Raw genomic sequence first — 543,477 nt, forward strand, 5'->3', positions numbered from 1 at the left:
ACTGAGTGTGTGGGGGGGGGGCGCTCATATACCCTAGATAAGTGGGATCATAATAAATTCTTAATTCAGATTAAAAGATGTTAGATCCTGAAGTCATTGGAATGGGTTGTATTCTCTTGCCAATGGAGAAACTGAGGCACAGGAGTCAGCCAGTGTGAGAACAGAATCAGTACATCAAGGAGCCAGTTTCCATATGAAGAAACGGAGGCCCAGAAGCACGATTTGTCTTGCCCAAGATGACACAAGTTTATGACAGAGCCAGGAGTGACTAGGATCCCTACCAGCTAGCCCACTCCTCCTCCACTCCACCCCTAGCAGAAGCCCGAGGCTGGGAATGGCTGGGATGACCACAGACAGGGTGTGTCTGTCTCTGTTGTGTGTTTGTAAACAGAGCCCTTTCAGCATGCCTGGTACCATACAAGGCACTTAATCATGACCTCTTCTGATCCTACCAGGGTCTTACTCCATTTTACAGAGAGGGAGCTGACTTACCCAGGGTCTCACAGCTGGTGAGGCCCATCCACCTGATCCCAAAGCCTGAGCCTCCCATGCTGTCCCCAGAAGAGCTCAACCCAGATCCAGGCCCCTGCGGGGTGAGAGGCAGCTCTGTGGACCTTTAGGGGTCTCAGGATGAAGCCCACTACCTGAGAAGCTGCTTCCAGAGGCCTGGGTGGAGGCAGCAATAGACAGAGTTCTCTAGAACCTGCCCCTGCAAGAAGGCCCCTGAGCGATGCTCTGATCCATACCTGACCATTATATGAATGGAAAAACCAAGGCCTAACTGGACCCAGGCCTCTGCCTCCCAGCCCAGAGCCCTCCCACTGCACTAGGAACCTGGGGGCAGGCGAGCAGGCCCCACTCAGGCTGGTCACACACACACAAGGCTGCTCTGTGGCATTCAGAGAGCACATTTATTTACAAAGCGCTTTACAAACATCAGCTTATGCCTCCCCACAGCCCCCTGCGAGGTAGGTCAGTAGTCATATCTACAGTTTACAGATGGGGAAATTGAGGCACGGAATGGGGGTGTGGCCTGCCCCATTTTAAAGAGATTTTCCCACCCACCCATCAAAAAATCATAAAATTAACAAAAAAGAATTGTTCCTCCATCCCAAAATACATGTTCTTCCTCTGAACTGTAGAAGTTGCAAGCACCCCGATCTAGTAGGGCCCTGTCCCCAGGGGGCAGCCTGACCAGGAGCCACAGAGACCTCAACCCCAAGGGCTGTTGTTCAACCTTGCAGATTGTCACTGGCCTAGGCTGAGCAGGACCCACCAGTGAGGCCTGAAAGGTACAGGAAGAAGGGCTGAGGTACCTTCATTCTGTAGACATTGGGTCAGGCAGGGAAGGGGCCCCCATGGAGAACAGGGCAAGGGAAGGGCAGATCTGGGTTCAAGGAAGCTCAGAGCACACATCAAAGAAGTAATAGTGGGAGGGACCATAAGCAAAATATCCCCGGAGCTGGGGGGGGGGGTGCAGCAGGGTGGAGGAGGGGACCATAGTCCCCTCTGGGGAGGACCAGTCTGATGTGCCCAGTCTCCCCAGGACCCTCAGGGGCCAGGCCAGGTGGGATTCCAGATGCCAAGCCCCAACGCACCCTCTAGCTGTGTCAGAGGAAGCCACGCTGGGTGGAAACCTTGGCCAGCTGCAGGCTCTGCAGGGGCTCACTCATCTCTGCCAAGGGCTGGGACAGAGTCTGGGGCTTGAGCCTGGAGTCAAGGAGCTTGAGCCTGGGTCCTCCCAAGCTGGTAGCCCTGAGCCCCTGTCACTCCACCAGGCAGTGCCAGACTCACAGTGCAGACTTGCAGGACCCTGTGGAGGGGGGCTGGGCTGCAGCCACTAAGCTCCTCTGTGGCCCACAGCTTGCCCATCATCGGACACGTTGAGAGGCCCTGCCCACAGCAGAAGGGGGCACCAAGATGGCCCAGGGCCCACTCTAGTGCTTTCCCCGTGGGAGCTGTAGTGGAGCAGAGTCGGGGCCCAGGTCTTCCTCGTCCATGCTGGGCCTGGCCCTGAGTGCACAATGCGTGCCCCAGGCCAGGGGCCCCGCTATCTTGACTCCAGACCCTCCAGGTACTCCAGCGCCACATCATAGCAAAAGTGGTACTGATCCTAGGGAGAGGGAGAGAAGGAATCATGAGCCTGGTCCCTCTCTGGTACTGGGGAAGGGGAGAATGAGGGGCCAGAGGGCAAGCATGAGCCCTGGCCCATCTTTGGGGGGAAGGGGCAAATGGGTTTAACTGTCTTGGCACCACCGGATCAGAACCCAAAGCCCAATGGGAGGAACCAGGTAGAGGACAGTGGTGTGGAGGGACCTGGCCGGGCATGGACTGGCAAGTTGGAAGTGGCTGGGCAGAAGGACAGGGCCTCTCACCAGGGTTTCCACCATATTGGGCTTGTAGTTCCTAAGCGTTTTGGCAGCAAAGAAAACATCCACCAGGTTGTGGCAGCGGATCATCTCCAGGACTGTGGCACACGCGCAGAAGGTGCCACTGCGGCCGCCCCCGTTTCTAAATGAGACACACAGAAGGTTTGGGGTGGGGCTCAAGACAGGGAAGCCTGGGGCCAGAACACCAAAGTGACTGGCAGGACCAGGGAACCAAAAGGGAGGAGGGTCAGGGCCTGCGAGCCCAGAGGAGAGGGGCGGAGCCAGAGTACCCCAGAAAGGAGGGGCCAGGGAACCCCCGAAAGGCAAGGGGTGGGGCTTAGGGAACCCAGGAGGGAGGGGTCTGGGAGCTCAGAAGGGCGGGGCTTAGGGAACCCAGGAGGGAGGGGTCTGAGAGCTCAGAAGGGCGGGGCTTAGGGAACCCAGGAGGGAGGGGTCTGGGAGCTCAGACGCTAAGACTGGCATCCAAAAGCTGTAGGCAACTAGGGAGGTAGCCTCCAGGAGAAAGACAGCAGGGTCTGAGGGAAAGGAGGCCAGACACACTCCAAGAGAAAGCCACAGAGACAAAGATGGAGACGGAGGAGGGCAGCAGAGCAGCAAGCAAACCCCAGAGAGCAGGATGGAAAATGAACATTGTGAGCACCAGTCACCCCCAGCAACACAGACACATGGTGAAAACACACACGTACACACCCACACTTCAAGGCAAACCAGCAGCCAAACACACAGAGACGCTTCCTATCCTGTCCTTTCCCTCCTCTGTTCCCTGCAACATCGGGATGTGGGGTTCCCCTGGGGAGATGGGGGATGGACTAGGCCCTCAGCCCCCATTTGAGGGGTCTCTCCCACTAGAACCAAAGGCCACCAAGGGCCAGGCACTGCCTGACTCAGCTCCCTATCCCTATCCCCAGAATGCCTAGCCTGGCACTGCAAGGGTCGGTGAGCGCTGAGAGCATGAGAAAGTGGGGGTCAAAGGAGCGACTGCACCCAGACAGGAGTGAATACATGAATTTATGAACAGGGCATGTGAAGGGACGAATGACAAAAGTTGCACGCGTGCATGCATGAACAAAGACTGGAATTCTTTTGGCTTAAAATGTGCTACTGTCTCACGGAGTGAACAATTCTGACAGGACTCTAATTAAATTGGCAAAGTCAGACATCACACAGAGGGTGCTGGGCAGTTGCCCAGGGTTGAGTCCACACCCTGGAAACAGACTGGGTTCCTCCAGGGAAGATGGGGCCACCCGGAAGCCCCGGGGGGTTTAGTGGCAGCCTTGAGGCCTCCCCCCTCAGCCCCGTGTCTCCCGGCCCCTCCCCCACGCCAGCAGGGCCCACACTCACAGGCAGTGCACGACAGTGCGCCCGTCCCCACTCTCGGCCTGCCACTTGTCCACCTCGGCCAGCAGGTGCAGGAAGGCCTTCTTGGAGTCAGGCGTGTCCCGGTACGCAGACCAGCGCAGGAACTGGAAATGCCGCACCAGCAAGTGCCCCTCCTGCAGCTGAGGGCACAAGCGGCCAGCCAAGGGTGGGGGGGAGGGACGGACATGAGCCCTGGGGTGACCTCAAGGGGGTCTCGTGAGGTTGCCCCCCAGCCACCACTCAGGTTCTCACCACAGGGCGCCCAGGTCACTCACCCGAGAGATGTTCTGCACCCGGAAGACACGGGCCACCAAGTCTTCATCCACGGAGCCTGACACAAACTCCACCTCCATGAGGCCGTACTGTTGCCGCCCCGGCTCTGGCCAGTACTGCAGGCAAGGCTAGGGACACAGACACGGAGGGGAGCGCTGAGCCGAGCCAGGCGGGGGCAGCTGCCGCTCCTGCCCACCCTGAACCTCCACCCTGGCTCTGGGGCTCCCACACATCCTGACCCACTCACTCCCAGTCCACCTGCAGAGGTCCCCCAGCTTCAGCAGAGACAAACCCTTCATAGGTGCACGGGGACAATCCTGACTGAGCAGCTCCAAAGCCACACCTAACACGCTCACACGCGCACGCACACACCCCTGCATGAGGCCGCCTTCTTCCAGGGATAGGCCTCAGACCACCCCCACCCACCCCATCACCGCCCCCTCCCGGTCTTCTCTCTCACTGCCTTGCTCGCCAGCATCAGCTCACACAGGTGGGGTGTCCCTGAAGCTGCAACACAGCTCAGAACCCCCACTCCTGCCTAGGGCCCTACCATGGAGTCAGGGTCCCACGTGCAGCCTCCCCTCCAGGCCAGACTGGAGACAGCGGAGGGATGAAGGGAGTGTCTCCCCCTCCACACACACACACACACACACACACACACACACAGACACATGTCCTCCAGGCCAGTAGTCCAGAGCCCCAGCTTCTAGCCTCAGTTCTGCCTGAAGTCCAGGCGAGGCTCTTCCCTCCTCTGGGCCCCATTTCTCCATTTGTGAAACAGTCCCCAAGCTCCTCCCAGATGACTCCATGCTCCATCGGCTTCCCTCTCTGACCACGCCCACAAAGAGGGCACTACCTTCCTCTTTTTGCCTGGGGTCCCAGCCACTCCTTGTGTTTGGGCCTTTGCACATGCTGCTCCCTCTCCATGGAACACCCATCCCCCCTCTCTTCACCTGCTCAGCTCTACCCTCCCTACACAGCCCAGCTCAGATACTGCCTCCTCCAGAAGCCTTCCCTGATACGCTCTCCCCAGGCTTCTCTGCAGGGAAACCAGTGCCAGCTCCATGACAGCTCCTTCCCGGTGTGCTGCCATTGTCGGGGGTTTGCACCCTGAGTCCCCCTGGACCACGAGATCCGAGAGGGGCGGTGTGTTGCTTCCTCCGTCTCCCCACTGCCTACTGCAGGCCTGGCAGGGAGTGGCCAGTGGAGAAAGGTGGCTGAATGACATCTGTGTGAGCCTCCCTCTAGGTCCTTCCCCTCCGCCTTAGCAAGGGCAGGTTCTTCCCACGTGAGATTCCCCCCAGATCCGTGCCAGGGACAAGAGCCCATTACACTGCAGTCCTTGGTCATGTAGACCACGTGCCTGCCTCGTAAAGAGCCCCATTAGCAAGTCTTCTCAGCCTTTCAGAGACTGTCAGGCTCATTTTAGAGCAACTCTTCCCGGCCGCCTAGGACACGGACGTGCAGAGAGGCCCAGACCTAGGGGGTATGACCACGCGGGGCTGGAAGGCTGAACATCTGTACTTCCTGGCAGTGCCAGCTTTGGGGACCCCAAAAGAAAACCGGGGCAGCCCCCACGCGAAGCTCACCAAGCCAGCGTCTAGACCCACCTCAGCCGCAATTTCATCGTCTTCATCCCTGCCACGCACTTAGCACCTACTGTGTGCTGGGCAGGAAAGAAACTGAGGCTCAAAGAGGCAAATGAACTTACCCAAGATCAGTCAGAAAATAAGGGGGCTGGAGTTTTGCCCAACCTCAAAGGCCCCCACGGTGGGCAGTTGAGTCCACCCACAGGCTCTGGAAGAAGGCAGCCTGGGGGAGGGGCACAGCTCTGCCACTTCCCAGCTCTCTGGGTCTTAATCTTTTCACCCGAAGCCCGTAAGTGCAAAGCAGAGTCCTGGGCATACAGCAGACACTCAATATAAAGCAGCTATTTCCCTCCAATCTGACAGCCGCATTCTACAGAGGAGGAAAGCAAGGCTCTGGGAGGAAGCGGGACCCATCTAAGGTCACAGCTGGGATCCAACCCTGGGCTTTGGGGACATGCCCTGGAGCACACGAGGCCCCAGGCAGCAGAGGCCTCACCCAGGCAGTGTTGGACTGGTGCAGCTGGTTGAGCATGACAATGGAGGTGCACCCGTAGTCGTAGACGAGCCGCCAGAAGTCCGGCGTGGTGCTCTGCAGCGGGTGCAAGGTCACGATGAAGGCCGCGCTCCGCGTGTAGCTCTGCAGGGAAACCAGGACTCAGCCAGGCCTGCTCACCACCTGACAGGGCCGGAGCCCCCCGCCACAGGCCGTCCTCCCGCTCTGCCCACCCTGAGCTAGACAGCTCTCCCCTCGGGGCCAGGCTGCCTCCGGGGGTCCATTTCAGAGCTTGGCTGGCACACTGAGGCCTGAGTGTTAGGGTGAGCCCCCCAACCCCCAGGCCCCTGGTGTCCAAGCCCATGGCCCCTGGAACGAAATACGAAACGTTCCCAAATGCGTGGTGACGGGAACATGGGCAGGGTAGTCAGAGGCTGGCCAAGCCTGCTCCCTGCCTCAGGGCCTTAGCACCTGCTATTCCTGTTGCCTAGAACAAATTTCCAAATGTTTACACAGTTCTCCCCCTCACTTCCTTCTGCTCTTTGACAGTCACCTCCTCAAAGGGGCCTTCCTTACCACCTCATCAAAAATAGCTATATACATACACTCCAAAGCCCACATTATATAGTTCTCCTGCCCGGTAGCTTTCTGTAGAAATTACCAGCGTCTCACATGCCACTGTATCTTTGTGTACTGACTGCCCCAACCCATCACCCACATACAAGGTTCAGGAGAGCAGAGATTTGGGGGTATGGGGGGTATGGTCTGTGCCCGGCACATTGTAGGGGTTCAATAAATATCTGTGAATAAATACATCTCTAAGTCCCTTCCAACCCCATGGAGGGAGGGTCTGAGAGCCCAACCCAGGGCCCCAGACAAGTGACAGGCGCTGACCCTGCTCCTGGTCCACCTGCAGAGTAACCCCAGCTTCCCCCCTTGGCTCTGCCCCCCGGCTCCTGAGCCGTCCCAGGTACTGCTGGCTGAGGGGGTCCCCGAGCCCAGGGCTGCCCGAGCCCTCACGTCCGTCAGGGCCGCATTGATGTAGTTGTTAGGGTCCCCGTCGGCGGAGATGAGGAAGGGCAGGCAACGGTCGGGCGGCAGGACGTCCATGCTGCGGTTCCTGTCCCGGTTCCGGGGCAGCAGGGCGATGCTGCACTCTTCCACATCCAGAGGCGGTGTGACCGAGTTCAGCGTCTACAGGGAGTGGAGGGAGCAATGGGGTCGGGGGGGAGGGGTGAGTGTGGACCTCCAGTGTTCGCTGGGCCTCTTCACGGCCCCATGAAGGACACTGAGCTGGGCTGTCAACCCCATTTCATGGGTGGAGAACTGAGGTCCAGAGAGAAGGGGGCGAGGACAGGGACCCCAGGCTGGCTCCCGGTCTCCAGACCACACAGGCTCTGAACAGAGCTCTGGAGATCGAGTCTGCCTCCTCGCTCCCTGTGTAACCTTAGACAAGCTACTGTATCTCTCAGCATTATTGTTCTCAACTGGAAGGTGGGATAATAATACGCCTGCCTCAAGGGGCTATTGGGAGGCTTGAGTGAGATACTGCCAAGGTCCGAGCACTGCGCCTGGCAGATGCAAGGCTCCCTAGATAAAAGGCACAGTGAGGATCAGGTGCTTTCAGGCAGACAAGCCCTGAAGCCCCATATCTTCCACAAAGCGGCCTGCGGGGACCTGGCGGAGGCGGTCAGCCCTGTCGGAAGAGAACACAAGTCCAGGGCACCTGTCACACAGCAAGCCTGGGACTCTGGGTTATCTCCTCCACCTCATGCCTCCTACGGCCTGATCCATGGGGTCTCCGCTTCTTTCTCTTGTCCTTGAGGATCCCTAACAGTGAACCCCAGTCTCTCATGATCCCCAGCAGGGCTCCAAGAAGCAGAGGTGGCATTTCCTATGATACCATCCGAGCAGGCTCTCCAGGGTCAGGCGTCTAGAAGGGGCCAGCCCGCTGAACCCTGGCAGGAACCTGGAGTGTAGAGGACATCTGGGGCCTCTGCCTGCCCACGGACCACTCTGGGACTTCTCAGGAGAACCGGCCTTCCCCCATCTCTGTCATTTGACATGCGGACAGTGGCTCCAACCTCAGAACCAGGCCTGGGCCAGTCCATGTGTTCCTACTCTCTGGCCCAGGGACTGGCTGAGGGATGGCACAGGAGAATCTGGTCTAGGACTTCCACTGGGACTGTAGGGAGTCATTTTTCCTGTCTCCTGACAGTAGGGATGACATGAGCCTGGCACTGCTAGGGGCCAGGGTACGGGTCTGAGAAAGAAGCCGAAAACAGAGGACAGCGGAACCAAAAATGGACGGAGACTACGTCCTGGCATCATCATTTAAGCCCCTGGATCCAGCCATAACTGAAGCTGCACCATCCTTGGACTTTTCAGTTTCAAGAGTCATTGAGCCGGATTTTTGTCACTTGTAACCAAAAGAATCCTGATGAATACAAACACTACGAGGGCAATATTGACTTTCTTTCCTGGGTAAGAAAAACCAAAGCTTGGGGAGGTGATGTGAGTGCTCAAGGCTACTCACAGCTCTTCACTGAGCCAGAACTTGAACCTGGGCTCCCTTGATTCAAAGCATAGGCTCTTGCCACTTGGAGGGACCACCTCCTCCACTGTCTCCAAGTCCTCCCCAGTAGCCCTACTGTCCCTCCTATAGCACTGAGGAATTCCCAATACACACACACAAACACACACACACACACTCACAAACCACACACACACACCTAGACACACACACTCCTGCCCCACCTGGAACTCTTCCCGCAGCTGGGAGGAATTACTCTGAGGATCAATGCGGATCATCTCCTTGTAGGTGGCCTTGAACTCGCTGACAGGGATGGTGGTTTCCCCACACAGGCAGGCCTCCAGGATTGCATCGTGAATGAAGATGTACTGCTCCTGGAATAGGAGGAGAGAATATGAGGAACCAGGAGGGGACTAGAACCTAGAGATTTGGGGGAGATGGCAGCAGGAAGCAAGCCCAAAGTTGAGGCAGGGATGCTAGAGTCCAACTAGGTATTAGTACAGGTTGGACCAACCCTACCTGAAACAACCTTCACAGATATGTTCACTTACCTCATGTTTCATCCCTCTAATACCCTGTAAGAAGCTCTGAAGGTGAAGGGAGAGCCCAGGGTCACACATCTAATGAGGATACAAACACCAGTAGATCCTACCTGCAAAACCTATGACCTTGGCCCCTTGGCTGTTTGACCTCACCCAACTGAACACAGTGGAGCTGACTTTGGGAAGACCCTCAGAGGTTGGCAGGCCAAGCTCAGGGATCTCAGCTCTAAGATCCTCTGACACCCCTCTGACACATTCCGCCAGCTTTGAGTTCCTCCATGAGGGACCCAAGTCCCAGAGCGGGGGCAGGGAGGGAGGGCTGCGTCCCCTACCTCTGTCTGGATCATGTTGACGCGCCGGGAGCAGAGGGTCTTCACGCAGTTGTAAATGTCCACGACGCCCTCACACTCCGCCATGTCCAGCATCACATCCAGAACAATGTAGCAGCCTGTGCGGCCAGTGCCCGCGCTGGGGAGAGAGCAGCCAAGGGCCCCGTCAGAGCCTGGGGAGGGAGCCCAGCGCCAAGAAGAAGGGAAGAGGGGGCCTGGGGTGCCTGGCCATGTCTACACCACATGGGCTGGGGGACAGAGAGATACCCCACCCCAGTGGCGAGGAGGAGCCGGGGAGAAATCTGCAGCAGGAGCTGTGGAAATGTGATGCAAGACCGAGCTGGGGACGGGCCTCGGGAAGAAGAGGAGGGCAAGGGTAGCAACTGAGATGGGCAGAGGACAAAGGTGATGCCCAGAGCTTAAACTAAGAATGTTCTTGCCTCCTGGGTAGCCCCAAATCCACACAGCCTTCAAAGCCCCACACACTCATACCTGCTCACACACTCAGGGGAGCCTCCCCAACCCTCCCAGCAGATGTCATTCTTCTGAGCTCCCAGAGGAATCCGGCAGGCTCTTGTCAAACACTCTTCCTGCCACATGTAGCTGTCTCCCCGACCGGACTGGGAGCTCATCCAGAGCTGGGCTGTGTCGGACCCATCTCTGGGATACTCAGGCTCAGCCCCAGGGTGAGCAGAGTCAGGGGGCAGAGAGAGGACAAAGATGACTCCAAGATTTCAAGCTTGAAAATGGTGGTGTCAAAGCACTGGCAAGAATGCGTAGTAGCGGGTCTCCTACCCGCCCCTGCCGGCGGCTGAAATCAGTACGACCACTTTGGAGGACTGGCAGGCTCTACCAAAGCTGAATGTTTGCCTGGCAGAACTTCCACCCCTACGTACGTACCCCCCAGAAACTTCACATGCGTACTCTGGCCCACACACATGCCTTAGAACGTTCTTAGCAGCTCTAACCGTAATAGCTCAAAATGACACAACCCAAATACCTATCAGTAGCAGAATGGATAAACACATTGTGGTTTACTCATCCAGCGGGACAGGATATAATATGGATGAATCCTATGAACATAAGGTGGAGGGAAAGAAGTCACACACCAAAGAGCACACGCTGTGTGATTCCATTTATACAAAGTTCAATAACACACAAAATGAATTCACGCTTTAGAAGTCAGGATGGAGGCTGCTCTGGGAGTGAGGAGGTGGGTACAGACTGGAAGGGGGCTCAAGGGCACTTCTGGATGCTGTTAATGTTCTATTTCTTGATCTGAACAGTGCTGGTTATTTCACAGGTGTGTTTAATTTATGAAAACGGATAAAGTTCTATATATACTTATTCTGTGTGCACTTTGCTTTAAGTATGTTATACCTCAATGAAATCTTATTTTAAAGACAGTATCTTAGGGACGCCTGGGTGGCTCAGTCGGTGGTGCATCTGCCTTCGGCTCAGGTCACGATCCTGGGGTCCTGGGATCGAGCCCCGCATCGGGCTCCCTGCTCAGTGGGGAGCCTGCTTCTCCCTCTGCCTCTGCTGCTCATGCTCTCTCTCGCTCTCAAATAAATAAATAAAATCTCTATTAAAAAATAAAAAATAAAGACAGTATCTTAAAGAAGCCTAAAGAAACCTGAGAAGTGGTGTGAGGGGAGCGGGCGAGGGAGGTAGGGGGTCTGCCACGTGGCATTTGGGAAGCTGAGAGGAATCCAAGCAGAGGAGCCAGGACCAGATACAGAGGCCGAGGACCTGTGGGCCCGGGGGAGTCGGTGAGACCCCAGGGTCAGAGGGGAAGCTCCCCAGGAGGACAGTGGGGGCAGGAACAGGACAGGGCCCTTCAGAGGCAAGAGAAAGCTGTGGAGCCGGAGAGGAAGCAGAGCAGAGGAAGGGCAAACGGGGGGTGGGGGGGGCCACAGGAGCCAACGAAGGCAGAACTTGGAAGAGAAAGGAGTGATGCTCAGGAGCTGCACAGGGCATGAAGGCCCCGCAGTGAGGAAAGCCCTCAGGATTCAGAGAAGAGAAAGCAAAGTCCTTCCCAGCACCTGGGCCAAGCCCAGCATGCAGGTGTGCAATGGGCACTGGCTGAACGGAAGCAAATGGAACCCAACCTGCCTGATGCCTCGCCAACCCCTCTCCCCCACTGCCTCCAGGGCCTCCACAGGTCTCGGGCAGCACACCAGGGCGCCAACCTCAGAGCCACAGTTTGAAGGGCCCTTGGGGGTCAGTCTCTCCTGTCCTCTGTCTGTGAGTAGGATGAACCCAAGCCTCCTCTCCTTCAGGGACCCAGAACCAACCCCACGCCCAGTCGTCTCGTCCTTGGGATCGAGGCCTCACCTGCAGTGGATGACAACGGGCCCAGCATCAGGCGGGGTAGAGGCCTTCACGCGCCGGATGAAGGCCAGCAGCCCTGTGGCGTGGTAGGGGACGCCGTGCTCCGGCCAGGCGGTGAAGTGGAACTGGCGGACCTCGTGCCGGGCAGAGTAGCCTCTCTGGCGAGACAGAGTCACTGCTGGCTCCCCTTAGTCACCTGCCGGTTGCTCACTGCTGGATCTCAATCAGTTAACCCCAATCGTGAACCAAGGTGTGGGTATTACTGACTCATGGGAGCAGCAAGAAAACCAGGGCCCAAAGAGGAGGGACTGCGGGTCCGAGGTTAGACGAGACAGACACTACACAGGAGTGGGGCCGGGGCCGCCCGCCGACCCCCCGCCTCTGCCTGCACGGGGCTGTGCGACCCGACACGTCACTGTGACTCTCTGGTCTTAGCCTAGAGGGGGCAATTGTCTCCTTTGAGGATTTTTACAGAGGATCACAGACAGGAGGACTCGGCCAGTCACCGGCCACGTGGCCTCGTGCGTGGCGCCGCCCCTCCACCTCACTTTCTTTATTTGTACAACGGGACTAACGGAAACACCTAATCCCGGCGCTTCCCGGGGCTTAACCAACACAGGCTCCGCACGATGCCCAGCGCCGAGCAGGACCAGCACCACCAGCCGCTGCCTTCAACTCTACCCTCTCAACGTCCTCCTGGGGTCGCCGGCCAAGGCGGTCCCTGTGCGGTCCCCCCACAGCGCTCCCTGCAGTGACGGAGCACCTGCCTTGCTGGGGAGGACAGCCGAGCCCTCCTCACTGCTCCTGCTCCTGCCCTGGGAGGTGGGGAGGTGGACTCTGCCCCGCCTCCTCAGGCACCCCTGCAGGGACCAAGGTAACAGGAGACTCACCCGCTCGAGGGCGAAGGTGCGCACGACATACTCAGCTAGAGTCTCCGTCTTCACCAGCGTGATCTTGATGTCCCCGTACATGTCCGAGTCCTCCGGCCAGTACCGTGAGCATTTCACCTGGGGTCCCCACAGGCGGGCTCAGTGGGCTCTTTGCTGCCCCTCCCCCGGCCCGCCTTACCCCCTCACCCCAAGGCCCTGCTTACCCTGCCCACCTCCACCAGCTTGGTGATCATGACAATGCTGGAACAGTGCTCCTGCCACACCATGCGCCAGAAGTCGTAGACCATCTCGGGCTTCGGCCCTGGGGCGCAGAGGGTGCTCATCCCTGAGGCAAGGTCTCCACCCAGGGCCAGCGCACCTGCTGCCCAGCACCCCCACCCCAGGCCAGGAGGCTCCTGAGCCCCAGTGAAGGCGTCATGCTCACCCCGTGCATACCCCACCCAATGCCAACTCGTGCCTGGGGGGCCCCAGGGGTGGGTAGGATCAGAGAGGGCCTGGCTGGCCGGAGACCCCAATCATCCCGACTGAAACCCAGGAGGCAGAGCCGGAGGGCTAGATCCTCAGTCTACAGCCCAAGTCTCCCAGAGGAATGGACAAACGAACGGTTGGGGGCAAAGACAGCCAGAGGGACCCAGGCAGCCCCCAGAGCCAGAGGCACCATACACACTTGGCAGGACTGAGCTTGCCTACCCTTCTGCATGCACCACCTCAGAGACAGACAGACGGCCAAGGGAACTACAGATGCACTGAGCACATCGGGGAGACACAAACACAAAGACGGGCAGAGGCTGGCGGCCAGAAGCCGCAGCCAGACAGTGGGACTTGGGCAGAGAGACAGCAGGGAGGCAGACAGGGAGCCAAGCAGGTCAGAGGGAAGGCAGCAGGGCAGACGGCACTCGGCGCACGGGCGCAGGCAGAGGTGCAGGTACCTTGAGCGGCTATGAAGTGGTTTGACCTGTGGTAACCCTGGAATGGGAAAAGAGGCTGCAGTGAGACCCCAGGAGCGGCCCCTCGCTCCCTCCGATCTCACGTCCTCTGCCCCCCTCTCCCAGGTGCAGCACAGTCACCCACGGCCAGCTGCCTGCCCTCTTCCCTGGGACCTCCTAACCGGGGGAGGGGGGGACCTGTCCTCCAGTAAGGACAGAAGAGCAGCTGGGACACCAGTGTCTTGGGTCCAAACCCATCTTTGCTGTGTGACCCCACAGAGGACATAACTCCAATATGGGCCTAAAGGGTCTCCCCACCCATAGACTGGGGGGATTAGCCACAGTCACCTTACGGCCCAGCTGTGTGGATACAAATGAAGTACACGGTGATCCTGCCCAGGTTACCAGGGGGTCCCTGGACCCCAGGCTGGGTCTCATCAGCCATCCCAGCCCCCTCGGGGCAACCAGGGGGGCAGTGCCCCCTCCCCACTACATGTCACCCAGAGCTTGGGGGACCCAGGGGCCCAGATGAAGGCTTCAGGTCGGAAGCAAGCGAACACATGGGTTACTCATGGCCCTCAGATAAAATGGTTTTTAAATAATAATCATTTTTGAGATTATGATCTCAATTATGATCCCTATTATGATCACATACTGTGCTAAGCACTTTACCTACATGATCTCCCACAAAAGAGAGGGCAAGAGCTACTTCATCCTCCATCCGCAGAGCCCTCAGGCTGCAAAGAGGACCCAGCCAGCCCCAACTCCCACCCCGGGGCCACAGCCAGCCCTGCCACCCTGCCCTCACACTGACACCCAGGGCACCCCTACGGGCACCACGGGAGGGGTAAATGTGCAGCAGCGCTGACACAAGAGAGAACAATCAAGTTCACACCCGCAACCCAGCTCCCCGCGCCTCGGTCAGACTGCCAGGGTTCAAGTCCCAGCTCTACCTCTCGCTAGCCATGAGCCCACGGGCAGAGCCCTTCATTTCTCTAGGCCTCGATTTTCACATCTACAAAATGGGAACGATTACGGTATTTACCTCCTTGGGCTGCTGTGAGGAGTCAACAAAGTAACATACCGTCAAGGGTCTGTCGCCACGGCCAGCACAGAGTCGGCACTTGGTCAATGGTACCTATTATAACTGCTACTACTTTCAAGTTCAAAGAGTAGCCCCGAAGATTCCAACTGTCAAGAATGGCTGTCAAGAATTCCTTGGGCAGAGGGTGGTTTCCTCCAGGGGTTAAGAATCTGCGCTGGGGGGCGCCTGGGTGGCTCAGTTGGTTAAGCGACTGCCTTCGGCTCGGGTCATGATCCTGGAGTCCCGGGATCGAGTCCCACATCAGGCTCCCTGCTCAGCAGGGAGTCTGCTTCTCCCTCTGACCCTCCTCCCTCTCATGTGCTCTCTCTCTCTCATTCTCTCTCTCGCAAATAAATAAAATCTTAAAAAAAAAAAAAAAGAGAATCTGCGCTGGGGAGTCAGGTGGATGTGGGTTCCTATCGCAGCTCTACAGAGCAGCTAAGTGACTCCGGCCACGTTATAAAAGGGCACTCCTTGGTCTTTAATGTACACCCGCAGCTCCTAGGGATCTTGTTAAAAGGGAGAGTCAGACTCAGAAGGTCTGGCATGGAGCCCAGGATTGCGCCTTTCCAACCAGCTCCTGGGGGGACCAGTGCTGGATCTCAAAACACACTGGAGTGGCCAGACTCTCAGCCTCCCGAGCCTCTGCTCCCTTCTGCAATGTGGGGGTAACAGTGAGACACACACAGCTCAGAGATTCTGCTGTGTACCTGCATACCATGCCCAAAACCCAGTTCCAGTTACCAACAGTGAAGAGCGTCCCAGAGGCACTGGGCCCTCACTGGCAGAACTGCTCCGAGCTGGCCTAACCCCCGGCCACTGCCTCTGCCTCAGGTCCTCAGCTGAGCTGCTGGGCAAATAGGGTCCCAGGGGAAGGCCCAGCAAAGGCGAGGCCAGGGCAGCCCTCCCACCTCCAGCACTGGTCAAGCGGGGAACAGGCTACCCCACCTAGAACCAGCTGGCCTGAGAATCCCACATGAGAGCAAGCGTCTCTTCGGATTCATCCAGCCCTGTCTCTCCGGTGCCTGGCCCAGTGCCAGCACCCAAGCTAGTCAGCAAATACAGTCCACAGCAAAACGAGTTTTCAACAGATCACCCTCCCAATCTGCATATTAATGTCTTCATGCATAGGTGCATTCTTGCACAATAAGAGAACACTACAATGGAAAGTGTAAAATGATCAGGTGTGAAAGGAAGGCAAGCAGATCAATCACCTCGAGCACACCCACTTTAGAGCGTCTGAGAGCGCACTGGTCCTCACCGCCCAGGCATTGCCATGTTCTGGGCACATCCCTACACCTGCTTGGAGCCTCTGCCTGGGTGGCGCTCGGGGACCAACCACCTGCATCATGGACAAGCACCCCAGGGCCTCCTGGTGCTCCCCCACAGGGAGAGAACCAGAGTCTAGTATGAGGGTCAAGGGCTCACGTGGGGCTTGAGGCCCAGCTCCATGCAGCCATGAGCAAGTCACTGAAATTTCCTAAGGCTCGGTCATCTCGTGCCAAATGTCGGTCCCTACTGCTCAGAGTATGGGAAAGATGAAATGATGTGCCTAACGTGTTGGCACAGAGCCAGGCGCCCAGCCAATGATACTCTTGTTAACTGGCATTTGACGATGCATTAAAGCCAAGTCTTCTATGGCCACTGAAGAGTGTTGACAAGGAACCAAGTGCGCTGTATGGAGATTGACGTGGAGATTGACATAAAGAAATGTACCTGTATTCATCACCTCCTCATGGGGGCGCCACCACTGAGTATATCCACCCATTTCATGGGCCCATTACTCCATTTAAATTTGGGAACTTTACAAACTGTTGAAGCACACTCACAATAAGAAGGGGGGGTGATGTCTGGGAGCACATTTGGGATAACTGGTCATCTCCAGCAGCTGTGACTGTGGGGACCTTTCACTTCGTATATACAGAAATGTGTATATTTCTGCATTGTCTTTAAGTTTGATAATGAACTGTATTTTTGCAATCTTTAAAAAACAAGAAGTATTTTTTAAAGGAGATAGAAAGATACCCACAAAATAGCAAACAATCCCATCCATCAGGCATCAGATATTATAAAAATAATATTCAGTTCACCCTTGAACAACATGGGGGTTTGGGGCGCTGACCTCCTGGGGAAGTTGAAAATCCACGCATAACTTTTGGCTCCCCGAAAACTTAACTACTAATAGCCTGGTTGACTGGAAGCCTTACTGAGAACATGAACAGTCAAGTAACACATATTTTGTATGTTATATGGTATTATATACTGTATTCTCATAACAAAGTGAGCTAGAGAAACAAAATATTAATAAAACCATAAGGAAGAGAAAATACATTTATAATTTATAAATAAAATATAAATAAAAATATAAACATAAAAATAAATAAATTTAATAAAATAAATTTAATAAAATAAAAATAATTTATTTTTAAAAAATCCACAAGAAAGGGGACCAGTGCAGTTCAAACTCATGCTGTTTGAAGGTCGAATGTGTATTAAAAACCAAATTAAAGGATCACTAGATGAATAGGACTTTTTAAAAATATTCCTAGAAGGCCCAGGGATAGCACAATTTTTAGAAAAAGAATACCCAAACTGCTCCCCCAAAATAAAACATTCAAAGTAGGACTAAATTGAGGGCAAAGTAATTAGGGTTGAGTTTCAAGCAAACTGACCACAAGGGGACTTGAACACCAGAGAAACTAGTTTTAAGGGGACTGGCGGGGCCATCCTCGCTTCCTTCAAGACGCTGACCCCCCAGCAGCAGCGATGGGGCACCCACAGAGCAGCTTCCCCCCTCCCAGCCCTCCCAGGGCCCCACAGAAGGTACGGCTAGTGGGACTCACTGGACGTGGGGAGCTGGGGCACAAAGGTGACAGAAGGTGGCGGCCAGTGAAGGGGGCCTGTGGAAGCATCCCAACCCTGATGCCCCATCTCAGGGCAGTGGAGGAGGGGATGGAATTGTTTACAATAGGGGTAGTGTCGGATCTGCAGCCCCGGGCGGCCCCTGGCCAGGCCGCTGAAATGGACAGTTGGCATTGGGCGCACGAGTGGAGGGGAAGGAGGACAGAGACAGAGAGAGGAAGACAGCCAGAGACCATGAAAGAGTCTGAGCTACAGCTGGTGAGAAGGCAGAGGAGGAGGAGGAGACGGGGAGAGAGATACTTACTTCACGGTTTATCCGAATCTTAATGATGCCAGTGAGGGAACAGTACAAAGCAAAAGAGACAGATATTAGGCCAGAGGCAGATGGAGGTGGACGGAGCACAGGAGTGGCCAGGATGGGCGATGTGAGGAGGGGAGGCAGAGCAGAGACGGGGGCAGGGCTGGGCCGGAGAGCGGGGAGTGGTATGAGCCTGCCGGGGGCCCATGGGGAAGCCAACCGGACACTGAGGAGACCCAGAAGAGGCCCCTGTCATTGAAGTCGCCCGAGTCTGAGAGGCCAGGCCCAGCCCGTACCCCAGTCAAGGGAGAGCATGGGAGGTGGGGGAGAAGGCAAGGAATTCTGGAAAATATGGGGTAGCATATTTTCTGGCCCCCAGGAGGTGAAGAAGAGGGAGAGGAGAGGTCTCCCACGTCACTGACTATCCCACCTCCCAGGTACACACCTTCCTCCTCCCTCACTCCTGCTGCTCCCTACTCCCACCCTTTCCTCTCCAGCCACCCAGAGCCGGCTCAAGCCCCGCCTCCATGCAGCCCACCGCGGCTAACCCTGGCCGTACCACTAACTTGCTGTGTGACGCTGGGAAAATCATTCCTCGTGTCTGGCCTGTGCTTTCCCAGCTCATCTGAAATGACTTTACTTGGAGATACGTTTATGTGTCTCCCCGACTAGAACCTGTACATTCAAGGAAAGCAGGGATGGTGCCTATGTTCACTGCTCTATCTCTGTTGCCCAGCATGATGCCTGGCACATGGTAGATGCTCGAGATAGATCTGATAAACAAATAAATGATTCTCTCCCGAACCTGGCTTGCTGTCAGGGTGGAGGAGTCTGCCCTGGGTCCCTGGGCCCTGTCCCATCTTGCCCTTGTCCACACCTGGGGAGCAGATTCATCACCTCTTCACACCTGAGCCCGGGCCTCCTGGCTGCCTGCCCTGTCCCTAGCCCCTTGCTCTGGTCCATCCGGACCCAGCTGCCGCACCGCATGGCAGGAGAGCCTTGTGGTTAGCAGCAAAGGCTTCGGAGACACAGACGGGCTGAGATCTGAGTCCCTTTTTGCCCACTCACTAGCTCTGTGACCTCGGACGAGTAGCTCCACCTCTTGGAGTCTGTCTCCTCACCTGCAAAGTGAGGTCGCGATACTAACTACCTCGTAGCATGATTTCAGGGATTATATAAAATGAAATCTTTGATATAAAGTGCTTAGCACAGCGCTTGGCACACAGTACCTGCTCAATAAACATGAGTTGTTATTCTTCAAGTGCCGCTCTGCTCACAGTCCAAACACTTGCAGCAACTCCCCTGGACCCCTAGGGAAAAGCCCCACCTCCTCGGCCTGCCACCTGAGGCCTTCGAAGTCCAGCCCCTGCCTGCCTGCAGCCTTCCTGTGAGTCATGTGAATCCCAGCTCCAAGCCTCTCAGTCCCTCAGTGAGAGGGGCTCCTTCCTCAACTCCAGGCCTAGCTGTCTGCCCACTCCCCTTCTTTCTGCTTCACGGAAGCCCCTCCTCTGTCCGCCCTGCAGGAAGTTTTCCTGATGGCTTTCGTCTGCCCTCCCCTCCTCTGAGCTCCCTGGCACTGACTGCAGGAGGTGGGGGCGCTGTGAACCCCCACGTATTCCCTGCCAGGTCGCTGGCCTGCCTGGGCAGTGCGCCTGGAGCGGGCGGGGCTGGGCCCGCAGAGATGAAGGCGAGGCACTCACGTCTATGTAGTTGGCGTTAATGTAGTCGGCATCGGGGCCTCCCATCATCGGGGGCAGTTTCACTCGGTGCCGATCATCTGGAAACACAAAGCAGGGGACCATGGGGTGGGCAGGGACTGAGCTGGGGAGCGCAGAGCTAGGGCAATGAGGGGAAGCTTCCAGAAGGCCAGAGGTACGGCACAGGCAGGAGAGCCAGGGAACCTCGAGGCTCAGGGCTGACCAGGAGGCTCTCAGCACCAGAGGGGGCAGGACAGGCCAGGGGTTAGAACCTGGGCTGCGGCACCAAAGGAGGCCCAAGATCATTTGCTACTCAGGCGAGTATCAGCTGTGTGACCTTGAGCAGGGAGCTTAACCTCCCAAGCCTCAGTTTCCTTATCTGTAAACTGGGGGTTATAATATGTCCCACATCACTGGGTTATTGAGAGAAGTAAGTAAAATAATAGGTGTAATAATCAGCACATGGCTCGGCATGTGGGAGGCCCTCAATAGTGGTCACTCCGGCTATTCTCCAACCCCACCCAGTTCCCTCCCACCCATGGCCCCAGACCCAGGCCTTTCCCCAGGACTCACAGGCAGGCGCAGGCTCTTGCCGGCTGCCCTTGACCTTGTCTTTCTTCTTTGTGGCATCCCAGCCTTCAAAGAAGCTCTGCCAGAAGGAAAAGTAAAAGGGTAGTCAGTGGGGCAGGGAAACCCCTCCCCTCATCAGACCCCATCCCCTAACAGGATGGTAGTGGGACCACAGATAAGGGCCAGATTCAGGGTTCAACTTGGAGCCTGAGATCAAGTCACCATATATCCCTTTATCAGCAAGAGACTAAGTTCAAAACCAAGCAGTGTGAGGGGAAGGAAGAGAGAAAAGTGGGGCAGGTGGCGGGGGGGGTCGAGTCAGAGTTCACAGACACTTCAGAATGAGGGTCAGGTTTAGGGTAAATCAAGGTTTGAGTTGGGAAGAAGGTAAAAGTGAAGGTCAAATTAAGATTAGAATAAGGTGGTGTCAGAGTCCAGATGGAGGGAGGATGAGATTTGAATCAGAGTTCCAATGGAATTTAGGATGAGAGTCAGGGTCCAAGTCAAGCCTGGGTGTTAGGTTAGAGGTCAGGGTCCCTCATGGTGGTCAGAGTCGTATTAGGGAGAGGATGAGGATCATGATCAGGGTCTAGATGGAGACTGAGAGAAGACTCAAGATCAGATTTCAAGTCAGAATCAGGAGGAGTGTGAGAAACCAGGTCAGTCTGAGATTGGAGTCAAGGTAAAAAAAAAAATTAGGTTGAGTTAGGGTCTGTCAGAGCAAAGGTCCATCCAGGGCGAGGCTGAGGGTTGCCCAGGGTCAGGGTCCACAGCCTGCAGGAGCCCGGCGAGGCCCTGGCGAGGGGTCCTGGCTGGCCTGGGGCCCCGCACCTCGTACTCCTGCTTGAAGCCATAGCCCTCGGCCGTCTTCATCTGGTTGATGTGCTGCAGGAGGTCGGCCACACGCACCGCAGGATGCAGTTGCCCCGTGTGATATGGGGAGCCCTTCCGGCCACAGGGACGCCGCGGTGAGCCCCCCAGCAGGCTGCTGGCCTCAGTGACCCCGGCACTGCGCTGGTCTCCTGCAGTCAGAGAGAGGAAAGGGGGTTCCTGACGCACACGGCCCCCCAGCCTGGGGCGTCCCAGACGGACTCGGGGTGGGGGAGGGGTGCATGGCCAACATGGAGGTTGTTCCCCGGGGCCAAGCAGCCTGGCTGGGCCCACCCAGTTCGCCCCTGGGCAAGTCCCTTCCCTTCTGCATCTGTTTTTCCATCTGTAATATGAGCAGGTTGGGTCACGGGGTCTCTGGGGGGCCCTTCCGGCCCAGCCCTTCTGGCCCTGCTGCGATCCTGGGGTCCCCTGACTCCATCCTGTTGCTCCCCAGCCTGGACCACCCCTCTGTGACTTCACCGCCCTGCCTGCAGGGGGCAGCGCTCAGCAGAGCCCAAGAGAGCCCCCCCTTCTCCCCCTCTTCCAGAGAACAATCTGGAACAATTGGCAACTCCCAGTAATTACCCCCATTCAAAGACAAGCAAATCCCGAAATTAGCTGCTGCCGCCACCCCCTCCACAGATTAACGGGAGGCACCTGAATAGCAGCATTTCTCCTGCACAAGCATTTCCATTGTCAGCCTGTGCGGCAGCCTCAGCCAATTGGGGAACAGGTCAGAGGTTCCCAGTGACACACACACACATACACACACACACACACACACACACACACGGGGAAAACTATCCCCTCCCTCCAGGCCCACCCGCTCCCCGCTCTTCTGGTCAGCATCCCCAAGGACATCCCACCCTGGTCCCCCAGATCAGGCCCTGGGACAGGGCAAAGTGCCCCACTCAGTCACACCCGCCTCTGGACACTCGCCCTCATACACTGAACACCCATTTCTCTCGTCCCGTCCTGGGTACGATGCAGGGGCTCAGTCAAGGCCAGCCCTCCCCACTTCTCACGGCTCTTCTCTGCCCTGGCAGGGGCAGGTGGGGAAACCCCCAGTGGGGCCCAGGTGCCAGCCCCCTCACTTCCCACCACCTCCAACACCCTTCTCCTTCTGCTTTTGCCTGGTGCACTCCTATCCATCCTTCAGATCTTAGCCGGAATCAGCCTTCTTAGGGAACCTTCTCCGGCACCTGGCCTCTGACTCCTACTCATGGCTGACAGACAAAATGAATTCACGACATCAGGACAGACTCCTGTGCTGCTCAACTCCCCCAGACTCCAAGCCCTGGCTCTTCAAATCAGGGGGATTTCTGTACCCTGCTTGGGTTCCCTGTGCCACAGTTTAAAAACCGCCTCCAGGCAGACAGGCAGTGTGATGAGGCAGCCCTCCTCATCTGTTTCTCTCCTCTGGGGAATCAGTCCTGAGCTACCATTCACCCAATGTCTGAAGACAATTCCTTCACATTTGCTCCAGATTTTCTAGTTACTTGCAGCTGGAGGGCAAGTCACGTGCCAGTTACACCACTGTGGTCAGATACCCCAAGCCCTTAATTCCTCAGATGGAGAAACTGAGGCCCAAAGAGAGACTTGCCTTATGCAGTGGTTGCGACAGTGCATTCCAGAAAACACAGATCACGGCAGATGACTAAGTGCTACTCCATTAAAAAGGAGAAGAGAAGGAGGATGAGGAGGGGTTCTCTGTTTTAAAGGAATCTGTGAAATTCTGGTTGAAACCAAAAGAAGTACGTTTTTTCCCTATAAGACCTCCCAGGGCTTCCTACTAATTAGTGTGCATTTTCAATCTCCAAGAGATGAGTAGAAACAGCAATGTTTCACCACCATCTCTCAACACGGACAGCTTTTTTGTTTGTTTCGGGAAACATCCTCAGGGGAACAGAAGGATGAGTGTGGTGATTAAGACACAGGCTCTGGAGTCAGACAGGCCTGAGATCAAATCCCAGCTCTGCACAGGACCCTGGGGATGTTACTTACTCTCCCTAAACCTCCCTCTTCATGTGTCAAGTGAAGACAAAAACTGTTACTCTCCCATATGATGATACAAATATTAAATAAGATAATGCACATAAAGCACCCAGGCCAGTGCCCGGCACATAGAGAGCACCTGCAAATGGGGCTGTGGACATAACTAGTCCCAGAAAGCCAGGGCAGTTGGCTGACCACAGGGTCAGCCTGGTCCTTCTCCACTGCAGGATCCTGGTTCAGGACCCGACAATTCTGAAGAGCATCTACAATAAATACACAAGGGCAAAGATTTCAAGACAAAGGATATCTGCTGATTCGACACACTGGGAGATAGAGAGGTCCTAGTGCTCTTCATGGAAGCCGTGCCGACAGCTCCCTGGAGGGCTCTCCAGGTGGAGAAAGGGACAAAGGAGGGTGTGGGGAGTCCAACAGCCCATCCCTGATGACCTGAAGGGTCAGTCCTGAGGCAGCCTCACAAGTACACACAGAATCAGCTTGCAATGGCTGAAGACAAGCAAAAAATCCCACCTCGTCAGGGTCCTGATGGGAAGCCAAAGCCAAATCTTGGGCTTCTGCCCGAGCCCAAGAGGGATAGAAGATGTTATACAAAGACCACCAGAAGGGGCGCCTGGGTGGCTCAGTTGGTTAAGTGTCTGCCTTTGGCTCGGGTCATGATCCTGGGGTCCTGGGATTGAGCCCTGCGTCGGGCTCCCTGCTTGGTGGGGACTCTGCTTCTCCCTCTCCCTCTGCCCCCCCCCCGCTACCCCCCATGCTCTCTCTCTCTCTAGCGCTCTCTTTCTCTCTCTCTCTCTCTCTCAAGTAAGTAAATAAAATCTTAAAAAAAACAAAAAACAAAACAAAGACCACCAGAAGACAACAGGGTGATGAGCAGTGATGTTGCCAAGAGGCTCTTCTACTTCCTGAGCCCAGAGAAGACAGGTCTCTACTCTCCTTGTGCATGAATTCCCCTGTGGGATGTGAGACACACACTCTCCCCCCCTACCCCACCCCCACCCCAAGAACCAGCTTGGAGGAAGAGAGGAAGGAAGGTGAGTGCCAGCCCTCAGCTTCAAGATTGCCACCCGGGGATTCTTCCAGGCTCTCCCCAGCTCCATCGTGATTGTGGGACATCTTCTACAAGTAACTGCCAGACAGCTGAGGTTCTGGGAGGGAGGGCTGAGGCCCAGGGGAAAAAAACACTGGGTCTGGAGTCAGAGAGACCCGAATTCAAATTCTGAGTCAAGTCACTTGACCTCTCTGGGCCTCAGTTTCCCCATCTGAAAATGAAAATCTTCAGACCCTCCTCAAAGATGGGCCCTTTCCCCGATTCCCACCCACCTCAGACGAAGACAGGCTCCCAGTTATATGATCTAGGAGCACTCCAGACTTTTCCTTCCCTAATGCAATTAGGAAATAACTTTAAAGAAACATAGCTTGTAATAATAGCTAATACTATCTTACATATCAAGTACTTTCATATGCCTGGCATGATTCTTAGGTCACTTAATCCTTAGACTATTCCTATGATGTAAGCATTACTGTCATCCCCTATCCAAATGAGGAAACCAAGGCCCACAAGGGGTGAGTTACTTAGTCATTAAGCAGCAGCACCAGGATTCAAACCCAGGCCCATTTGACTCTGGGGCCCTGTTGTCTACCCTACTTTCCCTGTCTTTTTCTTCCTGATAAAAGAGAGTGTGTGGTGAGGAAAAGAACCTAGCACTTATTTGACAAACCATTCGGCGGGCAGAACCCACTGGCACCCACAGAGGTCAAGAGCTCCAGATGGACAGGGCTCAGAAGGGATTGAGGGTTTTCACAGGCTGGATTTCAGACACAGCGGGGGGCCCATTCCCACATGCTGGGAACATCCCAGCCGCCTTCCTCACGGCCAGCCTGCCTCCATTTGCTCAGCGTGATAAGTCCCCGTTGTAAAAGACTGAGGATGCAGCCAAGGCAGCCTGGCTTTCTGTTCCCCACCACCCAAATCTGGGTGCCTCTGTTTGGAAAGCAACGAAGGAAGTGGAGGCTGGGGGCATAGGGCGTGGGGAGAGAGAAAAGGGGCGGACCCACGGCCCCAGTCTCCTGACCACACCTCCGCCGTAGTCTGCGGCGTGCCCATGGTTACTCCTCACCAGCAGCCACGTCTTGTCCAGCCCAGCCCAAACCCTACCACCTCCGCCCACAGGCACTTCTTCTCGAAACTCCTACAGCACTAATTGCTTCCACCATCCCCATGGCAATTAGCCTGAGGCTGACTTCCCTAGGCCAGGTCTCCCCAGCTGTCAGCGAGCGGGCTGGGGGCGGAGCCCGCGCATCCTGCCTCTCTGGGGCTCTCCAGAGGACTCGGCAGCAAGGCAGGCGCCCACCCTGCCCCCACCTCCCACTCTCCCCGCCGACCACTGGAGTTTTCTGCCCAATCATACCTCTCCGTGTGCTCCCTCACCCGTGCATGCCCTTCCTTTCCCATCTCTGCCTGTCCAAATCCTGCCCATGCCTCGCTGGAGGCAGCTCTTTGCAACTCAGAAAGACCTGCATTTAAATCCTGGCTCTGCCACTTTCTGCCTGTTTGACAAGTGACTTCCCCTCTCTGATCCTCTCTGTTTTCTCTCTGCTTCCTCATTTGTAAGATGAGTTGATAATAGCTACCATGCTGGGCGGGGGTGAAAATTTAATGAGGGAGATCACAAAGACAACATGATAAATAAGGGCATGTCAGTGAATTTTAAAACCTAAATGAAACGGACAAATTCCTAGACAAATAACTACAAGTGGCTTGAAAAAAAAAAAATAGAAAGTCTCAATAGTCCTCTACTCCTTTAAATAAACTGAATTAAAAGTTTAAAATTTTTCCATGAAGAAAATAACAGGAGAGATTGTTTTATAGGTGAATTCCACCAAACTCTCAAGGTGTCAATTATTCCAATCTTTCATAATAAGGAAAAAAGAGAAGAGACCTCAGTGCATTTTACAAGACTAATAGAATCTTGATACCAAAAACCAGACAAGGATAGTACAAAAAAGAGAAAATCATGGGCCAATCCCACTCTTGAATATAGCTTTGAAATCTCGAACAATATTATACCTATACTGAATCCAAAATGACATAAAAAATATAATGCATCATGACCAAGCTGAATTTACCCCAAGCATTGAAGGTTATTTTAACTTTAGAAAATCTGAAAATGTCACTCCCCTCATTAACAACTATATATATATACATATATACATATATATATATATATATATATAAAATAGTGCAGAAAAAGCATTTGGTAAGTTTAATGCTCATATAAATAAAACCTGTTAGCAAACTAAAAACTGAAAAGAATTTTGTTAACCTGATAAAACATTTCTACCAAAAACTGTAGCAAACTTCATTCTCAGCGTTTAATGTTAGAAGCATTCTTTTTAAATCCAAGAAAACAAGACAAGGATTCCTACTATTACCACTTCCATCCAATCCAGTGCTGGAGGTCCCAGCCAGTGCCACTCAGAAAGACAAGAAAAAAAAGGAAGGGAAGTGAGACAGAAGAAACAGAATTGTTTGTATTTACAGATCTTTTTTTTTTTTTTTAAAGATTTTATTTATTTATTTGACAGAGAGAGAGAGAGCGCGAGAGAGGGAACACAAGCAGGGGGAGTGGGAGAAGGAGAAGCAGGCTTCCTGCGGAGCAGGGAGCCCAATGCGGGGCTCGATCCCAGGACCCTGGGATCATGACCTGAGCCGAAGGCAGATGCTTAACGACTGAGCCACCCAGGCGCCCCATATTTACAGATCTTTTGATCATACTCAGAAAACCTGAAAGATTCTACAGATAAATGAAAATTAGTAAGTAAGGTTATCAAGAACTATGGATATAAGATCAATATATATACATAAAAAATCAACTATGTTTCTCTACATGAGCAACAATTAGAAATGTTATATTTTAAAAGTGTACCATTTGTGTTGGGAAACTGGACATCCACATGCAAAAAAAAATGGAATTGGACCCTTACCTCACATCATATACAGAAGTTAACTCAAAACTAGATCAAAGACCTCAATGTAAGACCTAACACTATAAAACTCTTTGAAGAGGGCCACCTGGGTGGCTCAGTTGGTTGAGTGTCCATCCAACTCTTGATTTTGGCTCAGGTCATGATCTCAGGGTCATGAGATCGAGCCCCATATCGGTCTCTGCACTGAGTATGGAGCCTGCTTGAGATTCTCTCTCTCCCTCTCCCACTGCCCCTCCTCCACCCCATTCATGTGCTCTCTGTCTCTATAAAAAAATAATAATTGTTTTAAAACGATAAAAAAAAAACTCTTAGAAGAAAACACAGGGCAAAAACTTCATGACATTGGATTTGACAATGATTTCTTGGCTATGACACCAAAAGCACAGACAATAAGAGAAAAAAATAGACAAACCGGACCTCATGAAAATTTTTTAAATTATGTGCACCAAAAGACACAATCCACAGAGTAAAAAGGCAATCCACCGAAAAGGAAAAAATATTTGCAAATCATATATCTGATAAGGGATTAATATCTAGAGTACAGAGAGAACTCCTAAAACTCTACAGCAAAAAAAAAAAAAAAAAAAAAAAAAACCACAAAAAAACCAATTCAAAAATGGGCAAAGGGCTTGAATAGATATTTCTCCAAAGATGATACACAAACAGCACACACACCCAAAGTGACATCATTCATCATTAGAGAAATGTAGATCAAAACTTCAGTGAGATACTACCTCATACCCCCTGGAATGGCTACTATCAAAAAAAAAAAAAAGAAAACCCAGAAAATAACCAGTGTTACAAGGATGTGGAGCCCCTATGCACTGCTGGAGGGAAAGCCAGACGGTACGGCCACTATGGAAAACAGTATGGTGGTTGCTCAGAAAATTAAAAATAGAATTACCATATGATGCAGCAATTCCTCTGGATATGTACCCCAAAGAACTGAATCAAGGTCTCAAACAGGTATGTGTACACCCATGTTCATAGCAGCATTCTTCACGATAACTAAAACATGGAAGCAACCTAAGCGTCCACGGGTGGATGAATGAATAAGCAAAACGTGGTACATACATGTCATGGAATATTCATCAGCCTTAAAAAGGAAGAAAATTCTGAAAGATGCTCGAAGATGAAAGAAGCTAGAAAACATTCAGCTAAGTGACACAAGCCAGTCACAAAAGGACAAATGCTCTATGATTCCATGTATATGAGATAATTAGACTAGTCAAATTCACAGACACAGCAAGTAGAATGGGAGTTGCCAGGGGCCGGGAAGAGGCAGGAATGGGGGGTTACTGCTTCATGGGAACAGAGTTTCAGTTTCACAAGAGGAACAGAGCTATGGGGTTGGCTGAAGGTGATGGTCGTACATTATGCGTGTCTTTAATACCCCCGAACTGCACACTTAACAACAGTTAAGATGGTAAATTCTACGTTACGTGTATTTTACCACACACATCAACACAATGTACCATTTGCAATGGAAATCAAAAATACAAGGGACCTGAGGGTCCATCTAACAAAAGATGTGCAAAGTCTTATGGAAAAATTACCGAAAGACACTCAAGACCTAAATACATAGAGTGATATATCCCCTCCATGGATGTAAAGACAATTTCATAAGATGTCAGTTCTCCCCAAATTGACCTAAACATTTAATACAAATCCACCCAACAAAGTTTTACAAGTAACTTGAAAAGATGATTCTGAAATGTATGAGAGAGACAGGCGCCTGGATGGCTCAGTCAGTTAAGCATCCAACTCCTGATTTCAGTTCTCAGGGTTATGAGATCGAGCCCCACATCAGGCTCCATGCTGAGCGTGGAGATTAAGATTCTCTCTTTCCCGGGGCACCTGGGTGGCTCAGTTGGTTGAGCATCTGCCTTCGGCTCAGGTCATGATCCCAGGGTCCTGGGATCGAGCCCCGCATCAGGCTCCTTGCTCAGCGGGGAGCCTGCTTCTCCCTTTGCCCCTTACCCCACTCGTACTCACTCTCTCTCTCTTCCTCTCTCTCAAAAACATAAATAAAATCTTAAAAAAAAGATTCTCTCTTTTCCTGTCCATCTACCCCCTCCCTCACCCCACTTGCACACAATCCCTCTCTAAATAAATAAATATAATGAAATGTATGAGAAAGAGAATAAGAAAAATATAGCCAAGACATCCCTGATGAGGAGCAAAGCCGGGAGAACTTGATGTACCAGATACAAGACTTATATAACTCTAGTAATGAGGCAATCAGGTATCGACAGACACAGGAATCACCAAAGTGGCCGATCAAAGAGAACAATGAGCCAAAAAACAATCCACAAATATATGGAAGCATGATCCCTGATGAGGGTGGCTTTACAATCAGTGGTGAAAATACAAACTGTAACAGAAGCTGGGACATGAGTTACTACAGAAAAATAAATAAAAGAAAATATAAAAAAAGAAAATCCTTCATCCCTATAACACACAAAAATCAATCACAGAAGGGTAAAGATTGAAATGTGCAATGCAAAATATAAAAAGGTTTAGAAAAAAGTAAAAAATATTTTATGACCCTGCAAAGGAAGCGAGCATTCTTGAAAAAAAACACAAAAAGTAGAAATCAGAAAGGAAAAGACTGATGAACTTGACTAAATTAAAATAAAAACTTGTTCCTCCAAAGACACTATAAATAACCTGCGAAGATGAGCCACAAATTGAGAGAAGATATTTGCAATTCATAAGTGAAAAGTGATTATCATCCTAAATATATAAAGAACTCCTAAAAACCACTAAGAAAGCAACAGAAAACCTAATAGAAAATTAGGTAAAAGGCATGAACAGGCATTTCATGGAAGAAGAACGATGAATGGCCAATAATGATTTGAAAATATGCTCAACCTCATTAGTAATCAGAGAAATGCAAATTAAGACTATAGAGAATTACCATTTTATACAAACTAGTTTGGCAAAAGCGAAGAAGCCTGGCAAATTCTGAGCTTGCCGTGGAGCAGCAGAAACCCTCGCTCGCTGCTGCTGGCCGTGAGCGCAGGCAAAGCCACTCTGGGACACAGCTCGGCACCGTCTTCCAAAGGGGAGCAAGCACACGCTCTGCAATCCGGCTGTTCTATGTCTCAGATCTGCCATGCAGATGCATCTGGAGATCCATTTAAGAACATTCAGAGCAGCCTCGTTTGTAATACCCAGAAAACTGGAAGCAAATCAGATGTCGCTGGATGGCAGAAGGGAGAAATCAATTGCGATACATTCATAGAATGGAAAACTATACAAACTACAGGGAAACATCCACCTGGGCAGATATGAGAAACACAACCCTGAGTTGAGAAACAGTGTGATTGCATTTGTATCAAGCTCAAAAACGAGCAAAGTTACATAATGCGCTGTTTGGGGCTACATGTACACATGGTAAAACTACTCCCCAAAGGGTAAGGAAATTATAGACACAAATTTCAGGGAGGGGGTGTGTGTTTATGTGTAAGAGGGGTGCGGGGCATATTATTAGGGAGGGACGCCCAGACGGTGTCCTAATTCACCAGTGTGGCTCACCCGTGTTTGTTATATTATCGCTGCACGACTTCCAGAAACATTACCTATTTTCTTTTGTACAAATCAACACTAAATAGAATAAAAAGATGCATGAGGAGATGATTTATGACAAGCTCCAAGCACATACGGCTGATCCACCGTATTCTTCCTGCGTGCTGGGCACAGCACTAACTATATGATGTACACATAATAGCCAACCTAGTCTTCCAGTAGACCTACCAGCAGAGATGATCACTGGCCTCATTTTGTACATGAGGAAGCAGACATCCAGAGAGGTTAAGCAGCTTGCCCCAGGTCACACAGCTAAGGGGATGCGAGATGCAAACCCAGGTCTGTCTGACTCCAGAGCCATCCTTCTTAGCCACTGGTCCCCTGCCTCTCCCACAGCAGGTGCTCAGCAGGCTCAAGACTGCTCTGGTCCCCTCTGATCATGCAGTGTCCCTCCTTTCTCGAAGTCCCTGGAACACTTCCCACAATCAACATGTGACCTCGCATGCCTCCCCTATGAGTCTGTGTCTAAGTCCTCCATTTTCCTAAAGCTCACCCAGTGCAGACGGAATACCCATGTCTCCTCTGCATTACCCAGTGCTGGTACCCAGCAGGAGCACAACAGATGCTTCGTTTTGGGTTTGGGGTGTTAGAGAACCCATCGGAGGGGCTCGGTCCTCCTGGCTCAGGTGTGGAATCCCAGAGCCACAGGGAAGGGCGGGAGGGCCAGGCACTCACCTCGGGGGTTATAACCGTGGGTGTCCATGAAGGAGAGGCCCAGCCGCTCATCCTCCTGCAGGGTGCTCTGGTCCGTGAAGCTCCGGTCCACGGCACTCATCATGTGGGTCTTCTCCTGACGGTAATTGGCGGTGGCCTTGGTCATGTTCACCGGCTTCCTGCAGGGAGGGGTTGACAAGAGACATACATGGGTGCTGAGCTGGGCAGGACAATGCCCAGAGGTGGATGGAGAGGCCCAACAGTCAGGGGGCCTTGAGGCCAGGGGGCATTCTAGAAGCGTCTCTAAATACCGAGAGGCTCTGCCTCTATCCTTTGCTTGGCAAACCCAGAGCTGCTGCCTCCCCCACAAGGGACTAGGCAGAGTCCCTGTCCTGGGGACCCTTGCTGAGAACAAGGGATGAAGCCCAGCGGCCTCAGGCTGGGACCTGGCGCCTGTCACTGGCCTGGAGGGCTCAGGAAATGGGAAGGATAGTCATTCTGGGACTATTTTGGTGTCACAGCAATCACCTCATCCAAACTAGGAAGATGACTACCCCAGCTCCAGCCCCAGCACGCCCCCAGAGCCATCCTCCTTTCCCCCATCCTCACCGAACATGTGCCCTGAGAACCCCTTTTTCCCACAATGGGGGTGCACTATGCTCCTCCTTCATGGCAGAGAGTCTGGCCGCTGCTCAGCCAGTGCTCGGGAGTCTTCCTCTGGGCAGGGAATGAACTCCGACTGGCTTCTTCCTATCCCCAGAACCCCCAGGATGGTCCCACCATAGGCCACATTAGACATGTAAAGAGATCCATACAGGGCCCATATTCCTGCCACGGCCCACCAGTCCATCCAGTCACAGGAAGCAGCGGAAGGAGAAAGCAAGAGGCCCAGTCCCTCCTGAGAGGCCTGGTGATAGGACCCTAGACAAGGGCCCTGCACAGCCCAGGCCTCCAGCCCAGCTTTACAGATTAGGATGGCAGTTTGTGACTCCAGAGGACTCGGAGGGAAGTGGGAGGAAGAGCAGGGGTACAGCTCCATGACCGAGGGGCTGAGCAAACGGGAAAGAGGGAATGACTTGGGACCTGTCTTGAGACTGCAGTGGAGTCAGGGGCCCAATTACAGGGAAGGCTCAAGATAAGATAGCCATTCACCCTGATGGGCCCTACAACATGCAAGATGTGGGGTAGACCCAAGAGAGGACTTCCAGGTTAAGAGGGCTCAGGAACCTTGACCATCGGTGGAGATAAAGAGGCTAAGGAAGAGATCTTCCCAGACAGGCAAATTCTAATCAGTCTGTCCTAGTTCAAGAGCTGTCTGGGGCAAGGGAAGACTAGGTGACCCCAACCACCAAGTTCTGGGCATCACCCTCACCATGGCCCAGGGCAGAGCCGAGGACCCTCTTGTGGGCAGGTGAGGAGAAGCCTCTGTGACTGTGGCCTTGACCATCAACAAAAGAGAGAAAGGTAGAGGGGGAAGGAGGGAAGGAGAAGAGGTGAGGAGGGGGCAAGGGAATCAGGAGGATAAGAGGAGGAGGGGGAGGAGGAGAGACAGTAAAGGGACCATGACAAGGAGGGAGATGGGGAAGGGGACAGAGAGAGGGAGGGACAGGCAGACACCAGCAACCACAGGGAGGACAGACAGAGGGCCGTGGACAGAGGACAGCAGTCAAGCTGTGCCTAGAAGGCAGTCTCCAGTGGTGTGCCCCAGGGCTCTGTTCCCTGCTCAGGCCTCTCGGTTCACGGGGAAGAAGAACTACACACACCAAGCACCCAGCTCCACAGAAGACAGAAGCCGGAGGGACGGCGAACACTGCCGGCCGCAGCTGATCAGGGTGAGTCAGCAGAGGGAGGGCAATCAGACACTTGGAAAGGTTCTGCGTTTAGGGTCAAACATTCACTGCACAAGTAGAGAGGGCGGGACAACCGTCTTGTCCGAGATTCCTGGAAAAGCCCAGCTGGAGGCTGTCCCTGAGCCAACGGGGGTGTGGTTACTGGAAAAGCTGGTGCGACACTGGGTGATGTGGATGCAAGGAGAGGGTCCAGGAGGAGGAGGTGACAGACCCCCGTCCTCTGGGCTGTCCTGGGGCCCCCTGAGCCTGCTCTGCTAGGAGGGAGAACAGGTACGGGTGCAGGGAATGTTCTGGAAGGCTTGCAGAGTCAGAGAAGACAGAGGCAGAACACAGAGGACCATCAGGAGACCAGGCAGTCAGACGGGGCCTGGGTGGTAACCCCAGCTCTGGCACTTCCTGTGACCTCTGACCAGTCCCTTCACCTCTCTGAGCCTCGGTCTCCTCAGTAACACAGGAGGGATGCCAGTGCGTGCTTCTCAGGGTCCGAGCCCAGAAGAAGCGCCCAGAAATGGTGGGCCTGAAGAGCCTGGGGCCGCCCGGCTGGAGAGGGCGCTCGTGCTGACCTGAGAGCTGTGGGCACCGTGGGGACAGCTGCCAGGGTGGGGACGGGCCTGCCCCGGACACGCACACACACGTGCGCGGCTGTGGGCCCCAGAGAGGGACCCGCGAGAGGCCCTCCACACCAGGAGGCCGACACAGGGCCCAAGGGGGTGGGGCGGGGCTACTTACGGGTAGTAGGAGTAGGCATAGTGGTCCCTCCTGGCAGCATGCAAAGAGAAGAGCACAGTTGGGCCCGTGGTCCTGCCACAAGGTGGGCCGAGGGCAGCACCCAGTGGGCAGGGAGGGGCCTGGTGCTTTCTGTGCTGGGAGGGTGCTGGCCAGGGACCGGACAGGTCAGGAGGACCTTCCTTGTCCCAAGGGCTGGCTGGGCTCAGTCGCCGAAAACCAAGACCGGAGGCCCCTTCCAGAACCTTCCCCAAGCCTGCTGCTGGAGGGAGGAGGTGGTGGGGAAAGGGCCTGGGGAAGCCGAGCTTTCACACAATCACACACACATGGACACAGAGAGAAATACACACACTTACACACTCACACATAAACAGACACACTCATGTGGATACAATCACACACAGACACCCTCCCTCACGTGCTCACAGGCGACCCTGCTCTCCCCTGCAGCCCCACCCCTCAGTCCCAATGCTGCTCACACTTGCAGGCCCCTCTGCCCCTGAGGGGTCAGCCCTCCGCATACACCTGTGCCTGGGAGGGAACCCTGGCTGGGGGGTGGGGGTAGGGAGAGGTGGAGAGGGCTCCAGCTGGACTCCATGGCAAAGGTGAGGCCCGCTCTCCCCGACCCAGACTGCCCCTGAGTATGGGGTCCATCAGAAGAGCTGGGCCACCCCCTCTGGGCACCCAAAGCATGGCTTGGGTCTGATCCCACTTCGCAGGTTGGGGAAGCTGAGTCCCAGACAGTCGTGGTCCTCCAAGGCCTCTCTGGGGGTCAGGGGCAGAGTGCAGACGCCTGTCCCAGGACCCTGACCCCCAGAGCCAGCTCCCTCCTGAGGCCCCATCCGGGCACATCCAGGGGTCCTCCATTCACCTGCTCCCACACCACCCCACCAGCAGCGACCCCAGGGAATGGCCTTCCACGAGGGACTCTGCAGACTGGGGGAAGGGAAGGAGAGAAGAGTGGAAGGCTGAGGCCCAGTGAGGGCAGGAGAGTGGCTGGAAGCCACACAGCATGTCTCCTCTCATCCATCCCAGGAGAGAGCGGAGGGCGCAGGCCCATGGCTGGTCACAGGGGCCTGAAGAGGAGGGATGGCTGAAGGAATGGCATTCTGGTCTCAGCTGTAATGTCATGACTTTTCAAGAGCCTTCCACAAAAACTCCCCCATAATCGCCAACTCTATTGTGTCACCTTTACCCTCTCTCTGCCCCCCACCCCGGCACCCTGTTCTTTTCACGATCTGTAATTACGCATCTGCGCTGTTTCTGGTTTCATGCCAGGCTCCAGCACTAGCTTGTACAAAGGGCACCACCCTTGTCTCTTTTGCCTACTGCTGGGTCCCAGGGCCCAGGACAGAGCCCAGAACATGATAATCCCCCAATAAATATTTCATTGAATTGAGTAATCAATAAAGAGGGAAAATAAATAAAAGTACTCCACCTCTTCAGTGTCCATATCCTCCTCCAAACGAGTGAGACTAATAATGACCCTGCCCAAGGGGCCGCTGTCAGCCCAGCTCCTCCCTGCCTCCCTCCACCTGCCGAGCTGGGAGCTGGGGCGGGGGTGGTTCAGGAGGACCCTACTCCATTGGGCCAGGCCCTGGGGATGCATAGCCAACAGGACAGAATTTCTCTGCCCTCATGGAGCTCTCAGTCCAGCAGGGAAGAGAAACAATTGAGCCAAGCACTCCAAGTTAAATTTAAAAAAAAGTGCAGGGAGAAGAAAGTACTATGAAGGAGAAGGATGGGATTCTGGAAGCAGAACAAGGGCTACACCCGGCCTGGGGAGTTCCCCAAGTGCAGATGCACCCAGGCTCACTGTCCACCCCGGCAGGGCAGGATGGGGAGCCTGACCACCCTCCCCCTGCCCCCCCACCCCCCACTCCACCCCCGCACTGTCTCTCCACAACCTTCCTCTGACAAGGATGCACAGGGTGGCAACTGGGTATCAGCCCTCCCTCAGCAACCTCCTGACCTGCCCATGAAATTTAATGTGGGCACCTCCATCACTGCCAGACCTGTTCTGACACCCCACAATGCAGGCCAGGGGAGCCCTGAGGAGCATGGCGAACCCTGAAGGCCAGGACAGGATTTAGGGGGACGCAATGGGGTGCTAGAGAATGGAAGTGAATGGCTTTTAGAGGAAGGAAGGAAGTCTAGGGGGATCCTAGGGGCTTCGAGGGTAGCCTGGGTTTATGGGGTAGCAGCTGTGTAGAGTGCAGGGTTTCCTAGTGAGGCTCCAGCAATATCTCTAACCCATCCTCTCCTGGGCCCAATGCTCTGCAGAGATGGGTGACACCCTCCCCTTGGCCAATCCTCTCTCCTTGAGCATTCATTTCTAAGGCCTCAAATACTACCTGCAACCCCCCAAAATCTGACCACTCCCCTACAGCACTCACCATCTGCCCCCCTCCCCACCCCACCCTACCGCAGAGTTAACTTCCAGGTCCCCCGCAGGGGAGGAGGACAGGAACTTGCTAATTCTGGGCACCTACTGTGCGCTAGCCCATGGTGAGGCCCTTCATATCCCCGGCCCTAAAGAGCCCGGGTTTTGTAGTCAGGACTGGGTTCAAGCCAGGCCCTGTCACTTACCAGCCGAGTGACATGGTCAAGTCGTTCAATTATAGTTTCCTCATTTGTGAGAAGGGGCTCAGACCTGCTTCATGGGTCAGGATTCAAGAAAGAAGTGTTCTCTGATGTACCCTGAGTGCTAGAACAGTGCCTGGCACGCAGTAGGTGCTCAATAACTAATGTTCTAATGGATGGTGTGTGTGAAGCCCTGGGCACACAGTAATATTCATTAAATGATATAGTTTAGTTTATCCCAAGAAGCTGTGTAGGGACTAGGGAAGGAAAAAAATCAGCTTCATGCCCTGGAAACCCTACCCCCAGACTCTCTGGGAGAGTCTCTCTCTGCTGGTGCCTGGCCTCTGGAAATGCAGCCCTAGCCAATTCTCCCTCATCCCCCTTGATCCTACTTATCTGCTCCTGGCAGCCCTGAGATCCAGCACCAGCCCAGAAGCAGGTGCATAGAGCCCAGGTGGGGAGAGGGCTCCCTGGGTGACCTCGGGCAGCTCCGTGCCCCCTTGGGGCCTCAACATCTCCATCCTTCAATTATGGTGCTTGGACCAGTGTCCTGGGGCTGCCTGGTAGGGAATGAAGTGGAGGGGAGGGAAACCAGAGTGGTCTCAGATGCCTCCACCCCTGCTTCAACCAGAGGCTCAGCCTTCATCTGCTCCATGTACTGGGCCTCCTAGGGGAGGTTTATTTGGTGTTCTGAAAACAGGTTTTGTTGCTTTAAGAAGATTTGAAAACCACTAGACCAGATGTCCTTGAGCTACCAGGCAGCTCTCACCTTCTGGGCTCTGAGCCTCTACAATTCTAAATTCTGAGATTCTTAGAATCCCAAATCCTAGATTTCTGAAACTCTGAAATTCTAAGTTCTGGATTCTAAGAGGTGCTGGGACTCATGCTGCCCACTGCAAAATGCCCTAGGAAAGGCACCCCTCAGAAGCACGCCAGACTTTGGAGGCCTGGGGGATGGGAGGAGCGAGGTCTCTTCTGAGTCGTGGGCCCAGGAGGACTCCACAAGGATCAGGAGTAACAGGGTCCAGGGCAAGCTGAGCCCCAGGGAAGATGGGGCCCAGGAAGAACCATGGTTCAGGGTCCTTGGTGTGAAGGGGACTGAGCACCACCCCCACTGCTCAGGGTCAGCACCACGACCCCAGGGTCAGGGCAGACAAGTCGGCCAAAGGTCTGCAGGGGGCTAGAGATTCGAAGTCAGGTTACCTCCACACCCTCCCCATTGGAACAGCCCATGCCCACTTCCAGCACAGCTCCTTGGCAGCAGGTACGAGTGCCCTTCCCTGGATAGTGGTACCTGGCACCAGCCAGACCTGAGCTCCAGCCAAGCCCCTCCAGCGCAGCTTCATTTGCAGAGGCTCTGGCTTCCCACTTCCTGGCTTAGGCCCGTCCTCAGGCTGGATGCCCAGGTTGGCAACCTTCCACACTCACCAGACAGCTGCCCTCCCAGGCCCCAGCCACTGCTCCTCTATGCCCACCAGGCTTCTGAGGGAGCCTTGCGTGAGTCATGGCACCGGCCTCACTCACCCCTTACGGATGATGATAATGATGGCCCCCAGGAGAAGGATGAGGACAGCAAGTCCCCCCGCACAGATGCCCAGGATGAGCCCCATCTCCTCCGATCTCTGGGACACCTCCAGGGGTCGCTTGCTTTCCTTGCAGGCAGCTGGGGAGAATAAAGCAGGACAAAGGGTCAAAGGGGAGATAGGGACCACCTACCCACTGCCTGGAGGGGTCTGAGTCTCAAGGAATATACTAACACATGTGCACAAAGACAACTACCCCCCGTCCTCAGGTCATAGGCAGCCTTTCAGTCCAATCTGCCCCTTCATCATCCTTATAACTTCTGCACCCCCGTAGACCCCATCGGGAAGAGCTCCCCTTTCCTCTCTACTTTCTCAAATCCTCCCATCCTTCAGTGGACAGGGGATGGAGGATGCCTGGGGCCTTCAGACTCACCCTCCTGCCCTCCTGAGAGGCAATGGGGGGAGAGAATTATGCACCTAGGGCCTGCTGAGGGCATCTCAGGATGGGGGACCAACCACATTCCCTGTCTACACTGCAGGGCCCACCTCTCCCCCACCACAACAAAGGGGGCAGATACAGAACCCAGAGCCAGTGCCCAGTGCCATCACCCCCACGGCCCAACCATAATGGCTCGCCCTCCACAGACCTGTACCAGGCCCCTGCCAAAGCCACTTCTGTGACCATGACAAGAGAGACGGAGGTTAGTCCTCCTGCCCAAGGTTGGGAGAAGGAGCCCTTCACGTGGGACAAATGGGGACCCGGAAGGGAACCCAGACCACCCTCCTCTGCTCCCACAGCTCTTGGAGCTCAGGGCCCACCCCCCAAGAGCCCAGAGGGGAGAAACCCACTGCTGAAGGCCAGGAAGGAACCCAGGGGGGCTTACCTTTCCTGGCAATGCGGATGCAATTCAGCCGGGTCTCCTGGAGGCAAAGATGGGGGTCTCAGCACCACCAGAACCCCGACCTAACCCTCCCCAGGGGGATCCTTGGGCAGCTTGTCTTGGGCCTGGTCAGGGCTCAGCCAGTGCTCACTGTGACTAGAGACACCCCTCCAGGCAGGAAGGCCTGAGGGGGAAGCAGGAAGGGGAAGGAGGGGCTTGAAAAGAGGGCAATGACTTAGGAAAGGGGAATGAGTTCAGGGGGAGCAGGGAAAGAAACAGCGTGGGAAGGGGGCGGCCAAGGGGCTGGTTAAGAGGGGAGCCTGGGGAGGACAGAGCCCCCAGACGAGGAGCCTGGAGAAGGGCGGGGCTTCCAGGAGGAGGTGGGTGGTGGGTCTCAAGGTCTGGGGAAAGCAGGACGGGGAGATGGACCCCTGGGGAGAGAGGAGCCTGAGACAGACACTAGGGCCTCAGGGAGGGGGCAGGGATAGACTAGGGAGGGGGTGCTTAGACATAGGAGAGTCTGGGGAAAAGGCTCAGGAAGGGGAGATGCTCTAAGAGAAGGAGCCTGAGGTCAGGAGGCTCAGGGAAGGAGGGTGGGGGTTCTGGAGAGGGGGCGGGGCCGGGGAGGGTCTCTGGCCTCCTAGGGGGCTGCTCAGAAGGCTCCTCCGAGGGGTCCCCAGCCTATCCCCATCACAACCCCTGCCAGTCCCTCACCCCCTTCAGGTGGCTTGTTGCCTGGAAGTAGATGAGGTAGGCCTTCCTGGGCTCAAGCGGTGGGTTCCAGAAGCCACGATAGGTCTGGTTGTCACCCACGGTGAAGGGCATGGCTTCTGGCAGACTGCTGGCCGCCAGTTCTGCCCCGAAGTAGTGCACCAGGCCGCGGGCCAGCGCAGCGTCAAAGGTCAAGGGTACTGGGAAGCAGTCCTGGCTGCCTGGCTCCCGACGCAGCCTCCGAGGCCGCTCCTCCTCCACAATCACCTGGTACACGCTGGACAAGGAGGGGACAGAGCAGTGACCACAGGGCCAGGGGATGGGGAGAACCGTCTGGTGGCTAAGGGCACGGGCTCTGGGGTCAGGCCCAGCCTGGGACTAATCTTGGCTCTGTCTCTTACTCGCTGGGCAACTCTCTTAACCTCCCTGGGCCTCAGTTTCCTCCTTTGTAAAGCGAGCGTGATCACAGGACCGTTCCACGAGCTAAATGTAAGGAAGGAGGCAAGTTTCAGAAGCAGCCAGTGCCTGTCAGCTGTTAGGACTGTGACGAAGGCGGAAAGAACGTGGGCCCCGCTCAATGGCACCAAGCCCCACCCTGACTCTCCTCAACACGTGCTCCCGTGCCTGCCAAGGACCTGGGGACCCGAAGCCTTGGGCTCCGCCCCGGTTACCGGCGGCTCCCTTTGGGCCTCCGGGAATGAGAGTCAGACTCATCGTGTTCGTTCATTCATTCAGAAAGTGCTTGAGCTCAGACGCTGGGCCCGAGCTCGGTAGGCACTTGGGGATCTAGGCTTCCTGGAACTGACCTCCAGTGGGGGAGACAGTCACGGAGCAAGCAAGGAAGGCCACACAAATCCTGCATCCGGCTACCCTCCCAACCTGGAGGCAGTCTCGAGTCTGCAACTCGGAGCCTGTCATCTCCGGGTCCTGACAGCTGATTTGTGTGCCCTCGTCTGCATTCCCTCTGATGTGTGTCTCCCGGTCCCGACTTGTGTGTTTTTATTTATTTTTGTCACTTTACTGAATGGCTTTTTGCTGTGAGCTCCTCCAAATCCTCGGTGGAACAAAGCCGCGAGTAAATAGGTGAGTGCTGACAAATTCAAATATTTCTAGTCACAGCCTCGGTCACGTCTTGGCATGTGGCACCCTTTCTGACGGCTGCACTCTGGGAAGTAGGAACGCCTTTCCCTGGCTCTCCAGCTGTTTTGTTCGAGCATCAGAGCTGTGCGGGAATCACCCCAGTGCCCTGGGATTGGGCCACACAGGTTCGTCCCCTGTCACTAGCGCACGGCAAACGCCAGCCCAGGCCCCTCTCAGCCTCCGTTTCCCAGGCCAAGGTCAGGCCTCCACTGGCCCCACGCCCCACCGGGAGGTGATAACAATCAACACTGAACAGGGGCGCCTGGGTGGCTCAGTCGGTTAAGCGTCTGCCTTCGGCTCAGGTCATGATCCCGGGGTCCTGGGATCGAGCCCCGCATCGGGCTCCCTGCTCAGCGGGAAGCCTGCTTCTCCCTCTCCCTCTGCCTGCCTCTCTGCCTACTTGTGCTCTCTATCTCTCTGTCAAATAAACAAATAAAATCTTTAAAAAAAAAAAAAAAAACTTTAAAAAAAAACTTTAAAAAAAAAAAAAAAAACACTGAACAAAGCATCTTGACTGGGATGGTCCCCATTATGCAGACAAGGAAAAGGAGACTCAGAGAGGTAAAGGGACATGCCCAAGGTCACACAGCCACGATGCCTCCCCCCTCTCACCATGTTCCACCCCCCACCTTGTCATCATCATCCCTGAGGGACACTATAAATGGGCCGTCTCACAGGATCTCTAAGAGGACCAGGAAAGGAGAAGGCACTGCTGGGTTTCCCAGCTCCCAGACTTAGCCGCACAAGGGCCCTGAGGCTCCTGGAAATGCGAACTGCCCCTCAAACACTCTGATGCTGACCTGGGTCTCCCCGGAGAGTCTGGGAAGCAGCCCGGACAGGCTCTGCAGCAGCAGATACAGGGGAGGCAAAGCAGGAGAAGGGTGTGAGGACGTGAGGGGGTGTCAAGGGCACATGGCCAACCCACTACCTTCTCGGAGGCTTAGCAGGATCTTTCCACACCCAAATACAGGCCGTGCCCCTCTCCCAGTGCACACAGCTTTGCGGGAGGACAGGGTGCACCAGAGGGGCAGGGAGGCTCTGTGACTTCAAGAAAAGCTAAGGCTGTGCAGACAGACCTGGGTTCCCAACCCCAGCTCTAGCACCTTCCAGCTGTGTGACCTTGAGGGCAAGGGACTTAAGGCCACTGAGCCTGTTTCCCAATGTGTAAAATAAGGGTAACAGCACCCTACCCGCCACAGGCCGCCATGAGGATAAAGTGACTCCTGCAGAGGAAGTCACAAACACAGAGTCTGGCTGATAGCAGGCATGTATACACATCCCACAAACACCCTCACACTCTCACGTACACACACTCACACCTCCACACCACACATGGCACGTATACAGTATGCGTCTTTATCTCACACACACACACACACACCACACACACACACCATCTTGTCTCCAGCACCTTCTCTCCAGCAGAGGCAGCCCCAGCTTTCTCTAGGGAGACGTAATTGGAGAAGCCAAGCTCTTGGCCACTTCACAGAGATGGCCCTGTCTGGCTGGCTGCCCCAACCTTCTAGAAGGCTGTGTCTCCCTGGCCAGGACCTTCTAGGGAAAAAGCTGGGAAGAAATGAGGCCCCCAGGGTTTCACTCCGCCAAGAGGTCTGTGGGAAGACCCTCAGGCGAGGCCTGGACAGTCACACCTCTCCAGGCTGGACACTGTCCAAAGATCTCATGGCAATCACCATCGGACACCCATGGCTTCAGAGGGGAGGGGCTGCAGGCTTTCCACCTGCCCAGGATCACAGAACATCCTCCTCCAGACACTCGGAGCCCTGAGTGGGAAACTGAGGGAGGATGAGGCTGAGCTGGCCCACGTGGGGGGCTCTGGGTCAGAGGAGGGGCTTCTTCCCTATGGCCCTGACCTCCCATCCCTCCCTCTAGGCTTTCCCACCTGATGGGCGCGCCGCGGCCCTGTGCCGGCCTCAGCAGAACGGTGATGGTGTTCTCAGACTCGCCCAGGGGTGACGGCATGTCGGCATAATCAAAGCTGGGAGCTGGGGAAGGGAACAGGGATATAAACATGGCGCCTGGACACTAGACCAGGAAGGCCAGGCCTCTAGCCTCCTTACCCCGTCCTCAGATCTCTTCCCCTTCAGCCTTGTTCCCTCTGACCTGAGCTTCCCTGACTTCTGACCCCTGAACTCAGCCCTCCGATTCCACAGTCTCCTGACCCCTCTGACTTAATCCTCCCTGACCCCTGAACTTAATCCCTAAATGGTATATTCATCTCATCAGGGGCCCTCTATAAACACCCCTGGGACGCCCCCCACCCCCTGCCTTGCCCCCTCTGCCCACGGAACCCTGGGATGGGGAGCCACCTCTAAAGGGGTCAGGCCATGGTCAGGTGCGCTTACCTGAGATGTTGGTGGTGATCTCGGTGAGTGCCGCCTGGCCAAAGCCTTTGCCCGTGCGGGCCCGCACAGAGAACAGGTAGGTGGTGCCTGGGTGCAGGTTGGAGAAGACATGGTAGGTCTCATTGCGGAGCTTGGAGATAGTACGTCGTGGGCCCGGCACATTCACCGCCGGGTCTGATGACTCGATGCTCTGGTAGCTGATCTGGGGGCAGGACAGGCAGGTAGGCGGGCACAGAGATGGGGAAGGTCATCACTGGCCCCGTAGCCTCCCACCCAACATAGTTCAGGAGAGCTAGGGAGAAGGCTGGGCAAAGGGGAGAGGTTCAGTGGGACTGTGGATGCCCATTAGCCCAGATCTCTGGGCACCTTCACCTCTCTTCTTTTGGGGCCCCTGTCCCCATAGCCCACAGGGCACAGACCCTGACCAGTCGAAGGAATCTCAATGATCACTTCTGTCCCCACCCCGATGCACCTCCCTCTCCAAGCTGTGTGCCCACCTTCCACCAGGGACCCCCACTGTAATGAGGTCCAAACCCACCTCATACTGAGTGATGAGGCCATTGGGTTCCTGGGGCTCCTCCCACTTGAGGAAGATCATGTCCTCCAGGGGAGTGAAGGTCAGGGACTCGGCCGCAATCCCGCCAGGCACTGCGAGGGGAAGGTGGCACAGGGCAGGGGAAAGCCAGCTTTGGAACCAGACACCTGAATTCAAATTCTAGCCTTGCTATTTCCTAGCTGGCCTGCTCAGACTACTCACCCTCTCCGAGCCTCGGTTTCTGCGTCTGTGACATGGGGATGAAAACAACCCCTCCCTCACCAGACTTAAATAAGGTGATGGACATAAAGCCCCAGGGTAAATATCAAGAACTTCATTTGATTCTACCTATTCCTAAGAACTCAAAGGAGGTAGCTGGCATTTTTCATTACTGTGCAGGCGGCATCCAGCCCAGAACGTCTGAATGTTCCTATTTTGTTCCAGTTGAGTGGTTTTCACAAAATATAGACCTTTGTCAGAGAAATGGAAACAATTGCATTAGAGTGGCGGGATTATGGGTAGGAAATGTTTTCTTGTCTAAAAATTTCTGATTACACAAAAACTGTGTTCAGTGTAGAAAATCAAAATGAGCATCAAGAAAATTAATGGCACCTACAATTCCATCACCCGGAGACACCATTAGCATTTTCGCATAAACCCTTTCAGGTCTGGTTTTGTTTGGTTTTGTTCTAGTGTACCATCTCAACAGCAGTCACAGGGAATTTCTTCTAAGAAGAGAAGAGTCTTTGGGAAAACACCTTGATAAGCCATTGTGGGGAAGCCGAAATCCTAAGGCAGGGAAAAGCAGAGCCCAAGGTGTTCAATGAAGCTAACGTGCTCTGGGTTAAAATGAACAGTTCACAAGGCAACCCCACCATCCATCCGCCAAATTGATAAAATGAAAAAGACAATTCCAAGTGTTAGTGAGGATGCAGAGTGACCGAAGTTTTCACACACTAATGGGTGTGTAAACTGTCACGAGCACTTGGGGGAAAACTGTCTGGATAGATCTACTTATTGTGAACACATATCCTATAACCTAGCTGTTCCACTCCTAGGCATTAACTGATCGGAAATGTGTCTATCTACATCCCACCCCCCAAAAAAAGAATCTATAAGGATTTTTCTTTGCAGCACAATTTAAAATAGGAAAAATAAATGTGGGAGATTCACGTAACGGACTATTCGGTAACAAGAATGAATTCCCTAGAACTGTACACACCACACAGCCAGCTGTCTCAAGCACAGTCAAGAGAAAGAAGCCAGTCATAAAGAAAATACATGCTGTATGACTCCATTGATAGAAGATTCAAGACCAAGCAGAAATTAATCTACTGCATTATAGGTTGGGATAACGGTTACTCTCGGGAGGTTGCGAGTGGGAAAGTACATAAAGGGGGCTTCTGGGGAGCTGCTCATGCTATTTCTTGATCTGTGTAGGGGTTATCCTGGTGTGTCCACTCTGGGAGAATTCACTGAGCTGCCCAGTTCAAGTAAGTGCACTTCCTAGAAGTATTATACTAATGTTTCCATGAAAAATTCTAAAAATTTACTAATGAGCAGTTATTGGAGGGAGGGAGGAGAGGGACAAAGAAAGAAGGCCAAGTGCCCAAGTAAGGCGCGGTCAGAGCCAGGTTAAGCAGCCACAACATACCTGGGGGAGGGGGCAGACAGAGGTCAACAGACTTTAACAATGGAGGGGTCTGATGCTGAACTTGAGGCTGATTGTGAAGGGTAGTAGAATAGGCCACCCCAAAATATACCACTTTGGCATAAGGATCATTTTGAGCTGAATCAAGAAGCAGATACAAGAAAAGTTCTCTGTCCTCCCCATTTGCCTAAAAGCAGGACATAAATTTGTAAAAGTGGCCCCCTCCCCTTGCTACCAGGAAGGAAAGAAGTTAAGCAAAGGCAATGCTAGACCCTTAGCAGCCCAGAAGAATCTACGTAAACTTTACGTACTAGCCCGTACCTACCACTGGTTTCCCCATATATTTGCCTTCGCATAATCTGCTGTTCCTATAATCTCAAAGTCCTTTTCCCATCACGTTGCTTCCCTACAAATTCATTGTTCTTTTGTTAAGCTCCAGCCACTCCTTTGAATTACTCATCACTGAATACTCCTGAGTGTGTGTGTGTGAGACACACATGGTAATAAATTCCTATCTGTTGTTCTCTTGTTAATGTCTTTTCTCAGGCTAATTTATAGGGCCCCAACCAACGGACCTAAGACAAGTAGAGGGAAAAAAGTTAAGTTTTCCCTTCTCTGCATTTGCAATGCTTCAGGGTAAATCCCCCGCAGTCCTCACTCCCACCCCCAGCAAAACCTCAGCACATCAGCACGGGGCTTAGGGCAGACACACTGCCATGGGTAAGGGGGGTTTTGTGGAAATCAAGGAAGGAGCTGAATTTTGTGTCTGGGCCACTGCTGTGCAGAACAGAAAAGTCCACGTGTAGGGAGGCAAGAAAAATTATCAACCAAGGAGCTTAGAGTACCTGCAGACCTGCAGGAATCTGGGGGAAGGCTTTGGACCTGTGCTGGGATTACAGCACTGCTGTGAAGAATGAAAACTCTGAAACAGATAGCCAGGTTTGAAATCCAGTTCAGCTACCTATCTTCTAGCTCTGTGACCTCACCTGTAAAATGGAGATAGTATATAGTCACCTACCACCTAGGCTTGTCATGGGGATTATATGAAAAGCATTCACAATAGTGCTTGACATGTAATAAGTGCATAATCAGTACTGGTTTGACATAAGTAGAACTTGCACCCGACAGTGACAGAACACACAATTTCTTCAGTTACACATGGAACATTTCCCAAAATTTAACCATATGCTGGGCCATAAAACAAGGATCAAATTTCAAAAGACCAAAATTAGATTATGTACTCTGACCACAGAGGAATTAAGCTATCAGTCACAGATAATTATGGAAGTCTTAAAAATCAGGCAATGTAATTCTAACTCTTGAGTCAAAGAAAAAATCACAACAGAAATTAGAAAATATTTTGAACTGAATAATAACAAAGACAGAACATATCAAAACTCATGGGATGCAGCTAAAGCAGGGCTTCGAGGGAAATTTATAGCTTTAAATGCATATATAAGAAATGAAGAAAGGCTCAAAAATCAATAATCTAATAAGCTTCCATCTCAAAAGGCTAAAAGAACAGCTGATCAAATCTAAAGAAAGTGTAAAAAAGGAAATATAGAATAGAAAATAAATATACAATAAAGCAAATCAACTAAACCGAAAGTTGGCCCTTTGGGAAGATTAAAAATGTATATACCCCTAGCAAGAAGACACAAATTACCAAAATCAGGAAAGAAAAGGGGGACATATGCTATTGATCCTACAGAAATTAAATAAATATAATCAAAGATTATAACCAACTTTATGTCAAGAAATGTGACAATTTAGGTGAAATCAACAAATTCCTTAAAGCCCAGTACACCACATACTAGAATAGAAAATCTTAATATTCTGATACCTATTTTAGAAAGTAAAACCATGATTAAAAAACATTGCCACAAAGAAAACTCCAGGCCCAAATGGCTTCATTGCTGAATTCTTTCAAACATATAAGGAAGAAATATACTAATCTAACCCAAAGTCTTCCAGAGAATAAATATTAGCCATCATTACTTTGCTCTTATAGTTGTTTTCTTTTTAAGATTTTTATTTATTTATTTGACAGAGACACAGCGAGAGAGGGGAACACAAGCAGGGGAAGTGGGGGAGGGAGAAGCAGGCTCCTGGCTGAGCAGGGAGCCCGATGCGGGGCTCGATCCCAGGACCCTGGGATCGTGACCTGAGCCGAAGGCAGACGTTTAATGACTGAGCCACCCAGGCGCCCCTAGTTGTTTTAATCATAAGCAAAAAACGTCCTATAAAAATTTCAGCCTGGGGGCGCCTGGGTGGCTCAGTCAGTTGGGTGTCCAACTCATGATTTTGGCTCAGGTGGTGATCTCAGGGTTGTGAGATCGAGCCCCGAGTCAGGCTCTGCACTGAGTGGGGAATCTGCTTGAGATTCGCTCTCCCCGTCTGCCTCTGCCCCTCCCCCACCCCATGCTCTCCACACCGCCCCCCCCACACTTTCTCTCTCAAAAAAATAAATAAAATATTTTTTAAAAACATTTCAGCCTCACATAGGGTGCCTATGGGAGGCACTGAGTATGCCAGGAGCCAGGGCTGGGGCTCTTACCGTCCTCGTCTGTCTGGAAAGTGACCTCCTTGCCCTCCTTGCGCCCCTCGGGGTTAGTGAGGATGAGCCGCACGTGAACATTCCGGTAGGGCAGCAGGTTCTTGATGGTGTAGCGGCTGACGCCCCGTTCCATCTTCACACACTCCCGGACGGTCTGGTTGTGGCTGCCGCCCAGCGTGTAATGATAGCACAGGGACACCGCATATGTGTGGCAACGTGTCACGTTGTAGCCCAGAGGTTCCCACTGCAGAGTCAGCTGGCGGGCCTGGATCTCAGCGAAAGCCAGGCCTTTGGGGGCCCTCATGGGTTCTGGGGAACCCAGGAAGCACAGAGCAGAAGGCAGAAGAAATAGGAAGAGAAGAAGTGGGACAGGAGAGAAAATATCAGTCAGCTGCTGAAATCATCCGTCCTTTGTCCTCAAGAGTTCAAGAGACCAGCTAGAACGTCGAACAGGGAGTAGAAGTGTGTGCGCTGGAGTTAGACGGGGCCACATCTGAATCCGAGCTCTGCCCCTTGCTGCCGGCAACCACTGGCTGTGTCCCTTCGCCCCTCGAGCCTTAGTGTCCTCCACCACAAAATGGGATAATATGCCCTACCTCACAGGATGGCTGTGAAGTTAAAGGTAATGTGTGCAAAGCACGTATGACAATGGCTGATACACAACAGGCCCTCAAAAGTGTTAGCTACAATTTTTTTTTTAATAACACAATTCACCTCCTATTTCAAGATCGTCCTGGAGGGCATCGGGACAGTCTGAAATGACCAAATGCTCTATTTTTCTTAATTTATTAATTCTAACTTCTTCTAAAACAGCTTATAGTAATATATACAATACAATAAGATGTAGGAATCAGGATGATGGGGGAAATGACAACCAAATAAATAATGCCAGAGAATGTTAGGGAAACAGAAATGTATGCCATTAGGTCCCATGCAGGTCTAAAGATAAGGTTCAGACTGGGTGGTGAGTTCCCTGGCTGCCAAAGCAAAAAGGGAAATACAATGTTATAGAAGGACAATAACAATAATGGCAGGGGGCGCCTGGGTGGCTTAGTCAGTTAAGGGTCCGACTCCTGACTTGGGGCTTGTGATTTCAGGTTGTGATCTCAGGGTCATGAGATTGAGCCCCTGCTTGAGATTCTCTCTCTCTCCCTCTCCCTCTGCCCCTCCCCCTTACACGCACTCACTCTCTCGCTCTCACTCTCAAAAAGATAAATAAATCTTAAAATAATAATAATAATAACAACAACAACAACGGCAGTTAACATGTAGTGGGTGCTTTGCATGTGCCAGGCCTTGCTCTGGAGGCTTGAAAATACATTATCTCATTGAATCCACTCTGTAATCCAATAGACAGGTGCCATTTCTAGCCCTGTCATACAGATACAGAAATGGAGGCACAGAGAGATTAAGTAAGTTGCCCAGAGTCAGTGACACAGAGAGTCACATAGGGAAGCTGGGATGCAAACTTGGACAGGCTGGCTCCAAAATCCAGACTCTTAACCACCACCTGCCTCCCCATGAGGAAGTCAGCGTCCAGCAGCAACAACCACAAAATCACACCAATGCCTCAGGAGGGACAGCTCCCCCAACACGAGGGAGGAGCATGTTCCTGCGCTTTACAGCCTCTTGATGAATCTGTGACGCCACTTATAAAATGTAAAGAACCCAAGGCTTCTGAAGCAAAGGCAGGATGGAGCCCAGGTGCTCAGCCTCTAGTCCATCTGCACTGACCAGCTGCATGATCTTCAATCTCTGGGCCTCAATTTCCTCATCAAGGAAATGATGGAACAAGCCAAGATTACTGACAATCTTCTCTTTCTTGCACCCTAACTCTGTGAGATGCAGTTTCATTACCCTCAAGTTCCATGAGCACCTGCGAAGCGTCCCCAGTTAGACTCTCAGGACACGCCTTAGTGAGCAGATGAGAAAACACTGCTGCTTGCCTCTTGAGATGATTAAGTATGACCCTACTATCTCTACAGGATTCATTTGCTCAGGATGCTCTTTACAAAGAAGATGCAAAGGGAAACACCATGCTCTTGACTCAGGAGTACAATGCCGGCCCAAGTACAGCACAATTCAAAGTTCATTTCCACCAGAGCTTTCCTTTCTTCCCTGAGCCACAGGCAAGGGGCAGCCTCCAGTCATATATCAGGCCACCAAAGAAATATGTCTGCACCTGCTAGGAGCAAGGCCCACCTCTTGACTTCTTGCACAGTCTGGCTCCCTTCTCCCCACAAGCAAGGCAGACCCGATTCCCACCCGACAAGAACGCTGAGGGTCTGGTCCCACTGCTCACTGCAATCCGAGGGCTGCTGACTGCAAGCCCACTTATCACGCTTGTTTCCTCGCCTGTTCCTGGCCCCAGAGATTTTCCTCCTGTTTTTCTATGTGGTTTTGTTTTACCCCGCATTCTTAGGAGTTTGGAGTGGATGGGGGCGGATTTCATGTGCGCTCGCCCTGCCATCTTGTTCAGAGATCCTTGCTTTATTCCCTGACTTCCAGGCTCTGGTCCTGGCTGCCCTATGGGTACTGTCTGTCCCAGAGGGTCTAGGGAGCCAAAGTCCCAGTGCTTTATTTGCTCCCGGCAGCTCTGCGCACATCCCCGCCCCTGGGGACACTAGCCCCTTTGCATCCTTGCTGGGTTGGCCAACATGCACTGCCGCCTTTGCCCTCCTGCAGCATTTAGAGAAAGACATGAGAAGTTACTTGTAAACTGGTGACACAGGCTGGGCTGGGACTATGACGAACAGGACGGTAAGTGTCCCATCCAAAGGGGACAGCTGCTACTCAGCTCCAGGCAATGTTCTCATGAACAACTACAGACTCGGGATAGCCAGATCCTCCCCGCCCCCCCCCTTTTTTTTTAAAGATGCTATTTTTAAAGTAATCTCTACACCCAACGTGGGGCTCAAACCCACAACCTGGGATCAGGAGTTGCACGCTCACCGACTGAGCCAGCCGGGTGCCCCGAGATCCTCCCATTTTTTTAAGAGAAACCAGAAATTCAGATTTTTATGTGAAACCTCCAGATTTTTAAATACTGGCAACCTACTTAGGTTTTGGTAAAAACCACTTCGTATGGCACAAAATAACAAACCTCTAACCTGGAGGATGAAATTTCCACCTTCATACTTGGGTACCTCACTCTAAAAGACATGTTAGCCCCCACCGACCTCACTGGATTGAGGGGTCTTTGAAAAGAAAGCTCTTTCCTCTTCTCTCCCCCCGTGCCCCGCCACCCTGATCAAATCTGGGCAAATCCAGGGGCTCAAATAGTTTGTTGACTACAGACTGATCTGTTGATTGAAGGGTGTGAATTCATGAGTCTCTCTGTTTCCAAAAACCATCTGGCACCCAGACATACTCTCTTCAGCTGCCAGCACACACTGGCAAAACAGAACTTGGGGACCTCGAAGCCCCATCCCTCTAAATTCCATAGGGCTGCAGGCCACTCAGAGATCAAAGGTCAGATGCATGGGGGAGGGGGAGCGGGGAGACGAACAAGGAGGCTCACAGTTAACACCTGTTAAATTACACCAACATGTGTTGATTTTCATAATTCTAATAGGATGCAATAACCCTGAACCATTCAACTGTTTCTCCTGGAAGGGGCTTTGGAGTGGGGTCTGGTGCTCCAAATTTCAAATCCAATGGGGTCTCCAAAGTGCAAATTCTATACAACTATTTGTTAAAGCAATATATTTCAAAGCCTTTCTTAAGCCGCTCCTGACTATCCTCCAGAAATTACTCAGAGGGGGGAGAAAAAACACTGTAAGCACGAAATTGTTCAGTGTAGTCTTACTTATAATAATAAGGATCCGGAAACATAATAGTTAAGCAATATGGAGACACTCCCTGGACTTCTAAAAGCCAATAAACATAATTATAAACACCACCACACATGGGACGCCACAAAGCAGAGGAAGCAGACTACAGAATGCTTTCTACATCCCAATGACAAGGGTGTAAAACTGTACTGAAGGCATATGGGCAGAGATTTGAAGAAGACTGAAAAACTGGGCGAGGATGGCAAGGTTTAGAGTGATTTTTTTTTAAATGCCTTCTCCTGACATTATATTACTGTTTTTACAGTAAATCATATTGCAGGAAGGGAGTTTCAGGGAGATGGGGGAGAGGACAACACAACCGACCAACCGCAAAACTGCTGGCCAAGAGTGCCTAGGCAGGGTGCTGGGGAAGGGGGCAGGAGGTGCATCACCGAACCAAGAGAAGCACGTCATTAGGACGGGCAGGAGGAGTCATTAAGGTCTTGTCTGTCTGGTCCCGGGCCCCAGCTTCTGTCCTCGCCAGCCCATGTGAAGTGTTCAGCAGTGCCTGGCACAACGTGGCCACGTCAGCCCATGACGGCACCTGCTGTGCCCGTGGCTGCTCTGGTTTTCAAATACTTCCCTGGAAATCGGGAGAGTCAGACTTTGGTTCTGACTGCTAGGGACTCACTGGGTGGATCTGGGCAAGCAACTAACTCTGTAAAACTCAGTTTACTCGTCTGTAAAATGGAAGTCTGCGACCGCTGCCAGCACACAGCCTGCGGCTGGGGCCCACTGTACCATCCCAGGCAAGTGCCTTCCCCTCTCTGGGTTTCATTCCCCCATCTGTACACTCAGGAGAGGAGAAGAGAGATTGTCTGTGGACCCCCAGCTCTGATTTCTTTTATTCTGAATACCAGAGCAGAACTGGCTTTGAAGAGTTAAAAACACTGTAACAATAACAGCTGTCCTTTGCTGCGTGCTTACTGTATGTCAGGCCCCATCTTCACACGTATTCGGTACACTTATGGCCATTATTTGCATTTCACCCGAAACACCGGAAGGCCCGAGGGTGCAGGCCTCACACCTCCTCTCTTTTCCACGCTCACTTATTCCCTAAAATCTCAGGACTGAATCCGGGGTTCTCAACCCTGGCACTCCTGACACTTTGTACTAGATAATTCTCTGTTGTGGGGGCTGTTTGTGCACCATAGGACGTTCGGCAGTTTCCCTGGCTTCCTCTACCCTTCAGATGCCATTATCACTCCACCCCCGGTTGTAATAACCCATGTCTCCAGACACTGCAAATGTCTCCTGGGAGACAAAATCACCCCCAGTCGAGAACCACCAGGGTAAAAGATCTCATCCAGTCTCGTGGCTTTAAATGCCATCTATGTCTATGCTGCTGACTTTCAAATTTATATCTGCAGCCTGAACCTCTTCCCTGAGCTCCACTCGTAAATCCATCTGCCTGATGGATATCTCCACTTGAACGTCTAATAGGCATCTCAAAGTCAACTTTTCCAGCACAGAACTCCTGATCTACGGCACCCCGTCACACCTGCCCCTCTGCGGTCTGCTTCTTTCCGGTAAATGACAACTCCAACCTTCCAGCTGCTCAAGCAAAACACCTTGGAGCCATCCCTGACTTCTCTCTACTTCCCTCTCGCCTGTGCAATACGCGGTCCATTGGCAAATGCAGTCAGCTCGACCTTCACAGCCTCCACACCTTGCAGCCGCCCAGTTATAGCAGCCTCCTCACTGGTCTGCCCTTCTTGGCCCCTCGCCCTCCTAGAATCTATACTTCGCAAAAGGGCCAGAGTCATCCTTTTAAACAAAGTAGGTGATGTCACCCTGTTTTCCCCCCAGCAATTTCTCCAGCTTCCTGCGTGGCTCAGTCCTTCGCCTCCTTCAGGTCTTGCTCAAAAGTCACCTTCTCAGTAAAATGGTCCCTTGAGCATTTTTTTAAAATAACAATCCTCCCACCCGGGCCCGCCCTGCTTTATTCTTCACAGCGCTTATGAGCTTATCATCATCTGACAAACTATGTATCTCACTTGTTTTACTGTCCCCTCCTGCCAGCATGTGAGTTCCATGCAGAGTTCCTGCAGGGCAGGGGGAACTCATATGCCAATGGCCTTGGTCTGTCGCGGCCACAGCGGCCACAGTCCTATATTCCTAGCAACTACAATATTGCCTGACACCTAACAATAAGCATTTGTTGAATGAACCTTAACACCAACCCTGTGTGGTAAAGATTCGTATTTTTCTCATCCTGTAAAACAACCGGATGAAAGCTCCAAGAGGTTAAGTAACCTGACCCAGATTCCTCACCTAGAAAGTAATTCCCACTGGAACACTCCAACCCACCACCCAGGGTCTCTTCAAATGGGACATTCAACTGGATTTTAGATGGCTCCCCAGATCAGCTTTTAAAAACACTTAAGAATATAGACTGGCAAAAATAATAAAAACCTTGTATCTTAACCAAAAATTAACTCAAAACGGATCATTGGACTCAAATGTAGAGTAAAAATAGAACACTTTTAGGAAGAAAAAAAAAAAACAGGAGAAAATCTTTGAGATCTAAGGCGAGGCAAGGAGGTCTTAAACTTGACACCAAAGCACAACTCATAAAAGGAAATGTTGACAAACTGGCCCTCAACAAAATTAAAAACGGTTGCTCTGTAAAAGCCCAGGTGAAGAGTATGAAAAGATGAGCTAAAGCAAGAAGAAAATATTTATACACTGCATACAGAACAAAGAACTAGTATCTAGAAAACGTGTAAAGAACTCTCAAAACTCAGAAGGAAAGAATGAATAATCCAATTAGAAAATGGGCAAAGACATGAACAGTTCACCTAAGAGGATGACAGACGGCAAATAGCGCATGGACAGTTGTTCAACATTACGCATTAAGGAAATGCAAATTAAGACCAAGATGGGATATCACGACACACCTCTCAGAATAGTTAAAAAAAAATAATGACAATTCCAAATGTGGACAAGGATAAAGAAAACTGGATCACTCATACATTGCTGGTGAGAATGTAAAACAAAACAGCCATTCTGGCAGTTTCTGATAAAACTAAATATGCGATTATCATACAACTCATCAGTCACACCCTTGGGCACTTATCCCAGAAAAATGAAAACGCATGTTCGTGCAAAAATCTGAACACAAATGTTCACAGCAGCTTTACTTATAAGAGCCCAAAATAGGAGCCAGTCCAGATGTCCCTCAACAGGTGAATAACCATTCACCTGTTAAAACAAACTGCAGTGTATCCACACCATGGAATACTACTCAGCAATAAAAAGAAACAAATGACTGATGTACTATAACAACTTGGATGAGTCTCCAGGGAATTATGCTGAGCAAAATAGCCAATCTTAGTGCCAAGACAATTCAATGGGAAAAGAATACTCTTTTCAACAAATGGTGCTGGGACAACTGGACATCCACATGCAAAAGAATGGAGTTGGTCCCCTACCTCACAACATATGCAAAAACTAACTCAAAACAGATCAAGGGCCTAAATGTAAAAATTAAAACTATAAAAGTCTTAGAAAAAATAGGGGTAAATCTTTGTGACTTTGGATTGGGCAATGGTTTCTTAACAGGACATCAAAATCACAAACAACAAAAGAAAAACGGACAAATTGGACTTCCTCAAAATGAAAAACTATTGTCTACAAATGACACCATTTAGAAAATTAAGAGACAACCCACAGAATCAAAGAAAATGTTCGCAAATATATCTGATAAGGGTCTAGCATCCATAATACATAAAGAATTCTTACAATTCAATAATACAAAAACAAATAACCCAACTTAAAAATGGGTAAAAACTCTGAGTAGATATTTCTACATAGAAGACGTACAAATGGCCAATGAGTACGTGAAAAATTGCTCAATATCATTAACCATCAGTGAAATGCAAGTCAAAAACCCACTGAGATACCATTTCACACCCACTATGAGGGTTATAATCAAAAAACAGATAATAACCACTGTTGGTGAGAATGCAGAGAAATCAGAACCTTCATACACTGCTGTTGGGAATGTAAAAAATGGTACAGCTGCATACAATGCAACATTGTTCGGCAATAAAAAAAGATAAAGGAAAAAACATGCTACAACATGGATAAACCTTGAAAACATGAGCTAAGTGAAAGAAGCTGATCACAAAGACTATGCCTCATATGATTCCGTTTATATGAAATGTCCAGAAAAAGGCAAATCTACAGAGACGGGAAGTAGATTAATGGTTGCCTAGAGCTGGAGGTGGTAGGAGGAAATGTGGGGAGGAGTAGACTGCTAAAGAGTAGAAACTTTCCTTCTGGGGTGATGAAAATGTTCTAAAACGGATTGTGGTGATGGATGCACAACTCTGAATATACTATAAATCACTGAATTGTACACTCTAATGAGTGAATTTATGAGATGTGAATTATATCTCAATAAACCTGTTACCAAATTTTTAAAAACCAATTTCAAAAGGTTATATACTATATGATTTCATATTTATATAACATTTCTGAAATGGCAAAATTTTAGAAATGACGGGCAGATTACTGGTTACCAGGAGCTGAGGCGGGAGGAAGGGAAGGTGAAAATAGATATAAAGAGCCACACAAAGGAGTCTTAAATTGACTGAACAGTATCTTGACTATGGCGATAAACATGCAAACCTATACATGTGATAAACTATACAGCACTAAATACACACACGCACACACACAAATGGGGACAAGTGAAATTGGGGAACTCTGAAGATCTGTGGATTATATAAATGTCAATACCTTGGCTGTGATATTATACCACAGGTTTGCAAAATGTTACCATTGCGAGAAACAGGGTAAAGTGTGTGGGCAATCTCTGTATCTTTTGCTTTCTTTTTTTTCTTTTTTTTTTTTTTTAAGTACTCTCTATACCCAACTTGCAGCTTGAACTCACAACTCCGAGGTCACAAGTCACATACTCTACCAACTGAGCCAGCCAGGCCCCCTGCAGTTTTTCTTACAATTGCATGTGAATTTATAATTATCTCAATAAAGATTCCAATTAAGGAAATACATTGAAACCCGTTCTGTTCTATTCTCAATTTCTCTTTAGATTAAACAAGAGTGTCCTTTGATGTAGGAGTGCCATAGCTCCTAACAGCTGCTTATACCGTTTTGAACAAAGAAGAGCAGACCTCAGGCTCAAAAGACCCAAGAAAATCCAGCTGAAATTTAATAACACACTTTTATTTTATGGTATATAGTCATTTATCTAGATGCTTTAATGTAGAATTAAGAACACAAATTCTGGAGCCAGCCAGTCAAGGATTCCAATGCCAACTCTGCCATTTATTAGCTATGTGACCTTGTGCCAGTCACTTAACATCTCTGTACTTCAGACATCTCATCTGTAGAATGGGTATGACAAGAGTACCTAGATCATAGTGTTGGGAGTTTTAAATCAATGTCTGTGTGTGTGCGTATGTGTTTATATACATATGTGAGTCTGGCACAAAATATTAGCTATCATTACCTTTACCATAACAAGGATTGGGGGGAAATCACGACGTTTTATAATGTTTTAGAGGCACAAGGGCAGGCCATATTACCTCTCGTAATGTGCCCCCTTGGTCCATCCCTGGGTAGCCCTGAGCCCATACCCAGGTGTCCCAAGGACGGAGTTGGGCCAGGAGGTACCCACCTGCGCACTTGGTTCGGCTGATGAGGGGCGGCCCGGGGCGGCCAGTGCCGCCATCACCCGGGCGCGTGAGCAGCACGCTGATCTCGTACTCCGTGTCCGGGTCAAGGTGCCACAGCTTGTAGGTCTGCAGGCTGACGGCATGCACCTCGGCCCACGGGCCGCGGGACATGCGGTACTCAATCTCCTTGCGCACAATCGGCCCGTCGCCAATGATGGAGTTGGTGTTGAGTTGGATGATGAGGTAGGTGGGCCCCGCGCGCAGCAGCTGCGGGGGCGCAATGGGGGTGGGGGGCTCTGCGAGGGCGTGAGGGAGAGGCGGAGCCGAAAGATGCGCTGTGAGACCCTGCCTGGATGGCAGCACATCCGAATCCCCAGTAGCCCTCCCTGTCCTCCCAGGACCCTGATGAAGCCCCCAGACCCTCAACTAGACTTTCTTGCCCGCGCCCACTAAATCCCCAGGCCCTAAGGGGCACCCGCTCCAAAGGCTGATCCCACACTCACCCCTAAGCCTACACCCTGTCCCTCACTCCCCTCTGAATCCCCGAGTTCTAGCGTTCAGGGGCTGACCGCAGGAGGCTTGGCTCAACCCCAGCTCCCCAGAGCCAGACCCCGCCTCGCGTGGCTCACACGCTAACAGGGTCTCCCCGCCCGCCTGCCTCTCAGACCCCGCCCCCTCGATCAGACCTCCTTCCAGGGGAGAAACTGCCCCTTCCGCAGGCCCCGCCCCCGGTCACACCCTGCCGGCCCCACCTTTCCGCGGGCCACGCCCCTCTATCCGGCCATGCCCCCCGCCCCCAGCCCCATCCCTCGGAGGGGGCAGCCCCAGCACCCACCCCCCTACGCGAGCGTAAGCCGGCTGACCCTTGACGATGAGCTCCGCGAAGTTGGAGACGCCCGCGCCTCGCGGGGCCTGGGACACGCAACGGTACAGGTCCTGCTCCGAGCGGCTCACGGAGGCCAGCAGGAAGGTAGCCAGGAAGCGCCGGTGGCTGATGTGCCGCACGGCGGCGGCGGGCACCAGCGCCCCGCTCTGCCGCTGCTCAGGGGTAAGGTGGACAGGGTCAGGAGCGCCCGAGAGGGAGGGTCGCGATCTCGCTCTGACCGGGGCGAGGGGAGTAGTCTATGTCCTGGCCCCATTTAGCTGTCCCTAGTACACAGGGGACATATGGGGTTCCTGGAACTAGCTCCGCCACTGGAAGGTGCGGGATAAGAAGCTGATTAAGGGAATGTGGTCTCTGCCTCTGATGGAGGGTGGTCTGGGGATCCTGGAGCCCCGCTCTGTCCTGGGGGTATAAGAGCACCCAAGAGGGCAGAGCAGAGCCTAGGTGAGGGCAGGGAGGCATGAGTAGAGGTGCTGGAAAATGCAGGAGCGACTCAGCACCCCGCAAGGAAAACCCAGGTCCCAGAAGTCTCCCCCACCCTGATAAGGTCCCTGCCCCCCTCACCTGCAGGAGAAAGCGCTCGGCCTCTACTGCTCTGCCCGCGGCCATGCACTGGAAGGAAGCGTTCTGGCCAGCATTGACCTCCACATCGCCCAGGCGGGAGAAGTGCGGGGCCTTCGCTGCGAGGAATAGAGCCTGCGTGTGAGCTGGGCCTGTGCCCCCCACAGGCAGGAGCCACGGCCACCACACCCCTCACCCTGCACCCCCGGGGACTGGGACTCACCGCAGGGGTAGCTGAGAAGCAGGACGTCATCGAGGCCCATGTAGCCCCTGCCGTCTGGGGAGGTGAGGGCCTCAAACAGCACCTGGGGGAGGCGGGAGGGTCCCTGTCATATCCCTCCAGCCCTACCTGGGGGGTGCCCACAAGGGATCCCTTTAGCTCTGCTCCAGTCCAGGCTCCTCAACCAGTCGAGGTCAGAGCCCAACTCACAATGACCTTCCCTACCAAGCCAGCTAGTTGTGGGAGGGAGTGTCAGCAGCCAGAGCTAACAAGGTCAAGGCCAGAGGTTCCATCCCAGTTCTGGACCCTTGCCCTCAAGCAGGAAAACTTCTCCCAGCCAGACAGGGTTTCCAGGTCAGCACTGTTCCAACTCACCCTTGACTCTAGCCACAGACTATTTCTATTGACAGTGATCTCTGACGCTGGATCTGGACCGCAGTGGCACTGAATCACCCGATGCTGACCACAGACTGACCCCTGACCTTGACCGCATATTGACTCCCGATGCTGAACACAGACTAATTTCAACCTCGGTCACTAGCTTACTCTGACCTCAGGCTGACACCTCTCCACCCCCACCCCTAAGCACAGGCTGACCACAGACCAAACCCAGCCTACCTGATACTCATTGGGCCAGAAGGTGCTGACAGCCAGCTCAGCCTGGTGCCACTGACGGCCATGCGACCCAGTCATGTTCCAGACGGCACTGCCCAGGGGACCCCCATTGACACGCACATAGATGCCCAAGGTGCCCGGGCTGTGCCCATCCCGGCTATATAGGAAGTAGCTGAACTGCATGCAGTGGGTATCATTCTCGCTCAGGCTCTGGAAGATGACATGGGCCCTCTGGCCTGGAGCATGCTGGGAAGCATTGACCATCAAGTAGGAGCCTGGAAAGAGAGGAGGAAGAGGCAGGAGCTGAGGAGGCTTGGGGAGGACCAAGGTCAGGTGGGCAGAGGAATGGGTCAGAAACAAAGGACTCCAGGCATTTGGACCCACTGGGTGTCAAGGGTTCTGAGTTCTGGTCCTAGCTATGACTCACTAGGTTGAGTCCCTTCACCTCCCTGCATCTGTTTCCCAGAGGAGAGAACTGGAGAGGCAAAAAACACACACAAGTGATTCTCTCAAAACCTTTTATGGCCCCTCACCACCTACAATCACAGTCCAAGCTCATGCTGACCCACGACTTTCCCCATGTTCTGAGCTGCCCTTGGAGGCAGGGACTAACCAGGTCATTCATCTTGGAGTCAAGAGTCTGGCACACGACAGGCCCTCGAAAGCTCCCTTTTCTGAAGCCCTCCCTCCCTGTTCCTCTACAGGCTTCTCTCCTGGCCTTTGGATCATTAATAAAGTGTAGGTCTGTCTCGCCAGCAGCCTGTGATGCCTCGGGGGCTCCACTGGGTCCCCAGCACAGGTCTGAACCCAAGCTGAATGAGCGTATAGAACAGAGACCAAATGAAAGGACTCTAACTTCTCTTCCAGCCCCCACCCTAGGTCTAAATGCCTGGGATACAATTCTCTTAATTTCCAACATGGAGAAAGGCAGCACTCTCCTTCCCCAGATCCAGATCCGGGCTGGGCACGGGCAGGGGAGTAGGAGGGGGGTTGGCAGGGTGAGAGTGGGCTGGACTCCTCAGGACCTGGCTGGAGGATCATGGCTTCCCTTTTGTGGGGAGAAGGCCCCAGCAGCTGCCAAGAGGGTACCCACAGCCGCCCAGCGCTGCCTCCTCCCAGGCTTGGCTACCAGCCAACACAAGCTCATTCAGATCCCAAACCAGCAGGCTCCCTGCTCTGGGAGGGCTCCCCAGGGACTCCACTGGAAGGGATCTCATTCATCTCTGTGAGCCAGAGGCCTGTGAAGGCGGCTCCTGGATCAGTCCTGGCAGGGTAGTAAACAGAACCCCCGAGTCTCCATCCCCACCCAGAAAGGGGCACATCCTGGCCCCCAACAGTGTCTCCGGTCCCACTCCTCTATCCCCTCTCCTCTCCCTGTGAGCAGCTACGTGTGTCTCTCCCCCTTTCAGTCTGACACTTTGTTCTTGCCTCTTCTTCCGGCTTCCTCTGCCCCTCTCTCCTCTCTTTTTTCCTACTTTGTCCTCACTCTGCATCCCTCTCCTTCTCTTTCATTTTCTCCCTTCATTGCAGTGGCTCTTCCTTCTCCTCTCTGTTGCTGAATCTCCCTCGTTCCTTCTCCCTCCATCTCCAACTCCCTTCCCTAGAATGTGAGCACCAAGAGAGCAGAGACTGTGGCCCTCTTGCCAACCACTGCAGCCCCAGGATCCAGCACAAGGCCCACACTAAATACTAAATTTCTCTCTCCCCATGAGAGAGAGAGGCAGAGCCCACACAGGGTCCCCGCCATGGTGGGCACCTTACAGATCACAGTCACACAGGTCAGACTCTGATACCTACTAACACAGAGGTCAAACAAGGAGCTGAGGGCTGTTTATGTAAAGGCAGAGAGGAATGCCCCAGGGGAGGGCACAGTGTGAGCAAAGGCACAGAAGGGGGAGGCAGGGAGGCCTCCAGGAGGCAAGGTGAGTGGTAGGAGATAAGCCTAAAGGCTGCCTGTGTCAGGCTGTGCAGGGCCCCTCTGGCGGCTTCAAGTCCTGGCCTCACCACTGAGAACTTCTGCTGACCCTCCCCAAACCTTTGACAGCAGGTGCAACTGCAGCCATGCTGTGAGCTGAGTAGCAAAGGGCCTGGCCCACTACTATGACAGGGTGAAGGGGAGGAGGTCCTGAAGCTGTCTATTCTGGGGTTCCCTCAGCAAGCCTATTTGTTCTCACACTATGCTATGTCTTCCAACCCAAGCTAATAAAGTTGATAATTTGGCCTCCATCTGTCTCATCCTTTTCTGAATGCCCCGTTGCTTCTGCACCCAGTGAAGGGAGTGCTGGTACTTGGGCCCCCTCAAATACCTCCAACAATAGCAACTAAACATTAATTGAATGCTTACATGCCACTCCCATGTTATGCACCTTGTAGACATTATCTAATAACCCTATGAAATGGATTCCTATGCTCTCCACTTTACAGTTAAGATAATGGAAGCTCAGAGAAGTTAAGTGATTTGCCCAAAGTCACACAGCTGATGAAGCCAGGATTTGAAGCCCAGTCTTCATGATTCTAGAACCAGTACACTAGGGGCCATTATCAGAGTAGGAGGCCAGTACTACAATCCATGTAATTAGACTCCTGACTCCCATTCCAGTGCTCATGATACCATAAGTGCCTCATCCTGAAACAGGGCAGAGCAAGGTAGAAACTGGGAAGGATCCAGGACTTCCAAGAAGAAGGGGACAGAGGAAGGAAGGTTTTATACACATCCAGCCCCCAGTGTTACTACTCTGTCAGCATCTTCAAGTCCTGGGAGATAAGGATGCAGAGGCTCTCAGGGAGAAGAGAGCCTCCCTGAAGGTGGAGGACTTAGGAAGACCTGATGGGAGTAGGGTGGACCCCGAGCTAAGGATAATGGGAAGTGGGTTTTAACTTACAGCTATAAGTGTCTTTGATTGCTTGAACCTGCACCCATTTTACAGGTAAAACTACCTGATATACACAATTGGACAGTGTCCACAGAGCCCCACATTCACAGTATCATGTATGTCATTACAGATGCAAAGGCAGATGAGACCCAGACAGGTTAAGAAATGTGCCCAAGGTCACACAACAGGTGGCTAGAACTGGAAGGAGAGAAAGAGGAATGGTGGTGGGGAGTAGGCTCACCGTGGGGCAGGTCCGCCGGAGACTGGGTGCCAGGGTGGACGTGCACTTGCTCCCACTGGAAGTCGTCGTACTGGGCCTGGCTGTACTCACAGGGCACTGCTGGGTCACTCACCTCCTCGAAGGTGCAGCCGGCTGTGAGGGCAGGGCCCAGTTAGCCCCAGCTAGGGCAGGGCCGCTGGCCAGGAGGGCTCCTGGGGCTCCCCTCCAGGCGCCCCCGCTACTCCCTCCCACCCAAGCCCACCCCCCATCCCTCCCTCTCCTAGGCCTCTCCCCACTGCTCCCTCCCTCCAACAAAACTCTCCCTCCTCCAACCCTTCCCCTCTTTTTACTGTCTCCACCCAACACCAAGACCTCCCCACCCTGCCCACCCTCCAGGACTCGCCAGGACCCCACACTGCTCAACCACCCATCAAAGACCCTCCCCCAGGAAAACTACTTAACATTATCACTCCATCATTGGAACCTCAAAACTCGTGAGATCAGGTCTAGAATTATCCCCATTTTACAGATGAGGAAACTAAGGCCTTAAGGGCACACAGCTCAGGACTGGCAGGCTCGTGAATGCACGAAGCCAGCCCTGATGGTCTCTCCTTCACTATAACAACAATGGCCACCGACAATTTCAGGCTTACCACAAGCCCTGCATGGTGCTAGCTACCCGCTCTCGGCGTGGCATCTCATTCAGGCCTCATCTCCTAAGGCAGGGACCCCCATGATTCCTGCCCGACAGGCGAGCTTTGGGGATTCATTCATCACCCAGTCACCCAAGTCAGGTCCCTGCCTGTGGGCATGGGACAGGCAAAAGCACAGTCCTGCATGGACGGGCCGCACGTATGACTAGAGAAGCAGCGTCCCATGATTTGGACCCAATATTTACACTAGAAAGGAGAAGAGGAGGGAGGGAAGAAGGCGGGGTAAAAACAGATGTGAGTCCTTTGCCTGGTAACGAGGTCCATGTTTCTCAGTAGCTCATCAGAGCCCTGAGTCAGGCACCTAGTAAACGTCAGACCGCCACTGGTGGGGAAAGAAACCGCAAACTGGTTCCTACACCCACTCCCAAACCTCGGTGCTGGTGGCCCCGTCATGGGCAGTCCAAGGCATCGGGGACCCGAGAAAAGGCCTGGCCAAGTGATAAGGAAGCAGGGACACGTCAGGCCAGGCCCGGTGCGGGGTACCTGCCAGCCACCCCATCTGACAGACGATGTGACGGAGGCCCCAGGGGATGAAGGGCTCCGTGCACAGTATCACATGGTGGGTACGTGAGCGGGCTTTGGCATTAGACAGACTTGGGATTGAATCTTGACTCTGCAACTTGCCAACCCCTGTGACCGTAGGCAAGTCACTTCTCCTGTTCCGAGCCTCAGTTTCCACCTCTGCACGTGGGGTTGTCGGGGATGCAACGCGGGGTCCACCTCTCACCAGACCTCGCGCGTTCAAGTTCTCAGGAAATGGTCCTTCACAGGCGCCCCTAGAGCCCACCCGAGCCACAGGATGGGACTCAAACCTGCATCAGCCAGATACCAGAGCCCGTGTTTCCTTCACCAGGAGGAGCACAACCAAGCTCCTTCCCAGGCTCAAGAAGAGGAAGGAAAAGAAAGAAAGAAGGAAAAGAAACTGGGGGCTGAGGGCCACGTGCCAGGCAGGCACCTGCACTGCGGCAGGGACTCCACTTTGGGGGGCTCGCCACGGTCGGGGGTCCTCCATTCCTCTTCCTGCACCCCACTGGAGTGTAAAACAATGAGATGTGGGCATGAGGCTGGCACCGAGTGGATGCGATGAAATAACAGAAGCCTCTCTCCAGAGCTGGAGCAGGACCTTGGCTGCGCTCTTTGCCTCTTTGTGTGAAAATCCCAAGTCAGCAGCATGCCCTGTGGCCTGTGGGAGGGAAGTTTTAACCCAACCTGTGCTGGGAAGGCCTCAACTCTCCCTCTAGAAAATGACCCACAGTACAGCACAGAGGGAGGCCGTGCCCAGCAGGGATGGTCAGGTAGGGCTTCCTGAAGGAGGGGACAGCTGACTTCATTCAGCCTGAGCTGAGTCTGCAGTCTGCTCCCGAGGTTCTTGGCCAACGCCTCCCTAAGGCAGAGGGATTGCCAGAAAGGGAAGCCCAGGATCTAGAGCCTGGATGGGGCTCAGGCCCTTCCTATTCCTTTACAAGGCAGGTTCAAGTACAAGGCAGCTGCTCAAGGATGTCTCATCCATGGCCCTGGGGCAAGCCTGGGAGTGCTTTGGCTTCCCCCTGTCCATCCTCAGCCAGGCCACGTGAGCTATCAGGACTCCCAGACTGACTGACCTAGTCAGATGGACCCTCAAGACCATGTGACCTCAGCCAAAGTAACTCCCAGACTGCCCCAGGTCAGTGGCCCCCAGACAGACTGACCTCAGCCAGAGTAGCCCCCAGCTAATTATCCCTGGCCATAGTGGTCCCAACTTCATCCAGACCATCTGACTTCAACCAGAAGACCACCCAATTGCCTGACAGACCCCAGACCAGCTAACCCTGGCCAGAGTGTCCCCTGACACTCCCTGACTCCCACAACTGATCTCAGCCAAGGTAACCTCCCTGGCTGAACTTCCCCCTCCATAGGCAGAATGACTCCCTCTCCCTGGTCCATGTCCATCCTCAGCCCTGTGCCTCTGGGCCAAGCCCAATTCCAACCACATCCCTTAGGGGATAACATCTCTGGGTCCAGGCTCCTCAGTGAGAGCCCCATCCCCAATCCTCCCCAGCTCAACTCTGGGGTGGGAAAAGTCAGGCCTCCTAGGTCCTAAGGAAAACCCTATCCCCTCCAGTCTGGATGGCTCACGAGCCACAGCCCCAAAGCCAAGCCCCAGCTCCTTCTAGAGACCCAACTCCTGCTGGAGATCACCGACCTGGCTGGGGGGAATTAGATCAGACTTTGGATCCAGAGCAAGAATGGTAGCAGGGAATCCCTCTTGACTCCATCAACACAGACATGGGCCACAGACATGTACACACACACACATCAACACCACCATGAGACTGTTGCCACTTACAATCATGTCCACCTATGCCCATGAAACTCCACAGTAATTCATAAGGCAGGTACTATTATTATTCCCGTTTTACAAATGGAAGCCGAGACACGGAGAGATGAGGTGGCTTGCCCAAGGCCACGCTCTAAGTCCCAGAAGCTGGGATTTAAGTCACCTTTCTTTATTCAAGGAGATTAGGTCCAGACAAAATAAGGCCCTGGTATTCCGCTGGCCACATGTGTTAATTCAGTTCCATTCACAGGAAATTAATCCACTGAAAGTACGAAGCAGGTCCCAGGCTGACACTATTAGAGGCACAAGGATGATTAAGATTCTGCCCTGCCCTCAGGGACCTCCCAGTCTGCGTGGGGGTGACGGAATACGACAAAGCAGAGAAGGGTCAAGACCACAAGGAGGGGTCCGGGAGAAAGACTTTCTGGAGGTGGGTGCATCTGAACAGGGCCTGGAAGGATGGTTATCATTGTGGCCAGAAGAGATGGGCGGAAAGGTATCTGAGACAAAGGGCCGGGCAGAAGCAAAGGAGGGGAGGAAATCAACACACAGTTAGTCCAGAGCATAGAGAGGAGCGCAGACTGACCCAAGCAATGGGAGAGAAGGCTGGAGAAAGGAAGGCCAAGGCCAGACCAGGGAGGGAGGGCCTTATGTGTCTAGGTGAGTTTGGCCTCATTTAGAACTGGGAAGCCAGAGTAGGTGTTTGAGCAGGCTTCAGGTGAGACAGGGATACATCCTCTATGCCAGGAGGAGGGCAGGTGGGTTCTCCAAAGGGCAGCACAGGATCAGGAGGGAGTTCGGTGGGACAAGCCCCTATGGGGTCCACAGTCAGATGTCAGGAACTGCTGAGGAAAGGAGCCTCAGGTCTCCATCCTAGATGCAAACAGCACACACTCTAGTCACACCCAGAGAGATGCACAACACACACACACACACACACACACACACACACACACGGCCCACACTCCCTTCCCCCAGCCTAGTCCAAGCCCCGGGGACACGGTCTCAGCCAGGCTGGGGCCAGGGAGAAAACCAGACCCCGCCATGGGTATCCCATCTCTGCCCTGGCCTCGCAGCGAGGGTGGGCTGAATCAACCCAGGACCCCCACCAGTTCCCCCAGCCTCAGCTCAAACTGGCCCAGCTACATTCCTCAGCTAATCTCCCCAATCTGGCAGGCGGTTGCCTCAGCAACCGTCAGCCACAATTTGGGAAGGCAGGAGGATGGCTTATCCACATCCGGCTGGGCTCTGGATGGGGCGATGTAAGGGGCAAAGCAACCTCAGCAGGAAGAGTGAGTGTGGGAAGAGGGTCTCCCCAGCACGACGGTTTCCACATCTCCATGTGCGTGTGTTTCCATATGTTGACGTGTGTGTGTGCGCGTGTACATGGTTGTGAGAGTGACAGCCTGGTACCGACTCGCGAGCACTCAGCTGGGAGGCAGGAGACCTGGATCTAATTCCCGCTGAGCCTCTAACTCCCTGTGTGACCTGCAGCAGGCGACTGGCCCTCTCTGAATCTCTGCTTCTTCACCTATGAAATGAGAATGGGGACCCAGGTGACCTCTACGGCCACTTCCACCACCTCTAGAGTTCTGGTTCCATTTGTGTGAGCATGCCTGTGAGCAAGAAGAATGTGAGGGCAGAGAGAGACTATGGGGCAGAGGTATATGTGAGGGTGAGCATGGGTCTCCGAGTGTGGGTCCCCCAGGCAGTGTGCTATGAAGTTGGGGGTGTGCAGGTGTAGATTCCTGTGCAGAGGTATATGGGCATACTCAGTGATAAGCATGTGCCTACAGGGGAGGTGAGTATATGCGGTGGGGTAGCAGGGAGTTGTGTGTGTGTGTGTGTGTGTGTGTGTGTGTGTGTGTGTGTGTGTCCCTGTGTGAGCACCAGACTCCTCCCCACCACACAGGGAATGATGCTCTGTGCCAAGTCTGGCTACTAGCCAACACCAGTATTTTCGGAAGGACCCTAGGTAAACAGAGTTTGTTTGCAATGAGATCTTTGTTCTCTTTGGTTTGTTAGTAGAGCATCCAGTTCCCAAGGGTGGCCCCAGGAGAAACAAAACTTCTCCTGCCAGACTGCAAGTCTGGGGGCTGGGATCATACCCAATCACAGGCACAGACCCAACCCTGGCCCAGGGAAACCAAATGCAACCCCAGTGACAGCCCTGGTCTAGTTCGTCATCTGAAGCCACATCCCTATGCCAGGTAGCCCAGCCCAACCCTGGAACCAACACTGGCCTCACCACTGGACATTCTTGCCCAACCCAGCCCTATCCTGTGTTCCCCACCCCAACTACAGCTCCATGTCAGGTCCATCTAACCCCACCTTCTCCATTCCTGGGGTCAGAGACTGGCCTCCGAACCCCATCCCCAAGCCCTGTGCATAGCAGGTGGCCAACAGTGGCTAGACTTTTCGGCCCCATGATCCCAACTAGTCTGACCCCAACCAACCCCACCCAGGCTCAAGCACCATGACTCCAACCCAGAGACCTGGCCCAACCCACTTCACTGCTTTACTTGCCCAGATCCATACATCCAGACCTCAGCCCAGGTTCCCTAGAGCTGCTCTCCAGAGCCCTGTATAACCAATGAGTAATTACTTAAGGGCAGGGGTGACCACCTTCTAATCACCCAGGATTCAGCATGGCTGCAGCCAGGAAGATCACCCAAGACAGGACCACAGAGAGACAAAGCTGAGCTGGTACCCCCTCCAGGAGCCAACACAGGGAGCAGCAATGCCAACATCCTTCCACCTCCACTGAGGATAGAAGGAAGCCAACTACAGCAGGGAACACTTAGGCCAGACCCACTCCCCATCTCCCTGATCACTATGCACCACAAATCCCAAGGTTCATGGTAGGGCCGCCATGTTGGTGGTAGAAGGGGAAGGCACAGGGCGGAGCCCGGCTCCCGACAGAGGCAAAGGGCTGAATGGGGAGCTGCGCTGTGCAGAAGTACAGGAGGCGAAGAGTACACAGACCCCTGCAGTATGATATCAAAACACAGTGCAGCTGAGCAGAGAGGCAGAGGGCCATGCACAAACCCACACGGTGCGAAACTGCCCTTTGTTGCCTTCCATGGAGACACAGGGCTGTGGGGTGCCACGGTGTGGTGTGCGGGGGGGCGGAGGGGCACAGTGTAGCAGCTCTGCACAGTACAGAGGCGGAATGCAGTCATACACCACAGGGGAGCAGAGCACACGGCGTGCACAGACCCCGGTACCAGCCCCCCGTGCGCATGGCGGAACCAGCGCAGAGGTGCCGCATCCGTCGTGGGCCTGACCCAGGGCTGCACAGAGGCACAGCGCGCCAGGGCCGCGCATCCAGGGGCACACTGGGCGGGCGCTTGGTGCTCCGTGATAGGTGCACGGAAGAAGGCCAGGGCGCCAAGTTCGAGCCCTACTGGTTCTCCTCGCTCTCCAGACACTAGGGCGGGGCCAGGTACATAGCTGCTGCTCAGTGACTTCTCACGGCCAGCATGTGTCTGGTGCAGGTGCGCACAACAGTGCAGAGACACAGGGGTGAGAAGAGTGTGGTGTGGTGCAGAAGGAACCGCTGGGTGGGGAAGCCTAGTCCAGAATACAAGCTCAATATAGTCCCCAGCAGCGGAGCAGGTGTAGACTCCAGGGTAGGGGTAGAAAGCAGCACAGAAATGGAGCGCAGTGAAGATGCCGTGCGGAACCGTGAATTCGATGCAAGGGCTCTGGGGTCCTAAAATCCAGTAGAGTGCACACAACCCAACCGTGAGCACGTGCAGTGCAGGGCGGTAACCCTGTGCGGTCCATGCACAGATGCGCAGATGCAATGCTGGGTACGGTGCAGACGTGCTACCCGCAAAAACCCAAGCCAGTCCCAGAGCCTGACAAAGTGGCTCCAAGCCACAGTGTGAGTACAGACTCCCCGAGCAGTGTGCAATGTGGGGCAGAGGTGCATGCAGGGCGGCCGCTCGAGGCAAAGATGTTGCTCAACTGCGGCTGCCAACAGAAACCTGGGGGAAAGGGCACTAGCAGACTCCCCAGCGGGAATCCCAAGAAAGGCTGAGACGCCGTAAGGGGCAGCGTGGCGGTGGCCATGGTGCCGTGTCGTGGGAAGGGCTTGGCCAGAGGGCACCTATCCAGCGCCGTGCAGTAAAGCACTGGGACCGAAGCGCGCATGAGGCAAAGGCATGCTGTGTGGGTAGAGTGCAAAGGTGGAACGCAGAGCAGCTGTGCCCAGAGACTCAGGAAAGGCCACATGCCCAACACGGTCAGATCCCCACTGCAATCGTGCAGTGCAGAGACGCCACGTGATGCAGAGATACAGTGTGGCCGTCGCATGCCATCTGTTGGCACAGCGCAGTGGTAGGATGCTAGGAGCTAGCCCCAAATCCCTGGAGAGTCCACAAGCCCCATGCAAGGCACCCTGCCCAGTGAGGTGGTGCAGCGCAGAACAGAAATGCTCTACGGAGCAAACATGCAGTGTGGCCATAGAGAACCAAGTGTGGGCTCCAGGCAGTGGGCCGGTGTGAGGGGCTCTACCCAGAAACCCAGGAGAGTCCACCTTCCCAATGCAGCGGTGACATCTGGTAGAATGATCCAGCACAGACGAGAGCAGCAAAGACACAAATGGCAGGACACGTGAGGGATGGCGTTGCAGGACAAGGGGTCAAGGCAGAGGTGGAGCGCACAGACCCCCAGGAGGCTCTGCACTGCCAACGCAAGGCAGAATCCCGGCGCGGTCATGTAGAGCAGGGCTAAGATTCGGTGTAGTGCCAGGACGCAATGCAGGGGCCCAGTCCTGAGGGGCTGAGCCCAGGAACCCCGGAGAGCGTACGCCCGCAGCGGGCCAGCACCGTGATGCAGTGCAGTTCGGAGTATAAGGCAAAGACGCGGCACACGGCCGATGCCCCGCAGGGAGGTCACATGTGCTGTGATGCACTGGGCAGCGGGGACGCCCAGACTGCTAGAAAACTCTGTGACTCCAGCGCTGGCAGTCTGGGCCGGCTAACCCACGGGTTGGGGGCTGAGGCCTCGTCTGCCCTGTGGACTTCCCTCCACCCCGTCCCCCAAAACTCAACATCTTCAACCCCAGTGATTCTCCAAGGGCACAGGATGAAGCCATTGCTGTCCATGGGACAGGCAGCCCGAACTGAGCACATTGTCCAGGTATTTCTATCTGAGCAGGGCCCCAGCGTGCTGGCTGGCAGACAATGAATTCTGATTCTGCTGAAAAGCTTTTGGGCAAGCAAAGCACATCCTCTGGCCCCCAGCCCAGGGCAGGGCGGTGCGGAGTAGGACAGGGCAGAGACGGAGAGGGAGACCTACTGGACTAGACCCTGGTACAGGGTGAGCAGGAAGTGGGATGAAGAACAGCGAGGATGTGAGAGGCGAGCCAGATCCAACCAACCTGGCTGGTCACTGCTGCCCTCCCCCCCACCACCCCCTCCAGGGCCTGGATGTCATCAGAAGCCAAAAACAAACTTTTCTGAGCACGCAGGGTGCCCGCACACATACACACACAGGCTTAATAACTGTTAGCACTTACACAGTGCTTACTAGGTGGCAGGCCCTGTACTAACAGCATACCTACGTATATAAAATATATCCTCCGGGCAACTCCATGCAGCGCGTTCTATAATTACAGCGATGTCACAGATGAGAACACTGAAGACCCAGAAAGGCCGAGTAACTCGCCCAGGTGTTACACAGCTGGTGGTGGTGGTGGAGCTGGGATTAGAGCCCAGAGCCCGTGCTCTTCACCACACTGAAAGTAAAACACATACTTACATACATGTGCAACCACAAGGGTGCACACTTTCACACATGTAAACACACATATACAAGCATTCTGAGCAAAGTATCCCCCACTCTCTCAGCTGAGACCCATCTATCCTTGTCGTCCACATAGCTTTCTGACACCTCCCAGTTGTCACCTCTTTTTTTTTTTTTTTGGAGAAAGAAAGAGTGCGCGCGTGCGACCGGGGGAAGGGAGGGGAGAAGCAGAGGGAGAGGGCGAGAGAATCTTAAGCAGGCTCCACACCCAGTGCGGAGACCCACGCGGGGCTTGATCTCACGATCCTGAGATCCTGACCGGAGCCGAAATCAAGAGTTGGACACTTAACCGACTGAGCCACACAGGTGCCCTCAGTTGTCACCCCTTATCCCCAACTGCCCCATGCCCCCCGGTTCTCTCCATCCTCCATCTGCCCCCCAACCCTCAGCTGTCCCCCCAACACCACCTGTCCCCTCAGCCCCAGCTGTCCCCAGCCTCCAGATATATCTTCATCCCTCGTTGTCTCCCATCCCCAGTTGTCCCCCATCCCTCAGCTGTTATTCTGCCCCCAACTGTGATCTTGGTCATCAAATATCCCCAACCACACCCTTTCCCAATTCCCCCATCCCAATCCTTCCACCCAGCTTCTATACTCTACTCCAAAACCTCAGGGACCGTTCCGAGTCCCTGTTCTCCACATCCCTTCTGATCCACCACTAGGTCCTGGGATCTGCACCCTGGGAATCTGCCCAAGACTTCCTGAGTCAGCCAGCAACAGCCTCTTCTGAGATGTCCACCTCAGGAGTCCTCCCCCAGCCATTCTGCAGGCAATGGCCGCCCTGCCCGGAGCAAGCCCAGGGGGCATACTGGCCCCCATCCGTGACGGCCCTCCAGAGCCCAGCTCCACCCTCCACCCGCTCCAAGCCTTCCCTGTGTACCCAGGGGTTCACATCAATGCAAACACTGAGTGGGCACCAACGATATACAAAGCCCTGGGGACAAGAAATGACAAAGACCCAGCCCAGCCTTCAGGGGGCTTCCGGCCCGGTGGGCAAAGAAGATGGAAAACTACTCAGCACACTGTCCTGTCCTACGTGCCTTATAGGAGAAATCGGAAAAGCCGTGCAGGGGTGTGGGGAAGTAAGGAGCATCCCTGGGGGAGTGACAGAGCTGGACTCAGGCCGGGCCAGTCAGCAGGCCCCCACGAGGTGAGAAGGGCGGGAGAGGCATTCTGGGCAGAAGGCACAGCATGTGCTAGGGCAGAGGGGTGTGAAAGGGCCTGGCAGGTTCTGGGATGAGGACTGGCCTGGTGATCCTGGATCATAAGGTGGACAAGCACGAGTGTGGTCAGGGGAGGAGAGGCATAAACATGAAGCTGTTCCAGAAAGCGGGGGGTGCATCATATAGGGTTTGGGTTTTGTCCCCTGGGTGCTGGAGAGCCTTGGGCTTGGGGCAAGGGAGTGGCAGCATCCCAGGTCTGCCTTCAAGAGACCATTCAGGTCACAGGTGCTGGAAGTGCTAGGGAGCTGACAGCAGAATGGAGACCAAGGAGGGCTACTGCAATAGTCCAGGCAAGAAATGATGGGCTGGGAGGAAGGGGACATGGATTCGACAAAACCTTCTTCAATGGCTGCAGAGTGATGGTTCAATCAGCCCACGTCCACCCCCTGAGGTATGCAGGCCTCACACCTCCAGGACAGCCCTGTCCATAGGACTTTCTGCCCTGATACAAATATCCGCTACCTGCACCGACCAATACAACAGCCACTAGCAACATGAGATTCTTGAGGACTTGAGATGTGGCAAGTGTGACTGTGGGATTGGTTTGTATTTTCATGAATTTTAACCAATTTAAATTTCATAACCACATGTGAATAAGTGGCCACCATATTGGAAACTGCAGGTAGAAAACATTTCCATCGTTGTGAGAAGTTCTATTTGCAGGAAGTTCAATTGACAGTGAGCTCTAGAATGAGAAGAACCATTCTAGAGAAGCAGAACCAGTGGGGCCTTCTCCAGAGGCTCCTGGCCTTGGGGTCTGAAGGGAGATCAGGAGGCAACCCTCAGGGCAGGGGGTGTCAGAAGCTGAGTGGCAGAGGCCCTCGTACATAGCTGTACACAGTCACCGGGACACTCCCTACCCAACACATGTGCACCCCTTTCCTGGAGACAGAAACCCTGACCACAGGGCACCCCACACCCAGACTCACACACACCTGGATACTCTAATGCATGGGTACCCTGTTGCCGGACACAGATCCCCCCACACTCCGATATCCAGACACTTGGGAACCCCACACCCAGACACCCAAGTACTCAGATAGCCCCACATGTGGACACAACACAGAGACACTCCCATACTTGAACACCCATTAATCTGAGGACTGCCAGAACACCTGGATACACCCACCTCCGGATCCAGAGACACAGGGCCATACCTAGGTTGGCACACCCTGATCCTCCCATAGCCTTGTCCTGGGACACCCACACCTAGATACTGAGATGCCACCCACCCAAACAGGTCTACACCCAAACTCCAGGTATTTGACACTTAGATACCAAGACACCCTAGCAGCAGGCTCCCCAGGGATCCAAACAGCTGGTCACCTCCCTATTCCAAATTCAGATCCTGCCATGCAGGGTAACCAGATGGCTAGACACCCTGACAAGCCACATATATGTCCTGTGCCCCAGGCTACGATCACACACACACACACACACACCCCTCACCCCATTCTGACTGCCCAGATGCCAGGATCACACCTGCACACACCTCAGCCAGCCTCCCATAACCCCACCTGCAGGGGTCACTACAGGGAGAAGCCCTCCTCCCCTCCCTGGAGCTCACAAACAGTCAGCACACAGGTTGTGATCCCACCTGCCCACTCCAAGATCTGGGACAGAGAACCGAAGGAGTCTCCCCCTCCTGATGCAAGGCCTGCCCTCCCTCCTCCCAGGACACTCAGCTCAAACTGACGGTTGGGACTCGATGCTTCTCACCACCTGCTGAGGCCTCGGGCACAAAGGCTGAGCCTGGGGGCAGGACAAGCCCTGCCAGCTGCTGGGGTGGGGGGGGAGGGGACAGGGTTGGAGACAGAGCTGGAAGCTGTGGGGGAGGGGATGACAGGCAAGAGCCCGCTCCCTTCAGTCTCCACCAGGGACTCAACCTCCCCAACTCACAGCTCCCAGATGACTCTGTACGTGGCCTTTTCACACACAACACCCCCACTCCCCCAGCAGAATTTTCCAGATTCCTGGAGGGAAAACCGAATTCTTTAATCCCTACTTTCAATGGAGTCAGTGCGCCCCCATCTGGCTTCTCCAGCTCAGAACTTGACCCACTGGACCTCATTCATTCTTTCTTGCCACATTTATTCAGCAGCGGTGGGCCAGGACTTGTACCTGACACTAAGGATTCAGAAGTGACCTAAATACCCAGTCTCTGTCCTCATAGAGCTCATGGTCTGTAAGGGAGAAAGGACCAATAAACTGTAATTACAATAATTACAATGCTATGAAAAAATCCAATCAACCCCCACTCTCCCTTCTGGAGCTAGAACAGGGCAGTAACCAAGGAAGGCTTCAGGGAGGAGGTGATGCCTAAGCTGATACCTGAAGGAAGAACAGGAGTTCACCAGGAGAAAAGGTGGAATTAGAGAGTTCTGGGGAGAAAGCACAGCTTGGAGGACAGAAGGGGGCTGCGGGAGGAAGGGGGGCACAAGGCACCCCTAGCAACTCTAGCTAAGCCAGCCGGGCATGAAAAGGCACCCCACAAGTCTAGCTTAGCAGATGGAAGGATGGCAGCATGCCTCAAGCAAGCAGGTGTCTACCCTGAATTCCCTCTGACACTTGAGTTGGGCAGGGGACCTCCAAGGAGCTCAGCATCCCCCACCCTGGCCACTCTCACCACCTCCTGCTGAGTCTCCTCCCCCGGCCCCAGGGAGAAGGGCCAGCTGCTCAGACAAGCCTTTGTTGCCCAACCTGAAACCACTGGGCAGCCTCTCCCTCATTCCTGTTGTCCACAACCCTAGCAACCAAAAGGACAAAATGAGCTAGAACACAGAGGAATACGTTATTGCCAGATTTGCATGACTGCAAGACATCACACACCCACCCTTGGTGGGGCAGGGGACTCAGGAGGCATTCAGGGAGCCGGACTGATTTTACCTGGGTTGAGGGCAAGGATTGATCGTACCCCTTCTACAAAGCATTTATTTATGAATGAAGCCCCAAAGGTAATAGCTACAAGGGCGCCAGGAACTTTAGAAGTGAAGTGACTTGCCCAAGGTCACAAGGACAGCAAGTGGCAGAGGTAGAATTTGAACCCAGGTCCCCCTGGCTTCAAATCACACTTTCTGGGGCTCTTTGTAACAGTCCTCACAATGATCTTTTGTTCCCCGGCACTCACAGATAGAGCCTTACTTTACAATCTACCAAATACTATGCACCATTATTATGATGCCCACAAGGCATATGAGGAAACCGAGACCCCAACAATGGAAGTAACTTGCTCAGGGTCTCACTCCATCCCAAACCTCAGTTCTTGACAGTCTCCCCCCTGCCGGCAAGAGGTGAAGCACAGGAGGGTTCTTGGAATCAAGGGCGGGGGCGAGGGGGGGAGAATAGTTTGATCTCAGGGTGGGGGAGGGGGCAAAGTTGCTGGGGGAAGGGTTGAGGGGTAGAGGAAGCCAGGCCCCAGCTCCCACCCAACTGCAGGAGCGACTGCGGGGGCAAGAGGAGCTCTGCCCCAGAGGCCCGAAGGGGCGGCGGGGCAGCGAACTCTACTCCGGGGAGGCCAGTTCTCGGAGGCCGGCGGCCAGGAGGAGTCTCTCCCGGGCCGAGGTCGCCCGGCACGTGCCTTGGCTCTGATCTCTGCTTGGGGCGTCTCCCCGTTACTCAGCGCCCTGGGTACCAGGCTGGAGCCACCCAAACGGTGGGGATTGAGAGGATGAGGCCGCGGGAGGGGACCGGGCCACCCCTGCCCCAGGGGACGGGTCGGGCACAACTCCGCCGGAGGGGGCCGCAGTCTGGCCACCCAGGCCCCAGGGAAGGATGTGGGGGGGGAGGGGAGTCAGACACACGCACGCAGCCGACACACGGTCCACAGCACACACGGACACACAGACACAAGCTCCGGGTACGCACACTCAGATACGCGAACACACACACACACACACAGCACGATCACACAGCAGACAGAAACACGGAGACACACGGACACACTCACACACACCGCGGTCCCAGCCGGCAGGGAGGCCGCACAAAGTTGCGGAGTCGACCGAGGGAGTGTCCCGGGAGACCCCGGTGTCGGCGGCGCCTCCTGCCCGCCACGGGAGGGGGCGCCGTCCCGCGGCCGAGGGCCAGGCCCTGCCCGCGCCCGGACGTCGCAGCCCCGCCCGGCCACAGCGCCGCCGCGCCCCCCCGCCCCGGACTCCACCTCCACCGCCCGCGCGGTGCAGCCACGGCCGAGCCCCGCAGGAGCGCCCGCCCGCCGGCCCCGGCGCGCCCCGCGGCCCCCGGCGACGGCCTGCCGCGCTCGGCCCTCCCCGCCACCCGCCCGGGCGCCCCGCGGCCCCGGCGCCGCCTCGGAGCAGCCGGCCGCCAGCGCCGCGCAGAACTTGCGAAACAACAAACAGCCCGACATGTCGGAGTCGGCGGCCGCGGGGCCCCCTTCCTCCCTCCCGAGCCTCAGGCCCGGCCCGGCCCGACCCGGGAGGGGAGGGGGCGCCGCCGCGACAACTTGTTCCGGGCCCGCGCGCCACACACGCACACACGCGGGGCGCACACACACACACACACACACACACATCCTGATACCGCCCCCTCGGGCGGCCCCGGGCCCCGGGCACACACTCGGCCACCGCCCAGGCGCGCACCACACTCGCAACATTCCTGGACACGCAGCCAGCACGCACGGACACACTCACACACTCACATCCGCTCCAGACACGCTCCTACACACGCATTCCCGGCACACTTGGCATTCACTCGGACCCACGCAACCCCCGGCGGCGCACACCACCAACCCCAGACACTCCCACACGTACACATCGCGCACACAGCGCACGGACACACACGTTCCGGACCCGTTCCCACGCCTTCACACACGTACACGAACCTCACAAGCACACACACCACACACGCGTTCCCCGATCCACACGCGGGCAGAATCCACAGAGCACTCCCGGTCACACGCATAACACAAACACACAGCACATTCGCGGACACACAACAGGCAGCACTCCCTGCCACGATATACAAAATGCAAACAAATGCAACACATTCGCAGACATAACTCCGGCCACACAAGCAAACTCAGATGCACACACACACAACCTACTTGGCCGCACAAACACTACACACTGGCAGGCGCACAAGACAGTGCACACCCAATGCCTCGATGCACACAACATTCACCCAACACACTCGTAGACACACAACACACACAGCACCTTTTCATGCACACATAACTCACGGACACAACACTCGCAAACACACAACATCCTGAGCACCCGATCGCACAGCCAACACTCAGACACACTCAGGGAGCAAGCTCCGAGCGCTCGGTCACCTAACACTTAACACTTTCTTGAGAGCTACGCCACCGGCCCCGGGGGCTCCGCGGGGCAAGCTTGGTCGGACCGACGCACGCTTACCTGCCGGAGTCTCGGTCTCAGGCGCGCAGAGCTGGAAGGTGAGCGCCAGGACCAGAGCCTGGGCGCGGACCATGGTGCGCCGCCGCCTGCCCCGGGGCCCGGCGCAGGGGGTGCCGCCGCCAGAACCCGAGGCAAGCCCAGCCCGAGGCGAGCCAGAGCCGGAGCGAAGCGGCGCTGCGCGGAGCGGGACTGGCGCCGAGTCCAGAGCGGGAGCCCAAGCAAGCGGGGCGCTGACGTCAGGCCCGGCCGCGGGTTCCGCGGTCTCGCGGCGCCCCCTGCTGGCAGCCGCGCGCGCTGCAGCTGGTCCGATCTTCGACTGCCCGGGCGCGCCCCTCCCCCACGCCTGCACACACCTCTAGGGGGTCCCGGGCCGGGCCATGAGGCCCACCGGCCTCTACACTCACCAAGCGCCGACATTCTCAAGCCAGCACGCTCGCTGCTCACACTTAGCTCTGGCACAGCGCTCTCGGGGACAGAAGACCCAAAGACACCCTGCTTCTCTGTCCTCTTTGATGCTTGAATCCCCTCCTACCTAGACCCCTCCAAATGCACATTCATGCATACCTCCAAGGACAGAGTGCTCATCACCTAACAAAACCAGATGGTTGGGTCTTTGGAAACGCTGGCTTTCAAAGTTGCTCAAAATATTCCTTTATTATCCTTTTAATATCCATGGGATCTGTAGTGATGTCCCCTCTTTCATTTCTGCTATTAGTAATTTATGTCCTCTCTCTTTTTCTTAGCCTGATGAGAGGCTTATTGATTTATTGATCTTTTCAAAGAATCAGCTTTTGGTGGAGATGATTTTTCTCTTCTGATTTCCTGTTTTCAATTCCACTGATTTCTGCTCTAATTTTTTCTTTCTTCTGTTTCCTTTGGATTTAATTTGCTCTCCTTTTTCTAGTTTCCTAAGGTGGAAGCTTAGCTGATTGATTTTAGATCTTTCCTCCTTTCTAATATATTCATTTAGTGCTATAAATTTCCCTCTAAGCACTGCTTTTGCTGCATCCCATAAATTTCTATAAGTTGTGTTTTCATTTTCATTAAGTTTAAAATGTTTTTTTATTTCTCGACATTTCTTCTTTGATCTATGTGTTATTTTTTAAGACTTATTTATTTATTTACTTATTTGAGAGAGAGAGGGTGCACTTGCAGGGGCGAAGGACAGAGGGAGAGGAAGGGAGAGAATCCCAAGCAGACTCCACACTGAGCGCAGAGCCTAATGAAGGGCTTGATCTCACAACCCTAAAATCATGATCTGAGCCAAAACCAAGAGTCAGACACTCAACCAACTGAGCCATCCAGGTGCCCCTGATCCATGTGTTATTTAATCTCCAAGGCATCTGGGGTTTTCCAGCTACCTTTCTGTTATTGATTTCTAGTTTAATTCCACTGTGGTCTGAGGGCAAGCATTGTATGAGTTCTGGTCTTTTAAAGTTAAGATGTGTTTTATGGCCCAGAATGTTGTCTATCTTGGTGACTATCCCACATGAGTTTGAGAGGAATGTGTATTCTGCTGTTGTTGGATGGCATAGTCTATGCATGTCTATGATTGATGGTGTTGTTGAGTTCAACTATGTCCCTACTGATTTTCTGCCCGCTGATTCTGTCCATTTCTGACAGAGGAGTGTTGAAATCTCTAACTATGGATAGTGAATTCATCTATTTCTCCTTACAATGCTGGCTTTTAGAAAATTATTCCTTTTCATGCCACGAAGTCTGCCTCCATCACTAATTCTCCTTGGTCCTTGTCTACCTCTGGCTACACAGGTTAAGTATATTTGGGCCTCTACCCAGTACAGGCCCTTGTACAATGATGTCAAACTTGCTGTCCATTACTATGTCCAGACATCTTCTATGTGCTTTACCCACATGGACTCATTCTCACCACTATTATTTATTACTCCCATTACACAGTTGAGGAAATTGAGGTACAGAGAGGTGACTTTTCCAAGGTTGTGCATTAGTATGTAGTGGCATCAGTTGAATCAAGGCCATCTGGCTTAACTTGAATGGAGGCTGAGATCTGCCTCCCATCTGGAGCAAATTAACAAATCCCAGATAGTGATTCATTTATTCGTTTATTCGTTTATACAATTCCTATAAGCCAAGGTGGAAATATAAAACAAAAATTCCTACCCTCATAGAGCTTACATTCCAGTGGGAAAACAAGAACAATAAACAGCCATACAAGCAACTTCTCTGGTACATGAGATAGTGATAAACCACTGCTTCTGGTATTTGGGACAGAGATATACCAGAGAAATGGAGGGAGAAAGAGTGAGGGGGGGAAGAGATTATTGCAGTTTTATTTAATTTTCTTTTGTTTTGTTTTTTTTAAAGATTTTATTTATTTTTGCAAGAGAGAGAGAATGAGCATGAGCAGAGGGAGAAGCAGACTCCCCGCTGAGCAGGGAGCCCGATGTGGGACTCAATCCCAGGACCCTGGGATCATGACCTGAGCCAGAGGCAGACACTTAACCAACTGAGCCACCTAAGCGCCCGATTATTGCAGTTTTAAACAGAGCACCTACCATGTGACATATTCATTATTTTTCTCACCCACCCACCCAGAACATGGGCTCTCTAAGGGCAAGGATTCTGTCTTATATCCCAGAGCTTGGTGTCTAATGTGTAGTTGATGCTCAAAAAATACCTAATGGATAAATGAATGAATACAGACAGAGATGGTCTTTGCCCTCGCGAGGTTTACACTCTCAGGGAAAAGACCAACAGCAAACATGCAAAATATGTCATCACAATCCAAGATGTGCAGTCTAAAGAAAATGGAAGGAATGTTGTGATAAATAATTAGGGGGGATCCTGAGTTAAGGAGATCCGAGAGGGATTTCCTGAGTAAAGGATGTGGTAGTATTTGAGCTGGGACCTGAAGTAAAAGAAGGAGCCAGCAAATCCGTGGGGAGGGACACTGTGGCCAGAGGGGACAGCCTGTGCAAAAGCAGGAGTTGGTGCATTTGAGGAACAGCCAGGCCAGGGTGGCTGGAATGGAGTGGGGAGGAAGGGGAGCCAGATTCAGCTGGAGAGGCAGGCAGGATCTGTGGGGCTTACAGGGCATTATGGGGCTTTGGGTTAAACCCTAAGAGCAGTAAGAAACTATTGGAGCCTTAAACAGAAGAGTAAAATCACTTTTTTTTTTTTAAGTCTTCAGATGAGCCAAGTGGAGAACAGACTGTGGAATCAGAGGGACCCAGGGGCAGATGGGTCTAACTCGTAGGCAGTGACACTGGCCAGAGCCTAGGAGTTCAAGGTCTGTGTAGGCCCTCCCTGTGCACTGCCTCCACTGCAGGCTGGCTCCTCACTGAGGGTGGCACAAGTGAGGTTGGCCTGGGCCTGGAGGAGGCAGGGCGGAAGGCTTCTGAGCTCTTGGTCCTCTCTCTTGTGAGCCCTGATGGGCAACATGCTGAGCTGGGGAAGTGGCCAAGGAGACAGGCAAGAACCAGAGGCAGAGAATTAGAGCGAGAAGTCAGAAGCCAGAAAAAGGTGATGGGGAAGAAACAGACAGATGCTGGAGAGGGAAGAGACAAGAAGGACCAGCTAGAACAAGAAAGTCAAGGAGAGAAATCCAGTGAATAGAAGAAACAACCAAGGGTGATCCTGTTTGCAGAGGACTCTTGTGAGAGCTTCGTGACAGGAGTTTACCATTGATTCTATTTTCTTGTATGTGGACACTGAGGCTCAGAAAGTATGCGGCACTTGTCCACTTATCCACAAAACTAGTAAATGGTGGGCCCAGGATTTAAACTTAGACCTGGCCAACTCCACAACCCTCTTGCTCTTCATGCAGGATAAGACTACAGGGCAGAGACTGTCATGGAGGGAGAAGGAGAACACAAGCAACAGGTGGACAGATGGACAGAGAACATTCTGCTTCACTTGAAAAAGATCACAGACTTCTAGAAGCCTTGAGTGGCCTGGTCTGACCTGCCCAAATCTAGGGGTAAAGGAGACAGCACCACAGACAGGGCCAGGCCGTGAGGAAATTCAATTACTTTCAACTCATGGAATATTTATGACATCTACCCTGGGCCAGGCCCCATATTGGGTGCTGGTGTCATGGAGATGTGCCAAACATGACCCACTTTTGCCCAGAAGGGGAAGTGGACACATAAATAAATAAGGGACTGTGTCCTAAGGGCCATAACACCAATTCAGAGAAAACACAAAGGCAGCAAAGGTTGACTCAGCCTAGGGAGTTGGAAGACAACATCAAAGAAATGACATCTGAACCTGGAGTTTCCCAGGTAGGCAAGTCTGGAAGAGCACTTCACGCAGAAGCAACCTGAATGAAGGCACAAGACATGGATTTGCTCAGAGGGGTGGGTATCAGGTGCTGTTGGATCATGGGCTACACACAGTCTTACAGCAGGAGATAAAAACAGTGTAGGATGCAGAGTGCAGAGGGTAATGAAAACTGGACTTGAACCCCTCAACCAGTAGTTCTCCAACAATGCCCCTGAGGAAACCTGGGTGCTCCTCAAGCTAAGCTGAGGGGTTCTGCCACTGAATTAAAACTATAGCCATCTTTTTCTAACTTGCAAGAAGGTAACTTAATTACATTGAATAGAATTTTCTTTGTTTTATGGTGCTTTTCCTCCATGCACTTTTAGCACAGGGCAGTTGTGTGAGAGAATAATAGAGTTAGTATAGAATCACAGTTTCATTTTGTTTTGTTTTTTTACAGTTTTAAGTTTAACATGTCAATAGTTCATGGTGTTCTACAAAGAACTGTGACTTCTGGATCTAAGTAATGGGGAGTCACAGAAGGACTTTAAGCAAGGAAAAGACAAAATCTGATCTTTCTGTTTTAAAAAAAAAATCATTCTGGAGGTGTCTGGCTGGTTTAGTCAGTAGAGCATGCGACTCTTGATCTCAAGGTTATAAGTTCCAGCCCCACGTTAGGTGTAGAGCTTGCTTAAAAATAAAATATTTAAAAAAAATCATTCTGGAGGCATGAGAAAGAAGGAAATAGGAGGGAAAGAGATGGGAGAGGATTTCAGCTAGGAAGAAGGCTGCTGACACAGTTGATGTCCTGGACTGAAAGTGGGGGCTATTGGGGTGAACAGGGGGATTAAGTCCAGCCTCCAGGAGGAAGACCTACTAGATGATTCTCCAGGCTTTCCAGCCAGGCTGTCCAGGGAATTCAGAGGAGCCAATTTGGTAGAGAAGGTAATGTCAACAGCCCAATGTCACCTAGAGAGTCTTCAGCAGAAGTAGATCTGTGAAAACAGAAGGTAAGCAAAACTGGGTATTTGTGTGTGTGTGTGTGTGTGTGCACACATGCACATGGGCACTCACATACAAGTGTGTGTGAATCTTTCCCCCATCATGGGACATCTACTTTCTCTAATAATAAGAACAAGTATAAACATTTTTCAGCACATAGTATGAGCCAGACCCTAGTCTGGATGTTTTACATATGATATTTCCCATTTAATCATCACAATAACCTAATAACATTTATCAAATGCTTTCATGTGCCAAGCATTGTGCTAAATGCTTCAAGTGAATAATAGCTCACTTGATTTTCACAACAGCCTTGAAACAAATACTATTATTTCCTTCATTTTAAGGATAAGGAAATGGAGGCCCAGAGAGGCCAAGTGACTTGTCCAAAATCAAATGGCTGGAAAAATGGCAGAGCCAAGACTCAAAGCCAGTTTTGCCAAAATCCAACCACCTGCAGCTTTCGTCAGAGCACTTTGCTTTCTTCTCCTCAGAGAAAAGGCTTTGAGCTGGCAGTCTTTGGGTCAATAAAATCTAGAGAAAGGAACTCTTAATCTTCAAAGCCCTGACTCAGTGTTTGTCTAAGCCTGTTTCCTGGGCCACCTGCATCAGAATATTCTTGAAAGCTTGTAGGAATTATAGATTCCTGGACCTGTCCCCCAAATTCTAATTCAGTTGGCTTGAGATGGGACCTCAGGTGTTTATGCACACTGAAGATTTTGAGTGGGACACGCTCCAACAGCACCTCTTGCAAGAACCCCCATCTCCACCCCGGCTCCTTCCAGAGCAACTTTCTCCTTCAGACTCCAGCAGTGCCCTCTGTCCTACTCTACCAACTAGGGTTTTAGCTATGTTCATGTCTCACCTCCACTAAAAATATGATCTAGTGTCTTTACTGGCTACATCTTCTTACAAAGCACTTCCATTGTCCTATTAAATCCCTTCTACAAAAAAAATAAAAATAAAAATAAATAAATCCCTTCTACACTGTAAGCATTTTGAGAGGGGGCCCTCCTCCTTGTGATCCCTCCTTTATATCTGAACACACTTAGCATTTTACAGTGTGCTCTTCTGTCCACAACATTATTCTATTGTTTCATCCAATCCTCACCACAATCTTGAAGGAGGTATATTGTCCCCCGACCGTACCCATGAGAAAAGAGCCTGGGAGCTTCAGACACCAGCCCAAGGTGGCCAAGCTAGGAAGCAGCAGGACTAGGAGTTGAACCTAAATCCAAGCCCAGTACTCTTGCCTCCACATCAACTTAAATCTACTCTATTCAGTGGTAGGGAAGTAAACTTTACCTCCCTATGCTGTCACAGGATAGCAGGGAATAAATGAGGTGATGTCTTAAAAGGTCTGGCACAGTGAGCACTCAATGAACGGTGGGGAGAAGAAAACACTAAGGTCAGGGAAGGGTAAATGACTTCCCCCAAATCAAACACCAGATCGCAGACTGTAGACACAAATCTAGGCCGGTCTCAGACGCTCCTACTCTGAGCCTCCGCGACTCCCTCGCGTACTTCCAACCCCTCATCTCACGCCCCGCCCCGCGCAGTCTCCCGAAGCGCCACCGCGCGGGCTCCGGAGGAAGGGGACGACCTTTTAAAAAAGAGCAAGGGGCGTGGTCACGCGACGGGGCGGGGCGGGAGGCGCGGCGCAGACGCGCAGACGCAGGCCGATGACGTAGGCGCGCTGTCGGGCTCTGAGCTGTCTGGGGGAAGCATGTGGGGCTGCGGCGCGCTGCTGGGGGCGCGAGCCGGGTCGCGGCTGCGGTGCGAGCTGTTCCTCGCTTGGGACCGCGGCTGGTCTGCCGCCGCCCCCTACTCCGCATCTGCCGAGCCCTCCCGGGTCCGGGCGCTGGTCTATGGGCACCACGGGGACCCAGCCAAGGTCGTCGAGTAAGAGACGGCGCCGAAATGGGGGCAGGGGTTCCTGGAGGGGGTTAAGACGCGCTTTTGGAGAAGGGGGTCTGACAAAGGAGGGAGCGGGTAGAGGAAGAAGGCAGGGAATAATCGGACCCAAACTGAGCCCAGGGCGCATTGAGTAGCTCAGAAAGTCGGTCCTTCCAGGTAGTTGAAGGCCGGAGAGGCACAATTAATGACGGTAATAGTGGCTAACTTTTTTTTTTTTTTTTGAGGTACAGTTGACATGCAGTATTATATTAGATTTAGGTGTACAACATGATGACTCGATATTTGTATATATTGCGAAATGATTGCCACAGTAAGTCCGGTTAGTATCTGTCACCATACATAGATACAGAATTTTTTTTCTCTTGATGAGAACTTTCGAGATCTACTCTCTTAGCAACTCTCAAACATACAGTACAGTATTACTAACTGTAATTGCCAAGCTGTACGTTAGGTCCCCATGATTTGCTTATTTTATGACAGGAAGTTTGTACCTTTTGACTCCCTTCACCCATTTGGTGCCTATGTGACAGACAAACACACACACACACACACCTGAGCACCAGTCTGTTCTTTGTGTCTGTGAGGTTGGGTTTTTTTGTTGTTGTTGTTTAGATTACACATGGAAGTGAGATCATTCAGTATTGGTCTTTCTCTGACTTATTTAATGTATCATAATGCTCTCAGCGTCCATCCGTTGTCTCAAGTGGCAAGATTTCATTCTTTATTATGGCTGAATAATATTCCATTATTTTATATATCTAATATATAACATTATTATGGACATTATTCCACTACTTTATATATATACATGCCATTATACATGTGTATACCACATCTTTTTTATCCATTTATCCCTCAATGACTTTTACTGACCGGGTATTATGTGTCAGGCACATAATGGATGTGTCCAAATGGATGCTCTCATTTAATGGTCACTTTTGGGGAAGGTACTTGATTTAGCCCCATTTTGTCAGTAAGAAAACTGAGGTGTAAGAGGGGTAAAATCACTTGTCCAAGGTCACATAGCCAGTTAGTGGCAGAGTCGAAATTTAAACCGAGGTCTTACTGATTTGCCTGAGTTCCTAGGCTCTATTACTATTTTTTTTTTTTTTTTAGAGTATTTTCTGAATGCTTTTATGTCCACTTGAATCTTCACTTCCCAGAAAGTAGGTGAGAGACCATTGTTTTCAGTTTGCAGAAGACAAGACAGGACTTGTCCAAAGTGATATAGCTAATAAGGATTAGAACAGGGACAGGAACCCATAGCTTCTACTCCTATCTCATGTGATTTCTTCTCTATCACACTATGTATGTGCCTTTAGCCAGTTAAAAAGAGTTTCTGTTTTGGAGCCTTACAGACCTAAGGTCTAATACAGACCCTACCTCTTAGTAGCTGTTTGATCTTAGACAAGTCACTCAGTCCCTCTGAGCCCTCATTACTTTTATGAATATGTTCTCCTAAAATTCTGTTGGATCTTAATCCATGATTTTTGCCTGTGGTTGATAAAAACAGTATGTGAATTATCAGCCATTATAAAACTGCACATAAGTGACTATAACCATTCAGAAGGGCTAGTGGGGTCACTGTAATGGAGCTAAGGCAGAAGCACTGGTCTGGGAATCAGACCTGGAGTCCAGTCCTTACTCCATCCTAGCTCTGTGTGTTTGGCAGGTTACTGAAGTTCTCTGAGCCTCAGTTACATCATTATAAATGTGGACACAGTACAGGTATAGTTAATAGTGCTAAATAGCTGCGATCAATCTAATGCTCTCCACCAAAAAGCGCCTGCATACTCTCCTACAATCCCTTGTTTACAACTCTCTGATTCCCAGCAAATGGTTTGGTTGTTTTCCAAAGGATAGGCAAACGTGGAATTATTTTTATGGCCGAAATACAGGCCAGAGTGCTCTCTTCAGCAACACATATGCTAAAAGTAGAACGATACAAAGATTAGCATGGTCCCTGCTCACGCAAGGGATGACATGCAAATTCATGAGGCATTCCATATTTTTCCTTTAAAAAAAAATTCAAGCCAGATGTTTTGACAGCTGGAGGAGATAAGCCTCAGTTAAATTCAGGGTCATGCACTCACCCTAGCCACATCCACCATGAGAAAATATTGAGAAGACACATCAGTCAGTAACCCTTGTATGTTAATCATAGGTAATGATCACTGTGTCAGGAAGACCTGTCCCTGAGGACTGTGCTGTAATGAGTTGGTAAAGCTCTGACGAACACCGTTTTCCAGGAACACACCCCAAACAGGAATGATGTGGTGCCTCTCTCACAGGCTTCTACTTGGTTGGTAAAGGAACTGACACAAAACAAGTGCTCCAAAAATGTTAATTATGAATCTAATTTCTATAAGAAGTGTTTTGTTTTGTTTTGTTTTATTGAGTTCTGTGGTGATGAGGATGGGACCCTTTGGAAAGGCCTGGGAAGGTTGGGCAGCTGAGTGCAGTTGCCTCCTGATTCGTTCCCTCCTCTTGGAGAGCCAGGGAATCTGGAACAGACTGGTCTGGTAGCAGATGCCACTTAGAGAAAAAAGAGAGCTCTCATCTCCTTGTGTGGAACCCTAGTAATTTCCCAGAAGTTCAAAACATGATACTTTCATGCAGTATTCCTCAACCTTGGCTTCACACCACGGTCACCTATGGCACTTTTACTCCATATTCCCAGATGCCTCCGCTGAGGTATTTAGTAGGTCTAGGATGGCCCTGAACATCTGTGTTTTTTTAAACTCCCCAAGTGATTCTGATGCCCTGACCGGGGTTGAGAACCACTGCCCTTGTGGATACAGACTGTTAGGCAGGAAGTAATTCTCCCTCTGCCCCAGAAGAGTGGCTTTCCCTTCTGACCCAGATTCAGGCAACTTGACTTATTCGTGTATGGACTGAAGCCAGAGGCTGGGATTCTCTTCTTTGTAGTCATGCCTTTGGAGGTTTAGGGTAACCACACTGTCACAGAAAGAATCAGGTGTCCTTTAAATATGCCGGTGACTGGCTGTGTGGGTCAGGTTACACCAGGCAGGGCCATGGAACCACTCAGAGCCTGAGCAGAGTGTTCCCCAAACTGGCAGAGTTTGTGGTGCTTGCACTTTGAAAAGCAGGGAGGAAACGAGGAACGGTCTGCTCGGGTCTGAGGGGTTGCAGAACTCCTCAGAATGAGACTTCCAGGGATCTCTGAATGTCCTTCTCTTCATTCCTGTTGGCCTCCAAACATTCCAGCTGGTCTATTAAGCCTTGTTCCCCCAGCCCCTAGAGCTTTTTTCTCTTCCCCCCAAAATGAACTTGCCAAATAAGCACTTGGGCCTTTTTCATTTAAAGGTTTGAACTACTGCTCTAAATGAAGTAAGACTGCAGGAGAAAATGACAAACTTGGAAGAATTACAAACCCTAGAAATTTCAGAGGTCCCTATGCCCATACCCCTTGTGCAGAGTTCTGGATTCTCTATCAGACAGTTCCTGGAAACTCCAATGTCCTCTTTCCTTTTGTTCCTGAAAGTCCCCTTTCAGAACTTTGCCATTCTCTGGGTCTTATGGTAAAGACAGCTTTCATTTACTGTTCCCCTACTATGTGGCAGGCATGGGGCTAAGTTCTCCACATATATTACGGAATTTAAAAATCACAAAAAATCCAGTTTGGTCATTATTATCCCCATTTTACAGATACGGGAACTGAGGCTTAAGAAGCTTGAAAGTCACTTGCCCAAGATCATACAACTAGGAAGTCCCTTCTTTAATAAAAGTCCTTGATATAGACCTGAAGAAACAATGACAATCATCTCAAATGTTTTTTTGAGAATGAGATGGTATATAAAATGGGGAAGAAGATAGGTCAGAAGAGAAGGGGAAATTATAAGCCATTCAGGTGACCCCAAATCTTTATCCTTCATAGGAAGGGCAGCCCCACCCTGGGGAAGCTGGTAGGAATGTTATTCTCTTTCTGATTCCCTTTTCAAGATCCTGAAGCCTTGATAAAATAACATCCTGGTCATCACGGCTTTCTCACCTGCATGCTGCTAGCACAAAATGAAATGAAGCTGTGAAACCCTTGGACAAACCCATTCTGTCTTAGCCAGATGGGGTTTGGGGGAGCAGGTAGTGAGGACCCAGGCTGTATGGGGTGTGAGTCCTCACTGTAGGACACTGTTTACTCTCAGGGGACTTCTTTTTCCGGTTGATGTCAGTGTTTACAACCAAAACTCTATGCAGGTGACTTGGTTTTTAAACCAGAATTGTGATGCTTGGGGGAAAAAACCAGGATTTTGGTTTGACACTCAGTTGAGAATTTGGATTTTGTTCATTTGTCTCCTAGAGCCCTTCATTATGGTCATTAGTTGAAGGAGGAGGGAACAGAACTCATTGATTTAGTAAGTTAGCCAGGAGTTATTCTTGGAGGGCCTACTATGTGCAAGGCAAGGCTGGGGATGCAAAGGTGAATAATCTGAGGTCTTTGCCCTTAAGGTACTCACACCTGAGCCCAGGAGATGGGTGACTATAGCCCAGTGAGACAAGTGCCATGTCAGGATATGTTTAGACTGCTGTGGACACCCAGAAGAGGGGTATCTAAACCCCTCAGAATAGTCAGAATGCCTTCTCTGAAGGCACAAGGTCTAGATTGAGTCCCCTAGAAGATCAGGTGGGCAGTATATGAGGAAAAGTGTAGAAGTGTTCCAAGCAGAGGCCCCTGCACGTGTAAAAGCCCAGAGGGAAGAGAAAACCTGTTGTGTCTGATTAGCGAATATTTATTGAGGGCCTACCATGCACTCAGTACGTGATCCTGAAGGAGGTGTCAGCTGCATCAGGCTCTGAGGGGACTAGCCTGAGATCACAGAACTCAGACTCAAGCTGGACTCCACATCCTGTAACACCTGTGTATTACCTTCCCTCTGGATTGCACACTAAGCTGTGACTTGAGGGCCAAAACCCTGAGGGTGATACTCTGAAGTATCGTACACCAGACAGGAGTTTCCCCTGTGTATGGAGTGTGGGAGGAGAGCTGCCCCCCCCACCAGTGCAACCCCAAGTTATTATGCTTGTCTGGCCCTCCTAGCAACTGCTACAGTTCTCTGGTGCAGCTCCAGGCCTTCCCCACTCTGGAGGGGGTGACAAGGGAAGCAAAGATGCCATGAGGTTACTCTGTGGCTCAGGATGTGTCAGTGGGGACCCACCCGCAAGGGCACTGGCCTGGGTTCTGGTCCCCACTCTGCCACTCATTGTTAGAGTGAGGAGGTCACTCCAGTCTCCAGGCTTTTCAGTTATTCTTTGAGAAATGAAGGGGTTGACCAAGGTCAGCAGTGGTAAAGAGGGGCACATATGCTGTCTCTCCCCCCACCCCATCTTCTGTGGCAATGATAAACCATCAAGCTCCGTTTTCTATGTAACTCAAAACCTATACACCCCTTTAACCCATTCTCCCCAAGAGACACTTTTTCCTGCCAAGACAAAGTGAGGCCTTAACATCCTTCTCCACATAATCCTGCAGCCACGGGAATGGATATGAGACTGAATGCTCTTTCATCCAGCAGTTGTCCAGCTCTGAGAGCTGTGAAACTGAGTAGACATTGGACTGCCTGCCTGCCGGTGGTGGCTCTAGCAAACTCCAGGAAGCAGTGCTGCGACTAGAAATCAGGGGTCCTGGATACAAAATTTGACCAAGGGCCCCCTTTGCTCCTGGTTGGTATCGTAATTAGCAGCCCGCCAGGCAGGGGATGCATGGTCATCTTTGTACCTGTCGAAGAGACAAAAGCAGCTGCAGACAGGGACTCGATCCCCCTGCTGTGGCCCAGTCTTGTTCTTTAGATCAACAAGGTTAGGTCTCAGCAAACGAAGGAGCAGACTCTGCAGCTCCCTTCAGGCACATTTCCTGCTGTCAGCAGCTGCAGAATATTATAGGGCTTACAAGCTTACTGGCAATCTTAATTGAGAGAAAGTAGGGGATTGAGAAGGTAGAGAGAGGGTTTCTTTGCCAACCCTGTGTAGAAACTTCCAGAAGTTCCTCCAAGTCTCTAATTCCTTTCTGTTCAAAATGACTGTACTGAAGTGCCAGCAGTTCTGAATGATGAGAGGGCAAGATTACTTTGAGGCAGCGAAGCCAGAAGAGGCACAGGGAGGCAAGTGGGTATGCCTAGCACACCAAGAGACATGGAGTGTATGAGCTTGGCTCGGGGAAAGAGCTTTCCCTGAGAGCCCAGGACTCCTTTAAAAGCCCCCTGCTGCGGGGGTGAGCTGTTACAAAGCTGCGAGCCAAAGAGCTTCATTCTTCCGCAATTCCCAGTGTGCCCTGCTTATTAATTTATTAATCAGATCTCTGGACAATATACCCAGCACAGCAAGCATTTCAACAAACCACAGGACGCAGCTTGTTCGTGACCATGGGGATTGCCGACAGACTGGAGAGAGCCACGTAAGATGTAGGTTACCTTCACCCAGTGCCCTATGGTGGACACACATTCTTGGCTCTCTGTAATGAGCAGGGTGAGAAAGTCTCTGTGGCCCATGGCAGTCTCTCCCTGCTTATTCTTCCTGCTCAAAATGATATTGATCAATTTGAGGTGATTGAGTAGAAGATGCAAGATAAGTACAAATGGTGGCTAATTAAATGCAGAAGGCGGGAAAGAGATCTTCGCAGAGCTGGCCAGTGCCTGCCTTACATAGCAAATAGAATTGAGCCAGTCCCCAGAGTACTGGCCTCTTTTTCCCCCATCTCAAAAGGCTCTTTCTTCTGCCCGCTTTTGTCTCCCTTGTAGTTCATATGGCATCACAGGTGTACAGCCTTGGCCTCAAAGGAGCCATTGTGACCTTATCCAGTCTGGGATCTGTTGAGTGAAGACGGTGGCATCCCTCCGAGTTGCATGGCGCCATTACCCTCACAGGGGAAGGCCGTGAACAGTCCCGGGGAAGTGACTTGAGATCTAGCCAGACTGTGTTTGGGTGCCTCATTTGCACTCCAGAACACAGCCACCAGTTCCTTTGGTGAGTTTTTTAAAAAAAGAAAGGAAGAAATTGCTATCATTACACCAGAGGTCCAACTCCTGGAATTCAGACTTGGCCCCCGTTTTCCTTCCTGTCTCGGCAGAATGGTATCCTTGACGACGCCGTTAGAACTATGTGCAGGAACAGCAGTGTCTGTGGTGTTAATGGCATTCCACGGGGCAGGCTGGGGCTGGTCTCCCTGGTGAGATGCAGCTGGACCAACACACCTCCCGCCGGGCAAGCAGCATGTGTCAGGGCTGCCTCTGCCCTCGCCCACCTGTGTTTGCAGCTTCAGCTCTCTGTCTCCTAGACCCTCGTCCCTGCCCTGCTCTCCTTCCCTCCCACTGCTTTGAATTTCAGCCAGCACAGAGCAGCTAGGCTACCCAGAGGACAAAGAAGAGGACTGGGAGCAGGTCGTAGCCCGGTGTGGCACTTCTTGAACTGCTGTCTGGGGGCAGGCATGTATTCGGTGTGCCTTGAAAATAGTGTTCCCAGCTGAGTTAACTCTGGAAGCTCTGGATTACACAGAGGCACGTGGGCTTTTTCCCCGCATGACTTCTCCCAGCCTTTGTGACTCCGATGCACAGTCTGAATCTTAGGAAGGGCGATTAGTAGGCAGCATTTTGTATTTTACCCCAGGGAAATACCTAATACCATCTCTCAGGATGGGAATTGCACCAACAGTGTAAAGGAGGCCAGCTTAGTGTTCAACAGTCTGAGCTTCAGAGTCAAGCTTAAGATCAAGTTTTGCCACTTAACTAACAGTCTTACCTTAGGCAAGTTACTTCTGAGCTTCAGTTTCCTATCTGTAATTGGGGTGATAACACCCTCCTGATAGGTGTTTTGAGCACTAAACAGCATCATGTATATAAAATGTTAAGAACAATGCCTCGAGCTTAGTAAACTGTCAACATTAGTTGTTTAATTGTTCAGCCAGATCACCCAAAATGAGATGATCTGCCAGCCTGGACTCCAGCTGCACACAGCTGGCTCACAGCCCTGTCTAGCCTGAAGTGCCCTCTGCCCCATACCATACTGCAAGGTGCCTGCTTCAAGCTCCAGATATAACACCTTCCTCCCCACCCCAAACCACTTTCCTTCCTCCCTCTGTCAACATCCAGTTGCCCACCCCAGAAGCCCGGGAGCCATCAAAGACAGCCTCCCCCCAACATGGAGTTGGTCACCAAGTGACATCAATGGCATTTCTTGTTTAAGAGATTCCAGGTTATAAAAACCTCTCCATTCCCGTGGCTCCTGTCCAGACTGCACCTACTGCCCGGCCAGTTACCAAGTCAGATTCTTTGCCATTCTCTCTAGCAAGAAAGCCTGTCTTCCTCCCTCAGTCCACCCAGTTGCTATCCTTCAAGCCCCAACTAAGGTACCATTCTTCCAAAGCCCAATTGCTAATCCTGCATTTTCTCCCTCGAGCCACACATCTTGCAGTGACCACGTCAAGCCCCGGGCAAATTTGTTTTCTCTTTAAACCCCTTGGTTTAAGAGAGTACCTGACACTGAGTAGGACTGTCAGTAAATATTCGTTGAGTTAAATTTACTTGAGTTTTACAAAAAGGTACTGTCTTCCTTTCAGTGATTCAGTGATTCTTTTCAAAGGGATCGACAGCTAATTGTTCCAAAGGATTCCTTGGCTATTTTGCCACTGATAACAGCTACCATCTCTTCAGCATCTACTGTGTATCAGGTACTCTAGCAAATGCTTTATTTACATTAACTAATTTAATCCTGTGAGCTGGACTCTAGTGTTCTCCCCATTTCACAGAAGAGTATTTTGAGGTTTATCTAATTGATAAATGACCAAGGCAGGATTCAAACCCATGCTTCTCCCTTCATCTGTGAACTGAGATCCACTAATATTCCCATCTTGACCATGGTCATCTAGATTTTTAAAGTGTGATTTACTGCAAACCTGATCTGCACTTTCCTGTGAGGAAAAGAGCCATGGGTTTTGCTTAGACCAAACTCTCTTAAAGACAATCTCCATTTTTATTTGTACCCGTCCTTTAGAGTTCTTTTCCTAAACAGCCCAGAACCAGGAAGAGCCGAGTATAAGCCTCAATAGCTAAATCCCTATGGCTCGAGCCTCTCCCCTGATTCCCTAAAAATGGCTGGCACTTTTATGCCACATTTTCTCAGTAGGGTGGAGAGTTGGGTAATTTCATTAGGAAGCGTTCTTGAGCACTGCTTTGGTCCCAGGCACTGTGCTAAACACTGAGTTCAGACTAAGGGTTCTCTGCCTTCCGGGAGCTCATAGCCAAGTGAGGAGACAGTACACATGCACATTCTGGCTATAAAACTGGAGGTTGGGTAGAAAGAGCCCTGAACTGAGTCTGAAAGACCTGGATCCAAATCCAAATTGGAATCTGCAACTCCAAAGTCCAGAAAGTTCTACAAACTGACAGTTCTGTTTTGATTTCTTTTGTTTCACAACTCGTTTGGAGGGAAAACCTGATCTACAGTGAAGTTTTTATGTGGTCATTATTCATCCCACTTAGTGTGAATATTCATACATTTTGCTGCAGAAATAATGTGTCTGATCACAGAGTGCTGCCCCAACCCCCACAGGGGGTTATAGATAATACGTGGTTCTGAACTCTGACGTTCTGACGTACATCTCACCCGCAGTTTTAGAAAAGGAATGTGAACTTAGACCTGTTGTGACCAATTGAAAGAAATGTATGAAAAGACTTCATAAACTAAAGAGTGAAAAACTCAACGTAAGTTGGTCTTAAATGGTATAGTCACCCCTTCTGAGTAACGAGAGCACTGCAGATGGAGCAAGTGATTTTTTTCAGGACCAAGAGGGTCAGAAGATATTTTAAAGGGTGAATTGAATTTCTTGCTTCATGGAGAAGCTGTGGAAAAGAAACTCCGGGCTGAGGGAAGAGCATGTCTTTAAGTAGCTTGAGCGCGTGGACTGTGTCGGCTTGTATGATTATTTGTCACAATGTCAGAGAAAAGCAGTACAGATAATAGGAAGGGGCAACTAGTCTACAGTTCATTTGCTCTGGGCAGGATTTTCTTGCAGACTTACACATGCGTTCAGAGAGAGACATCATGGTCAGGCTGATGGCTCCCTGCCCCACCTGCTGGGGAAATTGGGGAGCTGCGAACCCCTCTCCAGCTCCCCAGGAAGGTCCAGCAAGGATCACACCTGCACACCACTCCAGGCTGGTGCTCAGCTTGCCACTCTCTGCTTGGTCCACTTAGCCCCTTACCAGCTGGCTTCTCTGGCGTCAGACCACCAGGTTCAAATCAGATCAGCCACTTAGTACTTCTCGTGGCCTTCAACAAGTTATTTACCTCTTTTGTGCCTTTGTTCCTCAGCCATAAAATCAGAATAATGGCAGAAAGCTGGCATGGAAAGCACTTCAGAGTGCCTCAGTGGTAAGCACTCAAACAGTAGTTATTATGATTATTGTTATTACAAGGACTCCCCTCCTCCAGCTGTGTATAAATACATACATTCCTTAATAGTTCCCTAAACAAGAAGGGCCCTTTATTCTTTCTGGCTTGGTCATAACTCCTTCTGAGTTAACTATTTTCTGTACAGTGTTTCTTTCTCAGTTTTTTGCAGCTGTTTCTCAGTCGCGGTGAGGCATGGCCTCCCTCACTTTGGTCATGATCCAGTACAGGGATTCCCAGACTGGGGCCCTGAGATCCCCAGGGGTCCTTGGAGGCCATCAGGGGGATTCCCAGACTAACTTCAGGATGCTCATGCAGAGCACGGTAAATCAGAGTGCCGACTTTGAAAGCAGGGAAGCCCTGCCACTGACCAGTTCTCTTACCCTGTGCAAGTTTCATCATCTCGATGAGCCTCCATTTCCTACTTGGCAGAATGGGATTATCAGTACTTTCCTCACAAGAGAGTTACAGCTTAGATCAGAGCATATATTTAAAGCCCTTAGCCCAGGACCTGATGTATGACAAATACCTCATAAATACCTGCCACCATTGTTACCACTATTAGTACAAGACATTTCTTGAAAATCATATTTTTACCCCAAATGGAGCCTCAGGTATAATTAAAAGGTCAGATTTCTGCCAGAAGTGGATAGAATTACATCAGTTTAGTTCACTGACACTGTGGCCTAATGCTAAGAACCTCTGTGTCACACTTATATGTGCTTTTGGTAACTAAAAATGAAGAGGGTTATTACTTAACAAGTACATTTGGGCAGAGGGAAACGCTGCAAACGTGAAGTCTTGGTGTGGAGAAAGAAAGAAAAGGATTCTCTGGTAATTAAAAAGTCACGAGGACCGCTGGTCTAGGATACCAGTCAGTACTTTTTGGAAGGTCTCCTTTTATTAAACACACACACACCCCTTATCACCGGGGCTCCCTCAAAAGCCCTTTAACCCATTAACCAAAGTTCTGGTGCATAAAGGCATTAGTCCCATCGTGTAGGGCCCATTGTGACCAGAGCCTTACCACATAGAAGTCCCACCTGAAATGGGAGAAGCTCTTGGCAGTGAGCAAGTCCAAACAACCACCACCGCCCGCCTTTTTACAAAGGGAGAAACAGGCCTAGAGTTGGAATAAACTTGCCCATGGCGACACAGCCATCATGTGGTGGGGCTTCACACCTAAGACTCAGTGGTCCATCCAGCATCCCTTCTGACAGACCAGGATTCTCACCCAGAAGGGACATCCCCCCAGGGGGTGAATCACAGTCACACGGAATTCTTTCTGAACTATGTAGCACATCTTCCATTTCCCTCACCCGCTCTGCAACTAACAGATATGTAAATAAAATTAAAAAGCAGAGAACAAATAAGCTAGCCCAGGGTGTCCCAGTTATGGTGGTCTATGAGAACTGCTTGGGCTGCCCCTTATCTTGAGATTCTGGTTCAGTAGGTCTGAGCTGGGCCCTGAGAATCTGCATTAGTAAGCACACCAGGTGATTGTGATAAGCAAGTTTTGGAAAAAACAAGGTGAATCCAGGCCAGCAGAAGGTTTACTAGCTTCTGTCTTAGAGTGGGCAAGGGGATTTCGAGGGTACTAGAGGTTTTCCACATGCAGTTAATGAGACTGTTAACCCATAGCCTGTGCTAATTCCCTATAGCACCTTTCTCTCTTCTAACAACCCTAATTCCTGGGCACACAATGGCAGCTCAAAAATGTTGCTGCCTGACCTACTTTGGGGAGATGATTTGAGCAAAAGATGCCCTGTCTAGCCTGGGTGACATTAACATCTCTCTCTCGCTTTGTGCTTAGACTGAAGAACCTGGAGCTAGCTGCTGTGGGCGGATCAGACGTCCATGTGAAGATGCTGGCGGCCCCTATCAATCCATCTGACATAAATATGATCCAAGGTAACCTTGGTTTCTGTGGCTTATGTTAATTGGCTTTTTTGCTTAGCCGCCACCTCGTTTTCATCCTTCCTCAGGTGTGGGTGTGAAATTCCTGTGATTAGCAGCAGCTGCTCTCCAGATGAGCCATCTGCAGACTACCAGTCCTCTCTGGCCTCCCTTCTCTGGAATGTGAGGCTTTTCAAGAGTTAGAAAGATTGCAGTGGGGAGTAAACCAACCACTGTGAGTGCCTGCGATATGGTGGGCTCATTTCATACATTATCTAATCCCCATAATAACCATGAACGCTAAAAAATATTATCCCCTTTATGGATGAAGAAGCTAAGGCTCAGAGAGTCTGGTTAGTTACACAGCAGATCAGAGGCAGAGCCCAGATCGCGCTTAGATCCGACTCCAAAGTTCATGCTCTTTCACTGCCCAGACTTCACAGGGTGACCCTCTGTGCTCTTCTCCCTTAGGAAATTATGGCTTCCTTCCCAAGCTGCCTGCTGTTGGAGGGAACGAAGGCGTTGGACAGGTGGTGGCAGTGGGCGGCAGTGTGACTGGGGTGAAGCCAGGAGACTGGGTGATTCCAGCCAGTGCCGGTTTGGGTGAGTTTCTCCAGGTGTCTGCAGCCTGTCTTTGTTCCAGATTGTATTTCACTCGCACTGGAAATGTTTGCTCATTGGCTCAGTGTGACTAAGCAATGCAGGGTTTATTATTGAGTTCATACACCCACCACCAGTAGCAGTGGGAGCGGAACAGGAGAGCAGAAATTGTGTTTCTTCCGCTCTGGAGGTGGTGGACCTACTCTCTCATCTCTTGGGCCTGTGTTGATCAGAGCTGTGAATCCCTACATCCCTAAATCCCTGCTATAAGATACAGTGGGAAACCCAAATAAGACAGCCCCTGCCCTCCAGAAGGTTAAAATCTAATTGAAGAAATCTCCAAACTAGTAACCTCAATAAAGGGTGTGTTAGAAGTTCACGGGAAGCAGAGGGCACTTCTGGCTCCTCTCTGTGTGAATGCAAATGTGAGAGAGAGAGACAGTCTTAAGGAAGGATGAGGGCTTTGTGGAGGAGGCTTCTTTGGAACGGACCTTTGATGGATGGATTATGTTAGATGGCGATGAGCCAGAAATCATTACATTTGGAGGAAACGAAATGAGCAAAGACACAGGTAAGTGTGGGAAATGGTGAGAAATCCAGTGTAGCCTCAGCAGAGGATTTGCACATGGGAGAGGATTCCTTAAATGATGAACAAGATTACAAAGGTAGTGGGGCCACATGGGGGAGCCCTGCAAAAGCCAAGCTAAGGAGTTAGGGTTTTCTTTGATATCTAGTAAGAAGTCATTGATGAGTTTTGTTCCTTAGGGCTTCAGTTTTTGAGGCATAAACATTATACAAAGGATCCTGACAGCAGCCACAAGAGGGAAGCAGGGAAGATAGTATCTACCCCTTTGGACGTCTAAGGGACTGAAGCTCAAACTCAAACAGCAAACTGAAAGCCCACCAAAAATCTTGTCGCCACTGTTTTTCCCGCTTTACTACAGTATTAGGATTCTTTGGGGTATCACAGAGAGTTGATTCAAACTTGGTTTATAAAAAAAGAAGTTAAAAAAGAAGAAGAAGTTAATTGGTTGGGGTTAATTGAAGTTAATTGGAACTGGGAAGTACAAGAGATGCAAGGCTTCAGGCACTGCTGGATCCAGGAACCCAGTGATATCAGAGCTCATTCTCTTGTTCTCACTAGCTCTCAGATGGAATCTTCCCACATAGTGATGTAATAACATCAACAAATATTTATTGTCTACTCCCTTTGCACCAGGCACTGTTCTAAGCACTTTGTATATATTAACTCAGTTATTCCCACAACAGGAGGTAGATACGAGACAAATGTAAAATATTAAGCAACTTGCCCAAGGTCACCCAGCCAGTAAGTGGTGGAGGTGAGATTCAAACTGACCTTTCATAGATGGCCACCAGCATCCTGAGGTTTGCGTCATCCTAAGAACAAACAAATGAACACAGTCTGCCCAGCACAGCCATATCCATCTGGTAGCAGGACTCTGACTGACCCTGCCTGGGTCTTTGCTCATCCATGAGCCCCGTCATTTCCAGCACTGTCACCACAAGCATCTTTACTGCAAGCATTTTCGTGGCATAACTAATTGGCCATAAGGCAACTTTGCTGTAAAAGATAAAATCGTGAAAAATAAAAGCAGGACGTTCATTAAAAAGGACATCATGAAACATGAAAAATGAGTAACAAAATTAAAAAGACTTTATTGCAAAATACAAAATGTTGGAATACATTCAAAATGTGTTGTGTAGATCCATAGCAATACTGCACAAATACTGATTTTATTTCGTGATCCACAAAAGGTACCTAAGCGCTTGTCTTCAAAGTCTTTTATTCCTAGTATCATAGGATGCTTTTGCTTGTTGATTCGTCTCCTGAATCGGTATCATGCTTTTTTTTTTTTGCTAAAATTTCTTCCTCACTTAAGAGAAGTATCAGTTTCCAGATACTAGGATGCACGTTTGTAACGCCTTTGTATTATGTTGTGAAAGCCTTTTGCACTGTTGTCTGGTTTTGGCATATTGTCACATTTCTGTTGATAGACATTCCTAAGTTCTCTGGGAAATGTGGGCTCAAAACTCTGTGCTACTGTATAGACCATTATGAGGGCTAAGGTTTATACAGTATAAAATGGAAGGGATGTGTCAATGGAGAAATGAAACCAAACTGTCAACCAGTAGATGAAACCAACAAACTGTCAAACCAAACTGTCAACCAGTTATTTTTTTAACTTTTTATGGCAAAATTGCCTTATGGCTAATGAATTATATGACAAAAATGCTTGTGGCAAAGATGCTTATGGCCTAAAACCACCAGGGGTGTGGGGTTGGGCCACTCCAATTGCCCCAGCTGAGTCTCTTGCCCACCCCTGCGGTTCAGAGGATGGGGCTTTGTGGTTGACAGCCTCAGAGGTTAGGAAGGAACAGTAAAAGAAAGGTACCAGGCAGGAAAAAACAGTAACAGAAGTCTCTGAGATCAGAAAAGCTGCCAAGAAGGACGCCTGGGTGGCTCAGTCGGTTAAGCATCCAACTCTTGATTTCAGCTCAGGTCATGATCTTGGGGTGGTGAGATCAAGCCCTGTGTTGGGCTTTGCGCTGGGAATGGAGCCTGCTTGGGATTCTCTCTCTCTCTCCCTCTGCCCTTCCCCGTCCAAAAGAAAAGAAAGGTTGCCAAGAATGGCTCCACTCTCTCCTGCAGCCCCACCTGGCAGTGAAAACGTCCAGCCATCTGAGCAGAAAGCTGCAGGATTCACTGTATCAGGAGGGACTGGTGCTTTGCGCCAGCCCGTCAGACATGGTCTCTGCCCTCAAAGTGTTCTTGGCTGGGGATGGAGAACCCAGGAACAGAAAAACAACACTTAGCACAATACAATCTAGTAAGCGCTGTAAAGAGAGGGTGGACACAAAGGCAAGAGTCCCCTCTCTTGGGAAGCATGAGAAGAGGCTTCCCAAAGAAGTGGTGCTTGAACTCAGCACCCCGTGGGCTAGGTGAGGAAGGGCTTCCAGGCAGGGAGTGCAGCGTGTGCAAAGGTGCGGCTGTGGGAAAAGGCATGGCATGGTCAGAACTGCAGGGGTGTGGCTGGGTCCCGGCTGGCCTGAGGGAGACACCAGATGAGGCTGTAGAGGTAGGCGGGGGCCCAGTCATGGAGGGCACACATCTAGGGTCAGAGAGAGCCCGAGGAAGAGTTCAGAAGCATGAGTGGACCAGACTTGGGCAGTGCAGAGAATGCTCTGGAAAGGAAGAGGTTGGAGGCAGGAAGCCAATAAGGAGGTGGCTAAACAGTTCAGGCTTCACATGAGAAGGGTCTGAGCAAGGCAGTGCCATAGGGCCTGAGAAGACAGGATGGAGTTAGGAGCTAAAGGAACAGAAGTCGGTCACTAGATTTGGAGAGAAGAATGAGGGGCATCTGCCAGGGCTGCAGGTAATCACACAGGTGGAGGAGGTGGGTGTCAGCCAGAACGGGGATTTCTCCCTGGACAAAAGTCAGTCTTTCCCACCAGGTGCATGCCAGTCAAAGAACATGAGGATTTTATAATGTCTGGGACTGTCATCAACTCCATTTAGTCGGCAAGCATTTTGTGAGCCCCTGCCGTGTGTGGAGCTCTGGCACACGGCAGCGAACAGACGTGGTTCTTCTGGTGAAGGCTGCAGGTTAGTAAGAGTGACAGTCATTAAACAGAGCAGTCCTCAGCTGGCCAGACCTTGATCATCCTTCATGGTGCTGAGCTGTGCCCATAGCCAGCGTTTCCCCACACGCAGCCAGTCCCCAGGGAGACCAGGCCAGAGAATGTGCGGACTGACTTTCTCATCGGAAACGCTCAAAACCCTCCCGAGGCAGCACGGGGTGGGAGCAAGAGCATCAGCCTGGGAATCTCGTTCCACCCCCGTGGGTGATCTTGTTGAAGCCACAGCTACTTTGAGCCTCAGTGTCCTGATCTCTACAGTGCAGCTAACAGTCATTGCCTGGCATATCCCAACTCACTCGTACAGCTCAACTGAGGGAAGACACACAAGAATTTTGACAAGTTAAATTTCCATACGCGTGAGATCAGGGTCAGCAAACTTTATTTTAAAGGGCCAATTGTAAATATTTTTGGGTTTGCAGGCCACACTGCCTCTACTCAGCTCTGCCATCCTAAACAGCCATGGACAATACATAAGAAGTGGGCATGACTATGTTTCGATAAAACTTGGTTTACAAAAACAGGTGGTGAACCAGGTTTGGCCCATGGCATAGTTTGCCGACCCCTGCATTGGGTGGTAGAGATGGTTAAGGGCCAGTTGCACAGGAGTGAGGAACGGGAGTCCTGAGAACTAGGACATAGGACTTAGGATCAGTAAAGGAAACCAAGGGACATTCCACATCTACTGTGTACTAGGCACAGTGATCATCTGTACAAATGTCATTGTGTTTAATCTTCACACTATGACATGAGTGTCAAAAAAGGTGCAGTGATAATTCTAAGCCACACAAATCATGAATGGCAGAGCCGGGATTTTAAAACAGGTCCCCCACTCTAGGGTCTAAGGGTTTCTACTTTAATACCCTGAAAGCCCTTGGGGCTGACCTTGGGCGCTACCCCCATCCCACCCAGGTTCTCTTGAGAAGAGGATTAGGGACTGCCAAGCCCCAGAAATTCATGTCAAAGGCTGGATTTCCGTTGTGGCGCCATCAAGGGGAATTAGAAAACACCCCTGATTTCATGCATAGAAGGCCCTACAGTAAGTGTCTGGCGCAGAGTAGATACGGTACATGTTGGCTAAGGTGAATGGGGGCCATGATTATGAAGATGGCAATGAAGATTTGAAAACCAGGCTGGGTGGAGCCCAGAGAATGCCCAGGTACCTCCTAGATTCCAAAGGAACCCTTCAGTTTTCCAATGTCTTGTCTTCTCCGCCACAGATCTACTCTGGAACTGACATAGCCCTTAATAAAGTGTGTTCCTACCTCCTGTCTCTACTACCTGGTCCCTGAAGCCCACATTGTCTCTCCCCTCCTACAGCACAATTACTAGTTGCCTAGGCTGTCGCCTCCTCTCCGTACCTGACCATGTGGTGCCAGGGTACGGTTTGAATCCCAGCACACTCTGGAGCTTTGGAGGCACAGGCCAAGACCCCTGAGACCCACAGCCACCAGACACTGAGCCAGCAAGGCTCCAGATAGTTTCTCGATTGACCTAGTGCGTATGTGGTAGAGCCAAGGCTTGAATCTGTGTCCTCCTCACCTCTGCTTTATACAGGATCCCGCCTGCATGGGTGAGCACCTGTCAGATGGCAGGTTGTAACCCATTAGCAAAATCGATCTAGGGGGTTGCAAACAGCATTTTTTTTTTTTTTTTTTACTAAAATCAGAATAGAATCACGCATCACATACATAGTAGGGTAAATATTGTTCCATGAAACTTTGGTTTCTGTTATATGTATGTGTACGTATTTATATATGCGAATGTACTGAGTGACACCATAACTCATGGTTACTCCAGGTCAGGATTGTGAAAGTCTGGGTGACATTCCTCTAGCCCAAGCCACTTCAGCCATGGCCCAAGCCTGTCTTCCCATCACTCTCTGCCCTGCAGTGTCTATCCTCCCAGGTCCTTCTTCTGTCTGTCCTGCCTCAGAGCCTCTGCGTATGCTTTTTCCTCTCGCTAGAATGTTCTGGATGTACTCTTTGAGTGGCTGGTATCTGTGTCCTTTAAATCTTGGCCTGCACCTCCCCAGAAAAGCTGTCCCTGACCCCCATCTCAAATAATTCTCCTCAGTGTTACTTTCTGCCTCTATAATTTGTAGTTACTGTATCTGCTTGTCTGGTTTTTATGTGTTCTCCACTGGAATAAAACTCCATGAAAGGCTGGAACGCATCTGTGCTGTTCAAGCACCTGGCTCACAGTAGGTGCACGGTATCTGCAGATGGAAGGGGTAGCCCAGATTGGCCAGGAGACTTAGGGCAAGTCACTTTCTTGGTTTCCCGCCCTGTTGAATGAGGAGGTTAAACTCAATGCCCTAAGGGCCTTCTCAACACTGATGTTTTACGATTCTTTTGTCTGCAACTGAAATGTGGGCTGGAGGTTAATGATCATTTCTCTCCAGTTTACAGGAGTTTGTCATTTCCCTTCTTTCATTTGATTTGTGCAGCAGCTCTTAGAGGAGGCCAGTCAGGCTCTTCTTGCCAGCGTCATTTACATATTAGGGTAACCAAAACTCAGTGACTTAGGAATCTGCTCAACTAGCAGACCAGCAAAACCAGGTCCCAAACCTAGGCCTTTGACTTCTACTTTCATGCTTTTTTCCATAATACTACCTAAGTCAACCTGCCCTCGATGAGGAAAAGGAGGACTGAGCAGGAAAATGGGGGCTTTCGCAGCTTCCCTTGCCCATGTCATGATGTTACTCAGAGCCCAGTAGTTTCAGATCCTTAGCCACCTGCTGGGCGACATGAGCTACGTCTAATGGTAACTAATGTGGGAATAACAAAATCTACCTTATATAACTATCATGAAGATTCACAGAGATTCAAAAGGACTTCAAGATCTTCTTTTTTCTCTAAGTGGTACTTGAAGGCTGACGTCTTAGGCGCCCGTTTACTGAGGAGGGTGATGTGGGGCCAAGTGCGGAAAGGGATCCTGTCTCACTAGCCTGGACTCATCCCCTGACTCAGGAACCTGGCAGACCGAGGCTGTGTTCAGTGAGGAAGCACTGATCAGCATTCCGAGTGACCTCCCTCTTCAGAGTGCTGCCACCCTGAGTGTCAATCCCTGCACGGCCTACAGGATGTTGATGGACTTTGAGCAGCTGCAGCCAGGTAGGAGCCCACAGGTGCTGGGAGCAAGCCGGGATCTCCTCACTGGGTTGGGACCCAAGTCCTGACCCCGAGACCATGGGAACTTACCAGTAAGGGGCTGAGAGGAAGACAGGCCCCGAACCTGGGTGAGTGTGTGGTGGTTGCTTTTGCTTTGTTAGCTTGGTTCCTAGAAAACATGCTGAAACCTCATGAGGAGAACACTCTGGATAACCGCTGAAGGATCGCATTCCCTAGAGCTTGGGATGGAATTCTGTCGTTCAGCAGAAACATGGAGCTGTGCTAAGCTCTGGGATACAAAGCCAGACAAGATAGACAGAGTGCCTGTGTTTTCAGTAAAATGCTGAACTTAGTAATTCCACTCAGCATTCATATGACACTTTCCAGTTCACATAAGTGCCTGTACATGCATTAAACCTTCAGAGCAGTGCAGTGAGGTTGGTATCATTGGTGGAGAGCTGAGGCCTCAGGCAGGAAACCTGGGTCTGAACCCCAGCTTCACCTCTCACTGTGAACTGATCTCTCAGATCATCAGATGCATCACCCATGAGGTGGAGAGTAAGGGATTGTGAGGGTTAATGGAGACACTGCAGCACGACACTCAGCACAGTGCCTGGCACACCGTGCAGTAACCCTGCACTACTTTATTATTCTTCCTGTTCAGAAATGAGGAAACTGAGGTCCAGAGAAGGAAATTGCTTACATGAGATCACTCAGCAAGGAAATGACAAAGCCAGGTGTTCTATTCGGGGTTCCCTGAAAGCAGAGCCTGAGATAAGGACTGAGGGTGGACAGTTCGCAGGGGAGGTGATCCCAGGAAGCAGGAGTGAGGGGATGGGGAGAGCGAGACGGAAGGAAGAAAAGCCAGGGAAGGCTGGTTACTACTGTGGGTGAGCAGGGCTCAGTCTTGCTGGGAGGGGGCCTCTCAAGACCCTCATGGAACCCACCTTACAATTAACCTTCCATTGACAGGAGGCTGGGCTCATCCCCATTGTTGGGAGGGTCACCCTGCACACTATGCATGTCCAGGGGCTAGAGAAATCGCCTAGTCTAGCTCTGCCATGCGGATGTTGAAACTGAAGCAGAGATGTTGGAGCACGATAAGCCTAGGTAGCCACTACTGCTCGAGGCTAAAAACCAGTCCCAGCTTCCCGCAAAGAGAAATGCAGTTCCTCACAGCTGTGCCAGAGCGGTCCTGGGAGCCTTTGGTGGAAAAAGCCAGCAGGTGACCAGGGACCTTTGCCCAAGTCTTGGTGCAGGAGGCATTGTAATTACCTGCATCTCATCCCCTCAGGCCACCTCTGCTTTGGGCCGCAGCTGGACATGAGGGCATTCTGACACCGCCCCACCTCAGGTGCCCATGGTGCATCTCCACTTGCCTGCCTCCGGGAAGGTGTGGCCTGGGCTAGATCAGTGTTACTCTAAATTGTCATACTGAGTCATAGTGAGAATTATGGTTTACATTGTAATCCAGTACATATACATGTGAGTATATATGTAATGGAAACCAAAGTTTCATGGAGCAGTATTTACCCTAACTATATGTGGTGCACTATGTTCTTTTTAATTCTATTTTCTGGAATTTTAATTTTTAAAAATGCTGCTTGCAACCCACTAGGTTGATTTCATAACCCACTAATGGGTGACAATCTATGTGCTGACTCCTGGCTACAGAGAATGGGCATTCTTCTTCCAGGAACTCCCCTGTCTGTAGCCCCAGATCCCTGCATTTCAGATCACATTTCTGGATAACAGAGCACCTTCCTGGACACAATGGCATCTGAATAATGAGGAGCATCCTGATTGGTACTCCCAGGACTCCTGTCTCATGGGGAGAAAACTGAGGTCATGACCTGTCCCATGTTACGGTCTGTTACAGTCAGTGAGAAAGCTGGGACTCACACCAGGTCCATCTCATTTCAGAGTCCATGTTTTCCCCAGCATGCCACGCTGCCTCCCCCATTGGCAGCTTCCAAAGCCAGGCCTGGGCTTTGACCACAGACTACCTGTAGGACCCGGTTTCTGGGGCTGCGAGTTTCTCCAGCACAGCTATAAACCCATTTCAAGGCAGTGTGCCTGTACTAAGCAGCACAAAGGGGAAATAAAGCATGGCCGTGCCCTCAGGAAGCTCCAGGCTTCAGGCTCTTGCTAGAAATGGACCTATCCACAACCAAGTGTAAGATTGGGCACACCACCTGCAGAGCACTGGGGAAACACACACAGGGAAGATGGGAAGGAAGCCATGCCTGAGCCGTGCTTCAAAGGGTATGTGGGATTTCAAAACGAAGGAAGAGAGAAAGGGAAACATTGCAAACCATGGAAATAACCTAAGCAGAGATTTGAGGACATAAAAATCAGGAGAATAATGAACGATATAAAATCATTTACACAGTGGGGTCTAAATTACGTACAGTGTGGACTCTGAGTTGCCAAGTCCTGGGAGGCACCATGGGTGTTGTGGAATTTTGGGGGGCATTGGGAGAAGAGTAAGTTACAGGTCTGAGAAGGCTCAGCAGCCAGGTCCTGGGTCATTTTGAGCCTGAGGACTCTCCTCTCTTGCTCTATAATAGGATCCCAGGCAGGGAGCGCTTGACCTGTTACAGGTCTCTAGGGCTTAACTTGGATTTCTTCCTGGCCTCACAGGAGACTGTGTCATCCAGAATGCGTCCAACAGTGGAGTGGGGCAAGCAGTCATCCAGATCGCCGCGGCCCTGGGCCTGAGGACCGTCAATGTGGTCCGAGACAGGTGTGTGGGGAGACCTGATCCCAGTGCTCGCGACCTGGGCCTTCCCCCCACGCCCCCGGCATCCCTGCAGGCGCCCCCATCTCCACCAGAGGGCGCCCGTGCATAAGCAGTCCTCCTCCGCGGCGGACGCACACCACTGACCGTTAGCTGCCCGAAAGGAGGCCCAGGCGGCCTCTGGCTGTAGGATGAGCGACATCCCAAATGTAAAGGGAGAGCAGGAAGGCGGTGGGCCCGCCCTTGCTGAAGACTTTTTGAGAGTTTTTGAGACTCTTGTGATAACCCATGATCTCAAAGCCCCAGTTCATATTTGGGAATGCCTGAAGCTGTGTTATTCCTACTGTGAACGTCGAACCCAGGGCCCTTTCTACCTTAGCGTCTGTGTGGCACTTTGAACGGCTCTAACTAGGGATGTGAAGGAGATGGGGTAGGCTTGGCATCTCTGTTTTACAGTGAGGAAACAAGTTCCAGAGAAAGGAAGACACAGCAAGTCGGTAACAGACTTAACTCCCGGGCTCGTGCTCTTTCCACCATACCATCCAGGTGCCTTAAGCCTCACTGTCAATGAATGTGGCTACATCTGTCAGGGAAGTCCAGTCTTTGGAGGAGAACTGACGTTTACTTCCCTTCCCTGTCCCTTCAGTTGTGTTAACAAAAATTACTGTTTGCCTTGGCCAAAGAGGCCCAGAGCCATTCATGGGCTGGAGTGTGTTTGCACAACACCCTGAAGAGCCCCTTGAAAAGCGTGGAGGGGAGGAAATGAAGCTTGTTGTTTTGGTAGACAAAGTCAGGACGTGAAATGTCTTCTCCCTGGGCCAGATGGTTTCTCGCACCTTTGAACTGGCAAGGGCTGTAGAAATCACCCCATAATACCACTGAGGGAACCAAGGCCTGGAGGTGTTGGGAGTGTGATGAAATCAGGTAGCCAGCCCCTACATAAGGCCTGGCTTACACTCAATCCCAGCTTCCCACAAAGAGATACTCGTGTTCTCACAGCTGTGGCGGAGGGGTCTTACGAGCCTATGGTAGAGAAAGCCAGTAGGTGTGACCAAGGGCCATGGATTGTGTTTGGTTTCCAGACCTGACCTCCAGAAGCTGACTGACAGACTGAAGAGTCTAGGGGCTGAGCATGTTCTCACAGAAGAGGAGCTAAGAAAGCATGAGATGAAAAACTTCTTTAAGGTACCTAGGATGAGGGGCATTGTGTCTTCATTCCATGCTCATCTCCCTGAAGAAAGCTGACCTGCTAGAAAGGCTGGGACTGGCCCAGCTCCTCTCCAAATCCTCTTTTTGTCTCTTTGTGGAAGAATAAAGCCCATTCCCTCAGCTAGGGGACAGCATGCATTAAGGGCCCAGGTGCTGTGAGGGAGGCAAGAGAGACAAAGTTCAAAAAACCCTGGATGATGTGTAGGTTTGAATATTTGTAGTGCGTCACCTCAGCCTTCACAGCCAATGTGAATCTCCGAGCTGGGAGAGGACCTAGGGAACCTGAGGCACAGGGAGAGAAGAGAAAGTATTTCTGAAGCACCCTCCTTATATTGTATCTGATTAATCCCCACAAAATTCTACAAAGTAGGTGCTATCTCTTTTCCAGGTGAGAAAACCAAGACTCAAAACAGATAAAGGATTTCACCAAGGGCAGACAGTTACAAATGGTGGAGTCAGGGCTCTGTGAACTCACAGCCTCTTAACCTTCCAGAACCTCCACCCCCAGCACACCCAGTAGGTGACCAGACCACATCTCAGCCTCCTTCCTCTGAACCCTGGAGTGACCAAACACACACACTCTTTTGAGAACACATGCCTCTTAAGAACGTTTCTGAAGCAGGAGATCAACACCTCCAACGTGAGCTGAGTTGTAAGTGCAGAGAAGAGGTGTACTCGGGACCTGAAGTCCTTCAAAAAGGAACATAGACGCCCACCATCTGTTCTTTCCCAGAGACAAGTTTTGAACAAAATTCCAAAACAGATAACAGGATTAAGTTGATAAAGCAAAGGTCCTCCTTGGGCCGAGTTTGAAGGCACGAACATCCCATTTTCTTCACCCCCTCCCTCTGACACAGCGCTTGGGCCAGGGGGGCACTGTTTGTAGCAAGCTTCCGCCCCGCCCCCCGCCCCCCGTGTGCAGTGGCAGCTCCCTCACTGCAGGTTCCTTATTTTCCAGGACATGCCCCCGCCGCGGCTCGCCCTCAACTGTGTTGGCGGGAAAAGCTCCATAGAGCTGCTGCGACACTTAGCGTAAGTCCCTCCAGCCCTGCAGGCCCAGTTGGCCAGAGCTCTCCAGGCCTGTAGCTGGGAGGACTGTCAAGTGACCAAGTCCCAGTGGCCAGTGCGAGCCAAGGCCAAGTCAGCATAACCCTGAGCAGGAAACCGGGACCACAGTCCTGTCCTAGTTATCCCGGCACTTCCTTTCCCAACCTCCTCCTCTACAGATGACCCAGAGAACCGTCCGCTTCGTTTCTCCAAGGGACCCCGGAAGGAGAGCTTTCTGTGAGAGGAGAATATTTAAGGATTCATAACCGAGGGGGCATCTTAAGAAGTCCCTTAGTCCTAGCTTGTTAGCTTTTAAATTTCTTACTAGTTTTTATTTATTTATTTATTTATTTATTTATTTATTTTTAAGATTTTATTTATTTATTTGACAGAGAGACACAGCGAGAGAGGGAACACAAGCAGGGGGAGTGGGAGAGGGAGAAGCAGGCTTCCCGCGGAGCAAGGAGCCAGACGTGGGGCTCGATCCCAGAACCCTGGGATCATGACCTGAGCCAAAGGCAGACACTTAACGACTGAGCCACCCAGGCGCCCCTCTTACTAGTTTTTAAAAATAGATTCTAAGTTTAGAGGTAAAATTATGCTCTTACAAAACATTTTGAAAGCACGTACAGGTGCAAAGGATGGGGCGCCTGACTGGCTCAGTTGGTGGAGCATGCAACTCTTGACCTCAGGGTTGTAAGTTCAAGCCCCACGTGGGGTGTGATTACTTAAAAAATAAAATCTTAAAAAAAAAAGTACAAAGGAAAAATTAAGCACAAAATTACCTATCATCCCACAACCAAGGGGGATAAGCATTGTTGACAATATTAACAGTGCATGTCCTCCCCTTGTTTTCTCTGTTAACATGAATTTCTTGAGCTGAGGGGCGCCTGAAAGGATACTTTCCAACTAAAGCAGGAATCCCCTCAACAACATTAGTTGACACATACTTGCTAGCACTCGCTAGCTACGGGGTACAGAGATGGCTGAGACACTGAGGGAACTCTCTAGAATTCACAGGCTAGATGGGAAGATGGGTCATGTGGTCAAAGAGCTGTGATAGCCATCACTGGGCATTTACCTGTGCACCAGATGTGCAGAGTGCTTGACTCATCCCCCACGACCACCCGGGCCAGGGATACTGTTCCCATCCCCATTTACCCAAGGCCTGAAAGGGTAATTACCTCACCCCAAGGTCTGGGAAGTGGGAGAGCCAGGCTTAACCCCGTTACTGGGAGTCCTGAGCACACCCCCTCCGCCTGAGTCCAGGGGGCCGCGGGGCAGCCTGCCATCCCCACAGCAGTCACTGTAGGAGGAGGCCCTGGAGGTGCCAAGTCCCAGCTGTGCTACTTACTATCTGTGGGCCCGTGGGAAGTTAGACAATACAGGAAGAATGCTCCAGGCCTCAGTCTCCTCGTACAGATTAGTCAGAAGGTTAGTCCGAGGACACTGAGGTGATGCAGAAATCGCTACACAGGTGAGAGGTGGCCTTCAGTTTTCTCATTGTAAAGCCAGAGTGATAGAAGTGCTCCCCTGGGGTTATGGGGAGGCTTCACCAAGCCAGGGCACCTGGAAATGCTCAGATCTGTGCCCGGCACCCAGAAAACGCCTAGTGAACGTTAGCCATTCTGATTAGAACAAGTGTAGTACGGGGGGGGGGGGGGGCTTGATCCCCCCAGGAGCTACTTTCTGGAACAGGTGTCAGCTGAAGGGAGCTTAAGACCAAACTACCCACCACCTCCCAGACAAAGAATCACCTGCCTCACACCACAGCTTCTTCCATTCTGTAGTTCACAAAGCACCCCCCACTCACCTGCCATCATCCTTGATCAGCAAACTCCTAAAAGAGCCAGGGAGTGGGGAGGGGAACACAGGTTAAGTTGAGCATGGGAAGTCCTAGCTTATTCATTTTTAAAAAACTATTCGAGCCTCTCCTGTTTAACTGCTGGGGTGGGTGTGGGTGTCAGATGGCAGGGCCTGGCCAGACCCCTCCTGCAGTGAGAGGGCAGTCGCCCACTGTCCTCTACCCCAGCCATACCATTCCTTATGTGTATAGCCACCTCATCTCGCTGCTCCTTCGAGTAAGCGTGGACAGGTGAAGAGCAGAGGTCTGCACCAACGTCTGCACTGCCTAAGGCCACACATCTAAGAGTGGAGGGTAGCCAGGACTAACCTCGCGGGGCTTGGGCTTTTCTCAGCAGAGCACGCTTCTTTGCAACACTTCATCCAAGCCCGACTGGGTGGTTAGATCAGTGAGTTCCCAACTCTGGCTCAACATCCACGTCATCTGGCAGGGGTGTTTGTCAGTTGGCTTGAATAGAGATCCTTGCTTCCTGATTCCTTAGGTCTGGGTCGGACCTCGGAGTCTGCAGTTTTGGAAACCTTCCCAAGGTTTCTAAGAGCAAGATTCAGGGACCAGGGTTGGAATAGAAGTGTTCTGGCAGGTTTGAGAAGGGCTCTGTGTCTGCCTGCACCCACTCTGTTCTCTCTGGACTCTTCAGGCCTGGGGGAACCATGGTGACCTACGGGGGAATGGCCAAGCAGCCCGTCATAGCCTCTGTGGTAAGCTGGTGGGGGAGGCAGGCATGGACACAGGCCTGGACACCATAGTTGTCCAGACCCACAGGTGCCCTTGTCCCTGGATGGAATCTGTACCTCAAGCAGCGCCTGAAATGCTTGCCCTCAGAGCCCCAGTTCATCCTTCTTGTGTCCACAGAGCCAGCTCATTTTTAAGGATCTCAAACTTCGAGGCTTTTGGTTGTCCCAGTGGAAGAAGGACCACAGTCCAGGTGAGTGGATGATGGCCCCATTGCCAAGGGTCACACGAGAGGGCAGTGCCTACTGCAGAAGTGACCCGCCATCCTGAGGCCTGGAGGGGTGATGGGCTCCCCAGTGCCCATGACAGGTTAAAGGAAAATAGCCTCTAGCCACAGTTGCAGTCAGCAAATAGGTACTGGGCTCGAGGGAGCTGGTCCTGGGGGTGGCAGCAGTGAGCAAGGCTGCCCCTGGGGAAGACTGCCATGGAAGACAGCCAGGTACAGAGAACAAACTCTGGAGCCAGCCTGCCTGGGTTCAAATCCTGCTCCCACCATCACTGGGGATAGGTTTACCCAGCCTAGCCATGGGACCTGGACAAGTTACTTAACTTCTGTCTCAGTTTAAATATCATAGTTGTCTAGATATTGTTAGCCTTTGATTGAGGAGGAAACTGAGGTTCAGAGCGGTTAGGTAGCTTGCCCAGTCTCCCCACGTAGGGAGTGATGCAGCCACAATGTAAACTCGTCTCTTTGACTCCAGAACCTGAGCCAGTACACCATCCTTCCCCTCCTGGAGGACTGGCTGCCCAGAGTGTGACCCCCACGCCCCACGCTGAGACTGAAGAAGCACATGGAGTCATTCAAGTGAAGGGGAGGAAAGTGGTGGCATCAGTGGCGTGTTTCAGGCCGGAAAAGTAGCCTGTGCAAAAGCCCATCATAGAGAGTGGGGACCTAGACAGATAGGTTGTGACCAGATTATGAAAGGCTTTACAACCCTTCTTAAGGAGCTCAGACTCTATCTTAAAGGCAAGGAAAGAGCCACCGAAGCGTTCTAAACAGGGGACATATTAGATTTGAATGTTGCATGAATTGATGTCTATGAAAAACCACTTCTCATCTTCCTGGACCATAGAGGGGGACAGGCCCTGGGAGGGGATGCTGGGGACCTCAACTTGTGGGGTTCTAAGGGAGTCCTGAGCTCTTTCCCTGAGCAAAGCTCATCAGTTCCACATCAGCGGGCATGCCAGGCACAGCCACCCCCTCCCTGTGCCTCTTCTAGCTGCCCTGCCTCAAAGTACTCCTGCCGCTCCCACCGTTCAGGACTCTCGGTTACACCCCAGTCAGGTTCTGTGGGTCTGAGCCCTCTTAGCCACCACTCTGCCTGCCCCTCAGTCCTGGGGCCACTCCCCCACGCTCCTCTGTCCTACCCCACCAGGGACCAGGCCGCCCCCACAGCCTCCCTATCCCTGGTCAAGCCTGGGCTCTCGAGGCTTTCCTAGAGTTTAGCGTCAGCTCCTGCCACTGGGGGTGGCCCGTGGTCTGTCTTGCCATGCCTTGCCGCTGTGCCTCTGTCTGACTTCCTCAACTTCCCACAGCCCAGTTCAAGGAGCTGATCGTCACGCTGTGTGGTCTCATCAGCCGGGGCCAGCTCACAGCCCCCGCCTGCTCCGAGGTCCCACTGCAGGACTACCAGCGTGCCTTGGAAGCCTCAGTGCAGCCCTTCGTGTCTTCAAAGCAGATTCTCACCATGTGCTAATCGCGGAGGAGCTGGAGCGAGGTGGGAGGGAGATGGATCGGCAGGACTGGTTTCTGGCGCCTCTGTCAGGGCCCTCTCAGCCTTCCCCAGGCTGCCCTCTCCTCACTGTCACTTCCGACTGGGAGGGTCGTGAAGCCAGCTAAGGCTTTCCCCAGGGCCAGCCCCAGGGTATCTAATAAAGTGAACTTCCTAAAAACACATACATACAAACCCATAGAAGTCATCCCTGGCAAGAAGGACCCTCATTGTGCACCTGCCATTCCCCAGCACTAAGAAGACCCCTTGCCCGTCCTCTACTTGTCCCCCAGTGATGATTTCCTGACGACCCTGAAACAAAGCAAGGGTAGGCGCTGGCAGGTACAAAGCCAGTAGGATGCAGTCTCCAGCCTCGGGCTCTCCACAGGGGAGCAAAAAGGAACGTTTGACTCATTCTGTGTAGTATGTGGCTCAGTCTGGGGCAGAAGGAGGATCAGCTACATGGGAGAGTGAATGCCAGGCTGAGGAGCCAAGGAAATGGGGTCTCAGCTGGCTGGACCACCCTATGGAATGCCTGTTCTAACTGGGGAGATGGTTGTTACACCAGTGCTTCTCAGCCTGAAGTCATTTTACCCCCAGGGGATGTTTGACAGTGTCTGGAGACATTTTTCGTCGTAAGTGAGAGGGTGCTATTGGCATCTAGTGGGTAGAGGTCAGTGATGCTGCTCAAACATCCTGTGGTGCACAGAACAGCCTTCCTCAACATAGAATTACCCAGCCCAGAATGTCTATAGTGCCTGGGTTGGGAAACCCAGCATTAAGCTAAGAGTCCCAAAACAACTGCCATGGTGATTCGTGGAAGTGCTATGAGGCCATCACTGATCAGGGGCTTGTCCTAGGCCTGTGGTCAGGGGAACCTTCCTGACATGAAGCTTGAAAGTGGGCTCTGAAAATGAATAGTTTTATTCAGACAAAAAGAGTTTGACATTATGTGACTTTTTGGTGTTTGCCTAATGAGCTACTCACCCAGAGCAAAAAGCTAGAGACTTTGGAATGTATTTACTGGATACCTAATATGTGCCTAAGGCTAGGGATGCTGGTGGTGGGGGAGTGGGGCCTGGCCCTCTAGTTCCTCAGCCCAGAGCAGGGGACAGACCTTCCCAGTATACTAATGAGGCCACTGACTCAGGTGTTCAGAGGGCCATGGGGACATAGCAGTTCTGCCTGAGGGTTTGAAGGAAGGCTTCATGGAGGAGGTGTCATCCACAGCAAATCTTGAAGGCCAAGCAGGAAAGCATGTACCAAGCAAAACCCAACAGCACATGTGAGAATTTGGAGGGCTGGGAGCCTGGCTCTGCCGCCTGAGACGGGAGAGTGTGAGGACTGAGGTGGGAGCTGTGAGCAGAGGTCAGAGCAAGAAGATTCGAGAAGTCAGCACTTACCCTTCAGAGCGGGGGAGGCACAGAGGGAGGCACAGAGGGATTTTCAGCAGCAGAGTGATGTGGGAAAACTGGCTCAGAAGGCCAGAGTGCACTCAGGCTTAGCTGCACGAAAACATGTACGCAGGCCCCCAGCATAATGCTCTTGCCTTTGGGAGCATCTTCTGTGTCCTCTGGAGAAAAGGACTTAGCTTCAGCCCAGGGTTGGGGAAGGTCTGCAGGTGTCTTCTGGATAAGAGTTGCTACCTTTTGCACCTAGGCTCAGGATCAGCCCCAACGTGCCCAGGTCCCTCCTGTCCCCTGTCCTCTATCCTTGAGGTTAGTGGGACGGCTGACTTGTACAGATGGTCAACATGGGCGAGTGAAAAAAGCCTGAGAGGGTGGGAGAGGCTGCCCGAAGGCTACAGGAGTGAACAGTTAAGTTTAGATTCTTTGGGGGAGTCCACAATGTCGGGCTTAGGGGGAGTGATGAGCCTGCAGCCATGGGGAGGGAGCAGCCCCTGGTACAGACTCAGAGGAGGCAGACTGGAAGGAGGAAGGTTCATAACACCATGGTTAGAGACCCCATGGAGGGATGTGCAAAATGTCCTGAGAACAGTAGCTCTAGGGGTCTGGAGATGACATTTGGGCTGTGCTTTAAAGGATGATTATAGTTTTCTCAGGCAGGGAAGGGAGACAACCCTAACTAAGGGACCAGATTAAGCTAAGTTATAGAAGCAGGACATTTATGTTAGAATCTTCTCATTTCCCCCAAATATCCATTCTCTTTCTGAGAATTAATGCTGACAACTTTTAGGTCAGCATATGGTAGGCTGGAATAAACAGTTTTCCTGCCTGCCTTGCAGCAGACCAGGTCTGTCCCTTGTCATGCATACAGAGGTGGTAGGTGTCAATTTCTTAAGAACCTCTTTAAAATATAGCTGGCATCCATCCTGTACCTTTTTCTTCCCTTTCCACCTTTCTCCTGGCTGGGACACAGACCAGATTCCTGGAATTTGCACAGCCATCTTTGACCATGTTAAGAATGGGTCAGCGACAAGATCCAAGAAGCCTGGGTCCTGGTCACCCAGATGCCCCAACTGCCCACCTCAGGATTTGTTTTACATGAGAAAGAAGCTTCTATGTTGTTTAGGTTCCTAGTATTTGGGCTTTCTCTGAACCTAATTATAACTGATACATATTCTCTGATTTAATTTATATTGAAATCATCCAAGCTAAAGCTGAAAAAGTGAATTGTGGCAGTTTAGGATTCCCCGATAAGGAATTTGAACTTTATCCTATCGGCAGTAGGGAACAAAAGATTTCTGAGCCAGAAGATGAGAATTGTGCTTTGGGGGAAAAAAAAAAAAAAATTCCTCTGGCAGCAGGTTAGGGGACAGTTGGGAGAAGGGAGGCACTAAAAGAAGAGATAACATCAGAAATTCCCAGGTTTCTGAATTTCAAATAAGGAAAATCCCATGAAACTTCAAAGACCAAATGGGGATTACCAACATTGCAGAGGCCAGCACAGAGAGGAGACTGTGACAAGACCATAGAAAGAATCGAAGCTCAAATGGATCATCTCTTTGCACACTTTAAAAGTACGGGAGGCTATTTTTCATTTTCAGGCTGAATAATTTCTCTGTAGAGTGGGGACAGCTCTTCAGGCCCACTAAGTAAACAGAATCCTTTTTAAATGGTTGGAGGAGGAACCTTGGGCTCCAGGAGACTGAAAGAAGACAAACAGGCATTACCTCCTAAACCAAAGCTCGAGCACACCTGACGCCCCAAGGCTTCATGACTCTGGCACTCCCTGCTTGGTGTCTTCTGGGAGCATCCACCCTGCAACTACCTACAGCCACTGCCATAATATTGATGACTGCTTTGTGTCTTGGGAGATGAGATAAATAAGCCTGCTCTCCTCAGGGAAAGACTTGAGACCCAGAAGAAGGTTCTTGCATTCATCTGTGTGTGGCAGGCATGCCTGTCCTTATGCCTGGAAGCTCTTGGCTGCACCTACCAGCCTCATACTTGTTGGTAGGCACTGTGCCCTGGGTAGGACACTGGGCCCAGCCAGAGCAGCTGGAAATGGTAAAGAAGAGACGCAGGCCTGGGGCAGCATCTGCCTGCATTTGCAGGCAGGAAAATCCTGGGAAGACAGCAGAGCTGACCTAAAGGTAAGGAGACGTTCACACTCCCTGAAAGAAAAGTAAGCTTGCCCTATGCCCCTAACCCTTTGCAGTATATAAGCCCTTTTACCCATATCTCCATTTGATTTTTACAACTTCACTGTATCATTGAGATTTTAATTAATATCATAACTTTACAGAAGAGGAAGACACCAAGAGAGGCGAAGTGAGTTGCTCAAGGTCACACAGCAGGCAGCAAGCAGATTTGGCACAAGAAGCCAGCTCCCCTGACCCTGTCTGGTCACCCTACCAGTCAATCCTGATTTTTTTTGGCCCCACAATTGGCCTTGTGCTCCCTCTTTGGACTCCTTGATTTTGTTCAGTGATAATTAGCATGTCAATCAGAAGAGAGTTCAAATTTCCCTGAGTCTGTGTCTCATGGGGAGGCAAGAAAAAGGAGAATCAGGAGGGCATTGAAGTAATTCAGGTAAGAAATCATTTGTTTATTCACTTAATAAATATTTTGAACACCCGCTATGTGAAAATCACTGTTATAGGTGTTAGGGATACAGTATGAGACAAAAAACACGGCCCCTGATACCAGGGAGCTTACATTCTAGTAGAAGAGAAAGACCATGAATAAGTGAAGAAATAAACAAGGCAATTACAGAGTGTGGTAGATGCTGTGAAAGAAAAAATACAGTGATATCACAGTGGCGGGATACTTGAGATAAGGAGGGTAAGGAAGGTCTGAGGCCTGAATAAGGAGCCAACCATATTGCAAAGGGAACAGCACAGTTAAAAGCCCTGACGTATGAACGATATGACAAGGCCTGCACTAGCTTAGTAAGTGGGAGTGAAGTGGATGGATTTGGCAACATTTAGAAGGCAGAATCAACAGGACAGACTAGATGTGGCGGTTGAAGGTTGAACTTTAGCACTTTGCTGGATGGAAGGTGCCACTCCCTGAATTAGGAAGCTCTGAAGGAGGAGCAGGATTTAGAGACAGGCATTTCCCCTATGCAGGGCTTTCATTCCCATCTGTGTAACAGGTTGATCAGACTATATGACAACCAAGGTTAGAACCAGTTCTTAAGAATATTATGATCCTCATACTACTAAATTCCAAATGGATCGAAGATTGCAATATAAAAATAAGTCCTAAAAATAACAGAATAAACCATGGGAGGTGTTTTTCTTTTTAAACCTCAAAGTGAGAAAAACTACAACACAAAATCTTGAATCAAAGAAAAATAAAGGATGGATAAATTTGACCCCATAAATATCTTACGTTTTTGCATAGCAGAAAACACTCTGGGCAAAGTCAAAAGTCAACAAACTGGGAAAAAATATTTGCAACTCATCTAACAACTGATTTCCCTAATATATAGTGAGCTCCTATGAATCAATGAGAAAATGGGCAAAGGGGGAGCCTGGGTGGCTCAGTCAGTTAAACATCCAACTCTTGGTTCCAGCTCAGGTCATGATCTGGGGTAGTGAGATCGAGCTGAGCCCTGCATAGGGCTCCGAACTCAGCAGGGAGTCTGCTTGAGATTTTCTCCCTTTGCGCCTCACCGACCCCGCCCCCCCATCGGCTCTTGCATTCTCTCTCTCAAATAAATAACTCTAAAAGAGGGGAGCACCTGGGTCGCTCAGTCAGTTGAATGGCTGACTGAATTTTGGCTCAGGGTCCTGGGATCAAGCCCAGGCTCTGCGCTCAGCAGGGAGTCTGCTTGAGAATTCTGTCTCCCTCTCCATGCCCGCCTCACACGTCCTCTCTCTCTCTCTCAAATAAATAAATCTTTTTAAAATTAAAAAAAAAATGATTAAAGGATATAAGCAGACACATAAAGTATGTGTCTCTTAAATAAATGAAATGAGGCTCACTCCACTTAAGATAAATGCAAATTAAACTACCCCAAGATAGCATTTTTCAGCTATCAGATTGACAAAGATCATAAAATTTGATCACATGGTGTTGATGATGAGATGGAGAAACAGGTACTTATGGAAGAGAATTGAGCAATATCTATCCAAACTATACTTGCCCACACCCTTTGAGCCAACTATCCTACTTCTAGGAATAGATCCTACATATATGTATATACAACGTTATTCATTGCAGCAGTTATAACAAATAGTTTGAACCTATCTCAATATCCTTCACTAGGGCACTGATTAAATAAATTACTGTGTATAATGGTATTTTATAAGCCATAAAAATACTCCTGAGGAAGCTCCTTTTGTACTGATGGAATGACTTTCAAAATACAGTAAGCACAAAACTGTACGTATAGTACACTACTATTGCTTTGTGTAAAATACCTCCCAAAGGACATTTAAGAAACTGGTTACATTGTCTGCCTCTGGGGAGGGAAACGAGGTGGCCAGAGGACAGAGATGGGAAGACTTTTCACTGTATCATTTGAACCAGTTAATGAGTTATCCTTTCAAAATATAATTTTAAGGGGTGCCTGGGTGGGTCAGTCTGTTAAGCGTCTCCCTTCTGCTCAAATCATGATCTCAGGGTCATGGATGGAGCCTTGCCTTGGGCTCCCTGCTCAGCGGGGAGTCGGTTTCCTCCCTCTATCCCTTCCCCCGCTTGTGCTTCCTGTCTCTCTTTCTCTCAAATATTTTTTTAAATAAATATATATATATGTAATTTAAAAAATAAAAACAGCAAACAAAACTCCTTTGTGGTTCTAGGTAAACTGAGTTAGTGAGAGGGGAACCAATATTTGAGTTCCTACCTCGGTCCAGATACTGTTCCAAGCACTATATTCTTCCATATATACTACCCCATTTAGTTACCCAGCTAGCCTATTGAAATGGGATAAATTATTCTAATTTTACAGTAGAAAATAAACTGACCAAATAATTTAGTCAGTGTCAAGCCTAATCTAGCTCCAAAACTCCAGCCTTCTCCACTTTCCACACTGCTTCTATTGAAGCAACTTGTCCTGTTTTTTAAAATAATATTGGTAAAAGGCGAAAATCATATGGGCACTTGCGATGTGCTGGGAACAGTAGTAAGTGTTTGACGTATCTATTCTCATGTATAATTCTCCAGTCGACTCTGGAAGGTTGGAGTTTCTAGCTCCCTTATACCGAGAAGACAAACGGGGCTTAGAGAGGTGGCGCGTAATGGGCCCAAGGTCACGGATACAAAGACGGATAGAAGCCAGACTTAACTCCAAAGCTGCTCAGAAGTCGAAACCACTCCCGGTTCAAAGGACAAAAGCAGGAACGTTCGCTGGGCGGAGACAGTTGCCGGCACTTCCGGGGGGAGGAGCGAAGCCACCCGGCTGCGAAAGCGACGTCGGCCCAGCCACAGCGAACTCGCGAGAGGACGTGCGGAGGGGGGTGGGGGGGAAGTCTGCCCCCACGCCGCCAGCACCGCCTGTCGATCACCTGGCCCCGCCCCCACGCCGGCGCGCCCCGGGGCAAGCCCCGCCCCCACTCCTGGCCGGGCGGGAAGCGAACGCGCGCTCCCTCCCGTTACCCTCCGCCTGCGGGGAGGGCGGGGAAGGCGGGAGGCGCGCGCTCGCGTGCTGCGTGCTCGCGTACGTCGCTGGGGTTCGGCTGCGTCCGTCCCGCCGCTCGCCCGTTGCCGCCGCCGCCGTCGCCGCGCTCTCGCTTCGCCGGCCGCCGCCTAAGGGGGGCTGGGGCCGGGCCAAGCCGCCGCTGCTGTTGCCGGGATGCCGCGGGTGTACATCGGCCGCCTGAGCTACCAGGCCCGGGAGCGCGATGTGGAGCGCTTCTTTAAGGGCTACGGGAAGATCCTGGAGGTGGATCTGAAGAACGGGTGAGGAGGGCAGAAGAGGGGTCGGCCGGGTGGGGACAGGGCCCCAGCGGTGGTGGGGAGGCCGCGGGGACGGGAGAGGGACGCCTGCTCGGCGCAGAGCTGCTACCGGCCTGCTCCGGCTCCGCCATAGTCGCGGCGCCTCGGGGGCGCGGGTAGGCCCTGGTTCCCACTGCGCCTGCGCGGGTGGGGGTGGTGGAGGGATAATGGGAGCGATGGTGAGGATCTGAGTGGGACGGGGAGAAGGAAAACCCGAGTGGGATTGGGGCTTCGGGCGGGAGGGTACGGCTCCAGGGCGCCGGGGAGGCCTGGGTTTTTCCTTCCCGGGCCCCGGCAGTGGGGCCTGGTTCGTCTCCGGCTAGAGACCGACCTTTCCCGCTCTCAGGGCTGCTGGAAATAAACAGGATTTCCTGCTCCCTTTTCACCTCTTGCCCAGTCTAATGGATCAGACAGTCACCACGCATCTTTCCCAAGGCCAGGAGCTCCGGAGGGAGGCCCCTTTTTGACTTGCATGTGTCACACTATTTTGGGCGGGAGACTCGGGTTTGAGTGAGTAGTCTAGTGACAGTTTGGAAAGTATCGTCTTGCCGCGCTGAAAGCCTTGGCCGTTCCCTCTACAAGGGTAATTTAAAGTCTTGATTCGTTATCTTTCAAACTTCGTACAGAGTTTCCATGCTGTGGTTTCCGTTCTACAACTTGCCAAAAAATTGCCTTGTCGTTGTAGAATTTGTTAGAGAATCGTAGCCATCCTGGCTAGTATCTGCGGCAATTAGTTAATGAGACGGAGATTCACAGCTCGAAATTGCTAACTTACTGCCTCCCCGGGTTTGGTCTGTTACTTGTATTCCTGATCTACTTTAGCAAAGCAGGGCCAGCAGGGGCTATTTCGGGGAAAAGAGATGAGTCCGGCTTGGAGAAGATACTCAACGGGGAAATCTATGAGAACCAGGAAACGTTAGGTAGGACTTGAAAGACATAGATACAAAAATTAAAAGGAGTAGGGGGAACATTTTAGGGTACTAAACCTTGAATGTTGGAGGAAATCTTGGCTTATTTGGAAAAAAAAAGATGAAAGACATTTGCAACAGGTCTGATACGGCTACAGGTTTCTCTCCATTGTAATACTAGCAGCTAACACTGGAGAAGTTATGAAAAATACCTAAGTGTAAGTTGCACATTTGAGACAAATTGGTAGCTTCCATATACTCACATTGTTGATTGGGTTTAAAAGTCACTTCAAAGTGATTGTTAGGAAGAATCACCTTCTTACTAAGGAAAATGTCCTCTATAAATTTTATAGTGTTTATTATGGGGCGCCTGGCTGGCTCAGTCGGTGGAGCATGCAACTCTTGATATCTGGGTTGTAAGTTCAAGCCCCAAGTTGGGTGTAGAGATTAGTTAAAAAAAACTAAAATCTTTTTTTAAAAAAAGTGTTTATGAATACTGATTTAGAGTAAAAGGGTTAGGAAATTGCTCATTTGGTACAACAGAGCTTTCTGTTCTTAAGGAATTTACTCGACAAAGTGGGTTATTTTTGTTGTTGCTGTGATACGTATACAAAAGATGAAGTGAAAACTCCCAATTTTCTTCAGAGGCCAACTAAGTTGTCAGAGTACATTTTGTGGGGAAAGCGTGGTTTTTGAAGCCAGACAGGCTTGGGTGAAATCCTAGCTTCACCACTTACTATCTGTGGGCAGGTTACTTCTGTGACTAAATTTTCTCGTCTGCAAGGAAAAGGAACATTAGAGATAATAATTGTAAAGTGTTTGGCTCATAGCTGTAAATGGTAGCTGTAATCAAATGGTTTTGACTGATCATTAGGAGACAGCCTTAGTGTTTGATAACATGAAGCGTATTTGGTGAGGTCTGTTTTCTAAAGTTACTCAAGTGATAGCAGGAGATGATTTTGATGTTAATGGTAAAGTGGTTAATGGAACAAATATGTTGATAACCCACCAACAAGATGCCTGCTACTGTGCTAAATGGATTGGAAAGAAAGAAAAATAGTTCTGCTCTTGAGTAAATTAAGTGTTGACAGTTATAACGTGTACACTTAGAGTTAAGAAATGCTTGCTCTCACTTTAAACTCAAGTAAAACTTGGTTTGTTTGAAGAGATTTGTTTGAAATGGGCTTTGAAGAATGAATTGAGTGGGGTTTGAAATAAAGTGTCTGGGAATAATGTATGTCATAACCGGTGATGAGGAGGTGGTCCAATAAGGAACACTTTTGAGAAATAATGAGCAATCAAGCTTGGATTAAGTCTCATGAGAGATTTGGAAATTGAACGACAGGAACCAGAAACATCAACTATAAGATTTTACAGTGAGCATCCAAAATCATGGATAGGAATTGAAAGGCTCTGTAAGGAATAATTGAGCAATCTGGGAAATGGTGAGAAAGGAAAGATCGTTGCAGAACCCTACATACCTGAGTCTCTGAGTCTGGGGAACTATTCTCTTAGCGGATCTGCTGCTAAATCATGGTATGTGTGAAATCTGTGATTGAAACTGAAGGTTGAAATGAGGAATGGGACGTCATTTCAGGGATTCAAAGGCAGGTGAGACAATTAAACTGGCACACCTGGCAGCATTCAGTAATCGCTGCAGAGAAAAGTGACTGCTGAGCAAAAGACCAATGGTGTAGATGGATTTCAAGCAAGAATTGACTGGACTAGATTGCAAAAGTGCAGAGTCTGAAAGGAAGGAGGAGGTACAAAAGGAAAAGATGGCGTAATTTAGCAACATGTAAGCTTATGGCCCTGGACACTAAGAATAGTAGGTCTCCTTGACAAGCATTTTTTTTTTTTAAAGATTTTACTTATTTATTTGACAGAGAGAGAGCGAGAGAGGGAACACAAGCAGGGGGAGCATACCTGGCCTGTAATTATTAGTAATCAAAACACTAAAGCAGATTTTGGATGGATAGGATTTTGATGAATTGCTGAAGAGTTTCACACTTGTAGAAGTGAGATACATCAGTAGACAGTAGATATGTTCAGAATTAAATAGGCATAAAGTACTGGTATATTTGGAAGTTGACCAAATGAGGAAGTAGGTAAGCTCTCCAAAGGAGATTTAGTGTCCAGGAGAGGATTTTATGGATCCTCTTGGGATTTCAAAAAGTGTGTATGCAGTAGTTCATTGCCTGCCATTTTAGTATTCCAGGGGACCCTAATCTAGATTGCCTTTATTTTAGAGAATCCCTTAAAGAGTGGTTCAGCTGGGACCACAACATGATGTAGATCTCCCAGGACCCTATAGGCCACTCCAGGTGGTAGGTGTAGGGTCTCCTACATTCATACCTGCCACACTAACCCCAGCAAGAGCCACTGTGGGACCAGGGGTCAAGGAAACAGCAGCATTAGCAGTACCCGTCTGTAGCCTTCCAACTCTGGTAACTTTTGCTGCCTTTGATTATTTGTGAATTCTGTGGGCTGTCTTTTTTTATTAATAAATCATGTGAAGTGTAGAAAATTTTTATTTATTTATTTTAAAGATTTTATTTATTTGACAGAGAGAGACACAGCAAGAGAGGGAACACAAGCAGGGGGAGTGGGAGAGGGAGAAGCAGGCTTCCCGCGGAGCAGGGAGCCAGAGCAGGGCTCGATCCCAGGACCCTGGGATCATGACCTGAGCCGAAGACAGACGCTTAACAACTGAGCCACCCAGGCGCCCCAGTAGAAGAAGGTTTTAAATATGGTAGTTTCTCTTGCCACAAAATCTTGTGGTTACAGTCATAGATCTTTATATTTTAATTTTTCCATATCTTAGTTAATTTAATTTATCATACCCTAAGATTATTTTACTTGCCTAGGAGCTGTACTCCAAATCATTGAGGTTATTTTGTTTTGTTTATTTTTAAGTTGGCTAAAGACATGAATTAAAACTCTCCAGAGAAACTTGGCTATATATTTCACACCTGTGCTTCATATTACAGTGAAATTGTGAATACCCGGAATTTTCAGGGGGTGTTCTTGTCTGTTTGATTGGATTTACACAACTTCTTAAGTATTAGCAGGAAGTTTTTATTTTCACCCTCCTTGAAAATCCCTTCAAGTAGAAGGTACCTTAATTTTTTTTAACATGCTAATACTCTTTCAGTGAGTCAAAATTACTGGTTTTGTCCCCGATCACTGTAGAGCATTGTTAGATTTTAGACACTGAAATGAAAACCTGCCAACCCCAGACCCTACACAGGGAATGTCTCTGGTCCTTGATAGGGGCTTGTTTTGTTTAGTTTCTTGTCTTTTCATTTTAAAGGGGCAATAACGGAAATATAATTAGTTTAATGTTCCAGGTTATTGGTTTCTGGTTAATTGAACTGTGGGAGATTATCTTCACCCACCACCGAAAGCGATAAGTGCTTTATCATTTTTATGATAATGGTACAGTTAATGAGTGCCAGGAATGACAAAAGGCAAACCCACTCTCCCTTTAAAAAGACTCCAACCCCTTTTTGTCCACAGGCAGTTCTGCCTGCAGAAATAATGGCACATTTGAACCCTTGCGGTCCAAGGCTTTGAATCTTTCTATTAAGTAAGGCATTTGGTTCTGGAGTCATTTTATGATTATCTAAGAAGAGATTAAAACAGTTTTGTTTAAAGGAGCACTTGAACAACATTGTTTATACATAATTAAAATTAAAGAGCCATTTTTAATTCCTATAGTGTTTCAAAATAGCATGTCTTTATTTCTTACTGTAAAATTTTTACATTTTACATAAATACATATGTATTTATGGACAAAAAATAATCAAAGATGACACTGTCTGCATTTTGAGACTGTCTTTTTTTCATACACGCATGCTTTTCTTAAGCCTCCCCATCCTTTCTGCAGACTTAGGGTCATACTGTACATCCTGTTTGTTTCTACCTAACAGCTTGATTCCTTACCTTTGTCATTAAGTGTTCTCTGACAACTTGATTCTTAAAGGGTTCATAGTATTCCCACATATCAGTGTTATTTATTGTACATAATTAAAACCATGTTGCAAGACATTTAGGTTGTCTTTGGTTTTTTGCTAATTTATGCTTTCATAGCACTGAGGTAAATATCCTTTATGTAAATCTTGGGGTAGATTCCTGGGTGGACCTTTGGAGTCAAAGTATATACACATCTTTAAGGCTTTTGCTACCTATTGGTTTCCATTACTCTCTAGACAGAGTATTTATATTTTCACCTGTTGTGTTTAAGAGTTCGTATTTTCCTGAACTCTCAACTAGCCTTCATTATAATTTTTTTAATATTATGATTTTTAATGAGAATGTTTAAAATTGCATATGAGGAAGTTATCTTGCACCCATTAAGGCTCATTCTTTAGCCTACCAGGCATAACAGATTCAAGAACTTTTTTTAAAAAGAACTTTTTGACTGATTAGAAAATAAATATGAAATCCTCTTAACATAAGGTCCTTTTTTAAAGATATTATTTATTTATTTGAGATAGAGAGTGACCACAGAGAGTGCGCGAGCACTCGCGGGGTCGGGGGGGCAAAGGGAGAGAGAGAAGCAGACTCCCCGCTGAGCCAGGAGCCCATCCTGGGATCCTGACCTGAGCCGAAGGCAGACGCTTAACCAACTGAGCGACCCAGGCGCCCCTAACATAAGGTCTTTTTTTTTTTTTAAAGATTTTATTGATTTATCTGACAGAGACACAGCGAGAGAGGGAACACAATCGGGAGTGGGAGAGGGAGAAGCAGGCTTCCCGCAGAGCAGGGATCCTGATGCGGGGCTCGATCCCAGGACCCTGGGATCATGACCCGAGCCGAAGGCAGACGCTTGACGACTGAGCCACCCAGGCGCCCCATAACATAAGGTCTTAATGTGCAATTTTATGTCCCACTTTTTCTACCTAATTTATCTTGTGTATTTTTTCTGTTACATAAAGATCTTACATACATCATTTGAACGGCTGCAGAAAATTCATTGTATGGCTGAATCATGATTTACCCAACCATTTCTCTTAGGTCATCTCTGAATTCTGGTTGTTAAAATAATGCTGTGATGGGTATCACATCATAAAACTTTGTATTTTTATCATTCCTTAAGACAGATTCTGTGGAGTAAAGTTCACGTGTCACAGCAGGAAAGAACGTTTTCAAGGCACTCAGTGCATATAATGCCAAGTAACTTTGAGAAAAGCTGTGTCCCAGTGCCACTTGTACCGCAGTGTGTGGCACCTGTCATGGCTGCCTCACCGGCATCAGGCGTACGTGTCGTTTCAGATCTTTGCTAATTTCACAGGTGCAAGTGGTCTTATGTGTCTTAACCAAGAACTTTTTCTTAAATGAGTAAAAAATAATGAGACATAGGGCTATGGATTTAGTAGCATTCTTTATTAGTAGTAGAACCATTACAAATGTGACCAAGTTGGTTTTTGTACTGCAATCTCTTGAAATCAGCCTATATTCAAAATTTAAATGTTACTTTTCTTTTTCCTGAGATGGGTAATTTTTAAGTTTCTGTAATTTTGAAAAATCAGTGCCAAGAGACAACACCGTGCTGCAATTTTGACCAAATGTTGCTAGCATAAATTCCCTGGCTTGAGACTTTCTGTAATAAACATTGTCTGTAATTATTCAGCCAAGTCATTTTAAACCCCTGTTCCTCAGTTCAATGTCTTGCACCTCCCTTCCTCACTGAGGGAGCATATGAATAAAAGGGCCATGTGAAATATTTGTCCCTTTTAAAAGGTAAGCATAGGATGAAGACTAGATAAAATATGATACGGGTTCCCGATATTTTTCTGGATGCTTCCAAGTAACTTAAACAGAAAATTGTACTTTGAGCTTCTCTAAGAAAGATGCTCCTAGTATGTAAAAGAATACGATTGGGGGTGGTCTTTATAAATTTGTAAGCTAACACTGGAATTTCAGAACTCTAAAAAACATTAACAGCATGCACTTGTGTAATTTATTTTTCAACTGCATACACCAGAGCGCTTTACTAACAAGTGTTGTTGTCTCTAGTTTGGACTGATTGGGAAACTGAGGCATTGGGTCAATTAAGTGCCTGGCTGAAGGTTACAGAATGAGTTATTGACAACTCTGGAAGCTGAAGCGCTTTCTTATTCCCATACCAGATACAGCAGGAGCAGTGGCAGTCAAAGCCTCATGCTCTTTCCTTCCAGATTGTTCAGTCCTGTTGCTCTGGCACTTGCCTCCAAGGATGAGAAGGTAGTTAGGTTCCACAGCCTGTTCGGTCTTTAGTCTCTACAGAGTCTTCAACAAGCTAAAAAGTTACTGCCAACAATGAGACAGGTGGTAGTTTTTGTGACACTGGCCCTACACAGAAACTCTAGTGAAACTCTCAGGCTGTTCTTTGAAGAGCTGTAAGATGGTGTCAGCTTGGTCCTGGCTGACTGGGGTAGGATTTGTGCGAGCAGATGCAGTTAAGTGATCTCTGTCGCGTTATTGCTAGGGCTGTCTGGTCTTGGAGTAACCTGAAGGCGAAGGATCAGGCTGTGCTCTGGATTTGCATGCCCCTATTTTGAGGAAATGCCCTCCGTGACCTTCCCTGCGTGTTGAGATGCAAGTCTGGAGGTCTCAGAACTGCAAATGATACCTGAAGAAGCACCCAAAGGACGCTTGTAATCCTTCTATCAAGTCCCCCAGCCACGTCGTTAGGCCTGGATGCCAGAATGGGGGGCATTCGTAAACAGAGACCTCCAAGACCTAGAGAAAGTGGGGAGACCAAAGGAGGAGAGGAGGGAGGTCTGAATCCTGCCTTCGGGAATGGAAGAGGTGAGCAGGAGGCTCAGGCACAGGAGTCAGGAACCGCAGACCTGAAGCACTGACTTTGAGAAATTTGTTTCGTGTGGATGACAAGAAGCTGTTGATCCGTTAATGTTAAAAGAATTTGAAAATGTTAAAATACTAAATGAATTAAATGACTGATTTCAAGGGAAGGGCATCCCCTAAGAAATAGCATAGGAAGTGGCATCTTTAACCGAAAAGGAAAAGAAACTGACTGCAACGCAGGGACTGTGGAGTGGTTATGAGGGATATGGGAACAGCCAAGATGGTCCCAGAGGTATAACTTCTGAGAGGCTTTAACACCTGTTACCCACTCATAGTGCCATTTTAGAGGTAAGTATAAACTGGTTTTGTTTGTGGCTTTTGTGTGGAATCAAGTGGTGCTGTCCGCTGAGTGTAAACTTTTATTTCACTTAGGTATGAGTAACAGATACAGTATTCCTTACGTCCCAAGAGTTTTTTTTTTTTTCCTAAATTGGTAATATGACGTTCATCTCTGGAGGGTTTTTTTATATATATACACATATATTTTTTAAATCTGTGATTGTCTTCATGAACTGTAGTGTGTCATCAGGGAATAGTTGACCCCTTTTCTTGTGGGATCTCTTCATTTACTCTTAGTGTTGATAAGTGTCACAAAATGGAAAGGCACACAGGTGTGATTGTTTGCCCCTTACCCCCTTTGAAGAAAGCAGCCATGTTGAGTTTAAAATGTCAATGAAACACATTTTGTTGTGACGGGGGTTATGGTTGTAATGGTGGTCCACAAGTTATTCAGAAGTATGTTGCTTTCTGGGATAGTCCCATTTTATAGGGTGGAAATACAGTGGTAGCTTAATGAAAGCGAAATCGCTTAGCAACCTTAGGTTCATTTTGAAACAGTTCTGGGTAGTTGAAAGGAATTGGCAGATAGGCCTGTAGAATGGTTACAAAGTAAGACTAAATTTGAACTTGATACAGATTCCTCTCTACCTCCTGCTATTTTGGAGGAATTTTGTTTTATTGCTTAGTATTTAGGGTACGATTGTTTCTGTTATATTTTCTTCACCCCAATATGTGAGCATTCCTTTAGAGATGGGCTGGCATTCCCTTAATGATGTTACTTTTCTCTGTTTTCCTAGATTGGTGCTAAAGTTTTGATGAACTATAAAATTTGGTAATTTTGATAGGTTTGGTTCCACAAGTAACTTAGAGAATACGTGTTCACAACTTACTGGTATCAGTACCTATCAGGTGCAGAAGTGGTATTTCTTACCATTTAGTATTTGTCATAAGATGCTAATATTCACGTGGGCATTTCTCTTCCACAGCACATAATTTGATAAAACTGATTTTCCCTGCTTCTAGAGCTTGCATTTCTCAAACTGTGTCTGCTCTTTGGACCACATCTTTCTGTTACTGTATGGGAGGCAGTAGCTCATGATAGTGAGTGTTGACTTTGGGCTAGAAAGGACTCCAGGTGTTGGGTAGCCTTGGCAGTTCCTTCCCTGCCCTGAGTCTTAGTGTCTTCATCAGTGAGCTAACAGTAAACCTCAGAGTTGTGAAAATTATTACAAAGGAATTTGAAGAAGGAAAGAATTCTGGTGGGCTGGAGTAGTCATGTTAATAGTAGTTCGGAATTAAAATTAAATCAGATCTTAGATGCCTATCATCTGCAAAGTACTTTCCTGGTTGCTGCTATAATCCTGGTGTAGTTGGAAGTCTGTAAACTTTATAGTATTCTTTGATTTCTGGTCCATTTTTTTTCCATACCATTCATGCTTCTATTTTTTGGTCCCAGTCACCATTCCTTACAAAACTAATTAAATGCATTCTTAAATACATAATTTTGTCAATATCCATTCACATCTACCACCTCTAGGCCTGACTCTCCGTCATCTCTATGCTGGTCTAATTTTTGCTGAGCCTTGAAACCAAAGACAGATTCCAGGGGTTGTTGTGGGACCTCCAGAATGGGGATTGCACAGAATAATCTTATTTTTCCTCTATTCTTCTAGTCTGTTATGTTCTGAACCCACACATGTTTTCGGAAGGACCAGATGGCTGACACTGGCTAATGGGAACCAAAAGACAAGAGTGAAAGTAACCTGGTTGTCACATACCCCAAGCTTAGAGGTGCCTCACCTTGCCCCAAGATCAATTTCTTTTTCTCTCTGGAGACTTTAACCCACTTAACCAAAACCTTGAATACAACCTGGCTTATCTGAAGTTAGATTATCAAGTCAAGCAGCAGCATTTGTTAAATGAAAGGGTTGTACTCAGGACTGTGTGAGAGAAGAAGTATCTGCCTTTACAAAGGCAGTGTAACCTGGTAGTTTAGACCTTGAGTCTGGAGTCAGATGGATCTGGATTCAGATCCAGCCACAGCACTTATGAGCTCCTTCGCAATGAACAGTAGCTTAGTCTCTCCAAGCCTCAGTCTTCTCATTTGTGAGATGGGAATAATCATAATAATAGTACATTCTTCACATACAATATGAGGAATGAATGGAATATTATGGATAAATTATTTACTGTGTGCCAGGCACTACACTAAATATTAGTCTTTGTTATTAAAGAGCACATAATCAAATGAGAGGATCAGCACAAAGAAAAAAGAGCAAGGCCTTGAAAGGCCATAGAAACATTGTCACGTAAAACATAAAATGGAATAGAAGTGCCAAAGCTAAAGAAGGCGCTCAGATGATTAGTCAGGCAAGTGTGTGAGACTTCATAAAAGAGAGAATTCTCAAGTCTATGGAAGAAGATTGTTTTGCTTCGCCTTGTGTAATCAAGGCACTCGGGTTTGGAGAATGATGGAAACAAAGCTCTTTAGGAGTCATCCTAGACCTCTGAGCAAAAGAATAGGAGTTGGCTTTCCCTGCTGCACCCAAAGAGACAAGTTGCCCAAGTAAGAGTAGCCATATCCTGGAACTAAGGAAGCCCATCAGACAGGCAGAAGACCGCCTTGGGGGGCCCGGCAGATGAGAGAACTAGGGCCAGGCCGAACGGGCAGCCAGAGAGGACTCGTCAGGGGTGATGCCGAGTGCTGGGAGGAGACTAGTGCTCAGGGGCTCCAGGAGAGAGACCTCATGAGGTAGGTTTTCTTCTTTGAAGGTGGGGAAAGATCAAGTGCAGACTGAGCTGTGGCCAGCGCTTACAGACCAGGAGTCCACACTAGCTCTACTCAGAGAGCTCTTGGTGCGCGGGAGCTGCCAGTTTGCCGACGGGAACAGAGCCCCAGGCTGGGCACTGGTGAGCCCTGAAGCCGCCCCCCAGCTCTGCCACTCGGGGAGCACGGGTAAGTCATCCGCCTTCTCCAGGCCGCCCTGATGGCCAGAATGCCCAGAGCAGCCTCCTTCCTGTCTCAGGATAGGAAAGGGCCGCAGGAACCTACTTCATGGGGTAGGAGCTCCTAGCCGCGGGTCGTGAACAGCCCTCTGTGACCGGAAAAGTCAAACTGCAGCCATGGTCAGTGGCCCAGAGCGGTGAGTGTGACGCTGGCTGATTCTGCTTTGAGGGCCTGACCACTGCTTCCCTGGAATGTTGCAGGCCTCTGGAATTGGGGCAGTGGCCGTTCTCACTTGCAGGCTTTTCTCTGAGTTGGCCTCACCTGAGCAGTAGAGAACAGTCGCAGAAGTGTCTTTCTGCGCTTTTCCAAGCATTTTATGCAGACAGCGAGGATTACTGCTGTTATTACTATCCTGTCAACATGTCCTAACTTTTTTCATCTCATAGGACCAAGTTGACTGAAGCGTAGGACCAACACTGAGTACTTTGAAAGAGCTGTTTGATTCCTGTTCACTGAATGCCATTTCTTTCAGGGTAGATTTAAGGGCTCTGCCCTTAAAGAACAGTGCTATTGACCCTAGTTTGAGGGTTCAAGCCACCCATGGGTTAACTTCAACAGATGAAAATTTTTCCTTGGCTACAGCAACATCCCTAATCCTGACCAGCCATGGAGAGGTTCGGTTCTTACAAGGAAAATGAGTGAATGTGGGAATGGCTCACCACATTGGGAAAACAAAACTCACATCCTGCTGATGGTTGGCTGAGGACTGTCATGTCCACATACAAAGAAAAGCATGTGGCACAGTTGTAGGACAAAGGTGAGCAGAGATCTACTGTGAAAAGGGGCACAATTTTCTTATAGAGAGAACAACCAAGGCATGCCCCTCGGTAAGCAGTGTTGGTGGGTGATGGCAGGCACACGCATGGAGGCTTGCTTTCCCTTGCTCCTCATGTCCACTCCCCCTCAGTTAGCCAGCGCTGAGCACCCCCTTAGTCCTGCCCTGCCCGGTTAGCTTGGTCAGCATACCTCCAGAGCAAGTCCTGCTGCTCATTTTTCAGAAGGGACTTTTCTCCAATCTCCCTATTCAGTGAAGATGTCTGGAAGACAGAGATGACCCTAAGTCGTTCTGAAAGAGGCGGGGTAGGCGGCACATCCTCTTCAGCGGGCCATGCAGAGTGGTATTTGGGACCATCGAGAGATTATTAGGATCAGGGAAAGCCCCTTCAGCAACAACACAGGTTCAGATGATAATTCTTGGATGAAAAAGTATGATTAACATTTCTAAAAATGGAAGTCTTAGAGTAGTTTTAAAACCATGTCATTCCAGTTCCAGCATTTCCGAGTTCTGACTGATAGCCTGAGCAGTAGGGCACCTGTTGAACGAGGGCCACCAGAGCTGGCCGTGCTGGGAGCCTGCACTAAATTAGTGTAGAGCAGCGCACACAACTCAGTGTGGCTTTGTTCATGCTGTCCACAAACCTGTCCGTACCTGCTAAGAATCACAGTCCCCCTTTTTTAGGGAGAAAATGACAGGCACTCCCCGTTTTGGTTTGTTTTTTTTTTGCTAAATCTGTCAGGATAAAATGTGACCCAGAGGAAAAGAGTTAGGGAAAAGGCCATAGCAGAGGAATGGTGAAGAAATAAGTTTTTCTTTTAATTAAAAAATGGTGTGCATTTAATAGGCCATGCTTTTTGTTCTTTCACATAGGCATGGGTGGGGGGTGAAAGACGTGACATCTGGGAAGAAAGCAGGAAAAAGCACATGGGAAGGTTTTTGTTTTATTTTTACTAAGCCCTGCCATGGAGGGATTTTTAAATTTGTCTTAGATTCATTCTCCTGAATTCCTTCATCTTCTTTAGTCTCATACTGGAATTACTGAAAGATGGTGGGTTTTCACAGTAGAAGAGGAGGGGTGTCTGCAGCTGGAAAGAAATCTGTTAGGTTGTGTTTGTGAGGCTTACAGTTACGCCAGAGATTTGTATGCATCAATATACACACATCAGTAGCATACAATGTGTATGCGTGCATGTGTGTATTTTATATCCCTCCTTATTTTGACAAAGAGTTCAGAAGGAGAGTACTTTTTGGGAGATTAGTTTCATGTCATTTGCTGCAAAACACAAAGGGATGTTAAAATCAGTGTAGAAAGATCCTCTGATATTAGTTACCAGGGAGAGTTTTATTTTCTTAAAGGCACTAAATTTAATTGAGACAGTTTTAAAATTTAAAATTAAAATTGGGACCCATACAATAGTTTTAAAAGGAACTTGAGATGATAAAAATTAAATTTATCCCTGTCCATCTGTCACTGTGGTATTCCTCTGATGCTACCAGATTAGTTGAAATTCTCCCATTTTAACATTACCTATCATACTTTTGACATTAGGAGAAACCTTAAGGATATGTAGTATAGCTTCTTTATTTCACGGATAAACTAAGACCTAGGAAAATAAAATGATTTAAATCTGCTTGTCAGAGTTGATTGATAGCACAACCAGGACTAGAACCCAGGCCAGTTCTTGCTGCTCCAGGCTGAATAGTTATGAGTTTGCCTTCTGGAGTCCTACCATGGGTTCTGAAGGCCAGCTCTGCTGTTTTATCAGGCAGGTTACTTAAAGCTCTGTGTCTCTTGTTTCCTCATCTGTAAAATGGCGATAGTAGTACCTGGCTCTTGGGTATTGTGAATATAAGATAACGTTGTCTAGTATATGGAGATTACTTCATAAATGTTAAGTAACACTTTATTGTTACTATGTAGTCTTCCGCCTTATTTGGGGAACCCACTCACTGCTTAGTGAATGAAACAAAGTCATTCTTTAAGTGAAGCCGATCAGAATAAACAGTAAGGTGGTGGAAGCAACCACACTGATCTGGTCTTTACTTCGCTCTCAGAACAGGAGGCCCTATCAGGTGTGGTTTGTGATGCAAGAGGATATTTGGTTTAATCTTCCAAACCCACCCAGCATGCCCGTGCCAAGAGAAGTGACAATCAACATGCCTGATTTAATCCTTGGACTGGACTTTGACATAAAAACTTCCCAAATAGGGGGGCCTGGCTGGCTCGGTCAGTAGAGCCCACCACTCTTGATCTCAGGATCACGAGTTCGAGCTCCAGGATGGGCATAAAGTTTTTTAAAAAATAATAATAATAATTAAAATGAAATTTCCTAAATAGAGTTTGTGGCCTTTCACAGAGTAGCCAGATTTTTTCTGTAAAATAAATTTGATCTCAAGGTAGCTATTTTAATAAGTGACTTGGATATCCCAGACATGTGTCTACTAAGTGACCCACTTAGAAGTCAGTATTAGAAGTTACTTACTAGAAATTTTAGAAGTAAATATTAAGGACTGACTGTAAGGGCTATTTTCCTCTAATAACACAGATTGGTCCCTACAACTCAGGGAAGAATTTTATTGGCAAGGTATGCCTTGCTTCAGCCTCAGCTGCAGAGAAAGATTAGTCTGTCTGAGCATTAGTTGTTTTTGTTTCTGTTTTTTAGATACGTCTCCATTTAACAGATCGTCATTACTTTCCTTCCAAGGTCAGAATAGGTTCTGCATGAAAGCCTTGGAACACAGTGAGCACGCACAGGGGGATCTTTGAGTCTGGGAGGATGCATTACCACATGGGTCTGACAAACATCACCTGTTAGTAACAGAAGCTGGGCTTTCTAGTTCAGACGATTGGCAGAGCTTAGGGTCTTGTATTCTCTGACCCTCGAATAGTTGTAAACCCTGATTATTTTGAAGAAAACCGTTTGGGTATGTCTGATTTGTTCAGTCTTTGGGAGTCAGTGTTGCCCTTCGGACATCATATTAGATGAGTTCGGGGCAGCGAATGATGCTGAGCCAGCGTGCCACTCTTAGAGGGGCACCGGGGCATTTCATCACGCCCGGGGTGAATGTTTTCTCCCGTAGCTCGCTCTTGGCATCAGGCATAGGAGGCCAAGAGCAGTGATGCTGTGGGCAAAGCAGACCTGTGACCAATCTTGACAACTAAATTAAGGAAGTACTTTTGGGGCAGGGGAGTATTTTATGATCAAGAAATAAACCTAAGTAGAAAGATTTGATTTTTTTTATTTGCTTTTTTATTTAGTTTTGTCTCAAAATGATAGTACAGCTTTCCTGCTATCCCACTCTACTTAGGAAAGGAAAAGGCAGCTGCAATATATTATCAATGATAGATTCTCAGTGACTGTAAAGCACTTTTTAACATAGTAAGTCAATATTGGGAGAGGCTTTACTTGCTTTGTCAAATATGACATGTTCAGAATCACTCTGCTTACTGCACAGCAATTCCAGCCTTCTGGAAGTATCAAACCATGTTTTAGGCTTCATAGCCCCCAAATTGAGCCGGGTGGCTTCTGAATTGTGTTACTGCAAAACGTTTCCCATTGAACAACTGAATGTGTCTGTGTTCCATTTTTTTTAATGGAGTTGAGATTCGGTGACTTGAAGTTTGAATGCCACTCATAGACATTTCAGTGTGTAAAGAACCCTCCAAAGTTGTCAGCCATTCACTGTCACCTCTGGAGAGTCTGGTTGGAAAGGAACTCTTCAGTAAAGGGAAAATCCCGCAATTCCGAGTTTCTCTCACTTAACATGTTGCTGAATGCAGCATTACATGCTAAGGAAACTGGAATAATGTCGGTCAGGCTGGATGAACTCCTGGCAAGCCTTGTAACCTGTTTTTAGTTCCAGTCTGTTTAGACGCAGCAGAACACTGGTCAGTGTTTGCCTGTGTACGCAGCTTTGTTAAAGACATTGCTTGTGACTTTCCTTTGTGATTAGGTATGATCATTAAGATGGTTTTGGTTTTTAAATATAGGCAGTGGTCACAAAGCTAGACTTCACAGCTGTGTTGTTAGACCAAACTGAAAGTTTATTGATAACATAGTTTATAGGGTGTTTGTTTAACCTTACTTATGAATACCTTACGCATTTTGCTGTTCAGTTTTGTTGTGTTCTTTAACAGGCATGAATAGGGTTCAGGGGGGAGGGAGCTTTCTTTCAGATATGTGAAAACCAGCAAACCTCTTTGTTGGGAAATTCTTAGCAGTGCTGTATAAAGAAGTTTGCACAGTCATATATAGGTTTTAGAAAATTCCAGCTTACCTAAAACCTCCTGGAAATGAATTTGCAAAATCATGAGGAACTGAATAGATCTGATTTTTTTTTTCTCACTGATAATTCTAGAGCAGTTAATTCATTTGTGATTATTTAGGTAGAAGAACAGGAACTTAAAAAAATTTTTTTTCCTTTCACTGAGATTTGAGGTACTGTGAGTTTTTTACTTGGTATGTTATTCCAAACATGACTTAACAGTTAAGATGCAGTGCCTGGATGTAGGTCTAGTTGTTCTTGAAGCTCTCATTTGGGGCTAAAGCTAAAAAAAAAAAAAAAAGAAAAAAGATGAGTTTTTATGTGACTTAAAAGGGCAAATACTCAATGTTATAGAGTCACATATTTTGATCCTTCATACCAAGCATCCCTCTGGAGGTCTCTGCAGCTGCCACCAACTACTTGGGGAACAAAAGAAATGATCTCTGTGTATTTAGCCAGCCTCCTACTAGAAAGACAGGAGTCTACCTTGAGGAGTCTCCCTATCCTCCTGCGGTGCCTGTTGGCACAAAGCAAGTGGTTTCAGCCAAAGGGAAGAGAAAGGCGATCCTTAGTTTGCAAAACCCACCTAACCTTTGCTAAGCATGACCCTCATTGCTTTCTCTTTAATGGTAGTGAAGCTGGATGTCAAAATGGTGCCAACCAGGATTTTGTTTGCTCTCTTCTAGATATGGGTTTGTGGAGTTTGATGATCTGCGTGATGCAGATGATGCTGTTTATGAACTAAATGGCAAAGACCTTTGTGGTGAGCGAGTAATTGTTGAGCATGCCCGCGGCCCACGTCGAGATGGCAGTTACGGTTCTGGACGCAGTAAGCATTTAAAAGGGCATTTGTATCAATGCCGTACATGCCTTTGTTGTTAAATGTTAATTTTTTAAGTAATTAATTAATTAATGTTACACTGAAATGTATTGCTATTTAAGCTATTTGTTTTATAAATTATGTATCTTTTTAAATGTAAAATTGCAAATAAACATCTTTGATACTGTTTAATTTTAATTAATGACATAAAGTTCTTGTTTTAATACTTTATAAATATGTTTAATGATGTGTGTTTGTGTTGTTTTTTTTTCTCTGTAATGCAATTGTTTAACATAGATTTAACAAAGACCTCAATGTTTTAATTAAAAGAATCCTTTGAGGCTAAGATGACTGCCTGTTCCATTTGCTGACCTTGGGTTACCTTTCCATGCGTGGCTCTTTGAACCATTGTGGCCCTTGGCTGACCAAAACAGGAAGCCATGTGACGACCGCAACCTTTCCCCATTAGACCTGGGTGGTGAGGATCCCAAGGGTTAGACACAGATGAGATTAAACTGAAATAGGTGCCTGAAAATCTTTTTTTCGTATAAAATATTCACAAAAACTTTAATCACTGTGAGTAACACCAGTAACTGATGTAGTAATTTGGTTACTTATTTCTAAATTGTTAAATTGTTAATAGTTTTAATTTATGCATGTTAATTTTAAATATAATATTAATGAATATATATACTTACCATTTTGTAAATTAAATTAAATTTCATGTTTAGTTGATTGCTTTTTTTAAAAAATCTAGTTTAGAATTAAGGGGTGGGGATTGAACTAAAATATCTGTGCTGTGGGGGGGTGGGGGTAAGTGGTACACTTAAGGGGAATATGTGCTGTGTCACTTTTTCCTTTTCCTCCACTGAAGTAATGTTATCTGTTTGAACCTTCCAAAGGTGGATATGGTTATAGAAGAAGTGGCCGCGATAAATATGGCCCTCCCACCCGTACAGAATACAGACTTATTGTGGAGAATTTGTCAAGTCGGTGCAGCTGGCAAGACCTAAAGGTTTGGGCCTCATTAACCTTCTGGGATAAGGTTGGGGAGGAGTTACGCTTGGGAAAGAGATAATTTTATGCCAGCCCACGCGAACACAGAAGGTAATGGTATTACATGTTTGAGGCTTGGAAATTCTGTAAAGGTTCTAGGGGCTCCTGGCGGGCTCAGTCAGAACATGTGACTCTTGATCTCGAGGTTTTAGGTTCAAGCCCCATGTTGGGTGTAGAGATTGCTTAAAAATAAAATCTTCTTGAAAAGTAAAAATAAAAATTTTAAAAGCTTCCATAGGAGTACAAAAGACATCAGAATCTCACTATTACTGTACATTAGGGGCCCATCACTCTAAAGACAACCTATGTTAAATTTTCCACTGTGTAGAGGGTGTTGTAGAGAGAGATGCCATTGTAGTTTCTCACCAACAAAAGAAAAAGTTGTAACCACCAGTGTTTCCTGCTGACATTAGCTGTAATATGTACGTTTGTGTCCGTTTCCATTGTAGCTCCTCATCGCTGAAAATGACTGTCTGACTCATGTTCTTTCATAATGTGGTGGTGGTGGTGGTGGTGGTGGTGGTGGTGTTTTTCCATGGAATATTCATCCTGAAAGAGTTTTAAGGTCAAAGATTAAGGTCCAGTTTCTGTGTTGACCATCTGACAACTGTTTTTAAGCTCAGTAGGGAAGAAAGGCTTGAGCAGTGTCTTAACCTGGATGGTAGAAGAATAGAAGAAAAGGATAGTCACACTTTCCACTCTCACTTCTCTAGTCCATCATTAAACAAGTCCTCTCTAGCATAACGAGTGAATATATTTAGGTTCAGCAAAAAGTAGTTAGGGATCTTACATTCATGTGGTTTTAACTCATCGATGAAAAGCGATTTTACATCCTTTTCCCCCCTTTTTAAATTTGCTCCCAACAGTCTTTAAATAACAAATATGAGATCCAGAAAAGGTTCACACATTCGTCTTAGCACAAGAGGCAGGAGTAGGACCTAAGCTGGCGATTCTTCCAGCACTTGGTGCTGCTGTCAGCAGTAGAGGAGGCCCTCCTGGAGTGTCTGGTAGCAGGCCTGTGCTCACTGCAGGAATGGCTCCAGCGTTCTGAGAGTTAAGGGTTAAATGTTTTGGGTAGAAACTGGGAAAGGCTTTCAGACTTTTTGTTAAAATGAAGTTTAGCCAATGTCTTCAGTTGATTTTATACTTCTGTACCTTTGGTGGTTTCACTCTCTGGAAAGGAGAGTAATAGAGCAGATTTCCTTGTAAGTCAAAGCAGACTTAAGAACAGGGTTCTGGAGCCCACCTCTCTGCCGTGAATCCCAGCTCTGCCACCTATCAGTTATTTTACTTTACCTAGTTACTTTCCTCTTGTGCCTCATATTTTTCAACTATAAAAATGGGATTAATACTCATTTTTACTCAGAGTTATTGTGAGAATTGAATGCAATTCAATATAAAAAGCCCGGGAACAGTTCCTGGCACAATAAATGCTAGCTGTTAATCAAGGAAATGCAAAAGTAAATTTAAAGGCTGTTGTTTGTTTTTAAAATGTATAAATTTGTAACACCCAATGATGTTGGTGTTGAGATGAAATTTATATAGTAGTCTACACCTCCAGGGGCATTGAGAATTGGTAGTTTGACCCCATCAGGTGGAGTAGGTAATATTAATTCAGATTCTGAAGTCTGTATATTCTACTTTTCTGTTCTGCAAAATGGGGGAAATAATTGTATCTATCTCATGTTAGGACTTTAATTAAATCATGCCTGTCCATACAATAAACCTTTAATAGTTAGCTGCTGTAATTTGTAATTTGGAAGTGTGTAAGTATAAAACAAAAGTAGTGACATTCTTCAGGCCCTTTTACTAGAGTTATCATACATCTCAACCTGTCCAAGACAGTCCCAGTCTTGGCATAACTTAATAGCATCTTCATTCAGTCTCAGAGGTGTCCAAATTTGGGTGATAAATTATATGGACGCGCTGTTTTTTACCCAGAACTCCCACTCCCGCAAATAATTCAGTTGAAGGAATTTTCAGCAAAGATGTTCCCTTGCTGGATTATGAATAATAGTGAGAGACTATATATAACCTGAAATTCCCAACAATTGGGAAATCCCCAGAAATAGTACTGGGCACACTAATTGTGAAGATTGTATGTTAAGACATGTAAACATTTTATGATGTAATGAGCAAAGAAGGTATTGAATGGCATGTGTTCGGAGGAAAGTAGTAACAAAAATAAACTGCTGTTGAGTATTTATACATTCCACAAATGTTTATTCGTATATACTACATACAAAGAAATATGGGGAAATTAGCTATAAAGCCTTAAGTTTTAAATTTATCTAAATGTCGTGGTCTTTTCAAATACTAAACTGATCTCTTATCTGTACATCACTTTATTTTTTTTTTAAGATTTATTTTAGAGAGAGCAGGGGGAGGGGCACAGGGAAGGGGGCAGAGAGAATCTCAAGCAGCCTCCCCACTGAGTGTTGAATCTGATGTGAGGCTCGATCTCACGACCCTGACATCATGACCTGAGCCAAAATCAAGAGTCAGATGCTTAACTGACTGAGGTACCCAGGCACCCCCACCTTATTTTTTTAAGTTTTTGTTTCTTTATTATTAATCTCTACACCCCACGTGGGGCTCAAACTCATGACCCCAACCAAGGTCAAGAGCCAGTGCTCTTCCAACGGAGCCAGCCAGGCGCCCCTTGTACATCACTTTAGTATTTATCAAGCACATTAGTTGTATTGTCCCACTTGATTATATTAACTCCCCAAAGAGAATGAGTAGTGAAGGGACGTGGGTTGTCATTGAACCTCTGAAGCCAGAGCTTGACAGTACTGTTTTGTTGCCTTTCTGTCTTTGTTTTGAAGAAATGATATAACAGTAATTTCATTTTTTTTTTTAAGTTTTATTTATTTAAGTAATCTCTACACACAGCGTGGGGCTCAAACTCATGACCCTGAGATCAAGAGTCACATGTTCTTCAGCCTGAGCTAGCCAGGCGCCCCTACCAGCAATTTTAAGTAAAACTGAGGTGCTGATCTCGTAATCCCTTTATGGACTTTTTTATACGACCCTAGATAGTTGTTAATATTTATACATGTTTTTAAGCAAGGATTTATAATGAAATGTAAAAGACCTAACTTTTACATTTACTCATATGGTAACATGAACATCTAATGCTGCTATAAACAAAAAACTTCGACTATAAAATTTAGAAAATGAGAGTTAAAAATGTTCATATTCACACATAACTATTTAAAGGAAAAATATTTATTGTCTCTACCACTCACCTGATGCTTTAAAGAACTTTAGTAAATGGTTGGTATGTAGATGGAAATATTTTAAAGAGTGAACTTCATTCTGAAGAAAACCAGTTTTTCTTCCCAAAGGAAAGGGAAAACTTTCGTTATGATAATTGCATTAGACATTTTAGCAAAATGTATCATAACCTATTGAGTGATTTTTCTTTTCTTTTTTTCTTTTTTCTTTTTTTTTTTTTTTTAAGGATTACATGCGTCAGGCAGGAGAAGTGACCTATGCAGATGCTCACAAGGGACGCAAAAATGAAGGGGTGATTGAATTTGTGTCTTATTCTGATATGAAAAGAGCTTTGGAAAAGTTAGATGGAACTGAAGTCAATGGCAGAAAAATCAGATTAGTTGAAGACAAGCCGGGTTCTCGACGACGCCGGTCCTATTCCAGGAGCCGGAGCCACTCAAGGTACCGCTGCTGTCTGCATGTCAGTGCTCGCTGTCAGTCCGTTAATGAGTACATAGATGGGTAATCCATTTCCATTCTTCTCTTGAATTCTTAGTACATGGTTCTGTCTGGTTCGGTAAATCCGAACTTTGAACTGAACATTTATTTGTAAAACTCTTGAACTCTTACATCATGAGTACAAATCGAACTTCTTTCTCTGAGGCAGATACCAGTGACCTGTTTTCATATTTTTTCTTTGGTACCCCAGATCATACCCTTATTGGGGACAAACATGGCAAGTAGTCCCTTGGTTTACTTTCCCAAACACCACCTACTCAAGAGTGGAGACTTTCTTATTCAGCAACTGCTCTGCGCTAGGCCAGGCACTTGTGAACGAGACAAATACGGTCTGTGCCCTCATGACACTCAGCCTAGTGGAGAAAACAGGCATTGAGCAAATAATGACCGTTGTAATAGGTGTGTGGCAAAGGACATGTACACAGCACTAGTTTGGAGAACTGACAGGGGCTTCTCTAAGGACGTGTCATAGACGCTGAGCTCTAAAGGAGAAGCTGAAGATGGCGGGCGGAGAGAGGATTAGTGCCCTTCTCCTTCTCGCAGAGGGCAGCAGGATGAGAGCGGCTTGAGATGATGCAGAGAAGGGCCAGATCCTGTGAGCCACGGGCCAGGGTAAGGATTTAAGAGCAGTGGGAAGTCACTAGAGACTTCTAAGCTTTCCAGGTTTGGCGTGGTTTTTTAATTTTTTTCTTAAGGAAAATTTCAAATACATAAAGCATTAGAGAAAATCGTGAGCCCTGAATTCCCTTAGGCCTGCCCCCCATCCAGCTGTATCACTTGTTATTTTGCCAGTCTTGCCTCCCCACCACTCCGGAGCACGGGCTCATTTTAAGGCAAGTCTGGGCATCCTGTCATTCTATCTGTAACTCTTTCAGTGTGTACGTCTAAAATCTAAAATCATGATGCCGTATTACAGCTAGCAAATTTGTATTCAGATTTCCCCAGTTGTCTCAAATATGTATTTTTGCAGTTGGTTTGTTCATATTAGGATCCCAACTAGGTCTGCACATTGCCATTAGATGGCATGTCTCTTAATTCTTTTTTTAGTCGCTGGCATGTCCTCCTTTGTCCTTTTTTTATTCTCCATGCATTTAATCTTCACAGTTGCCTGCTTTGAAGATTTTCTCCTAGTGGAGGTTTTTCGGATTGCATCTTGTGATATTTATCATGTTCCTTTATCCTACCTCCCGTATTTCCTGTAAACTCATAGTTAGATCTTGAGGCGTTTAGAGTAAGGCCGGTATTTTAGCAGGTGTACTTCATAAGTAGTACTTTATACTTCCTGTTGCATCACTCGTGTGGTGTCTGGATGTCCCACTGCAAATGATGGGGGAGAGCGCATCAGCGTGTCTGGGGCTGTGAGCCTGAGCCGTGCCTCCTGGAGTTCCGCAGTAGTCCGCCTGGCAGTCTTAGCATCCGTTGATCCTCCCTTCCTGGAGCCATTCGGTCACTGTTGCCAGGTGATGACTTTCTAACTTCCTCATTCTTTTTGCGTTTAAAGGCTGTAATTCTATCAATGATGATTTCCACTCTTTTGTTGCTCTCAAATACAATTTTTATAGGAAATGCAAAATGAAAGTTTGACACCTTTATTTACCAACTTTTAGAATTTTAAATGTGCCCTAGGGTTCCCCAAAGGTAAGGATGAGGGTGGTGGTTTAATAGTAATATTTTGAATGAATTCTCAGACGTTGATGTGTATTTAATGTTTCATCCACTGCAGCAAATTTTTTATGCTCAGATTGTTGTCTTTGGTCATTGGGAACCCTTAAAGTTGGCTCCTGTGTCTTCAGTATCTTGGTTTTGTTTGGTTTTCAGATGAATATGCTTCACTATGTATTTTCTCAAGCTTTTTATTGTGATCATTTTCAAACATCGGAGTTGAAAGAATAGTTCATGAACACCCGTGTACCCTCCTTCTGGCTTCAGTTGTTAGGATTTTGCCATCTTCTGTCTTCCTCTTTCTTTGTATGTGTGTATATTTGTGCATGTACCCTATACATTTACTTTGCTATAGCATTTTAAGGGAAGTTGAAGACCTGATGCTTCACCCCTAAATACTTCAGCATGTGTCTCCATTGAATGAGGATGACCACATTTACATTTTCTTACCTAAGAACAGCGATTCCATAAAGTCATCTTCTGTCCAGGCCATTTTCAGATTTCTCCAGTGGTTCCACAGAGGTCTTCATTTTTTTCCTGACCAGAACCCAGTCTAGTCTTGCACTGTAAGAGGTGGTGTTAGGTCTCTTTGGTCTGAAGCAGTCCCCTCTTCCTCCCCCCACCCCCCCTCGCCAACGACATTGACTTTTCTTTTTCTTTTTTTTTTTTAGTAGTATCCCACATTCTGAATTTTCTGTTTCCTCTTGGCATCAGTGAATTTGTACTTTATCCCCTGCTTCCCCTAAACTGGAAGTTAGGTTTAGAGAGGTGTGATGGAGATACAGGTTAAATGTATTTGGCAAAAGTCCTTTCGTAGATGGTGGTGCTCGGCAGTCTTTGAACGTTACCCTCTTTCTGCCCTGATGAGATGTTCTAGGCCCATCTTGTGCATTCCCTGCCCTGATCTTGGAATCAGTCGTTTCCCCAGGAGTCCTGGTTACTGTGGTAGGAAGTAAGCAGAGTTCACAGTCTTGGCCTTTTAAAGATTTTTTTTTTTTTTTTTTTTTAAGAGCTTGGGTGTGTTTTTTTTTTTAAAACGGCTGTCTGGTCACAGTGAGTCAATCGGTAGGTAAAGGGCAGAAGTGTCCAGAAGAAGGCTAGGCTAGTAAGGAGGCTGTTGAGGGACCCAGACAGATGCTGGTGGCTTGGTCAGGGGCAGGGCAGAATCATTAGTATAGAAGAGGACGAGGGGGAGAGGAGAGAGTCCGGGGTGGCTCCGGTTTCTGGTATGAGGAACCAGGTAAATAACAGTGGCATCGGCGGAAAGAAGGAAGGAGCCCAGCCAGAAGAGTGGGTGCCGGGGAAAGCAGTTCAGGATTGGAGGTGCTGAGTTTCAGGGAAGCCGTGCAGGTGGGACGTTTGCAGGTACTGGACCCTTGGATCTGGAACAGTGGGGAAGGTGCTCTTTCACCTTTGAGCCTGGACACAGCCCGTGCCAGACCTATTTTTCAATAAAAAATGCCTTACTGTTCAGCCAGGCTTTTGTCCGCAGGTGTTAGAGAATGCTCTCTCCCCCCAGGTCTCGTTCTCGAAGCAGACATTCTCGTAAGAGCAGGAGCCGGAGCGGCAGCAGCAAGAGCAGCCACTCGAAGAGCAGATCGCGGTCCAGGTGGGCCTTCCCGGGTGTGAGCAGGGGCGGCCAGGGCTCTGGGCCGTGCGCGTGTCCCCGTCTTCCCTCGCCCCAGGCCCTCCGGCCGGGGCTGCAGAGGGCGGTCCTGCGCCGGTGCCGCCCCCCGTCCCCCTTCCCTCACGTCGGCTGTCCTGGCGGGCGACCCCGTGCGACACCCTGACACCTGTGTCTCCTCAGGTCGGGCTCCCGTTCCCGCAGCCAGAGCCGCAGCCGCAGCCAGAGCCGCGGCCGCAGCCGGAAGGAGAAGAGCCGGAGCCCCAGCAAGGGTGACAAGAGCCGCAGCCGCAGCCGCAGCGCCGACAAGCGCCGCAGCAAGAGTGACGACCAGGCCGGGGACAAGATCCAGAACAGCGACAGCGCCGGGAAGCCCAAGAGCCGGAGCCCCAGTCGGCACAAGAGCCAGAGCCGGAGCCGGAGCCGGAGTCAGGAGAGGCGCACGGAGGAGAAGCGGGCGAGCGGGAGCAGGAGCAGGAGCGAGGAGAAGAGCCGCAGCCAGGAGGAGGGGCCGCGCCGCAGCCGCAGCCGCAGCCAGGACAAGCGGAAGGGAAGGAAGAGGAGCCGGGAGGGCAGCCGCAGCCGCAGCCGTAGCCGCAGCCGCAGCCGCAGCCGCAGCAAGAGCGAGAGGAGCAGAAAGCGCGGCGGCAAGCGCGACAGCAAGTCCGGCGGCAGCAAGAAGAAGAAGAAGGAGGACGCCGAGCGCTCGCAGTCCCGGTCGCGGTCCCGCTCGGCGTCCAAGGAGCGGGAGCACGCCAAGGCCGAGGCCGGCCAGAGGGAGGGCCGAGGGGAGAGTGCGGATGCCGGCACCCATCAGGAGACCCGGTCCAGGTCGAGGTCCAATTCCAAGTCCAAACCCAACCCTCCGTCAGAGTCGCGCTCCAGATCAAAGTCCGCTTCAAAAACCCGCTCTCGGTCCAAGTCCAGATCCAGGTCTGCATCCAGATCGCCGTCTCGGTCTAGATCCAGGTCCCACTCGCGGTCCTAACTGGCTACGAGCACAGCTGGAACTCCCCGAGAAGTCTTTTGTACATGTTTGGTAGCCGTAGCACAAGTGATCCAAGTAGAACATATGTCACTGCTGTACATTTTTAACTCCCCTAATGGTGTGTCTACAATTGTTCAATCTAAGTGCTTCCTCTCCGTAAAGCCTCCTGGCTCCAGGCCTTCCTGCTCGACTGAAAACAATCTTCTCTTTGAAAACCCCCTTTACTCATGGCCCACAGTAGAATATCCAAACCGCCGCGGCCCTCAGCCTGGCCTTTCCTACAGGGAGCTCAGTACCTGGACGGCTTTCAGGCTGGAATGCTGACATAGGTAGGTACGGTGAGTTCAGCCATTTTTGCCCTCGAATTGATGCCCTTTGATGTTTGCCATTTAGTGAAAGTGCGAAGTCTTAAGTTTCCTACCACTTTGGTTTCATACTTTTGGACTTAACAAAGTTGTGAATAGCACAGTCGAGGAAAATTGATACCTGCAGTAACCCATAGGAAATAAACTGTAGAGTTCCATATTCTGGTATTGTGATTATATTGTTTTATATTAAAAAAGAAAAGAAAAGAATTTTTTTTAATTTTATTTTTCCCCGTCTTGCAAAGTATAGTGACCCCTGTTTCCATTAAATTTGAATAAAGACTATTTTTGCTTGACAAAATTTCACGGTGTTTGAATCCAAGTTGCATCTCCTGACCTATCTTGGTATTCCTTTTCTTAGCATAAAAAGCTCAGAGTGTCACGTTCCTGGATGTCACCGGTGAGTGGGTAGGGTGCCAGCCTTTATTCCTAAAGGATTTTTCTCACCCAACAGAGTAAAGGCAGATTTCTTAGGAATTTACAGTCCTTCCTCTCAAGAAGCTTACCGGCCAAGCTGAGGAGAGAGAGATGGATCAGTTCGGGAACTCAGAGCATCACCAGATGAGTTCTTCTCGAACAGAGAACTTTTTCCTCTGGGCTGTTGCATTTCTTGCCATGAAGCCGAAGTAGCAAACCTCATCACCTTAGGATTTGGACTAACCAAAAGCCAGGAAGAAAAACGATGTTGGATTACCTCTGTTCACTCCTGGCCTGGCTCTAAAGAAAGGACCAGAGGTACGGTGGTTCCAGTCTGGTGTCCACCCCTGAGGGAGGGTTGAGAGGCATCAAGAGCAGGGGGGAAGCTGGAGGGCCTTCGTCACATGCTGTGGCAAGCTTGGGAGGAGAGAAAGTCACTTCACAGACTGCTGCCTAGGAATGTGCTGGGGGCTGTTCCTTGGTTTAAAATAATGTTCTCTCACCTTCTGTAGACCATACCTCGTATGGGAAGACAAAATCAGTATTTCTTGCCCCTCCTGGGGTTCGTGGTCTGGTTGCAAATGATAAACATCACTAGGGTAAAAAGTGGGCATTCAGAGGAGGGAGTTGTAACTTCCTCTGGGTTCAGGGACCTCCTGAGGAGACAGTACTTAGGCTGAACCTCCAGAGATGTGGATGTGGAAGGCATTCCTTAAAAAAAAAAAAAAAAAAATCTGTGTACAGAGCCATGGAGTTGGGAAAGCATGGGCCTTCAAAGATGCCCAGGGGGCATGGAGTGATAACAGGGAGTGAGAAGCAAGTTTGGCAGATGGATTGGGTCACAGTGCTTTGAATGCCAGGAGGAGGAATCTGGCATTGGTCCTGTAAGCACTGGGAACATGGGAAATATTTAAACAGGAGGCTAAGGGTTGTAGAGCTAGGCGCCACCAGGTCGATCTGACGGCAGACCGGATGCACCAAAGGCAGCGGTCCGCGGAATGCAGGACACTTGACCCTCTAACAATACGGGTTTGAACTGTGCAGGTCCGTGGATTCCTGTTTTCTGATACAGTACTGTAAGTTTTTTTTCTTACGGTTTTCTTGACATTTTTTTCTCTAGGCTGCTGTATCGTAAGAACACAGTATACAGTCTCTGTAGAGAGCATACACGGTATGTGTTCAGTGACTTCCAGTCAACAGTAGGCTATTAATAGTTAAGTTTGGAGAGGGTCAGGTTACATGCAGATTTTTGACTGGAAGGGGGACAGCGCCCCTAATCCCTGTGTTAAGGGGCACCTGGAATTGCAGGGGATGTGGGGCCTGAGCAAAGGCAGTGACAGGAGGGAACAGAAGCGGGTTCAGTAGGTGGCCTGCGGAAAGGAGCTGTCAGAGGGATCCAAGGTGTTCCTGAAGCCAGAGGAATGGCGAAGACGAAGGTGAGTTCAGTTTTGGAAACGTGGAATTTCAGGGACTGGAACCTCGCTTAGACTCCCTGGAGCCTTCCCCCCATCGTGACAAGGTGATGGCTCCAACCAATAGAATTCCCACTGCCTCAGATCTCATGTTGGTCTCCAGGAGGTGATGGGAATCCAACATTCCCTAATTTTACAAGGATGGGGACATTTCTTTGGGCATATTTTTTTTTCCTTTCACAAGTTTAAAATTTTTAAAAATTCAACTTCATTTTACTAACAGCAGCTCTTTCCAAATTCCCTTCCAAGCTTCTTCTGTTCATCCATATTCTAAACATAGTTCCGTCATGTTTGTATAATTTAACTTTTGTCATTTAACTACATGAGCATTAGGAAGTTCTCACTGAAATGTTGAAGGCACGTAAGCTCTAACCAAATGAATTTATTAGCACATGCAAAGAGTATAAAGGACAGAAATTCCATTTGTACATAGAAGGGACTGGCAGTCGTTTTTCCCCAGCAGTTTTAAAATCATTTATGTTAGATTCTGAACAAAGTTAAAGATCAAGAGAAAGATGGAAACTCATCTGTTGGAGTTCCAAGCACGCACCAGAGACCAGTACTGTCACATCCATTCTCCATCCTGTTCTCACACCACCCTGGGTTCAGTATCGTTAGGTTCAGTTGCAGGTGAAGAGACTGCAGCACGCTGTCCACCCATCCCCAATAATGTTAGGTTCCTGTTTGAGTGTATGCCTTTTGTGTGCCGAGCACTGGTCTGAGGCACTGGGAATAGTGTATGAGAAGATGGAGAAGGCCCCTCTTCTCATGGAACAATATCTGTTGCTTATGGACACTGGGATCAGAGGGCTTGTCATGATGGTATCAGTACTGAGTGCCCACTGTGGGCCGGATAACCACTGCAAGGCACTCTCTTGCCAGCCCTTAGAAAAGGTGAAATGCAGTGCTTGTTCTAGGCTGTACTGTTTCTTCCAGATAACTGGGCCAGAAGACAGCAATAACGCTTGAAGGTAAAGTTGGGTACTGCCTGCACCTCCCTGCCCCCCATGGCCCAAGGGAAGAAAGACCTTGGGAAGCTGAAGAGGAAGGCTTGATTCATTTGCTTACCTGTGTCTACTATGAGCTAGGTGCTTTCATGTACATCAGTACCTGGTCCCTTTTTAAAAGGCAAAGACAAAAGCTGAGAGAGGTGAAGTGATTTTCTTAATGTAACACAACTAGTGACAAAGCTAGATAAAATTTTACAAGGCAGTAGAAAGAGAAATTTAAAAATTAATGACTTGATATAATTACAAGAAGATACTTAAAGTCACAACAGCTAGGATTTGAACTCCTGTTCAAGTCACACAGGGTTTCTACAAGACAATCTGTTTTCCTAGAACAGTTTCTAAATTGCTGCAGGACAATGCCACTGACCCACTGCTGTGAATACATTGTAATTGCTCCATCATTTGATCAAGACTCAAAGTCTTGCCTGGGGGGGGTGCCCATTTGTCCAAGCCCAGGTCATCATCCCACATTCTACATGCCAAGGAGTGAAGAGAAGGAGGGTGGTACATTTTAGCTTCTACAATGGGAAATGCGCATTGATGTCCACAAAAAAATGCACTCAATAGGGAATTTCCCCAAAGTAGGAGGCAGCCAAAGAAATACAAACTCCTTTGTCACCTCTTTGGATGCTCAAAATCCACACATTCCCTTTTCCATATTTTATCTCCTTCTGTTGCCCGTCCCCACCCAAGAAAAGAGTGGAAGACAAAAATGAGAACAAAAAGGGTGAGGAATAGAAAGCAGTAACAAATGAGGTAGATAATAAACTATCAATAATTCATCACGGGCGAATTCTACCAAACTTTTTTTTTTTTTTAAGATTTTATTTGAGAAAGGGAGCGAGAAAGCACACGCAGGGGGGGCGGCAGAAGGAGAAGCAGGCTCCCCCCTGAGCAGGGAGCCCAATGTGGGGCTCGATCCCAGGACCCTGGGATCATGACCTGAGCTGAAGGCAGACACTTAACTGACTTGAGCAACCCAGGCACCCCGGATCCTACCAAACATTTAAAGAAGAGTTAATACCTGTTTTTCTCAACCTGGATATTCCAAAAACTGCAAGAGAAAAGAAAGAAAAGCTTCCAAATTCATTTTTTCAAGGCCAGTATCACCCTGATACCAAAACCAGATAAACACCAGAAAAGGGAACTACAGGCCAATATCTCATGAATATTGATGCAAAAGTTCTCAACAAAATACTAGTGAACAGAATCCAACAATACATTAAGAAAAAAATCATATACCACCATCGAGTGGGATTTATTCCCAGGATGCAACTGGTTTGATATTTGCAAATCATTTGTGATTGTTTATCAGTAAGAGAAAGGATAACCATATGATGACTTCAATAGATGCAGAAAAAACATCTGACAAAGTACAACATCCATTCACGATTTAAAAAAACCCTCTGCAAAGTAGGTCTAGAGGAAACACCTCAACATAATAAAGGCCTTATATGAAAAACCCACAACCAAAACAAAAAAATACCCCTTGGCCAACAACATACTCAAATGTAGAAAAGCAGGGCTTTTTCCCCAACGTAAGGAACAAGACAAGAATGTCCCCTCTCATTACTTTTATTCAACATAGTATTGGAAGTCCTAGCCACAGCAATTAGACAACATAAAGAAATAAAAGGCATCCAAATTGGTAAGGAAATAGCAAAACTCACTACTTATAGATGACATGATACTATATACAGAAGACCCTAAAGACTCCACCAAAAAACTTAAAAGAACTGATAAATGAATTTAGTAAAGTCACAGGATAAAAAATAGATGTACAGAAATCTGTCACATTCTTATACACTAATAAGCAACAGAAAGTGAAATTAAGAAAACAATCCCATTTACAGTTGCACCAAAAACAAAATATCCAGGAATAAACCAAAGAGGCGAAAGACTTGTACTCTGAAAACTATAAAACACTGATGAAAGAAACTGAAGATAATGGCAAAGAAATGGAAAAACCTTCCATGCACGTGGGTCAGAAGAACAAATAATGTTAAGGTGCCTACTATACCCGAGGCAATCTATAGATTTAATGCAATTCCTTTCAGAATAACCAACAGCATTTTTCACAGAACTAGACCAAACCATCTTAAAATTTGTATGGAACCACAAAAGACCTCAGCTAGTCAAAGCAATCTTGAAAAACAAAACTGGAGGTATCACAATTCCAGATTTCGAGTTATATTACAAAGCAGTAGTGAGTAAAACAGTATGGTGCTGGCCTATAAAGAAACCCATTGATCACTGAAAATGAACGGAAAGCCCAGAAAGAAACCCACAATTGTATGGTCAATTAATCTTCAACAAAAGAGAAATTATTACAATGGGAAAAAGACAGTCTTCAACAAATGGTGTTGGGAGAACTGGACAGCCACATGTAAAAGAGTGAAACTGAACCACTTCATTTCACTGTACACGAAAATACACTCAAAATGGATTAAAGACCTAAATGTGAGACCTGAAACCATAAAAATCCTAAAAGAGAGCACAGGCAGTAATTTCTCTGACATCAGCCATATTTTCTAGATATGTCTCCTGAGGCAAGCAAAATAAACTACTGGGACTACATAGAAAATAAAAAGTTTCTGTACAGCGAAGGAAATGATCAACAAAAGGCAACCTACTGAATGCAAGAAGATATTTGCAAATGACATATGATAAAGGGTTAGTATTCAAATATATAAGAACTGCTCCAACTCAATACCCCCCAAACCCCAAATAATCCAATTTAAAAATGGGTTGAAGACATGAAAAGATGCTCATCACTCATCATCAGGGAAATGCAAATCAAAACTACATGAGATATCATCTTGCACCTGTCAGAAGAGCTAAAATCAAAAACACAAGAAACAAGTGTTGGCGAGGATATGGAGAAAAAGGAACCCTTGTGCACTGTTGATGGGGATGCAAACTGGTGCGGCCTCTCTGGAAAACAGTATGGAGGTTCCTCAAAAAAATAAAAATAGACCTACCCTATGATCCAGTAATTGCACTACTGGATATTTATCTAAAAAATACAAAAACACTTAATTCAAAGGGATACATGCACCCCTATGTTTATTGCAGCATTGTTTCCAATAGCCAAATTATGGCAGCAGCCCAAATATCCATCTATAGATGAATGGATAAAGATGTGGTGTGTGTATACACACACACACATGCGCACGCACACACACAGGAATATTATTCAGCCATAAAAGAATGAAATCTTGCCATTTGCAACAACATGGATAGAGCTAGAGAGTATAATGCTAAGCAAAATAAATCAGAGAAATATATGATCTCACTCATAGGTGGAATTTAAGAAACAAAACAAAGGAAAAAACAAAGATAAATGAAGAAACAGACTCTTAACTAAAGAACTGATGTTTACCAGAGGGGTTAGAATGGGGGAAATACTGGAAGGGATTAAAGAGTACACTTATCATGATGAAAAATAAAATGATTTAAAAAAAAAAAAAACCTCCCCACAATGAAAAACTAATCACTTCAAGTATCAGTGATTAAATAAAAAACATGGGACTGTTCAAGTGTATTAAAAAACAAGACCCAACTATATGTTGTACACAAGAAACCCATTTTAAATATAGAGAAACATTAAAAGTAAAAGGATAAGCGTACCTGGGTGGCTCAGTCAGTTAAACAGCTGATTCTTGATTTCAGCTCAGGTCATGGTCTTGGGGTCCTGAGATCAAAACCTTCATTGGACTCTCTGCTTGGTGGGGAGTCTGCTTCTCTTTCTCTCCCTTTGCCCCTCCCCCTGCTCACGTGCTTGCTCTCTCCCTAAAATAAATAAATCTTAAAAAAAAAAAAAAGTAAAAGAATAGAGAAAGATACATCACAGTAACATAAATCAAAAGAAAGCTTGAGTAGCTATATTAATTTCAGACAAAGCAGACTTCAGAGCAAGGAAAATTATCAGGTAAAGAGGGACATTACATAATGATAAAGAGGTTACTTCTCTGAGAAGATGTAAAAGTATCAAAATACATGGGGTAAAAACTCCTAGAACTGCAAGGAGAAAAAGACAAATCCACTATCACAGTTGAAGACTTCAACATCCCTCTCAGTAGGTGACAGATCCAGCAGGCAGCAAATCAGTAGGGACACAGTTGAACTGAACAGTGTCATCAATGAACTAAATCTAATTGACATTTATAAAATATTTCATCTAACAATAGAATACACATTCTTCTCAAGCCTACATGGAACATTCACCAAAATAGATCACACTCTGGGCCATAAAACAAAAACAAATTTAAAAGAAGGAAATCATGTTAAGTATGCTCCCAGACCACAATGAAACTAAACTAGAAATCAACAACAGAAAGATAGCTGGAAAATCCCACCAGATACTTGGAGATTAAACAACACGCTTCTAAATAACATGAGTCAAAGAAGTCTCAAGAGAAATATTTTGAAGTAAATGAAAATGCAATTTAAAATTTGTGAGATGCAACAAAAGCAGTCCTTATAGGAACATTTATAGCATTAAATGCACCTATTAGAAAAGAAAGGGGTGTCTAGCTGGCTCAGTTGGTGGAGTGTACAACTCTTGATGTCAGTGTTATAGGTTCAAGACCCACATTGGGCGTGAACCTACTGGAAAAAAGAAAAAATCTAAAATCAGTAATCTAAGCTTCTGCCTTAGGAAACTAGAAAAAGAGCAAAGTAATCCAAAGTAAGCAGAAGACAAGAAATAATGAAAATTAGAGCAGAAATCAATGAATTTGAAAACGGGAAATCAGTAGAGGAAAAAAAAATCAATGAAATCAAAGAATGATTTTTTTTTTTTTAAGATTTTATTTATTGGACAGAGTGCAAGCACAAGCAGGGGGAGCAGGAGAGGGAGAAGCAGGCTCCCTACTGAGTGGGGAGCCCAACGTGGGGCTCGATCCCAGGACCCTAGGATCATGACCTGAGCCAAAGGCAGATGCTTAACTGACTGAGCCACCCAGGCACCCCAGAATGACTTTTTTAAATTAACAAACTTCTAGCCAGGCTAACCAATTAAAAAAGACACAAATTATTAATATCAGAAATGAAAGAGGCCATCACTACTAATCCTGTGGATATTAAAAGGATAATAAAAGAATATTATGAACTCTCTCCCCACAAATCTGATAATCTAGAAAAACACAATCTACCAAAACTGACATAGAAATAATCTGAATAGACCTATATCTATTTAAGAAATTGAATCAATAATTAATAACCTTCCAAAGCAGAGAGCACCAGGCCCAGATGGTTCACTGGGGGATTCTATCAAACATTTAAGAAAGAAATAATACCAATTCTTAATCTCTTCTAGAAAATAGATGCTGAGGAAATGCTTCCTAACTCGTTTTATGAGGCCAGCATTATCCCAATACCAAAACCAGACAAAAACATTACAAGAAAGGAAAACTACAGACCAATATTCATGAACATAGATACAAAAATCCTCAACAAAATAGTAGCAAATAGAATCCAATGTTGTATTAGAAGAATGATATACCACAACCAGCTATTCCATGTATGCAAGACTAATTCAAAATTCAATTAAAATAATTCATCACATGACAGGCTACAGAAGAAAAATGACATGAGCATACCAATAGGTGCAGAAAAAGCACTTAAGAAATCTAATATTCATGACAAAAAACTCACAGCAAACTAGGAATAGAAGAGAACCTCCTCAACTTGATAAATCTACAAAAGACCTCTAGTTGACATCATGCATAATGGTGAGAAGCTAGATGCTTTCCCCCTAGGATCAGCAACAAGGCAAGGATACCCCCTCTCATCACTCCTAGTTAACATCATACTGAAAGTCCTAAGGAATGCACTAAGACAAGAAAAGGAAATAAAAGATACAGATGAGAAGGAAGAAATAAAACTGTCCTTTTTTTTTCCACAAAAGATATGATCATCTTTGTAGAAAATCCTAAAGAATTGACAGAAAAACTCCTGCTACTAAAGCAAGTTGTTTTCAGGATACAAGATTAATATACAAAAGTCAATTGCAGGGGTGCCCAAGTGGCTCAGTCGGTTAAGTGTCTGCCTTTGGCTCAGGTCATGATCTCAGGGTCCTGGGATTGAGCCCCACATCAGGCTCCCTGATCACCAGGGAATCTGCTTCTCCCGCTTCCTCTGTCCCTCATCCTGTTCATGCACGCTCTCTCTCAAATAAAATCTTTTTTTAAAAAATCAAATAAACGGGCACCTGGGTGGCTCAGTCGTTAAGCGTCTGCCTTCGGCTCAGGTCATGATCCCGGGATCCTGGGATCGAACCCCGCATCGGGATCCCTGCTCATCGGGAAGCCCGCTTCTGCCTCTCTCACTCCCCCTGGTTGTGTTCCCTCTCTCAATGTCTCTGTCAAATAAATAAATAAAATCTTTTTTTAAAAAAGTAAAAAAAACAAAACAACAAAAAGTAAATTGCAGGGGCGCCTAGGTGGCACAGTCGTTTAAAGCGACCAACTCTTGGTTTCACTCAGGCCCTGATCTCAGGGTTGTGAGATCCAGCCTGTGATGGGCTCCACCCTCAGCAGAGTCTGCTTAGGACTCTCTCTCCTTCCCCCTCTGCCTCTCCCCACCCCGTCTCAAATAAATAAATACATCTTTTAAAAAAAAAAAAAGTCAATTGCAATGAACAATTTGAAATAAAAAATAATGCCATTTACATTAGCACACACACCCCCAAAATGGAATACTTATGTATAAATCTAACAATATGTACAAGATCTCTGGTGGAAGAAATCAAAGATCTAAATAAATGGAGAGATATTCCATGTTCATGGATAGAAAGACTCAATATTGTAAAAATGTCAGCTCTTTTCAAGTGAGCCACAGATTCAGTGCAAACCCAATCAAAATCCCAGCAAGTTATTTTGTGGATATCAACAAACTGATTTTAAAATTTATATGGAAGGCGGAGGTGGGGCGGGGGGGAAGCAAGAAAGGCCAACACAGTATTGAGGGAGAAGAGCAAAGTCAGAGGACTGAACCTAACTTCAAGTCTGACTATAAGCTTCCGTAATCACTACAGAGTTGTACTGGCTAAAAAAACACAAAACAAAAACAAACAAACAAAAAACAGATAAAATTGATCAATGGAACAGAATTGAGAGCCTAGAAATAGACCCACACAAATAGAGTCAACTGATATTTGGCAAAGGAGCAAAGGTAATTCAATACAGAAAGGACAGCCTTTTCAACAGATGGTGCTGGAACAAATGGGCATCTACATGGACAAAAATGGAATCTAAACATAGATCTTTACACCTTTCACAAAAAAAACTAGCTCAAAATAGATTACAGACCTAAACATAAAACACAAAGCTGCTACAAGCTAGGAGAAAATCTAGGTGACCTTGCATTTGGCAATGACTTTTGTTTTATTCTTATTTAAGTAATCTCTATACCCAACATGGGGCTCAAACTCACCACCCCAAGATCAAGAGGTGCATGCTCTTCTGACTGAGCCAGCCAGGTGCCCCTTGGCAATGACTTTTTAGATAGGATACTAATAGCACAATCCATGAAAAAAATTGGCAAGCTGGACTTTATTAAAATTAAAAACTTCTGCTCTGTGAAAGGCACTGCTGAAAGAGTGAAAAGACAAGTGACAAACTGGAATTAAATATTTGCAAAATACACATAGATCCGACCCAGGACTTGTATCCAAAACACACAACTCTTAAAACAGTAAGAAAGCAAACACCAATTAAAAAATTAGCAAAAGATCTGAACAGACACCTCACCAAAGAAGACCTACAGATGGCAAAGAAGCAAATGAAAGGATGCTCCACCTCTTATGTCACCAGGGAAATGCAAAGTAAAACAGTAATGAGATACCACTACACGCCTATTAGAATGGCCATGATCCAAAACGCTGACAACACCAAATGCTGGTGTGGAACAAAAGGAACTCATTGCTGGAAGGAATGCAAAATGGTACAGCCACTCGGGCAGTTTCTCACAAAGCTAAACGTACCCTTACCAGCCAGCAGTCATGCTCCTTGGTATTTACCCAAATGAGTCGAAAACGTATGTCCCCAGAAAAACCTGCACATGAATGTTTATAGCAGCTTTGTTCATAACTGTCAAAACTAGAAGCAATCATGGATGGCTGGCTGGCTCAGTCGGTAGAGCGTGCGACGCTTGATCTCAGGGTTGTGAGTTCAAGCCTCATGTTGGGTGTGGAGCCTACTTAAAAAAAAAACAAAAAAAAAAACCTGGAAGCAATCGAGATATCCTTCCATAGGTGAAAGAACAGATAAATTGTGGTGCAACCATACGATGGAATGTTACTCAGTGATAAGAAGTGAGCTCTGAAGCCACTACAGGACAGGGAGCAGCCTCAAATGTTATCACGAAGTCAAAGAAGCTGATTGAAAGTCCACATGCGGTGAGATCCCAACTCTAGGACATTCTGGAAAAGGCAAAACTGTGGAGACAGTGAAAAGATCAGTAGTTGCCAGGGGTTTGGGAAAAGGGAGGGACGGACTCCGTGGGGCATACGGGGATTTTTAGGGCAGTGAAACTATCATGGAGGAGACCGCACTGGTGCATATATGACAGCATGCGTTTGTCAAAGCCCGTCGGCCGCACAACACAGCAAACCCTCCTACGGAGCACGGGCGTCAGTAAACAGTACTGCGTCAGGACCAGGTCCGCAGCCAGAACACACGCACACGTGGCCTTTTAGTTGGCCCTTCATATTCCCCAGCCTATGGACTAAAGTAAGGTCAGCGAAAACCTGTGTCTAACTCCAGCCTACTGCCTATGTTCAAATGGCCCATGAGCTAAGAATAAACTCTACATTTTCAAATGGTTGAAAAAACAAAACATTTCATGATACATGGAAGTTATACAAATATAAGCTGCACTGCCCACCCTCAGTGCCCAGCGGTGTTCGTTTGTGAAACACTGAGTAGCTCTCAAATTCTAAAATATTTACTGAGTGGCTCATTTTGGTGTGTGTGGCGGGGGGGGGGGGGGGGGGGGCAGAATATTTATACTTTTGTGTGTCTCCTTACAGAAAGTTTTCTGACTCCCATACAAAATGGTAAATTTAACCAAAGCCTACGTATGATAATGAGGAAAAAGGGAAAGAAAACTATTAAAAATATATAAATGGAGGGGTACCTGGGTGGCCCAGTCAGTTAGGCGGCCAGCTCTTGATTTCAGCTCAGGTCATGATCTCAGGGTCCTGGGATCAAGCCCTGTGTTGGACTGCCTGCTTAGCAGGGAGTCTGCTCGAGGGTTCTCTCTCCCTCTGCCCCTCCCCCTTCAAATAAATATTTATTTATTTGTCTGTCTGAGCACAGAGTAGGTGAGTTAAGAAGGTGATGATGATGATGGTGGTAAAGATGACATTTATTACGTATTTTTAATATCCCGGATACTGTTCAAGATGTTTCACCTTTTGTATGTGTTAAGGAAATTCTAGCTACTCTAACAGATAAACCCTGAAATCTCAGAGCTTAACACAATGTTAAGATTACTTCTCATTCATATGAAGTTCAGTTAGCGATGGGAATGGTGGCGGGGGATGTCACTGCTCCACACAATCATGCAGAGACTGGGGCTGACCAAGGCTCTGCCATCTTCAACATGTGATTTCCAAGGGTGTGCTGGGCCTTGGCATCTATCCAGCAGGTGGGAGGTAGGGAGTTGGGAGGATTATGCCAGAGGTCTTATGGACCAGCCATATTGCCCAAAGCTTAGTCAGATGACCCCCATCCAGGTGCAAAAGGAGAAGGGCTGGGAAGTGTATGTGTATGTATATATGTATATGTGTGTGTATATATATATATATATGAATGGATATATGTGGATATATGCTGTATCTAAAAAGTAAATATAGGTATGGTCCTATTTTATTGTAACCAGTCAGAAGACCTTGGCTGACCTTATTCTTCCCTCCCTCATGGGTGAATTTTAATGACATAAATAATACCTCAATGAAGCTGATGCTTTAAAAGAAGGCTCTGCAGGCCACCTATCATCAAGCTACAGGACAGTCATGTCCCTAGTGTAACTGAACTCAAGTTCATTTGCCCAATACACAGCAAAGCTAATCACGGAGACATCGAGTGTGCAGCAAGGAAAGGGTTTATTCGAGAGGTAGCCCAACGAGGAGACAGGAGGCAAGGCTCAAATCCGCCTTCCTGGAGCAGAAGAGTGAGGGGTATTTAAGGCCAACAGAAAAGGCCTGGGTAAAAAGTTGCAGCTGCACTTCTTAGTCCTGTTGGTCACCGGTTTCAATCCCCACTGCCTTTTGATCATTCCTCAATCATGAGGGAATTGGGACAAGGACCACTCTAGTTCCTTCCTGCTGAAATGGGGTTAGATCGGGGTTGACAAATGGAAACTTTATGTATTTAGAATGATTCCTTGATTTCTTGGAACCAGCTCTCCAAAATAGTAGTTTCAGGTCCTTCAGTGGCTCGACAGTCCAAGCAGGATTCCTTTTGATGTTCTCCTGGACAGGGTGCTAGGGACCTGAGGATTCTTGTGGAACCAGCTCAATGTGGTGCTGAATCCACTACTTAATTCTCTTCCGTTTCACTGGAGAATGGCTGGTCAACAGCACCTCATAAGAGGTCCTGTTCCATGAGGTCAGAGTTGGTCCTCCAGGTGCCTGCTCTAATGGTCTTTGGGACACCACGTCTCCAGCATTCAAACAGGTGTTAAGGACACATCTGTGGCGTTCATCAACCTGCCAGAAGCAAACGTAGAGTATTTCCCAAAGACTGAGAGTATCCAGTTCCCTAACATGAGCCCCATTGGAATGCCTAAGTCATGAAAAGAGTATAGAATATATATAGAGAGAGAATATTTTATATATATACATATATATGTATATGTGTGTGTGTATATATATATATATATATATATAAAATGGCTCCGGGGGGCTGAAACCATGCCTACTTCTAGAGGCCACTCTTACCCAAAGCAGGGCAACCAGCAAAGCAAACCAACTTTCCAACTTTCTCAAGTTGGTTTCATGGCAAAATTTTTGCCAGAGTTCTTTTAAGTAGATGTTTCATTTATCCAGGAATTTCCAGTGAATGCCCAAGGCACTGGACACTTAGTGTGACTTTCAGCACAAACACCACTCCCTTGTCACTCTGAATTGTTAGCGGCAATCCAAATGTAGGAATTATTTTAAAGTGTTTTGACAACTTCTGAGGCCTTCTTGGAATGCATGGAAAAGCTTCAACCCAACTTATACAGGAATCTACAGCAACTAGCAAATATCAAAAATGACCAGTCGGTTTTGGCACCATGGTAAAATCTACCCACCAGGCTTCTCCAGGTTCGGTGCCTCTAAGTTGTTCTAGAGGTCTGACTTGGAGCATCTTCAGATGGAGTGGGGGCAAGCAGTAACAACTGGATAGATTTCTCCAGTTTGCAACTTGAAGGTCTCCGCTAATCTTTCTCAGTGGCCCACAGAGCAACAGGCATGTGAAATCCTCTCCTCTCAAGGTGCCAAAGTATCCTGAGGTTCCTGCACCTGCCAGGAAATGACCTTCCTTACTCACCTGGTAAGGCTGCTGGGAACACTGTAGGCAAGCTACCAGGCCAGTTTTCCCAAGGGGCTCATGGGTACCATAAAGTCAACCTTAGTTCCTTTTTTTTTATTTATTTATTTGACAGAGAGAGAGAGTGAGAGCACAAGCCGGGAGACAGAGGGAGAAGGAGAAGCAGGTACCCCGCCGAACAGGGAGCCCGACATGGGACTCGATCCCAGGACCCTGGGATCATGACCTGAGCTGAAGGCAGCCGCTTAACCGACTGAGCCACTCAGGCGCCCCAAGTCAACCTTAGTTCCTAAAAGCTGTCTGGTCATATCTGAGTCTGTGCTTGTGTCTCTCAAATACGACATTCCAGTGGCTTGGTTGTATGATGTTTCCAATTGTGTCTTTTTCTTATTATTATAGTTCTGCTTTAATACAGTAAGATTTTAAAATACACAGATATTGGGGGAAGAAGCAAAGCAGTAGGAAGTACTGAGAGCACAATTTTGCTTTAATTTGGGTCTTCAGTTTCTAATTGTAACAGCAATCACACTTCTCAACAATGTCCACCAGCTCTGCAAACACATCTGATGGTAACATTAGAGCAATACCATTACATTGGTCTTGTCAAATACCCACTCCATAAATTCACTCTGTGTTTCATCCGGGTTTTTCATAAGAAAAGAGGCATATCTGTAATTCACAATCAGAGTCAGTTCTGAAGACTTAGATATGAAGTATTCCCTGTCAACTTGCTTCTTGAACTGAATTTAAAAAAAAACAAAAATAGTATAGGGGCGCCTGGGTGGCTCAGTTGGTTGAGCGTCTGCCTTCAGCTCAGGTCATGATCCCAAGGTCCTGGGATCAAGTCCCATGTCGGGCTCCTTGCTCGGCGGGGAGCCTGCTTCTCCCTCTGCCTGCCGCCCCCCCCCCCCCCACTGTGCTTGTGTTCCCTCTCTCTCTCTCTGACAGACCATCTTGGCCCCAGTCCTGGTTGTCTGATGGCAGATTTCTCTTGAGAGGCCTAAAGTTGTAATAAAAAACATTGTTTTCATCTACTGCTTGGTATTCCTGTTCAGTTTCAGTTAAGAAGTCACTTCCAGATCCTGATCCGAAGCCAGAGCCAGAGCCAGATCCAAAATAGTCCTCAGAAAGAGGGAAAACATCATTCAAGTTCTGGGATCTTGTCATTGAAGCAGGGTCAGTCCTTGGAGGAAGGATTCTGTTGGATTCACCAGGAAGTAGGTTGAATGCTGGCCCTTCTCATCCATGCGGTTTGCAGAATTACCGTCAGGACTGCAGCAAACCCACTGGTACCTGGCTCTCCACACAGGACAACCGTGAACTGAAGAATCCAAAACCAGGACAGCAAGAGCCAGGAGCAGCCGCATGGTGACCAGTTCACTTCAGTTCACGATTAGGAAATGTAGCAGCATGCACTCTGTTCCTTGTAGAAAAAGTTCAAAAACCTCAAACCCTGCCCAGAACACATGTCAATTTCCTCTCCCCGCTCCTGTCCTTGTCTGTGTCCCGGCCCCCAACATAAGAATACTCACTGAAAGTTTCCGAATCTTGGAGGGATGGAGTAGGGATGAAAGATAAATGCTTTATATGTGTTTACAAAGGAATATTTTACCAAATTTCTGAAAGTCATAGATAGCTTAGAAAAAATGTTCTTAAATCTGGAAGAACAAACATCAGAGAACCAGAAATGTTTCAAACAAGAATCACTAAAATAATATATAATCAACACCTTTTCCTATTACTACTTTGGGATATCGTCTTCCAGAAGTTTGGGGGGTGTTTTTTCCATATTCTTTAATAATCCCAGGAGGTCCCAGGTAGTCCTTCAGCAAAATTTACCAGTTTGAAGGTGGTAAACCTTTGGGCCTTTTTGCAAGAAGTAACCTTGGTCATTTAATGATCCAAGAAAATTTTCAAAATCAGCATCCTGAAATGTTTATTGCTCTTTGGCAATCTGTGGAAGCTAATGAAATTGAAATCCTCAGCATCTTTTTTGGTTGCTTCCTCTCTCCCTTCTGACCTTGCTTGGGCCTCTGTTAGACAAATAAGAGATCCCAGCTGCCTGGTAGTGACTGGTGGGCCATTTAACCATTGGCTCTGTTTCCAGAGCTCCAGGTAAAAATCTTGAGGAATTTGAGCAGCTTCCGTGGATGGCCTTGGATGGACGTACTGCCGAGCATAACCAGTGTACTTTCTCAATTGCGGGTGAGGTTTGGATCTTGGGTTTCTCCAGGAACCACCTTTAATCTTTCTCATGATGTTTTATCAGAAACCACTTCAAGTACAGAAGTATTTGAATCTTGAGGATTCATATGAGCTGCCATGGTTCTCTGCTTTCCAGCTCTTAATGCAATCACATGTGCAGACAATAAAGTGGTCATGCTTCTCATTTGGAGTGTACCAGGCTGAAGACCAAGTCAAATCTGGACAACAAGGCGCTCTCCCTTTTTAAATTCTCAGAAGCTGTTTGCCTTTAATTTTTGAGCAAACGCCCAATGTGGGGCTCGAACTCATGACCCCAAGATCAAGAGTTGCATGCTCGGGGCGCCTGGGTGGCTCAGTCGTTAAGCGCCTGCCTTCGGCTCAGGTCATGATCCTAGGGTCCTGGGATCGAGCCCCGCATCGGGCTCCCTGCTCCGCGGGAAGCCTGCTTCTCCCTCTCCCGCTCCCCCTGCTTGTGTTCCCGCTCTTGCTATCTTTCTCTGTCAAATAAATAAATAAAATCTTTTTTTTTAAGATTTTATTTATTTATTTGACAGAGAGACACAGCGAGAGAGGGAACACAAGCAGGGGGAGCAGGAGAGGGAGAAGCAGGCTTCCCGCGGAGCAGGGAGCCCGATGCGGGGCTCGATCCCAGGACCCCGAGATCATGACCTGAGCCGAAGGCAGACGCTTAACGACTGAGCCACCCAGGCGCCCCATAAATAAAATCTTAAAAAAAAAAAAAAAAAAGAGTTGCATGCTCTACCGACTAAGCCCGCCAGGCGCCCCAAAGCCGTTGGTCTTTATTGTCGTGTCCTCCAACTGGCCTTGGAGCAGCAATCCTGGACATTCTCGCAGGGAGGCTGCACAACCACAGCAGCCTCAATGCTTTGCTGCTGCATTACTTCTAACAAGACTTCGTGTTCATTATCCATCTTCTCAAATTCATCTATTCCACAAATACTCTGATCACCAAGTAGAAGGGCATCAGCTTCCAAAGCAAAATCTCCAGAAGAACTAGCTTTTGAAAGAGTTACCATCGGGCACCTGGGTGGCTCAGATGGTTAGGCGTCTGCCTTCGGCTCAGGTCATGATCCTAGGGTCCTGGGATCGAGTCCCGCATCGGGCTCCCTGCTCCTTGGGAGTCTGCTTCTCCCTCTGCCTCTCTCTCTCTCTCTGTCTCTCATGAATAAATAAATAAAATCTAAAAAAAAAAAAAAAGTTGCCATCAAGCCAGAGGTGTGTTCTCACCACAAACACACGTGTCATGGAGCAATGCTGCACGCTGCCTGTAGGGGTCGGACTCTTTCCCAAGCCTGCATCTCCAACTACAAGGACATGGGGATCTCCTCCAATCGGAATTCTGTTTTTGTCATCTGCCTATTTTTGGCTTCCCCCAGAGTGCCACTGCTGGACCTGCTTTAACAAGTTCATGAGCAGGGGCGCCTGGCGGGCTCAGTCAGAAGAGTGTGCGACTCTTGACCTTGGGGTTCTGAGTTCAAGCCCCACGCTAGGTGTAGAGACTATTTAAATGAATAAAACTTTAAAAAAAAAAAAGGTTCATGAGCAAAAATGATAGGGCAAAGCAGGTTGACAAAGAGTTTAAACAGGTTTTCAGCCTCAATCTCTCGGAGGGCATAAAGGTCTTAAATAAGAACCCCATCAACGCTCCAAGCTTATAACCATCTTCGGAAGCCTTTGTTTTCTGTCTTTTGCTCTTACTAACAAAACCTCCTCCAATGTACAAAAGGAACATGCATTTGTCATTATTTCGAGAACCTTCTTTGGCATTTGAGACTTTGACAGCTCATCTTCCTCAATTCATCCTGTCCCATGTTATCAAATCCTATTCTCTTTGAATGCAGTCTTCCCATTAGTTCCAGAAATTATCAGAGCCCCGTATTTGTCAAAGTCCTCTCCGTGAATCTTCTTAAAACTGAGACACATTTGCGAGAGTGTCAGAGTAAAACAACAACCGCAAATGACCAAAAATTCAAACCCGGCTGTGGTTAAAGATCTGGTTAGAGTTCATTACAATGCAATCAACAAGGAAATGTGGTTATTTTTGTGACACATAACACTTTATTAGAATTACAAGTGATGACATTATACCAGGACATATCAAAACCTTAGGAATTCTGGAACAGTTACAGCATCCACCCACGTAATATACTCTCTGAAGGTTTATCATCACTTATTTCAATGCTTCCCATGGAATTGGACACAACAACTAAGCCCAATTAGTAACAAAACTCAACACTTCCTTTACAAGTTGAATTTGGGGAAGTTTATCAGAAATATCAGAACAGATCATTACAAAACTTAATACTTAATGATCTATTTTGCTAAAGTGGCAATAAGAGATTCTAAAGGCAAATACAGAGGGTTATATGGTTGTTAGCAAAACTTAGCTTTTTTAATATTGAGAAGATTCAACTTTAAGTAATCAAAGACCTAATTAGGGCAAAACATGGAAACTTTGTTTTTCTAGGAAGATTACATTAAAGAAAAACCTGTGTTTACAATTTCTTATTAAGAGTGGACCAATAACTAAGAAAACCAAACTTTTTTAAAAGATTTTTTTAAAGTAATCTCTACACCCAGTGCATGGGGCTTGAACTCACAACCCCGAGATCAAGAGTCTCATGCTCCACCAACTGAACAAGCGAAGCACCCCCAAATATCATTTTAACAGAGAAAAACCAAATACTAATCTTATACCGGTGTACTTCTGATAGCAAAATTCATTCATTCCAAAGAAATGAATTTTGTTTATTTGGGTTTTTGGCGGGGGACAGTGGGAGAAGGAGAGAGAGAATCCCAAGTGCAGAGCCTGGTGTGGGGCTCGATCTCATGAGCCTGAGATCATGACCTGAGCTGAAATCAAGGTCAGACACTCAAGTGACTGAGCTACCCAAGTGCCCCGATTTGTTTTTGTTTTTTAAAGATTTTATTTATTTGAGAGAGAGAGAGCACGAGCAGGGGTGGGGGAGCAGAGGGAGAAGCAGACTCCCCCGCTGAGCAGGGAGCCCAATGTGGGACTCGATCCCAGGACCCCGGGATCATGAAGTGAGCCGACGGCAGACGCTTAACCGACTGAGCCACTCAGGCACCCTATTTGTTTTAAAGTAAACTCTAGTTTAATTAAAAGTGGGGTTTGAACTCATGACCCTGAGATCAAGAGTTGCCTACTCCACCAACTGAGCCAGGCAGGCACCCCAATAATAAGATGAATTTTTTTTTAATTATGCAGTCCCTCCTTTTTCTCTCCCTGTCATCTCCCATGTTGATATATACTTATTTTTTTTAAGATTTGTTTATTTATTTTTAGGATTTTATTTATTTGCCAGAGAGAGAGCGCGTGCACAAGCAGGGGGAGCGGCAGGCAGAGGGAGAAGCAGTTTCCCTGCAGAGCAGGGAGCCTGATGCAGGACTCGATCCCAAGACCCTGAGATCACGACCTTTCTTTCTGCTATGAAGCGTCTGCTATCTGAAGGCAGACGCTTAACCAACTGAGCGACCCAGGTGTCCCTTGTTTACCTATTTTAGAGAGAGAGCAGGAGGACAGAGAGAGAGAATCTGAAGCAGACTCTGCACTGAGCGCAAAGTTGAACTTGGGGTTCAGTCCCACGACCCCAAGATCATGACCTGAGCCAAAACCAAGAGTCGGACACTTAATCACCTGCGCCACCCAGGTGCCCTGATACATACTTATTGAGACAAGAACATGCAGGGCGTTGCATGGATCTGAGTTCGTGTGAGTATTGGGATGTGCTGACCAGAATCCCCACCAGGAATGAAGGGTTCTCAGCTGTGGGGAAGCTGCCAGCAATCCTCAGCAGCTAGATGCCATCAGGGACTGCCTTGACTGCAGACAGCTGCCTTGTCAAGGTCATGCCCTCTTCCCAGGTGGTCACATCCAATGACTATTCAGTAGGAGGGTATAAAAGTCCAGCCCTTTGCCCCAACTTACGACGGTTCTAAAGGGTAATCTAACTTTTGGAACCCCAGAGAATGAGCTAAGGCTTCTGTGGGTGTTGGCTCACTGCTCCACGTCTGCCTGGTCCTGCTCTTCCCCACCTTTCCCTTCCCCAGGAGCTGATCACTCTGTAACAAGCTTTACATACTGATCTCCGAAATCGTCCTCAGTCCCAGCCACAACAAATTCTCTTCTAAAGATGCCTTCTCACAAACCTTCTACAACTATGCTTTTTACGTTCAGATTTCGTCCTACATTTTCCCTCTTTAAATAACCGATCTCACTTTCTTTGCATTGAGCTCTTTCTCTTATTATTTCTAGTAGTCGTGATTAAATTTATTCTTAGCTCCTAAAAACCTTAGTTTCTACTGAAAAGTAGTCATCGTGAGCAGTTTGTTGTACTAGTTTTTCTGTAATAGCCAAGCAGATAAACCTATGCTTAGTAATTATTTACATCTGCTTATTTGTTCAACAATTATGTGTAGATTGCCCATAAAACTATGAGACATCAAAGTTGTAAGGTTTTTCTTCCCCTTTCCTAACAAATTTTGCAGGAGAGATGACCTGAACCTGCCCGACTCGCAGTAAACACGGCAGAACAGTTCTCATCTAATGCTGACAACTCTAAAAACCTGTTCATTTTTATTAAACCACCGACCTTAAATTAGCTTTAATGTCAAATATTTTCCCAGATCATGGTAACTTGAGTTTTAGAATGCCCAATCCTTACAAGTACTTGCCTTTAAACCAACTAAATAGAGCTCTTTCACAAACTAATTTTAGCAACACCATCCCCAGGTAGAGAAGATAGCTCACACTTACAACATACATGGGCACACAAATACGCAAACAAGACGCAAACACAATCTTAAAGCCCGTATTTCCAAATACATTATAATTTATGCATCCCTTCATTGGTCATTTTTCTCCAGAGTCTAATGAATATTGTGGCCAAGAAGGTCGGCAAAAAGAGATGGCCCGATTTTGGAGAACATAGCCCCAAGGGCTACATTCGGGAGTCAAATTGTCATTTCCCCGTTTCCAGTTAGAACACAGCCAGCTTTATCCAAAGATCCCAAAAGCTGCAGCGGCAGACAGACCGGAGCCCCACCCCGAGCGCAGGTGGGAACGGCGGGGCCTCACCAGCTGAACCCCGCGGCTTCCTAGTCTGCGTTTTCTTAAGGAGGTGACGACAACTCAAACCCCCTAATTACAGGCCACCAAAGGGGAGGCGGAAATCTAGGAGAGCCAAACCAACGAGAGGAAGGAAGGGCTCAGGGGCCACCACACAAGACACGCTCACCGAGGGAGGTCTGTCCAAACCGTGTCCTTGTCGCAAGCGTGGTTAGGCGCTGAAGGCTGGTGGCCCCCGTCGGTTGGGGCCCTGGGGACGGTCCCCAGGATAGAGCCGAGGCGGCCGCTTGGCCTGGTCACGGCACTCCATCCCCGCTCGCCCCCAGCCCGGCCCCCAGGGGCCTCCCAGGAGCGTCAGGGGCCTCTGAGGGCAAGTGGGAAGCTCTGGGGGGCAGAGCGGCCGCTGCGCGGATGAGGGCCCCGAAGCCTGTGCTTCCCGCTCGGCCCGCGCCCGGGCGCCTCCTCTCCCCCTCGGCGGGAGCCGGACGACCTGCCGGCACAGTGGGCAAGAACCCAGGCGACGCGGCAGGGCCGAGCCTGGATCCCTCGGCGCCAGCTGCGCGGGCCCGTCTTGAGGAGGATTTAAAGATGAACCAGACACGGGCTAGTCTTCGAGAAGCTTCAGCAAGTTACAGAGGGCCTCCCTGTCAGCGCTAGCGCCCGGAGAAACGCAAATCAATCCAAGCTCGGTACGGGAACCCGGAGAAACCAGGCGAGGCCACAGGGCCGGGTGCGGCACGCGGAGGCTTCCGGGCGCCACGAGGCTGCGAGGCGCGGGAGGAGCCCGGCCCCGGGGGGGCGGGGGGGCACCGGGCAGAAGCGCGCAGGCGGCGCCCACGGGAAGGCCCTGCGCCGCTGGCTTTGTCACAGCCCCGAACGAGAAGCGCCCCCAGAGTCTGCCCCCGCGACGTGGAGACGCCGCGGCGCGTCTCTGGCACCGAGGACCCCGCAGGTGGAGCGAGCAGGTCACAGCCACCCGAGGCAGCGCGGGGACGGCGCAGACCGAGAGCCCGACACACGTGCGCACAAACTCTCATTCCACGTACGTGAGCTTTTCGGTCAGGCCACGCTAAACCGTAGCTGTTTGAGAAAACTATAGTATTAGAGGGTGTGTGTGCTTTCGGCACACACGGGGGCCTCTGGGCGCGCTGGCCGCCACAGGGGACGCGGCCTCCTGCCAGTTGACTGAGCCGGGCGGTCAGGTGTCACCGCTTTCCCGGAGGTGTATTATACTCACAGTGCAGGAGTCTCACCCCAAGGCAAGTGGGGATTTAATCAGATCCTATCAGAACCCAAATCTCTTCCTGAGAGAGATGGAATAATTTATCCTCAAGTCCCACTTTCCAGGAACCCCCGGTGTTTGTTAGTCTAATCAGAACCTGGGGGACGTTCCTACAGAAATGCACATTAGAACCCCCATAACCCTGTGCGTTACACCTGGCCTTCAATATGGAACCTGTGGCCGGACTGTGATCCTGACCTGTGGCCAGAAAGCTCCAGAAGGGAGAGGGAAGTCTGGAGGCTGCAGGGCTTGGACTCCCGACTGCTGTCCTCCTGAGGGGACAACACAGAGGAGTGAGTTCCTAGCACAAAGGTGTGTCCCCGGGCGGCGGTATTTAGAACAGGACGGACAGCGAGAGCTGCCCACGCCGACAGGACACCCACTCAAGCCAGCCTCCGAAGTCCTCTTCCCCATTCAGGAATTTATTTCCATGAAAAGTCTTACAAAGGCTTGGATATTAAATATCATTTACTGAACCGACTTCATTGGGAAGATGCGAATTACTGGAAAAAGATGAAAAATTCAGGACCACACACATCAGTGACTACAACGTGGTGTTATTTTTGTCCTTTAGCTGCTTTTAAGTTGACTGTAGGTTCTTTCAATGATCCTTCAGTCATCCTAATGTTTTCTCTCAAGCATCTCTTGACAAGAGATTTGAGGAGCCTCTTGGAGCATCATCAGTGGTTCTTCCAAGCCCGAAATCTGTGCTGGACTCAACATTGAGGCTGGTGCCTGGCAGCCCTCGCAGGGACACCTCGGCTTAGTGACTGGAGGTGCTGGGGTCCCTGTGAAGAAATTGCCAGGACCTGTGACCGTCCAAGGACGTTTTCTCCTTGTCCTTTTGGCTACTTCTTCTTACTGGAATATCTCTTTGTACTGGAATAAGACATGAGGTTCCTGCAAAACGTCAGTAGGAGGTCAAGTGACTGAGCTAATACTGACCCAGCACCGACTCCACACCAGGCCCGGCGGAGGGGGCTTACACCTGTCAAGTGACCTGGTCCTCACAACACCCTTGTGAGGTCAGCATGCTGTCCCAATCTTAGAGGAGGACATGAGATACTAGGCAGGGTAGGATCCTTGCTACCTTCTTGCGTGTGACCTCAGACAAGTTACTTAACCCTGCGTCATAGTTTCCCATCTGTAAAATAAGGACAATAATTCGTATCTCTTATCTCCCAATTCTGTGTGGAGGCTCAGGAGTCAGACAGACCTGACCTGGAGCCCTGCCACAGGGAGGGAAGCACCTGCTGGGGCCCACTGCAGCCCGGCCACCTCCTGGGTCTCCTGGTCCCTAACATGAGCTGATGCGGACTCCACGGGGTCTGGCTGCTCCCTGCCTCTCCAGCATTCCAAGTGGAGGGCAGGAGCTCCCTGGGCCTCTGGTCCGCTTTGCAGTGGTGAGATAGTCATCGCAAACATCCCAGGATTGTGGCCTGTCTGATAAAAAAGCAAACTTCTACATGCCTGGGCTGGATACACAAGCTAGGGGCTGGGCTAGGCAAGCTTGGTTGGAGGGAGGGCACCGCAGAGCCCCGGACAGGTACTCCAGGGCCAGAGTTTGGGTTTAAATCAAGCAGTCCTGGGCCCAGCCCAGCTCTGTCACTTACCATTTTGGGTTTCTGTGCCTGTTTCCTGTGCTGCGGACGGGAGCCCGTGTCCCAGCAGCGCCTGGAAGGGGCTCCCACGCGGGGTAAATCTGACTCCCCCCCCCCCCCCACGGGGTTTCGTCCCGTTCGGCTCGGCCACAGAGCTCCCCTCCCTCCCCGCGCAGGCCGGCCTCCCCAGGCTGAGTCCTTTCTGTCGGAGGCCCGTGACCACGGATGAGGCCCCGGGGAGCACACGTGCGCTCCCAGGATCTCCGGATGGGGACCAGGCCCGGCTTCTGGGCTGCAAACGCGACGGCGCTCGGCACCGGGAAGGGAGGCGCGCGCGCGGGCGGGGCGGGGGCTGCGCGGGCGCAGGTGCTGGGCCTCGCCGCCAGGTGACGCCGCCTCGGCGGAACCCCGCCTGCTTGCGGCGCCCAGGCTTCTGCGAGGACCCCCACTGGCGCCCCGGCTGCAGCGCTGTGTCTCTGGCGTACTTCCCGCCGCCCCCCGCCGCAGGCCTGGGAACCAAGCCCTGGAACTGCAGTCCTGCCTCACCGAGATGGGGAAAGGCGAATCAGGGCGACTTGACACATGATCAAGCTGTGTGACCTCGGGCATGTCACTCACCCTCCGTGGGCCTTCTTACTTTGACTTTACAAAGTACTTTATTCAAGATCCGGAAGCTGGCATTTGACTCCATGATATCGACAGAACTGGGACCGGCCCGGGGTTGTAGTGTCAGGGTGGGAGAAACGACCATATAGTCTGAGAGCCTGAGAGTTGCTCTCCAAAGGGCCGGGTGACGGACAGGTAGCTGGATTGAACTCCCAGGGGGCCCCTGGCTTCTCTTGGCACAATCAAAGGGTGGAAGATGGCTGGCCAGCCTGCTGCCAACTCCAGGGCTCCCTTGCCCCTGCCGACCTGCCCTGGAGGATTCTCACCTTGACTCCCAGGCTCCAGAGGGGTCAGCCTCTGCTCCCCCACTGCCTCATCACCAGTGTGACTTGTCACCAAACAGAGGAGCCCCATCCCCGTGGTATCTAGCAAGCACTCCTAGTTGTCTCCCAATGTCATTTCCCAGCCTCTCTTGGGGCTGGGTGTGGCCCACAACCTTGTTCTGACCAATGGGAAGGGAGCATTCTGGACATGCGCATGGGAGGCTGTGCCTTTATAAGGGGTGTGGAGCACAGTCCCCTTTCCCAGCCCCATTCTCCCTGGCTGGTCCTCAGACTCAGGGAGGGGGGCTAGTGAGCATCTTCAAGCACGAAGACAAGGTGGGTGCCACACCTCAGGAATGGCAGAGCAACAAGATGGAAGGAGCCTGGGTCCTTATCCACCCACTTCATGTTTCCAATGCTTCTGAGAGTGGGGGGCTTACAGCACCTCTCCATTCTACAGAGCATGGAAAGGAGGGCTCAGGAAGACAGAACCATCTTCACTGGGTCACACAGCCCGTAAGTGGCCAGGCAACAGGTCAAGCCTTAGTCATGGACTCCTAAGTCTGGGCTCTTCTCAAAATCACTTCCTTCATTCCTGCCTCGAGGGTCCCAGGGGAAGGGGCAAAGCAAGAGAACTGGGAAAGGTTAGGGCGGGAGGGGGCCAGAGCAGCCGGCTTCAGGAACAGAACCAGAGGACGGGGAGGCAGTGGGCTGCTGCTCTTTCCCACGGCCACCAGAGCCCGTCTGCAGGGGCAAGCCTCCCCAGCGCCATACCTGCCCCTGGATGGGCCTGGGGCTCCGTGTCCCGCACCTTCTCTCCGTGTTCTTCGAGAAACTATTACAGGTGCCACGCTCACAGTTTGTGAAGTCCTTCCCCAGGTACATATGGATCAGGCTACTCCCCTGCTTTAAAACCTCCCATGGCTCCCAGTGCCAGAGGGCTGAGCCCTACACCCCGAGCCTGGTGTTTGAGGAGGCTTGTGATCAGGCCCTGAGCCCTTCATCCCATTCCCCGCTCCCTCTCCAACGCCTGCCCCCCACCCATGCTTCCAGGCTGTCCACCTGCTGTTCCTGCTGCCTGGAATATCCTCCCCCTTTGCAGCCTGGGTAACTCTGCTGACCCTGAGACCCAGCAGGAAGGCCCCCTCCTCCATGAAGTCCTCCCTGCTGCCTGCCCCCCACATAGAGTCGGCTGTCGCTTCCTCAGCTTTTGGTGGATGGTCTGTTCACTTCACCCCCTGACGCATCTGGATGGGGCCCAGGGCTGGCTCCTCTCTGGTCCCCAGAGGAGGTGGCTGAAGGGATACTAGCCTCACTTTCACATTATATAGGAGAGGAAACTGATGGACAAGAGCCAGTTGAAGACCAGAAAAGCTCCAGTGCCACTGTGTTTCCTGCGGAGCCCCCTCCTCATTGGAGGCCTTTGCCTGCCTGCTGCCATTGTCCCTGCTTTGCAGAGGAGAAAACAGAGCCATAAGGGGTGAACTGACTTGGCCACGGTTGCAGGGCTAGTGGGACGTAGTGTAGCATCATATGGGTGACAAGGGGTGATAGTGTCACCTCCCTCTCAGGGTTGTCTTGCACACTTAGGAAGGTAACAGGTATGAAGGGGCTGGTAGCCAGAAGGAGCTTGACAAGATGGCGACTTCCTACTGTCATCCCTCCCCTAGGGACTCAGGCAGGAGGCTGGCTTTGCTCTGTCCCCCCAGGAGGGTCTCATCTCCTTGGCCTTCCCAGTGTCACCCAGGCTGTACTCCTTCTCTTCTCTGGGCTTGGGAGAGCAATGGAGACGGGAAGCTCATTCTTCCCAGGAGCTTTGCCAGTGACAGAGACACCAGGGAAGCCATTGCCCAGCTCAGAGCTTCCACGGGTGGGGGGATGGACTTGGGGTTCCCATCCCAGCAACCCCTGAAGCCTGAGCCCGGGGTGGGGACCTGTAACTGTGGGGCCTGAAGCCCAGCTCTGTCATTCACAGGCTGGGTCACCCGGGTCTAATCACCATGCCTCTCTGGGCATTGGTTTCTGCCCTTATAAAATGGGGCATTGGCACTGGGGTTCTGGATTCTACTTGCCAATCATTTCTTACTGAATCGGCCTACCAGTTCTTCCTGTAAAGGACCCATTCCAGAGGCAGGAGCACGGAGGGACTCCCGTGATGTGCCCGGACTCACCCAGTGACTGAGCGGTAGCATCAAACTGGGTCTCGGAGCCCCCGTGCTCTCTCCTCTCCTTCTTAGCTGATGCTGTGGTCTTGCTGGGCTGGGGCCCCATGGGCATTCAGCTGTGTCCTCTAAGTGCTTCTGGGACGGCCCAGAGACAAGGATGGTTTTAGACACCCCTGGGGCTCAGGCAGGAAATCTGGGGCAGCCTGGACCCAGCCAGCGGGGTTGTTCCTAAACTGGAGATGAGAGAAGATGAGTTCCCAGGCCCGGCTCTTCTGTGGCCCTGGGCGGGGTTGTGACAGGCAGGACATGACAGCTGCTCCTTCCCCGTCGTGGCTTTCGGAGAGGACAGGGAGCCTCAAGGAGGCAGGGACCTCAGGGTCCCTGTGTCCCGTTCCCTGCACCCCGGGAGAAGCTTGGGGGGGAAATGCCAACCACCTTGGCCCCAGGGGACAAGAGGCCCAGGCCTCTCCTGGTGCAGAAGTAAAGGAGTCCAGGTCACACAGAGGCAGATCCAGGCGGGAACTGATGTCCCAGTACTAAGGCCACTGGCTTCCCACATATCTGCCATGGCACTCCCTCTGTGGAGGGGGAGAGCACTTAGCAGCCTGGCTGTGTGTCTGCGCGGCCTCTCTGAGCTGCTTTCCACTTCTGTAAACTGGGCCTATCACTGGCCTCCCAGAGCTCTCGAGAGAATCAAGCAGGCTTATGTTGAGGGAAAGAGGACCCTTTTCTCACTACCACCCCAGATGACCCCAGGGAAGGTTTCTCCAACTCCTAAATACCGGCTTCTGTGCCCCAAACCCTGGGGTCAGAGGAAGGAACAGCTGTTTTGTGGGCAGCCACTTCGTGCCAGATACGGAACATCTGTGCTCTTACCTAAGCTTCAAAACGGCACTGAGAGGTAAGTATCATTCCCCGCTTTTTGTGCAGATAGGGAAACTGAGACTCGGAGCTGAGTCCTTTCCTGCTGTCTGGGCTGGAGCCCCAGGGGTGCACATTAGGAGGGACCCCCAGGGTAGGGGAGACACAGGTCAATGGAGGGCCAGGGCTCAGGGAGGGGCAGGACAGACCCAGTCCTCCCCTCAGAGGGGACACAGGAGCTAGGCGCAAATCCCAAACACGGATTTCAGTTCTGTGAGCAGAGCAAAGGAGAGCTCGGGGGAGGGTGTATAATGGCGGGGTGGGGAGGGGCAAGGCTGAGGAGCCCTGGGGGCCCACAGAAGGTGCAGAAAAGGTCTGAAGGACCGGAAGGAACCAAGGGGATGATTGGGAGTGGGAGTTCCTGCCAGGAGTAAAGGCAGGGGCCAAGCCCCAAGGCCAGAGCACAAATATGGGGATGAGAACAAGTTCAGCTACCAGGGGAGGGAGGAGGGTGGGGAGGCAGGAGCCAGTGTGTGCAGATGGGAAGGGATTTTAAACTCCATTCGGACAGCGCTGGGGAGCCACTGAGGGTTTTAAGCAGAGTGAGTGAGTGGTTTAGATCCAGGGGAGAAGGCAGCTAATTGGGGATCCAAAGAGGGCGGTCCACAGGACTTGAAGGATTGGGGGGTATGGGGGAGAGGAGGGAGCCTAAGGTGACACCCCCCTACCCCCCCATGTTGATGGCCCTCTGGTGGGCAGTGGGGCCCTTTACAGGGCGGGGAACAGGAGGAGTAGGAATGGGCCATGATCACTGGGAGCAGGGACACTTCTGGGGAGGTGTCTGGTTGCTGAAAGTGAGGCTGGGCTTGTGGGCCCAGCCCCGCAGAGCCCCAACGTCAGGAGAGGGCAGAGGCGGCCCAGAGGAAGAAAAGTCAGGAGGGGCAGGCAAGAAGAGCAAGTGGTAAAGGCCAGGGCAGGTGGAGTCGCAAGGACAAGGACGGAGACTGTCCGAGCTTTGGCCTCGAGGTGGTGTCCCCAGGAAAAGCAGCCACGGGGGACAGGGCCGCAGACAATGTTGGGTGCAGCGTCCAGCGAGCGGTAGGTGGGACTGCCCGAGGGCGGGGGTGGGGGGCGGCGTAGAGGGGTCAATGTGCGGGAATGGAGGTCGACTGGGGGTCTCGAGCAAAGGAGGTGGCAGGAGGGGACAGGAAGGAGGCCACCGCCTCAGTGGAGCCTGAACCACAGCCCAGGCGCAGAGCGGAGGGACTTCTCTCTCGAGCTCAGGCCGCAGGAGCCTTCAGTCCCACGCGGCGGCAGGAAGGCGACCCCGGCCTGGCTCTCCGACCCTACAGGACCCCTGGCTCGGCCCCATGCGCTCCGCGGGAGGCCGGTAGCCTCACGGTCGGTCCCGTAGGAGACTACGCCCCCAGGGGTGGCCTCGGTCGCTCCCAGGGATGCCTGTCCCCGAGGGCTGGGCAAGGAGCTCCCGGGGCGCTGAGGCCACCCCCGGTCTCCTCGGCCGAGCTGGGTTCGAGGCCTAGCCGTGCTGTGTGGCGCCCTGCGAGGTGGGGTGGCCCAGGCCGGCGACTTCCTCGAGCTCCCCCCTCCCCGCCCGGGGCGCACAGCCGGGTCTCATTACCGCCCCTCCCCCTCCCCCGCGCCCCGCGGGCCGGGGGGTCTCGGCGGCCGGGGGAGGGGCGGGTTATAATCAATCCCAGGCCGGAAATTCCTCCCGAGGGGCCCGGGCTGCGGGGGCCCGGGGGGGGGCGGCTCGGAGCCTGGCCGGCCTCCCGCGCCACCCCTCCTCCTCCTCCTCCGAGCCCGCCCCCCGCATCATGGAAACTGGGCCGCCAGCCGACCCCCTCGCTCTGCTCCGCATTCCTGCCTCGGGGGGCGGGCGGGGCTCGAGAGCTGGGCGGCCCGGTCAGGCCCGCGGCGGGGGGCGCCCCCAGTGCCTCGGCGTTGGGGGCCGACGCCGCCTCCCCACTCCAGATGGGGCACATCTTCTCAGGGAAGGCCGACGGGACCCGTGACCCTCCGTTAGACTCACTCAGCTCTGAGAAGCGGCTCAGCCCCGCCGCCTCCACCCCTGCCGCGGGCTCCTATTCACTGAGCGCTCGCGGGGCTACCTAAGCTGCGCCCCGTGTCGCGTGCCCGCCCCCAACGCTGGATTTTCGCCTCTTGCGAGGCGGACACCATTAAGCCCATTTTCCAGGTGAAGGCAGTGAGGATCATGGAGGGGAAAGGCTGGGGGGCGGGCGGAGCAGGGACCCGGCCGCCTCCTCCGGGGAGCTCCCCGGACGGCGCGGGGCAGCAGTGGGCTCTCAGACGCCCCCGCGAGTCCTCTCCCGGGCGCCTGGAATGAGGGGCTCAGACAGGCGCGGGAGGGCGTGCGGGCTTCGAAAATCCTGTCTGCGCGCTCGCTGCGGAGCCGGGCAGGGCTCTCCAACTCCGGGTCTCAGTTTACCCACGTGGGAAGAGGGGGCCTTCCCAGGCCTCTGCGAACGACATAAGCCCGGGACTCGGGCCCCCGGATCCTCCGAGTCACTAGGCGAGCACACAGCGCTTACCTGCGACCCTCAGACCCGAGCTGCTGCCTGCTTCCAGCGGTGGGGCCTGGCGGGGTGCTAGCCAGTCAGTCCCCCGGGCTCCTGGGGGCGGGGCTTGGGCGGGGCCGGGCGGGGCCTGGGAAGGGGGCGGGGCCAGGGGGCCAGGACTCGGCGGAGACGGCGGCAGTGGCCGGAGCCGCGGCGCGCGGACTCGGACCAGGACCCGTCCCGGCGCGGCGGCGCCAGGTGAGCAAAACTAGGGCCCCGGGTTCGCCCTCCACTTTCCTCAACTTTTTGTTTGGCCCCTCCCTCCGGAAAGGCCCTGGGGGGCGGGAGCCCGGTCCGCCCTTTTCCCCCGGGCGGAGTGTGGGCGCGGGCGGAGGCGGGACCCCAGAGTGCGAGGGACCCGGCCCAGAGCAACTTCCCGTGGCCTGAGACCTTCCGACTGTGGCTCCAAGTTTATAACCCCCTGCGGTCCCAGCGTGGACTCACGCCTTCCAGAGTCTTGGGGTCTCTACGTGGGAGCCCGTCTCTCCGCACGCCTCCGCCTCCCTCCCCGCAGGGACGCGCGGGGGCTCCGGGCGACCTTTCCGGAGTTGGGGCTGGGGCACCAGCTCTGGCCTGGGGCGCGGTGGTCACTTCTGCGGTTTCGGGCTGGGGAAGAGGCTCCACACTCAGAGACGACCGGGGAACGGCCCTTGCCTCCTCCCAGGACGCTCCCGTGGCTGTGCCGGGAAGAGCACAGCGTTAGCTAGGGTCCGGAGGCCCGGCGTCGGGTCCCGGGGGAGCCCCCTCCTCGTGTGACCCCGGCAGGGGGCTCTGCTTCTCTCTGGGCCGCAGTTTCCATCTGTGAAAATCAGGCTTTGGACGCCGTAGACTCTGCGGCTCCGTGCTAGGCCCTGGGCCTTCGGCACTCCTATCGGAGGCAGGGATGGGGTGTCGTGCCTTGAGCTTCGGGGGTGCGGATGGGGAATGAGTGGGGCAGCAAGACCTCCTTTCTGGGGCCTCGGCACGGATTCCAGCGCTGAAACTGTTTAGAAACCAGACTGGGGGGAGTGAAGACGCACCACTGGACAGCGAGGTCCTAGCCCTCCTCCCCTGCGGCCCAGGGCGTCTGGGGGGGGGGCCCCCGTTTCCTCCCCCACATACCCCCCTTCCGTGGGGGCCACACCACACACAGCCCAGCTACTCCTTACCCGGCCCGGCTTCAGTTCTTAGGCCCCAGGACGGGAAGGGCTGAAGCCAGGCGGCCCAAACTGGGGCGACCTGAGGTGCTGGGGCGGTGCTGCTCCGTCCGGGACGCGGGCCACTGAGGCCTCGGGTGGAGGAGGCCGGAAAGGAGGACAGGCGGCGGGAAAGGGGGATGATTCATCCCGAGGAGCTCGAATTGGAAACGCTGCAACCTGGGAACAGCCTTGCCCGGGCCGACGGGAGAGCTGGGGGGAGGTCTCCCGGCAGGGCCCCCAGCCCAGCACCTGCAGCCCCCTGCCCCCTGCCCTGGCCACTGCCCAGCCGCTGGGGGAAGGGAAGCCTCTTCTACGCGGAGTTGAAAGCCATCCTGGGCAAAGTCTGCCGCTGGTCTTGGTCAGAACGGTCTTCCCGGAGTCTAGCTCAAGTCTCTCCTGCTGCAGCTTCAGTGCAGGCTGAGGAGGTCTGAAGGAGGGGGCGGGCAGGAAGAGGCTGGAGTCAGTGACACCCTCTCCTTCCTCCGCTGCGGTATGTAAAGCGCAGTAGGGGGGGAGGTGGGGCCCGCGAGCGACCCCAGCGGACCCGGGCGGTCTGAGCGCCCCCTCCCTCCTTTACTACGGTGCACCCACGTGCGGGGGTGAGGTCGATCCCGGGCCGGACTTACCCTGGAGACGCCAGTGCCGGGGGCCCGCACACCTCCCGAGGCCCGGGGTCGGCGGGCTGGCGAAGAGGGTGCAGGCGGCCGGAGCCCCGCAGCCGCGGATGCGCCAGGTAGCAGTCCGCGCCCCCCTCCCTCCTCTCCGCCCGCGGGTCCGGCCAACTCCGGCTTCTGCCGCGCGTCCCTGGCTCGGAGCTCCGCTGCGGAAAACCCGAGCGGGGGCGGCTCCCCGCCTCGCGGCCCGGGAAAATCCGGGGGTGGCCGCCAGGGATCTCCAAGCGGCCTGGGCGAGGCAGCCGGATCTTGCCTCCCAATCTGGCGCTCCGACCCTAGGCCCGTCGGTTCAGTCCTTGCCTCCCATCTCTCCGCAGAGCGCCCAGACGACGGCAAGATGACAGCCGGGAGCCCCGGAGACTGCGGGGAGGTGCGGAGGAGCCCCGAGGGCCGTGTCTCTCGCCTGGGCCGCCGCCTGGGCCGCCGCCGGCGCCCGCGCTCCCCGCCCGAGCCTCTGCGGGTGCGGGCACGGCTGCGGCTGCGCTCGCCGTCGGGGGCGTTCGCGGCGCTGGGGGCGCTCGTGGTCCTGGTGGGCATGGGCATCGCTGTGGCCGGCTACTGGCCGCACCGCGCCGGGGTCCCAGGGCCGCGCGCTGCCAATGCCAGCGCGCCCCCCCTGAGCGAGCTGCGACGCGAGGGTCGCGGCGCGGGCCGCGGGCACGGCCCGCACGAGCGGCTGCGGCTCCTTGGGCCCGTGGTCATGGGCGTCGGCCTGTTCGTGTTCATCTGCGCCAACACGCTGCTCTACGAGAACCGCGACCTGGAGACGCGACGGCTTCGCCAGGGGGTGCTGCGGGCTCAGGCGCTCCGGCCCCCTGACGGCCCCGGCTGGGACTGCGCCCTCCTCCCCAGCCCCGGACCCAGGACTCCCGGAGCCATAGGCTGCACAGAGCCAGAAAGTTGGGACCTGTCCCCGCGTCGGGGTACCTCACCCGTCCCATCAGTGCGGAGTCTGCGTTCAGAGCCTGCTAATCCTCGCTTGGGGTTACCTGCCCTGCTCAACAGTTACCCGCTGAAGGGCCCGGGGCTGCCCCCACCCTGGGGTCCACGGACCCAGACTGGCCATGTGATTATCACCGTGCAGCCCTCTGGTTCCTGCATTGAACATTCCAAGTCTCTGGATCTGGGCCTCGGGGAGCTCCTGCTTGGGGCCCCAGCGGCTCGAGACTGTGCTCACCGGAGCTGGCCACGGCTGGACCGCCTCAGTCTGGGGGGTTATGCCAAGTTGGAAGGAGGAGGGGACTTGGGAGCGCGGGTTTGAAGAGCAGGGGACAGCCTGCTAGAGGGCTGCAGCATGGACCGTGGTAACAGGACCAGAAGTCCCAATGTCTAGTAGATGCATCAGTCACTTCCCAGACGGGAGATGGATGCTCTGGCCCCAGCAGCTGCTAAGGCATCCTGACTTGCATGTCGGCAGAGAAATGCCAACTGCACAAGGGTTCAATCAGCTGGAGAGAATGTTTTCATGTGGAGTCTGGAGACAAGCATGACTCGGCCTCGGGAACTCTTTAAGCCTCCAAACGTGGCCTTAGCCTTGGACAGTACCTGAGGCAGCTGGAGGTCCAGGTCGGGGTGATTGGGAGATGCAGCAGGTGTCTCGGCAGATCCAGAGTGGTGGGCAAGGACCCCTAAGACTTGGAAGGTAGGTTGGGATCTTACAGGCTGGGCCAGGCTCCCTCCACGGTAGCACCAGTTGTGGGGCTGGGGGAGATGGGCAACGGGGTAGAGTTGAGACCCTCCACTGCCATCTGGGATGGGGACTGAGGCGTTAACTCCCACCACCTCAGCCCCTCTCTCCCCTCAGCCATGCAGGGTACACGCCCTAGGGCTACACTACTGCCAAAGCCTTCCTCCGGAGGGTCCGGCCCCTTCCTGAACAGGTCCGAGAAGCCCCCTTCTCTCCTTTGTCATGGCCTGTGCTGCAAAATCTCCCCCCGACTGGCAAAAAGCATCTGCCAGTTCTCCTTTTATACAGCGTTGAAGCTGCATTTTGGCCAATGTGGGTAGCTTAATTTAGAAAAGAGTCTTTCCTAGGGTCAAAAATTTGAGTCTCCCTTACCCATGTGGAACTTTTCCCAGATTGCTGGTAGGAGAAGAGAACTTCAAAAGTCGATCAATTCTCAGATTCAGTCCTGGTTTTTTGTGGGTTTTTTTTGTTTAGTTTATTGAAAAATGCAATACAAGAAGCAAGACCAAACACATTATCTAAACACTACACCACTTCTCTTACTACAAAAGGCCAAAACAGCAGACCTAATTATTGCCTTTTTAATCTAAGGATCTTGCCAATTTGATTCTGCTGCCATAGTTCCTATTTTGTCAAGAAATGTAAACAACTACTTGACATGATTCATAATTTTAAAAAAATTTACAAAGCTCCTTCATTTTTGTCACCAAAATAATACATTTCAGAGAGATTTGCAAAAACCACCAGCCTGGGGCTGAGATCCTGGGCAGATCTTTCCCACGAGCATTCCTTGGTGTCAGTCAGGCCATAGCTCTGGTTCTACTTCCCAGGGTGGTTGGGGCCCCTCCCGCTCAGCTGCCTTGCAGAATATGCGATGGGGGGGCCTGGGCAGGCGGGCAAGGAGGCCCCAAGAGGTCCCTGCACCCAGGTTCTGTGGGCCCTTGGCTTTTTAGGTCCTGCTTGGTGGGCGGGCGGGTGGGTGGGTGGCAGAGACCTCGTGTGGCTTGGAGGAAGTCTTTACTTCTCAAGTGAAATAAAAATAAAATTGCAGTGAGAGTTGTCACTGTGGTGTGTCTGAGTCACTTCAGGAAAACGGCTGCCAAGTCTCTGACCCTGGAAATGAAGCTCTCTCCTCCCCTCTTCACCATTTCCACCTGGACAGAATCTGTTTTTCTTCACACACACACACAAATGCACACACAACTGCAGGAAGAAAAAAAAATCCAAACAGTTGTCAAACCCCCAGATCTGTTCCCAGAGTGGGAGGACAGGGGAAGAGTCTTGGAAGGACACCCTCTTCCTAGCTTGTCCAAATCTGTGGCTTCTCAGTGCTGGAAGGGCATTTGAGATCTTCTGGCCCAACTTAGAGTGAAGGAAGCAGAGAAAAGCACGGTGAGCTGGTGACAGAGCCGAGGGGGCGTGCAGGGCCCCGTCAGCAGTGTGGACAGCGAGAACTCAGCGGGCTCGGTTTGTGATGCTCATGTTGTGCCTGCTCCCTCACCCCCACCCTCTTCAGTCCACAGCTGTCCACTGTGGGAGCTGGCTGGTAGGTCTCTCAGCAGGACAACTGGCCACTGGAAAGCGAGTTCCCGTTACATGCTGTTTGATGTGAGCTGGATTCCCAACCTCACCACCACTCCTGGCAGCACGGCCCAGGCTTAGGCCCCAACAAGCAAGCCCCACCATTTCTGACCCTATGCCCACAGGCCGGAAGTCTGCTCCTGAGACAGGATGATCCTTTCCCCCAGGCCTGTCACGCGTCCCACCTGAGCTCTTCCTGTCCCTCTCCAGAGAGAGCTGCCTCGTGGTTAGTAGCAGGCTCACAGAAGTACTGAACGAAAAATGCACACATCTGAAATCAGTTCAAACCAACGGAGTTTGTCTAAAACAAGACTCAGCCAGTCGAGGCTTTGGACACATGCGGCTGGCTCCCACTGTGGGGAGCAGAGGTTTTAGACTTTTCTCTTTCGCTCACGGCTCTTGAGCCCCCAGAGACTGCTGTGACCCACCGTCTATTCTCATGAAGTCCACCTCTGTCCCACCATACGATTCTAAGAACTTCCAGGCAGATGTGTTTGTGGGAAGCCAGCTGGAAGATGAGAGAAGCACTATTGAATAAAAATCCCCCCAGATCTACCAGGAATGGTGGAATTGGGCTCATCAGTCAGTCCCATTTTCAAAACCAAGCAAAAAAAAAAAAAAAATTAGAAGTAAAATAAACCCACAACCCACCACAAAAATCAAGCCTACAACACCCGACAGACCTCAGATGGTGAGTGGGAATGAGCAGAGCTGGTGTTTATGCTCCCTGTCGTGTGGGGTTTTGTGGGAAGGATGGCGCCTAAAAGTCAATTCCGTTGCTCCAGAAGGGTGTCTGCAGGCAGGTACTGGTCAGGAGAAGAAGGGTCAAGGAACACAACCTCCTCTCTGAGTCACATTTCCGGTCATCCCACGATTAAAGAAAAAGGCCCAGGGTCGGTCACCTGGAAACACTTCTTAGTGGGATCTGACTGAGGTAAACTCTGCCATTCCCTGTGTGAAGTGCACATTCCCAGAACTAGAAAACCTTTTTTTTTTTTTTAAACTTCATCAACTTTCCTTGCCCAAATCACTACTAAAAATGTGCCATTAGAGCTTTCGGCCAAAAGTGCCTATTTTTGTGTGAGTTTCGGTCTCCTGAGATGGGAGGTGGGGGGAGAACTTAGCAGAGCCACTGCTTCTGATGAGGTAAAAGGGGAGGGAGGGCAGGAAGGTGAAGGCCACAGATTTGTTCAAACATTCACAGTATCAGATATATCTGAAACAACTTCTTATGTCTTTGATCTAACGAAGCTCCAAAAAGAAAGAACAGGAGGAAAGAAGGAAAAACAATACTACATTCTTAGCAGAGATCTCTGCCTCACCAAAACCACCCTCAAAAGAAGGACAGGGATGTCTCCCTGGGGTCTGTGGATCAGGACAGGTGCCCTGCCTCACTTGGTAAAGTCACATCATTGGCTCTGAGAAAGGGCTGGTTCATGAAGTTTCTGCTGACATTGAAAGGGTATAAAACTAGGGGAGGAGCAGGGAAGCCCCATTAAGCTGGCTTTGGCCCCCAACACAGCTGACAGAGTCTCTGGAGGATTTCCTCAAGAATTCTGTAGACCTGTCAGTATCTGGGTTGGAAATAAATGGGGAGAGGCTAGGTTGAAGGGGTTACAAACCACCGCATAAAAAAACAAAAAGCTCTTTAAAAACAGTCCATAGAGTGAAAAGTTGAACAATTTCTGGTATCACAATATAGAAAAAGGTATTAAAAGAATCAGCAATGTCTAGAAGACTCTCTCGGTATAAACTCCAAATAGAAAACGAAATTAATTTTCTGGTGGTTTAGAGTAATTTTGAAAGCCTGATGTCTTGACTATTGCAGGTAAGCTTCTTTATCATTTTGCTGGTTTTCTCTTGGATGGGAGACAGGCCGGGAGTTGGGGGAGGATAGTTCCTAAGAGGAAAGAAAGCAAACTTTTTAAATCCTGCAAAGGGAGACAGCCACCAGTCCCAGTGCCAAGTTCTTGTGGTCCCAGGTGCCAAGCAGGCCCTGAGCAGTTTTACTGAGGAGCCCAGTCCCCTCTGGTGATTGATGGCTTCTTTGAGTCACTTGTAAACTTCTAGGCGTAAATTTATCTGGATTCCTGGCTCCCCAGAAGCAGCTACCCGCTTCCAATTCTTGAGTCTGGCCTCCGAGCTTCAGCCCTCTCTCCTCTATGCCCCGAGCCCTCATTTCTAGACCACTAGGTTCTGCTTTTCTTGGTTTTGTTCTCCTCTGGCCCTCTCAGGTTTGGACTCAAGAGATACCTGTGACAGCAAAGAGCCTTTACTTAGGTAAGTCCCAGCGTGGACACCTCGGGGGCTGTTCCTGTTCAGGGCTCTCTGAGGCTGGGACAGTGAACACCCTCCCCCCACCAAGAATAGCCCTTACCTGAGCTCATTCCTCAGAGATTTCGGTCTCCTGATGGACGACCACCTTGGTCACTGACATGTCTGGGTGCTGCTCCTTTGCCTCCTTGATGGCCTGTACAAGGACCTGAGAAAGACAGAAACCATGCCCGTGAGGCAGACAGCAGCCTGACTGGTGAAGGAAGGCAGGGGTCTCAGGTTATCATTTCTCTGGCAAATTCAGTCTTTCTGTCCGCAGTCAGGGCAGCATTCAGGCTAAGCGACTTGATAACAGACTTCCTTCCCCTATCCTGCAGAGGGAAGCTCTTGGACTGAAAACACAGAGACCAGGAAGGCTAGAGTTGTCTTTAAGGAATCATAAAGGGACTTCAGGGGTGATAGCTGTATCTGCTGGGTGGGTCTGGGAGGATTCACTCAAGAAGTGAGCCTGAAGGACAAAACAAAATCTGTGTTCAACGTAGGGTCACCGGGAAGTTCAGAACAGAAGAGGGAACTAAAGAAGCATGCTACAAAAAGGAAGAGATCTCTTTGGCTAAGGGAGAGGGAAGTAAGGAGGAAGAGTGGGACGGCCTATTACATGCCATGCACTGGCCTAAGCACATTATTATTATTGTATACTTAATCTTCATTTTTTCATTTTATTTTTAAAGATTTTACTTACTTATTTGACAGAGAGAGAGCACAAGCAGGGGGAGCAGCCAAGGGAGAGGGAGAAGCAGGCTCTCCACTGAGCAGGGAGCCCGATGCGGGACTCCATCCCAAGACCCTGGGATCATGACCTGAGCTGAAGGCAGACGCTTAACCAACTGAGCCACCTCTTCAGAACAACTAAATGAATTAGGGTAGTAGCACTGTTTCCATTTTTTTTTAAAGTAAGCTCTGCGCCCAATGTGGGGCTCAAACTCATGACCCCGAGATGAAGAATCGGGGGCTCCACCAACTGAGCCAGCCAGGCACCCCTCATTGTTTCCATTTTATAGACAAGGAAACTGAGGTTCAGTGGGTAAATAAAGTGGTTAATGTTTCCCAGCTAGTAAGTAATGCAGCAGGGATTTTAACTTAAATCTATAAGGCTTTCGGGGCGCCTGGGTGGCTCAGTCGGTTGGGCAGCTGCCTTCGGCTCAGGTCATGATCCCAGGGTTCTGGGATCGAGCCCCGCATCGGGGTCCCTGCTCCGCAGGAAGCCTGCTTCTCCCTCTCCCACTCCCCCTGCTTGTGTTCCCTCTCTCGCTGTGTCTCTGTCAAATAAATAAAATCTTTAAAAAAAAAAAAAAATCTATAAGGCTTTCTTTTTCACTACACTGTCGTTTAGTTTCGGGGAGCACCTGTATTAGCATCTGGAGGGGTTTCGATCATTTTAGAAAAGCTAAATGATGCCGAGGGAAAGTGAGAGCGATGACACCACTTCTCTCATTGCGCGGCAAGTCTCTGAGCCTCAAGCTCACAGCACCAAGGTGGAAGAGCCTTTGGGAATGGTGACATGGGGATTCTAGCTAGATCTGACCACCTGACTGTTGACCCTGGCTCTAAAGAACTACTTCTAGTAGGGAAATTCCTCTTTTGGTCTCTTGACTCCATGAAAGCCATTCTTAGAAGTGCCACCTCTATAGGCCCCTGGTCATTGTCCCTGATCCTTTTTGCCCACCCCACCTGCTCATGGGTCAAGGCCCAGCCCAAGCCCTCTCTTCGATTACTCTGGCCTACACCGATCTCTCAATGAAAGCCTGCACCACACGACTTCTTGCTTAAGTGCCTCTCCACCCATCCACAGTATGCCACCTCTTAGCCCTTCCATGTAGCCCTCATACCCAGGAGAACTGAGGGACATAGGCGCATCTCTCTGAGCTATCAAGTGTGTTTGTCACAACCACCCGGAAAGAAACCTATGATTATCTTAATTTTACAAGTGGCAAAACTACAGCTCAGAGAAGTAAAATAACTTGCTCCAGGGCACACAACCAGTAAGTTGTGGCATCAAGAGTCAACCCAGGGCTGTCTCACTCCAAACCCAAACACCTTCCGGTCCCATGGCTCTTGCTGTCCAGCACCGATTGGGCACACAGCTGGGGCTCAAATCAACCAGACCAAGGAGGTGGGTGCAGGCTGGTAGCGCAGCAGGATCTACTTAGCTGGGGGCTAACAGGCTGCACTTGGGCTTTGCAGCCTTGTTGCTGGGACCCTGAGCCTGAGTTCTCAGCTGGGAGTCTCAACCCTGCTACCAAGGGAACTGCCATCAGTGCGGCTCAGGCTTCCTTTTTTTTTTTTTTTAGGCACTCAACGTATCAGCATAAAGGCCACGGAATTATTGCTCCAGCACTGCTGTCAGTGATTCCAGAAGCATTTGCATGCAGTCCCTCCACCCCCTCTTCTCTGCAGCTTTACTGTTCTAACCTCACCCAGCAGAGAACTGGGAGCATTAATCCTGACCTTATTATTTGCTAATTGCTTGCAGCACACAATTAGCACCTTAATTAATATAGAAACAGAGAGTTTGAGTGCTCAGAAGGGCCCAGAAATTATCTAGATCAACCTACTCTCTTTTAGGAGACAAAAAAGAATCCGAGGTAGCGTGGTTTGCCCAAGGTCACACAGTAAGCTAGCGACAGATGTAGGACAGACTTGAAGTCAAGGCTCCTGTTCGCAGGCAGTCCACCTCACTCTGCTTCCCTCGCCCCGAGGGCCACTACAGCCCTCTGCAGACAAGGATCACCCCTTCCTTCTGTCTTGCTATCTTCTGTCTCCAGCACAGGTTGAGGTACATGCTATCCCCTGAACAGAACAGCTCCACCCACCCAGAGCCTACCATGTACCTCACACCGTACATCCCGTATCCCACGACTCTCACAACCACCTCGAGGGGAAGTTGCCATAACGCCCATCTTAAAGATGGGGAAACAGAGGCCTAGGAAGTTAAGAGCTAGAATATGGGGAGACCTAGGATTTGAACCCAAGCCTTTTGAGTCTAAGGCCCATGTTCTTTCTATTACACTTCATGCTCCCCCCACCTGCAGCCCCCATCCCACAGGCCTCCGGGGTCTGATTCCCTTCATCCTTCTCATTTAGGCGCCAGAGTAGCCCAGGGGGTCCCTGGGGATGAAGCTGGCAGAGGTGTCTTCTGAAAGCCAAGTCCTGTATCCATCCATCTTCCCGCCCAGGGACCTCTTCCATGCCCAGAATCTCCTCAGCAGTCCCACCTGATCATGGTCAATATCGGCATCTCCTGTGATCACAATTCTCTTCTCAATCCGGGTCTCTGAAATCCCACCTTTTACAGTCTGAAACCAAAGAGAGGTGGTCACATGAGAAAGAAAGAAGGAAGGGGGGGAAAAAAACAGTAAAAAGATTATTCTGAAAGCTCTACTCCAAAATTTCATCTGCTGCTGGGTACTGTCTAGAATAGCTCTCTTACCCACTTGTCCAAACTCTTGGCTACACCTGCTAAAATGAGCACACCTCTATTCCCGTGGATTGCTAAAATCTTTAATAAGCAAAGTGGAAAGTCACAAATCTCTATTTATTATTCCCTTTTTCTTCCTCCCAAACATCACAGAAATTCAGTGAGTAAACAAAACAAGACAGGTGTTTCTTTCTGCTCCTTTCCTGTACATTTTGATTATTTTCAAGAGGAAACTCAGAAGACTATGACCAAAAATGTCACGCAGCTTGAAACTGGGCTCTTTATTTTCAAGCACTTTCATATCATTGATATCAAAAGATCCTCAAGTAGCCCCCTCAGGGTGGGTAGGTTTCCCTAATTGACAGATGAGGATAACCAAGGTCTAGACACATTAAGAAACTAGCTTCCAGTCATCTGTTTCGATAACAGAGCTTGGTCAGAAATCTAGATTTCTTACTTACAAGCAAATATATTTCCCTCTAGTGCTGCAGCAAACATGGACTGTCTCGGATTTTCAGGGAGTAGTTCCAGTTTTAGATAATTTTTCCTGCTTGCCCCCATAAACAATATTTTAATAATTCCAATATTTCAACATGCAAACTATAGTTCCCATGGCCTTGATGCTGGACGTGATATAAAAACTTTTTGTTGGGCCCTGAGTTCTAATTTTTTACTTGGAAAATATGGTTGCACAATAATACCAATGACACCTGTCCTTAAACTGACTTTTTAAACTTACCTCCACAGCCAGACAGGGGAGTGACCAGGGAGACAGGCGGATGTGTAAAGAGAACGGCCACAGGTGACTTTATGAGACTACTGACTAGGCAAGGGTGCCCTCAGGGTCCCCCTAGCTTTACTGCTGGGGAAGCAGCAGAGCCTTTCCCCCTGTGACACTGATTCATTTGGCTCAGTAGGGATGGAGCTGAAAACCCTTGCTTCTAGACCAGGGTCCTTCTTGCAGAGAGAGGCAGCAAGCTTGGCATGCCACTGATTTCCAGAAGGAAGTTCTAACTGGTTTGTTACCTTGGTAATCTGAGTTGTGGTTGTGCTGCTTGTCGTCTCAGATGTGATGGTCTGAGCTGTCAGCAAGACTCCTGGGTCCAAGTCCCCATTGCTGTCGTCGGTCTGCAGAAAAAAACGCAACTCATCATCATGCCTCTCAGGAAGCCCTGTGGGCAAATGTGGCAGGAGGCGGCTTTGCCCTTCAGCTGTACATTCAAAAGCAAAAACCCGCTTCCCTTACAGTGATCGCTTCATAAAGAAAACAATCCGCCGGCAGCAAGGCTCCTTCTAAGAACGCTGGATGGGTCAGTTTCCCTAGCACGGGGTCAGTGACAGGAGCGGGTCAGGAAGAGGAGGCAGGATTACAGCCACAGGTCCAAAAGGAACGGCAATGACTGCACACGTGTGTACAACATTTTAGAGTTCACAAAGGGCTTTCAAAACATTGTCTTTTGATGCCCACACTGTGAAATAAACAGTAAAGGCAGAGACTGATTAGCACTCCCAGGTAAGAAAACCCAGGCCCAGAGAAGGCAGATGATTTGCTCAAGGACTCAAAACTTGTAAGTGGAAGTTGTCCTCTCCACAAACTGGAAGCTCTTTACATATCACCCAAGGCAGGAAAAGTATAAGCTCTTGTGTGCTAAGGCGTGGGTAGGTTCTGAATCATAGGGCAGAACTTTCCAGAAAGGACCGGGAAAGGTCCTTGCCAGGGTTCAAGGGGCCAGGGAATCTCAGGCTATCTTCTTTGAAGACTGAGATGGGAGCCTGGAACCAAGGAGACAGGAAATGTCCCTTTAAGACAACACCATGGGAGGAAACCTACATGATATCTCAATGACATTTCTGACAACAAAACTATTATGGAAATGGACCATCCTGATTAGGGAGGGTTTAAAAGTATTTAGAATGCTGGGCTATGCAACTAAACTATGCAGAGAACAGGGCTGGGGCGACTTCTTATTTCTCTAGAGCTCGCCATATTATGACCAAAACAAATGTATTATGATCAGGCTGAGAAAGGACACTAGCAAAAAGGAAGAGAGATGGTTATCAGTAGCCACTGGGCTGGTAGCAGGACTCAGAACTGCTGACAGTCCTGTGACTAGGAGGGAAACGGAGGAGACTAGGAGGATGCGGGCTGCCCAGAGCCAACACGCTGTCCAGAAAATAACGACCAGTTGGTTCTGGGATTGCACACAGGCTCAGAAAAAATTTAGAGGATTGCAATTCTTTTCAAAAAGAACCCTGCAGTAAAAAAAAGTGTTACGTTACTATCTTTTCCTGCCCTCTTTATAGAAGTCATCTGTATTATAAGCAGAGGCCTCCAACCTTTTTCTGAGCAGAACCACATTTCACTGAGGCAAAACATTGAGATATGGGGGTGGGAGATAGGAGGAGCAGAAGAGAATTAGGAAGAAGAGTCCCTGGCTGAGTTAGTTCCCTTCCAGGTAAAAATCTAGACCAAACGAAGAGAGGGGACATGACTGTGATACTGAAATCTTACCCTAATGCTTTCTTCGGCCCAGACCCACCTACCTACCTTAGATTCAAACTCAAAGAACATTTATTGTACTCCTACTATGTGCCAAGCACAGGATGCAATTGTTACCTCAATTCCACCTCCCAACATCTGAAGTGGGTACTATTATTATCCTCACTGTATAGTTGGTCCAGAGAAGTTAAATACTTTTGTCAAGGTTCTATAGCTAATCAGTGTTTGAACTGGAACTTAGGGCAAGAAACTTCTCATCTGCAGACTGAGGTTTGGGTCCCAGGTCAGATGTAACTAGCGATGGGATCTCGGGCAAGTCATTCTGATGTCTCTGAGCTTTAGTTTTCTCATTCGTAACAGGCAGTACTTAACACAGCTCTGCCCCCACCGTGGCATGGTTGTGAAGATCTAAAGAGATTGTAGAAGTAAAAGTACTTTCTACATTGTTATAAGAATATAAATTTATGTGCCAGGAGGGTTAAACTTTTTTGAAGAGCTCTACCTCTACTAAATCGGTGGCTCTATCATATTCTCCTACCTCCCAGCGACTCCCTTCCTCCCTGCTTTCTGTCTCTGAAGAAGTGGAAGATGGAGGAGACATTTTATGATTTCTGACTTACATTCTTCCCACACGTGGACTCTCTTCTTTGACCCTGTAACCAATGTTTCCTCAAAATGGTGCTGCGGCTTTGAGAGTTGTTTATAAAGTTAAACATCCATTTATCCTATGATCCAGCAATTCCACTCTTAGGTGTTTACCCAAGATAAGTGCAAACATATGTCTACACAATGACTTGCACATGAATGTTCCCAGAAGCTTTATTCACATTTGCTCCAAACTGGAATCAACTCAAATGTCCATCAACAAAGGAAAGGATAAACAAATTGTGGTACACTCATACAACGGGACACTATTCAACAATAAAAACCAGTAAACTACAGATTCTTATAACTTTGACGAACCTAAACAAATATGTTCAGACACTAAAGTTGTACTACTGGATACTTCCATTTATATGGAGTCCAAGAACAGGCAAAACTAAGCTATGGTTATGGAAATCAAAGTAGTGGCTGCCTCAAGGTGCAGGGAATAACTAGAATAGGCTATGAAGAAAGTTTCAAGAGCAGTGGAAGTGTTCTGTATCCCAAATGTGTCTTAGTGACACAGGTATTTATATTTGTCAAGATCAATCAAATGGGGGCGCCTGGGTGGCTCAGTCAGTTAAGCGTCTGCCTTTGGCTCAGGTCGTGATCCCAGAGTCCTGCAATCGAGTCCTGCATGGAGCTCCCTGCTCAGCGGGGAGCCTGCTTCTCCCTCCCCCTCTGCCTGCCGCTCCTCCTGCTTGTGCTCTCTCTCTCTCTCTTTCTTTCTCTCTCTCTGTCAAATAAATAAATAAAATCTTAAAAAAAAAGTAGGCATCATTTAAAAAAAAATCAATCAAATGGAACACTTAAAAACTGTGCACTTCCCTTTATATAGGTAGGCTTTACCTCAAGCATGCACACACGCACATATACACAAACAGTAAAATCCTATTTTGGCTCCCCACCTCCTCTCACCATGTTCCCCAAAGTGTGGGAATTGTAAAATTAAAAAAAAAAAAAAAAAAGGTACCTGGGCTAACCTGTTTGGCAAGATAATAAGAGGAGCAGAAATAGTTATTGTACAAAAATAACAATAGCAAATAATTATCTGGTGTTTATTATGTGCCAGGCACATTTTTTTTAGATATCATTTACACCATATTGCGCTATGCTTTTTTGTTTACCAGTTTATCATATACCCATCAGAGGTTTTTCATAGCTGTATGGAATTACCTTAATTGGATGTACCACAATTTATTTAATTTGTTCGCTATTGATGGACATTTAGATTGTTTCCATGGTGGTGACAACTTAATTTGAAATGCACATTAATTTATTCCTTGCAACAACCCTATAAGGTGGAACTATTATTAGCCCCATTTTACAAATGAGGAAAATGAGGCATGGAGTGATTAACCTGACTGCACATCAGTAAGTGATGGAGCACGTTCGAACCCAGGAAATTTTATTCCAAAGTTAGCACTTGCCCCACTATGCGCCACTGTCTAGGATGAATAAGGAGTCATGTGTATTTTGGTTGACTGTCTCAAGCCTGGTTAAAATGAAATAAAGATAGATACGTAACAATATAATATAGTCATTGCTACTATTTTTTATTACCTACCATATGCCAGGCAAATATTATCTTTCTTTTAATAACCTTACAAAGTTATTTTTCAGAAGAGAAAACTAAGGCTCAAAGAGTTTAAGTGACTTGCCAAAGGTCACAAACCTAGCAAGTGTTGGAATTAAGATCCAAGTCTAACTCCAAAGTCCACATGCTTTACCCAGCACATCAAGCTGCCTCTCCACTTCTCTTACACGTGAGTATATTTTAGAATGACTGCTCCCTTTCCCCTTTTTTAAGGGGCTACACTCAAACCATGTGGGCTTCTGTGGGCAGCCTGGTCCTAACAACTTTCATGCATATGCTACAGAATTCATTTCAAAACAGAATATGGTGAAATGTCAGTCTCCCTCCCACTCCTGACCACAGTCCTGTAGTCCCAGTCCCCTTCATCAGAGGCCACCACTGCTTTTTGGGTTTTCTTTTTGAGTACCCATTCGGAGATAATATATTCATATACAAGCCTCCTCTTTCCCTCCTATAAACAGCATATTATTACACCATATTCCACCATGCTTTTTTTTTTTAAGGATTTATTTATTTTCGAGAGAGAAGGGGGGGCAAAAGGAGAGGGAGGGAAAGAATCTCAAGCAGGCTCCCCTCTGAGCACAGAGTCTGATGCGGGGCTCGATCTCATGACCCTGAGATCATGACCTGAGCTGAAACCAAGAGCTGGACACCTGACTGACTGAGCCACCCAGGTGCCCCTCACCGTGCTTTTTTATCTATTAATTTATCACATAGATTATTCCCATCAGAAGCTTTTTTAAAATCTGCACAGAATTATACTAATTGGATATACCATAACTTATTTAACCTGCTCCCTACTGATGGCTAGTTAGATTGTTTCCATGGCAGTAACAATTTAAAGAGTTTCCTACCATATGAAAGTAATTCTTACATCCTCTGGTTAATGACGTGCACAATCTTAAAGTAATTTCCTATTCCTTCCTTCTTCAATCCCCTGTACTGCCAAGTCCTATTCATTCATTTCTGTCTGTCTTGACTTGACACAGCTCTTTCTTCTCATTTCCTCCAGCTACACTTCAGTTCTTCACAAGCATCTCCCCAGACTTGCTCTAGTCATATCCCTGTCTCCAGGCATCCCCCTACTTTACAAAATCAGCACACAGCCTTAGGAATCACCTTCCAAAAATCAGTGCCTCGATGATGCTGCTTTATCACCACTGCTAAAACACTTCTAAGCAACCTCATTATTTACCAAATTCCACACTCTAGACCAAGAGAGATGGGAGAAGCATACTAACAGTGACTGAGCTCCACGAATGCACCAAACACTCTACAGACATCATTTCACTGAATCCTCCCCCAAATCTTGCAATGGAAGATGATACTAGCCCCATTTTACACCCAAAGAAACAGAGGGGGAGAGAGATTAGCGATTTGTTTAAAGTTATCCAGCTAGTATGTGGTTGAGTTAGGATACTCTAATTGTAAAGCACATGCTCTTAATTGGCAAGTGATGCCGTTTCCTGAAAGGGATATCGTCTTCCAGTTCATGGTGTGAGGATCAGCCGTAAGGATTTAGGTGAAATCACTCAGCCAGGGCTTTGCACGGCTGGCTGCCTTGTTCCTGCCATGCAGGCTTCAGCCCAAATGTGACCTCCTCAGAGTGGATTTTCCCGACTACGCTAGCCTCAGAGGAACAACCTTTCTTTTTTTTTTTTTTTAAATGTTTTATTTATTTATTCATGAAAGTCAGAGAGAGAGAGAGAGGCAGAGGCAGAGGGAGAAGCAGGCTCCCCGCCCAGCAGGGAGCCCGATGCGGGACTCGATCCCAGAAGCCCGGGATCATGACCCGAGCAGAAGGCAGACGCTCAACCATCTGAGCCACCCAGGCGCCCCGAACAACCTTTCATATAATCTCACATTGTCTAACTCTTCATCCGATTTTAGTTTCTTTGGCCTAATACATAAATGCTCAACAAAAATATCTGTTTATATGTGCTTGTCAGTTTATAGGGGGAAAACTTTTTCTAACTTTTGGCTTCTATGAATAAAAGAAAGGAAAAAAACAATTCAACATAAAGCAAGTCTTAGCTCATTCAAATTACCAATAATGAAGGAGGATTTTTACTAAAAGTAAATAAAATTTTTATTTAAACAAAAATTTTAAATACTTAAATTCTTGTGTGATTTTAAATTTAATTGTAATAAATTTTAATAATTTTTTTAAAGATTTTATTTTTAAGTAATCTCTACACCCAACATGGAGCTTGAACTCACAACCCCAGGATCAAGAGTTGCATGCTCCTCCAACTGAGCCAGCCAGGCACCACATAAATTATATTGTAGCTGTTACTTATTTACACTTTCAGGCATGATGCTCAAGTCAAGTCCATACAGTGTCATATCTTATACAATCTTCATAATAAAATCATGAGGCAGGGGTGCCTAGGTGGCTCAGTCGGTTAAAGTGTCTGCCTTTGGCTCAGGTCATGATCCCAGGGTCCTGGGATTGAGCTGTGTCAGGCTCCCTACTCAGCAGGCAGTCTGCTTCTCCCTCTGCCCCTCCCTCTGCTCATGCTCGCTCTCTCTCAAATAAATAAAATCTTTTAAAAAAAAATTTTAAAAATAGGGCGCCTGGGTGGCTCAGTTGGTTAAGCGACTGCCTTCAGCTCAGGTCATGATCCTGGAGTCCCGGGATTGAGTCCCACATCGGGCTCCCTGCTCAGCGGGGGGTCTGCTTCTCCCTCTGACCCTCTTCCCGCTCGTGCTCTCTCTCATTCTCTCTCTCTCAAATAAATAAATAAAATCTTAAAAAAAAAAAAAATTTTTAAAAATAAAATCATGAGGCAGATACTAACATCATGGGTGGGGTGGGGGGATAGATGGGGGGGACAGCAATCAAGGCTCAGAGACATTCAATTACTTGTAGCAATTGGAGTAAGTGGAGGAGCCAGAACCTGAGCTCAGGTTTGTGTGACCCAAAGCCCATGTTCTGAACCATTACACTAGACGGCCTTCCCTAATTGAATTGGGTGGAGGATATAAGCAATCAGATGCGAGACAACTTTGCTTTTAGTGAAGTACTTTGGGACATCCTTAGATCAGTAATCTCTTCTAAAAAGAATTACCCCAGGGCGCCTGGGTGGCTTGGTCAGTTAAGTGTCTGCCTTCGGCTCAGGTCATGGTCCCAGGGTCCTGGGATGGAGCCCCGCATCGGGCTCCCTGCTCCGTGGGGGGCCTGCTTCTCCCTCTCCCACTCCCCCTGCTTCTGTTCCCTCTCTCACTGTCTGTCTCTCTCTGTCAAATAAATAAAATCTTTAAAAATAAATAAATAAATAAAAAGAATCACCCCAGAAAAGCCTAGCATTACCTGCAGCAAATGATTACAGTCTCTAAAGAATGAAGGTTATTTATTGTGTTTACTCTAGTCTTTGCTTCTGAAACAGCACATCATGTCCCACCTGGGCAGCCTCATAAGTGATGGTCTTGGTCTCAGTGTGAACAATAGGGACATCTTTGGTTGGGATTTCACTTTTCACAGCGTTGGCAGTATCTGAGATGGTGACGGTCTGAGTCTTCACCAGGGGAGGCTGTGAAGCAGTAAAGAAACAGAGTTACCAGAGTCTTCAGAAGGCTGTGGAGAACTAATCTTCTGACATTGATCTGATCAAAGTGATAGCTCTAATCAAGCAAAGGGCTAGCTCAGTCTCTGCCCAAGACTTGGACACTATTCCAAGTAGCCTTGACAAGGTGTCAAATCATGAGGGATATTTAAAAACAGCATTACTGTAATCATTTTCATATACTTAATGGAAAGCTTTAAGATCAGACGGTTATGATCAGTGATACAAAACACTTTAGATTGACCTTCAGAATTTGAATATAAAACTGTTTGCCAAACAGCAGTCCCTTTTGTTTGTCCTTGTGACTGTGCCATTATAATTAAGAAAATCAGTCGCATTTCCTCCACTAACTACAAATGGGACATGAAATAGCAATGACATTGGAATACTTTATCTTGGAATTCATTAACTTCTTTCAAATCAATGTCAGACATTCACTTTGGATTTATTGAGAAGGAACAGTATTTGGAAAACTGGAAAGAAAATCATCACTTCTACCACCACCTGGTGATTAATCTCAGAATTTAAGAAGAATGAACATTAGTGGAATATCAAAGGCTTCTTGTCCATCAGCTCACCTTGCCAAAGACTATAAATCACCCTAAAACTACCATTTGATTGTGATGAAGTTAAGTGGCCATCCACCTTAGCATAGGAGATTAGTGCCTATGAGCATGGAAGCCCTTGTGAGTGGGGTCAGTGGGAGTGGTGGGCTATACTATGTGGCCGCAGTACAGAAATAATTATTTGGGGTCTGAAATCTCAAAAAAAAAAAAAAAAGAAATCAGTTGTCTCTTTTAACGAAAAATATTTGAATTTTTTGAGCATGGCCCCAGAACACTAATGGCTCTTCATCACAGAAGTCTCAGAAATTCACCTCTTTATATAGCCCATACTTAAGCAAGGAAAAGAGGAACCCACTCACATCAGCTTCATAAAGATAAGCAGCTGGAATTTACCCCCAAGAGTTTTAAGTCCTCGGGGGAGAAAGCATTTCTAGCCATGGAGTTAATTCCTCTGAATAAATTTATTTGTAGTAATCAAGGGCTTCGATTTTATTCTGTGATTCTCAAAAAAGCAAAGAGGCGACTGCCCTCACCACCACCACCACCTCCTCCACAGAGCAGATTCTGGCCCTCTCCCAAAGTGAGTCATTAGACCTGCATCACTGAATCGGTTACTACCTGGAAACTTCGAATGAGGGTGGGGAACTGGTTACCCACACGAGAGTCATGAAATGATCCATTTTGCTTTCCAAGTGGCTCTCCTGGTGTAACATGTTCTTCACTACTCTCTGCCTTTTTTTCACCAAGTTGCAGCTGAGAGGAAGCTGGTGATACTGAGAACTTTAAGGCACTGGCCTGTTCCTCCACTCCTATACATTCCCCACTTGAGCCTCTTGGCATTTCCTTAACATCAAGATAGCCAGCTGCCCCCTGCTCCTTCTCTTCTGTCTCCTTGCTGCTTATGGAGAGGGAGCCAAACTCAAAGCTTTGTGGAGACTCCGACGGGGTGGTCATTTGGCTCTTACTAGGAATTACTGAGTGCTTGGGACCATCCCATTCAGAGTCAGGGTTGGTAGATGGCCCCTTTGTCACGGCAGCCACCTCCTCTGTTCGAATGCCATTTATATTCTACAAATGAAGCAAGAAGATTAGGAATAAGTAGGGAATATCGTGAACTCTGAGAATCAACAATAATTTTTAAGAGGTCTCAAAAATATTAGTATTAATATAAACTAAGAATCTTGGCTCCTGAGGTAGCCAAAAGGAACAACTGCTCTTCACTGATAAATATATTAGTGGCTTAAGCAGTTCCAACCTCGTTTTGGTCTTATCTCTATAACCCTGTTAACTTGAGAAATAATTTTGATGTGCCTCACACAGTACCAAGCACTTTGTGTTACTGTGTTACTATGATCTTGCCTGTATAACTCCTACTCTTCATACTTAAAGCAGTTACTTTGCCATTCCTAAATACCTAACTCATTACTATGCACAGGGAACAATGCAATTTATGAGCCTATTGAAACATATTCTCCAGAAGCCTGATCAGTTTGAAAAATGTTTCATATCTCCAAACCATAAATATCATCATAACAGCCCCTGATGGAGAAGCTAAAATCTCCAGGCATTAAAACATCGAATACATCCAGAACAAACTTAATCCAACCATTGTCATGAAATTAAATACCAAAAATAGTGAAGTATTTCTTTGTAAACATAATAAAGAAGCTGAGATATATATATATATATATATATTTTTTTTTTTTAAAGATTTTATTTATTTATTTGACAGAGACAGCGAGAGCAGGAACACAAGCAGGGGGAGTGGGAGAGGGAGAAGCAGGCTTCCCGCTGAGCAGGGAGCCCGATGTGGGACTCGATCCCAGGACCCGAAGGCAGCCGCCTAACGACTGAGCCACCCAGGCGCCCCTGAGATATATTTTTTAAAAGATTATTTATTTTTTATTTTTTATTTTTTTTATTTGAGATAGAGCACACAAGCAGGGTGGAGGCGCAGAGGGGGAGGGAGAAGCAGATTCCCCACTGAGCAGGGAGCCCGATGTGGGACTCGATCCCAGGACTCTGAGATCATGAACTGAGCCAAAGGCAGACGCTTAACCAACTGAGCCACCCAGGCACCCCGAGATATATTTCTTCACAGATGAATGACCTATCTTCATGCCTAAGAAGTAAGTTCTGGAAACAGTCCCGTCCTGGGCCAAGTGCCTCACACCACAGGAAAAACAGACCTAAAATAAGTACTTCCAAAAGAATGTGGATGATGAGATAACATCACCATGGATGGACATAATCCCAAAGTTTAAAGAAAGGTGCTAAAGGTAGAAGAGAAGGAATTCACATGAGTAAAAAAAAGAATATGAGCCATGTGAAAAACCAACCGGCTGACTGAAGCCAAATGTCAGGAAAAGTAAACATGTGCATGTGCTCACCAGAAAGCCACGTAGGCCGGAAATTTTGGTAAGATCAACTTCCCATATTACATACCACCTAGTAACTTACTAACAAAATGACTCTTTTAAAAAGGTATTCCTGGAGTCAATGACACGTGCTTGGATCAGCTTACATGTTAGTCCTCAAATCACATGACATGCATTATATTTTTTTAACCTTAACTTGTAAACCAACCTACATTGTGATGAATATAAACCAGTGCCCTATTAGGGCAAGGCAAGATGCACCACATTCAAGAATATCAGGGCAACTTTACTTCTAAACCATCTTGAAACCGTCAACTCAAGCACATCTCAAAGTGGTACAAGTTGAATTCAGATTAGGCAGGTCTTTCATGGACTGATTATGAAGATTACATAGGGCATGAAAAATGAGACTAAGAGAGGACACCAGAAACTGTCTCTGTTTGCAGACGAATCAGAGATACATAAAATATTATTGCTAAGAGTATGTGAATTTCCTCATATTTAAAATGAGACTAATACCTGGTTTGACTCATGGGATTCTGAAGATCAAAAAAAAAAAATAATATATGTGAAAGCACTTTGTAAATTCTTAAGTATCATATACAGTCACTTAATTCAACCAACATTCTGAGTACCTATAATATGCTAGGGCCTTATTAAATGGAATAAATTAGTTGTTATTATTTACGCACTGTATTACTCTCTAGGGCACTTTTCTCACCATTTCTTTTGAGTCAGACAAGCTGTTAGAGCTGTCCAAAAATAGATCAGCTGGTAATAAACAAATAGATTTTCTTAAATTGCTATTATGCTAGCTTTAGCACTGTGAATAGCATATCCAAGCCCACTCACATGGAGAAAAACTTCACGGCTTTTCCAAACAATTTTGTTACAATTGAGAAGGCTGATTTAGAACCAGGAAAATACCTAAGAAAATCAAGTTAGAGCCAATTTTATACCAGTCTGCTCAAGTAATACTTCTGTCATGAAGAAGCCATTTGTGAGTTGAACACTGCTTAGGCAAGCAACATCTGGCCCAAAGTTGCCTACTGTTGAGTAAAACTAGATCGAGCAATGATTTTTTTTTTTTCAAAGCATGTACATAGGAGACCACCGATAAAAGCTGCAGCCACAGTAACATCAATTCGACAAATATTTACTGACCACTTAATACATGTCAGTCACTGGAAATAAAAGGAAAATTAGTAACAGTTGGGTAAGATTACCACTTAGAGCATTCTCACATATGGTCAAATCAACCTCCCCAGTTGGTGCTGTTGTCCAGATCTGGACACAGCCAACTACTTACTGGACATCTTCCCAGCCATATGGAATGCAATATGCCCCAAACTAAGCTCATCTCTGCTGCTGCCTGGACCTGCCACCCCAACTTCCTCCATCATTTCTGTTACATTGGTAAATGGCACCATCATCCATCCAGTCTTCCATGCCAGAATCCTGAAATCATCTTCAACGCCTTCCTTATACTCATCCACCAACACCTGTAAATTACTGCAAGGCATTTCCATTCTATTTTAATATTGCCCTTATCTATCTGTTTCTATTCCCACGTTTACTACCTTCATTCAGGCCCTTGTAATGCTTCACTTAGCTTACTACTAAGGCCCTAGTTTTTCTTCTTTGCTTTTTTCCTTCCTTCTTTCTCATCTCAAACCTTCCTTGAACACATCCTCTACTCTGCTGCTAAAGTGTTTATTTCTCTATTTTTAAGATTTTATTTATCTTGAGAGAGAGAGAGAGAGAGAGAGAGCACAAGCTGGGGGAGGGGCAGAGGGAGAAGCAGACTCCCCACTGAGGGGTAGCCCTGCTCGGGGCTCATTCCCAATCCTGGGACTCCGGGATCATGACCTGAGCCATCCAGGTGCCCCTAAAGTATTTATTTCTAAAATGAAACATTGAGAACTCCATTTTGCAGCTTAAAACCCTTTAGTGGTTCTTCACTGCCTCTGGTTAAAGTTAAGACCCTTTAGTAAGACATAGAAAATACTTTAAAATATGACTCTTACCTCTCTTTCCAGCTTCACCCTGTCATACCTCCACAGATAACCTTCTTTCCATTAATTCAAAACTATTTGCAGTTCCTGGAACAGCACATGCTTTCTTTCACCTCCCTGCCTTTGTAAATATTGTCAATATTGTTCCTTCTGCCTGGAAGTCCATGCTCAGCTCAAGTGTCAGTTCTGGAAGTTTTCCCCTGACTACCTAAAGTATGTAGATACTATTCCTCTTTGTTCCTATTGCACCTTGTCATTACTGGTTTAGTAATCCATCTTTCCCCTTAGACTGTGAGTTCCTTGACGGGGGGGGGGGAAGGGTAGTGGAGATAAGGATTTCCTGTTACTTAGCTCTGTATCTCTCTTGTTCAGTTTTTGGCATGTAATGTTCAGTAAAAACTTGTTGAAAGTATATTCAATAAATCCAGGTGACTTGAGAACTTCTACTTGGCCTTGTGCTATTTAAAAACTGAAAAGGCATGTTTAGAAAGAACATAAAAAGTGGCAGCGCCTGGGTGGCTCAGTTGGTTAAGCACCCAACTCTTGATTTTGGCTTAGGTCACGATCTCAGTGTTGTGAGATCGAGGCCCTTATCAGCTGGGCATGGTGCCTGCTTAAAATTCTCTCCCTCTCCCCTGCACCCCCTCACACACACAATGAAAAAAAAAAAAAAGGAAAGGAAAGAACATAGAGAGTGGCCCACTTGACCAGACCCACTCTCTCATCCAGGATTTTATCTCCTACATCAGTAAAATAAGACAAAAACTGACATTATTCATGTTCACAACATGCCAGATAGTACACTAGTCACTTTAATATGTTTCCTCACTTAATTTTTCATAACCTCACTATGCAGTGGTCACTATCTCTACTTTAGAGATATAGAGAGGTTAAGCAACTCAGAGCTAGCGAAGTGACGGAGCTACGGTTTAAACTCAAGTTGGTTTCTGGTTCTAAAGCCCATTTCATCCATGGCAACAAAATATTTCAAGTAAGACCAGAGGACATGTCCTATTATGTTCAAAAGAATGTGCACCAAACCTGACAATACTTTCGAGAAGTACCAAGATTGTCCAAAGTCCTCTTAGCAGAGTCTGATTTCAGTGCCCAACACTATACTTTTAAAAATAAGGAGAAGGCTGAAAAGCCAGAAGAAAAGATGGAGACAAAAAGAAGATATTAAAATCTCCATGACACGACTCCCAAACTTGGGCAAGTAACGTAAGTGAGGAATGTTAACTGACAGTGTTGTGCCTTTAGCTGTTGACATCAGCAAGGGCCACTGGATTACATAAGACTCTGCACAGCAGCATATACCAAACTGGCCTGGAAACTTTAAAGGAATCTTGTCAGGGTATGAACAAATATAGGACTGCGTCTGAACCTCCCACAGTAACTGACAAAATTGAGACGTAATGTGATTCAAAGGTGTTAATTCAGACGTTGCTTATCTGGACTGATGGGGGATCTAGAAGAAGAAAGATGCTACAATAGTAAGACCAGCTGCCTGTACAAAGTACAGCCAGGCTATCTGGTTGGTTTCCAGGATAGGAGAAGCAAGAATGTTAGACAAATATTTAATCGAGAATACTATTGGAAAGTTTCCAATTTTATTTAAAGAGTGAATGGTACCTGCTAAGTATGATAATTAAGTATTTTCTTTGGGGGAAAAAAAAAAACAAATGTTTTTCTTTCTAAAGATTTTCTCTTGAAAAGTTATTTATTTAGAAGGATTATGTCTCAGGATCACCAAACCCTGTGTAGGTATGTGCCCTTGTGAGTTATAAATTACCTCTCCCTTGACTTAAAGATCCCAGACATCATTAAGAGCAGTGCCACTCCATTAAATGCAATCCAGAGACTTTTTCTCTTCAGGTTGTTTTTGAAGCAAGGCACTTATACCTTAGACCAATGAAAGAACCACAGTTATGCTTACAAGACTATCTTATCCTATAAACATCACAATGAAAATAAATCCTGAAAACTTTCCTAAAATTTTGCCACATAAGAAAAAAACTGTATGTTTTTTTCTGGAGGGGCCATGTAGTAATTTTTCCCACACACATTTGATCACCTATTTCCTGCTTTAGTGAAGACTGCTTTTTATCTCTGGGTGGCAACGGAAAAGCAATTCCTTTCTGCATTAGAAGGAAGAAAAGGACCTGCTATTGTCTCATTTTATCTTTCTATATATTAAAATCCTGGGTACACAATAAGGTCCAAGTGAAGAACAGCAGTATCACTGCCAACTTGCCATGTGATTTCAGGGAACTACTTTCATCTCAGGACCATAATTAAATGTGGGAATGAGGGAAGAAGGCAAAAATGCTAACTTCAAAGACTAAACCCTCCCCTTGGTAATGTGCTATGTGCTTTATTTCTCACCCATTTAAAAATTATATTTTCCTGTGTATAACTACACACATGAAAAAGACTTCAGGGCATATTAAAATATCAGTACTAGAGCCGCCTGTGTGGCTCCGTCGTTAAGCGTCTGCCTTCGGCTCAGGTCATGATCCCAGGGTCCTGGGATCGAGCCCCACATCGGGCTCCCTGCTCTGTGGGAAGCCTGCTTCTCCCTCTCCCACTCCCCCTGCTTCTGTTCCCTCTCTCGCTGTGTCTCTCTCTGTCAAATAAATAAATAAAATCTTAAAAATAAAATAAAATATCAGTAGTAGTAGCAGCAGAATTGCAAATAATTTTTTTTTAAAGTAAACTCTATGCCCAACGTGGGACTTGAACTCATGACCCCGAGATCAAGAGTCATATGCTCTACCAACTGAGCCAGCCAGGCACCCCAAGAATTGCAAATAATTTCTTTGTATTTTTCTGTATTTCCTAACCTTTCTAAATGAATATGCATTACTTTTGTTATAAAAAATGTTATTTAATTATTTTCTTATGCAAGCTTTTGTATCTGGTTTCATAATGAAGTAATCCGCAAAACCTGAAGAGTCTGGTAAACAATTTATGAAGTGCTGATAAATCCTTAATGTCCTCCAACCATTTAAAAACAGTTAAAAATAGGGGCACCTGGGTGGCTCAGTCGGTTAAGCATCTGCCTTTGGCTCAGGTCATGATCCCAGGGTCCTGGGGTCAGGCCCTGTGCTAAGCCCCTCGTGGAGCTCCCTGCTTCTCCCTCTCCTCCCCGCTCGTGCTCTCTCTCACTATCTCTCAGTTTCTCAAATAAATAAGTAAAATCTTAAAAAAACAGTTAAAATAGTTTCCTAAAAGGAAAAGTAGTTAATAGAAAGAATGGTAAGTAATGTAAGCAACTGGTAACTAATACAAACATTCTCTTTTATAAGGATAATATAAAACCATAGTAATTTAGCAAGTGGATTTTGAAAGTCAAAGTCAATGATTGTGGACTTAATGTATCTGGGCGGAAAAGAAATAGCTCAACTTAAAGGTGTAGCTTCATTATATTTTAATGTTTTCTGATTTAAAGATGGCAAGGCTATTCTCAGGAATGTGAACAAAAATATGGTTGTATCTGTGACTTAATTCCTTAGTAGATTTTCTTATTAGGTAACATGCCTCTGAAACCAGTAAAGACATGCAAAGAAAATTATCATTCTCTTGCCAGTCATGACAGCAACTGGGAATATAAAATATTAAAGATCAAAGAATCCTAAAACTTGACCTGAACAGTAACTGTAGATTAAGTGATATATACTACAAATCAACACTATCACACTTCAATCAGAATGATTTATATTTTTCTTTTATTTATTTATTTATTTATTGCCTGAGTGCCCTGCACCTCAGGCTTAAATCTTATTTTATTGCAATCAAGTATAAAACATAAGAATGACTGAATAAATTCAATAAACGGTTGTTTGTCATCTCAGAAGAGAAATGTCTTTTAGGTGATTTGGGGATAGATGAAAGAAAGAAGTGATCCAATCCTAGGGTGCTTAGATTTAATTGACGATACTGACAATGGTATGTACAGATGGCAGTTAAGTATATTTACACAAGATAAATATATCTTATGGTGGCGGCAATGGTGGAAACTTGGGGAAAAGGCAACTTTTATCAGAGCTGGTCTCGAGTTTAATTACAGTGTCTTGTTAATTTTTTAGTGTGTTCTCAGGTATGATACTGTTACACTAAGCACCAAAATAAGCCAGTCAGTAATGTTATTGAGTCCATACAAGCAGAATTAGACAGTTGACAGAACAATTTTGAAAGAAGAAAATAATCATGTCAGTTATAAAGCTAACTTCTAATGAGAGCCTGGGAATCAATATATGTTGAATTTTGAGTTTGAAAAAAAATGCCTTTCCCTAATATTTTATTCAATGTTTCCAAAGATCTATCTCTAGAATACCTATGAAAAATTTATCTTCATATATGTCCATGTTCAAATGGATAGTATAGACAAATATGAATAAATATGGGTGTTCTTACTTGCTAAAAACCAGACAAATTTTAAGAGAGGGCCATTAACATGCTAAGGTGACATTTTACTTTATCGAATGGACGAAACTGAGAAGTAGGAAACACAAATAATAACTGCAAAAAAATGTTCATAGTCCAGCCAGACCAAAATACAAATTCTGTCACTAAATTGCATGAATATCCTGGTCTAACACACTTTACTAACACCATCTTAAACCATCTCAAACATTCTACTCCAAGTCAGCAAGGGTTTGACCCTGACATAAATATACTTGGGGACTCAGGCACAGAATACCAAAAATACTTTTTTTGATGAAGCTCGAATAATTCTTAGAGATACAAAACGTCATTTGGTTTCACAATGAGGTGTTTTTGGTTTGTTTGCTTCTGGATATCAATCGAGTTTTCTTTTGACGTTGTGTGTGAGGTTTGATTTAATTGATGGGAATTTAAGCTATTGACCTAAATATCTCCAATAAACATGTAAAGGAAACTACTAATTATTTTCTTCTAAAAAATTTAATTCCTTTATTGAATGATTTTTTGCTTTTTATTTTATTATTATTTTTAATAATAAATATAATTTTATTGTTTATAAAATATATAAACGTGGGGCTTGAACTCACAACCCTGAGATCAAGACCTGAGCTGAGATCAAGAGTCAGACCCTTACCTGACTGAGCCGCCCAGGCACCCCTACTGAATGATTTTAATACCAGAAACCAGATCATCCCAGGGCCAAACAAAAGCCCTGACACCTCTGTCTCAACCTCAGGCAAGGCCTCATTTCTCATCCCTATCTTCTGGTTCCTATACACTGAAGAGAGATCCTATTTCAGGTTCTGGGACATTCTGCAGGACTCAACCTGGGGGATTTAACTTAAGATGAAGGGAGTCCAGCATTAATGAATCAATTCATCAGTGGCTTCAGGATCTTAGAGAAGCATTTTCTTTTCTGAGAGCCATTTTTAATACCCAGTTTCATAAATCATTAGGGTCTCACAAATTCCAACTTTCTCCTTAATTCACACTCTGTAACTTTTACCACATTTTCATTTGGGGACTGAGTGACTTAGGGGACAGCTGTGGCATGATAGAAAGTCAGCAGGCTGAAACATCGAAGACCTGGGTTCTAGTTCCAGTTCTTTCACTTAAAAACTGCTCGTTCCTGGGCAGGCCTCTCAACCTCTGAGACTCTGTTTTATCAGAAGAAGTAAGAACAGGGGCACCTGGGTGGCTCAGTCATTAAGCGTCTGCCTTTGGCTCAGGTCATGATCCCAGGGTCCGGGATCAAGCCGCGCATTGGGCTCCCTGCTCAGCAGGAAGCCTGCTTCTCCCTCTCCCACTCCCCCTGCTTGTGTTCCTGCTCTCACTATCTTGCTCTCTGTCAAATAAATAAATAAAATCTTAAAAAAAAAAAAAAGTAAGAACATCACTGTTATGGTTATTATGAGGGTTCACTGTACAGGTGTTCACAATGAAATGATGGGCAAATACTAGATACTATTTGTCTTTGTACTCTATTTCTTAAAATTTTACTTTTTGCAAAGAAACATGAACCAGAGCAATAAAGACACCTAGTCCCTACTTGGAAGTGTTTCTTAAGCACCCAAAGTGGGCCAATCCTATAGATTTAACTAAGGCTGGTCTTCCTTTTGGCTTAGCAAGTTCTCAGCCAGGTTCTCCTTATATCTTAGAGAACATCACACCAGACAGAATTTTGAAGAAAGAAATTGTGACAGAATATAAGAATTAAAATAGGCACACTATGAGACTATTTAATAAAAATTCCTGAGCCGAGATCCTCATGAAAGTTTTGAGATATATACTGTCTGTTAAGAAAGAAAATTAGGAAAAACATGTCTGATTAGTCACAAAATTTATAATCATTTAAAGCTTAATAAATTTACTGTTGTTCCTAAGCCCAAATCATATCTATGTTACTACCCACAGATTTTGCTTCCTGAAATTATTAAATTTTCTGTAAAAAGAGTCTAAGATTTAACATACTACCTCTATAGTCACTTTCCACAATGGAACCCTAAATCTACCACATCTATTAAACTACCATTGGTTTTCACATTCTCTTCATTCTATTTTACCATTCTTCTTTTAAATTATTTTTTATTTTTTATTTTTTTAAAAGATTTTATTTATTTATTTGAGAGAGAGAATGAGAGAGAGAGAGAGACATGAGAGGGGGGAGGGTCAAAGGGAGAAGTAGACTCCCTGCTGAGCCGGGAACCTGATGCGGGACCCGATCCAGGGACTCCAGGATCATGACCTGAGCTGAAGGCAGTCGCTTAACCAACTGAGCCACCCAGGCACCCTGATATGATATCCACCATTCTTTTTTAAAAAAAATTTTTTAGGTAATCTCCATACCCAATGTGGGGCTCGAACTCACAACCCCGCGATCAAGAGACACATGCTCCACGGACTGAGCCAGCCAGGCACTCCTCGATTTTACCAGAGACCTAGGACTGGCCCTACACATGCTGTTCAATGATACGATCAGCTCTGTAATGTTACCATCTTTGCAATGACTTTGTGGCCTGTTCAAATGCAAATACCTCAGGGAAAGTTAATACATTAAACTGTTATTGGTGTTTCTGTATGTCACAAAAAGGGGATCTGGACTTTTTAATAAGATTTATATAATTAAAAAAATAAATTTGGTAAGAAAAAGGGAGTGAGCAGAAGGTGGCAATGGGATTGAGGGACAGGGTTGTGCACAGACACACATTCACCCACAGAGCACATTACCCTTGCTTTGCAAACCCAGTAAGAAACGCTTTGCACCGCAAATGCCCACAGAACCAGCAGGAATCGAGGTTATCTTGCTAAGCACAGAAGGAAGATACCCAGCAGTAGTGTCCAGCTCCTGGTTCTTTACTAAAGTAAACAATAAATATTACAGTCACTTAACTTATCAACAGTCTATTTAAGTAATACCCCCAAATGGTCTGCAACATGCAAACTAAAACATGTAGAATCCAATCCTGATTAGATCAGTTAATTGCGAGTGCTTTGTTTCTACATTCTTCTCTTTAACAAAACATGGCAAGTTTATGTTTCAGCAAAGAACGGCTTCAAATGCCTTGGGGGAAAGCTCTTTAAAAAAAAAAAACAACATATGTCTTTATATATTAATTTAATATCAATATTTGTAATCTTATTCCTAATTTGAAAATTAATATTATTGGTGTTTCCTATGGTTGTATAATAATCAGTAAGAACGTCAACCTGATGATTAAAAAAAAAATCTGTTAAAACAAATGCTTTTATATGGGCACTTGCAATAAGAGATAAATCAGATGTGGTAATAGCTTCTTTAGTAAAAGCCATGTATAAACAGCACATAAAGATGACAAGTCAAGCAGCAAAAGCCCATTCTTCAGCCAAAAAAGGAAACGAATGAAGAAAGAACAAAAATCACCAAAAAGAAAATCATTCCCTGGCCCCCAACCCCCAAAAGCCTCATAAATAATAGTTTTGGTACACTTTCAGTGGAAAACTCAGGCCAGCTGACAGTTTGAAAAAGGACGTTAGAATCACAAACACTCAGGATGGGGATAAACTAACAACAGAGTAACCATGTGGCTAGCAAAAGATGATTTAAAAATTCTATCTTTCCTCTCTAGTGTGCCATTCTTTATCTTGCGATACATTTCTCTTCATTCTAAATTTTCTCTCTTGGCTATCTATATCCACCCCCACTTTCTTTTAAAAATAAAGTTAGTATGCTATTGGTCCCTAGCTAGAAATACATCCTTGTAGTGCTCACTAGCTTCTCCACAAAACTTAAGTCATTTTCATGGTTCATTGCTATTCTCTGGCATATAAAGATTACATCTGGATAAAGGAGCTTACTTAGATGTTGGCCTTTATTAAATTACAGTTGGTAAAACTGTTTATTATAAGAAAATCACTCCATAATGCAGCCTCTTAACAAATGCCAGCAAATGAAATTTGCCAATGACAGTTATCCTTCAAGCATGGTTTTTATAATTTCCTTAATAGTGCTGTTATTAGATTATCCCCAGAAAAGGTGACTGTAAAAGCAAACAGCTTCGAAATAAGTGCCTGATGCAAAATTTTATCTATTAGGTAATAGAAAATTTTGCCTTAACACTGCACTCACCAGCAAGGACTCCACAGATCATATGAGTGTTCTCAAACCTGAATAGAGCTATAGAAGTCAAAGTTTTCAGCAAATATTAAAAGTTATAGTATACATGTCTAGGAGACCAGAAGCCTTTGTTTGGTCAATTTTATTTCAAGATACTAAGAAGGGCTAAGATAGAGAAATGGAGATGGAGAGAAAGGAGTTATAACCAGTACAAAAACTCTGATCATTTAGTATGGAACACAATTAAATACATTTGGCAGGATTTCTCAGAAGTCTCAATTCCAAAAATGATTAAAGATATAATAAGTTCTTAGAAAAACATTATGGCCCAATTTAATATCTAGAAAATAGCATCTTGATTCCACAGAACTAAGTACAACAGGAAACTATTATTAGATACTAACCAGCTATGTCTTCTCTTCCTGAAGAATCCTATAATAACGAAAATGACTTTCCATGTTAACATTTTCAACAAGTTCCTAAAAAGAACATGGCTTTGAAGAAACTCTTCAAATTTTTATACTACTCAGACATGGCCATAAAGTACATACTTTGAGCTAGTAAACAGACCACTTCAAAATGTGGAGTGTTGGGGTTTTAAGTAATTACCTGGGTAATACAATAGAATCTAGAACTGTCAGAGTAACATAAGAGATAAGGTTTACCCAAGGTGAAGTGAAAGATAAAGTGGTATACCTTGTGTTAATTCCACATTACAGGAGCACGCTCTCCTCACACCCACATATCCACACCCACCCCATTCTTCACTCTTCACTATGATCACAGTGGCAATACTGGATGGTTAATAACCACTAATTTGTAGAGCGCTTTTTAAAAAAACAAAAGACAAACTCAGCATATTAAAAATGCTTCTAACAGATGCGACAATTTCATGTGTTGTAGTGACTGATTAAGATGGTCAGAAAAAAGTTATTTATAACACTTGGTATAAATAAGTCAAATGAGTTCCAAGCTGATTTTAAAACATTAATATTCTAAGAACTGAACACATGTCAAGGTTATCTCTGCTTTAGGACTGAGCAAAAGACAATTACTGGGACATAGAGAAGAGTGAAAATATGGAAAAACAAGGGAAATTTTCTAGAAAGACTGGCTGACAATATTTCTTGCTAATCCCCCGAAGCAGAGGTTTCTTTTCCTTTCCTTTTTTTTTTTTTTTTTTTTTTTTTTGGAGTGGGTCTATATACTGCATTGCTGGCTCCTATTTCCTTAATGACTACTATCACCCAGAATCAGATTTTCATTAAGATTTATTCATGATAAATTTACATATTAGCAGCAAATAATGTAAGAAAAATATCAAAGAAAACGTTCCAAAAGAGAAGTTCTTAGCCAATTTCTTTAGGCTTAAATATCTTGCTGAACTGCTAAGGGATAAACAATTTATTCAGCCTAGTATCAGAGCTAAAGCATCCTGGACCAGGGAATGGTAAGGAACGTAAGTTTATGGATTTATTAGAAAGCACCTCCCAAAGCTAAACACAGACCAAGGACTCCTTCAGAACACAATCATGTCCATGTCAACTAGGAAGCAAAGACACTTCTGAAAGAATATAAATTTATTTTATTCTGATTTATTGGTAAATACTGCCCCAATAGGCCCTGAATCGGGGGGAATTCCTCTTAGGGAAATCTCTTTATTTAGAAAGAGGAACCCTTATAAAATGTTTTCCTTAGATTCCCAACCTTAAATTTATACAACTGCTTGAAACACTAAGGTGTACCAAAGCTTCAGAGTAAAAAATCATTTCACGTTCTTTACCATGTTTGTTAGATATCTCTAAAACCTATCTAAAGAGAAAGTGAATTTGGGAATTGTTTCTTTATTCCTTAGGGGAAAATGAAGGCAGACCCTTGAAAACCAAGCCACACAAAGGGGTTAGCTGAATTTATCACTAAATATGTTAAGAGCACAGTTAACATTGAACAACCTGGAGAACTGACAGAGGCAGGGGGGTTGTGGTGGCTACAGATATGTTAGATTACAGTTCTGGTGCACCCCATTTGCTAAATAAATAGAAACAAATGCCTTGCATTTTGTTTTCCATTTCTAGTCATAAACAAGACCAAAAATACTTCAACACTGAATAAAGATGCTAAGAACATCTACAGCTCTTCAAATAGTACAAAGGCAGAAAGAGTAAATTAATCAGTTCTCTGGTTCTCTAGACCTCTATCAGGGGTCAGCAAACTACAGCCAACAGTCCAAATCCAGCCCGCTCCTTGTTTTTGTATTGCTCTGAGCTAAGAATGGTTCTACATTTTTTAATGGTTTGGAAAACACAGAATGATATTTAGTGACCATAAAAATTATATGAAATTCAAATTTCAGTGTCCATAAATAAAGTCTGATTGGAATACGTTCATGTTCATTTGTTTGTTTATTGTCTCTGGCAAAGTTGAGTGTTTACACCAGTGATTATATGGCCTGCAAAGCCTAAAATATTTATTATCTGGACATTTATAGAAAAAGTTTGCCAACTCCTGGTCTACCTGATATACAAAACCCTGATATCACAAGTTTGATACATTTGATGTTTTTATACCATGTGAAACACAAGAAAAAAGGATCAAACTCTTCTCTGCAATGTATTTTAGATAAACACAAATTGTCAAATATCAGGTTCCCTTTATGGTATCACACTCCGAGATGCATTTATACATATAAACAAGCACCCAGTCTCAATAATACCTTTCATAGGGAAAACGGTTGTTACCTTTGGTAAATGGATAAGAGCTTTTAATTGAACCTAATTACAAGACATTAACAAGAGAGACTGACACCTACCACAGTAGATTCTCTGAAGAAACCACGGGCCACACTACAGGATTAATAACAGAGATAGTGGCTTCTGGCCCATATATGGGTTTTTTGGGCTACTTGCATATACTGATTAGGCATATGGTGATTAATTTGGCATAAATTTGTGTCCCCATACAAGAGATTCTACGTGAAAAGTTTATCTGTGACTAATCATTTAATCCGATTTAACAAGTTTTAATTATTTGTTATGTATCAGAGATACAAAGGTGACAGATTGGCAAAGAGGAATAAAACAAAGCCTCTCACCTTTGAGAATCACAGTTTTGAGGAGACAGGTACAAGCTAAAAGAGATGGATTAACAACATTTCAAATTTTTAATACCACTTTTTCTGGTGGGGATCTAAGCCATAATCAGAATGTTAAACAGAAAGTAAGTTTCCGTAAGTTTATCGTATCACAATGATATAAATTGAATCACATAGGGGTGCTAAAGTATGTAAAGATTAGTCAGTCAGAGAAGGCAAGCAAACTTAGAATGCAGGCTCTGGCAGTATGCTTCTTCAAAACAGAAAGGCATTCTGTCTTGTCAACAGATTCTGAGCTACAAGAAGTTTCCAAAGCTACACAACTATCCCACCTCCACTCTTTCATCTAAAAAAAAAAAAAAAAAATCCCACATGCCTGTGTCATCTGTGAAGAAGCTCAGGGATTTCCAGGAATTTCAAGATGTTCTTTTTAAGAGAGAGGGCAAGTCAATGGGTAAGAACATAAGATGGATGAACCATTGGCAAGCAACCTATGGGCAACGGAGCCACAAAGAAAGAGCTGATAAAACAAGAACAGCTAGAAAAAAGAAAGAAGAAAGCAGGATAACATGCTAGGAGGAAGACTGGGGCAGATCTGTATATCAGATGGTAAGTTATCAGAGGGCAAAACTATGACTAATTCCAACATGAGAGTTACGTTTAACTATGTGAAGAGTTTATAATATGGAAGATAGAAAATTCTTCAGAAGGCCTCCATTCAGGACCAAGAATTGAAATCTATAGGGAAACAGACTTCGAGTTAATATAAGAATGATTTATATGCAAAAATCAGAGATGTCCAAAGATGTAGTATGCTGTATCTTGGGAGGCTAGAGACCACTTGGTCTATAAATGGTTTTAAATCACTAAATGATATTGTACAGAAGAGTCAAGCATTGGAGTGGAGAAGAGTTAGATTAGGGGCTTATCCAACCCTAAAATTCTGATAATGCTGCCTCTTCGCATCTCTGCAATACATAATGAGGGCAATGAATAAATGCATAGTAGTAACCATGGTTTCCCCTTAATTTTTAGTCTCTGTGTTTTATTGAGATAGGATCCTGTACATATGAAGACTCTTCTTTAAGGAGATAGTAGAGGAGAAAATGAGAGACTAAACTGCACCCTTTAATGATTTGGGGGGGGGAACCTGAAGAGATAGTTGGGACTCACGCTCCTCCTGCCCTCTAATCTTTGAAATGTTAGACTTACTCTATTATTTACTGCAAACAGGATTCTGACTATGATAAAGTGGAAGGCTGTTCTCTAGGATATCAATCACAAAAGATCAGAAAACCATTTCTAATAGCATACACTTCCTCAACGACCTGTCATCCACACATTTAGTTAGGCTATGATTGAAGTTATTTAGCTTTTAGCTTGTATTTCTGATCTGCGGGAGTAACAAACTACTTCTTCTTTTTGTCTTTCAAGTTCTAGTATGATAAGAATTTCATTTATGAAGTGAAATACTCCATGAATTTGTAACTGTTGATCATAGCCACCACTGATGGCCTTCTGGCTTCCTCGCTCTAACAGCCATACCTTCTTAACTGTTTCCGGTGCCCAATCCCAGGTCCACACCAATGTTTGTTTGTTTGTTTGTATCATGCTCTGCTGCAGTAAAGAAGGAAATCCTAAGGCATGAGGGGTAACAGAAACAGAAATGAGAGCAGACTCATTGATTCACTATCCACTACAATGTGGAGGAGGCCAATACAGTTATCCCACATGCCATGCATAATGGAGACTAGAACAAGGACTCGTCTCCATTTCTAGTACCAAAATTACAAACAACAGGGTTAGTTTGAGTGCAATAAAAACAAGCAACATTTTGGGCGCCTGGGTGGCTCAGTTGGTTAAGCGACTGCCTTCGGCTCAGGTCATGATCCTGGAGTCCCGGGATCGAGTCCCGCATCGGGCTCCCTGCTCGGCAGGGAGTCTGCTTCTCCCTCTGACCCTCCTCCCTCTCATGCTCTCTGTTTCTCATTCTCTCTCTCAAATAAATAAATAAAATCTTTAAAAAAAAAAAAAAAAAAAGCAACATTTTTTTCTCAGTGTGGTAGAGAATGCTGTAAAGAAGTTTGGGATTGTATAATTTCTGTAAAGAATACAAGGGAAGGAAACTGTAGAGAAGTTCTATATATCTTTACTATACTCAATACGTTTGGCAAAACAACAACAACAACAAAACCAGCAACAATGCTAAAGTGTCTCATATTATTTTTGAATTTTCTGTCTTCCTTTTGTAAATAAGTAATCACTAGGTAAAGCCCAAGCATAAATTTTGCTTGCTAATGCCTTAAATAACCAAATCTCTTATGCCTTATGCCTACTGTATTCTCCATGCTTATCTGCAGGAAATATTATGAAAGTAACTTAGGAATGTAGGAGACAGTAAATTGGCTTATATCCACAGAAAATTCAGAGAAAAATTTACATGCACTAGAAAGAAATGTACTAGGATCTAGGATGACAAGTGGAAACCTAATCCACAGAAAATCCCCAGTCTAACATTAGTCAACAGAATCAGTATATTCTCCCACCAAAACTTTTACCAGAAATGTAAACAAGTTGTAAAATTGATCCATGCAAACTGAATCTCCTTCATATTCTAAGTGATAGCATAAGAAAATGGCTAAAAGATAGGTCCAAAAGATTGATGCTGGGTTTATTTTCAAGTTTGGTCCACTGTAAGAATACCACAAGGATAAGATGAATTGCTTAAGAGTATGATGAATTTGGAAAGACATTTCTACCTTCAGTAGTTTTAAGTGCTTGGTCAAATACCAGTAAGAAGTAGATGGAAATTAACACAACTATTTAACTGCTTGCTTTCATACGAAAAATTCCAAGAAATTAATGTCTGTTGGTTTTTAAGTTTTCATCTTCCCAGTCCCCAAAAGACCAAGAAATGAACAACAACCAGAGCTTCTGGTTCCTAGAACACATTAAAGATTCATTCTCATGAGGTAGGTTTGTCTCTATGTTACTAGGTGGAAATCTGGGCACCAAGTAGTTAAGTGAATTTCTCAGAGTCACCCTAGAAATTATTAATAGTAAAACCGAGGAAAAAAACCCCAAGACTTTTTACTGGTCTGTACTGATACCTTTAGTTCAAATTGTTTGTTTTTGTTTTGTTTTGTTTTTACTTATCAACTGGCCATTAAGAAGCTGAACCAGGATAAAACCAATACACAGTTATTTGGATCTGTCTCTGGCATTCAGAATGGAAGGAGATGTGAGAAGGAAACTAAGACTATTTACAGCTTTGTTACAAATATCAGCAGTATTAACGTTAGTTAATACAAAGCTGTAATGTCTAGTATTTTTCCTCTGATAACTGTGATGGGTATATCTTTTGAACCTGCACTGACCAGCTTAATCCAATACAAAGGTTTGGCACTTCTCCTCTCAACCATTCTTACCCTATCAATCAAAGAAAGGGCCTCTTCTTTAACCATCAGTAAGGATCTCTGAGGATTCCTGCTGCACTTCAAAAAAGTGAAAAATATTATTGGCTTACGCTAGACTTTTAATGGACTTGTAATAACTCTAATACAAAGGGAAACATAATCCAAGGTGAAGTTTACAATAATAATTATTAAAAAGCTGTGTACCAGGATGAAAACTGGAAATATAATCGTAAACAGTTCTAAAATGATTCTGATTATTTCCTTTTCAGTTCCCTGAAAAAATTTTAAAAGACTCTAACCAATGTTATAGTTTTGTTATTTCATAAGGAAAGTTCTTACACTTCTACTTCAAAGATAAAGGGGAGTACTTATGATGATCACTTTCTGTGTCAGAGGACAGCTTTGCAACGTGTCAGGCTGATTGAGGTCTCTCTTTTCTTAATTATGAGTGAATCAAGAAATATGCTTAGTTACAAAATATTTGTTATAAACAGACATAGCCTGTGACATGAAAGATACACACCCATAACAGATTTTAAAATTCAACCCGCCCCTTACTTTTCCCATGTTTTGGGAAAGCCTATGATGACAGAAGAGCAGTTTTCAGGAAATACCAGAGATTTCTACATGTCTCCAGAGAAAACAGAATCGTGGTGGGTGTTGAAGGACAAAAGATTCTTGGCATTAGTGTTCTCTCTCTCTCTTTTTTTTTTTTTTTTTTGCTCTAAGAAGCCATCATCTTAAAAATAAAAAGTCTTGTTTAGAAGTTTCATCAACTAAAAAGTGTTGAGAAGTAAAACAAAGTGCAAAAATCTCAGTTTGATAACCCCATGAACTTAGATTTTAAAACAAATATTTGAGACAACATTAACCAAATCATCCATATTGGTACATTCAAGCGCCATAAAAAGTAAGCTACATGCACGATGTCTTTAATACCGAGGTAAAAAATAACAGCTTAGGCATCTGAGTTGTGTTGTGAAAACAAAGCACACTCATATTTACTTCAGGGAAGCCTTAAAAATCAACATGCAAACAGAGGGACACATACTTGTCACAATAGAACGTTAGCTCACAAGGCCATCAATTAAAAACAATTGATTTCAACACAAATGTAAGAATAAACAGGTCTGAAGTCGATCAGGAAAACAATATATCAATATATATTTTAAGCTTGTGATAATGGCTAAATACTGCTTCTAGCAATGTAATTACTTAAGTCATAAAGAAGTAACACAGTAATTCAGAGAAGGGTATATTTATGTACAGATCTTGAATAAATCTGTATTCTAGGACTTTTAAAGATGGGTACACGTGGTCTGGAAATTCAGCCCTGGCTGGAGGCTAAGGGGCACCAGCACAGCACCATTTTCCTTAAACCATCAACATTCTACTTGTGAAAAGTTGGCGTTTAACCTTTGCAGATCCCTTCTATACACCAGGCAGGACAAAGGTGTTTTTCCCTGTACATTTCAGAAGTACACATAAGAAGGCCACAGAAGTCAAAAGCCCTTTTCCAAAAAAAGGCCTTTGTATATACTGGTTTGATATCTCAAGAAAAGGAGTGGTTATGGATTCATAGATTAAAACGTTAGCATTTTAAGGCTTTTGAAAAATTAGCAAGTTGAATTTTTTTTCTTAAACTACAGAGCCCATGCCACACAAATGACTATAGAAGATTAGGAAATATTCCATCAAACGTTTCTACAGAGTATCCTACTTTGCGTGTAACACTGGAGAGGACACGACAGCAGAGAACAATACGTACATGCAGGATAAAAGATTTAAACCTTTCGGGGAAAGTACCAAGTGTCATATGCTTAAATCTGATTTGTCTGAACTTGTTCAATGTCAGGGAGGAAAGCTGGCTTGGGCAATCCATTGCTACTCCTTTGTACCCCACAATACACATTCTACAAAGAGCAACATTTTATTGACAGAAAAATGATCACAAAGAGCTCCCCTAGGACAGTGAACTATCAAGATCAGAGGGTATCATACAGGAGATAACATAGTAGAAGTAAATGACAAAAGTTCGATGGTTTTAGTCTTGACATTTCAGATGAGCACCCTGTTTTCCGATCACAGAAAGACCAACCACCAAACAGCCAACGCAAGAATCACGAGAAAAGACATCAGGAAAGGAATACGAGGAGATGGAAAAGTACTAGAGTAGAGGTGGCACTTTTTGAGAGACTTGTGATCCTCAGGGATTGGAATAGAAACCTTGGGAAGACTTTCTTCATTGTCTTGCTGGGGCAAGGCTCTCTCAGTAGATCTCTCTTGCCTTTTAATTTTCTCTTCATCCTGCACTAACAGAGCACGTTGCTGTGTCTGCTTTCACGGTAGAAGATCAAGAAAGACAGAGAAAGATGAACAAAATGACAGATGGAAAAATGCTCAAAAATGATACTTGGGGATGTGCAAAGGATTTGGGAAGATCTTTTGGGACACTCTTTATTTCACTTTACTTTGGCAATTTATCCCAGCGAAGTTTCTATAACACAGTAGAGTATTCAATAGATAATTTTTTGAATGAATGAACATTAGAAGCCCTGAAAGTTCAAGCAATTGCTCGACTTCCTTAGTTACAGTATTTGTTCCTCCTTCAAGGATACTCACATATGAATTTTGGGTCAGTTTTCCTTGTTTTAGTGCTGCCAATTTTTCTTAGATCACTTGGGCAAAGCCAATAATGAAGCATTCTTCTCGCATCAGAAAAGTTACTTTTATTATAAATAGAATGGCAGAATATAAAAAGTTATCCTCATATCCCTTCATATAGACTTTAAAAACTGCAACAGTTCATTCAGTATGGCAATTAGCTTTTGCTCAAGGGAATAAAAATTTTAATCCCATACATTTTAAAGATTGCAAAAGAAAAACAAAAGTATAAAAGTTTATATGTGCCTCCAAGGTCTATCAAAAACAAACGAAAACCCCCCACAAATCTCAACAACTGTAAACTCCCTCCCCCTCTTGCAGAATCATGATTAAAAATAACAACCATCATGAAGGTTTATACATCACATTAAGCAAAGTACTTCTGACACTTTTAAGGTAAGTTGTCTTTTCCAATTGTCCAACTGAGAAGTTTTTCTCCCCCGACAATTTCTGTGCTCTGCCATCTAATCAAGAGATGTTATCTATGAAAGGAAAAACTTGGCTCTAAGTTCTCTCAGTTGGGCCAGCCTTCTCTGGTCAGTTTGGAATTTTGACACAGGTTCTTTGCACACCCCTAAGTGATATGTATCAGGGAGAAAGTAGCTGGGGGACTGGTCAGCAAAAAAGAAAAAAGGAAAAGAAAGGATGCAAAATCATAATGATTTTTAAAAGAATATAAAGAGGGAGAAGAAAGACAACATAAAAAGAATAGGGTACAATTAAATTCATTTTCTCTCTGAATACATACTTACATCTTCATGCAGCTTTTCAACCAGCCATGCGCCGAAATAAGCAAACTGAAAGCTGCAAAAGCTGCAGCAGTGGAAATGTTATGTGTTAGGTCAAAAGGCAGTGGGGTGTGAATTCACTAATAGAGCCAAAAGAAAAAAAATTACTCAGCAGCTGCTGTTCAGTTCTAGGGGGAATATCTGCTTAGTGCCATGACAAGAGCAAATTTGGATTGAGAAGCACAAGTCATAACAGCAGCTTTACCTCTGGCCCACCAACCTTTCTTTCCGAGGGAAGGACAGAGGTTTTCTTCACCTGGTCATACACAAATTATATAAAATTCAGTAGCCTTGCAATGCAACAATGCTGCCAAAGATGGAAGAGGTATCCCCAGAGAACAGAAATATTGCCGTAATTATTAAAGAAAAAGTAAGATATGCCAGAAAGTGGAGTTATCCTTTATAAAAGGTTATCATAGGACAGTTCTTCTTATTTATTCTGTTATTCATTTAGAGGAGTAATATACAGAAGCATAGAGCTAAAGTGGCTCAACTACTCCCCACCAATCTAATTTATAAAAGTCCTTTCTTTAAAGTCCACAGAATGACATACCCATTTCCAACCAGCCCTGAGATGATTTCTGGAAGGTTTCTATTAAGATATAAGATATTTTCTGGAAATGGAGACTGATTCAAATTTACCAAACTTCATCCAAGAGAGCATTAAGTTACTTTTTCAAAGTAATTGAGCATCTTTTACTACTTCCACAGAGTCGAAAAGAAAACTTCTAGAAAATATGCAGTTATGGTTTACAGAGAGGGTTAACCAGGCAAGATAGCAACAAGGCAACAAGACTTTCTCCTGAAGTCTAGATTTATAGAAAGCAGAGTCACTGTCTCAGTTCAGGCCACATTATCTAGATAAAATTGATGTCCATTTACATCAGGGAATGGAGGCTGAAGAGGACAGTGAATAAAAACAACTGCATCCTATCACCCCCGGTAACTAGCTACCCATCATTCAAGAATTCTCCAGTCTTACTTGGTGAAACTGGTCTGACTCTACTTGGAGAATTCTTAGCCAATTTCAATCACATTTTGAAAAATATAAAAAGTACCCTTTGTGAGTCAACTTTTATCATCTTCTCCAGTTCCAGAAACTAAACAAAGTTGAATAGTTTACCATGAATTCTGAATATAAAGACAAGTTTTTTTTAAGTTATTAAGACATCAATACCTTTGTTGACTAGAATTGCTATTGCTATTGGTGAAAACCAGGCATATAATTTTAAAAATTATTATCATCACTCATTGAGTCATTGTGACTACTTATATAAATATTAACCTATATAGGCTAAAAATTAAGTAAAGAATTTTTAAATATATGCTTAAGGTAACTTTTAAGGTATCCATCACACAGATTCATTTAGTTAGATGTAGGATTTCTACAATAGGTAATGATAACAACACAAAAAAAGCAGCCTCTGAAACGTATCTCCAACTTCTTCTGTGACTATCTTACAAAACAACATGTTAAAAGTTTGATGCTGCTCATAAAGACGAATCGTCAATAATTTTTCTAAAATTGAAATACAATCATTAATATGTGGTGTTCTGCATTCTCTGGCTTAGAGACCTCCTTGATTTATTATATAATTGTGGTCAACCATTCCAGACATTTCTAAGTTGTACAAATGTTCAAATAAAGTTTTAAAAAAATGTTTATCCTGTTCCAATTTTGACCTTACTAAATTTAGTAAACTCTCTGGTCCTTGGAGGCACAGTTTGAACATAAAGTTCCACTGGCTTATGGTCAATTTGTAAACACACACTAGCCAGAAGGAGGTAGTTCTCAAGAGCCTAGTCATCTAATGGTAGCTCTAAATGGCTCCTGTAATTCGACTGGGTAGCCCATATGACTTAAAAACAAGTGTTTGATTATGAATACCTTAAAGCTGCAATGAACTAGTGAGGAACCAAAGCTAAATTTCAGCTCTAAACTTACTTATTTTATTCACATACAGAACATTAATATACAATAACATTTATTTCATTCATTCTCACAAGTGGTCACATGGACAAAGTACTCACTCCTTCTCCTGTGGGAAGCTGCCCATTGATGTTAAGTGTTCGGAATGGGGAGTGAGTGGATAAGCGTTTATCCCATTCACTAGGCCGTGGTTCTGGTACAGATTCCATGAAGTTCTTTTTCAGCTCACTGATGCTGGCATGATGTTTTTTTATCTCTTCTTGACTTTTGTCTAAATCCTGTAGTTGAAAGGACAAAGATGCAAAATTATAAATACTCAGAGGAAAAAAACACATCACGGGAAGCCCACCAGACTATGGGCACTGGTAGAAAACACCACATCCAGGGCAGATGTTACTAATCCATAAATTGCATTTAAATTTTCAATATACGACATGGTATATTTGCTTGCCTTTCTTTCTTTCTTTCTTTCTTTTTTTTTAATGAGGTGCTTTTCTTGGAAGCAGTGAAGCATCATAACCCTACAGCTCTTAGCAGTTCTGTAACCCACAGACCTCACTCCTTAATTTTGCAACTTTTCTTCGCATTAGGACGCAGCACTAGATCTCCAACTCCTCATCCCAAGAGGGTAATCTCACAGCTCAATTAGCCTTGGCTTGATATGAACTGATTGAGGCTCAGCTCAGGCAGGATGGAGACAGCAATAGATAAGGAGCAACTATTAAACAAAGGACATGATAAAAGATGCAACTGCCACCAAAGCTGCTTCGCTTTGGTGAGTTGCAATCACACAGCATCCCTCTATTTCTACCTAGAGATAGTTTTGCTTCCTTATTACTAGGTGGATATTACTGGTTTTGATAAACAGGAACAGCCCTTTCTTGTTATAAGAATTTATTACTAGAATTTCTGGCTCAAGCCTTGAGAGCAAATTGTTACCACCTATGAAAAATCACTCAGGTGTGTAATATAATGGCTTTTTTTCTTTACCAATACTATTCATGCAAACTAAAAGACTTATGCCTTCCAGGACGCCTGGGTGGCTCAGTCGGTTGAGCGTCTGCCTTCAGCTCAGGTCATGATCCCAGGGTCCTGAGATCGATCCCTGAATCCAGCTCCCTGCTCAGTAGGGGTCTGCTTCTCCCTCTCCCTCTGTGTTCTCTCTCAAGTAAATAAAATCTTAAAAAAAAAAAAGCCTTATGCCTTCCAGCTACTGACAGCTTTACTTCATCCCTTAGTAGAATTCAAAATAGGGACCTTCTTCCAGTAACTTTCAATGGACTGGAAGGAATTTAACAAGAATTCATCAGAGACCTTATATATCTTCTCGACAATTTAAAATATCTCAACTGTTCTAGCATATTTGGATACTGGACAACTAGGTTTAATATCCCTTAAATGGGATATTCCAGGGAGAAAGGATCAAAACTTAGGTTAATAAAGCTAGAAATAACATTCAGGTTTATTTAACAGGAGGCATATAAAACTTTTAAAAGGTAGACTTGGCCAGAAATAAAATGGGAAATACAATTTAAAGACAAAAACTGAAATGTTCTTTGTCCAACATACTTCTCCAAAAAAGCTCAGAAGATCTATGCTTGAGATCAAAATATGTGGGAACCTGTCACTTGATGAATGCTAAAAATTCTGTGTTTATTATATATCACGGCAGCTCTGTATCCAAGAAAAGCATAATATTAAATATATCTTTTAAAATGCTGTGTAAATTTTGAGATTAGCCTTTCTTTCTTTCTTTTTCTTTTTCTTTCTTTCTTTCTTTCTTTCTCTCTCTCTCTCTTTCTTTTTCTTTCTTTCTTTCTTTCTTTTTCTCTCTCTCTCTCTCTTTCTTTCTTTCTTTCTCTTTCTTTCTCTGTGGGAAACCACCACATTTTGGGAAAAAAAACAAACTCATTTAAATAAAAATTTGTTTGAAAAATTTTTCTGGAGCAACGTATGCTTCAACTAAATAAAATTTTTTTCAAAAGCAATGTCAAAGGGAAAATAGCATAGGAAAAAGAATTGGTGAGGCACATGACATAATTTTGATTCTGGAGATATTCATTCAGAAAATTCACTTACTAGTCCATTCTTCTTATTTTTGCAAGACTAAACCATGTATATTTGCTTTGAGATCAAAGAGAAAACTAACCCAAAAAGGGCAATCCTATAGCTTCCCCATAAAATTACCTCTTGCTTGTTGGGATGGAATGTGAGTATAGCCCATGAATATGGGCTTCACCATGAGGAAACAACAGTGTGCACTTTTATTCTAGCTGAAAGCAAGAAAAGCATGTTTACTAGCTAAAGAAAAGCATGAACAAGCTTGGTCAAAGACTTAGTAGTAGGCTAAGCAACTGAGACCCACAAGGCATATAAGGCCCTGTGACCCAGCTCCTAACTGGAAATTAAATCTGCTTGGTCCAAGAACAACTTAACACATTTGGGAGAGTTATAAGTATGAATGGAGCAAAACAAAAATGAGCAAGAGATGCTATGGTAAAACCATAACTCTCTGGGTTAGCCTCTTAATATGAGAGTGGTGATTTGTTACTCTTCTTGCCTAGCTTTTGATTGGTTTGGAACCTGAGAAAAATAAATGTTTCAATAAAATCAGTAGCTTCTGAAGGAGCTTTCTCCATCCTTCTTAGCTGGCTCTGTTAGAAACCTGTGGGGGCACAGAGTAAAATTAAGATCTCAAAGGGACCTGTTCCAAATAGAATTTGTCATAGACACTTGCTACAGGTTCTCTCTGGGAGATGGAGGAGGAGGCGGTACATCTAAAAATGAACTCGACCTTATTTGGCCAGAACAAAGCATTAGTGGGGGCGGGGTAGGAGAGATGCTTTAAAAAAACAAAACAAAACAAAAAAACTCTACTAGAGTGACAGATAACTTGAGAGAACATCCTTATGGGGCGGGGGAGGGGGTGGAAGGGAGACAAAAATTTTTTTTTACTGTAACTAGAAAATGATGGTTAGCCAAATTACTTTAGCTGTTTTTAGGCTAGATACTTTTTGATACTTATCATCTTATAATTTTAGCAGCAGCCAAACCAAACCATTAAATATAAAATGTTCTCAAAAAGTAGTTAGTAGTTTTAATTTTCAAACACACACTTATTAAGAAATCCCCTCTTGTGGCTATCAATGCAATGCTGGGGGGAGAAAACACATCACACACAGGGACTCTGTGAGTCTCAGAAGCTATAACACACCTCATTGAACAAATGACAAATATATGATTGGTACTGCAGGTTCCAGTCAAAAGGAAGCACTAAAGGGGCGCTTGGGTGGCTCAGTCGTTGAGCAGCTGCCTTCGGCTCGGGTCATGATCCCAGGGTCCTGGGATCGAGCCCCGTATCGGGGTCCCTGCTCAGCGGGAAGCCTGTTTCTCCCTCTCCCACTCCCCCCACTTGTGTTCCCTCTCTCGCTGTGTCTCACTCTGTCAAATAAATAAATAATATCTTAAAAAAAAAAAAGAACAAAAGGAAGCACTAAAGATGGACTAGTAAAGAAAAAGGCATGTTTGGGATTGGGAGCTGTTACATTGCCAAGTACATCAACTGACCTCTGTAATTCTTCCTAATCCCAGAAGCAGAACCATTCACGTCTAGTTTTAGTTATGAGCTCAAGCAGAGATCTAGTTGCTGAGTTTGAAATGTCCTAGAGTCCAGCCTTAAAAAACCTCATGTTACATGAGGTAAGTGTACATAAAGCATTTAGTATTGTGCCCATCGTACAGTATGTGATTAATGAAGGCTGGCCATAATTTTTATTACTTTTATTAAAGTACCTTATACATAGCAAGCACTCAAAATACATGTTTTGACAAAAAGTAAGACATGGTTAAATAACTATTAGAGGCCATTACATTAAACCAGAGTTCTATCTAAAAAAGTTTCTTCAGATATCCAGTTTAATAATATTTAGCACATTTCTTATATGTTCATCTTTCAGGTCTCAGTTAATATGTTATCTCTCCAGAGAGGACTTCCCTGTCCATCTTATTCAGAGTAGATTTCCCTTCTTAGCACAGCATACTGCTTATTTCCTTCATAGCTTCTATAATAACTTGAAGTAGTTTTATCGCTATTTTTTTTAACTGTTTACTGTCTCTCTCCTCCCTACTTCTATACATTGTTAAGTTTCCTGAAGGCAGGAACCATGTTTATCATCTTCCTCTGTATTTGTATTTATATGTCCTTCAAATTTAAGTTAAAATCCCCAGTATCAGAGTAATAGTCATTTCTTTTGGCTCTGTCTTGAGCAAAATCATAAGATAATCTGGTCAACTTTTATATAAGAGTCTTAGTGAGTTATAAACTAATGTAGCTTCAGTGTTTTCCACATAGGTAACTCCATGTTCTTTATTTTTTCCTCATAGAGTTCCCCTACTCTTCTAATTAGCTTCATATTTCCCTATCCAGTGTGGAGCCCCCCAAACTAGATAAGTATACTAATATAACTCTGGCAAAAAGCAAATTATTGTTGAATGTAATGAGAAAATGACCTTACAATTCCTATAATAGACAGTATGTTGCTATTTCTGAATGGAAAAAGTGTAATTTAATAAAGATAGATAGATAGACCCTAACTCAAATCCTAGCTTTACCAATTTACTGGCTTTGTGACCACAGACAAATTAAATTTCTCTAAGGTCAATTTTCTTATCTTTAAAATAATAATCTTATGGCCACAGATCTGTTTTTGTAATTAAACTATCTTATATCCTATTAACTACGGATTGAATACCAGGTCCCTTCTTTCCTTCCTGTATCTTTTTTCTTTCCTGACTGTCCTGTCATTTTTTGGTATTCCCCAGTTTTCAACTCCATTTTGAATTGTGATCATTTCTCCTACTTTTCCACACTCTCTCAGTTCAGAAGATGAAAAATACAGTACAAATTTGATGCTTGGGACATATAGGAGTTTATACTCTTGGAAAGTTCAAGGAATTTTTGACAGTGATGTAGAATTTTCTACAAGTGGGTAAAACAATGGAACCGTGAGAAGCAGGGGTAGTCCCAATCATATATTTTTTAGGTAAGTATGACAGATGGAAACTAAAAAGAGTCAGAAGGAGAGATGGTTGCATATCTTCATGTTTACCAACATGCAAAAGCATTTTAAACCTAAAATTCTTTCATGCAATGGCATGCAAAACCAAACGCAGCATAAAGAAAGGGATGATTGCAAAGAATGCAGAAGGTTATAGGCAACCAACTAAAATAAGCTTCAAGTTCATACAAACCTCCAACATTAAATTGCTATGTCTGATATAAATGTTTTCACCATCTAGTCTCTCTCTCTTTTTCTGTGAAAATGAAAGAGGGAAAAACAGAAAAGCATAAAAAATTAAAATTTTGTTCTTGCGGGAAAAAACTGCAAATTGGCAAACCAAAAAAATTAAATGTCCACAGCGCAGCATATGCCAACATGAAATGGTCACAAAACTACAAGGACACACACAGAACACATTACCACTAGAAAACAGATGACCCTACTCATGAATGATGGAAGAAAGTGATGACCTTATTTAAATAGACAGTGCTCCTGGCTTCATTGGCTTCTTACATAATAAGTTGTTTTATGCTCATTCTTGAAATTGAACTGTTTGAGGGTTATCTTAAAATACGTGACTTTAAGAAGCTTTGGAATTCCATGTTCCATGGCATGGAGAAATGCTTTAAAACATGATTTACCCTTTTGAGGTATATTTCATACTTAGTAAATACCACAGTATGTATATCTCTAAAACTTTTCATAAGAAAGATCTAAGGGCACTTAATACATGATTAGTCAATATTCTCTTCAGTAAGAACTGATACATCCCACTCTATAGTTGGGAAGAATGGGCGCAGAGCAGCAAAACACACAGTTATTAACAAAACCAGGAGTTGCTGCTATGATGGTTTCCATAGTAAGTATGTATCAAATATTGTCCATGATTCCAAAAATATGGTGCCACTGAAATATTTCTTATAAAGTTTAAACATGAAGGGTAGGTTTGGTCTTCACTAGTTATTTCATTGTGTTTAAAAAGATATTTTCCTCCTGGGAATTTCAACAAATAGTATAGGATTATAATTTCTTTGGTATACCTATGTATGTGAGCGTATGCAAATATATATATGCGCAAATATATATCTGCGATTTGAAAGTAATTTCTTATGAAGAGAAATCAATGAAAAGAATGGATCACTGTCTTTTTAGCACACTGTAGAAGTCAGCATGGGTGATGGTAATGCAGTTTTGTGAAAGTGAAAAATGGCTGACCTTCCTCATTCTTATCAGATCTTCAGTTTTTTCTGCAAGCTGCCATTATTAAAAAAAAAAAAGAAAAATGATAAAATATTGGCTCATTGAAGTTTGTTTGAACCTTTATAATATTTTTTAAGGGAAGGGAGTTGGGGAGAAGAAAAAAATTGAGGAGGGAGGAGAAAAGGAACAAGCGGTCTGTTGGCACAAACCTGTGTTTGGTCACCATTTGAGGTGGGTACTGTGACCTCGATGTGGGTTTTTTCCACCTATATTTAAAAAATAAAGTGGTAAAAACATTTAAATTAGTAGGTTTCTATGAGAAGCATTATTTCCAAATAAGCTGCATCTTTAAGCTGGTTGTGTAATCAACATGATGCAGTCTTATGGGGGTGTGGCAGGAAAGGACATTACTCTCAATGGTCATCTGTTAGTTCGCCATCATATTTTCAAGGCTGAAGAGGTAATATGGACAGCCACATGATCATAAGAGAAAATTAAGATAATTATTCCATCGATGAAGCAAACACTTTTACACTTAATTAACAAAAAAGTACTTATACAAAAAATAATTTGGGCTTAAATAAGGCATGTGTTTTTGTTTCGGCTTTTTTTTATGATCTAGAAGTTCTTTAACATTTAAAAACAAATTTTCAAATGAAGATATCAAGGTAGGACATACATGACAAAAAGAAAATCTTTACAGTTAAAGCACACATATAATAAACCACATATGACACAAAGCAGGTAAATACAAAAAAAAAATTGTTAGTTGATCAATATATTTAAGGAGGCAGTTTCATCCTTGAGTTTATTAGACAACAAAACATCAAAATAAACTCAATCCAAATTGTTACTGATGCATGCAATTACTTCCAAGGCTGATTTATAAATAAGCACACATAGGGCTCAGCTGCAACATTCAGCACTCTGTCATCTCCTCTCCAGGGAGCTGGAGCCCATGTGTTTGGTGGATGAACAAGATTCATCCTTAACAGTAGGAAGAGAATAACTAAGGCCTCCTGCCTAGCTTTGAAATACCTTTAGTAATAGTCATTTTATACACCCAAAATGGAGTAAGTATAAATTTAAGAAACCCAGACTATTAAGAGGAGGCATTTTAGAATGAGCAATGCCTAAACAGTAGGTATTTCAAAATTAGAAAACTTTTCATTAAGGATCAAGTCAATCACTTCCTATCATTAACTTCTTTATAGAACCCCACCAATCTGTGGTTTTGACACATTCTTTTTAATCACACTTGGCAGCATTACCTTGGAGTATAATGTCATTGTGCTATTTTCCCTAGGACAGAATGTAGAGAACATAACACCAAACTTTGTGATACTGTCAAATAAACCATAAGCACATCCAGCTACAGTACTTTTAACTACCAGGATAACTGACAATTTGGGTCATTTCTATTATGAATCCCATTATATTTGCTGTATGGTCATTAGCAAGTTATTTCCCCTCTCTAAGTTTTTTACTGATAAAGTGGAGATAATATATCCATAGAGTTGGGAATGTTTAGCAAATGGTAGTTTTAAATTATTTTGTAAAGCTTACATTAGTTATTTCAGTGAATAATGACCTGCTTTTTTCTAACAGCAAGAAATTGAGAGCCTCTACTTCAGTCTAAGAGTGGAGGCCAAGCAGCAAGGTGGTTGTGCCCCTTCGAGAACATTAAATAAGAACATAGGGGCAAGGTACTATTCCACACCCACAAAATAGGTCTTCTCAAATGACTCAAGATGCAAAAAGCTACCTCTATCTGGCACCAAATTCATGTTAGATAATGAAATTTATACAATGTTACAAGGTTATTTTATTACTACTATTGCTTTACATAATAACGATGGCTTCAGGTAAATTCCATAATTATTTTCTATTGCTACAAATAAAATCAACTCAGAGTCACCCTTAATTCTGTCACTACTATTATAGTAATAGAAGGTTATCAGAGGTGATTTTCAGTCTGATCTCTACACAAGTATCTCAAAACATATATGTACACAGAATTAATCAGCAAGAAAACCACCTACTGGCACGTAAATGAGCATATACCAGGAAGTGATCTCTCCCCTCTGTCAAGGTCCCAAGAGCAACAGGAACCTATTCTTGAAGATACCTCTGTCTGACCTATAGGCTAAAGAACAAGTATGGGGGCACCTGGGTGGCTCAGTTGGTTAAGCATCTGCCTTCAGCTCAGGTCATGATCCCAGGGTCCTGGGATTGAGCCCCCACGTTGGGCTCCCTGCTCAACAGGGAGCCTGCTTCTCCCTCTCCCTCTGCCCCCCAGTCATGCTTGCTCTCTCTCTCTCAAATAAATAAATAAAATCTTTAAAAAAAAAGAACAAGTATGTTAGCAGAACACCAAAGGAATCTTAGCCACTCAAAAAGATTCCTTTGCCAACTCCAGTAATCCAACACTTCCCACTTAGTACAACAAATGGAGGGATATTTTAGTGCCAGATGAGATATTCTAACATTAAAAAACTAAGGTAGTCTAACCTTAAAAAGGCACTGTTAATACCAAACCTGATGGTCAATATCATACACATCTGGCTAGGTTAAAAAAAATACAAATATCCACCATTTGCTCAATTTTTTCTCTCTTTGGATTCAAGTTGGTCTCAAAGGACAGTAAAAACGGCATGTCATGTTCAACAGTTTTGGTTTTTTGGGTTTTTTTTTTTTAAATACAGTCAAAACAAAGCCAAATTGGCCACTGCTCTACAGATGTTAACTAGATACTGAACCCGGTCCAAAAGAACAGGATTAATCCATCTGCCAAGATGAGAGCACTTACTAAGGTCTTACATGGTTTAAAAAAAAATTTTTTTTTGTTTTAAATTTCTTAACAGACATATAAAAATGTAATTTTTCTTTTAAAAACTGCCTCTATTAATTCCTGTTGTCAACAGTGATATTTGTATTTATGTCATTAAATCTGAACATCTCAACTCCATCACTGCTTAAATGTGTTTCAAAAGCTTATCAACACATGAAAGATCAGTCCAGTTACTGTTAGTCCTGGGAAATCTGCTAGTTGGTGATTTTTTTTTTTTTTTAAAGATTTTATTTATTTATTTGAGAGAGAGAATGAGATAGAGAGAGCATGAGAGGGTCAGAGGGAGAAGCAGACTCCCTGCCGAGCAGGGAGCCCGATGTGGGACTCGATCCCGGGACTCCAGGATCATGACCTAAGCCGAAGGCAGTCGCTTAACCAACTGAGCCACCCAGGCGCCCTAATTGGTGATTTTTCAACAAGGTCAGTGACTGTGGGTACAATCAACTCAGAACTGTAAGCAACTCAGTGGCATAATCGCCCCTACATAAGGATCTTCACCTTTTTGTAAACAATTTGATTTGAACAACCACATGGATGTGCTTTATGTAATACTAACTGGGATATTCTCTAGGTATGTTGCACATATACTCATCTTAGGAAATCAAATTATATTTTAATTCTATTAGCAGAGCTTACTCTTAAAAAGGAATGTGGAGATTCCTTCTGGTTGAATAAAAATTATTTTTAAAAGCAGATGATCACAGTGTTAAAAACTCTTTTTTTTTAGATATAAGTTAGATAACAGTGTAGGTAGGTCACCTGAAAACTCAGATGGCTTAGTCTTCATGACATAATTCTATGAAAATATTTTACAGGTTCATGGGGAATACTTTCTTTTAGAAAGAGTAAAGAAGAAATAACTTTGTTAGAATTCTACAAGAATCAATGCTTTGAAAACCTTCCTGGCCAAGGAGTTAACATGTCTAAATCAGAAAGCGTTAACTGAATTTAAATAAAAAAATTTTTTAAAAATCGGAAAGTGAACTAGCCAGATATCTGGACTTACGGCATACCTTCCACGCTTCTGTGGGCTCTGGCTCAGCTTGCTCGGGCGGCACTTCTTCCTTTTGCTCTTCAACCTTCACTGTTTCCTTCTGTGCTTTAGAAACCTCTGTGTCCTCACTCTGAGCAATGGCTGGTGCAGAGGTGGGCCGGGGACTTCGATCTGAATCAACAGCTGCTGCTACATAAGAAAGGGAAAAGGAAAGATAAGTGAAGGCAAGAGTCACAATACTACTTCAGAGTCACCAGGTAAAATAATTGTGAATCCAGGACACAGTATCCAGCAGGCTATCATACAGAAAGTAAAGAATAAATCATTAGTGCTCTACCAGGTAACTGATGGCATTAAAAAAGCTAAAACAGAATAGCTAAACTATGCTATCATGTTCCATAAGGGGGCGGAGGGGATCAAAATAAGAAAAGAAATTAAAAACTCTTTTTATTAAAAAGTTAGCAAGATTGTTTAACCTTGTACTCTGTTAGTTTTAAGAACCTGCAATGTAGTCTATGGAGAAAAAAAAAGAGGTTAATTAAGTCTGACTTCTTTCATGAAGCCATATTGACACACAGATCCATTTATATATAGGTGATTTTAGGAACCTAAAAAATATGTTCTAGGAAAAAAGGATCAAGTCTGATTTCTTCCAAGAAGCCTGCTTGGAATGATTACAAAATAACTTGATAAACCGGTCTTGTAAGATATGCACACTTTTTGATGCTTAAAGGCAAAACTTTGAACCAGATACTTGCCCTTTTAACAAGTCATTTGATTAAAATAATATGAATTCAAAACCTTTGGCCTTTAGTCCTTTAAAAAAAAAAAAAACTTTTTTGAGTTCTCTCCTACCTTCTCTCAGAATCTTATAATTTGTATTACAGTCCCTCTTCTCTAACATATCTAGGGCAGTGGTTCTCAACCAGGAGTGATTTTGTCCCTCAGACAATATTTGGGAATGTCTGGAGACGTTTTTGATTGCTACAACAGGGGAGAGAAGTAGGAGGAGTACTGGCCAAGGTTGCTGAGATTAAGAAACCTTGACTTAGGGAAAAGGCTGTATATAGACTGTTCTAGAGACAATATGCAATATAGGCTTATGACAAAAGCTTGATCTTTTCAGAGTTAATAATTCACATATACATACTTTATAGTAACCTCACTTATCTGGCAGTGTCTGGGAATGCAGTGTGTCTCCACATGATTTGTTTATTTATTTTTAAGTAGGATCCACACCCAGCATGGAGCCCAACTCAGGGCTTGAACTCACGACCCTGAGATCAAGACCTGAGATGAGATCTAGTTGGATGCTTAACCAACTGAGCCACCCACATGCCCCTCCATGTGATTTAATATTTCCGATGACAGATCATTATCCTTTCATGTACTGAGATTTTTAAATTTTAATTATTTTTGCATGGAAATCCTTACAACTTTTATTGTATGCTTTCCTGCCTTCTTAAACTGAATATACTGAATTTTTTTTAAAAAGATTTTATTTATTTATTCTTTCTTTCTTTTTTTTTTTGAGAGAACATGCCCGAGTCGGGGGAGGGGCAGAGGGAGAGAGAGAGAATCTTAAGCAGGCGCCATGCCCAGCCCAAAGCCACGCTCCATCTCACAACCCTGAGATCATAACCTAAACTGAAATCAAGAGTCTGACGCTTAACTGACTGAACCACTGAGGCAATTCTGAATTAGTAGTAAATATTAGCTAAAACAAAGGAATTCCATGAATCAGAACAGATAAAAAATTGGAATTCACAACTACTTCATACATACAACTCCAAGAAAAAAATGCTTGTTACCCAGTAATGATCTCCAGTGAAAGAAATCATTCCTCAAAGGATACACAGGAAAAACAGGAGAAACACAGGAATCATCTATCTTCCAGTGAAAATTCTGTGGCCTCTTGCAAGTCCTTACTTCTCATGGGTGCTCTAAGCTACTCAATGCAAGAATGGCAGATGGCAGACCAAATCTAACAACACAGGGGAATGTGACAAAATATTTTGCTCACAGTTGTGTTAAACTATCATTATACATGTGTATTCACACCTCCTCTCAAAGAATTAATTCAACTCTGCCTGGCATCATAGAAACATAGCCCATGCTTTCACCATGTGTTATTTTGCCACTTGCATTTGGTTTTAATCCAATACTAATACTGCAGAGCCAAATGATTTATGTCTTCGGTATTCGTAGCCCTGGCAATCTGTACTTCTGTGGAAAAGTGGGTATAACTGTGGAAACTGGCAGTTAGAAAGAGAGGCATAAAGTTTCACCATTTTTAAAATGTAGAAGGTATTAACTCTATAGAAGAGTTAGGGAATGCATACTCAATGGATATAAAAATACTTTATAAACCCGAAATATTAAAACTTTTAATGTCATACCTCTAAGTCTTTGTGTTTTTTTGTTATGGGTTAATATTTCAATAGTATGTTGGGAAAAAATTAATTATGCACACACTGATAGGCAATTCAAGTGAAAGATTTCACCTGGGAGCCCTAGGCAGAAGCAAATTTCTTTCCTTTTCTCAGTAAGAAGACTACAAGGTATGGATCACAGCAGAAAATCATATTAGTGTTGTTGTTGTTTTTAAACATCTTTATTGAGATATAATTCACATACCATATAATTCTCCCATTTTGATTGTATAATTCAATGCTTTTCTGTATATTTTTTGGGGGTAGTGATTGTTTTTTAAGATGTTTTGGCTCTTCAGTTTTGTGAATTTATTTGTTAGCTATTACAAGATTTAGGTACACATACAGAGAATGCTTAAACTTTTAAAAAATCAATTATTTCCCAATTCTGAATGTCTAGACAAAGAAGAGTGCTGTGATAATCTTACGGACCCATTAATTCCAGTATTATATTGCTCTTGTCTAAAAATAAAAGAAACTTTAAGACAGTTATATATTAGAGCAGTGAAGAATAAAACTCAAAACCATCATACTGAGTAAAAGGAGACTTAAATTTTAGGTCTAGCCCTGTAACTTACTAGCACAATCTCTGCTAGTGTGGTATGGGCACAACAGGTATGTAGTGGATCAGTGGTTCCATTATCAGAGGGCCCACACGAATCAACTGCAGATCTTGAAAAACAAAAACAAAAAAAACCCAGCTGATGCTCAGGTCCACCACAGACAGATGAGGTATCTAAAAGTGAAGCTTGGGTATTTGTTTTGTTTTAAAGCTCCAAAGATGATATGGGTGTATTCCCCTGGCAAGAAGCACTGCAACCGCTATTCACCAAGCGGATGAACTGTCTAGTTGTGTGACCCTAACAAGTTATATAATTTTTTTGTGCCCCAGTTTCCTCATGATTAAACCAAGAATTCCTAAATGCTTCTTGTTCATTAGGTTGTTGGTACTAAATAGGAATATACAGAAATGGTTTGAAAAGCAAAAAGTGCAACGAAAATATAAGCTGAAAAATCTTTGTCATCATTATTAGCTATCCTTGTGACTTACCACTCTAACGTATAAACTGGGATCTGAAGAACCAGTTTTAGCGTCTCAGCTGGTGAAGCAGATGCTCTGAGCAGCAGATAGAACACAAAAGGGAGTGTTCATTTGTATCATTAAAATGAGGGCGTTTATAAAACAATTCTTGTAAAAGTTTCCTAATATACCATCTCTAGCTTAGAGGCTTATATTTTATATATTTATATAAATATATATATATAAAGAGGAGGGCCTAACAGGGAAAAGTCTCTTTCTTAAGATGAATAGAGAAGGATCTAGGAAAAGGAGGGAAAAACAGTTTCCATAGACCTGTTTCTAATTCTTGTACTGAGAAGACAGCACACAGAGAAAAAGAAGACATTTGGAAACAAAACTAAAAAATATTGTCCTATTCAGTTTATTTGTAATTCAGAGACTTAAAAGATAGTACCACACGTAAAATACTTAGAACAGTGCCTGAACATACTAAGTGCTCAACGAATATTAATATTTTTTATTCTTCCTCTTCTAGAAAAAAAAAGTCATCATGGTGAAGAGTAAAAAACATGGGTCTGAGAGAACAGTCGTAGACTCTTCTAGTTTTGTTGCTATGTGACCTTAGGCAAGTCACTTAAATTCTAAGATTAGGTTGTAAGAAATAATGAACAGCAATGGGTATCCATTTCAAGAAATGAAAAACAGTAGTTCAGTAAAAGTAGAAAGAAAATAATGAAGATATTAGCTGGCATAAATTAAAATATATATAATATAAGAAAACAAAAAAACCCCCAAAAGTTGGTTCTTTGAAGATATTAATAAAATTAACAGATCTGTAGCAAGATTATTCAAGAAAAAAAGAAGCACAGCTTACCAATATCAGGAACACAAAAGGAGACATTGCTATAGTTCTTAGAGATATTAAAAAGATACCCAATGTTATGTGAATAAATTTAAAAATTTAGATGGAGGGGCACACTGGTTAAGCGTCCAACTCTTGGTTTCGGCTTGGGTTGTGAGATCAAGCCCAGCGTCAGCTCTGCACTTGGCATGGAGTCTACTTAGGGCTCTCTCTCCCTCTCCCTCTGCCCCTCCCCCTGCTCCCTCTCTCTCTCTAAAATAGATAAATAAATCTTTTTAAAAATTTTAGATGGAATAGACATTTCCTGGAAAAGCACAATTACCAAAACGAAACAAAAACTAGAACGTCTTAATAGTCCTTTATCTAATAAAGACATTGAATCTGAAAGTAAGGAACTCCCCCACAACGAGATCCCTAGGACCAGATGGCTTTATCAGTGAATTCTTCCACACACTGAGGAAAAAATAACACCAATCTTACACAAACTCTTCCAGAAAACAAAAAAAGAGGGAATCCTCCTCAATTTATTTTATGAGGCCAGCGTACACTTGATAACTAAAACCTGACAACATTACAAGAAAGGAAAATAACAGGCCTATCTCTCTTATGAAAATAGTTGGGGGCGCCTGGGTGGCTCAGTCGTTAAGCGTCTGTCTTCGGCTCAGGTCATGATCCCAGGGTCCTGGGATTGAGCCCCATATCGGGCTCCCTGCTCAGCGGGAAGCCTGCTTCTCCCTCTCCCACTCACCCTGCTTGTGTTCCCTCTCTGTGTTTCTGTCAAAAAATTTAAAAAAATAAAACCTTAAAAAAAGAAAGAAAGAAAATAGTTGCCAAAAACTCTAAAATAATACACAAGAAAAACATTATAATCAAATTGTGTTTACTCCGAGGATGCAAAGTTGGTTTAAGGACTGAAGGTCAATCAATGTAATCCACCACATAATATAAAAAGGGAGAAAAATCATATTATTATAGCTGACCCTTGAACAGCACTGGGCTTAGGGGTGCCAACTCCCTCTCACAGTTGAAAATCTGTATATAATTTCTGACTCCCCAAAAACTTAACTCCTAATAGCCTATTGTTGGCTGGAAGCCTTCCTAAAAACACAAACCATCAATAAACACATTATTTTATATGTTAGGTATATTATATACTATATTCTTACAATAAACTAGAGAAAAGAAAATATTAAGATAATCATAAGGAAAAGAAAATACACTGATAGTATTATGTTGTATTTACCAAAAATCATCTGCCTATAAATGTACCCATACAGTTGAAAACCATGTTGTTCAAAAGTCAACTATATATCAATGAATTAAAAAGCACTTGATAAGTCACCATTTATTTATTTATTTATTTATTTTTAAAGATTTTATTTATTTATTTTGACAGAGAGAGACACAGCGGAAGAGGGAACACAAGCAGGGGGAGTGGGAGAGGGAGAAGCAGGCTTCCCGCCGAGCAGGGAGCCCGATGCGGGGCTCGATCCCAGGACCCTGGGATCATGACCTGAGCCGAAGGCAGACGCTTAACGACAGCCACCCGGGCGCCCCAAGTCACCATTCATTTATGATAGAAACTTAGGAAACTAGGAATAAGAGAAAACTTCCTTAACTGATAAAAGGTAGCTAACAAAACCTAGAATAAACATCACACTTAGTTATGAAATACTGACGGTTTGTCCCTGAGACTGGGAGTGAGACAAGTATAAAGAACTCCTACAGCACTGCATATTATATAAGACTGATGGATCACAGACCTGTACCTCTGAAACCAATAATACATTATATGTTAATTAACTGAATTTAAATTTAAAAAAATTTTTTTAAAAAGAACTCCTACAAACTAATAAGACAGACAACACAATAAAAATATGAGCAAAAGTTTGGAACAGGCACTTCAGAAACGATGATATGCAAATGACCTACAAACTATGAAAAGGTACTCAACTTCATTAGTCATCAGGATTTGAATGAAGGTTTGAAAAATAAAGCAACAAAAAAAAAGAAGTACTTTTCTCCCATGTAGAAGAAATTAAAGAGAGGGACAAGAGCTGAAATAGGATATTCTAATGCACTTAAAACACCCAATGGCAAGTGGAACATAAGATCCTGCTCACATTCAGCTGACAGGAAAAATATAATCTTATTTTCAACATTTATTTATTAAGCATTTACAGTGTAACAAGAATTATGATAAATTATCAAGACCAGTAAAGATCATGCATCTTTTAAAAAAAATCCTCAGAATGTAAAGATAGGAAGAAGGCATCCTGGAATATATGAAGGTAAAAAGGGACTGATCTGGGTACCAGAAAACGTACAGGATTCTTTTTTATTTTTTTAAGATTTTATTTATTTATTTTGAGAGAGAGAGGGGGAGGAGCATGAGCATTCGAGTGGGGCGGGAGGGGGCAGCAAAGGGAGATGGAGAAGCAGACTCGCCACTGAGCAGAGAGCCCAACGTGAGGCTCTATCCCAGGACCCCGGGATCATGACCTGAGCCCAAGGCAGATGGTTAACTGACTGAGCTACCCAGGCGCCCCAACATATAGGATTCTATCCTAAGTTTGTACTGACAGACTATGTTAACCCTGGACAAACTTTTTTTAGGCTTTAGGTTTCACTTCTATAAAATTAGGGGGCTGGAATAAATGATTTCCAAAAATTTTTTTGAAGTTCCCAAACTCTGTGATCCTAATGGTAAAGCCACCAAAGCTATCTTTCCTTGGAATGTCTTACATGCTTTTGTTTTAGAATCTCAACCATTACCACAGCATTTTGAAGACATCCCCACCCCCCCACCCCCGAGGCATAGAGTGTAATTTAATAAGAACTAGCTAATATTGGTCAATAGAGACAACAAGATTTTTTAATGTCTTGAATTGTGACATTTCTACAGCTAGAAAAAGACAGACAGTCGGGATATAATTTCTAAAAGTAATATAAGTCTCTCCATAAGTAAAGCTTTCTAATTTGTTTAAGATACCAAAGCTCATTAGCACTTGAATCTTTGGTTATCTTTGCTATTAGAAAGGACACATCAGGCATAGTATCTAAATAATGAAGAATTTCTATTTAGTGGAAAAAGCCATGGGATATGGTATCAGACAAATATAGGTCTAGCTTTGCAACTTACTATCTGTGAGATATATTGAACAAGTCACTTAAACTTTCCAACCTCAGTTTCTCACTGAAAATTGTGGATAAAAACAATAAAAATAATAGCTCCCCAAACCCAAGGTAAGCTGAAAGTAGGATGCTTTACTGGACAAGGAAGGAGATGCCTGATCATGTTATATAAATATGGCAGACATGAGGATTGAGTGATCATATCTAAAATTTACCTTGTCCAAAACAGAAGTCTTGATTTTCCATACCCCCAACTGTGCCTCTCTCTCAGACTTTCCCATTGTACTAAATGATCAAGCCTAGGAATAAACCCTGATTTTCTTTTCCATACCATCTCCAACACTTAATTTATCAGTAATTCTGTCAGGCCTACCTCCAAAATGTCTTTTTTTTTTTTTTAAAGATTTTATTTATTTATTTATTTGGCAGAGAGAGAGAGAGTGCATGCACACAAGTGGGGAGGGGGGTGGCAGGCAGAGCAGGCAGAGGGAGAGGGAGAAGCAGGCTCCCTGCTGAGCAAGGAGCTCGATGCGGGACTCGATCCCAGGACCCTGGGATCATGACCTGAGCCAAAGGCAGACACTTAACCCACCCAGGCGTCCCCAAAATGTATTTCTGACTAGTTTCCCCTGTCTTCATTGCCAATACTCAAGTCCCAGCTGTCATCATCTCTCACCCAGATCCTGCAACAGACTTCACCATGCTTCTGCTTTACTCCCCCTTCAGTGGAGCATTCACCCAGCAGTCAGGGTGGTCTTTTAAAAATGGAAATCAGATCATATCACTCCCTCTAACCGCTTTCCACTGCAACCAAAATAAAATCTAAATTCTTTAGATGGCCTGCAAGGCCTTATACAATCTGGCCCCTCCCACTTCTCTGACCTCACTCATTCTATTTATTTATTTATTTTGCCCCTTTCCCCGTTCACTAGGATCAAGACCTGTGCTACCCAACACGGGAGCTACCAGCCACATATGGCTATTTAAATTTAAGTTGAATTAAAATTCAATTCCTTAGTTACATAGCCACATTTCATGTTCATAATTGGTCACATGTGGCCATAGGCTACCAAATTGGACATCACCAAACAGATTTCCATCAGAACACAAAGTTCTCCGGGACAGCACTGATCTAGACCCATGCCAAGCTCATTCCTACCTCCAGGTCATTGTACCTGCTACTCCCCCTTTGAGAATGTTCTTCCCCGGATGCTGGGATGGCTAACTCCTTCTCATAATTCAGGTCTCAGTTCAAACAAAGCTCCTCAGAGGGACCTTCTAAATTTAGATATAGACCACTCAATCTCAAACAGTTCGCTGGTCTCCCCCATCCCCAGACACTCTTTATCCATCACTGTTTTATTTTCTTCATAGTACTTATTACTATCTGAAACTGTTTTGTTTTGTAACTGTTTACCCATAGAACGTAAGCCCTGCAAGGGCAGAGACCATGTTTGTATGTTCACAGCTGTCTCGCCAGTGACTAGAACAAAACTTGACATGTAGGAAAGGTAAAGTAAGTTGTTGAACAAAGGAGTAAGTGAGTAAGTATCGGAAAGAACATGGATTTTGGAGTTAAACCAACCTGCACTCCAATCCACTTATCAGCTATCATATCTTAAGAAAACTTATTTAATCTTTGAGCCAAATTCCTAGTGTCTTCATGATGATTGAGTAAGACAAAGCCTGTAATCTGCCTTGTCCTCTTACTATTAAAGCATCCCCTTCAAACTCAGGACAGTAGAGAAACATCAGAAAGACAGAAGCATGACTTGCAAAACGGAAGCACAAAAGTTCCACTCCTTGGGTAATCTCTTTTCCAAGTGTGGCTGACTCATTCTGGATTCCTCTTAAACTGAGCGAGGTAGCTCTGTTAATGCAACAAACCAAAATATGGCAGCATAATTCTGGATGATACAAAACAAAATAATAATGCTGTGGCCAGAATATTAACAATATCTTAATAATAACTACTATTTTGGGGTCACTTATTAAGTGTTAGCCATTGTGCTAAGCACCATATATACATCATCTGATTTATTCCTCACGAAAACTCTTTGAGGTATTATTATATTATCACCATGCCCATTTTATAAATGAGAAAACCAAGGCACAGAGATTAAGTAACTTGCCCAAGAAGACAGATCATAAATGCAGGAGTTGAGGTGGACCCAGGTCTATCTGAGGGTAGAAACCAAACCTTTAACTTCTGTAACATGCAGTTTCCTTTTACAGTAGACAGCATAGAGCTGGGCCCTGATGACTCCCTAATAAATATAATCAACAATACTCTGTTTTGGTTACTGCCTTCTGAAATTTTATTTATTAGCCACCTTTGTTGTTTAAGTGGCATAAAGAACTGAGTATGGCTTTATTACTTCATTTCAGGAATACTCTCAAATCCTTGAGACTAGGAAAAATTCAGAAAGATCTTCTGTTGGTACACACAATCATGAAAATTATCTATTTCCTCTCTATTTTATTTAAACAAAATTTAGAGACTCCAATAACACAACTGCTTTTTCTGTCTCTAATTGCCACAGGGCAAATAATCTAAACTTTTTAAATGAATGCTCTAGTGAGCCAGACCCTTTTCCTCTTTCCTACTTGAAAAAACTACTCTTTAAAAACATTTAAGAGTAGGTTTTAGTTCAGTATACGACATTAGGTTGTCACGCTGTGGTAGAGATTCTGCATTTGAATTCTGATTCTAGTGGTGTTCATCTACTACTACCTAGCAGCAGAACCTTGATCTAGTTACTACTCTCTCAGAACCTCAGTTCTACTTTTCTTAAGATTCCACTGAAACAATTAGTAAGATCCATTTCATTTACCACTGAGATTCTTTAATTTGGCTCCCTTATAGACAACTGAACTTCTTTTATCTTTCCCTAATGAGTTAGGATCACAAGAAATCATTAATACTCAATACAAACCTCCATCAAGGCTCCGGGATGCCCGTTTGCTTGCTGTACGCTCAAAGTGTGGGGCAGGCCTGTCAATCAGGGCACTAGCTTGCCTGGTCTGCGCCTGAGTCCGGCCACTGTATCGAAATTTGGATCCCAGTGCAAGAAATTTGCTTTTAGGAAGGGTGTCTGTAGATGTCAGTCTAGGGTGGAAAAACAAAATTGTATGTATTATCTCACTCTAATGAGACTGGGAGAGTAAAGACAAAAATCATGAATTAATCTCGTTTCCTTATAGTTACTAAGACAGAGTTCCAATCAAACGATCATTATTTTAATTCTACATCATTTCTCAAAGCAACATGTATAATTTAATTATGGCCTATATTAATAATATCATCATATATCCCTATAGATAGGGCCTTATGGTTTTCAAAATGCTTTTATAGCACTGTAATATTTTCATTACATCCATGTAATATTTTCATCATTTTACAGATATAAGAAACTGAACTTCCAAAAAGAAGTTACTGCCTTAAGATCACATAGCCGAGATTGGGCAATAACAGGGTCCAAGCCCAGAGCACTTTTTCCACTCTATTAAAATAATTTGTCAAACGCACTCCAAACTCAATTAGTGCCTGTTAACCTATTTAATTGGTTATTTGGTGTATTTATCGCAGTTAGGAACCCCGTCTTCTTTCTGTGCTATACCCTGTAATCTCTTTTGCCACAGCATTTACCGCACTGACCTGAAACAATCTATGTGCTGGTCTCCACTACAAGGCTGTGGGCTCTCTATGGGTAAAGGATAAAGACTATGATTTATTTACCTTTGTGTTTTCACTCCTGGCATAGTGCCTGGCATGAATTTGCCACTGAGTAAATGTTTGCTGAATAAATACATCAATTGCTACATCGAACACTACCAAAAAGAGAGTACTTTTTCCCTTTGGGATAGTTTATTTTAATTCAGTAAATATTTACTTTCTTTTGTGTGATGAAGCATCAGATATTAATATATTCTCTTATTTTGATAAAACAGATTCAAACATGCTGTCCTACAAGTAAATATTTTGGGCTGTGGTTGAAATCTCTACCATACATATTAAACATTCAAAAAACTCTTTCTCACCTGTACCCTTTTAGTTTTTTTAAAGATTTATTTATTTATTTATTTATTTATTTATTTGAGAGAGAGAGAGAGAGTGCAAGCACGCATAAGCGGAAGGAGGGGCAGAGGAAGAGAATCTCAAGAAGACTCCTGCTGAGTGTGGAGCCCGCCATAGGACTCAATCCCACAACCCATGAGATCATGACCTGAGCCTAAACCAAGAGCTGGATGCTCAACTGACCGAGCCACACAGGCACCCCACCCTTACCCTTTTTAAAAACTCTATTTTCTTGGTTTGATTTTAAAGACGAGGATGATAAAAACATAAAGAAATATATCAATGCCAAAAATTAAGATTCCTTAATTGGTTATGAAGTATACCTTCATGTTTATTCTGAAATGATAATTTTTTTAAAAGATTTTATTTATTTGTCAGAGAGAGAGAGAGAGCACAAGCAGGGAGAGCGGCAGGCAGAGGGAGAGGGAGAAGCAGGCTCCCCGCAGAGCAGGGAGCCCATTATGGGACTCAATCCCAGGACCCTGGGATCATGACCTGAGCCAAATGCAGTCACTTAACCGACTGAGCCACCCAGGCGCCCGGAAATGAGAATTAAAATGTTCTTTTCCCTGAGTTTTCTTCCTGTCTACTGTGCTATCGTGCTAAATGTGATATGAAAACACAAACAGAAATAAAAGATATTATGAGAAAAAGATATTATGGTCATCTCTCTTGAGAGCCATTCATAAAGAGTCAAGTTTATTTACAAATGACATGGCATGAGATCTGGGATTTGCTTCAAAATATTCTGGGAAGGAGTGGGAAGTTATGGGTAAGGATATAGACGAAACAAGATTGGCCTTGGGGTGATAATATTGAAGGTGGGTGTAGGTACAAGGGTAGTTCATTATACTACTTTCTTTACTGTGACCATGTATGCAATTTACAATAATAAAGAAAATTTTCTTTAAAAGGCAAGCTGACAGCAACTAGCTGGTTCTCCTTTCAGTGCCGGTGATTACTTGTCTAAAGTCTGTCTTCTCTGCTAGATTGATTATTCCCTCGGGACAGGGACTAGAACTATCTTGTGGTATACTCTCAATGCCTACTACAGTGCGTACACAAAGGGTAAGCACTAAAAAAATGTTTGGTAAATGAATACAAAGGATTAATGATGTGGCCTCTTGAAAAGCTGAGCAGATGAAACTTCCTCCTATTTTCTGATTATCTGATACAATTGGGCTTCAAAGATGGCTCTCTGTGCCTCTTTTCGGGGGTTGATTAGAGCCTAGATAACGATCAGCTTCCTACCTTTCACCTTCTAATCTAACAGCCCCACAGAAAGTAGGTAAGCAATGCTTTAAGAAATTCCATGTGGAGGTAAGTCAGGGTATTTCCCCCCACAGACTAATTTTAGCTCCAGTTAGGATGATCACAGAGCCCCTAGTAAACACAGATTCCTTTTCCTCCCTTCTATTCTCCTTCTACCACACACAGAAAGGGGTCTGGGAATGTTAAGGAATATTTTTCAACCCAAGGGAGGAGAACTGGATTTATTTTGTCTTGCTTAAGATGATCTCACCTGAGCTAAATAAAAGAATGCCAGCCATACAAAGAAGGGAATTTCAATAGCAGGTTTAAAATAGAAACATGCATAAATAATTTATCCTTGAAAAATACTTAAGTGAGAACAATACCTGAAAAACGTGTGATGCTCTACACAGACTTTCCATAATTTCTTAGCTGCTCGGTAACTGGGAAGTTTGAATCCAATGGTACTCTCATATTGTTCTTGCTATAAAAATGCGAATAAACATGAAACATGATTATTTGACTAAAGTGATCCAGTACCAGAGAAATATGGTGTTACAGAAGAGGACATTATAAATGAAAAGAATATTACTACTAGTCTAAGAAATTGAAATTTTTCAGTTGAAATTGAAAATTTTCATTTGAAATTTTTTCCTACTTACCAGAAGAGATCTACTCACTTAAGGTGGCTTTTTCCACAGCAGAGAAGCCAGGGAATGCATCTTATATTATTCATGCATTTTATTTTGTTCAGAACCCACTCCCCCCTTCAGACACTGTACATTTTTCTGAGACATAATTAAGCGACCTTTTGACTGTCCGGACATTACTCTTCCTTGGTTACTGTCTACATTTGGGATACTTGACTACAATATGATCAGGGAATGGGAAAACATGATTCCTCCAATCAATCAATATTATTATGCAATTGTTTTTAGTAATAGGAGCTAAAGATTTTGGCTCAAACTAGATTCCCAAATTATTAAATGTTTTCTCTTTTCTTCCCTTGACTGACCATTATTTATCTGGAGACCTCTTTGACTGAAGCAAATCATAACCTGCCAAGGATACGAGAAACACTGTCCTGCTAGTCTTTTGCCTCTTTGTTTCTACCTTAAGCATACAAGAGAGAAAAGAAACTGACATTTATATTTAGTGCCTACTATTGCCAGTAATACTATGATTAGATAGTATCATCTGTATTTTTACACATGAAGAAACTAAGATCAGAGAAGTTATTTGCTCAGTCTCATAGCTATCAAGTGGCAGAACCAGATTTTCATGGTTTCTACTATATCATGCTACTGCTATATCATCCTCTGTAGACATAACACTTCACATCTCAAAATCCTTTTGTTGTTCCTAATTGTTTTCTTCAATAAGAATTCTATGTTTTAGAGGTGCCTGGGTGGCTCAGTCGTTAAGCGTCTGCCTTCGGCTCAGGTCATGATCCCAGGGTCCTGGGATCGAGCCCCACATCAGGCTCCCTGGTCAGGCGGAAAGCCTGCTTCTCCCTCTCCCACTCCCCCCTGCTTGTGTTCCTGCTCTCACTATCTCTCTCTGTCAAATAAATAAATAAAATCTTAAAAAAAAAAAAAGAATTCTATGTTTTAGTATGTATCATATAGTTGACTTTCAAAAGACACAAGGACTTCCTTTATCCTATTTATTTGTGTGTGTGTGTATAAATTTTCTGCCTTCCCACATTAAAATGTAAGATTGGTTAGGGATGAACTCTTTTATTCACTATTATATTCCTAGACCCAAGAATAGTGCCTGGCACAAAGAAAGCCCTCAATCAATAAATATTTGGTGACTGAATGCCTCTTAGATTTGAAACTTTTGAGGGAAGACATTGACTCCTCTTTGCTAGGCACAGGTAAATAATGATGGTATTAAATAAATGCTTCATTGGGCTTAACCAAGATTTTTAAGGCTGCACATCCAGTATTTCCACGCTAAAATAACAAGCCATTTTCCACCAGCAGATGGTGATACACACACCAAAAAAGCCATATACATTAGTGCATTACTTTCTCGTTTAGAGCTTTTACAGCTGTCATCTCATTTGATCTTCAAATCAACTGTGACAGAGAAGGTATTATCCCACTCGAATGATAAGGAAGCTGAGCCCTCGATTTGTACTGGGTATTCTGCTTAGTAGCGGCAGGGGCAGAGTAGGAGCTAGAACTTTTTTTAATTCCTACTTAAATAATTTTCTGCTGTGCCATGATGGCTCCTAAATGTAAAAGTTAAGTTTGGTCAGCATTAGTATATCCTAAATCTTGAACACCAACTAATAACTGAGTCGTCTGGATGAGTTGAACAACCAACTCTATTAAAAATCTAGAACTTGACCTAGAATACATTCTTAGCAACCACTAGGAGCTACACATACAAATAAATCTTAATTACATGAGGTAAGGTGTTGGTGGTGCAAAACATGAGTATCTTAAGCCCACAATTTCAAAATCTCCTGCTACTTAATTTATAAATATTTATAAATATTTTCCCATCAAGGATTTTACCAGAAGTAAACAAGGAACAAGTTTATCAATCCAAGATTCACTTTTGGCCATGATATATTTACTTACATACAGAGAAATGTCCAGAAGATCAGTAGTAAGGAAGACAAGAAGCATTATGGGGCAGATTAATTTAGAAAACAGAATTACCAGTTCCTGAACAGTTAGCTACAGAGAGATGTCTTAGATGACATAATAAGAAAAGCAAGAATGAAGAGATGTTTTCAACACAGTCCATGCTTGATTCAGGAGGAAAGAAGCATGAATGCTGTACCTCTCCAGGACGGATCTTGATGAAAAAGCTGCTACGTTTGTAAGAAATCTTCAGCACTTTGGGCCAAGGAAAGCGGTTAATTCTCAGCTTATCTTTATAAACCAGAAGGCCACTAGAGCAGACACCCAGGATGATATCCACTCCTTCCAAGTCCTGAAAAAGAAAAGTGTTAGCAGTTCAGTCTTCAGCAAAGTGCTCAACACATGGTTGACTGTTATTTGATAATCTGAAGATATCAATAACCAAAAACACTTACAAAGCATACATTAAAAAGTAAAGCTTGACCTTACAATCATAATCCATGGGACTATTGAGTCCATGTAAAAATGTTACCATACCACTGTGAGTGAACACCTGCTCTTTTCTTGTCCAAGAAACATGGACGTACACATCTTACCCACTGAAGGAACTAACTCCTAGAAGGAGCAATGAAGCCACCACAGCCACCCCTCAAAGCCACCATGAAATGTCACTGGGCTTGCACTTCTCCCATAAAACTGAGCCTCTGTATTCTCCAAAAAGGTGTTCCTTAATAATCCAAAAAGAGACACTCATCTGCTTTTACCATGCCTGTCTGTATATGAAAATTCTAGGGTAAATGTTCATGTTCTCATTCTAAATATTCAAATCTGTCACTACCATAATCAGTAAATAATTACATAGCTACCTATGTCCTATACATGTAGCTTTAAGTCTGTAGGCCACATGACTTCTGGAGGCTAGGGCTGAGGAGTATGTCTACTACCAAATATACATGCACAATTATATTTTTTTAATGATAATGTGGTCATTCATCCAAAATTCATAAGTAAAGGAGTTGACTCTATTCCTGTATAAACTCAGTATGAGAGAATCTCAGAGTCTTGTAATTATTGATGTTAAGTATATTAAATTATAAATATTATCCCAAAGTCAAGAAAGAACAGCAAGATAAAGCCACATTTCTATGCCTCCTTAGTAATTTTTAAAAATTAAATATATAATATTAATCATCTATGTCTGCAAATAAGGAAAATAAATTTCACCTGAGTAAATCCCTACCAATGACTATGTAGATAGGTAATCAAAACACAGAGTTAAATGTTTCTTGACTATTCCTTTTCCCAAATTGAGTATAGAGAAACATGTTAGTGCTTATATGTGTTATGTACAAACACAACTGAGAGGTAAAAATTATTAACAGCTCTAACTCAATGACTATATAACAGAATTTCCCAGAAGATGCCCTCTTAAATTCTTAAAACCTGTGGCTTTCTCTCTCTCTTAATTATATGTTTTGGAGAAACAATTTGCTTTACAACATTTGGGAAAGGAATATGCTGCTTGACTTCTTCATCTATTCCTGATAATTACTGCATCGACATCAGCCTACAGCAGGAACTGAGAAGCAAAACCGAACAATTTCTGGTCTGATCTTTCTATCATCTACTTTAGAGATTCACAGAAGCACCCAGGCCAAAACAATCCAGAGCAACATTTTAAGAAAAACCACTAACATGCAATGAAATTTTATTAGATTTAACAGAATCTAAAGAAGGAAGAATCTTCAGATATCAGCTATCCAGGGTGGGAGAAGCATGAAAGTTTCTGTTAGTCCAATCACACAACAGATGTTTGAATGTCCTTTTTTCTAAATTCCTACCAAGCAATTATTCTACCTATCTTGGAATAGAAGGTAGTGAGCATTCTGTCACGGAGCTATTCCAGGTAGAATAACTGCTTGGTGGGAATTTAGAAAAAAGGACATTAAAACATCTGGTGTGTGACTGGACTAACAGGACCTTTCATGCTGTAGGCACGAAATAATTACTATGGTAGCTAGGGGCCCATTCCATCTTAGTAAAGCTCTGACTGTTCGCAATTTGTCAAACTATGCTGAATGGTATTTCCCTGTAATTTCCATTTTACTAGCTCTAGCTTTATACCTGGAGCCATAGTAAAATCTCTACTTCACACAGCAATCCTTCAAATACACAAAGACAGGTTTTATGTCTTCCCTAAACTTTCTCTTCTAGGGGCTAAGTATCCCTATTCCTCTGCTTTCTCATTGGACATGGTTTTGAGTCCCCTCATCATACACCCATGAACCTCACATCATCCCTTGAGCCCATTCCCTCACAAACTCCTCACACACACCCCCTTGCCACCCCCAGCCACTTCAGTAGGTGAAGATGAGAGAAGTCAAGCAATTTCCCTTAAGTTTATCCTGTTAGGTTGTATTAGGCAGAACTGGGATTAAAGCTTAAGTTTCCAATTCCCTGACCCAGTAGTTTCCAAATGAGCCACTGTGGTTCATCCCATTGCATTAGAATCACCTGGAGAGCTTGTGAAATTAGATTGCTGGGCTCCACCTGCAGCATTTCTGATTCAGTAAGTCTGGGATGGGGCCGGAAATGTGCATTTCTAACAAGTTCCTGGATGATGCTAAATGCTGATTAGGAGACCACACTTTGAGAACCACTACCTTAGGCCAATGGTTCTCAGATTCAGGTGTGAATGAGAGTAATTTACATGTTCATTCAAATTAGAGCTCTAGTGTCTTGTCCAAAGTAATTCAGTAAATCTGGGAAGATCTTGAGAATCTGCATATCTAATAAATGCCCCAGTGATTCTGATGTAGGTGACGCTGGTTGTGAAACATGCCTTGCTGCCACTTTATAGTTTCAAATGCATCTGCATTTTAGGAAAATATCACTTCTTCCACTCTAGGTGAAATATCTTTGATCCTTACAGGGGCTTCAATGTGAAATTTCATTCTGACAGTGGAACTGCAAAGGGGCAATTCAAATTAAACACTTAAAATTCTACCAAGAACTATCTCTTTTGAATGTTTTATAATACCCCAGATAAAAGTTGGCAACAAGTATTATATGACCCAGTTCTGATACATGTATATTAATAAAGGCCAAATATATCATTCATTACCTTTGCTTTATGAAGGTCAACACCATACATAGACAACTTTTTGGCATTCTCAAGAAATTCCAGGTCAGCTTGAGCTGGAGTCATGGACCTTTGGCAAAATAAAAATTAGAAGTTCAGCATCACAATGCCATCTTCTACAATAATAACATTTGTATATTAGTTGCACTTTATATATAAACACACAAATGTATATATTGTATATATATTGTATATATATATACACACACATACATATGTGTACACACACACACACACACCAATATGTATGTGGATATATTTCATAGTCCTGAAAGTAAAATATTAGGGAAAAGGATTCTTATCACTACCTGTGTCTAAATCATTGAAATATGTCTTAGTAAAAAGAGATCTTGGAGAAAAACAAAGTCACCAAAAAACTATTAGGAAAAAAGGTTTTAAAAAATATCCTGCTAAACAATTTCCTTATAGCTGCCTCACCTCCATCAGCTCTACTCCTCCCTCTCCTCTCAGCCTTTTTCTCTAACACACACAAACTCCTCCTACTAATTTTTCTTGCCAAGGAGGTGACCAAATTAAATCCTCTGAGGGCATGGTACAATTTACAATATCCTCTTAGCTGCCTTTTTCTTTCCATACTCCTGAATTATTATGGAAATTAAACAGGAGGACAGCTGAAGTTACTTAACCGGAGACTCTTAATGGAGGCAAGCTTGATGAAAAGAAATTTTCTGGTAACAGATGGTGTCCTGCCCACTAATCTAAACAAAATAAATTGGTTAATAGAAGCATGTAGATAATGCGGCTGCTTTCTCTGTTATTAAGATGTCTTCATTACTAGGCATATAATGAATTAGATTTGTTTGAAAACAATCAGTCTCACTGTCTAAATGCTCACTGTGATGATCCTTCCTTCTTTATAACTTTCCCCACTCATGAGCTGTTATGCTGAGCTCTGAAGAAAAAGATATCACTCCTAATGCTGCACAATTCAGGCCAATCAGATATAACTTCATACTAACAATAATGCTGCCACACCCCCAAAGAAAAATGGTGTACATGCCTGTTTCCCGGAGGACTGCCTTAAACTAAACAAAGCAGCCCAGTGGCCTATTCATTTAACAGAAGAAAGTCTCTTCTAAACCCATCTGTCTTTACTCTCATTAAAAAGAACAAAGGGTTCCTTGGAACAACAACCAAAATTTCAGGAGACAGTCTGCAGATTTGTTAATGACTCAACCCTCCCCAAATAAACTTTTTTTCTACAAGCACTAAATCATCACACCTGAGTTCTATTTAGTAGATCTAAAACTGAACACACACAAAAAAAGGAGAATGGGAAAATTAACACATATGCAAGTCTGTGTATTCTAGTCACTAAAAACAACTCAGGAATGGGGCGCCTGGGTGGCTCAGTGGATTGAGCCACCTATTCTTGGTTTCAGCCCAGGTCATGATCTCATGGTCGTGGGATCGAGCCCTGTGACCAGTTCTGCGCTCAGCGTGGAATCAGCTCGGGATTCTCACTCTGCCTCTGCCCCTTCTCTCTTTCAAATAAATAAAATCTTTTTTTTTTTAATGCCCCTTTCTCTCTCTTTCAAATAAATAAAATCTTTTTTTAAAGCATCTCAGAGAAGTTTTATAGGGTTTTTTTTCCATATAAAGTTATATACTTTTCTAGTTAAGATTACTCCCAATCATTTTATAGTTTTTGTTGTTGTTACTATTATCAATGACTTCAATTTTAGGATTTTGATGGTGGAATGGAGCTTGAAGATTACAGAATCCAACATTTCGATTTTGCTGATGAAGAAATAAGGCCCTGAGGGATCACATAGTCATGGGCAGTTGTGACTCTTAAGTTTAAGGCAGCAGGCTTTAGTCAGGACTGTAAGTCACATTACTCACGCTGGAATCATGCCTCCTGCACCTAAGAGTGGTGACCTGGTGTCTCCCTCAATCCCCTAACTATAAAGTAAGATCCATGATAACACCTAATTCCAGAGAGTAGGATAGGCAATGACCTTTTTATGTTTGCTGAATGAATGAATGTGACTATGTAGGATAAAATGAGATAATGGTTGTGAAACTGCTCTGCAAAATATGTTTATTATTATTGCAACTTTAGGTTTCTTTTTTAAAATTTTTTCAAGATTTATTTATTTGAGAGACAGAGTATGTGTGAGCAGTGGGGGAGGGGCAGAAGGAGAGGCGAGAATCCCAAACAGATTCACTACTGAGTGCGGAGCCGACACGGGGACTGATCCCATGATCCCAAGATCATGATCTGAGCTGAAATCAAGGGTCACCCATTCAACTGACTGAGCCACCCAGGCACCCCTGTAACTTTCAGTCTCTGATGACATTACAGTGGAACATCTATACACAATTCATAAAAGAGAAAAATTTTGATCACCTGAACTTGAAGACACATTTTAAAACAATAAATGAGGCAATTGTGATAAAATCTTTTCTATAGTTACTCCTCCAATTCTAAGGGACGTTAATGGGGTCAATTTAAATACAGATTTAAGTTTCAAACTATGTCATTTAAATGCTTCTCTAAGTAAGCATGCTTTAAAATTGTATTAAGGGAAGGAGCACCTGCCTGGCTCAGTTGGAAGAGTACGCGACTCTTGATCTTGGAGTCGTGAGTTCAAGCCCCACGTTGGGTGGAGATTAATTAAATAACTATGTATTTTAAAAAATAGATAAAATTGTATTAAGGGCAGGTAATAAGATGAGATCTTTAACTTTATTTTTTTTTTAAAGATTTTATTTATTTATTTGACAGAGAGACACAGCGAGAGAGGGAACACAAGCAGGGGGAGTGGGAGAGGGAGAAGCAGGCTTCCCGCTGAGCAGGGAGCCCGATGCGGGGCTCGATCCCAGGACCCTGGGATCATGACCTGAGCCGAAGGCAGATGCTTAACAACTGAGCCACCCAGGCGCCCCGAGATCTTTAACTTTAAAACTATGAATTTCCTTGTTAGTTGAAAATAATACTTATATTTGAAGTTTGGCTGATGTTTGAAACATGCTTAAACTTAGAAGTTACCTACAATGCCAATCATTTTTTCCTCAACTACCTGAGAGCAAACTGTCAATCTGATGATCCATCACTCCCAACACTTTAATATGTAATTCCTACGAACAAGGACATTCTCCTATATAACCTCAATGCAACCATCAAAAGCAGGGAATAATTATTAATACATTACTGCTATCTAATCCTCAGACCCCACTCAAGTTTGGCCAGTTTTTTAAAAAATGTTCTGTACAGTAGAAAGGCCCAGTTTAGTTAGCATCATGAGTTTCATTTAGTTCATGTCTCTGGTCTTCTTCAGTCTGGAACAGTTCCTTAATCTTTCTTTGACTTTCATAATCTTGACTTTTTGAGAATTACAGGCCAGTTATTCTATAGAATGCACCTCAATTTGGGTCTAATGTTTCTCCATGAGTTGATTCAGGTTTTGTATCTTTGACAGGAATGCACAGAAGTGGCTCCGTGTTCTCACTGCATCCTATCAGGTGGTAGGTACACAATTTCAATTTGTCCCTTCATGGATGATGTTCGTTTTGATCACTGATGTCTGCCAGGCTTCTCTTCTGTGAAATTCCTATTTATCTCTTTGTAATTAATAACCATTTTGTGGGAATGTACTTTTTTTAAGATTTTATTTATTTATTTGTCAGAGAGAAAGAGTGGGAGAGCATAAGGAGGGGGAGCAGCAGACAGAGGGAGAAGGAGACTCCCCACAGAGCAGGAACCCGATGCGGGACTCAATCCCAGGACCCTGGGATCATGACCTGAGCTGAAGGCAGATGCTTAACCAACTGAGCCACCCAGGCATCCCTGTGGGAATGTATTTTGAAACCTTCTGAATATCCTATTCCTTATCAAATTTCCAATTTACTCATTTATATCGGTATGGACTCATAGATTCTCATTTCATTCAATGCAATATAATCAATTATTTTCCTTATTTATTTTAGTGCTTAAATTGGCCCAGATTTGGTCAGTAGGAGCCTCTCCAAGCTGGATTCTGTATCCTTCCAATCATTTCTGTCATTTTTTGAGCACTCCTTTCTCAAACAATGTAGAGTTAGAGTATGTTAGTATGCATGTATGTATGTATGTGTGTGTGACTATTTACACATCTACCTATCTATCTATCTACCTAGCTATCTATCATTGGAAATCATGAGTTAGCATTGAAACCTCCAGTTTTAATGCAATACCACAGGGTTTCTCCCTCTTCATAATGTGAATCTCCCTTTACTGACAGTAAGAAACCTGACTCCCATCATCATCAATATATTGACTAATTTGATCAACACCTTGTATATACCCAATCTCTCACCGCTGCCAGTGACTCCTCCCCTACATGGATACCTTCCTCACCTTGCCTGCACTCTGAACTCCCCCATGTGGGGCTGCTCCCCACCCAGGGATGCCCTCCTTACCTCACTCAAGTTCTGACTCCTGGTATTAGGCTACCCCTTTCATGGACATCTTCTTCACCCTGCTCAGGCTTCAATACCCTGTATCAGGTACCACCCCATGTGAAGGCCTCCACCCGATGCAGGCCTTACCCCCACATGGATGCCCTTCTCAATCTGCTCTGCCTCTGATAACTACCACCACATGCCCATACATGACTACCCTCTTTGTACTGCTTGAGCTCTGACTCCTCACACCAGGCTGGCCCCCTACCCATGAATATTCTCACCACCCTGCTTTAGACCCCAATATCCCCAGCCAGACTGCCTCTCTGCATGGATGACTATCTTGCTCTCCCCTACCTAATGGCAAAACAAAATTGTTTCAGGGGTGCCTGGGTGGCTCAGTCGTTAAGCATCTGCCTTTGGCTTAGGTCATGATCCCAGGGTCCTGGGATTGAGCCCCGCATCAGGCTCTCTGCTCGGCGGGAAGCCTGCTTCTCCCTCTCCCACTCCCCCTGCTTGTGTTCCCTCTTTCGCTGTGTTTCCCTCTGTCAAATAAATAAAATCTTTAAAAAAAAAAAAAATTGTTTCAGGAAGCTTTTTCTGATTATAAAAATCATACATTCATTGTATAAGCACATGGGGGGGGAGAAAATCTCTCATAATCCCACTACCCACAGAACTGTACATGTAAATACAACACATATATTTTACAAACTTAATACCACAAATTAAATTCAAATTATTTTCAACTTAAACTTTTAAAGATCAGGGTTTCTCCTAGATTTTCGAAGACTCTTGAAGTATAATAAACTAGCTAGGAAGACGTTAGATACCTCTAAGCCATTAAGAATTTATTCAGTACCACCCAATAATTTACCACTTGAAAGCTTACAAAAGTATCTAACCAGAGACATTTGGCACTGGTTAACTCTTGCTCATTAAAAAGAGAAGTTAAAACAAAGTTTCTCTGTATTTATTTTGAGCAAGTGGGGTCCGGATACAGAGCCATTCAGTGAGTTCCAACGTTATGTGACAGCCTCTTAATAATGTTTGTTACATCCCCTAATTAAGGACTGAGATTTCAAATAATTAAGTGCGGGACAACTGACAAGTTTACATACTTTCCTACTACCCATCAATGGAGGGCAATTAATTTTAAAGCTTGATTTGCTAGTATAAATTTACAGTGTTAATTATAACTTCAAAGTCTCTATCTGGGCAAAGGGCCACCAACCAAGGGTTCCATGTAAGTAGGCGGTCTTCTATTTATCTGAGAACAGGGTGGTATTTGCTTGTACTTTTCAATGCATAGTAAAATGCTTCTGCCTCAGCAGAAGTTTCTCTGGATTAGTTAAAATGCCATGTTGTTGGACATAATTAAATTTTCCATTTGGCTTTCTGTTTGTAAATGGTGCCAATCTTTCCAAAAAGGAGCAAGTAAATTCCAAGATGTCAGACCTCTACATTTTCTAGTCATGGAGATCCATTATTGCTTAATTTCTATCCATATACCTAAAACAACATCAAATGGACCATATCCACCTGTCTTTTGAGATCATTTCACTTATTTGGGTTTAAATTCTGTTCAGTTCCAAAAAGTAGTTCTCTAAACCCAGATTCACATCCATCACTTGTAAAATGGGGTTAAGAATTATTATCCTAGCAAATACTCTCACTATATACTAGTCACCATGCAATGCGCTTCACATTTTTAACAATCACAAAATTCATATCATTACCCTTATTTTTCAGATGAGAAAACTGAAGCTTAGAGAGCTTAAGTCATTTACTAAGAGTCAAAAAGTTAATAAGGAATGGAGTCTGAATTCAAAATATAACAGGCTGATTCCACAGCCCCTTCTATCTCACTGCCTAGCTCAGTGGTTATCAAACTTTTTGACCTTAGGATCCCTTCCCTCTCTTAACAATTATTGAGGTCTCCAAAGAACTTTTCTTTATGTGGGTTATATCTATCAATACTTACTACATTAGAAATTAAAACTAAGGAAATTTTTAAATACTTACTAAATCTTTAAAGAGTAACAATAAGCTCATATTTTTTTTTAAAAGATTTTATTTATTTATTTGAGAGAGAGAGAATGAGAGAGAGCGAGTACATGAGAGGAGGGAGGGTCACAGGGAGAAGCAGACTCCCCGCCGAGCAGGGAGCCGGACGCGGGACTCGATCCAGGGACTCCAGGATCATGACCTGAGCCGAAGGCAGTCGCCTAACCAACTGAGCCACCCAGGCACCCAATAAGCTCATATTTTAACATTCATAACTTTTTTGTGTGAAAAATAACAATATTTTCCCAAAATGTAGTAAAAAAAAAAAAGTGACATTGTTTCACATATTTATAAATTTTTTAAATATCTGATTTAGAAGATATCTGGATTCTCCTAATTCAGACTAACATACCTCAGGGTACTACTAACTCAAGGCCAACATCAGATATTCACGTTAATAAGCTAAGGCAGCCTGTAAAATGTAGCGTTAGCAAGTCCCTCAAATAACCATGGGATGTATAGTAGGAAGAAACACAAATTATTCTGGCACTTTAATATTAGCTAACATTTACTGAATTTTGACAATGTGTAAGACACTGTATTAAGTTTTTCCACAGGGATGCCTGGGTGGCTCACTCAGTTAAGTACTGCCTTCGGCTCAGGTCATGATCCCAGGGTCCTAGGATGGAGTCCCACATCGGGCTCCTCGCTCAGTGGGGAGCCTGCTTCTCCCTCTGCCTGCCACTCCCCCTGCTTGTGCTCCTGCTCGTTCTCTCTCTCTCTCTGACAAATAAATAAATAAAATCTTAAAAAAAAAAACAAGTTTTTCCACATAATACCTTTTCTAATCCCATCCATCACCCTATTTCCTCTGAGGAAATAAGTTCCATCAGACATATAAGGAACCTGAGGCTCAGAGAGGTTAAGTGAATAACTCAAGGTCACAAGGCCAGGACCAAGCAAAGCCAAGATCTCAACCCAGCTCAGTCTGACCATATGCCCTTGCTTTTGATCACTTTGTTATACCTTCCAACATCACTAATTATTTCCATGCAAAAAAGCATTGAATTCAATAAAGACTTTTCAAAATAACCTCAGGGGTTTCATGGGTCCTCTGGAGTCCATCCATGTACACAGATCCTAAGAACCCCTGCTTTAAGGATCTTAAAGTACCTAATTCAGCATAATAAGTTTAAAATCTAAAAAAAAAAAAAAAGGTAAGGCAACAAGAGCTAACATTTACTGAGCACCTATTATGTGCCAGACACAGTGCTTAGTGATTTACATCTATTACCTCATTTAGTTTTCATCCTTCAACACAACACCTGTTACTCTGACGAGAAAACTGAGGTTTAGAGGGTTTAAGTGACTTGCTCAAAGTCGAACAGTGGAGGGGCTTGAGCTGACTCTACAGCACCACATCCCCTCTAAAACAAACACTGAATCAAAACCAGGCCAACGGTTTAAACTTATTGCCAAAACAAACACAGAAAAAACCTGGAGACATATTTACCTGTATGACTTATGCAGTTCCATGACCTTCTCTTCAAGTTCCTTGGTCTGATTTGGGGCCAGTTTAAAATCACTAACATAATCGGCACCATGAAGTTCTGGGTCATAGTCTCCCAGCTCAGACTGGATGGTGTAAGAACCTAATAATGCTAAGGTGGCAAAGGAACAGGGCAGACGTCCCGCAACTATATCCTGTCGAAGCTGAAGGCATAAATAATATCTACAACCAAAAGAGAAAAAAATGTTACCATGTCAGCAACAACAAAAACAAAATACAGACAAAGAGGAAGAAAAGGGGAGTGAGAGGGAGGGAAGGAGGGAGAAAAACAAGAGAGATTAAATAAATATGAAATAATATTAATAATTGTTCAGTCTAGGTAGTGGTTATATGATTGTTCATCATACTATTATTTTTTCTTTTCCGTGTGTTTTAAAATTTTTCCATGTAAAACATTAAAAAAAACCAACAACCCGGTAACTATGTTAGACTCATATTTGGAAGGCAATTTAGAAAGAGGAAGTTGCTAAGAGAGTAGATCTTAAAAGTTCTCATCACCAGGAAAAACATTTTTGTAATTATGTATGGTGATGGTTATGCACTAGACTTATTGTGGTGATCATTTCATAATACATGCAAATATCGAATCATTCTGTTATACACTTGAAATTAATACAATGGTATATGTCAATTATATATCAATAACAAAAAAGGAAGAAAGAAAAGAGGTAAAGTTGGGAAAAGTCTGAAGGAGGTAAGGAAATTAATATTTTATTGAGTACATTAAGTACCATATACATATAAATTATCTCACCTAATTTTCACAAAAAAACTTGTGAAGTGGGTATCATTACCAGATTACAGATAGGGAGGCAGCTTCAAAGACTAAGCTTGCTCAATGTCATATAGTAACAAAGGCTGTTTGGCTCCAAAACTGGACTCTTTCTATCATACTGCTTTGCCAAACGTGTAGATACTGTCCTTCATATATAACGATGACATTATTGACACATTTTTACTAGGGTATGAACAGTTTCAGTTCTTTTCCGAAATTTCAAGATGGGCTAAGCTGCATGTAGCCTTCCACATACTATCATATTGTAAGACTGATTCTACCCGTATGCTAAATTATTGGGAATTCAAACTGGGCTTAAAACCGGTCAGTAGAACAAACTGAGTGCCCCTACATATGTTAGACACTCATCTCTATCAGTATCATGTTTACACCTATGATCCTGACCTCCTTAGCACTTTTTCTAGCTGAGTTGACCAATATAGACTGTTTTACCAAACAGGAAAGCTGGGAGATATGATGCAATTGAAAATTCCTGTATTGATTAGAATTATATCCTTGGTTTGACCATAACAAGATGTTGAATAATGTAGGTATCAACAATCGCTTTTGCTAACTATGATTAGTCACTACATACATATTTTTTTAAAAAAAGAGGAATGCCAACCAAATCACAAGGATCTTAAACTCCTCTAAAATGTAGGTAATTAGCAAAGAGTTTTAGGGACTTGTTTTGTCTTATACATAACCTCAATGAAGAAAGACGAATAAGAAGCAACACTAAGATACAAATATTACCTGAGAAAAAGAAATAACCAAAACAATTTTTTTTTCAGTCAGAGATGGCATGTCAACTTCAAGCATGTACTAAGGATTAACCAGACAAAGAATAATTTTTTAAAAATTTCACCATACTTGACAATCAGACTTAGAGTTTACTTAGGCTATCCCCTTATTTGAGAGATCTGAAAACTGAGGTACAGAGACTGAATATTTGTCTGAAGTCAGATAGTGGACAGCAAAATCAGAATTAGAAAGCAGTTTCTCAGGGGCGCCTCGGTGGCTCAGTCGTTAAGCGTCTGCCTTCAGCTCAGGTCATGATCCCAGCGTCCCGGGATCAAGCCCCGCATCGGGCTCCCTGCTCAGCAGGGAGCCTGCTTCTCCCTCCCCCACTCCTCCTGCTTGTGTTCCCTCTCTCACTGTGTCTCTCTCTGTCAAATAAATAAAATCTAAAAAAAAAAAAGAAAGAAAGAAAGAAAGCAGTTTCTCAGCAACCAACAATTCCATTTAACAAACAGTTGCCAAGCACCTACTATGTATAAGGATCCATGCAAGGTGTTATGGATATAAATATGTACAGTAGCATTCTGTCTAATATACTGCTTTTCCATTTTCTTTTTTTAAATTAGTATTTATATAGAACCCAATAAAGGCCACTTTCCTAAAATCAGGAAGTTGTTTTCAAAGGGTATAAGATTTATTTCATAAACTAAGTGGGCTTAAAAATTACTGAGGAAGATTCAGTTCATGAGGATTATGTACCTAATCATACACTTTAAAAGAGAGATAAGAAGAAATAATAACACACACACACACACACACATGAAATAATAATAATTCAGATTTCAGCTTTTTTAATCCCTATAACAGAAAACATGGTAGGGAAGGAGTATTAAAAAGAGAAAGTACTAGAGCTATTCTATCACTTATATTTTTGTCTTGCCCTTTGGAGGGCGTGTGGTTTATAGGTGCCCTATACACAGCTTGGCATAGTACTCATGATAAGCAAGGTTAATTCCCCTGCCAATTTCCTCCAGGCATGTCACAGATATATGAGTCTTCTAGGCTCACTTATTTGCAAACCTGCCTTGAAGAGACCAGATGCTTTCCATCCTAAGTTTAAAAGCACTTCATTTTTCTTCAGTTCTAAATAGAAAAATTCCCAGAGCTTATGATAATGAGAATTACTTATTATATATTTAACTATTAATAACTTATTTACCTTGTTATATCTTCTGTTAACTGTGCTGGGTCAGGTGGATAAAACTTTACATTAAATGTGAAATTCCAGGGGACACCTGTAAAAGTAAACACAAAAAGAATTGTATGCTTATACCTAAGTTTCTGATTGTTAAAAGTACCTAAAATATTCAAAGTTTTCTCTTCCTGAGGTTTTTTAAATATTCTCATGCTTTGTGGAAAAAATTTGATTTTTATTAAAGAAAGAAAAAGTTATTTAGAACCACTTAAGAGAGTGTGAAAGGGATTTTTTTCTCTTTGAGCTCTGTGTTAAGTAATTGATATAAAAAGCTTGATAACACCCAGAATTGGTGGGGAAAATAAACAATTATCTATTGTTGATATGAGTATAAATTGATACAACAACCATATCTAAGGAGAACAATTTGACCATATCTTTCAAAACATAAAACAGGGGCGCCTGGGTGGCTCAGTCGGTTAAGCGTCTGCCTTCGGCTCAGGTCATGGTCGCAGGGTCCTGGGATCGAGCCCCACATCGGGCTCCCTGCTCAGTGGGAGGCCTGCTTCTCCCTCTCCCGCTCCCTCTGCTTGTGTTTCCTCTCTCACTGTGTCTCTCTCTGTCAAATAAATAAATAAAATCTATAAAAAATAAATAAATAAAACATATATATTCTTTCACCTCCCAATTCTATTTCCATAAATGTGTCTAACATATGCTTAAACGTGGTCAGAATGGTATGTGCATAAGATATTGTTTGTAATAGCAAATGTCTGGAGACAACCTAAATATATATTTATTTAGCAAGAGAAGATATATTTCCAAGATATAGTGTTAGGTGAAAAAAATATCAAGGTCAAGAACAGTGCACAGAGAAAGCAACCATAAGGGGCGCCTGGGTGGCTCAGTCACTTAAATGCCCAACTCTTGGTTTCGGCTCAGGTCATGATCTCAGGGTCGTGAGATGGAGCTCCTCATCAAGCTCTCGCTCAGCATGGAGTCTGCTTGGGATTCTCTCCCTCTCCCTCTGGAGTGCCCCTCCCCTTGCTTGTGCTCCCTCTCTCTCTCTCAAATAAATAAAAATCTTTCAAAAACTAAAATTTAAATTTAAAAAAAGCAACCATGAAAGAAGTATATGTTAGGGTATGATTATATATGCATAGACAATCCCTATAAGGATATATACTAAACCAGTTATAGTAGTTAGGAAGCTAGGAAGGGGAACTTTTAGAGAGGAAAATGAAGATGGGGAAAATAGGATGGAGACCTATTTTCACTGTATACGCTTTTATACCATTTGAATTTTGTACATATACTACTTATTAGATATAAACATATAACTTTTTTAAAGGATAATCTTTGTCTCCTCCCACTAAAATGCAAATTACTGAGCATAAAAACTTTTTTTCTGTTTTATTTGGTGTGTATCCCTAGTGTCCAAAACAATTCTTGGTAGATCATAGATGCTCAAGAAATATTTGTTGAGTGAATGAATGAAATAAAGTAACTGATCTCACAGCATTGTTGTGAAGGTCTTATGAGGATGCTACAGCTCCAGGGGGGGAAAAAAAAGGTACTAATATATTAAAACTATCCATTAATCCAGATCCACCAATGACCTTATGTTACTACACCTAATCAAATGAAAACAAACCAAAAAACCCCTGTATTCTGGTTCAATTTTTCTCTCCATTTAACCCAAAACAAGGAAGTTTAACTGTATTAGAAATAACCACATCTAAACAGAAATGTCCCAATTATTAACTCTTTTACTTTTGTTAATAGGAATTTTAAGAAGAGGAACCCAAATTTTCAGTTCCTATTCTTTTCCATGTAACAGATACAAGTTTGGCATGTTGCTAGTGAAGATATTCAGGTTCACTGCAAGCTAGCTCAGGGTTCAATGCAATAGAGACTAAAAAAGTTAATCACTTGGAATTAAAAAAATTTTAAAGTTAAGCTTTAATTAGTGACGGTCTCTAGAATAGGATACATATAATTAGTAATACCTTATGGAGAATATTTAGTGGGGGGGATAAAAAGGTGGCTGGAAAAGCTCTAAAAAATCTTAACATTAAAATTTCTGCCCTCTTGGGGCGCCTGGGTGGCTCAGTTGTTAAGTGTCTGCCTTCAGCTCAGGTCATGATCCCAGGGTCCTGGAATCAAGCCCCACATCAGGCTCCCTGCACAGCGGGAAGCCTGCTTCTCCCTCTTCCACTCCTCCTGCTTGTGTTCCCTCTCTCGCTGTGTCTCCTCTGTCAAATAAATAAAAATCTTTAAAAATTAAAAAAAAATAAAAAATAAATAAAATTTCTGCCCTCTTGGGATGCCTGGGTGGCTCAGTCAGTTAAGCGTCTGCCTTCGGCTCAGGTCATGATCCCAGGGTCCTGGGATCGAGTCCCACATTGGGCTCCTTGCTCAGGAGGGAACCTGCTTCTCCCTCTGCCTGCCGTTCCCTTGCTTGTGCATGCTCTATCTCTCTCTCTGACAAATAAATAAAATCTTAAAACAAAAAATGTTTACTTTAAAAAAAAAAATTCTGCCCTCTAACTCAGCAACACTTCAATGACATTCCCACCAAAGTGCATAACCTGAAGATTCACGTGCCATGAAGAAATATCAGACATCCTCAAAGTGACCACTTATAAAATAATGAGGCTGGACTCTTCAAAACTTTCAATGTTATAAAATACTTTAAAGACTCAGGAACTGTTCCAAATCAAAAAAACTAAAGAGATGTGCCAACTAAATGCAAAACATCACCGGAGATTTTCTTTTGCTATAAAGAATATTACTGGAACAACTCATTAGATCTGTAGGTTACAGTATTGCTTCAATGTTAATTTCCTGCTTTTAATAACTGTATTATAGCTATATAAGAAAATTCCTAGTTTTTAGGATATTTTAGGGGTAGAGAGATATCATGACTGCAACTTATTTTCTTTTTTATTGAAGTGAAATTCACATAATATTAACCATTTTAAAGTATACGATTCAGTATATTTAGTGTACAATTCAGTGGCATTTAGTACATTCATAATGCTGTACAACCATCATCACTATCTAGTTTCAAAACCTTTTCTTTCTTTTTTTCCAAAACCTTTTCACCACTCCCAAAGGAAACTCTGTATCCATTAAGCAATCACTCCCTCGCGGTCCGTACCCCCACCACCTCCAACACTTGGCAACCACTAATCTGTTTTATTTCTGTGGATCTACATATTCTGGATATCATATAAATAGAATCATATATGACCTTAAACATTTGGCTACTTTCACTTAGCGTAATGTTTTCACTGTTCATCTATACGGTAGCATGTATCAGTATTTCTTTCCTTTTTAAGGCTGAATAATATTCCACTGTATGTATATATCACATTTTGCTTACCCATTATTGAGTAATGGGCATTGGGTTGATGGACATTGGGTTGTTTCTCCCTTTTGTTTATTGTGAATAATGTTGCTATGATGCAACTTTAAAATGGTTAGAAAAAAAACCTCTGTGTATATGTGTGTGTGTGACTGTATAGATAAAGAGAAAAGAAGAAAAAGCAAATGTAGTAAAATATTAACATTTGAGGAATCTGAGTAAAGGATATTCAGGAATTCTTTGTAGCATTCTTTCAGTTTTCTGTTAAGTCTGAAATTATGTCAAGAAATATTTTAAATTAATAATTGAAAAAAATTCCTGCCTTCTGAGGACACAGGAAACTAGGAATTCTCATTTACTGCTACTGGTGGGGAGGTAAACTGTTACAATCAACGTAAAAGAGAGCAATTTGGCAATATCTGGTAAAACATACCCTATAATCTAGCAATTCCACTTACAGGTATACATCCTCGATCAAGTGTTTTTTTAAACTGTGGATCATGATCCATTGTGAAGTCCGTTTAGTAGGTCAAAAACAGCATTTTAAAAAATGAAACAGAATACAAACAAAAAAAAAATCAGAGGATATCCCTCATAGTAAAGATTAAGAATCGTTTTGTGAAATTTTCTTTTCAACTGAGATGAATTTCAAAAGTCATGTTGAGTAAGAAAACCAAATCACAAATGATTAACTATTAAATAATTAAATTTATATGATGTTCAAAAGGTAAAACAATATTTTTAGGTATACGTTCATAGGTAACAAAAACTACTTAAAAATACAATGAAATCATTAACATAAAATTCAGGACAGTTGTGACCCCTGCAGGGAAAGGAGAGGAAGACACATTTATAAGGAGTACACCTGGACTAGAGAATTTTTTAAACATAATTTGTGTATGTTATATATCTGTATTGTTCGGTATATATAGAAGGTATAAGGATTCCTTTCTTCCTTCCTTCCTTCCTTCCTTCCTTCCTTCCTTCCTTCCTTCCTCCCTCCCTCCCTTCTTTCCCTCCCTCCCTCCCTCCCTTTTTTGAAGGTATAAGGACTTCTTGCTTTTGCTCTGCACTATTACAGAAAGGGGTAGAGATGGATAGCCACATTGAGTAGGGGAGATCTCTCTTATTCACAACCAAGGGAATTAAGCTGGGAGCAAAGAGAGAGATTGATAAACCTCCAAAAGAGGTTCAAATGAATAAATGGGTCTGAGGGAAATTTCAGAAACACAGACAAAGCAATACTATCTATGGTATATAGGTATGGATATATAAGAAAAAACATAAAAACATGGACTGAATCACCCCAAATTCATGAAAATAGATTTCAATGGCTAGGGAGAAAAGAGGACAGGACTAGGAGGAAAACAAAAAAGATAAAACTTACCGGTACTGTTCTATTTTAAATTTAAAATGTTAACACATGTTAATTCTGGGTGATGTGTACATGGGTTATTTGTTACATTAGCTCCATACTTTTCTGTATGTTTTTAATATGGAAAAAAATCCTCCTAGTGAATATCTATTTCAATTTTAGATATTCATATTTTTTTATTCTACTTCTAGGAACTTACCTACAGGAACATATGTATGTATGCACTTATATAAATGAACTTGAACTTATATAAACGCTCACTGCAACCTTGTTTGTAATAGCAAACTATTGAGAATAACCCAAAATGGCCATCAAAATGACTGCTTATATATATTGTGCTACAACTATGTCATCAAGAAAATTTTTAAACAAATTTATATGTGTTGATATGAAGAATACTCCAAATTATGTTAAATAAAAATATCGGTTGCATATTTATATTAAATACATATAAAACATGCCTATTAAATACATATTTCCATAAATGTACATAGTAAAATATAATATGCATGTAAAACATATATGTATTAAATACATATTTATATTAAAATATGTGTATGTCTATGTCCACTCAGAACATCTCTGGAAAGAACCCAAGGAATTAAAGGACGGGGTAGAAGGGCGATTTACCTTGCATTAGTTTCATCTGTATCTTTTAATTTTATTCCACATATTTATATCACCTATTTAAACAAATTTTTAACTATATATAGCATAATACATAATGCATAGATAATATAATACATAACAATGTACAACAGTCCCCCCTTATCCATGGTTTCACTTTCCCATGGTCAACCACGATCTGGAAGCAGATGAGCCTCCTGATATACGGTCAGAAGATCAATAGTAGCCTAAGTCTAGGTCACAATGCCTGCGTCATTCACCTCCCTTCGTCTCATCACATAGGCATTTCATCACATCACATTATCATAGGAAGGGTGAGTACAGTGCAATAAGATATTTTGAGAGAGAGACCACACTCATATAACTTTTATTACAGTATACTGTTATAATTGTTCTATTTTATTATTAGTTATTGTTGTTAATCTCTTACTGTGCCTAATTTATAAATTAAACTTTATCAAAATACATATGTATAAGAAAAAACACAGTATATATAGGGTTTGGTACTATCTACAATTTCAGGCATCCACTGGGGGACCTGGAACGTATCTCCTACGGACTTGGGGGGACAAGAATAGTATATAGCATAATTCTATTTTTGAAAGGCAAAACTTATATATGCCTAGAAAAAATCTTGTAGCTTATACCAACTTAACAGTAATTGTATCTAGAGGATAGAATTTAGGGGCCTTTTACTTTTTTCATGATATATTTCCCTAATGTTTAAATTTTTCACAATGGGTAAATATTACGTGTGTGACAAAAAATATTTTTTTTAAAAAACAAAATCTTTGCAATAGATAAATGTCGATCTTCTCTTTGGCTTAATGAAATGTTTACATTTTGATTCCCTATTTAAGTTTGTGCTACAGACAAGGTTTTCCTTTCCCATGTTAAAGGAAGGGTTTTTATTATTTTGTAAATTTTTTTTTAAATGACAAACACTGGTTCTTTTTCTTAGCAAGATTTTTTTCTATAGCTAGAAATTCTATCTAGAGATCATTATATCTATATATATAGATATAGATAATTATATCTAGAGATATTATATCTAGAGATATAATCTACTAGATATTCTTTTCCACTCATCATAAATTCTGCTTTAACTTTTCTTCCTAACCAGTCTTCTTGTATAATCATTTGTTCCTGAGTAATACTGAATATTAAAAGAATTTTCATTGAAAGGGACTTGGAGTTATGTTTTTCTTGTCATGGCTCAAATATTCCAAAAATGTATTGCTCTTACTTGCATTTTATTCTATTTTTTATTTATTTATTTATTTTTTTATTTTATTTTATTTTTTGCTCTGACTTGGATTTTAAAACATTTTATAGGCAAAGAACAAATATGGAGAGTTGCCAGTCCAAAGGAATATTTTGTTTTTCTATCTCAAGGAATATAAACTATAAATATGTCTAAAAGAAAACATTTCACTACAGGAAGATTGTTTTCTAAATTTGTTTTCAGGTGATAGAGTTAAAACTTACTAACCATGATGAATAACCTCTATTGCAGTTCCTAAAAGTTTCCTTAAAAATAAACCAAAAAGACATTTAGCTGTAAACAAGAGAAAAAGAGTCTCTACCCCTTAGCTAGCCCTTTGGGCCTGGAGCTACAAAATACCAATTTACACTTTATTCGACCTAGAAATATTTATCTCAGGAGAGCCGTCTGAGCAGGGGTACAACAGTAATACATACTAAAGGGCTTGGCGTTAGGAGAAAAGTCACAATGTCAGAGGGCCATTGGCAAGGAAATTTCATTTTTCTACTAACAGAAGAACTGTTTGGAAGAAGATTGTTGAAAATGGACAAAAAGAACTACAGAGAAGAAAACATGAAGAAGGTTAGAATGCAACAGTCCAGAACAATTTAAAAGGACCAGGACCAGGCAGCAAACCCCTTTGAGAACTGACTCCCATATCCTTTTTCTCTTCTCATCTTTGTTCTTCTCAAACTTGTTTTTCTCAACCATTCCAATCTTCTCCAATTTTGCCTAGTTGTAAAGAAAAAAATCAAGATCTGACCTACATCTCAATCGTGTCCACCTCTGTTGTATCTTTCTATCATGGAATCTCCTCCTTCCAAGGGAAGGCTTTATCTCAATTTCAGAGCCACCTGCCATAGCCAGGATTCTAAAGTGACTCATAGCCAGAAAATGGGTGAAAATCCTCTGACCTACTAAAAGAAAAAAAGAACTATAAGAAGGGCTAGATTCACTTACCACGAACTTGCTTTTTTATTTCTTTGGCAGAATCCAGCCATGTCTGTAAAAAGAAGAAAAGGCATTCACACACAGCTCCAAAACACACAAAGCACAGAGTACCAGAGCAGGATTACTGGACATTTTCGAATAGATTCTCTAGGTCAATCTATATTTCTGATATTCTCTGCATTAATTTCACACAGCATAGTAAATGTGAGCAGAGAAACAGGGGGCCAGACGGTTAGGACTGAATCCTAACTCCACTACTTCCTAGCTGAGTGATTTTAGGCATCTCTGTATCTGTTTTCTCATCTACTAGAGGAAATTAAAATGAGATACTAGTGGTAGGGCCTATCTCATAGACTTATTGTGAAGATTAAATGAGCTAATACATGTAAAGCTTTTAGTAAAGAAGAAATGCTAAATAAGCACTTGCTATTTTTATCATTCCGTAAAGAGTAGTAGAGATATAACCAGGATTAATTAACGTCACCCATATCTTATTTTTCCCTCCAACTCTGACCTCCAATTTCATTTAAGTTTTCTATGTCAACACAGCATCTGGTACATGGTTCATGCTCAGTTAATATTTACTGGATGAGTGATTATGTTGTTTTCCCTGACTACTCTTGCCCACGCTAATCTCTCCTTTTACTGTTCTCCAACCCCACTTAGAGTCTACACATCATTAGGGCAGGATTCTTCAATTCATGGTGGACCATGAAAAATAATGGCACTTGGAAAGAGCCTCACCATTAACATCTTTTGCAGGCTCCTTGGGAAATGTTCAAAGACAGAAATTTCTAAATTAAATTGTTTAAAATATTTTTATTGATATAAGAGACATACAGAAACATACCTAAAACATAAGTATATAGACAATAACTTATCAAAGTGAACACATGAGTTTAACATTGTCAGCACCCAGGAGCCCCTCTCCTGCTTCCTCCCAATACCTCTCCATACCCTCCTCCAAAAGGTTTAAAACTGAATTTTAGTGATATTTAGAGTAAAGTACCCCCTCCTCGCCCTCTATCAACAAAGACAAAAGGCACAAGGTTACCATTCTATCTGCCCTGCCCAAGAAATGAACTTGAATTCCACAACCTCATATTTGATTATATACTACTTTAACTGTTTTATAAAGGTAGTCATCACAACAGACAATAAACACAAGAGTGAGGATTAATTTCCTTTTCTGTCCCTTCTCCACAATTAACACAGAAGATTAAGAAATGTGTTAAAAATATACCACTTAATATAAAATTATTCCTTAGAATAAAAACTAAGCACACACTTGTTTAAGCCCTGTCAGAAAGGCAGTAACTCTCATTTCTCATTATGATTAAAGAACTTTAAGTTGTTACAGGTCCAAAGGCAAAGGAAGACTTCAAAAAGTCCAATTAATAAGTTTCGTGGAACCTCTGAGAATCGTCATTTATACCATGCAACCCAGAACTCTAAACAAAGACTACTTTTTACCGCTTTGGAATGAAACATCTCTCACCATAATGAGGCAACTCTATATTTTCCACTATTTTTTTAGAGAAATCTCCCGAGGTAACCTGAAGCTGCCAAGTTTCTTACAGGGATTTTTCAGCCATTCTATGACTCTGGAGCTAGAATTCCCACCAATTTGACGTAAGGAGGGCAAGCCCAGATTTGTGTCAATCACATGTGACTCCAAGGTATTAGTGACGTTATAGAACAAATTATTATTGCTTCAGTACCTAGACCTCCAAATCCAAATAAAAAACAATGTGTACAAGATAATAAAAATCAATGTGTACAAGAATAGGTACTTTTATGCTCAATTTAAATGATTCAATTCACAGCATTTTATTTAGCCAACAAATATTTGAGGAGTAACCCCATGTGCTAGGCACTGAAGTTTCCAAAAAGGATTTAAAAATCGTACTTGTCCTCAATGAGCTGTCGGTCTAATGGAAGAGATGAATAGTGAACAACTGATTTTTTGTTCTAAGTGTGAAAATGATAATTATAGTAATGTGTGAGAGTGCTATGATGAGGGTGTTCTAGGAGCACAGAGGAGGTGCACCAAAATGGACTGGGGAGAAGAGGCATTTAGGAAATGTTTCTCAAGAGAATGTTTGGGAGACCTAAGCCGCGTCTTCATGGACAAACAAGAGTTAGCCAGGCAAAACAGAAGAGGGAATAAATAAAAAGGCACAGGGTATAAGAGAACATGTCTCAGTTGTGACATGTAGGTGAGCATAGCTGGAACACAGAGGTGAGGAGGGGAGATACAAAACGGAAGAGAATGGTAAGAGTCAGATCGGGGGGACACAGTATTTCACAGTAAGAAACTCCGACTTTTTCAAATTCCAGGCAAGGGGGAGCCATTGAAGGATTTAAAATAAAGGAGCGACATGAATTAGAGGAAGCAGGACTATAGAAAGGGAGACCAAATGAGGGGTTGCTGTTGAGAATGGTAATTGTGGTACAGGAGAGAATAATGGTTATGGGTACAGGCTTTGAAGTCAGATAGTCTTGAGTTCTAATCCTGTCTCAACCTCTCTACGATTTACTAGCTGTGTAACCTTATATAAGATCATCTAAGTCTCAATTGTCTCATATATAAAATTGGGATAAAACTACCCTCCTCGGGGTGCCTGGGTGGCTCAGTCAGTTGGGTGTCCAACTCTTGGTTTCAGCTCAGGTCATGACCTTGGGGTCCTGGAATCAAGCCCCATGCTGAGCTCCCCACTCAGCATGGAGTCTGCTTGAGGATTCTCTCTCCTTCTCCCCTCCCTCCACACACTCTCTCTCTCTCAAATAAATAAGTAAATCTTTTTTTAGAAAACCTACTCTCTTCACAGAGTTTTTATGGATTAAATTATTTGATGTATATAAAAAGCACATAAGCCACACTCAATAAATTGTGCTGATACTGATCATCAAAAGGGCTTGATAGGATGAAGTCTATGGGACAGAAAAGAAATATGTGCATTAAAAGACATATACCAGAATGTTCCAACAGCAGTATTCTTAAAAGCCCAAACTATATACAAGCCAAACATCCATCAATAGTAGAATACATAAAGTGTGGTATAGTCAAACAATGAACTTTTTTTTTAAGAATTTATATTTTTTAATTTATTTTTGAAGATTTTATTTATTTATTTGACAGAGAGACAGACAGCGAGAGAGGGAACACAAGCAGGGGGAGTGGGAGAGGGAGAACAGGTTTCCCGCGGAGCAGGGAGCCCGATGTGGGGCTCGATCCCAGGACCCTGGGATCATGACCTGAGCCAAAGGCAGACGCTTAATGACTGAGCCACCCAGGCGCCCCTCAAACAATGAACTTTTATACAGAAATGAGAATGAATGATCTACTGTTACAACATGGATGAATCTCAAAAACACAATACTGAACAAAATAAAAGCAGCCAGACCTAAGAGAACATACGTATGATTTCATTTTTACAATACAGTTTAAAAACAAGCAAAGCTAACTGACGGGAATAGATGTCAGGAAGACATCTGTTACTTTTACCGGGTGGGATAGGAGTAATGATTGTTAGGGGATGGAGGGAGTGACTGGGAGGGGGCACAAAAGGGGATTCTGGAGTCCTGGTAATGTTTATTTTCTTAATCTTGGGGGTATTTACAGATGTGTTCACTTTGTAAAAATTCTTTGAAATACGCATGTATGATTTACACACTTTCCTGTATTATGTCAGACTAATAAACAGTGAGGAAGTAGAGATAGTTATATGTAAACCAATTTCTCAAGAGAATGGTTTTGAAGGAGAGGTGAAAGAGAGGGTTATAGCTAGGGGAAAAAGATAGGAATTAACTTATAAAATAACAAAATATTGAGAGGACAAAAGTTATAGAACTGTATCTTATCGGGGTCTTTTTTTTTAAGATTTTATTTATTTATTTGAGAAAGAGAGCATGAGAGAGAGAGCACACACGAGCAGCGAGCCCAATGCGGGACTTGATCCAAGGGACCCTGGGATCATGACCTGGGCCAAAGACGGGCACTTAACCAACTGAGCCACTCGGGCACCCATCTTATTAGGGTTCTTAAGATGTCCCCAAAATAGCAAGTCTGGATAATCTTCTGGTTTCTATTTGAATACCTTCAGTTGCAAGGATTCCCTTTATTTATTTTTTTTTTTAAGGATTCCCTTTTAAGGGTCTATTTTGCCGATCATTTCTTGTGAGTTAAATAAATTAACACTTTATTTATTTATTAAATTAACATTTTAAACAGAATTTAAATTGTGCTTTAAAAAGTATCACATTCCTTCTTGAGCTTAAAAAATGTTTCGAAATAATAGAGATGAATAACAGTAATAGCCTGAAACAGATCTCTATTCATTCAACTGAAGAATTACAGGTCTCACATGTACTCTCCTACTTTAAAACACCTTCTCACATGTTGTCCCTTTCACTTGGAATACTCTATCCCAATTTCTTCACCTGGAAGATTCTTGACTATCTCTTATAATTCAGATCTTATGTTACCTTCGCAGAAAACCCTTTCTTTGTGGGTGCCCATCTTACTGCTGCCCCCTCATCAGTCTGGAAGCTCCCTGAGCAAAGAGACTATGTCTTTTATAGCTCTGCCTGGCACAAGGCACATGCTGTCTACTCAATAAATGTTTGATGAATAAATGAATAAACAAATGAAAAATGCTACTGAAATAAACCAGTATAGAGATGATAAAGTTTCAACTAAGGCAATGTCACTTAAGTAAGTAAAATGACTAGGAACTTTTCATATCTTTTGTGGCAATATAACCTTAGGTCATAAAGTTTTAAGAAAAAACCCTAAGAAAGAACATGCCCTGAGTTGGCCATCAGCTACCTTTATCTGGAGGTCCTAAAACCCTGCACATACATATAAGTGATCTAGACAAATCCTTGTCTTTTTTTTTTTTTTTAAGATTTTATTTATTTATTTGACAGAGAGAGACACAGCGAGAGCAGGAACACAAGCAGGGGAAGTGGGAGAAGGAGAAGCAGGCTTCCCACTGAGCAGGGAGCCCGATGCAGGGCTCCATCCCAGGACCCTGGGATCATGACCTGAGCCAAACGTAGACGCTTAACGACTGAGCCACCCAGGCGCCCCTCCTTGTCTTTTGAGGTAAAAGGATTATCTATAAGCTCCACAACTCTGTCTTCCTTAACTTGAGGAATAACCATTGTTTATGCTTCTGTTAGTATGCTGACCTCAAATCACTGCTCCAAGATGTTTGTAGAAACTCTATAGCACAGTAATTCTAGGTCTGACTCTTTAAGTGTTAAAAAAGCCACATTTAAATCCACTAGAGATGTCAAACCAAATCTTTGGAGCAAAAGACAAGATCCCAAATACAGCCTCCTACTCTGCAAGTATGTTTATAAAATTCATCTTAGTCTTTCTGATTTGCCAGACAATAAAGATACAATCATTATCAGTACTTGCTTCAAAGCTAGTCGTGAATCAATTTAAAACAATCCATCCTTTCAGATGACTATAAGTTAAATGCCTCACACTATGGATTTAATATTCACTCAAGTGGTGTTCGCTATTTGCCTTTGCAAGGTGAAAGAAAGACCCTCCTGGCTATGACTGATTACCTATTCAGAGTTAAAAATTTGACTCCTAAGGTAAGAAAATTCATCCACACAGAAAATGAAAGAAAAGAGACAGAGGACCATATGCCATTGAACTGAATGAACTCCTCATTTAAAATTCTCAGTATTTACCAAAAGAGCTCAAGATTTTTGCTTAGGGAGGGAATTGGGGGGGAGGGGTAAGAATTAATGTGGGTGACATTTCTCCAAGGAAAAAAATCCCATTCATTCATAAACAACTAAGCAGGAATAAAACGTAGGAAACAACTATTTAACTCATATAACTTTGATTCATAGTGGTAATAAATGTCTTCATGGGGCTACAGAAGTTTGCTTCTAACTGCCTTTCCTCTTCTCTAGCCAGACTTAGTCTGGCAATAGGCCTGTTAATTATGTAGTCAGTAGGGAAAGAGAGTAAAGCAAGCCATTCCATGTGAGGAAGAAGTCAATTCAATGAACTTTCCTCCCTGCTAAAGGTACCCAATTGTCTACAAACAATCCAGAAGTTCTTAAGGAGAGAACCTACATATACAAAGGACAAATCTTTACACACAAAAAAAGATGACAGACAATAGACTGGGACTGGAAAGAGGATAGTCATTTCTGTTTGTATTATGGTTCACATTTTTTCCCCACAATTTGAGAAATGTTAAAATAGAAAACCATAAGCCCAAAATGGCATCACTTAGGTTAAGCAAGTCAGTAAACCAAGACTTAATATCTAACCTAACCACAGTTTCAACCACCAAGAAATGTAACCTTTAACTAGTCAACATGGAAATTTCCTGGTCAGCACTAAGATATTTACTAATAGACCCTTTCTGTTCCCCTTGGAGGGTGACCTTGCCTAAAACAGTGGATTCTTTGCTAATAATTTCCTCTTTTCCATTCCTTCTTTACCTTAAAAAACCTTTGCTTTCCTGTAAACCTTCAGAGCTCCCCTCTACTTGCTAGGTGGAACGCTGCCCAATTCATGAAATGATTACTAAGGGCAGTTAGATCTTTAAAATTTACTCGGTTGAATTTTTGTAATTTAACAGGAACTAATTCTGTAGGTAGGAAACAAAAACCAAGAAACAAAAACAAAACGTAAAATTCAAGGAAAGAGGAATAAAAAGCTGAAGAAGAAAATCATTTAGGAAGGAGTAGGAGGCAAGGAATTTCAGGAGGGAATGGACTGGGAGGAAGCCACTCTGCCTTTATATGCTTCAGTTTTCTCATCTCTAAAATGAGCGGACTGAACCCCAGGAGATTTTGTAACTCTAGTACCCTTTGTGTTTTCAGAATGACAGAAAATTTGGATAAATGACTAACAAACTAACAAACATTAGTGGCTTTACACATTTAAGCATTTCCTGAATCTCTGTATACTTCTAAAGAGAGTATCTGGAAATCTGGCTTACTGCCAGTAGATATACATAGGTAATGGTGACTAAAACAAAATCGAACAGCATGATGGGCGGAGCAACTCCACTGTGTCCAAGGGCAGCTCAGCAGCTGCAGCAGCCACTGGAGGAGGGGCCTTCCACAGGTCCCCCCTCCACCCTCCACCCTCCACGCCCGGGATAAAATTTAGCAACAAGAAGGAAGCAGTTCACGTGGTGTCAGTGGACTGAGACTAAACCAAGACCGGGGCCCTACAGCCCTATCCCCATCAGCCCGATAATCCCCAGCATCGCCTACCTCCCTCTGGGTTCCTGGGCCAGCAAGATGCTGGAACAAGATGCAGAGTCTGCCGCTGGGACACCGATCCTAGTCCCACTGGCAAGGAACCAGTAACCAAGGGAGCAGCGCCCCACCAGGGCTCACCGCAGAAGCCCAGCCAGTTGGTTCCAGGGCCTGCCACTTCTGCGGGGGCGCCTTCCCTGGACCACCAGCAGCCCCGGCCCAGCGCCCACACTGCTGCTGTTCCTGTGACAAGGTCTTCTCTTATGGGCCCAAGCTGGCCATGTACCCAGCTGGCACATGGCGGCCTCCCCCCCAATCCATGCCCCAATCACCCCAAGGCCTTCTGCTATCCCTCCAAGCTTGCAGCCCATGGCCACATGCACTGTGCCACCAATGCCCACCCCTCTCCTTGCCCACACTGCCACAAGGCTTTTTCATTCCCCTCCAGACTGGCTGCACAAAGCCTGTGTCACAACCCCCCACGGTGCCAGGCAACCAGGCCACAGCCCACCATCGCTGCTCCAAGCTGAACCTAGGCCTTTGGCCAAAGACCCGTCCTGCTCCTTCATCAACGCAGCTAGGATCAGGCTGACAGCCCAGGGCAGCATGAGTGAGCCCTCCCCTTAGCTCATGGTCCCCTCTGCCACCAGCCTGGGTCAGTAAAGAGGTGGCATTTCTAAGCTGGGCTGGCAAGGAGATTGGCTGCATGCTGGGCTCGAACTTACAAGGCTGAGGAACTCTTTCCTCACCTGTTTTGGGAAGGGGAAGAGATCATCCACAGAGAGTTAGCACTGGGCTCCAAACCATGGACTTGGAACTGTGGTTCCAAAGCAAGTCCTGGCTCTGGTTTTCCTCTCCTATTCATATGGCAAAAGTAAAAAGTCTGCTGCCACTGTGGTTTGGTAAGGAGTGTGGGGAAACAGGGTCTCTCCTTATTGTTTTAAGTTAAATTCGTACCTCCATTTTGGGAAGGACGGAAGGAAGGAAGGAAGGGAGGAAGACAATAAGATTTTACTAGCTTAATTCTACAAAGGGGAGGTCACACAAAAGATCATGAATCAGAATGGCTTTGGCCTTCTCAAGAGCAGCACTGGAAGCTAGAAGACAATGGAGTAATGCCACCAAAATTATGATGGCAAATAACTTCAAGTGTAAAATTCTATACCCAACCAAACTAACAACCAAACGTGAGGGTAGAATAAAGACATTTTTCAGACATATAACGTCTCAAAAAGATTATGTCTCGCATGCCATTTCTTAGAAGAAGCACTCTATCAAAACACAAGGAAAAGCTAGGACAAAGGAAACAGGAGAAACATCACAGAAGTGAGGCAAATCAAATCCCCAGGATGATGGTGATGGGAAATACCAGGGACAGCTATGCATGAGCAGAGAGAGCAATTCATCCATACTAAAGAAGTATGACTCAAGAGAGAGCATACTGAAGGACTGTCATCACCAAGATGGCTTCTGCTATTGTATTGGCCTTTTAACCTGACAATGCTAAGGTAAGTCTTCCCCAAATTCATTTTTGTACAAGATTTGCTTGGCAAGTACCTGCTTTCCCTTCTATGCCCTACTTCCCAGATCAGCCCAAAGACCCTCATTTTAACCCAAAGAAAAACTCTGCTTTGACATATTTCTCAGAGCTGGAGGTTGGTCACACTGAATTTAAAAGCAGAAAATATAGAACAGTTCATCACCTCTAACCATGTTCCTCTTGGATATCCTGTAAGAACCTGGAGCCTACTATAGACCTGACAAATGCCCTGAATATGATAAGCCCTATGTTTCCCAGGATTCACTTGCCCACTGATTTCCCCAAAAGGGGCTCTTATAAACTATCAGGGAAGTTGAAACTAGATTATGATTCTGAAACAATAGCTTTTCTCTTCTAGAAATATTTTATCTAAGAGGGATAATAATGCCCTTTTTTACACAGCCGGGTTTATACTTTGCTCTTCAGCTTTTATATTAGCCACTTTTAATATCACTTTACATATAAATATTTAAATGAATATAAATAAAGCAATTTAATACGTGATTTTGAAAAGTATTATAAAGGAAATAAAACCTACCGACAGGACAAGTATGGATGGCACCACCAATGGTGAAAAGTTATCAATGCAAATGAAAGTTTTTGTAGCAATGTGGGCCCTAGAAGCTCAACTGCAAGTGGAAAAGAATTTCCTCTGCTGAATGTCTAGATGAATGAGCTAGCTTCTCAAAATTTAACTATGTGTGGTTCACAGATATTATTTCCAGTTATATTAAGTAAGTATTCAGTGACTTTACTGACATGCCAAATTCAAACATTCTCAGTTATTCTCAAATCAACCTTGGATTTTTCTTTTCCTTTTCCTTTTTTTTTTTTTGCACCCAGAGTGTAAAAACATTGAACTTTATCTCACTGAGCTTGTACAACATAAAATACTTTTCAGAGTATTTTCCTTGATTCATTGAATAATTTTCTAGCTCACAGCTGCTCAATGTTTTTCACTGTAGTTTTGGAGGTATTGTTTTGTTTTTTAATTACCTTCAGTCTTCCCTTATTAATGGAACTTAGAGGCTTCAGTACAAGTTGGTTTGAGCCTTTAAGGACAAAGATTAAGTCCTTAAAGAACAATATTAACCTAGTGCTGGTAGACATAGTTCTTCTGCTTGAACCAACAGTCACTCACATAGAAGGACAAACTACTATTGCAAACTACTATGTAACTACTAGTATATTCTACAAATAGATTTTATTTAGGCAAAGGGCAATTTCATGTCTTCAAGTTTGCATTATCTAACCCAAATAATCCAATCTATAGAGTCTGCAGTTGTTAAAGGCTGCTGCCCCTAACTTTTCTTAATAAATATAAATTACCTTGGAGAAAGAACCAACAAAACTGACTTTAAATACATTGTATACAAAACTCTCTCCATGACCTGACCCCTGTGTAGCTCTCCAGATTCATCTCTTACTCTGTTCCTCACTTCCTATGTTTAGCCAGGCTCCTAGTTCCTCCAATGCCACTCTCTCAATCCTAGGCCTTTATACAAGCCATTCTCTCTCCACTTCACTTGCCCATTTAATCCGTCAGTTCTCGGCTCAGGCATCACTTCCCCAGAGAAGACTTCCCTGGCCATACCCTGTCATGACATCTTAGATTTCCTTTCATATAACACTCACCACGCTAAACTATAAGTTCCAGAGGGCAGGGACCATGTCTATCTTATCCACAGCCCTATCCATATCATCTAGGATAGCACCTGCAAAGACTTGTTAAACTGGACTAAAGTTTTATCACTAGATTTTAAGCTAAATACTTGTAATTTTCAGTAAATTGGCCTAGGAAATAATTCAAGTTTTCTGAAGTAAATACCTGACTTTTAACCTTTCCTTCCTCCTCCATGTTCTCACACTTACATTTGCTTCTTTCAAAAGTCAACTACTGACTTCCTTTTGGGCTAGAAGAAAATGTCAGATTCATTTAGGGCTGTTTCAAAAATATTGGGACCTTGGGCGCCTGGGTGGCTCAGTCGTTAAGCGTCTGCCTTCGGCTCAGGTCATGATCCCAGGGTCCTGGGATCGAGTCCCACATCGGGCTCCCTGCTCGGCGGGAAGCCTGCTTCTCCCTCTCCCACTCCCCCTGCTTGTGTTCCTGCTCTCGCTGTCTCTCTCTCTGTCAAATAAATAAATAAAATCTTTAAAAAAAAAAAAAAAAAAAAAAATATTGGGACCTTATTCTCTTTTATAACATTACTCTCAAATTATAACTATATATAATTATTGTATAATTATAATATTGATAGATCATCCATTCAACACATATTTACTATGAACCTATTAGATACAATACTAATTGCATAATATATGAAGTTATTGGTATCTACTTGCTAATCAGGACATCATAGCTCTGTATTCCCCTGTCCTTTAAAAAGACAGTACAGTGGATACTTTCTCTCAATGATGAAAGAACACAACAGCAATGGTCTTTTCTTTAAAATGTTCTAGAGGGAAAATCTGAGAAACAAGAATAGGCAAGAATAACTCTTAAGTACACTGTATCTTGGAGAGGCAGGCATAAATACACTCTTAACGACAATAAAAGAATTTAAACAAGTATTTTGACAATCAGTCTCCTCACCTTTGAGGTTGCATTATCCCAAACGGCTAGACCAAAGTAGTCCTCTTCCAAAAGATTGAGGTGCTCACACACTCGTTTAAGCAAATCTTGTCCCTTAGCATGTTTCTGCAAAGACATACATATTTTGAGGTTTCCTCTTATTCCTGTATTTATCACCAAATAAAATAAAATGTCATTCCCAATTTCCTCTTTTATCGGTGGTTACCACCACTTTATGATGGTTTATACAGCGTAAGTAGAGCAATGTGGGTTATAGAAATCCTGTTTCTTAACTTGTCAGTTGTCAGCTTAAATATGCAACACACTTATAGTGGCTTGGAAATAGTGCTAGAATTTAAAGCAAAATTTTACCTTCCCTTCATCAACCATTCCCTACTTCCATCTTAAACATCACATTCTTTATTTTTGGTGTAGTATTTCCTGAAGCTTGCTATGGGCTGCTGTCATCATGACCACCTAGATTCACTGAATCTAATGTCAACATTGACAGTTAATAGTGACTATGGAAACCATTAGACTTGCTACTGTTCTCAGACCAAATGTCCCAAGAGAATGAGCTATGTCTCAACTCCCTCCTGAAAAATGCACAAAGTCTAGATACCCAACAGACATTACCTGTTGCAGTGGCTTTTTCAGTGGTGCTACGAATTGTCTTCTTAGTAAAGAAACACTTCTTAGAAAATCAAACCACTGCCAAATTTGGGTACTAATATTCCTACTTAGCCTAACTTAGAGGATAAGATGTATAGTCAAAAAGTCCTGGCTCCTCTATTTACAAGCAAAACAACCTGGGTCAATTCAATTAATAATTCTGAACATTAGCTTTCTTACATGTAAAATGATAAGAATATTTATATCTATCTTACCTAGCTACTGGAATTGTTGAAAAAAATCAAACATGCTAATGACCTCTGAGAAATATATTTTTTAAATATGTCAAAAAAATTAGAAATCATTTTGACACACACACATGTCCTCTCAATGAACAGTTATTTTTAATGACTGTTAGTAATTCACATAGATGTTAATTCATTTTCAGACTTAACCCATCTATAGTAATCATTTTCTTCATTTTTCCCTCTTATGTTTTCACTCCAAATGACAGAAATGATTTGGGAATTCTTCACGTACAGGTCCCTACTCCCTTATTTATAATTCCAAAATCCAGAAGCTCTAAAAAGTAAAATTTTAGGCTTTTTGGTGGGGGGGGGGATTCCAAAGTTCATTTGAAGGCAAATCCTGACCTGAACTGTTATGAGGCTATTTATGGTCTTCATGTACCTACCTTAGAATGAATCTTGGTACTGCCACACACCCTCCTGGGTGTGTTATGAAATATGCAGCATAAGTACTTACTCCTTTCTAAAACCCAAAATATTCTGAATTCTGAAACATATCTGCCCCCAAATATTTCAGGTATAGAGAACCCAGATCTGGACCTTGGTCTGAATGGGAAGAATGTGCGGAATAGCTTTTCACATCTCTCAGCTAGCTAGTGGTGAGAAGCAGAAAGAGCAGACCATAGGTCTCTGGTAGTTTACCAGGTACAGCAGCTATTTTCAAAGTGCAATAGTGTATTTTTCTTGATTTATTCTTTGAAACTTGGAGAGGGAATGTCTATTAATAGATATAAGGTGATATTTTAGATTATTAGTGCTTTGATATATTTGCATTTGCATATAGGTAATTCAATTCATAATTACATACCTAAAATACAAGTATATGTGAATTATATGTCTTATCAATAAAGGCTATTATTAGTAATAATCACAATTGCTTTATATCAAGCATATCATAATTGATAATTACTGCTCTAGTTAAAAAAAATGGTTAGTAGACTTTTAAGGATTTTAACTTGTCTTGAAGGAGCAAAAGAATAACCAAGTAACTGACATTTTTTATTCAATCCTGACTCACAGAGTATTTTAAAAAATGGCATTACTTGATTTAAATTGTTTATATCCTATTTCATAGGGCTAAAGAAATGCATTGAATAAATCGAGGCTTATTAAGGTTTAGATCTGGGACAGCAGAAATGACCACACTGTAACTTTTTTACAAATATAATTATGGGAATAGCTAGACCTAATATCAGAAACTGAGGCTACCTGGAAAATCTAGTCATGGCAGGTCACTCTATAAATAACAACCAATTGTTTTTAAACAAAATTGTTTTGGATTATAAAAGTAACACATGCTCAATTCACAAGTTTTGGCAGATACAGAAAAAACTGGAGAAGAAAATAAGACTCAGTCATAATCCTTCCAGGCCTCCACTTCCAGAAAATCCCTATTAACATTTCAGCTCACAGAAACAGTCACTGGCACTACTTACTCAACCCTACATGAAACAATCCGTAAGAGTTCTGACTATGGAAATTAAAATGCACTCACCTCCACAACACATTCATAAACTGTGTCATCCAACAAAGAAACCTTGCAATGCATGTTTCTGTGTCTTCTGATTGACTTCTGGGAAGCTTTTAATTCTCTTTCTGCTTTTGAGTCAGGACTTTCTTCTTTTACTTCTATTTTAGAGCAGTCTTCAAGGCCTCCTCCTTCCTTAGTTTCAAAGTCTGGATCCTCTCTGTGTTCTTCCTGAGCAGGCTGCATATCCATGACATCAAGTCAGTAATAAAGACATTTCACAAAATATGCTGTATACATTTTAATAACTATAATAATGCTACCAATAAAGGCAGTGAAGAAGAAAAACAAAACAAATATAAGTGATATTAAGATTAAATAAATTATTAATAAAAGATATTATGATCTCCTAAAAGATCTATACACTCACTATGCTATCCTTAAAACTTCTCAGGTAGAATCCTATCTTTCAAATCAATAAATGAAGGTTTTAGGTAAACTACAGGACACCAATCTGTTGCTCTCAGCATTATGTATTTTTCCTGACTATGCCATTATATATTATTTTTTTCAAGATTTTATTTATTTATTTGTCAGAGAGAGAGAGAGCACAAGCAGGGGGAGCAGCAGAGGCAGAGGGAGAAGCAGGCTCCCTGCTGAGCAGGGAGCCCAATGCGGGACTTGATCCCGGGACCCTGGGATCATGACCTGAGCCGAAGGCAGACACCTAACCAACTGAGCCACCCAGGCATCCCACCATTATACATTATTAAAGTTTATCAAAACCTTACCATCTCTGCCCCATGCTCCTCAATTTTAGCAAGGTAGCTTTATGAATTGCAAAATGAGATGTGATTTATCACATATTCTAAATCTTATGAATGGCTAAGAGGGAGTCTTGGGACCTATTTTAGAGCATAAAGCAACATATAAACTAGGCTAACAACTGTAACTACAAGTTAACTCCTTTCTATCATTTATCTATCATGCTCAATGCAAAGAAGATTCAAAGAAGCAAGAGACATTGAAATCTGAGTTTCCTAGGGTTATCATGAAGTCATCCCAAAGTTATACAGGTAAGTGAAACAACATTTTGGCACATACTTTCTTACTTCCAACATAATAAAACTGCTGAAAGATTCTTAACTAAACTTCACTAATTCTTTTCTTTCAGAATATATGGTTGACATAAAGGGAAAAGGACCTAATTATTTAGCTCCTGAATTAGATATTGGAGGTGGTCTAAAAGGCTCCTTCCCATCCTTTATGACCCTTTTATGTGACCTCTTCAGAGAGGCCTTCAATTGGCTATCCTATCTATCCTATCCCCATTCTGCTATTCATGTCAGTACCCCATTTACTGCCTTCGTAACATTTGTTATAATAAATATTTTGTATTTACTACTATAAAGTCATCAAGAGTAGGGATGTTTGTTTTATAACAACAATACTATATAACAATTAAAATGGATCAGTTACTATTCTAAAAGCATTACTTATATGAACTCACTTTATCCTCATAATAACCCTGTGGGGAGGGGACTATTGTTATTCCCACTTGAGAGATAAGAAACAGAGGCCAGAGTTATAGCAACGTTTTTCTAGATATATCTCCTGAGGCAAAGGAAACAAAAGCAAAAATAAACTATTGGGACTACATCAAAATAAAAACCTTCTGCACAGCAAAGGAAACAATCAACAAAACTAAAAGATGTGGAAAGAGCCAAGATGTCCATCGACAGATGAGTGGATAAAGAAGATGTGGTATATATATACAATGGAATATTATGCAGCCATCAAAAGGAATGAGATCTTGCCATTTGCAACGACATGGATGGAACTGGAGGGTGTTATGCTGAGTGAAATAAGTCAATCAGAGAAAGACATGTATCATATGACCTCACTGATATGAGGAATTCTTAATCTCAGGAAACAAACTGAGGGTTGCTGGAGTGGGGGGTGGGGTGGGAGGGATGGGGGGCTGGGTGATAGACATGGGGAGGGTATGTGCTATGGTGAGCGCTGTGAATTGTGCACGACTGTTGAATCACAGATCTGTACCTCTGAAACAAATAATGCAATATATGTTAAGAAAGAAAAAAAGAAGAAGAAGAATGTAGCAGGAGGGGAAGAATGAAGGGGGGGAAATCGGAGGGGGAGATGAACCATGAGAGACGATGGACTCTGAAAAACAAACTGAGGGTTCTAGAGGGGAGGGTGTGGGAGGATGGGTTAGCCTGGTGATGGGTATTAAAGGGGGCACGTTCTGCATGGAGCACTGGGTGTTATGCACAAACAATGAATCATGGAACACTACATCAAAAACTAATGATGTAATGTATGGTGATTAACATAACAATAAAATTTTTTTTGAACTAAAAGATAAACTACTGAATGGGAGAAGATATTTGCAAATGACATATCCGATAAAAGGTTAGCATCAAAAATATATTTAAGGGGCACGTGGGTGGCTCAGTCAGTTAAGAGTCTGCCTTCTGCTCAAGTAATGATCCTGGGATCCTGGGACTGAGTCCCGCATCAGGCTCCCTGCTCAGTGGGGAGTCTGCTTCTCCCTCTCCCTCTGCCTGCTGCTCTGCCTACTTGTGCTCTCTCTCTCTCTCTGTCAAATAAATAAAATCTTTAAAATATATATATGTATTTAAAAAACTTACATAAAACCAAAACCCACAAATAATCCAATTTAAAAATGGGCAGAAGACATGAACAGACATTTCTCCAAAGAAGACATCCAGATGGCCAACAGACACATGAAAAGATGCTCAACATCACTCATCAGGGAATTGTAAATCAAAACCACAATGAGATATCACCTCGCACCTATCAGAATGGCTAAAATCAAAAACACGGGGTGCCTGGCTGGCTCAGTCGGTGGAGCACTCAACTCTTAATCTTGGGGTTGTGAGTTCAAGCCCCACACTGGGTGTAGAGATTACTTACAAATAAAATCTTTAAAATAAAAAACACAAGAAACAACAAGTGTTGACAAGGACGTGGAGAAAAAGGAACCCTTGTGCAGTGATGGTGGGAATGCAAACTGGTGTAGCCATTGTGGAAAACAAGAGGGAGTTTCCTCAAAAAGTTAAAAATAGAACTATACTATAATCCAGTAATTGCACTACTGGGTATTTACCCAAAGAATATGAACCCCTATGTTTAATGCAGCATTATCTACAACAGCCAAATTATGGAAGCAGCCCAAGTGTCCATCGATAGATGAATGGATACAGAAGATGTGGTATATATCTACAACGGAATAGTATTCAGCCATAAAAAAGAATGAAATTTGCAACAACATGGATGGATCTAGAGAATACAATGTTAAGTAAAGTAAATCAGTCAGAGAAAAACAAATACCATATGATTTCACTCATATGTGGAATTTAAGAAACAAAACAAACAAAGGGAAAAGAAAAAGAGAGACAAGCCAAAAAAACAGACTCTTAACTATAGAGAACAAACAGATGGTTGGTGGGGGTGGGGAATGGTGGAACTAGGAGATGGGGGATTAAGAGCACACTTATCGTGATGAGCACTAACATATGGAATTGCTGAATCATTATATTATACACCTCAAACTAATATAACACTGCATGTTAACTACACTGGAATTAAAATAAAATTTTAAAAAAAGAAATTAAGTTTATGATATGAAAAAAATAAAAATAATCCAATTGCAAAAAAAAAGAATAGGTAAAAGGGATCAAGAACACTTATCATGATGAGCACTAAGTAATGTATAGAACTGTCAATTTACTATATTGTACATTTGAAACTGATATAACACTATATACTGGAATTAAAATTTAAAAAAAAGAAAGAAACTGAAGCCCGAGAAGTTAAAGTAACTCATCCAGCATCATTCAATTAATAAGTTACATACCAGTCTGGCTCCAGAATTCATGATCTTAAACCTCTTTGTCATATTGTACCAATGATATCCAGCCCAGGGCCTGGCACGCATAGTAGGTTTTCAATAAATACTTGTTGAATGAATAAGTAAACATTAAAAACTGATGTATGGCTTCCGAAAAATCCAAGGTACATACATAAAGAATGGTACAGTCCTATGATACAAACTTACTTTTTAAAAAGCCTGGATCGAGGGACGCCTGGGTGGCTCAGTCGGTTAAGCGTCTACCTCCAGCTCAGGTCATGATCCCAGGGTCCTGGGATTGAGTCCCGCACTGGGCTCCTTACTCAGCGGGGAGCCTGCTTCTCCCTCTACCTGCCACTCCCCCTGCTTGTGTGCTCACTCACACAAGCTCTCTCTCTCTCTGACAAATGAATAAAATCTTTAAAAAAATCAAATCAAATAAAATACAAACCTCGATAGAAAAGGACCACTCGAGTGAAACTATCACACATATAGAAAAATGGTCAAATAAACCTTTACCTACAAGGTTCTGATCCACAAGGTTTTGATTATAATTACTAGCTTCTAAAAAGCCCAAAATAGTTTTCTCCTTTAAACAATAGCTCCTTGAAATTTATTAACAGTACTAATTTATTTTCTTTTTCTTTATATATAAACACCTGTATACAATTTATCGCAATTCTGATTTGATAAAGTTTCAATGAATGAGACTTTAGTTAAATCTAAAATTAACTTCGTCCATCATCTGTTTCAACTTCATACAAATGCTATGATCTTTAGATGAAACAGACTAGCCCTGATTCAAATGCTAACTAAAACAAAATATGGGTTTTTCCCTACATAAAGCAGAGGAGAAAAAAGGCAGTTAAAAACTTCCTCAAAGTAAAGCCTTCCTGAAAGGTAATATAATTTAACTCTTTTGGTATTTCTAAAATAAAATTAATGATATTAAGATACATAGGGTTTCTTTGCCTTTACTGTTCATGTTGATTAACTGAGTAATAATAACTAACATTTAATGACTGGCAGGCAATGTCTTAAGAACTTTGCATGTTTATCTTGTTTAATCCTCTAATAGCCAAAGGAGGTGAATTTTATCCTTACTGCACAGAGGAGGAAACTGATAAAGCAAAAGTGTCACTCAGCTTTGATTTTCTAGACTGATTTCATAACCTGCATGTTTATTTATTTATTTTTAAAGATTTTATTTATTTATTTAACAGAGAGAAAGAGCACAATTAGGCAGAGCAGCAGGCAGAGGGAGAGGGAGAAGCAGGCTCCCCGGTAAGCAGAGAACCCAATGGGGGGCTCGATCCCAGGACTCTGGGATCATGACCTAAGCCAAAGGCAGACGCTAACTGACTGAGCCACCCAGGTGCCCCATAGAGCCTGCATGCTAAACTATTACACTATACAGTAAATCTTCTTTTCAACTTTGTTTCACAAACAGCAAGTATGTAATTACAACTTTATCTTAAATTTTACTGTTACCACTTTTAATATACAAGTAATATTTCTAGAAATACATGTAATATTTTTAGAAAAATCTAATAAAACCGTGTAGCCCAAACCTGAGACCTATAACAAAAACATATAGGATTTATACTTTTAACAATGCAAATAATGCGGGGAGCCTAGGTGGCTCAGTCGTTGAGCGTCTGCCTTCGGCTCAGGTCATGATCCCGGGGTCCTGGGATCGAGCCCCTCATTGGGCTCCCTGCTCAGTGGGAAGCCTGCTTCTACCTCTCCCACTCCCCCTGCTTGTGTTCCCTCTCTCGCTGTGTCTCTCTCTGTCAAATAAATAAATAAAATCTTTAAAAAAAAAAAAAAAGCAAATAATGCTCACATGCTTCAGAAATAAAAACACCTTTAAAATAGTTTTTAATTTGTAGGTATTAAGGCTAAAAGCAAATGGGATTCCTAGAAAATAGTTTCAGTTATATATGTTTTTTTGGACAATAAATAAATTCACAACTCATGTTTAGTACATACTATATATGTACTGTTAAATTTTAATGTGCATCAAATTACCCAGAAATCTTTATTAAAATACAGATTCTGATTCAGCAAGTCTGGAGTAGAGCCTGAGATTCTGCATTTCCGACAAGCTCCCAGAGGTTGCCAATGCTGCTAACCCAATGACCACTCTTTGAATAGCAAGGCATAACTGACAGTTAAGGCCCCAGACTACTGTATATTACAAAGGTTATATAAAGAGTTAGCCTTCCTTATCTATAACTTACACTCTGGTAATATGATCTGGTTGGAGAAAACAATAAAAATAAGGCAGGGATGGCTCAAACCTAGCACATACCTCTGGATGGCTTGAATCTAGTACATGGCTTTTTTGAGGATTTTCATAAAAGGACCACGTTTGCAGATAAACTGTCCCATTCCTAATAATTCCAACAAAATGAACTTTAAACCATGTAACTTCCCCCCCGCCATTAAAAATCTTAGACTTTTTCTATTATCACAGCTAACTAATACATAGCCTGAATAAACTCATTTGATAAATACTTTTCTTTCATTTTGTTTTCTTTGATTTATAAAATGTAAATATAAATGTATAGAGTGTATCTTTTAAAAAGTCAAGTTTCCATTGACTACATCAATTTCTTTACAACAGAAATTCCAAAGCTTCATGTTACTTATTCCTATCAATGCCTAAGTCAACTGGTTAGTAAGAAATAACACCAAATGTTATTAAGTGAAAAATAAACTGTATAACTTGTCTTCATTACACACCTCCCACACATTCGCACATCCTTACCTGTGTTTCTGCACTGCTTAATGAATGAAGATCCAAGGATGGGTCTGTTTTGAGTTCAGGTTCAGGAGCTGCAATTGGGGCTTTTAAAATGATCTCTTCATCAAGACTGGGTCCAAATTCTATCTCTTTCTGACCTCCTTCACATTTCTCTTTAGCTGACTCTACGTCTTTGCCTTCTTCCTCAGAAACCTGAGACTTTGGCCTTTTGAGAAATGAGGAGAACAGCCGTGACAGGCCCCTATTTTCTGATGTCCGCTCCTTGTTTCTGGTTAAGTCTTCATGTGTAGGAGTATCTCCATTAGATGTTTTCAGCTTCTGCTCACACTGATTATCACCCTCAGCTGCCTCTTGAGAAGCCTCTTCCAGCTGAGTTTCTTGTTGGCCTGAATTTGTGGCTCCCTCACCTTCTTCCTTCTGTTGTTGGTGCTGTGAATTTTCAGCTTCAGCCACTAAACTCTTCTCTGTTGTCATGATGTTGCTATTAAAAAGACAGAAAAGGGGAGCTCTTATAATCAAAACCAATTACTGTAGGCAAGACCCTAAATCATGTCAAGTGTGCCAAAATTAATATTTGGGTATTTAATCACCAACAGATAGTACTCCAGTCCATTAAGCATGAGACTCTCCATTAAAATACAAAAATATCTCACCTATACATCCTGAATAAATTATTAATGCTTTGACTTGCTAAATATATGCACATGGAGAAATTACCTTACCCCTGAGGCCAACTTAGTGAAATGCATATTTCAAATTCAATGCACTGAACTGTATATAGCAAATACCATTTTATCCTTCCTAAAAAAGATATTATTTGTATACTATGCTTTGAGGGTATCAATCTAATAAAGGTGCAAAGTTTGCAGGAATTATCCTTTGCCAATGTCTCTATACCGCGAGAAATGATGAGATTAAAAGGTCTCCAACTCTTTATTGTTCTTTTTCTTTATATTTCTTAGAATGCATAGACTTCTCTATTAAGAACAGCAAATGCAGAATTCTGATCACTTATCAGACAACAGTGACAAGTATATGATTAAAATAATCACCAAAAAATCCTTAAATTTTCATGTTATAATACTAAATTACAGTCTTTTGCAGAAGTATCTTCCTTTAAGTTCCTTAAGACCTTTTTTCCTTCTGAAAAATATGATTTTCAATGCTCGGCATTTTTAAGTGTAGACAGTGAAGTTATTACAATAGTGAAAAATAGAAAAATAAAGAAACAAAATACAGAAGACAGATTTAGGGGTGCCTGGGTGGCTCATTAGGTTAAGCATCTGCCTTTGGCTCAGGACCCTGATCCCAGAATCCTGGGATCAAGCCCCGCATTGGGCTCCCTGCTCAGCAGGGAGTCTGCTTCTCTCTCTCCTCCCAGCTTGTTCTCTCTCTTGCTATCTCTGTCTCTCTCTCTCTCAGATAAATAAAATCTTAAAAAGAAAATAAAGTTTAGAGAAGACAGATTTAGAAAGCAAATGCTGAGAGCAAAAGTGAGAAGGCAGGCTATAGAGCTCACATATTTCAAAATTGTTGGGTTTCTAGTCTCTTGATCTCAAAATCCCAGTATTATTAGTCAGGTCTCACAATCATAGCCAAAGAAAATTGAAACATCTAGTTTACTAAAGAATAACCAGGGGCGCCTGGGTGGCTCAGTTGGTTAAGCATCAGATCATGATCTCAGAGTCCTAGGATGGAGCCCCGAGTTGGGCTCTGTGCTCAGCATGGAGTCTTCTTGTCCCTCTCCCTCTGCTCCTGCCCCTGCTCATGCTCTCTCTCTCTCTCTAAAGTAAATAAATAAAATCTTAAAAAAAAAAAAAATAACCAACACACAAGAAACTTTTGTCACACCAGAAAATAAAGTTGACTATTGATGATCTCACACTTTGATTCACCGCTATACTTAAAAGCACTCCACTCAAAAAGTAGCATTTACATTCTCTTCACATCTGCTTCACACTATTTAGATGAAGTAATTTTATTTGAATGTTCACAATCCAAATTAATGAACTATATATATTTAGCTCATTCCCTTCTCAGGCTCTTTGCACTTGCTGTTCTCTCTACCTATGATGTATTTCTCCTGGCAACTATTTTAAGCAATAAAAATATTAAAATATTTTAAGCTTTAATAAAAAATTCACCAAAGCACATTTTCTATTCTCATTTAGTAAGTCATAAAAATTACTCTGTGCTAATAAAATATGCAATTCAGTCTTTATAAACACTACTTAAAACATTACTGACAAATCTACATTCTAATTTGTTACCCTTGAGTGAGGTACACTTGTACTTAAATAAAAGAAATAAAATTGTCGTCAGTTCCTCCTCACATTAGGAGTAGCCAACTGACTTTTCCAAAAGTCTTTTTCTTTAATCTCTAAGTAATCAAACAACCAGAAAGAAAACCTAGATATCAAACTACTATTTATTCTAGAAGAGTAATAATTTGATTTGAGAGCATCAGTTTACTTCATACTTCCTTTGCAAAAATAAAGAGAGGACAAGATGAGAACTAAGCATGATTTTCCATGGGTTTCAGATATGACTTTATCATTCACCTATGGAAAATGTACCAAAACCACTTCTGTATTAAAATCTTCCCATACAGGGTGCCTGGGTGGCTCAGTCGTTAAGCGTCTGCCTTCAGCTCAGGTCATGATCCCAGGGTCCTGGGATCGAGCCCCACATCGGGCTCCCTGCGCTGCGGAAAGCCTGCTTCTCCCTCTCCCACTCCCCCTGCTTGTGTTCCTGCTCTCGCTGTCTCTCTCTCTGTCAAATAAATAAAATCTAAGAAAAAAAAAAAAAATTCCCATACAGCAGACTTTGCAGCAAGGTCTCTCATAAAAACCTATTTTTAAAAATTACAAATCTTTTGTGAAAATTTTAGCAGATATGAAAACCACTTAAGCTCCACTTCTAACAGTCTTTTACTTGCATCTTTCTGTAAATGAAGAGTATTTACTTACTCCTGTGTTTTATAATTTTTTCATAGAATTTTAAAAATAGAAAAGATTGTCTAAGGATATTCCTGTAACTGCTTTCACATGAAAGGGAGTCTCTAAGAAAGTAGCTGAATGAGTAAAAGTACTCAATTGTTTTAAACACACACACACACACAGATGGTAACCATCCATACGCTATATATGTACTTGTTAAATTTTAATGTGCATCGAATCACCTAGCAATCCTGATTCTGATTCAGCAAGTCTGGAATGGAGCCTGAGATTCTGCATTTCTAACAAGCTCCCAGATGTTGCCAATGCCGCTGGCCCAATGACCACTCTTTGAGTAGCAAAGCATAAAAAAACACTATTACTTTTGGAACATACTCAAAATGCCTAAGAAATAAAGATGGCAAAATGCTACTTTTAGAAAGTAGAATATGAACAGTGAAAAATACCTGATACAGTAAATGCTCAACAAATGCCTGCTGAATTAATGAATGAAGCAAAGAATGCAACACGTTGTTAAACGTAGAAGCAGAACCATTAACATTTTTCAGAATTCTTTTTGTTGCTTAATCAAAAGGTAACTGAAAATGCTGATTATAGAGCTATGGCAATTCCAAATTGTCCAAGTAGTCATGACACTTGCCCAGAATCAGTGTTCCTGGTATCTCCACTGGTATCATCTCTTTGACACATTTAGGAATAAATGATCAAGGCATATGAATAAAGTGATTCAACAAGTTTATACCTTATGCTATGTTCACCACAAGTGTAGCTATCGTCTGTCCCAATACAGCGCCATTACAATATCATTGACTGTATCCCTTATGCTGTGTCTTTTAATCCCGTGACTTACTTATTCCATAACTGGAAGACTGTATCTCCCACTCCCCTTCACCCATTTTGCCGAACCCTCTAACCTCCTCCCCTCTGGCAACCATTAGTTTGTTCTCTGTATTTATAGGTCTGATTCTGCTTTTTGTTTGTTTATTCATTCATTGTTGTTTTGTTATTGTTTTATATTCCACTTATGAGCGAAGTCATATGGTATTGTCTTTCTCAGTCTGACTTATTTCACTTAGGATAATGCCCTCTAAGTCCATCCGTGTTATCTCAAATGGCACAAGCTCATCCTTTTTATGGCTGTGTAATATTCCATTATATATATTTACCACATCTTCCTTATCCATTTCTCTATTGATGGACATTTAGGTTGTTTCCATATCCTAGTTATTGTAAATAATGGTGCAATAAACATAGGGGTGCATGTATCTTTTCAAATTAGTATTTTCATTTCCTTTGTGTAAACACTAAATAGCGGAATTATTATATAACATTATATGTCAACTATACTCAAATTTTAAAAAATTAGCTACCAAGACATTATCAAATCACCATATTTTAACTCTCTGCATAGCACTTATTGTCTAAAATTACCTTGCTTATTTACTTTTCTTTTTTCTCTTTTATGAATTGTCTGCCCTCCATAATAGAATATATAACACAAGAGGGCAGCGTCTCTGTTTTATTTAGCAGAAGCTCACAAATACGTAGAAATGTCTGATAGGTATTAAGTGCTCAACAAATATTTTTAAATAAAAAAGAGACATGAATAACGAATTAGAGAATAACATCTATCAGTGCAAAACTGACACATTTTGCCACATAATTGGACATATGTAAAAAACTGAATGTAAGTAAAAAATGGATTAGAGCACAGTATAAGGAACAGACATACAAGCAGAAGGGCAAAAGAATTCTATTGGAAGGAACATACTGAAACCAACTTTAGGTAATATCATATATTAAATGCAGGAAAACAATCAGGAAATCAGACAATGTAGTTAGTATTCAGCAGAGATGCTACAATTCAGAGTATACAAAGAAAAATAAAAATAAATTATTAAGGAAAGCTTTCACGCATGTTCTTTCCAGCCATGCACTCATGGGTAGCAACATTATTAGTAAGCGCCACAAAAGCAAAGGGGAATGGGAGTAGAGAGAATATTAAATGCAAACAATAAACCAGGCAAGTATCTCCAGTTAGCTCTGAGGCTGATCAGAATTAAACAAAAACTAACAGAAAGAAAATAACCTATGGACCATTTACTAAAAGCTCAAACTCACCCTGACAAATCTGTTATACCTGCAGCCAAGTTCTTCCTGTTACAAATAATAAGATGGGTAACCAGAGGAAAAGATACAAAGAAACCAAGGAGCAAACAGGATAAATGCTCTACAAACAGGCCCTTCCTGTTTGCAGTAAATGATATTCCTTTCATTCTGGATACAAAATCCAAAAGGAGGTTATCTATTTACTTAATGTCAGAAAGAGGTCTTTTGATTAAAAAATAATAATAATAAGCACTTTAGACAAAGCAATGAGTTCCAATTCCATCTCAATCCTTATCTTCCAAGCCCTTGGAATTACACCCCATCTGGTATAAAACAAGATACACTTGTTTTAGTAGTGTGCATCTGTTGACTTCAGGCAAATCAGATCTTTAAAAATCTGATACTGAGCAGATTTGCAAGGGCCAGACAGTATTTCTCATCTTTTTTATACTTCTCTCTAACATTAGTACAGTCAGTACTCCATTAATACTTCTTGGGTAGAAAACTTTGGAAAAACAACTATAGTTTGGTACCACTAAGGAAATTCCTTATGATCACCATTTATGGATGAAGTATAATGATTTAGGTATCAGCAATAATTTTCAAATTAGCTCTGTGAACATCTATCAAGGTTACTGAGTGCTAATCATGTATAAGGTTTGGGTTTAGCAACTGAAAGGAACCCAAGAAGAATAATACACAATTCTTAGGGAGACAAGACATACAGGTATCCCCCGCTTTTCAAAAGTTCGAGTTATGCCACTTCGCTTATTTAAAAAAGACCTACATTAGTACAGATCTTCCTTCACTTATGATGCAGTTATGTTCTGATAAGCCCATAGTGAATTAAAAATATTGTAAGTTGAGAGTGCACTTGATACACTTAACCCACAGAACATCATTGGTTAGCCTACCTTACACGTACTCAGAACACTTACATCAGCCTACAGTTAGGCAACATCATCTAGGACAAAGCCTACCGCGTTACAAAGTGTTGAATATCTCATGTAATTTATTTAATACTGTACTGAAAGTGAAAAACTGGTTGCAGAATGGTTTTAAGTGTATTGGTTGTTTACCCTCACGCTTGCATGGCTGACTATGAACTGTGGCTGCTTCTCACCATCACAAGAAAAGTATGGTATTACGTATCACCAGCCCAGGAAAATATCAAAATTTAAAATTCAAAGCATAGTTTCTACTGAATGCATAATAGCTTTTGCACTATTGTAAAGTCAGAAAAATTGTAAATCAAGCCATCATGAACTGGGGACCATCTATGCCTATTTTCACTAACTGAAATAAATCTGAAGAGGATTTGCACTTTTACGAAAAAACTGAGAAGCAAAAATGGCATTCAACATTTGTTTGTGGGTTTTCTCCTTTTTTTTTTTTGAGAAGGTAGGCCATTAATTTTTTTTTTTTTTTAAGTAGCCTAGCGTGGAGCCCAGCGTGGGGCTTGAACTCACAACCCTGAGATCAAGACCTGAGCTGAGATCAAGAGTCAGATGCTTAACCACCTGAGCCACCCAGGCACCCTCAGCATCTGTTTGGCAGCAAGCCATTACAGAGGTGGCAAACACCCTGAGCAGCGATAGGGTGACACCGCCAAGCTCCTTCCTGGGAACTACACTCAGCATCTCAGCATCCAGTCACCATAGCTTTGAACTGTGTCTATCAGTATCTGTGCTTTGTCTTGACTTATTTTTGTGCATATTAGCTAGATGTGTCCTAAGATATCAGAAAAGCTTTAAGAGTGGTTATTTTTTTGGGTCTGGGAACACTCAAAAAATTTTCCATATAAATGAATGGTAATTGCTTCTTTGCTTTTCACCATTTTGGCTTACAAAAAGGACAGGGATACTCTACTTTCAGATAGCAGGGGCAACTTATATATATAAATAACTAAAACACCAGACAGTACCTAGTGCTTAATCAGACAAGGCCTCGAGAGTAGAACCAATTAAGCATTAAAAAGTATAAAGTAAGAACTTTTTTTTTAAAGATTTATTTGAGAGAAAGAGAGAGAGCACAAGCAGGGGGGAGGGGCAGAGGAAGAGGGAGAAGCAGGCTCCCTGCTCAGCAAGAAGCCCAATGCAGGGCTCTATCCCAGGACCCCGGGATCATGACCTGAGGTGAAGGCAGATGCTTAACCCACTGAGCCACCCAGGCGCCCCTAAAGTGAGAACTTTCAATTGGAGTGATCACAAAAGGCCATGTGGAAAAGGTGGTTTAGTTTTGTTTTTTCAAGTAGGCTCCATGCTTAGCAGGGAGCCCAACGCAGGGCTCGAACTCATGACTATGAGATCAAGACCTGAGCTGAGATCAAGAGTCAGACACTTAACCAACTGAGCCACCCAGGCACCACAGAAAAGGTGGTTTTTAAGTTATGCTTTGAAGGGTGAGTATAAGATGTCAACGGAAAGAAACCTGAAGTGCAAAGGGCAAATGGAATTGCAGACAAGGGAACTGGCATGACTGAGAATACTGTAACTATTCAGGAACTAGTAAGTAGTCCCTACTGGTTGGAAAAGGGCTACAAAAGGAAAGTAGAAGGAAGTAAGTTTAGAATAGAGTTACCATTGAAAATTAATTCTAGGGCGACTGGGTGGCTCAGTTGGTTAAGCGAATGCCTTCAGCTCAGGTCATGATCCTGGAGTCCCAGGATCGAGTCCCGCATCAGGCTCCCTGCTCAGCGGGGAGCCTGTTTCTCCCTCTGACCCTCCCCCCTCTCATGCTCTCTAACTCTCTCATTCTCTCTCTCAAATAAATAAATAAAATCTTTTCTTTTAATTTTTAAAAAAAGAAAATTAATTCTAATAGAAATAATAGTAGATAACATTTACTGAGTAGCTACTAAATACCACCCACTATCCTACGTACCTTACCATGTTATCTTACAACTACTCTATAAGGTAGGTGTTTTCATTTCCCATATAAATAAACAGGTTCTGGGAGGTTTAAAAATTTGCCTCAGATCATAGACCCAAGCCATGCTTTAATAAAACTATTAATACACAACAGGGTAGTGATTCTATTGTAAATTCCCAGAATAGTATCTGTTTTCTACAACCTGGTACTGCAGATGCTTCTACCTCACTGTTCTCTGCTAAAGAAGCCTCTATCTGTTAATTTATGTACAAGCTATTCAATCTGGCCAAGACCACCTCCATTCCCACCAGTTTCCTGTCCCCCACTCATGTACATATTTCTCTTTATAGAGTGTATGTGAAGAGGGAATGGGGAGAAACTGAAAGAAAAGTTAAGAAGACAGATCATGAAAGACATGAATAACATGTTTAATAGTTCAGACTTTAGGGGCACCTGGGTAGCTCAGTTGGTTAAGTGTCTGCTTTTGGCTCAGGTCATGATCTCAGAGTCCTGGGATTGGGCCCGCCTCAAACCCCCCACCCCAATGGCCCCTGCAAAGGTCCCTGCATCGGGGCTCCGCGCTCAGCAGGGAGTCTGCTTCTCCCTCTCCCTCTGCCCCTTCCCACCGCTCATGCTCTTTCTCTCTGTCAAATAAGAAAATAAAATCTTTAAAAAAAAAATAGTTCAGACTTTATCCTGGCAGTGGAGGTTTTTAAGGAGGGAAGTAGGTAAACAAAGTAGAGGAGAGGCTAGAGGCAGAGAGAAACTCAACACATGATTGGGTAAATTCAGGTTATCAGGGAAAAAATTCACAATGGGGATCCCTAGGGAAGCTGAAACCAATACAGGGCAGAGAAACTTGAAAAGCCTTGCAACCAAAGCTTAAGAACTACCGTCCCCCTTAGTTTTTCTAGCTGATTTCATTAGTATGCTTCTCATTAACCCAGGCAGTCTCCTGTCTCAGTCTGAGGCATTTTTATAACACACCTTCCTTGACCCACTCTGATAAAAGAGGTATAGCAATAGAACCAAAACAGAAGAGAAAGAGAGGTGGCTATCTCATGAGCATCTCAATACAACCTGTCCAAAATTAAACTTTTTTTTTAAGATTTTATTTATTTGACAGAGAGAGAGAGAGCACAAGCAGGGGGAGCAGCAGAGGGAGAAGGAGAAGCAGACTCCTGGGCTCGATCCCAGGACCCTGGGATCATGACCTGAGCTGAAGGCAGATGCTTAACCAACGGAGCCACCCAGGTGCCCCCCCAAAATTAAACTCTTGATTCTTTTTCCTATCTCCAGTAAAGAGCTTAATCCTACCATCTAGTAGCTCAAACCAGAAACCAAAGCACCATCCTTGTGTCAGCCTTGTCCATTTCCCTTCCCAGTTCAATCCATCCGTTATTCTGTAGAGTCTACCTCCAAAATGTATTTAGAATCGGTCCATTTTTCTCCTTCTATACTGCTACCATGTTTGTGCAAGGTTCCTTCACTTCTCACCTGAATTATAGTCCCCTGAATGATCTCAATGACCTCACTTTGTTCCACTTTCCTCCTGTCCTCTATATTCTAGTCACACTAGCCAAGTGCTTTCCTGACTTAAGACATCTGTGCACGCAATTTCCTTAGACTGGAAGACACCCTACCCCCTGCAAAAAGTCTGGTGCCTTCTTATAGTTCAAGTTTCAGCTTAAATAATTCCTCCTCAAAACAACCTTCACTGACTGCTCTAATATCTACAAAGTGTCCCCATAAGTCCCTTCTCCAATTCTCTATCCCAGAGCCTACTTGTTTCCTTCACAGACTCTCTCAATGGATAAGAACATACTGGACATTTACTGTTTAATGTCTGTCTTCCCCACTCCACCATGACCAACTACACTGTAATAACCATGACAACAGGGCTGTTTTCTCTTCCACAGTATACCTAGTACCTAGCACAGAACTTGTGTGACCCAGCACAGAACTTAGTACTTAGCATAGCATTTGTGCTACTTAGCACAGAACACTGTAGGCACTCAACTTTTGTTCAGCAAATGAATAAACATAAGGAAAAAAGAATAACTTAGGTTTAACCATATATTATACAAATACAGGATGGAGGTTATCCAATTTGACAATAGTTCATAAGACAAGGATATTAAGGTCTTGACTGAATGTGCTCCAACAGAGATAAAATTCTAAAATAGCTAATAATCTTTAGCTGCGTTTCTAGATTTACAGTGACCAGAGTACTCATTTAACGCCTCAACATATATTTTCTGAAAACATTACAAGGTTCTGGGCAATATGGTAAGTTGTGGAGCTACAAAGTGAGCGAGACAAACATAGTTGCTGACATCCTAGCATCACTCTCCATGCAGAAGACTATGAAAAGTAACAATCCCTCACTTATCACTACTTATATGACATCTTCAACCTTACATTCAAATCTGGACAGTTTATTTTTTAAAACCAGAATCTGTCTGAAGAAGAGATAGAAGATAATGATGGAATCTGAAACCACGTCATCAGATAAATAATTGAAAGATATTGGAATGGTTGGGAATCCTGGCTGGCTCAGTTGGTAGAGCACGTGACTCTTGATCTTGGGGTCATGAATTCAAGCCCCACACTGGGCACAGAGTTTAGTTAAAAATATATATATATTGGGATGCTTAACCTAGATAAAGAGAATAGAAAGCAGGGAAGTGATTATTGCTCTCATGAATTTCAAGAGCTGCCAAATTCTATGTTATTTCTAATGGCAGAATTCAGATTAATCTTTGCAAATTACAAAGTTTTCATCTCAATAAAGTAAAAGGAATAAATTCCTAATAATTAGAGATATCAATAATTAAATGAGCTGCTTAGGAGTAGTGAGCCTATGATCATTGGAAATATTCCATGAGAAGATGAATGACCATCAATTACGGATGCCAGAGAAAAGGTTCTTCCATCAAGCAGGTGCTTACATTAACTGACCTCTAAGGTTCCACCCAATGCTAAGATTTTACAGATAGGAAGGAAGGTAAGGAAGAAAATAAAAGGGACATTAGAATAGTGATGTAACTGTGTTATTTTTAAAAGGCTATATTATAAAGTCAGAATGACGATTTGGGTTAGAAGGGGAAAAAACAGAAAAATAAAGGATAAAAAGCCTGTTTGCTTCTCTAATCAGACAACAGAATCCAGTGGCATTCTTGTCGATTAAAAGAAAAAATATTCAAGTATTGAAGTTTCAAAAAATATGCAGAAAATAGTTTCCCAATAAAAATTAATCCCTTCAAGACCACAGGAAAGTATCTTTCCTTGATAACTCGTTTAAGTATACTAATTAGTACTTCTAGAAAAATAGGAATAACCACCTATGTGGTTTTCAGATAAAAATGGTAATTTAAAATACACAAAAATTTCTTTGTGATTCTCCCTTCATCCTCCTGAAATTATTTTGACCTTTAACTACTCCTTATGTAGACTTTTAAAGAATACTTGCCATAATGAGTGAGTCAGAAATGTCACTCAGCATGAACATGCTGTTTTCAACCACTTAATTTTTAATTTAAGACATTTCTGTGATGACTAACACCACTGAATCAACTCAAAGACATTTCCAAATAAACAAATTTACTCATCTCCTTCCAAGAAGACCAAAGAAATGTTCTTCACTTCTCCATAGACTTCAAGCTCATACTTAGGCGATGTCTAGACACATTCTCAAAGTATACCACCTGGGCTGTCCCAGAAGGATACACAACCTCCATGATTACTGGGCATCATTGAGGAACTGGTTCTTTTCCAAAGAACTGAGTTTTACTTCCTTTGGGTGTCAAAATGTGTCAGGCTAGCCACTCTGTATGGAAATCTTTATAAGTGGATGTGCTTCCTTGTTTCATCTAAATAACCTACACAACATAATTAAACCTTTCCTGATTTAGTCATCATCATGAGCCTCAATTACTATGCAGTGCTAATGTCCTCAAGGGCTACTAAAGTCTGTGGGGACTGTGAGCTCTGCCATAAGAATATGTGAGCATTGTGGTTTTTTATTTTTTATATCTGCCTTTAATAGTTTTCCTATTCATTTATTTGCAGAATTAACCCAGATTTCCAGGTGGCCTACCAACAAGTAGCTTCAACATCTCTTCTTCTAATCTACCACTGACTAGGAAAGTGAAGATCCAAGTGTATTAAATCATGTCTAAAATAAGAATAAGTGCTAAGGAAGAATAAGACATTAGTCTTAACTTCAACACATGTATCTTATGAAACATATTTTGGCCCTTCAAGTACCATATAAGCCTACTATGAGGTTCCCATTATATTGTGACTAGTAAGTAGATGCTGTGAATAAACTACACCAATATAAAGACCACTGTCTTTCTTTATAAGTAGAGACCAAAAGTCTTTAATGCTGTTATTTATATAAGGCGTTGTATTCATATACACTCTTCTGGAAAACCAAAAACAAAGTAATGGTTTAGTTTGAAAGTATAATGGAAAGGAAGAACTTCTTAAAAGCTCAAAAATCTCAAGGTAAATGCAAACAAAACCTGAAAATTTCTAGCTGCAAAGTGGTTTTACCTAAGACTTATGGAACTTTTCTTACACTCTGATTGTCATTTTATCATCTTAGAGCCAATCCAACCTAGCAATACTTAACTAATTTCTAAACTCAAGAAATTCTCTAAGATTTATTATATGAGTAAAATTTCACTTTGACCCAAAGACTACAGTAAATTAACTGAACATCAAATATCATCTGATTAGTATGCAAGTATGAATCAGAAACTTGCACTGGATCACGGCTTGTTTTAGCAAACATTCTAAGATTGGAACAGATGCTATGGTTGTCTCCCACCACGGATCATGTGAAAAATATACTACAGACTACCAGAAGATAAAATGCTTTCTTACACAATTTTAACACTGGCACAGAGACAAGATTTAATAACAGTGGAGTATTTCAGGGAGGTGGGAGGAGGGATGGGTGAAATAGGTGATGGGGATTAAGGAGTGCACTTGTTGTGATGAGCAGCAGGTGATGTATGAAAGTGTTGAATCACTATATTGTACACTGAAACTAATGTTACACTGTATGTTAACCAACTGGAATCTAAATAAAAACTTAAAATTTTTTATTAAAAATAAATATTCTACAGCTGTAAATCCAAAGAGGTTATGATTTGTTATCCAATGAAGAATGAATGTCTTCTGTTCTGTTTTTCAACAGCAACATACAGAAGTACAAGTTTTCATAATAACAAATAAAAGTCCAATAAACTACTTCATCTTTAAAATAATAATAATAATGGTAGAGTATTTCAGATAACCTACTATTTGCTAAAAGAATTCAATGAAAGTATTGACTAAGCTTGATGACATCTCTCTCTCTTAAAAGAGAAGAGCCCTATTATTTTTTTTTTAAAGATTTTATTTATTTATTTGACAGAGAGAGAGGGAGAGAGCATACAAGCAGTGGGGAGTGGCAGGCAGAGGGAGAAGCAGACTCCCTGCTGAGCAGGGAGCCCGATGTGGGGCCCGATCCCAGGACCCTGGGATCATGACCTGAGCTGAAGGCAGACACTTAACCTACTGAGCCACCCAGGCGCCCAGAGAAGAGCGCTACTATTGTGTACCTAATTCTGAGCAATAAATTTGTTGGTAACATGATATCCAGAAACTTGGCAGAAAATAGCAATTTCACAAAGTTTTTTTTTAAAGATTTATTTATTTATTTGAGAGAGAGAGAGAGAATGCAGAGGGCAGGGACAGAGGGAGAGAGAATCTTAAGCAGACTCTGCACTGAGCATGGAGCCCGTCTCGGGGCTCGATCTCACAACCCTGAGATCATAACCTGAGCCAAAACCAAGAGTTGGATGCTTAACTGACTGTGTCACCAGGCACCCTGCACAAAGTTTTTATACTGAGAAAAGAGGTAGGTCAGTCAAATGTATAAGCTTATTATAAACAAATTTTAAAACATATGAAAGAAAAGGCATGATGACATGGCCAAAGATTCTACAAAAATACAGAACTTGTAAGGACAAGGCAATTCTAGAAAGTGAAGTTCATTCACTATAGTTCACAGAATAATTAAGGGCCAGGTTCTTTTCTAGGCCCTGGGGATATGGCAGTGAAACTGTCTTTATACAATCAGAAATTTTTAGAAAAACATGAAGAAAGTATTAAAGACACAGTCATGAACAGCATGGAGATTACAGGGATATATGTACAATAATGAAGTTTTTAAAAATAGCATTGCAAAGGAATACTTATAAAAATAATGGTCAAAAGGTTAAGGCCACTAAAGGACAGAGCTTTCAAAAAAAAAAAAAAAAACCTTCTAAAAATGGCAAGAAAGGGTGGGAAGGAGGGAGAAGGAAAGGAAAGTCAAATTGAAACTATAGCTTGAAAAAAAAGAAACTGAATAGTGTTGACATATGTCAGGGACAAAACTACCTATGTTATTTAAAACTAAACAATATAAAAGAAGAACTTACCGTCAAAGACAGTTTATGCTAGTATAAGTAACCTTATACATTAAATTTGTTATGTTCTCCAGTCCTAGAAAAGTTGTATTGCAAAGTTCAGAAGTTAACTTGCAAATTTAATCTCAGATTCACTAATATACCATGGGTCCGTACCAAATTTGCAGCTGTATGATTGGATCATAATTCAAAACTATCTCAAGATGGAGAGACCAAAACCAACAAGGTGGCATTTTAAAGAAATGTAAGGTTTCTGTATTGAGGTTTGAAAAATAATTACAAAGAAAAAAAAAGTGGAAATAAATGTTCATCAATCAGAGAACAGATGAATAAATTAACTGTGAATTAACAGGATGAAAACTACAGCAGTGAAAATGACCTAGAACTACACATATCAACATAGATGAATCTCACGTTTGATGAAAAAAGCAGACTGAAGTATTACATACTTCATTTAATACTGTTTATATAAAATGAAAAACAAGCAATACAATTATATATATATAATTAGAAACAGGAATACTAACTAGACTCAGACTCTAATTTAGACTTAGAAATACATATATAATGAAAGTATAAAGAAATGTATAATCTCAAAATTTAGAATAGTGGTTACCTCCAGAGACAGTGAGGGAAATGAGATTGGGGAGGTACCAGAAGGACTCTCTGCTATATCAGTAATGTTCAGTTTTGTAAATTGGGTAATGTTTATCTTTTTCTGTTCCTTAAATATTTTACAATTTTAAAGAACTGCATAATTATATTATGAGGAAGACTTAACTTGGTAACATTATTTTTCAAAGATTCATGTGAGCCAAAACTGAAATGTGGTTTCTAAAAAGATTAACATAATCTTAACAGAAGTGTGGTATCCAGATTATAGGAAATAACTGAGCCACTATATTCTTTCTAGTTAACCACAGAATACTGTTTCATTCTGGCACTACATTTTAAGCAGGACATTAACAAAACAGTATATTCAATGACTAGAATGATAGGAGTCTAGAGACCATGATCTCAGATAATCCATCAAAAGAAGTGAGGACAGCAAGGATAGAAGAAGGATAGTTAAGACTAAAGGGAGAAATCATATAGTTGTCTAAATATAAAAGCAAGAATAAGATGAATGGATAAAATGTGGAATATATATATGCAATGGAATATATTCAGCCTTAAAAAAGAATGAAATTCTGATACGTACTACAACATGGATGAATCTTAAAAACATTATGCTAAGTGAAAGCATTATGCTAAGGCAGACACCAAAGGACAGATATTTTATGATCCCACTTATGAGGTACCTAGAATAGTCAAATTCCTAGAGACAGCAAATAGAGTAGTAGTAATTCATAGTGCGACACGGGGCTGGGAAAAGGGGAGAATAGGGAGTCATTGTTCATTGGGTAGAGTTTCAGTTTGGGGTGGTAAGAAAGATCTGGAGATGGATAGTGGTAATAGTTGCCAAACAATGTGGATATACTTAATGTCACTGAACATTTAACATGGTTAAGACAGTAAATATTATGGTGCGTATATGTTACCACAATTTTTTTAAAAAAAGGAAAAAGTAAGTTTTCTCTGACATTCCAAATCCTTGTTAAGTATCCCTCCTATTACCCCTATAGTTCTGGCATTTTCGTATTTATTACATTGTACTATATTGTAATTGCTTGCTTAAAATGTTCCACAAAGGGCACCTGGGTGGCTCAGTCATTAAGCGTCTGCCTTTGGCTCAGGTCATGATCCCAGGGTGCTGGGATGGAGCCCCCCATCGGGCTCCCTGCTCAGTGGGAAGCCCGCTTCTCCCTCTCCCACTCCCCCTGCTTGTGTTCCCTCTCTCACTGTGTCTCTCTCATCAAATAAATAAAATCTTTAAAATAAATAAATAAATAAATAAAAATAAAATGTTCCACAAAGGCAGCAACTCTGTCTTACTAATCTTCACATCTTTTGCATGTATCACAATGGTTGACACTCAAGTATTTGATGAATAAATAAAAACATTTTCTAGATACTTCAAGGGATACAAAAATGAGTAAGACGTAAGTCCTACCTTCGATAAGCTTACAATTCAGTATAGAAATATACTTTTTGTTTTCTGACTTGGTAACCTAGTGTTAAAATGGCTATCCCTTCATTCTAATTTGGTATCATTGTTAAAATCATGTAAATCTACAACTGAAAAAGCCCTTAACTATCAACTAATTCGTTCAAATATGAAGTCACTAAGAGAAAATAAGTAAAGTTGTTTACCTAAGATCACTCAGCTAATAGTGACCTTAATAACCAATAACTTAAGAACTATTAATTTAGCTCATAACTAAGCCAGCGATGGTAGGAACACAAGCATTACGACCCTCAGGCCATTGCTATTCCCATTACAACATCATAAAGCCTTATCCCTACGGACCAAATCAGAATTCCACTGGAAGGGGGGTTAACAGTGCACAAGACAGAGTTAAGGAAGATGAGTCTCCTTTTAGCTACAGTGATCTCAAGCTAATACCAAATGCCCTAAAAGATGCTTCTAATTCAAAAGCCTATCCAAATGAAATGGGAAATCCTAGCCATAGGTCCCATCCTTTTAAATGTCCCACTAATCCAATCCTCCAAGCACCATCCAATTAATTATTACAGCCAAGTTGGGCTGTCAAGTACACCATATGTAACAATTGTCCTCTGCAACTTATCCTGCTGAACTGAAAGCTTTTAATACATAATTGTCTATATTTGAAAGGAAAATTGCGAGTGGGTGTACATATCTGTAATAAGATATTTATAACACTCTAACATCCTGACAGTTGGCATCATATAAATCAGCTCTAATCCTAAGAACTTAGAATCCTGGAAACTTAAGCATTTTCCACGAAGCATGCATACATATGCATGTGCATAAACACACACACAACCAACTGATATTTCAATATGATCTCCAAGCATCTTTCTTTCTCCCTTCCCAATGAGGCAATATGTGGGAACCTGGCAGCACAAAAAAGCTGAAGATATAAAAATTCACTCTAACAATGGGTGTTCAAAATTACTGGAACTTGGGGTGCCTGGGTGGCTCAGCTGGTTGGCGTCTGCATTTGGTTCAGGTCACGATCCCAGGGTCCTGGGATGGAGCCCACATCAGGCTCCCTGCTCAGCTGGGAGCCTGCTTCTCCCTCTCCCTTTGCCTGCAGCTCCCCCTACTTGTGCTCTCTCTCTCTCTCTCTTGCTCTCTCTCTCTCTCTGTGTCAAACAAATAAAATCTTTAAAAAATAATAATAAAAACAAAATTACTGGAACTTGCTTTCTTCCAAGCAACTTACAGGACTCCATAAGGATTCCCCAACATAGAACTATAGGAACTATGTAAATGACTTCCACAGAATCTTTATAGGTCTAAAATACAAGAGTAAATTAGAAAAATCTACTCTGAGTTCTTTGAATTATATCCCTTAGTCATGAGGGGTTTCATTTGAAATGGTTATATCCTCCATTTATCAATTCCCAGTGTATTCATTATATTGCCCAGACACAATTTTCCACACCAGTGTCTCCAAATCAGTTTGTATAAATAGAAAGAGATGACTTAATCCTTGTTCTAGAAATACATAATAAGTCCATACTTCCTACGTCATGGGATATGGGTGAAAGAGAAATTATCGAGTTTATTTCTAAAGATGTAAATCTATCGCCCTGAGTCCAACACTGAAACACAACTAGGAAATAAAACATGACCCCACATTTCAGCATGTCTAAAAATATCCTGTTCCTTTTAGGGGAGGGGCAAAAAAAATCTCTTCATTCCTTTTTTCTCTATATCCTTTAAATATAATTCTTCCTGCAGATACTGTTTTCTAGCACAATATCATGAAATCCCAGACCAACATAATGACCTATTTATCTAGTAGCCGTCATGAGGGAGGAATATAAGTTACAACGCTGCTTATATTAAAAATATGAGAAAACATAGTTTTCAAGTATAGAAATCAGAGCAGTGGAAACAATAGATAATGTGGTATGAGAAAGATATACTTGAAAACAAAGGACCTGAAATTGTCTATAAATGTAATTCAATCATCTGTACTCTGTGCAGATAAAGATCACATACTATAAAAATCAAGTTCAAATCATTTTTAAATTGTTTATAAACAGAAACGAAAGCATTTGTGTTTAAAATAACAATTTTCCTACAGTAACAGGAACAGCTCTTTAAGGAAGCAGAATAGCTAAACAATTTTTATACCAAATATCCATTATACCTTCAATTTATAGCAAGATGGGGGAGGAGCAATTCTCCAAAAACATTACTCCTTCAGTGAAGAAAAAAAAAAACAAAAACAGCTTTGAGTTAAAAATCTCAATCCTTTTCATGATCACAAGTAAAAAGCTTTATTTTTGTTCATATTACATAAAGATTATAGACTCTTAACATGGAAAGGACTTTAGTAAGTTACCTACTCTAACTTTTCATTCAGTGCAGGAACCCTTTCTGACCTATTGCTAACCAGAGGCAAGCAATCTAGCTCTCATTTAAACACTTCTTTTTTTCTTTTTTTAAGATTTTATTTATTTATTTGAGAGAGAGCAGGGGGAGGGGCTAAGGGAGAGGGAGAAACAGACTCCCCTCTGAGCAGGGAGCTGGTCACGGGGCTCAATCCCAAGACCCTGGGATCATGACCTGAGCAGAAGGCAGACGCTTAACCAGCTGAGCCACCCAGGCGCCCCTCATTTAAGCACTTCTGATGGCAGGGACGCTGACTTTACATATTCCACTATTAGGTAATTCGCTCTAGAAAGATCTTCTCTTACATTGAACCCAGATCTGCCTCTCTATAATACGCACACATTAGTCCTAATTTGAGCCACTAGATCATCCAAAATAAGCCTACTTCTGATTCCATTCCAGTTTTTCAAATCTTTGAAGACAGTATTAGTTTGAACCAGATGAAATTATCAATATTCAACTTTTTTTACCTTAAAAAAAAAACAAACAGCAATTTCATATAGTTCAACCCAATATATTGTTTTTTACCCCTCACACTGCTCCCCTCTGCTTGGTCTTCTCTTTCTAAGGCTAAATATCCCCAGATCCTTAAACTGTTCCTCATATCTGTCTGTATCTGAGGATATTTAGTTCCTCATTATCCTGGCCAACTTCCTCCAAATAGTTTCCACAGTATCAGTATCTTTCTTTCAAATGTGGTACTCAGAACTACACGTTTTTCTAAATGACTGAAATCAGAAAAGTTCTAATACGAATCCTATTTTATAACCTGCTGCTGAACTGAAAACTGAACAGCAAACTCTCAAAAGGAGCAAAAATGATCCTGCTAAATTTTATTTTTAATTTTATTATAAAATCTGTGGGTTGTTTTGTTTTTTTTTTTAATTTTTATTAAGTAGGCTCCACATTGGGCCTGGAGCCTACTCAATAAAAATTAAAAAAACACAAAAAACTCAGGACCCTGAGATCAAGAGTTGGATACTCTACCGACTGAGACACCCAAGCGCCCCTCTCCTCACTGCTCTTTAAACATGCTAAGCACACTCTATCTGGGCCTTCAAATCTGCTGCTTCCTCTGCCTGGAAAGCGCTTCCCAGATAGCCACAAGGCTTACTCCCTTTGGGTCTTTACTCATATATCACTTTCTCAGTGAGGCTTTCCTCGGCCACCCTACCTAAAATTAGAGGCCCCACTGCACTTCTTTTCTTTTTCCTTTCCTGCTTTAGTTTTCTCTGTAGCACTTATTACTCTTTAGTGACATACTGTATAGTTTTTGCTTATTTTGTTTACTGTCTCTCTACCGCGCCAGAACGTAAGCTCCTTTGGAATAAAGGATATTACCTGTTTTGTTCATTGCTGCATCCCTAGTACTTACAAGTCTGCACCAATAAGTATCAGTTGAACAAATAAATGAGCAAATAAATGAAAGAAACTGATCTTGATACCCACAAAGGCCAAAAACTATTTTCCTCATGATAAAAGATGTACATGAGTCATTTGGTGAAGGGTAAAGAAATAAACAGACTCCAGACATATTCAAGAGGAATACAAAAGGTTTATTTACATATCCAAGGTACTCAAATACTTCAGATCTGGAGAGGCTGACTCTTTCTTTTAGAATAAATTGATGATGGGCAATAATATCAGAAACTTTGTATTACTCTTCTAAAGACTTTTTTTAACTTACACAATAAATACTAGTTTTTTTAAAGATTTATTTATTTGAGACGGCGGGGGGGGAGGGAGAGAGAGAATCCTCAAGCAGACTTCCCACTGGGCGCAGAGCCCATGCAGGGCCCGATCTTACGACCCCGAGATCATGACCTTGAGATCATGACCTGAGCCAAAACCAAGAGTCGATGTTTAACTGACTGTGTCACCCAGGCACCCCACAGTAAATACTATTTTAAAGAAAACATTCACTCACAGAAGAATGCTTTTGCAATTTTTTTTTAAGATTTTATTTATCCGAGGGAGTACAAGCAGAGGGAGCAGCAGAGGGAGAAGGAGAAGCAGGCTCCCCACCGAGCAGGGAGCCCGATGCGGGGCTCAATCCCAGGACCCTGGGACCATGACCCTAGCTGAAGGCAGATGCTCAACCTACTGAGCCACCCAGGCACCCCTGCTTTTGCAATTTAATTACAAAACAATTAAATTATTGTGTTGCCTACCAGCAAAGGAAATTAAAATGCCAAGACCTTGAAACTGCTCAAGTCTATTCCAAATATTTTCTTGTGTAGTCCAGATAGTCTCTAAAAAAGGTAACACTAAAAGGAAATCAGAGTAATGAGCATCAACGCCAAGTGGCAATGACCTCGGATTCCCTAAGGGTATATAGTTCTGGGTCAGCCCCCAGGAGTCTGAGTCCAGACAGAAGCTGGGTAGTCATTACTACTTAACCTCTAGGTCATTCTTCATTTACATGCATTCCGGAAAAAATGAGGTTTTGTTTCAGTGCTGCCTAGAGGTATCCAGAAATGTCATTAACTCATTTTGTATCTCTACAGGTTCCATCTGACTAACACCTATTCTCTTAAGTAATGTTACCCTGTCAGAAACCCTATCAGGAAGTAACTTTCAAAAAATTCTTAAAAAGTTATTATAAAATACTTTCCTGGATTATTTAGGTTCTATGGAAAATTTGAAACGATGTAATAAAATTCTCATTGAAGGCCAATGAGAATTACAATATCAAAAAAAGATTTTTTTCCATATTTAAACAACTACATATTTTTTCTTTTTTCTCCTTTGGGGAAAAATAAAATTAAAGTTTTACCATAATTACAAGTAATATTTTAAAAATTCACTAATTCAAGTAAACCTATGCACTAATTCAATAAACATTTACTGAACATATCCTAATATTCTAGGCACCATGCTGAGAGCCAAGATGTGACTTCTACCCTCAAAGAGTATACAGTCTATTAAAAATACAGGCAAAAGCAAGCTATAATGTAGTAATATATGCAGAAAGTAAGCAGTGCGCAGAGAAAAAGCATCTAAACCAACCATCAGGAAAGTCCCTTTAGACACAACCTGAGCTAAGCTGTAAAGGATGAGTAGAAGTGAGTTTATTTTTTTTTTAACATAGGCTCCATGCCCCATGTGGGGCTTGAACTCACAACCCTGAGATCAAGAGTAGCATGCTCTACTGACTGAGCCAGCCAGGCACCCCAAGAGTGAGCTTAGATGAAGGAAAGAGCATAATCACCTGGATAAGCAGTAAAAGCGTATGAACAGTTGAATGGGAAATGACAAGCAGTTCCCCACAGTTAGAGTAAAAATATAGGATGACAGAAAATAATAAAGGATGAGACAGGTTTGGGACTAGGTAGAGGCAGATTAAGGAAGACCTTCCTTTGCAACATTCAAAAATTTATACCTTACCCTCTGTAAAATGGGGAGCCATTAAAAGATTTTAAATATGGTATTGCCACAGTAAAATCTGCTTTTAAGAGAATTTTCTTTGGTGAGTGAGTATAAGAGATGGGAGAATATGGAAACAAAGAGACTAGTAGGAAGGTCTCGTAACAGGCTTGATGAAAGACCACTGGAGCCTGAACCAGAGTTGTTGAGACTGAAAAAAAGGATTGGATTAAAAAACTGAGGAGGGGCACCAGGGTGGCTCAGTCGGTTGAGCGTCTGCCTTCAGCTCAGGTCATGATCCCAGGGTCCTGGGATCGAGCCCCACATTGGACTCCCTGCTCAGTGGGGAGCCTACTTCTCCCTCTCCTCCCCACTTGTACTCTCTCTCACTCTCTCTCTCAAATAAATAAATAAAGTCTTAAAAAAAAAAAACTACTGAGGAAAGACAGTATAACAGAGTAGATTGCAATACCAGCTTCAGGACAAGAAAAACCACTTACTAGATAGGACCTTTGGCAAGTTCCTTAACTTTTCTAAGCCTCAGTTTCTCCTTATGTAAAATCTTCCCTATTTCCCAGGGTTTTGAAGGATAAAATGAGAAATGTAAATCACTTAGGTCAGTAATTGGCACTTGATAAATACTCATTTTATGGCAGCAATTATTATTCATAAGATAAAGTGACGAGGCCCTAGTGATTGAATGGAAGTCATGAGAGAAAAGAAATCAGGATTGACATGCAGGTTTTTACTAAAGTGATAAATGGATAAGTGCAAATATAAAAGAAGAAATAGGTTTAAAATGGAAGGTGATTATTTTGGTTTTTGACATGTCAAGGAGTCTACAGGATACCCAAAATAGTTTAAATGTGCTAGCAATCATTCTGAGTTTTCAGAAACAATGCTGAGTGTAAACACAACAGGTTTACATAACCCTGTACGTGTAAACTCACCTAACCAGGATTATAATAAAGCATCAGAGAATGTTAAACCTCAACCAGAACTCATAAATCATCTAGTTGAGTGGTTCTTCATCTTTTTGTTGTCATGAACCATCCAAGAATCCGATGAAAGCTATAGACCTTCTCCTCAGAAATCTTCAAAAACAAAATTTTGCAACAATGGTTTGAAAACCCCTGGATCCATCCCCCTCAAGAGGCACTGAGATATAATTAGGCTGAGTTACTGCTAATTAGAAGCAAAGCCAAAATCAAAACCCAGGCTCTCAATTCATGTTTTTTCTCCATTATTACCAGCAACTTGAAATGATTCTTTCAAATTTACATTTAGTCATTCACGCAAGGTGAAAATCACACACACACACACACACACACACACACACACACACACACACAGGATTCAGACTACTGAGGGCAGCTCTAAGCCATCATCAGGCTTTCTTGATCCAGTAGCATTTCCCAAAAGTCAACTGTGTCCCATTTATGCAAACAGAATTGGCATTCAAAATAAGTAGAAGCATTGGTTGTAAGGTCTTTTCATTTCTTTGTTTTTGGTTTTTCTCTTTTTTTTTCAAAGGTTTTATTTATTTATTTGTCAGAGAGAGAGAGACAGAGACAGAGAGAGCACAAGCAGGGGGAGGGGCAGAGGGAGAAGCAGGCTCCCCACAGAGCAAGGATCCCGACACGGGACTCGATCCCAGGACCCCAGGACCACGACCGAGCTGAAGGCAGACACCCAACCAACTGAGCTACCCAGTGTCCTGGTTTTTCTCTTTTTTAAAAATAAAAAGGTACTTTAGTTTTTAAAAACTTTCCTTCCTAATGGGAACTGGTTTCTTTTCTTTTTTTTTTTTTTAAGATTTTATTTATTTGACAGAGAGAGACACAGCGAGAGAGGGAACACAAGCAGGGAGAGTGGGAGAGGGAGAAGCAGGCTTCCCGCCGAGCAGGGAGCCCGATGCGGGGCTCGATCCCAGGACCCCAGGATCACGACCTGAGCCGAAGGCAGACGCTTAACGACTGAGCCACCCAGGCGCCCCGGGAACTGGTTTCTTTAAATAGAAAAAATGCTATTACAATTTAATTCAATAAGTGCTATTGTCACCTACTATGTACAAGGCCCTAAAGATGCAAATATACCTAAGAATCCCAAGGTCATCTATTAAAAGTAAAACAAATAAATGCCTAAAAGTTTAAGCAAAGGAATAGAGAACACCTCTGGGCCAACACTCATTTAAAATGCCTAATTAGGGACAATCTTTTTTAAAAAATGCATCAAATCCTAACACGGAAACTAAAACTATAAAATTCTTAGAAGAAAACATAGGTGTAAATATTCATGACCTTGGATTAGGCAAGGGTTTCTTAGATAAGACACCTAAAGCACAAGCAACCAAGGAGAAAATAGATATAGAGACGTCTTCAAAATTTTTACTTTTGTGCTTCCAAGGCCACCATCTAGAAAGTGAAAAGATAATCCACAGAATGGGAGAAAATATTTGCAAATTACTTATCTGATAAGGGTCTAGTATCCAGAATATATAAAGAAATCTTACAATTCAACCATGAAAAGACAAATAACCTAATTTTATAAAATGAGCATGGGCCTCCTGGGTGGCTCAGTCGTTTGAGTGTCTGCCTTCGGCTCTGGTCATGATCTCAGGATCCTGGGATCGAGCCCCATGTTGCGCTCCCTGCTCAGTGGGGAGCCTGCTTCTCCCTCTCTCTCAAATAAATAAATACAATTTAAAAAAAAATAAAATAAAATGGGCAAAGGATTTGACACTTCTCCAAAGAAAATATACAAATGGCCAATAAACACATGAAAAGATCCTCAACATCATTATTCATTAAAGAAATGAAAACTCAAAACTACAGTGAGATACTGAGACAGGGAAACTAAAGGGACCCCACAAAAAACTGCTTTTTTGCTCTTTTTCCTGCTTCTATTCTTGCTAGGACCTCCACACCTGCCTTATAGATGCCTTAGAGAACAGATAATGTAAAGGTCAAGGATTTAATGATTTCTTTGGAGTCTTCTAGCACAACAGATAACATCTAAGGAATGACTGGGTGGGTTCATCATGAAGTTTTCCAAGACCACTGACTCATCAAGATTCGTGGCTCCAGGTCATAAGTGACTTATGGAGAAACAGCTAAACACTTTGTTCCTGGATTACTGAGAAGACAAGGGCACCAGACCACCCACCTCAATAAAAACTCCAGGCCCCAAGCAAAGAGGAGACTCACTCTTTCCCTTCGGAGTCTCCTGGGTATTCTGTCCATATCTACACTATCTCTGTAACTTTTTTTTTTTTTAAAGATTTTATTTATTTATTTGAGAGAGAGAGAGAAAGAAAGCACATGAGAGGGGGGAGGGTCAGAGGGAGAAGCAGACTCCCTGTCGAGCAGGGAGCCCGATGCGGGACTCGATCCCGGGACTCCGGGATCATGACCTGAGCCGAAGGCAGTCGCTTAACCAACTGAGCCACCCAGGTGCCCCTCTGTATCTTTAGTAAACCCTGCTCTCACTTCCACTCAGCTTCTGTTTGATTTCTATTCTGCACAAAGCCAAAGACCCTCTTGCCTGGTCCTGTAGGTCACCCCCCACCCCACCCCCGCCCCCGCCAGGTCCCTGGACCCAGCCAGCCTGCATCAATACCACTTCACACCTACTAGGATGGCTATAATATAAACAACAACAACAAAAACCCAGAAAATAACAAGTGCTGAGGATGTGGAAAAATGTACCCTCATAATTTGCCGGTAGGAATGTAAAATGGTCCAACCATTCTTGGGGTGATGAAAATGGGCTGAAATTAGACAGTAGTGACGGCTGCACAACTTTTGAACATACTAAAACCCACGAATTATACCCATTAGTATGCAATCAGTGTATAATTTATGATATGTGAATTATAGCTCAATTAAAAAAAAAAACAGAAACAAACAGAAAACCCCCACTATTATCAACTAGAGAAATCTACTTAAGAGTAAGAGCAAAACCAACTTAAAAATTATCTGTAGGTCTGGGAACTACAACAACATGTTTCCTGAAATCACCAATGCCAAAAAAGCTATAAACCCATGATGGGTTCCATACAGAAGTGGAACCTGTCTGCTCTCCTCCAAAAGAAGAGCAAACTGATCAGAGTTCCTTCTAAAGATTTAAAATGCACTCTAAAGCTGTATAGGACTCCTGGATCTGGATCTGGAAAGGGAGAATCAAGCTTGAGTTATGACAGTAAAATGCATTAAAACGGAATTTTTTAGTTTTCCTTTGTGAGAGTATGAGAATCTTGAGGTAAGTGTTAATATACTTATTCCTGAGAAATGTATTACATATTAATGCATACATGGAAGGACAATTTGGTCAACAATGTTACCTCACTTTATCTCTGTGACATAGATAGAACAAGTATTATCTCCATTTTATCAAAAAAAAGATAATCTCAGAGCAGTAACATGACCTATTCAAGGTCCTAAGGATGGCTGAGCTGGATGGACTCTAAACTGGGTGTTCTGACTCCCAGTCTAGTTTATTTTCACTAAATTAAAGTTCTCTAGTTTTAGTGTGCTATTTCCTCTTTCATTCAACAAGTCTGTCCCTCAAACACTTTAATACATTGTTTGTAGGAAAAACAAAACAATCTCCAAGTTATAGCGTTATCAATTCTTATTATAGTATATAGTATTTATAAACCAAGATAATCTGAAAATATAGAAAATAAAGCACACTTATTAGGAATAAAACACCTTATTCATCTAAGACCTTAGACCTTAAAATCTTAAATGTCACAGGAGTTCAAATAAACAGCACTAGAAGGGTGCCTGGGTGGCTCAGTTGGTTGAGCATCTGACTCTCGGTTTTGGCTCAGGTCATGATCTCAGGTTCGTGAGATCGAACCCCACATTGGGCTCCATGCTCAGCGGGGAGTCTGGGACTCTTTCTCTCCTTCTCCCTCTCTCTGCCCCTCATGCTCATGCTCTCTCTCTCAAAATAAATAAATCTTTTAAAAAGATAAATAAACAACACTGTAAAACACACACTTATTACATAGGAAAGCTCCTTTGGGCCATCACTCAGAGTCCATTTACTTTTGTATTAAGCCTAATTCTAACAAGCTTATTTGCCAACAGATAAAAGTAGAAGCAGTTCTGATTCTATTAGATATACACACTGAAAGTAAAGTAACAGCATACAAGGAAAGAAACACAAAAATCCAAAGGTATAGCAATCTTGACCATTTATTGTAGGGGCAATAAATCCTACATCGTTCAAGGTCTTTATTATTGTTCATAATAATCCATAATCATCAATAAAAGAATGACCCAATTCCACATATTTTATTAAAGACGGCAGGGAAGAATGTAACTCCTGTTTTCTCAAACTCGAACCCCGGATTCTTCTATTCCCCTTTTTGTTTCCAATTAGTTAAATCCAATCAGTTGCCAAATCCTACTGATCCTAAGTCCAACTATACATTACTTGTTTCCAATTTACTTTTCCTGCTCTAATGCACTGAAGAATACTACAAATAATCTGCCACTATTTCCAGTCCCTCCTACCATAAAAGTTAAATTCCTAAAATAAAGATTTAGTTATGTCCCTCTAATTCATTCAGTTAAGAAATATTTATTGAAAGATCAACTTATAAAGGCTCTGTAGTTGTTACAGTACAAAATCCAAACTGCTGTTCCCCAGCACCTCAGCCTGGCTCTGATCTGTCCTCTCCCTACCATTCTAGTCTCTGTGGGGTGGCCCTATTGGGGGGGGGGACACCAAATGTGGGATGCTCTGATAGCGTGGAGGCCAAGCGCTTGGGTGGCGAAAGAGTTCAGCCAAGGCAGAACAAAAGAGAAGTTTTCTGAATACACCACAGGAGAGCAGCAGGCAGGACATCAAAGGAGAGACGGTCTGCAAGGAAGTGAGGAAGCGAAGGTGAGGAGCCACAGCTGTTGGGTGGAGGGAGGGAGTACAGATGGGGATGTATGGAAGTTTCCTTTTGGTAACTGTGCCTGGTTGTAAGTAGCCCATTGGTTAGTTAGGGCCTATGGCTATTTTGAAGGGGATCGCTTAATAAGCCTACCTGCATTCAGCTCGGTAGAGAGCGATAGGCCCTTTTACCTTACTCCAGTTTCTACTGCTCAACCTTGTTGCCTAAAAGCAGCCTCTACAGGCTCTTTTCCCACTGGTCCCACCTGGAACCACTTGCTGTTTCCTAAAACAGCCTGCACCTCCCTGATTCTGCCCCTCTGCTTTCTGTAATCCACTATGCCTGCATCCCCTACCTACTGAAATTCTAACCTTCCTTCAAGGCCCAGTTCCAATACCATGTTTTCCAGAAAAACTTCTCTAATCCTTCCAGCCAGAATGAATCCCTCCATCTAAGCTTATTTATTTACTTAAGATATACTGGACATTTTTCCAAAAATATTCAGCTCATTATTTTTAATAGTTGCACAGTATTCCACTGTAGAAGTGCCACAGGTTTTACTCAAAGGCATACAATTCTTTAAAGCATTGATTTTTTAATGTAAAGAACATAAAAATAATCCTGTCATTCCACTGATCAGTTAATACCGGTTGACACTTTAAAAAATAAATAAATAAAAGTAATATATTCTCAGGGCACCTGGCTGGTTCAGTAGGAGTGTGTGGCTCTTAATCTCGGGGTCATGAGTTTGAGCCCCACAGTTGGGTGTAGAGATCACTTACATAAACAAACAAATTAAAAAAAAAAAAAAAAAAGGAAATGCATGCTCCTAGTTAGAAAATTCAAACAGTACAGAAAAGTATTTGCTAGAAATTCTAATAGTGGCTTCAACTAAGTAAAAGGTGAAGAGAGGGGCGCCTGGGTAGCTCGGTGGATTAAGCGTCTGCCTTTGGCTCGGGTCGTGATCCCAGGGTCCTGGGATCGAGCCCCGCATCCGGCTCCCTGTTCCACGGGAGGCCTGCATCTCCCTCTCCCTCCCCTGCTCCCCCTGCTTGTGCTCTCTCTCTAATAAATAAACAAAAATATTTTTAAAAAAATAAAAGGTGAACAGAATCAAATTAGAGGAGTATGAAGAGGGTCTGAGGAACTGAGGGAGCAGCACAAGTTCAGCTAACTGTAAACACTTAATTGAAATTTATTCTTATCTCCCCATTTTGCAAAATGGGCCATTTTAAAGACCCATTCTTAAAACAACGGCTGGAAGGGACGCCTGGGTGGCTCAGTCTTTAAGCGTCTGCCTTCAGCTCAGGTCATGATCCCAGGGTCCTGGGATGGAGTCCTGCACCTGCTTCTCCCTCTGCCTGCCACTCCCCCTACTTGTGCTCTTCTGATGATAAGTAAGTAAGTAAGTAAGTAAGTAAGTAAGTAAATAAATAAATAAATAAATAAATAAATAAAACGGCTGGTTATAAAAATGTTCTCAGACAAAATGAGTGTTTTCTTTCTTCCTTCCTTTCTTTTTATTTTGATAGTCTTTCCATATAGGGGAGGGGAAAATGGTTATCCAGAAGCAATCAGTCATTAGCAAAACCAATGTACATATCCATGAAGATGTCTAAAAAGTATTTCAAATGTGCTCTAACATCCCCTACGTAGTATCCCTCGAAGAAAAGGCTTTTACTACATAGTGTGGTTCTATCCTGTCACAACCAGATGACAGATGTAAGCCGTACCTATAGGATACACTGCTTACGCCAACCCAAGCTTTAAAGCAAAAGCCTCTGAACAGGGCTGACTTACTCCAGATTCAACCGCATTCCTATCCATTCTTCACATTACAATCTAGCCTTTTTAAGCAATGCTTTTTTCATGTCTTGCCTATAGAATTCTTATTGCTATTTCAAGGCCAAGCTCAAGTTGCAGCCCTTCCAGGAAGCCTTCTTCCCCTCCTTGGAATTGAGAGAGCTTGTTTATACATTATCCAGCGTTTCAAATTCTACTTTGTCTTCTATTATTTCACATATACTACTTGACCGCGAGCTCCTTGAAGGCAAGGCTTATATCCTAAATGCCCATTTATCCTATAATACCTATTGAGAGGAACTGAATAGTAAGTGCTCAATAAATAGTATTTTTAGATGACTCTTACTGTGAAGTATCTTATAGTAATGTTAGTATTAAATCTTCAAACTTAATTCTCTAATCATGGAATTCCTAAAGTCTATTTGTAGTTATGTGTTACATAAAGGCAATATTGATAATACTGACTACAACCCAACACAAAAAGACTAATTTGTCAAGCAACTTTCCAAGAGATAAATAGCTTAATCTGTGACAGTTCTCTAGTTTCAAAACAAAGTTCTTGTTCTTATAAACCTGTATAGTAGATCTGCTGAATGAACCAGCAGTTATTTACTTTCAATTCTTCAAAACTAATTTTTCCATACAGCTGTGTTTACTCACACCATGTCTCATTTATGCGAGAGGTGTAAAATAGCGAAGCCCAGATCTCTTCCTCTCTCCTCTTTATATTTTCTCTTGCCTTTGTTATTTGCCTTTCTGCAGCTTGCTAGCCAAAGCTGCAATTAGTACCCCACCGGGATCTATACTTTTCTAATAAAGAACAGCCTACAGCACAATGACATGTATACACACACAGCCACGTGTGTTCCTAACAAATAAGCAATATTTTACACATGCAAGCCTTCAACAGCTGAACGGGAGCATTTTACATAGCAGCTGAAACTGACTCACAACACTGACTGCAGATTGATTCATCCCTTTCTCTGACTGCACACACACCTAATTTCAAGGGAAACAATCCAAGACTGAGTAAAATTATGAATGCAAGTCCTAAAGCAAACCTTAGCAGGTAAACCACAATTGCCAAGGCAATATTTTTTTTCAAATACTACTAAATTTGTGGTGTTTGTTAGGTAACAGCTTACTGTGACTTTTCTGTACACAGTTTTCAGTCAAATTGAATAATTAGTGCTTTAGACAGTTAGACAATTTATATATGTAGGCTCGGGATCCTGTTCTACATTCCCTTCACCATCCAGTCTCCTGACTCCCATCCAGCATCACCTTGCACTCAATCTTCTTCACAGCTTCTCATTAACCTTGTCAAGTTCCCACCCACACCCATTCAGTAAAGGGAGGGTCAAGTAGAAGAATAAATCATCATACTGTAAAGATAAAACCAACAACTCATTTCTTAAACATTTAAATTTACAAGCATAATTCAAATACGAAGAAAAGATTTACCCCTTCCCCACTGTAGCGATATGAATGAAAATTACTTCACGTACTTGCATTAGCAAGTGCTCTTACTAGGAACAAAAATAACCAACTTACTTCACTGAAAGTTAAGGCCATGGACCCTTAAGAGCTTTGGAATTTGTAACAAGGGGTTCAAAAAGCTGTATGCACCAATATCGCCCATAGAGTAAATAATAGCTTTCATATAGACTACCATTTCTCAATATACAGACGCTGTTATGATTAATAAAATCAAATATATTTAAAAGATTTACTGATTGATAAGTTTTTTCATGTATTTTGTTAATCAAGAATTACTAAAATTAGTTACTATTACATGAAATCTACTAAAATGTTTTACCTAAAATGTCTACATAATTAATGGTTATTAACTGACATTGAAGGGCGCCTGGGTGGCTCAGATGGTTAAGCATCTGCCTTCGGCTTAGGTCATGATCCCAGGGATCGAGTCCCTCATCAGGCTCCCTGCTCAGCAGGGGCCCTGCTTCTTCCTCTCCCTCTGCTGCTCCCCCCGCTTGTGTTCTCCTGTCAAATAAATAAACAAAATCTTTAAAAAAAAAAAAAAATTGACATTGAAAAGGAAGGTTGAAAATCTTAACTTTTAAGGTTGAAAATCACTTCATGAGACTGGACTCCTTGAACTGGAACTGTGTATAACTTAGCATTGTTGCCAGTGACACACACCAGTTATTTAATACCTGTGCTTAAACGTGGGGACTCTGAATCACCTTTCTGCATGTTTTTTCAAGTTGGTAAAAGATTTTTAAACCTTAAAACTGGGAAATCTGTGAAGTATAAAGCAAAAATATTAATATATCGCATAAAGTAAGACACTTTCCTTAGAAAATGTTACTCAAGAGCTAACAATTTCTTACCACACTAACTGGCATGTCTAATATATAAGATTCTACTGTAAACGTGGTTGAAATGTCATCACTCATCACTGACTCACACAACACATTGGTTAATGAAAAGTTCAGGATCTAATGCTAACCAAAGGGGTTCCCTGCTTTGAGGTCCCTCAGACCACACTATTTTCAATCTCCCTTTGGGAAATACTAATAATCTTGAAACAGCACAGATATGCTTTGCAGCAAGCAAGAGCATTAATATTGATTTATTGAGGACAGGTGCCAACAGCTCTTTGTTGGTTAGTACTTTGCCTTCTAGATAATAAATAGCACAGTATGAAACATTTGCCTCATTCATGACAATATCAAAAGTTTGTAACATTTTAAAATGTAAAATGAATGCACATTTCTTGGAAAACAATAGAAAATATGGAGGTATAAACTATAAATAATTACAGCAGCAGTTCTCAATCTGGGGTGCACATCAGAATTGTTGTGAAATGTTAAAAAATATAGATGCCCAGACTCCAGCCTAGCATCTTCAAGAGTGTCTTGTTTGTTTGTTTTTAAAGCTCCAAAGGTGTTCTAATGCAGACCCTTGGTTAAACTTGAGCACCTAAGAGGTTCTCAAAGTGTGAGAACTGACCAGTAGCATCAACATCACCTGGTAACTTGTTAGAAATGCAATTCTCACACTCCACCCTGACATACTGAATCAGAAACTCTGGGGATGATGCCCAGCAATCTGTTTTCACAACACCCCCAAGTGATTGTGATGCATGCTAAAGTTTGAGAACCTTTCCTTTAGACTATGGTGTCCATCCATTCTTCACTAACTCTTTAAGATGAAAATGAGATTTAATTAATACAAATATACTTAAGGCATTTTTTTTTTCTAATTGAAAAACATTTTTAGCTTTGTCTTAACAAATCATCAAATTAACACTAATGTGACCTCTATTGAAAAAGGTTCAATTCATCAAGTTCTTGGATCAGGCTTCCTTTTTAAACACAAATGCGCCCAGCATTAGACAAGAGATCCAAAGTTACCACGCCATTTGGTCTATTCATCTGGTCCCTGGGCAGCAGGAGTTTCTCAAGCCAGCTGATTAATTGCAACACTTGAGTGGGGGGAGGGACAGACCCTACAGGGCTTTTCCTTCTTGATTTTTAAGAGTAACTGAAGTCTCGTTTTAGCTATCAATTTATAGGAAATACAAAGAACAAAGAAACCTGTTAAGCCGTACCATAAAATTGAAATTGGCAAAATCCAGACTGTGGAGAAATTCTACAGGATAAAAAAAAAAAAAAAAAGAAAATTCTACAGGATAAATCACCTAATTTCTTACACACACACACACACACACACACACACACACTACAAGAAAGAGAGATAAGGAAGAACTACAGATTAAATAAATTTAAGAGACATATCAATTCCCTGCAACAGATTCTAACTCAAACAAATTACCAAAAAATTATATTTCAGACCATGGGAAATTTGAACACTGGGTGGATATTTGCTATTAAATAATTATTGCTCATTTTTTAGGTATAATAATAGTATGGTTATTTTTTAAAGTGTACTTATCTTTAAAGAAATACCAAATAATCACAGATAAAATCGTATGTCTTGGATTTGCTTCAGAATAACACAGGAGGAAGAAAAGCAGGTAAATGATAAAGATGAAACAAGGGCGGCCATGCATTGATAATGGCTGAAGATGGGTGATGGGTACCTGGGTTCATTATAGTATACTGTCAACTATTCTATGTTTAAAATTATCCAACATTTTTTTAGTTTTAAACTAAATGAAGCTAAGAGATTGGCAAAGCTATAACAGCAACATTTGTCCCATGTATTATCTAAAATACTGACATCAGGAAAAGATTCAAAAATAAATCTATTTAGGACTTTTAGAACTTAAATACACAAATCTAAACACTGTACTTTGCAATTTAAGGAAAGAGACCCCTCAAGAACATTCTTGTGAGCTACTCAGCTTTCCTAAGTTTTTTTTAATTCTCTAGGAAAACAACTATATGACCAGTATTTTACCATCCCAGTTTCTAGGTCCATACAAATAATTATGTTGATGACCTCAGCTGCCCAAGGCGTTATTAAATGGTTATAGTGTGTATACATATGCTCATTCTTCCCTCAGGCCATTCTATCAACTTCTTCCTAAATGGGGTAATGGTGAAATCACAGCTGAGGTCCTGAATGAAATCTGTCACAGTTTCCAGAAAAGACAAGTTAAATCTTTATCTTCATCCTAATTTACACAAGAAATGTATTTAAAAAAAAAAAAGAAATGGGCAAAAAAAGAGAAAAACTTCTAGATAGCAGCCCTTGTCTGGAAATATTTATCTTCCAAAATTTACATAATATACATAATTGATAATCTAACACCATCATTATGGATATAGTATGCCTAAAATTATACTATTGAAGAAATATACCAAAGATAACAGTGGTTATTTTCCTATGGAGGGATGTTTTCCTTTCCCCTTTTCTGTATTTTCCAGAATTACTACAATGAGCACGTATCACTTGGATAACTGGAAGAAAAAAAAAAAGTGTCCCTCTACTCCAGGGCAGAAGAAAATTTATTTTACCACATTATGTAGTAAAAGTCCCACTACACAATTCAATTTGGCCCAATTTAATACAAGCTATATATTTTTTTCTTCTAGTACTCTTGCTCATATCCCCAATATGAAGTAGATATCTTTCTTCAGTCCTCTTTAGGAGTGAAGAGACAAGGTCATTCCGTTTGTTTCTCCATAGGTTGACTTCAAAGGGTAGAAAACACTGATCAAGCCACTTTCTAGTTTCTTAAATATAATATCCTCTAGATCTGATTTCAAGAAATATTTATAAACCAGTATCTTTTTCCTAGACAACTTCTGTCTGCCTCGGCCAAATTCCCTTAGTAGCTATCCCCTTATTTCAAGTCTTTTCTAACTGATTTGTTTTTGCTCCATTATTATACTCCTTTCAGTCTTCTGCTTCATTTCCTCCAACATAAATCAAGTCACTTCATTTTTTTATATCTTTTTTGTTCAATCCTTGCCCTACTTCCAGGCACCAATACATTGAGATAATGTGAAAATAAAGTAAAATTACATGTGGTTCAACCTAATGTTCAACCTGATTATTAATCACATATCAAGGTAGATTTTCATAAATACATTTTCTCAGTAACTGAAAACGAACAACTATAATACCATCCTTAGTTAATTGAAGAGGGTTGTATTTCTCCACTTGGCCTTGATATACATGTGCAGAAACTACTAGGTGCCTGTCCAAGATCTCTCTTTTTCTTAGTAAGAAAATTCCCATATAATTAAGGGCAGAATGTGCCCAACTGAAAGGCTACTTTTCCCAGCTCTCCTTACAGCTAGAGGCAGCCAGTAACATACAAATGGAAGTCATTGCCCTTTCGCCTTCTACCCTTCCCCCTACTCTGCCTTCCTGCCTAGATCACAGATGGCTGAATGGGGTATAGGCAGACATCTCATGACCTTCAGAAGAAAAGCCATATGTTAAGGTTGGCCAAGCACAAATTTAGAAGGAGACTAGGTCCCAACTTCATGGGACCAAGAAAGTTTTTGTTTATTAATATAAACAAATTTTATTCTCTAAAATAGATCTTAACTTAAACATTCACACTAAAAAGCATCTCAGTTATACCAGATCTAAAACCTGGTTAGGAACACTTACCAGAGAGCAGCAAAACACTTCACTGATGAAGAGTCTGGTTCAAAAGTTAGATAAACATGGGTCTGAACTTGTTCAGCCACTTGCTACCTATATGGCTTCTTAGATACCTCTAAATCAGTTTCTTTATTAAACTGTTGATAATTGCGAGTTGTTCTGATTATTAAATTAAATATTAATGCTTAGTTCCATGCCTGGTATTCTATTCTAAGGCTGAACATGTACACTCTATGACCCAGCAATCCTCTCCTAAGTATCTACCCTAGAACAACTCTGAGGTGGTTATACATGCCTACACATCAAACACACACATACATACAAGTAGACATGTACAAGAATGTTCACTGCAGCATTAAAAGTCTATCACCAGGAAAATAGACTAATTAGTCGTGGAATAATGACTCCATGGAATACTATACCCCAGTAAAAGTAAATCAACTACTACTATATAAAGTAACAAATGAATTTCTTAAAAACGTAGAACAGAAAAAGCAAATAGCAGAATTCAAAATATGCCATTTTCATAAAGCTCAAAAACAAAAGTAAATACTATATTTTTAAGGATATATATATATATGCACATATATATATTTTTTAAAGATTTTATTTTTAAGTAATCTCTACATCCAACATGGGGCTTGAACTCATAACCCCAAGATCAAGAGTCGCATGCTCTTCCCACTGAGCCAGCCAGGCGCCCCCACATATATATCTTTTAAATAGATGTAAAAAACAGAGATAACAGCAGTTATCTCTAAGGGAAGGCAGGGGAAAGGACAGGAGAGGGGAACACTGGTAGATTTAATACTACTGGTAATATTCTAGTTTTTAAGTTGGATAATAGTTTTATAGATACTTTTTATTATTACCTACATTGCATTTTACGTTTCATGTATTCTTTTAATATATCAAATGCCACATGATAAGCATATAAAAATAGTGTGAAAGGATACCAAGTGTTGATTTAAATCATTCAAAGGCATTCCATTCTTGCTGCACTTAAATAGTTCTGGCTTAAGAGTTGCAATAACCAATCTCACCACTTAGCGCAAGTAAATATAGTACTGTCCTTAGCAGTTTTCCAAGAACTGCTGATTTGCTTTGTTTTCTCTCAGAGTATGTGTCAAATTTCTCTTGAAGAAACAAAATTTCCACATGATTTGAGATATATAAAATAAAATTTCTACAGCATGAATAGTATAAAGGCTAAGCTGTGGTAATTTCCACAAGTATTTTTGTAACAAATCAAAAGGATGTTTTAAGAAAACATGAAAAACCACATATGTAATTACTAAATAACTTCAATTTGTAGCAAATCAAATTGCATTCTAATCAGTGGACTAAAATAACTGAAACAATTTAGCTAATTAAGATTAATATGAAATACCCTAAAATTAAATACTAATATGTCCAACCTATTCTGTGGCATATCCAAAATAACTATATTTTTAATGGCATCCAAACACTGGAAGAGTCCCTAGCTGCATCTAAGAAAAATAAATCCATTCATCCTTGAGGGATTAAGAGGCCTATTTAAGATTCATAATTAAGCAAAGAATTTAAAGTTACACTTACCAATTTATCTGGCCTTCCCATTTGTATATACCCACAGCTGCTCCATTCCCATTCCTGAATAATCACTCTCCCTTGCCTCACATTTTGTTGTCCTACCATACTCTGCATACTCTCTCCATACACAGGATCTTTCAACAGTGATGTAGGCTTCTCTGCCTCTCCTTTTGTATGAGTTGACTAATCATTCCACATTAAAAACATAGAATACTTGAAGTAGTCCCTACACTCTGTTTGCCCTTGTAAATGTCTTTAACACATCAAAGAGCATGAAGTAGGCCAGCAAACCTAGAACAGCCCTTTGAGATTTAAACCAGCTAGCCATCTTCTTCATTACTTGATTTTTATTGGTCTAAGTTATGAATATTGGAGAGAGAGAGGAGGGAGTATAGGCATGAAACAAAATGCAGTTGCTACCTTAATGAGATGATAAATGGAGTCACTACTGCAAGTAAAATTCTAATCAAGAATTTATTAGTCAAGTTGCAATTATTTACACATTACACAAATCCCAAAATTTCATCTAGTGTAAATCAACAAACCAAAATAAAAGTGGGCTCTAAAATATCAAATATCAGGGCGCGTGGGTGGCTCAGTCAGTGGCTAAGTCTGCTTTCGGCTCAGGTCATGATCCCAGGCTTCTGGGATCGAGCCCGCATTGGGCTCCCTGCTCAGAAGAGAGCCTGCTTCTCCCTCTCCCTCTGCCACTCCCCTTACTTGTGCTCTCTCGCTCTATCAAATAAATAAATAAAATCTTTAAAAAAAATAAAATATCAAATATCCAAAATTTTCACATCATGCTTAGTTATCCTGAATTGTTTATGGCCACATTTTGCCAAGTGGCAAAATGAACAGGTGAGATAGCAGAGGAGATTGCTATTTTGAATAAGAAGTTGAAATAGATAAATTTTAAGATTCTTTTCAATCATGAAAGTATTAAAACTATTAGTAAAAAACAACAAACATTTACTAAAGGAATAAAATATTACCCATTATCAACAACCCAAATCTGTGTCAGTGCCATATTTATTCTTACATTCATTCACAATATCTAGTTGAAAGATATAAACTCATCTTCTTCGAAAAGATTTTCCAAAGTGTGCATTTATTAAGCATTTGATTTTCTTTTTTCTTTTTTTAAAGATTTTATTTATTTATTTGACAGAGAGAGACACAGCGAGAGAGGGAACACAAGCAGGGGGAATGGGAGAGGGAGAAGCAGGCTTCCTGCTGAGCAGGGAGCCCGATGCGGGGCTCGATCCCAGGACCCTGGGATCATGACCTGAGCCGAAGGCAGACGCTTAACAACTGAGCCACCCAGGTGCCCCAAGCATTTGATTTTCTGTGTCCTTAAGTACTGCCTAAAGATAAAGCAAATTTTAAACTGGCAATTATAAAAAAGAACTATTTTAGCTCTTAAGAATTTAGTAGATTTTGTTAGATTAGGGAGGCCTTACAGACTGATTTGACTTATAGAGGATGCATCACTCACTGTCAGTGTGGTGTGGGCTTTATTTGATTAATACCTTCATTTGTATAGTATGTCTCACTTGAAATTGCTTTGTATACATTTAGTAAAATGTTTTGTAAAAAAAAAAAAAAAGATTTTCCATATACCATACGATGTCCATTCTCCTGTCACAGTCAGGGCATTCTGACTGATTCACAAGTATAACAGCAGCCTGAGGCTATCTTGCAAAATTAGATTACATTAAGTAGTACTACTATAATATTTTTGGCAAATCTTGACTAATTTTAGTTGTCAATCTAATTTAGCCTGCCCAACAAGATTTGTATCATTGAAATTAAATTTATTTTCTAAATTTGTTGCCAAATCTACTTAAGGAACCTCACTGAAACAGACAATTTTTAAAATGGGTGATATTCTGCTGTTAACATATAGTATTCTAATGATAACTTCACAATGCACAACAATCCAATAGCTTTAGCTCATTTTCTAACTTAAAGAAAACAAAAGAAAAAAAAGAAACACTAAATATCTATACTTAATACATTCTACTGGTCCACAATACCTTTCTTCTTTCAGAGTTACAAAAGTCCTTTTCTTCCTTTAAAGTGATGGTATGTCACAGTGTAAAAGATACCTTCTCAGATCTACTCTCATTAACAATATTTTGGGTTGGAGATATAGCCCCTTTAAAAATCATCAGCTTAGGGGTGCCTGGGTGGCTCAGTTGTTAAGCATCTGCCTTCGGCTCGGGTCATGATCCCAGAGTCCTGGGATCGAGCCCTGCATCGGGCTCCCCGCTCAGCGGGAAGCCTGCTTCTCCCTCTCCCACTCCCCCTGCTTGTGTTCCCGCTCTTGCTGTCTCTCTCTCTGTCAAATAAATAAAATCTTTTAAAAAATAATAATAAAATAAAATAAAATTTTAAATTTAAAAAATAAGTCTTATGTCCCAGGTGCAATTCTCTTCAGGAACACATATTATCCAAGAATTGTCTGAATGTGATGATCACAAGATAACTAACCAAGTAACTAGAGAGACAGTGTGGTCAATTAAGTCAATTAGAGCATAATCAGACCCAATTTAATTCATATCATCACTAGCAAGAACTATTTTTTATTACCTCCAAATTTATAGATTTATAAATAAAACTGTATTCTGGTTTTTCAAATTAGTTTTGAAATCTTTCCTTAGACTCAAAGAAACTTATTATTGAAAGCTTTTGCCAAACGAACATCAGATTTCATTTGTTTGTTTGTTCCAATGACCAGGGTTAAAACCCATACTCCTAGTATGCAAGTAGAAGAGGAACTTTTTTTCTCTTTTCTTCCAATAAACTGAGTTTCCTATTGTCTAGTTCCTATTAGAACTAGAAGAACAAAGTAAGATTTCCCAATAAAATCAGAGGGAGGAGTCGGAGCTATGAAATCCATAAAGCTTCATATTACCTCATCAAATGAAAAATATAAAAGGTCAGAGAGAAATACTACCAAAATGTTTATAGTATTATCATTATTTAATAAGATTATGGGTAATTTTTAGTTCTGTCTTTATACTTTCCCAAGTTTTCTAAAACTCCACAATTATTACTTTTAAAATGAGGAGGAAAAGGCATTTTAAGTCATTTATTTCTATGGATCTTCTTTGCAGAAAAACTCTGCTGATAAATTAATACCACAGCTTAGGTAATTTTTGACAAGCAGTTCTTATAACTCAGTATAGACTCATTTAAAACAGTTCCTCCAAAGAACACTCATCTAATAAAATCTGCCTATAACTACCTACAACTCATTCTTCCTCACTATTTGACTCCACACTAAATGTTATGATAATCTGGTCAAATACTGCAAAATACATACTGAAGGCCAAAATCACCACCTAGTGATCTTCTATGAGCTTTTCATATCCCATACCTCAGGGTAATGAGTAACTGATTAAAACCTGCAGACATGAAAAGTCCCCAGTAAGAAAAGTAAAAGTCATGCTTTCATTTTCTTATCAAGCAACACATTGAATATCCTAATACGTATTTCCTGGCATAACACATGTCAGACAGTTGTAAACATTTTCTTTGGTTATACAACGTGCAGCCAGTCTCTGGATATTTTGGTTTCCCAACTTAAGACTAGAAAAACTCGGGGCGCCTGGGTGGCTCAGTCGTTAAGCGTCTGCCTTCGGCTCAGGTCATGATCCCAGGGTCTTGGGATCGAGCCCCACGTCGGGCTCCCTGCTCAGAGGGAAGCCTGCTTCTCCCTCTCCCACTCCCCCTGCTTGTGTTCCTGCTGCCGCTCTTTCACTGTCAGATAAATAAATAAAATCTTAAAAAAAAAAAAAAGACTAGAAAAACTCATCTCAAAATCAGACATAATTGTAACCAGACTAGAACAATAGACTTGATTTTCAAAAAATAATAATAATAATAATCTTTTTTTTTAAAGATTTTATTTATTTGTCAGAGAGGGAGAGAGAGCACAAGCAGGGGAAGCAGCAGCCAGAGGGAGAAGCAGGCTCCCCGCTGAGCAAGGAGCCGATGTGGGACTTGATTCCAGGACCCCAGGATCGTGACCTGAGCTGAAGGCAGACACTTTACCAAATGAGCCACCCAGGCGTCCCCCAAAAAAACACTAATCTTTGAACCAACCAAACATAACATCAAAACTAGTTATTTCAGTCATTTCCCAGATGATATATTTTAATGTCAGTTGCCTAAGTTTCATCAGGGTGCTTCCAATAATTATTCTGAAAGTAACATCCAAAACAGAAAATAGCAGTTTAAATTCACGATTAAAATTCTCCACCTAATTTAACATTTATTTAAGAGCTATGGTAATTGGGCTACAAAGATAGCCACCAACAATTCCTCCTACAAAATGTTAAAGTCACAAAATGAGGCCCAGTCTTCCCAGCCAGCCTCTGAATGATTCAACTATCCCAGTTGTACCACCAGACATGAAGGTAAGGCCGTCTTCATCCTTCACCTCCGGCCCAGCCACAGTAACTTACACCACATGAAGTAGTGGAAAGCTTGCACTAGCCCATACCATATGGAGCAGAAACAAGCCATTGTCACAGAGCCTTGCCCAAATTCCTGGCCCACAGAATCATGAACAGTAAAACAGTTACTATTTTAAGTCACTAAGTTTTGGGGCAATTAATTGTATAACAATAGATAACTGATATGAGGCCTTTTGATTCAAAAATACAAGAAAAATATTAAGGTCTTAAAAAGCATTTATAGCACAATCTCTGAAAGAAAGAACAGATAAGCCAGATTTCATTAAAATTAAAATTTTCTGCTCTATGAAAAACACTATCAAGAAAATGAAAAGACAAGCCACAGGTTGAGAGAAAATATTTGCAAAAGACCTATCTGATAAAGGACTGTCATCCAAAATACAGAAAGAACTCTTAAAACTCAACAATAAAAAAAACAATCCAATTAAAACATAAGTAGAAGAGGGGTGCCTGTGTGGCTCTTGATCTCCAGGTAGTGAATTCAAGCCCCACACTGGGCATAGAGCTTACTTAAAAAATAAATTTAAAAAATAAGCAGAAGGCCCTAATACATAACCTAACCAAAGAAGATACATAGATGGCAAGTAAGCAAATGAAAAGATGGTCCACATCATGACACCAGGGAAATACAAATTAAAACAATAATGAGATGCCGCTACCTACCTATTAGAATGGCCAAAATCCAGAACACTAACAGTACTAAATACTGGGGATAATGTGGAACAACAGGAAGTTTTGGCTCAGGTCTTGATCTCAGATTCGTAAGATCGAGCCCCACATCAGGCTCCATGCTCAGCAGGGAGTCTGCTTCTCTCCCTCTCCCTCTGCCCCTCCCCATGCTCATGTTCTCTCTCTCTCTCTCTCTCTAAAATAAATAAGTAAATCTTAAAAAAAAAAAATTAGTTGTATTGGGGGGCCTGGCTGGCTCAGTCAGTAGAGCATGAGACGCTTGATCTCGGGGGTCGTGAGTTCAAGTCCCACATTGGGTGTAGAGCTTACCTAAAAAAAAAAAAATCAACGTATTTCTATACATCAGCAATAAACAATCTGAAAATTAAATTAGGAAAATAATTCCATTTATAATAGCATCAAGAAGAATGAAATACTTAGGAATAAATTTAACCAAAAAAGTCTAAGACTTGTACTAAAAACTACAACACATCAATGAAAGAATTAGAGACCTAAATAAATGGTAAGGCATCCCATGTTCATGGATTACAAATAAAGAGTGTTAAGATGGCAATATTCCCTAAAATGATCTATGGGTTCAATACAGTTGCTATCAAAATCCCAACTTCCTTGGGGCGCCTGGGTGGCTCAGATGGTTAAGCATCTGCCTTAGGCTCAGGTCATGATCCCAGGGTCCCAGGATCGAGCCCCACGTCTGGCTCCTGACTCGGCGGGGAGCCTGCTTCTCCCTCGCCCTCTGCCTCTCCCCTGCTCATGCTCTCGCTCTATCTCTGTTTCAAATGAATAAATAAAATCTTTAAAAAAAAAAAAAATCCCAACTTCCTTTTTCGCAGAAATGGACAAGCTGATCCTAAAATTCATATGGAAATGCAAGGGACAGCAAAAACAATCTTGAAAAGTAAGGGACTCATAGCTTACTACAAAGCTACAGTAATCAAGACACTGTGGTACTGGCATAAGGACACACTTGTAGATCAATGGAATAAAATGGAGAGTCCATAAATAAACCCATACACCTATGCCAAATTGGTTTTCAACAAGGGTGCCAAGATAATTCAGTGAAGGAAAGAAAAGTCCTTACAACAAATGATGCTGGGACAACTGGATAGCCACATGCAAAAGAATGAATTTGGACCCCAGCCTCATACCATATAAAATATTAACTCAACGTGGATCAAAGATATGAATATTAGAGCTATACCTATAAAACTCTTAGAAGAAATCATAAGAATAAATATTCATAACCTTAGATAAAGCAACCGTTTCTTAGTTTTGTCACCAAAAGCACAAGCAACCTAAAAAATTCTGATAAATTGAAATTCACCAAAATTAAAAACTTTTGTGCTTTCTAGGACACCATCAAGTAAGTGAAAAGACAACTCACAGAATGGGAGAAAATATTTGCAAATCATATCTGATAATGGTCTGGTCTACTGGATATATAAAGAACTCTTATAACTCAATAATAAAAAGACAATCCAATTAAAAAATAGGCAAAGGACTTGAAAAGACATTTCAACAGAGGATATACAAATAGCTAATAAGTACACTAGAAGATGTTCAACATCACTAGTCATTAGGAAAATGCAAATCAAAACCACAATGATATAGCATTCCATACCCACTAAGATGGCTTTAATTTTTTTTTTAAAGAAAAATAACAACTGTTGGTGTAAAAAATTGGTACCCTCATACACTGCGGGTACAAATGTAAAATGGTGTAGCCACTGTGAAAAACAGTATAGCAATTCTTCAAAAAGTTAAACATAGAATTACTATATGACCCAGCAATTTCACTCCTAGGTATATACCCAAGAGAACTGAAAACAGGTTTTCAAACAAAAACTTGTATATCAATATTCATAGCAGCATTATTCATAATAGAAAGTACAAGCAAGACACTATCCATCGACGAATGGATAAACAAAATGTAGTATGCCCATATGATGGACTATTACTCAGCAATAAAAAGGAATGAAGTACTGACACAAATACCACATGGATGAACCCTGAAAACATTATGCTAAGTAAAAGACACAAAAGCCACATATTATATGATTCCACTTATACAAGGCATCCAGAATATGCAAATCCAAAGAGAGAGAAAGTAAAATAATGGTTGCCAAAGGCTGGGGGTGAGGGAAATAGGGAGTGACTATTAATGTGTAAGAGTTTTCTTGTTGGGGTAATGAAAATATTTTGGAATTAAATAATAATGATATGAATACTAAAATGTACTAAATTATACATTTTTTTGAATTATACATTTTAAATGGTAAATTGTATGGTACGTAAATTATATCTCAATTTTTTAAAAACAGGATACAGAAATGGGAGAAGCAGTTGCACATGGTGAAAAGAATACTGTACAAAGTGAGAAAAAGCCAAGGATCAAGTTCTATCTCTGCCATGAAGTGTTCAAAGTCACTCCAGGTTTGGGGGCCACACTTTCCTTATCTCTAAATGAAAAGGTGGGCCAAGTGATGTCTGGAGCTTCTTCCGGAGATTTGACTTCTAATTTTGACTATTAATTATCAGATATGATAAACATACAAGTCTAACCATTCATAAACCTAAAGAACCCAAAGAGAAGAATAAGGAAAGTGGGAATTAGACTTGAAGGGTTAGAGAAGAAAAGCAAATCATGCCAAGGCTAGAACAGCGTAAGAAGGAAATGAGAGATAAACAATTTAACAATGAGAGAAATTAGGTAAGGCCATAAAAGATAAACTAAGGATATCTGATTAGATAAGCAGTACTGAGCTACAGTAACTCTTAAGGAGAGAAATTATGCCACTGAACCTCTATCAGAGGAAGATAAATATGGCAGGACAAATTGCGAAGGAAAAAGACTAAAGGCAATAAGATCAACTAAACTGTTAATGTACAGATCTTGGTTCTAACACTACTCTCCAATAAAAGGAACCAGGGCTCCTTGGAGAAATTACTGATTCCAAAACTGGGACAGGAAATATGCTACATAAACATGGAAGACCCTATAATGCCGGAAAGTAAGAAAGTGTTAAAACTTGCTTGCTCTCTCCCTCTCTCTCACTCCCACGCAACCCTCCCAACCCCCAAGAGTATCTCAAAGAAACCTAGAGGCTAACTGGAAGAACTCTCAATGGCCAAAGCTGGAATAATTAAACAACAAAATAAAGTAGTATTAAATTATAACCCAAAATATAAATAAGTACCCACATCAGTACAAATATATTTATACAATATAAATACATGGTTGAATAGATAACTGGAGGAGAACAGAAGTAACTGCGGTAGATACTTTGCCCCCAAGGAGGAAGAGCATAACTTTTCACTCCCTAAGTGTAGGCTGTGCATTGTGACTTTCTTTCAAACACTGCAGTATGGAAAGGAAGGGTTCGAAAGAAAGAGAAATTTTATAGTGGAGAAACCTGACAAACTACCTCAAGTCAAAATCAAGTTTAACATCAACAGAGAAAAGTCATGTGATAGTACATATCCTTGTTAGAATGCAATGAGAAGGCACCTTACCTCTGCGGTTTCTTCTGAAAACCACATTATCCAAGTCCAGTTATGAGAAAAACATAGACAAATCCCAACGGAGGTACATTCTGCAAAATATCTGACCAGTAATCCCCAGAACTGTCAAGGTCATCAAAAATAAGAAAAGTCTGAGAAACTGTCACAACCAAGAGGAGGAGCCTAAGGAGACATGGCTGGCTACTAAATGCAATGAGTTATCTTGGGTGGATCCTAGAACAGAAAGAAGGACATTCAGAAAAAACTGGAGAAATCTGAATAAAGTTGGACTTTAGTTAATAATAATGTATCGGCGCACCTGGGTGGCTCAGTGGGTTAAGTGGTGACTCTTGATTTCAGCTCAGGTCGTGATCTCAGGCTCGTGACATTGAGACCCACGTTCAGCTCCGCACTTAGTGCAGTCTGCTTGAGATTCTCTCTCTCTCTCTCCCTCTGCCCCTCCCCCCCGACCCGTGCATGCTCTTTCTAAAATAATAAATAAATCAATATTTTAAAAAAAATTGGGAGCACCTGGGTGGCTCAGTTGGTTAAGCGACCGACTCTTGGTTCCAGCTCAGGTCATGTTGTGAGAGGGAGCCCCCAGTTGGGCTCTGCACTCAGCACAGAGTCTGCTTGAGATTCTTTCCCCCTCCCTCTCCCTCCCCCTTTGTTCCCCCCACACACACACACTCATGCTCTCTCTCTCAAATAAATAAATAAAATCTTTAAAAAATAATACTAATGTATCAATACTGGTTTAATAATTTTAACAAATGTACCATACTAAGTTATTAATAAGTAAAACTAGGTATTGGGTATAGGAACACTGTACAATCTTCACAATAATCCTGTAAATCTAAAACTGTCCTAAAATATAAGTTTATATATAAAAAGAAGTTAATGCACCAATTTAGCCCTGGTCTGGGTTAGTGCTCTGTCAGCAAGAATGAAAATGAAAGGACAAACCCAAGACATATTAAAATGAAAGACATAACAGAACTTGATGACAAAAAAGAGTATGATGGATGAAGGATATTAAAAAGTAAAATATTAAGTCTGGGAAAGGGAAGAATATCATTGCCATTATAAAAACAAGTGAAACAGGAAAGACAAGACTGGAGAAGTGATGCTGGCCTTAGAAATGCCTACTGACTATCTCCCCTTAATCTTCCCCTCCTTGTTTTCCAAAAAGGAATACTTTTTTGATAAGAATCAATTCTCCTTATATTTATCTTTTTTAAAATTTGAATTTTCCTAAGTAGAGCTTTCCTAAATAGATTCAGTATGTTTATAATGTAATTACATAAAAATCAGAATAGTGGTTGCTCCTGAAGGCTGAGTAGGCAGGAATTAACTGGGAAAGGATGCGAGGAAACTCCCTGAGATTAAGATAACATTCTAATCAGTGGTTCCCAAATCCCCAGTCCAGCATCATTGGCATCACTGGGGACTTGTTAGAAATGCATTCTCAGGCCCCATTTAAGATCTACTAAATTAGAAATTCTGGGGATAAAGCCCAGTAATTGGTTTTGTGTTTGTTTGTTTTAAGATTTATTTATTTGAGGGGCACCTGGGTGGCTCAGTTGGTTAAGTGACTGCCTTCAGCTCAGGTCATGATCCAAGGGTCCTGGGATTGAGCCCCGCATCGGGCTCCCTGCTCCGCCGGAAGCCTGCTTCTTCCTCTCCCATTCCCCCTGCCTGTGTTCCCTCTCACGCTGTCTCTCTCTCTCTCTCCCCCTGTCAATTAAATAAATAAATAAAATCTTTAAAAAAAAAAAAGATTTATTTATTTGAGAGAGCGCATGCTTGCAAGAAGGGGAAGGACTAGGGGAGAGGGAGAAAGAGAATCCCAAGCCTACTTCATGCTGGATGCAGAGCCCCGTGTGGGACTCAACCCCAGGACCCTGAGATCATGACCTGAGCCAAAACCAGCATCAGATGCCTAACGGACTGAGCCACTCAGGAGCTCCCCAGTAATTGGTTTTAAAAAGCCCTCCAAAAATAGAAAATCATCATTAGAACACCATAATAATAACTACTTCAGGCAAGATCCCTGACAAAGATAAAAATCAATCTGTGGAAAAAAAAAAAAGAGAGAAAAATCAATCTGTGGAAACTTTAAGAAGAAACATGAAATTTGCATAGCTTCAAAGTATTTCCCCCAAAATACTTATTAATTACTGTGGTGGTTTTAACATATATCCATAAATTCTTGCATACTCTCCCCTCCAGGAGATGGGGTTTGATTCCCTCCACCTTGAATGTAGGCTGGACTTAGTGACTTGCTTCTTAGAATATGGAAAGCAAAAAAATAGTAACTTTACAGTGGAGAAATCTGGCAGATATTACCTTAACCAGTAATAATTGATATAACCAATAATAATAATTATTGATATCATACATCCCCTGACATATGATGAGGACACATCACCGGACTCGTGGGACTGCTGTATGAATACCAAGTGAAGGGGTGCCTGGGTGGCTCAGTTGGTTGAGTTTGCCTTCCACTCAGGTCATGATCCCAGGATCCTGGGATCGAGCTCATGGGACTGTGAAGTACTTAGCGCAAGTATACGCAATTAATCTTCTTTCTTTCCCTCTTCCCTTTCTGTTTTTTGAACAGAACAAGACAGACTCAAAGACAAATGTTGCCATCTATTCAACATCAAAATACCATGAATACAGCAAATATGTTTTGATCCCAAATGCTTTCCTGATGTTGCTTTTTATTGATTCAAGCTCAAATGTAAAAAAAAAAAAAATAATATATATATATATATATGAAAGACAAAACAAAGTTCAAATATTCACTGGGACACATTATCAGACACTTTTTTTTTTTTTTTAAAGATTTATTTATTTCTTTGACAGAGACACAGCGAGAGAGGGAACACAAGCAGGGGGAGTGGGAGAGGGAGAAGCAGGCTTCCCGTGGAGCAGGGAGCCCGATGCAGGGCTCGATCCCAGGACCCTGGGATCATGACCTGAGCCGAAGGCAGACGCTTAACGACTGAGCCACCCAGGCGCCCCTATCAGACACTTTTCAATATGATTTGGAAATCATTTTCTTTTTTGAAATATTAAACTGAATGTTTAAAATACAGTATAGTATGCAAAATAATGCACTAAGAAGTAAATTATCAGACCATAATTAAATTTGGATTAGAAGACGTAGTGGTGCTTCAAAACTTAAATATACAAATAAATACACAACTATATACAAACTAAATATACAATATATTCTCAGCTCAAAATCTAACCGTATGGGGCGCCTGGGTGGCTCAGTCGTTAAGCGTCTGCCTTCGGCTCAGGTCAGGATCCCAGGGCCCTGGGATCGAGCCCCACATCGGGCTCCCTGCTCTGCGGGAAGCCTGCTTCTCCCTCTCCCACTCTCCCTGCTTGGGTTCCCTCTCTCACTGTGTTTCTCTCTGTCAAATAAATAAATAAAATCTTTAAAAAAAAATCTAACCGTATGCTAAGCAAAATAAGTCAGTCAGAAAAAGACAAATGCCATATGATTTCACTCACATGTGGAATTTAAGAAACAAAACAGATGAACATAGGGGAAGGGGAAAAAAAGAGAGGGAGGCAAACCTTAAGAGACTCTTAACTATAGAGAACAAACAGGGTTGCTGGAGGGGAGGTGGGCAGAGAATGGACTAATAAATGGGTGATAGGTATTAAGGAGTACACTTGTGATGAGCACTGGGTTTTACATATAAGTGATGAATCACTAAATTCTATTCCTGAAACCAATATTACATTATATGTTAACTAACTAGAATTTAAATAAAAACTTTTGAAAAAATCTAACAGTATTATGCTCTCAATATTTATTTTTTACTGAATTACAATTGACATACAATATCCTATTAGTTTCAGATGTGCAACACAATGATTTGATATTTTTACACATTACAAAATGATCCCCACAATAAGTCTAGTTAACATGTATCACAATACAAAGTTATTATTATTGACCATATACCTATGTGTACCCATATTTAAATTATCAATTGAGATATTAAAAATCAAACAAAATGTTTAAACTTTTATGTATAAAACAAGAGTATGTGCCTTGGAAAAAAAGCATTAGTTCTTCTACTGTACTAACTTTTCATATTTGTCTGTGCTATTTGTAAACCACTGCCCTCCAGAAAGTCACTCCAAAAACTTAAATGGCCAAAAATATTAATGACAATAAGGTTATACTGTCATGGAGCAAGTTTACTTCTAAGTGACTTGCAGAGTATAGAGTCTTTTAATACTGTAGTTGATCTGCACTAATACCAAAAGAAGAGATAAATAAGATTAAAGTTGACATGAAAGAGTAAATGTACCGAGGGCCTGAAAAAATAGACTATTTAGTCTGAAACTGAACAGAAGAGACATCTCAGGCTGAAAATTATATGGCTATATCAAACTCAGGCTTGGTTTGTTTTTTATCCCCACACTAATACTAACAAACTTTTTGGGAAAGAAAGATACCTGCATTTGGGGTAGGAGGGAGGTGTTTAAAAAAAAAAAAAGCCTTTTGCAATCAAAGATGACTAATTAGTACTGCACACTCCTGAAAGATATAGAAATGTACACATAAAAAAAGTATAATTGAACATTAAGTCCAAAAAACAATGATTCACAAGTAATTTATAAGAAACAACTGCAATCAATGATTAGAACACAGAAAAGGCATATTTCAACCTCTTGGTTAATACCTTAATATTACTTATTATGCAGAGCGAGATTTACCGTAAAAGTAAAGAAGCTTAAGCTTCAGGGCCCTCATTTAAACTGGCCCCTGCCAAGACCAAGTGATATTTCAAAGCCATAATATGAAAATCTCTAGAGGAGTGTGAAGCCAAAAACATAGGAAAAAATTAAAAATGTTATGCTATTTTTCTGAATTTTGTGACATTTGTGCTATTTTTCAACTTTTAAAAATATGTCATTTGTTGTAATTTATTTTCTCTATTTGTTTTCATCTCTAATTTTGTATTCATAATTTTATATTCTTTTTCTTTAAAAAGCCCCTGTTGTGGGGCACCAGGGTGGCTCAGTCAGTTAGATGTTTGCCTTTGGCTCAGGTCATGATCCCAGGGTCCTGCGTTGGGCTCCCTGCTCAGCAAGGAGGTATGCTTCTCTTCCTCTCCCTCTGCCCCTGCTCATGTGTTGTCTCTCTCACTCACTCTCAAATAAATAATCTTAAAAAAAAAAAAAGTGCCCCTGTTGTTAAGCATTTCAAGTACCAATGAATAATTTAGCCTGCCTCATACTTTTAGTACCACTGTATTAAAGACCTGTTTGAAGATCTCTCCTCTTATCACAGATTTTGAGTTTTCATCACCAGGTATAACAAACCAAGGCATGAGTCAAATTTCAGTGGAATTTTATTTGAACTTTTATCTCTTAAAACCATTTTCGGGGCGCCTGGGTATAAGCATCTGCTTTCGGCTCAGGTCATGATCCCAGGGTCCTGGGATCGAGCCCCACATCGGGCTCCCTGCTCAGCAGGAAGCCTGCTTCTCCCTCTCCCACTCCCCCCTGCTTGTGTTCCCTCTCTCACTGTGTCTCTCTCCATCAAATAAATAAATAAAATCTTTAAAACAACAACAACAACAACAACCATTTTCAAGGGGCGCCTGGGTGGCTCAGTCATTAAGCGTCTGCCTTTGGCTCAGGTCATGATCCCAGGGTCCTGGAATCAAGCCCCACATCGGGCTTCCTGCTCGGCGGGAAGCCTGCTTCTCCTTCTCCCACTCCCCCTGCTTGTGTTCCCTCTCTCACTGTCTCTCTCTCTCCCTGTCAAATAATAAATAAATAAAAATCTTAAAAAAAAAATTTTCAATCAGAGAGAAATAACAGATTAAAAAAAAGTGATGAAATGGAAAAGAACATCTCATGGATAGGTGATATATGTATAAAAAAACAGATTCATTTGCAATGACATTATCTCTTTAAGCAAGATGGGATACGGCTAAACAGTAAGAATGTAATCAAAAATAATTCAGCAAGGGGCGCCTGGGTGGCTCAGTCATTAAGTGTCTGCCTTCGGCTCGGGTCATGATCCCAGGGTCCTGGGATTGAGCCCTGCATCGGGCTCCCTGCTCCGCGGGAAGCCTGCTTCTCCCTCTCCCACTCCCCCTGTTTGTGTGCCCTCTCTCACTGTGTCTCTGTCAAATAAATAAAATCTTTAAAAAAAAAAAAAAATAGTTGAGCAAGCTACTGGTAACTAAGAGTGAAGAAGGGTGACAGAAAACAGGAAACTATGAAATCAAAGAGAAGAGTGGTTAAAAAACATCCAAGGAGACAGTTCTTCAAAATGTTAACATAGAACTACCATATGACCAGCAATTTCACTCCTAGGTATATACCCAGGAAAAATGAAGACGTATGTTCACAGCAGCATTATTCATAACAGTCAAAAAGTGAAAGCCACACAAATGTCTATCAGTTGATGAATGAATAAATAAAATGAGGGGGAGTGAAACAGATAAAAATTAAGAGGCACAAACTTCCAGCTATAAAATAAGTCATGGAGATGAAAAGTACAGCATAAGTAATCAATAATATTACAATAACATTGTATGATGACAAATGGTAATTATACTTATCATGGGGAGCAGAGTATTGCATAGAATTTTTGAATAAATATGTTGTACACCTGAAACTAATATAGCATTGTATGTTAATTTTTTTTTTTTTTTTTTTTTAAAGATTTTATTTATTTGACAGAGAGAGACACAGCCAGAGAGGGAACACAAGCAGGGGGAGCGGGAGAGGGAGAAGCAGGCTTCCCGCGGAGCAGAGAGCCTGATGTGGGGCTCGATCCCAGGACCCTGGGATCATGACCTGAGTCGAAGGCAGACGCTTAACGACTGAGCCACCCAGGCGCCCCGCATTGTATGTTAATTTTACTTCAATTTTTAAAAATTGAATAGAAATTATGGGGCGCCTGGGTGGCTCGGTCATTAAGCATCTGCCTTCGGCTCAGGTCATGATCCCAGGGTCCCGGGATCAAGTCCCGCATTGGGCTCCCCCCTCGGCGGGAAGCCTGCTTCTTCTCCCTGTCCTACTCCCCCTGCTTGTGTTCCCTCCTCTCACTATCTCTCTCTGTCAAATAAATAAATAAAATCTTTTAAAAAAAATTGAATAGAAATTAAAAATAAAATGTGGTATATCCATACAATGTAATATTATTCAGCAAAAAAGGGAATGAGCTATTGATACATGCTACCATGTGGATAAATCCTGAAAATTCTATGCTAAGTGAAAGAAGCCAGTCACAAAAGGCCACATATTGTATGATTCTATTTATATAAAATGCCCAGAACAGGCCAATCAATAGAAACATAGTTAGTGGTTGCCTAGTGCTAGGGTTGCAGAGTAGGGAATGGGGATTGACTGCTAATGGGCTTGGGGTTTCTTTTTGGAGAGACAAGAATGTTCTAAAATTATATTGAGATGATGGCTCCAAAACCCTGTGAACATACTAGGAAACACTGAATTATACTAGAAATGTATGGTATATACATTTATACCATGAATTGTATGGTATGTAAATTATACCTCAATAAACCTGTCCAAAAAAATAAATAAAAGCCAAGGTCACAACATATATGTCAAAGTACAAGCTGGATTAAAGGAATGTCATTTAAAATAATAATAATAATAATTAGTTTCTACTTGTTAAGTGCCCACTGTGTGCTAGGTACTATGTTAAGCATATTACGTTTTACAGTTGACTCTTAAACAACATGGGTTTGAACTACACAGGTCCACTTATATGTGGATTTTTTTGATAGAGTATTGTAAGTATATTTTCCCTTCCTTATGATTTTCTTAATAACATTTTCTTTTCTCTAGTTTACTTTATTATAAGAATTCATATATAATACATATAATATACAAAATACGTGTTAATCTACCATGTATCGGTAATGCTTTTGGTCAACAGTAGGCTATTAGTAATAGCCAATTCCATTTTTAAAAATTGAATAAAAATTAAAAATAAATTGGTAATTAGATATTCTATGAGTAACTGTGGTCTCTCCTAAGGGCTGTAGTTAAGTTTTGGAGAGTCAAAAGTTATACATGGATTTTTGACCATGCAGGGGGTCAGTGTCCCTAACCCCCAGTTTGTTCAAGGGTCAACTATTTCTAATCTTTTCAGTAGTTCTAAAAAGTAGGTTTATAATGTTAAATGTTGTATAAATTTAACAGATGAAGAAACTGAGAAACAGGAAGGATAACTTGCCCAATTACACACAGCTAATCAATATCAGAGCCAGGATTCTAAACCAGGTCTGTGAATCCAAAGGTCTTTGGCCCTAATGCTCTGGCTATCTTAGAAATAAACTCAGGAACCTTGTATCAATAGCCTAGTTCCATATCCTCTTCCAGAATTAATAGTCTGTGATACAAAGGCCACCTCCTTTAACATTTAAACTCAGCCTGCTCGGGGCACCAGGTGTTCCTCCTGATCACACCAAGCTATGTTTATCACCACTGTTCTCAGCCAAACTTTGGACCTGATTAAGTACCAGAATCTCCTCAAGCAAAACTCTGAGATAAAATTACAACAAACGAAAAGGTATCTCCTTGGGTATCACGTGGTGTTAAGAATTAAGGAATGGGAAGGGAATATTCAGAGAGCTATTTTGTGCCAAATTACTAAACTATGATCAGAGATTATGAAACCCCCCTCCCGCCTTTACCCCCAAATCCCTCTACTGTTTGTGTTTCTCTTCGGTGATTGGTTTTTAGATATTCTATGAGTACCTGTGGTCTCTTCTAAGGGCTGTATAGACCTGTTATTGATCACAAGCAAGAAATGGGTCTTCTCTCAGATATAACCATAGGCTGGCAAGATAGAGAATCCCTTTGTCCCCTGAGCCTTCTCCCGTGGCTTTAGAGCAATCTGGATATGTTGCTGGTGGCACTCCCAGGTTGAAGAGTTAGAGATGGCTTCTGCCACTAGAAGATAGGTATATGTGTTAGAGTCAAGAAGGAAGGTATCCCAATAAAAGACCACAAATTGAAAAGGAGTTTTATCTTGTGAGCCAGATTATATCAAAGCATACTAGTAAATTGTGTTTATTTCCCTTTTGTATCTCCTAGCCTTTAGTAAAGTACTAAATGTTCCAGCCTGGTCTCAGCTGTGTGCTTCAGGAGTATTAAGAGAAGACTCACCTCCGGGGCAGAAAATTAAAGAGAAAGCAGTACTCCCTGAGGTCAGCAAGGCATTCCTCAGAAGGTCAATCTTCGGGAACAAAAGTCCTTGCTGTGAGCTCCAATTATTCCACCCCATGTGCAAAAGCTCCTTCTAAAGCCAACTTTGGAGGTTCCTGACTTTTATTTATTAAAATAGAAAGCAGTTTTTTCCCTGTCAAAAACAACCTTACTGTAAACCCAGGTCTATCTGATTCCAAAACTCCTCTCTTTATTGGCTGCTACATCACACTGCCTCCGAAATACTATTAATAGAAAACTGTTCAGCAAGAGTATGGGAGAGAATCATTTAAGAAAGGAGGAGGAAGGAAGAAAGGGAGGGTAGAAGAGGGAAGGAGAAAAAGGGAAAGAGGAAGGGATTTCACCAAAGCAATAAAAACTCATTGTGAATTGAATGTCAAAGATGGAAAATTTACATTTAATATATGCACTTAGTCAGCATATATGGACAGTAGTACCTGATCTATAGCTAGCATTTGATATGTGTTAATTCCCTTCCTTAGGAACAAAGACAAGAGCTAACTAGAAAAATGCTGTTTTAAGTTTTGGCTTTTGAAGAAGTTCAAAGCAATGATACTAAGAACAGATACCCAACAAAAACAAAAAACTCTGTATTTCCTTACTGAAAAATTATTCCATAGCTAAAAAGAACCCAGAATTGGGGTGACTCTAAAGTTATACATCAGTTTGCTGTTCAAACAAAAAGAGGAATGCACTCTTTCACTTCTCCAATGTTTAAATGCAGAAATATATGCAAATTCATGAATTCGTTAAACTGCACAATCATTTGCTTTTTTATTACATTACGACAATAAGGTGTTTCTTCTTGTATCTGCTAAAAGTCACAAAGATTCAAGGCACTTCAGATTTCAGGTGGCTTGTGTACAAGCTCCCCTGCAAAAATACCCTCCCAACGAACATCAGCCAAACCCCTTCCTGTTTTTCAACCTCGTATGTTTACTTTCATATCTGCTGCAAAAGATAAAAGCAACAATGGGGACATCAACCACATGATCGTGTCCTACCAAACCGGAAACGAAGCTATGAAACCAGAGTTGCTGTGAAATGGGTCTTTAGAAAACTCACACACAGGCTTAAAAATATTACAGTATAAGTCTGAATCAAATCCAAAGATCATCACCAGACAAAACCATATTTATTTCTGTATAGCTATATTCATTTACATCTAATAATCATATAGACACATAGATACACAATTTAAGTAGAAAAAATATATGGGTCAAGATGCAAAAATTATTTTTCTTACCCATAGATTATTTCCCATCTCCATGAGGCCATATTTTATCAAGGGGAAAAGGGACCTAACACTGAGTATCTGCAGGTAACAGGCACACCATAAAGTTTGTTTTTCTTTGTCATTACTATGTATTCTGTATAATGTAGGTATGATCCTCATTTTACAGAAGAGGGGAAACTAAGGCATGGATAAGTACTTTCACAAGAGCACAATCATTAAGAAATCATTAGCTTTGGGTGCCTGGGTGGCTCAGTCGTTAAGCGTCTGCCTTCGGCTCAGGTCATAATCCCAGGGAACTGGGATCGCGCCCCGCATCAGGCTCCCTGCTCGGCGGGAAGCCTGCTTCTCTCTCTCCCACTCCCCCTGCTTGTGTTCCCTGTCTCGCTATGTCTCTCTCTGTCAAATAAATAAAATCTTAAAAAAAAAAAAAAATCATTAGCTTTAACAGAAGGCCTGTATCCAAATCCCTCCTTCCCCACTTGCTCATGGACACACTGAGTAAGCAAAGGTGCAGCCATAAAGAATGTGGCTTTGAAGACAATTTTCACTTGCTAGTTGTGCGCTTTTGTACAAGTTACTTTTTAACCTGCTACCTGAAATGTAAAATAGGATTAATCACACCTGCTGCATGGGTGTTGCGGTGAGGTCTAAATGCAAAAATAATGGCTAACATTTGTCTAGTGCCAATGTTCTGACTACTTTACATATATTAGCTCATTTAATCATTATAACAACCTTAAAAGGTACAAATATTTTTATCATCTCCACGTTATATAATAAACACTGAGGTACAGAAATTAAGTAATTTGCCCAAGGTCACCAGCTAAAGAGTGACACAACTAGAATTTAAAATCAGGCATTCTAGCCCTGGAGCTCATACTCTTTAACACCTATGTCATTATCTATAAACCACACAGCACAGAGCTCAGCTCATAATAGGTCATCAATAAATACTAGCATTATTATTTTATCTCCCATATAATACCACCCAGTAAATAGTCACTGAAATGTATTAAATCAAGTAGAAGAGGCAGAATTTTAATCTAGGTTTTGCCCTGTGCTTTTCCCCATAACTACATGTCTTTCCACAACACAGTGCCTCTAAAATTTTTTGTGCATGCCCAGTCATTTCTACTAATACTAGATCATTAAACTTTCTTAGGACAGGGGTCACGTCTTTACATTATTGTGATCACATACACCCACAAGGTCCTGCTCATTGTGAATAATCAATTAATATGCATGAAATGAATGAACATGCCATTCCTCTGCTCAAAATGCTCCCAAGAACTCCTGTCTCAGAAAAAAATGCAAAGTCTATAGCATAGCCAATAAGGCACTACATGAAACGCTCCTTCTCCTGCCTCAACCTTTCTGAATTCCATTTTCCCCTAGATCATTTTGATCCCACCACACTGGCTTACTTAATGTTTCTCAAACACACCAAATATGCTTAACCTTTGTGCTGATTGTTCTTCTGCCTGGAATGCTCTTCTCTAGATAGCATTCAGGACTCCGCTCAAAAGTCACCTTACCCGAGAGGTTGTCTCTGACCACTCCCTACTATCTAAAGTATCCACCCCACCTCCCTCACTCTTTGTCCCCTTATCCTACTTGGCCTGATCCTCAGGGAAATCTAATTTTACTTTACCCCTGATTTGTATACATGTTTATTATCTGTTCTCTCTAACTAAAATGTAAGCTCCAGAAGAACAGACACTTCTTCTACTCTACTCTATTCACTGTGTGTCCCAGTGCAATTAGGACAGTGCTTGGTAAATAGCAGATGATCGGGGCGCCTGGGTGGCTCAGTCGGTTGGTTGACTGACTCTTGATTTTGGCTCAGGTCATGATCTCAGGATCCTGGGATGGAGCCTCACATCAGGCTCTGCACTCAGTGGGGAGTCTGCTTGAGGATGCTCTCTCTCCTTCTCCCTCTCCCCCTCCCCCCCCTAAAATAAATAAATAAATCTTTAAAAAAATAGATGAGTGTTATGATGAGCGCTGGGTGTTATATGCAACTAATGAATCACTGAACACTACATCAAAAACTAATGATGTACTACTATATGTTGGCTAATTGAACATAATAATAAAAAATTTTTAGAAATAGATGATCAATATTTATTAAATTAATAAATGGTAGATGCATTAGCTATCTATTGTTATACTACAAATTACCCCCAAAACGGGGCACCTGGCTGGCTCAGTCGGTGAAACATGCAGCTCTTGATCTTGGGGTTGTAAATTCGAGCCCCACATTGGGTATAGAGATTACTTAAAAATAAAATCTCAAAAACAAAAAAATTACCCCCAAAACTTGGTGGCTTAAAACAACAAACATTTATTATTTCAATTTCTGTGGATCAAGAATTCAAGCATGACTTAGCTGGATGCCTTTGGCTCAGGGTCTCAACATTTATTATTTCAATTTCTGTGGATCAAGAATTCAAGCATGACTTAGCTGGATGCCTTTGGCTCAGGGTCTCTCATGACGTTGCAGTCAAGTGTCAACCACGTTTGCATTCAACTCAAGGCTCAAGTCTGCCTGAAGAATCTACTTCCCAGCTCACTCACATGGCTGTTATCAGACCTCAGAAGATCTGCTTCCAAGCTCACTTACATTGCTGCTGACAGACTTGGTTTCTCACCACGTGGGCCTCTTTATAGGCTGCCTGTACATTCTTAGGCTATGGCAGCTGGTGATCCGAGTGACAGGAAAAGAGCCAGAAAGTGCCCAAGAGGAGAGGGACAAAGACAAAAGCCACAGCCTTTTGTAACCTAATCTTGGAAGTAACATCCCACTACTTGTGCTGTATTCTATTCATTAGAAGTTAAGTCACCAGGTCCAGGTCACACTCAAGGGGAAGAGATTACACAAGGGCATGAATACCAGGAGGCAGGAATCACTGGGGACCATCTTAAAGGCTGCCTACCACAATAGGCATAATAAAAGTCTAAAAACCAAACAAAACAGGAATACCTTGCCCTTTGGCCACCTGATATATTCTTTAGTATATTTATTTATAAATGATGCTATGATCACTATGCAATCATTTACCCCAGTACTAGTCTTTTCAGTCCTACAAACACCAGAGTTCATTAATGGTCATATTAGAGACAAACAACTAGCAAGAATAAGAATAAGTCAACAAAAATAGCATCTGGAAAACAGGAATTACTGGATGAATCTTGCTAAGTAGAGGACAATAATCTCTTAAAACAGGGATTGGATACTGGGGTGCCTCGGTGGCTTAGTGAGTTGAGCGTCCAACACTTGATCTCAGCTCAGGTCTGGATCTCAGGGTTATGAGTTCAAGCCCTACGTTGGGCTCCATGCCACATACACACACACACATACACACATACACACATACTGTCAATCAATATAATAAAATATATATAATTATATATCAATATATATAATATCTACCAATACACAATCCATATATATGGTTGCTATTATGGAAATATTGTTAATTTTCTTAGGCATAATAATGGTATTGTAGTTATGTAGGATAATGTCTTTGTTTGTAGGATATGCATACCAAAACGTTTTAGGAGTAAAGTGTCATGATATCTGTGACTTACTTTCCAAAAAAATATGACACACACACACACATACACAGAGAGGGAATCAGAAGCAATCAGAATTACAACCCAGGTCGTAAATCTTAATTATCCTGGGAAATCATATTCTCACTATACTTCTGTATGACTAGTGTGTCCCCTATGTTATGTATCTAGCTACTGTTCTATACAATATCTGTGTTTGGGGGATGAGGATGAAATGAAAGACATGATATTGACCCTCTGCCCCCCAGAAGCTGGCAATCTCATTGGGGAATAGCAGTTTCATATACAATATAAAACAACACACAACAGGGCACCTGGGAGGCTCAGTCGGTTAAGCGTCCGGATTGGGCTCCCTGCTACGCAGGGAGTCTGCTTCTCCCTCTGCCCCACCTCCCACTCATTTCTCTCAATCTCTCTCTCTCAAATAAATAAAATCTTTTTTTAAAAATTTTAAAAACCACACAATAAATCTGATATATAACAAATAAATACTGCAAGAGTTCAGAAAAGGATACCAACAAACCTTCAGAGAATAAATATCTTTGAAACCTCTTTCCTCTAACAGGTTTCTTATTGTTGGCATCCTTTCCCTTAAGTACTTCTCCTTTACTTTATCTACTTGGCAACAACTGACTACTATTTCCTACCTTTTAACAAAATTATCTGGAGACCATCTAAAAATAAAATACATGTTTTGCCCGTTTAGAACACAGGATATGATTTTTAAATACTATTTACATTTTCACTGGAAAAAAAACACTAAATATACTATGTGGATTTTCTGGCCTTCAAAAGCAACTATGTTATTTCAAGAGTTGAGGATGCCAGAAAGCTTGAAGATTTAAAAATAACCTCACAAAGAGCTCATTTCCAACACCAGATGGAAAGAAATTACTCTAAAGACACACGTGTGGGAGGACATATATACAACATCATATGACACCATGCGAAAGGTTTATATAATTACATAATACCGTCAAAATTAGCAGGACTCTCAGGTAGTAAGTTAGCAACAGTGTCAATTCTCTGAATCATTAAAAAAGATAAAGGGCAAGAAACAGCGAGTGGGTGGTAGCAAAAAAAAAAAAAAAAAAAAAAGCCTTCTCTTTAAGATGGTTGACAGGTAAAATTTGAGGGCTTGGGGTGTCTGTCTGGCTCAGTCGGTGGAGCATGAAACGCTTGATCTCAGGGGCTGTGGGTTCGAGCCCCATGTTGGGTGTAGAGATTACTTAAAAATAAAATCTCTTTTAAAAATAAATAAACAAAAATTAAAAATAAATGAGTAAATAAAATTTGAGGGCTTAAATCCTTGGAGCTCTTGACAGTTCTGCCTATGTCTATATGGTCAAAACTAGACGGAAACATTTATTTTGATAACCTGTCCCAAACGTATCATCGAAGTGAAACACTTCTCACTTTAATATATGTAGAACTTAGAATTGGTAAATGAAAATACTTGACATATAGGGGCACCGGGTGGCTCAGTCGTTAGGCATCTGCCTTTGGCTCAGGTCATGATCCCAGGGTCCTGGGATTGAGCCCCGCCATCAGGCTCCCCCGCTTGGCACCATCAGGCTCCCTGCTTGGCACCATCAGGCTCCCCGCTTGGCGAGGAGCCGGCTTCTCCCTCTCCCTCTGTCTGCTGCTCCCCCTATTTGTGCTCTCTCTCTCTCTCTCTCTGTGTCAAATAAATAAGTAAAATCTTAAAAAAAAAACAAAACTTGACATATACATTAAAATGGCAATTCTTTGTAAGATGATGTATTCAAAGATACACTGTTAAGATCTCATTGTGTTGGGGCACCTGGGTGGCTCAGTCACTAAGCATCTGCCTTCGGCTCAGGTCATGATCCCAGCATCCTGGGATCGAGCCCCGCATTGGGCTCCCTGGTTGGGGGGAAGCCTGCTTCTCCCTCTCCCACTCCCCCTGCTTGTGTTCCCTCTTTCGCTGTGTCTCTCTCTGTCAAATAAATAAATACAATATTAAAAAAAAAAAAACTCATTGTGCTAAAATGATTTTAATAGGGCTATTTAATTTATATAAGCATTTAAGTAATAGCTGAATAGCAATCACAACTCAACCTTGACATAGTACTATATATTCATAAATTACCAAGAGTATACATTTCTACTTTACTTAATGGTCACAGGCTTAAATTTAACCAATTCAAAATAATCCTATGCTTTAATGTTGTTAAATCACTGAGAATTATTCATAACTCTTATAACATAACTTTTTTATGACTTAATGCAGATATTATCAAAATAGAATATAAAAGTTTTCTGAATGAATATTAATGTAGAAAGTATTTAAACCTCAGTCTGTGTTGTATCCAGTGGTACAATTCAGACATTTAGAGTGCCTACCAAAAGTTGGTTGGGATTAGGATACTTTTTGCAGAGGATGGAAGGCACAAGAAGCAGACAAGCTTCATTTATAAATCAAAATTAACTTCAGGAGTAAATATTATATCCTATTTTATTTTATCTTATTATTTCCACCTATTTCCAAAAATAATTGAGGTGTTCCTGTTCCTATTATTAGATAATATTATTAGATAACAGAATTATACATATACATTGAATATATTGAAAAAATTAGATAATATTAATAGAGCATCTACTGCTTCTTCCAATCTTATTTATCAATATAAATATTTAGTCATAGTTCCTACCTATTCCATCAGACAGTTTTGCCTCTTCCTACCCACTCTGCCAAGATTACTTTAACCCTACCCAAGGCTCCACTCCACATAGCTCTGAAACAATTTTAATTTCTACAAACAGAGATTCTCTTGAGAATTGAATGATAGAAGAGGGCCCAGATTAGTTCAGTGGCAGTGACCCAAAGAACCCTCAGCCATGAAAGGGAGACGGCAATAAATAATCACAGTTTAATCCATATGGATTTATCCTGGAGATAATCAAGAGATAACTGCAATAGGAGAATTGGTCTTAGTAAGTACAATAACAAAATAAGAAAATAAACATGATGCCAGACCGGCTCTGGAATTTCATATACAAGGGACCTTTAGGGATAGCATATTTATTTAGGGTGACTTTGGAGGAAGCTGATAAAGATTAGGGGGTAGGGTATATTAAAGTCTTTCCAAATCATTCCTTGAATTGTATTGACCACACCCAGTATTGGTATTTTGCTTTTCTTTAAGGTCCAAAGAGCTAGCCAATTTATTTTCAAATACTTCAAGGTGGATACAATCCCATTTAAATAAAAAATAATTAACAAAAATAAGTATAAACAGACTTTCATCATAATCAGATTCTCTCACTAAACTTTCCTAAAACCAACATGTGAAGTACTGTCAGTGAGGCAGTTAATTCTAAATAAGATCCGCACTCAAAATAAAATATCAAAGTTCTCCTTCCTAATGCCTTCAGTTTCTGAATACTATATATTGCTATAGCTCCGTTAATCTTTCTCACTGTGTATTCATTAACTAGCAGCAGAGTAAATCAAAATACTAATTTAACTCAGTGTGTACACCAGAGTATTTGTTACACTGCATTTTACTGAACATACCATGAATCTACTCATAAAAAGGACACACAGTAAGCCACCAGTGACATAACAAACATAAATAAAAAGCAAAAATTAACACATATATTTAGAATCTGGCTCTTCTCTACCTAAAAGCTCTTATAAATACAACGAATCGACTACCTTCCAAAAATTCTAGATTCTCTACATAAATAAGGCCCATAACTGGTAAATTCAGAGGCCTCTTTTAAAAGTTTTAAGTTTCATCATTGGGGTATTAGAGAAAAAAACAAAGTTGTTCATAAGAAAAAAGTTCTTAAAATTATTATTGCTTAGCTCACAAATAAAATAAGGTGATTCCATTCTGAAGCAATAGAGGAAAAAACAAGTTCTTTAGAGGTAGGGATGAATCTGCATCTGAACATGCCATGTGACCAATCAGGAATCTGATAAGACTCTTGGAAAAATACACCGGCAGTACTTGAGCTGGCCAGCTCCTTAGATAACAGGGAAACAGAACTGTGGTCTAAACATGTGCTCCTCTTGATTTCAGAACCAAATTCAGCACCCCCCTCCCCATGGCCATTGAGATACTAAAGTTATAAAATCAGATCACCAATATTAAACTGGATTTGGACATTCAGAAAACAATATATGCAAGCCCTATCACTCACATCACAAATTATAGACCATATATTTTAAAATCACAATCTATGGATGTGCATATCAAAATACCTGCAGAGAATTCAAGAATCCTGTGACTTTTATTTTTTTTTTTTTTAAAGATTTTTATTTATTCATTTGAGACACAGAGATACAGAGAGAGAAAGAGCATGAGCAGGGGGAGAGGCAGAGGGAGAGGGAGAAGCAGGCTCCCCGCTGAGCCAGGAGCCTGACGTGGGGCTCAATCCCAGGACCCTGAGATCATGACCTGAGCTGAAGGCAGACGCTTAACCATCCGAGCCACCCAGGCGCCCCAAGAATCCTGTGACTTTTAGCCAACACTTCTGACAGACTTAACTCTGAAGCTTTCTTAGCAAAAGTAGGAAGGAAACCAAATAACACTATAAGCACACCATCTCCCATAATATGAATTTGTTTAAAATTAAGACCATAAAAACTGAAGAATGAGATGGAAGTCTAGCTCTGTAATTTCCAAAAATGTTAAACTCAAGCTGCACACAAGAAAACATCACACTGGTGAACTCTAAATGTAGGGCACAAACCTGACAAAAAAAATAACAGGAAAAAATATATAGGTCATACCTCAACAAATGCCATGACCATTTTTTTTCAGAGGAGACAGGAATCACTTAAAATCATTTGTTAATTTAGGGGTCCTTGGGTGGCTCAGTTGGTTGTGTCGGACTCCTGATTTCAGCTCAGGTCATGATGTCAGGGTTGTGAGATCAAGGCCCCGAGTGGGGCTCTACACTCAGTGCAGAGTCCGCTAAAGATTCTCCCTCACCCTCTCCCTCTGCCCCTGCTCTCTCTCTCTAAAATAAAGAAATAAAATCTTCAAAAAAATAAAATCATGTGTTAATTTAGATATTAGCTTAAAAGAGAGAGCGCGCACACAGAAGCGCACAAGCAGGGGGAGCGGCAGGCAGAGGGAGAAGCAGGCTTCCCACTGAGCAAGGAGCCCGATGTGGGGCTTGATCCCAGGACCCTGGGATCATGACCTGAGCCAAAGGTAGACGCTTAACCAACTGAGCCACCCAGGCGTCCCAGCTTAGAAGTGTTTCATAAGGAAAAAAGAAAGAAGATAAGATAAAAGCACTTTTAAATATGCCAAGAGGAAAATTTGTGCATTACTTTGCTAATATATAAATTATTATATTATGTTATTTTATATTTTATATTGAGTATAAGCCTAGTTTAAAACAGGTTTGTTCAACATATCTACTACTTGAAAACAACAAATATGATTTGAGTGTTTAATAAACATTAAGTAAATGTTGACCCTTAGACCACCAAGAGAAGAGAAGAGATACATAAAGCAAGCAAGAGACTGACCTAAAAGATGGGTCTGTTAGCTTAGTCTATTTCTTTTTTATTTATTTATTTATTTGAGAGAGAGAGAGCGTGCGAGAAAACAAGCAGAGGGAGCTGCAGAGGGAGAGGGAGAGGGAGAAGCAGGCTCCCCGCTGAGCGGGAGCCCGATGCGGGGCTCCAACCCAGGACCCTGAGATCACTACCCAAGCCAAAGGCAGATGCTTAACCGACTGAGCCACCCAGGTGCCCCTAGCTTAGTCTCTTTCTATTAGCTTAGCCTATTTGCTGACAGCCAGAGTTTCCAAGCATTAAACTTAAACTCATCGACTGGTAGAGAGCTCTTAGCTCTGAGTAGAATGGAAGCCCTAAGTAGTTTTCTTAATGCACCATCGGCCATCATCTACGACTAAGGGCTACACATATCGATGGGACACTTAGGACCTAAATCCTTTTAATAAACAGCAGCTAAAGAAAACTGAACTAGCTGGCCATACAAATGAATCTCTTAAGAAAATTCAAAACAAAACAAAAAATTCCATCAAGTTCCTTCCACATATGGAACTTTTCCCCATACTTCAAATTACTAATATGGAGCATTTTTAAGGTAAAAGACCTGAAAACAGTCAGGAAGAACATATATGGAACTGCATAGCCAAAGACACACGGATGGGAAAGCACGAGTTATTACTGAACAGTTCTTCTTGGTTGAAAAATACAAGTAATAAGGAGAATAAAGGTAGAAAGGTAGATTGGGGACTTATCTATAAGATATTTGGTATATTTGGTATAAAACACGAGTATAAATGTCGGGAGAAATTTGGTGAGGCCTAAAAATTAAAAACATTTATTTCCAAGCCTGAATTCAATTATATAAGGGGAAAAAGTGTGATTTTGTTACTAGAAGAAAGAGAAATCAGAAGGTTAGCACACTGTGCTTGGGTCTGCCAGTGAGTTCACTTTTAATAGTGGCAAAGAAATACCCTACTTCAGTTTCCCCCAGAGAAATGAATAACTCCTGTGTTTACCTTAATTATAACCTTCTTGTAGAAAGCACTTTGAATTAGCACCTTGATTCCAAGGCAATCTGTTATAACCATTCAGTTATAACCATTCTTTTATCTGTCATTTATTGAGTGCTGACTGTGTGCCTGATACCCTGCTACTTACTCCACATGGATTATATTAATAACACCCCAAGAAACTATTCACAAAACCAAAAATTATACAGCTGGCAAAGAACTTATGATGTTTCCAACTTACAGAAAAGGGAAATGAAGAGTACATCAAGTTTCCACAAAAAGTAAGGGGGATATGTGTATCAACTGCTTGATTAAAAGCATAAGCCAGGGACGCCTGGGTGGCTCAGTTGGTTAAGCGTCTGCCTTCCGCTCAGGTCATGATCCCAGGGTCCTGGGATGATCCAGGCCCACGTAGGGCTCCCTGCTCAGCAGGGAGCCTGCTTCTCCCTCTGCCTACTCTCCCCCTGCTTGTGCGCTCTCTCTCTCTCTGTCCAATAAATAAATAAAATCTTTTTAAAAAAATAAAAATAAATAAAAGCGTAAACCAACTAAAATCTTTGCCAGGACGGAGAATACAGAAAACAGTAGTGAGCAACAGCATATACAGTGTATCCTCAAGACAGCATAAATCCACTATAATAATATCCAAGACACTAGATATAACCATTTCTTGCAATTTTCCCCTAAAAACAGAAAGAACAAAATAGCAGCTGTGAAATCACCCAGACTACTAAAAAAAGGGGCTCGGCACCTCTTAAAAAAACAAAACAAAACACCTATCTCCTAATCAGCAGTACGTGCCAGAAAAAGACAAGTCCCCACAGACTAGCATTCATGGTAGGGCACAGTTAGAGGGACAACAGGATGACAGTGGCTATCATGTGGCCAGAAACCAATCCGTCAGCAATTTGTTGCACGTGAGATCACTTTCTCTCCAGAGAAGGCGCGTTCCTGGGGCGGATGGACCTGGTCTGGCAAGCCCCCACCCGGAACAATCGCCGGGTGGTGCCTCTCGCAGGGCGAGTCTACATCCAGCCCCCCCACAGGTAGAAGCAGCCCAGCAAGCCGGAGGAAATACTTCCAAGCCGACAGATGCAGGAACTGAAAAAGGAGGTCACGATGCTGAGAGAATAGATTTAACCCTTTGGTCACTGGGAACCGCGAAGACTAAGGGGAGCGCGGCAGAGCCCTCGGGGTCGGGGGAATTCTTTCAGCGGGGCGGGTGTCTCGGGCGGGAAGGCCTCACAGTCCTTCCAGGGCCCCCTCCAGCCCTCAGATCGTGCCAGACTTCTCCAGACAGCCCAGCCACCTCGCCACGAAGAAACTGCTCTGCGGCTGCACCCAACACCTTCGCCGCCCGGAACCCGCAATCCTCCTCGATTTGGTTTCCTTCCAAGACTCCTGCCGGTGGACAGTGATTGGCAGACCTCGTCAAAAACAGACCCCAAGCCCAACTTTGCAACGCTCCCTCGGCGCAGCCCCCGCCTCTTTCTGCTCGGGCCAGCCGCGTCCCGGCTGCAGCCCCTCAGCCTCCGGCGCGCAGAGGCCCCGGAGCCCGCGCCCCCGGCCCGGGGCCTGCGGGGGGCTGCAGACAAAGAGGCTGCGGCGCCGCCGCGGCCGCCAGGACCGTCCCCTCGGGGACAGCTCCGCGCCCCCCCCCCCCCCCGCCCAACCCCGCTCGCGCGCCGCAGCCGCCTCGCCTCACCAGTGGTCCCCGGGGCCGGGGCTCCCGAGCCCGCCGCTGCAGAAGCCCGACGAACAATGGCAGGAGAAGGCGCCGGCGCCGAGACTCGGGCCCTCTGCGGCTCGCGGGCCCGCCGGCTGCTGGCGGACTGACTGACTGACTAACCCACCGGCGGAGGGAGGGAGCGAGCGAGCGAGTGAGCGAGCGAGCAGTCGGCCCCGGCGCGCGCCCTCCCGCCTTCCCTCTGTGAGGCGAGGCCGCCCGGCCCGCAGCCAGCCAGCCCGCGCGCGCCCCTCCCCCTCCGTTCGCCACAACATTGTAGTAAATTTCTATTGGACGGCGCCTGAGGGAGGGAGGGGGCCGGGCCCGCGGCCCGTCAGCCCATTGGCTGAGGACAAGTTCTGGGCTCCTCTAGTTTCCCCCCTCCACTAGGCGGGTAAGGGCCGGGGAGGGGAAGGAAAAAGGGGAAAAGGCAAGGGGCTGGCCGCGTGTGCGCAAGCGCATCGAACTCGCCCTGGAGTCCGGGTGTTCCCGGCCCCTGCAGCACCCACGTGGGGAATGAGGCAGCTAGTGCCCGGGACCGAGGTGAGGCCCTTTCCGCCGGGAGGAGGCCCAGGTAAGAGGCCGAGATTTGAAAGCCTCAAGGAAAGCCCAGGGCTGATTGCCCACTAATGCACCTCATGACCTTGGGTAAGTCACTCAGGTTCTCTGGGCCTCAGTTTCCCCATCTACTAACTTGATGGTGTCTAGGCGCCATTCACACCTTGACATTCGTGGAGGCCTTACCTTTCCTGGCAGCTGTGTAAGGCCCAACACGGAAGCTGAATGTCGTGGCCACGCCAAGATTTCACCTGTCTTTTGCATTTAAGGGTCTCCTTATTCCACCTTGGCACCCTCAAAATCATAAAGACCTAGCTTCCGAGGTCTGTACTCCAGCTGAACTTAAGGTTGCTCTGACAGCCTGATGTGCCTTTATTTCCTTTCAGAAGTTTCAGAGGCCCCTTGACCCTTCACACTCCCTGCCAGGCTAGACTCTGAAAATCAGGCTGGGACCCCACAGAACAGAATGAAGGCTCATGTTTTAAGCAAGGTCCCTATAAGGTAAGATAGGTTCTGGTATTCCCATTCTAGAGATGAAGACACTGAGGCAGAGAGGCTTAGACCTCTGACCTGCCAGGATAAGAAGCCAGGCCATCTGACATCAGAACCTGCCTATGCAAGCTTCACCGTCTCCGGGTATCTGATCACAGCCCCCTCCCATCAGCAGCTCAGCCTCTAGAAACAGACACGTGGGTTCAATTCCCAGCCTCCAGCCCTCCCTCATTGTTTGGACTTCTCTGTGTCTGTTTCTAGCCTCATAAAAGGGGATAATGATAGTTCTACCTCATAAGAGTTATTGTAAGAATTAAATCAGTTAAAATATGTAAAGGGCTTAGAACAGTACCTAGCTCATAGTAAGATCTACATAAGTGTTCATTATTACTGCTATTCAGAGACTAAGATATGGACTGAGAGGTGTGGAGCAGGCTGACATAATAATATGTTTGTTAAGCTCTCAATCGTTGTCAGCACTGAGCTGAGCACATTGCATGAATTATCTGTTTGAAACATCCTAAGTGAACCACTTGAGGACTACCTGACTACTCTATCTAAAACAGCCTCCACCCACACACCCTTGCCCTGCTTTTTTTTTTTTAAGATTTTATTTTTAAGTAATCTGTACACCCAACATGGGGCTCGAACTCACAACCCCGAGAACAAGAGTCACATGCTCTACAAACTGAGCCAGACAGGCACCACCACCCCCTTTTATTTTAAGATTTTATTTTCACCTTGCCCTGCTTTAATATGCTTCATAGTCCTTACTTCTACCTGACTTTCTATATATTTAATTATTTGTTGCTCCTCTAAATACATTTTTGCAGTTTAGATCCACTAAATGACAAGAGGAGAGGGATTTTGCCCCTCTTACTCATTTTCCAGAACAGTGCATACTCAATATTTGTTGAACAAGTGAACAAAATTATCCCCATTTTATAGATAGGACGCTGAAGCCTAGTAAGGACAGGTGACTTGGCTAGGGTCATTCTGTGTACTTGAGGCGAAGCACCTATTCTTGAATATTCTGGTCCCCTGCCTCAGGTTCTCAGGTTAAGCCATACTTTTGATTCAGGGAACTCTACCCTACCATGTCTGTGCCTAAGAGGCTTCCTCCATATCAGACCTGGAAATCTGGTACCAAGAAGGATAAATCCTGAAAATCAATCACCAGATGGCTCGGCATGACCACTATGTTATCCAGCAAATTCAGATTCATAAAAACCAATAGTCTCTATGCTATGAAGTGCTAGCCAATGACACATCATATTTAAAAAGGCTTGTTTGGATGAATGGAGTATGTAGTACTTAGCAATCATCACCCTGAAAAAAAGTAGGGGTCTCAGGCTAAGAAAAAAATAGCTAGACTAAGGCAGGTATAAACCACTCATATTCAGAGTGCTCTGCAACACCACACCAAAAACTGTTGGCATAGGCTTTAGAATCACAAAGACCTGAATTCCAGTCTTCACTTTCAGTTCTTAGCCTGGAGATGAAAGGGCTTTGTCTAAAGTATTATGCATACATGACTGGTTTTGTTATTAATTAGGTTATATACCATCACCTATTAGGCGAAGTGCTCAACCCCTGAGTGTAGCTGGGCCCACCACACAGTAGGGAGTGGGGGGATAAGTAATGCCCAGTCTGAAGGCAGAGAAACTACCCAAACTACCCGTAGTCATGTGCCCAGCTGCCCTCTCAGAAGAGGCCTCTGCAAACCCGACATCCAGTTCCAGTTCACCCTGCAGAGGCAGCCCCTGGGTCCCAAGGGTAAAGGTCCCAAGCACCATCCCTGAGGCTGATTTTCCAGGCAGAAACTCAGCTCCCTGCCTGCCTGCGTCATGCTCACATCTGGGTGGCGGTTGCGCCATACTCCAAACCCCAGGTTGGGGTCTTTAGGGGCCATCTCCATCCCGCCTGCCAGCTGAGCCCACCACTGCCTCCTCCACCACCCCTCCTGTTCCTTCCTAGGGAATACAAGCCCTGCTAGCTGCCTGTCAGCCCCTGGAGCGGTCAAGGGCACTAAGAAAAAAAAAAAGAAAGGAAGAAAAAAGATGGTTTGAAAGGGTCGTAATCCTTTCCCATTGCAAACTGAGCTCAAACACCAGCTACACAGAAGAGGGTGAAATTAGGTGGTGACCAGTGGGGAAGGCCAGGGATGGTAGCTGGGGCCTCCAATGACCTGGAAGAGATGAGGTTGGGAGAGAGTGGGGGCAGAGTGGGGGAAACAGTTGGGAGTCTGAACCATTCCCAAATCTGGGACGTGGGCGGATTAGGGACACAGCTAGCCTTACGCCCCAGTGACAGGGCTCATGGAAAACATTTGTCTGTTGTGCAGGGTGGCAAGAGATGAAGAGGGTTTTGAAAAGCTGGGCCTGCCAACAAAGTGTTCTGAACAGTCACTAGTGAATAAAAACCAATCCTCGTAACAAAAGTACATGAAGTAGCGTTGTCTTTCCATCCTGCCCATGGTCATAAAATTGCAGTCATTTTAGACCTTTTAAATACAAATGATAAACAGGCTATGATAAGGAAAATTACTGTTCATACAGTGGTATGCCTTTCTAGGCAATTATTTTTAGTAGTAGTACTTGAATTATTCATAGAAAATATAGTTAAATAAGGGGCTCCACTCAGTCAGTGGAGCGTGTGACTCTTGGTCTCAGGGTTGTGAGTTGGAGCCCCAGGTTGGGTGTAGAGATTGCTTAAAAATGAAATCTTTATTTAAAAAAAAAGAAAAAAAGGAAGGAAGAAAATACAGTTAAATAAGAAGAAAAAAATTTATATCACCACAAAATCATCAACCAGAAATAACTACCATCAATATTTTGGTGGGGGACTTCCCTTCTAGTACCTTATCTTACATGAATACTTTTTCTGTATATTAAATTAAGTCATATGAAATTGCTGATTGTATAAGTTAAAAATGGTCAAGCAGCAGCCACTGTGTATAGTTCAACCTAATGCTTTTTTCAAATTTAAATCATACTGTTTTGGGACTGAGTTTTCCCACCTAATAATATACTGTGACATTTGCATCACCATTTTTAACAGTGCCCTCAAGTGGATATACCATAATTTAGTTAACCCAGATGTCCAACATTTAGGTTTATTGCCCATCTTTATCTCTTTTACTCCACAAACATCCTTTTATCTAAGCATACGTATGATTATTTTTTTTAGGATGCATAGACTGCAGGCTTTTTTTTTTTTAATTATTGCATACAAGGCTGCCTGTTCTGGTCATTTTTGAGATAAAGGCCAAAGAAATCAGCATATGCAGTAATTTTATACAATACCTTGTCTTTTGTATTTGAAAACACAGAGCAGGGTGCCTGGGTGGCTCAGTCGTTAAGTGTCTGCCTTCGGCTCAGGTCATGATCCCAGGATCCTGGGATCGAGCCCCTTATCGGGCTCCCTGCTCAGCGGGAAGCCTGCTTCTCCCTCTCCCTCTCCCCCTTCTTGTGTTCCCTCTCTCGCTGTCTCTCTCTCTCTGTCAAATAAATAAATAAAATCTTTTTAAAAAAAAAAAGAAAGAAAGAAAACACAGAGCATGCTTTGACCTCTATGACACAATGTACTTTGCTTGCAAAAATTGCATTAAGCTTGGTCCTAAAGCACATTAAGAACAAAAAATGTGACTGAAATACATACATTGGAGTTGGCGAGTTATGTCCTTTCTGCTGTGAAGACACTCCAAGAAACAAGGGGCAGAAGGGAAGGAAGTTGAAAGTATAAGAGGACCCAGTAGACGGTAGCTAAGACACTCCTCTAGGCTTCTCAATTCACAAAATGTTAGAATTGGCTAGGCCCTTAGAGATCATCAAGCCCAAGCTGCTAACTTTTAAACAGATTGGGAAGTGGGTGCAGAACTGGAAGGGACTTGTTCGAAGTCACACATCAGAGAGTAGCGAGCCCAGACTTGAGCACAAGTCTTCTGACCCTTACTACAGGATTCTGTTCCCTGCCTTCTTCTGAGCCCACCTACATTTCCCTTCCAAAGCTGCAGGCCAAACTAAATTCTACAACCATAAAAACCTAGGAATGTCTGAGCTGGAAGGGCCCTTAGAGATAACTTATTAATAAGAATAATGACAACTGCATTTATTAGGTATTTACTGAGTGCAGGGCACATTCTAAGTACTTTATATGCATTCATCGCGTTAAGCCTCATAGCGATCCTACAAAGTAATGTTACCCTCAACTGCAGTTGAAAAACCACAGCCCAGAAATGTGAGGTGATTTGCCCAACATCACACAGCTTAAACCAGGTCTGTCTGATACCACTGTCCTCTGCTGCTTCCATATCACTCTCAGAAAAGCAGTTTGGAAATGTTATGAATGAGCAACCCCAACCTCTGTCCCAAGACCCCAGGGAAAGGGTGTTGTGGCTGCTTCTGACTATAGCCCTAGGACATTCAAGGAGAGGACACAAGGATCTGGCCTCCCTGACCCTCCCCAACCCCCTTCTCTCGCCAGCTGGAGTGAGCCTAATGACCCTGATCCAGCAAAGCCTCCGGCTCACTCAAGCTTAACCCATTAATTCTCTCTCCCCAGGGCCAGGTATCCTCTAGGTCTAGAGGGTTTCCCAAGAAACAAGGGGAGAGACTCAGTGCCACCAGCTAGCTGAGCCCCTTCTAAAACGGGTAAAGTCAGCGTGGCCCAACCCTCACCGAGGAGAGGGCAGAGGAGGAACCACAGGGAAGCAGGCAGGACTGAGCACCTCCTTCCTATAGGCACTGGGGGTCGCAGAATGAACGAGATGAGTCCCGAACAATAAGAACAGTCACCATTACCGTCATCCCATAAATGGGTGATGGCAAGAAGAGGTAAAAGGAATGTGGGCTGTTGAGGCAGGCAGATCTGGGTTCAAATCAAAGTCCCACCACTGAGATGCCAAGTTGAGTCTACGAAAGTCCCTTCTCTTCTCTTCCTCATCTATAATATGCAGAAAACATGTGCCAAACACTGTGTACCAAGTACTTTTTATATACAGTACGTCAGTGAACCTTCACAATAGTCCCTTGAGGAAGGCATGACTATAATTTCCATTTTACAGATGAGGAAGCAAAACACTTATCCAAGATCACCAGCTAATAAGTGTCCAAGACTGGATTCAAATCCACATCTGCCTGGCTTTATTGCTAGCACTCTTCTTACGGTTTACAGATTGCCTGCATTTCCACAATGGTCATTGTACTAATACCAGCAAAGATGTACAGTGTAGGGGTGCCTGGGTGGCTCAGTCATTAAGCATCTGCCTTCGGCTTAGGTCATGATCCCAGGATCCTGGGATCGAGTCCCACATCGGGCTCCCTGCTCAGCGGGAAGCCTGCTTCTCCCACTGCCTGCCGCTCCCCCTGCTTGTGTTCCCTCTCTCACTGTGTCTCTCTCTGTCAAATAAATAAATAAAATCTTAAAAAAAAAAAAGATGTACAGTGTACTCGCTAGGTGCCTCAGTACTTACCTGCCTTCTCTTATTTAATTTTCACAACAACCCTGTGGAGTGGGTACTATTTTAACACCATCTTATAGCTTTGGAACTGAAGTCAGAGAGATGAGGCAGGTTGCCCAGTGTCACGTAGCTAGGGAGGGGCATAGTTGGGAAGCCAAGTTCGTCTGACTCCAGAACCCTATCCTTTGCCCACTACACTATCCCGCTCTTTCCAGTGAGGCCAGGTAGGTATCTCTATCTCTGACAGATGAGAAAGGTGAGGCCTTGCAAGAGATAGCGAGTTGTCTATGGTGACCCAACAACCAAGCAACTAAGCAGGGACTTAAACCCAGGGTTACTTCCCTCACCCATAATACTGAATTCTGAGCATCAGAAAATGCCCCTGTCCACTAGATATTTAGAAACCTTATACATAGCTCCCCCAGGGAAATTGGGGAACCACCTCCCCCTTCTATACCAGGCAGAGAGAGCTGAGGGTGTAGAAGAGAAACTTTGCAGGATACTACCAAGGGAAGACAGTGGTAAGCTGGTTACCCAGGTGCCCAGAGCTTTGGACACCTCTCTCTTGGTCTGCCTAAGCCATGCACCCCTGGCTGGGAAGGGGGTAGTTACAGAGGAAGCTGCACGAGGCCTGGGCTTCCCCGGCTGGCACAGCTCTCTGCTGTGATTTCTGCTGAAAAACAAAAAGCTCAATCCTCTGGGCCTACGTGCTAATTACCAATAATGACATAATAACCATTGTGGGCCCAACAGCCAAACAGCCCCAACTAGAAATTCTGCATAGCTCAGGCTCAGGAACAAAAGATTTGGGCACTCCAACTGAAACTGATGCCCTGGCAGAAAATGTCAGAAGCAAAAGGGCTTTAGTGTTGACCCAGCCAAAGTATTATCTGACAAATGGAGAGGATGATGGCTACTCATACAATTACTTATTGAGAATTATTTATCTGCATAGCATAGTGCCAGACCCAGAGAGAAGAGGCTTCATTTATTCATTAATTCACTCCACAAATATTTATTTAGCACCTACTATGAGCCAAGCACTCTTCTAGGTACAGGGGTATAACACTGAACCAGACAGACAAAAATCACTGTCACCACTGAGCTTACCATTCCAATGGTGGGGGAGAGAGACAAACAATAAACAAATGTTCACTAAAATACAGTATGTCAAAGAATGATAAGTGCTATGGAGAGAAAAAAATAGGCCTGGAGGGAAGACAGAGAATGTTCATGTTGTGGCAGGAAAGGGTCTTACCATTTTAAATAAGATAGGAAGGGCCTTACTGAGAAGGTGACATTTAAACAACAAAAAAAATTAAGGACATGAGAGAGCAAGTCATGAAAGTATTTGGGGGTAGAGAGTTCCAAGCTGAGTGAACAGCAAGTACAAGGGCCCTGGGGTGGAAGTGTGCCCAGTGTATTTAAGGACTTGCCTGAGATCGTAGACCCAGTCGTTAACAGAGCTGGGAGAGGAAAGGAATCATACACAGACTGATCACCCACTGTGTACTTGAACTCTCTTAAGCCTTACGACAACTCTGGAGGCAAAGATTAGGTTCACCATCTCACCATTTCCCAGATAAGGGAGTGAGACCCAAAGAAGAGAAGTAATTGATCCACATCACACAGCTAGAATGGGCAGGTCTGTTTGACCCCAGCCTGCTGGCGCCTCCCTGTTTCTCTTCTCTGTGTCCTCCCCATGCAAATCCTAAGTATCTGTTGAGTGAGTGAATGAATGAATGAATGAATGAACGAATGAATTTCTCAAGCCCTGCCCTCTCAATGAACTGTTTGCAGACCGGCCTTCTTGTCTCTACTAATCATAGAATAACAACAACAACAGTAATTCCAATGTGCCAGCTGTGGACTGAGTATTTACCTGAATTTCCTAATTTAGCCCCAAAAGCCCCCCTTAGGTAATCTTAAGAGAAGGTGCTAATATTTTTCCCATGTTATTAGTGAGAAAACTAACGCTCTTGGAGGTAGAACTCCCTCGAGGTCCCACAGTTGGTAAGTGGTAAAGCTGGGATTTAAACCGAGGTCTGTCGGCTCCCAAATCCCTTCTTTTAATCCTATAATATTAGTAGAAACCTCTGACATCAATCCATTGCCTTCTTTTTATAAACCAGCAAACAAAGGCTCAGCGAGGGCAGGTGAAGAGCTGGGGGAGGGGTGCGGCCCACCAGCCCCCAGTCTAGCAGCCCTTCTATTCCACCACATGTGGGCTGTGGACCAGGTTTTTTCTTCTTTGCCTACCCATTTCCCCACCTCTGCAGAAGTCTTCGTGTCGCCCCAGCTCCCGGAGGACAGTTCCAGGGAGCTCACCCTCCACCTCAGCCCCCTCAGCCTCGGCCTGGGTCAGGCAAGACCCTTCCTACTCTGCTTTCCCAAAGTGCTCGCAGTGGCATTACCCAGAGGCAGGGCAGAAGGAAACTGTCCTCATGTGGCTCCTGGAAGAGAGACGATGCAGGCTAGGTGCCAGGAGGGCAGGATGGGCTGGGGGCAGGGGCCAAAACCAGGCCGAGGGTGAGGCTAGAGTGTTCCAGCCAACCAGAAGAGGGGGAGCGGGGGAGGAGGGTAAAAGATGCTAAGCCTCTGGCTTTGAAACCGGTTCACTGGGTGTCATTTGTTCAACAAGAAACTGTCTGAAGTCCCTAGACTGGGAAGAGGCAGGAAGAAGAAGGCTCTTAGAGGCAGCATTTATAATAGCATCAACACTACGGACCGACCACTGAAGCCTCACAGCGCTCGGCACTGGACTAAGAGCTTTATCTACGTCATTGCCAATCCTCACAGTAAAATCAGCCCCATTTTACAGCAGAGGAAACTGAGGCTCAGAAAAGTGAAGTGACAGCCAAGGTCCCCACATCACACCCGTTCGTAGGGTAGCACAAAAAGGGTCTCAAGACCTGGGTCCCTGTTGCGTGACCTTGCACCATCAGCCACCCACTCGGATTTGGGGTTCCTGCATCTGCACCAACAAGGACTTGGTCAGCAGCCTCTACTGTAAACTCCAGGAGGCTCAGGTCCAGTTCTGCCCAGACTTTAGGGCCTCCCACAGATACGGGACACCACACTTACTCTTCTCCCCGTCACCCAGAAAAAAAAAAGGGCCTGGTTATCAGCTTCCAGGGGAAAAAAAATAAAGCCACAGATTTTCAAAATATTTGTCCCTGTTTCAAGGCTGCTGCTGGCTTTGGCCTCCAGCCAGGAAGGGGCCCCTGGGGTGGGGAGTTGGGGGGAGCCCAGGTCTCAAGACTGAGAGTCCTTGGGCCTGAGGCCAAGGGGGGCAAGGGGCAGATGGGGGCGAGCTGGGCAGTGAGCCAGGACCCCTCTGGAGATTTGGGCTTGTTTCTTAATCCTTTCCTCCCTTTGTTGGCCAGAGCCGGCTGCCAGGAGAGGCGGGGGAAGCAAGCGGGTGGGACCAAAGAGATTGAGGAATCCAAATACTGAGGACTGAACTGGAGCCCCTTTTTGTGGTTGTCTATTACATGGAGACACTGTGCAAGGCCACCGGTGAGGATTATCTCACTGAAGCCACCGCCCCTCCCCATGAGGAGGGCCTGCTGTCCCCATTTTACTGAGGTGAAAAGTGGTGCAGACAGGGCAGGTGACAAGGGCCGGCCACACAGCTCATCAGCGGCAGAGCCGGCAGGGAGCCCAGGTTGTTGACTCCCCAGTGAGGCAGCCACTGGGACTGACTGGGGTTGGGGAGAGATGGGGAGATGAGGGGAGTAGGGTGGAAAGGGCCCTAGCAGTCCCAGGAGAGCAGGCAGTTCTGAGCATGATCACCTCCAAAGTGACCGTCCCCAAAGCCCTGCATGATCTGGGCCCTGCTCCCCTGCCCAGCCTCCTCTCCCATCACGGCATCACCTCACCCTTTCTGTTCCAGCCATACCAAACTACGTTACATACGGACATTGCCTGAGCACATAATGTGGATTTAAGCCTTCACACATGCTGTTCCCCATGCTTACAAAGTTGTTCCCTCCACTGCCCGCCTAGAGAGCTCTTATTCGCCCTTCAAATCCCAGCTCAGATACCCGATGCCCACTCAGCTGGGCCCACGCAGAAGCTGGGCTCACAGCAGGAACCCCCTCAGAACCCAGCACGAAGTCAGTGCTCAATAAATATTTGTTGTCTCTAGACATTGCATTTTATCACTGAATCTGTGAGGCAGGCAAAACAGGTTTTCTTGTCCTCTCGAGGCGCAGAAAAGGAGGGCAAGAGAGAGGGAGTGACTTCCAGAAGTCACGCATTCAGTGACACTGGTAGAGCTAGAAGCCAGGCCTTCTCTGCACCACATGGCCCCTGGCTGGCCCCCACCCCCAAAGAGCTCTCCCATCCCTGCCAGACCAGCCAGGGTCACCAGAAGTGACCCCCAAGGCAGGAGTGGGGGGCATGGGCCCCGATGGCCTGAGGTCTTGCCCTAGTGTGCAGCTCAGACATTACTGCTGCCTGGGGGAACTGAGGCAGAAGGTGACAAAAACAGACAAGCAGCTTTACCCCCCAATCCAGGTCTGGCTCCTCCTCCTGGACATGTGCCTCAGCCAGAGACCCCAGCAGGCCCCGTCACCCCACAGACACTAGGACCTCACTCTCACCTCTTGCCTCTCCTGCCTGCCCACTGCAATCCATGATCACATCCTGCTGGCTCGGGTCCTAAACAGACCTCACATCCACCCACCGCTCCCCATCTCATGGCTCAGTCCCAGGCTGCATCTCAGTGCCCTTCACCTGCGGAGTTGCCCTGCCTCTCCCCTCCCATTCATCGTCCATATCAAGCAATCCTCCCAAAATATAAGCCTGACCATGTCGTTCCCCTGTTTCACATCCGATGGCTCCCCACGGGCTCTGGGACAAGTCCCCCTAGCTCTCCTAAGCCTGTCTCTCTAGCTGCATTCCAAGTGCAGGTCATGACTATACCCAAAACAGTTCCTTCCACTAGGGATGCCCTTTCTCCTGATCTTTGCCTGAGGAGATAGTCACAGTTCACACTTCAGTGCATCGATCAGAGGTGGAGGTGGTAGTTCTGGGTCCTTCTCCCAAGCTAGACTCTGAGCTGGGGCAGGATGGGGAGGCAGAGACCTCACAGATTCATCTCGGTGCCCCATGCCCAGCACAGGGCCTGGCACAGAGGCGTATGAGGGAAAGCAGATGGCTAGGAAAGGGAGGTACATTCTTATTTCCAAGAGGCCTCCTCCATCCCTTAACCCTACTGGTGTCTTTCAGAACCTGTCAGACTAGCTTGCTACCTGCCTGTCCCCAGCAGGCCCCTCCCAGACCCAGTGTCCACTGTCCCAAGAGGGCTATCTTTGTAATCCTAAAATAACACTCAAAGCTATAATAATAACAATAATTACTATCATCGGGTACTCACCTTGTACTTCATTGTATTATTTAATCCTCATAAGAACTCTAGGAGGTACATAGGTTCTTTTATTATTCCTATTTTATAGATAAGGAAGCTAAGACTCCAAGAGGTTAAATGTCTTGCCCAAGATCACACAACTAGTAAGCAATAGATAGGGAATTCTAAGCCAGGTCTGACTCTCCACCAGTATGCTATCAGGCCTTCTCCTGCTTCCTGTTGTCCCCTCTCTGTGAGCACCGGCCTGAGTGGGGGTATGGTGTGTGTGTGTGTGTGTGTGTGTGTGTGTGTGTGTGTGTGTGTGTGTGTGTTCAGGAAACAGTCCTGTAGCCCTCACCAGCCCTTTGCTGAGCACTGAAGGTAGAGCAGACTCAGGCACAGTCTCTGCCCCCTAGGGGAAGGTAAGAGAGTTTTACACTAAGAATTAGGGCCTTGGGGTGAGCAGACTTGGGTCTGAACTCCAGGTCTACCCCTAAACAACTATGTGACTCTGGGTAACTCACTTGATTTACTCAGTACCAGTTCCCACACCCGTAAAGTGGGGACCATAATGCCTGGATTACCAGGAGGACTAGATGAGATAATGCATCTGAAATAGCATGTAACAACCCACCCAGCATATAAGAAACATCCGATGACAATAATACATACGATGACTACAGACTCCCGGGATCCCGAGGCCAAGAGGAGATGTGATTCTCCAGGGCCTTCCCTTGGAGCCTCCTCAGCCAGACCCAAAAGTAATAGTGATAATAATGCCTGATCCACCCATTTGCTCATTAAATAATCCTTCAAGGGAAGTGTCCTTTAGTAACCCTATGTTGGAGGTGAGGCAACAGAGGCCCAGAGAAGGTAGGCTACTGAATCAAGTCCCGCAGCCAAAGACTGGGACCTCCACTCAGCTGCATCCACACTGGGTAGAGCCCAGCCCTTAGCCCAGGGCCCTGGCCAGGCTGCTGGAGAGTCTGGGGCTCCTGACTACTGGATTGTAGTCCCAATTGGGTGGGAAGTTAAAATAAGTGAAAGGAGCCAAAAAGAGGGATACTTGACTTGGCCCCCTCCCAGAACAAGCTCAGCACTGGGAGGAAACCAACAATTACCAAGCAGGGCCCTGTGCTGGGCACTTCTCACTGGCTCCTTCGCACACCCATGTCGGGGAGGTGTTATGATATGCACGTGGCAGACGAGGTCTCCAAGACAAAGAAGCAGTGACTTGTCCAAGGTCACACAGGGAGGAAAGTGGCAGACTGGGAAGCAGAGTCCCTCTTAACCCTTCCCACCTTCAGTCCCAGACCTCCCCAGCTGCCCCTCTCTCCTGGGGAAACCTAGAGGCTCCATCACTCCTAAGCAGAGGCCTGGAGTCTAGTTGCTCAGGCCCTCTCTCTGCTGATTGATGGGTGTGGTACTTGGCCCCACCTTCAGTTCAGAGCACCCAGAGCTCACTTAACAGAGCCCTCACCCTTGGGCACCCGGGTGGCTCAGTCGTTAAGCGTCGGCCTCCGGCTCAGGTCATGGTCCCAGGGTCCTGGGATGGAGCCAGGCATTGGGGTCCCTGCTCCGCGGGAAGCCTGCTTCTCCCTCTCCCACTCCCCCTGCTTGTGTTCCCTCTCTCGCTGTGTCTCTGTCAATTAAATAAATAAATTCTTTAAAAAAAAAAGAATCACACCCAGTGTGCTAAGTATCTGGAGAGAAGTCAGCTGGTTGTGGTAGGATCCAAACGTCACAGAATGCCCTCCCTCAGTCCCCCTCCCCCCGCCCCACCGCTAGGCTCCTGGACACCTCCCAGTGGCCTCAGTGCTGCAGGACACGCATTAGAATCAAGCCCGAGAGGTAGTCTTTAGGCAAACCAGGACTCACCCAGCAGCAGCCGGTGGGGTCGCGCAGCCCGTCGGGGAGAAGCCGGGAGAAGCCGGGGAGCCATCACCATGACCGCAGGGGCACACGGAAACAAAGAACAGCAGTGAGACACAGGCAACAAAGACACTCTTTGGGGCCCCTCTTCGTCCTGGGCTGGGGGAACATCCTGCCCAGCTGCTAGGGCAGACACCCCCTTAGTGGGCAATCTGATCACCTGATAGCATATCCAGAGCTCCTCCCAGCCCCAGCCCACGGGAGGCAGCAGGATCCCTGTAGACAAATACTCACTGAGCGCCCACTGTGTGCTGGGTATTGGGGATACAGGCTGAAGAAGACAGACGTGGCCTCTGCGCGCATAGAGCATACAGTGCAGGGAGGGGGCAGGCGTGTGACTCCTGAATGAGTTACAACGGTGATGAGTGCCTCAACGGGGAAGCTTACGAACCCGGGTTCAAACCCTGGCTCTCGCTCACTAGCTTTGTGACGTGGGGCCTGTCTTCTTCACTTCTCTGTGCCTCAATGAGTCATCTGTAAAATGGAGATAGCATTAGTGCCCACCTCCAGGGTTGTTGTGAGGATTGAGTTAATACGTAGAAAACATTTTGCACAATGCTTGGCACGCGGTAAACTGTTCATAACTGGTAGCTACTGTCATTCCAGGGAGCTGTAGGCCTGGGTTTTGGAGGGACCTAGTATGGGTCAGGCCACCACCTACCTGACAAGGTAGGGATTAAAAGAGACAGTAGAAGTGAAGCTCTGGCCCCGGTGCCTGGCACATGGCAACCAGTTGGTAAGCGGTGGTGCTATCTTTAGGGCTGTTCTCCAGCAGGTCCCCGGGGTGCAGCAGAGGGGAGGTCAGAAATGCCCTCTCCCCAAAACATGCACCCAGAACTGCAACTTTGGACTGAAAAATAAACAGCACTCTCACCCAATGCTACAAATATCTCATCTCCTTTGACCTTCACAATGACCCAGGAAGTGGACATAAGCAAAATTCTTACTATTCCCATTTTACAGATGAGGACAGTGAGGTGAAGGGACTCCTCTCTGCGTGCGCTTGGGTGTGTCCCTTCATAGCTCCAAGCCTAGTTAAGTGGTGGAGCCAGGATTCCAACAGGCATCTGCCTGGATTTTGTTCTCCCGGCCTTCCCTTGGTTTTTTTTCCCCCCGGGGTCTGTAATACAAGCTGCGCAGCCCCAGACAAGACTCTGAACCTCTCCAACGCCAGTCCTTTCATCTGAAATACTTACCAAATGGCCAGCCCAGGATCCGAGCTGTTCCTGACCCAAACTCTTCTTCCACAGGCTCAGCCACTGCTACCCTGCCCCTCCCTCTCACCTTTTACCCCATTACCAACTTCAGCCACAAACCCATGAGCCAAGGAATGTCTGCACTCAACTACTAAAACCCATGTTTTATAGATGGAGAAACTGAGGTCCAAAGGTGGGCCAAGGTCGCTTTTCAGTGCCCAGCTCTTTTACCCGGGCAGACGCCAGGTGGGGCTGGCCCTCTGAGGAAACCCCAGTAGGGCCCTGACCTGCAGGTTGCTCCCTCTGCTCTTCTCCCCAACCCACACTGGGCCTGGTGGGCACCTGCGCAGCCTGTCCCCCCGCTCCCCAGAATAAATATCCCAGAGCTCCAAGCTCACCCAGTAAGGGTCAGGCAGGTTCCAGAGGTAAAGGCTAGGCATTGTGGGAGTCTTGGGACCTGCCACATGGCGGCTTCCCCTTTCAGTTGAGTCTGAGCTTTGGGGTCAGACAGACCTTGGTTCAAATCCCAGCCCAGCCACTTCCCAGCTGTGTGACTTTGGTCAAGTAGGTTCACCTCCCTAAACTCCTGAGAAATAGGAATAATACCTATTCCCTCGTGGGATTATAAGGATATTAGTTAATGCTGCATATTAAAGGCTTAGCACAGTGCACAGTAAACGTGGCTGTAATGATCAGAGAACACAGGCCAAGAACAGGACATGAGGGCCCATCACACTCCACCTTGTCCTTGCCCCATTCTTCCCCTCCCCTTCATGTGGGGTAAACCAGGTCCTGGAGGTTATAATAATGGGGGCTGAAAGACCCTTCGAGGCTCTAGGCTCATCTCACCTTCTCATTTCACAGAAAGAGAAACTGAGACCCAGGGAGAAAAGAGATGGGCCCACAGACTATAGGGGAGTAGAATCCTGCCCCCTTTACTAAACAACAGAATCCCAGGCCCCAAGAAAAATCCAAATGCCCCACCCCCACCAGGGGACTATCATAAAGATCCATTCTGCAAGCCCCCAACAAATATCAGGCCACCATGACATTTATGGGGAGCCCTTTGTGGGTATCCTGTTTAGCTCTGTGGCTAGCAGACCTATATGTGGTACTCAGGAAGGGCTTAGGGACAAACCCATGCAGTTCCTCTTTGGCTCCACAGAGAAGCTCTGCTCAGGCTCCCCCTCCAGAGGTGTCTCCTTGCATCTCCCTTCCTCACTGCCACCCTGGCCTCTGTCTCACCCTGTAGTCTGGGTCCCATCAGCTGGGCACAACCCCAGCCAGCAGAGCTCTGGGCCTCCAGAGGCCTATACAGCATCAGCAACTTCCCAGCCAGGCTGGGATATTCCTGCCCAGCACAGCCAGCCAGGCTCCTGGCCAGGGTCCACTCTGCAGAGGGGGTGCTGGCCCTGCCCTACCAGGAACCCCATCCACCCCCACCGGTCTAGCAGGTGCAGCAGCCTGGGAGCCCTGGGAGCTTCTATTGGCACCTGCAACCTACAGGAGGGAGGCCAGCCTAGTCTAGGCCGTGCAGGGGTGGGTTGATCTGGAGACAGACGGGTGTGGCACTTCTTTACCTCACTGAGTATCACCCCCTCATGCAGATGCTCCAGCTGCCTCACACATTGCTGGGACCTGGCAGGCCCTGCCTGACTCCTAATACACAGAGGAAACCTCAGGACCTCCTCACTCCGTTCCCTTCTTAAAACACCCCCACTGGCCTACTCCCAGACCAGGTATCATTCTGGTCACTGCACACTTATTACCTCACTTGATTCTGCTAATGCCTGTGAGGTCTGGATTATTGACTAAGGAAGAACCTGGGACTCAGAGTGGGGAAGTGACTCATGCAAGGTCACACAGCAAAGTGGCAGGGCCAGAAACCCAGTTCTGCTGCATGCAAAGCCTGCAGGGCACCTGATGTCCCCTTTCCTCCCACCTCTCTGCTCCCTAAAGCTTCTGGATCCCCTTCTTCCCAAACCTTCCACCCTTCTCTGCAAAGTCTCTCCTTCCACAATCCCAGTCAGAATTAATCTTTCCCACCTCATGGCTGCTATAACAGCTTGTTTACACGCACCCAACAGCAGCAGGGTCCAGGAGTTATTTCTGAGGTGTCTGCCTAACTGAAGGCAGGGGGTGACCCCAGTACATGCTCCTCAGACCTGACAGTCTGTCACCTCTATCTCCATGCTTCCCCTACCCCCATGCAAAAGTCCTCTGACCTCCTCCCGTTGATCCCCTCCCCACTCCCTGCCTCCTGCCCACGCCTGTAACTGGGGTGAAGGTAGGGAGCTTGCTGAAACCTCAGGGGCTCTGTGCCAGTGCTCTGGCCCTCCCTCTCCCTTTCAGTAGCTGAGGATCTGACCCAGACCTGACACCAGGCAGCTCTCACAGGGACTCCCAGCTGCCCTAAGCACCAGGCCTGGCCAGGCATTGCCTCCTCCTTCGGGAGAAAAGTGCTCCAGAAGCAGAGAAGGGGCTGCCTTCAGCCCTAGTCCGTGAACTTGAGGGGTCACATTCAGCCACTCCCACCCCGGGGAAAGCTGTGGGCCTTGAAATACCCACCCCAACCACCACCACCAACCCTACAGGAACAGTCCTACCCCCCCCCCCCTCCGCTTCTGGGGCAATTGGGCTGGGGTCTGTGTGGACAAGTCCCCACCTCCTATTTGCTGGAGGGGAGAACTCTAGTTCTACCAAAAAGAGGTGGGGTCTGCCGGAAAGTGTACATTAAGATGAGAAAACTCCCGGGGAAAGACTGAGGATAGGGACAGGACAGCAGAGAGAGGAGAGATGAGGGACACGGGGAATCGGGGGATGAGAGCAAGCAGGAACCTGAGAGCGACAGAGAGACTGGGGAGACCAGAGACCGAGGAAAGTCCCCGAGACCAAGCCTGGAAGGGAGCGTGCGGGGCCGGGGCGGCGACAGGAGGGCCATCCTGGCTGGCACAGCTGGCATCCCAGCTCACAGGTCCCTCAGTCCGGAAACTCAAAGTCAGTTACGTAAGGGCCGGGGCCGGGAGCGGGGTTCCAGGCCCGGGGGGGCCCCCTCCCGCTGCGCGCCGCCCGCCCTCCCGCTCCGGCCAGCGCTGCGGCGGGCCCGGCAGGAGCAAGCGGGCCGGACAGGGCGGGGCTGGGGGGGGGGGGACCTGGGGCCGCAGCACTCTGCAGAGACCCGCCCGCGGAGACCTAACCCGGGGCCCCCCGCCCCAGGCAGGCCGGGACCGCCCGGACCGCCAACCGCAAGCGTCCAGCCCGGGACCGAGCTCCCGGACCCCTCTCCTCTCGCCCGCGCCCCTCCCCGCACCCCGAACTTCGAGACGTCCAGGCCCCTTTGGACCCCAGTTCTAGGGCAGGGTCCCCTAGAGCCCTCCTCCCCTGACCTTTAGACCGTGGTCTCGCCCCTACCGGGACGGCACGGGCCCTTGGGAATGGGTCCATCTGTCCCTCACCCCGTCCCTCCCGGGGACCCGGGATCGCCCCCGGACAGTCCAGGCTCACCTGGGCCGGACGGGGCGGGGACCTGGCCGCGCCGGGCCGGGCCGCGTTCTCGCTCTCCGCCGCTCTCGCCCTTTAAGAGGTTCCTGCCACTTTGCCCCGCCGGGGGCCTCCACCTGCACTGACAGGGCAACTCTGGAGTGAGGCCCCGCCCCCGACCCGGGAGACCTCCTGATTGGCGCAGGCAACTGCCAATCGGCGGGGCGGTGAAGAGACGGTGCCGAGAAGTGCGAGCGTCGCAACCGGGAAAGGGCTGGGGCTGCAGGTGCGGTCTGATGCGGACGCCGATCTCTGAGCGGCCCCGTGTTGACCCGAGGGTCAGGGGAGGATTGGGTAGGGAGCTCCTGGATTGGGTGGTGTGGTGTCTGACGTCGTACGGCAAAAGTATGATGCAATTTGCCACGTAGTGCTGCCCCTAACCTAAGGGCTGGAAGGGTGGTAGGAAGGGAGTTGGTCCTAGGGAACCTAGGGAAGTGACCCTGGTGAGACTCACCTGGATCACCTGTCCCCCCATTTAGTCTTGTGTGACCTTGAGCAAGTCACTTCTCTGAATCTGAGTTTCCTCAACTATAAATCTTACAATACTTTTCTGAGAATTAGTGATATATGTTAAGTGCCAGGCACAGGTTTGGCACATAATAGGTGGTGTTCAGTAAATATGGTTCTTGTTCCCCTCATCCCTTTCTTGCCACTCTTGTCAGAGACCTTCCCCCTCCTTAGGGTCCATCAGCACCGGAAGGGGCTTACATAGTCACTGGTCCAAGTCCCCTCCCCTCGCTACCTCATTTTTGGGCAAATGGGGGAAACTGAGGCCCAGTAAAGGCAAGTGACTTCCTGGGAGTTCAGTGGTCTTCCTATTAGATGGGCCCTGGAATCAAACTGCCTAGGTCTCAATCCCCAGCGCTGCCCTTGATTTGGACAAGCTACTAACCCTCCAAGCCAGTTTCCTCCACTGTAAAATGGAGTTAATAAAAGTACTTTACTCGTGGCGCCTGGGTGGTTCAGTCGGTTCAGTGTCTGATTCTTGGTTGCTGCAGAGTCGTGGGTTTGAGGCCCGCGTGGAGCCCTCTGTGGGGCTCCCTGCTCCAGGGGAGTCTGCTTGAGATTCTCTCCCTTGCACTCTTCCCCTCCCCCTGCTCGTGCTGGCGCACCACACGCTCTCTCTCGCTCTCTCTGAAATAAATAAATCTTTTTTTTTTAAGTATTTTCCTCAAGGATTGTTATGAGAATTAAATGAAATGATCCATGTAAAGTATTAAGAACAGTGCCAGTCTCATAAGCCTCCAAAAATTGCTAGCACTTATTATGATTATTGATGTTAATATTATATCAAGGTCGTAAATTAATGTATTGCCCCCACCAAATTCACTGCAGCCTCCAAGTCAGGTCTTGTTTTAGGCTTCAGGGCCCTGGTCCCTGCCTTCAAGAAACTCAGTCTAGCTGAGGGTCTGCCTGAGCCCCTAGATCTAGGGGATGCTTTCTGATATAGGTGGGTGGGCTCCAAAGCACCGAAGAAGCTTTAGTTCCTTTAACCAGAAATCGAGACACTTGAGACCCTTCAGTCCCTAGCCCTGTAGAACGCATGGGGAAAGCTGACACACACATGCAGGCTCCCAAGCATATTGACACACCTTTCACCTGCTTACAGTTTCACCTGCCCACCAGGTAATAATGCCCAGTGGCTTAAGTTCTCAGGCTTTGGAAGCAGTTGAGTCTGGGCCCTGCGTTTTACCACTTTGTGCCTTTGGGCAAGTCGCTTTCCCTCGGGGGGTAAAATGGGATTAATAACAGCCCAAACTTTATATAGAGCTCTGGCAAAAATTAAATGAGAGAATGAAAATACATATGCAAATACCCAGTAATGCATCCAGTATTATTTTTTAATTGCCCCCACATGTATTCCGGCAACCCCGGGGAGAGCAGGCTGTGAATGCCTAGATTCAGTCACCGCAAAGGGGTTTCCTCTCTCTCGCTCCCCGCGCTCTGACGCTCCGCCTCCGCCCAGGGGGCGGGGCGAGGAGAATGCCCGCAGAGCCGCCCGAGGCTCCAGCGCAGCCCGGCCGCAGGCCCCGCCCCTCCCCGCCTGGGGCGGGCTCGCGGCTCCGGCTCCCAGGGCCGAGCTGTCGTGCGGGTGACTCAGCAGCGCCAGCGCGTGCCCCGGCCTGATAAGTGTGTGTGTGTGCCGGGGAATGTGTGTGTTGGGGTGGCCGGGGAGGGCTCTGTGTTTCCGAGTTTGTGCGTGGGGAGTACATGTGGGGTTGTGTTTGTGATCTTGATTTTGTGTGTGGCTCTCTTCTCTGTGTATTTGTATGTGTGGGGGGGGTCGGGGGGGTGCATCTGTGTCACGGTGTGTCCCTGTTGGTGAGTTTGCGTAAAGGGTGTGACTCTGTGTGACCCTCTCTCTTTGTGTCTTATAAACATGTCCCCGTCCTCCCCTCTCTCTGCCCACGCCCACCCCCCCCAACCCCAGGCCCTGGGGACCTAGAGAGCTCTGCCCTGCTCCAGGGGCCTGTCTGCTTAGGCAGTCTGTTTCTTGTTGAGGTGACTTCTGCACTTGTATGGGTCAACGTGGCCTTGTCGGTCACGAGGGGGGGGATGGGAGAAGGGGGTCGGGGTGCTGTCACTGCCTGGACTTCAGGGTCCCCCTGCCCCAGTACCTCTGCCTGTGAAGCGTCCCCTCCCTTCCCAGACTGTAGGGAGCAGTTACCTGAGCTGCTCCCTGTGGGGGAGACCTCCAGAGGAGACCACTCCCATTTAGTGATTGCTGTTATTTTATTCTCCCATTTGATCTCGCTGAATCCTTACGGCTGAGTGTTCTAAAAAGGATCTGAGACTTGAGAGAGTTGGAAGTGACAACCCAAGGTCATGCAGTTGAAAAGCAATGGAGGGCGTGAAGGTGACAGGCCGAGGGCAGATCTCCTCCCCAAGCTGAGCGCCCAGTTTGCCTGGAGCCTGTGGGGCGCTGATAAGCTTCTGGGGCAGGGGAAGGAACCTGTTTGTGTCCCCCCTCCTCCTCTGAGTTTCCTGGGCCTCCAGCCAACTCCTTATCCTGCCAGTGCCTGAGCAGGGCCACCAGCTTGGATTGGGTGATTGGGTCTTGAGTTGGGTGATAAAGAGGCCAGGGGATGGGCTAGGGGCTAGGGCGAGGGGCCAGGGCCAATATGGGAGCATCTGTTACTTCAACAAAATTTTACTGAGCACCTTATTAAAAACAGGCCAATACCCTGCTCTGTCTAAAAGGGGAAGAGAGTCACAAGACCAGGGCACAAGGAATGGTGGAGACGGGCAAGCTCAGGCTTGAGGCAGGGGGTGTGGCTGGGATCTGTTGCCGCTTTCAGTCCTGACTCCACCATGTAAGGGAGGGCGTGGGACCTAGCCAGTCATATTTCTCTCCTGCCTGTCAGTCAAATGAGGTAATGGCGCAACCCTGCTGCCTTGCCGGGCTCCAAGACGCTAAAAGGGGAAGCCATTTGTAAACAGAGTTGCACTCCAAACATAATGGACTGTCCTGTTGTGATTCATGGCCTCCTATGAGAAAGGCCTTAAAGAAACAGTATACAGGAGCCCAGAGAGGAGAAGGGGTCCCAACTGGGGGATTAGGGAAGGCTGCTTGGAGGAGGTGGCCCACCAGCTAGATTTTTAAGGATGAGTTTACTATATGGAAATGGACAAGGGTGTTCCAGGTGGAGGAACAGCCTGCATAAGGGCCTGGATGGTGAAGTGCACTGGGAACAAAAGCTGGTTTGGTGTATTTGGCCCAGAGTGAATGCCAGGTTTAGACGGGGACAGCTTGGGGGGGGGCGGGGTAGCAGACTTGGGGATAGCCAGGAGGTCTCTGAGGTAAAGACAACCATGTCCTGGCTGGGTGCGGCAGTCCTTTGGGGAGGGCTGAGAGGAGAGGGAGAATTGACAGGCATTGGTTCAAGGACCCCCACCCCCACCCCAGGACAACCCATCTGAAGCCTGGGACAGATCCCCAGGATGATGTCGAGGTGGACACGAGGCTGCAGAGCTCCCTCCAAGAGAAGGATGGCGGAAAAGCCAAGTCAGATGCCCTGGTCCGGGGAGGGACCCAGGCATGGACGCAGAGGGTGCCCCACCAATGAACATGTAAGGGCTCTGGAAGGCCCTGCAGCCTAGGAGTTCCTCTGGGTATGCTCGAGTGTGGGGAGGGGGCCACTCCCGCCAGGAGAACTCCTTCTCAGGGAAGCCTCCAGCTCCAGAAGCCCCTATTGAACCAGCAGCGGTTGCTGATGATTAGCTTATTATATATCTGCCAGGTGCTTCACTAACCTGTTCCCACAAGATATCCCTAGTATATGGTTGAGTGAAACGAAGCTTCGAGAGGTGAAGTGTTCGCTCACGAGCACACAGCCAATAAGTGGCCAGGCCAGGACTCCCTGTTTCCTGAGATGGCAGGAAAGAGCTGAAGGAGGCGTTTGGGACCTGCTAAAATTCTGGCTCTGTGGGCCCGGGGAGCTGTGGTGGAACGGGCTCCGGGGAGAAGGAAACACGGTGTCTGCTGCCACCTCGTGGTCTTAGAGCCACTGGGGCGGAGGCACAGAGCCCTGCTCTCCGGGCCTCCTCAGAGGGTGGCCGCTCTGGGTGGCACAGGGTCAGGAGGGGGTTCTTGAAACAGGGGGCGCTCGGGTGGGACTCTCCTGGATCGTGAGACCCTAGACAAGTCTCTCCTCTTTGCTCCTCAATTCTCAGTGCCTTCAGGAGGACTCAGGGAGATCATCTTTACTCCTATGGAGACCTTCCACAGCCTTTGCTCTCTTTGCAACTGGGAAAATGGAGAACCCCTGTGGATCCAGGATTGTGGAGCCTGAAGCTTATCTGGGGGCCTCTTTAAGAAAAAGAATGAAGGGGCACCTGGCTGACTCAGTCAGTAGAGCATGCAACTCTTGAACTCAGGGTTGTGAGTTCAAGCCCCACATTGGGCGTGGAGCCTACTTAGGAAAAAAAAAAAGAATGAAAGGTTAAGAATAGAAAATGCCTGTAGCCATTCAAGGCTGTAGGACACAGGTGGGAAGGAAGGGAAGTCAGGGTGGAAAGATCTCAGCCAGTGCAAGTTAATATATTTTACTTTTGCAAATTTTACAGAAATATATGACCTTGTGAACCCAAAGTCAGGATCCCCTCTAGGGCGTCTTGACTCAGGCCTAAGCCTCCCAGTGGGTCCCATATGAGGTCCCCCATGGAAGATTTGGGGATTCTGAAGCCAGAGCAGGATCTGGGTTCATGTCTCCCTCCCATCCCCATACCGCCCCAGGCAGGCCTTTCACCAGGATCTTCCAGAGCTTCTACCTGAAAGTGAGTCCACACTCACCTCACCTTCTCTGTGGCCACATCCTAACAGCTGGGTTGCTCCAGCCAGGACTTCTCAGGGGTCCTCTGCTCCACCGAGTTGAACCCTGCTTTGCTTTCTAGGCATGGATGTCCAACCCCTAAGCCCCAGGCAGCCTTCCCTGCCTGCCCTTACCTCCTTGGGCAGTACCAGCACTGTGTGTGGTCAGTACCGAGCTGTTGGCTGAGTCCCTGCCGTGCCATCAGTCTGATGTCACCCATATGTGGTCACCGGGTGGACACATCCTGAGCCCCTCCTCTTGTAGCCAGGCCTGTGGGATGGGGGTGGGGAGACAGCAAGAGGACTCAGACCTAGTCTCAGCCCTCCTCTAGCTCATCATCTGGGGATCAAGTAAGACATGGACTGAGTCTTAAAACTTTTAGACCTAACAATAACTTAGAGATCAACTAGTCCAAGTGATTGTCAAACTCACTTAGCCACAGAAGCCCCAAGTGGGAAACAGAGGGAAGCAGAGCTGTTCTAAGTAAAGCAGTGGGAGTTAGGGGATATGTGGGGTCCCATTTGCTTGGCCTCCCCCTGGCCTTCCCCTGTTTGGCCTCTACCAGCCCTTCTAGGGAACCCTGAGTTGGAACCACTGTTGACATTCAAGCTCTTTGCTTTAACCGAGGCGCAAGAGTAAGAGATTTGACTGAGGTTACACAACAAGTTCATGGCCGAGTCTCGATTCAGACGTAGGTCTGCCCGACTGCAGGTCTAAGGCTCCCATCTCAATACTGGACAGTTAGGGTGAACCATCCCTTCCCACCTGGACCCACATCTCCCTGCTGTCACTCTGGATCCCCCATCCACTCAGCACAGCCGACAAAGAGAAGTTCAGAGGGGTCCCAGGGGCCCTGGGGGTGGGAGAGCAAGGAGGGGGCCCTTTTGGAGCTGCCACACCGGAATGAGGGCAGAGACTAGACTTTCCTCTGTTTGTGCGCTGCTCGTCCTCAGTCTGAGCCCAGAGCCTGCCACACGGTAAATAAATATTAGTTGAATGAATGCATTTGAAGCAATAGCTCAGGGTAGGGGAACCTTCCTGAGTAGAGAAACCATCCCTCCAGGTCGACCTCATCCACCTCTGGGCACTTCTCCTGGTCCCCTGGGGGCAGGGTCTGAGCTGGGTCTCTCCAGCTTAGTAAAGATTTTCAGCTTTGCTCTATCTTCCTTTTCTTTCTCTTCAGAGCAACAGAGGAAGTTGTTGTGTGACTTTGGGCAAGTCATTTGCCCTGGGCCTCCATCTCCTTAATTTGTTAAAAATACCTTACATTAAACAGCCTCCCCTGGAAAAACAAACAAACAAACAAACCTTCATGTCTTGAATTATTCACTAGAAATAGTTGTTATGACTTTGCACGTGCCAGGCTCTGCGTAAGGCACGTGGGATTGAGAAAAGAGGTAATAGTGGTAAAGGACGGCACTGCCTGACACATAATGGGTGGCCAGGGGTAGTTTCCCGCCGGCCCACACTCACCCTGCGTCTTCCAACAGAATGCCTCCCTCCTTCAAGGGCCTCTTTCAGGAACCAGTTCCAGTCCGCAGCTTCCAGGGATATGGAGGGGGCTTGCGGAGGGGGATGAACCCACAGCCGGCAGTCCAGGAAAAGGGGTGAAACTAAATAAGGGTGCTGGTGCCAGGCGCGGCCAGTAGGTGGCAGGAGCGTCCGTGAAATGAGCCTGTCCTGCCGCCTTCCCTGGATTTCTCCCGCGATAAGCCGTCGGGCTGTCTTCCTGTGTGCCAACACAGGTGTATAAATGAGTGTGTGCCCCGGTGGGAGGTGTGTGTACAAAGAAGGGTGCGCGTGCGTGTGTCTGTGAGCAATATGTACGTAAATGCCAGGAGGGGGTCTGTGTGAGAGAAGGAGCGTGTGTACGCGAAGGATGTTTGTGCAGTCAGGTGTGTACGTGTGGCCTCCTGGTCTGTGGGTCTGTTTGCACGTGACTGTGACACACGGGGCATACGCCATTTCAGAGAGCTCTGGGGTCACCTGTGGACCTCCCCCCACCCCTGCCTGGGGCTTCCCCTGGGTAAGGAAGAACATTCACATGTCAATAGAATGGGGAACCATGGATGATGTTTTTACCTATTCTTTCCAAACTTACCAGGGTTCTCAGTTTTTATCATGAGCATTCTGTAATAACCATAAACATTATTGGGGAAAAACACCTGTGTTCCTTTTCGTGGGCCTTTCCTTTCCCCTTAGGGAGCGGCAGGGTTCGCATACGTCTGACAATGCTGTGGGGGGCCAGCAGCCTGCAGAGGGTGCCCAGATAGCAGCTGTGGGAGGTCGAAACAGGGCAAAGGGGCAGTACAGAGCAATCAGAGAAGGCTTCCTGGAGGCAGAGGGAATGGAGCTGACCTGGAAGGGTGACGAAGCTGGCACATGGCCGCAGTCTGCCGTGCCTGCTGCACTTCCCTGAGAACTGCCCGCCCTTGGGCTGGGCCTCAGCAGTCTTCTTCCTGAAGTGCATCCTTGTCGACTCCCTCTGAGGGAATTTGAGGTTGCAGGCAGGCAAGATTGAACTTGGATTCCTAGAATCCCCCATTGGAAAGGGGCATGAGAGGTCATCGGGATTTTTCTAGCAACTGGGAGCTATTGAAGGTTAAAGGCAGACTGTGTTTCCCCATCAATAATACTGTGCCCTGCTTACCAGGTACAGCCGTTGTCTCACTGGTCCTCAGAAGAGTCCTGGTAAGTTAGCTACAATAATCACACTGTTTTACAAAAGAGAAAATGATGCCCAGAGTGGTCAGGCAGATATGCTTTTCTTCAGGGCAGACACAAAGGTGAATAAAAATCTCCACGGGGCACACTTACATAAACACCGAGGTGCTCTCACACATGCTGTGCAATCTCTCAATCACACACACACACACACACACACACACACACACACACACCCCCTTCGGAGCTGTTCTTCCCAGCCTCAGGGGGAGTAAGCTCTGGGCAGAGCTGCCAGACCTCTGGGAAGTCTTCACCTGAGCCCCTCGCTGTGAGTAAGGTGAGGCCAGGCAGTCAAGCCCCCTGCCCATGCTCCCGCCCAAACAGTCTGCAGCTGAGGGGGGTTGAGATCTCAGTCCGGGTCAGGGCAGCCCACCCGCATTGGTGCTCAGTACCTTGACACAGCCGGCCCCAGGGTGGGCAGCCCCGGCCGGGAGAGGCTAAGGGTCTCTGAAGGGAGGTTGCGTCAGAAGGGGAAGAGGGGCTCCAGGCCCTGATGCCCTCTTAAAGACCTGGTCACAGCTGGTGGGGAGGCAGATCCTGGGTCAGGAACTTCCCTTCCAGAGAATTACTTATTAACCATGAGGACCAGCAACCACTGAGGAGGGGAACCCAGAGGGGGTGGAGGTCTCTTGGGGCATCCAACCCCACACCCAGGGCTTCCCTCAATGCACCCAGAGGAGGTCTGGGGCTTCAATCACCAAAAGAAGGGCCACTGTGGGGCAGGAGCATGGAACGGAGGTGGGAGTAGGGTGGAGGGGAAAAGGAGGGGGGAGTTAGTGGGAGCCCCAAGAGGCACATGGGGTGGGCAGGGCTCTGGAGGACAAGGGACTGAGATTGGGGGTGGGCCACAGAGAAGGAGGAGCCAATTTGGAGGGTTGGGTGAGGGGGGCTTCTAGAAGCCAGCTTTGGTTTGGGGCATGCTCTAGGAAGTGGCTACAGCTGCCTTGTGTGTGTCTCCCGTCAGATGGGTTTGTTTTTTAAGATTTTATTTTTAAGTAATCTCTACACCCAACTCAGGGCCCAAATTTACAGCCCTGAGATCAAGAATTGCCTGCTCTACCGACTGAGCCATCCGGGCGCCCCAGAAAGGGTTCTTAAGGACAGGATTGCATCTCCCTCTGAGACAGTCCCAAAGGTGGGGCTAGACTACCCATCCAGTGCGAGCAGCCAGGTCTGTCTTACCCCCCGACTAGGCCCCCCTCCCCCATGAGGAGACCACAGAAGGTAAGCAAAGGAAACAGCAGAGATGTGGACACCGAGAATAGTGTTTTTCTTTATTGGGAAATCAGAAGGTTGGTCCTTGGTACCAAGATAGGACCTGGGATAGGCAAAAAGCCAGGTGTTTGAGTCAAGTTTCATTTTGACATGCTTGCCTCCCTCATCCCCAAAGTAGGACAGCTCCAATTACAAATACCAGACCCCCAGGCACCCTTTCCTCTGCCTCTGGGCAAATGCCCAGTGGGTCTTACCAGTAGGTGTCTGTTTCTGGGATCAAGGAACATGAGGGAAACATCTGTGTTCTCTCCCAGGATGGCAGAACCTTCAGAACCCATCAACTCCAACCTCTGTCCCTCCATTGTGCAGAGGCCCAGAGAGGGACAGAGACCTGCCCAAAGTCACAAAGCAAGGAAGTGGAGGACAGAGTCAAACCCATATTCCATCTCCTGGCTTGGGACTTATTCATTCCCAAGGGGAGATTCTGGAAGATGAGCCCCATCAGGTGGATGTCACCTGCATCGACACCTGCCAAGGGACTCCATCCCCATGACTCAAATGTTCTGGCCAGAAGGCCCAGGCCAGTGCCACCCAGGGATCATTCTTTCCTTCCGGACTGGGCCCCTCTCTTGGGTGCCAGGGAGAGCAGGCTTGGTGAGGACAAAAGGGGAAAGCTATGTATAAAGTACTTGGGAGAGAAGACGTCCTCTTGAAAATTCCTTCTCCAACGCATGCTGTCCCATCTTCTGAAACTCAAGGAGATGTTAAAAGGCAAAGTCCCTGGCTCCTGACCCACCTACAGCAGTAAGAGATGTGGGTCAGAGCAGGTATAACCTCAAACGTTCGATCACATTAGAAGCCCCACGTTCCGAGCATTTACTATGCACCAGGCATGTCATCCATCCACTCGGTGGAGTAAGTGTGTGCCAGCTGCAGTGCCATTTGCTGGGAACATTTGTGTGACCAAACCAGACAAGCCTTTTTGTGAATCGCCACGACTTCTTGTAAGTGGTGTCATCCACGACTGAGAAAAGGGGCTCCAAGAGTGAAGTGACTCGCCCAAGGTCCTAGCAGGCAGCTGAAAAATGATAGAACAAGCAAGCCTTCCGAGGCAGGGAGGGAGCGGATGGCGAGAGGGACCCGCCAAGGTCACGGCAGTTTCTTGGGAGGCGGGCACGCGCCTGGCACAGAACCCAGCACCGGGGAGGCTCCGTCCGGGACTACGAGCTGGGTGCAAGTCTCCCCGGTGCCCTCTGTGTCCTCAGTTCCCTCGTGGGAGCAGGAGGAGGAGAGCAGAGGAAGTGGACTTGACAGATCTAAGATGGGCTCCTGGCTGGTGCAGCCATGGACAAGCTGTCTGGCCTTGGGCAGGCCGTTCCCCTGAGCCTCGGGTTCCTCATCTATAAAGTGGGGGTAATAATTATTGTAGTGCCTGCCTCATAGTCGTGCTGTGAAGATTAAGTGAATTACCCATGTCAAGTGCTTCGAACAAAGAGGGCTGCTGTGTATCACGGACTAGTATTACCACACTGGCCTCTCACCGAGGGTGGCAGGAGAGCACCCTGCACCAGGTGGGGCTCATGGCCAGCGCCAGGGATGGGGTTGGCAGCTGGGCCACCCCCCGGCCCAGTGATCTGCCACGTCAGCATCAGGGAAGGCTCTCCCCAGCCCCTCCGGGCCCCATTTTGAACTCCCCAGCTGCCTGCCGCCAGAACCACACGCCAGTCTCCTCCGGACTCCCAGCATCTGTAAGCTCGGAGCTGGGCTCCCTTCCCGGAGCTGCCCGCACTATGTGCTCAGCGCCCAGGAATGAAATAAAGGAATATGTAATAATAAATAAGTGATAAAAGAAATATGCATGTAGTGTTTTGTGTGTGAGCGCCGGGACCATGACCTGGGGGGTGGGGGGGTGCGGCGGGGGTTACTTCCCAGGGGCTCTGAAGCCTCTGAGCTGGTTCCCAGCCTGGATCTGCAGTAGGTCCAGCTGCGGAAGGCAGCCGGAGGCCAGGCTAAGGATCTGCCGCTGAAAATAGAGGGGCTGGTCTTTGGGCAGAGGCCTAGTGGGGGCCTAGCCTGGACTGTGGCTCTTCCAAGTCCTCTCCAGACGCTGGTGGCTTCCTCCACCTTGAGGAGCATTTCAAATTTCAAGCTAAGCAAGCCTCCTTAGACCGCTGCCTCTCACTCCTCACTATTGGCACAGAATAATTCTGGACTGGGGGCCTACTATGTGCCAGGCACTTTGGTAGGCACCTCACTTGCCATATCTCTAGCCTTCAGATGGGATTCTTGGAGGTGAAGTGACCTGCCTAAGATCTCACTGCAAGCAAGCGGCCAAGAACCCAGCAGAATCAGGACTCTTTATTAGAGACAAAACATCAGAGACTGACCCATTCCCTTGTCTTAGATCTAAGAGAAAACAGAAGCTCAGAGAGGGCAACTGCCTCGCCTGGGTCACCCAGCCACTTAGCTTCAGCGCTGAGATTTGAATCCAGATTTGGGGCTTCCCAAGCCATATAGGAAACTGAACTTGAAGACTGCTTTATTCCCATCACCCTCCTGCCCTCCCCACCTCCAACCTCTCTTATATGACACTTGACATTATCCATCACTCCCTCCCCCTGGCAACGCCCTCCTCCTCCAGTTTCTATGGCAGCACATTCTCCCCATCCTCCTCTTGCTTCTCCAGCAGCTTCTCACTCTCTGCGCCTCGCCGTGGCTCCTGAGCCTAGAAAGCAGGGGGGATCCCCAGGCTGGGTCCCCGGTCTCTTCTCTCTGCATTGCTGCCCCTGAAAGCTCATCTGCTTTTCCGACCTTGCGCTGCAGCACCACTCCTGAGTAATGGCAACTACTTGCCGTGTGCTAAGAGATTACCTATGATCAGGACCCTGTACATTAACTCATTAAGTCCTCACAGCAGCCCCATGAAGGAAGTCTGTTCTACAGATGAGGAAACGGAGGCATCGCGAGGGAAAGCCAAAATCTGACTCCAACTTTCACCGCTACCTCTGTCACCACAAGAAAAGATAGGAAATTGTAGGACATTTTGAAACCGGAGGCAAAAACTTGCCTCCACCTCCTGAAGATAGAGGAGTGGAAACCTGGGCGGGGGGGAATCAGACCTACTTCACAGTTTTGAGAGCCCTGTGATGATCTAGAATTATACTGTCAATTTGGAGCTTTAAAATGCATCGTGCACAGTACCTTTTGAAATGTGAAGGTTTGGAGAGCTTCAGGAGGAACAAAAGTTCATGGAAAATTGCCCTTTTCCTTCAGAGTTTTCCATTTGGTTTTAAGTCTTCAGAAATCCTCATTCCGGGGTTCCAGCAACTAAGGCTCTTCTATATCACTGATGCCCAGAATTCACCAGAAACTCGGACCCTGGAGTCCTACTGACCTGAGTTCTGCTGCCACCAACAGGCTCTGTGACTTAGGAATGAGTGACTTGACCTCTGAGCCTGTTGTCTAAAATAAAGGTAACAGTACCTCTCCTGGGCTGTCATGAGGCTCAGATGGGATGATGTGTGTGAAGCGCTTGGCACAGAGTCTGGCACTCGGAAGTGCTCAGTTAAGCCCCATACTCAAGATGCACACAGCTTTTCTCGGGTTTGCCAAACACCTCAACATTTCCATGCTTTTGCACACGCTGTTCCCTCTTCTTGGTGGCCAACTCCTACACGTCCTTTAAGGCCCTCTGATGCTTTTCCAACTCTTCTAGAATTGCTACAAATGTGTTTTAGTAAAAAGCTAGAAAAGACACTTCCCCATGACACTGAGATGTAATGCTCTGTTGATGCCTTGTCTCCCAGCCTGGGCTTGAACTTTCTGAGGGCCAGGCTGTATCTGACTTATATCCAAGTCCCAATCCCTGGGGTGCACAGCCTGGCATCAAGCTGATTTAGGTACAAGTTTGCTTTACCTTAAATGCACATGGTCTGGACCCAGCCTCTGCAGACCCCAGGACACATTTATGTATGAGAAGTAGTAAAAAAGCAGCCAGATCTGTTATAGCCATGGGAAATGGCAGTGAGCAAACCCAGAGCAGCCTTGAGAGAGTTGAAGGGGACACAGTTCTTGCGGGGAGAATCAACAGCTCTGGGTCCAATGTCACCTTCTTCAGAAGTCTCCCCACCCCCCCATCCCTAAATTGTCTCCTTTCTCTGACATCTCTCCAAGGCATTAGCAGGAGGGGTCCCACGTGATCAGGAGTGTCCAGGAGGGTCCCCGCCTTGCTGACACACTCCCCTCCCATTCAGACACAGAAGTCTCTAGGGGCACGGGGCACTGCTCTGCATCTTCCAAAGTGCTACTGAAGCCATTTCCTGGAGGAAGAAAATTCCTAGGTCTGGAGCTTCTGGGGTCCATACCCTGAGAAGGGGGCTGTGCTTTGTCAACTAAGGGTATCCCTACCCTTAATGTGCCCAACGCCCATCCTGGTGCCTAAGCCCCCAACCTCCTGAATGCTAGTTCAGCCCCTGCTGGAGTGACAGTCTCCCCGACAAGGGAACGGCTTTTGTTCCAAGGAAGTGACTGTCAAAGGGAGAAGAGGTATCTTTTTTTTTTTTTGGTTTGAGACAAAGACGTCAGTTTCTCTCCATCTGTCCCAAAAAGGGAAGAAAATTAATTTGTTTCTACAAGGATGTCAGCTCACTGCTTCAATAGGGAGTCAGGGGTGTGGGACTGAGGCAGTGTCTGTGGGGGGAAGGGGCGGGGAGAGCAGGTGAAGCACGGGGGAGGCACAGGGAACAAGGACAGACCCTGATAGGAAAGCAACGATCTGGGAATGCCTGAATAAAATGCCAAACACATGAAGAGAGAAACTCCTATGCCTCGCTCTGGGACGACCTGCCCTCAGCAGCTGGAAGGGGGCAGCAGGGCAGTGGGGCCTGAGGGGCACACATGGACGCTAGCACTGCAGTTAGGAAAGCCTTCTTCCTCCCAGTTCCATCAGAGACAGGCCCCTGTGTGGGCAGTTCCAGCTGCTTGGAAACACCGGATACACTGGGCGCAGCCACGTGTTGGGAGAAGGAAGAGGATTTCCTAGAGGTTCTTATCAGAGACCCAAGATGGGCAGGAGGAAAAGTCCACACTGGTCCTTCAGATGCCCCCACCCAGTCCCAGTTGCCACTTACCATCCATGGGGCTCCCACTAGCATGGTCCTCTGTCCTCCAGTACCTGGGCAGTTAAGTCGGGACCCCCAAAAGCATCCGCCCTCTGGCTCGAGGACCTAATGTCTAAGCAGAAGTTCCCCAGCCTCGCCTCTGCCTCTGCCCACCCACCATCCTCGGCACAGAGGCCGACTGGCACCTCCTCCTTCTGAGCCCCACAGAACCCCTACCCCAACTGAGATCCTGTCCTGCTACCCTCGCCTGAAGACACTGGCCCTGCTCCACTCTCCTGTCCCAAGCCCCACTGACAAAGTGCTGGGGACACTACATCGATGCTGAGGCCATTCCAAGAAAATGACTGTCAAGGACAGAAAAGGTATATTGTTTCTCTCTCCCTCTGGATTTTTTTTCTCTTTATTTATAACGACAGTCCAGTTGGACCTTGGACCTCAGCAACCTCGCCTCTTGCTAGAACTCGGGGCTGGGACTCTACCCCAAGGTTGAGGCCACCATCCCCTGTCCTTCTCTTTTGCCCCCAGAAGAGGCCTCTCCCCACCACACAGAGACCCAGTCTTGCAGCCCTGTTCTCAAGCCTCGGCCTCCACCAAGGCCCCCTGGGTCCAGCAAGGCCGGCTCTGGCTAGAACCCGAGGCTGTCCCAAGGTTGAGGCCCGCCGCAGAGGTCCCTTTCAGCGGCCCGGTCCCAGAGCCCCAGGCCTCACTCCCCGAGAGTCGCTAGCTCCCCGCACCCGACCCAAAGCCGCCGACCGCGCCCTCAGCCCAGAGGCCCCGCCCCCGGCCCGCCCCGCGCCCCGCCCCAGACCAGGGGCCCCGCCTCTCGGCCCCCGCCTCGGCTCCAGCCCGACCCCCTTCTCCAAGCCAGAGGCCCCTTCGGCCCCGTTCCGCGTCGCGGCCCCGCCCCCTGCGGGCCCGGGTGACGGCCAGGTCACCCCGGAGGAGCGCGCGGCGGGCCGGGCCGGCGCGGTTTAGGCGGCGGCCCCCCCGCCGGGACCGTCGGACGGGGTGCAGGCGGTGACCCGTTCGCGGGCCGTGGTCTCGCGGGCGCGGCTGAAGCTGCCGGGCTCCGGGCGGCCGCAGGGCGTGCGGCAGAGCTGGCGGAAGCAGCGCTTGAAGTTCTCGTCGAGGAAGGCGTAGAGCACGGGGTTGAGGCTGCTGTTGGCGTAGCCGAGCGCGATGCACAGGTGCAGCGCGGCCACCACGAGCGGGTCGCGGCGGTCGATGTCCACCAGCGTCCAGACGATGACGAAGATGTGGATGGGCGCCCAGCACACCACGAAGGCGCCCACCACCACCAGCACCATGCGCGTGATGCGCCGCAGGCTGCGGTCCTTCTCCTTGGAGCCCGACAGCAGGCGCACGCTGCGCAGGCGCAGCAGCATCAGGCCGTAGCACACGGTGATGATGAGAATGGGCACGACGAAGGCGAAGAGGAACACGCAGATCTTGGTCACCGTATCCCAGTACCAGCTAGGGCTGGGGAACTGGAGCATGCACACCACTGCCCCGTCTGCCGGGGAAACAAGGAGAGACAGCAGGTGAGGAGCGTGTGGACCTAAGTGACCCTGCCTGCTCACCACCCTTCTTGGCTTGGTCAGGTACCACACCTCCTCCTGGCCTTTGTTCAAGGTGATTCTTCTGCCCAGAATGTCCTCCTACACTTCTGTACTTGGTGAACTCCTACTCATCCTTAAAGACCGCAGCAGGATTGGCCCTAATCCAGGAGGTCTCCTTTCTATATTTTCTTCCAGTCCCCTTAGAAGCCTCTATATCCATGGACAGCAGTAATGATATAATTTAGCCCAAGCCCACCAAATGCCAGTCATTGTGAGAACTCAAAACACCCTACCCATGTCCAGACTAGCTCCAATGAGGACAACACTGCTGAGACAGATCTAGAAAGCATGATGAGTTAAGAGCAGAACTTGGGCCCTGCTAACTGTGTGGTGTGACCCTGGGCAAATTATTCAGCCTCCAGGAGAACTTCCATTAAGTGGGACTAATAACAGTACCTAAACCTCACAGGGTTGTGAGGATTCAATGGGCTAAGGCATGTGAAACACTTAGCACAGGGGGGTTCAAGCTCTTGGTGCACTCACAGGGCAGAGAGGCAGATACATTTAGGAGTCCAAAAGTCAGGGCTAGGGTCAGGGAGACGGATCTCAGCTTAATGGCAAGAAGAACTTCCTGACTGCCAGATTTGTCCAGAGGTGCACCCAGGATGGAATGAGTTCCCTGTTCCTGGAGTATGGGTGTGGGCTGGATGAGCACCTTAGGGATGTTTTGGGATTCAGACACAGACCTGCAACTGACCTGGGGAACTCCAAAGATCTCTTGGAACTTCGGGTTTTGAGGGAGCCACACAGTGGACTTGGAGCCTGAGAGTTGTAGGAAGGGTACTGGGGATCCACAGAGTGGGTCCACCAGACAGCAGGATGGCAGGACCCCCAGGGCTGAGTCCAAGGACTTCATTGTGCAGATGCCAGAACAAGGCTCAAGAGAGGACCAGCATTTGTCCAAGGTCACATGGCAAGTTACATACAGAACCAACAAGTGCTGAGTGGGGGAGTGTGTATAGGGGATGGAGTGTGGAGTGAGGAGGCCCATCTGGTCTGGGCCCCAGCAGGGCTGCAGTTAATGGCCCAAAAACTGAAGGCTGACAGTGAGGAATGGGGCCCAGTTGCTGAGTCAAGACCAATTGCACAGAAGCTATATGAGAGCACAGGCGCTCTACCTCTGTGGGGGTTAAGGGTGGTCAAAAGGCCTCCCACCAAGCCTATTCCCCTTCAACCCACAGCACCGACCCTCTGCAAACCTCCTCCTCAGGGGCCAATAGGAGTAACAGACATGAGGGCAGGAGCCTTGGGTTGTAGGCCAAATTCCGCCAATGCCTGCCACGTGACCCTAAGTAAACCGCCTGACCTCTCTGATTCTGGATGTTCTTACGGTCAAATAGAGGTAGGCATCCCTGCCTTGTCCTAAGTATTTTACACATTTAGCCTCCTATAAACTTCTCAATGCCCCATGATACACTGTGGCTCAGAGAGTGTCATTGGCACCCTGCTAAACTCCCTGTCCCACTTCCTTATGTCAAGGTGGGGCCATGTAACCAGTTATCACTAGGAAGGGATGGGCCATAACATTTCAAAGTTGGTCATGCTCTCTCATCACTCCTTCTCCGTATTCATCTGCTGGCCAAATGCCAGCGGTGGAAGATTCCAAAACCATCGTTTGGCACCCGGGTCCCTGAAGAACTGTGGAATCGAGCTTCTCCTCTGACTCACGTTAGACTGTGAGTGAGAAATAAACCTCTATACTGTTCAGCACTGAACTCTGGAGATTGCTTGTTACAGCTGCTACCCTGACTGATACAGGTAGCTACTATATTAACGACCATTCTTACTCTGAGCAAATGCACCTGTCATCCTCCACAGGATATTCTCTAAGGCTTGCCTTGGTCATCTGGGCCAGTGGTTTTTACACTGGGGTGGAAGGGCATTTGGGATGAGACTGCAGCTCTTATGGCCTCCATGACTCACTGGTCAGTGACACCCTCGCCCCACTGGCCATCCATCTATATCCCCTTGAGTCAGTCATCCACAAACTCCTGGCCAGCAGCTACGCCCACAGCCCAACCCTCCACAATCTCATTCATACATTTCCTTTGGCCAGCAACCCATCTGACCACTGATGAATCATTCATCCTCACAACAGTCAACCATTCACATTCCATTGGCTGACTCCCCACACTCTCACTTTTCATTGATCAGGAATCCACACCTCTACCAGTGTGGACCACCCACACCTACTCTAGCAAGTGGCCTACAAACCCACAGGGGCCCCCATGCTGCCTCCTGTGGTCAGTGGCCCTGGACCACAACTTCCGCACTCACTCACCCCGGGGGCGGGTCACAGCCATGACCATGATGGGGACACCCACACCCGAGGCCAGGACCCAGATGCAGATGTTGATCAGCTTGGCCTTGGCGGGTGTGCGGAAGTCCAGGGCCTTGACGGGGTGGCAGACGGCAATATAGCGGTCAACACTCATCATGGTGAGGGTGAAGATGCTGGTGAACATATTGTAGTAGTCAATGGAGAGCACAGCCTTGCAGAGCAGTTCCCCGAAGGGCCATGTCTCCATCAGGTACTTGGCACTCTGGAAGGGCAGCGTGCTGGTGGCCAGTGCATCTGCCAAGGCCAGGTTGAAGATGTAGATGTTGGTGGCTGTCTTCATCTTAGTGTACCTTCAAAACAAGTGTGTGTGTAATTGTTCCCATTTCACAGATTTCAGTTTCACTTAAGACTCAGAGAGGGAAATGATTTGCCCAAGGTCATGCAAAAGGTCAGGGGCAGAGGTGGGAGTAGAACCCTGAACCACCTGACTCAGCATCACCCCTTTTCACTACAGCAGATGCAAAAGGATTTCTCTGGCTGTGGCTGACTTTGGCAGAAGGTATTTTAGGAAAAGCCCTTCATCTTCTGAGGGGTACTAAGTAACATGGTTAAAAATAAAACTGGGCTCCAGAGGAGAACAGGTCTAGGTTCTAACCCCACTTCTACTATTTATTAACTGAAGGACTCTGGGCTAGTAACGTGAACTCTCTAAGCCTCTGTGCCTGTAACTGTAAAAAAAGGGGGGGGGGTGAGTGATGTTTTACTAACCTCGTATGGTTGTTGTGAAATGTAATGGGATGATATAGCACTTAGCCCTGAGCTCAAAGCACGGCAAGTGTTCAGTATATGATAGTTATTCTTCATCTATGAAGGATGAAGCTGGGGACTAGACGAGAGTGACCTGACCCTCTGGCTTCTGCCACTGACCTTTTGGAAATATGACTGGCCAGCTCTGAGGAAGGGGCTCTGCCTAGCAGACTGGCTGGGGCCTTACACCTCCTGGGGTGCCCTCTGCGGTGGACCGGGACTCCCAGTCCTTCCTGTGGTCCCATCCAGACCTTCTTATCCCCAAGCAGCTGGACCCACCCATACATCCAACCCAGGGCATGAGCCCAGGTATCCAAGCCAGAGGTCTGCAACTGAGCCCTCCGGCACCTGAAACACCCCTCCATGCTCGACACTGCTCTGTGGCCACCTGCACCACACGGGCCCCTTGTTCGGCCACCATTTCCATCATGGCCCCCTTTGTACCAGGGCCTGTGCTGGGCAGCGGACAGCCTGGAGGAGGCTGCATACACTGGGACACAGTGTCCCAGTGCAGCGTGATCACTGCAGAAACACACAGGTACACCAAGGCAGGGATAAGGACTTCTTTCATGCCCCTAGAATGATGCGAGAAACCCAGAGAAAGAAGGGTTGCATTAGCGACTCCTCAAATTTCAGAGCAGAAGGAGCCCTGAGAGATTGAGGGAAAGTGATTTTATGGAAGTGTGGTCCAAGGACTCCCTTCAGAACTCCTAGAACAGCAGATTCTTAGACCCCACCCCAGACCTACTAAATCTTAATCTTTGGCAACCAGGCCTGGGAATCGTCGTTTTTTTTTGGTTTTTTTTTGTAGTAAGCTCAAGGCCCAACATGGGGCTTGAACTCATGACCCTGAGATCAAGAGTCGCATGCTCTACCGACTGAGCCATCCAGGTGCCCTAGAAATCTTCATCTTTAACAAGCACTACCCCCAAATGATTCTTATGGGCTCTAAAGTTTGAGAAACACTATGTGGCCTAAAGCCCATATTGAGAAAAGACAGGAAAACTGAAGCCCAGGGAGGTGGCATGACTCACCCAAGGTCACACGGCGACAGCGGCAGAGCCAAGGCAAGAACTTAGACCTCCTGACTCCCAGACCAGTGCTCTCTCTCCACTCTACCCCCCAGGGTGGAACCACACTGCATGCCTCTACCCCTCTAGCAACCCCCTGCTACCACACCCAGCCCTGGGCACCCGGGATGTGCGGTGTTGCCCATGAGAGCTGATGAATGCACACTGAGTGCCCTCAATGTGTTTTGAATGACTGAATGAACTCATACCAGCTAAGGCTATTCCTTCATGAAGGGAAGTTTTTTGGGTTTTTTGGTTTTTTGGTGTTTTTTTTTTTTGGTCTGACTCACTCATTGTCCTCCAGTGCCAGCATCTGTCTCACTCCCTCCCCAAATAGCTGTCATTGGTCCTGGGGCTGGAGAAGCAAGAAGTTTTGCTCGGAGACAGCAGAATTTCAAGTCTCGGGAAGTCTGTCTTCAGCGGGGTGCGGGATCACAGCTGTGTGGGAGGCGGTCTCAACCCCACAGCTGACTCGTCTAATTTCGCTTCTTTTACGCAGAACAATTAGAGGCTGTTCTTTGCCTGCTATTTTGATTTGTGAGGATCCTTCAATTCCCAGAGGGGGCTGGGTTGCTGGGAAGTGGGTGATGAAGCTGCTGTCGCTGGTCCAGGCGGGCTGAGAGGCACCGCACTGACTGCTGGGCAGAGCCGCAGAGGCTCCAGTCCTAATAAACCGGCCCACCGCCCCCCCTACCCACCCCCAGCTAAACCGCTGCCAAGCCTGGCCAAATCAGACAAATCATGCCGCTCTCCTGCTTTCAACCCACTAGTGGCTCCCTGAGGTTCTCTCCGTATTCCATGAATTGGTCCCAGAACTTTCCCCTTGACGGATGGGCCTCGCCAGCGTGCCCCACCACTGGCCTTTTTGCTGTGCCTTGGACATATCAAGCCCATTCCCACCTCAGGTCCTCCAGACTGCTATTCCTTCTGCCTGGAACCCCACACTTTGCATGGCTTGTTCCTTCCCTTAATTCAGGACTCTATTCAAATGTCACCTCCTCAGGGAGGCCACGCCTAGCCACCCTATCTAAAGTACCCCTCTCCCCACCATCTGTCTGTCTCCTTAAGTTGCTTCATTTTTCTTTATAGTATGAACCACCTCCTGACTTATACTTTTTTTCTCTCCATTTGCCTCTCTCGCCCATGTATGCTCCCCAAAGGCAGGGGGCTCTGTCCATCTTGTTCCCTGCTCTGTGGCTGGGCATACCAGGAGTGCCTGGCAAACAACAGGCCCTTGATAGACACTTGTTGTATGCAGGTCTTAGTCCAGGTCTCATCAGCTCTCACGGAGACCACACAGCTCCCCCCCCCAACAATTCATCATCCAGGTAAGTCAGGTGCTCACTACAAAAGTAGATTGCTCAGGATACTCTACTGCTTACAATTCTTCCATGGCTCCCCATTGCCATCTGATTGGAAATCAAACTCCTCAGACTGGCATTCCATTGGGGTGGCCTCCATTCCCACAGTACCTTCCATGTCCAGCCACACCCGTAGTTCCTCAGATGTCCAGTCTAGCATGCCCTCCCTGCTATGGACACCCACTGCAGTGGTTTGGTGGGAATCCTTTCAACACACACACACACACACACACACACACACACACAGAGCTGCCTTTTTTTTTTTTTTTGACAGAGAGAGAGACACAGCGAGAGAGGGAACCCAAGCAGGGGGAGCGGGGGAGGGAGAAGAAGGCTTCCCGCAGAGCAGGGAGCCCGATGTGGGGCTCAATCCCAGGACCCTGGGATCATGACCTGAGCCGAAGGCAGACGCTTAACGACTGAGCCACTCAGGCACCCCACACACAGCTTTTTATAAAATTTTACTTCTGCCAATGTAATACAATTACATTGTGTAAAAAAGTAATGTAGTACTATAATGAAAACAGGTTCCTCACTCCTCTTTCCTGCTCCCCAGAGGCAACCACTTTTAATATTTTTATTCTTCTGGCGATTGTCTCCATAATTCTAAATAATGTGCTTAAATGGCCATTTCCTAATTTATCAGTTTTACACAGTACGTGTTGAAGTTTGTATCAGTTAAGCCAGGCTACACAGCAGTAACAAATAATCCCAAAATCTCAGTGGCTTCACACGATAAAGGTTTATTTCTCATCCTTGCAGAGTCCATGCAGTGTCTCTAGGACTATATCCCATGAGGCAATGCCAGCCTGTTTCAATCTTGTGGTTCTGCCGTCTTAACCCAAGACCTCCTTGATCACCACAGAGGGAGAAGAGACAGCTGCAGGATCATCTAAGCTTCATTCTAGCAGCAACACAGCATTTCCACCTGAAGCTGAGTGACTGGACTGGTCATGTGGCCCCACCCAACTACAAGGGGTTGAGAAATACAGTCTTCTATGTGCCCAGAAGCAAGAAGAACCAGATATTAGTGAACACTAGTTAATGTCTTCCACAACCACTAATACAGTAGATGAGTATTAACTCTTACACTACCCAGCTCCACTTCCTTTCTCCATCCTTTCATATAGTTTTATTGCAACTTCTAAATTCTTAAATTAAAATTTGGGGGTTACATTCTTTCTTTTAGGGTATACACTCTTATGACTTTATATTGTCCATTGCTGAACCAAATGGTATACTATAATTACATTTATTTTCTGTACATATTTTTGTTTTTCCTGGAGTTAATAATTGCCTCTTTTTCCCTCAATTCTATGTACATATTGTTAAATCTCCTCAAACATTCTAGCAGATCTGTAAAATGCTTTGTCCACATAGTCATGTAAGCTATCAGCTACTTTTGTTTTCCTAGTGATCCACCTCCTGGAGCCTTTCCTCCTCCCTTTCAATTTGGGACTGGTTGCTTTCTAGACCAGCTGCATACCTGTCCTACTATGTTGAAGAACCTGCTTCCTGGTTTGCAATTCTTTTCTATCTTGGTCTATGACCTCATTTTGGTGAAACACATCTTCTAGTCACTTCCTAAAAAAGGGCACATAGGAAGTAAAATTTTTAAATCTTTGCATGTCTGAGAATGTCTTTATTCTATGCCCCCTTCTAATTTCCTTGACTATATATGGAATAGTAGGTTGGAAATAATTTTCCACCAGAATTTTGAAGGCATGGCTCCCTCATCTTCTAGCTTCCAGTGCTGCCACTGAGGTATCTGAAACCATTCTGATTCCTGATGATGTGTATATAATCTGTTCTCCCCACCTCCAAAACTTTTAGGATCTTCTCTTTATCCCTGGTATTCTGATATTTTGTGATGATATGCCTTAGGGTGGTTCTTTTTCATTTGTATTGGGCCCTCTCATTCTGAAGATTCATGTCCTTCAGTGTGAAATATCCTCACTTCATTTCTTTGATAATTAACTCCCCTCTGCTTTCTCTGGAATCCCTAGAAAATTGTCAGTCAGATATTGGGCCTCTTGATTGATCCTTTAATTTTCTTATCTTTTCCATTTTCCATCTCTTTGTCTTTTTGGTACATCCTCTGGGAAATTTCCTTTTCATACCTCTCAACCCTTCTATTGACTTTTTTATTTTGGCTCTCATGTTTTATTTTCCCAGTGTCATTTCTTTTTCTTTTATTATTTCTTCTTTATATATCATTTATAGCATCTTATTTCATGGATACAATATCTTCTCTTATTTCTCTGAGGATACTAATAATTTTTGTTTTGTATTTTCTTCTGCTTACTGCATTGTCTATTTGCTTCAAACATTGTTTGTCTACTTGCCCTCCCTCTTTTATCCTAGAGACTTCCTTCAAATATCTAGTGATATGTGACTAAAGGTTGATCTTTTTTTTTAAGACTTCATTTATTTATTTGAGAGAGTGAGAGAAAGAGAGAGCATGAGAAGGGGGAGGGTCAGAGGGAGAAGCAGACTCCCCGCTGAGCAGGGGGCCTGTTGCAAGGCTCAATCCCAGGACCCTGGGATCATGACCTGAGCTGAAGGCAGATGCTTAACTGACTGAGCTACCCAAGTGCCCTGAAAAGGTTGATCTTTGAGTAAAGTACTAAATAACTAATTGGCAGCCCTGTGTGTGTGTGTGTGCGTGCGCACACACGTGTGTACACATCACTGTGGGGGTCCTGTCAACTGGGCAAAAACTAAGCTTTTATATTGGGGAATATCTAAATATCAGTGTCAGCATGTGTTTTCTCTGGGGCCTTGAGAAAAGAATCCTCCAACCTCCTGCTTGGGGAGCATACTTCTGGCTGTCAGGATTATGGTAGCAGAGCTGGAGGAGGGGTCTGTGGACCTCCTCCCCACTTTCCATTTGGTATCTCACTCTGACCCTTTCTGTGTCTGCTGGCCCCAAGTTCAGAGTTCTTCCAGGTTAACTTCTCAAGGGAAAAACCCTCAACCTCTTGCAGAGTGGAGGGTTACTCACCTGATTGTGCAGCATACTGGGGGGGGAGGCGGCTAAGGGTCTCAATGCTCCCTCTATAGATAATCCATCTTCTGCCCCTGTTTTCAGTCCCACACCTCACCCCTGCTCAGCCTGTTACTCCCCTTCAAATTGCTTTTCATCATCCAAATATGTGTTGATATCTCTTAAGGAACATAAACTCAGGCACAAGAGATGAAGTAATTTGCCCAAGGTCACACGACCAGTAAGTAGCAGAGCTGGTATTTAATTCAGGCTGTCTAGTGCCAACATGTGGTAATGACTTTGCTACACTGCCCCTCAGTGCATGTTACCTTCCTTCCTGTCCCCAGCCCATCCCATAGTTAGTGAAAAAGTCAAGGAATGTGAATTTACTATAGGCTGAGGTTTGTTCACTCTTCCAACAGGTATTAATCAAGTATCTGGTATGTGCCAGGCACTAAGTAAGGAATATAGGAGTAGAGATGACAGTCTAGTTTCTTAAAATTTATGGTCTTAGGGAGGGACCAGACATTGAACAAACTGCTACACTAATTAATATATAGTTACCCACTATTACTGCTCTACCATGAATGATAAGAACAGGGTGTAGTGATGGACACTACCCAGCAGGAGTGTGAGGGAGGTTTGTGGAAGGAATCTGGCTTATATCGGAAGGTCAACAATGGCTTCTCTGAGCATGTGAGCTATGAACTGAGTTATAAGAAGAGACATCCAGAAGGTTGCTCCTCTCTCTCCCTTTCCCTCCCCCTCTCTCTCCTTGCCAAGTGAAGACACAGCAAGAAAGTGGCCATCTAGAAGCCCGAAAGAGAACTCTCATCAGAAATTGACCATGCTGGCACCTTAATCTGCCATTTTTAGCCTCCAGAACTGTGAGAAAATAAATTTCTATTGTTTAAGCTACTCAATGTATGGTATTTTGTTATGGTAGACAAGGTGACATTTCTACCAGGTTGGAAAGAATGAGAAGGAGTCAGCCAGGTGAAGATAAGGAGGTAGATTGTTTCAAGCAGAAAGAACAGCATGTGCAAAGACCCTGTGACAGGAAAGAGCTTAATGAGCTGCAGGAATGGTCAGACATTAAGTGTGACTAAATGGCAGTAAGCCCGAGAAGAAGCAACAGAAGATTCAGCAGGGAAAAGTCAGCAGGGGTCAAATCATGCACAACAAAAAGTTTGGGTTTTATTCTGAGTGCAGCGGGAAGCCACTGGAGATTTTAAGCAAGGGAGTGATGTGGTTTGATTTATGTGTGTTTCTTAGAAGATCACTTTGACTACTGTATAGAAGCTGATGAAGGGAAGAACAAGACTGGGTGAGAGACTGAACTTTCTGGAAAAATAAATCATTAACTGCCCCACCCCTCAAAACTCTACTGTTGGCCTCTATTTTTTTTCTATTTCAAAAAGTTGTAGATATGACATTAGACCCTTACCTTATACCATATAAAAAATTAACTCAAAATGGGGGCGCCTGGGTGGCTCAGTTGTTAAGCGTCTGCCTTCAGCTCAGGTCATGATCCCAGGGTCCTGGGATCGAGCCCCACATCAGGCTCCCTGCTCAGCGGGAAGCCTGCTTCTCCCTCTCCCACTCCCCCTGCTTGTGTTCCCTCTCTCGCTGTGTCTCTCTATAAAATAAATAAATAAAATCTTTAAAAAAAATTAACTCAAAATAAATGAAAGACCTAAATGTAAAACTATAATGCTCATAGAAGAAAACAAAGGAGGAAAAGCTACATGACACTGGATTTGGCAATGATTTCTTGGATATGACACCAAAAGCACAAAAGAAAAACAGATAAACTGGACTATATCAAAATGAAACAATTTGGTGTGGTGCCTGGGTGGCTCAGCTGGGTTGAGCAACCGACTCTTGATTTCAACGCAGGTCATGATCCCGGGATCCTGGGATTGAGCCCTGCATCAGGCTCCATGCTCAGTAGGGAGACTGCTTCCGGATTCTCCCTCTCCCTCTGCTCCTCCCCACCTCTAAAATAAATAAATAAATCTCAACACTTTGGTGCATCAAAGGACACTATCAACAGAGTAAAAAGGCCACACAGAATGGGAGAAAATATTTGCAAATCACATACCCAATAAGGGGTTAATATGCAGCATAGATAAAGAACTTCTACAAATCAATACTAAAAAAAAAGCAAACAACTGGATGTAAAAATGGGCAAAGGACTTGAACATACATCTCCCTGAAGATATAAAAATGGCCAATAAGCATATAAAGAGATGCCCAACATCATTAGTCATCAGGAAAATCAAAGCCACAATGAGATACCACTTGACACCTACTAGGATGACTACTATCAACAAAACAGAGGGGCACCTGGGTGGCTCAGTTGGTTAAGCGTCCAACTCTTGATTTTGGCTCAGGGTGGTGGGATTGAGCCCTTCATCAGGTTCCACATTCAGTGGGGAGTCTGCTTGGGATTATCCCTCTCCCTCTGCTCCCTTCATGCTCTCATGTTAGCGTGATGCTTGCTCTAATAAATAAATAAATATTAAAAAAAAAAAAAAACAACAGAAAATAACAAGTATTGACAAGGATGTGGAGAAATTGGTGCACTTTTGGTGGGAATATGATATGGTGCAGCCACTGTGGAAAACAGTATGGCGATTCCTCAAAAAACTGAAAACAGAATGCCATATGGTCCAACAATTCCACTTCTGAGTACATACCCAAAAGCATGAAGAGCAGGGTCTCAAAGAGGTATCTGTATGCATTCAAACAAGCACTTTTCATAATAGCCAAAAGGTGGAAGCAACCCAAGTGTCTACTTACAAATGAATGGATAAACAAGATGTGGTCTATACATACAAAAGAACATTATTCAGCCTTAAAAAGGAAGGAAATTCTGACACACGCTATGACATGCATGAGCCTGGAGGACACTGTACCACATGAAGTAAGCCAGTGACAAAAGGCCAAAAACCTCTATGATTCCACCGATAATGAGGTACTTAGAGTAGTCCAATTCACAGAGGCAGAAAGTAGAATGGGGATTATCAGGAGCTGGGGGAAGACAGAATGGGGAATTATTATTTAATGGGGACAGAGTTTCAGTTGGGGAAGATGAAGAAAGTTCTAGAGATGGGTGGTGGTGATGGCTGCATAACAGTGTGAATGTGCTTCATGTACCTAAAAATGGTGAAAATGGTAAATTTTATGTTATGTGTATTTTACCACAATAAAAAAAAAGGACGTGACTAACGTGCCGTCACTGTGTGTTCCCTAAGTTGAAGAGTGTGGTGCGGGAATCCTTTAGAGCCCTTCAGATCTTGGCTCCACAACATACAGGACTGTGTGATCTTGGGTAAATCACTTCACCTCTCTGAATCTGTTTCCTCGTTGGCAATTTCAGTGTAATTGGCTTTTTAGGAGCAACACATGTGAAAGTATCTAGCTTACTGGCCAGCATGTAGACAAGAACAGGCAGCCCTTTTGGGTTTTTTCCCCTGATATCAGTCTGCTTTTTTCTCATAGGGTTCCCATTGGATCCAACCCTGAGGGTGAGGACAGTAAGCCTGGTGAACCTCTATTGACTCTGAGATGCCTTGGGAAATCCTTTGCTTTCTTCCTAAGTCGAAATCCTCCATTAGGTCATCTTGAATTATGTAGCTGCTAGGGAATGTGCTCCCAGCCACGTGTCTCAGTCCTCAGGGAGGCTTCCTTCAGAAGAAGCACCAAGTGGCCGACCATGTTCATGTCACAGCTTTACGCCCATCCCATCGTGTCGGACAAGCCCCACTGGCAGGGAAGATCATCCCCACCTCAGTCTGACAGAGACAGGGCGTGCTCTGTGTCTGAAGCACGTCAAGTCCACATGTGCTCCTGGGCCTCCGGAGAGCTGTGCTTCTCAGCTGACAAGTAAGCCCCTGGTAAGAATTTTCTTCCCCAAGCAAAGCCAGGGCCCTTGGTTAGAGCGGCCGAGTGGCAGGTGCTCAGAAGGCTAAACCGTTCCCTCCTTCATGCAAGGCCTGCCTGGGACCGGTCTGACAGCTTTGGGTGGGTTGTTTGTGTTCTGTAAGCAATATTCTCTGAATATCTTTTCTTCCATGGGCCAGGCACTGTGCCAAAAACAGTGAGTGCACGATTTTATTTCATCCCCACTGCAAGCCTGAGTGCTAACACCGCCCTCATCCCACAGAGGAGCTAAGGTAGATGGCGCACCCAAATTCACGCGGCTGGGAACACCAACTCAGATCTGGTCTCCAGAGCCCACGCCTCCCTGTCACCTGCACTAGCTCGCAAACCGTGGCTGTGCGGAGGGGCCCGGTCTGGATGCCAAGACCAAGTGGGGCAAACGTCTGGACGGGCGCTGGCTCCACAGCGTTCTTCTGTTCCTCACACCTTCCTCCACCCTGCTACAGTCCGGGGGGGTTGGAGACAATCTGCTCACAGTCCAGGTGGGGCTGGGGAGAGACAGACCTACAAACATCAGAAAAATGTCACAGGCACCGTGACGAGGCCTGAGGAAAAGAGGTGCATTCAGAACAAAACGTACACCTCTGGTCACAAGGGGTTGGCAACCGATATTTATGGGCAACAACTCTGTGCCAGGTCTTTCCCAGGCATGAGTTCATGTACTCCTTATATCTAAGACGTGCCCAGCACAGGGACAACATGTTCCTTCATTTATTCCTCCCAGCACCTCCCAGGGTAGAGAGAATTTATGATTCCCCAGGAACAAGGAGCAGTAAAGGGACTTGCCCAAGGCTGCGGAGTCGGAAAGAGGCTGAGGGGAGATTCAAACAGAGTGCTTCTCCCCAGAACCCAGCTCCTTCCCCTTGACTTCCGTTTCAAGCTTCTCCCCTGTGCACCCCTCACAGACTCTCTTTGACAGTTAAAATATAAGCTCTCCAAAGGCCTGGCCTTTGTCTTGCTCCCTGGCTCCCCACTAGGCACCTAGAACCTACAGCAGTCCCTGCACAAATAATAACGTGTTCAACACACATTTGGGAAATGAGTAAGTGTCCCGTGCGTCTTCCACACGAGACTGGGACATGCTTCGGGGAGGAACCGTGTCCCCTCCATGCTGTATCCCAGGATCAGCCCAAGGCCAGGTCAGAGGGGACACGGTTTACTGGAGGACGCCCAGTGGGACAGAGGAGTCCAGGTGCCTGAGCCTTTAAAGTAACCAGCCACAGACTGAAGAGCTCAGACTAGGACAATTCTTCCTCCCCACTCCCCTCCTCCCTTCCATCCTCAACCCAGAACAACACAGGTCCCCTGAAGGACACCTGAGCCTGACCCTGCTCGCCCTGAATCCAAAGCAGCTCAGTTCTGCCGTGGCCGAAGGAAATGTCAAATCATTTCTCCAAAGTAGCTCATTTGTTTCTAACTAAGCTGAGGGGCATGTTTTCCACTCAGACACCACAGCCCATGAGGATCAAAGTAGGGACAAGAGACCTGAAAACAAAACCAATAACAGCAGCAAGGTAAGAGCACCAACCCTCAGTCAGACTGACCTTGTGGCACCTCAGGGACAAATCGAACAAAATGGCTTCAGGGTCGATCAAAACTCATTTGGTTCCAAACAGCATGGATTGCTGGCGTATTTCGAATTAACTTGGTTCCAAACCCTTTTTGAGATCTCAAAAATAATAGCTGCTCACTATGAAATGTTCAAACAACATAGAATCATTTAATAAAGAAAATTTAAAACCACTATTAATATTCCAGACCACTGTTACAGATAACATACACTCATACCCTGTTTTATATAAACGGGATCTTGCTTTAATACTGTTATATAACCTGTTTCTTTCTCTCAAAACTATGCTGTGACCATCTCTCTATGTCCATAGATACAAATTGATATAATTTTTGGTGACTGCCTGTGATTCTAATCCAGAGGTCAACAGGCTTTTTCTGTAAAGGGCCAGAGGGTAAATATTTTAGGCTTTCAGGCCACAGAGGATCTCTGTTACACATTCTTGTTTTCTCTTTTACAACCCTTTCAAAGTACAAAAACTATTTATAGCTCAAGGATCACACAACAACAGACCGCAGGCCAGATCTAGTCTCACTTGTGGACACTGAAGCTCCTGCATGAAATTACTTAACAAATCCCCTATTGAAAGATATGTAGGTTGTTTCCACTTTTTCGCTATTATAAATAACACTGTGATAAACACCTTTGTGCACACAGATATCTGTTGATCTCCTGGGGAAAAATTCCTGTAATCTCAGAGCTAGAATGCAACTTCACAGTGAGGGCATTCCCTCTAAGGCCCTCCAAACAAATGGCTATGCAGTTTCTGCTTGAGTATGTCCAGAGACGGGGGACTCACCACCACCTGCAGGCACAATCCACCCTGTTATTGGGACCACATGCAGAGTAAGGAAGTTCTCTCTCTTTTTTCGAGCCAAGGGCTGCCTCTTTCTCAGCTGGCACAATTTTCCCTGGTTCTGCTCACGGAATCACAGTCTAAAACTAACCCTTCTGCCTTCCACATGTTGGAAAATGGCAGGGGTTAAAGTCCACGCATGCCTCATCCAGCTGTGCTGAGACCAGAGTGAATACAAGGAAGTGCTCAGTGCACTTTGGCCATTATGGCTGCTTGGGTTAGCTGCCTGCTCAGCACCATGTGGCCATTCCTCGGCGCCCTCAACTTGGGTTGTTCTGGCACACTCCTGGGTGTGATCATCTGAGGACAGAGGATACCACCCTCTTGGGTTAATGGAGGGCCAAAGATGATGCAGGTCAACTATGTGGTAGGCACACAGAAAGTGCTCAGGCCTGGCCTTCTCCCATCTCCCCAGGCAAATAAGAGAGGCCAACGCCATCTTCTGTGGGAGCTAGAACCTCAAATCCTTTCACGTGGACATATGCCCCAGCCAGCAGGGCCGGCCCCTGTGGACAGGTGTCCAGGTTTGTGTCCCATGGCTGGCCCCATCTGCCCACATCCAGATGCGCTCTTCAGTGTTTCCGAGCTCACCACTCACTGCCGGTGCAAATACCAGATTAAACTGCACCCCCCTGTCACACAAGTCCCCAAACTGGCCTCCTCAGCTCACAACTGTGTTCATCTTCTCCTTCTAAACTGCTCCAGAAATTCCCTGCCCCCCTGCACATCTACACTGCGGGCCAGGGATTTGGCAGATACCATCACCACCAAGTCTTTCATAACCGTGGTGGGTTGGATGGTGGCCCTGAGAAGGACAAGTCCACGTCCCAACCCCTAGTGCCTGTATGTACTGACTTTACTTGGGAAAAGGGTCTTTGCAGACGTGTTTAAGTTAAGGATTTTAAGATGAGACCATCCTGGATTGTCTGGGTGGGCTCTAACACCAGGGACAGGGGTCCTTGTAAAAGACACACAGGCAGAGGAGGAGACAAGGAGCTGACCAGGTGAAGACAGAGGCACAGACTGGAGGGGCGCAGCTACGCGGAGCTGCCAGAAGCTGGAGGAGTCAAGGACGGCCTCTGCCCACGCACCTGCAGAGGGAGCATGGCCCTGCAGACACTCTGTGGACTTCTGGCCTCCAGAACTGTGACAGAATACATCTCTGTGACATTAAGTTCACGCTAATGTGTTAGGGCAGCCCTAGGAAACTAGCACAGTAAAGGTGCAGCCCAGACAGAGGCATGGCCTTTGGCACCAGATACACCCAGATTTAAGCCCCAGCCCTGTCTCTAACCAACTGTACAAACTTGGGCAAGTTCTAACTTCTCCCAAGCCTCAGTCTGCTCCTCTGTGAACTGGGTATAAAGATCCTACCACATGACGGTGTGGCGAGAACAAAATGAACTCCTGCCTATGATGTCCCTAGCACGCTGCTCATATCAGAGTGGCTTCTCTTGTCCAGAGGAGGAAAAAGGGCCCAGAATGACACCTGCTTCAGCCATCCTGGCAGTCCCCGGCTCCATCCTGACTCCTGTGCTGGCCTTTGGTAACCTGCCACCATTGCAGTGGGACCCAGAGCCCTGTGCTGGAACCTGAGCACTGGAAGAAGCTCTGATCCATAACACTGAGTTCCAACCTCCTCTCCCACTTTACAGATTGGGAAACTGAGGCCCGGACAGGGAAGGACAGCTGCACGAGGTGACACCAGGTGTCAGTTCCCTGACTCCTGAGAGGCCAAGTTCTTTCTTCTCTACCAAGCTGTCCTTCTTTTATTTATTTATTTATTTACTGACAGAGACACAGCGACAGAGGGAACACAAGCAGGGGGAGTGGGAGAGGGAGAAGCAGGCTTCCCACCAAGCAGGGAGCCCAATGAGGGGCTCGATCCTAGGACCCTGGGATCATGACCTGAGCTGAAGGCAGATGCTTAGCGACTGAGCCACCCAGGCGCCCCCAAGCTGTCCTCCTAGGAACTAAAAATCTCAGATGAGGGCTCAAGGCGGTTGAGGCCAAAGGGAACAGGGCAGGCTCCTGTCCAAGGCTTCAGAATTCCTGATGAGGGCCTGGGCTCTTAGTAGATGCCTACATTCTAGGTCCCTGCATCCAGCAATTAACCAATGTAGGGTAGGTCCACGGATAGAGCCGTCCCCGTCGCCGTCATCATCTTCACTATCTCTATCTCGGCAGCTATGCTGACTCAGTGCTTACACGGGCCTGACGTCCTCTACTGAATTCTACCGTGGCGTTCACATAGATTAGCTCACATTCATATAGATTAACTCCAACGACCCTACGAAATCGCTACTATTATTATCGTCCTTATACAGAAGAGGGAAGTGAGACTTGGGGAGTGTACTGGGTTGAATAGGTGCCCCCAAAATTCATATCGACCTGGAACCTGTGATGTGACCTTTTCTGGAAATAGGGTCTTTGCCGACATAATTAAGATGAGGTCATACTAGATCAGGGTGGGCCCTAACTCCACGATGACTGGTGTCCCTATAAGAGGAAATGCAGAGACACACACAGAGGGAACACGGCCATGGGAAGACAGGGGCGACAATTGGAGAGATGCATTTGCAAGCCCGAGGGACACTAGGGTCTGCTGGCACCCACCAGAAGCGAGGCGAGGAAGGAGTGTTCCCGAGAGCCTTCGCAGGGAGCCTGCCATGCTTGATTTCACACTTCTGGCCTCCTGAACTGTGAAGGATACATTTCTGTTGTTGTAAGCCACCCAGTTCACGGTCATTTGGACGGCAGCCCTAAGACACGAATACAGAGGGGCGAAGCATCTTGCCAGCCGTGGCCTCAAACACAGAAGCGATCTAGGTCTGTTCAAATCGCTCCACTCCCCAATTCTCCCAACAAAAGGACTTTCTCTTCCATCAGGAATACAGAATGTGAGCACTGAAAGGAAAGGTGGTGGGTGAGAGTGTTTACCGAGCACTTACTCTGTTACACTTACACTTACACTTAGCTGTGCCGCTAACTGAGCACCACGAGTGTGTATCCCACCGGGTCTGCACGGGACGTGAGCTTTCGCCTCATTCTACAGGTGAGGAATCCCAGGCTCAGAGGGCAGAAGTAAGTCACCAAAAGTCCCACGGCTAGGAGTGGCGGGGCTGGGCCTTGGGTCCCTCGGACTCCAGAACCTAACCTCTACCCCGTCTTCTTCTCCCTGTGCATCGAGCTCAATCCCTTTGTTTCACAAAGGAGGAGGACAAGGCACTGCAAGAGCAGTGATCACAGAGGCTCTGCCCACAGTGGGGAACAAACAGCTTAAACAAAGCATCTGCCCGCCAGCCAGCCAAGGTCCGGCTGGGGCTCCCTCTATTTGTACACAAAGGGTGGTTGCTCTTCCCACTGGCAAAACAAGCCCGCTGGGCAGCAAGGGCTACAAGCTGTCCCTGCCCACCATTTAACAGGAGTGGCAAGTTGCCAGAAATTAATTAGCTGTCTCAGTTTTGGCACAGCCTGAGGAAGGAAAGTGGTTAATTATAACAAGGCATGTCACAGGAGAAGTTTAAAGGCTGGAACATGGAAATAAAGAGCCCTGAGTTGAACATGAGTGGGGGCCAGGGTGGCCAGGTCACGCTCAGCAATAAACAGGGCAGAGGCTTGTGCCGTTCAGCTCAAGAACCACAACCCGCGCATGGAAGCCAGCTAGAAGCTCTTCTCCATCACCCTGGCTCTGCTTCTGGCTTAAGGGTGGCTGGGCCAGGGAATGGGGCAGCCAGACACAACAGAGGCCCCAAGAAAGCAGAGTTCCTCAAGTGTAGCATGTCAGCCCACGGTCTCTGGAAATAGGACATGCCCCTCCTACAAACACCTACTGACCTGCTGTCTGAATGTCAGACCCAAGGCTGGGGCTCCAGCTGTGAGCGAAGGCTACCCCCGCCCCCCCCACACACACACCTGCTCCTCTGAAGAGAGAGGGAGAGATGAGCAATCAAGTGCTTGAAAAACTATGTGTGAATGGGGAACACAGAGGACACTGTGGCAACACAGAGGAGGGGGGAGTCTCTTGGCCTGGGGGCATTAGAGAAGGCTCCCCGGAGGAGGGATTTACGAAGCCGAGAAGCAAAGCGTTACTCTAGAGAGAAGAGAGGCCTGAGGCTCCCGCACATCTTCCCCCTTGTCTTGCGGTTGGAGGATTTTTATCATAGATCCCAAGTACTCCACAGAGAGAACCTCATTAACGAAGTGTCAACTAGATATTTAGGAAATAGTGATGTTTCCTTCAGGTCAGGGATGGAGCTAGGAAATAGTATAGAAGATGAATGGGACACAGATCCCACCCTCCAGGAGCGACCAGTTGGAAAGGGAAGGCAAACACTGGAACGAGCAATTACGTTACAACTAGAAAACACGGATTCATGACCATCTACTTGTGTGTAGCTCCCCTCATTCTATGCGAGGCAGGGACAAAGACACTTGATTTACATCGTTGCATTTCATCCTCACAACAAATGACTGTGGTAAGTAAGCATCATCACCACATTTGGCAGATGAGAGGACTGAGGCTCAGAAAGGCAGAGAAACTTGCCCAAGGTCACACAGCCTATAAGCTCTAGTACCAGGACTCAAGCCTGGCTCTGTCTGATTCTGTGATGATTAGTTTTATGCGTCAACCTGGCTGGGCTCCAATATCCAGTTATTTAATCAAACACCAATCAATCTAGTTGTTGCTGTGAAGGTATTTTGTAGATGTGGTTAATATATGCCATCAGTTGACTTTAAGGAAGTTATCCTTGGTAATGAGGCTCAACCTTAAGAGCAAAACTGAGGGGAAGAAGAAATTCTGTCAGTTGACTACATCATCCGCTGTTGCCCGAGAGTTTCCAGCCAACCAGCCTCGCTAGACCCCACAACTGCATAAGCCGATGCCTTGAAATATATCCTTCTGGTTCTTTTTTTCTGGTAGGACCCTGTCTGATACAGACCTGAAAGGCCATGCTCTAGGCTAAGGTGGATGCCAGGGAGCCACACACTCTCCGCACCAGAGAAGGGGCAAAGACACCAGCCCCCAGGGAAGCATTGTAGAGATTGAGAGGTTCCAAGCAAGGTCCCCTGTAGGAAGCCTTATAATATTGCCAAAGTACACGCTCATTTTTGCCATAGTTGGATTTGATGGATTCTTGATAATTCGGAGTCCTTACCATCGCCAAGTAAATGTCCCACAATTCCATGTAAAAATACTGCGTGCAAGTTTGTCATTCTTAGTGACCACAGTGTGGGTAATACGGGGACGATACAGTTTGCCTCACCTGTCCCCAGCCCCCAAGGGATACTCCTTGAGGACAATGGGCAAGGCCGGCCCCGTGCAGAGCACCTCACATCCATTCTCTCCTTTGACTCACACCCACCATGGGAAGTGGATGCCTATGTACTCCCATTTTGCTCACAGAAGGAAACTGACCCACAGGGCAGAGGTGTTTGCCTAGGAGTACCGAGTGGACAGAACGAGGATCCAAAGTCAGATAGTCCAAAAAACCCAGGTTTCTCCCCTCTAGGCCTTTGGCCATGCTGGGCCTTACTTATCACATATCCCTCTGCCTGACACACAAGAGTTTCACTTTTGTTTTATTTATTAACAATTTATTATTTTAATAACTTTACAACTCAGTCTACCCTGCTCCACGGCCTCTCCTGATCCCGGCTGCTATAAAAAAGTCATTTTTCACAGTTGGAATCAGAGGGTGTCATGAATTCCACTTTCTCAGCCACTGCTTCACAATCTCTTGGCACATACAGGCTCTGGGAGTCAGGGGGCCTTGGTTCATGGGCTGACTGGCCCCGGGCAAGTGAATTAGCTTCTCTGAGCCTCAGTGTCCTCATCTGTCAAATGGAGAGAAACGTGCTACCAGCCTCAGAGCGTTGGGAGAATTAAATGAGATAATACGTGGAAGGCGCTTGGCACAGAGCTGACCACCCTGTCAGCACTCGAGAAAGGTCAGCAGCGCTATTTTTGGTGTGAAGTCCTGTGGAGTCAATATGCCATGCTTTGCTGGGATGACAGGGCCTTAGCAGGTAAAGGAAGTGTCTTAGGGCTACCCGCCCCTCCCACAGAACAGCCCTCAGGCCACAGGCTGGGCTCCACTTCCCTGCCCCACTGCTCCCCAGGGAGGAACGGAAAATCACTAGATGGGGGGCCCTTCCTAGCACTTCAGGAGCATGAGTTTTTGTAACCGAGGGAAACAGTTTATCTCCATCTGTCCTGCAGGGGCGTCTGGGCTGGCCTGGAGAAGCGGTTTTTTTCCCTTAGCTTAATCCTGTCCCAGGTTCCCGAGTGCTGGGAAACCAGCCAGAAAGCATCATTATCACCAACAACTTCCTGTTCCGGGCCAGGCCCTGAGCTAGGGCCATACATCTCCCTTCACCTTCACCTTCACCTTCACCATTCCCTCTGCCTAAAACACTTCCTCTCAGAGGCAGGCCTCTGCTTGGTTGTCTCCTCGTCCCCGACGTCACCATATATAACTGCACTCTCTCTCATGGTCAACTGTAACCTTGGCCTTACATCTACTTGTTTACTGTCTATCTTTTCCCCACTAGAATGTTGGCTTCATGAGGGCAGGGACTGTGTCTTGATCACTGTTACATGCCTAGCCCCCAGAACCATGGCTGGTATTAGGAGGGGCTGCGGAATGTATGTTTGCCACAACCCTGTGAGGTAGGTGATTTTCTATCATCCCCATTTTACAGGTGAGATGAGCCCAAGGCTGGAGGCCAGCGAGAAGCTGACCTGGGTTTGAACCCCCATCTCTCTGCAACGTTCGGGGTTCAAATCCCTGGCTCTGCCCCGGGAATCTTGGACTTCTCTGGGCCCGTGAGACATCAGTGGCCCCCAGGCCGGGTTGCCCTGTACAAGAACCCACTCCCCATGCTCCTGGGTACGACTATTTCTAGCTACCCTTTGGCTCTCCCTTAGCCCAGGTAATCCAAAGAATGGAAAGAGAAGCAAGGGGGGACAAGGGGTTAGGAAAGGCAAGTTCCAGTCCTGCCTTGGCCACTAACTCAAGAGACACTGAACCTCTCCAGGCCTCGGTTCCCTCATTTTTCAATCAGAAGGGCTGAACTTGACATACAGGTGGCAAAAGACAGGGCAATGGCTAAGAGGGTGGGCTCTGAGATCAGAGTGACCCGATTTCAATCTGACTCCGGGACTTGGAGCATGTAACAGGACTTCTCTGTGCCTCAAGGCTCCTCACCCATAAAAGAGGGCAACAAACTCACCTCATATGGGTCTGTGAGGATGAAATGGGATAATATCTATATCTCTCTAAGCAGACTGCCTGGCCCAAAATGAGTGTTTAGTAAAGAGAATCTTCATCCACGATTCACAGCCCTATGCCTTGGTGAAAAGGTCACCTCGGCAGGGGAGAAGAGTGAGGCCATTTCCGCCTCTCCCTGTGTTGTTCACTGGATGGGGCTTTTTGACCTCACAGGACTTTGAAGTTTGAGTTCTTTCAATTTATCAAGACTCAGAAAGCTACAGAAGACAAGATTCTTCCCGTACACACCCACCCTGGCCAGAGACAAAGCTGTTGATTTCTGCAGCTGCTCTGGGAGCTATAAATCAAAAGAACCCAACCCAGACACCCCACCCCACCCCATATCCCCCAGCTGGTAATAGGGCCACTGCAGCCTGCATGATGGTAAATTGCTAATTTAAGCCAGGCTTTCTGCTCAAGCCCACGATTATCCCTCTTCCTGTGCATGTTATGATGTTCTGGGTAGCCAATTGGATTTAGAGGTCCCAGGACTCTGAGGTTAATGAAATCATGCCTTGCCCTTTGCATAGCCTCCAGACAGGCATCATCTGCCAGGAAGGGGAAAAGGGGAATCTGAGATCACAGCATCTCTGAATCTCAGTGGTGGGGAGGGGAGCCTACAATCATGTTTATCTTTTCTCCACCCAAATCTCCAGTGCTGTGCCTCCACCCAGTGGTTTTCCAGTGTCCTCTTGCATACCTTCAGAGATGGGAAGCTCCCTACATTACACAGCAGCCCATACCTATTTGGAGAGTTTTCTAAAGATTTATTTATTTATTTGAGAGAGAGAGAGAGATAGCATGTGTGGGAGCACGAGTAGGGGGGAGGGCAAAAGGAGAGGGAGAGAGAAATTTAAGCAGACTCCGTGCTGAGCACGGAGCCCAACACGGGGCCTGATCTCACAACCCTGAGATCACGACCTGAACTGAAACCAGGAGTCAGATGTCCAACCAACTGCACCACCCAGGCGCCCCTGGAGAGCTTTGACTGTTAGAAATTTCCTTGTATAAATAATAAGAGGTGTACACAAATATACGTGTTCAAGAATGTCCACAGATGAATTGTTTAGATTGGCATAATATTGAAAATAACGTAAGTCCCCCCCAATAGAACACATTCATACAATGCAGCCATCAAAAAATCATGTTTTTAAAGAATGTTTGATAACATGACAACACACTCATGATATGATGTCAGGTGAAAAGCAGCTTACAAAGTATTATATATAACATGATCACTATTCCAATACTGTGATCCTGATATCATTAAGACACACACACACACAGAGGCAAAAAGAGAGAGAGAGATGAGAAGGAAATACACCAAAATGACAAAGCTTTTTCTCTTTGTAGTGAGATTATGGGTAATGTATGTCTCTAGTTAAACTTCTCCATATTTTCTGAAATAACGGTGTTACCTTTACAGCAAAAGAAAATTTTTAATATTGAGCTGATAAAACTTCCCTCTACATCTACCCAATAATTCCAGTTCCTCTGGGGCTCAATAAATACTGATCGATGGGGCGCCTGGGTGGCTCAGTCGTTAAGCGTCTGCCTTCAGCTCAGGTCATGATCCCAGGGTCCTAGAATCGAGCCCCGTGTGGTGTTGGGCTCCCTGTTCAGCAGGGAGTCTGCTTGTCCCTCTCCTTCTGCTCCCCCACCGCCCCACCGGCCCCCAACTCATGCTCTCTCAAATCAATAAATAAAATCTTTAAAAAAATAAAAATAAATGCTAATCGAAAGAATGAGAAACAAGCCTTTGAAACAAACATGATAGAAAATGTTTACTGAGGGGTGCCTGGGTGGCTCAGTCGGTTAAGCATCTGCCTTCGGCTCAGGTCATGATCCCGCAGTCCTGGAATCAAGTCCTGCATTGGGCTCCCTGCTCGGCAGGGAGTCTGCTTCTCCCTCTATCCCTTCCCCCTGCTTGTGCTCATTCTCTCTCTGTCAAATAAATAAAATCTTTAAAAAAAAAAAATGTTCACTGAAAACTTGCCAAATGCCTGCTTCTGTGCTGAACTCCTTCACATCATGCCTCATAAACTTCTCAAAACCACCCTATGGAGCTCTAATGCTACTCCCATTTCACAGATGAGAAAACTGAGGCTCAGAGAGGTTGTGAATGGCTGAGGCGCGCTCTCTCAGTAAACGGCACGGCTGGGCCTGATCCCAGGTCAGTCTGGCTCCCACATCTGGGCTGTCAACTGCTGTCAGCCACGCAGAGGCCTCGGAGGTCTGCAGACTGCAATCTGCCCGCTCCCCCCTTCCTCTAACTAGATGTCACTAGCTCTCGCTCCACATGTCTCGTGGACAACAGTGGCAGAGTGGACACGGAGTGGGTTTGGAGTCAGAAAGATCTGAGTTTGCACCTTTTGGACCGTGGGAGGCGGCTGCTCCCTCTGAGCCTTCCCGCCCTCATCTATCCATAAGAGTCCACAGCCACCATTGCGGGGCCGTCGTGAGGGATGGAGAAGCGGCGGCTCAGGAGACGCTGCCTGGTGCCCTTGGTGACTCTGGGCTCACCCCAGTGTGTCTGTGAGTCACACACACTCCCCAGGGAATGAACCCAAGAACTGGAAAGCAGCAGGCGGTGGGCAAGGCCAGGAGGTACCACGGGGACACCAGGTGGGGCTGCTTGCTCTCCCTGCTCAGCCTCGGGCATGGGGCGGGTCATGTGGCCCAGCCTCCTGCCTTCTGGAAGGTCGCACAGCACTCCACTGTATGTATGTATTTATTTATTTTTAAAAAGGACATTAGGTTTTCTTTGTTTTTAGAGAAGGAAGGGGAAAGGGGCAGAGGGAGAGGGAGGCAGAGAGAATCCTAAGCAGGCTCCACGCCCAGCACGGAGCCCAACGTGGGGCTCGATCTCATGACCCTGAGATCGTGACCTGAGCCAACATCAAGAGTCGGACGCTTAACCGACTGAGCCACCCAGGTGCCCCAGCACTCCATTTTAGAAAGGGGACAAGTGAGGCCAGGGTTTCACTGACGCATCCAAAGTGGCACAGCTCTCTTCCATTGCCCTAAGCCAGCCTCTTGGGTTTCCCCGCATTGAGGCGCTCCCCCTCTGTCCCACCCCATGCCCACCCACTCAATTCATCCTCAATTCATCCTCTTGAACACCATTCTGCACAGATCGCTCCGAGTCCTCTTCCCCATGGCCTGTGGCTCAAAGCTCCCTCATTTCCCGGTACAGTCACCTTAGCTCCCCGAGAGCCCGCCCAGCCTTGGCTCCCACTGCCCAGACCTGCAACTCCTGCCCCAGGGCAGCCTCTGGCCCCTGACACCACCGTGCCGGCCGGTCTCTGGGCCTCTCCTCCATCCCCGGCCCCTCTCCCTGCCAGAGCAGTCCAGCCAAAGCTCAGCGCACAGCGGACGCTCCTGACAACCATACCAGGCCGAGGAGGACACCTACTTGCGAGGGCGGGTCCACCTTCATAGCCACCCCGGCCCCTGGCACTCACTCAGCTCCGCCCCGGGGTGAAATTCCCCGCCCTCCGCAGCTCTCCGTGATCCTGGGAACCTCGCTTTGCTCGCGCTGTTCCCTCTGCCAGGAATGTTCCGCCCCTCTCCAAGTAGCCAACTGCTCCTGCCCCTTCACGAGGCAGCACAGGCAGGACCTCCTCTGGCTGGGTCGGGGGCTTGCCCTGGCCTCCCACAGCTCCAGGAAGCTGGAGGACCGGGCGGTGTGAGAAGCCGGGGGCCGTGTGGAAGCTTCAGCTGCGGGTCTGGGCCATGGGAGCCGAGGCTGGATGGGCTGGCAGGGGTCGGCATCAGCAAATGCTTGTTGGGTAAGTAGATGTGCAGACAGTTCAGGAAGCAGGCAAGGGGCAAAGATGGAACGTAAACAGTGAGGCCCCAGAGCCGAGCTGCCTGCCTGGAGCAGTTAATCACAGCACCTGGCACGCGCTGAGGGCCTACTGTGTGCTTGGTGCTGGGCCCCAGCCTCTACACACATGAGCTCATCTGATCCTCTCCCGAATCTACCCGGATCACCCCAATTTTACAGATGTAGAAACGAGGCTCAGGGAGGGCAAGCTGTTTTCCCAAAGCCACACCGCTAGGACATGGTCGAGCTGAGATTAAGACCTCACTGGGCTCTCACCTGGCCTGGGGGCCCTGGGTCCACGGACTCCAACCCAGGTAAGAGAGGGGAGGGAGACACAAGGCAAGGGGCTCATTCTGGGCCTCCAAAAAAACAAGGTGGGGACTCAGAGCTCCCAATCCTGCAAAGTTGACCCCTGAGCACCTGTCCCAGCAACTCCTGGCACCTCGGTAGTAGCGAAAGGGGACGGCCAGAACTCCTCATTCATCTGTCATGACACCGCCCCAGCCCAGGCGCCCCGGCCCAACCTCCCTTCCCGGCTCTGTGCGGCAGGCACTCGGGATGGGAGGGAAAACATGCTGCTTTACCAATGTCGGCCTGTCGTCCTTAGGACAAAGATGTGTCTGAGTCAGGTACTATGATCCACACTTCATAAATGAAGAAACTGAGGTGCAGGGTGGCAGTCCAACTCACTAAAGGTCTTAGGAGGTAGCAGAGCCACACTTGATCTGAGGAGAAGTCAGAAGAGACAGGGGCCAAGGGAGAGACCAAGGGGCAGAGAAGCGCGGGGCCTGAAATAGTCATGAAGAGGCAGCCTAAGGCTGGTTACATGCAGGGGACAGGGTGGGGGAGGGAGAGCTGGTCAGAGACACAGCAGGGTACGAGCCTGCTGAAACCAGGACCGGGGAGAGCTGCAGGCAGGGAGACAGGGCAGGCTAGGGAACAGACAGGAGGCCGTGTGGAAGAGCATCGACTCCATTCTCCTGCCTGGATTCTGGGACAGGCAAACGAGGAAGCCCTGGGCCATGCAGAGGGAAGATATGCAGGGTCACCTGTCAAAGATGGGGGTCTGCTAAGCCCTTCACACCCTGCCCTACCCAGTGGGCCACCAATGGGAACTCTGAGATGCCAACCCTGCTCAGGGCACTGCCCACCCAGAAAGAGGGGCTGTCGGGCTTCTGCTCTGAGGACCCACAGGGTCACCACACTGGCTGAACTCACACTGTGGGACTAACGGGTGATGCTCTGCCTGGGGACCAGACGTCCCCAAAATCCTGCTCATACTTCACAGAAGCCTCGGGAACCATAGACTGTTTGCTAAAAAGCACAATTCCCAGAGGCCCCTCTTGGGCATCCAAAAGGATGAGTGGGCTTCTCAAGTGGGTCCGTGAAGGAGGGAGAGGGCCAGAGTGTGAGGGAGGCAGGAATGGAGGGTGCTTCATGATGTGGGATTCTGAGGTTCTTTTTTCTCAGCCCCTCATCCAGGTCAGGCTCTTCCCTCAGCCTCTTAGTTAGCTACCCACTCCTCATCCTTCAGCTTCTCAGAGGTCTTCTCTGAACTCCCTGACTAGGTGAGACCCCACACACATTGTGGGCTCCCAAAGCCCCCACCTACTCTTCCATCACCCTCAGCACAAACACAAGTTTGTTAGATGACTAGCTGATGTTTGTCAGTTCTCCCACCAGGAGGTCAGAGACAGTGTATTTTTTTCCTCACCATTGTATCTCAGCATCTAGCCCAGTGTATCCATAGAATTTTCTTGAATGAGTTAATTCTTTTCATTCCTTCACAGACAGCCAATCCCTTTTCTCAAAGCGGGTAAATGGCTCAGCTACAACACTGTTAATCCTCACCACAGGCCCGGACACACTGTTGCTATTCCCACTTTACAGGGGAAGAAATAAACCTCAGAGAGGTAAAGTCGCTACCCCAAACACACGGCAACAAAGTGGCTTTGAACTCAGGATTTAAACCTAGATATGTCTGGCTTCAGAGCCCCAGCTCTGCCACTACATACCACCCCACTTGCACACCCCAAGGGTTTCTCTGGATCTTCCCTTGGAAACCTGCCCCTGCCCCCAACTGTCCGAGCTCAGGACTGACAGGCAGAATTCATTCCTTCAACCATTCATTCATTCAACCAATCAACTGACCCACCAAGTCCTGCATGGGGTTGTGCCAAGTCCTGCATGGGGTGCCAGGAAACCAGGTAGATCAGGGGCTTCTCTCCATCCTGGGCTCCCCTCTTTCCACTGCTCTTGGGACTTTGCCAGCAGAAGCAGAGCACCAGGCAGCTGCCCTATCCTTAGCCTCGCTGTCAGTGGGGAAGAATTCAATGCCAGCCCCATCATTACCCCTCCCCCCAGGACGGCAGCCTAAAATACTTGGGCCAAATAATGTGTAGGTTCACAATCCTTTTGTCTCCATTGTTCTCAGATGACCTAGGACATGAGGAGGGACAGAATTCTGCCCCCTCCTCCCATGCAATTCTTTGACTATCCCCTACCCCAGGCAGCTCTGGAAAAAGTTCTAGACTTGAAGTCACAAGACCAGGGTTTTAGCTCCAGGTCTGGAGCTAGCTGTGGGACCTCTGGAGAACAAGTCACCCTGCCTCTCTCTGAACCACAGATTCCATATCTGCAAAATGGAGGTGATCATATTGAGGATTCTAATGCCCATCCCACAGGCTTGTAGGTGAGGATTAAATCATTCAGACCCAGAGAGACAGTTATCACATACATGATTGGCCCGGGAAACGTCTTAGCAACACGGGAACCTCTGGGGGCCAGCTATGTTGCTTGCAAGATGTGTTTGATAATGGGATTTGGGGAAGGTTGGTTGGGAGCAGTTCCAGCAAGCTGAGCTCAGAGCATTCCTCTAGTGGATCCTCAGAAGTGAGGGGCCTTCCCCTGGCTCACTGGGAGTGGGGGAGCTGTGCTCATCAGCCCAACAGCCAGAGTCCCTGGAGAAGAGGCTGGGAATGGGACTGAACACACTGACACAGCTCTCCCCACTCTTCAGCACCTAGAGCTCCCCAGAGAGGGTACGTGGGCAGAACCTGGAACTCTGAATCTTAGCTATCCTCAGGCCCACTTAGGACAAGTGCCTCTTTCACCCTCCCTTCTTTAAACGGCACTAGATTCTAAGGGATCTGGAAAATTCCTCCTCTTCATCACACAGACAGCTTCCATTTGGTGGGTCCAGGCACCAGGCCAGCTGCATTTTATATGTTTGTTCAATGTCACTTCACAAAAACCCTGTTGAAGATGGTTCTATTATTACCCCATTCTATAGATGAAGAAACTGAGGCTCAAAGAGTCAGTTATGTACCCAAGTCACAGAGCCAGTTCATGGCAGGGCTGGGATTCATACTTAGGTTGGCCCCACTCTGAAGCCTGAACTACCTTCAAAGACGAAGTGGGGAGAATCAGTGACAAAACACACAGCAAAGATCAATCCTGCCTGTGCTTGGGGGAATTTTCCCACTGTAGCTGGTAATGAGTCACTGAAAGCACAGGAAATTCTTGTGCCCTCCACTCTTCCTGGGGGAGCAAAGATGCCAAAGCCCCCTCAACACCCACACACCCCTCCAATGCTCCAATGCACGACACTCTGTCCTGCAGAGATCCCAGACTCTGGACTTCAGACTCCCACCTGAGGAGACTGGGTCTCTATTCTTCAGACAGGGAAACTGAGACAGATGCAGCAGATGGTGGGACAGGGGGACTGGGGTGCCCACTGTGATGGGCATCAGTGACTGGGCGGAGACCACAGTTCATATCTGAGTCCAACTTCCGAGTCCACAATCTGCCCTCTGCCCTGCTGGGTGGCACCACAGCCCAGAGAGGTTTGGGGCTGTGCCCTTGGTCAACCAGCACGGATGACCCTTTTCCAAGTATCAGTAAATACAAGGGCATCTTTGTCGTTATATGGATAGGAGTTTCCTTTCGATCCTTCTTGCCCATGTCTGAGCTGGCAGAACTGGGTCAGGAGGCTGCTTCCAGGCAAGCTGATGATGTTTTAGATTCTCTGAGAAAGTCCCAGCCCTCTACATAGATACCGAGAAGAGAATTCCGCTTCCTGAGGTGAAAGCACAAACTCCACTCCCGCCCCAAACAAACCAGTGCTGCCTCTAGCAGAAAGAAAAGCCTGCTCGAGAAGAGGAGAGAGTGAGACGGGGCATTTGTGAGGGGCTGAGGCTTCGCTGAATCACTTCCAGAGCTTGAGACCAGATGGCCACCGAGGAGGGAAGCAGATGACTGACTGGCTGGCCCACAGCCCTTGCCCGCTGTACCCAGGAGCCGTGGGCTCTCCCTCAGCAAACGCACACACAGGTGCACAAACACAGGGCTCCAGACCCACTCCAGGAGCTCTCGTCCCCCGCGGGTTTCAGGGACTTGACAAGAAACAACACAGTCATACAGTCACAGTCTCATACAGAGAGACTCACCCACTGACAGTGTGGGACACGCACACACCAACACAGGAACCCCAAGAGATGGTCATCAAATGGGACTTGGTAAATGTCCCCACAGCATGGTGCAGACGCCCAAGCGCTCTCCCGTCCCCCCACCCGCACGGAGAGCCGGCTCCCCAGAAGCCCACTCCCAGGAGGTTTTTAGAGGTCCAAACACTCAATACATTTGTACTGTCACCAACACAAAACCACCCCCTCACAAACTGTAACAGACACACTAACTGTCGCCAAACTATCCCACACAGCCTCATGCAGAAGAAAGGGGATGCGAACAAACGATCAAATGTCATTTAGTCTCACACACACACACACACACACTCACTCTCTCTCTCTCTCTCTCTTTCTCTCTCTCTCTCTCCCTCTCCAGCGTTCTTCCCTCAATGAAAGTGGTCTCCTCGCTGGGCTCCAGGCTCCCCCTGCAGGAAGTGCGGAGGCGCGGGGAGCCCGGGGTCCGAGCTCAGGGTCCCTGGTCCGAGGTCCCCACTCTCACCCGGGGTGGGGAGCGGGGGGACAGGCCGCGGAGGACTCACCGGACGATGCCGAACATGACGAGCACGTTGCCCAGCAGCCCCACGGCGCACACGGCCGAGTAGAGCGCGGTGATGGCGATAGCCAGGGCGAGGGACGAGGCGCTGCGGGCGGCCGGCGGCCCCGACGCATTGGCGCCCTCGCTGGGGAAGGCGCTGGGGAAGGCGTCCGAAGTGTTGGCGAGGAGCGGGGGCTGCAGCGCGGCGTCGGCGGAGGGGGCCGGCTCCATGGCGGCCGGGCGGCGGGCGCCGCGTCCCTCCCCGCCGTGCGCCCTGGGCGCAGAGACCCGGTGCGAGCGACGCGCGAGGGCCCGAGGCCGCCGCCCCGACGCCACGGGCTGCAGCGCCCCGGCCACCCGGCCGGCCCCGCGCCGCCCTCCGCGCCTGGCCGCCCGCCCCGCCTGCGCCCCCCCCCAACCCCAGCGGCCGCCCGCTCTCCCGGCCCCGAGCGCTCTGAGCCGGAGCCGCTGCGGGCTCCTCGGACGCGCCCGCCGCGCGCACCACGTGGCCCAGAGGAGGCCGCCAGTCTGCGCCCGCGACCAGGGGCGGGCGCTGCACCACCGGCTTGGAGCTGGGCCGGGGAAGCTTCCCACTCCTCCCTAGGGATGCTCCGCGGGCTCGGGTGCACCCCGACCCCGGCCAGGGGTCACCTCCTCACCCTTTGCCGCTTTGGAGTCAGAAGGAACTGGATGTAAATTCCGCGTTTCGCCCCTACTCTAAGGAACAGAGTGACCTTGAGCAAGTCACTTAAGCTCTCTCAACCTCATTTTCCTCTGCTGTAAAATGGGGATCCTCGCACCTCCTCACTCTGAGTGTTGTGGAGATGAAGATGACCCGAGTAAAGAACTCAGCTCGGTGCCAGGCACACAGTTAGGTGCTCCATAAGTAACATTATCAGCCCTGATTTTCCTGCACCCTATTCATTTGCTCAACAGATGTTTTTGGGTGCCGAATATAAGAGCCGGGTACTATTGGGGAATCCATCCATTAGTGAACAAACCCAGATGCGGAGCCCACCTCCTGGGGTTTACAGCCCTGTGGCCAATCAATCCTAAGATCACACTACTGAAGACAAAGTGAAGGAAAGCAAGGCAAGGCATTCCTGTGGTAGGGCCAGGAAAACCCAGAGGTCAGCATGTGAAGTTTGGGGAGGAGCTAACTTAGTGAAGAAACAAGTAAAGGGCGTTGTAGACAAAGGAACCACATGTAGCAAAGACCTTGTGGTCAGAGAAACTAAAAGGAGGTCAGGAAGAAGAGAAAGCAGGGAGCAAGTGTGGGGAGAATGGGATGATGTAGTAGGCAGGGTCTCAAAGACTATCTTAAGGATCACTCGGCTGCTGTAGGAGCACAGGAAAGGGGGGGGCACTTCCCACACCCTTGCCCTAACCTGACCAGCCCAGACCCAGAGCCATCCTCCTTTTGGGGGCTCCTGTCCTTCCCAGAACATTCTCTCTCTACCAACGATTACTCTGTTCCAGGCCCTCTCTCTACCAACCATTACTCTGTTCCAGTCACTGTGATAAGCACTTTACTCATGCATCAACACTTTGGAATAGATTCTATTATTAGTGTGCCCATTTTACAGTTGAGAAGACTAGGCTAGGTACTATTTTACCCCTTATGATAATTATTTCTATCTGAGCTTGTTTCCTCCTTGGGAAGACCAGACCTGATCTATCCCTACACCCAGTAGAGGGCCAGGGTCACAGTGGGTATTCAGGAAATACTGGTTAAATGAACAAAAGTCCCAAGCGGGAATGGAATGGGACAACATTGGGGTTCCCAAGCTCTAGATTCTGGGGAGATGCTCTTGGCCTGTGAGTAGCTGAGTAGGGACCTTCACTCACATCACTCTCCAGCTTGAGTCATCCATCTATGTGCAAGGCTCTTACCCTTTCCTAGAAAGAACAAAGCCAGAATTCCCAATTTCACCCTCCTCTTCTTTCTCTTTGCCTCTCCCAGCTGCTGTCCAAGCCCCTCTACCAGCCACAGCAGACTCCCACCCCAAGGCTTTCCCCTTTTTCAACTATCTAAGGACTCATCAGATAGGCCATTTTTTAAGGTTACTTTATTTTTTTTTTTAAGTAAACTCTACACCAACATGGGGCTTGAACTCATGACCCCAAGATCAAGAGTCGCATGCTCCACTAACTGAGCCAGCCAAGAGCTCCCAGATAGGCAATTTTTGCTCTGTGGTCACAAGGGCTGCCAAAACTCTTCCTTGTCCCAAAGGGCCTGGTACTCTGGTGCTAAGGGGGAGAAACTGGGACAAGGAGGAGGACTACTTTTTGGAGTTGTGTCCCCCTCCCTACCTCTCCAACAAGCCAAATTTTTTCCTACCTCAGGACTTCTGCACACTCTATTTCTTCCACTTGGAAGTCTCAGCCAATTCTCCAGGCTAAATGCTATCCATCCTTCAAGTTTCAGCTTAAATATTACTTCCTCCACGAAACCTTCACTGACTGCCCCTCCCAACTAGAGTAAGTGCCCCTGATAATTTTTCTCGTGGCATCATGTACCTCTTCTTTACAGAATTTCCACATATTTATTTGTGTAATCATTGGATTTTTGTGTATCACCTTTACAAGAGGTCTTGTGCATTTCTGTACCCCCATCTTAGTACAGTCCCTGGTGCTGGATGAGTAACTGAATAGGAAGTTCAAGTCCAACTTTGGTGAGCTCCCATTTTGATGAGGAAGACAGATATCACTTAACATAGGGCCTAGGAATCCTTTTAAGCAACTATCACCCTTTGCATAAATTCTGCAACCACATCTTGTTTGGAACTGAAATACTAGTTGCCAACTCCACCCCCCCGCCTTGGCTTTTGGCTAAGTCTACCCAACTCCTTGACATTGCACTCGGGGCCCTCCCAAGTCTGGTCCCAATCAGGGCATACTATTTCCCTCTGCTAACTCCATCCCTATCCCCACCCCAATGGTGTGCTCCAGCCATACTGGGCTGAAGGGAATTTTTAAAAACTGCATCCCGCAATGTTTTTTTTTTTAGTTCCTCCCAGGTACAGAAATGCTATGGTGGAAAGCTGCAGCTATGGTGGAGGCAAAAGACAGAAAAAGAGTCCCCTTGGGGCGCCTGGGTGGCACAGTCGGTTCAGTGTCCGACTCTTGGTTTGGGTTCAGGTCATGATCTCGGGGTCCTGGGATTGAGCCCCAAGTCGGGCTCTGTGCTCAGCAGGGAGTCTGCTTGGGATTTTCTCTCTCTCTCTCTCCCTCCGTCTGCCCCTCCCCTGCTCCTGCTCTCTCTCTCTCTCAAATAAATAAATCTTTTAAAAAAAGAGTCCCCTTAACCTCTCCGAGCCTTACTTTTCTCATCTATAAAGTAGAGGTACAGGATTGGGGTGAGGGTTTGGCCAAACGGCAGAGGCTCTGCCGACCAAGAAAGGCTCTGTGAGCATGAGCTACTATGTGGGGATGAGTAAGACCATCGCTCTCTTAAAGAGCTCACAATCGAGAAGCTGGGAAAGATATGTAAATGACCAAGTGCATGAGCAAAATAATTGCTAGGAAAACACGCGTGCTGCTACGGACTGCCCACTTTAAGAGTTTGCTTGCTGTCTCTGCTCTCTCATGGGAGAATACAAGTCAGCGGTCTGTAACCCAGGAGAGGGTTCTCACCAGGACCCAACCATGCTGACACCCTGATCTCCGACTTCCAGCCTCCCGAACTGTGAGAAATAAATCCCTGTTGTTTATAAGCCTCTCTGTCTAGGGTGTTTTGTCAGAGCAGAGCCCAAACTGACTAAGACACATGCCAGGTGCACATGAATTGCCCCCATTGAGGACATTGAAAAAAGCATGGAAACTTGAAAGGCATCTAAAGGGGTGTCCCCAGTGGCCTCTCTGAGTGGTTTGAAGAGATCAACTCTCACTTGAATGTGAGCATTCTGGTCTATCTATCTTTAACCGGCAGTCTCATTTCCATGGTCACAACTCATAAATAATCCTATTGGCTACCATTTATAGAGAGCTTGCTATGTGCCAGGCACTGGGCCCAGTGCTTTGAGGAGTATCTCATTTAATCTTCAACAGCCCTCTAGGCGTGAGGTTCTACCATTAGTATTCCATTTGCCAGAGACTAGGTTAGCTGCCCAAGCCAGAGCTGGGATGCCAAGCCAGGTCTGTGTGACTCCAAAAGCCAGTCCCCTGACTACCGCCCTACGCTGCCTTTCAGAGCGAAAACTAGAAAGTCACCCCCCAAAACACAAGAACCCATCACTCCTGTCTCTGCTTAGCAGAATTTCTCCACTGTGGAGGGTGATGAGTCACTTGGAGCCCAGGAGATTCTTGAATCCGACCCTGCTCTTGGAGCAGAGTAGACATAGTCCTCCACGCCTGGGTCACCGAAGGGTTTGGCTCTCCTTGGGGCTTGTCACCATCCTTGACATCAAGGGAAAAAAAAACAAAACAAAAATGGATGGGAAATCCTAGGCCAATCTAGGGCATCAGCAGGCGTTAGCAGTGGAGAAACAGAAATCACTGAAGGAGTCAGAGCAGAAAGGAACTCCCTGGGGAAGCTATTAACAATTTAGTATGTGGGAATGTGGCTCCCACCTGCCAAAGAGACAGATCTGCCTGATGGAAAATACTGTGAGTGAGCGAGTGAGCGGGCAGCTCCCCTGGGCTGCCTTTCAGTCTGGCTTCATCTGCAAGCCCCAGGAGGGCAATGACCTTAACCATAAACATAAAATAATAACCACTTGCATTTGCAAAGCACTTCTGACTTTCCAAAGCACTTCCAGGTTGATGACTTCATCTTATCTTGACACCATCCAATTATAAGGGGAGGTCAGGTTTCATTATCTTCTGTTTCTAGCTAGGAAGACAGACATCTAGAAAGCCTGGGTGAGATGCCCAAGGATACACAGAAGATCAGTGAAGGAAACAGGGTTGGCACTTTTCCATCCAGTTACCCAAGCCAGAAATCTGTGAATCCTTGACTCCTCTCTCTCCTCCCATCAGAACCTCACCTCTAAGCAATCACCAAGTCCTGTCCATTCTTCCCAGATAACGCATGGAGCCTGCCACTGATCTTCATCCTTACTAGCATCTTCCCAGTCTGACATGCCGAAATCGCTTCTGAAACAGCCTCCCTGTATCCAGGCAGTACTGTGGTCGTAAGCACTCCATGCCTTCACCTCTCTCTCTCTCACCAGCCCCTTGTGCCACCTTCCCCTTCACGTGCCATCCTCCAGCCAAAATAAGCTGCTGGTGGTTCTCCAAATAACCTGCTTCTCCCACCTCCAGGTTCATCTACGTGGTTAAGCAGAGGGGGGTGGTTTGGGGTCAGACTGGTTGAAATCCCAGCTCAGCCACTTACTAGTTGTATGACCTTGGGTGAGTCATTTAACTTCTTCCATAAGCTTCATAAAATGGGGACAACAAAAGCACCTGCTTTACAGCACCCAGCATGTAGGCAGGGCTCAATATGTGTTAGCTACTTCTGTGACCATGGTTCCTCTGCCTGGAACATTCTACCGCAGGCTCCCCAGTCCCTTTGTCACCAAACCCCCTCCTACACCCCCATCACATCTCAGCTGAGATGTCATTCCCTTCCCTGCTCCTCCAGATTAGTTTCTATCACACATTGTCTGTTCCCTGGAGGCACATCTCCCTCCAGGGAGCACAGTCAGGTCCTGGGTTCCTAGAAGACCATCCCACCCAGACGTTGCTGGGGAGGCTTGGGTCTGTCCAGAGGAAGAGGGAATGGAGTGGAAGAGGGAGGGTGGCCATAGCAGGAGAGGACTGGACTCCCTGAGAAGGAGAGGACAGAGGAGGTTGTAGGTTTCCTGAGTGAGGACTTTGATGAGTCGTAAGTAAGAGCCTGGAAAATTTCTGCAACAAGTTCAGAGTCAAGGGAGGAGAGATAAAGTCTCCTGCTTTCAAGTGGACCCTGAGGTCTTAAACAAAAGCATCTCAGAGGTGACTTGGATGGATAGAATGCCAAAGGTCTTTGCCTCATGTTTCCTGGATCCTGCAAACCTCAAGGAAGGAGAAGGAAGGCTTAAACTATCCCCCTACCAGGCCCTCTCCTCTCTGACACTGGATTTTCCCACAACCTTGGTGGATGGGGGCAGGGGGTGGAGTTTGTTTTATTTATTTATTTTTAAAATTGTTTTTGTAGCACTGAATGCTAAGGAGGAAAAGCACATACCTGTTAGAGGAAACATCATGAGGCCCAGACCAGGCATCGACAAAAGACAGATGAAAATCACTGTCTTCGGAAGAAGGAAGGTGACAGGGAGAAACTGAAGCTGCAAAATCTCCTGCCACCTCCTTGCACCCGGGATTAGACCCCTGTCTGGACACTGCCACCCACCTGCCCAAGAACCATGTCTTCTCCTTATTCTCTGCAACTGAACTCTGATCAGGGGTAGGGGTGTTCCCTAGATTTTGGGAAAGGGAGCTCCTTCCCCGCCTCAGGGGGTGAACTAACCTAAACAAAATATGTAAATTATGGCAGTCTTTAGTAGATTGCAAAATGGTCACAATTCTTCATTCCTCTTTGTGTCTATACTCTTGGCCATGGGAGCTTATGGCTCTTCCGATCAAGCAGTGGAGTCCATTTCCTACCCCTGTACCTGGGTCAGCTTTGTGACTTGCTTTGCCCAAAAGATGGGATGGAAATGACAGCATGCCAGCTCAGAGTCTAGGATCTCAAGAGGCCTTGCATCCTTCCATCCCATCTCTTGGAACTCTAATGCTGCCATGGAAACAAGCTTGGGCTACCTCTCTGGATAAGAGACTCATCACCCCATCACCCCCATCTGACAACCAGCCAACACTAGGCATGTGAGTAAGACCATTGTAGACCAGGCAACCCACAACCGACCCTACAGTTGACCACAGGCACAACAAGACCAGCCGAGATCAGCTGAGATCAGCCCGGGCTGACTCAGATCACAGAACTACTCAGCTATACACAGACAGCTGATGGACAATAAGTGGTTGTGGTTTCAAGCCACTAGGTTTGGGGATGATTTGTTAAGCAGGAGCCATCATAATACATACTTCCCTACATCATCCTGCATCCTACGGGTGGATATGCAACCAACGAGATGTAAAAACAAATCTGCTGACAGGCTTTCTTTTCCCAGAATGAAAAGCAAAGGCCCATCAGAAGAAAACTGTTTGCCCAAACCACCTTGGGATGCTGATATGATGCCTGGAGCTGTAGCAGCCATCCTGCAATCATGCAGTAAACATGACAATGAAAAGCCAGTATGGTGAGGTTGTCAGTGGAAAGATGGAACAAGCCTGGGTCTTTGGTAATGCTGTTGAGTTCTAAGTACACCAGCTCTGGACTGCTTGTGTCAAGACCTCTGGTGTAAGCTACTCCTAGTCATGGCCTTTTGTTACTTGCAGCTTAAAGCTTTCCTGAAGGATGCATCCATGCATGGGTAATATCCCAAGAAGAGTGACACTGAAATAAATGAACATGGTTTCCTGGCATGAATGCATATTTGTTTTGAAACTGGGAGGTGGAAATCTGTGATTAAGAGTATGGACTCTGCATTTGAACACTGGGTCTGCCACATGCTAGTTAGGTGACTCTGGATAAGTTTACCAGATTCACTAAGTCTCCATTTCTTCATCTATTAAGAGGAACTGCTAATAACACATATTTGATAGGATTATGAAGGAGATAAATGGGGCATTGCAAACACAGAGCTTGCTGCAGTTCCTGACACAATGGAAACATTTGATAAGCTCCCATCCTGGCTAGTACTGTTATTACAATAACCTTCCTTTCTCAATGTGAGGCAAAGTGATTCCCAGACCAAGACGGAGCCATCCCTGGGATCTGGCCAGTGTTGGGTCCATGTACTGAACGGTGAGCTGGGTCCTGCCTAGAGTTAATTCACAAGCGTCAAACTGCAGGATTTGCTTGTTTAGGGGGTGGTGGGGGTGGATGCTGAGGGGCAGGGTAGAAGGGACTTGAGTGAGAGCAGCAGGGAAGGGACAGTGGCTGGGAGGACAGTGTGCGACAGGCTGAGTTCCCCAGCCCAGAGCCAACTAGAGCTGCATGAATAGAGGCCGAGGTGTTACACAAAACAATGGGCCTCTGAGGCGTGGGACTCCAGCAACCCAGGCAGTTGAGTGTGACCTTGTGGGGAGAAGGGCCTTCTGGGGACTTCTACTCGGAGAACATGCACAGTGCCTCAGCTGCCTGCCTCCTGGGGGACAGTGAAGGAGGCACAGGATGGCAGAATGAACACGCTCTGTCTCCTGTTTTTTCTATCAAGCTGTTATTTTCCTTAGACAACAAATCAGCTCTTGCTTTGCCTTTCTCCACTTTGTTTTCTCTGCTCATTCCCTTCAGCTTCCCACCTCATCCCCAGCCTTCTCCTCCCTCCATCTGGAGTTCTCATTCCCTCGGCTGGAATCCCTAATGCTACCCCCTGCCTTCCGTCCTCCTCCTCCATCCTCGGTAATTACTCTCTGGAGCATGGGAGCTGCCCATCTATCATCTGCACACTCTGATGCTGAGTATTAATAACTGCTTTCAGTTGACCTTGTCAGATGGGTACTCCCTCCTGGCAAGTCCTACTCTGCCTCTTCCAAGGTATCCTTCTCCACCTCCCATCCCTGTCCTCCCCTCCCCAGCCTCTCCCCACAAAGCCTGGGCAAAACCCTGAACCAGAGCTGGGGAGCCAGATGAGTGTCCACAGCCCCAGCCGTCATGGAAAGTTCCTATCCTCAGAGGCATCTCTCTCTCCTTAAAGGGCCCTCAGGCTCGGGGTGCTGGCCTCCTGGCTGGGCCCCAGGGCCATCTGGTAGCGAGGCAGGGAGGTGTGGTGAAACAGACAGATTTAGGGGCCCTGGGACTAGCATTCCGTCACCAGATGCACAGAACTGTAGAACTGGAAAAAAAGCTTAGGCATCGTCTAGTCCAATCCTCCTTCGGTTTACAGAGAAAGATGCTGAGGTGCAAAGCAGTATAAAGGGACTGACACACAGCAAGTTAGTAGCAGAATCAAGATCAGAACCCACGTCTCCTGAATCCAGTAACAATGCCCCTTCTCCCACCTTGGGCAGGGTGACCTTGGGCAACGGCCTCATTCATATGCCAGGCACTGTGTAAAGCACTTTTATGTATATGATTTGATTTAATCCTTCACATAACTCTTTCAGGGGAGGAGGGGCACGATCCCCAGTTTACAGATGAGGAATCCAGAGCTCAGAGCAGTTTGGGAGGTTGCTCAATGTCATGTAGGGGCTGGATAGGAACCCAGGTCTCTCTGAGTCCATAGACCCTCCTGGCCAAGGCACAAAATCTCTCTGTGAAACTCTAAGCACTCCAGGCCTCAGTTTCCTCACCTGTGAAATGGAGCGATTAGACTCCATGGCCCCAGACCCACCTGAAAGAAATTTTGAGGAGAGGCAGCCTGTTTGCTAGTTGTCCGCATTAGTGGGAAAATTTGTTTTCCCCATTTGCTTCAAAACAGCTCGCCCCCAGGTTTACACTGAGAGGAGCCTAGGGAAGGTGCCATGGCAACCACAGAGGCTCCTGAGAGCCGAATTCGCCTGAGTTGGCCAGACTGGCAAACTGAGTGACCTGAGTCCTACAGCACCCCAGGGCGTCAGGGCAGAGCCGGCAGGAGGGGCTGAGCAGCCTGAGATCCTGGCTGGGCAGAGAGAATATGGGTCTGCAGCCTGAACACAAGGCTCCGTGGTCGGATCTGTGACATAGAAAGTTGGGGATCCTGAGCCAATCTCTTCCTCTCTCTGAGCCTCAAGGTATTTTTTTGTCCGTTAGCCCACAGAATATACTCAAAATAAATAGCAGCTGCTATTATTATTATCAATATCCAAATTTTTAAAAAAGATTTTATTTGAGAGAGAGAGAGAGCATGAGCAGGAGGGGTTGCAGAAGGAGAAGGAGAAGCAGACTCCCCGAGGAGCAGGGAGCCCGACATGGGGCTCGATTCCAGAAGCCTCCAATCATGACCTGAGCCGAAGGCAGACGCTTAATCGACTGAGCCACCCAGGCGTCCCTAATATCCAAATTTTGAAGAGTTGGATGCCCGTCAGTTAATGAACTTGAAAATGCTTTATAGACGGCAGCACCACACAAGTGCAAGAGATTATCATCACTCAGGGAGAATATTCACACTCCCCTGGCTGTGTAGAACCCCTTACTTGCATATAATAATTGAACCGAGCACTTTCTATACAAAAGACAGGCTAGACACTACGTTTGGGGAGAAGTGCAAAGATGGATCATACGCGGATTTTTACACTCTAGAAGGTGACATGTAAGGAAGGGAGGCGGCGGTAAGTGGTGTGAGAGAGGGTCAAACAAAGTCGTCGGGAGCTCAGAGAGACCCCCAGAAGCCCCAGCACACCGGCCTCCCGGGCTGCTCCGGCCACGGGGACGGGCGGACCACCCCGCAGCCCCGAAATTCTCAGGTTCAACACTCAGCCCGGCGCACAGCGGACAGGGTGACCGACGGTGCCGGTTGGCCTGCCACTCTCCTGGTTTTTCCACAGAAACCTCTCAGTCCCGGGGAAACCGGCACGGCCCGTCACCCTCACCGCAGCGGCCAGAGGCCGCTTTACGGAGCTAAAAAGTGTTCTAGTGCCAGCCACACGCTGGGGTAGCGCCTGAGGCCCCACCCCGCGGTCCTGGGAGGAGGAAGCCTGATTGGACCTGCTGAGGTCAGGTGATCACTCAGGGCCAATCAGCCGTGGCCGCCGCAGGACGGGCTCCCGCACCGAACATGGCCGCGAGTGGCCCGCAGCGCCGGGTGGGGTAAGGAGCGGGCGGGGTCGTTGACTCATGGTCCAGGCACATCCCCCAAAAGGTGTCAGCTATGATTTCTGCCTCCCCGCCAAAATAACGAACTCTTCGGAGAAAGGCCCAAGCCCTGCGGCGCCTGGGTGGCTCAGTCTTTAAGCGTCTGCCTTCGGCTCAGGTCATGAGTCCAGGGTCCTGGGATCGAGCCCCGCATCGGGCTCCCTGCTCAGCAGGGAGCCTGCTTCTCCCTCTCCCACTCCCCCTGCTTGTGTTCCCTCTCTTGCTGTGTCTCTCTCTGTCAAATAAATGAAATCTTAAAAAAAAAAGAAAAGAAAGGCCAAGCCCTATTTATCCTTATATGCACAGAACCTAGCACATGCCTGACAAAGTATGCAATACACATTTGTTTGGTTGTTTTTGGTTTTTTTTCTCTGTTCTTCTAACCCATCAAGCTTGCTCAGCCCTATGCCTTGGCACTTGCCTCTACCTCAAACGTTCTCCGCTCAGCCGCCAGGTGGCTGGGGTCTCTCCTCAAACACCAGCCCTGAGCTCCAATCTACAAGACATCTCTCCCCCACCCTGGCACTATCTTCCCATCAGCTTGTTGCAACCTGTTATTACTTCCTGGCTTTCTTCCCAGCGCTAATCACCACCTGGAATCATCTTGTTCATTTACTGGTTTGAATTGTCTGTTTTCCCAATACTAGAACGTGAGCTCTGGAAGGGCAGACACCTTATCTCTCTTGCTCATCACTGTGTGCCCAGCGCAGAGATAGCACCTGCCCCATTTAGGTGCTTAAGAAATATTTATTGAATGAATAAATAAATGGATGAAATGTAGGGGGCGGTGCATTCTAGCTGTGGTAACAGCACCAGGTGAAACAGGGAGGAGGGAATTAATTCATGGTCTGCACAGGGAACAGGAAGTTGCTTAATTTGGTTGGAAGGCGGAGAGCACAAAGGGAAGTGGGCAACAATTTGTTGGGTAGGTTAGTGGGTTAGGGCCAGATCGCCACACCACAGTGCCTAGCTCTTTGCTTATCCACGCCTGCAGGAGATTTTAAGTGAGGCTTTCCTTTTTGTAAAATAATAATTTTTTAATTACTTCAGGTAACACAGGTGAGCATTTCTATCAAAAGGCCTACTTGGTAATAATTCTAGACAGGAGTGCTTTGTAATGATGCCAGACATGAACATAAACCTTTGTGGAATGTCAAGAGCTTGCAGGAGAAAGTCTTCTGTGCTCTGACAACAGCCCCAGGAACCACACAAGGCTAGCTCTGGTCACTGTTCAGAGAAGCCTTGGGGAGGGGTGGCGAGAACAGCAGCCTGCAAGTTCAGAAGACCTGCACCTTCTTTTTGCCAGCTGTGTGACCCAGGCAGGACTCTCACCCTCCTTAAGTTCATTCATTCGTGTATTTATTCACTCAGCCACTCATTCAACAAATAGTTATTATGTGCCTATTGTGATAGTTAATTTTATATGTCAACTTGGCTGGCCCACATTGCAAAAACATTTGGTCAAACATTATTCCAGACATTTATATGGGGGTGTTTTGGATGAATTGATATATTTTTTTAAAGATTTTATTTATTTATTTAATTGAGAGGAAGGGAGAGTGAGAGACAGAACACGATCAGGGGGAAGGGTAGAGGGAGAAGCAGACTCCCCACTGAGCAGGGAGCCCAACATGGGACTTGATCCCAGGACCCTGGGATCATGACCTGAGCCAAAGGCAAACACTTAACTGGCTGAGCCACCCAGGCACCCAAGGGATGAATTAATATTTAAACTGTTGGACTTTGGGTAAAGCAGATTGCCCTCCAAAATGTGGGTGGGCCTTGTCCAATCAGTTAAAGACCCACTTAGAACAAAAGACTTGACCTGCCATGAGCAAGCGGGGATTCTCCAGCCTGACAGCCTTCAGACTTGAACCAAAACATCAGCTCTTCCCTGAGTATCTAGCCTCCCAGCCCACCCTGCAGACTCTGGACTGCCAACCTCCATAATCACATGAGTTAATTCCTTAAAATGAGTCCTTCTCTCTATATATACACATCCTAATGACTCTGTTTCTTTGGAGAACCCTGAATAATACAGTCTACGAAGTGATTAATTCCGAAGATGGAGCAATGAAAAAAATGGACCCAGTCTGTGACCTCACTGAATTTACATTCTAAGAGAATGTAAGAGAAGAGTAAACAATAAATAAGAAATACAACATTAAACACACCATTTAGAGGTGTTTACGAGTTGTGGAACCCCAGGGCACAGATCTGGCTGGCTGGAAGAACTAGCTGGGTAAAGATCTGAGCAGAGAGGCTTTTAGGCAAGAGTCAAGGTTTCATTTCAGATCCTCTTTTGTGAAATGGAGAAAAGATCAGCTCTGTTGTCATAGAGAATGTTTAGAATGAGCTCATTTTGGGGTGCCTGGGTGGCTCAGTCGTTAAGTGTCTGCCTTCGGCTCAGGTCATGATCTCAGGGTCCTGGGATCGAACCCCACATTGGGCTCCTGCTCAGCAGGAAGCCTGCTTCTGCCTCTCCCACTCTCCCTGCTTGTGTTCCCTCTCTCACTGTGTCTCTCTCTGTCAAATAAATAAATACAATCTTTAAAAAAAAAAAAGAATGAGCTCATTTTTGTTTAAAAAAAAAAAAGACACGTCTAGCAGGAGAGAAGGAGTTGTTGCCTTAGCAGATGGCAGCAGGCTCCTTAGAGAAAGAATTGTCTCTCCTTAGGGTAACACTTTGATAAGCCACTTGAGGGGGGAAGTGCTATGCACCCAAGGATACCAGCTCTCAGCCCAGCCTAGAAGAGACATACACCAGGAACCACATGCGGGATCTGAAAGGAGGAGCCCAAAGAAGGAGGGAGGTGGCACAGGCCCTGACAGAGGACCTGAGGACTTTATCAACAGCAGGTCAACCTCAATTTTATTTTCTTTTTTTATGTAAAGTTTTATTTATTTACGTAATCTCTACACCCAACATGGGACTCGAACTCACGACCCCAAGATCAAGAGTCACATACTCCATTGACTGAGCCAGCCAGGCATCCCAGGTCAACCTCAATTTTATTTATTTTTTTAAAGATTTTATTTATTTATTTGAGAGAGAGAGTGAGCAAGAGAGAGCATGAATGGGCAGAGGGAGAGGGAGAAGCAGACTCCCCACTGAGCAGGGAGCCTGATGCGGGCCTCGATCCCAGGATGCCGGGATCATGACCTGAGCCAAAGGCAGACACTTAACCAACTGAGCCACCCAGGTGCCCCTCAACCTCAATTTTAAATGGTTTGTGCTCTTGAGACATAACCTCACTCTTTGTCCCTCTGACCTTAAGAATGTCTTTGATACCCACATGTGCCCCCAGAGAAGCTCAGTTTTGAGGAGGGAGTGGAATTTCCATGGGGTACAGAATAAAGAGTTCAAGCCCATCTTATCTCAATCTTAAGAGCCCAGCTGACTTCTGGGTCACGAATGCATAAGAATGTATAAGAAAACAAAGTGTGGGAAGCTTGACTCCAGAGGCTTACATGTTCTATCTCTGGGTGATGGAATGACGTGATTTTGTTATATATGTGCAACTATCTAAACCTTTTACAATAAGCAGAAAATATCCAAAGCCATCTTCATTTTTTTACAAATTAATAAATCTCCTCCTGCTGCCAATCCTGCCCAAGTGGACAAGACAGCGGGTCTCTCCTCACCAGGAGGGGACCAGGAGAGAGGCTGGGTCTCCTTCCTCCACTGCATTTGGAAACATGACTCATCCCACTCTTCAGCCTCCTATGGAAGTGAAAAGAGCTCCGAGGGAGACTTGCAAATTGCTCCTCTCTCTCCTCTCTTTCCACAGTGAAAGTGAGAGGAACCCAACCGTCCTGCTCTTCTCTCTAGACAGCTAACTCCTGGCCATTTGCCTGCCAGGCCAAGCCGCCTCCCCCTAGCCCTCAAGGCCAGGCAAGTTAATGAGGTGGGAGTTCCTTTGCATTATTTTTCAGCTCTGTAGCCAGGCCTGGGTTCCAGAGAAAGCCTCCAGCACCTTCCCGAAGGCCCCCAGAACGTTGCTGGCCCTCCGGCCCTGATGTCGGACAGAGCCACAGGGCTCAGAGGAAGCCAGGTCTCCTACCTTCCACCTCCTTCCTGGGGACTCCACCCCGACCCTGGTGACAGTCCCTTTTCTCCCAAAGCCCAGGTTACATAAGATTCCTCCTCACCTGCTGCCATGGAACAGCCTCCTCCTCAAATTATGGTCCAGGTAAAATTTGGTTACAAAGGGCATTTGGGGGAAATGCCCTAGCTAGCTCATTCAGTAGAGCATGCAACTCTTTTTTTAAAGATTTATTTTATTTTATTTTATTTTATTTTATTTTATTTTATTTATTTGACAGAGAGAGAGACATCGAGAGAGGGAACACAAGCAGGGGGAGTGGGAGAGGAAGAAGCAGGCTTCCCGCTGAGCAGGGAGTCTGACGCGAGGCTCGATCCCAGGACCCTGGGATCATGACTTGAGCTGAAGGCAGACGCTTAATGACTGAGCCACCCAGGCGCCCCTAAGATTTTATTTATTTATTTGAGAGAGAGAGGATGAGCAGGGAGCAGGGGGAGGGGCAGAGGGAGAGGGAGAGAAGTAGACTCCCCGCTGAGCACAGAACCGATGGGGCTCAATCCCAGGACCCTGAGATCATGACCTGAGCCAAAGTCAGACATGTAACTGACTGAGCCACCTAGATACCTGAGCGTGCAACTCTTGATGTTGGGTTCATGAGTTCAAGCCCCATGTTGGGTGTAGGGCTTACTCAAAAAAAAAAAAAAAAAAGACATCCTAAGGCTCCTCGTCCTCCCCCACTCCCTGCCACGTTAGTGGGGCCCTTTCCCGCTCAGATCAAAGTCCTCTGTCCCTGACCTATCTTCTCCGTGTCCAAACCCATTTCCTGGATCCTCCGAGGAAGGAAACAAGAACAGCATTAATGACCAAACAGAAGCAACAACCTAACCGCCTCCCCCCACTGCCCAACCTCAGGATGCAAAGAGCTCAGCTGTCTCTTTTGGTCTCAGCTTCTCCCTCCACATTCATTCCAAAACCTGCTTTGCATAACTGAAAGGCCAAGTAGGTATGTTGTCCCAAAAAAAGGCGGTCTTCCACCAAGATGAAGTCTGACTTAGTCTAGAAAATGCTTCCAAGCAGCTTTTCTTTTTTTTTTGTAGTTAAATATACATAACAAAATTTACCATTCCAGGCAGCTTTTTTTTTTTCAAGATTTTATTTATTTGAGAGAGAGAGAGCAGAAGCAGGGGGAGCGGCAGAGGGAGAAGCAGGCTCTCCACTGAGCAGGGAGCCAGACGTGGGGCTAGATCCCAGGACTCTGGGATCATGACCTGAGCCAAAGGCAGATGCTTAACCGATTGAGCCACCCAGGCAACCCTCTAGGCAGTTTTTTAAAATAACATTTTTCAGGGCACCTGGGACTCAGTCGGTTGGGTGGCCAACTCTTGATTTCTGCCCAGGTCTCGGTCTCTGGGTCGTGAGTTCAATCCCTGAGTTGGGCTCCACGCTGGGCATGGAGCCGGCTTAAAAATAAATTAATAAATAAAATAGCATTTTTCTTCTTCCCTGCGATGTTATGAATAAAATGGGCAAATGAAGTCTGAGAAGAACATGAGTGACGGGGTGGGGAGGGGTTATCATTTGGCCAGGCAAGGGGCCCCAAGTGCCCAGCAGGTGACCTGCACTTCCCCCTGGGGCCCCCTGAGTCACTGCCTGCCTGCCCAGCGGCCTCCCTGCTAAGAGTGGCCAGTAAGGAGACTGCAAAGTTGGGTTGAAGCCCTGCTGTCGAGGCCTGAAATGCTACATTTTTATCCATGGGGAGCCTCTGAAGGTTCTTGAGCATGATCAGAGCCACACTTGACTAAGATTCATCTAGAGTGAGGGTGAAGAAAAGCAAGGGGTGTGGGGGGAGCAGGGGGGCGCCTGGCTGGCTCAGTCAGTAGAGCGTGAGACTCTTGATCTCAGGGTCATGAGTTTGGGCCCTACGTTGGGCATAGAACTTACTTAAAGAAAAGAATAGGGCGCCTGGGTGGCTCAGTTGGTTAAGCGACTGCCTTCGGCTCAGGTCATGATCCTGGAGTCCCTGGATCGAGTCCCGCATCAGGCTCCCTGCTCGGCAGGGAGTCTGCTTCTCCCTCTGACCCTCCCCACTCTCATGTGCTCTCTCTCATTCTCTCTCTCTCAAATAAATAAATAAAATCTTTAAAAAAAAAAAAAAAAAAAAGAATGTTTCCTCTCCCTTCTCATGCTCTCTCTCACTCTCTCTCTCTCTCAAATAAATAAATAAAATATTTAAAAAAAAAAAAAAAAAAAAAGGGCGCCTGGGTGGCTCAGTTGGTTAAGCGACTGCCTTCGGCTCAGGTCATGATCCTGGAGTCCCAGGATCGAGTCCCGCATCGGGCTCCCTGCTCAGTGGGGAGTCTGCTTCTCCCTCTGACCCTCTCCCTTCTCATGCTCTCTCTCACTCTCTCTCTCTCTCAAATAAATAAATAAAATATTTAAAAAAAAAAAAAAAAAAAAGAATATCAGGGGAAGATTCCCAGGGTGGGGAGATGGGTCAGGCAAAGGGGTGGTGGGTCCAGGTTCTGGGAGTATAGGGTAAGGAGATAGAACTGACACCCTCCGATAAACCGGGACCCTCAAAGGACGATCCCCTCCATGAAGGCGCAGACGAGAGAAACCAGGACACTTGCACGTCTCAGCCTGAGTTGGAGTGGGAGGGTGGGTATGTCCTGGGGAATTTATAATCAAAGCTCAGGTTTAGACTTGGACCGTACGCCACTCACAGGTCTTGAATCACAACAGAAGAGTGAATGTAACATGTGTCCCGGACCACAAGCCTGGTCCTGAGAAACTCCTGTTCAAGCCAGGCCTGTAGAGACCGGAGGCAGGGCTTGAACCCTCCTCAGAGGTGAAGGGATTCCCTAGAGGGACTTCCCAGGAGCAAAAAGCCGGCTCACTGCCCTCTGTCTCAGTCCTTCCTCCCGTTTCCGCGGTTTCCTACCAGCACTGCCTCTGGGGCTGGGACTGCACTCGGCCCCCTCCTGGCAGAACCCAGACTTCTCTGGGCTCCTGATTTCCGTGATGCAGCCTTGTGCAGAGCCCTGGACCCGCTTCTGGAAGAGATGCCAAGGACAAGCAATAGGTCTCATTGGAAAACAACGCCAAATGAGGACTGTGAAGTCACAACGCAATACAAACTGGGTGCATGCAAACCACGGGGCTACAAAGTAAACCAATGAAGGGGCGCAGTCGGGGACGGCTTCTCAGAAGAGACAGGGTGGGAGAGAAGAGCCCTGGCTGGGGCAGATGAGACGGACTTTGGCTATTGGCTCTGCCTCCTCCTGGCTGTGTCCTTGGCAAGCCCCTGCCCCTTCCCAAGCCTCAGCCTTCCCATCCGAGGTCTCCTCAGAGGCTAAGATGCTTTGTCCTGCTGGGGGAACAGAAGAGAGGAGAGTTCCAGAGGGAAAGCTCAGCTCTGAGGCTGGGGGTAGCTAAGGAAGGGGATGGGGACCCAGAAGCAGCTGAAGGCAGTGACAGGCTGGGGCAGGAGGTGGAGAGCTTGGACTGGAGCCCCTGGTTCTCATCCCCCTGAGACGCCACGTCATCAGCACCCACTGAGTCCCTAGCTCCCTGCAAACCGGCCTGGCCCCAGAATGCTCCAGAAACTGCTTTCCTCGTGCTTGCCAGAGACCCAGGCCCAAAGCCCTCTCTTGGTCCTCCTCCTCAGTCTCTCAGGAGCCATTGACACCGGGGCTCACTGTGCCCGCTGGCCATGGTCCAGGCTTCCTGCTCCACACAGTCCCCTTGTGGGTACCAGGTTATTCTTCCTGAAGGACAAATAGAAAACCTCATCCCATCACTCGAAAACCTACTTAGACCAGTGGGTCCTTTTTCCCACTGGTCTAAGTACAAACTCATCACCCAGGCATGCAAAGCTCTCCACCATACCTCACCCTGCCCTCCCAGCTTTACCCCTCCCCGCTCCTGCCCACAAGCCGCCCGCACCATCCTTTCCTACCTCCCTGACTTTGCAGTTGTTCGCTCCTGGACTCTCCTTTCTCTGCTGGTCAAACTACCTCCTTCCATCCCTGTCCATGCCCCTGCTTTCTGGAAAATCTGTCTTGAACATTCCCAAATGTGAACTGTAACAGCTAAGCGGCTGACACAAAAGCTCCCTAAAATACACGGGTTCGAGTAAGCCCTCCCTGATTCCTGCCTGTTTTCTCACCCTCGTTCTCCAGTTTTTCTTTTGATTATCTGAGCTATTTGATAACCTCCCAATACATTCCTTCTCTGCTTAAGCTATTCAGGATTGGTTTCTGTTGCTTGCAGTCAATGACCATGACTGATACCCCTCTCTCCCTCCTGGACTGCTGTCGGTTGAGATGCTGTGTACACAGGTGCTTTGCCAAGAGGAGAGCCCAGCAGAACTTCGACTGATCACCCCACTCTGTATTCCCCATCCGTGGCCTCCCATCATCCAGCCGCCTCCGACAGAAGAGAACCAGAAAAACAACTCGCAATCACATTAGCCAAAGGGAATGAAGGGCCAGAAGAGCTAGCAATGAATCCCCAAAATAGAACACTCATGTTACACTTGATAATTACCTCCCTGAATATGACTTTTGCAATTATATAATCTTAAACTTTTTTTTTTTTTGCATTGTAAACAACGAATAATCTCCAAAACCACCTACTGATGATTCCTGACTCCATTAAGGTAAGTTGAAGTGCTTTGTTTAGATCTTCTGTGACTGAGCCACTGAGAGAAAGAGAGAGAGAGAGAGAGAGAGGCCATTTCTTCCTTGCACTTAAGTCCACTTAAGCTAGAAGAAATTGCTCCCTTTTCTAAACTCCTCTGGCACAATTTTTTTTTCAATTATCATTTATATACAGTAAAGTGCACAAACCTTAAGTGTACCTTCGGTTGAATTTTTACATATTTTGCTTATGCCCAGGGTTCCACTACCCAGATGAAAACACAGAACATTTCCAGAAAGTTCCCTCATACTTCCTCCCAGACAGTACCCTAATAGGAACCCCTCTGCTGACCTCCATCACCACAGATTGTTTTGCCAGTTCTAGAACTTCATAAAAATGGAATCATGTAATATATACTCTTTTACTTCTAGCTTCTTTCATTCAATAAGCTTTTAAGTCTTCTGGCTTTTTTTTTTTTTAATAAAATGTCTCACTTGGCACATGAAATCCTCCTTAATTATAGACATGTTTTCTCTCCTCTACTAGACTTGGGAATGTGATCCATACCCAATGCACCTCCCTCAGGACCCTCCACAAATTAGATGATAATAGTTCCCAAATGAATTCACCGGTGAAGATCAGAACCGTGGACCCCATTTCTCTGTCCCCCTTACATCTCTGTCATGATACTATGCACATACATTGCGTATTTACCATATGCCAGGCTCTGGGCTGAGTCCTCTGTACACATTAACTTCATATAAGTGCCCACCACAACCCTAGATGCAGGTGTGACTCTGTCCCCATTTTCTACATTAGGAAACTGAGGCTCAGATGTTATGTTACTTCCCCCATGGTCAGCTTACTATGAAGTGACAGAGCCAAGACCCAGACCCTGGTGTCTCTGACCCACTAGCCAGACGGCTAACCAAGAACACGCATGGCCTTGTGGTTAGGAGAAAAGCTAACAAGAGTAGTCCCCTCCCATCAGCCCAGCAATGCATGGATTATGATGCCCGTCTTCACAGGGAGGAAGGCTGAGGGTCAGAAACGTTGAATGACCTGTTCATATAACTAACAAGTGGCCAAGGCTGGAGATGAGAATCCCTCTCAAGGTGAGGCCTGTGTTCTTTGATCCATGAGCCACCTTTCTGTGGGACAAGCTGACTGAGCGAAAGGGCTTTAGGGGCAAATCTCTGTGCAGGCTGAGTGTTCGCTTTCTTGACCCAGGGAAATGTCAGGATCAATAGTCTCCTTCAAAGCACAGCATTGGGCACAAGGCAGACGTGACTACACAAGGCTGAGTAGCGGGGCTGTGTCTGTGGTAACATTTAAGATGTCATCCTCAAATATTTTGAAAAAGCAGATCCAAATGATAAGGACATGTGCTTTCATTCAAGCAGTAGGTACGGAGTTCGTGATAGGAGCCCAGCAGAGTGCCTGGTACCAGTGAGCGCAGCAGGCCTGGTTCTCCGTCTCTTAGAGCCTCTGGTCCTGCAGGGAAAACAGACATGAGTAATGAAGGACAAGTTCAGGACCGTGGGAATCTACAACAGGGGTTCCTGACTGAGCCGGAGAGGTCTGGGAAAGCTTCGGAGAGGAAATGGCACTTAATTTTGGCCTGAATGATGAACTGGAGCTAGAAGGTTAAGGGGAGTAAAGTGTGTATGTTGGAGGAGGGAGTTCAGGCAGAGGGAACCACATGTGAGAAGAGCCCGAAGCAGGAAGAGAAAACACGATGCTCCATGAGGACAAAGCCATTCGCCTTGTTCACACCCAAGTACCTAGGACCACATCTGGCACAGATATTGGTTGCCTGAATGAATGAATGAATGAATGAATGAATACTTAAAAGGAAGTATAAATACCTGGTAGCATGAATGAATGAATGAACGAATGAATGCTTAAATGGAAGTATAAATACCTGGTAGAATGAATGAATGAATGAATGAATGCTTAAGTGAAATTCAATCTGGTTGAAGTAGCATGGAGAAAAGAGCAGCATGAGATGAAGCCTGAAATGTGGGCATTAGCCAGATCATACAGGGTCTTGAAGGTCATGGTTAAAGGTCTTGGATTTCATATAAGGGAAATGGGAGGGTATTTGAAGAATTTTGATACATAACATGATCTCATTTGCATTTCTAAAAAGTCACTTGGCTACTGAGGAGAGAATGGCCCCCAGAAGGGCAGCTCTAGATAATGGCAGTGCTGGGGATGGAGAGCAGTGGAAGGTCTCGGGAGATATTGAGGGGGTGGGAGGATCAGGACTTGAGTCAAGGATGACTCACACAGGCTTCCGGACGCAGGCACGGGCTGCGTGATGCAGCCGTGCACCATGATAGGGACCCCAGAGGGGGAGCAGGTGGGGAAGATGAGGCGTTCTTAAACATGTTGAGATTAAGATGCCTAAGAAACACCCAAGTGAAAAAGTCAAGTTGGCTGTTGGATGTGTGGGCTGATGCTCCAAGAGAGGTCTCGGGAGAGAGCTGAGGAGTGTTGACATCTAGATGGTAATTGAAACCTCGGGAAGAATGAGCTCATCCAGGGAAAGGATAAAGCAGAGGAGGCTAGGGCCCAGAACTCAACCTTTAATGGCTACAGAGAGGAGCCAGAGAAGCTGGCAGATGAAACCAAGAAGAGGAGTGAGGCAGGTGGCAAACTGGAGAGCACGGGTCACACAGGTAGGAAGGAGAGTGTCTGGAGAAAGCAGCAGTCCTCCAAATTACGTAAAAATGAGGACGGAAATGTGTCCAGTTGATTTAGCAAGACGGAGGTGATGGATAACATCAGGTATAAAAATATAACTGATGATTACTGTTATCTAGTCCAAAGGAAGGAGACTATGTTCTAGGGACAGCACTTGGGAATTCTCTATAAGGCTGTGGATGCCAGGGAGCTCACAGGTTATTGCAACCCTTTCCCCTTGGGGTCAGGGTTTCTTGTCTTTGGCAGAGAGAAATGCTGCCTGTGAAGAGCGTTGGACACAGAGGGGAAGAATCTTGGAAAACAAGGTCTTAAAGCATCAGCAAGGACATGTGATTTAGCAAAGAAACCACCCAAAGTTCCATGATTCATTCATTCAGCATGTTTGTTGAGCCTCTACTATTTACCTGACACATAAATCTCAATCCATTGACTATTTCTTGAGCCCCTACTGTATGCATTGCATTAGTTAATCTCCTAAGTCTTTTGTTCTTTAATCAAAAATGTAAACTCTTGGGACTCCTGGCTGGCTCAGTCAGTAGAGCATGTGACTATTGATTTCGGGCCAAGAGTTTGAGCCCCATGCTGGGCGTAGAGTTTACTTAAAAAAAAAATGTAAACCCTCAGAGCAGAATTTTGTCTTTACCCTTTTATCTCCCAGCAAACTGGGAAAACCCAGCCATCCTTGTCAATTCGCTATTCTCCCAATTTCCCATGAGTCTATTGCCTCCACTTAGAATGTCTTCCAACCGCATAAATCCTCCTCACTTTCTTTTTTTTTAAATATTTTATTTATTTATTTGAGAGAGAGAGAGAGCGTGTGTGAGTGAGGTGAGGGGTGAAGGGTGAGGGGCAGAGGAAGGGGCAGAGGCAGAGAATCTCAAGCAGACTCTGCGCTGAGCACTGATGCCGGGCTCGATCATACCACCCTGAGATCATGACCTGAGCTGAAACCAAGAGTGGGACACTTAACCGACTGAGCCACCCAGGCGCCCCAATACTCCTCACTTTCAAGGCCCACTTCAGATGTCACTTCCTCTGTGAACTTTCCCCAAATGCCTCAAACAAATTTAAAACATCCTTGTCAGGGCTGAGGGTCAGAATAGCACTTGTCTTCCTATGTAGTGTTGATTTCTTTCTTTCTTTTTCTTTTCTTTTCTTTTTTTTTTGGTGGGCAGCAAAGCAAGGTTTATTGAGTGATAGTAAAGCAAAGTTTGTTGAGTGATAATACAAAGCTCCGGAGGAGGATGGGGACCCAAGAGGGTTGCCCTGTAGTGTTGATTTCTATGCAGGGCTTCTAGCTCCCTGTTCCAGGTCTGCCTCTTCTTACAGTCCCTGATGCCAACTGGAGGACTTAGTAAATTTGTCAAAAATCAGCTACTCCTTCTCTTGGTCAAAATAGGGCTGTGTGTTCCACGCTGAAAGGCTCAGGCTGGGGCACCCGAGTGGTTCAGTCGGTTAAGCGTCCAACTCTTGGTTTCGGCTGCGGTGGTGATCTCCAGGTCCTGAGATAGAGCCCCACGTCAGGCTCCGTGTGAGGGTGGAACCTGCTTGGGATTCTCTCTCCTTCTCCCTCTGCCCCTCCCTGCTCCTGCTCTCCCTCTAAAATAAATAAAAATTAAAAAAAAAGAAGAAGAAGAAGAAAGAAAAGAAGAAGAAGAAGAAGAAGAAGAAGAAAGAAGAAGAAGAAGAAGAAAGAAGAAGAAGAAGAAAGAAGAAGAAGAAGAAGAAGAAGAAGAAGAAGAAGAAGAAGAAGAAGAAGAAGAAGAAGGAAGAAGAAGAAGAAGAAGAAGAAAGAAGAAGAAGAAAAGAGGGACGCCTGAGTGGCTCAGTTGGTTAAGGGTCTTCAGCTCAGGTCATGATCCCATAATCCTGGGATCGAGTCCCACATCGGGCTCCCTCCTCCGCGGGAAGTCTGCTTCTCCCTCTGCCTGCCACTCCTCCTGCTTATGCTCTCGCGCTCTCTGACAAATAAATAAAATATTAAAAGGAAGGAAGGAAGAGAATAAAAGAGAGAGAGAAAGAAGGAAAGAAGGAAAGAGAGCGAGCCTGAGACAACTCAAAAACGTTCCTGTAGTGCCACCTGCTGGCTACCTTAGGTATGACAGCTCCTGATTCCAGGCTTTCTCTCCTTGTTCTTCGAGTTCTCTCATTCAATATTTAATCTTTCATTCATTCTTTCTTTTGTTCATTCTATGCCAGGCTCTGAGTATACTGGCGAGCAAGACAAAGTCAGTTCCTGAGCTCAGGGAGTTTAGAATCTAGTGCAGAAGACAGTCTCATAACTGGAGTGTGCTAGGAGCTGTGATCCTGAATGTTTTGAGGTGGCGGGAAAGGGCCTCTTTAGCTTGTCCCTGAGGCTGCCAACCCCCGAGGCCAAGACTGGGGCATGAGCTTAGCAGGACATTGCCCTCTTGTGGCTACTTGGGCTCTCACTTGGAAGCACATCTGTGCCAGGCAGGTCCTCCACATCCCACCTCCACACACTCCCGGTCACTTTTTTTTTTTAAAGCTTATTGATCACAACAAAGAAAAACAGGACAGCACACCACAGAAGAAACCAGTGTCTCTCTCGGTGCCTCTGAATGGCTGAGTCCTGGAATCCATGTCTTATATTCTTGAAGCCCTAAGGTTGAAACCAGGATGTTAGAGCTGGGAGAGACCTTCATTCTTTCATTCATTCATCTGTACTTAGCACTAGTAGGTGCCAGGCATGGTTTTAAGTGCTGAGGACATAATAGGGAACACGAAAGGCCATGGTATACACTCTCAGGACGTTTATATTCTCCTTAGGGAGATAGGAAACAGAGCAAGTACACAACCTTTAAACACTCAATTTTAATAGGTAGTACTTTATGTGATTCCAAATACAAAAAGATACACAGTGAAAAGCCTCCCACTCCTCTAGTCCCCTCCGCAGAGGCAAAAGCAATGTTATCGGTTTCTTCCGCACCCACCCAGAGATAACCTATGTATATACAAGCAAATACATCCTCCCCCTGCCTTATCACACAAATGGTGGTATTCGACACACTGTACTGCGCTTTGGGTTTTTTTCACTTAACAATTTATCTTAAGACCTCATTCTACATCAATACATAGATTTCTATCTTTTCTCAGTGGTATGGGATCCCACTCTGTGAGTATTGCCTGACTGAAAATAATGTTGCGTTGTGAGAAATGTTAAGATGCAAACAGAAAATAAGTAGTGAGCTGAATTTTAAAGTAACAAGGGAGATCTGGCTTTAGATAAGATGGTCAGGAAAGGAAGTTCGCACTTAGGAAATGACACTGAGGCTGAGTCCTTAAATATAAGAGGGAATCCACCAGGGGAACACGAGGGAGGAGGAAGAACGTGCACGCAAAACAGGATTGTCCAGGCGGGAGTGAGCTCGGTTATTGGAGCGGCTGGAAACCACGGTGGCTGCAACAAGCTGAGGTAGAGGAAGCACAGAACCAGAGGGGCCACGGCCTCGTAAGCCCGAGTAAGGAGCATGGGGTGGGGGGATTCCAGGTGCAATGGGAAAGCCAGTGGAGGGCTCAAGAGAGAAATGGGCATTTATATTTGCAATAACACTTCACTTAGGCAGTGATGTGAAAAGTATGGATTAGAGGGCAAGAGCGAACAGGGAAGATCAGTAAGGAGGCTGAGGCGGTAGCCTGGGCAGGGGAGAGCGACAGCCTTGGGGGGGGGGGGGCATGAGAAACAGCGACAGCGCTGGGCTTATCTTGGCGTAGAGTTCACAGGATTGGAGGTGGGTGGGTGAACCTCCTAAGTCACTGGGCCCAGCTCCCTCTCTTTTCCAAGCTGACCAAGCCTAATGCCTGGCTTGCCACAGGTCACCGCGCTCCTTAGTGACAGGTCCAGGCCGAGATTCCAAGGTTTCTGGCTCCCTGGTCAGTGCTCCTATCACTCTAGGAAAGCAGGAGTTGGAATTTAAAGATAGAAATTGTATCTTAAAAATTCTGTTAACCTGAAATTACTGATACAATTTTTAAAACTGCTTGACAACTTTTTATCAGCTTGCCTTTCCTCCTTTCTTTTTCTTTCTTCTTTCTTCTTTCTTCCCTTCCTTCCTTCCCTCTTTCTCTCTTTCTTCTTTCTTTTTTCTTTCTTCTTTCTTTCTCTTTTTCTCTTTCTTCTTTCTTTCTTTCCTTCCTTCCTTCCCTCTTTCTTTCTTTTTCTTTCTTCTTTCTTTTCTTTCTTTCTTTCTTTTAGCTTTCTTGACTCCCCACCTCAGAATGGCAAGAGACAGACTGGGGTGGGTGTAATTTCAGGCCCACGGCTGCCTACTGTAAGGCTGGAGCAAGGGAGACAGGCAGTGTGGGAGACGGGCATAGCGCATGTAAACAGGGTAGTCGGGAGAGACCTCATGAATAAGACAACCCTGCTGAGGAACCTGAAGGAGGTGAAGGAGTGAGTGGGCCTTGCAGATGTATGAAGAAAAGTGTTGTTCTAGGTGGAAGACACAGCTGGGCGAAGCCCCTCTGACAGGAACCTGACATGTTTGAAGGGTCTCGGGGAGGCCAGGGTGAGTGGAACAGATGAGAAGAGTGCAGATGTAAGCCCGGAGAACAGTGAGATGAATGTGGGAATGGAGGTCAGATGGCATAGGCTTTGTGAGCCCCAGAAGGCTCTGGCCTTTACTCTGAGTGACATGGGAGCTCTGAGAGGGTGTAAGCTGAGAAGTGGGGTGATCTGTGCTGCTGTGGGAGGACAGAGTGTGGGAAGCAAAAGTGGAAGTGAGACCCGCTTCAAGATTGTGGCAATCAAGGTGAGAGAGGATAGTGACTTGGCCCATAGATGTGGCAAGAAGTGTTCAACCAATAAGACTTGCTGACAAATATGATACAGGATGTGAGAAAGGGCATCAAACATTACTCCCAGGATTTGGACTTAGAAATGGAAGGGATGAATTTTTTACTAAAGGAGATGGGGTAGATGAGGAAGGAAGGGGTTTGGGTTTGGAAGTGCTGGGTTTGAACTGCTGGTGAGACATCCAGTGGACAGGCCGAGCTGGCAGTCGAATATACCAGAGTTCAGGAGACATATTTGAACTGATTCTAGTTGGGAATTGTGGGCACATGAATGGTGTTCAGGGCCACAGGATTGGATGAAATCTAGTGAGTGTAGAGGGTCAAGAACGGAGCCCTGGGTTACTCTGGTATGGAGAGGACACAAAGCAGAAGAGGAACCAGTCAAGGAGACTAAGTAGGAACACCCAGTGAAACGAGGAAAATCAGAGGAGGTACTCTGTGCTAGAATCCAAGTGAAGAAAGGGTATCAAGGAGGAAACAATGCCACATGCTGTTTATAGGTCACGAGGACTGAAAATTAACAACCTGATGTCACTTATGACCTTGACAAGACCAGTTCAATGGGATGAAGAGGATGAAAGCCTGATTGGAGTGGATTAGAGAGAATGAATGGAGAAATGGAGCCAGTGAGTAACAGCTTCCTCTTTGGGGTTTTGCTGCAAAGAATAGAGAAATGGGCGGTCACTGGCCGAAGAAACAGGAGAAACAACAGCATGTTTGTATGCTGACAGGAATGATCCGATAGAAAGAAGTAAAATTGGGATATGGAAGAGGGGAGATTTGATGGAGCCATGTTGTTGAGTTGGTGAGAGATGAAGGTCTGGTGCACAGCTGGAGGGATTTTCTAGACAGAAACATGCATAGTCCAAGGGCATGGTTCTCAAAACTAGAAGGTTCATCAGAATCATCTGGAGCACAGATTAAAGCACAGCTTGCTGGGCCCCACCCCTTGAACTTGTGATTTAGTAGGTCTGAGGTGGGGCCCAATAATTTGCCTTTCTGACAAGCTCCCCAGGGTGCTGATGCTGCTGGCCCGGAGACCAGGCTTCAAGAAACACTGATCTACAATGTTGCGTGAGTAAATGTAGTGGAGGGAGTCTGTGATGTTTCATTCTGATTGCTTCAGCTTCCTCAGTCAAGTAGGAAGTAAAGTCTTAACTGAGAGTAAATGTAGGATCTGAGGTGCTAGAGGTTTCAGGAAAGGGAGAAGGTATGAAATGATTAATCTCGTGAGTAGGAAAGTGAATAGAGGGGGAAATGTTGGTGATTCCCCTCCTGAGACTGATGATCATGAATTTAAAATAGGACCCTCGTTGCATGTTTCTCTCCAACCACTCTGAATGGCACAGGAACAGGTAGTGAAAGAGTTGCATGTAACCTGGACTGTGGTTTGTCAGTTAAAATGGATGAAGTGAGAGAAAGGGGCAAGGAAGTTGATGGTGAGTACAAGGTGGGAGGCGGATTATGGTCAAGAAATGGAATGGGAGGCATGGTGAGATAGAATGAAAAGTGGATCCACTTTTGTCAAAAGTGGGTGATTTCTTCTCAAAGTCTTACCCAACTTGTTTTTCCCTCTCACTTCTCTGGACTTCTGCTGGCATGTTCTTCCAGCCTCAGACGCTTATCTTGTGTTATTTTCTCTGAAGCACTCATCATCACCTGACAAATTTGTCTCTCCACCAGAATTAAAGTCCCACTGAAAGCAGGAGCTTTTCATTTTCTGTGTCCCCCCAGGTGCCTAGAACTCTGCCTGGCATATAGCAGCAGCCTTCCCCACACTACCCTCCCTATCCAGTCCTGGCTGGCTTACTCTTCACCCACCTGACCAATCATGCCCTATACTTCCGTTGATTTGGAATGCCATTCATGTAAAAATGGAGTGTCTAACTTCAAGCTGAAAGGCTTTGGGGAAGAAGAAATCTGGAAAAGTTTGGATTCCAGAGGAACAAGTTTAGGACAGGCTTCTGCCAAGTTGCTTTTGATGACAGAGGTGTAGGCCCTTGGGCTGCTGCTCACCTCAGGATGCTAAAAGGACATTCATATTAGATTGTCATAGAAGACCTGTGTCCTTCTTTAGCAAACCAAAATAGGAAATTCATGGAATTGTGATTGCGGGGGGGTGGGAGGGGTAAAGGAGGACACTGCAGATGGTTTGGTATTATTCCATTTTTGTAAAATAATTTAAAATTATGGGATTATATATATTTAGGAATACACACATGCTACATATAGTTTTTATATGTCATAAAGCAAAAAAATTTTTTTAAAGTTTAGAAGAGTAAATAGCAAACCGCTATACCAAGATATACACCTTTTTATGCTATATATGTAACTATCTGGTTTATTTCGTTTCTTTCATCAGAAAAGCGCTACTAGTTAAAATGAATTTAAATCCCTGCAAAAATCATACATCAACTAGCTTCCTCTTTCCAAAGAGGAAATTTGCAGAGCGATTCGCTGACTCGCCAAACATCCCAGAGCTCACTAATGCTGGAGCAGTGGCGTGCCTCCGAGTGAGAGCGGCCGCTGTGAAGCAAGATGAAGAGGCAAGGGGCTTGTGTGGTTTCCACCGAGTAAGAAAAAGGAAAGAAAGAAAATCCAATACAGAAAGGGCAATCTTCTGGGTAGATGCCCCTCTTCTCTTCTTGAAGCACCCCCTATCTCCCACAACTCCAAACAGTATTACAGTGTAATCCTTAAACTGAATTCTGAGAGGACAAGAATCTTACTCATTTCCCTTTCCCGGGTGCCCAACAATAGCAGCCCACAGGGGCTCACAAAATCCAGGCTGAAGAAATGGAAAACACAGAGGAGTACACGCAGGCGAAACCCTGGACAAAGCAGCAAAATTCATACTTTCTTCAAGGAGCTTCCCCTTAAAGGGCAATTCTTTTGGGCGGTGGAGGGCAATTCTTAACTTTTTTCTTTTTTGAGCAGGGGAACAGCGCTCATGGCCAGCAGGTGGGTCCAGAGTAATAGCTTTCCAACCTTCTGCCAGCCAGTCACACGTTTGAGGATTATTTTAAAAGGTAAAAGCAAACAATAAACCATGCGTGACACTGAAGTCACCTTTGCGCTGTTAGCAGGGTGCGCTAAATCCCATTTCCCCGTCCCTCGGGCTACCTCGCTCACCGGTGAAGGTAAGGGGTTTAGCTCAGGGGGACCAACCCCATCTTAAACCGTTTCTGGCGGTAAAATAGCCCTTCGGTCAGGGCAGGGGAAGAGCGTACAAAAACGAGGGTATGCAGAGCGGGCCCTCGGGCCGCAGCGGGCTAGAGCTAGTGGGGTCGCGGGAACACGGAGAATCAGGTTAGCAGGACCTAGGTTGGCCCTCCTGCAGGCCACCAGGCCGGGGCCGACGACGCGGCGGCGGGCGCTGCGCACGCGCCGTCCAGTGTCCTAACCCAGCGGCCGGGTGGGGCGCAGCGGGGAGGTCGGGTCCTAAGCTCACCCCGCAGGCCGGGCTGCAGAGCCAGTCCCGGGCACCTGGAAGCAGAGTCATGCAGATTTGTGAGACCTTCTCCAATCCACTTAATCTCGCTGTGGATACCTTACCCCACAACCACATCAGGTTTCCCCACATGCAAGCCCAGCAGATATAATAAATATTAAGAATTCTAAAGACTTCTTAAAGGTAAGGAGCGTCACCAGCTGCCCAGAAACCACTAACGATAAGTGACACACACAGTCGTACGGGGCATTACTTCCGGGGGCGGGGGAGGGGGGATCAGTTGTAAACAATCAAATTGTAAAAAAAAAAAAAAAAAAAGAATGAATCCTACAAGACACTATTACTCTTTATCAGAAGGGTCCTACATTTATCACACAAACCACATTTCAAATACATATCTTCGACTTAAGATGGGGTTGGGTCCTGACAAAAGCTGGCTCAGGCTGTAGAACATGCAACTCTTGATCTTGGGATTGTTGAGTTCAAGCCCCACCTTGGACGTACAGATTACTTAAAAAAAAAAAAAAACTTTAAAAAAATATATACACATAACCTACCAAACATCATAGTTTTGCCTAGCCTATCTTAAATGTGCTCAGAATTAGCCTACAGTTGCGCAAAATCATCTAACATAAAGCCTATTATATAATAAAGTGATGGATAACTCGTAATTTATTGAATACCTTACTGAAAGTGAGAAACAAAATGGTTGTGTGGGCACTAAATGGTTGTAAGTGTTATCTGTTTACCCTCCTGATCATGTGATGGGACTGACGGCAGCAGCCCTGCCCAGCAACATGAGAAAATATCTTCGGGCATATTGCTAGCCTGGAAAAAGATCAAAATTCCAAGTTCGGTTTCTACCAAATGCCTATCACTTGCGCACCAGCATAAAGTTGAAAAATTTTAATTCGAACCATCATAAATCAGGAACTGTCTGTAAATCATTTTTCAAATAAAAGTCAAAATAACTGGCAATATCCAAGTTCATATTAACTCTAATGAAAAACTGAAAACTTTAGTATATGACCATTTATTTTCTTGCAGGTAGAAATACCTCTGAACCTCTCAAATAGTTTAGGTGGGGTGGAAACCAGATCTTCCAACATTTTGGGTCTCTATTAGATTAAAGAAATTATGGAAGGGCACAAGCCAACCCACATTCATTGGGCCTTTCCATAACTCCAGAAGATTCATATATATACAGTGCTTTGAGACGAGTAGAAGAAATGAAGTGATTAGGTGTTTGTTAGGCTACATCATTTTCCACCTACATCAGTAAGATAAACTCTAATAATCTTGTACAATTTAAAGAATTGCTTTAAAAAAAAAATCAAGGGATGGTTTCTAAATTTCCCCAATAAAAGGAACCTTTATTCCTTGGAAAAATGGAGCTGGGGCAGAGAAAATACAAGACCAGCTGGGGAACATCTATCTAGATACACTGTATCAGAAAGTAAGGAAGGGCTCCAAAAAAACATTGAGGACATGTGAAAAAGACACAAGAGCCAACTTAAAGGAGCTCCCAATTGCCAAAGCTGGGACAATTTGAGCAACAAAAAATAAATGACAGCATTGACCCACGGAATTAAATATACCTGAGTCAACACTGATACAAATTTTTTTTTTTTTTTTTTTTTTTTTTTTTTAAGATTTTATTTATTTATTTGAGAGAGAGAATGAGATAGAGAGAGAGAGAGAGCATGAGACAGGGGAGGGTCAGAGGGAGAAGCAGACTCCCTGCCGAGCAGGGAGCCCGATGTGGGACTCGATCCTGGGACTCCAGGATCATGACCTGAGCCGAAGGCAGTCACTTAACCAACTGAGCCACCCAGGCGCCCCAACACTGATACAAATTTTTTAAAAATGGGGAGAAAGCACAGCTCCTCCTTACAGTAGGATTCTAATTAGCATAAATGTAGAGTAGATCTAGCAAATAAACATTTGGCAAACGCCACAGTAATGTTTGTTGTAGGCAGTAACAATCCAGATGTCAAAATTAGCGAACCAGAGATTGATAGTTTTAAAGTATACCCCTCCACGAGTTACTTATTAATTACAAAGGGAAAATCAATTAACTATACAATGGAGAAACCTGGCAGACACCACCTTAACACCACGTGATCAAAGTCAGCATCACCAGTAGTTAAGACATATGAACATTATGTATCCTGATATAATGCAGTGAGAAGGGCCCGGGACTCTTGTGGTATTTTTACCAAAAAATAACTTCAATCTAATATTGAGAAAATATGAGGGGCGCCTGGGTGGCTCAGTCGTTAAGCGTCTGCCTTCGGCTCAGGTCATGATCCCAGGATCCTGGAATCGAGCCCCGCATCGGGCTCCCTGCTCGGCGGGAAGCCTGCTTCTCCCTCTCCCACTCCCCCTGCTTGTGTTCCCTCTCTTGCTATCTGTCAAATAAATAAAATCTTTAAAAAAAAAAAATGAGACAAATCCAATTCAAGGAGCATTCTATAAAATACTTGGCCAGTACTCTCCAAAAGTGTTAATCATAAAAAGTGAAGACTGAAGAACTCACAGGCTGGAGGCCTAAAGACAACTAAATGCAAGATGGGATCCTGGATTGGATACAGAGCCAGAGAAAAAAGGGTATTCCTTGAACAACCGGCACAATCCATAGATTAGTTAATAGTACTATGGTTATGTAAAATGTTGACATTTGGGGAAAGCGAAGTGAACCGGTGTATGAGACAACTCTCTGTATTATTTTCACAAAAGTCTAAAATTATTCCAATACAAGTTTTTTAAAAAATGGAACATGCAAAAAAAAAAAACAACAAAAAACAAAAGAAACATATTAGGGGGAAATAGCCAATCAAATGTGACTAAGATTAAACTGAATGAGGGGCGCCTGGGTGGCTCAGTCGTTAAGCGTCTGCCTTCGGCTCAGGTCATGATCTCAGGGTCCTGGGATCGAGCCCCGCATCGGGCTCCCTGCTCAGCGGGAAGCCTGCTTCTCCCTCTCCCACTCCCCCTGCTCGTGTTCCCTCTCTCGCTTTGTCTCTCTGTCATATAAATAAATTAAAAAAAAAAAAAAATTGAATGAATTTAAGATTTACACATTTTACTCATCTTAAAGGTTTAGAATGCTTTGAATTGACACTGGTATGTTGAGATTGTTCAGTTTTCCCTCAGCAAAGGAAAAAAGTACACAAACATGGCTATCCAAAGTCTTACATTCACAAATGATAGAACAAAAGTACAGAGGGCAAATAATCAAAAGTCAACAATTTCCGCTGGCAAAGCTGTCATTGGCAAATAAGAGAACTAGTTTTAGCTGCATTGGGAGATCTTCACCAAACCAACTTCTGGACCAAACTCTTAGGGAGAACATAATCTAATTTTTTATACTACAAAAATGCTTCTGTGTATTTTTAATACAGAAATCCTGGGGCACCTGGGTGGCTAACTCAGTTTAAGCATCTGCCTTCGGCTCACGTCATGATCCCAGGGTCCTGGGATCAAGCCCCACATCGGGCTCCCTGCTCAGCAAGGAGCCTGCCTCTCCCTTTCCCTTTGTCTGCCACATCCCCTGCTTAAGTGTTCTCTCCCTTTCTCTGTCAAATAAAATCTTTAAAAAATAGTAATAATAATACAGAAATCCAACATCCTGACCCCCTCAACACTCAGGGAGAGCTAGGAGAACAGCCTTGTTAGGGACTCCAAATTCCTTTCAATTTGCCCCCAAAGCCATACCAGTATTTTCTGTGATGTGAAAAGAAAAACTGGGAAGCACTGGCTTAAACTAAACTAACATTTCAAATAGCAAAAAAAAATGCACCTTGAATCATCTTATATCCAACTTGAATACAAGGTGGAAAAATCTAGGAAAAATTGCTTTTGAATTTGCTTTTCTCAGGATGTTTTCCCTTTTGAAGGTGAAATACTGGACAATCAAGCTCATGGGAGCCTGGGAAGTCTACAGGCTCTGTAAGTCACAGAAGTTTGACTAATACTGAAAACAGTGAATGTTACATTTCTAATTCAGAAGTTGAGCATCTTCAAACTGATTAAAGTGCAAAGGACTCCCAATTTGGGGAGAAAAGTATTTCAAAATGAGCTTGGCAAATAGGAATATCTAGGTATATTACACTGTGCCTCAGGTAGAGAAAAGTTCTCAACTTGAAGTGACAGCTACAATGTTAACCACAAATCAGCAGTATTTGATTCAGTAGCCTGGGCTATGTAGAATAGCCGAATGAGTAAGTCATTTGAGGACAAAACATCATTAAAACCCATTTTCAAAACCCTTTCTTATAGAAGTTTTCACATATTTAACTAACTCTACAAAATTGGGACATCTTAACTAAAAATCTTTTTATTTATCTTTTTTTTTTTTTTTTAAAGTAATCTCTACACCCAACAGGGGGCTCGGACTTACAACCTTGAGATCAAGAGTCCTATCCTTGGGGCACCTGGGTGGCTCAGTCAGTTGGCACTTGCCTTGTGATTTCGGTTCAGGTCATGATCTCAGAGTTGTGAGACTGAGCCCCACGTCAGGCTCCACGCTGGGTGTGGAACCTGCTTAAGATTCTGTCTCCCTCTGTGCCTCCCGTCCCCCCTTAAAAAAAAAAAGGAGTCCCATGCTCTACTAAGCCAGCCAGGCACCCCAAGGGCTAAAAATCTTTAAGGCAGAGAAGCCCCAAACCTTGAGAAATAAACAAGGGTAAAACAAATACCATTATGGTTATATGGTTCACAAAGACCCAAGCCCCACTCCAATTTATTTTTAGCCTGCACCCACATGGAATATTCTCTAGATAAGCGGTATTTCAAATTAAACACTTACATCCTTGATATTGGGCTCTACCTACTTTGCAAGTAAAATTATGCACTATCTGGCCAGGTTTCTAAAGGGTTAGCACAGTGGCTGGCACCTAATAAGCCCTCATAATCAAGTATTTGCTGAATAAGGGGCGCCTGGGTGGCTCAGTCGTTAAGTGTCTGCTTTTGGCTCAGGTCATGATCCCAGGGTCCTGGGATCAAGCCCCACATCGGGCTCCCTGCTCCGCGGGAAGCCTGCTTCTCCTTCTCCCACTCCCCCTGTTCCCTCCCTCGCTGTGTCTCTGTCAAATAAATAAAATCTTTAAAAATATATATATATTTGCTGAATGATTTAATAGTGGCTCGACCTTCGCTGGGAAGCATTATGAATTCTGACCCACCTTTTTCTTTACAGAGGTCACGGTTGTCCAGCCCTGGATACAAAAGCAAGCCTGAACTATTTCATTTCAGCAAACTTTCTAAAACCAGTTGCCATCTCATCTCGTACAACTCCTTACACTCCGAATCTTTCATAAAACGTAGGAGACTCAAATCATACTAATAAATAGTACTAGAAGTGATGCTCAACAGGATCTCACGTTTATTGAGAAGTGATTAATGGTAAAAAGAAAGGCAATGCCCTTTCCTCATTGGCTGAACAATAAACTGAAGAAACATTCACTACACGTTTTACAATATTTTTCTCTTCCAAAATGCATTTCTGTAAACAAGTTTTTACCACTGTTCTTAGCTTTGAAATCAAATTAATCCTGACTTAATCAGTATAATGTACAAGAACAGAAAATTTCTTAGGACTCCTAGTACTTTACTTTGAGTAACAAAGGGTCAGAGAAAATGAACCACCCTTAAAGACACAACCTTGGGTAACACTGTTAAATTCTCCAAGACAAAAATTCTTCATAAAAATGTTCTTCCAGTTCGGAAGGGAAAAACCAAATTCCCACTTTCTGGGGTGGAGGCCCAAAATCTTCGAAACTCAAGTGTTCTCCAAGTGCAAATGTCAAAATGGGGAGAGGAAAGGGTTTAAAAATTAGAGAAAACTGTATGCACTTACGGACTTTAAAATCCGGAAAACATAGTAAAAAGACAAAAAAACAAAGCATTATGCTCTGAAATCACAACCAAAGCCAAAATAAAAGGGACATTTTTCACCTAAACTACCTAGAGGGATTTTTTGTTTAGTTTTCTCTTTTTCTTTTTTTTTTCATTTTCCAGTTAAGTCCTATGTCTTTTGTGAAATTCCAATACTTAAACTGCAAGTCTGCAATCGTCTCTGAAGTCAATGAAATTAAGAAAAAAGTCCTAATTCTCTTGAAGGTCATTTTTTTCCTCGTAGGATACGCAGATGCAACCGTTGCTGCAGTCTGTGCAGAACTGCCTTTTATTTGCCACGACCTTGACGTTCCTACAGAGGTTAAAAAAAAAAATTGAAATGGTTAGTTAAAACTTATCTGAACATGCTAAAGAATTAAAACTTTATAAATAACTCAAAAGAAATTTAGTTATTTGTGCTAAATAGAATATACCTCACAAATAAAAGCTTTTACTTCCTGTATTTTAAACCAAAGTAGTAAACACTCAATCATCCCAATTAATACAAAATTATTTTTCTTTGACATTAAAATTTCTTACATTACTTACAACAGATGTTTTCCAATTACAGTTGGCTTAAGCTAATACTTGTCAATCCCCCAAAATATGGGCCTAATGGAAGTAACTCAAACATGCCTCAAAAGCCTAAAGAAAGGAAGCAGCATATAAAGTATACTAAAAAAACTCTAACAGTACTAGAGTCATCCCGTACTAGTCCTAAGGCCTTAAGCATATTCATAGGCCTCAAATTTCCTTTTTTGTGAAGTAAGGAGACCTATTTCACAGGGCTGTATGAAAATTAATGGGCTGACATATAGAAAGCTCTTAATCTATAGCAAAAAAGAAAATTATCCTCTTCCCCTAGGGACAGTTTTTTTTTTTAATTTAAAGATTTTATTTATTTGACATAGAGAGACACAGCGAGAGAGGGAACACAAGCAGGGGGAGTGGGAGGAGAAGCAGGCTTCCCACAGAGCAGGGAGCCCAGTGTGGGGCTAGATCCCAGGACCCTGGGATCATGACCTGAGCTGAAGGCAGACGCTTAACGACTGAGCCACCCAGGCGCCCCCCTAGGGACAGTTTAAAATCCACTTAGAGATGGATTTTGAAAACTGACTTCCATACTTAAGTTTTCCCTGAAATAAATCTAAATGCTCATTTCTTAGTAAAAATCATTCTTCATGTACCTTTCGTAAGTTTATCCTCAACAGCCTTAGTATCTTTTAAACTATGACCCAATCCATTTGTCTTTTTTTTTTTAAGAGAAGGAGGGAATGAGGGAGGGGGAGAGGGAGAGAATCTTTTTTATTTATTTTTTTAAATTTTATTTTAGGGGCGCCTGGGTGGCTCAGTTGGTTAAGTGACTGCCTTCGGCTCACGTCATGGTTCCAGGGTCCTGGGATCAAGCCCCGCATCGGGCTCCCTGCTTGGCAGGAAGCCTGCTTTTCCTTCTCCCACGCCCCCTGCTTGTGTTCCCTCTCTCACTGCCTCTCTCTCTCTCGTTGTTAAATAAAATCTTTAAAAAATAAATAAATTTTATTATGTTAATCACCATACACTACATCATTAGTTTTTGATGTAGTGTTCCATGATTCATTGTTTGCGTATAACACCCACTGCTCCATTCAATACGTGCCCTCTTTAATACCCATCACCAGGCTAACCCATTCTCCCACCCCCCTCCCCTCCAGAACCCTCAGTTTGTTTTTCAGAGTCCATACTCTCTCATGGTTCGTCTCCCCCTCCGATTCCCCCCCCTTCATTTTTCAGAGGGAGAGAATCTTAAGCAGGCTCCATGCCCGTGCAGAACCCAACGCAGGACTCCATCTCATGACCCTGAGATCATGACCTGACCAAAAATCAAAAGTCAAGCTGCTTAACCGACCCAGGCGTCCCTCAATCCACATGCCTTTTAAAAGCAAAAACAGTAAGTGGTTAGGAGCACACAGGCCTGAACTTATACTTGATTCATCAATCTGCTTGAGTAGAATCATCTGCTCCCATTTACCCAAAGTAAAATATGATTCCTACTAAAAAGAATAGCCACTACCACTTAATGGGTTTCCATGTTCCAGATACTGTAAATAATAATGATCTTCATAACCATGCTGCAGGGACTGTATTATTCCTAAGAAAACGAAAGCTCAAAAAAGTTCCTTGACCAGTATTACCTAATAAGAACCAGAATTCAAACCTAGGGCCATATACTATATAGGCTCTTTCTTAACACCGTATTATTAACAAATACTTATGTAAAAGTCAACAAAGTGAAATTTTGTGATGAACTGACTATCCCCGAATAAATTAACTCATAGATATAAAAATAGTATTCAGAAAGAGCAGTTATCTTTTTCTTTTTTAAAAGATTTTATTTGAGAGAGAAAGTGCGTGGACACACTCTTGAGTGGGGGAAGGAGCAGAGGGGGAGGGAGAGGGACCAGCACACTCTGTTCTGAGTGCAGAGCCCCACAAAGGGCTCAATCCCACAGATCAATCCCACGACCCTGAGGACCCTGAGATCACGACCCAACCCAAGCCAAAACCAAGAGTTGGACACTCAATTGACTGAGCCACCCAGGTGACCCAAGCAGCTGTCTTTTTCTGATGTCCCATTTCACGTATCTGGAATTCAGGGATAAATTCACCAACTTACCAACATCTGGGGTATTATTTAAGTCGTTTTGAAATTTCAAATTTAATAAAATAACTCACCATACACTCCTATCTCTTGAAATCAAACTCAATTCAAGAACAAGAGATTCAATCCAACATAAAAAAGACCTCAAAAGTTTTGAATCCCCTCACTTTGCCTTTCCTATATACTCTTCCAAAGTTTTGATAATAAACATCCTGCTTATAAAAGGAAAATTGCAATTAAAACAAAATCTCTGCAGTTGATCAAAGTCAAACTTTAAACAGCACCTTGCTTCTCATCAATTTTAAACTCATCTACACCTGTTTTGTCTTTCGTAATTTGGATGAATACCATTTACCTAACCTCTCATCTATTATGGAACAAAATAATCTACACTTGGCTTCAGAAAATCTGGACTCTTCAGTGTTTCTTGACTCAATGTCAGTCCCATGCTTTTATTATTCTTTAAGCCAGGAACATCTGGCCTTCTGCCCCTCGGGGTATACCCCTTCCTTCTTTGAGACTTCCTTAACCACCACAGTTTCAATGTCTTTCTAAACCTGCATCCACAATTAAAAATTAAATTGCATTGTCCTGTTTTATGTAAATTAGTCCCAACTCAATCAAAAAGCTCCTAGAAAGCAAACACTAGGTCTTCAACTAACCTCACTCACAAGCTACTTACGAGTTTAGCAGTAGGTAACATGCTACAACTGACTTTTAAATAAAATTCTGTTTTTTTTTTTTAAGTTTTATTTAAGTAGTCTCTACACCCAACATGGAGTTCCAACTCACAACCCCAATATCAAGAGTCGTTGAGTGCTCTTCTGACTGAGCCAGCCAGGCGCCCCATAGGTTTATTTTAAATTATGCAAATTACATACAAATAAATGGCATTAGCAGTCTTAATCTCCTGATCAACATCAAGAAAACAACACACTGATACAATTCAGGCAAGCTTGATTAATTGCTGTGCTATTTCCAAATCATTTTGATGTATGCACAAAAATAATCTTATATAATTACAAATAATAAAGATAACATCCATCTTCTCAGAGATTATAAAGATATTTACGCATTCACATACTATCTTGAAAAGTAAAATAGATTTTGCACCAATGAAAATAACAATTCACCAGATTTTTTTTTTTTAAGTAGGAAAGGAAAAGAGCTTTACAATGGAGAACTTGGTGAACACTTTAAGTGATCAAAATAACATTCCCAATAATGACATAAACAGCCTCCTATTGTGAGGCACTGAGGACACAAAGTCGCTTAGGTAGTATTCCTGCCGGAGAAACACAATCAGAATGTACACAATGAGGAAACCTTAGACAAACTGAGGCGTATTCTACAAAAATAAACAGCATATACTCTTCAGAAAGGCAATGTCATAAACAAAGCAGCTGGGTGGGTGGGGTGTGGTATGCATATGTAACCACTGCAGATTAAAAAAGACCCTAAAGATGAAAACTAAAAGATCCTGGATTGGAACCTGGATCATTAAAAAATGGCTACCAAGGGGCGCCTGGGTGGCTCAGTCGTTAAGCGTCTGCCTTCAGCTCAGGTCACGATCCCAGGGTCCTGGGATCAAGCCCTGCATCAGGCTCCCTGCTCCAAGGGAAGCCTGCTTCTCCCTCTCCCACTCGACCTGCTTGTGTTCCCTCTCCCGCTGTGTCCGTCAAATAAATAAATGAAATCTTAAAAAAAAAAAATGGCTATCAAGGATATTAAGACCTACTGGTAAAATACAAATAAGATTTGTAGATAATAGTATTGTGTGTCAATGTTAAATATCCTGATGTTGATAACTGCACTGTGGCTGTAAGTGCATGTTCTTATTTTTAGGAATTAACAGCAAAATACTGAGAAGAAAAGGAGCTATCTGAAACTTACTTTCAAATGGTCAGAAAATTACACATCTCCAAGGAGAACAATAAAGTAAATGTGGCAAAATAGTACAGTGGCAAATCTGGGTGAAAAGTATATAGGCATTCTGTGTACTATTCTTGAAATTTCTCTAAGTATGAAATTATTTCAAAATAAAGTTAATAAAATGGGGAGAAAATTACAGTTTTCATTTAATTCTGCAAATACTGGCTACACTAAAAGTCATGTGCAACAATTCATAAAACTTTGAAATGAGTTTATTTCAGGGGCACCTCGGTGGCTCAGTCGGTTAAGTGTCTGACTCTTGATTTTAGCTCAGGTCTTGATCTCAAGAGTTATGAGATCGAGCCCCATGCTCAGCAGGCAGTCTGCTGGAGATTCTCTCTCCCTCTACCCCTCCTCCCTCTCTAAAAAAAATAAATTAAATAATGAGCGTATTTCCTCAGACCTATACTAAAAGTCCTTAAACAGAGTACTTTTCTAAAAGATTTTATTTATTTGAGAGAGCGAACAAGCGGAGGGGTGGGGGAGAGGGAGAAGCAGGCTCCCCGCTGAGCAGGGAGCTAGACATGGGACTCAATCCTAGGACCCTGAGATCATGACCTGAGCCTAAGGTAGATGCTTAACTGACTGAGCCACCCAGGTGCCCCCAAATACGGAGTATTTTAGCAAAAAAGAAAATAGGGGCCCCTGGCTGGCTAAGTTGGTAGAGTGTGCAACTCTTGATCTCTGGGTTGTAAATTCAAGCCCCATACTGGGTGCAGAGATTACTCAAAAATAAAATTTTTAAGTGTAAAAAACAAAAAAAGAAGTTACCCAGCAGCTTTTTACAAGTGTCTTAGAATGAGAAAAGATGACAAAGAGAATGTTCTAACACAAGGACCATTATTTTTATACACTTTTGGTCATTAAAACCTTTAGGTTTCTATAAAAGACTTCTCCTTACAGCAGCTTTCTTTCACTTTTGTGACTACTTCCTATTACCACTGAGAACAATTCCACTAAATGCTTTGACAATTTATGGCCAAAGGGCTTCACTTGTAGATCAGCTGTATTTGCTGACATTACTAATCAACCAGTCCTACCCTAGTAATATTTAATAAATAAAAAGTAAGGAAGTGGGGGGAACCAGGAGAATGATGATGGATATATAATAAAGGGAAGAGAGAAGAGCACAAGAAAGCAAAATTGGATCTCCAATGGGTCCAAGTCCCAACCAGAACTGCCATGAGCAAAACACACATTTATGTCTTGTTGAACACTCCAGCTTTTATACATGAAAATGCTACTGACTCATCATAGCAGGGCAAGTGGTATGTCAAACTGTTTTACCCCATGCTGTCATGTGGAACTGGCCTACCCCTTTTTTAAATCTAGTGCTTCTAGAGCCACAGGCTAGACAGTTACAGTGAGATCCGTGGTAAGAACAGGCTGAAGTGGTGAGTCAAGGTTAAGCTCCTGCCATGGATTTGCTTTCTGAAATAAGGTAAACATAAGATCCTCAAGCACAAAGACAAAATAAATTATAAAGTCCCAGTTAGCCAGAAGACAATGCTAGAAGGGAAGATGCATGCATTCCTAGAGCTTAAGGATCTTGTACTGGTAATAAACAAAGAACAGAGGAAAATCATAGCCAAGATCTTACTGAATTCACACCCTATCCCCAAATTTCCCATTAGGACACATTCAACCTAATCTTGAAATCAATCCACAATCTCAACAAGAACAATAACGAGATTAAAGAAACAATCTTAAGAAATAAAGATAAATTTAAAGATATTAAGAAAGTGTAAATCAAGGGAAGAAGTTTCTAGCCCTCAGCATCTGGTCTGCCACTTAAATAACTAGAGGTAATACCCATACTAATCACCCATCCCACCTGAGCCCCTCCCCAGTTTACATCTACAATTATAAAATACAAAACTTCATCTCTAGGAAATATCCTAAAATCCACAAGGTGGCAATGTTACCTAAAATCCGCACATTTGAAACCTCTTCCTGTAATACGAATAGATCTGTGGATTTATTTTTCCTCTATTTAGCTTAATATCCTCGTTTCTAATACCATCCCACTCCCTCCACTTTTAAGAAGCCCTTAAACACAACTGAAACATGTATTTATTTGCTGGCTATAATTTTATTAACCTTAAAAAGTGATATTCACCCCTAAAATTAAGTTTACTTACATAGCCCTCAACTAATTTTTCCTATGTCCCCATGGGCCTTGAGAAAAAGGAACAGAAATTTCAGTGTCCCTGGCTGAAAGTAAGAGAATGCTGAGATGGGCTAACATGAAAAAATGTGATTATACTAAAATCACTTCCACGGAGACATATGCCATATGATTTCACTTATATGTGAAATCTAAAAAACAAATGAATAAACAAAGCAGAAACAGACCCATAAATACAGAGAAAAAACTGATGGTTGCCAGAGGGGAGTTGGGAGGGATAGGAAAATGGGTGAAGGAGAGTGGGAGATACAGTCTTCCAGGTATGGAATGAGTAAGAGGATAAAATGTACAGCAAAGGGAATACAGTCAATGATATTGCATGGTGACATAGCCTTATATGGTGACAGATTGGTAGCTACATTTGTGGTGAGCAGAGTGTAACATATAAACTTGTCCAGTCATTATCACTATGCTGTACTTGGGCACCTGCGTGGCTCAGTCAGTTGGGGGTCCGACTCTTGATTTCAGCTTGAGTCATGGTCTCAGGATCATGGAATTGAGCCCCACATGGGGCTCTCTACTCAGCGTGGAGTCTGCTTAAGACTCTCTCTCACCCTTCCCTTTGCCTCTCCCCACCCTTCCCTCTCTAAAATAAATACATCTTAAAAATACATATATATCTTTGGGGCACCTGGGTGGCTCAGTCCGTTAAGTGTCTGACTTCAGCTAAGGTCATGATCTCAGGTTCCTGAGATGGAGCCCCATGTCAGGCTCCCCACTCAGCAGGGAGTCTGCTTTTCCCTCTTCCTCTGCCCCTCCCCCCTTTCATGCTCTGTCTCTCCCTCAAATAAATAAATAAAATCTTTAAAAAAAAAAAAATCTTCTAGGGACACCTGGGTGGCTCAGTCTGTTAAGCCCCTGCCTTCGGCTCAGGTCATGATCCCAGGGTCCTGGGATCGAGTCCCACATCGGGCTCCTTGCTCAGTGGGGAGCCTGCTTCTCCCTCTGCCTGATCTGCCTGCTGCTCTCTGCTTGTACGCACTCTTTGACAAATAAATAAATTAAAAAAAAAAAAAAAATCTTCTACCTTCTCATCCCCTTTTAAGTTTTTCTAGGTGCAGAAATGGCTATTTAGTTGGAATGAATTTGTGGGAACTGAAGGAGGAGCAACAAGATGAAGTTAATGCATTAAATAACATTTCCTACCATCAAATTCTTTCCAAGACTGCTAATTACAAGCTGAACTCCTATACACATTTTACCAAAAGGGTTAGAAGTAAAAAGCCTAGATAATCTACTATTTTCAGTACCTGAATAATAAATCTGACTAGTAACAGAACAAGAGTAAGATAAATCATACATTAACATTTTTTTTAGCTTAACTAAAATAATGAGAAAACACTAGCTCCAAATCAAATGAAATGGCCTGACAGTCTTGACTATTCTCTAAATCACTCCTTGGTTTTCCAGTAAAAACTACATTTGAACCAAAACTAATTTCACAATAAAACCAATTTCTCAAAACATTTCAGAATACAATTTAACAAATAAGGTTGTTTTGGGTTTTTTTTTAGATTTTATTTATTTATTTGACAGAGACAGCGAGAGAGGGAACACAAGCGGGGGCAGTGGGAGAGGGAGAAGCAGGCTTCCCGCTGAGCAGGGAGCCCAATGCGGGACTCCATCCCAGGACCCTGGGATCATGACCTGAGCCGAAGGCAGACGCTTAACGACTGAGCCACCCAGGCGCCCCACAAATAAGGTTTTTAATAGCTTCTCAAATCCCCTCCATTCCCAGTACAAGCATATTTTGCATTTGACAGATAAATTCAGAATGAAGTAATCATCAGAATATACTTTCCAGTCATCTGATGAGATGCTCCAGCTCTACCTCCAAAAAATATTAACTCCAGGAATGCCTGGGTGGCTCAGTCGTTAAGCGTCTGCCTTCGGCTCAGGTCATGATCCCAGGGTCCTGGGATCGAGCCCCGCATCGGGCTCCCTGCTTGGTGGGAAGCCTGCTTCTCCCTCTCCCTCTGCTGCTCCCCCTGCTTGTGTTCTCTCTCTCTGACAAATAAATAAAAATCTTAAAAAAAAAAAAAAAATTAACAACTCCATTAATACCTCTCTAGTCCAAGCTACTGTCATCTCTCACCTGGAATGTGCCAGACTCTTAAATGACCTCCCTTTCACTCTTGTGCCCTCTTCAGTGTATTCCAAGGGCTGGACCCCAAAATGGAAACTCAGTAGCACTATTAGGTACCATGCCAAAAGTTACTGAAGAATCTGATGATTCAAAATAAACAAGTTTATATTTATGTGTGTACATAAATATGCCTAATCTCACAGATCACAATCATTCATAAAAGACCTGTACGTGAAGAATTTATATATAATTTAATTCTAACACCCACAATAAGGTATTTTTCTGATTAAAAAAAAATACTAAAGCGGGGCGCCTGGGTGGCTCAGTCAGTTGGGCATCTGCCTTTGGCTCAGGTCGTGATCCCAGGGTCCTGGGATCGAGCCCCCAGTCGGGCTCCTTGCTCAGTGCGTAGGTTACTTCTCCCTCTCCCTGCAGCTCCCCCTGCTTGTGCTATCTAAAACCTTAAGGGCGCCTGGGTGGCTCAGTTGGTTAAGCGACTGCCTTCGGCTCAGGTCATGATCCTGGAGTCCCTGGATCGAGTCCCGCATCGGGCTCCCTGCTCGGCAGGGAGCCTGCTTCTCCCTCTGACCCTCCCCCATCTCATGTGCTCTCTCTCTCTCATTCTCTCTGTCTCAAATAAATAAATAAAATCTTTAAAAAAATAAAAAATAAATAAAAAATAAAACCTTAAAAAAACAAAACAACAAAAAAACTAAAGCTCAGAGAAGTTTACTTGCTCTAATCATAGTGGTAGATAGGATTTTAGGTCTTCTAGAGCCCTTAGCCTTTCTGCTACTATAAATATATGTTAACAAGACCACAGACTCTAGGGGCGCCTGGGTGGCTCAGTTGGTTAAGCGACTGCCTTCGGCTCAGGTCATGATCCTGGAGTCCCTGGATCGAGTCCCACATCAGGCTCCCTGCTGAGCAGGGAGCCTGCTTCTCCCTCTGACCTTCCCCCCTCTCATGTGCGCTCTCTCTCTCTCTCTCTCTCATTCTGTCTCAAATAAATAAAATCTTTAAAAAAAAAAAAAGACCACAGACTCTAGAATTCATGCTCTCTATAAGTAATATCAACCAGATACATAAATAAATAAAGGCCCATCATATGTAACATACTTTATAGAATCCTTTCCCCCATCCAAAAAACGGATTACCTTTAAAAAATCAGCCTTTAAACATCTTAGTTTGGGCAACTTCAAGATGGCTAGTGGCCACTAAATATTACAGCTTAAAATTAACAACTCTCTAAAAAATTAACATGCTCTAAGAAAGGAAGATACAATAAAAGGAACATTAAATAATGCAAAACTTAGGGGCACCTGGGTGGCACAGTTGGTTAAGCATCTGATTCTTGGTTTCGGCTCAGGTCATGATCTCAGGGTCCTGGGATGGAGACCCGCGTAGGGCTCTGCTGAGCAAGGAGTCTGCTTGATCTCTCTCCCTCTCCCTCTGCCCTTTCCACTTGTGCTCTCTCTCTCCCCCTCTAAAATAAATAAATCTTTAAATAATGTAAAACTTAAAAACATTAGTGTCTCTTAGAAACAGCCACAATGTCTCTAAAAAGCAGATTATAACATCAAGTTACAGGGGCACCTGGGTGGCTTGGTCAGTTAAGCCTCCGACTCTTGATTTCAGCTGAGGTAATGATCTCAGGGTCATGAGATCAGCCCCATGTTGGGTTCCACAATGGGCATGGAGCCTGCTTAAGACTGTCTCTCGCCTTTTGGCCCTCCCCTCACTTAAAAAAAAATTCTTTTAAATAAATAAATAACATCAAGTTACAGATGTAGGATATTAAGCCAAAGAGACTGCCACCTTTTAATGGAAAAGTATGGCAACTCATTAGAGACTCATAATACTGACAGATGATTAAAAATGGGCAAACTGCTGAAAATACCACAGTACTGAAAGGTTTAGCAAAATCGGCCAGGTTTATCAAACACATGTGAATTCTAACACTGCTTTTAAAGATGAAGTCTTGACACAAACAGGTAAGAGACTTTTGGGGGGAAGACAGGACTACAGTACAAAGAAAGAAACTTAGGAACCAAACTTGCAGGAAAAATAAGCATGAGGAATTTGAGGTAAGAGGCATACAAAACACTTACTAATGACATACATAATCCAGGAGTTCTCAAACTTGAAAAATACAAGAGTCACCTATAGATAAGGGCTGATAAAATGCAGATTCCAAGGCCTTGCCTCCACAGATGCTCCTTCAGTAGGTGAGAAAGGACAAGAATCTGCAGTTTAAGTACTCACAGATGATAATTTATGTAAACTGATAAACTTCTCAATCAACTTCTAATCCCATAAAAAAAATGCCTAGGGAGCTCACTAAATTAAATTTTTACTTTAATAAGTCTGTGTGTAGAGCCTAGTTACCAGTATTTCTGTAAATACTTTCCAGATGACTCAAAGTTTATTTTATATCATTGTTACCATCTTTTTGTTTATACTCTGAAACACTCACCTAGGTCCACCCTGCTCCCCTCCCCATCCTTTCTGCAAGCTTACGGATTCCAAGTAAATTAACATTTGCCATAAATGATTTGAATTACCCAAGAACTTGTCTGGGTTCTAGTTCTGGCTCTGCCACTAAACAGAATCTTTTTTTTTTTAATTTTTATTTATTTGAGAGAGAGAGAGAGAGAGAGAGGGAGAGAGAGCACAAGCAGGGGGAGGGGCAGAGGGAGAGAGAAGCAGACTCCCCCACTGAGCAGGGAGCCCAATGCGGGGCTCGATCCCAGGACCCTGGGATCATGACCTGAGCCAAAGGCAGACTCCCATCCAACTGAGCCACCCAACTGTTTAGGTGCCCCTAAACAGAAGTAATCTTGCAAATTTGTGTAAAAAATGAGAGTGAGATAAGACTAAAACCTTCCCAATTTTATAACCTTTTCAGAGTACATTATGTCCAGAGCCATTTGTGTTCCCCCTTATTCCTGCTGCCTGTCATTAGCAGCAACTTTCACAAGCTTAGGCAGAGTAGATCCAATTAGCTCCATTTTGATGCTTGTGATGAGGGAAGTATAAACCTGAGTGCTTAAACAAAGGTTTAAAATTTCAATTAATTATGCTCTCCTCATATACCCTCAAAGAGGTGAATGGCATCAGTAGATAACAGAACATTGTTGTTAACTGTTTTGAATGATAAATGTGGGGGCGCCTGGCTGGCTCAGTCGGTACAGCATGTGACTCAATCTCAGGGTTGTGAGCTGGAGCCCACACTGGGTGTAGAGATTACTTAAAGTTAAATCTTAAAAAAAAAAAAAAGAAAGAAAGAAAGATAAATGTGAAGATGCAGCAAAGCGTAAGAACAAAAAAAGCTTTGAGGCAAAACAAATTCCAGCTCATCTACAACTTAGATCTTAGTGATCATGAGGAAGTTATACCTTCTAAATCACAGTTCCCTAACTGTAAAATGAAGATAATCTTATAAAGACTACAAAAAGGGGGGGGGGGTGCCTGGGTGGCTCAGTCGATTAAGCATCTGTCTTCGGCTCAGGTCATGATTCCAGGGTCCTGGGATGGAGCCCCGCATCAGACTCCCTACTCAGTGGGGACCCTGCTTCTCCCTCTCCCGTTCCCCCTGCTTGTGCTCGCACTTTCTCTGTCAAATAAATAAAATCTTCAAACAAACAAAAAGACTATTAAAAGGGATCAGAGACAAGATACGAAAAGTGCCTAATATACAGATGCCCCAAAAATGGCTAAATATGGGTATATACCTAAAGTACTAAGCGGAAAAAGCAGGACAAAATACTACATAGAACATGATTATTACTGTATAAACCACTTGCATAAGAAAAGACAAGCAAAATGCCAAAACAATGAGTGGTTTTGTCAGAGTAAAGAAATTATGGGTGACTTTTTTCATTTTCTATATTTTTTATAATTTGATTTTACAATGAAAAATGCAAAGACAAAATTTGCAAATACTACTATAAAATTTGCACACTGGAAATTTTTCACATGCAAACACTTTAAAATTCTATAAGCTATCCACACCCTGATTACCAAAAAAGTTCACATAAAGTCAAAAGTTTATATAAATCTACCTTTTCTAAATGGTTTCCTGTATTACATAAGTGATATGGCCAAATTTTTAACTTTGACATATATAGCAAAGTACTAAATATCTCATAAGAACCACCAGATCTTTTAATAGCAGTGCAAAAGAGTTGGAAAGATTAGCTGCCTGCCTCTTCCTTCCCCCCTCCCCCATATCTAACAGCTCAAACTTGGGGGTTTAGCCATTTTCTTCCTTCATCTTTCCACTATTTTTCCTATCCATCCTTCCAGACCCAACTCAAATACAATCCTCCATTAATATGTCTTGACTCTAGCCCTAACTGGTCTTGCTATTCTTTTCTTGTACACTTAGTCTCATACTGTAAAATTAGCATTTTAATATACACTGTCCTATACTGTTTCATTTATTGATATCTTCTCCCTATGATTAACTGGAGTTAAATCAGTTCAATCAGGAATTGTTTATTCAGCAAGAGATGAAAAGCATAAGGGCACTATTTACTGAGCTAGTTGTTATACTAGAAGAATCTGGTCCAGAGAAGGTGGCAGCATGCAAATTTAAACTGAATTACTTGCTTCTGTGGAGGAGAAAGGCAGAGGGACGATATGAGTTACCATACTCAGAGCTTTTCTCCTTGGTCATTTGCAGACTTGCAGGATTCAACGGTGAAGAAAGAGATTATTTTTGTTTGCCCTAATTCAGGAACAGAGCAATTTCCTCCTCTACTCTACATGAAACTCCTGAACAGCTACAACCAGCAGTCCTTTGTCACACTAGGGTAGTCAAAACCAATGCTGTGGGCTCCCCACCTTTTATGAGATGGTCTTCCTCATATCCCCATCCCCGCAGACCAAATAAACCAACACACCTAGATGAGATGCTGAAGCTGCAGAAGCTTACACTTCTTCAATTACAAAATAGACCCACCCCAACTTCCATGTACCATTCCTCCATTTTAAAAAATTCACATCATCCAATGGGTTCCAAATTATGCTTCAGAGGGGAGAGGCTTTGGGGATCTCCCGGGGCGGGGGTGGGAGCGCCTAGCACCTAAGGTTAGCAATTCATGGGGTTCTGAGTAAGGTTTTGTTTGGGAGGAAAAGAATTCACTCCTAAAAAGCTTGAAAACGGTTATAGGACTAATCTTTACTTCTGGCAGGTAAGCACAAAGGCTCACATCTGAGTAATTCTTGTTTTAAACTATTCAGAGTAGAGAGTAAATGATTCTAGAGTTGCTAACTATCCTTATCCCAAAATGGTGATGTTTGGAAAAACAGCAGTCCCCTCTGGATCAATCTTTAGCCAAATCAAAAAAACAAAATACTGCAATTTTGTAATACCCATTGTATTTCAGACATTTTTATATGGTCTCATTTACCAAAACAGCCCATACTAACTAGATAAAAACTGGTCTTACTTCCAGCAGCTCAAACTTTACTGAATCTCTTTAAGGCTTGGAACACCTTGTGGGTGAGGAAGAGTTGAAACAATATAGAAAAAAAAATAAATGCAGAGTCTGTTGAGTAATGTATGGACACCAAAACCTTCAAATACCTAACAACAAAGCCCTCTCATGTTACTTTTATTCAACAGATAGCCATTGGCATTTCCAATCATCAGCTACCTCTCTGCAACCTCTGAATAAGTTGATTATACTCCACTGCTCCCTCTTTAACCCATCCTTTAAATTGTGTTACAGGGGTTCTTCCTTTGACCCTCTTCTCTTACTGTGTGTTGGCTCTAGAACCCCACCGCAGAAACAGGTACACCAGCTCTCCTTTCTCAGTTTATGTGACTTCACAAAATTATTCTTTTTTGTGCTTCAGTGTCTTTATCTGTAGAATTAGACAGTTGCACCTACCTAACAATAATATAAGAATTAAATGAAAACTAACAAATATGTATTCAGGACAGATGTGTGGTAGATACTATACAGTGTTCAATAATTTCAGCCATTATTTTTATGACCAATATTCTTGACATCTTATACCTTCATGCCTTTGCCTCTACTGAAGTCTAAAAAAAACTCTTTCTTTCTTGAGCTCCAGACCCTACTATCACCCTACTGTCCCCCATAGGTACCCCTAACACTATCTCTAAAAGACAACACATCTCCAAACCCCCTAAGTTTAACCTGCTGCTCATCCATTTTTTTTTTTTTTTTTTTAACAGTAACTAGTCAGGAAATATGTACATTCTTCAAATCCACCTTTCCCATCATTGTTTTGGTTCAGGTCTCATGGTCTTTTTCTTCCAAACCTGTTAAAGCCTCTGATTTGGTCTTTGAGCCACCTACACCTGTCATTTACTAGATGAGCTTAGCTAAGTTGCTAACCTGAGTTTCCATTTTCCTATCAGTAACTATGAGACATGGCCTTCCAAGGTTGGTATGGGGATTAAAGGAAGACTATGAAAGTGGCTAACAAATCAGTGCTCAGTAAGCATTTCACCCTTCCCATCCTCCACACTGTCATTCCACATAATTCCCTTACAATCCAACTAAAACAGAAGTATATAATAAAATGCAAAGCCCCAGAGTGCCTAGGTGGCTCAGCTGGTTAAGCATCTGCCTTCGGCTCAGGTCATGATCCTAGGGTCCTAGGAGCCTGCTTCTCCCTCTCCCACTGTCCCTCTCCCTGCTCATGCACACTGGCTCGCTCTCCCTCAAATAAAATCTTAAAAAAAAAAAAATTGCAAAGCCCCGGAGCACCTGGGTGGCTCAGTCGGTTAAGCATGTGACTCTTGATTTCAGCCCCTGAGATGGAGCCCTCCACTGGGCTCCACACTGGGTGCGGAGCCTACTTTAAAAAAAAAAAAAAGTGGGGGAAAAAAACAAAGCCCTTCATATACTGCTGGGCCCAACCAACCTCTCCAGCTTTACCAATTACCATTCTTTTCCACTTCTCATTATTCTGAAAACATAACCTAAGCATTCATGAGATCATGTTTATGAACATGCTGTCTCCTCTTCCTAGAATGCCCTCCCCACTTTTCTATCTGGCAAACTCCACGTAATGGTCCATGGGCTTTGGGACCTGAGAGAGTTCTGTATCTATTCAGATGTAGTTCCAACATATTTTCATTTATCATTTATTAAGACAAAAGTGAAACGAAAACATGTCAGAACTTCACTAGTTCATCTATAATTTGAGCAACTTCTCTGCTAAACCGGATAATAATTTTCGAATTCTGGAAGACTATTTTCTCAAATTTTTGTGCTATTCAAAATATGCAGAGCTACAGACATGACACACTTAAATTTTAATCTGCATTAATATTTTCTCTATCACTTTAAGGCAGACAATTAACAAAAACCAAGTCCTGATTTGTATACATAGCATTTGTCAATTTTTTTTTTTTTTAAGATTTTGGGTGCCTGGGTGGCTCAGTTGGTTAAGCGACTGCCTTCGGCTCAGGTCATGATCCTGGAGTCCCTGGATCGAGTCCCGCATCGGGCTCCCTGCTCGGCAGGGAGTCTGCTTCTCCCTCTGACCCTACCCCCTCTTATGTGCTCTCTTTCTCTAATAAATAAAATCTTAAAAAAAAAAAAAAAGATTAGCTTTTTTTTAAGATTTTATTTATTTGTCAGAGTGAGAGAGCAAGAGCAAGAAAGCACTCTAGTGCACAAGCAGGGGGAGTGGCAGGCAGAGGGAGAAGCAGGCTCCCCGCTGAGCATGGAGCCCGATGTGGGACTCGATTCCAGGACCCCGGGATCATGATCTGAGCTGAAGGCAGATGCTTAACTGACTGAGCCACCCAGGCATCCCAGCATTTGTCAATTTTCATGGTGTAAATAACATGGCAGAGCTATGTATTATATATTATTTATATACAATATTATATATCGATACAATAGATACAAATAATCTCAAGAGTAATAAATTTGAGTATTTATTATGGTTTAACGGTAACAGTAACTGTATAGTAAGTTTATGTAGTTTAATTGTAATTTTATAATGTATTTTTTTTTCTAATCTTTTTTTTAAAATTTTTTATTGTTATGTTAATCCCCATACATTACATCATTAGTTTTAGATATAGTGTTCCATGATTCATTGTTTGTGCATAACACCCAGTGCTCCATGCAGAACGTGCCCTCCTCAATACCCATCACCAGGCTAACCCATCCTTATAATGTATTTTTTTTTTAAAGATTTTATTTATTTATCTGACAGAGAGCGAGAGAGACAGCTAGAGAGGGAACACAAGCAGGGGGAGTGGGAGAGGGAGAAGCAGGCTTCCCGCTGAGCAGGGAGCCCCATGTGGAACTCGATCCCAGGACCCTGGGATGATGACCTGAGCCAAAGGCAGACACTTAATGATTGAGCCATCCAGGCGCCCCTATAATGTATTTAAAAATACTTTTAATACAATGAATTTAATTTTATGTCATTTAATAATGATTTTTTTTTAAGATTTTATTTATTTGACAGAGAAAGAAAGAGCGAGAGAGGGAACACAAGCAGGGGGAGTGGGAGAGGGAGAAGCAGGCTCCCCGCTGAGCAAGGAGACCGATGCAGGACTCAATCCCAGGACCCTGGGATCATGACCTGAGACGAAGGCAGCCGCCTAACGACTGAGCCACCCAAGAGCCCCTGTTTAACAGCCAGCTTGCTAAAATTTTTTTTTTTTTTTTAGATTTTATTATTTGAGAGAGAGAGAGAGCACAAGCTGGGGAAGTGGCAGAGGGGGAGGGAGAAGCAGGCTCCCTGCCTAGCAGGGAGCCCGATTTGGGGCTAGATCCCAGGACCCTGGGATCATGACCTGAGCCAACTGAGCCACCCAGACGCCCCGCTAAAAATTCTTAAAAGCTAACAGCTCACAATTAGCCAGCTACACATAATTGACATAACTGAAATACCAAACCACCACTTATTAAGCAATAAGAACTTACACAAATAACCTCTTTGAGGCTGCTGCTTCTTATAAAATGAGAATATACTAAACTTTTATATGCACTATGTGCCAAGCACTGTGCTATCACCTGAGTGCTTATTACTCATTCTATCTGACATGGTTCAAATGTTATTTCCTCCATGAAGCCTTCCTTAATTTCCCCAAATTTATCACTCTTGTTCAGAAAAACCATTTCTTCATTCCTCTATTACAGCTATTATCCCGTATTTTACCATTTTATTGTCCTCTTTGCCTTCCTAAGGCAAAGATGGTACCTCGTTTATCAATTAACACAAACATTTGTTCAAAGATGAATACAAACAAAGGGCATGGTTCAAGGAGATCCAAATTCAGTGTCATCTATTCTCTTCTAGTCCTCCTTTAAGGAGGCTGCAGAAAGGCATTTTATTTTATCTATCCACAAAACAAGGAAGGTGATGAGTAACACAAATAGAATTTCCTTAACCCTTTTGTCAGAGAGACAAGTAAACTTATCTGCAAGACAGAAGTAGACATAAACAGCCTTAGAATTTTACAAAAAGTTCAGGTTTGCCATCTCAATTAAAACAGGATACCCAGGGACGCCTGGGTGGCTCAGTCGGTTAAGTGGCTGCCTTCGGCTCAGGTCATGATCCCAGGGTAGTGGGATCGAATCGCATATCGGGCTCCCTTCTCCCCTCTGCCTGCCACACTCCCCCTGCTTGTACTCTCACTCTCTCTCCAGCAAATAAATAAATAAATAATTTTTTAAAAACAACAACAAAAAAACCCAGGATACCCAGCGTTCCATTAGTTCTGAAGAGGCAACTTAAACCAGTGGTGGGGGGGAGAAATACTAAATGGAAAGGAACAATATGCCATGGTTATTTATTCTCTAAGAATTTAATAAGAAAACGTATTTGGCTAAAGTGATGTTTTCTTTCTAACTTTTGTATCACAAATTTTACTTGGATGTTTTTCATTTTTTTCTCAAGTTGAAAATAGAGCAGGGGTGCCTGGCTGGCTCAGTCAGTGGAACATGTGACTCTTGATTTCGGGCTCATGAGTTAAAAGCCCCACATTGGGCACAGAACTTACTCAAAAAAGAAAAAGAAAATGGAGCCAAGGTCGACAGCTTCAAATATTTCCCAACAGGGGAGGGGAGTAAATGCCCAAATCAAAGGGTTAGGAGGAAGATGGCCATAAAGAAGAAAACAAACCCAAAAAACTTCCTTATAAAGAGAAACATTGGGGCACCTAGGTGGCTCAGTCAGTTAAGTGTCCAACTCTTCGATTCTGGCTCAGGTAAGGATCTCAGGGTCATGAGATCTCTCCTGCTTAAGATCCTCCCTTCTCCCTCTGCCCCTCCCCCTCCTTTCTCTTAAAAAAAAAAAGAGAGAAAGAAACATTACTTGCACCAACACCATAGGAAAACTGGATTTTAAGAAAAAGGAAACACTTCTCTTAATCATTTTTTATATTTTTTAAGCTTTTATTTATTTGAGAGAGAGAAAGAATGAGTGAGCGTGTGAGCACAAGACGGGGGAGGAGCAGAGAGAGAGGGAGAAGCAGACTCCCTGATGAGCAGGGAGCCCAAAGTAGGGCTGGATCCCAGGACCCCGGGATCATGACCTGAGCCAAGGCAGGTGCTTAAGCGACTGAGCCACCCAGGCACCCCCTCCTCTTCAGTATGTTTAAGATAACAATTTTTTCATTAATACTAATGCAGTAAATATTTTAAAAAATAACTATCCATATACTTTATCTGTACTAAGGTTTACTGGGAATGTATCAATCCTTTCTGTCATCCATGTCCTTCTAGCCTCAAGTCCTTTATTTTTTATATGTAATAATTAGGTCAAAAATTACAAAACAGAAATAACCTTCCTAAAAAGACCTTAGTTTAGTAGCATCCATTCCTCTCTCCATGAATTTCAAATGTTATCTTGGGCTGGCTAACCCTCTTATTCTTGGTTCTCTGGTCTAGACTATTCCACATATAAATCTTCTCCAGAACATATCTAATAAAAGTTCTTTTGGTCTCTTCTTGAAACCCTCCTGTGACTAAGAACTCCATTTTTAGAAAGTTCTCCCTTCTATTTACAAAAATCTTCCTCCCTATAACCTCGATCCACTGGTTCTGGTGCTGTCTTCTGGCACGGAGAATAAACCTACCAGTCTTTTTTTTTTTTTTTTTTTAAGTGAGATCTATGCCCAACATGGGGCTTGAATTCGTGATCCTGAAATCCGGACGTCACGTGCTCTGCCAATTGAGCCAGCCTGACACCCCTAAACCTACCAGTCTTAAAGGCATTTGATAACGGCTATCATATTCCCCTTCCAAATCATCTCTTCTAAGCTAACCATTCTGATAAACACTAACGGATATGATGAGAAACAAAATAATGTGTATGAAACACATCACTGGAAGAAGTGAGCTCGGGGTGCCTGGGTGGCTCAGTCGTTAAGCGTCTGCCTTCGGCTCAGGTCATGATCTCAGGATCCTGGGATCGAGCCCCACATCGGGCTCCCTGCTCCGCCAGAAGCCTGCTTCTCCCTCACCCACTCCCCCTGCTTATATTCCCTCTCTCGCTGTGTCTCTGTCAAATAAATAAATAAAATCTTTTAAAAAAAAAAAAAAAAAAAAAAAGAAGTGAGCTGTTACGTATTCAGCAATGGTATCTCTTATTACCATATACTGGTTCACCTTTACTTCTACATGCTTCCCATTGCCTTCCACGCAAAGATAACAACAAAGAGAGCACTGGATGATTTATGGAATTGTTGAATCACCGCTATATTGTACACCTGAAACTAATCTAACACTGTATGTTAACTAACTGGAATTAAAATAAAAACTTAAGAAAATGTAACATTAAGGGCGCCTGGGTGGCTCAGTCGTCAAGCGTCTGCCTTCGGCTCAGGTCGTGGTCCCAGGGTCCTGGGATCGAGCCCCACATCAGGCTCCCTGCTCCGCGGGAAGCCTGCTTCTTCTCCCTCTCCCACTCCCCCTGCTTGTGTTCCCTCTCTCACTGTGTCTCTGTCAAATAAATAAATAAAATCTTAAAAAAAAAAAAAAGGTAACATCAAGAAGCTCCTCCATCCTGATTCAAATTAAATCTTACTCTATTAAACTCTAGAATTTTTTAAAACCAACTTTGTGCCTTTCTCAGTTTCCTTCTTTATCAAACTAACTGCATAAATATTTCATTCAATGGGTGCCTGGGTGGCTCAGTTGGTTAAGCGACTGCCTTCGGCTCAGGTCATGATCCCAGAGTCCTGAGATCGAGTCCCACATCAGGCTCTCGGCTCAGCGGGGAGCCTGCTTCTCCCTCTGACCCTCTCCCCTCATGCTGTTTCTCTCTCGCTCGCTCTCTAATAAAGTTAAAAAAATTTTTTTCATTCAACTCCCTTTTCCTAATCTTATCTCCAACAAGCTTCCACTGTGGAGAAACCCACTCCACAAATACCAATTAGACTTGCTCTTAAATTGTACAGGACTTCTTGCTCCAAATTATTATCTATACAGTATCACAGATGTGGGCTGTCCTGAATCTATGTTCATTCTTCCCCAAACACCTTTGGCTACCTTCTACACATCTTTCAAGGCTCAGCTCAAAGATCACCTCTTCCAGGATTTCTTCTGTGACCAATTCACCCACACCCCAGGCTGGGTTAGGCAGTCCTCACTTCCAAACTGGCACCCTGTACATATCTTGAGAAAATACTTTGTTTTGTATGCTGACCTGTCACTAATGTAAGGCTCCCTGACAATACACTCCAGATTTCTCGGTGGTATCTAGCACACAGTAAAGAAAAGATATATAGCTTCTTCTCAATTCTTAAGCAGCATAATAAATCTTAAGTTTATCCAAACATACTCCAAGTCACTATTTTCAAGTCTTCTGCTTGAAAATAGAGGAGTACTTCTAGAGGTATTTAAGAAATACTGCTATTTAAGAAATACTGCTATTTTCACTTAATAGCAATAACATTTTAAAAAATATACACCTTGAGCCATTATCACAATAATCACATCTTCTCTAGATCTTTCTCTCTCCCATTAGCTTTCCAGTTATTCAGAAAAATCATTTATCCAACTGCCTGAGACTGAGTCTAACATTGGGCTGGGCTTTAAGAAAATTAGGCAGTCTTTGGTCCCCTCTACTATTCTTATTTTTACCTACAGTTAAAAGGCTGGAAATATAAAACAAAAATTAAACCAACTATTACGAAGTTTATAAAAACATACTGCATCATTTATGCAGGAAATAACTCTCCCTTTATGTGAGGCTATTCTCAAGTTGAAACAAAGAGGTTAACTCACTCTTGTCTTCTTTTGACAATAATTCTTTCAAAAAAATCTTTCAGAAACAAAAAGGCCCATATGGTAATATACAGCACAGCCAAGACCTTCAAAAAGCACAGACCCTTTGAGCCAGCAATAACACTGAAGGACAGATGTGAATCAGTATTTTTATCAATGGATGTTCACTGCAGTGTTATTTTAGCTGGAAAAAAATATAAAGCTGACAAATCTAACAATTAAGGATTGGTAAATTATAATAAATCTATGCTAGAATAGTAGGAAGCCATCAAAAGTGATGTCATAGTAGAAATATTTAACGATTAGGGAAAGGTTCTAAATAAACGCAGAACGCAGGTTACAAAATATTACCTGAAGTATACAACAGAGTAAACCACATATGGAAGATATCCCTAAAATCTGCTGAAGTTTCAAGCTGGAGAGATCCAATGCTTGAAGGTTCTAGGATACTGAATAACAACATGGAACAGAACAAGTCAGTAACAGTAGCCAAAAATGGCTATAGTTCTGCTTCAGTGTGTTCCGCCAAGACACATGCCCAATCATGGAACTTTAGAATAGCTGTGACATCATTTTCAGGATGAAGCTTAATTATTTCCCCACTTACTGAGTTACCATGCCCATCTGGCACCATTTTTTGCAATTTTGTAAATAATACAAAAGTGCACAAACACCCCACCTAAAGAAGTCTACTGCCTCAATGAGCTAACAGTTTGACTCTCACGAAACTTGTCTTGGAAGCCTAATAAAGACTGGCTGTACATCAGTTATGTAAGAATGTTAAGGATAACAGTGGGCAAGAGAAGTAAGGCAATACTGACTGAAATGGTAACTGGGTTTAGAAGCAATTATAGGGACCTTCCTGAAACCCCAGCAATCTCTTCTCACAGAAGGTAAACTAAAAAGTAATCTGATACAAGTATAATCGAGGCTTTATTTTTTTTATTTTTGGTGGTTTGTTCACCAGCCTGAGAACAATTAGTATACTCATTCATCAAAAGTCCTTATGGAATGGCTTTAAGAAAGATCCATTAGTTGGCTTAACAAAGACCCTAAACCTTGATTATTACTACTCACTATGAAAACATCACAAAGCTGGTCAATTCCAACATGTGAAATCTTACACCTCCTCATGAAGTTGAATTAATATTCGCTGAACCACTCAAGTGAATTTAATACAAACATAAACTTGATTAAAAGTCTACATAAATTAACAGCCCTGGGGCGTCTGCCTTCGGCTCAGGTCATGATCCCAGCGTCCTGGGATTGAGCCCCACGTTGGGCTCCCTGCTCAGCGGGAAGCCTGCTTCTCCCTCTCCCACTCCCCCGCTTGTGTTCCCTCTCTCGCTGTGTCTCTCTCTGTCAAATAAATAAATAAAATCTTTAAAAAAAATAAATCAACAGCCCTCAAATTTGCTACTTCATTTTTAATTCCAAGTTTCCCCACAAGTTCTAACACATACAAGTTGATCATTTATGCTGTACATTCCTGAAAACACATTCCTATCTTTGTCAGGAATTCCTATTTTTATTTTTCTGCCTTCCTATTTTTAATCACAAGATGTAGGACAGAACTTTGCAGATGAAAGCAAGCAGATGCATAATATGGGACTGATATTATGCATGTTTCAAGTGGTTAAACTAAGCACCTGGATGCCCCTCATACACATTAATAATCTGCTATGAAACTACATGATGCTTAAAAGGTCCCATCCTTGAGTTCCTCTAGATAAAGGAGCCTGTTAAAACATCTTTAGAGCTTTTCAGATGTCTGGTGAAAATAATCAGTAAACAATTTTCCTCAAGATTATGGCACATTTTAAGTTAAACTGTTCAACTTTGGGGAATGGAAAAGAAGAATTTAAAGGACAAAAAAGAGTTTTTTCTGAACTTTTCAGTAATGTGGCTCTATACTTCTAGCATCACTGACACACACATCTCCATTTTTTATTCATCTGCACACACTAGAAGGTAAAATGGCAACCATCCTGCTTTAATTGGAAGACTATGCACCTCTGATTCTGTGTTATAGAGGTGGAGAATCTAACCAAAGAGCCCTCCTTCTTCTGCTCAAAAAATAAGCTTTTACAGAGGCATAACAAGTGCCTCAGAGCCTAGATCAAATATATAAAATCTCTATGAATTCATGATAAATATAAGAAAAATATATTTAGGGGCTCCCGGGTGGCTCAGTTGGTTAAGCATCTGCCTCTGGCTCAGGTCGTGATCCCAAAGTCCTGGGATGGAGCCCCGCATAGGGCTCCCTGCTTAGCAGAAAGCCTGCTTCTCCCTCGCCCTTTGCCTGACACTCCCCCTGCTTGTGCGCGCGCGCTGTCAAATAAAAAAATCTTTAAAAAAAAAAAAAAAAAAAGAAAAACATATTTACATAAGCTTAATAGGCTTTATTTTACATTTGAAGCTAACCACTTAGGATTCTCTCAATCATTAATATATAATCTTTAAAAAAAAATCTCCTTGCCCATAATAATCTTTTCACCTACTTCCTACATTTAAATGTATCTAAGTCTTAGATAACACATGCTCTGCACCAACCAGTATTTCACCATTCTCTATGGTCTTAAAGTTTACATTCACTCAATACACACAGACCAAGCATTACCAACACTTTCCAATAAATTCCAACTCTTTAGTTTGGACCTATTCTCCATCCCTCTGCCCAAGACTGTCATTTGTTACAGAAGGGAAACAAGAGAAGGTTACTCTTCAGGAATACAACAGAATTTTAAAAGCAAGAGATCAGCTTTTTCTGATTATCTGTTTTCCAAATTTTATATAATACACACTACCTTTTCAAATGGGAAAAGGGTTTTGGAAAAAGTAATTAAGCAGAACACTAAGAAGGACAGGAACAAGGAAAAAGTTCTGAAAAATACCCTAATACTGCCCATAGCCAGAGGCAAGCAGAAAGCGATGTCAGGGCTTGGTGACACACCAACTCCTGACTTAACCACCTTATCTGAGTTAGGCCAAAAGTTAATTATAACAGAACTTTTACCTTTTCTCTGCCATATTACAGCCTCAATCCTTTCCTACTTGAATTTCCATGGTTCTATCACTTCAATTAGTCCTTTTGCATTTCTTCTGGCCTTGTTCTTCACCTCTTTTGCATCATTTAAATTCAGTTTCTCTACAGTTTGTGCTTTCCATTAATTTAAGCTCACATTTCTACAAACTAAGTCAAACAGTAACACCAATTATACTTCCATAAAGGCTTGAACTGTTAAGTGATACGTTTGTTATTTACAGAGCTTTTATTAACCATTCAGAAGAACACCTCTCCTGTTCTCTCTAGTTCTTTCTCCTTCCCTGAAAGTCTTAAGAATGGTAAACTAGTTACCTTTTTAACACTTTCTTCTTCCTCCTGGCGTTTCTCATAGTGTGAGAAGTCATCAAAAATCGAAGTGGTGTGCTTGTAGCTGGCTATGATTTTCAACACCTGCTTAGCCTTTTCCAGAGGCACTTCCTGAGTGTCCCTGGAGTTGGTCACTGGTTTATTCTCGTTGTTCTCTAGGCGAATGTGTCGCAGCTGGCTATTGGGAACGTCCTTCACAAAAATCCACCTGACATCAAAACGACCCTTCCATTTGTCCTGGGACCACACACCTGCACATGTGTTGTAGTCCACAGCAGATTTCATTTCTGCAACGCCACAGAAGTGTCCACTGCCGTTGACACTGAAAAGTAAGTAAACGGGGCCTTTCCCGTTCATGGAGCGATAAGCAGCATCCAGTCTCTTGTTACCGTGCTCTGTGCTGCACCAGATATTATACTTAATGGAACGGTGGATATCGTCCTCAGAGTAGCTCTTAATGATGAAAACCCGGCCATGTTTCAGATTCCAGTCAAAATCCTTGGGGTTATAGTTATTAATGGACCGCAGCTTCTCCAACACTGGGTGAGGTTCTGAAGGAGTAGATCCAGATCCAGCCTGAGACTGTCCTACTCCATTACCATCCACCCCATTATGACCGAACCCACTGCCACGGTTCCGAGGTGCTACCCAGCGGGTTGGCTGAGTTGCCTGTTGCTGGACTGAGAGCTGGGCAGGCTGTGGTGGAGGTGGGGGCAATGGCTGTGTCTGTTGCCCCACTGATGCCTGAGCCACTGGTGGGCTATTGTTAGCCTGCTGACCTACAGGCTGAGGAGACCCCTGGGTTGGCTGCTGACCTATATTCTGAACCAAAGCCTGTGAGGGGGCTTTTGCCACAGGACCCTTATTATCCCAAGTTCCAATATCCATGTTATGCTTTATTGGGGGTGGTGGAAGACTTGACCCTGCAATGCCATTCTTGGTCTTCAACTTAGGTTGCTGTTTCGCAGGCTTGCTAGCAATATCAGCCCAAGATGCTGGTTTTGGAGGAGCAATGGTAGCTGGAGGCAAACTATTGGAAGCCACGATGTTACCAGTAATGGACCCACTACCAACTGCAGAACCTACAACTTTTGGAACATTGCTTGCAACTTCTGTGCTACCCAACTTCAGTGCTGCCATCCCTTGGTCTATAGTATTCATGCCAGGAGCCTTATTGAGGGTCTCATTGGCAAAAGCTGACTGTCCATCAATCATGGCTCCACCTAAGGAGCTAGGTGCATAAGCATAATTGCTACTATATCCAGAGCTCTGAGTAGACTGTCCCTGAGAACTGTTATTTCCCCAAGCTGAGAAGTCAATCCCACTGGGAAAGAAATTAAAACCATGCTGACCAAGAAATGGAGTGCTACCTAGGGCTCCTGGTTGTCCAAACATTGCATCTGGTAGGAAGTGAGGCTCTCCGTTGCTCAGCTGTCCATAAGAAGTTAGATAGGGCATGGCTGTATCACCCCCAGTAGACCAAGCGGCTTCACCCAAAGAATAGGAGAAGCCAATGGAGGGACTGTAGTAACTGGGTAAATAGGAATCTGACATGGCAGTATATGCATTATTCTGTGGAAAGAAAAAAAAAAAGGCAAATCAAAACAAAACACAAAAATTAATAAAACAACAATCATGACATTTCCTCTCCCAACTACTCATCCAATTCAAATTCAACTAAAAAAGCAAGTGACCATTTCAGGTACTCTCTTCCCATAAACTTGCTGGAATTCTTATAATGTAAGAGATTTTGGTTTCACAATTGAAAAGTTTAAACATTTCGAGTTAAACTGACATACAGTTTAGGCCTTAACTTAAGCACTATACAGTTGAGGACATACTTATAGGCCTTAACTTTAGCACTAACATCTCACCAACAGAAGTGTTGAGATGATGCTTTTATTAAAACCAGTTCTCTCTGGATTTAAGGAGTGCGAATTTTGGCAGATCAGAGGAGTGTTCCTAAGAGTTTCCTATCAAAACCATACTACTCTAACAGATAAAACAACACAAAAAGAACTGGAAATTTCAAGTTCTATCCCAAAAATCTGTGCAGCCTTCCTCAACTATAAACCAAGGTTCATTACACCTAGTTTACATTGTTAGCCTCTTGGCAAACCATTTGGGAACATCAATAGATGCCACTATTTAATTATAACCTGGAAAGGAAATGCACAAGAGCTTCCAGAGTTTAAAACTAGAAAAATGTTGCTACCTGTTCTACTTCACCTAAAATGGCTCTAAGTTCAAATGTACACCTGACTTTTCCATTAAAAGTAGGAGAATTCCAAAAACATTGTAAAGTCTGTATCTTTAAGAATTAGTCTAAGGAATAACCAAAAACATAAACTCATACTCAACTAGTCAACACATTAGAAGACTGCACTGCAAAAACCTCAATCATTCTTGACCTAAGTTTGCGAACAGTATTTTAACTTTTTTATAAATGCTGTAACTCACAGAATAGTCCCTTAAGTGAGAAGCTGGAGATATAAAAAGATTGGTCTGTACAGGTATGGATACAGCTCAACTCAAAATAGACTACTCTAACTTCAAAATAGCTCTGGTACAAGAGTACACTTATCTTGATGAGCACTGAGTAATATATGAAATTGTTGAATCACTTTATTGCACTCCTGAAACTAATATAACACTATATTAACTACACTGGAATTAAAATAATAGCTCTGGTACGTAAGAATCCATTAACTAGCGAATAAAGAATTTTGTTCTTAAGAAGCTTGGATGACCATAAGTATGTCAGGCCTTAAATCTGTATTACCAAAGCCAACAGTACTTCTCCGTAGCCAAACACAGCTCTTGAAAATTAAATGTTTCAACTAATGTGGTTTGATAAAATGGTGCTTTTCTCTGCCAAATTCTCCTTACCAAAAAAAAAACAAAAACAAAAAAACCCTAAGTCTTTCACACATACCCTCAAGTGTAAGAGAAGTCTATTTCTTGAAGATAGTGTTAAAATTTTAATAGACTCAAATCCATTATGAATAAGAAATTCAGTCTATAATCAATGGATTAAGCCTGAAGGATTATATATAAGGTGATGAATAATGGTTAAAAAGTACATGAATTACTCTTGACAAACTACAAAGGACAAAGATTCTGAAGGTATCCGTCTATTCAACCATGATTTCTACTCCCACCACCCCCAGCCCCGAATTTTTTAAAGACATTTAAGCTTTAGCTTACTTGAGAAATAAAAACATGCACTTAATATCACAGGTTATACCATTATATAGCTGAATGCCTACACCTGAACTGGCAGGTTCCCACATGCCCCTGAACTCAAAAATCTGAATTACACAATGTTTCACAAGAACTACCTAGAATTATGTTTCAAATGCTCCCACTCTCCCTGTTATAATGATTATGTAAGCAAACTACTTCAATAGCAGGAACCTATAAATAGTTCATTCCTCTACTTCCTTCCTACTTTTCCTGATTAACTGGTTGACTTTTCTGAAAACTTTTCCCAATCACTTGCTTAAGTGGTTTCTATACTCTCAGTGGAGAAAATTTTACATGAGGGATCTAAAAGTTTTATGCAAGAATTAGGTCCAAATATGGGCATGCACCAATATGTCAAGTTTTCAAAACTATTATATCTGTCGCATGGCATCCACTCAGAATTTATATAAATGTCTCATAAGCTTTTTCATTTTTTAGGGTATCTTAGGTGAGTTACTATAAGTTTTCCTTTTGGTTTATTAATCTGTGGGTTTATATTTATTAGCTACAACCTTGTGATTTTTATCTTTGGGACCCATGATATTAATACAAAAGAACTGACAAATCAAAGTAGTTTCTACATACACAGAACATGTTAATATATGAACCTATATAGACCTAAAAGAAATTAGAAGAAAAGGTTACATGGCAAAAACCTCAATCATTCTTGATCTTCATTTGTGCTAAACAGTATTTTATCTTTCTTTAACTCCATTTTATATATCCTGTAGTTCCTATAAGAAACCGGAGGTGTACAAAGTTGGTCTCTAAAGATAGAGATACATCTCAACTTGAAAAAGGAATACCTAGGTCCAAAAGTTAGGATAACCTAACAACCCACTAACTAGTGACCAGATGAAAAGGAAGATTCCAGTTTCTGCAGCACTGAATAAAGTTCAGGTGATTTTTTATTAGTTTTTTCCCCATCACATATACATCCAGTTTTCCTAAAAGAAAAAGGTTTGGGGTGAAAAGTCAGAATACTTAAACTGGAAAGTATTCTTCAGTTTTGCACTGTTACATTCTTGCTAAGGAAAATTACTAACAGGTGCTGTTAGTATACTCTAAGATGCTATCACTTCTAATCTCAGAATATGCTTGCTGTCAACAAAGATGGAAATCTTATCAGTCTATAACATTTCAGTAACTCCGTTTACAACACATGGACGGGTATTAAGTCACCCCCTGAAAATGAAATTCATTGATAAGGCAGAGAAAAAATACGGTATATTACACTCTTTGATCAGGCATGTAAATGGTTAACTACTCACGGGCCTTGCCTGTGGACTCAAGTAAGGTTCAAAATCATCATCATTTAATCCATCCTTTTGATGTACAGATCCATTTTGTACTGAAGGGAAAAAATTCAAATAAATTAGGAGTGTCTCAATCGTACAATCTACCTCCCAAATTAAGCAAATATACTCTAACCAAGAAAAACCTTACTAAACAGAGCAAATAAGTTTGAATTTCAGAAAAACAGATAAAGAGAAGAGTGAATGCTGAACAATATTCGTCAATGAAAATGTCTCCCTCCACCCCGAGCAAGTTGATCTAAAAAGGTCATTTTATTGGCTCCTCTAGATTTCAATTCCCTCCCGCTTCCCCTCCCCCATCACATGTGAGTACTTCCAGAGTGTGATCCACGAGGATGAAAAACAAAGGCCTTCTAAGACCTACAGGAAACTAAGGACCTGGGACATTTCAAAACCGAATCCACCCCCACCCTTAATGAATTACTCCTTGTTCACTGAAAAGCTGTTCGCCAGCTGCAAGAACACACCAAAAGGGTCAAATACTTAAGTGTGAGGCACCTGCGAACTAAGCGGCTTCCGAAAGGTCCTCTCCCCGGGGCGCTTCCCGGAGACCCCGCCCCCACTACTCGGCGTCCCCCTCCCGGCCCAGGGCCACCGGCGGAGCTGGGCTCACCTTTGTTTCCTTGACCTTTTGGTCTCTGCGGGCGAAGAAAACGTCGCCGAGCAGCAAGTCGTCCGAGGAAGAAACGGAAAAGGAAAGACAAATTAAAGCCGGGCCCGGGAAGGGAATAAAGGAGCAGGCCTGAGGGGAGGCGTCAGGAATGATGGTGAGGGGGAGGCTGAAAATGGGAGGCGGGGAAAAGCGCAGGCCGGCGGGGCCCGCGGAGAAAAAGCGGGGGACGCGCCAGAAACAACGCGAGGGGACCAGGGCTTCAAGGAAGGGGAAGGAAACAAGGAAGAAAACGAGGCCCGCTGAGAAGAGGGGGCGCGGCGCGGCCGGTGGGCTCCGAGGCCCGGGGAGAAGCGCGGAGAGCGGGCTGAGGGCGAGGCGCTGGGCGCGGCCGGCCTGAGAGGCCCGAAACCCGGCCCGCAAGAGGCGCCGCCTCGGCTCGGCCCGACCGGGGGCGGCGGGCCCGGGCCTAGTCGGGCTCCCTCTCGCCTCACACAATGGCCGAGGCATGCGGGCCGGGCCTGTACCTGCTCCAAGAGGCTGCTAGCCGACATGGCTCTCGGATCCTCGCGGGTGGCGACAGCGGTAGACTCTCGTCAGGGCGGCGGCGACGGCGGATGAGCCCTGGCGGCGGGAGCAGGCGGCGCGGTGGCGGCTTTTGTCCCTGACACTCGGGGGCCTCGGCGGACGCAGCGGAGACACAGCGCGCGGCTCGGGCTCCGGCTCCGACTCGGCGACGCTCTAGCCCGAGAGCTCAACGCCCGTCTCTATGCCTTTACGCGCGCTCCCGCCCCTCGCAGCCGAAATAAGGGCGCCGAGCGGCGGAGGCGGACGGCGCGCGCGGCGCGACGCTGACTCTCACATTCACTCACCCACGCGGAAGGGGCCCGGCGCGAAGCACTCCGGGAAGGAAGGAACGAGGCCGCAGTGCCCTCTGGTGGGCTGGAGGAGCGGAAGCGGCGAGTGCGGCCTCCCCGCCCCCACCGCCTCCGGATTGGGGCCTATAGGAAGGTGGGGGCGGCCAGGGTCGCGCCACGAGGTTTTGAATAACACACCTGGAGAGAGTAGCTTTAGCTTGAGAAAACCCACAAAAGCCGGTGTCTCAATGAAGAAGCGACCCCCGGAGCGCGAGAGACCTCAAGATAAACCTGCCTCCCAGCTGCAAATGGTACCCCACCCCCATGGGGGGGGACCCTGAGAGGGGTCGCAGCCCCCAGGGAAACTTCATGGGGGCCCTGCCCCGAGAAATTCACACCACCGCCACTGCCAGCAGGAACCTGGTTATCCTCCTCTGTTGGACTGCAAAAGAGTGCCCAGAGAACAAAAACATCCACAAAAAAATCTGGTACCCTGCAAAAGAGATTTGAATAACACACCTGGAGAGAGTAGCAGGGAGGACAATCTACAGCTCTTTTTTTAGGGAAGTCGTTGGCCACCGCGATAATCTGTTAAACTGTGGCCTTTATTTCGAAGAAAAACACACCTCATACATCTACACAAAATGTTCCGTGTACTTTCAACAAGTCCCAAGAATCTATAAATCTATGGACTTCAAGAGAGAATGTCCTTATCTGGGGAAGGAGAGAAATTAACTCTATTTGAATACCTGCTGTGGGTTAGGTTTTGTTGATAGGTGCTTTCAAACATTTCAAAGGTAGCAGCACCTTCCAAATAATCTTCAGTCTCTCTGTTTGACAACTGGGGAAACAGAGAGGTCAAGCAATGTGCCCAAGGTCACAAAGCTATTAAATAGTCATGTGTACCTGACACTAAGAGAAACATAATAGTGTCCCTCCACCCCCCACAAGAAATCCTGTATTCAGGAATCAAAATCCAGAGGAGATCCATAATATGGGCAAAAGCATTTTTAATCAGCAGCAAACCCAAACTCATGCAGGGATATTTGATCCTAGGACAGCCCATCTCCTAATAGCTTTTATTATTGCAAATAATAGTAAACAGATAAATAATGCACTATTAAGGGTCAACCTGATACTATTCACTCTCTGGAAACAGGAGGCTTTGGTGGACTCTAGTAAAATAAATGATAACACAGGATCTTGGATTTTGCATTATGATTTTGCTCAAAGTGCTCAAAGCATTTTTTCTGCCCATAATCATATTTATAGTTGGAAAGAATAAGGTCAGGCACCAATATGTGATGGACTTCTGGTAGAGACAGTAAAATGTCAAGTATCAGAGCATAGATCCCAGAAAGGCAATAAAAGAAACCCAGTAATCCTTTTTTTTTTTTTTTTTAAGATACTCAGCCAGTTAACCCCATAGCCCAGATTTTTGTATAAACTGTAAGCAGTTGCTTACACTTACCCTCGAAAGCGGTATGATACGATGAAAAGAGGGTTGACCAAGAATCATGTCCTGGGAAGGGGAGGGACTAAATACTGGCCTCACCACCAGATTTGTAACATTAGGTAAATTACTAGACCTTTCAGAGATTCCCTCATTTGATAAAGGTAAAATAATATCTACCTAACAGTTTTGTTGTAAAGAAAAGGTTTAAAAAAACGACAACACAGAAACAAGTCTGGTACACTGCAGATTCCTTTCCTATAATCCATTAAGGGATAATAGTGAAAATTCCCTCCTTCCAATGACATTTCTAGTGCCTGAAATTTTTCTTACAGTAGTTCCCCCTTATCTGAGGTTTCACTTTCTATGGTTTCAGTTACCCATGGTCAACTGTGGTCCAGGTCAGATGATTCTTCGGACGTGTGGTCAGAAGATCAACAGTAGGCTAATGCTAGGTTACAATACCTACATTGTTCACCTCACATCATCTCATCACATAGGCATTTTGTCATCTCACATCATCACAAGAAGGGTGAGTATATTACAATATTTTGGGGGGTTACTATTTATTTATGACAAATATCCCACATCCATAATCCTCTCCTGTCAGAAGTTCTTTGAAATGATGCCATCAGCCTCGGCCAGTCAGAGGATGGAGTCATCTGACTCACCTAACCTGTGAATGGCCTTCCAGGTAGCATAGGTTTTTAACTGGCCAATTTTGGCACGCCCGGGTGGCTCAGTCGGTTAAGCGGCTGCCTTCGGCACAGGTCATGATCTCAGGGTCCTGGGATCGAGCCCTGCATCAGGCTCCCTGCTCAGTGGAGAGCCTGCTTCTCCCTCTCCCTCTGCTCCTCCCCACTGCTCGTGTTCTCTCTCTCAAGTAAATAAAATAAAGTCTTTAAAAAATATAAAATAACTGGCCGTTTGAAACTGCCTGTCACCTTGTTAACCTCAGCCACGTTCATCTGGATGGACGTGTGCTCCTCAACGCTGATGACACAGTAGCTGGCAGAGCATTTCTGCAACAGGTACAGGTCCACAAACTTGCTGGCATCCTACTGCGTGTCCGAGATGTGCCTGCTGCCACCACCACGACCGCCAGTGCAGAAAGCTACAATTAGATATTTTTGAGAGACCACCTTCACATAACTTTTATTACAGGATATTATTATACTTGTTTTATTATTGTTGTTAATCTCTTGTGCCTAATTTATGAATTAAACTTTATCATTAAATAAATAAATAAACTTTATCATAGGTATGTATAAATAGAAAAAAAACAGTATATATAGGGTTCAGTACTGTCTGTAGTTTCAGGCATCCACTGGGAGATCTTGGAACATATGCCCTGTGGACAAAAGAGGACTACTATAGTTCCTTTGCGGTTACTTTCTGTCCTCCAGGAGTTCCCAGGAGTTAAAATGCAAATATCCTTGAAGCAACGGTAATCTCTAAACCTGTATTACTTCTCCCGATTGGCTGTAACAGGCCCCTGAAGAGAACACACAAGACCGATCATTTAATCACTGAGAAAAGGGTAAGGAAGTCTGGAGTGTGGGGTCATCTTACTGGGATAGACCCCTCATGGTTTCAGAAAAGAAAACTGTCCTGGAAATGGGCCTGGGTTCTAGCCTCAGCTCTGCCACTGGGTGGATAAAACCCTCAATACCTCTTTTAACAAGTATTTATTGAGGGCCAGGCAATGTGCTGGAGAGAAAGTCTTTTTTTTTTTTAAGATTTTATTATTATTATTATTGTTGTTTATTTGACAGAGAGAGGCACAGCAAGAGAAGGAACACAAGCAGGTGGAGTGGGAGAGGGAGAGGCGGGCTTCCCGCTGAGCAGGAAGCCCGATGCGGGGCTCGATCCCAGGACCCTGGGATCATGACCCGAGCCACAGTCAGACGCTTAACAACTGAGCCACCCTTGTGCTCCTGGAGAGACAGTCTTAAGAGTTCACTTACCCCCAAAGCTTATAGACCAGGGAAAATGACAGTAAACAAAGAGTTATTCAATTACAGTTGTGCAAAGTGCAACGAGAAAGCACCAATGGAGCTATCCTAGGCGGGGGTGGGGGTGGGGGTGGCAAGGATGACCAGAAATTAACCAGACAAGGAGGGAAGGGAAGTGTGGGAACCCTGTGTGCCAAGGCCCTATGTGGGAAGGAGCTTGGCACTGATGAGCAGAAAGAAGGCCAGCATGACTGGCACATAATGAGAGAGAGGGTGGCAGCAGATGAGACTGGAGAAAGAAGAAAAACAGGGACTTTAGTCATTAGCTGCAAATGATGATCAGCTAGGAGAGAGTTAATAGAAATATAGCAGTCTCAGGTTTATGTTTTAAGAAGTTCCTTCTGGTTACAGTGTGGGAAATAGATCTAGGGAGAAGAGAGTAGATTAGGAGTTAGAAGAGGATTGTAGGAAGTCCAGGCAAAAGGTAATCTTCTAATATAGTGGCAGTGAATACAGTTAGAAATGGACAAAATGGACATTTTTAGGAGGTAAAATGAGAGGTCTTGGTGATGGATTAGACTGGGAGAAGGGCACTAAAGGAGAAAGAGTTATCAAGGATGATACCTGATTTGATTTGAGCAATTGGGTGGATGAGGTGGCATTTTTTAATGTGGGGAGATTTATGGGAGTGGAGAAAGATCATAAATTGATCTTTGGACATGCTGGGTTTCAGGAGAACATAAAGTGTCAGATAGAAATATTCTGTAAACAAAGGGAAGGGGACACAGAGAGAAAAACATAGCTGGGAATACAACTCTTGGAATCTGTGGTGTAGAGATATGAGTGGAAGTGAAAGGAATCCATGCAATTTCCTCAGAAGGGAGGGAGAACAACAAAAGGTCCCACAGCAAACCAGAGAGATAGAAGGGGAGACAAGGAGAGTAAATCATTCCCTCACTCAGAACGTATTTCCAAGGCTGTAAAATAAGGATGTTGGATCAAAATAAATTCTAAGGTCCCTTCTGGTTCCGTTGTTTTAGACTTCTGGAAGGTAGAAACCAAAGTAGTCCTTCCAGATACATGAAATGAGGAGTGGGGATAAGAGAGAGAAAAAGAAGCAGCAAAGAGGACAGATTTTACATACTCTTCAGAATTGTGCTGGGCTGGGGCTGGGTCCTTGAGCTCTGGTTCTCAAACCTTTCCAGCCTTCAGGAATAATAGACCTCACAGCCCAAGTCACCCCCTTAGTAAGGCGGGAAGAGAGAAATGTTTATATCCTTCACACAACTGACAGGGTAAAACCCCATTTTTAAAGATTTCTGCTGGTTCTCTGTAGTCTACATAACACACAAAGTTTGCCACTCCCTGGCCCTATGTATTTCTCACCATGTACTTATGCCCCAGCCACACTGAACTTTTTCCCAAATACATGTTTTTTCTGGAACCCAGGGCTCTGCACACGCAGTTCTTTCTGCCTCAAATGCCCTTGTCATCTTGCCTACCAGCTCCTATCTCTCTTTGAGACCCTCATCAAATGATGCCTTATTTCTTCCCCCAAGCAGAAAGGTGCTCTATTCTTTGTTCACCTGTAATATTAGTCATATTTCCTTATTGTAACATTTTAGTGTATTAAAACTATCTGTTTACATCAATATTTATTTTTCTTTTGGAAGTTTTGGATTCAGTTGAGAATCTAATGGGAGTGATGAATTTTGTTCTTAGAAAAAGGTACATGCACCCAGATTTTTGCCAACAATCTCATTGAGCAGCCCCTTCCCCAAGCCCATCTATCCCATGGACCCCAGGTTAAGAGAGCCAAGCCTTGGGCTTATATATTGTTTCTCCAGTAAATCTAGGACTGCTTATAGGACAAGGAACATTTTTATGATTGATCTTTATATTCCAAAGCGAAGTAAATACTTGTTGAATTAATTTGTTACCTCGTTCATTTTCGAAATTCTCCCTAGTACTGTCAATCCCCATTTTATTAATGAAAATCTGGTAAGGCCAACATATATGTTAAAAAGTTAAGTGTGCAGGGGCACCTGGCTGGCTCAGTCAGAAGAGTATGTGACTCTTGATCTCCTGGTCATGAGTTCAAGCACTACACTAGGTGTAGAGATTACTAAAAATATAAACTTAAAAAAAAAAGTTAAATATGCAGAGACTTAACTAGCTTAATTGAATGTTAAAAGAAAGGCACTGTGGGAATCCCAAGGTAGGTGGATGATTGGCTTTGTAATGTGCAGGTGTGTTTTATGACGGGTTGAATGGAAGCATGAAAAGAGCAATGTGAGAACAAGGCTAAAGGAAGAAAAGACTTGCAGCTGGGCCAGGTGGCCTTTGGACACTAGTAATTCACAGCTGTACAAATCCAAAAGCAGCAGCTGTTAGAGACCTCAAGGGCAGAGAAGAACAGTACCAAGAAAGGGCCTTGAAGATTCAACTCCAAGTCTAGAGGTAAGAGTTTCACCAGTTCTGCAGGAAAGGTAATGATAATATAATGAGCTTTTCATAAAGCTAAATGTAGTCACTGTAAAAGGCTGTTCTTTATTCTGAAGTTATTTCTCTCCTATCTTTTTTTTAAGTCAATAAATTTTTATTTAAGGAATTTTACATGTGATTCCTTCCGCTGCCAATCACCGTAGTTCCTGCAAAGTCAGAATCAGAATCTTCAAAATAGCCCTTTTAAAAAGAACTTGTTCAATCCACAGTTGTCACTGTCAGTCCCAAGTTATTTTAGCTGGGCTTCTTCGATCTCCACTTGAATATGGACATACTTCAAAAACTCCCCACCTGTAATCTTTGGGATCCAATGTCTTTACTTCAGGGTCCCGTTTCTCCTATCTTTTTGATGTAAAAATGCCCTTTCTTTTCAAATGATGCCAATAAGAGTTAGCCATTTAAAAAAATCCTTATTCGGTAAAATATAATGTCGGGAACCCCATGTTGATTCCTAAGATTTTTTTTTCTCTTTTATTGATACATGGGATCTAAAAGTCCAAGTAGCAGTGTGCTAAGGCACAGCTTAAGGTCTCAACGTAAGACGATCAGACAGAGAGAAAAATGGAGAGCAAACAAAATTTCTGGAGATAATGCCAAGGGGAAATGAAGCCAGGGAACCTTTGGAAGGGCTGGTTCAATTTTAGGTTTGTACCGAGAGAGAATAACTAAACCAATGAATGTGGGTCTGAACTATTTGTGACAACGCTTTACAGATAAATCCTTCCCTGGTCCTTGGGTGGGAACTACAGAGAACTTAAACAAGGCAAGTAAATGAGAAGTTGTGTCCAATTTGCTCAGAAATGCTAACCAGAGTGCCTCAGTCAATGGCAGAGTGAATTTAGCATTTCTGTAGCAAAGTAGTTCCTGGAGCAAGGGAGTATTAGCTTTTTGCTCAGTTAGCAAAGGCTTTACAGTGCTATCAATGTTCTATGGAGTGCGGTCCCTGTGTAACAACTGGCACATGGACTTGGGTTCTGTACCATAGGACCTTTACAAAGAAGTGAAGGCGTTCTGGGACGCCTGAGTGGCTCAGTCGGTTAAGCATCTGCCTTTGGCTCAGGTCATGGTCCCAGGGTCCTGGGATCGAGTCCCACATCAGGCTCCTTGCTCAGCGGGGAGCCTGCTTCTCCTTCTGCCTGCCGTTCCTCCTGCTTGTGCTCTCTCTCTCTGACAAATAAATAAAATCTTAAAAAAAGAAAAAAGAAATGAAGCTCTAAGCAAGGACCCTGACACCAGCATCATTTCAAACAGGGCCATTAACAAAGTGATAAATCAGAGGCACCTGGTTGGCTCTGTCAGTAGAGTGTGCAACTCAGTCTCGGGGTTGTGAGTTTGAGTTCCATATTGGGCATAGAGATTACTTAAAAAAAAAAAAAGTGCTAAGTCAGTACTTCCTGTGATGGACAGATGATCTGGGTTCTAAAATCCTTCAGTAAATAAACTTTCCCTTCCTCCAGTACTTCCTCTTGGGAACCCTGGCGAGATGGGGGAATGGGACTTGCTGCCCAGCACAGATCACAAAATCTTATAAGCTACCACTGCTCCAGATCTCCGCAGTCCTATCTAAGCTGCAGCCTGATCAAGGCCCAGTCCTACAACTGAAAATTTTAACTTTAGTAACTAAACATGTTATCAAATAAAACACCGTTATTATATGATTCATTGAAGGGCTCCTTTTAGATATTAAGTTTCTCTAGTAGTTTAAAGACTGTTTAATAAATTTAATGAGTTACAATTATTCAAATGTATCTATTGTTTAGGGTAGAATATAAATATGTTTCTTCATTGTAAAATGAAGTAAATAATGCAATCCACCACATAGGATTGTTGTGAGGATCAAATGGGTTAACATATGTAAAGTACTTAGAACAATGCTTGATACATTGTTCCCCTTCAGTGAGTATTGGCTATTTAGTATTCATACATCAAATACTTGTTCAGCTTCTACTACAAGTCAGGCACTGTTCTAGGGCCTGTAGAAACAGCAGTGACAAAGAGACAAGAAAGATTCCCTGCTCTCATGGAGCTTCCATTCTAGCTTGGGGAGCAAAAAAAAAAGTATGTCAGATACATAAGACAGGGTAAAGAAAACTAGAAAGCATAGTGCAGGGGAAGTTGCCATTTTTCATAGTGTGGGTGGTCAGGGAAGTCCTCTCTGATAAGGTAACATGTGACCAGAGACCTGAAGGAAGTGAGGAAATAAGCTTTGCAGTTATCTGGAGGAAGAGTGTTCTAAGAGATTACTGAATCAAAAAAAAAAAAAAAAAAAAAAAAAAAAAGGCTATCAAATAAGAGGGTCTAAGTCTATAATAGGGAGTGACAGGGTCACATTGTGTAGAAACCATGCCCCACCAGAGACAGGCCTCAGTTCCAGACAAGGGCTGCTATGAGGAAATGTGGACCCAGTGTTGTCAGATCTTCTAGGTTTTTTGTTTTTTAAGAAAAACTGTATCTTGAATTTTTCATGTGAACTGTTGTAATGTTTGAAAGGCATAAATGCATTTATATGTTCATCAAAAGTCATGGACAAGAATGTTCAGAGGCACTATTTATAATAGCCCCAAACTGGAAACCCCCCAAGCAACCATCATTAGAATGGATCAGCTATGGCACAGTTACAGTTTCTGCACAGCAGTGAGAAGGAACCAGCTACAACTTCACACAACATCCTGGGTGAATATCACAACATAACATTGAATGAGAAAATGTTCGGGGCGCCTGGGTGGCTCAGTCAGTTAAGTGTCCGACTCTTGATTTTGGCTCGGGTCATGATCTCAGGGTCGTGAGGTCGAGCCCCCTGTCAGCCCAGCATGGAGCCTGCTTGAGATTCTCTTTTCCCTTTCCCTCTCCCTATGCCCCTCCCCGCCCCCACGTGTGTGTGTGTGTGTGTGTGTGTGTGTTTGTGTGTGTGTGTGAGAGAGAGAGAGAGAGAGAGAGAGAGCGCACATGCTATCTCTAGCTCTCTGAAAGAAAATAAGAAAGGATGAAAGGAAGAAGGAAGGAAGGAAGGAAAAGAAAAAGAAGGGAAGGGAAGGGAAGGGAAGGGAAGGAAAAAGAAAAGGCCAGTCACAGAACAGTTCAAAAACAGGTAAAACCGAGCTATGGTGTTAGAGAGCTAGATGGTGGTTATCCTGGTTGGGTGAGGTGCTGCTAACTTTTTTTTTTTCTTAATCTGGTAGCTGATTTAATGGGTATGTTCAGTTTAATTTTATCAAATTGTACAGTCATCTGTGCACTTTCCTCTATACATTTATATTTCATAAAAAGTTAACAAAAACGTGGGCCAAAGTCTCAGGAGAATCAGGGCTCTGGGCTTCCAGTTTGCTCTGTAATACATAGATTTCTTTAGAGGGAACAGCAGAGTAGCTTTTAAAAAAACAAACTTATACTTCAGAATGCAAGTAAACCCTCTCTGTATTTGCTTTCTTTAGAAGCTCCTACAAAGTCCATTGAGGAACTTGTCTTTCCTTCTGGGTCATTACCCACCCTCACATTTACCCTTAGATGTGATCCAATACTATTGTTCATTCTTGTTCTCAAACTAGAAAAATAAATTCCTGTATACCATATTACTAGCCATAACTATCAGTAAAAGTACAGAATTGGAAACCATAGATGCAAGAGGAGAACCCAGAGGAAATTTCCAAGTAGGCTGTAGTCTACTATAGGCTGAGAGGCTCATAAAACATAACAGAAATTTCAGGTAGTTGTGAAGAGGCAGTAGGAATCATACTGGGCTGAAATAATCTATCCAGGAAACAGGCATGTCTTAGCCTGGGCCATGGGTCATAGGTAGAGAATCAGTTGGATATAAAAGATAGGCTTTAGGGGCACCTGGTTGGCTTATTTGGTGGAGCATGCAACTCTTGATCTCAGGGTTGTGGGTTCAAGACCCACAACCGATGTAGAGATTACTTAAAATCTTATTTTTTTAAAGATTTTATTTGAGAGAGAGAGAATACGAGTTGGGGGGAGGGGCAGAGGGAGAGGGAGAAGCAGGCTCCTCACTGAGCAGGGAGCCCAATGCAGGCCTTGATCCCAGGACCCTGGGATCATGACCTGAGCCGAAGGCAGATGCTTAACCTACTGAGCCACCCAGGTGCCTCCCCTCCCCCAAAAAACACAGGTTTTAGATAGTCACTGCACAAACACATCCCAAAGGTGCTTCAATTCAGGTGATTGATGGAGTTGAGGAAGCTGTTTTAGGTAATGAAGACTGCAGACTATGGATGTATGCTGAGGTTTGGGTCTTGGGGGGTTCCTTGAGAAAAATGATTGTCTCAAGAGTTATTGACATGGTAGAAAGAATCACTGACATGGCAGAATTTAAGAACCAAATCAACTTTGGCTCCCAAAAGCTAGGGCTAGGGAAGTAGGAGTATGGATAAAGAAGTTAGAGGAAAGTAGAACCTTCTAGAGGAAGTCAAATTGTATGTATCAGGACTAAGAAAGTTGTTCCTGGATTGGGAAGGAATCCTGGAAAGGACTCAATTAGGGCTCCCTAAGAGAAATTCCAGGGGCAGAGTCTAAATCTAACAGAACTGATACCTTGTCTAGCGCAACAACCTTGGTTGTTATTGTTATAAATTAGACCATGCAAGAATTTCCCCAAGAGGTATCCTAGGGGTGAGGGAATCTGTGATCAACTGTACTGGGTAAGTTGTCTGAAAATGCAGGGACTAGCCTAGTTTCTGACTTTCTTCTCAGAGAGGACTCTTTGCTCAGGAGCATTGCCCAAAGTGAATCACAACCTCATGCCTATTTTCACAATTCAACCTTTCGTTTATCCTTTCCACCTCCTAATGGTACTAAAACCTGGACCAATTATAATTCAGTGAACTAGTAATTACATAGTTCATGCTTGATTATACTATCTTTATAATCAGATGTTACCAATACCAGTATTTCCCACCACACTTACCTTAGTGCCTTTCATGAAATGGGATAAAATGCCACCACTAAAAAGAGTCAGACCACCTGAACTGAATATCAATTTCCAAGGTATGTGTATTAACATTGGTCTTCCTTCCCTAATGTGGACAGATGTATGAAAGAAACTTCACGTGAAGTGGCTTTGAATCTTGAAAATTCAAGTATATTGTACATTTTTACTTTAGAATAACTGGGAGCTGTTTTGTTTTAGGGGTGGGAGCAGGGAAGGCGCCTGAAAATTGAAAGGAGGAAAAGAACGAGGCAGGGACAGAACCAAGGTGAGACGGTTGCACATTGACTCCAAGGCCTTTATGGAAACCACATGGCAGGAAGGCTGGGGGCATTTACCTTCTATCAGCTAAACTCCAGTCAGGCACTGGATTCCTGTGATGGAAACTCAGAGAAGCTAACGCATGACTTGGCTTTTTCCAGTGGGGTACTCTCTGGACACTGCCCATGCTGCTGACTCCGCCTAGCTCTGGAGGCAGAAGCAGCAAGAGACTAAGGATTTTTTCCCCCTCTTATATAAGTAAGCCCCACCACTTGAAAATGGAGTACCAAAAAAACTAGCCAAAATGATCTCTCCTAAACTAGCTCAAGTGTACACCTTCTCCAGGAAGTACTCCCGTCACCCACCCCCTCCCCAGGTCAGATTAGGTGCCTGATCCTTTGTTCTCTCAGCTCCCGGCCAGTAGCTCCGTGGCTGCACTAACCCCAATATGATGATGCTTCAGTATCTCACTAGAAAAGGCTTAACTTTTTTGCGTCTTCTGTAGTCTGCTGAAACCTATGGACCAATTTTCAGAGTAATGTTTTTCAATGCACGAAATAAAATACATAGGGTTACAAAAGAAAACAATTATATTGAAATATAGTTCTTAACTCCAGACAACTTCTGAAGTATGAAGTCCTTGAGTGCAGGAACTCTGTCTTCATCTCCGTACTGCTAGTGCCCAGCACAAAGCCTGGCACGTAGATGGTACTTATAAATGTTTATTTAATGAATGAACAGAAAGATAGATGGCTCCTGCCAAGTCAGCCTGAGGAATGATTCACTGCAACTGCTTGTGCACATACCAACAGCTTGCATATTTTTCCCACTGTCTGAGATCATTTAGACCAGGGCTCTGAGGACACCCCCACTCAACAATGGGTAGCACAGCAGTGAGCAATAATGACAGGCTATTGGAAGACCAGGAAAACAACAAAGCTCATGTATTTCCACAAGCCAGAATATTCAGATAGTGAAAGTAAACAGGTTCTGTCTTCAGGAGGAGGAGATCTCTTGACCTTGGAAGCATGATGCTCACACTGCTTTAAAACACTACAGACAGCTGAAGGAGGAAAGAAAGGAACCTGAGCTAGTGTGTGGTGTTCTCCAGAGCGCCTCCTCTGTCCTGAATTGGACCACCCATCTCTGGGAAAGCGGAAAGTATCCCTAAAAACCAAGACAGGCACATGGCATGTGCCTTTCTAGGTTCGAGTAGCAGTTTTAGGCTTAGATAGAAATTCTGTTTTTGTTTATGTACCATCAGAAAACCTAAAGAGGCAACAATAAAAGCCAGTTCCCTCACTAAAGGGCCAAAGGTTTGTTCTAAGCTGATTGCTACATCTATTAAACATTTTGAAGAGAAAAGTAAAACCCCAGACAATTTTAGAGCTGAAAGCCACAACTATATGGGGTTCAGAAATTTCACCCTTAAGGCTTTTAAGATTGACCCTCCCAAGTTAGAGGGCTTCTCTAGCTATTAAAGCCATCTGAGGGATGGCAGAACGGTTTTCACTTGCTTGACAACAGGGTTTCCAACATCTGTTGGAAGAAACATGGCTTCAGGTGGGTGCCTTCTCTAAAAAAAAGGCGGGGGGGGGGAACTATAGGTCAAAGTTTTTAATTAAAAGGTTTTAATTAAAAAACAAAAAACAAAAAACCTCCCATTCCTAAGGTGTGTGCTATCTTTTTTGACCTCATTTTCCTTTAAATTGTCTGCAGTTTCCCTATATTTGTCCTAGTGCAGTAAACAATGCAATCAAAGAAATAAAAACCAGGATCCACTCTTGCCCCAAACACTGAAGATGGTCAAAGAGCAGGAATCACAGCACGGAAAATGGCCCAGCTCTAAATATACAAACAACATTAAACAAAAAACAAAACAAAACAAAAAACCCCAAGATATTATTATTGACATTCCTGGTACATTTCCTATAATATAATGTTGCAGACAATGCTTCTTTCCCAGGGAGTCCAGCTCGCTCAGGAGGAGACATCTACTCAGTGCCTCAGGATAGGCTGGGGCTGTTGAGTCTTCCCTGCCAAGCCTAAGGTTTTTTTATGAGCTTAATATCTTACAGAAACATCTGTGGTATAAATGGTATAAATGAATCTAAAAGAGGATGAAGGCAGGCAGGCACCTGTCACTGTTCTCCAAATCAGCCAAAAAGCTGAAGAGCGTGGGATCCAGGAGACAGATGCCATTAACAATTGAGGGATGGAGGGTAGAACAAGAGGAAGCACCAAATGAGTGGCTGCTTTTGGTTCCAAAGCCAAAAAAGGGCCCCACCAAAAAGGGCAGCTGGTCTAGATGAGGAATTCCCCTGCGCCTGGAGTCATGCAATAAAAATGATGGCCTTGGAGCCCCACCCCCACGACAGCCACAGTCCAAGAACCAGAGAAATTTACACCACATCACATAGTTTGCAAATGAATGGACTGATCCTAGTTTAGGAGGGTTAAGTGCTTTGACAAAGTTGGGGAAGGGAGGGAAGGTGAGCTTGAATCACAAAGCCTAGCTGTGACAACCGGGGATTTCTATTTCTACAAAGCCACGGCCTCTAGGCCCCTGATGCCACTTGGTCCATGGAGATGTACCCTTCCACTTATTACTGGCCTCTCCTAAAAATGGCACCCATGGTAATAACCCTTAGAGATATCAAGAGGCATCAGTTGCACTTCTGGAGCTAAGATAATTTCCTTGCCCCATCCTGGCCAAAGCACTTCCCTTTTTAAGCTGCTGCTGGCATATGCCACCTTCCCCTCCAAGCATAGGTCAACTTTCTTTCCTTTCAGAGTTTCGCACCGGCCTCTGAGGGCTCTTTCCAGGATACAAAATAAAGTATCTTTCTGCTTCCATGTGTGGGTGGGTTGCCTTCCAGTGTCAGATCTGCCTTCCAGAGTTTGGTCAGTGCACCTTTACAAAAATAAAACCACATGCGTGCACAGACAGACTAGCCTGGAAAGGGCTTTCTGGACACGGTTTCTGATTATCTTGATGCCTCCCTTAAAAGAAATAACTTTCTTGGTGTAAAAGGATTAGGACATTGAGTGACCTACTCTCAACTTCTGGAAGGACAGCTTGTTTTTGTCCATTTTTCAATAAGGGGGTGGGAGGAACCCAACATTTTCAGTTACAACAATGAGATTTTGTTTAAAAAAAAAGGATCCTATGTGGAAATGAGTGGGACAATGATAAAAATAAACAAATAATTAAAATTCCAAACCAAAACATATCTCCTGGCCCCGACATCCCCAGTTAATCCTCTAAGACCACAATTTCCACATTGTGGACTTGATGCTGGTGGTCTTCCATCTCAGCCACAACTTTCTCCTCAGTCCTCAGCTCTGTCTCCAGAATGACTGCTTTGCCCTCAGTATCCTCAGCCTCTGGGTCTGGGGCTGGGTCAATCTCAATGATGGTCTGCCCATCCTCCGAGGTGCTTTCAACAGCCTGGATTGCTGAGGTCAGGCCGGACTCCATGGCCACCAGCTCCACGGGGCTCACCATGGTGGTCATGTTGCCCAGGGTACTCCCATCCTGCATGGCGGTGGAGCTTAGCAGTGCCAAGCTAGATGAAGGGTGGATGGTCACTGTGTCTGGTGAGCTGCTCTTGGCAGAGGAGACCACTGTGGCATAGCGGAAGAGCTGAGGGCCAGAAGGCAGTGTGTGAACAGTCACAGGACTGGAGCCCTGGCTGAGGGTGGCCACTGGAATATTGCCCATGGAAAATGACTGGCCCACTGGGGTGATGGTGATGGGCGAGATGACTGTGAACTGAGGCTGCTGGACCGGAGGAGAAGGGCTCAGGACTGTGGTGGAAGCTGGCCGCTGGAGTCGGGGCCTTTTTGGAGGCTTAGGAGTGCTCACAGGCATCAGTACCACATTTTGAACCGTCTGGGATTTCAGCCTGTGATCCTGAGCTTGCTTCTTCTGCTCTTCCAACTGGCGTTCCAACTCTGTGGAAAAAAAAAGACAGACTTTGTGTGGAGAGAAGTATATTCTTGGGAACAGTGAATGGAGTCAGGAAACCTGAGGTCTTGTCCTGGTTTTGCCACTATATAGCTTCATTGTTTTCTTTCTTTTTTTTTTTTTAAGATTTTATTTTATTTATTTGACAGAGAGAGAGACAGCAAGAGAGGGAACACAAGCAGGGGGAGTGGGAAAGGGAGAAGCAGGCTTCCCACGGAGCAGGGAGCCCGATATGGGGCTCGATCAACCCGAGCCGAAGGCAGACGCTCAATGACTGAGCTACCCAGGCGCCCCTAGCTTCATTGTTTTTCAAAACAAGAAACAAAACTGGATGATTTTTAAAATCCCTCCAGCAATTACATTTCATTGTGTGATTATAGGCAGGGCAACAATTCAGAATCATTTTCAGGCTGTGATTCTATTACTATAGCTCAACCCTAGAAGCTCCTGTGGCATTTTGTCACCTATCACCAAAATGCAAACCAAAGAAGCCTGCAGTTGATCACGCAGCTTACAGATGCCTTCCCTGGATCTACGGATGAAAATAAGGAATATTTGCACAATCCCTTTGGAACTAACATGGACTACAGAGGAGCTACAGTGGCTGCTCCAAAAAACAGTGATTCCCAAACTGTTCTTCAAGGCAGGATCACCTGCTGGTGACCTTAGTCTACCAAATGGCCTTAGTCTACCATTAGCACCCAGAGAAGTCTACAGAAAGTTACAGAGGAAGTCCCTAAGAATTACAGAACTAAAAGAGGTCTTAAGAGTTCTAACACATTCATTTTAACTGGTACCCAGAGAGGTAGTGACTTACTTAAAGTCTCAAAGCTTGGGCCAAAACAAAAGTCTTCTGATGGCCAACTTGATGGCTTTTCCACCACAATACGTCTATCACTATCCCTCTCCCAATGTACAATCCAACCCTGGTGACCACTGGTGAGTCTGGTTCTACACCAGAACTTCTTCTATTGCTTAGAACCTGAGAAGCATTCAATAAATAATCAGTTACATCTGGAGAGCACTTTGCTCCTATGGAACACCAAGAGCAAATCAATTCCTTGCTTGGAATAAAAGGAGTAGGTAGGGATCAAGAACACATTAAAAAAAATTTTTTTTTCATTCAAAAATTTTTAAATACTGCCTCATAAGTTACAAAATACTGCATTTTTTTCCATTTCCAGTAGTAACCAAAGAAATATAAACCTCAAGACTGGGTGGCTCAGTTAGTTAAGTGTCTGCCTTCAGGGGCGCCTGGGTGGCTCAGTCATTAAGCATCTGCCTTTGGCTCAGGTCATGATCCCAGCATCCTGGGATCAAGCCCCGTGTCAGGCTCCCTGCTCAGCGGGGAGCCTGCTTCTCCCTCTCCCACTCCCCCTGCTTGTGTTCCCTCTCTCACCGTTTCTCTCTGTCAAATAAATAATTAAATCCTTAATTTAAAAAAAAAGTGTCTGCCTTTTGCTCAGGTCATGATCTCAGGGTCCTGGGATCGAGTCCTGCATCAGGCTCCCTGCTCAGCTGGGAATCTGTTTCTCCCTTTGCCCCCCCCCCCCGCTCATGCTCTCATGCGCACACTCTCTCTCTCATAAATAAATAAAATCTTTGAAGAAGATAACAATTACATCTATAATTTTTTAAAAAGTTAAATCAGAGAATATTATAAATAATAACATCCAATGTTGGTGTGTTCAAAATGGTGACATAATCTTGGAAATTTGGCAACAGGTCATAAAAATCCATAAAACAATTTTCAATACCATTTAACTTGAAGCTTAGTTCTGGGAAGTAGTTTAAAAGGACATAAAAAGAGAAAGTCATATTCATACAAGTTCACTGCAACAAAATAAGCTACCGAAGAAAAGTTTGAAAATTTAAATGTCATCCCTAGAAGAATGTCTAAGTAAAGCACTGTGTAGCAACTTGGGAAAATAGTAATATGTCACAGTAAAAAAAGCAGAAAACAAAACTTTATGTATACTATGATTAAACCTATCTAAAAAAAATAATATGGACAAAGAACCAGAAGCCCACATTCTTAACAAAAACCATTTTTTGGATGGTGTGAAGTTTCAAGGTGAAAGCACTGGATTAGGAGTAAGAAAGCCAAGTTCTATTCCAGGCTTCATTGCCAAGTACTGATGTGGCCCCAAGGCAAATCATTTATACTCTTTGTGACTCCGGTTCATCTATAAAATAGGGATAATAGCCTCTAACATTCTTTTTTTTTTTCTTTTAAAGATTTTATTTATTTATTTGAGAGGGAGAGCACATGAGAGGGGGGAGGGTCAGAGGGAGAAGCAGACTCCCTGCTGAGCAGGGAGCCCGATGCGGGACTCGATCCTGGGACTCTAGGATCATGACCTGAGCCGAAGGCAGTCGCTTAACTAACTGAGCCACCCAGGCGCCCTCTTTTTTTTTTTTTTTTTAATATTTTACTCATTTATTTGACACAGAGAGAAAGAGTACAAATAGGCAGAGTGGCAGGCAGAGGGAGACAGAGAAGCAGGCCTCCCGACGAGCAGGGAGCCCGATGCAGGGCTCAATCCCAGGACCCCGGGACCACGACCCGAGCCAAAGGCAGAGGTTTAACCAACTGAGCCACCCAGGCGCCCCAGCGTCTAACATTCTTAGGAGGATCAAATGAAAATGGTCTCAGGGTACTCAGTAAATGAGTTTTTTTTTTTTTTAAGATTTTATTTATTTATTTGAGAGAGAGAGAATGAGAGAGAGAGAGAGCATGAGGGGGGGAGGGTCAGAGGGAGAAGCAGACTCCTCGCTGAGCAGGGAGCCCAATGCGGGACTTGATCCCGGGACTCCAGGATCATGACCTGAGCTGAAGGCAGTTGCTTAACCAACTGAGCCACCCAGGCGCCCCTGAGTTTAAAATATATACTGGGTATAAAAGTAAGTTTAAGACAACATAAATTGTTCTTCTCTTACCAAATAATCTTGCCTTTTGACTTCATGACTAACTATGATATATTCTATATCATTCAAAGCTGATAATCCATGCCTCTGACTTATTTTATATTTTTCACCTGCTTTACCCAAAACCTTTTCTTGATTCTCTCTGGGTATAAGTGACAACTCTCTTTGTTCTTCCACCATACCCGCCTCAGTTACAAAGCTGAGTACTTTTGCACTTATTTCTATGTCTGCTTTCCCTTGAGTTCCTTAAAGACCATGTAGAGAGTGAGGCTGTCTTAGTCAACATTATATTTTTACAACCTAGTTTGGAGACAGTGAAAATTTTTTTTTAAGATTTTATTTATTTATTTGTCAGCAAGAGAGAGAGCACAAGCAGGGGGAGCAGGAGAGGGAGAGGGAGAAGCAGGCTCCCTGCTGAGCAAGGAGCCTGATGCGGGACTTGATCCCAGGACACTGGGATCATAGCCTGAGCCGAAGGCAGACGCCCAACCGACTGAGCCACCCAGGCATCCCAGAGACAGTGCAAATTTAGTACTTGATAAAAAGAGTTAAATTATTCATGGGCTCATAATTTCTGATTACCACAAATAATGGAGAAGGTGATAACTTAATAGTTATCAAAAGATCCAGGGGTGCCTGAGTGGCTCAGTCGTTAAGCGTTTGCCTTCAGCTCAGGTCATGATCCCAAGGTCTTGGGATCGAGCCCCGCGTCGGGCTCCCTGCTCAGTGGGAAGCCAGCTTCTCCCTCTCACGCTCCCTCTGCTTGTGTTCCCTCTCTCACTGTCTCTCTCTCTGTCAAATAAATAAATAAAATCTTAAAAAAAAAAAAAAGATGCAATATCAATAATGTAACAAAAACAAAGGCCAATTTGTCTCTTCTGCCACTAATATTACTGGATTAATGGAGAAATTGAGCAGATATCTTAATCCTCCAAAAGATACAGAAGGACCATGATGAGGAAGGAAGGAAGGAAGGAAGCCAGTCCCAACAGAAGTCCACAAAGAAATGGCAAGACTCAAGGATATTAGTATAATATCACCTAAGAAGAAACAAGTTATACGCACCTGTCAGAGTATAGAGAAACTGCTCTTCTCCCTGCTCTACTTGGTTCCTTCTGTTGTCCAAAACCTTCTTCACTGTGTCCATTAGGCCAAATGTATGTGCTACATTGTTGAGAACAGCAGCATCTATTTAAAACAAAGACATGCCCGTCAAGTTAAAACAGAAGTGTTTCCCTAGCTCTCTGTTGTACTGTGTATAAATATGAGACAACCCAGAAATGATGGTACTATTCTAATTGCATTTTTAAAAATTTTGGCAAAGATAAAAAAAAATTTTTTTTGGCAAAGATTTATCACATGCATAAATTAACTTTGTTATAACTTTATACATCTTTCCATATAAATAAATATAAAAATAAAAAAATCTTGCATCTGGTTGTAAGTTCTGACTTCTGGTTTAGAAAACATGGTCACTGTGTTAGATAGAGCTAAGTTTGAATCTAAGTTTTATGGTTTCCTCCTATCTGTGTGAATCTGGATAAGTCATTTCACTCCTCAGTTTTCTCATCTGAAACAAAAGGGCCTAATAATACTTATCCGGCAAGACAGACACAAAGACTAGAAATATCATATTTTAGGGGCACCTGAGTGGCTCAGTTGGTTAAGTGTCTGACTCTTGATTTCAGCTCAGGTCATGATCTCAGGGTTGTGAGATCGAGCCCCACATCGGGCTCTGCCCTCGGCGTGAAGTCTGCTTGTCCCTCTCCCTCTCCTCCTCCCCGTGCTTGCTCTCTCTCTCTCAAATAAATAAGTAAAATATTAAAAAGAAATAGCATATTTTAGGGGCGCCTGGGTGGCTCAGTTGCTTAAGTGATTGCCTTTGGCTCAGGTCACGATCCTGGAGTCCCGGGATTGAGTCCCGCATCGGGCTCCCTGCTCAGCGGGGAGTCTGCTTCTCCCTCTGACCCTCCCCCCCCATGTGGTCTCTCTCTCTCTCTCTCAAATAAATAAATAAATAAAATCTTTAAAAAAAATAGCATATTTTAAGTGTCAAACATGGGAACTGGCATGCAATGTTATTCATAGTGTTATCTCTGTTCCTCTTTATACAAAACTTCTTGAAAGCATTGTCAGTAGTTGTGGTCATTACTTCCTTAACTCAGACAACTTCTCCACCTACAATTCTCTTCCACAGTCATCTCATCCAGTTTCATGCTTTTAAATAACATGTACATGCTGAGAACTCCCAGATGCAGATCTCCAGCCCTCACCTCTTTTCTGCGTGCCAGATTCATACTTCCATCTAGCTGAGTGACATCTCCATTTGAAGGCCTCATAATCATTTAGCAAGTCAAAACTAACTTTTTTCTTTCTTTCTTTTTTAAGTAAGCTCTACGCCTAACATGGGGCTTGAACTCATGACCCTGAAATCACGAGTCACATGCTCCACCCACTGAGCCAGCCAGGTGCCCCAAGTCAAAACTAACTTTGAGGGGTGCCTGGCTGGCTCAGTCACAAGAGTATGTGACTCCAGGGCGCCTGGGTGGCTCAGTCGGTTAAGCGCCTGCCTTTGGCTTAGGTCATGATCCCAGGGTCCTGGGATCGAGTCCCACATCGGGCTCCTTGCTTAGCGGGGAGCCTGCTTCTCCCTCTGCCTCTTCTGCTCCCCCTGCTTGTGCTCTCTCTCTGTCAAATAAGTAAATAAATTCTAAATAAATAAATAGATAATAAATAAAATAAATAAATAAAAGATAAATTTAAAAAACCAGTATGTGACTCCTGATCTCAGGGTTGTGAGTTCCAGCCCTACACTGGCCATGAAGCCTACTTTAAAAAAAAGCACAAACAGGGCGCCTGGGTGGCTCAGTTGGTTAAGCGACTGCCTTCGGCTCAGGTCATGATCCTGGAGTCCCTGGATCGAGTCCCGCATCGGGCTCCCTGCTCGGCGGGGAGTCTGCTTCTCTCTCTGACCCTAACCCCTCTCATGTGCTCTCTCTCATTCTCTCTCTCTCAAATAAATAAATAAAAAAAATCTTTAAAAAAAAAAAATAAAAAATAAAAAAAAGCACAAACAAACAACTACTAACTGTACTAACTACAACTCTCTCGGTGATCTTCATCTCAGGAAATGGTGTCACCATTCATGGCTCAGGCCAAAAATGTATGAGTCATCCTGGATTTCTGTCTTTCTCTTTTACCCTACATCCAATCCATCAGCAAAACTTGTTCTGTTCCACACTCAAAATATATCCCCAATATGATCACTTCTTTCCAGGTCTACCACTATCTACTCTAATCCATGCCACCATCATCTCTTGTCTGGAGTAGTTCCTTCAGGAGTCTCCCAACTGATTTCTTTTCTTTTCTTTTTTTTTTAAGTAGGCTCCATGCCCAATTGAATTGGGCTTGAATTCATAACCCTAAGATCAAGAGTTGCACTCTCCAACAACTGAGCTAGCCAGGCACCCCTCCCAACTGATTTCTTGCCCCATACAGTCCACTCTCCATATAGCAACCAAAGTGATCTTTTAAAAATATAAAAAAATACACAATTATATTAAAAATATAAAAATATAAATAAATCCTTATCACTTCACTCCCCTGCTCAAAATCACTATGATGGCTTACTGTCACCTTAAAATAAAACCAAAGTTCTAACCAAAGCTTATCTAAACTGTCTTCTCGGGTGGCTCAGTCAGTTAAGTATCTGCCTTCGGCTTGGGTCATGGTCCCAGGGTCCTGGAATCGAGCCCCACATCAGGCTCCCAGCTCAGCAGGGAGCCTGCTTCTCCCTCTCCCCCCTGCTCCTGCTTTCTCTCTCTCTCTCTCAGATAAATAAATAAAATCTTAAAAAAAAAAAAAATACTAAATAAACTGTCCTCTTTATTCCTCTCCAACCTTATATCACCTATCACTCTCCTATACCCTAATACACTGTGGCTGCCTCAGAGCTTCTATAATTCTTTGAACCTATGAGGCCCATTGCAACTTCAAGGTTTTTGTTCCTTCCGCCTGAAATGTTCCTTCTCCCAGCTCATCACATGGCTAGCTTCTTCAATTCAGGTCTCTGCTTAAATGCCACCTCCTTAGGGAGGCCTTCCTTGATCATCCTATCTAAAAGAGTCATCCTTGCTTTCTATATTATTTGCCTATTTTTTCCTCCAAGAATATAAAAAAAAGATTCTACTATAAAGTTTAAGTGTATTTATATAATGTATGAATTATAAAGAGGTAATAAGACACAAATAACAAATCTAGGAACTCACACACAAGCTTATGAGATACTATTATGACTTGTCTTTTTTTTTTAAGATTTTATTTATTTATTTGATACAGAGAGACACAGCGAGAGAAGGAATACAAGCAGCGGGGGCGGGAGAGGGAGAAGCAGGCTTCCTGCAAAGCAGGGAGCCTGATGTGGGGCTCGATCCCAGGACGCTGGGATCATGACCTGAGCTGAAGGCAGATGCTTATTATGATTCTTTTTTTAAGTAAACTCTACCCCCAACGTGGAGCTCAAACTCTGACCCCAAGATTAAGAGTCACATGCTCCACCAACTGAGCTAGCCAGAAACCCATCATCACAACCCTTTTGCATCAGATGATTAGAACATCCTTTTACATTATGCACAGCAGCAAGTACCCTATGGGTATTCAGAAACAGCTGTAAGTGCACACAATAGTTCTGGAAACCTTAAACTGATAGAATATGAGACTTGTCTAAAACCAGGTAACTTTCTCCAATTTTCAGACTCTATCTATCTATATGTAATAGAGAGAGAGCCTGCTTTCTGGCACCATTTATAAAGGCAAAAATTACCTGTGGAAAAGCATGACCAGACCTGAGTTCAAAACCTTATTATGAACTATGGACACGTAACTTAACTTTTATAAGCCTTAGTTTCCTAATCTGTAAAATGGGGATAATAATACTTATACCCCAGTGTTTTCATGACACTAACAGGATCTGCCTACAGTTGTTAGTGTTCAGTAAAATAACCACTGTTGTTAAAATTAGTGCACTTACCTGTGACCTGGAAGGGAGCCTGAATGAGCCGCTGCTGAACTCCCCTGAGTAGCTCCTCTATTTCCTTCTGTATATTGCAGACAACCTCTTCCATCAGCCCTACATCAGCTATTCCTTTCCAGAACATCAAAGTGTCCTCTGACACAAGAGGGATAAGACAGAAGATAAACAAGGGATGCTACACATACTTAGGCAAATCTCTACAAGTTAAACTCAAAATTATTTCAATTTGAAATGATTTCTTGTTGGGCCATTTCTGGGAAAAAGGAAGAAGTTTTTGGAATATTAGCTGCCCCCCTGAGTTGGTACCCAATTATTTGCCCTCTTCAGCAACATAGGGACTTGAGATAATTGCCTCAATTTGTCATGGCTCTGGCTATAGGGAGCAGGTCATCTTCCTCTAATAAAGATATTAAATAAATATTAAATATTATTTATTTAAATAATTTAATTTAAAATTAAATAGTATTTAATATCTTAAAAGTTAAATAAAGATATTAAATTAAAGATATACAGGCGAGCCTTGTACAACATGGTGTGAACTGTGAGGGTCCACTTATATACAGATTTTTTTCAATAAATACAGTACAGTGATGTACTGTATTTTTTAAATTAAAAAAATTTTTTCTTATGATTTTCTTAATAACATTTTCTTTTCTCTAGTTTACTTCATTGTAAGAATACAGTATATAATACAGATAATATATAAAATATGTTAATCAACTATGTTATTGATAAGGCTTATAGTTAAGTTGGGGGGGGCAGGGGAGTCAAGTTACACAGGGGTTTTCCCCTGCACAGGAGGTTGGTGCCCCAAACCGCCACGTTGTTCAAGGGTCAACTATACTCCCTCTAGTCCTATACTTACAAAATAAAATAAAACAGCTGAATAGGTGGGATGATAAGCTCTCTGAGGGCAGAGGCTTTGTCTTTTCATCTATGTTGGCAACAGTGCTAACTAAAAATAGGCAGCAATAAATATTTTTCAAGTGAATTAATGAATGGAGGATGATGTGAAACCCCCCTGGTCCCCTCTAAGTGAATCATCATTAGTCACCATCCTCTACACCACCTGCTACCTAATTTTTCCTTCTAACATTTTGCAGCCTGGTTTGTCTAAGAAACGTTCCAAAGTTGGGGGCAGTTTGACAGAATGAAAAGCACTGACTACAGAGTCAAACGGCTGAATTCGGCTCTGACATTATTGGCTGTGTGGCTGGTCTGAGGCAAGCTGCTGCATCTTTTTGAATCTCAATTTCTTCCTATGCAAAATGTGACTGTGCATGGCTGTTGTTGCATGGATGAAAATAAAATGTTTGCAGCTACAATTATTATTAACATGCATGAGAAAAACCAGCAAAAGTAAGTAAGAGACCTTCTGTGTCCATAATCATAACAGTGAGAAGGGTCACAAGACCCTGCAAGATATCTGAGCCTCATAGAAAAGTACCTGAAATTTCCTCTGAGTCTTTCTTCACACCCTCCTCTGTAGCCATGGTGACAGCAGCAGTGAGAGCGGAGTTCCATTCCAGCCCTGCCTCTTCCATGCTCTCTTCTGAGATGGCAATCTGTGTGATGCTACCTAAAAGCGGTCCATTAGAGGTAAAGCCGGTGAATTCCATGAAAAAGTCATAGCTATCCTTTATCTCATACAGCCAAAGAGACCCTGTTATTTTAAGGTCCATATAGTAAAAACTAGAATCCTTGGTAAGCCAGGATGAATACTGGATTTTCTAAAGAAAACCTGCCTTTCAAAAGAAAATGTTTTCTTCTTACTCTGAATAGAAAGGGAAAGATAACTTATAAAATCACAAAAAAGCAATCTGCTTCCTAAGCAGGTATGTTTTTTAAAAAGACTGAAGGTGAGCATGATTGCCGGGGTATCTGCCCCAGACTTAGCGAGGAGGACCTGAAATAATTTAAGAGAAAAGTATGGTGCTTAGCCAAGAGCCCTACTACAAGCATATTTGATACTAACCATCTAGAATATCACAAGTTGCTATAGCTTATTTATCAGGCTATGTAAGAGAAAGCAAGAGAAATGAGACCAAAAAAATCAGATAAGAGATCCATGAATAGCAGATTCACAGAGGGAAAGAACATTTGCTATTAACATTGTATATTAAGATTTGATTTGATTTTTTTTAAGTAATCTCTCCACCCAACATGGGGCTCAAACTCACGACCCCGAGATCAGAAGTCACATGCTCTTTGTCTGAACCAGCCAGGAACCCCTCGTATATTAAGATTTTAAACAGGGGCGCCTGGGTGGCTCAGTTGGTTAAGCGTCTGCCTTTGGCTTAGGTCACGATCCCAGGGTCCTGGGATTGAGTCCCACATTGGTCTCCCTGCTCAGCAGAAAGCCTGCTTCTCCCTCTGCCTCTGCCTGCCAGTCCCCCTGCTGTGCTCTCTCTCTCTCTCTGTCAAATAAATAAAATCTTTGGTGGGAGGGGGGGTGCGGGGGGGGAAGATCCTAAACAAAGAAAATGGGAGAAAAATCAAACTGATCCAGACAGATATATAGACAAGTATGGACTCCACATGCTGGAGGATATTAATAATCAAGCAAAAAAGTAATATTGATATGGATAATCAACTAAAGGAGTTTTGGCCAAATAAAAAGTAAATAATTTTATAGCATTTTTTCCTTTTCAAGTGAAAGACTCACATGACCAAAAACCAAAAATTCAAACTGCTAGATATTTTATACTTTCCTGAAGGGAACTTAGGTTCTAAGAGATTTGACTTCTACTTACCCAGTGGTTACTCACAGAATAGTAGGGCTGACCAAAAGAAACCTTGAGAGGTCATTTTTAAAACATGGTACTTCCCTTACATCCGTTAGTATCCTTGTAATTCTGTCAGGCATATTTTTAAGTCTTCTGGAAGTAGTTGAGACAAGAATCTTAACTGGACTAACTGAATCTTTTTTTTTTTTTAATTTTGTTTGTTTGTTTGTTTAAGTAATCTCTACACCCAGTGTGGGGCTTGAACTCATGACCTCAAGATCAAGAGTCACATGCTCTTCCAACTGAGCTAGCCAGGTTCCCCTGGACTAACTGAATCCTTAATAATCATCTCACCTGGCTCCATCTTTCCTAGAGAAGAGCAAAGAGCTCTAGTCCCGAGGTCAACAATACAAGTTAAGCATATGCCCATCCTTCCTCATTGGTGAGGAAGCCTCAACTTGGTTATGTGGATCCCTTCCAGGCAGGGCTCTTTGATCCTTACAGCAGCAGAGTTTCCAGAGCCCAGTCCAGCCAACCATACATTATCTTTGGTACATCTCAGCTCAACAGTTGAAAACCATTCACCATTCTACTTCCTGCCTGACCACCAGTAGAGCAAAGGATTTTTCAAAACAATCTAATTTCAAAGATATGCCAAGTGGCACCAAAGTGAGACCACTGAATAAACATAATAACCACTGACTCTTCTTTCTTTCTTTCTCTTTCTTTCCTTCCTTCCCTCCTTTCTTCTTTCCTTTCCTTTCCTTTATTGAGAGAGAAAGAGAGAGTGTGCATGGGGGGGGGGGCGCAGAGGGAAAGGTGGAGAGAGAATCTTAAGCAGACTCCACACCCAGCATGGGGCCTGACGTGGGGCTCGATCTCACGACCCTGAGAGGGTGACCTGAGTCGAAATCAAGAGTGGGACGCTTAACTGAGTGAGCCACCCAGGCGCCCCTGAACCATCTTTCTAATGTTTCTCATGCATACTTAGAAAGAAACAAGGAAAGAGGTATGGCCAATAGGAATCATCTGGGAGAAAACAAAGATCTGTTTCTAAAGTACGGAATCGCACCCAAGATTAGCATACCTTACAGGGACATCAATGCTCATGAGAATTAAAATTAAGAAACACAAAAGAGAAGTAAGGGGAAAAGTGTTACTAAAAAACACTGGTTTTTCAGGTGGTTTCCTACCCCCTACCATCGGCCGAAGTGGGTGTCTGCACCACACTTGTCTGCTGTCCTGGCACTGGAGCTCTTGCACTGCTGATCAGAAGATCAAATTTGGTGCTTCTGCAGGTATTGGAGCAAACCTTGTCATGTTGGTAAAAATCAATCTGTCCAGAGTCCATCATTTTCCTGTGTAAAGGGAGACAAGAAGTACCAGTTCAGCCTGCACTACATCTAGATGGAACTAGGCCTCTGGGACAAACAGAAACAAAGTTGCTGTACCTACTCCATAGATTAGTGAAACCTAATAGCATTTAAAGTCATTAGGTTGCAAAAGTTCTAACTGGGATTACAAAATTTTCATTGGCCCTGCCCACATTTACAAGTACTCCTATTCCCTCCTCAGTCTGCTCATTATGAGTATACTCTCATTTCCCGTTATCACCAAGCTTTAGCTAGGGATATACTCCTGACGACATCTGAGTATCCCCATAGAATCTCATTGAAACTAAACCCAAAAGGGGTAAAGACTAGTTCATATATCCCAGCACAACTGAGAAATGCTATAGGGAATAAGAATTTTAGGATGAGATTCTGATGTATTAGTATTCCTAGACCAGCAAGATCTGTTGCCACTTTTGGAGACATAAAACTTCAGCACATTTCTTTCCTTAAAAAAAAAAAAAGTATAACAACTCTCCTATAAATACAGTGCAAAGTTGATTATACTAAACCCCCACTATAAAATGCCCTTCTAACTGGATTCACAAGACATTGTTATTACAGGCCATAAGCAAAATCATGGGGTATTTTAATTATAGTAAACTCTATGTTATAACGTTACTTGGCTTTCACTGAAGATCTTTTAGGCATTCTGATTCCTTCTTACATTTGAGGAAAGTTGGCATGTGCTTGTTTTTCTGGGCAAAAAGGACAGGCCAAGAACAACAATAATGGAAGTTAAAAGTATTCCTTCCCAATTTTATTTAACTACTGATTTCTGCATACAAATCATCTGGAATAATTTCTTTTTTTAAATGTGTCTCTCTATTAAAATAATATGTGAAGAAAAAATTAATATTTTCTGTGGAAAATACAGAAAACTATAAAGAAAACAACTGCTTTTTAAAAAATCCAACAGGGGCACCTGGGTGGCTCACTCATTAAGTGTCTGCCTTCAACTTAGGTCATGATCCCAGGGTCCTGGGATCGAGCCCCACGTCAGGCTCCCTGCTCTGCGGAAGCCTGCTTCTCCCTCTCCCACTCCCCCTGCTTGTGTTCCCTCTCTCGCTGTCTCTGTCTGTCAAATAAATAAATAAAATCTTAAAATAAAATAAAAAATAAAAAATCCAACAACACAAAGATAGCATTGACATTTTGGGATATTTTCTTCTATTAAATTTTGTGTACATATGTGTGTGTCTGTTTTTTACACAACTAAAATCACACTGTGTGTGTGTGTGTGTGTGTGTATATATTTTTTTAGTAGGCTCCACGCCCAGCACAGAGGCCAGTGCAGGGCCTGAACTCACAACCCTGAAATCAAGATCTGAGCTGAAATCAAGAGTCAGACGTTTTTTATATATATATATATATATATATTTATTTATTTATTTATATACACCCCTCCTACTTGGGTTCTCCTGCTCTCTATCAAATAAATAAAATCTTAGGAAAAAAAAACATGTTCTCACTAATCAAACTTCAAAACAACATATTTTTTTAAAAAAAATTTTATTTATTTATTTGAGAGACAGAGAGCAAGCACAAATGGGGGCAGGGGCAGAGGGAGAGGGAGAAGCAGGCTCCTCACTGAGAAGGGAGCCCGATGCCCTGGGATCAGGACCTGAGCTGAATGCAGATGCTTAACTGACTCAGCCACCCAGGTGCCCCTAAAGCTGACTATAATTTTCAACAATGTTGCAATAAACATCTTTATGCCTGAATCTCTACAAGCACTATAGATTTTTCTTAGGACAGATTCCTTAAAAAGCATTAAAGACAATGGGTAAGGTGTTCTTAAGGCTGTTGATACATGTTCTGTGAGGAACTTTCCATTCCTGAGCACATTTTAAAATCCATCAATAGGTGAGTGCTCAAGAAATACCAATTAATGTTAATCTTCACCAGGGCCGGGGGGGGGGGGGTGTGTGGAATTACAATAATAAGCTTGCTGCATAAAGATGGGGGTGAGGGTATTATACATTCTGAAGTTTATTTCTGTGGTACAGTGATGGCAAGGATTGCATTCACTGAGTATGATTGTTACTTATCAACAGCAGCCTCTATTTTACCAGATAATCACAGAACTTGTCAGTAGCCTACACTTCTCCGAGGTCGGCACGCTTCCTCAGCACCAGGCTTAGCCCTGCCTGTGCTTGGCGATCTCAAGTACGATTGTCATCTACTCCTGAGCTTCTCTGCTCAGAAAGGATCCTAATATCCTGACATCAGAAAAAACTTGCTCTAGATGCTGAGAAGAGTTAATTTAGACTCTTGGTTTCAGCTTGATTTTGGCTCAGGTCATGATTTCAGGGCTGTGAGATCGAGCCCCACAGCCGGTTCCACACTCCTTGCAGAGTCTGCTTAAGGTTCTCTTTCCAGGGGTGCCCGGGTGGTAAAGTTGGTTAAGCATCTGACTCTTGGTTTCAGCTCAGGTCGTGACCTCAGGATCATGAGACCAAACCCCTCAAGAGGCTCCTTCCTCAGCACAGAGTCTGGCTGAGATTCTCTCTCCCTCTGCCTCTGCCCCTCCTGCTCGTGCTCTCTCTCTCTCTAAAATAAACAAGTAAATCTTAAAAAAAAAAAAAAAAAGACGTCCTTCCCTCCCCCACCCCACACTCTCTAAAATAAATAAATAAATCTTTAAAAAACAAAACAGAACAAAAGGTATGTGCTTGTTTTCTTTTTCTTTCTTTCTTTTTTTTTTTTTTTTTAGTAATCTCTACATTCAATGTGGGGCTCTGAGATCAAGAGTCGCATGCTCTTCCAACTGAGCCCTGGTATGTGCTTGTTATTAAAGCTCACCTGAGCATGATTCCACCCAGACGAATGGCTCTCTTCCAGTCCTTTAGGGTGGACTTGCCAGCCAGATGAACAAAATGCTTGGGGCTGATCAACTGATCATTGAACTAAAGTAAAAAGAAAAGTCCAAAATCACTCAAGGTCAGCTTAGGCAGGCCAAGAGAGACAAAAAGGTAACTCTACTTGTTATAGATGAAAAAATACCCAGATGGCATCTTAAGTCATAGCCTTGTATCTTCCAACCTCCTGCCCTGCTGTGCCAGAGAAGATGATCCTTCTCTGGGCACAGTGCCCTGTCCTGGTACAGAGTTACAGAAGACAGGAGGAGGATAGAGATTAATATACTGATTAGCACCTGAAATCCATTTATGCCCTAAATCAGGAATAATATGTGGGTCCAATGTTGCAAAGACTGTTTAAATAAACTGAAGTAACCTACCCAGCCCTAATGACAAGATTCAGGATGTGGTGGAAAGAATAAGTACCATAGAAACCACTGTCACTGCAGAACCTCAAAACTCTGTAATCCTTCATGATTCTAGGATGATGCCACGGATGGTGACTACTATCTATGGGTACAGCTGTGGCTACCAATGGAGACAGAAGCTTAAGCAATTATTTCCACTTTGTGCTCTCATGAGAATTTATTTTTATCAGTAATAATTTTCAATAAACTACTATAATGCACACTTCTATAAGGCATTTTACATATATTATCTCATTTTATCTGCTAGCAACCTGACAGTGTATGTGATTATTCATATTTTAACATATGAGCCTCTGCAATATTAATTTGTTCAAGGTCACCCAGTCATAGAGATGGGACTCTATTCATTCATTCAACAAACATTTATAGATAAATATGCCAAGCATCATTCTAGGTGTTGGGGATACACTGGTGAACAAGAAAACAAGTTCTCAGCTCTCCTAGAACTTGTATTCTGCGTGGGACTTGAATCCAGGCCAATTTCACTCCAAAGTCCTTATTTTTTTTCTGTGACACCATAGGGACTATAGCCACAATATTGAAAACATTGATATGGTAGATAAGAGAGAAGAGGCACTGAAACTATACTCTTTGAAAACAAGGAGCCCCCAAACAGGCCCCAGTAAGGAGAAAAGACAATTACCTTGACACACTTCACATTTATTCCTGGACATACAAACTTCTTCCAGAGGAGAATGGCTTTGCTCTCCCCACAAGTTATGGGGTAAGCAATTTCCATATCCTCATTTGCTTCTATAGTGCTTGCATCTGAAAATGGAAAACATATCAGTTATTTATTGAACACTTTTCCCCAAAAGCTTAATTCAAAATCTCTAGTCTCTTGGTTCCTCTGAGTAGCTAACAGTTCACATTGGCTGGTATTGTTTTGGAGTCTTCTGGAAGAAGTTTGGCATAACAGCTCTCTTATCAAGCCCACACTATGTGCCAGACACTGTCTATGTGCTTTTCCATGCTTAATCTTATTTAGTTCTTACAACAATCCTGTGAGGCAATGATTGTTTCTGATGTATGTAGGTGGGACTCGGAAAGGTGAAGTGACTTTCCCAAGGACACACAGCTAAGAAGTGAGAAAGGAGGATTTAAACTCAGGTTTGTCTAACTTCAAACTTTTTTTTTCAATTTCTTTCCACTGACTGCCTTCCAATCAACACCTCATAAGTCCTAATCAGCAACTTCCCTAATGACAGGATCAACCTTGAGGCTCTAATTTCTTTGGGGAATTTTTGTAGGTGAAAAATCTTTTCAGTACCCTAGCAAACTGATGTTAAATAATCAACTGATGGGCCTAGCATTTGTCAGTGGTGTCTCTAGATGCACCACCATCAAACTGATGGCTGCAGCATTGGTAGGGCACATTGCATAGGGGGGAAAATATAAGGCACAAAAGGCAAGAAATCTCAACCAAGGAAGCTAAGGTCAAAGATACTAGAATAACAAAAAGACTTACCAATCCCTTCTTCAATTTTGTGAATTGTGTGAGTTTCTACTGCCACAACTGCCGTGTTGTTCTCGGACCCGGGTTCATAAATCCTGTTGTAAAAGTGTCCATCGATAAACAAACTACATAAATCATGAAAAAATTAATATTCACAGCATGGGGTTAAGAAATTTGTTATAATCTATCTCAAAAGGAATAAAATAAATATACTTTACAACTCTATGTTAGTGCTCTGACTAGTTCCCCATTGTATTTAAACTCCAAGCTGCCCAGGACTGCTTAGCAGCTACTACCATGGACATGAATCAACAACTTTCCTCACCTCCAAGGAAAGTTCCTCTTGCTACTGTCTTTACATCACCACTTGTTACTGTTTCACACCAGACTTTTCCCTTCATAACTTTAAATGCTTATGACATAAAATGTTGCTTCAAGTATAAGATTAAATTATAGAATTATCCTAAGAAGACTAAAAAGTAATACTGTTGTACAATTCAAGATCGGGGCACCTGGGTGGCTCAGTCGGTTAAGCATCTGTCTTCTACTCAGGTCATGATCCCAGGACCCTGGGATCGAGCCCTGAGTGGGGCTCCTTGCTCAGCAGGGAGCCTGCTTCTCCCTCTCCCTCTGCCTGCTGCTTCCCCTGCTTATGCGCGCACGTGTGCTCTCTCTCTCGCTGTCAAATAAATAATAAATAAAATCTTAAAAAAAAAAAAAAAAGACCATTGACCATAGAAGCTGATATCCTTTGTTGGAATCTAGATACTTTAGTCTTTTTTAGCACTTTAGCATTTTTCAAAGCGTCATATAACCAAACTATTGACATGAGCAGAGCCTAGTAAAAAAAAAAAAGAGAGAGAGAGAGAGAGAGACTATGCCCAAAGTAACTAGCATTAACTAGAAGTATCACTTAGGGAAAGTCTCTCTAAAATGTTTCTACCTTCTGTGGTGCCTGGGTGGCTTAGTCGGTTAAGCATCAGATTCTTGATTTCGGTTCAGGTCACGATCTCAGGGTCCTGAGATTGAGCCCTGTGTCAGCTCTGCACTGGGTGTGGAGCCTGCTTAAGAATCTCTCACTCTCGGGGCGCCTGGGTGGCTCAGTCATTAAGCGTCTGCCTTCGGCTCAGGTCATGATCCCAGGGTCCTGGGATCGAGCCCCGCATCGGGCTCCCTGCTCGGCGGAAAGCCTGCTTCTCCCTCTCCCACTCCCCCCGCTGGTGTTCCCTCTCTCACTGTCTCTCTTTCTGTCAAATAAATAAAATCTTAAAAAAAAAAAAAAAGAATCTCTCATTCTCCTGTTCTCCATCCCCCCTCCATCTCAAAAAAATTAAATAAATAAAATGTTCCTACCTTCCAAGAAATGGGCTCAGATAAAATATACCAGCAACCTTTAATTTCTATAATAAACATAATGTATTAACTATTGCATCTTTTTTTAAAAGATTTTATTCATTTATTTGAGAGAGAGAGACAGAGCACAGAGGGAGAGGGAGAGGGAGAAGCAGACTCCCCACCGAGCAGAAAGCCCAGTGTGGGGCTCCATCCCAGAACCCTGGCATCATGACCTGAGCCCAAGGCAGATGCTTAACCGACTGAGCCACCCAGGCACCCCTATATCTTATTTGAAAGCACTGCTTGAATAATATCCCTTGTATCACCCACCCCCAGGGTGACACCGCTAGCACAGACCTCTCCTCTGAATTTCACACCAGGATACAGTTAACTTGCTAAATGAATAAATGCATTTGGATGTCCCATAGGACTTTGTTGAATTCATTATGTCTAAAATAACCAAGTTCTCTTCCCTCTCCCAACCACTCTTCTTATATTTCCTATCCTTGTTAATGGCACCACTAGCACTCTACAGCCTAAGACAGAAGCCTGGGAATTACATCAGATTTCTCCCTCTTCCTCCTCCTCAACTCCCACATACTCAGCCACCAAATCCTACCAGATGTATCTCCTTAACACGAGCCAGCCTCCCTGTCTCTTTTTCCACTGCTACTGCCTTAATTCAGGCTGTTATCATCTCTAGTCTGAACTAGTCTCCTTGCATCTACCTGATCTTCTATATTCCTACTGGAGTGATCACGTAAACCCCTCCTTAAAACCCTTCAAGAACCCTCTACTTATTGTTACAATAAAGCCCCCAAATCCTTAATAGGATATATTTAAGTTGCTCCAAGATCTGGCCCCTGGTTTCAACTCTCCCTAAACCTCACCTTATAATCCAAGCCCTAGTCCTACCAAATTATTTGTGGTTCCCAGAACTGACATCTTCTTTTATACTTTCCCTCTTCGCTCTTACTTCCCCCTTCCCCAGAACATCCTTCTCCATCTGGTTGTTTTTTAAAGATATTATTTATTTATTTGAGAGAGAGCATGCTAGAGAGAGAAAGAGAGAGCGCGCGAGAGCAAGCGCGCACACAAGCACAAGGTGGGGGGGTGGGAGGGGCAGAGGGAGAGGGAGAAGCAGGAGCCCAATGCGGTGCTCGATGCAGGACTCGATCCCAGGACCCCGGGATCATGACCTGAGCCAAAGACAGACGACTAACCGACTGAGCCACCCAGGCGCCCCTGTTTGTTTGTTCTTAAGATTTTATTTTTAAGTAATCTCTACACCCAACATGGAGCTTGAATTTACAATCCCAGGATCAAGAGTTGCACGCTCTACTGACTAAGCCAATCAGGTGCCCCTCTATTTGTTTTTTAATAAAGAGTAGCCTCTATGATGCTTTTCCGTCCACACCAATCCCTCCAGTATAATCATCTACTTCCTCCTTTGTGACCCAACTGTACTTTAGGCTTTTGTCACAACAAATATAACACTTAATATTATACGTTTGTTTAGCTGTCTGCCTCCCCTTGGGCACAGTCCAAGAGGTTCCTGAGAACAGAGATTATGTCCTATTTATTTATTCAATTTTGTATGTCTAGTGTGTCGAATACTAACTAGAACATGGCAAAGTACCCAATAAGTTGTTGGTCAGTGCATGAGGATTATGATAAACATGAGAAACCACTGGTTCAAGTAAGTTCAGTAAACTCATTCTAAATTGACCAATATATGCAAAATCGCTTAAAAGAAGAAATTCTTATTTATACATAATTTCAACAACCAGTAAATTGCAATTGCAGTGGGAAGTAGGGGCACAGTCTATAAACAAGGTTTTATCAAGAAAAAATTTCCTGGGGTGCCAGGGTGGCTCAGTCAGTTACGTGTCTGACTCTTGATTTCAGTTCAGGTCATGATCTCAGGGTCATGAGACTGAGCCCCATGTCAGGCTCCATGCTGAGTTTGCAGCCTGTTTGGGATTCTCTCTTTCTCTTCCTCTGCCCCTCCCCCCTGAACATACGCTCCCTCTCTAAATAAATAAATAAATAAATAAATAAATAAATAAATAATTTTAAAAAATAAATAAAATACAACTAGAGAAATCGACTGAGCACTGATTGGCAGATATCTCAGAATTCAGTACCTGAAAATGTATTCACTAGCTTATATGGCAAATTCAATGTAAACAGTAGGTTGGGGAGTCAATGTACAAAGATGCCTATAATTTATTTATTTATTTTTTTTTTTTTTTTTTTAAGATTTTATTTATTTATTTGAGACAGAGAGAATGAGAGAGAGAGAGCACATGAGATGGGGGAGGGTCAGAGGGAGAAGCAGGCTCCCCGCCGAGCAGGGAGCCCGATGCGGGACTCGATCCAGGGACTCCAGGATCATGACCTGAGCCGAAGGCAGTCGCCCAACCAACTGAGCCACCCAGGCGCCCAAAGATGCCTATAATTTAATCAAGCAATGAGAGGTTTCCAGAAAAAGCAATGTCATTTGGAAAATAAAAAAAGACACACACACAAAATAAGTGGAACTAATCTTCAAAATAATTAAGTCTCTAAGTAGTTGAGAAGTGTTTTCTGTCTCTAGGAGGGATAGGATAAGTGACAATTGGAGCACTTTAGGAAAGATAGAAGAAACAATGATTCCAAGAGAAAATAAAGCTGCCATGCACCAAAGAATCTACTCTTTAATTCTTCCTCATTACCCTTCCTCAATGGGTAATAACTGCAAGTATGTGTGTATGTAACAAATGAAGTTCCCAAACAAGTAAATTTGAATAAACAAGCATAAACTTTTGGGGCAAATAAAAATTCTAATCACTCTATCCACTATATGTCAGTAATTATTTTGTCTTAAGATCTTATTATTTTTTTAAGTAATCTCTACACCCAACATGGGGCTCGAACTCACAACCCCAAGATCAAGTGTCACACAATCCAACTGAGCCAGCCAGGCACCCCGTCAGTACTTTTATTAACTTTCCTTTACAGATCTTATTTTTTTAAATAGATTTTTTTTTTTAAGATTATTTATTTATTTATTTGACAGAGAGAGAGATAGCGAGAGCAGGAACATAAGCAGGGGGAGTGGGAGAGGGAGAAGCAGGCTTCCTGCTGAGCAGGGAGCCCGAAGTGGGGCTCGATCCCAGGACCCCGGGATCATGACCTGAGCCGAAGGCAGACGCTTAACGACTGAGCCACCTAGGTGCCGCTATATATTTTTAAAGATTTTATTTATTTATTTGACAGAGAGACAGTGAGAGAGGGAACACAAGCAAGGGGAGTGTGAGAGGGAGAAACAGACTCCCGTTGAGCAGGGAGCCCGATATGGGGCTCAATCCCAAGACCCTGGGTTCACAACCCAAGCCAAAGACAAATGCTTAACAGCTGAGCCACCCAGGCGCCCCTCCCTTACAGATCTTAAAATATTTCCTTCAATATTCAGAAATGTCAGCAAACTATGGTTATATTTTAAAAACTAAAAAGTCCTTACTTTTACAAGATACATACTAATGTCTGGGATTTGCTTCAAAAAATTCAGGAGTGGGTGGATGTAAAGATGAAATAAGACTGGCCATGTGTTGATAATTGTTGAAGTTGGGTGATGGGTCTGTACAGGGGGGTTCATTATAGTATTTTTTTAAAATCTGGGGGTATATTTGAAATTTCCTATACTAAAAAGTTTAAGTTACCAAGAGAGGTTGACTGTCTTTCTCCATAAGTGTTTAAGACAAGGTATGTTACTTAGTAGATTGAGAATGGATTATGTGTTTGCCCAAGAACATTTTTTTTTCTTTCTCTCTCTTTTTTTTTTTAAGTAGGCTCCCCGCTGGGTGTGGAGCCCAATGTGGGGCTTAAACTCACAACCCTGAGATCAAGACCTGAGCTGAAATCAAGAGCTGGATGCTTAACCGACTGAACCACCCAGGCACCCCCTTTGTTTCTTTAAGTAATTTCTACACCCAACATGGGGCCCAAACTCACAACCCTGAGATCAAGAGTCACATGCTCCACTGAGTCAGCCAGATGCCCCAAGAACATTTCTAATCTTATGAAGAATCTTTTACACATTCCTCAAGATAAAATAACTACCCCCTCCTTCTCTCTGTAGATGTCTTATTTAAACTTCAAGACCAATTTAAAAATCTTATTTCTTCTTTCAAATTCATAGTGATCCTCTGAATTCAAGCTACTTCCTAACCACGACACTCAGTACTTCTTAGATTTTGCCATGTAAGTGACCTCTTTATTTACATATATGTATTTTTGGTTTGCACAACCAGACTGCAAGCTCCATGATGGTGGGAACCATCTGCTATATTTCTTCCAACACTTTGTAATACATTATAAAATAGTAGGTTGTTGATATGTATTTTTTTATAAACTAAGCTTGATTAATTTGCCCATCCCTTAGGGTCCCGACCACTTCTGGCAGGAAAACTTTCGTAGTTTCCCTTACCTAATCTCCTCTGACTCTAACTACACTGTCTTTCAGTAAACATGTACCAAGGCCCTGTGCTAAACAGTGTGGATCAATAAGAGGAGGGAGCCATGTAACTTACCCTCAAAGAGCTTACAGTGAAGAGGGAAAGAGACAAGGACACAGTTAACTGCTGTAATAAGTATTACGATGACGAATATAGCACACAATACTTTATAAAGATGAAAACCTAGCCAGCTCTGAGAGATTGATGGTGAATGTTCCCTTGTGCTAAGCATACAGTTATAATTTCCCCACTCTTTAAACCTCCCCAATTTTTCAGAAGATCCAAATCTCTAGTCACTTACCCTTGTTGCACAGGCTGTAACTGCAAGATCACTTGGGTTTTAGTGTCTTCAGGGTTCTCCCCTTCATTTCCTTCAGTGGGTACCACAACCACATCCCCCACTGGAACACTCACTTCTGCATTAGCCATCTTTCACATGAAGTCAGATAGCTGGGCTGCTGTCAGAAACAAGAAGCACCAGTGACTTGGTCTGTTTTGAAAAGACGGCAATCATAGGAAAGGAACACCAAGATAATTATGACTACCAATTCCAAGATCGTGGTCCTCTGAAAAGGATAGGAACTGTGGGAAAGGGCTGACCTAGGCTCTGATCTTTCCAGAAATGCCTTAGGACTCACTTGCTGATTTAGGCTTTCTTAGGATATGTGATTCACCCAGTGCTGTACTGGACCCTGGGATCATGACCTGAGCCGAAGGCAGACACTTAACCAACTGAGCCACCCAGGTGCCTTGGAGCCTGCTCTTGAAAACCAATTGTGCACATCTCTTCCCAACTCTGAGTTTAGTGACATCAAATTGTTAGCTTGAAATCAATGATGCTGGGAGTATATACACCACAGAAACTGGCAAGCACTAGAGGTCAGGATATTTTTTTTTTCCTGGAGAACTGATTTACAGCACACCACTAGTTCCATCCCAAACAAACAGTAAGCTCCTAGAAAGTAGGAATCATCTCTTTTCTTTGCAACCAGCCATTGCACCTCACCAAGTGCTCTGTCCTTTGTGAATTACTTAATAAGTATCCACTAAATGAAATAAACTGGATAGGAAGAAAAGTGATTTGCATTGTGTGGTTGTTTAATAAATACTGAATCCAACTGTATGATCTCTAGGAACTTCTTACTACCTCTTTGCCTCAGACTGAATGGAGAGATGATCTTGCCTGACATCTCCCTTGCAGACTTGTTGGGGAAACCAGTGTCCAGCACCATGTGCTCCTTGACTCTAACAAAGCATCATCCCAATTTTAATGAAAACTCTGAGGGCCCCAGGATATTCTGCAGTGGTTAGTTCTCACAGTTGCAAAGAAAGGAGTCACTTAGGAGAGTGTAGGTAAGAGCACTGTGTTTACTTAGATATGTGAGATGAGGGGCGCCTGGGTGGCTCAGTTGGTTAAGCGACTGCCTTCGGCTCGGGTCATGATCCTGGAGTCCCTGGATCGAGTCCCGCATTGGGCTCCCTGCTCGGCCGGAGGCCTGCTTCTCCCTCTCCCACTCCCCCTGCTTGTGTTCCCTCTCACGCAGTCTCTCTCTCTCTGTGTCAATTAAATAAATAAATAAAATCTTAAAAAAAAAAAAAAGATATGTGAGATGATTAGGACATGCTGATAAGAGTAGGGACATGGTAGATGCATGTTTGAATATGTGACTGGTAGTCAGACAACAGAATCCACACCTCAGCTCTGCCACAGCATCTGTTTGCATATAATATGCATACTTAAGCACGGCACTCAAGGTCTCCATCATCTGGCCCCCAAATACTTTTCCAGTTTCATCTGCAACTGTAATTCCCCAAGAACCTTAAGTGCGAGCCACACCAGCTTCCCCCTGTACTCTGAAAATACAATATGTACCTTCAGGTTTCTATACCTTTGCTATTTCTTAAGCCCAAACTCTCTTTTCCCTCATCAACTTTTCCCTCCAAGGCCCCAGTTCAAAGCCCACTCCTCCACAAAGCCCCTGCCAAACCATTTTCTTTTCTACAGTCCCCCAATACTTGGTTTGTAGCTCTCCTCTAACGATTATCACACTGTGCTTTGTATTGTAGTTAACTGAACAGACCTCTATTTCCATAACTGAACTATACTATGAGGTGCTGCTTCTTTTTCTATTTTTTCCTATTTTTGGTATTTTTAATTCTATGAGGGCAGGTGTTGCTTCTTTAAAAAGCCTGTCTCCCACAGCCCTGTTCTTCATGGCACTCACACATTGGTTCAATCAATTTTTGTTTGTATTTGACCTAGTTAAAATTCCATATATCAGACTTATGCCTTTTATGATTCTCACATTCAAACTTTTTTCCTGAATGCTATACCTCTTGTACCCAAAAGCCTCTTAAAATTCATCTTGTAGAAACCTTAAACTGAACTCATATTCTCTCATAAACCTGTTCCTGTTTCCTGCCTCTGTAAATGGCACTATCCTATACCTATTTTCTCAAGCCAAAAACTTCGGAGTTATTTTTCATCCTTCTCTTTCTAAATCCAATCAACCACCAAATCCTATCCATTCTATCATCTATATTTCTCTTTTAACCATCCCCCATTCTCCATCTGTGCTGCCACCACCATATTCTAAGCTGCCACACTGTTACCTGAATTTTTCCAGCTGCTTCTCATCAGTATCCTAATCTCTGGTCTTGCTCTCCACCCCATTATCTACAGAGCTGACAAAGTAATCTTACTGAAGGCCACAGGCCATTTCTCCATTTCAGGATCCTTCAGTGGATTCCCTTTGCTATTCAAGTGCAAGCATCTTAACAGTGCTCATAGAATCCTCCAAATCTGTCCCCTCTCCTAGCCTCATTTCTCATAGTTCTTCCTCTCATGTTGTGGGCTCCTGTTGCGGAATTTTTTCGATTTCTCAAACATGCCATATTTCCTCACCTGAGCCTTCACACTTGTTTCCTCTACCTAGAATTCTCTTTTCCTTTCTTTTTGGCTAGTCACTGCTAAACTTTTATAACTTATTTAAAACATCACTTCCTGGGATGCCTGGATGGCTCAGTCAGTACAGCATGCGACTCCTGATCTCAGGGTTATGAGTTCAAGCCCCATGTTGGGCACAGAGTTTACTTAAAAAAATAAATAAATAAAAATTTTTAAAAATCTAAAAAAATAGGGGCGCCTGGGTGGCTCAGTCGTTAAGCGTCTGCCTTCGGCTCAGGTCATGATCCCAGGGTCCTGGGATCGAGCCCCGCATCGGGCTCCCTGCTCCGCGGGAAGCCTGCTTCTCCCTCTCCAACTCCCCCTGCTTGTGTTCCCTCTCTCGCTGTCTCTCCCTCTGTCGAATAAATAAATAAAATCTTTAAAAAAAAAAAAAAAATCTAAAAAAATACACACACACACATGTTCATTCACAGAGAGGCCTGTGATTTCCCTGACTAGATGTAAGCTTGTGTTCTTGCTCCCTTAGAACCTGCTGCAGCACCCCTGTCATAACCATTACCCCACTTTGTCAACCTCTCCTCACCAGACTATATCCTGGGAGAGCAAAGATTGCTTTTCTTTTTCAACAGTTCCCCTATGCTAGCTCAATACCCAGGACACAGGAGTAAGTAAATAGTGTTCAAATATCAGACTTCTATTTACAAAACTGCCTAGCTAAAACTTTCTGAGGAAATGTGGCACATAACAGGTATGCAATATATTTTTGTGCAGTGAATGACTCGCCTCGCCCTAAAAGACTTCTAGAATTTTCTACTTTTCTAAATTAGGGGATATAAATTTGTTTAGGCAGCTAGGCTAAACTTATTGTCTGTCATTATGGCCAGTTCAACAAATATTTACTGAGTCTCTACTCCACATCAGGCACAGAGTTAGGCTTGTTAAATATGAAAAGGGACAGTATCTGCTCTTAAGGAACTAAAGAAGGAAAAGAGATGCATGACATTGTCCTATACTAGAGAAAAAAATTAATTGTAAGATATTACAGTACACTATCTGAACTTCTGTAAATCAAAGGCTTAAAACTAGGAATAGGGGCACTTGGGTGACTCAGTCGGTTAAGCGGCCCCCTCTTGATTTCAGCTCAGGTCATGATCTCAGGGTCCTGGGATTGAGCCCTGCAATGCTCCAAGCTCAGTGGGGAATCTGCTTCAGAATTCCCTCTCCCTCTGCCCCACCCTGCCTCAAATAAATAAATAAACCTTAAAAAAAAAAAAAAAAAAACTAGGGATAAAAAAGAGAATCAATGGATTCGTTCAGCTGGCTGCCAGCAACAGAACCAAAACAATTAGGAACTCAGAGTCTAGAAAAAGACAAAAAGGGATATGACAAAGCATACAAATGCTATCAAATCCTAGAATAATTGAACCAATAGATATCTTCAAAGCTTGAACCATAAAAATGTAGCTTGAATGAAAAGAATCACAGCTAACATTTGTTGGACACTTATTGTCAAGCACTATTCTGTTACTATTACATATTTAATGAATTTAAAAGATGTAAACTTTAGTATGTAACAAACTTATGTAATTTATTATTTACTTTTAGCATGTAACAAACTTATGTAATTTATTATTTTAAAACAGTGGTTTACAATTTTAAAAATAGCTTAAGTAAATTAATGGGTTAGAGGAGGAGAATTAGAAGGATGCTTCTAGTTTTAACCTTCTACCCTAAGGTTGAGTCCTCTCTACAACACTCTGAATAAGTGGTTGACTAACTACTTGATTAATAGTTTCCTCAATGGGAACTCGTATTTTACTCCTTAGCCCTCCCACACCTTGAAACCCAAGAGGAATGTTCTCTAACCTTCTGAGTTTATCCAAGAAGGTAATTATAATCATCCACAATATGTCTCTCAGTGTCAGTAAGAGACACAAGGTCTGATCCAACACGGCAATTCTTACATTCTTTAGAGAAGCAAGTTTAGGTTGAGTATCTCTTATTACCCTAAATACCACATTCCTAACAAGTAACCCGAAACCAGCTCTACAGACTACACTGGCTAACTGCAAGGTCATCTCTTTGAGGTGAGTATAAACTAAAAAGTAGCTCTTGTTTATAGCAACAAAAACTCCTGAGGCAAGATGACTGAGTTGCTCCTTTGGGTATTTCAGGGAAAGGGCCTGAGAGTATTCATTGTGTAATCACGCAACACTCTGTAAGTCTACGGGAACACACATAAAGGAAAGATGTCAAATTTATGTGAAAAGAATTATTTTGTAGTTATTTTCAAAGACAAAAAAGATACCTTGAAAGTAGGCACATGAATACTCACATAAGCTACAAAATAACTAAATAAATGACATCTGACCTACTCTGGATTAAATTCATTTTTTTGAGTTCTGACAACTAATGTTTCTTTTTGTTGTTGGTTTTTTTTTTTTTTTTTTTAAAGTAATCTCTGTGCCCAACATGAGGCTCAAACTCACAACCCCCAAATCAAGAGTCACACGCTTCATCGACTAAGCCAGCCAGGCACTCCTGAAAACTAATGTTTAAAACGAGGCAGGATTATGAGTGTCACATGACTGTAGGAACATCAAGAGTTGGTAGTTGAAAAGGAATAAAATAGCAGATACCCTGAAGTTTTCTAACCCCAAAATGTATTTATTTATTCCATACTGTATTGTAATTTTCATAGACTGTGTAGCTTATTCTTTTTTTACTTTTTAAACATCTTATTTGACAGAGAGAGCGCACGCATGAGTGGGGGTTGGGATGGAGGTAGAGGAAGGAGACTCCCTGCTAAGCAGGGAGTCAGACCTGGGGGCAGGGAGGGCGGGAGGGGGGTGCTCAATCCCAGAACCCTGACACCATGACCTGAGCCAAAGTCAAGATGCTTAATGGACTGAGTTACCCAGGGGGCCCCAACTGTGTAGTCTATTCTTAAGAAATTTCCAAGTTAGGGACACCTGGGTGGCTCAGTCCGTTAAGCGGCTGCCTTTGGCTTGGGTCATGATCCCAGGGTCCTGGGATCGAGTCCCATATTGGGCTCCCTGCTCAGCGGGGAGCCTGCTTCTCCCTCTGCCTCTGCTCCCCCTGTTTGTGCTCTCTCTCTCTCTGACAAATAAATAAAGTCTTTAAAAAAATTTTTTTTTCAAGTTAAAACTTTATTATTACTTGAGGCCAAAACTTTTTTTTTTTTTTCATTCCTTCTCATGCATTCAGTAAGTGATCCAGGGCACTATCAAATGTAGTAAAGCCAACAAGAAGGCTACACAGGACCACTGTGAGGGACACAGTCAAAATAAATGAAGTTTGGGATAAGTCACATATTGGAGACTACTATATAGGTGTTTGGGGAAGCAATGAGATAAAAGTGTTCTTTGAAGGATCATCGCACTAGAGTCTAGGAGACTTCTGCTTAGGACAAGACCAATCCAGGGCCCAAGCTAACCCAATGAAGTTGAGTACAAATTAGCTTTTTAATATGTTTGTTGAAGTAAATATGAATAAATGGTTGGCTAATGACTAATAAAAAAGTCATCAAGTCGGTAGATCTTAAGTATCCATAGTTGATAAAAGGCCGATAAATTAGGGAAGACAGTTCAAACATTTAATGAAAAAGTCCTCCAAAAGCACTCTGGTAACCATTAGCAGAAGCAAGGGAGAAGAAAAGAATCCCTCCGTGAGTCTAGAATGACCCGATCCTCCCTCTCCCTCATCCTCCAGGTTAAGGAGGAATCACATTTCTTGGTTCTCTTAAACAGACACCAAACAAGGCCCCTTCTGTGTCTGGTAGCAAGTACTTTTGAGATTTCTCTCATTTTAAGAGAATTCGGACTCCTCCTGTTCCTTGGACAGTCAAGCCTTCCCCGGATCTGTAGGTCAAGGCTTGACATGCCTAAGTCTGGTGGGTCACTCTCCAGGACCCTCAGATAAGATTCTGCTGTCATCGTTCCTGCCCCTCAGGAGACACCTGGCCAATTCCCCTGTCATTTCTGAAAATAGGGGTACTCAAGCTTCTTCCCCTCAACTATCTTCTCTCCGGTCCTCAAAAACATAACGGGTTTTCCCATCCCCTAACACACCAGATCGTCCTGTTCTCTACCTATATATCAGAAGGTACTCAATCTCTCACACCCTCACAGGTTTGCACCCTTCCCATTCCTACTTGAGGAGGCTCTGAGGCGTCTTCCTACTGCCCCCTCACCTCCGGGAAGGCAGAGGCCTGCTCACTTTCCCTGGAGCTCTTCCTCGTCCCCTGCTCCCACTACCCACCGTGTCGCCACGCCTTCGGAACAGCACCTGCCTTTTTTCCCCTGGACTGAATGGCCGAGGCCTCTAACGCGCCCCTTGGGTGAAGCTTAGGCCTCCTTCCCTCAGCAGAACCCACTCTTTGCTCTCGCTCCCCCGCCAAGCTTCCGAGGGTCTCCTCCCGGGCGGAACCCAGGATTCCTTCACCTTTCGTCCCACCCCCACCCTCTCGTCCCCCACCCCCCCCCCCGCCCGAGCGCAACCCAGGCCCCTCCCCAGCTCCGCGTCGACGGGCCTGCTGCTCCCCGGGCCCCGCCTCTGGGGATACCCTGGGGTCCCCGGACCCCTCCCCGGGGTCCTGGGCGTCCGGGCCTCTCAGTCCGGAGTCGCTCCGGCCCCTCCGGGCCCCTCAGCCTAGGACTTCCGGGGCCCTCGGTCTGGGGGCGCAGGGCCCCCGGGCGCCCCGCTCGCCGGCGCCCGCCGCCCTCGGCCAGGGGCCGAGCCCGGGCGGCGCGGCCGGCCGCGCTGGGGGCGGCCCGGCTGCTCGGGCGGACCCAGCGGCAGCGTCCCCCCACCCCCCCGCGGCGCCGCGACGTCCGCTCGCTCCCCGGCGGCGGCGGCGGCACGCACAGGGCGTGGGGAGGCGCCCGCGGAGGCAGCAGCCCCCCGCCCCCTGCGCGCCCGCCCGCCCTCGCCGGCCGCCGCGCGGCCCCCGCTCCCGCCCCCCCGCCCCCACCCCACCCCGCGCCCGCGCCCGCGCGCCCACCCCTCCCCCTCCTCACCGTCTCCGTCGGGCGGGCGGGCGGCGAGCGGCCAGGGCGGGCGGGCGACGGAGCATGCGCAGAGGCCGCCACGGCCGCTACTGCCACCGCCGCCGCCAGGCCGGGCTTCAACACTTCCGGCCGCCGCCGCCGGCGAGCTGGCGCCTTAAAGGGGACGCGTCCCTATTGCGGGCCCCGCGGAGGATGAACCTCAGCCGGAGGGATTTGAGTGAGCCTTTACCTGAGCAAGGGTTTTCTGCTCTGGAGAGTCAGTATTGGAAAGGGCTCTGGGGACCCTAATAATTCTTCTTCCCCCACTTCACGGTAAGGAAAAAGAGGTCTAAATTAAAGACTCACCTCATCTACAATCAGGGGCAGAAGCCGGTCTCTCGACTCCTCTGGAGGACTGCCCATTTCACCTCCCCAGATCCAGTTTTATGGAGCTTACGTGTTACAGACCTTCAGAAGTTATGCCCAACTATCAATTCGGAATCAAAAATCTGGTTGAGTATAGAGAGTCAGTAACTGGTCACGAGTCCATGAGCAAGCTGCTTGCAGTCTCTGAACCACGCGTGTTTGCCAAGCCTTGCCTGGTTGTGAGGTTATGGGTTCAAGTCTTGACTTCTTCAGGGGCGTTATTAACAGCTCCAAGCCTGTATGTCGCCTAAGGCATAAGGTTGTTGTCTTACAAGAGGTGATACTTGAAAAGTGCTTAGGAAAATTTCTGGGGCCAGTAATTGTAATTAGCAAGTATTAAGACCTTTCTATATAGCTAAGCGTTGCGGAAGATGCTTTGTCTCCTGTAGTATTCCCCGGCAACCCTAACTGAGTAACTTTTTCTCACTCCCGTTTTACAGATTAAAAATAAAAACAAAGCAAACCAACACCAAAACAAACAAAACGGGGGGGGGGGGGCAAGAGAAGTTAACTAATTCCTCAAGGTCACATAACCTGTAAATGGTTGGTAGAGATGGGCAGGATTTCAATTCAGTCCCTCTTTCTCCAGGGTCCAAGGCTATAACCGCTGAGATGGTTGCTTTCCTAATTAGGAACAAATGAGGTGGTGATGTGGGGCAGTTTTTTAAGGGGGAAGGAGAATTGCTTCCCCATCTTGCCTCCTGTGAGTCATCTCTGCTGATGTCCCCTCCACCATGAAGAGGTGACAGGAAGTCTTACAAGTTCTTGATTCAAGGACAGGCGAGGAGACCCAGGAGTCAACAATAGAACTGAATTTGGGGGCTCAGGGACATTGGCGAGTCTCATCTTCCTTAAGCCTTGATTTACTCATCCGTAAAATAGAGATGATTTTCCCACTGTACCCACCTCTCAGGGCTGTTTCCAGGATCAAATGAGGAGATGTAATATCCACATTAGTATCTGTTCTTATGATCAAGGACTTACACATTATCAGGTGATTTTGAATATAACAGGGGTGACTGGAGTCTTGACCTATGTGAACTGTTCCATAGCGGGACCATCAATATCTTTTGATCATGCATTGAACCCTCACTGTACATTTACCAAAAGCCTGTCCTTGCTTTCCAGAAGCTCTTGGTCCACTTTCTTCAGACATAGAATTGTAAACATACAGGATGGTACAGTGTGATAGATATTATCATAGAGATATAAACTGAGCACTGAAAAAGTTCAAAGGGCTCTCCCTGGAGAATTCCTGAAAAGCTTTATTTTTTTAAAAAAAGATTTTATTTATTTATTTGAGAGAGAGAATGAGAGACAGCATGAGAGGGAGGATGGTCAGAGGGAGAAGCAGACTCCCCGCTGAGCAGGGAGCCCGATACGGGGACTCGATCCCGGGACTCAGTCCCAGGACTCCACGATCATGACCTGAGCCAAAGGCAGTTGCTTAACCAACTGAGCCACCCAGGCACCCCCTGAAAAGCTTTAGAGAGGAGGGGGTATTTGAGCCTGGTCTCAGGGATAAATCAAAGGGAAAATGGGTAAGAACATTCCAAAAAGTACAACATTTGCAAAGACAAAGAAGAAATGATGGGAGATGGGCTGAAGAGGGAGGCTAGAACCAAATGGTTGTCCTAAGGAGTATGGAACTAGCCTGTAAGGGTTGAGGACCCAGGGAAGGTTTAAGTCCTCTCCATCTGCACTGCTAACACCCAGCCCAGCCCACAGGACTTGCCTGGACCACTGCAGTTAATTTCCTAGCACTCAGCCACACTATCCACCTCACCCCCAGATGCTCTCCACCCTACACACCTAGAGGGAGAAATCTTTTGAAGAGATAAAGTCAAATATGACTTTCCTGTGAAAAACTCTTTCAGTAGCCTCCCATTGCACTTAGAATAAAACCCAGTCCCGTCCCCCCCACCCCCCGCCCCCCAGCACCACCACCAGGGCCACCAGGTATGATCTTCCTGCCCTCCTCTTTCTGCTCCTAACTCACTGTGCTTCAAACATCCTGAGCTCCTTTGTGTGCTGGGAACCCCCTTAGGGCCTTGTCACTAGCTCTTCCCTCTACCTGGAAAGCACCTCCCACAGGTCTTCAGAGCTCATTCTCATCCTTCATTCCTCACAGGCCTTCCCTGGCTCCCAACCTAACGTGGGGTCCCCAGCCACATTCTTTTCTATCATTGCTGCCCCCCAGTTCCATCAGGACAACTGTCATGTTCATCTGGGGGATCATTCCAGGGCAAAGACCACCTCTGAAAGAAATCCCGTTCCCATGCCCTACTTTCTCTCAATCCCCCTGCTTACTTTGATAGCAATCCCCACAATTCGAAATCCCCTAGATTATTTATTTACCTATTTTGGGTAAATCTGTATCATTCACCTCTCATAGTATTAGGAGCAGAGTTTGTGCATGGCAAATGTTTGTTGACTGACTAAAGGAATGAATAATCAGAAAAATTAGAAGGTATGGACTGGGGAGGAGAAAGACCAGGAAAAGCAAGCTATGTTGGTGAGACTGCTGTGATCATCCAAGCAAGAGAGAGAGGGGGCCTCCTGCAGGGCAGAGCCAGAACACATCCTCAGGGAGCTGATGTGTTCCAGACAGTTTCAAATTGGAACCAACTAGATGTGAGGGGTGAGGGAAAGAATGAGACAATGACGATTTCCCAGGGGAGGAACAAAGCAGGAAGAGTTCATTGGGGTTGAGGGAAAGTAGAAATGATGAGTTGGTTTGGACTTCTTGAGTGTAAGGTGTTTGAGGGACATCCAAATGAAGGTGTTCAGAAGGAATTTGGATTGACTTGTCCCAGGCAAGAGGCCAGGGCTGGGATCTAGGAGCTGTCACGTGGATGGGATCATACAGATCAAGAGTGGATGAGGCCACCCAGGAAGAGTGTGCAGAGAGGGAGGGGGCTAGATGCCCAAACCTAGGGAACATTAAGCTGAGGGGAACCTGCCAGGACCAACCAGAGGTGGTCAGAAAAGTTAGGTTCCTGGACAGAGGGGAGCGAGAAAGCTCAAAGGGCAGGCAGGGAGCTTACAGAAAGGGGAAAGCACCAACCATGTCTGATACTGCAGAAAGCTCTGGCAGGGAAAAAGGAGAAGCCACTGGATTTGGCAACTTAAGACTTCATTGCTGATCCTTCCAGGGTGGGGTCACCTCTGAGGTTGGGGAGGAGGCCAAATTGTCATGGATCAAGTAGTAAATGGGAGGAGAAGTGACAGAACCAGCCAGAGGAGACAACTCTTCAAAATTTTTCTATAGGGGCAAATCCTTGAGAACACAGGCAGCAATCTCTTTGACCTCAGCCGCAGCAACTTCTTCCTAGAAACATCACCAAAGGCAAGGGAAGCAAGGACAAAAATGAACTATTGGGACTTCATCAAGATAAAAAGCTTTTGCACAGCAAAGGAAACAATCAACAAAACCAAAAGACAACCGATAGAATGGGAGAAGATATTTGCAAATGACATATCAGATAAAGGGCTAGTATCCAAAATCTATAAAGAACTTATCAAACTCAACACCCAAAGAACAACTAATCCAATCAAGAAATGGGCAGAAGACATGAAGAGACATTTCTGCAAAGAAGACATCCAAATGTCCAACAGACACATGAAAAAGTGCTCAACATCACTCAGCATCAGGGAAATCCAAATCAAAACCTCAATGAGATACCACCTCACACCAGTCAGAATGGCTAAAATTAAAAAGTCAGGAAACAATGGATGTTGGCGAGGATGCGGAGAAAGGGGAACCCTCACACTATTGGTGGAAATGCAAGCTGGTGCAGCCACTCTGGAAAACAGTATGGAAGTTCCTCAAAAAGTTGAAAATAGAGCTACCCTATGACCCAGCAATTGCACTACTAGGTATTTACCCCAAAGATACAAATGTAGTGATCCGAAGGGGCACATGCACCCCAATGTTTATAACAGCAATGTCCACAATAGCCAAACTATGGTAAGAGTCTAGATGTCCATCAACAGATGAATGGATAAAGAAGATGTGATACACACACACACACACACACACACACACAATGGAATTTTTTTTTTAAAGGTTTTATTTATTTGACAGAAAGACAGCCAGAGAGGGAACACAAGCAGGGGGAGTGGGAGAGGGAGAAGCAGGCTACCTGCAGAGCAGGGAGCCCGATGCGGGGCTCAATCCCAGGCCCCTGGGATCATGACCCAAGCCAAAGGCCGATGCTTAATGACTGAGCCACCCGGGCGCCCCACACACAATGGAATATTATGCAACCATCAAAAAATGAAATCTTGCCATTTGCAACAATGTGGATGGAATTAGAGAGTATTATGCTAAGCGAAATAAGTCAATCAGAGAAAGATAAGTATCATATGATCTCACTGATATGAGGATTTTGAGAAACAAGACAGAGGATCATAGGGGAAGGGAGGGAAAAATGAAACAAGACGAAACCAGAGAGGGAGACAAACC

General features: G+C 45.0%; 8 protein-coding genes, 2 long non-coding RNA genes and 4 pseudogenes across 54 annotated transcripts; 4 read left to right on the forward strand and 10 right to left on the reverse strand.

Annotated features, from left to right (window-relative positions):
- Window positions 1-892: 892 nt before the first annotated feature.
- PTPRU (protein tyrosine phosphatase receptor type U) lies at window positions 893-78,306 on the reverse strand. 12 transcript variants are annotated; one of them, XM_036115407.2, is made up of 32 exons: window positions 78,096-78,306; window positions 62,676-62,807; window positions 59,565-59,836; window positions 58,950-59,031; window positions 58,730-58,845; window positions 58,146-58,320; window positions 57,285-57,578; window positions 47,805-48,113; window positions 43,600-43,709; window positions 43,062-43,263; window positions 42,599-42,701; window positions 39,562-39,835; window positions 38,851-38,887; window positions 37,968-38,106; window positions 33,864-33,893; window positions 31,306-31,463; window positions 21,001-21,191; window positions 20,173-20,248; window positions 19,603-19,679; window positions 17,909-17,926; window positions 13,662-13,698; window positions 12,936-13,033; window positions 12,733-12,849; window positions 11,846-12,000; window positions 9,512-9,647; window positions 8,862-9,011; window positions 7,125-7,298; window positions 6,108-6,248; window positions 4,025-4,150; window positions 3,732-3,889; window positions 2,376-2,511; window positions 893-2,113 (listed from the first exon to the last, which is right to left on the reverse strand). In XM_036115407.2, the coding sequence occupies exons 1-32, from the start codon at window positions 78,166-78,168 to the stop codon at window positions 2,051-2,053; spliced, it is 4,359 nt and encodes a 1,452-aa protein (XP_035971300.1). In that variant the 5' UTR covers window positions 78,169-78,306; the 3' UTR covers window positions 893-2,050. The 12 variants fall into 12 exon arrangements, with proteins under 12 accessions (XP_035971300.1, XP_035971296.1, XP_035971295.1 ...); XM_036115403.2 differs by having other exon boundaries at window positions 12,936-13,090; XM_036115402.2 differs by having other exon boundaries at window positions 12,936-13,093.
- Window positions 78,307-85,012: 6,706 nt separating this feature from the next.
- Window positions 85,013-114,419, forward strand: MECR (mitochondrial trans-2-enoyl-CoA reductase). 5 transcript variants are annotated; one of them, XM_036115416.2, is made up of 10 exons: window positions 85,013-85,241; window positions 97,468-97,565; window positions 98,022-98,153; window positions 104,780-104,923; window positions 107,564-107,666; window positions 108,743-108,845; window positions 109,828-109,901; window positions 112,418-112,478; window positions 112,633-112,705; window positions 114,049-114,419. In XM_036115416.2, the coding sequence occupies exons 1-10, from the start codon at window positions 85,066-85,068 to the stop codon at window positions 114,207-114,209; spliced, it is 1,125 nt and encodes a 374-aa protein (XP_035971309.1). In that variant the 5' UTR covers window positions 85,013-85,065; the 3' UTR covers window positions 114,210-114,419. The 5 variants fall into 5 exon arrangements, with proteins under 5 accessions (XP_035971309.1, XP_077929645.1, XP_035971310.1 ...); XM_078073519.1 differs by lacking the exon at window positions 114,049-114,419 and adding an exon at window positions 113,214-114,042; XM_078073521.1 differs by lacking the exon at window positions 85,013-85,241 and adding an exon at window positions 92,107-92,234.
- Window positions 87,161-87,269, forward strand: LOC118550398 (U6 spliceosomal RNA; annotated as a pseudogene).
- A 6,798-nt stretch (window positions 114,420-121,217) lies between the features above and the next one.
- Window positions 121,218-148,217, forward strand: SRSF4 (serine and arginine rich splicing factor 4). Its single transcript, XM_036115443.2, has 6 exons — window positions 121,218-121,537; window positions 138,350-138,492; window positions 139,386-139,498; window positions 143,006-143,220; window positions 146,459-146,548; window positions 146,747-148,217. Exons 1-6 carry the CDS (start codon window positions 121,431-121,433, stop codon window positions 147,549-147,551), a joined length of 1,473 nt encoding a protein of 490 aa, XP_035971336.2. The 5' UTR covers window positions 121,218-121,430; the 3' UTR covers window positions 147,552-148,217.
- A 14,777-nt stretch (window positions 148,218-162,994) lies between these two features.
- Window positions 162,995-163,579, reverse strand: LOC144381801 (serglycin pseudogene; annotated as a pseudogene).
- A 560-nt stretch (window positions 163,580-164,139) lies between these two features.
- On the reverse strand, window positions 164,140-165,495 carry LOC144381802 (DNA helicase MCM8 pseudogene; annotated as a pseudogene).
- A 5,861-nt stretch (window positions 165,496-171,356) lies between these two features.
- On the reverse strand, window positions 171,357-181,305 carry LOC118550395 (uncharacterized). The gene is made up of 4 exons (XR_004924540.2): window positions 180,913-181,305; window positions 180,257-180,713; window positions 179,553-179,785; window positions 171,357-175,883 (listed from the first exon to the last, which is right to left on the reverse strand). It is a non-coding gene; the product is annotated as an uncharacterized LOC118550395 (long non-coding RNA).
- Window positions 179,213-182,956, forward strand: TMEM200B (transmembrane protein 200B). Of its 2 annotated transcripts, none has more exons than XM_036115445.2 (2): window positions 179,213-179,306; window positions 181,278-182,956. In XM_036115445.2, the coding sequence occupies exon 2, from the start codon at window positions 181,298-181,300 to the stop codon at window positions 182,219-182,221; it is 924 nt and encodes a 307-aa protein (XP_035971338.1). In that variant the 5' UTR covers window positions 179,213-179,306; window positions 181,278-181,297; the 3' UTR covers window positions 182,222-182,956. The 2 variants fall into 2 exon arrangements, with proteins under 2 accessions (XP_035971338.1, XP_035971337.1); XM_036115444.2 differs by lacking the exon at window positions 179,213-179,306 and adding an exon at window positions 180,710-181,019.
- A 140-nt stretch (window positions 182,957-183,096) lies between these two features.
- Window positions 183,097-378,222, reverse strand: EPB41 (erythrocyte membrane protein band 4.1). Of its 20 annotated transcripts, none has more exons than XM_078073527.1 (22): window positions 378,050-378,167; window positions 373,584-373,690; window positions 291,000-291,460; window positions 284,359-284,571; window positions 281,965-282,069; window positions 270,590-270,632; window positions 263,018-263,093; window positions 260,226-260,444; window positions 252,281-252,368; window positions 249,356-249,508; window positions 246,943-247,040; window positions 244,164-244,336; window positions 233,797-233,966; window positions 230,142-230,198; window positions 229,948-229,986; window positions 228,923-228,985; window positions 223,774-223,950; window positions 198,124-198,252; window positions 191,007-191,108; window positions 189,778-189,858; window positions 186,606-186,710; window positions 183,097-186,128 (listed from the first exon to the last, which is right to left on the reverse strand). In XM_078073527.1, the coding sequence occupies exons 2-21, from the start codon at window positions 373,657-373,659 to the stop codon at window positions 186,612-186,614; spliced, it is 2,622 nt and encodes an 873-aa protein (XP_077929653.1). In that variant the 5' UTR covers window positions 373,660-373,690; window positions 378,050-378,167; the 3' UTR covers window positions 183,097-186,128; window positions 186,606-186,611. The 20 variants fall into 20 exon arrangements, 19 of the variants coding, with proteins under 19 accessions (XP_077929653.1, XP_077929651.1, XP_077929667.1 ...); XM_078073525.1 differs by having other exon boundaries at window positions 373,584-373,823; window positions 378,050-378,150; XM_078073541.1 differs by lacking the exon at window positions 373,584-373,690 and having other exon boundaries at window positions 378,050-378,222.
- On the reverse strand, window positions 270,634-281,598 carry LOC144381953 (uncharacterized). The gene is made up of 2 exons (XR_013448301.1): window positions 281,558-281,598; window positions 270,634-281,334 (listed from the first exon to the last, which is right to left on the reverse strand). It is a non-coding gene; the product is annotated as an uncharacterized LOC144381953 (long non-coding RNA).
- Window positions 378,223-393,286: 15,064 nt separating the features above from the next.
- Window positions 393,287-425,438, reverse strand: OPRD1 (opioid receptor delta 1). Of its 2 annotated transcripts, XM_036123461.2 has the most exons (4): window positions 425,063-425,438; window positions 406,858-407,016; window positions 396,357-396,706; window positions 393,287-393,969 (listed from the first exon to the last, which is right to left on the reverse strand). In XM_036123461.2, the coding sequence occupies exons 1-4, from the start codon at window positions 425,287-425,289 to the stop codon at window positions 393,428-393,430; spliced, it is 1,278 nt and encodes a 425-aa protein (XP_035979354.2). In that variant the 5' UTR covers window positions 425,290-425,438; the 3' UTR covers window positions 393,287-393,427. The 2 variants fall into 2 exon arrangements, with proteins under 2 accessions (XP_035979354.2, XP_035979355.1); XM_036123462.2 differs by lacking the exon at window positions 406,858-407,016 and having other exon boundaries at window positions 425,063-425,434.
- Window positions 425,439-461,591: 36,153 nt separating this feature from the next.
- On the reverse strand, window positions 461,592-492,909 carry YTHDF2 (YTH N6-methyladenosine RNA binding protein F2). The gene is made up of 5 exons (XM_036123445.2): window positions 492,595-492,909; window positions 492,071-492,095; window positions 491,413-491,492; window positions 486,881-488,467; window positions 461,592-461,750 (listed from the first exon to the last, which is right to left on the reverse strand). Exons 1-5 carry the CDS (start codon window positions 492,619-492,621, stop codon window positions 461,727-461,729), a joined length of 1,743 nt encoding a protein of 580 aa, XP_035979338.2. The 5' UTR covers window positions 492,622-492,909; the 3' UTR covers window positions 461,592-461,726.
- Window positions 492,910-494,730: 1,821 nt separating this feature from the next.
- On the reverse strand, window positions 494,731-498,281 carry LOC144381803 (small ribosomal subunit protein eS21 pseudogene; annotated as a pseudogene).
- Window positions 498,282-504,051: 5,770 nt separating this feature from the next.
- On the reverse strand, window positions 504,052-539,063 carry GMEB1 (glucocorticoid modulatory element binding protein 1). Of its 9 annotated transcripts, none has more exons than XM_036123452.2 (10): window positions 538,950-539,063; window positions 530,968-531,124; window positions 524,845-524,957; window positions 524,020-524,144; window positions 522,893-522,996; window positions 519,897-520,054; window positions 517,418-517,549; window positions 515,968-516,105; window positions 512,004-512,126; window positions 504,052-507,997 (listed from the first exon to the last, which is right to left on the reverse strand). In XM_036123452.2, the coding sequence occupies exons 2-10, from the start codon at window positions 531,093-531,095 to the stop codon at window positions 507,297-507,299; spliced, it is 1,722 nt and encodes a 573-aa protein (XP_035979345.1). In that variant the 5' UTR covers window positions 531,096-531,124; window positions 538,950-539,063; the 3' UTR covers window positions 504,052-507,296. The 9 variants fall into 9 exon arrangements, with proteins under 9 accessions (XP_035979345.1, XP_035979352.1, XP_035979343.1 ...); XM_036123459.2 differs by lacking the exon at window positions 538,950-539,063 and adding an exon at window positions 538,614-538,687 and having other exon boundaries at window positions 524,845-524,927; XM_036123450.2 differs by lacking the exon at window positions 538,950-539,063 and adding an exon at window positions 538,614-538,687.
- Window positions 539,064-543,477: the final 4,414 nt, after the last annotated feature.

Source organism: Halichoerus grypus, chromosome 5 (genome assembly GCF_964656455.1).
Source record: "Halichoerus grypus chromosome 5, mHalGry1.hap1.1, whole genome shotgun sequence".
NCBI lineage: Eukaryota > Metazoa > Chordata > Mammalia > Carnivora > Phocidae > Halichoerus > Halichoerus grypus.

Excerpts from the sequence above, each read along its gene's own strand:
- MECR (XM_036115416.2), top strand. The coding sequence starts at position 85,066 with ATGTGGGGCTGCGGCGCGCTGCTGGGGGCGCGAGCCGGGTCGCGGCTG. Across the intron at positions 98,154-104,779 it reads TCCAGCCAGTGCCGGTTTGG|GAACCTGGCAGACCGAGGCT; the intron begins GTGAGTTTCTCC and ends CCCCTGACTCAG. Across the intron at positions 112,479-112,632 it reads AGCCCGTCATAGCCTCTGTG|AGCCAGCTCATTTTTAAGGA; the intron begins GTAAGCTGGTGG and ends TTGTGTCCACAG.
- OPRD1 (XM_036123461.2), bottom strand. The coding sequence starts at position 425,289 with ATGGAGCCGGCCCCCTCCGCCGACGCCGCGCTGCAGCCCCCGCTCCTC. Across the intron at positions 407,017-425,062 it reads GTCATGTTCGGCATCGTCCG|CCCCACCTGGACTGTGAGCA; the intron begins GTGAGTCCTCCG and ends GTCTCTCCCCAG. Across the intron at positions 396,707-406,857 it reads GGCCCCTCCGCACAGCCACG|GTACACTAAGATGAAGACAG; the intron begins GTTTGCGAGCTA and ends CTTGTTTTGAAG.
- TMEM200B (XM_036115445.2), top strand. The coding sequence starts at position 181,298 with ATGACAGCCGGGAGCCCCGGAGACTGCGGGGAGGTGCGGAGGAGCCCC.
- PTPRU (XM_036115402.2), bottom strand. The coding sequence starts at position 78,168 with ATGGTCCGCGCCCAGGCTCTGGTCCTGGCGCTCACCTTCCAGCTCTGC. Across the intron at positions 58,321-58,729 it reads CCGAGCGCTTTCTCCTGCAG|CGGCAGAGCGGGGCGCTGGT; the intron begins GTGAGGGGGGCA and ends ACCCCTGAGCAG. Across the intron at positions 4,151-6,107 it reads ACCAGTCCAACACTGCCTGG|CCTTGCCTGCAGTACTGGCC; the intron begins GTGAGGCCTCTG and ends CTGTGTCCCTAG.
- EPB41 (XM_078073527.1), bottom strand. The coding sequence starts at position 373,659 with ATGCTCTATGCGCGCAGAGGCCACGTCTGTCTTCTTCAGCCTGTATCC. Across the intron at positions 270,633-281,964 it reads GGGATAATGCAACCTCAAAG|ACATGGCTGGATTCTGCCAA; the intron begins GTGAGGAGACTG and ends TTCTTTTTACAG. Across the intron at positions 191,109-198,123 it reads TCACTTATGAGGCTGCCCAG|ACCGACGACAGCAATGGGGA; the intron begins GTGGGACATGAT and ends TTTTTTCTGCAG.
- YTHDF2 (XM_036123445.2), bottom strand. The coding sequence starts at position 492,621 with ATGTCGGCTAGCAGCCTCTTGGAGCAG. Across the intron at positions 492,096-492,594 it reads CTAGCAGCCTCTTGGAGCAG|AGACCAAAAGGTCAAGGAAA; the intron begins GTACAGGCCCGG and ends CTTCGCCCGCAG. Across the intron at positions 491,493-492,070 it reads AAAAGGTCAAGGAAACAAAG|TACAAAATGGATCTGTACAT; the intron begins GTGAGCCCAGCT and ends TTTTCCCTTCAG.
- SRSF4 (XM_036115443.2), top strand. The coding sequence starts at position 121,431 with ATGCCGCGGGTGTACATCGGCCGCCTGAGCTACCAGGCCCGGGAGCGC. Across the intron at positions 121,538-138,349 it reads GAGGTGGATCTGAAGAACGG|ATATGGGTTTGTGGAGTTTG; the intron begins GTGAGGAGGGCA and ends GCTCTCTTCTAG. Across the intron at positions 138,493-139,385 it reads CAGTTACGGTTCTGGACGCA|GTGGATATGGTTATAGAAGA; the intron begins GTAAGCATTTAA and ends AACCTTCCAAAG.
- GMEB1 (XM_036123452.2), bottom strand. The coding sequence starts at position 531,095 with ATGGCTAATGCAGAAGTGAGTGTTCCAGTGGGGGATGTGGTTGTGGTA. Across the intron at positions 524,145-524,844 it reads CAAAATTGAAGAAGGGATTG|ATGCAAGCACTATAGAAGCA; the intron begins GTAAGTCTTTTT and ends TTCCATTTTCAG. Across the intron at positions 512,127-515,967 it reads GGCTCCCTTCCAGGTCACAG|ATGCTGCTGTTCTCAACAAT; the intron begins GTAAGTGCACTA and ends TGTTTTAAATAG.